Source organism: Topomyia yanbarensis, chromosome 2, assembly GCF_030247195.1.
Source record: "Topomyia yanbarensis strain Yona2022 chromosome 2, ASM3024719v1, whole genome shotgun sequence".
NCBI classification, from domain to species: Eukaryota; Metazoa; Arthropoda; class Insecta; order Diptera; family Culicidae; genus Topomyia; species Topomyia yanbarensis.
Window position 1 is genome coordinate 77,657,134 of NC_080671.1, and position 576,716 is coordinate 78,233,849.

Consider the following 576,716-nt stretch of genomic DNA (forward strand, 5'->3'; position numbering starts at 1 on the left):
AATAATTGAAACAAAAACAAACCATATTCTAAACATGTTCAGTATCTATCGACAACGATTATTTCGTCATTTGATGTACCTTTTATGAACACAAATTCAAATTGAAAATGATACAACTCTTATGAATCGCTTCAATCTGTTCAAACAATCCCTTGCATAATAATGAGATCAATTAAGGTTGCACAGAGAATGCGCAAAATTCGCAAACGAAAAAAGCAGTTTTTTCCACACCGTATGTCAGTTCTTCATACAAATCAATCAGCAGTGCTGTAACAACATTCTACATACGCTGATTGATTTTTATGAAGATCTGACATACGGTGTGGAAAAAACTGCTTTTTTCGTTTGCGAATTTTGCGCATTCTCTGTGCAACCTTAACTTCAATTAAATTATATTTTTATTCAATAATTCATTTTGAAAATCCGATATTTTTATTGTTGACTATTTATTTTCGACTATTTTGCTGAAAAAGTTCGTTAAAGTAATTTACACAACATTTCGAGCGTTATCTTTAATTTCGATACACTTATTTTGCTGATCAGTTTCCCTGAAAACAAAGAATGAAAATTTGCAACAAAGTTTCTTTACTTTCATAGTAAAATGATTTAAAATGTGCTACAAGTCGAACACTTTCAATCTATGGAAACCAGTACTAGTTTTAAAAATGCTAACAGTTACATCTACCGTAAACCGGGGTGACTTTGATCGTCGGGGTGACTTTGATCACTCGAAACTTTTTTCGTAGATTACATATTTAGCTAGAATAGTCTACCTAATCATTCAAATTTGTAATGAGTTTTACTCTAAACTTATAAAGTAGTGATTTGTTATACTTTTGTTATACTTTGAGTACATTATTCGATTTTTGAGCACAAAATATGCAAAAATCTGAACTTTTACTTTATCTTATTTTGACGAAGCTTCGTAAAGTGTCTATTTTTTATACAACAAATAAATCTTAGATTTTAGCAAGAATAGTAAATTACAAGCGAGTGTTTATTTTTCTTTGGTATCGGATGTGCCAAATCGATTTCTGCGAGCTTGATTAATTTGAAAAAATTGTTTTGTGAAACTAGTTAGCAATTATTTCAAATTATTTCAAGCTTAAATTCGCAATATTTTTTATATGCAATACTCAAATATGTTAAAATGGATGAAAATCTTTGTTAATTGATAAACCGCTGAAATAAAACAAATTTAGCAATTAAACAAGTTTTTAGATACTTTTATTCTAGTTAGACCCAATTTATACGAATTTTGGTCAGTTGAGTTTTACAGTATATTGAAATGCTGTGTACAATGCCAATTAACAGCTATTTAACAATGGGTATCGTTTTAAAATTAGATTAAACATACATTTGAATGAAAAACATTAACATCAAGAACTTAATGTAGGTGAACATACATGTTATCAAAATGACCCCGGAATATGCAAACGGACGGCAAATTGTAATGATTTTTGAAAAATAGTAGTAAGCAGGGAATTTCAGGTAATACGAAAAAAATATGTTACTTCAAAAAATATGTAATGATTACGTCGAAAAGTAATCAATGTCACCCCGGTTTACGGTACTTGAATTGAATATAGTTATTCGAAAAACTGTTGCAAAAATGATCAATGTTCCCCCATTTAACGGTATACATGAAAAGGTTCAATACACATGCTTTTCTACTACAACACTTTCTAGTTGAATAGAGACGTGGCATGTGCCTCTCATTGGTTCCGCCAGTGTTTGGACAATACAGTCGGGTCTCCTACTACACGGATTCCTACTGCGCGGTACCAGCGTAATAGGAATCCCACAGCTTATGGGATTTTGACTAATTGGGGCTGTGGCCGAAGCTTTCGTCTGCGTTAACATTCAGCGCCATACTTTCTTTGGCAATGTTGTTGTGCTTACTTAGACCTACAATTTAGAGTAATTGGATATCCAATTAGTTGAGAACTGTGCCGCCAGGGGTACTTTAAAAGAGAGTAAATAAATCGAACCTCTCGTCGTGAATGTGACTATCATTGAATGGGTTTAACATGAAATATATCGAAACACTTAGGGATCATCCATAAATGACGCAGCATTATATGGGTGAGTTGTGCATTTTGTGATGATGTGTGACGACAGGGGGTAGGGGGTCATGTCATGCTACGTAGCTTTTTTAAAGGGAAATAACTAACATCGTTTTTCATTTTTTTTTAATTTTACAGGTCAAGGGGGGGGGGTTAAATTACCGTCAAGCTGGTAATTACCAGAGGGTATTTAGAGGTTTGTGACGAATTGCTACGATGGGGGAGGGGGGGGGGTGTTAAGAATCACTCAAAAATGCTACGTCATTTATGTATCGTCCCTTATTATTTTGAAGGGTGGTGTCTCGGGAAGATTTATCCAGAAAGTCAAGAGCTTCTGGATGGTGGAAAACATAACTCGGAATTGTCCCTCCAGGCGGCACTAGTGTGACTGCAAATGAACAAAGAAAAAATCGAAAGACTACCAGATGGTGACAGGTTAGTTTGGGATACTCTTACTATGTGGCGCTAGTGAGCATACCACCTTTCAGCACATTATAGAATATGATGCATCTCAAGATGTATTCTAAGATAATTTAGAAAGATGATGTTTTCATCAAAGTACTAGAGGAGGTCAAGGGCTACGCGATTATGGACAAATCAAATTGAAATAGATCCGCTAGGCGGGACTAGTGTGCATGTGCTATTTTTCAAAATCTATATCTCGAGATCATGATGATTTGGAAGTGTGGTGTCTTCGACAATATTCATCAGCGGGTCGAGTGCTGCCCGAAGGCGAATGGATAATTTCAGAATTCAGTCACTAGGCGGCGCCAGGGAAGTACATGAACGGTGATGTTTTGTCACGAAAGTTCAAAAATTTAGAAAAATGATGTTGTCTGTTATGTTTCTCAGGACTACAAGGGCTGTTTGATAATGTAATGATTAAATTGGATACCACCCGCTAGGCGGCGCTAGTGAGCATACATCTTTTTATTTCAGTATTTCCAAAGAGATGGCAATTTAGAAGGGTGATGTCTTAAGCAAAGTTGCTCGAGATATCAAGAACTGCCCGGTGGTGATAGATTAGTTCGGGATACTCTCACTATGCGGCGCTAGTGAGCATGCAAGCTTTCAACACTTGGTAGATTGTAATGTATCCAAAAAAATTGATGATTTCGGTCTTCCGGGCCTCGAATAAACAGTCGATTTTAAAAAAAACATTGCATAGACTTTCTTTACATGAGAAAGGTAAAATCCAAAAAAACACCTGAATTGATGAGGAGGTCCCATTAAGCGGATCCAGGCATGGTAGAAGAGCACGACTCATCGATATGAGGTATTGGGATATTGATAAAACAATACTATTTTAGCAACGCACTGAAGAGTTGCAAATGTTCGAGTGTACATTTTGCCGTTATATATTTACATCCATCCTCAGTGCGGCCCTAAAAATCTAAGGGCTCTGGCCCAGGTCCAGTGTGCCCATTCCGAATGGTTTAACTAGCTAGAAGTGTTAGTGAAACATCTTTCTTGCGGACGACTTTAGGGCCGATTTCTTCATTAACGCTTACCTTTTAAATTATGTGACAAATGAAGAGTGGGAACATTTTTCTATTGGACGACCCAAGTAACCATACGTATTAAGCCATTGCACAATAATGCCTATACATTTGCAATAATATTGCATTGAAACGCCATTATAATATTTACAATGCAATTAAGCCTCATATTAGCATCATCAAAGCATACAGGCTCAGGCGGAATATAGCATTATCGCTTGGTCTGTATACATATATAACGCGGATATAACACGTACATGCTTCAAGGATCTTTAAAGCATATATGCTTAACATGTGCATTTAGTGTCATTCTAGAGCAAATATAAAGCTAATATAACAATACCGTGATGCTGTGGGTTTATTCGATATGCATCCCCTCTTGAAAATTATATTCGGCATATTTCATTTCATTCAGGCATAAAAAGCAGCGCACTTTCCGTGAAGGATGAGGCAAGCTACTTCTGTTCGACACTTCCTAAAGGAAATTTTCATAAATAATTACTCATGTCGTGTGGGAACGAAATTCCGTTAAGGATATTTATTACAACCCATTAGAATGGAGTAAATTACGGGTCTGAACGATATTTAAAGATTTTTCCTTTTTGTTTATCATACCGATAAGGGGCCGTACACAAATGACGTAGCTTTTTTTCGGCGATTTCTGACCCCTCCTTCCCCCCTCGTAGCATTTGGTCACAAAATTCTAACCTCCCCCTCGTAAATAACGTAGCATTTACCTACCCCCTCCCCCTCGTACCATGCAAAGCGGAAAAAAATTACATATGTTTTTCAATTATTTTAAATACATGTCCTTTCAAAATGATTGACGACTTTTATAAACATTTTCATTATAACAGAAAATTGCGTGCAAAATAAGCCCATTTCATGACAAATATAGTGTTGATAGTTTTGTTTTGAATGTTATATGTCAAAGGGAGCATGAAGAGAAGTTCTCTCAGTTCACAATCCTGCAGCTTCCAATGATTCTAACAAACATACGTTCATCTAAATTACTGAATTTTGTTTGGATGAATCCGAAGTGAAAAATTAACTCAGCTTCCAACCTAAGTCTACTAGTTAGCAACATTAGTTAACTAAATGTAGCAAGTTAACTCCACATAAAACATCTTTTCGTATTTATGCGAACTTGTAATTCCGCGAATCATAAAATTTACCTCATGAAAAACCGCATCAAAAGTAACTTGTTTGAATTTAAATTTATTTCTCTTGGGAATGGAGAATTATTAAACTGTTTTCTCTGAACAACGGGTTTCAAACTTAATGCTACGTCGCACAACTTCTGACCCTACCCTCCCCCTCGTCACATTTTGTCACAAATTTGGTATACCCTCCCTACCCCCCAAAATGCTACGTCATTTATGCATGGCCTCTAAGGAAACATAAGAAATCGTTGCGGAAAATGACAGCCAATTAATAGCATGAACAATGCCGATATCATGCATGCAAATTTGAAATGTGTACACTGCACAGTGGTCCATAATGCAAATTTAGCAGGAATTTTGAGATTTTACTAAAACTAAGCAACTTAGCCTTATTAAGTGTTTGGAGAAGTTTTCGTAATTTATGAGCCCCCTCTTTTTGTTGAAACAACAGTTAGGGTGGCTCTAATTTTACCAAGATCCAAAAATTAACTTTTTAATCATCTAGCTAGAGCCAAACGACCTTCAGCGAAGTTGTAAAACGACAAATTTTAAACAAGTTTGCTGAAGACAGGTAAGCTCTATCTGTTATACTTTTTATTTTACAACAAATTTAAAGTCTTATGGGAGCTGTCCATCAATGTCAGCTTCTTTCTCCGAACAGCCTAGATAAGCCGTGTAGGGTCGGTAGTGGTTGTTTCAACCGGCTAAGAATTACACTACGGACTACCTGTTCCGGTGGTAGCACCAAACAGGGAACCCCAATTCCATAGTGTCATGCGACCCGTGCTATGGGTAAAATTGTTGAGGGGGTTTAAAATATTCTCAATGGCGAACGGAGCCTGGGAAGAGCCGGGCGAACTCCCCAGTAACTGGCTGTGGTCCACTAGGAGGTTGATAACTCTATTATCTTTCTCCGGACAAAACCAGCCTAGAGGCCGCGTGGCATCCGGCGGGTTGAAGTCTTTCAGTGATGGAAATAACTGTCAAATTCATTCCCAAAGGTGGCCGCGTCACTTATGAGGAGGCAAAGAGCTTTAGACCGATCAGTCTGAGCTCCTTCCTTCTCAAATCAGTGGAACGTTTAATCGACCACTACATTCGGGATGGTAGCTTGGGCGAGCACCCGCTGCATGCAATGCAACATGCATATCAGCGGGGGAAGTCTACTACCACCCTGTTACACAATGTTGTCTACAACATTGAAAAAGCTTTTTCACAAAAGCAATCAAGTTTAGGAGTTTTTCTCGATATTGAAGGTGCTTTTGACAACGTGTCTTTCGAATCCATTTTGGAAGCAGCACGAGATCATGGAGTACCTTCATATATCACGAACTGGATACACGCAATGCTTAGCAACCGACATCTGTGCTCATCGTTAAGACAAGTAGAGATGAGGAAACTGAGTGTTTGCGGATGTCCTCAAGGTGGTGTGCTGTCACCACTTCTATGGAACCTTGTCGCCGATAGCTTGTTGAGAAAACTAAATGAGCTTGGGTTTCCGACGTATGGTTTCGCCGATAATTATCATATAATGATCACCGGTATTTGCATTAACACACTTTTTGATTTGATGCAACAAGCCTTATGTGTTGTTGAGCGGTGGTGTCTTCATGTTGGACTATCAATTAATCCAAATAAAACCTCAATGGTGCTTTTCACGCAACGAAAGATTACAACCGGAGCTCGTCCATTGTAGTTTTTTGACTCTGAAATTATTGTCGAAGATCAAGTTAAGTACGTTGGGGTAATTCTCGACTCAAAACTTAATTGGACAGCTCACATCGATTTCAGGATCAAGAAAGCTTGCATGGCCTTTGGCCAATGTAGACGGGCTTTCGGCAAATCTTGGGGACTCAAACCCAAGTACATTCAGTGGATCTACACAACAATTGTTAGACCAATACTGGCATACGAGTGCCTTGTTTGGTGGCAGAAGGGAGAAGTCATGACAATCCAATCAAAGTTAAACCATCTTCAGAGGATGGTCTTGATGGCGATGACTGGTGCGTTCTCGACAACACCTACTGCTGCTCTCGAGGCACTCTTGAACATAAAACCACTACATGTGTTTCTGAAACAAGAAGCACTTTCTTGTGCATACCGTCTTAAGGTTACTGGGCTCTGGAACAGTAACCCAATAGATCGTGTAACTAGCCACACAAGCTGCATTTGAACATGCCAACCATTGGCGTAGCTTGCAAACTTGCGTTCAAACAAAGGCTTTTCTGCCGGATGTGAGTCCGAAAATGTCAAGAAATTTGTTGCATTTTTCCAAGCACAACTGCAGTATTCTGGTCAGGGCACTGACTGGACATTGCAAACTCAATTATCACATGGCTACTATTTAGCGCGCTGAGTATTATTCATGTGATCTTTGTGAATCCGATTACGGAACATCATATCATTTGATATGTAATTGCCCTGTATTAATGCAATTGCGCATCCGGATTTTTGGTTCTCCATACATAGATGAACCTATGTACAGAGAGCTGAAATTTAAGGATATGCTTTTGTTCCTAACCCAGTGTGGTAAAGAGCTATAGTTTTTTAGCCGTATTTGAATGACAATATCTCTTCGGGGGTAAGCTCTATCTGTTATACTTTTTATTTTACAACAAATTTAAAGTCTTAGGGTGTTTCTTTGATTGATTTAAAAAAATCTATTTTTTAAATATTAAGTGCTTATATCTTCTGAACGATAAAAGCTAGAGTTTTGATGTATTAGAAGAAAATGTTCATCTTCAAAAACTCTGAAAAACATCTGAAGGATAGGGTGGAAAAAAATGAAAACTGAAAAAGTTATATTAAAAATTTGGTTTTTCATTAATTGACTCTTTGTAATATGTTTAAATTACTTTCACGGTGAATAAAGTAAAAAATGTAGTTTCGTTTTCATGATGAAATATTGCACTTTACAATACTTTTCTATTATTTTAAATAGTGGGTGTGGTTCTAAATTTTTTAAAATCAGAAATTTAACTTTTTAATGGTTTGAGATAGAGTTTCGCTGTCTTCCAGAAAATTGAAGAGAATGAAATTTTAAAAAACTTTGTCGAAGACACTGAAACTCTATGTCGTGCACTTTTCATTTTACAAGAAATTTATAAAAAAAATTTAGGGTGTTTCTTAAAAAATGGTTTTCTTTGTATAACTTTTGCAGTTTTGATTTTTCATTAAGATCACTTTAGAAATACTTTCAGATACTTTGAAGGAGAACAATTTGTCTTAATATATTGAACCTCTGGCTTCGCTCGTTAGAAAGTAATATATACTTTTTACTAAAAATAAACTATTCTTTGAGTAAATATTGCAAGATATAAAAAAATATCGTATTTGCTATTTTTTGGTGATCTATACTACAAAGCATGCTATTTCATATGAAAGCAACATTATTTAATGTTCAGTGCTCGAATGGAAGATAATTCTAAGTGAAAAAGTTATATTTTTTATATAAAAATTCTTATAACTTTAAAACGAAAAAAGTTAAATAGTTGGTGTTTTAAAGCAAGTTGTCCAAAGGGTACTTTAGCGTAAAACTAAAAACTTCAAAAGTTATAGAAATAAACCGTTTTTTTAAGGAACACCCTAAAGTTTGCATATGAATTTCTCGTGCAATGGAAAATATAAAAGTTAGAGCTCGCATGTCTTCAGCAAATTTGTCTAAAATGCTCTACAACTTCATCGAAGACAGTAAACCGTTAAAAAGTTCTATTTTAAATATTGCTAAATTTAGAACCACCCTAGCATCGGTTTAAACAAAAAGAAGGGCCTTGCAAAGTATAACAACTTTGCCAAATATGTTGTAAGGCTAAGTCATTTAATTTTAGCAAAAAGTTAAAATTCCTGCTAAATTCGCATTCTGGACCACTGTGCACTAGTGCTATATAATAGCATTAGTAACGTAAAAACAGGCTGTCAATATCTGCATAGTAATAGCACAATATTTCGCCCTTTCTGGCAGAATTATACCAGCATCGTATATGCTAACCTAACAGCTCAACTAATTCGTTCAATGCACGAAAAATAAAGTTACCCTTTTCGAAAATATTCCTTATACATACATTTAGTGAAATAACGAAACATTTCGTTTCAATCATTAAGTATAGTCTTCGATGATAAATTTCGTCCAACTTACACTAAATATGTAAAATTGTGAAAATTTTCGTTCTTCAAGTCACGATTTTTTTTCATTTCGTGAAATGAACGAAACCAACTGTTTACAATGCATGAAAAATTTACATATATTCCTAGTTTTTGACATCAGTCATGTTTTTTCCTGTTTTCAAATTTTTTTAGGAACGCGTCTAATGGAAAATAGACAGAGAGCGAATTATCGAAACGGTGACAATTCGCCTTTTTATTGGACACACTGAGAAAAGATATGTCCTCAAGCAAGAATCGAGCCTGCAATCTCCCAGTCTCTAGTTTGGTGCGTTCACTCGGCAAGGAACTGTGATGATGTCATCACAGATTCACAACAAAAGCCCATCGGCCGATGCAGCTAACGAGTGCATTCTGCCTGAGAAGGGGCGGTGACGATTGGTTTATATGAGACATGGGGAGGGTAGAATTCATCCATTGGTAGAAATTGGGGCTGTAGCGGTGATCACGATACAGTTGGGATCTGTGATGACATCATCACAGTTCCTCGATGGCGGAGTGGTTAATGCACCCAACTAGAGACTGGTAGATCGCAGGTTCGATTCCTGCGTGAGGACATAACTATTCTCAGTGTGTCCAACAAAAAGGTGAATTCTTGAGCGTTTTTTCAAAAAGACATCTCTGCAATGAGTTGCTCTCTTTGTTTACTTTCTCTTTCGATTTTTACGGCGTCACTATAACACTTTTCACTTATTTTACAGTACAGATCGAAAGACGGTGGTATTAACTAGCATATTATGCAAAGAGTTCAGGGATAAATGTTAAAGTGACCGAATTATTAACAGAAGAGAAAGTAAACAAATAGAGTAACTCATTGCAGATATGTCTTTTTGAAAAAACGCTAAAGACTTGTCACCGTTTCGGCACTTCGCTCTCTGTCTATTTTCCATTATACACGTTCCTAAAAATGCATGAAAATGCCTCGTTGTAGAAAACGCATTGTATAATTATTTTCATTCTATTTACGAATTCAATTTACGCGTGTTGTTTTGATATGCTTTTCGAGTTACTGACTACGGTCGTGAAGGCTTCTTCCTTGTTGTGTGTATTGGCAGTACTGGTTCTTGTTACAGAAGCACTGATGATTTAACCGGTGTTGGTGATTGAACAGTTATCTGTGATTTATCTTTGGGTGGACAGCGTGGTCTATGCATAGCTGGATTCCAGGATCGCGAAAGAAAGAATACTATTCTTGTAGATACATTCATCTAGTATGAAACAATTTTTAATTTGTATCAGTATCACATTTCGCATATGTTGAAGCTGAATAAGATTAACTTTATAATTGGCAATACACATTTCCCCTTTCAATAAACACTGTATCTATCGCATGAGTGCGCGCATTCTAGTAAATTTGAAGTCAATGACAGCTGTGGAACAAAGTAATAGACTTTCTACGGCTCATGTATGTACACGTCACATGACATACGAAATGCTTTTAAATGGATTTTCATGTAAAATTCAAAGGGAATTCATTTCTTTTACTTTTTAACATGAGAACGCACATGGAAGTAATGTTTAATTGCATATGGTTTTATCGTGTCGATTATTTTCAGTGTATAGGGATGTCGTCCCGCTAATCCATCCAGAACACTAACTTCACCTCTTATACACTGTCCGAAATAATCATTTGCAAGTGGGTTACGACTCCTATTAGCGAATATTTTTCACTAGTGGCCTGTCCCCCATGTACTTTCGCATATGGCAGTGGTACATATGTGACGACTGTCTCATCTAAAAATATTGTTAAACTTTTTAACGACATTCAATTAGCTGGAGATTACTGGGTAGGGAAAATTATGAAAATTTAGATCCATAGTACTTAAGTGAGAGCAAGCATGTGAAGTATACAGATCGGAAAACTAGAAGTGGCAGGGTAATTAGAAACAGGCTTAAAATTCTACAGGCTAGTCTTTTGTCTTCTGTTGGCAGCGGTCGAGCTTAGGCAGCATAACTACGAATGACTCAAGTCTACCAACATGCCTCCTGGTAAAGACAGACTTGTCCCTCTTTATCGTACTAGTACTATGGCACTAAGTTTTCATAACTTTCTCTTCCCAGTAATCTCTAGCTAATTGAATATCGTTAAAAAGGAAAAATGAAAATGTGACTACATATTAGTCGAATAAAAAAGGAAAACATTGTTAAAGATAGCGAGGAATTGTTTTCGAGTGCTATGTTCCTTAGTCTGTGGTTTAGTCCTTAATACCTGTTTTACTTAAGCAATAGTAATGGGAAACAGATCGAAAAAATGGACTAGTGGAATCTCTCTCGAAAAAAAAGATGGGTGGGTAATGTCAGAGACATAACCGGAGTGAAGTAGAATACATTTTAGACCGGTAAATTCTGCTCTGGAATAAGCAATTTCTATGCGATTTTGTCGACTTTAGCACATTCATAGTTTATTTGGAGTATTTTTGGAATTATCAAGTTGACAATTTGCAACATTCTTTGAAAATATTGTTGAACTTTTATGAATGAAGGCACGCAAACGAGCGTTTGACCGTCGTCCTACTACCAGCATCAGAGAAGTAGCAGATCAGCATTTTTCGCCACATGACCTGTACCAAACAAACCGTAAGTCCACCGGAGGAAAGGCTCCCCGCAAGCAGTTGGCAACAACTCCCTCGCAACCCTATACCATCATATGGAGTTTGACAGCGACCGACATATATGGGGCGTTATAGCTATAAAGCCCCAAAGAATTATGTTCGGCACTATGCTCGATATTCAAGCATTTCACACGACGTTTTGCATCTTGTGGGATGATTTAATAATTTAATTTAATCGACATTTTGTAACTAAATACAGCTTCTAATCATTCGGCTCAAAATCAATGTTTTGCCTTTCATGGCAGTGATGCTGGCTGTACAGAGACGTCGTCCTTGACAGGGGCTGGTTGGCAACGAAGACCGTGTAAAAGTGCCCCAGTCACGGTTAGCGTTAAGAAGCCCCATCGCTACCGAACAGAAACAGTCGCCCTGCGAAAAATTCACAGCTATCAGAAATCGAGCGGGCCTAAATTGTGACCCAAAATAAACCACAAACCAACAAGTTGTTTTCAGGACCAGCCAATTATAAAGTATTATTATTATAAATGAAATTTTCCATTGCCTTACAACCTCCCACCCCCTTTCCTCCCGGCTTGAATAACTATCAATCTTGATGATGCTGTGCGGCGGGGGCACTAGTTTTTATTATAGTGGAAAATTTAGGTTTACGCGTTTTTCCCTAAAGTTTTTTAGCTGTGCTGTTTTCAAGGAAGTTGTAGTTGAATTCAAAATAAAATAGTTTATTTCTGTTGTCAGAGATGGACCTTCCAACGAAAACTAGTCTGGCTCGCTTGGAATCGAATTGTATGGACCAACCACTGCTTTCACAAAATCTGTTATTTTCAGTAATTGTACATTCTACAGAATTAGTCACAACTATTTTCAATCAGCGCAAAAATCGAAGATTTTCATTCAGTACAATAGCAGATTTTCACTTTTAGAAAAACAGGCAACATTCAGGCCGAAAATTTTGAAACGGAGCACCTATATCGAAATGTTAGAAAACGTTCGATTTTTGTAAATTGAATCATTACACTAACCTGTCTACAAATCACACAAATAACTTTTTTATTTTGTGCCATTCTACTTGAAAGCGACGATATTGTTCACAAGTGGCTCACTTACCATCCAACGCTCTTGGCAAGCCACTTTCTGATGCTTGTAATAAAATTTCAATTCGATTCTTTGTCGATAAATTGATGGCCCTGAAAAGGGCCTTTTCTTTGGGCAGTTTTCGAAATTTACTTGGTGCTGGTGTATATGGTAACAGTTTTGGTGCCATCGAAGACGGCGTGCTTGGCCAACTCTTCTGTGACAGCAGCAAATGGACGGTGGTTTGAATTTTGCGGGAGACGCTGCAAACGAACTGCTGCATGCTGATGCTGCAAGCGAACTGATCGTGAACAACAGCATGCTGAGTTTTTATACCTGACTACAGCACAATGTAAGCTCGTCCTTTTTTGTGTTGTCCTCAATATGTGTTCGTCGTAGCTCCACCCCTTGGTTGGTCGACCACATATTTTTGATAAAGAACAAAATTGAAATTGTGTTTCCAATACGGAGGTTATCGAACACTCAGGGTAAAAAGAGTAATGAAATACGGTACCTTGGTAAAATGTTTGAGAATTGAAACCTTTTTTGAATGCGCCTAGTAAACACGAAACTGTAAACAAACACACAAATGATAACTTTTTATTTTATGTCATTCTACGTGAAATCTACGATATTGTTCACAAGTAGCTCACTTGCCATCGAACGCTCTTGGCAAGCTACTTTCGGATGCTTGTAATAACAAAATTTCAATTCGATTCTTTGTTGATAAATGGCCCGTACCAAACATACCGCTCGTAAGTCCACCGGAGGAAAGCCTCCCCGCAAGCAGTAAGCAACGAAGGCCGTGTAAAAGTGCCCCAGTCACGGTTGGCGTTAGGAAGCCTCATCACTACTGAACAGAAACTGTCGCCCTGCGAGAAATTCACAGCTATCAGCAATCGAGCAGGCCTAAATTGTGACCCAAAATAAACCACAAACCAACAAGTTCTTTTCAGGACCAGCCAATTATATTCCAGTAAGATATAAATGAAATTTTCGTTTTCCATTGCCTTACAACCTCTTTCCTCCCGGCTTGAATTACTATCAATCTTGATGATGCTGTGCGGCTGGGCACAGGCAGTTTCCATTATAGTGAAAAATTTAGGTTTGCGCGTTTTTCCCAAAAGTTTTTTAGCTGTGCTGTTTTCAAGGAAGTTGTAGTTGAATTCATAGTAAAATAGTTTACTTCTATTGTCAGAGGTGGACCTTCCAACGAAAACTAGTCTGGCTTGGAATCGAATTGTATGGACCAACCACTGCTTTCACAAAATCCGTTATTTTCAGTAATTGTACATTCTACAGAATTAGTCACAACTATTTCCAATCAGCGCAAAAATCGAAGGTTTTCATTCAATACAACAGCAGATTTTCACGTTTGAAAAAACAGGCAGCATTCTGGCCGAAAATTTTGAAACGGAGCCCCTATATCGAAACGTTCGATTTTTGTAAATTGAATCATTACACTAAACTGTCTATAAATCACAAATAACTTTTCATTTTGTGCCATTCTAGTGAAAGCGACGGTATTGTTCACAAGTGGCTCACTTACCGTCCAACGCTCTTGACAAGCTGATGCTTGTAATAACAAAACTTCAATTTCATTCTTTGTCGATAAATTGATGGCCCTGAAAAGGGCCTTTTCTTTGGACAGTTTTCGAAATTTACTTGGTGCTGGTGTATATGGTAACAGTTTTGGTGCCATCGAAGACGGCGTGCTTGGCCAACTCTTCTGTGACAGCAGCAAATGGACGGCGGTTTGAATTTCGCGGAACATGCTGCAAACGAACCGCTGCATGCTGATGCTGGAAACGAACTGAGCGTAAGCAACAGCATGCTGAGTTTTTATACCTGACTACAGCACAACGTAAGCTCGTCCTTTTTTGTGTTGTCCTCAATGCAGAGATGCCAGGTACTTTTTTCAAATGTCTGCAACAATAATTTTAAATGTCTGGGAAGAACAAAAATGTCAGGAAAGCTAGTGTAACCAAAAGCCTTTATATTCAAAAATCTGCAAATATCTGCAACAAAGCTAAAAAATCTGCAAATATCTGCAACCAAACTAGAAAATCTGCAAATATCTGCGTCATCGAAAAAATCTGCAGCTTAAATTAAAAGTCTGCGAATTTGCAGACTTGTCTGCAAATCTGGCATCTCTGCCTCAATGTGTTCGTCGTAGCTCCACCCCTTGGTTGGTCGACCACATATTTTTGATAAAGAACAAAATTGAAATTGTGTTTCCACTACGGAGATTATCGAACACTAAGGGTAAAGAGAGTAATGTAATACGGCACCTTTGTAAAATGTTTGAGAATTGAAACCTTTTTTGAATGCGCCTAGTAAAAATTCACTTCACTCCAGTTTGTTTCTGACCATATTTGCAATTTGCGTACTGAAATAAATCATAATTTAGGGTTTAACCCAAATAGCTCTCCAGGGAGAAACAGTCCATGAAACAGAAAATGCAAACTCATTCTTTGAAATGATTTTGGTGGCTCTGAAAAGGGCCTTTTTTATAATGATACAAGTGAGTTCTACCTTTTCAACTTCCAAATCCATACAAAGTGCGTCCCTGCCGCTTCAGAGTATAGACGACATTCATTGCGGTTTTGCGCTTGGCGTGTTCAGTGTAGGTCAAGGCATCTCGGATGACATTTTTCTGCACACCATCAGCATTCGTAGATTAAATTGGAGATGCATTTTACATCACCACGACGAGCCAGACGCCGACTGGCAGATTTGGTGATTCCCTAGATTTTATCACGAAGAACCTGGCGATGACGCTTGGTACGGGAACGCAAACATGATACCGCTCATTGTACCGTCCGGACGAGCATGTTGCTCGTGTGGTAAGCGAGCACCCACTGATACAAAACAAGCTCGCGTGACCTGTATATATAACATTCCCGTATGTAATGAAACGCTTACATGCTCCTTTTTGACGGCTCTGCGTGGGATATGCTGACAAATTGCGCATTTTCCTCGCTGTTTCCGAAGGATTTTCTGAAAATCCTTGTTTTGGTTTATTTATAGTAGTCGCAGTAATTCCGAAATTTAATACGATATACGTGCACAAATTTCCGATCAGATAGTGCAAAAATATTGCGATTTCGTCCAGTAGAACGGAAGATACTCGCATTTCAAACCTGGGAAAATTTCTCAACTGAAATTTTTGAAACGGGACCCCATATTGAAACGTTAGAAGTATTCTACTTCAAAAATGTCAAGCACAATGGCACTTCTCCGATCTGCGCTGTACTGCAGGCGTTGCTAACGATGCTATGTTCGAATCTAGCCAGTAGATAAGAAGATTTTTTTCACGGGTTCCATAACCACTATTTAACTTGTTCATTCTTCGATCTGTTTCCCGTTACTACTACTTCTTTAATAGCAACTGTACTTTCGAGTTCTAACAACTATTTTGTTTCAATTTCATACATCAGAAAAAAAAATATTATATCGATGCTGATAGTGGTCGATTGTGCTGTTTGTGTTTTCTTAGCTTTGATATTTTAAATTGCTTTTTTAGAATCAATTCCTTCGATTACCTCGCTCACATCTTTCAATCGAGCCCAAAATCCCGATCCTCGAAATCATCCTCACCAAACCACAATGGAATCCTTTTCCGGCCAGACAAAACACACGAAACAATATTCCAACAACACTTTCTTTCTGGACGAGCCAAGTCAGACCACAAATCACCTCACAATAATAAATCCTTCTACAAAGATACTAAGACAAAACTTTCGCCTATAAGAGACACAAAACCCGAATCAAATAAACGCCGGCATGTGAAAAGTGTAACACGTCAGAAGAAAGCCATATGTCAGTTCCGTGACTGACAGGCAAAACATGCAATCCAACACACATCAGAGTAGGGGAAAATGCTTCCACTAGACGTATTTCCCTCCAATTGACTTGATGAAGCCCATGGCACGTAGCTTTGTAAGTAAAATAATGATTTTCTTCTGTTTGGAATATTCTTAATGGCCGCATCGTCCCTGCAGTGTGGTAAGCATCAGAACAATTCAAAACTTGAAAAACAATGCTACATAGAAGGAAAGATTACATAAGAAGGAAAAACCATAATCTTTTTTAGGAACGGTAAAAAAACAAATCAATCCAATAAGATTGCAAAAGTTAGTCTTTCCCTAACAACAGTATGTACAGAGAGCGAGAGCGTATAATCAAATTGAAGGAATGAATAAAATTAAAAAGGATATGTTGACGTTGCCTCTCACTGTCTTTCGTGGCGCTGTCGGTTTTAAGGTTACTATGATAATTGTGGAGATGGATGAACGATTGCGATGCAGAAAAGAAGGTTTTTGTGTTAAAAATTGGGACGCAAGGGTGGAATCCCCAATTTAAAATCAAGGTGAGCAATATAAGAAGTGGGTTGTAAATTGCAACCAAAGTAATATTTAACACTTACATAAGAGAAAAGAAGATGCAAAAGTAGATCCGACTTAATTTTTTGGACAAAAAGCAAAATGTTACTTTGAATTGAAAGAGATACAGCTAGACTATTAATGGAGTCGTACGGTTGTTCATGAAATGATCGAAGTCCGATGGTGACTATTGAGGGTTATTTCCATCCTAGTTCAAGTTGAAACAGGAACCTGAACCTTCGATAGAGGGTATGAAAAACATCCAAATCATGTTTGGTGTTATGTTATATTCGCGGAACTCTATTCCAGAGACCTGTTTCTTTGATTTCTATGCGTTTTATTCGAAAGATTTTTTAATAACTTATAGCAATATTTGAATATCCATAACCTTTTCAATTTATTTTGAAAAAGTTGTGGAACCACCGCTTCTAGTTAGTAAGATCTAATTCAAATAGTTAGTTTAAAATATTCTGGCCAATATTATCAATAACTCAATTTGCGCGAACTAATTTCGAATCATATCAATATTTATTATAAATTTATTAAATGTGCAAAAGCTCGAGAAAGTGCAACTAGCGTAGACAATAACTAACAGGATGAAATAATAATCCGGAAGAGATGACAACAACCAATTGTGTGGTAAAACAAACTTCGCAACAGAGACAAGAACTATTTTCCACTAAACTCCAGTTCTAAAGATAAAATAAACCTTCTGAAAGATGAGAAAGGATTCTGCCAAAAATAAATTAAATTCAAAACGGTCGTCAAAAGCTTTATATTTGAAAAGGGAAAAGATAGCAAACGGTTGAAACAAAAGAGAAAGTAAATCAGTACAGTACAGGAAAAGTTTTTCTCGCTTTGAACGAACCGTTCCATTCATACCTACATAAGACATACAAATGTACATGTTCTGTTTCGCTCCAAATGGTAAAAACTCTACCGCACAACTATAATAAAGATAAGAGCTTTCTCCTATCAAGCTACAAGGTGTCACCACACCACCAGAAACACGAGACAAGTAAGAAAACTTTTCCACACCCACCTTCAGTAAGCTGTAACACTTCCAATCTACGCAGAATTTTCACTAGACATTCAACAAAAAAAATAACAGTTGCGGTCCTTCTGTATACAAGCTTTTTTATGTGTCATATAAAAAATTTTCTACTAGTAAATTAGACCTATTTTCAAATTGTTACTATATGAAATCTTATTAATCGAAGCTTATTTTGTCGCTATCAACAAATCAAACTTGTTTTCCGCTGGTGCTGCGAATATTCTTTTTCCGATGAAATTAAGCGCTTATTTCCTATCTCACTGCTGTTCCAATATCGTATATTAGTGTAAGACCGCTTTACTTATACATCATTCCTAGTAGTCATTCAACAAACAAAATATAGTAAATAACAAGTCTAAAAGCTAAATAAAACCGAGATTCAAACCAGAACACAAAGTGAAAAACAGCAAAATGACATTCTTTAAGCATGCAAATATTTAACAAAATTACTTTAAATGTAATTTAGGGTATTCCAATTTTATTACTATAAAAAAACAATGATATATTTAGAAACATTGTATTTTATTATTATTTAAATAAGGTAACAAAGAATATAATACTTGTTGAATAATTATCCAGATGTTGGGGTGTAACTTGTAGATATATCACAATCCTTCACTCAAATAAAAAATGCTGATGTAGTGTTGCGTTGAGACGATGATTTTGGCGGATTGCACACTGACTATGTTTCACTGCTGATTATCTGATTAGGATGATGAGTAGTATCCAATCTCAACCACCATTTCCAGCCGTCCCTATCTCCATCGTCCACGGGGAGAAAGATATAGGATAGGGTAGACAAAAGTTTTTATGCTTCATCTACGTAACGGATTCGACGATTTTTCCACGGATGATGCGGAGTTGGAGGTTTAGAAGCGAATGAAATCGAATGATTCGATTCAGTTATCTAGTTGTTTAGTTGGTATTCGATTACACAGACAGGAAACAGGAATATTGGCTCAAATAGCATGTCTCCCGTTTTTGGCCGGACATTTGTGCCTTGTCGTGTCTTCTCGCGAATTCCCTGATCAGAAGGCAAGAATAGAGAGAGGGGAGGATGTAGAATTGGAAGGGTGGGAAAAATGACAGCACAAAAACAAACAGCAGGTAAGTTAAACTCACAAGTAGTTCAAATCGCCTGCGAGAAATCCTAAAGCTCTTTACCGTACTGGATTAAAAACTTTAGTATGTTACTAAGCTTCAGTCGCCCAAACACAGTTTCGTCTATGTAAGGACAGCAAAAGACTCCGGCTGTGGTCCACTAGAAGGTAGATAACAGTCTATTATCTTTCTCCGGACAAGACCAGCCTAGAGGCCGTGTGGCATCCGGCAGGTTGAAGTACAGTAATGTTTCGATTATATCACTATGCGTTTATATCAATACTCGTTTATATCACCCTCGATTATATCACGCTTTTTGAAAAACAGAAAAAGCACACTACATTTTGATCCAGGTAAGCCACATGTTGTGTCCTGGCACTTTTAATATTTTTTTACAATTAATTTGCTTATTTACATGTAGGGTAATGAGCCTATTAGTCGGTTTTGGACTATTTCGTTAAGGGTTTATAATATATGATGAGATCGGTAAAAAAATCGAACTTTTTATACTTTTATCTTAAAGTATAAAATCTTAAGAAAGTATATTTAATTTTTATAGAGGTCTAAGCAGTAAAAGCAAAGTTATAGCACTGGTCATCTTATTCCTTTACGTAGGCGGAGGGCGTGACGTAAAACTTTAAACGTGAAACAGGTGAGAATCTAATTTCGGTATTTAGCCATTTTCTCGGATCTTCCGGAATCTTCAATAGTGCTCCATGTGGTCAAATAGGCTTAGAGTTGTAATGAGTGATCTGAACCAACAATTTCAACCAATGTAGGACACATTTCAACTAGTGTTGCATCATTTAGATAGAATGATTTTACCGGAACCAGAACTCTGATTCCGATGGAATTTAATAACAGTCAATAGGGAGCTGTAGCTTTCATTTGTGGCTAAATATGTAAAAATCGAATCAGACATTTCTGCCTTCTAAGCCTCCGGTTTTGCCGAACGTGTTCAAAGTGGTCAATGTGGATTTGATGGGGCATTTAGAACACATTTTATGATAATTCGATTTGTATAGGAATTTCATGCGTGACCGCACTCTTCATTTAATAACTCTGGAGCCGAAAGTCGGTATTAAGTGAAATTAAATAGCAGCCTATGGGTACGTTGTACCTAAGTTGAGACTAAATTTGATTAAATCGGTTCTACGAGAAATCGATGTATATTTGTTAATCACATGTATACATACTTACATACATACATACATACATATATACACATTAGCACACACAGACATTTGCCGAACCAAAGGTGGGCTAGCGAGGTCGCCGACCCAGCATAACGCACAAGTGCAACAGCAAGTACAACCGCAGCAGCAGCAGCGTGAGCGGCTTAAAGAGGCCATACTAAGCACGAGCGATGGCAAACCAACTGGACGCCAAGGAAAGCTAGGATTTTAGGTGCGTAAGACGAAACCAAACATTACCCAAGAAGACCAGCTGTCTTTTTTTTAACAATGGAGAATACAGTTTACGTACTTGCCCAGTACACGTGCTATTGGTAGGTGCCACGCTACCACACGGGGTGTACTGGGGGTGTGTCGGGCTCAACCAGGGGGCCATACCGACTAAACTCCATTGGGCTCCGCCATCTTTCCCCAAGAACTACCTTTCGGCATTACTTCTGGGGGAATGGCAGTACTTAACGCACTCGCTCACTCGTGCCTGATATTCGCACTCACGCACGCCCCACATTCCTCTGCCACGCCTCGAGATGTCAGTAGCGATAGGTATCAGCAATATACGCTACGTTACGACCCTCCCATCTCGGCATGAGCAGACCATATATCCGTCTATCATCCGCCCATTCACTCGCTCTATCGTCATGCATCGGCGTGGCTATCGCGGTTGCTACCGCTGTGCCGCTCTTGCCTCAACATGAGCAGACCGTTCATTCATTTCTCCGCGCATAACCCATTCCGCTCTAGCTAACCAAACCCGAAATAGTCATACTCTTCTCCTGCTGCTCGGCGCGCCATGTTCTCTGCAACCTGCAGGCAATCTGAGTTGTAGCAGTCGAAACTGCGTTCCACTTCTCCACCGCTTGGCACATCCCCTGTATAAGGGTATCAGGGGTTGTGTCCCAGCCGCAGACGTCTAGAATAGCTCCTCTTTCGACGTCGAAGCGGGGACATACGAATAGTATGTGCTCCGCAGTTTCGACAACACCTGGACAGTCTAGGCAGACTGTGGCCTCAGCTTGCCTAAACCTGTGGAGGTACTGTCGGAAACAGCCATGGCCTGACAGGAATTGTGTCAGAGGGAAGTGAACTTCCCCATGGGGTCTTCCCACCCAGCTCGGTATGTTTGGTATCAGCCGATGGGTCCACCTACCTCTCGAGGAGTTATCCTATTCGCGCTGCCATCTGGCGACCGAGGTCACCCTGGCACACTCGCGGACTCCCCTATTGCCACGCAATTCAAAACAATTTTCGTCCTCCCGGATGACCAGCCCGACTGGCATCATACCCGCTACCACGCAGGATGCATCGTGTGATACCGTGCGGTAGGCAGATATCACTCTGAGACACATCAAGCGGTAGGTGCTCTCCAATTTGCGACGGTAACTGGTTACTTCCAGTGCCCTCGCACAAGACGGTCTACCGTACCTAAGGATAGATACGGCGACACCTGCCAGTAACCTACGTCTACTGGCGCACACCTTAGAGATGTTGGACATCATCCTCGATAATGCCGCAACAGCCGTCGAAGCCTTCTTGCACGCATAGTCGACATGGCTGCCGAAGGTCAGCTTGTCGTCTATGATGGCCCCAAGAATCTTCAGACTCCGCTTTGAAGTTATCTCGACTTCTCCCGCTTGGATAACCGCTTGTTGTTCCGACTTACGGTTATTAACAATAACCACCTCCGTCTTGTGGTGGGCGAGTTCTAGGCCTCTCGCGCTCATCCATTCCGCCACCATGCTAATCGCGTGTGCCGCCGTTAGTTCTACCTCGGGGATTGACTCCCCGTAGATCGCCAGGGTGACATCATCGGCGAAGCCAACGATTTTCACACCAGGAGGGAACTTTTGTCTCAGAACCCTGTCATACATAAGGTTCCATAATACCGGGCCAAGGATTGAACCTTTTGGGCCTCCTGCGGTAATAGGAACACTTCTCTGACCGGCATCGGTCTCGTATAGTAGTACACGGTTCTGGAAGTAGCTTTCCAAGATCCAGTACAGGCCCACCGGCAGACCAATCCGGTGTAACCAGAGCGCGATGGCATCCCAGCTTGCGCTGTTGAACGCGTTCTTCACATTAAGTGTCACTAACGCACAATATCGAATACCTCGCCCCCTTTGGTCTTTGCCATCACGATCCTGTACGCATCGCCCCACGGATTCACGTTGGCGTCCTCGCACAAATTGTCAAAACACGCTCTCTTGTTGCTCTTGATGACCTTATTAAGGGCCGATTTCTCAGCACGAAACACTTCACGGCGGTCCACTCTAACCTCCTCGGTGCGGGCTCGCTGCATCCTACGTCTAGCTCGTAGGCAAGCTGATCGTAGGGCTGCAATCTCTGCACTCCACCAGTATACCGAACGTCTGCCATTTCTTGGCAGGGTTTTCTTCGGCATAGTGGCGTCGCACGCGCGTGATAGGACAGCTACCAGCGCATCCCCGCTTAGACTATCGGTGTTGGCCTCCAGTCCCAGGGCTGCGGCGAAAACTTCGCTGTCGAAGTGATTTGTCTTCCACCCGCGTACCTGACAAGGATTACAAGCCCTCGGATGCTGCACACCATGGTTGATCCTAAAGCGTATTGCTAGGTGATCACTATGGGTGTAGCCCTCGTCTACCCTCTAGTCCATGTCTGGAACCAAACTCGGACTGGCAAACGTTACGTCAATCCACGACTCGACCCCATTCCTACGGAATGTGCTAGCGGAACCATCATTGACTAGCACTGCATCAAGTTTCGCAAGCGCCTCCAGTAGCGCTTGGCCCTTAGTATTTGTACAGCGGCTGCCCCATTCCTCTGCCCAAGCGTTGAAGTCACCCGCTATGACAAACGGCTTCCGACCCACCATGTCAGACGAAAGCTTATCGATCATCTGGTTGAACTGTTCTATTGGCCACATAGGTGGGGCATAGCAGCTACAATAGAACACACCATTGATCTTGGCAATCGCGACACCCTCCGCAGAGGACTGTATTACCTCCTGAACCGAGAACCGTCCCGTTGTACAGATTGCCGCCATTCTAGACCCGTCCGCCACCCAGTTGCAGGTATCGGCAGGAATGTTGTACGGTTCGAATAGGAGGGCGACATCTGTCCTCGACTCCGATACCGACTGCCACAGCAGCTGCTGAGCGGGTGCGCAGTGGTTAAGATTCAGCTGTGTGACGTATGCCATAGCTTCCTCTTTCCGGCCTCCCCGAAGAGACACGCAGGTCCGCCCATAACATGGTTGCGGCCCTGCTTCTTACTAGCGCAGATAAGGCACTTGGGTGCCCTCTCGCATTTCAGCGCCGTGTGTCCCTCCTCGCCGCAGCGGAGACACAACTTGCTCCTGTCTGGGCCCTTACAGTCGTATGACTTGTGGCCTGGCTCCAGACATTTAAAAGACCGGTCCACTGAAGGCGGCTGGGGTATGCTTATTGGGCATACTGCCCGAGCAAATACTCATGGTTTCAAACACCACACAACCCCTTGAAATACCATGAACATGGTCCGTGCCCACTTTCACAACCATTAAAACCCCATAAAATGGTCTCAATAACCCATAAATATACCAACGTATGGTTTTTCTATGGGATATACCGGACCATGACGATGGTGTTTTCGTGGCCTGAATCCATTTCAAACACCCATGCCCAACCCTATGAGTATGGGGGTATTATGGACTTTACGTTTGCTCGGATGACCAGCCGATCTTTAACTTCCCTATATCGGTCACTTTTTTGGCTTCCGCGACCGGTAGCTTGAAGTAAGCTACCTGCGTGCCAAGCATCCGCTCCCTGAGACGTACAGAGGTCCGATCAATCACAACGCCGCACTGCTCCTTTACGACCGAGACGACGTCCTCTGCGTTTGTGACCTCGTCCAGTTGCTTACACTGGAGAGTCACTTCCGCTCCCAACGACTTCACCTGAGCGCCGTTTCCCAAGACCTCTTGGGCCAACCTCCTATATGTCACTCCGCTGGATTGTGCACCACGCTTCAGCACCAAGATCATTTCGCCATCTTTGGTGCGTCTGACGCTTCGCACATCCTGTCCTAAATTCGAGAGACTTTCGGCCACCCGCTTCGATTTTAGGATCTCAGCGTAGCTACCCTCGTTGGTTTTCACCAACAGGGCCTCTCCTCTGTCTCTCGCCTTCTTTTTCTTCGCCGGTCGACTTCCGCTTTCTACTGACCCTGGCGCCGGCTGGCTGGTGCCAGGTTGCTCCACGTTTTGCGCCCGATTAGCGACTTTCGCCTTTTTAGGCTGAGAAGTCGCCTTCTTGGGTCGCCGCCCGGCGGGATCCTTCGCACCCAGATTCACGCCTTCCAAACGACGTTTGGCCTTATTGGTTGCACGTCGTTTGGCGTTGCCCCGCGCGCCTTCTCTAGATGACTGCCTAGGCCGCTTCGCGGACTTGCCCTCCATCAAGCGCTTTGTGGCCGATAAATCGAAATCTATCGCCTCCTGGGTCATTGTCGCTCCCTCGTGGAAAGAGAAGGCCTCGGTTTGGGTACCTCTATCGGCCTTCTCTTTTCCCGGCAGCCTCTCCATGTAGGCTTCTTGTTCTTGTCTTGCGACTCGAACAGGCTGGCTGAGCACCATCAGGTTCTGGTTTAGCTCCTTGCTGATGTTGTTTTTACCGCTTGTGAACTCGATAATACTATCCAGCTGCTTGACCACCGCCTGCATCGCGGGTAGTAGTCCGCCAAGCGTGCTGATAGTACTATCTCCTACCACACCCATTGCTCCCTCGGTGCTGTTGTTTACAGCCACCGTCGCTCCACTGTCAACCCCTGTCGGGGGAGACCTCGGCAGACCCCCTTTGGCAAAGGGGTTCAGCGCCGTAGTCATTTCCTCCTCATCATTGCACCCTTTTTTATTACTCATTTGCGCGAGAAAATAGGTCCGCCACGCCAGCGCTCCGCATTAACGTGGTAAGAGACGCTTACTGTGGGGGTGTCCAGGCATCCCACAGGCTCCGTTAACGATCGGGCATCTTTTTCACCCCCCTCCCCCGATCAGTCATCCCTCGGCACGGGTCGCTTCACGCCTTGGAATTGGGGTTATCCCGTTTGGTGGGCCCATATTACCGGGAGATCAGTAGCGCTATTGTATGCCGGCCACTACACAGCCAAGCATTACCAAGAAGACCAGCTGTCTGAATTACCTAAAGTGACAAAGTTGAGGTAAAAAATCGAAGAACTCTAGAAAAATCGTGAAAAGCAAGGGCAACGTGCACGGACAGATCAAGGATCTAGTGATTGGCATCAAATCCGCCGTAGCAGCAGCCGAATGCAAACAGATGGCGTTACTAGAGCGAGCTGAAAACGCCGAAAGGACGCTGAAGATCACAGAGATAGCGGAGGCAGAAACCTATGAGACGAAGAATGGTAACCGGTATTCTCGTTCTGTGAAAAGAATAAGGGAAACGCCAGGAGAGGAGGGGAAACCGAAGAAACCCAAGAAGGTCGATGAAGGACAGCGAAACAGCCGACAATCGCAGAGTGAATGGCGAACCGTAGAAACCGCAGAAGAGAGGAGGAAAAACAGAAAGAAAATGAGGAAAAGAAGAAATAACACCTTCGGTCACGCCAGCGGAAGCATAGGGGAGACGTTCTAGTCATCAAAGCAAACGACGGCGTGACGTACTCTGCGATCCTCAAAAAGGTGAGAGAGGATCCCAAGTTGAAGTAGCTGGGGAAGAATGTTTTATAAACCAGGCGTACTCGTGGCAGAAGCGGTGGGAGGAGAAGCGAATGTGAGAGCTTTAGTTCAGGAAGCAGTGGTCGAGTGCAGGAATCTGGACGAGATCACAACGGAAGACGATGTGAGAAGCGCACTAATAGAGCAAGGAAACCAGGAGAGAGAGAGCAGATATCAATCATATTGAGGAAGGCGTATCGCCAACCGCTGCCTACAAGCTTATGTCGACCGGTAAGATCAAAATCGGGTGCTCGGTGTACTTGTTGTGATTGATCCCTAGAGCCACTAAACAAATGGAAAGGTGTTTTAGGTAAGGGTGGGCGAAACTTTATTTTTTCGCAAATTGTCGGAACGAAACGAAATTTTTCGCAAACTTTGCGAAACGAAACGTTCGGGAAAATTTTGTTTAAATGCGTAAATATCGCCAAAATTTTGCGAATTTTTTTGCCTGTTTCGCAAAGTTTGCGAAACTTTTCGAAATTTATCAATATTCAATTAATTTTAGCGTTGTATAACTGTTTCTTGGTTAAATCTATTTTACACAAAAATAATAACTTGCGATGACTGGAAGATTCCGATAGCTGATCGGAGCAATGATTTACCTGGTATGGCATGCACATGGTGCACTAATGAAAAATTTATTCAAAGTACAGCTTATTCATTTTATACAATTATATCACAGAGAAAAGCCGTCTATCTCGAGCGTCGACGGCCTATTCAAAGGTCTGCATCAGATTGACTAGTTTTTGGGATAAGCTAAGATAAGAAAAAAGTTTTCATAATCGAGTTTGCGTCGCTTAACACGGAAACAACACCCGTTTTCCTAAAAAAGATGGTCTTTGCATTTATTCGTCAATATTTTGTAAAAAAAAATCCGATGAAAAAGACCCACAGTTCGAAAGGTAATGATTTACCATTTTGACTATTCTTAATTTTTTATTTAGACTGTGGTCGCTTGTAACTCTACATGTGATTTTATATTATTGGAAAGAGAACGTGCTTTGAATAGTTTATTGATTGTATTGATAGGGCAATTTTCACACGAAATAAGGACCAAAAACCAAAGATAGAATGAAATTGGATATTACGAAATAATTCTGTTTTTGTGCTCAGTGACCTAAAATGATACATATTTGCTGTCTTATAATTTCTGGGGATCCTCTATTTCGAGGTCTTGTAACTGTAATAGAAGTTCCAGTAGAAATTTTCCACAAAATGCCCTTCAAACCCAATCTTTTTATGCCAATAAATTTCATTGTACGCATTTGGAGTTATGATGTACGGAAAAGGTTGATTTTTCGAGTTTATCGTTTATAATCTAACAATTATTACCCGAAAACGAATACTTGTTCCGTAAATTTAGGTTGACCACAAACAAGGCTTAGATCGGGGCGGGCATAGCGTAGTTGGCCTTGTACGCAACTCACCTGTTTTCGTGTCCCAACTCCGCACATAGGGTTAGAACTTACTTTAACCTGGAAAAGAGGCAAATGACTAAGGTTAAAACTTCTATAATCGAAACAAAAAAGCTTAGATGTAGCAGTTCAGAATTCGCTAGAATGCAAACTAAATGAGTTATAATTTTGTTTTGCTAGATTGCTTCTGTGGTCCAGTAAGCCTTAGGCTAACTCGAAAAGAGATTATTACTCTAATAATCTATATGGCTTTTCCTGACTATTTTTACAAATATGCAATCACACATTTTTGAAAAATGTGTTTAATCTCCGATCGCTTACCATGAGTTAAACACAATTTTCATAATTGGACACATTCAGAACAACATCAACTATTACAATTTCGTTTCGTTTCGTATCATTAAGAGAATACGGAAGAGTTATTCGTTTCGTTTCGTACCGCATAGACCAGAATCACGTTTCGCCCCACCCTTAGTTTTAGGTGCATGGGTTTCGGCCATCAGGCAAGAAACTGTAGAGGCCCAGACAGATCTGATCAGTGCAGAAAATGTGGGGAGAAGGGACACATTGCTAGAGACTGCACAAAGCAACCGAAGTGCTTGCTCTGCACAAATGAGAGCGAAAAAGACCACATGACGGGAGGCTTCTTATGCCCAGAGTACAAAAAGGCGAAGGCAGGCTGATGATGAAGATAACCATGTTTAATCGCAATCATTGTGACATTACACAGCAACTGTTGTGGTAACGAAACGAAATGCGACGTTGCAATTTTTGCAGAGCCGTGTCGTGTCCCTACCGATAACGGTAACTGGGTGGTGGATAGTGCAGGGATGCCGGCAATTCAAGTGATGGGCGGTATCTCTATTCAAGAAGTGGTGGATAGCACACACGAAGGTTTCGTGATCGCCGGGATCAACGGCGTATTCGTGTGCAGCTGTTATGCTCCTCCACGGTAGACACCAGAGCAGTACAACCGGATGTTGGACGCATTAACCGACTCGTTAGTCGGGCGAACGCCGGTTGTTATAGGAGAAGATTTTGGGTCGTGGAGTAACAGGCTGAGCAACGCAAGAGGTTATAACCTATTGGAAGAAGACGCGTCCAGAAAGCAAGATTTGAGGCAGTTAGAGAAGAGTGTCAGGTAACATTACGGTCGGCCAGGGCCGCTTTAAACGCCACATAGTGCTAAGTAAGTCCACCTGCTACAAGGAGCTGTGCAGAGAAGTAAACGCTAACCACTGGCACAATGCTCACAGTGTCGTTAAGGCCAGGATCAAAGGTCCAATGACGACAGTCAAAATGTGCGCCGACAAACTGAAAATTATCGTGGATGGTCCTTTCCCAAAGTACGACCCAACCGCATGGCCGCCTACACCGTGATGCAGACGGTGGAAATGCTGGTAACCATCGAGTTTCCAACGACGAGCTCCTTATTGTGGCGAAAAGGCTGAAAGGGAAGAAAACTCCCGGACCGAATGGTATCCCCAACGTAGCACTGAAGACTGCGATCCTGGTGTTTCCGGACATGTTCAGGATAGTCCTACAGAAATACCTGAACAATGGCAACTTCCCGGATAGATCGAAGATCCAAAAGCTGGTGTTACTGCCAAAACCAGGGAAACCACCAGGAGATTCAGCATCGTAGCGGCCTATATGCCTGCTGGATACTCTTGGTAAGCTCCTGGAAGGGTCATCCTCAACAGACTGACGACCTACGCTGAAAGTGAAAACGGGCTAGTGCAGAGGCATTTCGGGTTCCGGAAAGGGATATCGACGGTGGACGCCATCCGCACAGTCATCGCGAACGCGGAGAAAGCATTGAAGCAAAAGAGAAGGGGTAATCGCTACTGCGGTGTTGGTAACGATAGACGTGAAGAACGCGTTCAACAGTGCTAGCTGGGGAGCCATCGCCGTAGCACTGCACAGAATGCGGGTTCCGGACTATCTGTGCAAGGTGCTTCCAGAACCGAGTACTGGTCTACGAAACGAACATGGGACAGAGGTCGATTAAGGTCACGGCGGGAGTTCCTCAGGGCTCCATACTCGGCTCAACGCTCTTGAATATAATGTACAATGGAGTGTTAACACTGGAACTGCCCAGGGGAGTGAAGTGGAGCCCAGTGGAGATCGCCGGCATTCTAGATGATGTTGTCCTAACGATAACGGGCGAGACCCTGACGGCAGATACAATAGGCATCGTGGAAACCTGGATGCCTAACGTTAAGTTGCAGCTGGCTCACCACAAGACCGAGGTAGTGCTGGTTAGCAACCGTAAAAAATCCAGCGGGTCGAGATCAGCGTCGGGGGACAATCTACTCAATCGATGCGTGAGCTGAAGCACCTGGGTGTTATGGTCGGCAATCGGTTAAATTACAACAGCCATGTCGACTATGTATGTGAGAAGGTAGCGAGGGCAACTAACGCATTCATGCCGAATCACGTAGGAGCAATAGGCAACACGAGACGTCTCCTGGCGGATGTCTCATCCTCAATACTGAGGTATGGCGTACCGGCCTGGGCTGCTGCGCTGAACTCAAACGGGAACCGGACCAAGCTGACAAACACGTTTCGCTCAATGGCTGTTCGTGTTGCGAGTGCGTACAGAACGATATCGTCGGAGGCGGTATGCGTAATTGCCGGGATGATTCTGCATCACTCTGGCTGAGGACGTGGAATGCTACCAGCAGAGTAATGCAAGTCCGAGAGGACTCGTTGGTAAAGTGACAGCAAGATTAGGACAACGCTGAGAAAGGAAGGTGGACTCACCGACTCATCCCAAATCTATCTGCTTGGGTAGATAGGAAACACGGAGAGGTGAACTTCTATTTGACGCAGTTTTTGTCCGGGCATGGCTGTTTCCGGAAGTACCTACATCGGTTTGAACATGCTTCGTCACCCCTTTGCCCTGAGTGTGTGAACGTGCAAGAGTTACCGGACCACGTGGTCTTCGAATGCCCCAAGTTCAAAGAAGTCCGAAGGGGTGTGTCGCTTAGAACAATGTGCCGTACACACTGTATTACTTACTATAACACGATATAAGATTACGATTCACAGTAATACACGATCATTTCACTTGTTACCACAATGTGTGGCAAATTGAGGCACACTTCTAACAACTTAAAAACTGTCAATAAAGTGTAGTTAAATCATCATAGCAACCATTGCTTTTGTTTTACTGAACACCATGACACATTGCGGCACAAGCTACCACGCTGTTGGTTTGTGAGAACAATTCGGTTTGTGTTAAGCGACTAGCCCCTTGGGTATGCCTAAGCTGACCAACTGTGGGCTAAGAAAAATCCGTACACATTTCATTTCAAAATTTAGAACACAGAGGTTGATTTCTAAGACTGTTTAGTGTTTCTCTTGTTTACTATATTTTACTACAGGCAATGGAATTTTTAACAATGATTTTAAGGGTTGGCATAGCGTAGTTGGTAAATCGATTGGTTCGATTCCCAATCCCGCACATAAGGTTACAGTTTTTTCAAAAGAGATATCTACCACGAAAAAAGAGGCAAATGACCCTAATGTTAAAACCTCTATAATCGAAATATTTTCTGGATTCAATGTAAGTGATGAAGCACAAAAATTATATGCCAGAGTTTCCTGTTGTAGTGTCCTGATCAGTTTCCTTCATGTACATTCGTTCTTTAATTTGCAGTTATAATTTATGGAACCAAACTATATTTAGTTTACCATCTAAGTCTAGTTCGACCATTCCGAGACATCGTTTCGTTCTTCGCATTATGTTTTTAAAAAATCCAGAAAAAATAGAAATTTCTTGCCATTCAGGAAGGTTCTTTGAAATTATATAGGTTTCTGTAGAAAATTAGATGTTCCGATCGAAATAAACTTACGAAATTATAACAGACTGTTGCTCAGCACATTGGATAAAATAATTAGGTTTCGAATTTAAATATCCACGACCATCCAATCCCGGGATTATGAATTTTGATTAGAATCTTAGTACAGAGACCAAAGACCCGAAACGTGCACAGATTTTTTTTTCAAATTCAAATTTTGGAATTAAAAGGATGTATTCTATACTTCAAATTCACAAAAACAGCTGTTCGTAAGAACAGAGTTCTATACAAATAGACAAATTAAAAATAAAATGCTCATGCGTTTCGAATTCATCTCATCAGTACATACACGGTTGGATCTTCTTTCTTTCTTCGTTCAAACTGAGAACTCTGGCTTTTGATTTGAAGTTGCACACAGTTTTCACGGTTTTGCAGTTGCCGTTATTGCCTGAACAAGTGTCACAAAGTTGGCAACCATTTGGGGATCAGGCAACGGAAATGAAGACTGTGTATTGGTATTAATTGTCAGAGATGAGTTTCCTTAACGACTGCTGTTACGTTTTATGATAGTGAGCCGTTTCATCATAGAATATGGAGGTAGGAATCTGTCATTGATAACTGCAAAGCATTATTTGTAAAATAATACTGTCGTGTTTTGTATTGTCGGATCAGGTAGGAAGGACGCTATCTTACCGTGTAATCACCATTGAAATAATCTAGGCATAATTAGTTTTTTCATGTATCCTTTGTAACGATTCCACTTTTCTGTACAGCGATACTTTTAAAGACCGTATCACAAGTTCGAGGTGCCATATCGGGCAGTTGAATCTTGATTTTATCCATAAACACGAGGATATTGAATTTTATTATAGTGCTTCACGATCAACGACATGTTGTAGATTTTTCTGCAAAATGATTTTGCTTGCCTGGCGCAATCTATCGAAAATTATCATTATTGAATGCCTGATATGATGGCATCTGATAGAGGTGACTTTCGCAAAGCTAGGCTATGAAACCTGTGACTAAATATTCCAAAAACTCGGGCTAATACGGAAAGACTCGAAGTCCGTTCTTTGACCAGAGTTCCACTTTTGTTTTTAATATTCACATATCTCGACACTAAACGATCACTTCGGCAAGAATTAAAATATTACAGCGATTGTTGTTCAAATTGGCACTTCCCGACAGATTTTACAATACAGTAATTCCTCCAAGATTCACCCAAAAATCTTTAAAATCGCGAACGATCATCCTCGATACAGTTGAAACATTAGACGTTTTAGCAGCATGGGTTCTGAGCATTTTGCACGCAAAGCAAAGTATTTTGATTCAAGCGCAACACTTTCAAAGGCCCTAAAAATTTTTGCAGGCATTGTTTAAAAAAAATGTGTTTCGAAATCTGTACTTTGCACAGCAAAACACTCCGAGAAAATATTGCTGAGTAAAGCCATGTCAAGTGATCCTCGATTTTTTCGCAAAATCACTGATCTTCACGAGGTATAATTTATTGTATAGGGATTATGGTGATTAGCTTGTGGTATAAATATTTCGTTAAAATTCCTTTTTTTCTTTAAGATATTAACCCTTAAACTTTATTGCATGATAAAATTGAAAATTTTATATCTCAAAAACTACTTAAGATAATTCAATGAATTTTTGCACACTTATGGAATGATATTTGCACTATCTTATAAAAATATCTTTACTTTATAATTGCGTGAATAACGGTACTTTGCATCTATTTAAAATTTTCAATTGTATTTTTTCTTATGTTCTTCACGCTAAAAATTTTCAAAACTTATATCAAATTATGCGAAAATCTTTCACCTTCAATAATCTGTATTGATAATTTTTCATTTTTGTTCCTATCGAGAGTTATAGAGGATTTTGTAACAGTGCGCTGTTTCAACGCACGGCCCATTTCGATGCAACCCGCGAGAACGTACATATTGGCAACGCCGCACGTCGCAACGTCCTAATGCGCATCGCTTTGAAGGAGCGTATCTCATGTTCAAAATTGGCATCTCTGCGATTAAAGTAAAAAGACAAGCTGTGATGTTTTCGGAGTAACTTTGCATGCTCTTTAGCGTTATTATATTGTTCAAGAGTTATTTAATTTACTGTCACTCAATACCTCGGACAAGTGCGCTCGGTTGTTGCCAGTCGATGAGCACAGTTGAGCAGTGGGCATGCTTTAATCTGCGTTGGCATATTTTTCGCATATTGACATACTTCACCACGTTTTATTTTCAGTTGGTTCTGTCTAAGAGGTAGCACGGTATATTGTGAATCTTTTCTTAAATCCACATAGCGACTTTTCAGCCACGCGTCATCTGGTCGTGCGTTAAATTACGCGCTCATTTAATTTGCATCAGTGCGAGTGAGAAAACGTTTTGACGTTTGTTTTTGTTTCGATCGCACAACACCCAAGTCCCCCATATAGAGAGAACTCGACGAAATGCTATATTATCTCAAGATATACAATATTTGCTCAAAAAAACATTCGATTGATTTATGTTTTAAATATGGGTCGATCACACGAATGATGTATTCCGTTAAAAAAAATCATAAATATGTTCGTCGTATCTTGTTTTTATTGCATCCATGTGGAGTGATAAACACATGTGTAGCATATGTCGTAATGGGCGCAAAAAATACAACGAAAATAAATATGGACATGAACAAAACATAATTTTCCTTAAATTTTCAAATTTACATCCCGTGTTTATAGTAATGGGTTCCTCTATAACGCGTTTAAAATATAGGAAAATGTACACGTTTTATTTTTCTTCTTATATTGTTTGCCAAAGTAATGGAACTGGAATATTCGATGACTCAACAGGTACATGCGGAAAACTGTAACGATGATTTTGAAATAAAGATCGTTGATGATTAATTGAAATTCGACAAAAATAAATAATATCGTACCAGAACTTGGAGAACCACCAATCAACAGAATTAACAGAAGCAATATTGATAAACAACCTCAACAACGATGCGATCGAACAACAGATTTTATGTAAATTTTTTCAAAAGACACATCGTTGTTTAAAGGTAATATCACTCGGTGAAAATAAAAACGTGAAATAAAATGCTGTTGGCATAAGATTTTCCACTTTCATATAGTATGTTGTAGACTAAAAAAGAATTTGGATATAACGTAGATGTATTTTGACTAACAAAAGTGTTTTTAAAGATGTTAATTGTTAGTAGCGTCAAATTATAATAATAAAAAATATATGAAACAACTATAATTTTTGTTGTGCTCTTCAGTCAAAAAAATTTAACGCATCTTAAAATATCCGGAAAAAAATCACCTTCGATAATTCGTATTGAAAAGTTTGCCCTTTTGCGCTAATCGAGAGATATGGTTTCTTTTAGTCATGCGATGCGCACTTCCCACACGATGCGCTTTCTGATGTAGCTACGTGCGACGTTGCCAATATGAACGTTCTCGCGGGCTGCATCAAAGTGGGCCGTGCGTTGAAACAGCGCACTGTTACAAAATCCTCCATAACTCTCGATAGGAACAAAAATGAAAAATTATCAATACAGATTATTGAAGGTGAAAGATTGCCGCATAACTTAACATACGTTTTGAAAAAAATTAGCGTGAAGAACATAAGAAAAAATACAATTGAAAATTTTAAATAGATGCAAAGTACCGTTATTCACGCAATTATAAAATAAAAATATTTTTATAAGATAGTGCAAATATCATACTACAAGTGTGCAAAAATTCATTGAATTATCTTCAGTAGTTTTTGAGATATAAAATTTTCAATTTTATCATGCAATAAAGTTTAAGGGTTAATATCTTAAAGAAAAAAAGGAATTTTAACGAAATATTTATACCAAAAGCTATTCACCATAATCCCTATACAATAAAATATACCTCATGAAGATCGGTGATTTTGCGAAAAATTCGAGGATCACTTGACATGGCTTTACTCTGCTGGGAATATTCTCTTCTTCGCAAAAAACAAATGCTGTATAAAAAGTTGTGAATTTATCAAAAAATTAAAAAAAATTATTATAAACTAAAACTACAGAAAAACTCATTTTTTAAAAAGTTTTATTTTTTGGTAACGAAAGTCTGAAGAGAATAAAAACATATTTAATGTGATTGCATCGCGGAGAAATAATTGGTAAAAATGTTTTTCTTGCAACTGCTCTAAATATGTTCCTAAATTTCATACTAACTGGCAGACAAAAACATAATTTAACATTTTATTACAGAATACGATTCTCATAGATATTTTAAATTTTATTATCTTTCTTTCTATTTCGAGAGTTTTCCTACTGGAGCTGTAGAGCTGAGTTCACAGAAGGGTTCCCTATTAAAATCACTCATCACTGCTTCAGTCCAATTGCAGCAGGCCGTGATTCTAATTGTGATATCGACTGTACGGTTCAGTTGTACAGTGGAATGAACTTGACGATCGCGTTGAAATGAGCGTTTATTTGTGTGCGCTTGAGACCGCGTTAATCGGATTAGAAGTGCTGTAGGGGTTACTAAATCATTGGGGTCGTTTATGTGTTTATGAAATCTTGGGCGTAGTTGTACATGGATGATCGCGATTGTATGTTCGTCTTTGTGTACCCTCGCGAAGGGCTCGAGCGTTTGGATGTTATTGTGTTCGATTGCGTGGGCGTTTGTTTGTCGCGTAGATGTTTGTGTGCCGCGTGTGCTAGCGTGTCATTTCGCATGCTTAAATTCGATTTTAAAAACGGGTGTCCATTTACATATTTGCGTGTGTTCTTGGATGATCGCACGGACCGTTAATGTAATACTTAATTTTCAGTTTATGGTTCAGATGCTAGAAGAGAGTGAGCTCTCTATCACTATCAACTCTATCACTAGAGTTCCCGGCCATGTCGCCATGGAACGTATTGTCTAGTAGATATTAGCGTCATTTTTCTGATTAGTCCAGCTGAGGGCATGGACCTAGGCGGCTAGGGCCGAGAGGAAGAATTTCCGGACATAACCAATTCATGATCGCCCGAACACAAGCGTATGTAGGCTCATTCTTCAGACCGCGTTTGTAAATTTATAAGTGCTAGAACGTTCACTTAGTCACCGGAGTGTTATCCTGTTTGTAAGATCGTAAGCGTAGGTATGCGTGGATGATCGCGAAGGGCTCAAGCGTTTGTATGTGAACGTGTTTGTCCCGTGTGCTAGCGTGTATGTAACTTCTCGTGTATAAGTTCCGTTTTATAACCGTGTGGCTACACGCATATTTGCGTGTATTTTTGAACGATCGCGCGCGGATTATGAATCTGATACTTAATTTGCAATGTATGGTTCATATCCTAGAAGAGAGTGAGTTCTCCCATATTACTAGGGTTTCCGGTTATGGCCAAAGAGGCATCCACGTAATATAAAATCACCCCAATAACTGAAATAGAAGTAACAAATCTCATCACAACAACATACAGCAGTAAATATGGACGGTTTTTGATACAAACGAGCCTAATATATAACACAATTCCTATTATGCCGCTATTCTATTATGTATCGCTGAGGTTTCTATTTTTGGGTTGTAACCGGGTTTTTTCCCAAATCATTTTAACCCGGCCGAAACCTGTTTTTTCGATTGATCGACTATAGAATGTTTGCTTAGCGCTTTTTTAAGAATCTTGTATTTAGATTTGAGCGACCGAAAATTAAAGTCGCAAGGATAGAACATGCTTTGTAAAACCCACTTCAACTATCTTAAAATGTTAAAATCGAATATAAACATCAAGCATAAAAATCGGACAGAGATCCTTCAGCATGAGAATCACTTAGAAAATTCTAACTCGAAAAAATTTGTAACCTCCAGCATAATTGGCTTGTGGCTAAATCCGTATAACGTTACATTCAAGATTGAAAGTCGGATGAAGAAGATTCCTTTGTAAGAACCCAACATATTTATTACGGATTTTATACCGGTTTTTTAATCGACTGTTACATGAAAGAGCTTCTTTTAGCTTCCGATTTTTAACATTCTAATATATTTAAAGCAGTTACCCTAATAAAAATCAGAATAATAGATCAGACAATGATTATATCGAGAAAGACTTATCAAAATTTTCAGATTCAAACCAATCTTAATGACAATAATGCTCATAAATCAAAAAATACATTAATTTTCAATTATTAAAACATCAAAAACTCAAAAAACCTAAACATCCCACGAAAAAAACCGTTTTAACCGGGAAAGAAACCTTGGGTTTTTTTCCCCGAAAATTATAAAAACCCGATTTGGTACATCACTGTACGCCATAATTTTATAAACGCACAACATTATACTACGTTCACACTACGAGTTAAATCGTGTTTTAACGCTATCTATGACATCTATGACATGTTTCTTGTTGCTAATTATAATAACGTATTTTAACTCTGTAGTGTGAACATAGTATTAAAGTCAAAAAAGCGCTTCTTTGCACAAGAAGAAATTCATAACGGAATATAAAAGTGAGTGTACACGCATTTTGCACTTGTACTCATCATGTTCCTTGTGTGTATCAAGCTACCCAATCAGTTTATCTGGCTGAAAATCTAACGTAAATATAAAGACTCTATTGTACTTAACAGTCTCGTTTCTGTATCTAATGTTCTTCGAGTATGATTAAATTTTTGGTTCAACCTTTCAAATGAAATTAAAGGAAAACGTGTTAATCTATGTAAATGGAAAATTTTAGAGAGTTCTAGAATCCACTGCATATTTTAATTGTATTATATCTCAGAACTACAGAATACATTCGAACTGCAGTGGTAATAATTTGGTTCCGAAAAAGATCAAAAATAGAAATTGTATAATTCGGATCATATTGAGATACCTTCATAGGAGGCAAATTGAGTTGAACCAAATGTGTACATCGAGCACTATATTTTTCATAACGGAAATTAATCGGGTAAATTGCGTTTCGACTTAGATAGAACGACTTGGCGGCTGCTAGACACTGATTTTCAAAATACCACCCAACTTGGGAGAACGACTTAAACAACTAGTCGAGGCGAATAGTGAGACACATAAAAGTTAAATTTTTTCTTTTATGTTAGAAAAAATCGCAAAGTTTGCTTAGTTCCACAGCTTATGAGAAAATTTACAAAAATCAAGTTTTTAGCACTCTCCTTGTTCACCGGTTTCCATTTGCTAACAAAAATTGCATTTCTGGAACCTGGGAAACTAGTTTGCAACATTATTTAGTCTGTTTCCATTTGTGGAAGATTTTTGTTTGTCCCGGGAGTACTTCCACTTCCACTGAAGTTGGAAATTCCGTACAAATTCCGGACAAATCCGTACAAGTATTTTTTTCCGGACACACGACCAAAAATCCGTACCGTCCTCCCAAATTCCGTACGGTTGGTCAGCTTAGGTATGCCTGATATAACAGTGGTCAATATCGTCGAATAGATGTGCCCCGACAAGCACATCTGGGACGCTGTCAACAGAGTGGTTACGAGTATACTTTACGAACTGCAGAAGAAGTTGGCGTAGGGACCAACAAAGTAGCGTTATTGGCTAGAACGCCGCCGTGGAACCACAAATCGGGTTTCGGGAGAAATTCCGCCGACGGAAAACTCTCCGACGGTGTAGACTAGGTCCACCTAGAGGAACAGTTGAGTAGCACGCGATGTAGCACCGGGTTCGGGTCGTCGGGACGCCAGCGAACCGGACGTGAGGCTTCACTGGAATCACCGGACAGACCTCGACACCTACCGGGTAGCTCGTGAGTAGGCTAGCTCCACCGCCGGGGATTAGACCAAGTAGACCGCGTCGAATAGCTAGAAGTGGGTCGTTGAAGCGCCAGTGATCCGGAAGCTACGCTCCACCTGGAATTGCTGGACGGACCTCAGCATCTACTGGCTGACCCGTTGAGTAGGCTAGGTCCACCACCGGGGACTAGACCGAGGGAGCAATTTACCGCCGGGGAATTCACGGCAAGGTAGATTCGCCGCCGTGGACTACTCAACAGAATCGGGACAAAAAGGGGAGCTAATTTACTATTGAAACAAACACCGGTAACGGAAGATATTCCGTTGTCGGAGAGCTCTCAGTCGGAGTAAGATAATGTCTGAGTTGATCTCGAAAAAGCTGGCAGCTAAATGGCTCAAGGAAGCGGGTATCGGTATCGGGGGAAATTCCTCCATCGGGGAACTATCGTTCGGAGTAGGGTGAGTTCCCAAGCAACACTTGCAACATGTAATGGACGCGGTTTGTTGCATAACCATAAACTTTTGCTGATGTGCTTTTTAGTTGCTAAATCAGTTGAATAATGGTTTATGTGCGCTACTTTTCAACGAATTTAGTTGTAGAAACTGTTAGTCAACAAACGATGCTGCTTGGGTTCACCGTTGGGCACTATCCAAGTAGATCGTAATAAGGCCGGGAGCTGAATGGCTCACGGAAAATGAGCTAAATGGCTCAAGGAATCAGCATATAACCGACTCACGGGAACGAGGGCTAATGGCGACGTAATAGATGTAGACAAGAAGCGAGAGAAGACTCGAGAGTTAAATCAAAGCTCATAGGTCGAGCCACGCAATGAACCAAGTGAGGTTCCGAGATAGAGCAGATTGTCTAAAGGAACGACGAAAGCACAACGATTCCCCCACGAAGTAATACCTTGTCGTAGTTCCGTGGGGAAGAAGGGCGTAGAAAAAATATTAAAAAAATAGAATAATCTGCGATATTAACATATTAAAATGAGAAAATGCAAATATCCTTTTACTAAAACAGCTTCTGGTCGAATAGGGAGGGGGCATGTGGCACGCCGTGTTCCTCCCTGGACCCGCCAACGATTGTGATTGTGATAGATTGTTTCGGAATCGGTTTTTGCATTTTAGCTGATATCCATTCAGAAATCATTTAAAATTAAGAACTGGCTAAGAGGGAAGCTGAGTGACAACAGAAACATGACAAGAATTCAAATTATTCGATCGTCAACAAATCGTATACAGACCTGCATAGATTTAATTAGATTCTCAGATTCTTATTACAAAGTCAAACAATCAAGGGTATCCATCACTTACTTCCGAATAATGCCTAGTTCACATTGCAAAGTATCTGGTTTTCAAATTAGATCGTAAATTATCCCCAGATGGTAACAGATATCTGCATTTAGAATTTCTCACACAGTAGGTACGACTGAAAACGAATCACCCAAGCTTTCGGTTTACCCCCTTTCGCATTCCGTTGTACATCGTGAGACTATTAATCATAGAAAATTGACTTACCTCCCACTCCCCAGCTCCAGTCGGACTTTGTGGTTCCTGTGGGACGTCAGCATCCTTTGAGACTGTGAAGAGTGAAGCGATGATGTTTGCACTTTGAAGCATATTTGTGCAGGCACAATGGAAAAATGTTGCTTGTAAAATATTGGAAGGACCTATTTCAAAGCATGTGAGTAGAATCGTGACATTAACCTGGCGGAGAAATCTGTTGCAATCGAAAGGAAAAATTCGCAAAGATATTGTGTGTACCAAGGTAGAACTTTGTTATTGCAAAACAATGCTGATCTGGATTTAATAAAAAGCTAAATACTCCAAATTTAAACACTAAAGCACAATCCAATGTAATCCATACTTACGCTCTTACCTTGTCCATAAACCAATACTATTTTGGTCACCGTTCTTCATACGATCATCCACTGTGAAGCCTGTCTCGTTTCTGCTTGCGCTACTAGATGAAGTTCGATAGTGAACTGGTAATCATTTCAGTCAATTCACCTTTGACCAGAAGCCACTCCACAAAACGGGAACTAATCGGGCTGATTGAAATACTGTTTCCAACCGGGCACTAGTACGGTTGCAATTACAGAAACCAAAAATTCGAATAGTACGCCTGAATAGGTAATAGAATTTCAATGCCAGCAACGTTTCACTAAATCGGTCGCACAGAAGCGGACATTTCGACAAAAAGCGGAACTCTAGTAGCAATGCGATATCAAACCACATAAACAGGAAGCTCCATTACACTGATGGTTCTTCAATCAGTTCCGATACTGCGGCTAAGTGTAGTTCAAAGTAATTTTCCCTTTTTCAATTTAACTGATTGGCCGGCGTAAAGAATAACGTGCTAAAAAATTTTATCGATCGTTGTAACTGCCGTTTGAAGTTTTTGTTCAGCTGTGAAAAAAAGTGTATTACATTGCTACATGGAATTTTCTCTACCAACTAATAGATTGCGGCTACTCGATAGTGTGACAGTGTGAGAATCTGTATACAGCACAGAAAGTTTGTTTTTCTTTATTTTTAATAAGCATTCAAAACTTGTTATACACAGGATGGTTGTTTTGCTGCCTCTGCCGGTTGCTATTTAGTTGCAAAAGAACGTTTGCCGGCTCTCTTGCCTCTTACCTAAGCTAATAATTAATTCAAGTTCATAATATTTTCCTCGCTTGAATGAGGACCGCGGACTGATATCTTCAATTTCTCTTCCGAATTGAATATATGTACAGGGTTGCACTGCTGGCTGCTGATGCGAATACAATTTTACAGACTAAAGTGATTTTTTTATTATTTACTGCTGCAATTCTGTGCTTGACTTAAACCGAATGATTTTGTTTCAATTCACTCTGATCAGGATTGTTAAACTTTTCACTCTATCTCTCTCTTTCACATTGAAACACACTTTGGATAGAAAGATCACTTGATCTGCGTTCTAAAAAGCAGTCATTTTCGTTTATTACTCTATAGATTTTCATCATTTTGTATGAATATATTCTGAATTTCGTGCATAGTACAAAAGCTACTGCTGGCTTATTCATTTACAAATCTAACGATTGTATGTTCAGTGCATTCATTGTTAGTATATTATTATGCGATTTTCATCTTTTTTTTCTTCTTGTTTGTAGGTAACCTGACTCAGTCAGAATCTCTGATATATTTAATTATTCGATAGAAAAAATTGATTGTTTCTCCTTTGATTAATTACATGGATTACCACATTAGGTATACAGGAAAATAAATAACTTTAAAACATCACGCTTTTATGTACAATTCAAGCAGACATTTAGGACTCGACACTAATGTAAATTAGTTGCAATTTTTGGGCGGAAGCTACTGCCTCTTAACGTTTCAACTTCAAACGACATTTCAGCGACCGTACCATCGATCGCTGGGAACCAAAAAAAATGGATTTGGTTTGTGATTGGGTTGTTTCCCAATACGTAATAAATAATAACCATTAAATGCTTCCCCGCACGTGGGGCTTTGGCTCAGGTCACGCATAGCTCTGTGCTAGATTGTGCTGCGACTGCTGCAGTTGCAGCTGGCAAGGATCCAAATGAGCCAAGGTCCCGTCTAGATTCATGTTCATATTGCAGTTTCCCCGTTCGACCCAATGCCGCAGACGGCCTCTCAGCTCTTCCAGACTTTTCGATTTGGCCTTGTTGATTCGTTTGTATTTGACATCTTTCGGTTTGGTCACCGACCGGTGGTTGGACATGACACGGTTGTAGTTCGTCACAGCTCCTGCCTTGCAACCGTTCCCCGGTGGAGTTTCGCAACCACCGGAATCACCGTCGCAGCTAGTCTTGGTTATGATTACGGTGGTCATGGTTGTACTGGTTATTTTCGTAGTTGTACTTTGGTTTTCCTTCGAATCGTCCGACTGATCCGATGAAATACATTTCTCAGTTCGATTTTTGAATTTGTCCCGTTTTTCGGTTACAGCATCGGAATGGTTTGCGCCAGATCCTCCACCGCCAGCACCCTGTGGTTCGGGATCCTCTTCTACGCTGTACACAGTCTCTAGGACCTCCGGGCGTCTAAGGAAACAGTTCGATCGCCTCGTGTTATTATATTTCAAATTCGTCGTTTCAATTGCATCCGAGATTGATCTCACGATTGTCACGTCGTTGTTCAATTTGTTTCCCCCACAGCGCGACTTCAAACTGCCGCCACCACCGCCAAAATAGATCGAACTGTTGCAGTCCGAGTCCACGTCCTCCAGTACCACGGCCGAATCGGAATCGTTCAGTGAGTCAAAATCGTTGCTGTTGTTGTTGCTGGTACTCAGACTAATGGTCGGATCCATGACCACATCGATGATCCCGTGATCGATCAATCGACTGGAGAGCGTCTCGATGATCTTCTGCTGCCGGTAGATGGTCAGTTCACGCTGGTACAGCACACCGGAGACCTGCTTCTGCTTACGCATGATCCGCGATTCTAGCAGCAGCAGTTGGCTGGTCAGATAGTTGAGCTGTTCGGCTTTCTCCTTCTGCAGTCGGTGGTTTTGCTCTTGCTGGAAGTAGAAGTAAAGAAAGGAGTAAATTAGTCCGTGTTGTAAGCTGAAGTGTATGAATAAATGTAAAACATTTTTGCACGTTTGCTGTAAACATTGCAGTTACAACAATGAGAATTGACAAACAAAGCTTTCAATTTGTGTAAGAAATAAAACTGTCGCTTTGAAATGACAACATCAAGTAGCAACCTGCCACTGGCCGGCACTTCGATCGGCCAGCAATCACTACACGGGCCTTGCGAGCAAACTTCGTCACAATGGTCGTCACAATGGTCCTTAGCCTCTTGCCCAGTAACCTATCCCCACCTCCCTGCGGGGCCACCTGGTTTACGAGTAATCATAGGAAATATCGGGTAACCAACCCCGGTGGGACCATGGTCGTATACTGAGAGGGAAGGAGGTCTCCTCTTTTCGAAGGGTGAGTCCATCCGAGCGTCTGTTCCCCATGTTAGGGGCGGCTCAAAACAGCATCTGTTCTCCATGTTAGCGGCGGCTGATGTATCGTTCTCGTGTCCGTGTGGAACTCTAAACTGAGCTGACACGATGGTCCTCCGGCGATACAGGGGTTTGGGGAAGGCCCAACAAGCCGTCCAAGAAAACTAACCGTTACGAACAATGCAGAAGAAAATACGAATCGGAACTATCGGCAAAGACCTTCACGACAAAATAAGGACTACGATTGCATAACTCGGAACATGGAACTGCAGGTCACTCTACTCTCTAGCGTTCGACAGGATAATCTACGACGAACTCCACCCACGCAACTTTGAAGTCATAGCACTGCAGGAACTTTGCATGACCGGACAAAAGGTATGGAAAAGCGGGCATCGGGCGGCTACTTTCTACCAGAGCTGTGGCACCATCAACGAACTGGGAACCGGCTTTGTAGTGCTGGGTAGGATGCGTCCACGCGTGTTTGGATGGCTTCCGGATCAAAGGCCGTTTCTTCAACTACAGCATCAACAACGTACACGATGGGAGACCCGACGATGAGAAGGAAGCGTTCTATGCGAAGCTGGAGGAGGTATACGACGGATGTTCGCAACGGGACGTCAAAATCATCTCAGGTAGGACGGGAAGTAATGTTTAGACCGGTAATCGGACCAAACAGCTTGCACACCGTATCGAATGACGGCAAACGATTCGTGAATTTCGCAGTCTCCCGTGACATGGTAGTCCGAAGTACCTTCTTCCCCCTTCGGAACAACAAAGCCACCTGGAGATCACTTGACCAACGCACCGTATATTAAATCGATCACGTTCTAATCGACGGGCGATTCTTCTCTGATATCACCAACGTTCGTACCTACCGCAGTGCGAATATAGATTCGGACCATTACCTAGTTACAGTATGCATGCACTCAAAACTCTAGACGGTGTACAACACTCGTCGTAGTCGGACGCCAAGGCCCAACATCGCGCAACTTCGGGTCGCCGTGGTTGCCCGAGACTACGAACAGCGGCTGGAAGCAGCACTACCCACGGAAGAACAGCTGGGCGCAGCTACTCTTGATGATGGCTGGAGGGAGATCCGATCCGCCATAGGAAGTACTGCTATAGCGGCACTAGGTACAGCGATTTCAAATCGAGGAAACGACTGGTTCGATGACATAATGAATGTAAGCAGTTAATGGAAGAGAAGAATGCAGCACGGGCGAGGGTGCTGCAGCACGGAACGAAACAGAATGACACGAGACACGGAGCAGGCAGACCTCGGTCCTCCGGAGAAAGAAGCGCCAACAGGAGGAACGAGATCGCGAAGCGATGGAACAACTGTACCGCGTAAAGGACACACGGAAGTTCTACGAGAAGCTGAACAGTTCGCGCAAAGGCTACGTTCAGCAAGCCGATATGTGCAAGGACGGCAACCTTCTTACGAACGAGTGTAAGGGGATTGAGAGGTGGAAGCAGTACTATGACGAGCACCTCAACGGTGAAGCAGCAGAGGACGAAGGCGGTATGGTAACGGATCTTGGAGCACGCCGGCCCCTGATCTCCAAGAAGTCAAGGAAGAGATCGGTAGGCTGAAAAACAATAAAGCTGCCGGTGTAGATCAACTACCCAGCGAGCTATTAAATACGGTGGTGAAACACTGGCTAGAGTACTGCACTTAGTGATCGCCAAAATTTGGAAGGAGTAAATTCTTCCGGAGGAGTGGATGGAGGGTGTCGTTTGCTCAATCTACAAAAACGGTGACAAGTTGGATTGCTGCAACTACCGCGCGATCACACTACTTAGCGTCGCCTACAAGGTTCTCTCCCAAATTCTTTGCCGCCGATTGTCACCATTTGCAAGGGAGTTCGTGGGGTATTACCAAGCGGGATTCATGGGTTCCCGCACCACCACGAATCAAATATTCGCGATTCGGCAGGTTCGTGCCCACACATCATTTGTTCGTCGATTTCAAATCGGCGTGTGACACAATAGATCGAGCTCAGCTATGGCAGATAATGCACGAGTACGGTTTTCCGGATAAGCTAACACGATTAATCAAAGCGACGATGGATCGGGTGATGTGCGTTGTTCGAGTATCAGGGACACCCTCAAGTCCCTTTGAATTTCGAAGAGGGTTACGGCAAGCTAATGGTCTATCGTACCTGCTGTTCAACGTTGCGTTAGAAGGTGTAATAAGGAGAGCGGGGATAGACACGAGTGGCACGATCTTCAGGAAGTCCGCCCAGCTTCTTGACTTCGCCGACGACATTGACATAATGGCACGGAACTTTGAGGCGATGTCGGAAACGTACATCAGACTGAAAACTGAAGTCAGCAGGATTGGACTTGCCATCAACGTTTCGAAGACAAAATACATGAGAGGAAGAGGTTCAGAGACGACAATGTAAACCTCCCATCCCGAGCTCGAATTGACGGTGACGAAATCGAGATGGTCGACGAATTCGTGAATTTGGGCTCACTGGTAACTGCCGACAATGATACCAGCAGAGAAATTCAGAGACTGATCTTGGCTGGAAATCGTGCCTACTTTGGACTCCGGTGGACGCTCCGGTCGAACAAAATTCCCGCCGCACGAAGTTGATTATCTACAAGACGCTGATTAGACCGGAGGGCCTCTACGGCCACGAAACCTGCACTATGCTCGTGGAGGACCAACGCGCCCTTGGGGTTTTCGAACGAAAGTTGTTGTGTACCATCTATGGTGGCGTGCAGATGGAAGACGGAACGTGGGGCAGGCGAATGAACCATGAGTTGCATCAGCTGCTGGAAGAGCTATCCATCGCGCATACCGCAAAAATAGGACGTTTGCGGTGGGCTGGACACGTCGTAAGAATGTCGGACAACGACCCGGTGAAGATGGTTCTTGAGGGTGACCCTGACGGGGCGCACAGCGAGCACGGTGGATCGACCAGATAGAGGAAGACCTGCGGACCCTTCGAAGACTACGAGGCTGGCGACAAGCAGCAATGGTCCGAGTGGAGTGGAGACGGCTTCTGCGTACAGCACGAGACAACAAGGCTCTAGCCTGAACGGTAAGGTAAGTGTATTTGCTACAACACATGCAGATTTCAATTTATCGGCACCAATTTTCGAAAAACTGACAGCGATAAAAATACAATGTAAACAATACACTCTAAACTACTTCTACTTAAATTTTCAAGAGAAAATACCCAATGGGTAATTTTTTACAGCGTTTTTTTCCGTGATGCAATTTGATGTGGACACCCTTTAATAGCGTTTTTCTCCAAACAGCTTTTTCAATTATTTTTTTTTCAAATTGACGAACACGATAACTCAAAAACTAATCAACGAATTGACTTGATCTTTTATGTGAGGATGCCCAATATGTGTAGCCTGTCGATGAACCACAGAAAACTGAACACATTTTTTTCTCCCTGTTATTTTGAATGAAAATGAGCGAATTTTACAGTAAAATATTAGATTTTAATGTTTTTATGAAGCCATTTTCCGAAACTCGAACTTTTTTCTATATTTTATGGTTCATCGACTACAAGTCTAAGCTTTACAAAACTTATTGAATTGTCCATATCAGACAATTCTATCGAGAGTTATCGTGTTCGCCGCGGCGCTCCTCCACTTGGAAATGGTTGGACGTTTACTTTTGGAACGCTCGCATGTGAGGCTCTGTGTGACTAAAATTTTTTTTTGTGTACAATGAATGTATAAAGCAATCCCAACATTACACAAAAGATCTATTGTTGCCTTGCCTTCAAAATCGTAAAACAAAATAACTTTCTTTTTGAGCACTTTACACTAGGCGCTCCTCTTAAAAGCGGCCCTGGCCGCCCGAAATGTTATCTTACACTCTTTCCTGACTGCCTCAGATCTTACTCTCTGAACGCGTCTTCTGGCTTTTCGGTAAGCAGCCCAGAAGTTGCTTAGCCTTACGTTCAACCAGTACGCCGGACGCCGGAAGATCCATTTTCCTCGGCATTGTTACATCACATGCCCTCGCTACTGTTTCCGACAGCTCATTGGCACTCGGAATTGGAGGGACACTGTCAGCACGAAGTGCTTCCACTTTCCTTGGCGAAGTCCTTTATCTTCTTGGTCAGCCTGCTAGTGCGTCCAGCATCCGATTGTACTATCTTGGGGAGCATAGTAGCTACAGACGAATACGTCGCTGATCTTGGCGATCACGAAGCCTTCGTGTGTGTTATCCACAACCTCTTGGACACGGAAACCGCCCATTACTTGGATTGCAGCCATCCCTGCACTACCCAGCATCCAGTTGCCGTTAGCAGGAGGAATGGCTCTGAAATAATTGTAACGTCGCACTTCGATTGTGTTGTCGTGTGGTCGTTTCCGTTCTCCGGTTTGCAGATCATGTACCTTGGTTGCTTTGTTCAGTCTCTAGCAACTTGCCCCTTTACTCCACATTTTCTACACAGTGAAGACCTCGCCGGGTGTCCGAGGTCTCAGCATCTGAAGCATCGCTTCAACTGCCTGGAAACTCGCGGAATGACTTTCAGCGAGCACACCGACCATCCGACTTTTATCTTTCCGGTCATCGCCAGCTTGTTGGCAGCGGCCACCGGTAGTCGAATCGTCACCGTTTGAGTTCCTCTATAAGATTTCCAAATTTCGGGTAATCGCCGGTTCATCCAATTTGCACTGCTCGATCAGTGCACTCTTCAGTTCTTCAACGGTCGTTATCTCAGACGCTTGCATTCGACTACGGCTTCCTGCGACAGGGCTCTCACGTTCCCTTCGCACCCCAATGATTTAGCAACGAGCTCACGGTAGGTCGAGCTCTTGACGGAAGGATCATTTCGCCCTTCTGAGTGCGTCTCGTTCTCTCCCAACTCCTTTAGCTCTAGGTCCTCTCTCACTTTCTTGAGAAGAGCGGTGTAGGATGTCGTATTGCTCGCTTGGACGATCAGTGCATCTCCTTTTGGCGTCTTCGGACGAGCCTTCCTTGTTCTGCTCCCTTTTTTACTCTTCCTTCTTCTTTTGCTGTTTCCCGTGTTTCTCTTTCCAATCTACAACGGTACTCCAGCTTTCTCCCTGTTGGGTGTTGTCTTTTTCTTCGGCAACAGCCACAGCGTCCTCGACCGTCTGTCTCTTGGGCCTGGCTGGTCTTCCGTCTCATGGCGAGGATCTTGTCCTCGTTAAAGTTACGGAAACTGGTATGTTCTCCACACCAATCTGCTTCTTCTTACCCTGCTTCGGAGGGGCTAGGAAGATAGTAGCCTTAGCCGACGCCAATGCTCGCTCAGCTATATCAGCCCTCCGCGTTGCCGTGTCGTACTCATTCACGGCGGACAGTAGCGCCTTTCGGATTCTGATGACCATCTCTTTAATGCTCTTATGGACATTGTTCCTCGCATCCACAAATTTGTAGAGCTCCTCCACCAAGTGCTTCGCTGCCACTACTTTTGGCTTCTGTGGGGTGTAATTCGTCCCGCTCTACTCTGTCACTATCCTTCATGAGGAGTAGTGTTCAGAGCCGGATCGGCGAAAAACCGGGAATGCTTCAGCCGAACCTAGTACCACCAACTAAATGGTGTCATGTTTTGAACGTACCCGGAGACCTGACAGGGTTTTATCGAGACGGAGGCAGCCGTGCTTTTAGCTCACTCGCCATTTCAAGTCGATGTCATCCTTACTTACTCGGGGAGTAGAATAGCACACCTGTCAGCCCAAAGTCGTGGTCCAATTCGTGATCCGTGTCCAGTCCGTTGTCATTCGCCATGGCCAGTATGCCGTAATCAGGATGTTACTGGCGTCGATCCTGAAGTGCCGGTAGGGCTAGAGTGCGTTTATTGCTAAGATCTTGGATTATTGGAATCTTAGGATCTTAGCAGAAGCGGCACAGACTCGCTTCGTCGAAGCTGCTTTAGGACTTATGGCTTTTTTAGAGGTTTAGCAGAGCCCAATTCAAACCCCACCATATCCTAGCAAAACTCCCCAACTCGCAGTAGAGTGGGGGGGGGTTCATACATACATCATACATACTCCCTGAGTATGTGTGTTTGTATGTATGTTTGTGTCAAATAAACTCAATTATTTTGCTCAGAGGTAGCTGATCAGATTTCAACATTATTCTATTCAAATGAAACGTGTAACATCGCCATAGGTCGCTATTGAATTTCATTTGGATTGGAGTTCTGGTTCTGGAGTTACCGGTTGACAAGTGTGGCCACACAGCAAATTCCCATCTAAACTGGTACAACCATGATGGTAAAATGATGCAATACACATTAAAATGTAGGCAAAATCACTTGGATTTGCGAGTATAGCTTACTAATGACCAATCGAAGCAGCTTTGACAACATTGACCGCCTATAACGGTGCTTGATGCCCCCGGAGAACTTGCCAATCTTCTAGGTTAATGTCCATCTATTTCCCAACGAATTATTTACCGATTTTTTCCAATTTATTTCAAATGAAAGATATTATACTCCCATTAACTGGTATTGAATTTTTCAGATTTGAATTTTGGTACCGGAGTTATAGGTTGGTTTGTACGGTCGCATAGGAATTTCCCTTGCAAACCGTTACAATCGTTATACCTCAGAGGTTGAAACTCTACTGAAATGGACATCAAATTACTTCGATTCGCAGATCTAGATCACTAATACTGTCCAAAATCCCTATATTGCGCATTGGTTAGACCAATCCTCGAGTTCGTCTCACCGGTTTGGAATCCGCATCATCTAACTTGGTGTTTAAAATTGGAAAGAGTTCAGAATAGGTTTATACGCTTAGCTCTTAGGAACTTGCCTTGGCGGGACCCGCAAAATTTACCACCGTATCGTGACCGTTGCCAGCTGCTCAATTTGGAGACTTTAGAATGTCGTCGTAGTATCCAGCAAGCTACTACCTTGGTGAAAATCTTAAATGGAGAATGTGATGCGCCAGAACTTCTGTCCCGCTTAGATTTCCGAGTAGCAAGGAGAACACGAGATACATCATTATTATTGCCGAGGTTCCATCGGACATCTTTTGGATTCCATGAGCCACTGTCTTCAATGATTCGAACCTTTTCTCGTGCTGACGCTGCTTTTGAGTTTGGTGACTCCTCGAAAATATTTGCAAGCAATTTAAGAAGATTGCGTTTACTGTGATTATTATGTGTATTAGTAATAAGAAACCTGACATGTAATTTTACTTGACTTTATACTTTAACCTTACGAAAAGATAGTGGTTTTTACGTCAATTTGAGAGTGGCGCCTGGTAGAAGGAGGCCAACTCAAACGGACTTTTTCCCACTCGAATCATTTAGACTATAATGTCCGATGATACATAAACAAATAAATAATAACCAATTAATGTTTCTTTTAAGTTATAGTCCACTACCGACAATTCCGGAAGTTCCTGGGCTCTGGCATATTCCAGAATTCGGTTATTCCATGTTTACTGAACCGATTTTCACAAACCAAGTATCGAATGGAAGGTGTAACATGCGATTGGTTATACCCCTTAATAAACTCTCCTTCCCTTCCGAAGTATCACTGGTCACCTTGATCATCATAAAAGGTTCCGGTAGTCCGGGAAAAATGACCATCTTTCAAAATTAACAAACTCATATCAGTTTCTCGAAGATGGTTAAATCGATTTTCACGAAATTTACAAGAAATGAAATTTCCGAAAAAGAATTTGTATTTTTGATGCCAAATGTCTTTAAAATGCATGAAACTTGATGCCAAATCGACTTTTTGGAACTTAGGTGATTTTGCTCCTTTTTGCTTTTCTCCTATAGAAAGGCTATGAAATCACTCTGATAATAGACTTCTAACCGGGGCACGAATAGCTGAGTCTCTTTTGCCATTTGACTCAGTTCGGAAAATGTCTGTGTGTGCGTATGTGTGTGTACGTATGTGACTAACAATTGCACAACGGTTACTCAGAGGTGGCCAAACCGATTTTATCAAATTACCAAACCTTAGTCTAAAATGAAAGGTACAACGTTTCCATAGGCTGCTGTTGAATTTCATTTAATTCTGACTTCCGGTTCCGGAGTTACGGGTGGAAGAGTACGGCTACGCGTGAAATTTCCATATAAATCGGTATCAGCAAGTTTTATAAAGGAAACAAAATTTCAAAAAGTGTGTTCAAACTGCTTGAATTTATAGTTTTAGCTCACTGATGCCCAATTAAACCTACATTGACCACGGTGGAACCAGAAGCTTTGATAAAGTAACCACGGTCCTGAATTGTATTTACATCTGTTTGTTAGAAATGTCTGACTGGATTTTCTCAAATTTAGTCACAAATAAGCTTACAAACTTGTTGGTCCATTTGGTTCAAATCGAATTGGTCCAAAATGCAAATGTAGCAGGAATTTTAAGATTTTACTAAAACTAAACAACTTAACCTTATTATACCTTTGGAGAAGTTTTCGTAGTTTGTCAGCCTCTTCTATTTGTTAAAACAACAGTTAGGGTGGTTCTGATTTCCCCAAGATCAAAAAATTAACTTTTCATTCATTCTAGCTAGAGCCAAACCACCTTCATCGAAGTTGTAGAACGACAAATTTTGGAAAAGTTTGCTGAAGACATGTAAGCTCTATCTGTTATATTTTTCATTTTACAACAAATTTAAAATCGAAGGATATTTCTTAAAAACTGTTTTGTTCAAATAACTTTCGCGGCATTCATTTAAAACTGCATTAGTCTTCAGACAACCTTAAGATTTTTTAAGGCGAATCATTTGTTTCATGGCACCACATATCGAACTATCTTTGTTGAAAAGTTATGAGTCCAAAAAAAATTAGGTTCTGTGGGATAACAATATCAATCATTGGGGCAAACAGTAGATAATTCTTTTTCAACTATAACTAGAGTCGTGATTAGAGTTATAATTGAGCAAAAAGGGCGAACACGATATTTTTATTAAAGTTCATAAAATTGATTTCAAAAAATCGATTTTTGATAATATAAGTACTTTTGTCTTTTGAAAATGTTCCTCTTTAAAAACTCTGAAAAACATCTGAAGGATACGTTGGAAAAAATGGAAACTGAAAAAGTTATATTAAAAATTTGGGTTTTCTAGAATTGACCCTTTGTAATATGTTTAAACTAGTTGTAACCCGGTGCGCTTCGCTACACCCATCAGAACTAAACGAAATAGTTTAAATATACCAAAAAATAACAAATATTTTAGTTACAAAAAAGAAACTTATTGTAATTCTCGCGGATAGACAATGTTCTTGGTTTGACCACCTGGAGCACAAGTAAATAAATTGGTTTGTTTTCCTACACACAATCGTTTGGAATCCCCTGGTATCATTCGAATTCGAGGTTGCAGTACATCTACTCCTTTATATTTTCTAGTTACAATGGTCCCTTAAATGGAACTTTTCAACCAAGGCACAGTTGTGGTGGGTCGATGTTGTGCAGTAACTAATATAATAGGTACACAAAGTTTCAATTGCAACATATGCGGTGCACAGTGTTGCAAAACAACGTTTTCACGATCAAAACTCAATAACTCCTGAACCATTGGCTTTGGAGAATGGATTTTTTCGAAGAAGTTTCTAGATATAAATAGACGCAACTTTGATATAATGAAATTAGGGATTAATCCCCCTAAAAGTGAGATAGAAAATTTATTTCCCAAATAATTTAGCTAGAAGCTCGTGGTCTTCAGTAAAGCTCTAGAAAATATTATTGTGAAAAACTTTACTGAAGATACTAAAGCTCAACATAGAAACAGTAGCGAGATATGTAGGGTTGTTTGGGATAGACGCCTTAAATTGGTTTTTGTAATATAACTTTTTACGATTACTTTTTATTCTATTCTACAATGTTGTTAAAGGCGATAAAATACACATTTTTTATAACAACGATGAGTCTGTAGCTCTTGAAACAACAAAGTTATTATCAATTTTCGAATATTTTTAGGTTACACCTTAAGCAACTTCCTTAATCGCAAAAATTCGTAGATGGCTTTGATTACAGTTGAAAGTACTAACTTTTAAAATATAAAAACCGTCGTCTGACGGAGACTTCTGGGTACGTAACCTATAACCAATACTCAATATTACCATCTCGCACTGAAAACCTAGTGAATCGACTGAATTAAATAATTCAACAGAATAATCCAAAGATTTATATGCGTAGCCGAATTTCCATCGATATATCAATGGATTTTATTTTGGATGGAGTAGTGTATGAAATTGAAGTCAATATACGCAATGGATTAATTCTTCAACGGATTGTATTATTTTACAAAATCGTATGGAAATGTGGTGCAAATTGTTGCTGCATCGATACGAAAACACAAAGGAGTGTTGGTGGAATTTTTTAAAAAAATATTTTGGCGATACAGAGAGTGTTAGTATATTCATTCACTTTCCGTATAATCATTGCACAATTGAACAATATTTCTTCAAATATCATAGAAGAATACAGAAAATTGAGCAAGTGACAGAGTCTCCGGAGGTATCTCGTTGAAAACTTGTTTTGTGGTGTACATCATAACTCAAAATATATTGGAGCAATCGTTTTCAAGTTTTGCACAGTTCTTCTACATATCCCCAGGTATTGATCGAAGCTTTTATTAAAATAAATTATTTCGGTGTTTCTAATGGAAATAACGAAATGACGGTACAAGTATATCCGATTCTCTGCTATTGCCAAATGAATTGTTTCACTCTCATTAAATGCCCTTTTCTGGGTTACCATATGAGGATAAACATGTTCGAATATTTTAGGTTTCGATGTACGTGTACCGATATTTCGGTATTTCCATTAGAAATAACGAAATGGCTGGTTTTAATACAACCTATCAGAAGATAGTCAACATTGTAGCATTCGTATTAACAGCCTAAAGTGTATTCTACTTCACTCCGGTTATGTTTCTGACATTACCCACCTATCTTTTTTGACTCGACTCTCAGCGAAGTGATTTCCCGATTGTTCTTGATGTTGTTTTTGTCACCTTTCTTGTGTACCGGGACTATGAATGAACACTTCCAACCATCGGGAGATTTTTGCAACTGAAGTGACACATTGAAAAGGTGCGTCAGTGTAATCGCTAAAATATCGGAATATCTTTTCAGAACAGCTGAAGGCATAGCACTTAGTCCTGGAGCATAAGACGATTTCGTTTTTTTATTGCAGAGAGAACCGATGGTTCTGAAATTATGAATACATCCATATCCAACGCACCAACGGAAACATCACGGGATGCGTTGTCGAGCTCGATGGCAGTTGGCGCATCAGTCGTGAAGACACTCGAGAAGTAGCTGGCAAATAGGGAGCACTTTGTCGCAGTCGTAGTCGCTACTTTGCCTTTGTAAACTATCCTAGACGGAAGACACGTTTCCTTTCACTTCATATTAACAAAATCCAGAAGCCCTTCGGATTTCGTCGTAAGTTTTGTTGGATGCGGATCACATATCCTTTGTACAGCAATTTATTGTAACAGTGGCACTCATTACTGGCTATTGCGAAAAAGCGCTTGAGAATAGGGCATCGTCGATTGGTGTACGCACGTAGAGCTTTGGCACGGATGCGTTTCAGATTCCGAAGCATTGCGTTCAACCAGCGAAACTTCCTGGGAGGTTGATAATTTGGACCGGATTTTTCAACACAGTCAAGGAGTAATCGATTATAGAGATCAACCGCAGCATCTACATCCACTTGATCAAGTAGTACACTCCAGACAATCAGCTGTAGTGAGCGGCGTAGTGCTACTAGAACAGTTTTGCGAAAATTACGACGATTCGCAGCTAAAGCTTCTTCATATGGTGGTGAGCTAATGGTGTAAATGGATATTTCTAAATCAGGATGATAATTATCCAAAGGAACGATCAAACTGGAAGCTTCACTCACAGAACACTCAGGCAAAGCATTATCATTGACGAAGACAAGGTCAAGAAAACGAGATCGATGGTTGGTTGACATAGTCCGTGAAAAGCTATCTCGTTCAGAAGTGAACGGTTAGCAAGATTTGTTGTCGAGGATAACGGGTTAGGGTAAGCGTACCCATGTCCAGAAGAAACCCACAAGAGTCCTGGTTGGTTGAAATCGCCAAGGACTATCATCACATCGTTTGCATCTGCCTGAGAAGAAGTGCGCTCTATGGAGTCTAGATGGAACTGCGTAATAGAGCAATCAAGTTGTTTTTTCTGGAGTAATGTAAACAGCTCCAGTAAAGTAGTTCTTCGTTTGCGTAGCAATCTTCTCCAAACTGCTTCAATGCTTAATGAACTATCCACACCAAATTCACGGAAGAAACAGCGATCCCTCGCCGCGACCATGAATACTGTTACGAGCACCTGGCTCCGCACGATAAACCGCGTAAGAATCCCCGAAGAGCTGCATCGATGTAATACGATCATCAAGCCAAGTTTCCGTCAGAACGTAAACGAGCAGCCAAGTACAAGTCCTCGATTTTCGACCTTAGCCCTCTGACGTTTTGGTAGTACAACCGCAAACCATCGGCGCCACGTGCCAAGCGTCCCGACATATTGCAAGGACGTGATGTATCCGATGGCAAGCTGGAAACCAGAAGGTTTTCAGGGAGCGGATCGTCATTTAAAGCAAAATACTCGCCTAAGAAGGGAGTTCGGAACATCCCCTCACGACCTCCGAAAGCAGGACCGGGGCAATAGAGTTGGTCGCTGGCTGGTAGCACGACTGCGTCGGAGCGCTCGAGGGCTTGCGTAGTGCGGCTTAACAGGCGTTCCGGTGATAGTAGCGCAGCGTGAATTTGTGCAGTCTCAGCGATGACGGCGGAACAATGCTTCTTCGTAACGGCGGCAGGTTATGCAAGAAAGGAATTCGAAAGTCGGCGATGTAACGTGCAGTATTGTTAGTATTTTGAAAAAAAAAAAAAAATAATGCTATAATACTCTTTAAGGAGAAAATAGGATAAAACTAGTTTGAGTACGAAGGGCGCAACGGTTTAATTCACGAGCGGTCTTGTTAGGCGAGATTGAGGTCAAATCGGTTGGAATTAACGGGATGTGGTGTTAGATCTGATGGAAACATCTCACGCACACACTCTTAATTTGTATGACTATAAATTCATGTATAATGCATTTATGTTTGTCTCATGTTAATATTAATTATGGATTTCGTTGTAGTTCTTTATATTCATAAAGTTGATATATCGTCGCTGTTGTGCTATATTATGACAAACGCCATTTTGGGGTAAACTGAATTAGATATGCCATATTACTTGTCTGAAAAATCTCTACAAAGTGGCGTTTTCAGAATTTGGAAATTCTACTTGGTCACTTAGATATAGCGAGAAACATGATGAGAAATTGTGAGTTTTTTGTTTCAAATCGCTGTATCTCGGGATTTGCTAAAGTTATATTGAATTTTTAGATATTTTTATGTGTAAAAATGTCTGAGAAACACAATGGCATCAAAATTTTCAAAAGAAAAATACACGAATTGTGATAAAAACACAATTTAAGTTATGAACTGGAAATATAGCACATTTGGCAACACTGTAACTAAAAATAACTATTTTTTCTAGATTCCCTGACTCATTACCTTTAAAATGCATCTCATCGATTGTTTATAGACCAAATGAACCCAAAGATATGAATAAAAGTTGAAAATTGATGATTTTTTTCTATGGAAAATTTTCCATGCACGATTATGACACGTCATACAAATATTGTCATCAATACACGCCTGTGATACGTGTGAGTGCGACTTTTGTTTACATTCATAATAAAAACTCGCAACATAGTCAACCGATCTTTGTAATATTTGAGAGATTAATACAGAATAGATAGATGCATCAATTGTCTTCTTTGGATTGTTTATACCATTAATAAGTTTCAAGATATTCAATATCAAACTTTAAAAATCGTTTTTCTCGAAATTTGCTAAATGGCGCTTGTCATAAGATAGCACAACAGTGACGATATCCGCTAGAACAAAATCCATAGTGAATTTATGAGGACACACAATGCGACACGTGTCCTCTTATCTCGTCTACACCCTGTTTTAATCATTCATCATCCACTAGCGAAGAGATAATAATGCCTCGAAGTATCCACTCACAACTTTCCCCCTATCAGAAATATCCGGTCTGTAAACAACAGGTCCGTCCCCATGATCCTGAAGAAAACTTCAAAGCCAACCACAGCAAAACCCCCATGAGGCTCAACGAACTGCGTGGACAAACACAGGAGCTCTATCTCTCTCTGTGTGTTTCTTCTGACCTACTGGCGGTAATGTTTCCCAAAACTTTCGTGTTGTTATGCGGTCCTCCTGACTGAGTGTGTGATCCATGCCAGTCAACAAGGGAAGATTCTTCTACTTCTATCAGGTTAACGCTACATATATATCGTACGGTAATCCCGACAGAGGGTAGGCTGAGCGGAGGAAGTTGGTACACATCGAAATTAATTTTCTCGCCTGGTACGTGCTTTCAGCAGCAGCCAGTAGCGATAGAAAATGTTCATGTTGAGCATTAGTCCGATAGTCATGGACCCGAGAGCAGCAGCTTTTACTGAGTGGGATTTTCGGAGTTCATTTACTTGTAGTTAGTGGCGACGATTGGAAAGACTCACTGCCAGCTGGCTTTTAGAATAAACATGACCTTTAGGTTTTTTGAAAATAAATTTTTCAGTCAATCTTTTTCTGAAAGAGAAAGTTTGATGGCTTTTTTTACAATACTTTTGATGTGGCAAAAGTTGATTTTTAACCCTTCACTAATTTTTACAATTGTTTCCTTAAATCAAAAAATTCCCTCGAGTTTTATATTAAACAAACTGAATTTTTTCGACGAAAAAAGTTAATGCGTTCAAATCGAATAATGTCACAAAATCAACCAACCCCCCCTCATTTTGCATCTTTCCATTCAATCCAATTTCCACGTCTCACCACGTTGAAATTCTGTCAGCGTCAATTCTCAATCAGTTTCATCGCATGTCAGTTAACGTGGCATGACTGCGGAAAATGCTGTCTCAGCTCGCAGGAAAGCAAATTTATTTCCAAAGTAAATCCCAACATTTTTGTTTCTGATGTTCGCCCAACTCCATCGAATTGTCGAACACGCCCTGTTAAAGCTTTACTACGAACCGGAAACCATCATCGGTATCCTCCTGCTCCAGCCAGCAGTGCGAAACTGACAGCTACTTTTGATTTATTTCCACCAGTCCGGTGTCAGTTTTTACTCGTGGTAGTATAAAATGTATTACTAACGTGGGTAGTAGCAAAAGCTTAGCACCATCCACGTTGGACGTTGGGTGCTGTTTGTTGAAACATATTTTACGTTGAGCCCCCGACTAATTTTAAATTTGTCATCAATCAGAAAAAAGTCGAACAATGTACAACAATGGAGATCTTTAGATTTTAAGGACCCTGGTTCGATTAATTAATGCGCTCAAATTAAATATTAAATGATTGACTATACAGAGGAGTCTCCATATGATTATATAATAATTATTATATAAGCATAAGCATAAAGCATAAGCATAAGAGATCGCCCGTAGTTGCTACTCCGTTATTGACCAGAACCAAATTAGGTTGCAAAATGTTGATTGGAACAACATGCTTGGGAATAACATGATGAGCCACATTGTACAATCTATTCCGATCCCTGCATGCTGATCAATACCGACGCCGGCTACGTCCGAATGCAGATCTTCTGGGAAAGGAAGGAATGTTAGTCCGATACATGTTGCTACTAGAGACCGAGGAATCCTCTGCATCTCCACATGTATCACGGGAAGGGGAGAGTTGTTAGTAAGTGTGCCAATAGCGTTATCATGTAATAATTGCTCTGGGCAGCCGGCTGCCGAGAATTTGGGAAATTTATCATTTGTTGTATTAATACGAATAGCAAAATAAGCAACTTGAACTCCGGATAGCCGGCTATAAGGAGCACTGCTTATATTTTTTAATAATATTCAATCACGCGACGAATTTATTCGTGGTTTCTATCGTGTCGGTGCTGATTTTACCCGGCGATCGTTTGAATAAAATGAGGAATCTTATACCGAAGGTTCATCAGACTCTTCCATAGGTGTCGCGGAGTTGGTAGTTTGGAAGGAAATAGGGTCTAGGATTCGCTCCAAGCAAGCGATGCGACCTGTAAAGCATAGTTTATTAGGGATCATCCATAAATGACGTAGCATTTTTTGAGCAATTTTTACCAGCCCCCTCCCCCATCGTAGCATTTCGTCACAAACCTCTAAATACCCCCTGGTAATTACGTAGCTTGACGGTAACTCCCCCCCCCCCCTGTCCCCGTGATTTTTTTAAATAAAAACCGATGTTAGTTATTCCCCTTTGAAAAAGCTACATAGCCTGACATGACCCCCTACCCTCCAGTCGTCACACATCATCACAAAATGCAAAACTCTCCTCTCCCCCATATAATGCTACGTCATTTATGGATGATCCCTTAGTTTGTAGTTCAGTTAGTTTTCGAAAACACGATCGCTCGAAAAAGATCTTGTTAAGTTTTTTGTTCTTCTAAAATCTGGGTAGCCGGCTACCGAGAGTATCCTATGTTTTCTAAACAAAAGCAATTTCAACTCCACACAGCCGATCGTGGGAGTATTGCCCAGAAAAACTAATCTTATCTGCTTAATGGGCCGGATCACTATTTATTGCGACATTATTTAGACTAACTTCGCTATTCCTTCTCTACGATATATTTTTTGGGTTGCAAACTATCGAGTGATAACACGTTATACAAAGAGTTATGATAGCTCTAGATGTTATAAATCAGCGAAAGTGTTTCCTATTTCTAATATCGGATTGTTTGTGAAATACATGTATACGAACGATTATATCGAACATTGAAGGGAAATACAAAGGATCGTTAACCTGATGGACGGGCTTGTTACCAGAAACGGAACTTGAAATTAGATTCATTAAAACAGACGCGGCGAATTTTCAGTACGTATTGATCCGCGTTCATCGATACTACTCAAATTAAAGTCTTATTGGAGCTGATTATTCACTTACCAATAGCTTTTTCAATATAATAAACTTTCCCCAAAAGTTGAACAAAATCTATTTTCACACATCGTCGAACCTCCTGTGTATTGAAAATGTCCAAAACTATTGATTGTCAACTACCAATAACTTTCCCTTCAATATAAAACACTCCCGAAAAGTTGACAAAAAATTCGATTTTGACACATCGTCGGACCCCCCCCCCCCCTTTGCTTAGAAAATGTCCAAAACTATTGATTTTCAACTGCCAACAACATGTCCTTCAATAGTTATTTATTTCCAAACAATTGAAATTTAACCGCATCAACTTCAACTCCAATAAACGGGAAAGTAACGCAAAATGTATCGCGATAACCACCGATGAATTATCGACGATGACGATGAATCCGACGATACATTATCGTTAACGGAGTTTCCGATGACGTTGACGGGTGGTTAACGTTATCGACGATGACGATTAATTATCGATTAACAACTCTGAACCTTAAGGTTCGCCCAGGTTAAGTCTTCGGTACGGAGCAATACCTCGACCTAGGAACTTCTAGCATGTTGTTAGTCGCCTCTTACGACATGGGAGCAGTTCCCAGAGGTTCTATTCTTGGCTGAAATAGTGCAAAAAGATTTCAGCCCGCCGGACACCACACGGCTTTTATATAATAATTATTATATAATTATAAAAGTCAGAATTTATTTATTTATTCTTATTTTTCATCTGACCTATGTTGGTCTACATGAAATGTAGTTGAATGGGAAAAGCCCTTTCACGATATACTTCAGAAACAATCCTCAAATGGGCGTAAAAACCCATTATCTTTTCATATATTCACACCTGATTACAATGGATTCACACTACAATAAAATATAATCACATAGTACACAGCATTCAAAAATACAAATATTACAAGAAAAATGAATCTTAAAATCTAAGTCTATTTTTGAAAACATCACAAGATACAGAAAAGTCAAAATGGCCATAAACACTATTAAAAACATTACACATCGCCCTACTGGGTTCGTTTTGATCGTACTCGGTGCGTTGAAACTCGAGTCTTAAAAAGTTATGCGATCTGAGACTTCTCGGGCGCACATTGACATTTATTTGTGAGAGAATATCTGGAGCATCTATTTGGCCAGTTAATATCTTCCCAACAAATACTGCTCTAAATGTGTTCCGCCTTTTGGCTAGGATTTCCATATCGAGCAGACGACAGCGATTGATGTACGGTGGTAGCTCTGTTGGGTTACGCCACGGCAGAGTTCTAAGAACAAAACGGAGGAATCTTGCCTGCACTGCTTCTATTCGCATATCCAAATGCTTGTGTAAGGACACCAAATGGGTGCTGAATCTTCCAAGACAGATCGCACAAGTGAAAAATAGAGTGCCCGCAAACAATATGGATCAGTGAACTCTTTGGCGATTCTTATAATGAAACTAATTATTTGCCGTGTGCTGTAACATGAGAGTAATGATTTCTGAATGTCAGTTGTGAGTCCAGAAGTACACCGAGGTCTCTGACAACTGTCATTCTCTCTAGCGATTCCCCGGAGATGGTGTAGTTCCAGAGTATTGGATTTTTTCTACATGTAAAAGATATTATGGAGCACTTGGACACGCTGAGAGCCAGCAAGTTGCGATTACACCAACTACAGAAAGCATCTAAGTGTTGCTGTAGTTCCTTGCAATCTTCTATTGACCGCACAATAAGAAATAGTTTGAGATCATCGGCATATATAAGTCTATACCCAGGAGGTATAACAAAACAAACGTCATTGAAGAACAACGAGAAAAACAACGGTCCTAGATTTCTCCCTTGAGGTACTCCGGACAAGTTGATGAAACTGTATGACTCGTTATTTCCTAATTTTACAGACAGAGAACGATTTACGAGATATGATTTAAGCCACCGTATAAAATTTTCCGAAGCGCCCAGCCGCTTCATCTTTGCCAGTAGAAGAGAGTGATCTACACGACCGAATGCAGCCTTGAGATCCGTGTATACAGTATCGACCTGAGATCCAAGTTCAATATTATTAATACAGAGCGAAGTGAATTGGGCTAGATTAGTAGTTGTCAATCTACCAGGAAAAAAGCCATGTTGGTCCTTCGATATATATGCTCTGGTCTCACGAAATAGCACATTTCCTACTAATATTTCAAATAACTTTGAGCCTGCGCAGAGTGAAGTTATGCCACGATAGTTCGCAACATTTTGCCTATCACCTTTTTTAAAAACCGGAAACATAACTGATTTTTTCCAACAGACGGGGAACGTTGATTGCGACAGCGATTGGTTAAAAATTAGTCTTAAAGGCGTACACAATGCGCTTGCGCATCTTTTCAGTATAATGGAAGGAATACCATCTGGTCCTGCCGATGTTGAAGACTTTACCTTTCTCATACCAGTTAGAATATCTTCGTCAGTAAATTGAATAATGCCTAAATTAATTACATCATGAGGGACATCCTGATGACTATGTTCCATCTGAGTAGAGTCGGCCGAGACTTTTTTTAACACTCTTGAGAAATGCTGCGCAAATAGGTCACAGATGCTGCTTGGGGTACTTGATGTTTCATTTGCAAGGAACATATTGGAAGGAAGCCCATTTTCTTTACGTTTCCCGTTAACGAAAGACCAAAACTGCTTTGGATTTTGTTTCAGGTTCGATTGGGTTTGTGCGACGTGTCTTGAATAGAAAAAGCGATTATATGTCTTGTAACTGTTGCTGGCTTCAATAAACTCTCGTTTTGTGAGGGGGTTTCGTCGGCTGGTGTAATGCCGAAGTGCAGCTGCTCGCTGTCTTTTCAGTTTACGTAATTGACGATTGGACCACGCTGGTTTTGGTCGGGGACGTGGTGCGGGAACATGTAGTTTAAAAAGTTGTTTTAGGACTAGTGAAAGTTTTTCTACGGCAACATCTACATCGATCGCGGAATTCAGCAAAGTCTCCCAATTAATTGCCTGCAGTGAGTTCTGGAGCCTATCGAAATCAGTTTTTGAAAAATTGAACTCCCTGACATCTAGCATTTCGTCATAAACAACTAACTGGAGACAGATCTGCGTTACTAGAAGAGGAGGATGGTGTGCGTCACAAGCAACTAACGGCTCAAGGGCTTCTGAAACGGTGCAGTTAATAGAAGCTTCTTCATTTACGAAAAGGAGGTCCAGGGTTCGATTTCGTCTGTTATTTACTGTACACATTTGCAGCATGTTCAATACAGACATTCCGTCCAGTAAGGCAATACTCGCTCTAGAGAAGGTTGATTCAGAAGGGTCTGGGAAGGCATAGCCGAAGGAGGTACTTTTCCATGAAAGTCCAGATTGATTATAATCACCAAACAGTAGATGAGCAGTGTTGGGTTGAATGGAAGTTGCGATGTCAAGTGCTGAGTCTATGTGCTTCTGAAAAATATCTATATCACATGCGGAGTCGGGGGGAATATACACTACACCAACACAGATATTAGTATCACGACCGCGAATATCTACCCATAGTTGTTCGAGATCGGTTCTAGCAGTTTTATGTTTAGACGAGAGCCGGTTGGACACTGCGATAAGCACACCACCACCGCGTTTTTTCCCTGTACTGTCTGGATCGCGATCGTTACGGTAAGCCGTGTACTTTGAGCCGAATAACTGGAGTGAATTGATTTGATCATTCAGCCACGTTTCGGTTAGAACAATAACATCATATTCGGCGTCTGAAACAGCGATGAACAGCTCGTCAATTTTGATGCGTAGTCCTCTCACGTTCTGATAGTAGATACTAAGATGTTCCTACAAGTAATGTCCTGACGGTTGAGCGGTAGAAAGGTGAGCGGCGACAGCGTCCACCTTTAATGGGGGTGGGTTTTCAGCGGGAGCAGCATCTGTATGTCCTACTTCGGAAGAACATATACATTCATTGCATTTACCTGACAGGGAAAGGTTGCTATCATAACGTAAAAGGTCCGTGGAGAGCAGAACGTCGTTGATGGAATCTGGCTGATTGCACCCGTCGGAATGCTGCAATTGTGGATCTAGTTTAAGGTGCGCAATACCTTAAACTAGATCCACCTTATTTGAATCAAGAAATCTAGAATTGTTTAAACGTGAGGTAAATATAAAAGGAGTGACAATCAAAAATATGTGTAAATTGGTTAAACTTTTTATTAATTCTATTTTATACTATTCTAACCCTTACACAGCCAGTATTGAAAAGCATCCTGTAAAACACTGCCGTTGTACTTTAGTGTTTTTCTTGTCAACATTAATATTTGAAGCATATTATAATATGTCGAAAATATTAAAACGGCCAGTCTTACTGTGCAGAGTTGCGTTTGAAGATGTTTCAATATTATTCAGCAATTGAATTATTCATTTAATGAACAATTTAACCAACGAATCTTTTTGAAACTTGAATGAGGATGAAACGAGGACAACCGTACCGACCGTTTCATATTAGAGGGAGTTGAGTTAAATCATTGGGAGTGACTTGGCTAAGAAGGTTAACCAAAGGAGTGAGTCCTTTTGGATGGGACAGAGGTATTTACACCTTGCCCTGACTAATGAGCCTAAGTTAAAGCGCCTTTTCTCGCTCTCTGAAATAAGAAATTAATGAATTTAATCCTTAAAGGCGTCCATTGTTCTTCAAACCTTGTGAAAATCATCTCAGTGTCAATACGTTACTGTGTCAATTTTGAGATAGTTTTCGCAATGTTGTTTTAAAACAACAATCCGCAGTTAAGGGTTAAAGAAAATAATTTTTCGTATATGGGTTTATATGGGCTTCAATACTATTTCAATAAAAGAAAGATGAAATAATTTTGGTAACTGAAAACTTAGTTCGAATACCATTTGTTAATTATGTTAATTACTTTATCTGACAATTTACTGTCCGAAAAGCGGAAAAGTCAGACGGTGCAAGAAATGAATGATCCCATCTTCTCCCAGGACATGGAAGCAGGAATACATTGGATCAATGGATTGAAGCGAATCAGATCTCGCCTACTAATCTTGAACCCGCAGTCTTTGGCCAAACTTTTTATTAAAAAATCTAATCATGTTTCTTTTGTTTAATTCATGCAGAATAAAGAAAAAATATTTACTCAAGCTTCCGTTTTAGCGAATGTGAATTACTGGGTCTTTCGTCTCCTTGGTCATTTTCCTCGCTGCAGTTTGCCTTGTACTGCACCTCGCTGACAACTGTCTTTTGCGTCTTCTTGAGGCTCCGTATGAAGATGGCTCAAACTTTTTTATATTGGGCGATGTTCTGGCGTATTGGGATGGTTCATGTCCTTGGGCACTATCTGGACATTGTTCGCGCCATACCACTCCATGGCATTTTTTCCGTATCGAAAAGATGCCAAATACACCCAAAACAGAACGGGACAGTTTTGCTGTATATATTTTTGTAGGTACTTCTACACATAAATTTTCTGGTTGATAGTCCCGGTTACGATGTAAATGTTGCTTTTCAAGCCACGGGAACAGTTGGCCTGCTATACGAAATATATCTTTGCGAACTTCGCCAGCTTAATGTGTTTCAAAATCTTTTCCATCTTTCCTCTTCCAGTTGAAATATAATATTACTGCCAAGAAATCTGTTTAAAGTCTGCATTGATGTAGGTTTCCTCATCCTGGGCCACGCAATCAAACTTCATCAGCATCTTCATGTACAGCGATCGTTCTCTGGCCGGCTTGTTTTACTTATCGTCACGATTTGGAATCTCCACCTTCTTGTTAGCTCTACGCACGGTTGTGGGCTATACTCCCAGCTTGCTGGCGACAACTCGGACAGATAGGTTAGGGTTCCACTGGAAGACATTAAACCGTCAGAGTGCGAAGCTCTGTTCGCCGTTTCAGTAGTTTTCTGTCCCACCGTGCGCCACCTCACGTGATAACGAGCAAAACATTTTACCCTTACACGGAAACGACCCAGTCACTAAACTTCATCCCTCAATTCTTCATCCGTGTAAATGTTTGAGCACTTTCAAAGTTTTTTCCTCGGTCGCAAATATTTGCCGGTTGCTGGTGGCTTTCCTGCCGGGATACGGATATAGGTATACTGAGGCAAGTGGCTGTTGTCGTTCGCTAACGCAAGCAGTGACAAGAAAAATAACTGCTCTCTTAAACTTTCGCTGATGGAAAACCCGGATAACTTCTGACACAATCCGTGTGCAAAGAGCTAACTTGGTCTGTCCCACCTTGTCAAGCAAGATGGAGCCGAAGCCGAGTCGCGGCAGGGCTGCTGTTGGCAGAGAGCTCGACGGAGGTAAAAAATTGCGAATAGTTCTTGACGGGGAAAAGTTGTTTGATGAGAGTCGCAGTTGTACTTGATAGATTCGTTTTAAACTGGTTTAGCTAACCTTGAACTCGAAGTCAAATTTGAGTTGAATAACCAGTGAAATTAATTTTAACTGAATTTATGCCTAAGATTTTCGATGATGAATGAAAATCTTAGGCATATGAAAATGAAAATCATGAAAATCCACGGGAAAATTTACGAGAAATCCAGCATAAAATTTTTCGCTTGAAACCCTACCTAGAAATTCCGCGTGAAATTTCTCAGAGTTTCACGTAAGATTTCACGTTGGATTTCCCGTGGGATTTCACGCGGAATGCTGTGCGGATTTTTACATGAAATTTTCCGTGAAAATTCATGTAAAATTCCGCGCGGAAGATCATGTGAAATTTTACTTGAAGATTCATGTGGAATTTCACGTTGAACGTCGCGCGGAATTTCACACGAAATCTTACGCGAAATTTCGCGTGAAATTCCACGCGAAATTACAGGCAGGCTTTCATGTGGAATTTCCCGCGCAATTTCACGTAAAATTTCGCTGAAAATTCCATGTGAAGCTCAGCGTGAAAATAGCGCACAAATTCGCGTGAAATGCCACGCGAAATTTGCGTACATTTCCACGTGAAATTTCACATGAATTTCAGCGAAAAATTTTACGTGAAGCGTCCCGGGAAACTTCAAGCGGAATTCTACGTGAAATACAACGTAAAATTTCTCGTGATATTTGACGTTGAATTTCGCTTGAAGTTCACGCGGAATTTTACGTAGAATTGCTTAAAATTTTATGTGGAATAATACGCGATATTTCACATGAAATTCCACGCGGAACACGCGAAATTTCAGGCGCATTTTCACGTGAATTTCCACGCAAAGTTTCACGTGAAATTTCACCAAAACAATCGCGTGAGATTCCCCGTGAAATTTACGCTTAATTTAACGTAAATTTCCGCGTGAAATACCGCTTGGAAATCACCGTGAAATCCCACGTGAAATTTCGCATAAAATTCCAGGCGAAATTTCACTTGAAATTCCACTTGGAGTTCCGCCAGAAACCCCACGTGAAATTTCACGTGAATTTCCGAATAAAATTTCATGTGAAATTCCGTTTAAAAGTTCATGTGAAGTTTTGCGTGAAATTGCACGTGAAATTCGTTCCGCGCAAAATTCCGCGTGGAATTTCACCTGAAATTTAGCGTGAAATTCTAGTGAAATTAAATTCACGTGAAATTCCGCGGGAAATATCACATGGAATTCCGCGAAAAAAAATTTGCGATATTTTGCGTTTAGCTCCACGTAAAATTACACGTGATATGCCATATGAAATATTACGTATAATTCCACAGAAAATTTCACCTGAAATTTCGCGTGAAATTCCCCGTGAAATTTCACGTGAAAATTAACGCGGAATACACGTGGAGTTCCACGTAAAATTTCATTTAAAAATCCGCGTCAAATTTCACGTAAAATTGAACTTAAAATTCTACGTGAAAGTCCACGTGAAGTTACTGGTGAATTTTATCGTAAAATTTCGCGTGGAATCCCGCGTGAAAATCTACGTGAAATCCCACGTAAAAAATTTCCACTCAAAATTCCACGTGAAACTTCGTGTGAATTTCACGTAAATTTTTTTGCTCAATTTCGTTCGAAATTTCACGCGGAATTTCATCTCAAATTTTACGCGTCGTTTCATGCAGAATTTCATGTGATGTTCTATGTAAAATTTCATGTGGAACTCCGCGTGGGATTTCACGTTCAATTTCGTGCGAAATTTTACGTGAAATTTTATGCAGAATTTCTCGTAAAATTTCGCTCGGTTTTCTACTTGAATTTTCAAGTGAAATTTCACGTTGAATTCCTTGTTAGATTTCACGCGGAATTCCACGTGAAATTATAGGTGGAATTTTATGCGGAATTTTACGTGAAATTTAACGCGGAATTTGACAGGAAATCTAATCCTATGTGAAATTCAGCGTTACGTTTTTAAAGGCCATTTTGTTTCTTTTTACCATTGTTTTTATTAGACTTTCGAAATTTCCCGCACTGATGTTGCTCCATACTGATTTAATCATTTTCCTGCGCCCTGCAACTATCCCACGTAGTATGTGTTAACGAAAATATCGCGAAACACCATATTCCAAATATTCTCAATCGATATGATATCCGAAGAAATAGTTATAAGAATTGTAAGCATTTGAAAAAAATAATTTTGAAAGGAATAAACATGATGACAAATATATAAAAAACTCCAGCAACTATTCTACTGTGCAATTAATTAGAATTGAGCGCCATGTTCACCAATCATTTTGAGATATCTGGCGAAAGAAATCTTTCATCCTCACTTAGTAAACGATTAAATTTCGCACTATTCATAGAAGAACAGGCATAAATCTCCCCATCCCTATGAATCTTAGGTACGTTCCCTCTACCAAGATCTACATTCATTAACCCTGATAAGCCAATTTAATCCAATCTTAGTGGCATAATCAAGTGCCCCCGTCGACAGGTTGCCATCGTCATTATCCTAGGTGCTAATATAATTAATATGTGTAACAATATCATCCATTATAGAGCAAATCCCTAGCTCTCTTCTCACTGCTATTTGATAAGCAGGATACAATCTGTTCCGTTTTTTCCCCTACCTGTAAAGCGTAAGCCTTCTTCCATGCCATGATCTGCTCCGACTGATTCCGGCACCGGGATCTCAGCTCGTTGATAATAAGATGCGCGTTTTTCATGTCCTTGGGTTCTTCCTGTCGAGGATAAGCGGAAGAAAATCGACATCAGAATTAACAGCTATTAAAACAGCATTATTTTTGAATAGTAATTTATGCGCCTGGCATCAACGGATAGGGTTACCCGGGTTCTTGAAGTGTAAATTGAGATCGTTTGAACCTACCTCATCATTATCCCCGTCACTGTGCTGTTCAGTTGTTTCCTTTTTCACCGTGGTCGTTGGCATTTCTGATGAATTATTCGCTACACTCCTCAGCAGCCTTCTAGCTGCCTTTCCCCAGTGATCCTACTAAAGAGCACTTCAAAATATTCCCTTCCTCTCGGTTGCTCCTTTTGCGGATCCAGGCACCAACGAATTAAACAAGCTCGCTGTTTGAAGTAGGCGGTATCTTTCCACCGCTGATGCTTTTGTGTTCCATTCGTTTGAGTGACGCGCCTGTAAATAGAGGGAAAAAAGAGATGGTGAAAATCTTCTATTAGCAAAGCTCTGAGAAAAGTAAATATCCCAAATCACACACTGGAAAAAGATCCGGGCCGTCGATTTGAGTCACAAGGCAGGACGACTAGAGTGCCTCCGTCGGTCGGCTTCCGAAAAAATGGCGGTTTTTGAGGTAGGGGTAAGGGAGTATGCAAACTCCTGACTCACCTCTTTGAAAAGTACTTGTTGAATATTTAATTTGATTTAGGGTCAGCTTTTTTCGCTAACTGTGAAACGAAATTTTCATCTCAGTTTTGGGGCACGCTGATGCGGGTTTCCACTTCAAAGGATTTTTTTTCTGCCAAAGGTGTTTGTTGAGTTGTTTACACTAATCCATTTCTGTACAAATATTTTCCCGGGAAACAAGTATCATGAAACCCAGTGTCTGCCCGGACTGCTTCGGTTTTGTGTCTTTTTTCATTTTCTAAGGTTTTTTGTTGTTTTCATTGTCATTTTTATTTTTCCTCTTCGCTGTGATTATTTGAAACCCTAATGGAAACCATGTTCAATTTCGTTAATCTCTTTCTTCATTGTTCAAGATAAGTAAAATGTTTGCTGGCTTCTAATAGACGGCATTACCGAATCCGACCCAAAAATGCCAGTGCCTCGAAGCAATCAAAATTCAAAATATTTCCTTCGATGCCTTGTGACAGTCTCCAGCTGTGCACTGCCCAAGCAGCTGGATGAAGGTAAACGTTATGTCGTGCACACACACATGCACCCTCAAGCATCAAAGAAGGTATGTACCACATAATTGTTAGCATGATGTTTCTCCGTTTAACCTCCACGTGCCACTCACCAATATTCCTCCGGTTTTGGTCGATACGAGGTTGGCAGCGGACCACCACCCTTCCAAGTGAGGCATAGCATTTCTTCCGGAAACGCGCGAGAGAGGGACGATTTTCTCCTGGGCTTTTGTTTGGGAATTTTATTACAAGATGCTTTTTGTGGGAAACCCCCTGAAGCTTTTCTACCGAATTTCTTTTCTTTTCTAAACGAACGAAAGATTCGGCATAGGGAGAGCGCTAACATAGCCAGTGCCTATGCTTTTATCGTTCGACATGTTCTCGTTAAGGGTGAGGGTTGGGTTTTTACCGTGTTTTTGGAACTTTTTTTACTAGTTAAAGAGCACTTTTTGCTCCTACTGTTAAGCTCAAAAATCACTTTGCCGATAAAGTTTTTTCTTTTTTTGCGGGATAGCTCATCGATGTTAAAAGTTCAGTCGTTTCCCATGTTGTCAAACCGAAGAAGGGACCGGTAAAATATCTTTCGAGAATTCGTTGGGTTGCTAAATTTGCAAATTGATGGGTACAAAAGGTTACCAATTATATCCGAATCCTCGCATCGGTGGATGTACCTTACAAAACACCACGCGTTTCCATATAATTGAATGAACAAAAGGAAGCACGTGGTGCCCCAAACATATGCTTTCTGCGAACTGCTACAGTATTATTATTTTGTGTCGTTTTGTTTGTTGAAAGACAAATATTTTCCAGAATAATACTGAATGCTCGCAAGCTAAAAATAACAACACTGGCAGAATATTTCAGAACCTGGATCGGCTCCAACAACGGGCTAAATGACACAAGACAACAAGAGTACGTAGAGTTCACAACACACACCCACTTTTTTCTAGCGGAAGTAATGCTTGCGTAGCAACTGCGTCAAAATTTTCACCAACGTGATTGTGAAGCATATTGCACAGATGACACATTCAGAAGACAACAGCTATTCAAATGTGGCCCCAAACTATTCACAAAACACATTCATTATCTTGCAGCCTGCAGCTCGGAGCAGAACAATAAAATGTGCTGAGAGAAATGGCGAAAAAAGCCCAAAAATTACCGACCGATTTAGACCCGAGATAAACTGTTCGGTGTTGTGCTGTTTCGAGATTTATTGTGTAGGTATAGTCGGTTGAGAGATGGCTTTATAATTGCAAACCCCACCCAACCCATTCGAAGGAGCATTATTCCTTTGTTTTCGATGCCTCGTGAGTTTATGATATAGCTGGCAGGAAGGTGGTTTCACAAATGGTTCGGTTGGTCTTAAAATTTCATATGAATCGAATAATACCTACAAATCGTAAATTTAAATTTAAAGTTTCCAGCGACTGTAAAAAAACGATGCAAAATAAACAACCGAATGATGTTGATTTGGCACTTTGGATATATATTTGTAAGGATCGCACCAAATGTAAACGAATGAAACGACATAGTTCACGTCTGCAATAAATAGCCTGTAACCGAAGGTAGCAAGTAATGGATAGTGTTTGCCTATTCGGAAACGACAAAGTGGTAATTTGCAGTAAACTTGCCCTGCCAGGATAGTAAATTTAGTTGTGATTTCCTTCCGAGAATGATTCTACAAAATTTACGTCTCTCGATGTCCGATACTGTTTCCCGTAACGGAACTATACACTATAAGCCATGTAGACCATACTGGAATGTTCATTGAACTGAAAGGGTAATGTTTGGTTTAATGTTTGATTGTTTTTCGTGAGCCATGCGTCCTTTAAAGGTAGCCGAAAAGATCTATTGAAGGGATCCCTGATTGTCGAGGCATCGGTAATAAGGAACACCATAGCTTATGGAGTAGAGGTTGTCGAGTTCTGGATCGTTAACCCGAAAAGTTTTGAATCGGGTTCGGGTTCTACAAATTTAAAATTCTCGTATTCGGGTCGGGTTCCGGTTTTACGAATTTCAAATACTCGCGCCTGGTTTTGGGGTTTTGAAATTTTAAACTTCCGGGTTCGGGTTGGGCATGGGTTTTTCAAATTTGGAATTTTCGAGTTCGGGTTTCGAACAAATTAAATCTAATCGTTGCTTACTAGTGTTCACAACTATTAACCTAGTTGCTTTTTAGGGAAGTCAATTTCATTTAATATAAATTGATGATACGTAAAACCGTACAATTCTTTTCTACCCCTGAATCGCTGGGGTCGTCATATTTTTCTATGTTTAAAGTAGTACATTAGGATTTAACTATGTATATTCTTGGTTTAGCAGCGATCTCCGACATTTGTATATTTGCATTTAAGGGACATATTTGCAGACAGTTCGTTGGTAGTACTGTCGAAGTTTAAAAAAAAACAAGTCGAATAAAACAATATTCAAGGTTGTCGGAGTTATGGTCTACCCACCGAAGCACAGTGTTTCCAAATAGGCAAAAACGTGATCGAAATTGTTTTGACCACGATAAACCGATTTTCGAGCTATAGCGTCTTCATCAAAGTTTGTCTATAAAATATTTCCCATCTTATTAAAGTATTAGTTTGGTGATTAATCCCCCTAAAGCTGAGAAGCAAATTTTTGTTTGGTCATTCATCAAAATAAAAAAAACTGTATTCAGCAAAGTTGTACGAAATATAACAAGAAACAACTTTGCTGAAGAGACTGTGTATCTATCTTTTGATTTTAATACACATTTGTGGAGTCTTCTATGATACACCCCTGATGTTGCTTTTTTGGCACTAAAACTTCCGATAACTCCACAGATATACGAGAAAGAAATAAACTAGCATAACAAAAATTCAAAAATTGTGTATTTTATTATGCCAAACAAAATCTTAGAACATTTTGAAATTCAAAAAAAAATAACCCTGAAAAGTTATTTCGAAAAAAGTGATTTTCAGGGGTGTATCATAGAAAATTCCACAAAAGTGTATTAAAATCAAAAGATAGATACATAGTTTCTTCAGCAAAGTTGTTTCTTATTATATTCCCTACAACTTTTCTGAACAGTTTTTTTTTATTATTTTCATAAATGACCAAATAAAAATTTGCTTCTCAGTTTTAGGGGGATTAATCACCAAACTAATAATTTAATAAGATGGGGAATATTTTATTAACAAACTTTGCTAAAGACACTATAGCCCGAAAATCGGTTTATCTTGGTCAAAACAATTTCGATCACGTTTTTGCCTATTTGGAAACACTGTGCGAAGTGTGTTTTTTGGCAGAGGTTTGCGGTGAACACTCTCCAAACCGAACCGCTCAACTGAAATAAAACAAGTAAACAGATTATTGAAGAAAAATGTAATGTGATGTACTTGAACGGATTGGTTTTCCAATATTTTCCTACAAAAAAGACATGTTGACCAAAAAATTGAGTTTTGTTGTGTTCAAAATTATAAACAAAAATTCATTACAAAGAATCGAAAATTTTTGGGTAAAAACGAGTACACGTTCAAGTACACGAGAATGTAAATACAGACAATTCAAAAAAAAAAATATGAAAATCGGATGACTAGTTTTTGAAATATCACGTTCACCGCAACGGTACTTTCCAAAGGACTTAGTTCCGAGATAATTGCGTTTAAAGTTTTATGTTAACTTCATTAGTGGAAGTAACAGCGCGCTGCGAACGGCTGTAGGTTGAAATCGGGTGCTTCGATCTGAATGAAATTTGGAACGGATATTTTCAAAAGTGTGTACTTTCAGCATATTCAATAAAAAAATCGATTTTTTTCGTTCCAACTTTGTATATAAAATCTTAAGCCTTTGTCTATAAAATCCATGGCGCGACCCGGGTTCCTTTATGAAAATACAATAATTTCTACAATTTCAAAGAATTAATCAACAATTGTATGTATCCTGTCCACCCACTAGTGGATTTGTGGGCATTAAGAGCCGTTCTGGAAACAACATTGGAGATGTAGAATTAGCTCTACTGGCATGTGTACCATACCATCAGAGGCAAAAAAGAGATTATGTGCCTTATCACACGAACATTCTAATGCTGATGGTGTGACATCACGAACACAGAACCTTAACAGTGCCAAACCGAATCGCGGGTGGCATCGTGAATCCTGTCAAATAAGATTTGGCTACAGATTAAAGCTTGAAATGTATATATTATATTTTATAAATGTACATCCTTGCAAGCAGAAGTTAGAGAATTCGTGTAATAAAGTATACAAAATTGTTATTGTAGGGATATAAATTTAAAAGTAAAGAAATTTGGGTTGGGTTCAACGGTTAAGATTCATTGAAACTGTCATCATGAAGCTTCCTTTGCTTACGAGTTTGCTCGAGGATTAGCAGCCGATTTTCTTACCTTTCCGGTTAAGACGTCAACGATTTAAAAATTTCTCAGAACATTACAAATTCGACGATTATTACAGGGCAAATATCAATGCGAGTTCCACTCATTAGTAATTCGTTTTATCATCAGAATATATTGGCTTAAATGGCACGTTCCCCGTATGTATTTTTTTAGAACTTTGCGTGAAGCAAATTGATAAAAACTTTCGTACATTATAGTGTATCATTCCAATAATATTCTGTAATTTTTCTATGCAAAAATATCAATAAACGACTCAGTGACGAAGCTTTTTGTAGAATGTCCCTTGAAAAAAACATAATCATTCAACATTAATGTAATCAATGACGTTGCAAGGTCACCAATGTCTTTGTTCTGGTCTTTATAATTGAAATTTAAAATTCAAAACATATAGCTCCAAATAAAAAATAAAAATTCCATATCTCACTAGATACTTTGCAATTTATTCCCTCAAAAACTGCTCAATTTCGGGCTTCGAGAATAGTGGGCCCCTTCAATGACAGGGGCGCTTTTATGTTTGCGAGATCGCGAACGTAGGTTTTCGTGGATGATCTAAATTGCATATTCGCCTTTGTGATCAAAATTTTATTGTCGCACAATGCGCAAGCGATTGTATGTTAACAAATTTGATCGCAGGGATGTGTGTGTGCGTCGCGTGTATGTAACTGCGCGTGTATAAATTCGTTTCAACACATGTATATCCGCTTGTATGTTCGCGTGGGATTTTGAATGTTCGTGCGAACCACGACTTTGAGTATGTGATTCAGATGTAGAAGAGACTGGGTTTATGAATTCGTAAGTGTTAACATAATGAATTGATCACCGGAACGCTTTATGTATGTGAGATGGCGGGCGTTGTATTATCGCGAAGGACACTACCGTTTTATATGTTAACGTATTTGATCCGGCGAGCATTTTTATGTCGCGTATGCTAACTTATGTGTGTTTGGACTCTTGTATATACGGTGTAGCCGTGTGCATATTCACAAGGTCTTTTGAATGCTCGCGCGAGCCGTCGTTCTGATGTTAAGGAGGTTACGTAACTTAATTTTTCATTCGAAAAAAATATTATTACTTTATCTGAAAGTAAAACTTCTTTTGAATATTTTCCTAAATTTTAAAACAAGATCTGAGCAATAGATTCCAGCGCTTCGTCTACCAAGAGCAGTGGAAACTTGAAATTTATCTCGGTATGCCGATTTTCCAATAGGGCATAGCAAAAAAATTTTTTTTTGATTTCTCAAAGGCCCCCCTATCATATTGTGACAAATATCAAAGTAAGCTTAGATGCCAAATTTCACATCATTTGGATAATTTTAGACCCCCGCCCACTTCGCTTGAAATTTTTTGAAATTGATGGTATGGGAAAATATGGAGGAAAAATACATTAAATGCTATAACTTTTGAAGTTGCGATCAGAAAATTACAATTTATACCTCTTTTGAAAGGAAATAATCTTAGTATTTGAATGGAGATATTTTTGTTTCTATGAAAATACGGGAAAGTGCGGTACTGGGTCATTTTGGCCCCAAAATCTTATATTTTTAATGATTTTTCTGCTCCGTGACGCAAATCATACATATTTTGTAGTTTTTCTAATGTGAAAAAATCTCAGAAATCAAACGGAACCCTTTTGACCTTAGTCTGAATACGAGAAGTTGGGGTTAAATGGCTTTTTGTCATTCATATTAAATTTTATCATTTTCTCATACATATATCTCTATTATTCTTCATTCAATTTTCATAAAATGTACCTTGTTGAACGTGTAAAATTCTGAGGAATAAAACAAAAATAAAAACGTTAGAGTTAAAATTCAGAAACATCAAACTTTTTGATATTTACTCTACAAATCTCATTTTTTTCCATGATTTGTCCTAATACCTCAACTTCCCTTATTTTTCCAGGAATGAAACTTTTCTCATGTGATCCCTAAGCATATTTTATACTAAAAGTAGTAAATCAAATAAGAATTTTGTTGTTAAATGGAGTTAATATGTGCGATTTTATGATAAAAATGTGAAATCGACACTATATGTCAGATAATTTGATGTTACTGAATTTTACCGGTAACGAATCTATTTTTGTTATAATCCTAAGGATTTTCTACGTTCAACCAGGTATAGTTTATGAAAATTGAGTGAAGAATAATAGAGATATATGCACGAGAAAATGATGAAGTTTAATATGAATGACAAAAGGCCATTTAGCCCCAACTTCTCGTATTTAGACAAAGGTCGCAAAGGCTTCGATCGATTTTTGAGATTTTTTCACATTAGGAAAACTACAAAATATGTATGATTTGCATCACGGAGCAGAAAAATCATTAAAAATATGGGATTTTTGGGGCCAAAATGACCCAGTACCCCACTTTCCCGTATTTTCCTAAAAACAAGAATGTCTCCATTCAAATACTAAGATTATTTTCTTTCAAAAGAGGTATAAATTGTAATTTTCTGATTGCTACTTCACAAGTTATAGCATTTAATGTATTTTTCTTCCATATTTTCCCATACCATCAATTTCAAAAAATTTCAAGCGAAGTGGGCGGGGGTCTAAAATTGTCCAAATGATGTGAAATTTGGCATCTGAGTTTACTTTGATATTTGTCACAATATGATAGGGGGGCCTTTGAGAAATCAAAAAAAAAATTTTTTGCAATGCCCTATTTTCCAGCATGGTTTTCCGTGATCACGATTGCAGAAAAACTACTCAACCGCTTTTCTTCATTTTTTCCAATTGTACGTAAATAACTTTTCTCGTATCTTAACGTTTCCATTTTTATGCATAAATTTTTGGTTTTATAGATAAGAATTTTTAATATAATTTTTAGAGCTTAAAGCATCGATTTTTTAGGAAAAACGTTGTCGTATGCAGGAAAAAAAATTATTTGTGCAATTAATCGTTAAGGTACGAGTAATGCTCCTATACTAATGGATTTTTTGGAGTACAAATCTGTTGGACTTCCATCGTGATCACCACAAGCTTCTTAAATAAAAAAATGTTTTGAGAAAAAAGCTGGAACTACGCCAAATATCAACATATTTTTCTTAAATAATGGTAGTTTTTGACACTGAATAATGTCCTATCAAAATACTATAACTTTCATGTAATAAAAATATTGCTTTATACCTTTACATAAATGCAAACTTGCTTGAAATTTTTCTCGCAAAATGGTATGTAACCCCTTAAGTGCACAGTTCAGATTCCAGAAGAGAATGAAACGCCAATTTATTATAGCATAGGAATACGCGTTTGTAGGGAAACCCGGGGCTAGTTGGCGGTTGGGGGGTGATTTTCAATCTATTTCCCGAATGATTATATTTTTCGATAGCGCGTGAAAAGAACTTTCAGTATCCGTATATATCTATATAATATACAGTTTTCTCGAAAAGACATTCACCACGCTCCAAAAGGACCCTTGAAGTAATAGCATTTCCAGTTGATTGCTTAGTTTTTGGCGTATCCTCAAATACCGCCAACTTACCCCGGGGCCGGAGTAAGCTGGCGGTTTTTCCGCGTCACATATTTTTGTCTCTAAAAATAAAGACAATGCATCAAACACTTAATAAAAAATCAGAGATGTTGCCAACAGTCTGCTCTTTCATGCCGCGTGTTCTATTTTGCAAGATCTACCTATATCAAAGCGGTAAAAATTGAAAACTGAAAACACCGCTAACTAGCCCCGGTCTCCCCTATAATCGATCTTGAGACCACGCTTATAAATTTACACGTTCACTTGATCACTAGAGCGTTTTTTAAAGAGTGTCCCACATCAAATTGCATCACAGAAAAAAACACTGTACAAAACTTATCTAGTGGACCGATCCTTTTCAAACTTTCAGGCAATGAAGTATAACCCACTGGTAAGCTTTTGGCATATTTATTTCATTCAACTTTCATATCATAACCGGCGCGTTGGGGGAGAGGATCAAGGTCCTTGGATACAAAAGTGATCCCGCTGTATCACTCCAGGACAACATTTGAATAGTGGCACGAAGCTTGATCCGGCCAGAAGATCGTAGGGTCCTTGTGTTTCTTCAATAGGGGAATGAGACGCTTCTGCAGACACTCATTGAGGTAGATTTCCCCGTTTACAGTCCCGGTAGTCTCGAACGGAGCACTCCGTTTGCCAAATCGTCGCTGTTGTGCTATCTTATGACAAGCGCCATTTTGCACATTCGAGAAAAACGATTTTTAAAGTTTGAGATTGAATATCATGAAACTTATAAATGGTAGAAACAAATCAGAGATGACAATTGATGCTTCTACTTATTCTGTATTAATCTCTCAAATATTACGAAGATCGGTTGACTATGTTGCGAGTTTTCACTAAAAATGTAAACAAAAGTCGCACTCACACGTGTCATAGGTGTGTATTGATGAAAAAATTTGTATGACGTGTCATAATCGTGCATGGAAAATTTTCCATAGAAAAAAATCACCAATTATGAACTTTTATTCATATCTTTGGTTTAATTTGGCCTGTAAACAATCGGTTGGATGCATTTTGAAGGAAATGAGTCAGGGAATCTAGAAAAAAATAGTTATTTTTGGTTACAGTGTTGCCAAATATGTTATATTACCAGTTTAAAGCTAAAACTGCGTTTTTCTCCCAATACATGTATTATTCTTCTGAAAATTATTATGCCATTGTGTTCCTACGACATTTTTACACATGAAAGCAACTAAAACTTCATTATAACTTGAGCCAATCCCAAGACATAATGATTTGAAGTAAAAAACTCACAATTTCTAATCACTTTTCTCGCTATATTTCAGTAACCAAGCAAAATTTCAAAATTCTGGAAACGCCATCTTATAGAGATTCGTTAGACGAGTAATGTGGCATATCTAACTCAGTTTACCCCAAAATGGCGTTTGTCATAAGATAGCACAACAGCGACGAAATGAGCAGATCGTTTGTCAAATCATGTAATTTTTGGCAAACTTTGAAAGTTTCTGCTTCTATACTTTTTCCGAAACATCAAACCTGTGCTGGGCGGTGAAGAACAGTAACTCCGGAAGCTGGCGGAAGTCCGCCTTGACGTAAGTCTCATCAGCCATGATGAGATAATGAGGCTTCGTCAGCATCTGGATGTACAGTTTCCGGGCCCGTGACTTTCCCACCATTTTTTGCCGTTCGTCACGATTTTCTGCACTTTGTACGTTTGCAGTCCTTCCAGGACCTTGGCTATCAGAACGAAAGACTTGGACAGATTCAACTAAATGCTCGCATCTCTGACCGAAGCATTGAGATTCCGCTAAAACGCGTTTTTCTATGATGCATTTTGATGTGGGACACCCTTTATGTATATTTTACTCGCCTTCTTTCGATCACTTTTGAGCAAATATTTCAACGCAGCTCTATTCAGCACAGAAAATGTGAACAAATGTTTTCGTTTCAGAGTGTACTCAAAACCCACCACCAATGGGATGGCACAGCGGTGTACCACTTTGTTCCAAGCGATTGTAGCTACGTCGATTGGATGCCATAAATGTAACGGTTCTAACAGCAAAGCTTAATCGATTTTCCCAGCATGGCCGTTTGTCGGTATTACACCGACTTTATCAACGAAGCTGTCTTGCAAAAAATATCCTTCAGCGGCATAAGCAGAATCCTTCGACTGTTTGTACAACGTACTTTCATTTACAGTAGAGAGTCTGTTTTCAGCGGTAGCTATTTACTTTATTTTGGGCGGCACCATCTCCTTCCAGACTCGTTAGTCACTAAAATAAAACGATTGGTGGTTTGGAGCTCACCGATTACAACAATTGCCGAAAATAGTCTTACCGTTCTTCAGCTCCAGTCGCGTATGTTCTCAAGAGTCCAGTCTATGTTTAGATTAGTATCCGCTGGAAAGGCAAAATAAATTCCCTCGCGGAATTGAATCCGTTATTTTCCGCATAAAACCTTGAAAGCTCAAATCTAATCTAACCCATGTTTCGAAGGTCGTAAAAAGATGAGGGACATTTCCCTCAGGAGCCAATGAATAACAATGTGTGCTCTACCGAAAAGGTTAGAATTTCGATTCAATTGTTGTTGTGAGAGCATCCGATTCCCAGTTCACTGTTACGGTTCTCTTTGTTTATGTAATTTAATATTTTAATAAATCAGCCTGCGGTTCAAGATCCACAGATTTTCGATAAATGCGTGATTTGAAGGGCAGTGTTGTGTTGTACTAATAAAAGCAAAGTAAATCCTTGGTACTACATTTTGCTGCGGAACTTGACCTTCTGTTTCGACAAGCTTCGCTGTGAATTCTTAGTGTTTAGGACAACTGCAAAAAGTCTCCGAACGTAATAGTAATGAGCTTCGTAAACTAGCATGTAGTAAGTTTTAGTTGAATTATATGTTTCTAAATATGCTACAAACCGTAAAAGAAATTTCAGCACGTGTCCTCACTATTTTCATTGCAATTATTCCTATTACAATTACCGCAGTTCAGCATCGACCCATACGAGAGTAGTCCCTTTTGAGGATGTAACGTCCACAAGCTAGGTTATTTTTATTTCATTTACACTGATTTGTAGCCGTTGATAGTACAGAATGAGTCAGTCGGGCTTTCAGCGAAAGATATAGTCTTACGGATGGGGTTTCGCCGGCGAACATCCCTCGGAGTGTTTTTTGCATCGGACCCTCTGCAGGGAAACTGCTTCGTTTTTCGTTCATTATTCTTCATTTTCACCGTTATTATCGAGTCGGTTGGTTCGTTCGGTACAAACTAAATAGCAATGAAAGTATATGTTTTCACCCCGGAGTGGAGGTTACAAGCTGAAAAGTTATTGTAATAAAAATGTCCGACCCCGACAAGTGAATATTTATCCAGTTATTTTCCATTCATAATGCTTTTAAAGTTGAATACGTTTCTGCTTTAATATTGGATCTCATAACGTATGCTGGTATCCCCGCAACTGATGGATACCAGGGAATGGAAAATCCCTTCCATAAAATACAAATCTGATATTTTGAATTCATCGACAGTGACCTCACGATCCACATCGAGCGAGAATGCAGAGGCGGACGTTCGTTACCGCTAGGGATATCACCGGTATCTGGGAAAATATCTTCGACATCAGCGCAACCGCTATCCTCTCGTCAGGATGTTCTCTATAAAGCTCTAAACAGATCAGACTACGTGTGTGTAGTGGATGATGACAGAGTCTCCGTCTAAGAGCCCTGCCCCGTGCATACATGTTTTATGTTAGCCTAATCAAATATTCTTAATACAGCCAGCCCCACCCTCAACAGGCAGCAGCACTTATGCCTTCGGAATTGAGTTCTCTTCTGACTGTTCTGCTTTGATGTATGAGTACACAACCTCTTGAATTCGACAGCTAGAGGTAAGAGCAGTGCCACCGTGCTGCGCTAGGTGATACATTATTCATTGCCTCAAGCTGTGAAAACCGCGTTTTCCGGTTCCTAACACAGTTGGGGCGTAAATACGTTCAGCTCGGTGATAACACTTCACGTAATCGTGTGGATAATTGGTGGGAGGGTTGATGGGTGGTTGTAAAATTTCCCACTTGAAGCAAATACAGCTCGTAGTTATGGACTAAAATACTGGTAGATTTCAGACACACTCGTCGTATATTTCTCATTAGTTAAACCAATTTTCTCGCTAGCAAATCCATCGGTAGTATTTGATTCAAAATATATTTGTGTAAAGAAAGCAGTGTACAGTGCACAGTTGTTTTTTTACCAAAACGTGGAATAAATGATTCACACGAAAATAGTAAGATGTGCATCGATGATGTCTTCGGAGATGTTCAAGGACGTTTCAAAATCTTTATTCTGATGGTATGCGTCCTGTAAAAAATCTCTCTTACAATGAGGTATTTTCAATATTTGCTTTAAGGTTAGAGTAGTAAAACTCTATTTACAATACTCTCGAAGTTTGTGCAGTTTGTGAATGGTCTCTGAAATAAATGTCCTGAACACCGTATTTCAATTCTCGTAGAAAAAAAACTAAAAATATGTGAGACCTTATAATGATGCGGCCATTAAAATTTCATTTCGGGAGGGTCTTAAAAATTCAATGCATAAATCTAACTAATACTGATAACATGAGATAGTCACTGAAAAATGAAAGAAATTTTAAAAGGGTTATAGTGAAACAATTTAGAGACATTAAAAAAATAAATATTTAAGAGTTCAAAGATCAACCGAGCAGGTTAATCTCTGACGTCACTAGAAAATGCAAGATATTTTGGACTACATGTTTACAAGATGAACCTCTTTCGAAATAGACGATTCAGATTTTCCGGATACTGTTTGTACGTGAAGCATGGTAATAGGTCATGTTTACTTTCCCCACAATAGGCACGCTTTTTATCATTCCTAATCCAGGCAACCACGAAGCATTAGTACACGCTGTAAAGTAGCACATTATTTGCATGTCAGATTTTCATTGCAGTATCTTGCCATTTTGAATGCTTAACTGTTGCTAATCAGCATTTCAAAATCTAGTTTGAAACCTCTTGTTAGTAAACAGAACCTTAAATACACAACAGCGCACAGAGGATGCAAATCAAATTCTGGCCAAAATTATTTGTTGTTGTTATTGCTTTTATTATGCCTTAATATGAACAAAAAATAGACAATAACAAGTTTTTGGTACAATTTGGCATCTATCCACCTACCAGTGTAGAGGTCAATTTTCTAAATCCTTTCGAATACTAGTAATTTCGAGTTGATCTTTGTGAATACATTTGTTTTTCCAGTTGCACAAACAGTTGATCAGTGGAAAAGGGGGAAGAAAAGGGACGCTTGAGCATATTTTCATAGAGATACATTTTGAAAAACATAGTATTTGGCCCTAAGGCATTTCGGTGTACCTCAAATTACTAAAAAATTTCAATATTTTCAAATCGCTTGGAATTTATGGATCGGACAAGATCGGAAGACATCTTATGTATTTCGGATAGCTGGAATCTGGTTTTGTAATACTGCTTCAGCAACTTTGCCGGATCTTGCCGTATAATGTAACTTTTTTATCATACAAGTTTGAAATAAAATGTTTAAAAAACATATTTTTTAAAGTTGGTGCAATGCACAGCAACACTAATACTTTCAGTTAGTTTTAGGCTGAAGTTATACAAATGGTTGTGTTCAACTACGCTTGCAATAACATTGTCTTACTTAATACAGTCATCATCACTAGAAAGCGATATTGCTGAATATATAATTAAAATGATTTAAAAACCCCTTAAAATATCGTCATTTTGCATCCATGCAAAAAATCTTTAACAATTTTTGACATACTCCTAATTTTCCCACGTTATTCAGCAGGCTTTTAGTTCTGTAAAAAAATATAACAAAATGGAAAATCAAAAAAAAATATTTTGGTTATTGGCCAGGAATTTGTTCTAGTTACTCCTCTGTGCAGCGGTAAAAAATAATTTTAATGGCAGTGCACTAATGCAGCCTTATACTTTGCCAAAAGTGGCTTTTAAACAGCATAGTAAAACTAGTCGTTGATCACGCCGTCGATCTGTACTTTGGGGGCTGGAATGAAAACACGGTAGTCCTTTATAAAATATTTGTTGTCAGTAATGTCACTTGCCTGCTTTAGATAGGATATCACAACGCTAAGCTTATCTGGGTGCACTTACTAGATATCGCGGTTGAATATTGAGGAGACAGCAATAACGGGAGATAGGGGAACATGGGGAGACTTAACCAAGCGCAGACTATGACGTGATCTAGTAGGTTCTTAAAAAAAATTCAAAAATATTTTTATACTTGTTTCGGTACTTTACGGTAATTTTAAAAGTTTGGAATGAAAAATTCTTTCCTTAAAGAAAATATTCCTTAATTAATAAATTTGCGTTAAATGATGTAATTTTTTATTAAGCTTTGTATGGACATTTCTATTCGACTTATAATTACTTTTAAAGTACTCATACATTATTGTATTCTTTATGAACTAGTGAAATGATTTTACATAAATCGAAACATTGCAATAGTTATTACTAAAATTTGCACGACATTGAACGCAACAACTAATGTTGGGGAGACGTGACCTAGATTTTATGGGGAGACTTGATCAAGTGGCAATAAGCTGAAGAAAGATAATTTTCTGATATTTACTATGCTGTGACCTACTGTTAATCCTTTAAAAGAAATGCATTAAAACCAGTCGAAATATATGAAATGCAACCATTTTATATTATTAACTGCTACCTAAGGATCTCGACAATATGGAAAAAAAAACCTGTTTTAATCCTCCTAGTGGTACTATTGTGGCTTTGTCATTTATCGAAACTACGATTCCATGGCTGGTCATGTTTAATATAATAGTGGAAATGGGGGGGGGGGGTGGCAACCCCTCACCGCTTACCCCCAACTACACCCCTGTTTAAATACAGAAAACCTATATTAGTTTTAAAAAAATTGGCCCTCCGGGATTAAAATGACGATGTTCAGGGTGATTGCACAACCTTTCTATATGAGAAAGGCAAAAATGTGAATTTGCTGTGTGGCCGCACTCTTCAACCCGTTACTCCGGAACCGGAAGTCGGAATTAAATGAAATTTAATAGCAGCCTATGGGAACGTTGTACCTTTCATTTGAGACTAGGTTTGCTAAAATCGATTCAGCTATCTTCGAGTGACTGATGTGCATTTGCACATGCATACACACGCACACAAACACAGACATTTTCGAAGAGTGATCGCCCGCCTAGCGGTGGAGAGTGAACTAGAGTGAATGGAGATGCGTGATATAAGTTTATGTGAGTTAATTGTAAATTGTGTTTAATTTGTGAATGCTAGCTTTGTAATTTCTTGTGAACAAATTGATGTTAACGTTAATGCTAAATAAATATTGTAGGCGTCCGACGATGGCTAAAGAGCAGTAAGCCGAAACGTTACGTGTGGTAATGGGAAAATTTGGAGTTTTCATTTTCACCGAGAAAAGTCAACAAGTCCATGAAATATTTTCCGATCTCGACGAATTGAGTCGAATGGTATATGACACACGGCCCTCCGGGCTATGATAGTGTCAACCATAGTGCTAAGATTTTGGTAGCATAGATAATCATGAGATCACAAGAGGCAACTATGTGCAACAAGTGGAGATAACGGCCCGGAGTTGGGGCCCAATAAAATGGAGCTAAACAAAGCAACCAAACGAAGCATGCGCGGCGAATCCGTTCGCTAGAGGTGATTTGGTGAGGTCGCCACCAACAATAGTAGCTGAAGTCATTTAGCAAGAGCAGGAGGAAGGGAAGCACCAGCAACAACAACAACTGCCACAGCAGAGCGGGGTGAGTTACACCCCCGCAGACGTCAAAAGCAGTGGCAGCGAAGTGCTTGGTGGAGGAGCTCCACGGGGTTTGGGGACACGAGAAACAATGTCCATAAGGACATTAAGGAGATGGTCATTGAAATCCGGAAGGCGCTACGGTCTGCCGTGAAGGAGTATGACAAGGTACCGCGAAGGGCAGACGTAGCTGAGCGAGCATTGGCTAGGGCTGCTATACTCCTAGCCCCTCCGAAACCAGGTAAGGAGAAGCAGATTGGAGTGGAGAACTCGCCAGTTCTCATAACTCCAAAGAAGACAAGATCCTCGCCAGGAGACGAAAGACCAGGCGGTTCAAATAGGCAGACACTTGAGGACGATGTTGTCGCCGAAGGAAAGCCAAAGCCAATGACGCGAGGATGTTTGCAGCGCTGTTCAAGAAGGTCAGAGAGAACCCGGAGCTGAAGGATTTGGGAGAAAACGTGGTCAGAGTCAGGCGTACCCAAAAAGGTGAAATGCCCCTCGAGCTGAAGAAGAATTCCACGACTAGCAGCTCGACCTTGCAGGAGACTATTACCAAATCGATGGGTGAAGAAGCCGACGTTAAAGCCTTAAACCCGGATATGGTGATTGTGGGCAAGGACCTTGATGAAATCATGGCTGAAGAGGAGAGGAGCACTGAAGCAGCCGTGTAACCTGGGCGATGTGTAGATGACGATCCGGTTAAGGAAGAGATACGAAGGAACTCAGACAGTGATAATTCGTTTACCGGTAACCGCTGCAGACAAGGCACTGGAGGTAGGCAAATTTACGGTGTGATGGTACAGATACCCACTGAGAGCCGCCCCATGAGTAAATAAACAGGCGGAAAAATGTTTCAAGTGTTAAGGCTTTAGACATTTAGCAGGGGCTTGTAAAGGCCCGGACAAGCCATCTTGCGAGAGACTGCACGCAGAGGCCGAAGTGCTTGCTTTGCACCCCAGCGTACGAAAACGACCACCAGACGGGTGGCTTAAATGCCCTGCCTACAAGAAGGCGACTGCAGGTCAACGGTAATGGAGATAACCCAAATAAACCTGAATCACTGTGACACTGCACAGCAATTGCCGTCTACGACAGAAACTAAATGCGATGTCGCATTGATCGCAGAGCCTTATCAAGTCCCCCCTGACAACGGTAACTGGGTGGCGGATAGATCAGAGACGGTTGTGATACAAGTTATGGGCAGATTCCCCATTCAAGAAGTGGTAGAACGCTCAAATGAGGGCTTTGTGATCGCCAAAATCAACGGCGTCTTCGTTTGTAGTTGTTACGCTTCTCCAAGGTGGACAGTTAAGCAGTTCAGCCTAATGCTGGAGCAGTTAACCGAACAGTTGATCGGTCGGAAACTGGTACTCATTGGTGGTGACTTCAACGCCTGATCTGTGGAATGTAGAGTAACCAATACAGGAGGGTGTATCTTGCGTGAAGCTCTAGCGAAGTTAGACGTACGATTGTGCAATGAAGGTTCTGTTAGCACATTGCGGAGAGTCGGGAGGGAGTCTTTCATCGACGTCACATTCTGTAGTCCTTCATTGATGGCGGACATCGATTGGAGAGTATGCGACACGTATACGCATAGTGACCACCAGGTGATTCGCTACCGCCTCAGTCAACGGAACCCTGCTGCAGCATAGAGAAGGAAGTCCGGTGAACGAAAGTGGAAGACAAAAGCCTTCAACAAAGACCTCTTCGTTGAGGCACTTCGGCCGAACGGCGGAACCGAGAACGTGGGTGCAATTGACCTAACAAGAAGGATTATGGCGGCTTGTGACGCCTCAATGCCGCGAAAGCTGGAACCAAGCAACAAACGGCGTCCAGATAACTGGTGGAACGAGACGCTTAGCACGCTACGCGCTGCTTGTCGCAGAGCCAGAAGGCGGGCTCAGAGAGCGATATCGGAATTAGATAGAGAAGAGCGCAAGGCAGCGTTTTGGGAAGCTAGGCCGCTTTAAAACGGGAGATCAGATTTAGCAAGTCAGGTTGCCACAAGGAGCTGTGCCGAGAAGTAGATGCCAATCCCTGGGGCGACGCGTACCGAGTGGTGATGGCGAAAATGAAGGGCTCGACGACGCCTACCGAAATGTGCCCGAATAAGCTGAAGCTAATCGTCGAGGGTCTTTTCCCGAAGCACGATCCAACTATCCGACCACCAACACCGTACGGCGAAGAAGAAGGAGCAAACGCGGACTATCGGCTAGTGACTAATGACGAACTCGCAGAAGCATCGAAGCACCTTAAATCAAACAAAGCCCCCGGTCCGGACGGAATACCAAACGTGGTGCTGAAAGCTGCGATCCTGGCATATCCGGACATGTTCAGGATGGTGCTGCAAAAGTGACTAAATCAAGACAACTTCCCCGGAATGTGGAAGGTTCAGAAGTTGGTGTTGCTGCCGAAGCCAGGGAAGCCACCGGGCGATCCGATCTCGTACAGGCCTATATGCCAGCTGGATACACTCGGAAAACTCCTGAAAAGGATCGTTCTGGATGACCGGAGTCAAGCTGCAAATAGCCCACCACAAGACGGAGGTGTTGTTGGTCAGCAACTACAAAGCGGTTCAGCGGATACAGATCGACGTCGGAGGGCCGAACAATCGACTACGTCTGCGAAAAGACGAAGGCAACGCACGCAATAGCGAGAATTATGCCAAGCATTGGCGGCCCGAGAAGCAGCACGAAACGTCTGCTATCTACTGTTTCGTCATTGATACTCCGATATGGGGTTCCTGCCTGGGGTGCTGCGCTGAAAACCAAGCAGAACCGTGAAAAGCTGAACAGGACATTCCAGCTTATGGCTGTACAAGTCGCGAGTGCCTACAGAACAATATCGTCGAAGGCAATATGCGTTATTGCCGGGATGATCTGCATCACCCAGGCGGAGGATGTGGAATGCTACCAGCGGAGAAATGCACGTAATGCAAGGAGACTAGTCCGAGCAGACTCGTTGGCTAAATGGCAGCAGGAGTGGGACAACGCTGAGAAAGGAAGGTGGACCCATCGACTCATCCCAAATGTGTCAGCTTGGGTGAATAGGAAGCATGGAGAGGTGAACTTCCATTTGACGCAGCTTTTGTCCGGGTACGGATGCTTCCGGAAGTACTTGTATCGGTTTGGACATGCTTCGTTACCCCTTTGCCCGGAGTGTGCGACCGTGCAGGAGACACCGGAACACGTGGTCTTCGAATGCCCTAGGCTCGAAGAAGCTCGTAGGGGTATGACAGTTGACAATATCGTCGAAGAGATGTGCAACATACCTGGGACGTTGTCAACAGAGTGGTTACGAGCATACTCTCCGAGCTGCAGAGGAAGTGGCGAAGGGACCAACAAGAAGCCACAAATCGGGTTTTGAGAGAAATTCCGCCGCCGGGGAACTCTCCGACTGTATAGACTAGGTCCACCGCCAGGAACCAGTTGAGTAGTACGCGACGTGGCACTAAGTTTGAGTTGTCGGGGCGCCAGTGAACCGGGTGTCAAGCTTTACCGGAATCACCGGACCGACCTAGACACCCTACCGGATAGCTCGTGGGTAGGTTAGATCCACCGCCGGGGACTTGACCGAGTAGACCGCGTCGCACAGCTAGCAGTGGGTCGTTGGGGCGCTAGTGAACCGGAAGCTACAGTCCACCCGGAATTGCTGGATAGACCTAAGCACCTACTGGCTGGCCTATTGAGTAGACTAGATCCACCGCCGGGGACTAGATCGAGTAGATCGGGACAACGCGGAGAGCTAAATTGCTCATGGAAACGAACTTCGGTATCAGGAGAAATCAACCGCTCGGTTTCGGGAGAACCTCCCTCGTCGGGGAATTCTCCGTCGGAGTAGGCTAGATCCTTTGTCGAGGCCTAGACCGAGTAGTTCGCGAACAAGTAAGGGCGGGAGCTGAATGCCTTATCGGGGAAGTAGAGCGTAATGGTAATGGGAGCCAAAGGGCTCAAGAAATTGTCGTGCTAAAACCAAAGAAGAATCGTTATCGGGAGAACTTCCTTCGCCGGGGAACTCTCCATCTGCGTAAGCTAGATTCACCGCCGGGGACTATACTGAGTAGACCGCAACTAGACACCACCAGTCGCGGGTCGTCGGGGCACCAGCGAATCGGACGCCCTGCTCCATCGGAATCACTGAATTGACCTCGACAATAGGTACATTGCTTTCGGGAGAACTTCTCTCGCCAGGGAATTCTCCGTCGGAGTAGGCTAGGTCCACCGTCGGGGACTAGACCAAGTAGTTCGCGAACAAGTCGGGAGCTCAATGAGTGAATGGTGCTGATCGTACGCGTACAGAGAGTTGCGTTGCTAACTGGCACAAGGGAGCCGAGTCGTAATGCTGAATGGCATAAGGTAGCCCAAGGGCTCGGTGAATTTGGCAACCTGAAGTTTGCCGCCCAAATTGTCTTCGTAGGGGACGAGCGCTAAGTCTCGACTCACAGCCAGGTTTCCGACTGCCATGCAGAAATTGCAAGTCTGTGTGGATGGTGGAGAACTGGTGGAGTGTCGATGAGTGGGGCTATAACCCTATTTAAGGAACTAACTACTAAGTAGTTGAATTAGATTGGGTGCTATGCACATAAAAACCCCTCCTTGAAGTAATGCCGTAAGGTAGTGCCGGGGAGGAATTAGGTTCTGGGCAAGAGCAGTGGTTTTTAAGGGGTCGGGTGATGGAAGCCCAAAACCGTTCCCTGAGAAATTTGGGTTTTTGTACATTTTTCCCGTCTCAGGGGTTTCTTGAAAGTTTTTAAATGCTCTCTAAAAAACACGGCCTACCGGGCCGGGATTAGGTTGACTATGTTCAGAGTGATTGCTTAGCCTATCTATATGAGAAAGGCAAAAAGGATTAAGATATGTTTTATGGCATTAGTTTTTATTCTCTTGGTCAAGTCTCCCCAGGCCTTGGCCCCGCAGTGGGGAGACTTGACAAGAAAAACGTTCACAGAAAAACTTTTATAACTTTTAAAAAGTAAATTAAAATTTCTGCGAAAAATCATGAACACGCACAATACCTTTGCACATTATAACCTGTTCGAAAATTCTATGATTCAAGCTTTCGTCTTGCACAACAACACAAGCCGATTACCGTACCAACTTCACCAGTTCCGTCACGTACGCTAACAACCAATGATTCCCACAATCGCGTCATCGTACAGAATCATACACGTGTAGACATCTTCATAATCTACATAATCCATCTCCCATCTCATTACGTACCAATTATCCTATTAGAAAGTTATAACACCTCGACTCCTTGCTCTCCAGCATGACAGCTCACTTGTTAACGCTGCGGAGCCCTTTGCCAGCGGTAGGTACCTACTTAAGACTGACACACTGCTCGGTCAAAGCACGGAGCAGACAAAGTGACAAGAAAATTGAGCGCCGACCAACCTGTGCCAGGCATCAGCTATCAGAGCCCCGATGCAATGCTGTCCCGTTTCCAGCTAGAGCTGGATTTATGCTGGAAAACGATACCGATCCGATCGTCCGTAACAACCACCAACCGGAGGCGGAATGTGAAAGGTTTGTCATAATCACATCAACACATCCACCTGTGGAATTTCTCGGGAAGGGAGGCAGGCACTCGGTAAAGTTACGGTGAAAAAATGACTGTTTGAATCACCTGCTGGGCGGGTGCATTGATTGGAAAGGAGGACATAAATCGGGTCAGAATGATCCACAGACAGTTGTCATGTGATGGACTTCAATGGTATCGACAGTGCTTATTGGCACATTTATGAGGAAATTATTTTTGGATGCTGTAGTATTTTTAGACAGTTCGAAAACGTTTGCCATAACAGTTCCATCTGTATTGACCGATTCGAGTATCTGCGCACCAAACTGCACTCAAATTTAGCAGCGTGCAATTCGGAATCAATTTTCAAATAACTACCTCCTGGGAACGTACGGCTGCTGCAGACAGTGCTACTCTTTCATTACCCAACTTCACGAGACTTTTCATGTGAACAGGTGCTTGATGGGGCTACTGACAATAACATTAACTGCACAGCAACCAGCCAGGTGCCGGAATTATGGTTCAAAACAGTGAGCCCCAACTGTAATCACTGTTATCGTGTTTTGCTAGGGTAAAAAGCCGATGATGGCCATTCGGGGAAAGGTTGCGGCTTACGTGCTACAGTCAGACAACCATCTGAGTTTACAACACTAATGGTTACAGAAAATCACATTGTCAGCTCCAAGTGGCCCACTGAACCTCATGTCACATATAAATATGAGTGGAATGCAGTGAGCAGTGCAGATACGATGGGAAAACCACAGCGCGGAAATTGAAACCAATGCCAAAGAGTGCAACTGAAGTACATACACCAGGGACGGGGTGGTAACCTACCTACCTGGCTAGTAAAAGCCACAGACTGTGCAAGACTGCTGAACGGTGCGCAACGAAAACACTTTCTTGGCCAGTGACATTGCCTGTCGCTACAGGGAAAGAATGCGGCAAATGTGTAACTGCATGGTTACTCGACTCATAACATAATTATTGTAATTGCCTTCGAGTATTATCGGCATCCCTGCTCCGCTTGATAGCGGTCTTTACGAGGTGCAAGTGCAACAGGTGTCATATTTCATAAGTGCCTGTTGGGTGCACCATCGAGACTTGTTGACTCTTGTGGGTATTGCATAATTACATTGATAGCGTTTGGGATGGTATTATCGCTGTACAGACAGATTGGATTGGATTTACGATTTTTCGAATCTTTTATAATAAATGTGTATCTTCGTGTGTCAAAATCCAAATGAACTATTCTTCGAAGAATTTGAGTGGTATATTTGATACTAAGAAGATAAGGGGGCCTAAAATTATTTTAATTTCGGACACCGAAGACGTCAGCACAACTGTACACAACATATAACAAAATCGAGTAGGGTAAAGTGCCTATTTTCACCATACTAAGGAGGGTGCCTCACTAATTCATTAATTTCTCGGCCTACAATCAATGAAATGCGCACAAATTGGCATCAACAGCTTTGCTTCGTTGTTAAGAACCAAGATAATAACACAAATTCACTGAAAACAGTGGAATGTTCCTCTTTAAGCGCAATGAAAACTCGAATCGCGTGCCCCTATTGTTGCGCTACTATTTGAATTAATGCGTTGAACAAGGATGGCAGACGCTGCTCTAACCAACCAACGGCTTCAAATGGGTAGGGTGATAATAGAAACATGGCGTAAATAGGCTCCTCATCCTATTTTTTTTTTAGAAAGTGAGCTTATATCTCTAGGTTCCATGCATAAATGACAAGCCAAGGTATACCAAATTTGTGACGAAGTGTGACAAAGGGGAGGGTAGAGTTAGAAGTTGTGCGATGTAACATTAAGTTTAAAATCCATTGTTTAGAGAAAACAATTTAATGATCCTCCATTCCCAAGAGAAATAAATTTAAATTCAAACAAGTTACTTTTGATGCGGTTTTTCATGAGGTAAATTTTACGATTCGCGGAATTACAAGTTCGCAAAAATGCAAAAAGATTTTGTATGCGGATTTAACTTGCTACATTAGTTTGCTAATGTTGCTAACTAGTAGACTTAATTTGGAAGCTGAATTAAATTTTCACCTCGGATTCAACCAAACCAAATTTACAATAATTGACAGCTGCAGGATTGTGAACTGAGAGAACTTCTTTTCATGCTCCCCTTGACATATAAAATTCAAAACGAAACTATCAACACTATATTTGTCATGAAAGGGGCTTATTTGCACACAATTTGTTGTTATAATGAAAATGTTGATAAAAGTCGTCAAACATTTTGAAAGGACATGTATTTGAAATAATTGAAAAACGTATGTAATTTTTTTTCATCCCCCGGCCGCTTTGTATGGGACGAGGGGAGAAGGTACAGTACTGGCAAGAATAAAGGGCACACCAATATTTTTCAGTTTCTTTAGCCAATGCATACAATATTATCACAGCTACAGTAGGGGAGCCCGGGGCTAGTTGGCGGTTGGGGTAAGTTGGCGGAACCCCCTTTTCTCCGTTTCTATTAGACATAAAGCGCTGTCACTCGTGTATCTCAAGTAATGTGAAACGCATTATTTAATGTGTTTTTGTTGCGAAACATTATGTTTTGTAGAAGCTGTGGGCGATATTGTGTTTTTGAGCATACTTTGTAAATTTTCTTAATTTTAAACATTTTGTGTTATTTAAGGTGGTTTTCTATCTATTCCCCGAACGATTATATTTTTCGATAGTACGTGAAAAGAGCTTTCAGCGTCCGTATAGATTTTATACCCAAAAGTAATTTTTTAAATCCTTTTTTATAAAATATGCAGTTGGGGTAAGTTGGCGGTAACGCACACGGGGCAAGTTGGCGGTACTATTTGTAGTGCGAAAATAGTCAACATATATTTTTATTTCTGAAATTCACTCCACAGTAAGAGAAACTTTTTCTTGTGTCTCTCGTCAATGCAGGGGACAATTATTTCAGCTAATCGTCTGAAGAATTTCGAAAATTTGCTTTTGAATATGGAGTACGCGTCGAAGTCAAAATGACGGGGTATTGAGACTGAAATATAATGAAAAGTTTCGAATACTATACAGTTTTATTGAAATGACAATCGGCACATTTCATATGGACCACTTATGTAATTGTATTTTCATTGGATTGCGTATTTTCTGGCAGTCCGCCAACTTACCCCATAAATACCGCCAACTTACCCCGATGCTGGGGTAAGTTGGCGGCTTTTCCGCGTCACATATTTTTGTCTCTAGAAATGAAGACAACGTATCAAACATTTAAATAAAATTCAGAGATGTTGCCAACAGTCTACCCTTTCATGCAACGTGTTCTATTTTACAAGATCTACCAAAATCAAAGCGGTAAAAAATGAAAACTGAAAACACCGCCAACTAGCCCCGGTCTCCCCTACCAGTTGTTTTAGGCGAAAGGTAGACATTTACGGGAAGGATGGAATAGAAAAAAATATTTGGTATTAAAAGACATAGCATTTCGGAAATGTTGAGAATGTGTTATTTTGGCTTAGCAAGAAAAAACTGCACAAAATAAAATATTGACGGTTATTCATTTCTGATTTCCATTCAGTACTTCGTATGACCTCCCTTTGCACCAATTACCGCTTCCAGACGACGCGGCATGCTTTCTACGCGATTTTGCAGATAACTCTGGCCAATTGGAAGAGAAGATTTTTGTTGGTAACATTGGTTTTATCTAGTTTTGAATCCAGTATAGACCATAAGGCCATTCCAATAGTTTGATGCGTGATCCACGAAAAAAAGTTTGGGTTTTGCGGGCCGTATGTTTCGGATCATTGTCTTGCTGGAATAAAAAATCACTTTCGAGTCCAACCGTCAGTAAGGACGCTTCCAAATTTTTGGATAGGATATCAATGTATTTGTCTGCAGTCATTATCCCATTGATTTGAACCAATTCTCCAACTCCTAACCAGGAAAAACATCCCCACACCATTATGTTGCCACCTCCGTGCTTCACTGTTTTTTGAATATTTTTATCATATAATTCCTCACCTGGTTTTACCCATACTCTCGATCGCTGCTTGTTTCCAAAGATCTCGAACTTGCTTTCATCAGTCCAAAGAACCTTTTTCCAGAAAGCAATGAGTTTATCCGAGTGTTTTTTCGCGAATTCCAGTCGTTTGATTCTATTTCTTTTATTGATAAATGGCCGTCGCACTGCAAATTTGTTCCCAAGTCGTTCTTCCTGCAATCGTAGACGAATGGTTTTTGCAGATATGTTTAGAGACAAGTTTTCTTTGATGGCACGGCTTCTTATTTTTGAATTTTACTTCCACGACCGGCTTTATCGGCCACACTGCCGCGTTGTTGAAACTTTTTCCATACATAACGAATAGCAGAAAAACTAACGCTGAACTTTTCTGTTATTTTTCTATACGAGAGACCGTTCTCGCAATCCTTCACAATAAGATTTCGTACTTGCAAAGAAATTTTCATGTTTTCGTGCTTGTTTGAAAAATTTTAGTCAACACTTTCAATGCTCAATGCAATGACGACTTAAAAAGTATGACGTTTGTATTGGTTACATCCAGCGAATTCGGAAAAGCGATGGGTTGATCAATTCGGTGTTGTCTTTGTTAAATTGGAGTTTGTTTTCCAGTGCGTGCAATTTATTTTTGCCAGCCTCCGATATATACTGTTTTAAAAAACAACGGTTATAACTAATCAGTGAATGCTAAGTCAAAATATACTCAGGAATTCAAATATGTATAAAATAAGCATTTTTTCCTCCGAATACGCATATATTATAAAAAACAGCGTATTGAAAATATAACAATTTTCGTACTAATAGACCTGTGCACTTTAATTTTGCCAGTACTGTAGGTAAATGCTACGTTATTTACGAGGCGGAGGTTAGAATTTTGTGACCAAATGCTACGAGGGGGGAGGGAGGGGTCAAAAACCGCCGAAAAAAGCTACGTCATTTGTGTACGGTCCCCTAGCAATAATAGCTTTTTACTATGCTAATTCTTTTGCCTATAAAATTCTCGAACTTTATGTACTGCCGGCTCCAGGGAGGGGCACGGGTGAGGGCATGCCCCCCCCCCCCCCCCTATTCAACCAGAAGCTGTTTTGGTAAAAACAAATTTGCATTGCCCTGCTTCAATATGCTATTATTTTGGAAGTAATCAAGAAGGTGATCAGTTTATTTTTTCCTTGTAAACACTGCATTTAACCAGGATAATAATTGAATTTGTAACAAAAGCAATTTTGAATTACGCCTCGAGGAGAACAAGAGGACTTATGGGCCTTTTTATGCTTTGTGTTTTTTCATACCCTGCAACAGCCCAAACTAACGGTCAAGCCTGTGCACACTGGAGTGGCTGATTGGTGGATCACCGTGGTTTAACTTTTTCTTTGGGCTGTGTTTGCAAATATTGTTCAACAGTTCAATGGCAGTGTTTGAGTGTGTCGATTTATCGGTCGGCTTCGTCAACGTACACAGGCGCATTTAAAATATAATAGTTAAACCCTATTAGTTGTTGTGTGATAATAATTGTAGTTTTTAGTATTAGTTATGTGTTGTTATGTGCTAGTCGTATGTCTATTAGGGTGGGGCAAAATGATCATTTTTTCAGCACAGCACTTTTTAGGTTCCATTTGGGGTCCCAAGTAACTGTGCAAAATTTGGAGTCGATTGGTTTTGACCTGACGTAGCGCATTGCGTTTGAAATTTGTATGGAAATTAGTATGGGAAAACCTACTTTTTTGCATTTTCGATTCTACAGACTACAAATTTTCCCGCAGTATGCAACTAATTAGATAGAAGTATAGTCCAGGATATGCTGAACAACTTTGCTGAAGAATGTATGGCGTTAGAATGTCTCTAAAACAAGTTATAGTTGTTCAAAGTTCGATAGCTCGAATTAATTGCCAAAAAATCATTTTCTTTGCCAACACTGCCAGTGTACCAATGATATTTCATATAGCATACCGAAATAACATCATATAGTTAAGAAGACCACATTGGTATATTTGAATGAATTATTCGAAAGCCTTAGCTCAATTCCATGGGCATAGATAGTTGAGTATTAGGGTAGTGAGGGGAGGGGAGAGTGGCTTTAATATATAGAAATTCGAACTTAAATATTGTCGAGTTAGGAAAATTCAGATGAAATATTTCAAAACATTTGCATAACAGTAACGATGAAACGAAACTGTATCGCTTTGTATTGGCTTATATCAGTAGAAGTAAAATAACAGATTGAATCAACTGATGTTGAGTTGATATGCAAGAGGATTGCATTGACATTATATTTCAATTTTAGACGCATTATGATTTGATAGGATGTTCTTTACGATCACCTGAAGCAAAAATTGCTGTTGAGCTGGGGCTCTTGTGGATTTTTTTTTTTTTGTTGAAATCAGAAATTAGCTTCACGCCTCGTTCAGCTACATCGTTGACAACCATTAGGGAACCCACTCGTTTTGCATTGAGCTAACCCTTATTTTTACTCCACTCGTTCGCTAGTTTTTGCATGAAATATGTTGAAATTTCCATGATGTCAAAGAATTTCTTCGTGTCTGTAACTTTACTTGCATTGATATAAGTCGATGCAGAGGAATACAGTATGTTTCATTTCATCGTTACCATTATGCATAGGACATTGTGCAAATGTTTTAAAATAATTCATCTGAACATTTCAATATTTCAGCTATTTCAGTTCGAATTTCTATATAGTAGTAACCCCCCCTTCCCCTCACTACGCCCTAATACTCAACTATCTACGCCCATGGAATTGAGCTAAGGCTTTTGATTAATTCCTCCATACATACCAATGTAGTAAATCTAAAGCATATGATGTTATTTTGAAATGCTGTATGAAAGATCATTGGTAAACCCGCAGTGTTGGCAAAGAAAATGATTTTTGGCAATTAATTCGAACTATCGAACTTTGAACAACTATAACTTGTTTTAGAGATATATATTCTAACACCATACATCCTTCGGCAAAGTTATTTAGCATATCCTGGACTATACTTCTATCTAATTAGTTGCATACTGCTGGAAGAATTGTAGTCTGTAGAATTGAAAATGCAAAAAAGTAGGTTTTCCCATACTTATTTCCATACAAATTTCAAACGCAATGCGCTACGCCGGGTCAAAACCAATCGACTCCAAATTTTGCACAGTTACTTGGGACCCAAAATGGAACCGAAAAAGTGCTGTGCTCGGTTGATGTGGTTGCGATTACGTTTTTCCATATAACAATGCCCCACCCTAATATCTATCTGTGTATGAGTATTTGTGGCAGCTGGGTCAGGGAATGGATACAGAACTGGCGTATATGATAGAATAGTGGGTAATCTTGGGATTCGTTGGTCACTTTTTTCAGTTTTTTCAATTCGTGCATTCGATTCCATTCATTCGAAAAGATCGGATTGGATAAATTAAGGTATGATTAATATACCGAATACGTGAATCATCCATTCCCGGTCAGCGTAGTACGAAAAACTTCTAACGGAATGCAATTGTCGTTAATGGTAAACAAGTATCATTTGCTGGCATTTTGACGATTTCAAGTAGTTTGATTGCATGTTTCATGTGTTCTCTTTTTCTACTTCATTAGTCTGTTTTTTTGTACTTTTTTGTACTATTATGCACTAAACATAATATCGATGAATTTCGCTTCTACTTAATTTCTTTCCTTTTTTATATATTCGGTATGTTATTTTTCTTTTATTGCTATATCTTAAAGTAGATATATTTTAACAATCATCGCTCGCGCTATCATCAATCGATAATGCCCGGAAGTCGCTACCCTCAATCCTGGCAGCCCAAACTCATGACTAATAGAAAAAAAACTAAATAGCACATTCCATGGCGATATGACTAAGAACTCTAGTGAAATGGGAGAACTCACTCTCTTCAAGCATCCAAATCATTTTTTTTTTGTTTTTTTTTCGAGAGTTGTCCTACTGGAGCTGTAGAGCTAGGTTCTCGGAAGGGCTCCCCGTCAGAATCATATACTACAATTTGCAGACGAGACAGGCAATGTCGCCCAATAAAACACTGCAATAGGCCAATTGTAGCGGGCCGTGATTCTGAATGTGATATTCTTTGTACGGTTCAGGCATGTGCGGGCGTAGGGACTCGGAATAGCGTGTATCATCGCGAAGGGCTCGAATATTTGTACGTTAATGTGCTCGATCGCGTGTGCTAACGTGTAACTTCGCGTGCATAAATTCTATTTCATAACCGTGTGCCTTTCGCATATTCGCGTGTGTTCTAGAATGATCGCGCGCGGACCGTGAATCTGATACTTAATTTTTTGTGTACGGTTCAGATTCCAGAAGGAAGTGGGCTCTTCCATATCATTACAGATCCCAATCATGTCGTCGTAGAACGCGTGGTCTAGTGGATATGAGCTTTATTTTTTTTTTTTTTTGATTGGTCCAACTGAATGTATGGACCTAAATTGCTAGAATAAAGGTTAAAGATTTCCGGACGTGACCGATTCATGATCGCGCATTTGCGGGTTGGCGTTTGAGATCGCGTTTGTAACTTCGTAAGTACTAAAACGTTCACACAATTGCCGCAGTGTTATCAAGTTTACGCGATCGCGGGCATAGGTGTGCGTAGATGATCGCGAAGGGCTAAAGCGTTCGTATGTTGACGTGTTTGTCCCGTGTGCTCGCGTGTATGTGACTTCGCGTGTATAAATTCGATTTTGAAACCCTGCGGCGATTTATATATTCGCGGACCGTCATTCTGATCTTTAGTTTTCGGTGTACGGATCACATTCTGACAGGGAGAGAGTTACCCCATATCACTAGAGTTTCCGGTCATGTCGCCATGGAACGTTTTGTCTAGTGGATATGGTAGTTATTTTTCAATTTTATTATTTTTTTAATAATTAACAAGGGCCTAGATTGTTTGTACCGAGGATAGATACTTCCGGACGATCCCGATTTATGATGGCGCGAGCGCGGGAGTTTGTAGGTTGACACTTGAGATCGTGTTGGTAAGTTTATGAGTGCTGAGATTTTCACCTTATCACCGGGGTGTAATCATGTTTGCGAGTTCGTAGGCTGCTTGGAAAATCGCGAGGGGCTCTAACGTTTGTGCGCTGACGTGATTTTGTAACGTGTGTTCTTGAATGGTTGCTCGAACCGTGAGTCTGATATTAAATTTTCAGTGCGCGGTTTGAATTCTGGCAGAGAGTGGGATCGTTTATATCGATAGGGTTCCCGGTCATGTCGCCATGAGACGTGTTGTCTAATAGGTATGGGCGTAATTTATTAATTGGTCCAGCTGAAGGCATGGACCTAGGCTTCTAGGATCAAGGATAGACTTTCGGACGTGACCGATTCGTAATCGCGTGCACGATGGCATTTTTGTAGGTTCCCGCTGAGACCGCATTTGAGAATGTGTGAGTGTTAAGACGTTCACTATCACCATCGTTGTTGATTCAGCTGAAGGCGGGTGTAGAATGGCAGTATAGGACTCGAAAAGAAGAAATAAAAGACAATATATGAGAGACGTAATAGATTAGATAGGTACAAGATACAGCTGAAGTTATGATCATCACATGAGACATACATTAGTACTTCAAACACTACTAATACTTGAATAGCCAATCACCACACATAGCACATCCTTTCTCAATTATCTATTTATTACTGGTTGATTGTTGGTTATGAGCTGGTGAATAGAGGAAAGGTATAGAACAGACAAAAGGCTCATATCAGCCCTCCCGGCCTCCTCGACACACCACTATCGAGGCGTATTGTAATCAACATCTTGAAGCGGGCTTCTTATATAAATCAAATCCTCAGTAGTCATAATGTTTGGTGGATTATTAACATGAGAACTAATTAACCTCTAGTAGTAGAACTTGGTGGATATAAAAACTAAAAAGAGCGAAGGTCCTTATATTTAGATAACTCTATTGAATATATTGTGGCTTGATGATGTTTACAATACCGTCAATCCCATCAACCTGCGAGAGGGCTCTTCAAGCATCCAAATCATACACTAAAAATTAAGGGGGTCTTCTACTTGCGAGGCCTAAAATTGAGCACTTTTTTGGGAATAAATTGTAAAGCATCTACTCAAAGGGTTTTGATTTTTTTTATTTTGAAGATACATATGTTGACTCTACTTTTGAAGATGAATTGAAAAATATCTCGCGACCTTGAAACTGCATTGATGACATTGATGTTGAAACTGCGTGGGTCCCGCTTAAGTAAAGTTGTGGCAAATTGGGTAATCTTTTATCAGAAAACTGATATTTTTTATAATCATAGTCACGTTGGCTGTTTTCCCGAGAGGGTATTTTTTATTTTATAATTTGTAAAAGTTATATAACAATTTGTGAAAATTTCCAATATTTGCATTATTTTTTGGCCTATTAGGGGCTATAAATATGGAATAAATCCTCATTTTACAAATCCGTCTCGGGAAAACATAGCGGCATGTTTTCTGAACAATTGGAGAAAAAAATATTGAAATCAGTCCAATACTTCTATGAAAAGTCTTACTTGACCGCTTAAAAAAAACAGGACGCGGTCTCAGGAGTGAACCTCGAAATGCCCACGTTCGCGCGATCATGGATCGGTTACGTCCGAAAGTCCCTATCCTCGACCCTAGCAGCATAGGCCCAATGCCTTCAAAACTACACCCAAGTCAATTTCCCAATGCAAAAAAAGCATTACATCCTTTCGAACATATTTTGAATTCGAATCATGCCTTGTTCGCATTATAGACCAAATTTATCTACCGCATTATACAAACACAACTCAATCTGCTATGAAATAAGTTGGTTGCAAATAGACGCTACAATATAGTCTGTTTGCATGTAGAAGTATTAGTTGGTTTTGCTTGCTGAATCTTTGCCCCACGAAGTGGTGTATTCTATACATGGACACTTCTTTGGTGTTTGAACGAACTTCTGTCTTCTAACACAGTGATGATCTTTCGTCTTCAAATGGCTCATTTCAACCAAACTAAACGCGTCTGTAGTTTACCTATTCACGATGGTGTGTGAAATACACAGTAATTTTTTCGCGCAGCGAATGGTCTATGCAGTAAAATTATCGCTCTCTCATTCCATGCTTCAGAGAAAGGTGGAAGCAAATGATTTGTGCTCAGGTTGATTTTTGATGATGGTTGACCAGGGCGATGCTGTGAACTGGATTCGCATGCGGCATGCTCGAAATGACATACAAACAATTGAAATGAACTACTGTCACTTCTGATTAAAAATGCTAAACCAATTCATCACTGCCCTAATAGTTTATGTTGCCTTACACTTAAATGCTTTTGACGCAAAATATTGATACGATATTACCTGACTTAAAAATACTGTCGCAATGGGGAATACCAAAAATAATTAGTGAACGGCTTTCATCGAACAAAAGTTCAATTAACTTGTTGGCCCAATGATTCCATATGGGTAACTTTTTCCTGCGAATAGTGCGCTTAATTATTCATCAATCATTAAAATCATTAAAAAAAATGCATGAGACTGTTTAGCAGCTAGAACTCCCATACTGCTGGCATATTGAGGGTTGAGAGAACGCCGAGGTTTATCATAAGATCATCTTATAGAGTTTTCGATTGAAGGAACTGGTGGAGTTTTCTGCACTGAAATTGCACTTTTCTTGCAGAAGTGTTGTCAAAACACCGACACCATGTTCCATTGATTGGAACTGCAATAAAAAAGTGCAATTTCAGTGCAATTTCGGAGCAGATATTTGGCACCGAAAATTTTGTCGGTGGAGCCAGTGCACTCACTAACACCAACAACGCAAACGTCAAAACAACCCAGCCATGGCCGCTAACAGCTGTTCTTGTTGACATTCGATTTGGATAATTGAAAAATTATACGTGCAGAGCGCTTTTTTTCAAAAATGTTAGTTTTTGTGATTTGTAATTTTATTTGTGCCAACTGTTTTTCAGGTCAAGGAAAAATAACATTACATTTATAACAAATGGAAGGATTAATATGCACGTCGATAAGTTCTGGTTTTTGATAGCCTTTTCAGATCTCGTTTAGTGATTCCTTAAGGCTGGTGATTGTCGGTTTTAATTGGAAGCGCATTCCAGCTAAGGGCTCCGTAAATCAGCACACTTTCTACTGCTGGTAGTGTTCGTTGGGATGTGGAATGAGCTTGTGCGCTCCGAGAAACTTTTCTGATGATGTTCCAGGATATATCCGGGGTGCGATTCGTAAAACCCACTATGCATGAAGCAGTTGATGCGGAACTGGTAGTGCTGCATCAGGTCCCGCCCTAGAATTGTTTTGCGGACAGCTGCTAAAAACTCCCTTTTCCGGATGTTATAAACAAACGAACTCCGGCTTTAAAGCATCTTAGTAGTTGTTCTTATAGCTGAGTTGATAAACCTGGAACATATACCGTGTCACCGTATGTGAGATAAGGTACGATGACTGCTCCGCATCAGCTTCCTGCGTGTGGGTGTCGAAAGGACAGATGCGAAGCGGCGGAAAGTCCATAATGTGCCGAATACTTTCTTTGTTTATTCACCTGTGCCGCCCATTTTAAGATGCAGTCCATTTTTAACTCTAGATTGGCGACTTCTTTGGACAGCGAGGTAATCTCCGCAAAATGAGATCCTTAGGGGTGTTATGCTGCAGAAGATTATAGCCTGAGTTTTTGTGGGTTAGGAAAAAGTTTGTTGCTGTTCACTGTTCGATTGCGTTGAGATCAGCATTTAATATATTGATCATATTTTCTACATTTTGCACCGGGCCGGAAATGTAGATTTGCCTGTCGTCGGCGTACAGGTGGTATTCGCAGAGAGAATTTCAGGTATGCTATTAATATATAGGGAAAATAACAGTGCACTGAGACAGGATCCTTGGGGAGTTCTGAGAGATCACTCAGATCGATCTGATTGGTTCCACAATCGGACGGGGCCTGAACAGCTGTTTTGTCTTCCATCCGGCAACGTTTAGTGCCCCTAGGCCATGTAGGTGTATTCGGTGCTGTCCACACAGACTGAGCTGCTGATCCAGGCATATTGTCGATCTTTTTACTTAGCGCCACAACCGCACTAGAAAGTTGTTCGACTTTTGTTGGCAAATCGTTTGCGGTGCGAGTTGGGTCTCAGCGATGAAAGTACGAATGCTTCGACCGTTCAACTCTTCCCTGCATGTAGAGCAGAGAAGCATATTTCTGCCGTTGGCAAATGCGTCCTTCAAACCTCTTGTGTTGAAGCCGGAACAGGTTTGACTTATATGCAAAAAAGCATCGCTGAAAAAAGCAGATTGCACAAACATCGCGAGTTGTGAGCTCCGATGAGACACGCGTCAATAGCAAGAATGCAAGCACGAGGTATTTCACGTGAGTTTGTCATGCCTGTCTCGTTGTAAGCAACGAAGGCAGTGTGATGTAACTTTCAAATATAGAAGTTTCCTTTATGGAAGTATGGTTCTTGAGCCAATGCTATAGAAGTTGTACGTTCCTGCATAAGTCGAGATAGATTCATAATTGATGTACGTTTATGCTGGAGAACGATTTGTGCTATTCGAACCATTGTTGGTTACAAAACTGCACATTTCATTTCCATAATATATTGCACAACAACTAGAGAACACCAAGCAAATTGGGATGTTAACACAATGCGCCATATCAGGATTAAATGGGACATGATCATTTGATTCCCACGATTTGCGAGGAAAATAATGGTCCACTGTGTCAGAGATTCGCATAACACAGTAAGGGCAAAACCCAAAATGCTCCGTGCGCGACTGACTTATTTTAGACCATCCAGCCATCGGCACGGAACTACACCTTGACTTTGGGACTCCTGCTTTCAGTCGCCTCCTAGGACGTAGGAGCAGAAACCCAGCGGCTCAATTCTTGGCAGGATGCCACACAGCCTCTGGGCAGGTTCGTCTGTACCCATCGAAATTTGATAATCTAAACCCAGCAAAACTTCACCGAACTACAATCAGCCGAAAGTTTCAGCAAACCCCTAAAAAAAATCCGGCAAAATAATGCTGAACGTCGACGCAAAAAAAATTTGGTGCGTTGAACGAGCATTCCGCTGCGTAATGCAGCATACTGGGGTGCTCGCCCGGCTCTTCCCAGGTTCCGTTCGCCATTGAGAATATTTTAAACCCCCTCAAAAATTTTAACCATAGGACGAGTCGGATGACACTGGATTTGGGATTCCCGATTTGGCTGGTTTTTACCACCGGAACAGGAAGTCCGTAGTGTAATTCTTAGCCGGTTGAAGCAACCACTACCGACACTACACGGCTTATCTAGACTGTTCGGAGAAGAAAGCTGACATTGAAGGACAGCTTCCATAGATGGCCGAACAGATATCAAAAAAACTTTCTGGAGCGCGGTGTGAGATGGTCTCGCTAACTTTGAACTGGATGAATATCCGCACATTATGAATACTTGAAGAAATGTTGGTGAAAGTCCCGATCAGAGCATTCAAACATATTTTATTTATTACTGCATAGTTTTTAATCAACAGTGACAGCGTCAAGTAACGTGTTTCCCATGAAATTGTTTTACACTTCAGTTTAACTGTAGCCAAAAACAGATAAGATTTGTCCCAGTACTGGATTCTTGCTTTCAGTTTCTCTAGAGAAAACATGAGTAAAAAAACTGCTGTTTGTTACCAGAAGAAAAGGGAATTGCTTCAGAGCACTTCCAGTTTTTTTGTAGAAAACAAACTTCAACTAGTTAATTTCAAACTTCGACACTATTATCTTTCAAGCTGCTCGATTGCAAAAGCTTGTGGTAACCATTCTATTTGCAGGTAGAACCGCTCTAGAACAACAATACTTGATAGTAACTTACAAACTGTTCGTTTCCTACCCATTTTTTTGTAAACAAACAAGCATCAGCTGTTAAATGACAGCTCAAGTAACTACACGCACACATTCAAGCCAGCACTCGATTTGCACTGGAGTGTTCCATTGACACTGGGCCAGTGCAAAACACCGGCACGGTGTCAGTGCCATCAATCGAAAAACCTATTAGAAACATCACCCGCACCCCATCAATTTGATGATTACCGTGTGCTACTCTCTGTACGATGCAGCAAGCAATCGATGGATGGGCAAAATGAAAACAAGTTCTTAAGCGTGTATTAGTATTTTTAGAGCGCCCATGTATACAAGTGAAGATGTTTTTTACATGTGTATCAGTGCAGGTCATTTTAAAACTAATGCTCCGATATGGCTGAATTCACCAATACATTCCCAATTGTATGTTTGTGTATGTTTCTATAGCGAAATCACCATTAAATGGTCCTGGAATTTTCATGCATTTTTGTCCCGGGCCAAAATCGCCTTATATATGCATTATAACAGTCACAATGAAAAAATTCTCATAAAAATCATGCATATTCGCACGTAAATCATACGGTTCGTGTTATGGGTGTAGAAAAATGACTATCATATCCACTAAACAGCACTTTTCATGGCGCCATAAAAATCGAATTTATACAGGCGAAGTCACATCATCCACGTAACCTATACCCGCGTTCTCGCAGACAGGAAAAAACCACAGTAACTAAGTGAGCGTTTTAGCACTTATAAATCTGAAAACGCGGTGACCCAATGCGACAGTATGGTATGCCCGGTCCTCTCCTTTGAATGCTCCTCCCTCTTATATACACCTGCTCTTATTACCAGTTACTAAATATTCCGCCAGTCAGCAAATCATAAATCACGCCATTCGAAAAGATTCATGCGCCTTGACTAAGGGGAACTAAACTGATTGTTTATGAAAAGTTTAAAAAAATACATTATCCGTTGCTTTCTGCTCGTTGTAAATGCTTTGTAATTGAATACATTATGTGCCACATGCATAATTTAAGGTACAGTTCTCTCAGTTTCTGCAAGGTGACACAATCATTACATTTGCCGTATGTAAGTTTTCCATCGTTTCAAATTGGTGCTCCTGTCACAATTTATCCTATTCCAACTACTTGTCGCTCCTGACCCAAGCAACATATTTTGTAGTAAAAAATATTAACAACTAATAATGACACCAAATCACGTGTAATAATCCAGCCGCGGTGGACATGATCTCAACTGTTTCATCACCAAAAAAGCCCCAAAGAGGATTTGTGACATAATCTAGAACGTACGCGGTATTTTGCCAATGAATTTTGCCACCTAGTTTCAAATTGTGTTCAATTGTGTTTGGAAAATTTTTGGTGTTGAAACAATACGATATTATTTTGGCAACTTGGCAAGATATAATATTGAACTTTTAGAAGCAAATGTTTTGCTCTTCTATACTTAAATTTCACCGGCGAGTCTAGATTTACTGTGAATTTTTCAATTTAACGGTTATATTATCAACGCGCCTTCAAATAAAAACAGAAGCTGGTGAAAATATAACAAATAAAGCGTTCCAGGCAAAGGACGCAGTTTTCGATTGCGCCTAACAATATGCAATTCGAATATGGCACAACAATTTTTGACAGCATCATGGCCGACTTCTCGCTGTGGCTGATTCGTAGACAGAAGAAAAACAAAGAATAAAAATGCATCGTTGACGCCTTCTCAATGTTGCAAGTTTGTTAAAGCGTCGGTAAGTTTTTCACAAGTTTACAAGTATTTTGTTCTTTATAAGATACTCATTGCTAACAAATACTGACAGCTGCTATCTACTAAAGTAACGAGTTACTTCCAGTTAACAGTTATCAGGCCCCACCTATTAACACTCGGAATACCAAGGGGGTAAAAAAAATGGGAACGCTTACTTTGACCGGTCATATCTCAGCCGTTACATAATCGATTTTAAATCTGTCTTCACCAATAGAAAGATATGTCTTTTGTGAATACGTCAAATTAAAAAATAGAAGAATAGAGTTGTCTACCGTAAGTTACAGTAAAAATAGTATAACACAGTCAGTGAGAAAAAAATGGGAACGCTTCTTTGACTTGCCATATCTTAGCTGTTTGCTCACCAATTTTAATTCTTTCTTCACCATTGGATAGGTAAATCTTTTATAAAAACAGTGAACAAAGAATGATGGAAAACAAATTTGTGTATCTGAGGTAATTGTAAAAACAGTAATTGAGAGTCAGTACAGACGAAATGAGTTTTTCTGTTCAAACAATTGTATCACGACCGTTTGTCAACCAATTTCAATTTTCCTTACACCAATGCAATCCTTAGAGCTTCTAGACTTGTAATATATGCAATAAATAGTAAATTTTCAAAAATTACTATACGTTTTCGAGTTTTTAGGAGATAGGATTTTTACAATGTACGTGGCATACGGTTGATTGAAATTCTTTGCGACTTGTTAGTTTTACGGCTTGAAAATGACCTGTTTACTCAATAGTTCTACATATTATACATGGATATTATTATATCAAAATGTTTGCACGAACGTGGAGAAACACATTATTGTATGTAAGTTACTAAATAATAGAGTGTGTTAGGACGATTCAGTAAATACGAAGAAGTTCAGAATTTTAAAATATTCGTCATATAACTTTAAATTTGAAGCGATGACCTATACATTTTAATACACCAGTCGATTGTAATTGATGGCGGCTACAGAAATTTCATCTAGTTGGCAAATAACGTCGAATTCAAAGTGATGGCCTATACCTTTTTATATACCAATCGATTATAATTGATTTTGGTTACAATTTCTGGAAGAACGATTTTTATATTTTCTCAAAAATAGACAAAAATACGTAGAACTACAGTAATTTCATTTAGTTGACAATTAACTTCAAGTATTCAAAGCTATCACCTATGCAATTTATACACCAATCGATTGTAATTGATTTTGGCTACAATTTATGAAAGAACATATTTTTATATTTTCTAAAAAATTTTGGAGAAACTTACTTAATCTGGTTAGTCACAGCTGTCGATTGGCGCATCATGTATTTTCTTTGCTGTGGCATGTGCAATCGTGTGCGTAGCCGAAAGACGCTTAACGGTGGTTGATGGAATAGAGGTTCGACTTGCCTCGTACGCTCACTTCGCACAAAAGTAATGAGCGTCTTAAAAATATCTGTGTTTTCACCCTAACAAAACCATTCCATAGAATAGGAGCCTTAAGCTTTCCAAAACATTTCCTGCTATTTTTTCACTTTTATTTGTTACTTTAATCACGGTTTTACCATTATATTGATTTTTGTTTTGAGGATGACGAAAAATGAAATGTATCTACTTTTTAAAAAATGTCAGAATGAGATTGATCTGTCATAATTAATGTTTCAGAATGGCGCATCCACGAATGGGTGCGACAGTCAGAAAGTCTTATGATTTTCTAAGAAATCAAGGGGGTCTGAATTACCTCCGCGGTCTTTATAGCCCTGGTTCCCCTATGAATTATAAAAATATGTCAAAAGTTTTTCTTAGGATAATTTTTTTTATTGAAAGTTTCTCCATGATCCGAACATACTAAAAAAGTTCCTCCTACGTCTTTAAAATGATAAACATTAGATTGTTGACATTTTATGAATGGGGCAACACGAATAAGTTTTAAAAAGGGCCTAATTATACTAATTGATTGTTTTTGTTGTAGTAAAATTCCAAATATCTCCACAACAATCTCATTTTGAAAGATTTTTGTTCAATGCATTTTGATTTAGAATGATGTTTAAACCTCAAAAAGGCAAGGGGTCTCAGAGGCCCGGCTAGTTACAGTTCCCTAGTTTCAATGAATTTGTAATTTAAAATACAAATGTTTGCGCGTTTTTGGGGTTTCGATTCTCCAATTGGTAAAACGAAAAAAAGGAGGCTTTTGATTTCATTGGGTCTTCGGAGCGATGCTTCCTCAAGTCACAATTTTGGCTTGCCTTTTTGAGGGTTAAAATCATATTCTGCAACTAAATTGCAGTATTGCATGACAATTCATATACAATTTAAAAACATGTATAAGGTTATCGTTAGAAAACCTTTTTTACCGATAAGTTCTACATCATATAAAAACATTCGAAATGTTGCTTTTCTCTTTATGTTTTCGTTGTCAAAATATAAAAAATGGGTTTTTTTGCAAATTAAATTTTTAACATGAATTTTTGTTTTTGTGGAACATGACACTTTTTTCAGTGCATTTATTTTTCATGCAGAAGATTTTATTCCCGGTAACTCGTTCTCAGATGGATTTATTGTTTAAAATACAGGTTTCGAATGATTTTTTTTTGAAAGTAATGTACATTACTATGTTTTAATTGCCGCAAGGTTCTACTGTATCGATTTTGTTGGCTATTTTCGGCAAATTTGAGACTAAGAGAAACGAAAGCAATGAAATTGAAAGACGGATAGGTATTCTAGAGCGAATCAGTTATAAACTTAGAACGGAAAACTAGAACTAGGCAGGCTCATATGGGCATGATCGAAAGGAAATGTGAAGAATTTTTTGCCTTCTGCAGAGTAGGAGTTGGGCGTTCCACCCAAGTCTACCGCATGGTCTATGGTAGAACATAACTTATCATCATGTTTTACCGGCGTCGGCGGTAAAACATGATGATGAGTTATGTTCTACCATAGACCATGCGGTAGACTTGGGTGGAACGCCCAACTCCTACTCTGCAGAAGGCAAAAAATTCTTCACATTTCCTTTCGATCATGCCCATATGAGCCTGCCTAGTTCTAGTTTTCCGTTCTAAGTTTATAACTGATTCGCTCTAGAATACCTATCCGTCTTTCAATTTCATTGCTTTCGTTTCTCTTAGTCTCAAATTTGCCGAAAATAGCCAACAAAATCGATACAGTGGAAAGTAATGTACGCAGAAACGTCTAGACCCTTTTGAAAAATTGCTCTGGTATTAAAATATTGCAATTACCAGAGAAAATCATTGAGCTTCATAAACCGATCACAACTGCAAAATTTCGTTTGAATCGGCGTTGGTCATATTTTGCGGTCGGCCGGTTTCTCATGGAATCTCTCACATGGCTCACGGATCGAATTGTGTCAAATAAACGGATTATAAAAATAAGAGATTCCAATTTAATAACGAAAAGCATTGGTGGGGAGAATGGAAGAGGGTCTGGGGTTCACGGAAAAAACATATTTGCGCAATTCACAAGAATATTATCCTCATCATGCCGTCCAAACACAGTCACGTAAACTGCTAATCCTTTTGATGAAAGCTTATAACGGCGAGGATAGAAGTACCGATGCAGCTGCCTGCATGCAAAATGAGTAGCAGGGAAACGAACCATAAAATGGTAATCCCTAATTTCAACTAGAGTACAGTGATAGCCGCTTTGGATTAGACGCGCGAAAGGATGCGGGGTATTTCACTCGATGCCCGGCGGAATATGATCACGGATTCAGTGGAATTTCAATTCGCTTCGGCAGGATAAAATTTAGATAGGATAGAGCCGCCTTACGGTTGCAAGGGGGTTTTAATTATTACCGGTGAAACTGAACCTGCACCGCTGCATGTCGAACAATCCATCCAGGACTAATCCGAACCCGTTTCTTTCTGCAGTTTGTTCGGTCGGCTCTACATCGCAGGAAATAGCAACTCAACCCACATACGCTGATTACAAAGATAACGAGTCAATATATTGCAGCAACAGTTGTAATCAATGCAAGCATTCACTAGTCAGTACACACTCATTATAAGTAAATAAAGCCGTTTGTCGCCTTTCGACATTGGCAATCAGACGCTATCTACACATATAGCAGATATGCAACGTACTGATTTGCTAGGAAGCCATATTGTGATTGGGCTGTTCTGGATCGTATGTGTTCCGATAGGGGCTACAGTGGTCCAGAGATTGCATAATGCAGGCTTCCCAATGAATACAATTCGAATTTGCAAATACCATACATGTACCCGCATGCCAACCATGACCTTGCCTAAGCTTTACGGAACCAACTCGTATCGGATACACAGAACAAAGTGGAAACTTTTACCATGCTTCAATCCTCGTCCATTCATGTCCGATGACGTAATATTAATCAACAATTACAATCGAAACGATACTGCAACTAGGGAAGGTACATTCCGGCTCTTTGTTTGCCATTTGTTATCAATGATTGGTCGGTCAATGATTGAGAACCAAGAATGGGTATGAAATATGTTTACTGATTGAATAATGGAAATGAAGCCTTGGTTCTTGAATGCAAACGTCTTTCGAAATGATTACCTATTTTCAATACGATGAACGGACATTATCGTTTTATCTAATGAATGGGTCTGAGTACCATGCCGATAGCACTCTATTTAGTTGACATGTGTCCATTGCAACGATCGGGAATCAATTTTTTTTTTCATTTTTTTCGAAAGCGGCAATTGTTTCTGAATTTAATGAGAAGCTTATCCCATGAGAAATCAAACATAAAACGATTCATATTAATAACTGATGATTTTTTTGTTTTTTCCCCATTTCAGGAAATCTGTTCAGTTATATGCAAACACAGAGAATTTCCGGATCGTTTTTTGTCTGTTTGTAGATAGCAGTAAATCGCGATTAAAATTCCCCAAATTTTCAACTTTCGTTTGCTGGTCAATTATCCTGCGGCTTATGCAACCATGTTCCAACGGATCCGAATCGATTCGGTTGGGGGTTGTTAAACTATCCAAACATGAGAAACAATTATTACTTTTATTGCCGTTTCCCTCCGTTGCTGCTTGTTGGATCACAAACATATGCACTGAGCAAAATGGTACCGTCTCAACCGCCCAGCTGGCCAGTAAATTCTTTCCCGAAGCTGCATCTGCTGTTCCAATGCAATGCTTTCTCCATCCCAATGGCAAATATTTACATTACAACAACAAACGATGTATGTAAGGTACATGCGGCCAGCCAGCCATGAACCAGCGAACCCACAAAGTGCCCGGGCCAAGGGTACCGTTTTCACAGTGCTGAGAGAACTTGCAAACAGTGCCCACGAAAACGAACGCCTAGCTCACAGCTTGTTTGAATATCTCACAAACATGCCGAAAATGATTTCCTTCTTTTAATATTATTCCATGTTCAAATGCCAAACTTCTTCGCGCCACCCACAACCCCCCGCTTTGAGTGCATGTTCACAAATGATCACCTCCAGAAAACCCAGAACAGCCGAGGCAGCTGCTCATTACTGAGTTTAGACCATCGATCTTTAACTGTACCCGGGATCGGGCGGTGATTTTCTGAAATCGACTATGGCAAGGCAATGGGGAGCAGCCAAAACAAACAGTCCTCCCCCGTCGCCCCTTGCCCACTGCTATTTAGTTTCTCCACTTGACTACACTGCAATTGTACATCCGATCTTACGTGGGGAGGCTGCAAGCGACGACTGTACCGTCAATATATGCACAACATTATTGGCGCACAGAGTTCGGAGGAATTTTTCCAGCTGTGTGCATAGCCACAGAAAAGCTAACAAAACCAATTACAACAATGAAATAGAGAAAGAGTGGAAGAACCAGAACGACCATCGATCGAACGATCCGTTGTGGCGGGGGAGGGGGATTTCCGAACTCGGATAGCAATACATATCGTATTAGAAAGCTTCTCTGGACCATGCGGAAATGAAAAGAGGCACGCTTTGCAGTGGATTTGTTCGACAAAAAGCTGATCCGATTGACACAGAGACGAGTGTTTAATCTGATTCTGGGGAACTAGTGAGAAGAGTGGAGATTGTTGGCAAAACGAGGAATGAAACGAGCATTGCTTGTTTTATTTCTTTTTTTTTCTAACTCTATGAGAGTCCATGAAAAATTCACCGGGCTGTTTTTACTTTGTTGTGTTGTGATTAAATGTTTCAAGTTCAATAAAAGTAGAATTTTTTTTAAGAGGAATTTATTATTTTTTTCGAAAATCCTGCTAGAGCTGTAGAGCTAGGGTCTTGGAAGGGGTCCCCATCAGAATCACACACTACAATTGCAGACGAGACGGGAAATGTCACCCACTGAAACACTGCTTAAGGCTAATTGCAGCGGGCCGTGATTCTAGATGTTGTATTGATTGTTCAGCTGTCTGCGACGGTAGAGATTTCACGATCGCTTGTATCGTCGCGAAGGCTTTGAGCGTTTGCACATTAGCGTATTCGATCGCGTGGGCGTTTGTATGACGCATGTGGTAGCGTGTATGTAACTTCGTGAGTATAAATTCGATTTAATAACCGTGTGTCCATTCGCAAATTCGCGTGTGTTCTTGAATGATCGCACGCGGACCGTGAATCGTGACACTTAATTTTTAGTGAATGGTTCAGATGCTAGAAAAGAGTAAGTTTCACCATATCACTAAAGTTCCCGGTCACGTCACCATGGAATGTTTTTGTCTAGTGAATATTAGTGTCATTTTTTTGGTCTAACTGAATGCATGGACCTAGGCTGCTAAGACCGAAGGAGGAGATTTCCGGACGTGACCGATGCATTATCGCGCAAACATGGGCGATTGCAGGTTACCGCTTGAGGCCGCGTTTATAGGTTGATTAGTTCTAAAACATTCACTTAATCATCCAGGTGTTTTCATATTTGCGAGACCGCTGGCTTTGGTGTCCGTGGATGATCGCGAAGGTCTTAAGCGTTTGTACGTTAACGTGCTGAAGGGTAGAAGAGAGCGAGATTCCCCATATCAGTAGAGTTCCCGATCATGCCGCCATGGGACGCGTTGTTTAGTGGATATGAGCGTCATTTTTTATTGGTTCAACTGAAGGATCTATGCTACTAATGCCGAGCGTAGGGACTTTCGGACGTGACGGATTCATGATCGCGCGAACACATGTGTTAATAGATCCGTGCTTGAGACCGCGTTTATTAGTTTGGAAGTGCTAAGACACCGGTGTGTTTTCATGTTGGTGAGATCGCTGACGTAATTGTGCGTGGACGAAGCTCAAGCGCTTTTATGTTAACGTGTTTTTCGCGTCTGCTAAATTGTACGTTACCTCGCCTTGATAAATTCGATTTTAATTTATCGAGTGGCCATTCGCATATTCGGATGTGTTTTTGGATGATCGCGTGAACCGTGACTCTAATGCTTAATTTTCAGTGTATGGTTCAGGTACTAGAAGAGAGTCCTCCATATCACTAGAGTTCCCGCCGTCATGGAAGGTGTTGTCTAGTGAATACGAGCGTCATTTTTTGGTTGGTCCCACTGAAGCCAGGAGGCTAGTCTGCTATGACCGAGGGTGACGACTTCCGGATGGGACCGATTCATGATTGCGCAAGCGGTGGGTTGAGACCGTGTTTGTTAATTTATAGGTGCTAAAACGTTCACTTAGTTACCGAAGTGTTTTAATGGTGGCAAGATCGCGTGCGTAAATACAGGGTGTTTGGTTCATGGTTAAGAACCTCTCGAAAGATGATTGACTGTCATAGTTGGAGAAAAAAATCGTTCTACACATACCTTCAAATCTCAACCGTTACTAAGTTATTGAATTTTTTGTGTTAAAAACGTAGTTGCCTTAAAATAGCTCTAACTCAAAAAACATACTTTGTATTTCAAATCTTTTGGATCCATTGGATAGGTGAGAAAAATTTCCATTGAAAAATGTCCTCAAATGTTTCAGCTAATGAAGTTAAGTAACCTTTTCACAGTAATTTATTTAAAATTTAACAATTTTGATCGATTTTTCGTTCATTTCGCGAAAATCCTAATAGTTAACATCACCATTTTAATAATTCAAATTTTTGGTCTTGAAGAGTTGTATAATTTGTTCTTTGACATGATACACTTGTCTTGTTTTCATGTGTTTGGGTTATTGAACTTGGATATTTTTATCTCATATTCACTAATACTAGCTCTTATTGAAAAAGTATGGCACTTATTGTACCTTTTCTTATTTTTATTCGAAAGCCAGGAAAATTTTGCAGAGAAAAATGTATTAATACCTTTCAGTTAAGTGAATTTAGTATTCTTTTAGAAGTTAATTAGTTTAAAGTTAATGTTATTATTAGCATTTTCGTTATTTTCTTAAGATAGTAAATAATAAACTTCACCATTATTATCATGCAATTAATGCATCTCAGCAAGTTATACAATTCTCCCTTTGACTCCATTCAATTATCTCTTTTAGTTTCGAAGCAAAATCATTTTGATCTTTTCGTTTCATATGTAAAAACAACGATTACGTACCCACTACATTTGTGATGAGGTCATGCTGTGTTGACTATTAAATTGCAGCGAAATGAAAAGCGATAGGGATAAAGTGTCAAATAACAAGTTTTAGAGAATATTAAGGGGCACAAAATGAACAATAGTGACGATAAATCTAGTTGATTAACAGTTATGTGCCCAACAAAAAAACACCTTTAACAGGCCAACGTGGGTACCCGGGTACCCACAATTTGAAATGCTCATAACTATGGCCTCCTTTAACCGATTTGGATACTTTTAGATGTTTTGGATTCAGAAACGTCGTCGTTTTTGATTCTGTAAAGTTGAACCGGATGAATGGATCTGGTTCTTGGTAATCCGGATTTTTCGGAGTAATGTTCCAGTACTAGGGTATGATTTGTAAATTTTAATAACGTCCTAGCAATATGAGTATCAAAACTCTTCAAATTGTCTCGGAAGTCTGTTATTTGTTGTTACGGGACCCTATGGCAGTTTAAAAAATGGAATTGGAATGGAATGGCCACTCACGGCCCCACGGGAACCTGCTCCAGAATGTCCGTTCCGGGGTCAAACCACCAAATGGTTAAAAAACCACGAGATATAGCCTACTGATGCAATTCCAAGAATTTTGATACCTATATTGCTAGTATTCCATTAAAAGTCACAAATAGTATCCTAGCACTGGAACATGTTTCCGGAAATCCGGACTTCCGGGAACCGAATGAAGTAACCCGATTCATTTTTACCAAGTCTAAAAGTGGATGAGTTCCCGAATCCAAAACACCAAAAAGTTTCAAAATCGGTTGGAAATTACCGTAGTTATTAGTATTTCACTTTTGTGGGTACCCGGGTACCCACGTCGCACAGTGGCGGGTCTTCAAACAAAAGACGGACAAAACCTCGAATATTACCTAATTTGGCTGAAAATCTCAATTTAAGCTAATTTTGAGGTGCTGAGCTTATTTTTGATATCAATAGTCGTATAATATTAAATGCATTTTTCCATACAGTGTCATTGAACCTTTCTTATAACTATGATCCCGTTTTCATGATAGATTTTCCGTTACTGTTCACCAATGTCAGCAATACCATAAAAAATGAAGATCATTACTTTTAATCCATTGTATAACGCGTTGGTTTACTGTAGATTGTCTAAATATTTTAGACAAAACACCATGCGCCTCCATATCAGCAACAAAGCTTCAAAATCTCCTTAAACCTTTTTGCGCACCTAGGCGCAGAACGAGACCATGATATTCGAAAAGTAGAGGTTATTTCCCATAGAATGTATATTATGTGACCGTTCCGAAATGATTCCGAAATTTGTACAGTATATATTAGTGAAGAAAGTATTTTTGATCTGGCCACCTCAAAAATATTTAAACGAAAAAGTCATAGTTCCAAGCAAATTTACCAAATGTATTTTATTCACTATCCAAGTTCTTTCGTTCCTCTACACAATGAAATAAGTTTTGCTAAAATCGGACCAAAATCAAAAGAGCAACATGCATTTGAAGTGAACAGATCAATGGTGGTTTCGGAAATGAAAATCATTAAAAAGTCCGGACTTTGCTACCTTTAAACTCATGTTAAAAATCGTGTTCTTATCCAATGATCATAAAATTTTGAATATACGTCATTCAATACATGAGAAATTAAGGAAAAATATAAAATATCAATATTTCAAATATAAATTTTTGAGGTTTTGGCCAGCCTCCAGCCACTGTGCGTCGGCCTGTTACGTAGTAAAAAAATTCAGGAGCCCCTCCTCATCCCCCCCCCCCTTACTATATCAATAATATTATTAACCCAAAAGCTTGACTTAGTGAAGTTCTAAGATGTCGCAAAGTTTCGATTTTCAGCTATGGATAAAACATGGGAATTTCATTAATTGAAACCTAAAAAGGTACCCGGGTACCGCGTCGGATACACAACGGTTAATAATTAGAATAATTACAAAACTCTCCAAAAAATGCAAATTTTGAGTTATTTTACTAGTAAAAAGTCATTTAGTACACTTAACTAAAAGATATCTGTACATACATCGAAAGGAAATTTTCTCAGCTTTCCAACGAAGCTCTGGTAATGGCGATGTAAAGCATATTTTTTAGATTAGAGTCTTTTAAGAACTTGCAAGTCAATTACAGGAAAAGTTTAGAAGTGAAATTACAAGAAAACGAGAAGAGATAGGAATATCATGTTCAAGAACTAATTATAAATCGTCCTCAAACCCATCTTTTGGATAATAGATATTGCTATAATCATAATTCATTATTTTGAGAAAATTAACAAAAACCTCATCAAAAACACCAACTTTGAGCTACTTTACAACTAAAAGGTAATTAAAACTAATTAACTGAAAGATATGAGAACAGAATTCAATAGAAAATTTTCTCATCTTTCCAATGGAACTAAAATATTTAAAATACGAGGTATACTTTTTGAGTTAGAGGTATTTTAAAAAAATAAGTTTTTACACAAAAAGTTCAACAACTCTGTAACGGTTGAGATTTGATGGTATGTGTAGAACGATTTTTTTCTCCAAATATGACAGTCAATCACCCCTCGAGAGATTCTTAATCATGAACCAAACACTATGTATGTGTTGCAAGTACATGTTCGCGTTTGTGGCCAGAATTGTGTTATCGCGAAAGCCCCGAGCGTTTGAATGTTTTGAATGAGATATATTTCGAGTGTATATGAAAGAATTTGTTTTAGTGAGTCTAAGTATGAATTTAATTTAAGAAATAGTAATAAAAGGAACAATAACATTCAGTATAAAGAAAAAAAGATGCAAAGAGGTAAAGTAGAAGCGTAGGGGGACCCGTGGCTATTAAGATCGTGGAGGTAATTCAGACACCCTCGATTTCGCAGAAAATCGTAAGACTTTCTGACTGTCGTACACATTAATGGATGTGCCATTCTGAAACATTAATTGGGACAGATGAATCTCGTTCTCCGGTTTTTTTTAGAAAGATACGTGTTTCATTTTTTTGTCATCCACATAACAAAAACCATTTTAATGGCAAAACTGTGATTGGAGTAACAAATGAAAGTGAAACAAATAACAGGTAAGAATTTTGGAAATTTTATGAAATGATTTTTGTTTGTCGAAACACGGATATTTTCGGGACGATCACCACTTTTGTACGAACATACGGAGCTATTCGGACCCCCTATTCCATCATCCACTGTTCAGCGACTTGTGGCTGCGCACATGATTGTACACGCCACAGCAAAGAAAATACATTGTGCGCCAATCGACTACTATGACTACCCAGATTATTTTTTTTATCACGATTCATTATATATTCGTTTCTTAAGGAGTTTCATAGGTAAACATAACTCCTTTGCAAAAAAATTACAAATTGACTGTCTGAATTCCCCCATAGAGAGCTCCGAATTACCTCTAAACTGTAAAAGGATGGAAAACCATAGAGTCTTGCAAATCGTTGCCTAGCGTTGCCATGAAGTGATGCGAATAAATTTAAAGGCTCCAAAATGTAGCTGATGTTTCAAACTAACCTTTGACCGATAATTTTTTTCACATTTATCGGTGAACTAATCGTACCTTATTCTATTCAATAAGATCTTCTCGATTGAGTCAAGTCAACTACGTGAATTGAACATTGGAAAAAGTGACCAACGAATCCTAGGAAGGATTACCAACTATTCTATCATATACGTCAGTTCTGCAACTATTCCCTAACCCAGCTGTTACAAATACTAAGACGAACACATACACATAGACATACGATGAGCACATAATAATTGTACACAAGTACTAAAAACTACAATTAAAGGGCGAACACGAAAATATTGCGACACATTCAACAGGGCATAACTTTTATACCATTGGGTAAAAATCAACCAAATTTTGCACACTTTCTCATTGATGTGTATTGTTTACATGTTGTCAAACTCGAAGTCGTGTTTTTCGATTCAACGAAAATGGAGGTGAACCAACGCGAGTCGAGAGAACAAATTCTTTCCAAACACCTGGAATTTCCTGACCTGTCGCACCGGCAGTTGGGAAAAATGTTGAACATTCAACCGTCTCCAGAGTGTTGAAGCGGTTCCAGGAGCGGTTGACGTTGGACCACGGAAAAGGAGCTGGAAGAAAACCGGGATCGGAGAACAAAAAGACGGAGGGAAAGGTGAAGCGGATGATTAAAGCAAATCCCAACGTCTCAAGCCGGGATTTGGCGAAAAAGATCGGCATGTCGCAGAGCTACGTCCAGAATGCAAAGAAGAGAGCTGGACTACATACATACAAGGTACAGAACTTCCCAAACCGCGATGCGCCCGGTGGAGCAGTACTGGGCAATGATGAAGCGGGAACTTCGGAAGAGCGAGAAGACAGTCAAAGACGAGAAGGACATGTTAAGAAAATGGAAAAAACTGAGAAACTGGTACCGGATGGCACTGTAAAGACTTTGATGGACATTGTTCGCCCTTTATTACCCAGCAAACAATGTTGTAGTTATATGGAAATTTCAACCAAGTTATACATGTAAATATACAGTACAACAAGGTCGTATAAAATGCGCAAATATTCTATATACGGTCAAAATTTGAAGCAATATATCTACATTGACATAAAATTGGGTTTCAATATACGATATAAACTGTACATAAATGTGACTGTGGTCGGCACATAGTCTGATTCCTTATGACAAGAAACAGACACCTTTTTATACACCCTTGCGACTCAAAACAGCACTATATACGATTATATTAGGTTTTCGAAAAATAATAATATAAAAGAAAAGTTTAGAATGAGACACATTTTTCGACCACCTCGTTTGTTTTAAGAACGAGAATTATTTTAAAATTTTTGCATCCTAAAACGTTTCTAGAATTTTTTGTTTTCTACAAATGATTTCACTCGGTCTCGAACCCTGAAGCATAAACTTACGTGCACCATTTGATAGATGTGATTAGTTCGGGCCAAACTAGTTTACTTTTGAGAAAACGCTTATTATTATACCACTCTGATATACGACTTTATCTATGCGACCGTAAGATAACTAACTCGCCTATCATAACATACTTTGAATGGTATCCGAAATGTGTTTTAATCATTTGATATACTAAAATATCTTCCTTGTACTGATGAAAATGTACGTATATGTCAATATGTACGTATAATAATCACACAAAAGTCAAATTTGTATAAATTCTTCAAGGTCTTCCGATCATTTGCCATATTATAGTGAAGAAGCTAAAACATCGCCAGAAACATCGGGGATGATACGTTATATTTTAAATATATTGGAATTAGATAAATAAATTATAAACTTTTACTTCGCTCCTACGCAACGTATATACAAGTTGGCGTAAAAAACCCAGGGCATCAAATCATCAAAAAACCAAAAGAAGATCTGAAGCAATCATATTAACTTTTTCAAAATTTACTTTACTTTTATATTTTTTTTGTTTTGTTAACATAAGCACTTGCTACACTCTTGAAATTAATTTTAGCTGTGTATAAACAACATATATAAAGTCTCATAATTTTAACTATAAACTAAAATTAATTAATATTTCCCTACTTCTATGTTCCTATTTATGGCATGATGCAACCATGTTGGTATGGGAACGAATTGCTGGTAATATCAACATATAACTGAGACCCACTTTTTTACAAAGCATCGATCTATTTATTTTTTTGAAAACTGAAAACGGAATTGATATTTTATTTTGGGAATTGAATTGAAGTCGGTACCAAACCAACATTTCATTCGAAACTAGACCCACCACCCCTTTCCCGATCAGAACGAAATAACAAGATTATAACAAAACACAATTTTTGTAACATATTGTGTTCCAAATTAGGTCTCGTTAGTAGTTAAAATAACAGAATTTTATAACAAGTAACAATGAGAGATATAGTTTTGAAATATTTCTGTTATGTGTTTCTGATTGGGTTGCTTTACGATTCTTGGCGTACAATACTTGGATTAATTTGGCTATTAACTACATACATTTTTGTGGTCGTAATTGTGTCATATTACTGCACTAATAACGATCATTTATATAAATTAAAAAAACTTAGTTTGCACTCGTATACGAAAATCGTGAAGGAGTCATCACAACGCACTAATTAAGGTAAATTTTGAATAATGCGTATACATACGATGAAAATTACACAATTCCGATAAAAATTGTATGCTTATACGATTATTGTTGGACATCCTTATATGACACCCAGTTAGCTGGGTACTACACTAACACTAATCGTCTTCTACTTTTTACATTTTATTAATTAATTAGCCTGTGTACGATGACGAAGTCGATCGATAAATCGACACTGCGAGTCGTGTCCACCAAGACAACCATTAAGCTGTGGAACAAAATTTTGCATAACATGGCCCACAGTAAAAGTCAATCCGCATCAACCTCTAGCCAGTCGGTCACACCAGCACCAGCACGGCTAGAGGTTGATCGTTAGTTGGGGCTGTTGCAGCGTATGAAAAAAAACACAAAATATAAAAAGGCCCATAAGCCCTCTCGGACTTTTCGATGCACAAATTGTTTCAATCTTCCGTAGTGTTCAGTTTTACAAAAATGTTGTGCTTGCCCTTCATACATTTTTAATAAATTCCTTTGGATTCTGCGTATGCTGCTTGTTAGTACACACGTCGATTTGCAGCGATGCCCTTCTTCAGAGATGCATTATTGTTTATGCTCGGTTGCTCTATTCAGGTTCTTTTCTTCTTCTGTGATTTCCATTTTTTGTTTTATACTACTGCCTATGATTTCCGTAAGAAGGCAAAATACATCAACAGAAACGTCGGATAAATAGACATCTTCTGTTTTATTATACCAGATAACCGCCGAACAAAATAACTACATTTGAAAGAACAAAACTTCGAAGGACAAAAAGTCGAATAAACGCAAGAACGGAGCCAAAATTATAATTGTTTTATATTATTGAAAAAGTGCATTTTAAAGAACGATACACCAAATATTAACAGAAATAGCGTAACTATTTTTTTATATATGGAACTCGAACCACCCGCACGCCATTGACAAGGCCAGGAATTTTATCAATACCACATTTAGCACATGTTGAAGCTAATTTAGTTTAATAATACATATGAGCTACACATTTTCTCTTTCAACAAGCGCTTCACCTCTCGCAAACGTGGACGAATTACCCAAATAAAATAAGACCATTTTTAAACGAACCACACACGCGAAAAAAGGGTTTTAAATTTATATTTTTGTAAGATATGAAATAAGCAATCTAAGTAACTTGAAACATATCTGCGAAAAAAAAATTCATAAAAAAATTATTTCATCCTGTTGATTAGTGCATGTAATTACACATTAAGTCGCTCAAAATTTAGATTTTTAAACTTAAGGCAAATGTAGTTTGCATATCAAGTAACTCACTAAGGAATTTAATGTTCCAAAATTAGTCAAACACATCTTATTTGATCCGTAAGAAGTGAATAATCATTTCTGAAGCACCACAACGAGATAAGATATAACCAAAAGAGGAATTCAGCGTGCAAAAATTTATTCAAAAATGTTTTTGACCCCTCACAACAAAACAGTTATTTTTGAGCCACCCTAATGTATAAGGAAGGTTTTTTTAATAAGTGTTAATATCAAAAACGATTTAGCGCATAAACATTCATATACAAAAATTCATATACAAAAATTTAAAGAACGATTTCGATAAAATTAACATTTTTGAGACACCCTAATGAATAGTAATTTTTTAAGCATGTTTTAATATTAAAAACGAGTTCAGCGTACCAAAATTACATAAAACCGTCCTGTTTGGACCGATACGGCAATGTTTTGACTTTAGTTCACCTTTTGTTCTAAGTGGTGTCACTGTGAGTCGGGCCTAAACTAGTTCATAGAGCTCCCAATTTTTTTTGAGTACACCGAGCAAACGAGTTGATCACAGGTTCACTTGCAAGAGACCGCCGCACAGTGATTCAGATGTGTGAATAGCTGGTCAAAAGTAATTATCTCGCGAGTTTTGCAGTTTGAGAAAGTTTCAAAACAAGATAGTTCCCTGCTCTTCGTTTCACATATTAATGATAGATCCACCTATTAGTGAGATACGAAATTTATTTTATTTCTACAGTTGTATATTCAAGATCGGTATCCTCGGCAAACTTTTAGAAAATTATCATTACAAAAAACTTTTTTGATGATACTAGGCATCAGGGTGGCCACCGTCGTTCAAAAATTGAATCAAGGAATAACAAAAAACATCGGCAAAATTTGAGTGATATTGAACCATATTATCACGTGACTCAAGCGAATGAAGTTTTATATACGAAATACATGTATTTTTTCATATGTTTCAAATGAAAATTCATCATAACTCTCCGAGCTCTCGATCGAAGCAGTTCGTTTTCTGGTGCTGTGCATAAAGTGAACAAGAATAAATTGTCAGTGAAGGTCAACCATTGTTCGAGGCAGTCTTTGTTCGCCGGTGCCCAGGCTGGTGAAGTGAATACCAGAATAGCCGGAATCGCCGCTATATAAGCTAAGTATTTTTTTTTTCTTTCATTTCCCTTTCCCCGATCGGTCTCTACTTCTGCCCTTTCCCCTGAATATAAGTTTCATCTCTCGTTTACACCACGTGTTATCCTCGTGCCTAAATGGCCGAGGGCGAAGTAACATTGGATGGGAATGATATTCCCATGGATATACCGGATAAACCCGAAATTACTCCCTCCCCTGATTCCCCCAGTCCTCCCCGTATTAAAACATACCCAGCCAGTTCGACTGGACCCTGGGTGGTGTATTTCCGGCCCAACACGAAATCGCCCAATATTCTAGAAGTCTCACGGGAGCTGACTGCCAACTACCCGTCCGTGGCTCAGATAACACGTGTTCGAGCTAATAAGATACGCGTTATAGTAAATGACCTCGACCAGGCAAACCAGATTGCTCGCAGCGAGCGTTTTACGAGGCAATTCAAGGTGTATGTGCCTTGTAGAGTTGTGGAGATCGATGGGGTCGTCGCCGAACCGGGTCTAAAGTGCGAAGACCTGTTGAAGTACGGGGTTGGCTGCTTTAAGGACCCTTCACTTCAAAAGGTGAAAATTCTGGAATGCAAGCAATTGTATTCCGCAAAAACTGAAGATGATAAGACAACTTATTCTCCGTCAGACTCGATTCGGGTGACTTTCTCCGGATCTGCTCTTCCCAACTATGTCCTCCTGGATAAGGTTCGCCTACCTGTTCGCCTATTTGTACCGCGGGTAATGAACTGCAGCAATTGCAAGCAACTGGGCCACACAGCCACTTATTGTGGCAATAAAAAACGGTGCGGCAAATGCGAGGGAGAGCATGAGGATGACGCTTGCGGTGGAGAAACTGAGAAGTGTATTTACTGCGGGGGTCCTCCGCATGCTCTTAAGTCATGCCCGGCGTACAAGCAGCGTGGGGATAAAATTAAGCGCTCCCTAAAGGATCGCTCGAGGCACTCTTATGCAGAAATGCTAAAGAATGCTTCGCCATCTGTCCCTTCCGAAAATTCCTTTGCTCTTTTGGCTGGCGTTGAGCAAGAATCTGACGACCCACAAGAGGGAACATCATTGGTTAACCCAGGGGAATCCAGGAAGAGGAGAAATCTAGCCTCCCCTACATTGCCTCGTAAGGGTGCCAAGGTGTCGTCCACTCAGAGTGCGCCAACCGCAATCAATAAATCCAACGGAAGTGATGCACAAAAGCCGAAGCAATTTGCTCCAGGACTTGGAAATATTAATTCTAACAAGGAGTACCCACCACTTCCAGGGACACCAAAAACCCCAAGTGTCCCCTTTTTTCAAACAGATACTCAGTCCAGTAGCGGACTAATGAAATTTTCTGACATAGTGGACTTAATTTTCACAGCTTTCAATGTTACTGATCCTCTTAAAAGCCTTCTGATACGTTTTCTCCCTATAGTGCAAACATTTTTGAAGCAGTTGACTACTAAATGGCCCCTCCTTGCAGCGATCGTATCCTTCGATGGCTAAGTCATCGAACGAGGTCACCGATTCGATCACTGTTCTACAGTGGAACAGCAGAAGTATCCTCCCGAAAATCGATTCCTTTAAATTTTTACTAAATAGTTTAAAATGTGATGCTTTCGCATTATGTGAAACTTGGTTAACTTCCGATATAAATCTCAACTTCCACGACTTTAATATAATTCGTCTGGATCGAGAAAACCCCTATGGAGGAGTACTTTTGGGGATCAAAAAGTGCTATTCTTTCAACCGAATTAACCTCCCTTCGACACCAGGCATTGAAATTGTCGCTTGTCAAGTTTTAATCAAAGGTAAAGACCTTTGCATTGCTTCCATCTACATTCCTCCTAGAGCCTCGGTAGGGCACCGAACGCTTTGTAATATCACGGAATCCTTACCAGCACCGCGGCTAGTTCTGGGAGACTTTAACTCGCACGGTACGGTATGGGGCTGTCTTCATGATGATAATAGATCAACATTAATCCAAGATCTTTGCGATAATTTCAACATGACCATCTTAAACACGGGAGAAATGACGCGGATTCCTACACCACCAGCACGCGCAAGCGCGTTGGATTTATCTCTATGCTCGACTTCGCTACAGTTAGATTGCATGTGGAAGGTGATCCCTGATCCCCACGGTAGCGACCATTTGCCTATCGTGATTTCAATTGCTAACGGTTCAAGACCATCGGAAACAATCAATGTATCGTATGACCTCACACGGAACATTGATTGGAAGAGTTACGCGACCGCGATATCCGTTAAAATCGAATCCACTCAAGAACTTCCTCCGGAGGAAGAGTACAGGTTTTTGGCTGGCTTGATTCTCGACAGTGCGAATCAAGCTCAGACTAAACCAGTACCCAGCGCGAATACCCATGGACGGTCTCCCACCTTGTGGTGGGATAAAGAGTGCTCAGAGCTGTACGCGGAAAAGTCCACTGCATATAAAGCCTTCCGGGAAGACGGGTTACCCGCTAGCTATCTACAGTACGCGTCGTTAGAAAGGCGAATGAAGAGTCTAATGAAAGCCAAAAAACGTAGTTATTGGCGCCGGTTCGTCGACGGGTTAACGAGAGAAACAGCGATGAGCACTCTTTGGGGTACGGCTCGACGTATGCGTAACCGTAATAGTACCAACGAGAATGTGGAATATTCAAACCGTTGGATATTCGCTTTCGCCAAGAAGATCTGTCCGGACTCTGTCCCGGTACAGAAAACGTACCGCGCCGCGTCTCCTCACGATACCGCGAACGAAACACCGTTTTCGATGGTGGAGTTCTCACTTGCTCTCTTATCATGCAACAATAACGCCCCAGGGTTAGACAGAATCAAATTCAACTTGCTGAAGAATCTACCTGACACTGCAAAAAGGCGCTTGTTGAATTTATTTAACAAGTTTCTTGAGGGTAACATTGTCCCTCATGACTGGAGGCAAGTGAAGGTCATCGCCATCCAAAAACCAGGAAAACCAGCCTCCGACCACAACTCATATCGGCCGATTGCAATGCTGTCCTGTATTCGGAAGTTGTTCGAGAAAATGATCTTGTTTCGCCTCGACAATTGGGTTGAAGCAAATGGCTTACTGTCAGATACACAATTTGGCTTCCGCAAAGGCAAAGGGACGAACGATTGCCTTGCGTTGCTTTCTACAGAAATCCAAATGGCCTATGCTAACAAAGAGCAGATGGCATCAGTCTTCTTGGATATTAAGGGGGCTTTTGACTCAGTTTCTGTCAACATTCTGTCAGAGAAGCTGCACCAGCATGGTCTTTCGCCAATTTTAAATAACTTTTTGCTAAACCTGTTGTCTGAAAAGCACATGCACTTTTCGCATGGCGATTTAACAACATCGCGATTTAGCTACATGGGTCTTCCCCAGGGCTCATGTCTAAGTCCCCTGCTCTACAATTTCTACGTGAATGACATTGACGATTGTCTTGCCAATTCATGCACGCTAAGGCAACTTGCAGACGACGGGGTGGTCTCTGTTACAGGGCCCAAAGCTGCCGACTTGCAAGGACCATTACAAAATACCTTGGACAATTTGTCTGCTTGGGCTCTTCAGCTGGGTATTGAGTTCTCCACGGAGAAAACTGAGTTGGTTGTTTTTTCTAGGAAGCGTGAGCCGGCGCAACTCCAGCTTCTATTAATGGGTGCAACGATCAACCAGGTTTTCACATTTAAATATCTCGGGGTCTGGTTCGACTCTAAAGGTACCTGGGGATGTCACATTAGGTATCTGAAACAGAAATGCCAACAAAGGATCAATTTTCTCCGAACAATAACTGGAACATGGTGGGGTGCTCACCCAGGAGACCTGATCAGGTTATACCAAACAACGATATTGTCGGTGATGGAGTACGGGTGTTTCTGTTTCCGCTCCGCTGCGACCATACACTTCATCAAACTGGAGAGAATCCAGTATCGTTGCTTGCGCATTGCCTTGGGTTGCATGCACTCGACCCATACGATGAGTCTCGAAGTGCTGGCGGGCGTTCTTCCGCTAAAAAATCGATTTTGGGAACTCTCATATCGATTGCTCATCCGATGCGACATTCTGAACCCGTTGGTGATTGAAAACTTCGAGAGGCTCGTCGAGCTTAATTCTCAAACCCGATTTATGGCCTTGTACTTCGACTACATGGCACAGAGCATTAATCCTTCTTCATATACTCCCAGCCGTGTTCGTTTCCTAGATACTTCTGATTCTACTGTATTCTTCGACACATCCATGAAGGAAGAGATTCGTGGAATCCCGGACCATATACGCCCGCAAGTGATCCCCAATATATTTTATAATAAATTCCGAGAAGTCGACTGTGACAAAATGTTCTACACTGACGGATCAAATCTCGATGGGTCCACTGGCTTCGGTATCTTCAACAATACTATCACCGCTTCATTCAAGCTCAATGATCCCGCTTCAGTTTACGTCGCAGAGTTAGCTGCAATTCAGTACACCCTTGGGATCATCGACACTCTGCCCACAGATCACTACTTCATCATTTCGGACAGCCTCAGCTCCATCGAGGCTCTTCGTGCGATGAAGCCCAAAAAGCAATTCCCATATTTCCTGGGGAAGATACGGGAGTCCTTGTGTACGTTATCTGAAAAATCTTATCAAATTACCTTTGTTTGGGTCCCCTCTCATTGCTCTATCCCAGGCAATGAAAAGGCCGACTCATTAGCAAAGGTGGGCGCATTAAATGGTGACATATACGAAAGACCAATCTGCTTCAACGAATTTTTTAGTATTTGTCGTCAGAGGACACTCAACAGTTGGCAAACCTCGTGGAGCAATGGTGAACTTGGACGATGGCTACATTCCATTATCCCAAAGGTATCAACGAAGCCTTGGTTCAGGGGGATGGATGTGGGTCGGGATTTTATTCGTGTAATGTCCCGACTTATGTCCAACCACTACACCTTAGATGCGCATTTGCGGCGTATTGGGCTTGCGGAGAGTAGTCTGTGCGCTTGTGACGAGGGCTATCGCGACATCGAACACGTTGTCTGGGTATGCGCCGGGTATTTGGACGCCAGGTCTCAGTTAAAGAATTCCCTTCGGGCCCGAGGTAGACCACCCAATGTCCCAGTCCGAGATATACTGGCAAATCGTGATTTCCCCTATATGTCCCTTATTTATACTTTCATAAAAACGACAAATATCCCAATTTAGCCCCTCTTTTTTTATTTCTCGTTTTAGAAGCTTTCTCTTGCCTTGTGGTACCGATCAGCTCCAGACTGCAACTATGTAACCGCCGTCGCACTTACCACTACGGAAACTGAAGCGAGAGCGACTCAAGGTCCGATGACTTTTGAAGGATTCCCCGCGGGTCCGAAGAATACCATCCGCCAATCCGACCTACTAGACTGAGGCGGTAATCTTTCGCTGATCTCCCGTTTGAGCGAAAGTTGCAAGTTTTGCTCATCTCTCCCGGTCACCATCTACGCTTTCTCTCCCCTGTCCTTGATGCAACTGCTTCTACAGCCCCCCTCTGAATATCTTGACCAAGCATAAGTCTCCGCAAAAAAAGTTCAAATTTGTATTCTGTATTCCTAGTTTTAAGATAGTTGTAATTTTACCTCTTTGTTAAAACTATTGTCCCCCATCTTGTAAATAGAATTGTATCCCTAGTCTTAAAACACCTGCGAATTTTCTCATAAATATTTGTTCCCCCTTTTGTGTACCAAACTATATTGTTAGTTTTAAGATAACTGTAAATATTTCCTAAAAATTATTACTATTGAATTCCTTGTTTTAAAAATTTTTCATAAAAAAAATCTTTCGCCCCCTCTCTTGTATATAGAATCTTATTTCTAGTCTTAAGATAGCTGTAAAATTTTTCTTTTTTAAAAAAATATTTCAACATTGTAACCTCCTAGTTTTAAAATATACAAAATGTAAAAACAAAAGAATTTGGCACCGCCAAGCTAACGCATTTGTGCCTATCAAATAAACGAAATGAATAAAAAAAAAAAAAAATGAAAATTCATAACTGTTTTTCAAAGTGATCGAAAATTTTTGAAATTTGTTGGAACACGCACACATGATGCAATGTTTTAAAACATCAAATTGCATCACTGAAAAAACGCTGTAGAAAATAACTCATTGTGTATTTTCTCTTAAAAATTTGAGCAGAAATAGATTACAGTGTATTCTTTAAATAGTATTTTTATGGCTGTCAGTTTTTTCAAAAATTTAGAAAAAATGACGTCACCCGTAAGGCAATGTCGCGAATTGGTTTTGCGCAAGCACCTGGAAAATCCTCAACTCTCTCATCGGGACATAGGAAAAGCTCTCGGAATCGTGCTGTCAACGGTGAATTGTGCGATAAATGCTACTGAATATGTGCAAGTCTTCCGTTCGGAGAGCCAAGGACAGGGAGCGACTGAATACGAGCAAAGTGCAGAAGGCTCCAAATCGTGACGAGCGGCAAAATACGGTGAAAAAGTTTCGGGCCCGGAAGCTATACACTCAGATGCTGACGAAGCCTCATTGTATCATCGTGGATGATGCGACTTGCGTCAAGGCTCACTTCCGGGGCTACTGTTCTTTACCGCCTAGCACAAGATCGATGTTCCGAGTTGAAGTAAGGAAGCAGAAACTTTCATAGTTTGCCAATAAATACATGATTTGGCAAGCGATCTGCATTGCCTTAGGGAATGCACAAATAAGATTACCAGATTTGTTTAGAAAATATTTAAAAAAATACCAAAACATGGTTATCCCTGATGGTGCCGGTGGTTGAGTGGTAAGCGTGACCGCCACTGTAGTCACGTCTTCCTTCGGAAGGGAAGTAAAGAGTTGATGGATCGATATCTAGTCCAAATAGTGGAGTCACCTCTCCGGCGTCGGTAAAGAAGATGTAAAATCCAACTATACTTACTAACAAATATCTCCTCCTCCCGTGATACTTGAGGAGTGCGCAGTAGTATATACGACCTCTAGCAAAAGCAAGTATCGGACTAACATTCCTTCCCTTTCTCTGGCCGGCGCCGGTATTGATCAATAAAACACTTTAGGATTACCAGGAGTTACAGATTGAAAGATGTTTTGCTATTCCTAAGCACAATTATCAACTGATTCCCTGTGTGTGTAACTTCAGCTACTCTAGATCGATAAGGAAGTAGCAGCCAGGGGTGGTCGCACAAGCTCAAAAAAATACCAAAACATGGTTGTCCCATCCATTTGGTTCAATGAAAATGTAAATTTTGAGCAGCGTTTTTCTCGATTTGCTGTTTTTCAACATGGGACTCTTATGCTTTTCTGGGTAATATAGAAGAAGCTGCAGCAAGATATTGTACAGAATCTAATGAGTGGAATTAAGCGTAAGTTGCCAGCGTACGGTTATAGTATTGAAGCTAAATGAAAAAAAAATATGTCAAAAGTTTACTAATGGATTATATTTTATTGTCTGAAAGTTTGAAAAGGATCGATCCACTGATGATTTTCTACAGCGTTCTTATCGTGATGCAATTTTATGTGGGACACCCTTTAGGATAGACATTAGAAGGGAGCTAAACAAAAATTATATATCTCTACAACCGGATCGAACGTTTCAAATAGTCTATTAACTTTTCAATCGAGAGGATTGATATCTTATTTCAGAATTTTTTTCACAATCCATCATCGAATTAAGAATGTCAAAGGTAACCAATCTTCTCACGTTGCACCGTTTCTACGCCGGCTCTCGGATTGAATATTTACCGATGACAAATCACGAAAGCAGTCGGTAGTGCACTCCATTCCTGGCCCCTTCTCAGTCAACCTATGGTTCCACAGTTCCGCAGCTAAATTGAAGACATTTCTCAGATTCTTATCCGGCTCGTTATCCTATTTTTCTACGCTGCATCCCGACCGACAATTGCAGCTGTGCAGTATCCGGGAGTGTAATCGAAAATGGATTGCAGAACCAGAAGCCGTTCATTTCAGTGGCCGTGAGCGAGTGGCGGGTTGGTTGGTTGGGTATCGAGTGGAGCTTTCTGCTTTTCCTCTGGTAGCCTCCTCAGTGGTGGTGGCGTTGTTCCGTAGGTACGTTACCCCTTGTGCAAATTCGAAATTTCCGCACTGTAAGTAAGTTAGCGAGTGCGAGAGCGCAGAACGAGACCATTTCCATCTTCGTAGGGTAATTGGATCCCTTTTAATCCGTTGCTTATTCGGTCGGCAAATAAATGTATTGGGCTTGTATCGAAACCAATATCTATGCCTCGAAGGGGTGTTTAAGCAAAACAAAAATAGCCGACGTCGCTTTAACTGATGTGTTAAAATAGATAGGATTACTATAGGAGCTTAGATGGATTAAGGAACAATTACCCTGCCTAGTGATTGCTGTACAAAGCTTTACATTTCACTTTTGAACTGGTGGGCGGAAGAACACAATGAAAATATATACAGACCCAGCCCGACTAACCTTTATAATTCATGCCAGCAACATTACAGTATAATCGGTAAGTGGGTTTTTTTTCTATTTGTTCGACGCCATACAGAGGCAAGCTTTGCTCGTACAACATTTGGCTTTTAGATCAGTTACAGCTCCATATCGAAATTCGATCAATTTAAATTGTTCGTTAACAGCTATGATATTATGCCATCAACAAATCGATTATTTCGATCTGTCTCAGCACTTTAAATTTATTTCACACGACACCGGGTGCCTGAAAATCACAAAGTACTTTAGAAAGAGTTTAGTTTGAATCACTTTAGACCTAGGGACCATCCATAAATGACGTAGCATTTTTTGAGTGATTTTAACACCCCCCCTCCCCCATCGTAGCATTTCGTCACAAACTTCTAAATACCCCCCTGGTAATAACGTAGCTTGACGGTAACTCTACCCCCCCCCCCCTTGACCCCGCAAATTTTTTTAAAAAATGAAAAGCTATGTTAGTTATTCCCCTTTAAAAAAGCTACGTAGCATGACATGACCCCCTACCCCCCTGTCGTCACACATCATCACAAAATACAAAACTCCCCCCTCCCCTATATAATGCTACGTCATTTATGGATGGTCCCCTACCTATTTTCAATCCAGCGCGGTAAAAATGGCTCCATCGCCTCCAGCCTCAATGTATGCATGATTAAGTATGTGTACATATAACCCACAACCTGTCAATTCTAATGTTTTCTTAGTAGCCATATTTCAGGCTAACTTCAGCGAAACTGGCTGGTTTTGCGCTAAGCGGATTATGATTCGGTCCAATAAAACTGTCAAAACTCGTGACTGGCAAACTTTTACTCCCATGCACCCAGAGCTACCATTTATTTATGTATATAGTTGACTCCAGTGATACACCCATAACTCGTCGTGACATTTAAAGTTTGATCCCACTCACTTTGGCGTATCTCGGCTTCCCTCAAGTAATGCTTAATACTGCAGGATAATTTATTTTGTGCTTCACCGGCTGAGCCGATAGTATGTCTACTTCTGCGACCGACCAGACACGGCTGTCTAGCTACTGTGGAATAATATGATAAATGTCTCGGTGGAAAACTTGTCCACCGCGGAAAGAGACAGCCATTTATCTCGGAGATGGTGGTGTCTTCTTGTGGACCAGCGAGATTCTACTGGGTGGACAGTTACTTGCACTATTACTATTTCTTGCTGAAAGGCAGATTATATCTACAGTGAAGTGTCGGTCGGTTTAGCTCGCTCAACGATGATTTGTGTTGAAAGGATAATAATTAGTTGTAAGATGTCGCGCATATCCTGGTTTGGTGATTTGGAGATAATGGGTGTATTTGCAAAATTATAGCACACACGCATAATTGTTCACACTAACTTTTTTCCCTTTTTTATTTCGACTATGTTAGTCACATTTTCTTTTTTTACGTTTTAACGACATTCAATTAGCTAGAGATTACTGGGTAGGGAAAGTTATGAAACTTAGAGCCATAGTACTCAAGTGAGAGCAAGGATGTGAAGTAAACAGATCGGAAAACTAGAAGTGGCAGGGTCATTAGAACAGGCTTAATATCGTGCGGGCTTAATTTTTGCCTTCTGATAATGAGGGTCGAGCTTAGGCAGAATAACTACGAATCACTCGAGTTCACTATCATGTGTCCTTGATAATTTATCAAGGACACATGATAGTGAACTCGAGTGATTCGTAGTTATTCTGCCTAAGCTCGACCCTCATTATCAGAAGGCAAAAATTAAGCCCGCACGATATTAAGCCTGTTCTAATGACCCTGCCACTTCTAGTTTTCCGATCTGTTTACTTCACATCCTTGCTCTCACTTGAGTACTATGGCTCTAAGTTTCATAACTTTCCCTACCCAGTAATCTCTAGCTAATTGAATGTCGTTAAAACGTAAAAAAAGTTCACACTAACTTTACCTACCTAGACTGCCTTTGAACTGTCGAAGAAATGAAGGACTGCTATATAGTTCCAAGAAGAAGCCTCAATGTGAAAAAAAAACACTTATTTGCGAATTTTTTTAGAACTTTGCGTGAAGCGAAATTGATCAAAACTTTGGAGCATTATAGTGTGTCATTTCAATAACTTTTTGTAATTTTTTTATGTAAAAATATCCACGACGAAGCTTTTTGTAGAACGGCTCTGGAAAAAAACATGTTTTGCGGTTTTACCTGCCATTCAAAAACTACTTAACCTATTGGTTTCAAACTTTGCATACACATTTTATGTAAAAAATACCTAACCCCTACTTGAGTTTTTGAAATATTGCTAAAGTTTTGCTTTTTTGTGTTTCGAATTCATCTCGTCAGTAACTAGCACTATCTGGGTGTCTAGTTAGACGATGTATCTAAACTAGTACCCTAATTTGCTCACGGGACATCACTCGGGACATGTGGCTTTAGGCGTTCACATATGTCGTGTGAACTGTTTGGATTTTTTTGTGTCTAACTAGTGCTAATTTGGGTACTAGTTTAGATACATCGTCTAACTAGACACCCAGATGGTGCTAGTTACTGACGAGATGAATTCGAAACACAAAAAAGCAAAACTTAATTTATATTAGGTCTTGTGCCCTTAACGCGCAAAACAGTTTAGTCCAAGTTTATTGCACAAAAAGAAATGCTCCAAACTACCAGATCAAGTTCATCGAAAAGCAAGTGGCCATTGAAAGTGTCCCTGGACTGCTTTTGAGACACGAAAATTCTTTCTCAATTTTGTCCGATAAAAATGGATTTTTATATGAGAAAATGCGAGTTATTCTCTTTAAAACGGTGTATCTCAGGATGCGCTTAGGGTTATGATACCGGTAATACCGGTACCGAAAATCGCGGGAATACCGACCCATTTTTGGTACCGTAATACCGGTACTGAACAAAAGCCAGTACCGGTATTTTTGGTACTATACATTTTTTTATGACAAATATGTAATTCTGTAGGGGGATCTGAAGTTAAAGTTTTATTATCGACATTCTGATTGGTTTCCATTATTCACTGGGTGGCGCGTAATAAGACTATGGTCTAAGTCATGTCTGTATTTGGTTTGCTCTTAAACCTTTATCTATAAAATAACGAACAGCGATTTAGTAGCTAACAATTTTAGACCTGGTAAACTGCTTCAAATGGGGCGATTTGTAATTATTGATGATCGGAAAATTCAGCAAAACTCCATAGTTTACAGGAAAGCAAGGAGCCTTGATATGCATTAGAGAATAGTAGGCATACGACATAAACCAATTTTCAGAAAAGCAAGAAAGGAAATGCGATTAACCTGCACGGATTTACTGACATTCTCGCTTTGATTTACTGCTGTTAATAGGGATTCATACATTTACCATCTGTTGAAGTCGACGAAAGTCGCACCACTTAGCAGTTATTGATTTCAAAGTGGCCTAGATTTCGAAATAAAAAAGGTGCCCTATACGAAAAATATCTTCTGTAATTTAAGTCTTGCCATTCCGAAGCAATTAAAAACAATAAACATGGTTTTGATCAGCACAAATCAATCATCTGAGAATACGATCATCAGTTTGAGTATTTAATTTCAGTTTGAAGCTTTTTTCGAATTTTTAAAAAAAATATTCGAGTACCGGTACTTTACCGGTACTGAGGGCTTCAGTACCGTAGTACCGGTTCTCGACAAAAAGGGTCGGTACTGCGATCCCTAGATGCGCTTAAATTATATTGAGATTTAGTGTTTTTTTATGTAAAAATGCCTGAGGAATACGATGGCATTAAAATTTTCAAAATTAAAATATATGTATTGAGAGGAAAATTAACTTTTAATATTTAACTGAAGAAATCGCATAATTGACAGCACTGCCGCTAAATTATTTTTTCTAGACTCCTTGAACAATTTTCTTCAAATGCCATCTTGCGGTTTTATTCTAGAGTAAATAGAACCGGGGGGAGAGGGGGGGGTAAAATCGTAGAACATTTTGAAATTGTAAAAAATCACCCAGAAAAGTTATTTTGAAAAAAGTGTGTGTATCATAGAAAACTCCACAAATGTGTATTAAAATCAAAAGATAGATACATAGTCTCTTCAGCAAAGTTGCTTCTTATTATATTCCCTTCAACTTTGCTGAATACAGTTTTTTATTATTTTCATAAATGACCAAACAAAAATTTGCCTCTCAGCTTTAGGGCGATTAATCACCAAACTGATACAATAATAAGATGGGGAATATTTTATAGATAAACTTTGCTGAAGAAATTATAGCTCGAAAATCGTTTTTTCGTGGTGAAAACAATTTCGATCATGTTTTTGTCTATTTGGAAACACTGTGGGGTGTTTCAATTGACACAAAAACTTAGGTTTTTTTTTAATATATAGGCCTTAGATGAACAATTCCTTCAAATTTCGCTGAAATCTGTGAATGTAGATTTCAAGTTTTAATTTTCAAATGACATATTTGATCATATGTTTCATTCAAAATTCAGTAGAGATACGAAAAGTTTAAAAAATACAGGTGGGATGTCTCTTCAAAATTTTCGTCATCGCACAACCATATTACGCAGTCCGAAATACCCAAGAATTTCCTTGATTATAGTATATACAAACGTTCAGCATAGAATTTAATTAAATTGGAGTTGATGTAGTTTTCGGATTTTGGTCACATGACTCTCCTTAGTGCAACGTTTCAAAGCAATAGCCCACCATCTTCAGAAGTGTTAGCACAAATACACTGAAACCTCCATTTACGAACTCTTTTTTTACGTAATATTCGATTTACGTAACTTTTTTTACGAACTAAATTCGAAACAACGAACTCTTTTTTTAAGAACTAAATTCGAAATAACGAACTCTTTTTGGAAAGTTACTAATATATGATGGGTATTTTCGGAATGGGCATGACGGATATCGATGTCTTGAGCCATTTTGGAATCCAAGATGGCGACTTCCGGTTTAGATAAGTTCTCTATAACCTCAACAATATGAGTGTTTTCGGAATGGGGTTGACGAGTGCATGACGGAAATCGATGTCTTGAGCCAATTTGGAATCCAAGATGGCGACTTCCGCGTTAGATAAATTCTACCTTCTTGTCCATTTTCAGCATCTACCTGTCAAGCCCGTTCCAAAAATACCCATATTGTTAGGGTTATCGAGAATATTGCTCAGTCGCCATCTTGGATTTCGAAAAGGTTCCAATTGTCCATTTTCAGCATCTACTTGTCAAGCCCGTTTCAAAAATACCCATATTGTTAGGGTTATCGAGAATATTGCTCAACCAACGAATATTAATAAAAATGTGAAGCAAACTTTTTTACGAACTAAATCCCAAATAACGAACACTTTTTTTACGAACTAATTCAATTTACGAACCTCCCGGTTTGGTTCGTAAATGGAGGTTTCAGCGTATTTTGAAATTTTTGTCAGGACTACAAATATTTTCTTTTATAAGTAAAATGTAATGTTAAGTTTGTTTCCGCAAGTGGCTCTGTTCTTCACTAAAATAGAAAACAATTTATAGGAAAACAGAACCTCAAAAATAGGTTTGTCTTCTCAAACCTGCACAAAAACATCGCTCTTTAAATTAGCTTGGACACTAACGAATATTTCAGATTAGTTGAAGATCTTATGACACATCCTAGAAATGGATATGGAAATAGCAGAATAGATGTGAGTTGTGACAGTTGCCATGAACACGATGGTGGTAAGATAGGGGGAGTGGTTTCCTATGTAAGGAATGTAAAACCAACACAAAAAGTAATATATACCGTTCTCACGAAACTATTTTGCTATTAGGGATCAGACTTGCCACAAAAACATTAGAAAAACATTTTCACCTATATATTACATCTCAGTCAAATTTTAATTTCGAACATTTAATCGTTAAATGCGTGCTTGCAAAAGAATGACAATTCTGGCCACGCAACCTTTTATCGTCACCTGTCAACAAATAAAAACGGCCTTCTTTGGCAGCAGAATGGTATTGATGTTAGGTAACACACCATCCGGGGAAATGATCACGTAGGAGAGCAATTTGTTCCGCTCTTCGTCTTTTCGAATGACCAGCTGCAACTGACGGGGGATAATCTAAGTCTTTTGGTTTCCACGGGCTGCGTTTCTTGCCAGTTCCAATATTTCGGCAGCTAAATATTCCATTACGGCCACCAACTAGACCGATGCTCTGGGACCAACACACCTCAGTAAACGGTGGATTTCGAAGACAGGAAACTGGAGATCTGTATGAAACGAGCGAGCGTATGTGTGGTGTAGCTAGCGCGAATGTAACACACGCATGATTCTGCAATCACATACGACCCCCAGTTCTGTACTCGGTTCAGTTTACGTTCGAAGCCAGATGGGCTGTCCATCGAATGAAATCAGTTTACTTCCATCATCAATGAGGTGGAGCTTAGAATGGAAACTGTTCAAGATTTGCGGCTCGGTGCATGAAATTAGCGGTAATCAATCACGAACTGGCTACGAACGGTTGTTTTAAAGTCCTGTTTTTTGTTGTGTTGAGAAACATGAGGAAACTTGATCAGGTTTTCAGTTAAGTCTACGAAAACCTCTAAAAAAATCAATCCTTCAAAAATCATTGAAATGTAGTGTGTGGAGGTATTATGCGTCTTCATGATTTTTTGCAGAATTGTTAATTCACTTTTTCAAAAGTTATAAAAGTTTCTCACAAGTTTCCTATCTCATGCCTCCACGCGCCTTCTGCCGATAATAGCAGAATGAGAGGGTGCGAACAGATCTAACCGAGAAAACATTGCCGTAAAAATGAATAGTTGATCGAAAATTAGCCCCAATACGACTAATCTGACTAGTATCTATGATCACGGGTCAATACGTATAGAAAATTCGCCGCGTCTGTTTTTATGAACCTAATTTCAAGCTCCGTTATTGCTAACAAGCCCGTGCATCAGGTTAACAGTCCTTTATATATCCCTTCAGTGTTCGTTATTATCGCTCGTATACTTGTATTCCACAAACAATCCGATATGGAAAATAAGAAATACTTTCCTTGATTTATAACATCTCGTGCTATTTTTGCCTGTATCATGTGTTATCACACGGTTGTTTTCAAGCCAATAAATATATCGTTGAGAAGAAGTAGCGAATTCTGTCCAAATACTGTTGCAATGAATAGTGATCCGGCCCATTACACAGATAAGATTAGCTTTTCTAGGCAATACTCCCACGGTCGGCTGTGTGGAGTTCAAATTGCTTTTGTTTAGAGAACATAGTATACTCTCGGTAGCCGGCTGCCCAGAATTAAAAAAAAAAAACCAAAAACTAAACAAGATCTTCTCTTTTTCGAGTGATCGTGCACTCGAAGACTAACTAAACAACTACCTAATAAAATATGCTTTACAGGTCGCATCGCTTGCTTAGAGCGAATCCTAGACCTGATTCTCTTCCAAACCACCAACTCCGCGACACCTATGGAAGAGTCTGATGAATCGTCGTCCTTCCGTTAAGTAGGTGGAGCATCAACATTTCCTGTCTACCTTATCCTTTATCCTTCCCCGTGAACGATGGAGATGGGGGCGGCCGGCAATGATGGCTATCATGCTGTTGAGGTTTTAATATGGGTCGGATTGGTATGAATTGGAATTGGTATACTTACCATTTCCTAAGCAACTCTCATTAGATAATCAGCAGTCAAACATGATGAAGTCAGTGTGCAATCCGCCAAAATCATCGTCACAACGCAACGCAACGCAAAGTTATAAAAGTTTAAAGTATCAGAAGAAAAAATAATGGCATAATATAAAAAAATAAAATTAAAAATAATGGCATAATATCATCATATTATAATCATTTTTTTCATACTTTCGAGGTCCTAGGTACCAGTGAAAAATATTAAAGGATTGTATTTAATGAATTTGGAATTTTTAGTGCATTTCTTTTTTGGGATTAACTGTATTACATGTTCACTAGAGTGACAGAAAAAAAATGACCCCCATCGGCCCACCCCTGAGCCGATTCCTAGTCCCACCAGGAGTGTCTGCTCCAAATTTGAGCCAAATCGAACAAGTCTAGCTACCGGACCAACGTGCTTGAAGTTTGTGTGGGATTTTTCGACAATTTACATGGAGAAAACCCTCTTGCACACATTTTCGCCGCTAGGTGGCACTGTATACATCAGATTATCATCAAAAGTGAAACTTAAGAAGATAATTTTATTATCTACAACTTTGTTGAAGACTGCAAAGCGATCCGACTCCAATAGGAAAAGTTATTAAACTTTTAACGAAGTGATGTCTGAGTCAGTTTTGCATGGGGCCTAGCAGTGCATGGTAGTGTATCAGTACTAGGTTCTAACAAACTAAACATTTTTATGGAATAATGGTTAGATTTAGCTGAACAGTATGTTCGGAAGAATTGTAGTACATAATACGAGTAATGTTTTGGTTAGAAAATTGTAGTTCAATCTGTGACCGCATAGATGGCGCCAACACTAACTTTTCAACGAAGAGAGATAGAAATTAAGTGTCTTCTACAAAGTTGTAGAACAAGAATATTGCAGTAATTCTTCCAAACATCTCGATATTCTATCTCTCTCCGTTGAAAAGTTAGTGTTGGCGCCATCTATGCGGTCACAGATTGAACTAAAATTTTCTAACCAAAACATTACTCGTATTATGTACTACAATTCTTCCGAACATACTGTTCAGCTAAATCTAACCATTAATCCACAAAAATTTTAAGTTTGTTAGAACCTAGTACTAATACACTATCATGCACTGCTAGGCCCCATGCAAAACTGACTCAGACATCACTTCGTTAAAAGTTTAATAACTTTTCATATTGGAGTCGGATCGCTTTGCAGTCTTCAACAAAGTTGTTGATAATAAAATTATCTTCTTAAGTTTCACTTTTGATGATAATCTGATGTATACAGTACCACCTAGCGGCGAAAATGTGTGCAAGAGGGTTTTCTCCATGTAAATTGTCGAAAAATCCCATACAAACTTCAAGCACGTTGGTCCGGTAGCTAGACTTGTCCGATTTGCTTCAAATTTGGAGCAAGCACTCCTGGTGGGACTAGGAATCGACTCAGGGGTGGGCCGATTAAGTTTTCAAAAATTCATTATTTTTCTGGGCAGTCTAATGTTCACGCCTCACGAAATCAGTCATAAAACAGTCAACTTTATGGACTAGTACTATAAAGATGGTGCTTAAGGTGGGATTTTTCTTTATTTCGATTGTAAAGGTTTTAACCTTAAGGTCATTTGCCTCGTCGGGTTAGAAAAAACCTTTTATGAAAAATTTCCAACCCTCTGTGCGGGTTCCGGACTCAAACCCAGGTGCGCTGCGGACAAGGCAATTGATTTACCGCTGCTAGTAGCCCACCCCATAAGGTGGGATTGTTTGTGACGCGATTAACATTAACAATAGGTACCAAAGAATAGTAAATATCAGGAATTTTGAATCTTTCTTCAGCTTATTGCCACTTGGTCAAGTCTCCCCAACATTAGTTCTTACGTTCAATGTCGTGCTAATTTTTTAAACAACTATTCCAATATTTCGTTTAATGTAGAACCATTTCATTACTTTATAAGGATTAACATAGCATGTGAAAAAAATTTTTTACTCTAGTAGATATGTCCATACAGAATTTAATAAAAAAGAATTACATCATTTTACGCAAATTCATGAATTACAGGATGTTCCACTCCTAACTCTTAAAATTACCTGATGGGATCGAGACAAGTATAAAAATATTTTTTAAAAGAATTTAAGAACCAAATTGAACACGTTATTGATAATTGTTGAATCTCGCGCTTGGTCAAGTCTCCCCATGTTCCCCTATGCTACTTTTTAACCCATTCATGCCCATGTTGTTTGTGGACAACAACAATTTAAAGCAGCTATAACTTTTGGTTTAGGCAAGAATTGCTCATAAAAACAAGTAACGCTAATAAATGTGAGTATTAATTTTCATTTGAGCACTAAAATTCACAAGTATTAGCTGTAAAACTGAAGTTATTACAATTAGCGTAATTTGATTCCGATCGAGCAGTGCTGCCAGGGAAAGTTTACGTTGACGATGAAAAATGAAATTTTGTTATATCTTCGTTATTTTGCAATATTATTGAAAACTGATAAAACCATATCAATATCAATCAATATCCATTAGGCCGTTTTCGACTGCATTTTCAAACTAATTGGACTATTGTAAAAATTCTAGGAAAACTGTAAGAGGCATTGGAAAGTACAACTTCCGCAGCTTCTAGCACTGCGATTAAATCACCTATCTTTATGGAAAATTTTTTTTCGTGTTTCTTGACCCTACCATTTCCAAGGAAAAATAGTTTTGGATCCCTGTATGTACAAGAAAAAGGTTGGGCATGAAAGAGTTAACCACCTGAAAACAATTGCTTCTGCTAGTAGCAGGTAACGACACAAATCCACAGCTCACTAATATTTCTTTCTCGGTATTGTACAGCCCTTTGAGGAGATGCTCCGTTCACTCTAAACAGCTCAACACGAATGATAATAAAACTATACTGATAATAATAAATTTCAGCCCATTTCGCTCAGAGCCGTCAATGTGGTGCACCAACCAAACACTGAAATAATAGAAAGTTTTAAATATAGGTCCATTACACATTTATGAACCTACATTTAAAACTTTTTATTATTTCAGTGTTTGGTTGGTGCACCACATTGACGGCTCTGGGCGAAATGGGCTGAAATTTTTATTATTTTCGAGAAGTTTTCGATCGATTTTTCAAAACAGTTTTTCGTTATTAATGCGTGCATTCCATAGTCAACAAACGATATAAACGTTCCAAACCTTGCACGACTACTTTTCATCCGAAATTTTGAAAAGGGCCCTGTATTGAAAGGTAAGTCGTTAGTCACGACAGACACTGTCAGATACACTATCAGAGTGAAGTGGAATATACTTTAAGCTATAAATTCAAATGTACTATTTTTGCGGGCTACAATCATTTTTTCAGTATTCAGCCAAAGAAATAAAATTTATTGTCAGAGAAGCAACTAGTTCAGCAACTGAATTTAGAAGTCCAAATGCCGTCTACTGTCGGTACAGAGCGGAGCAAAATTAATTTGTTGTCTCCGTAACAATGAACAATCCTGCCTAGTCAGAGCTCCTAATGTAGTGATGTAGAGTCCTACTCGTTCATAACGTGTATGATGTGAGGACGCATCCAAATAAAAACTTGGAAATGTCGTGTAAGCCACACCCATATGCGATTCGTTGCTAAACGGCGTATTGGATTTATATTAGCACCTCTGGTAGAATCAAACTATGAGTACAGTAAGGATTTTGTCTGTACCCGATTTTATCAGCCTAATGAGTTCGACTACATTTAAATGGAGTATTACGAAATCAAAATTTATTGGAATTTGTATGATCATAAGCTGTTACTTGGATTTCGAAGGGTTCTTTTTGGTTTTATATGGTTCATCCACAAACTACTACAGGTTTAAATGAAGCAGGATTAATTGAGAGTTTTGTAAAAGTGTACGGTAAACATAAAAGAGAATCAAGTTATTATATGATAAAACTGACGGAAGTCTAGATAACCCACATGAAAATACGTACTATATGCGATTGAAGTTGAATAACTGATAGAAACTTTAAACAATTTATATCGAACTTTGGTTGACGTGCTAAGCCAAATTCGAGTAAATCCTTTGCTGAGCATATTTTTGAGATTTTTTTTACTAAATAATAGGAAATGGTTACGAGGTTATACCTCGGAACTACACATTAATATTTGGTAAACTTCGGTTTATTAAAAAGAAAGAAAAATAAATGTCAATATACTTTCTTCTGTAAATTGTAGCCTGCACTAATTTCAATCGATTAACATATAAACATACGTATATCATCGCTTTGAATTCAAAGTTATAGGCTGAAGGCGCTTCCATAATTTTCGCTTGATAATGCGATAAAAACTACAACAAACGTGTGGGCTCATGCGGGGTCGCGGAAAGTCAAACCGTGTACACTTTCAATCGGTTGTTCAACATCCGTGCGTGTCGATGTTAGGCGTGGAATAATTCAGTTACAAAAAGCAGGCCATTTTGTTCTCGGCGGCATTGTGTTAGCGACTGAAAGTAGAATATGTAGATTTCGACCAAGAAGAAGGTCCAAAACATCTCTTTATTTCATTTTGTTAAAAACCGTTGTTCAAAAAATATAATGAAAATAGTAACTTTTCATTTCGGAACAAATCACGAACAACCTGTGTTCTATGACAATTTCATTGCTGGTTGGTTAGTTAAAATCGGTCAGTTAGGTCACCCGTAGTAATTTCATTAACTAACCGGGGTAAAAACTTCATATATTAATGTTATAATCAAAATTTCCTTGAAAAAAAATTTACAAAGCTATTTTAGATTTCATAATAATATCTGGTGCTTATGAGACATCTAAACTTCCAGACCAAGGTATTAGTACAACGGTATGCCAACAATGAATATTAGATGACCCTAACAAAAGCTATGACAAAAAACACAACCGGGGACATTCCACTACCTCGTACTTTAATACGAGTAAAATTCCTCGACTTTGTGACTTTGTCTTTCCGACCACTGCAGCTACACGGGGGCAGAAATTCATAATTTCCATGGAATCCCCTGTTGAACATTCCTCGTTCCGAAAGATCCGATACTTACCGTTTTTTGTATCCGTCCGGTGTTTCGCGGAGTATCCCTTGCCAGTTGTCAGAAGTAAGCAGCCGCCGGGCAAGAATAATCTTTTCAGTCAACCGACTTGCCCTCGAAGCAATCCGACATGATGCTGCTTTTTACATAGCTTCCCTCCACCAGCCACTTCAAAGCTCCTCACCGGTTCTGATGTTCAACCGCTCACTCTCGCTCTCTGTCTCCACCTATAAGCCAAAAACAAAGCATAGAAAGAAAAGGAAACCATCAAAACTGTGCTTCGCTAAAAAGGTGGATCGTCTTATGAAAAACCAAGTACCAAGTACAATGTAAAGTAGAGTGATTTATTGTACGATAGTTCTGGGAAGGGGAGGAATGGGGGTATCTTTCCACCAGCAACGGCGCGTGTGGCTTTCTCGTTTCAGCAGAACACGAGCAGCGAGCAGAAAGCTAACGGAATCTTCCACGTGTGTGGAACATCAGTCGGCTAACAATATGTTTACTATCGCATTACCGCAGCATAACGAAAGAAAAACGACGATGTAAAAAGCTTAACTCTCAACTGAAACCATCGAGAAATGCTGTACCTTTTTTTTATTTCGGTGGAAAATATACCCTCCAGCTCTGTAGCAGATACATAAACGCTGGCAAATAAAGAACTGGATAAAGTGCTATTCATTTTCGTTTATGAAGAAATTGTTCCGATGTGAAAAAAACATCTTTTAAATTGTTCAAACGGACAAACGTAGACAATATCTGTGTTAAAGTATGAAATCATCGCAAGTCACTGGCACTGAGTATGAACCCTTCAATTTCAGATTGGTTTTTAGATGGGAAAAATTTCGCGAGAAGCAAAATTAAATGCGTGTTGGAACTAAGAACATTTTCGTTTTTGGGAGTGACAGTGGGAACTGTTATATTTAGAGGATATTTGAACTATTAAATCGTTTTAGTGGTAGTAAAATCTGTGATTTTTAAGGAACAGTACAGTACTGTTTGAGACCGTGCAAATTTACTCGGGTTCCCAATCAATGTTCACAAGAATCTGCAAACATAATCCAAATTGAAGCGAATAATGCTATGGTTAAGGTTCAACTGAGAAAGTCTCCAGTCTTTGAAAAGAAAAATGTAGTTTTTTACCACTCTTTACAAAATCTTCATGAAAATCAACCAACGTATTCGGAACATTATTAAAATACTACTGGTAGATTTTTATGAAGATTATCTCAACGGTAAGCAAAAAAAGTGCTTTTTTTCTTTTCAAAGATGATCGCTTTTCGAGGCTTGCTCAGTTGAACCTTAAAGTGACTTTACCGGGATTGCATGTTCACAGTAGCGTATTCAGAGGAAACGATGCCGATTTATCACAATTCATCACTATACCAACAAGATCCGATAAATATAAACTAATGAAATCAAAAGCTAACCTTGGCTAACGTTTGGGATGTAATTTAACTGTCAAGATCAATCTCAACTATAAGCATATCGCATTTAAATCCTTCGCCATCAATAGTCCCCCTTAAACGAGCTCCGCACCGCCGGACTGAAGCAGCTAAATGAAGCGTTAAAATTTCGGTTTTCTACCTTTTCATCAACACTGGAAGCACTTTCGATTTCAATCCTATTGTTACCTATTAGCATTGATTTCTCACTCTCAATAATGACCATCGCTTAGTCAATAATGCATATTTTGATATCGTACCCCGTCATCGGCACATGGCTCTATCGGTGGTTAGCTCAGTGGGTTTTAAACCGGACCGAACACCGGAGATGGCGCTTATTACTGCTGCCGGTCCACAAGTTGAACAACCGCCTGGCCGAGGCGTCATGTGTTCTCGTCTTTTTTTTGTTTTTTTTCGTTTCAATTCCAAGTAAGCCACCCACCAGCAGCAGCGGTGATGTTTTCTTCCTAGCGTGAATCTAGCTTCCAAATGGATGCCATTTGTACGAGCCATTCAAATGTGAAGATTACATTCATGGCTCTCTTCAAACGGAATCGCTTGTTAGCGAATGAATCACTGCGCACCATCAGCGGATCAGTTTGACCGGTTAATTTGGCCATTTCGATACGTATGCACACTTACACAAGAGTTCCCCTTCTACAGAGTAGTGTTTTTAATTATTGAATAAATGCGCCTACGACTTTCGGATTTGCTGGTTACAATTTTACTCTCATTTAGTTATAGCGTTGGTGGTAGAGGTTATTGAAACCCCGGCAATTTCATGTAACATCCATTAGATGTAAACAGAAATTGGAGATTTAACGTTTCCTCAAATTTTAATAATACTCGACTAAACATCTCCATCGTCTTAGAGTGATAGGCCTTTAGAAAGCAAAAAATCTGAATTTTAGTATGATTTCTTTTGGACTAATAAAAACACACTAGTTTATTCGATAAGCATATAATCCGATTACGTTCGAAATCGTGACCGACACTCTTCGATCCTGGCCGTGATGGGCCGGTTCAAACGTTGTGACGATGGTCTCCTAAACTAGTGACATGTGCGAGCCACGGCCAGGAAAGATTATCATTGTCAGTACGTCTGCAGCAAAATTTAGATTTATAGTATACTTGAAGATATCTTCGAGACTAGTTCTATAAAACCAATTACTCCACTAAACTGCTTCAAGACAGCCACATACCTCTCTTTAGACAAAATAGGACCAAACGATTCTCAAGAGTATTTTCCGAAGCTCTCTCAAAACTTTCAGATTAAGTCGATGTATTCTTAATATGGTATTCTAGATCTTTTTAAAACTATGAAAGGTTACTTAATAGTTTTATGATTTATTTCTTCAAGAACACTTCTACTGTACCAAAAAAATGTTTGGTTAGATAGAGGGCTTGATTGTTGTCGAAAAAAATTCTAGCCATCATATGGTATTTATTTACCAAAATGGTCTCGACTGAAAAGCGATAATATAAGTATAATGTAAGGCCAGCTTTTTTTCGAGAGGTTTCCTACTGCAGCTGTAGAGCTAGGGTCTTCCTGTCAAAATCATTCTCTACAATTGCAGACGGGACAGGAAATGTCACCCACTAAAACACTGCTTGAGACCAATTTCAGCGAAGCGTGGCTCTGAATGTGATATTCATTGTACGGTTATCGCCCGCACACATGGGCGTAGGGACTTTACGATCGCGTGTATCATCGCAAAGGTCTCGAGCATTTGTACGTTTACGTGTTCGATCGCGTGTGCGTTTGTATATAGTGTGTACTAACGTGTATGTCTAGCATCTATTATAAGACCGTGCGTACTTTCGCATATGTGCCAGTGTTTTTGAACGATCGCGCGCGGGCCGTGAATCTGATACTTAATTTTCGGTGCACGGCTCAGATGCTAGAAGAAAGTGAGCTTTTTCATATCACTAGAGTTTCCGATCATGTCGTCAAGGAACGTGTTACTTAGTGAATATGAGCTAGTTGTTAGGAAGGCGGTTAGATTTCCGGACGTACCCGATTCACCGTGTTTGGGAATTTATAAGTACTAAAACGTTCACCTAGTCACCTTGGTATTATCCTGTTTGCGGGATTGTGAGCGTAGGTATGCCTGGATGATTGCGAAGGACTCGAGTGTTTGTATGTTAACGCGTTTGTCGCGTGTGCAAGAGTGTTCGTGTGTATAAAATATTTTCAATATCCGTGAGGCAATTCGCAACTTCCTGAATGATCGCGTGCGGGTATTGAATCTGATATTTAGTTTTCAGTTTTCGGTTCAGATGCTATAAGAGAGTGAGTTCTCCCATATCACTACAATTCCTGGTCACGTAGTTAAGGAACGTGTTTCCTGGTGACTATGAGCGACATGTTTTTGATTAGTCAAGCTTAATGCATGAGTCAAGGAGTTATAAGAAATGTATGGGGTGATGCTCTGCTAGTGGTTTAAAGGAAGGATGTGAGTGAGGGGAAGGTGTTATCAGTGGGGGTAGATAACCGCTCTTCGTACACCCCTAGCTACGCCATGGTAAATTCCAGAAACTCTATCTCAGTCTCCAAAAAATAGCCATGTCATTTTCGTCCAAAATTTTTTTCGACTTTGCATCAAATATCGACGTTTCATGCATTTAACCCTCAAAAAGACAAGCGGGTCTCAGAGGCCCGGCACGTTACAATTTTTTAGTTACAAAAAATGTGTATGCAGTATAAGCTTGGGCATGGAAATTTTGATAAGTAGCTTTGAAATCTATAACAAAAATAAAGAATTGTGAAATTTTCATCTATGGAGTGATGCGCAGCTATGTTTGAATTTTTTACATGCACAAAAAGGCAAGCCGGGCCTGGCAGGCCCGGTGTGCATGCAATATTTACTAGGAATACCACGAGTTTTATACATTAATATTTATCTGAAAAAAACATTTTGATGAGTTCATCTTCATATTAGCAGGAATTTTTTCATGTTTTGATTGATTTTATCTTTTTACCTTTTCTTATAAGAAAAAAATCTTGAAAGTTTGAGCGAATTCTATACATTCTTTTATAAGAAATGTAAAAATAGCATACGATAATTACGTATGTCATATTTTTTTGGGTAAATACTTTTATTTCACCCACTGTGGTCTACTTGACAATTATTTGGATAAAACATAACCTAACTCTGTCGTTATTGTCTATTTTTGTTGTCTATTCTTTGTGTTATAGTTGTCGTAATTATTCAAATTGTAGGATCTAAAAGCAACAAAAAATTGAAATGGCTATAAAGCGATATGCCCATGTTTTCAATCGTCTCAAAGAATCCGAAATAATGGAAGAAATTCGAGCAAATTCAACAGCAGACGATGCCGAAGCTGATATGTTAAGCGAGGAAGAAGATGCGAATGATATTGCTTCCGACAATGAATCTGATGCAGACTGGGAAGAAGAATCTAAATATGTACTCCGGTTATGCATCAGAAGAAATTAATAGCAACCCAGAAACATTTATTGGTCGTGTTCAAACGAAATGGAGCTCAGAACCAATCGACAGTCGACGTGATCTTCCGAGTACTCACCTTTAGGAAAAAAAATTTGACCTTTTTACATCCATCGCCTTATACGCTGAAATCGGGATTTGCTGCGTGCACGTACTCATCATCCTGTAATTCCGGAACCGGAAGTCGGATCAATTAGAAATTCAACAGCAACCAATGGGAATGCTGTACGTTTCATTTGAAACCAAGTTTGTAAAAATCGGTAAAGAATTCGCTGAGAAATAGGTATGACATTATCTTAGGAACTTGGTAAGTTCCCCCGGGTCATCAAGAACCGCCATAGCTGGTCAATGTGGTCGAAGTGCCTTTGGTGGGTTATTAATGATCTAGACATGCAAAGCCAAGTAATGTTGCACATATTTTAATATATATTGCATCATTTGGACATCATGGTGGTATCAGTTTCTATGGAAATTTGCAGTGTGATTGTACTCTTCAACACATAACTCCAGAACCGAAAGTCGGATCAATAAAAAAAATCAATAGCGACCGATGGGAAGGCCTTTCATTTGAGACTAAATTCGTACAAATCGGTCCAGCCACCTCTGAGAAAAATCGGAGAGACTGCTTGCCACACACATACATCCATACATACACACATACAGACATTTTACGATCTCGACGAACTGAGTCGAATGGTATAAGAGATTTGGTCTCGGTTGAAAAGTCGAAATTTCGACCTATTGCATAACCTTTCTATATGAGAACGGCGAAAAGGAGCTTGAATTTAGACGGGCCTGAGGCCCGGCTTGCCCTTTAATGTTAGGATTTTAGCTTGCCTTCACAAGGGTTAAAAAAAATTGACATGAAATTCGATTTTCAAATTTTCCTCCTCTCTTTGAGCATTATTCAGTTTCTGCTTCTATGGACTCAGCAACCGCGGTAGGTGGTCAAAGCGACTTACTTTGGTTTGTCATTAGTGATCTAGACTGGCAAATTTAAGTAATTTTGCAAATCATTTTAATATTTTTTGCATCATTTTGATATCATAGTGGTATAAGTTTATATGGAAGATGACTGTGTGGACGCATTCTTCAATCTGTAACTCCGGAACCGGCATTCCGATCGAGACAAAAATCAAGAGCGGCCAATGGGAAGATAGAACCTTCCATTTGAGACTAAGTTTGTTCAAATCGGTCTGGCCATCTCTGAGAAAAACGAGTGATATTTTTGACATATACACCCAATACGCACATACAGACTTTTTCCGAACTTGACGAACTGAGTCGTGTAGCGACGCGATTTTCAGAGTGATTCTATTACCTTTTTTATGAGGAAGGCGAGAAGGAAAATTAACAGTAGGGAAGAAAAAAACACATGTAACAAACAATCGAACAACTTGAGCTCGAGTAAATGCCAACAAATGTAATTTTTAATCATTAACGACCATTGCATTTTATTAGAATATAGTCATACTATGGTGAACGGGAACGGACGATTCACGTGCGTTGGTAAATTGAACACCGAAAGTGAAGTGACGAACGAATCTCAGGAAGGAAAAAAATGCACGCGGGACAATATATTACCCACTATTCTATCATATACGCCAGTTCTGCATCTATTCCCTGACCCAACTGTCAAAAATAGACGTTAACCCAGCTGTTTGAGACGTAAACATACACAGAGACATGCGGCTAGCACATAGCTAAAACTAAAAACTACAATAACGACAATAAATACTACACTAACACTAATAGTCTTCTACTTTCATATTTTTTTAATCGTTGATCATTAGTTTGGGCAAGTGCAAAGTATAAAAACACAAAACATATGCAAACCCACAAGCCCTCTCGGTCACCTTGATACACCACTATCAAGGCGTAATGCAATAACCTTTTTAAAGCAATTCTCTGTCAGAGGTTCTTCATTAATTAATTAAACATGCATTGATGATATTTAGTTATATTATTTATTTTTCATTTTAAGTATTTGGTTCGTTTCATTTATTGAATAACTCATTTTATTTTTATTTTTAAGCATATGAAGAAATTGCTTCATTAATTTTATTCATTTTATTATTTTTTTCAGTTTCTGTTTTTGAATATTTTTTTATTATACATCTCCTTTATGTATACATTGAATTCATTTTATTCGCTTCAGTCGTTTTGTGCATGATAATACGTTTACTTGTTTCAATTCTTTCGATTATTTTAGTCATAGCATTTAATTTAATTGATTCCTATTGATCTCAAATTTAATTTATTTTATTCATTTTATCTATTAATCTAGCTTTATTATTTTAATTCAATTGATTAGTGTATCATTTTGGTATTATAAATTTATTTAATTTATTCATTTCATTCTCTTCATTTTGAGCTTTTAAATCATCTGGGTGCTTTGACATTTTGTGATTTCATTCTTTGTATTCATTTAATTTGTTTTTTTCATTATATAATTCAGTTTAATATTTTTTTTCATTTTATTCAAACAGGGTGCGCCATCTGGATGTACACTATTTCAACATTGAACAACTTCCGCCATTTTCCAGCCGATTTTGACAGATAAACACAATTCTGAAACGTCATTTGGTGCCATTTTAGCTATGAGTCGCTTTACATCAAGAGAACGCGCGGTAATCGTAGCGCTTTACATTGAAAACAATTGTTCCAATAGTGAAAACTGTGCGTACTTATCGTAAAAAATGTGGCAGGCATTCGGCGCCTCCAAATAAGACAATTCGTAATTTTGTGAAGAATTTTTTTGAGTACGGGACTGTAGCAATTCCCCAGATTCCTATTGTTCTGTGTTATTGCAAAAAGGAAGATTAGACGCTTTCTTCATTTAAGTTAACAGTTTTTGTTCGAATATATATCATTTTCATTTTGCAGCGTTTGGTGGGGCAATGATAGCGCAAGTCAGTCCAAGGCCGATGAGAGGAGGGGTAATGGCAGAATAGTCTATGCGGACCACCAAAACGCCATGGGAGAGGAACAGGGTGTGGGTTGGGGTAGGGTTAATGGATTGATGTATACTTGACGAATAATTGCGCTGCAGAATGTGATGAAAAGGTGCATTGAGCAGTACTACTGTTGGCTGTTCAGAAATAAATACAATATGTTTTTCCATAAGGTTTGATAGCTAATGTAAGTATTTTGTGATTATGTGATGTCAATTTATAAGTGTTAAAAAGTTCATTTTATCCCGTGGTTTTATCAAGTTTGTAAGACCGCAACCGTAGATGTGCGTGGAAGATCGCGAAAAGCTCAAGCGCTTGTATGTTCACGTGTTTGTCGCGTATGCCAGTACGTATATGATTGCGTGTATAAATTCGTTTTTGTAACTGTGTGGTCATATGCATATTCGCGTGTGTTCTTGAATGATCGCACGGACCGTGAGTTTGTTGCTTAGTTTTTAGTGTACGGTTCAGGTACCAGAAGATAATTCCCCCATAACACTAGAGTTCCCTGTCACGTTTCCATGGAATATGTTGTCTAATGAATATGAGCCTCATTTTTTATTGGTCCAACTGAAGACATGAATCTAGGCTGTTAAGAACGAGGGCAGGAACATCCTAACGTGACCGACTCATGAACGCGCGAGCGGTGGGTTGTCGGCGAGATCGCGAGTATGTGTGGATGATTACAATTGCATGTTCGCGTTTGTGACCTGGTTTGTGTTATCGCGAAGACTAGCGGCGTTTGTACGTTTTGAATGAGATATTATGAGTGTATATGAGAGAATTCGCAATTGATTGTGTTAGGGAGTGTTATAATGAATCTAAATTAATATATAGTGATAAAAGCAAAAAAGAAAATGCCGAATTAAAAGAAAAAAACCTATTTTAATCCACCTAGCGGTGCAATTGTGCCCTTCTCAATCATGAATCACGAGAATGTGTGCGTTGTTTATATTCATTAAAACTTTTAAATGCCTATATTACATTTTATTATTGTACATCACATGACAACTATATACAGGAAAATAAATCATTATTCGAGTTCTAAAATTTTGAAAAAGAAAAAACATCCACGGTAATATTGAACTGAAAAAAGGTGCGAAATCGGCAAAGTCCCAAAAAGTCGATTTTTATAAAAAAAAAATTTTTCGGGATAACATGAAATCTCGACGTTTCATGCATTTTAAAGATGTTTGGCTTTAAAAATACGAATTCAATCTCTGAAATTTCATGGGGTCCCCCCTTTGAAAAAAATTGAGTTCCGGCTTATATGGGAATTTCATGTGACCGGACGATTTAGTCTATATTTCCGGCCCTATATAAGCGATCCGTACGAAATTTTATAAACATCTGTGGGGATATTATAGCTATCATTTGGGACTAAGTTTGTGAAAATCGGCCCAACCATTTCCGGGAAACTGATGTGAGTTCGTAAATTTTGAAAGATGGCCGCTTTTCCCGGGCACTTCTGGAACCGTCTATGGTGGTCAATGTAGTGAACGAAAGTTTGGTTGGCCGTCGGTGACCTAGAACAGCAAATTTAAGTTGTTTGAGAGATATTTTAGCGAAATTTTTACCTTTTTTGCTTTCATCGGAGTATCCGTTTGAATCACAATTTGCTATGTGATCGCACGCCACAACCTGTAACTCCGGAACCGGAAGTCGGATCGGGATGAAATTAAATACTTTTCATTTGAGGCCAAGTTTAGTCGAATCGGTCTAGCCATCTCCGAGAAACCGATGTGACTGTTATTCTTTTTCTGTTAAAAAGTCGGTTTTCAGAGCAATTGCAATACCTTTCTATTGAGAAAGTCAAAAAGGTGCAAAATCGGCGAAGTCCCAAAAAGTCGATTTAAAAAAAAAAAAATTTCGTGATAACATAAAATCTCGACGTTTCATGCATTTTAAAGATGTTTAGCATCAAAAATACGAATTCGATTTCTGAAATTTCATGGGGTCCCCCCTTTGAAAAAATTTTTGAGTTCCGGCTTATATGGGAATTTAATGTGTGACCGGACCGTTCAGTCTATATTTCCGGAACCATACAAGCGAAATTTTACAGACATCTGTGGGGATAATATAGCTATCATTTGGGACTAAGTTTGTGAAAATCGGCCCAACCATTTCCGAGAAACTGATATGAGTTTGCTAGTTATGAAAGTTGGCCGCTTTTCCCGGGCACTTCCGGAACCGTCTATGGTGGTCAATGTAGTCAACGAAAGTTTTTTTGGCCGTTGGTGACCTAGAACTGCAAAGTTAAGTTATTTGAGAGACATTTTAGCGAAATTTTTACCTTTTTTGCTTCCATCGGGGTATCGGTTTGAATCACAATTTGCTATGTGATCGCACGCCACAACCCGTAACTCCGGAACCGGAAGTCGGTTAGGGATAAAATTTAAAAGCCATTTACGGGGACCCAACATCTTTCATTTGAGACTAAGTTTGGTTGATTCGGTCTAGCCATCTCCGAGAAACCGATGTGACTGTTAGTCTGAATTTGGATACTTCCGCCGGGGCTTCCGAAACCGATGATGGTGGCCAATATGACCAAAGAGACTTTGAATGGCTGTTAATGACCTAGTACTACAAATCGAAGCAGTTGTGGTCACATTTTGGAAAAATTTTCACCATTATACATTCATTGCAGAGTTTCTTAAAATCGACATTTTCTGCGTGATCGTACTCATCATCCTGTAATTCCGGAACCGGAAGTCGGATCCATTAGAAATTCAATAGCAGCCTATGGGAACGTTGCACCTTTCATCTGGGACTAAGTTTGTAAAAATCGGTTCATCCATCTCTGAGAAAAGTGAGTGAGATTGTGTTCGCGTACACACACACAGACGCACATACACACATACATACATACATACACACACATACATACATACACACACAGACATTTGCCGAACTCGACGAACTGAATCGAATGGTATATATCACTCGGCCCTCCGGGCCTCCGTTAAAAAGTCGGTTTTCAGAGCAATTGCAATACCTTTCTATTGAGAAAGGCAAAAAATGAAGACATTAAGTAGAAGCGTATAAATTGACTAATTTTTTTGGTTAACACACAAATAGAACAAAAACAGACAAATGAAGTAGAAGAAAAGAATGGGAGGGACGTATTCTAAGTTGCTTATATTTGGGAACATAGCCACTTTATTTGACGGTTTGGTTCGCGTGGATGATGGTTCTTCAAAATTACTGGGCACATTTTGAACATTTGATTTGATATGATCCCAATACTTTGGATAGTTCACTTAAATTTTAAATTCAATACATTGTGCAATTGAATGATGTTTACTTTAGATTTTGGTTTAAATTGGTATGATCCGAGTACTTTGGCAAATTGCCTTAAGTTTTAATGCATTGTGCAATTGAATGATATTTAATTTAGATTATATGTAATGAACCATCAACTATAGGATACTGCATCGGTCTGGATCTAGTTGAATAGATAGCAAAAATAATACAATTTTCCAGTCGTCAGGGTATCCCTTCGCTTCAATCCACCAACTGAAGCACGCGCCGCTATTAGATTCTAGGGGCCAACAGAATCCAAGGTCTCCAAGCTACAAATTCCTTAGCATAAAAATTTGCAGTCTGGAGTCCACCGCGAAGCCCACGGAGAAGAGTTAGTATTGTTATTGAGTATTAATTGAACAACACACATGTAACATGCAATAAAACTACTTAGAATCGTCTAAATGCCAGAAAATGATATATATTTACCATTAACGACAATTACATTCCGTTAGAAGTTTCTCATGCTATGCTGACCGGGAATGGATGATTGACGTGCGTCGGTAAATTAATCGTACCTTCATTTATCCAATCCGAATGAATCGAATCGAATGCACGAATTGAACACCGGTAAAAGGTGATCCCAAGAAGGATTACCCACTATTCTATCATATAAGCCAGTTCTGCATCCGTTCCCTAACCCATATGTCACAAATACCCTGACGAACACATACACAGATAGACATACGACTAGCACATAACAATTGTACACTAGTACTAAAAACTACGATTATTACAACACAACACAACTAATAGGGTTCAACTGTTATTTTTTTTAATGCACCTGTGCACGTTGACGAGGTCGACCGATAAATCGACACACAATGACTCCCACTGCGAGCCGTACTCAAAAAGACAGCCGTTAAGCTGTTGAACAATGTCTGCAAACACAGCCCACAGAAAAAGTCAATCCACGGCGACTCGCCAATCAGCCACGCTAGTGTGCACAGGCTCTTAGCTGACTGTTAGTTTGGGCTGGTGCAGAGTATGAAATAACACAAAACATAAAAAAGGCCCATAAGCCCTCTCGGTCTCCTCGATGCACCACTATCGAGGCGTAATGCAATAACCATCTAAAACCACTTGTCTGCTCAAATATGGTTGAAGATGTTTGCAATACCGTCAAACCCGTCAACCTAGGAGAGGGAAACAGTTTTTGTTAGAATATATATCACACCATTATTAACATTATTGTATTACGCGGAGAATTGAATTACCAATACATTAGCAGCCTAATTCTAGGAAATAATGCACAATTATGAACGAGCACTATTTTTGTAGCCTTTGAGAACTTGCAATGTTTTGGACTGGCAAGGTATTGGGCAGTGACGTTCGCGACCGTATCTTGTTTGTTTCGTTAAATCGTTACAGCATATGGAAAAACATCGCGTAGTTTTAATTTTGATGATATCGACAATGTAACCATTGCACTGAATAATATGGACAGAAATCAATCTAGCAATAACTACATTGACATATTCGTTGAATTAAATATTAGAAAATTTTCCATTCTTTATTTCATGAGCTGTTCCTCAAGACAATTTTTTTTCTTGGACAATTGCAACATAATATGGACAATTTATACTAGTTAAAATGTATTTTTCTTTTCTTTCTTTTGTATACGTAAAGTTAAGACAAAAACTCAGTGTGATTGACAACGACAATAATATTATGGAAAGAAGAAGGAATATGATGAAAAGTGACATTTCCCGTTTGTCTTTAGCAGACCGCGATCGGTTTTTATGGGCATTTATTTTTTTGGTTTATCATTTATATAAATAGCCTCTAAGCAGAAGAAAAGTAAAAATTTACAATCGAAAACATTTTTTACGATCACAATTACATTATTTCGCAACTGTCAACTTTGGATGTGTAGTATCTTGTGGCAGACAATCCTCCTAGAAGCAACTATAAACAATTTACTATTAATACCAATTTAGTTCGAGATTTAATGTCTTCAGAAAAGTTTTTAAAAATGCAATTTCAAACAACTTTATTGAATGAAGCGAGCATAGCGTACTTGGTCGGTCGATTGTCTTGTACGAAGCTCACCTGGGTTCGATTCCCAACCCACGTACGTCAGGTTAGAAATTTTTCTATCCTGAAAAAAGAGCAGAAAGGCCATAAGGTTACTGCCTCTATAATTAAAATGAACAAAAACTTTGCTGAGAACATTCCATAACTAATTTTGTTCTCACTCCGTGTATTTAGAATATCAAAATATATTAGGTTATATGTGAAGGAACACCTTTAAAATAAGTTATTCTGATATTACAGTTATTGATCAATCTCATCTGCTGTATATAAACAATTTAATTCAAATTCTATTCAAGGTAGTCTCTGAAGCCTAGGGGAGAGAGGGTAACGGTGGATCAGCAGGAACTATGAAACAATCGCAAAAAAATCATAATGCATGAACATAATCGTCTCATTCCCTCATATTTCATGGTTTCTAATTCTTTACACGTGTTACTATATTTTGGAAAATTTCTGATAACTCTATCTCTTTTAATGGATATTTGTTTGTTTTATAACAGTCAGAGTAAATTTGCCATAAAAATCATTATTTCATTTTTATGAGTTACCGTTCGCCAGAAAAATGTTTTTTTTCTACTGTTATTTGTAGCAAATTTTATGCTCAACATTTGCCGCGAACAAAGTTTTTTGGTAACTTGTCATGGTTCTGTGCAATTTGACAATCTTCATAAATAGACCCATTGGGTAGCTGTGAAACGATGATATATGGGGAACAGTGAAAATTTCTTGTCTTTGTGATCTATATTAAAATGTGAATGGGTTCCGATTTTCCACGATAAATACATTTCATTAAAAGGAAAGTTTCTCAATTTGGGCAAGTTTTGTAGAAATTATCGCCTCTTTCAGGATTGCATCTTATATGCATATATGGTGGTCCGATATTACGCGATGATATAGTGATATCTTGCGGAAACAAACAATTTGCGTCTCAAAATAACTTTAATAGGAAGCTTTAGGATCTTTATTCGTCAAAACAAAAGAATGAAATTCGCAAGTAGAATATTTCACTCTAAACGACGTCGTGTTTCATAGTTCCTACCCATGGGGCTCACTGGTACATTTTACCACCGACTGTTGATTACCCAAAAAAAGTTATTTCCCGTGAATTTTACCAGCTGGAAAATATATATGCATTAGTTAACAACAGAGTGAAACTATGTATCACTTTTAGCTACACAAATAACATGTATTATCATCAAAATGAAATCGTATAAAAATGTGTTTCATTGTTACCCCCTCTCCCCTACAATAAAAAAAGAAAAGAACTGGCTTTAAGAGAATTTCTTAAATATCGTTCTATATCTCAATATACTGCATTCATGTAGCATTCATATGGCATTCATATTGTTAAGAGAGTTGTTTAGAACATTATCAATAACTATGTTGAAGACACCGTTTTTTCATTCTTCATAATTTCTTCTAGAAGATATAATCACCAAAATATTACACCAAAAGATGCGTTTTTTATGGTGGAAAGCTATTTCGAGGTTGTTAAAACTCCAAAGTTGCTTTTGAAACTAACTGATCTGAATCGTTAGAAAAGTTTTCGGACATTTATTCCACTTTAAATGTGAACTTTGTATTTTTATACTTTGATTTAAAAGAATACTATAAAAGGCAACTGTTAGACTAAATTTGTTTCTGAACTTTCAAGAATTTATCAAACTTACATAAATTTTGAGCCTTTTCGAAAAATCGACAATTTTCGTCAAAACTCTCCCCAAACCAAATTTCTGGCTACGCCACTGTCCCACGAATACCTGAAAATCTTCTATAATAAACATCATCCTTTTCTCTACAATCCTCATAACATATCTCTATTTATTTTGCAAATGGTACGATTCCTGTCTGAGTCTATTAATTTACTGGCCCGACATGATATATAAGTTCACATCAATTTTGTCATGTCAGGATGAGTAGGCGTACCCGGGCTTGTTGGTAGCACAACGGTCAAACAGCTAGCCCAATTGCAGACGCAGCTTCGTCGTTGGCATACGTCGAAAAAGTCGCTTCATTATTGGTACGACATCGTTCCATCACTGCTTGATGAAAGCAACCCACAGATACCTACAGATTTTCCAAGCCGATCTTTGACACTCCATCAGAGACGACCTATTCTGTTTTCAGGCCTCTCATCAAGGAGCTGCCTAGCTTGCTAGATAGATACCAGTAGGATTAGGCTTCAATAAACAACAGAAACCAGAAGCCGAGATGATTGTTGAACATGCTCCCATCCATTCACCAGCCAGCCAGCGATGGTCAGACCAAACGAATGAAATGCAGTGACGAATCGGTCGGTACTGTATGTTCGGTGGTGGGTGTTACAATCATTAGTGTACGACGAAAGGATTGAAACTTGTCTTACACTGCCACCGCCTCGCTCGCCGCCTCTCACCCAAGCAATCCAGCGAAGCCAACCAACATGTATCCGGTGTAAGGAAATATGTTACCTTCTGCATGTTACGTAGGCTATAGATATCACCACCCTCGATGAACTTTTTGATTGAATCGAATGTATACGTAGGTAGTACCGCTGCTGGACAGCATTGCTTACAACTTCGTTATTTCATGTTGGCATGTAAAGTTGAAGGAACAATTGGCTCACTCGGCCGAGCCGAGGGTCCTGATGATGACGGTACCGGATGTCGGTGTGAGTGTGGTTTGGTTTGGTTTAACATTGCCGCAGTTGTTCTGTGTGCTAAATAAGCGTGAACTCAACATGGTTCGGAAGTTTCCAAATGAAATGCAGCTGGCTAGGGGTGAAACGTAATAGATCGCTGTTTTAAGGTTTCACTCTAAATTGTTGGCCCAGAGGAGGGGGCTTTGAGACTGATGGGTACAAATGACCTCGGTGTCTATAGCCACATGAAGCAGCAATTCACGATGATTATGGTTTTATTTCGTCTAATTGTATTATACGAGAATTATACTAAATTTTACACGAAATTTGGTAAACAAAGCAACAAACTATGCAGAATATCATCAGTTAAAACTTACACCTTTATTCGCTACCAAACTAGTTACGTAATAGAACAAACTGCTGATAGCATGGAATAGTTTCGACGATCCACAATAGGAGAAAAAGAAAACTGAACCCAAAAAGTTATTGTAATTAGAAAAAAAAAACTATTTGCATTTGAATAGTGAAAGTTGAGGTTTTGTGGTTTTGTCTCAAAAAAACCGGTGCTTAGAAGGACAACGATGTCTACTTTGAATTACTCCGAGGAATTTTTAGCACGAAATGTAGGTTTATATGAACAAAGAAAAAGAGCAAAAATGGAATTCAATGTCTAAATTTGGTGATTTGTTCTTTTAACAAATGTTCCACTTCACGGACACAGGGACGAGTTTTACGGTACCCAAAATCAACCACTACTGAATTTTTGCAGTGGGTGAACTATATGTCGACTTTCAGACTCGCACTTCACAAGCATAGTGCTTTTAACTATTCATAGCCCTATCTGTCCATTTAGGCTCCAAAGTCTGATTATATTTCTGTTAAATAAATAAATAAATAGTCATACTAATGATGAGTGCTATGGTCTAAAATGTGTGCAAGTGTAATTTTTCCTTTTTTCCTTTTTTATTTCTAACGACATTCAATTAGCTAGACATTGCTGAATAGGGAAAGTTATGAAAATTTAGAGACATAGAACTCAAGGAAGAGCAAGAAAAACTAGAAGTGGCAGGGTCATTAGAAACAGGCATAAAATCTTACAGACTAATCTTTCAATTTTCCACTGGTAGGAGTCGAGCTTAGACAACAGTACTACGAATTGCTTAAGTCTACCAGCATGTCTCATAGCAAAGGCAGGCTTTTCGCTCTTTACCATGAGAACCAACCTCCTGCCAGTGGAAGACAAAAGATTAGTCTGTAAGATTTTATGCCTGTTTCTAATGACCTTACCACTTATAGTTTTTCGATCTGTATATTTCGCATCATTGCTCTCCTTTTAGTAATTTTTACTATATGTAGAATTTTGCGCAAAATTGCTTAGATTATCAGAATACATATGTTTGAAAAGGCTGATTTGTTTAAGCTCCTAATTACGAATAATCCATAAAAATAATTCTAAATGGATGATAATAAAGGATTTTGGGATACTAATTGACTAAAAAAAATGAAAAAAATGAGGAATATATTTAGACTGCATTTAAACGATAAATGACTCAATCTAAAAGTGCTAGATGACATTATTTTCCCCCATGATAATATCTAGTAGATAGCCAAGTCTTTAGCGTTACGCTGCTGCCAAGTATGGAAAAATTCGATTTTCGGCATAATACGAGGATCATAAGACGTTGAATTATCATACAAACCGATGTACTTATTACCAGCGCCCTACTCCACGAAACATATAAACAAGCTGAAGACATGTGAACAAAGTAATATACACCTAATAAACCACGATCGGAAGTCCACCTGATTCAACAATCTCAGAGTACAACTCCAAAATAACAGCGCTTCTGAATCCCTAGCATAAATATTTATCACGCTGCCCGTCAAATCAGAGAGACTTCATTAGGCAAACAATCTGTTTTATATTCACATATTCATATCGTTTTTCGAGAATATTTTCCCCATCCCAAATCGAATCAACATCGGTGGAAACATCGAAGAGAAAAATCACCTCCACCAGCCAGTCTGTCGTTGAATTGATCTGCAGAATTTCGAACATTTTCCGAAAGGTATGCACGATATGAATATTTTATTGTTCGGTTTATATATTCTAATCTAACTTCTCCTGAGCGACTAAGCTACTGCTTTTACAGACTGGCATCATTCACGTTTATATTTTTCTGTAGGGTAACGAGACTATTTCGTTAACTACTCATTCGTCAATTGATCAAATGCCTATAAATTATTATCAATATATTTGCTTCGTTTGTAAGAATAATTTTAATAAGAAAAATTGCTCGAAAATGATGAAATACTTGTGTTTAATCTTCCGGCAGTCGCGCTAGTGCACTGAGTGCACGCTGCTCTGAAAATCTAGCGAAATCGTTTTAGCGCACCAGCGGTTGCTCATTCAGTGGGCCATTCGCGCGACTTCCGGAAGGTTAAATGCAACGGAAACTCGAATCAACTTCCCCAATTATCACCGTCTCATTTGAGTATACAGAGTTTTAACAGAGCTGACAAACGCTGCTCTACCAACGGCTTCGAATCGGACGTCTCATAATATTAATGAGAAAAATAGGCTCACTACCCTACCTACAAATATATTCATGATATGCTTTTTGCTGCACTGATATGATAAGAGTTTATTTTTGTTGAAATCTGGTCAATCCGGGTTAATGTGACCATTTGTGTCCTATTTTTAGGAACAGCCCATGACGGATACATAAAATAGTTGAGACTCAAGCAATTTAAAATGATTGTTTGGATCTCTTAGTTTATTTATATTTCTGTTTGTATTGAAGCAAATTATTCTAGAGTCGGATGAACACAGTTGTCGTGATCTCATTGAAGTTATTTGAAAATTGTCAATTTTCAATAGCTCTAATAAAAAATAGAGGACAATAGGATAAGACTGACCAGAGCCTGTTTGGAAAGCTTCCATCATTTCGACGAATACTGTAAAGCGATTTTTAAGAATCTTCACAATATTAATAAATATAAACTTTTGTTCATCTCAATTTTTCAGGATCTAATTTCAAAAAAATTAAGTTTTCAGATTTCGGGCAAAACTCAGTAATATTTTGAGGTTGTTTCTGTCACATCTATTGTAATTTATTTTGACTGCTAGTATTCAAAATAAATATCAAAATGACTGACTTATGTGAAAATATACGATAAAGTGAAAAAATATATACCTGGGAAAAAACGGGAACGAGAGTGCTATTTTATTGATAATGCTTCGCAAGTATTCAGATCATATTTGGGGTATCGTTATTTCTTTTATACTACATACAAATCGAATCAGTAATCAACATCGCGTACCCACCAAAAAAAACCTATTTTAATCCACCTAGCGGTGCAATTGTGCCTTTCTCAATCATGAATCACGAGAATGTGTGCGTTGTTTATATTCATTAAAAACTTTTAAATGCATATATTACATTTTATTATTATACATCACATGACAACTATATACAGGAAAATAAATCATTATTCGAGTTCTAAAATTTTGAAAAAGAAAAAACAGCCACGGTAATATTGAACTGAAAAACCTGTTTTAATCCACCTATAGGTGCAATTGTGCCTTTCTCATTTCTCCAAACTATGATTTAATAACTGGTTCGTACAATATAACGTTATGGAAATGTCTTTCATTCTTATTATACTTGGTAAGTATATATAAGAGCACCTTTTTGCATTCATCGAGGTATTGGTTTGAATCGGAGTTTTCTATGTGATCGCACTCCACAACCCGTAACTCCGGAAGTCGGATGGAGATGGAATTTAATATCAGTTTCCGGGGACGCAACACCTTTCATTTGAGACTAAGTTGATCAAATCGTTCTAGCCATTTTCGAAAAACCAATATAACCGTTATTCTGAATTTGGATGCTTCCGGATCCGTCGATGGTGGCCAGTGTGGCCAAAGAGACTTTGAATGACTGTTGGTGACCTAGATCTACAAATTCAACAGTTGTGTTTATATTTTGGAAAAAAATCACCTCACCAATTCATCGCAGAATTCGTTAGAATCGGGATTTGCTGCGTGATCGTACGTATCACCCTGTAATTCAGGAACCAGAACTCGGACCCACACAAAATTCAACAGCAGCTGATGGACCTTTCATTTAAAATCAAGTTTGTCAAAATCGGTTCAGAAAATTCCGAGAAACCGATGTGGACAAATCAACAAATTTTGTTTTGTAACCATACTCTTCAACTCGTAATCCGGAACAAGATGTCGGTTGAAAATGAAATTCAATAGCAACCTATGGGAATATTATACATTTCATTTGAATCTTAGTCTGTAAAAATCGGTTCAGCCATCTCCAAGAAACCGATGTGGACATTTTGTTAACAAATCCGCACATACACACATACATACATACATACATACATACATACATACATACATACATACATACATACATACATACATACATACATACATACATACATACATACATACATACATACATACATACATACATACATACATACATACATACATACATACATACCACAAGACGGAGGTGTTGTTGGTCAGTAACTACAGATCGGTCCAACGGATGCAGATCAACGTCGGAGGGCACGTGATTGCATCGAAATGTGCATTGAAGCAATTGGGAGTTATAATCGACGACCGGTTGAGCTTCAACAACCACGTTGATTACGCCTGTGAAAAGTCAGCGAAGGCAACGAACGCAATAGCGAGAATCATGCCAAACGTCGGCGGTCCGAGAAGCAGCACGAGACGTCTGCTATCTACTGTTTCGTCATCGATACTCCGATATGGGGTTTCTGCCTGGAGTGCTGCGCTGAAAACCAAGCGGAACCGTGAAAAGCTAAACAGGACATTCCGACTGATGGCCGTACGAGTCGCGAGTGCCTACAGAACAATATCGTCGGAGGCAGTATGCGTTATCGCCGGGATGATCCCCATCTGCATTACCCTGGCGGAGGACGTGGAATGCTATCAGCGGAGAAATGCACGTAACGCTAGGAGACAGGTTCGAGCGGACTCGTTGGCTAAATGGCAACAGGAGTGGGACAACGCGGAGAAAGGAAGGTGGACCCACCGACTCATCCCAAATGTATCGACCTGGGTACATAGGAAGCATGGAGAGGTGAACTTCCATTTGACGCAGTTTTTGTCCGGGCACGGATGCTTCCGGAAGTACTTGCATCGATTTGGACATGCTTCGTCACCCCTTTGCCCGGGTTGTGCGACCGTGCAGGAGACACCGGAACACGTGGTCTTCGAATGCCCTAGATTCGAAGAAGTTCGTAGGGGTATACCTGGTATGACAGCGGACAATATCGTCGAAGAGATGTGCCGTGACGAACATACCTGGGACGCTGTCAACAGAGTGGTCTCGAGCATACTCTCCGAGTTGCAGAGGAAGTGGCGTAGAGACCAACAAGAAACCGCAAATCGGGTTTCGAGAGAAATTCCGCCGCCGGGGAACTCTCCAACTGTGTTGAGTAGTGCGTGATGTAGCACCGAGTTGGGTCGTCGGGGCGCCTGGGAACCGGACGTCAAGCTTCACCGGAATCGCTGAACCGACCTCGACATCCTTCCGGGTAGCTCGTGAGTAGGCTATATCCACCGCCGGGGATTGGACCGAGTAGACCGCGTCGCAGAGCTAGCAGTGGGTCGTTGGGGCGCCGGTGAACCGGAAGTTACGCTCCAACCGGAATCGCCGGATAGACCTCAGCACCTACTGTATGGCCCGTTGAGTAGGCTAGATCCACCGCCGGGGACTAGATCGAGTAGATCGGGCGAAACGGAACGAGAGGAAGCCAAAGAGCTCATGAAATTGTGGTGCTAAAACAAAAGAAGAATCGGTACCGGGGGAGCCTCCTTCGCCGGGGAACTCTCCGTCGGCGTAAGCTAGATCCACCGCCGGGGACTAGACTGAGTAGACCGCGACGAAATACTACCAGTCGCAGGTCGTCGGGGCATCAGCGAACCGGACGCTCTGCTCCACCGGAATCGCCGAACTGACCTCGACATCTGGTTGGTTGGCTCGGTTTCGGGAGAACTTCTCTCGCCGGGGAATTCTCCGTCGGAGTAGGCTAGGTCCATCGTCGGGGACTAGACCGAGTAGTTCGCGAACAAGTCTGGTGCTCAAATAGTAAACGGCGTTGAATGGTGCGAGAAGGGAGTTGCGGTGCTAACCGGCACAAGCGAGCCGCAGGGCTCGGTGAATTAGACAGTCAGAAGTTTGCCGCTCAGACTGCACTCGTAGGGGAGGAGTACTAAGCCTCGACTCACAGCCAGCTTTCCGACTGCCATGCAGAGCTTGCCAGTCTGTGTGCATGGTAGAGAAATGGTGGTGTGTAGAGGAGTGGGGCTGTCACCCTACGGAAGAAACGAACTAGTAAGTAGTTGAATTAGAGTGTGTGCTATGCACATAAAAACCCCTCCCCGAAGTAATGCCGTAAGGTAGTGCCAGGGAGGAATCAGGTTCTGGGCAAGAGCAGTGGTTTTTAGCGGGTCGGGTGATGGCAGCCCAAACCCGTTCCCTGACAATGGGGTTTTTGTACATTTTTCCTCACTCAGGGTTTTTCTGAAATTTTTTTTACTGCTCTCAAAAAAAAAAAAAAAAAAAGCATAGATACATACATGCATACATACACACAGATATTTTGCGATCTCGGCGAACTGAGTCGAATGTTATATGAGACTCGGCCCTCCGGGCCTCGGTTAGAAAATCGGTTTTTGAAGCAATTGCATAACCTTTCTATATGAGAAAGGCAAAAGAATAATATTTAATTAGCTTAATAAGCATGAGTTCAATGTTATCTTCATGTGATTATAATTTGGAAAGGTTGGTGGAATGGGTTTGAACGTGTAGGGAATGGGGGGTTAGTAGAGTGGGAGTGGAGGATGCGTCAGAAATCCTTCATCTTATTTCGGTATACGGGATGGATGAAGGAAATGCGGGCGTGAGGGTGGTCCAAGGGGAGGGGAGTGATGAAGGAGGGAGGTGTAAGGGCAAGACGGGGGGGGGCGTCGACGCAATACTCAACTGCATATTTTACCTTCCATTTGAGACTTGGTTTGAGAAAATCGGTTCAGTCATCACCGAAGAACCGATTTAACTTTAATTGTGGAATATGCCCGGAATTCCGGACTTCCGGAATCGTCGATAGTGGACAGTATATTCAAAGAATGTTTGATTGGCAATCAGTGATCTAGATCTGCGATTAGAAGTTATTTGGTGACCATTTCAATAGTTTTTAGCCTCTGAGGTATTACGATTGTACCGATTTATATGGGAAATTCCAGTGTATCCTTACTAACACCCCTGTAACTCCGGAAGCAAGAGTCAGAACCGAATGAAATTCAGCAGCAGTCAATGGCATTACTGTATCTTTCATTTGAAATCAAGTTTGTAAAAATCGGTAGAGAATTCGTTGGGGAATGGGTGTGATATTAGCTTAGGAACTTGGCGGGTTCCCCGGGGGCGTCATGAACCGTCATAGGTGGCTAATGTGGTCAAAGCTACTTTGATTGATCATTAGTGATCCAGACCCGCAAACTAGAGTAATGTTACATCAATTTTAATATGTTTTACATCATTTGAACATCATGGTGGTACCAGTTTATATGGGAATTTGCTGTGTGACCGCACTCTTCAACCCGTAACTCCGGAACCGGAAGTCGGATCAACTAAAAATTTAATAGCAGCTTATGGGAGCGTTATACCTTTCAGATAAGTTTGCGAAAATCGGTTCAGCCATCTCTGAGAAAATTGTGTGAGTTTAAATGACACACACACATACACACACACACACACATACATACACACACACAGACATTTGCCGATCTCGACGAACTGAATCGAATGGTGTATGACACTCGGCCCTCCGGGCCTCCGTTAAAAAGTCGATTTTTACAGTGATTGCATAGCCTTTCTTTATATGAGAAAGGCAAAAAGGTGCGAAATCGGCAGTCTCAAAAAGTCGATCTTTATAAAAAAAAAATTTTCGAGATAACATAAAATCTCGACGTTTCATGCATTTTAAAGATGTTTGGCATCAAAAATACGAATTCGATTTCTGAAATTTCATGGGGTCCCCCCTTTGGAAAAAAAACTTGAGTTCCGGCTTATATGGGAATTTCATATGTGACCGGACGATTTAGTCTATATTTCCGGACCCATATAAGCGATCCGTACGAAATTTTATAGACTATAGCTATCATTTGGGACTAAGTTTGTGAAAATCGGCCCAACCATTTCAGGGAAACTGATGTGAGTTCGTAAATTTTGAAAGATGGCCGCTTTTCCCGGGCACTTCCGGAACCGTCTATGGTGGTCAATGTAGTCAACGAAAGTTTGTTTGGCCGTCGGTGACCTAGAACTGCAATGTTAAGTTATTTGAGAGACATTTTAGCGAAATTTTTACCTTTTTTGCTTCCATCGGAGTATCGGTTTGAATCACAATTTGCTATGTGATCGCACGCCACGACCAGTAACTCCGGAACCGGAAGTCGGTTGGGGATAAAATTTAATAGCCATTTACGGGGACGCAACATCTTTCATTTGAGACTAAGTTTGGTTGATTCGGTCTAGCCATCTCCGAGAAACCGATGTGACTGTTAGTCTGAATTTGGATACTTCCGCCGGGGCTTCCGGAACCGATGATGGTGGCCAATGTGACCAAAGAGACTTTGAATGGCTGTTAATGACCTAGTACTACAAATCGAAGCAGTTGTGGTCACATTTTGGAAAAATTTTCACCATTATACATTCATTGCAGAATTTCTTAAAATCGACATTTTCTGCGTGATCGTACTCATCACCCTGTAATTCCGGAACCGGAAGTCGGATCCATTAGAAATTCAATAGCAGCCTATGGGAACGTTGCACCTTTCATTTGGGACTAAGTTTGTAAAAATCGGTTCATCCATCTCTGAGAAAAGTGAGTGAGATTGTGTTCGCGTACACACACACAGACTCACATACACACACACACATACATACACACACACATACATACACACACAGACATTTGCCGAACTCGACGAACTGAATCGAATGGTATATGTCACTCGGCCCTCCGGGCCTCCGTTAAAAAGTCGGTTTTCAGAGCAATTGCAATACCTTTCTATTGAGAAAGGCAAAAAACATCCATTGGTGGATATGCCGATCCATAAAAATTAGACTAATGTAGTGTGCTAGGTATTGGGGCAAAGCAATCTTCAATGCTGCCTATAAGGTAAGGGAGAGGGCTGAGTTGTGAACCATCAGTATTTTATTTTTCTCTAATTGAGCAGTATCGCCATCAGTCTGTGTAAGTTTGTATTTTATCATGAGCTAGTTTTTGAACCAAGACAGAAGCGTACAACTGTACTGCAGACGTCGTATTCACAATTGATCGCGAAAAGTTTTTTGATTGTTTGTGAAGTGATATCCAATTGGCTGAATTTGTCTAGAAAATGTGAGTGTTACGCATATTTGTTGTGCTCTGATTCTATTTTTCGATCCACTATTGATTTATGTCTTATTGAGATTCTACGTGTTGTTGTTTTTGACCTTTGAAAATTATTTGAATCATTAAACATGCAGTTTTTCTCCCTACGGCGACGAACTGGATTAAACCCGAGCCCTTATTTTCCTTATAAGTAGAGATGTCACACTATTACGTTGATCAATTGGCCAGGATTATGCTTAAATTTTACATTGGCTGGTCAGTGAAAAAAGTTTCGAAGTCTTTACGGCATACGTACAACTATGAGTATTTGACTTCGTTTCGAATTTTATCAGGATTTGCCAGATGATTCACAACTCAGCCTCTTTTTAAAAACAGCTAAAAATAACGTCCTCCAAAAATTGACCGTAGAGACTTACGCTTCGATCAAAACACAAGTCTGTCTAGATAAAAAAAGTTGCGTCTTCTGTTCACTTTTCCAAAGATATGTTGGATTCTTCGATAACTGATCAACAGCCTGCGCCCATTGGCTGAAAACTTCGTCGGCAGATTTCGAGAAAGGCGATCAATAACAGATCAGATGTCTAGCGAACACATCATCTCTTTGTGGATTTCAAGGCAGCCTACGATTCAGTGAAACAAAACGAAATGTGAGAGATAATGTTCAAACATGGCTTTCCTACAAACCTGATCAAGCTGATTCGTATGACGCTGGGTGGTTCGAAATAACCGGAGGACATTCAACTCGTTGTAACGTTGAGCTTGAGCTTGTACGACCACCCCTGGCTGCTACTCCGTTATCGATCGGGACTAGCTGAAGTTGCACAGGGAATCAGCAGATAATTATGCTTGGGATTAGCGAAACATCTTTCAATGTGTAACTCCTCGTAATCCTAAAGTGTTTCTGATCAATACCGGCGCCGGCCAGGCCCGAACGTAGATCGGCGGAAGGAAAGGGAAGGAATGGTTAGTCCGATACTTGCTTTTGCTAGAGGTCGTATATACTACTGCGCACTCCACAAGTATCACGGGAGGAGGATATGTTTGTTAGTAGAGTATAGAAGTTGGATATACTTCTTCTTTACCGACGCCAGAGAGGTGATTCCACTACCTGGACTAGATATCGATCCACCAATTTCATGGACCGGGGATCAACGGGCTTTACTTCCCTTCCGAAGGAAGACGTGACCACAGATTTTTTCACCTCAGAAAAATCTCAACGACCTCGGCTGGAATTCAACCCAGGCCAACTGGAATGAGTGGCGGTCACCACTTAACCACCGGCGCCGTCGACATTCAACTCGTTGTGGCGTTAGATGGATTAAAGCATGGTGACGCAGCTAGTAGACAGCGAGACGCAGCGTGAGCGGTGTTGGTTCTGAAGCGGGAATCGAGGAGATACGGAATTACATTACACTAGTTTACAAATTTTGGGGTGATAGCATGAAGTTAAGAAAAAAAGATGTTTCCTAAGTCAATTTTGGGTCGCTGAGTGCGAAAATCATATTAATTTTCTTTTTCAAAGAATCGTTTTCGAGATTTTTTTAAAAACGTGTTTTGGGTACTTTTTACAGTTACTGATCAATATCTCAGGAACAAATCATCCGGTTAATACAATCGACTCACCATTCGAAAGGTTTTGATGTGCCCACCCAAAACTTTATAACATGTTTGGATTAAATATCAACAATTTAGGGTTAAGAGCAAAGTAATTTTTTGTGAGATTATTACTCATTTTTAGTTGATTTTTCATATAAAATAATAATTCAGCAAAAAAAATCTTTTAATACCTTATGTGACTCACAAACTTCTCACGAGAATTTTAAGCCTAAGACCACGAAAATCCGATAAAAACTGTTGATGTTATTAAGCACTGAGTAAAATTGTTCTGTTTTACACATATATCTATTTTGGTCTTAAATTAGATTACACTAGTTTACAAGAAAAATGAAGTTCCGAGAAAAAATGTTTTCAAGATCAATTTTGAGTCGCTGAACACGGAAATCATACTCAATTTCTCTTTCAAAGAAATTCGAGTTTTTTTCCGAACACATTTTTTGCTTAACTTTCTTTGTTTTAGCTCGAATTTTTTATTACAGAAAGATTATTTTTTCATATTTTCAGAATCTAATAGCGATAAACTAAGAAGAAAAATGTTTTCTAACTCAATTTTGGGTCATTTTTTTCTCAAAGAATCATTTACGAGATTTTGGAATTTTTGGATTATACTGTTTCCCGATTCTGTAAAAAACGTTTACGATGCCAAAAACTTAATAAACAGCCTTGATGGAACCCACAAGATCGACTTGGATGAAATCGATTATAAAAAGCGAACCTTTTGTAGAAAATTATCTGAAAATAAATAACAATTGAAGGATGCTGAGTATGAGTACCGTTACCACCAGGAACAAAGCATTCATGAGTGTATGAATCTGATTCAAAATAACCTAAAGCGAGTCCCTTCTTTGTTTTGGTCCTGTCAATGACAAGTGAAAATCAACCCAAATTCCCCAGGACAATTCATATCATGGCACAGAATCCACGAAATCCGAATCGTCGGCAGATAGTTTTGCAAACTTTTTCCAGAGCGTCTCACAGCGTTGTCATAAGTCATTAGTGTTCCAAGAATAAAGTGAATATGAATTCACTGATAACACTAGTTTACAAGAAAAATGAAGCTTCGAGAAAATGTATTTTCTAGCCTAATTTTGGGTCGTTGAACACGATTCATTTTTTTTTGTTTCATTCATTCATTCATATTCATTTTTTTTTTGTTCAAAGAGATTTTGAGAAATTCTCAAAAAACTTGAGTACTTTTTTTAGTTTTTAGTCAATATTTCGTGTGAAAATCATCCAAATAATATAATCAATAGTAGGTTGAAAGGTGCCGAGATGCCCTTTTCAAAAACATGTACGTGTCGATCATATGTAAAATTTTTAATTTTGCAAGGGACCCAAGTTAAAAACCTGTTTTAATCCACCTAGCGGTGCAATTGTGCCTTTCTCAATCATGAACCCGAGAATTTTTTTTTATTAAAAGCTTTCAAATGTGTACATTACAATTTTATTATACATGACTTGACAACTATATACAAGAAAAGAAATCATTATTCGAGTTCTAAAATTTTGCAAAAGAAAAAAACAGCCACGGTAATATTGAATTGAAAAGAGGAGCGAAATCGGCAAAGTCCCAAAAAGTCGATATTCATAAAAAATTCGGGGTAACATAAAATCTCGACGTTTCATGCATTTTAAAGATGTTTGGCATCAAAAATACGAATTCGATTTCTGAAATTTCATGGGGTCCCCCTTTGAAAAAAATGAGCTCCGGTTTATATGGGTTTAGTCTATATTTCCGGAACCATATAAGCGATCCCTACGAAATATTATAGACATATATGAGGATATTATAGCTATCATCTGGGACTAAGTTTGTGAAAATTCGCCCAACCATTTCCGGGAAACTGATGTGAGTTCGTTAATTTTGAAAGATGGCCGCTTTTCCCAGGCACTTCCGGAATCGTCTATGGTGGTCAATGTAGTCAGCGAAAGTTTGGTTGGCCGTCGGTGACCTAGAACTGCAAATTTAAGTTGATTCAGAGACATTTTTGCGAAATTTTTACCTTTTTTTGCTTTCATCGGAGTATCGGTTTGAATCGCAATTTGCTATGTAATCGCACGCCACAACCCGTAACTCCGGAACCGGAAGTCGGATCGGGATGAAATTTAATAGCCATTTACGGGGGCGCAACACCTTTCATTTGAGAAGCTCGATTAGCATCAACCGGCGGATACGTATTCCCTTACAATGGCATCAAATCAAAGAATACTTCAAATTACATGCGACAAAATATGTGCAATTCAGAATAAAAAGAAATGAAAACTACTTAATTATTTGCAATAAAATAGGATCGGAAAAATTAGTTGCTTAACCAAGGATCATTCTCAGAGATTGCACTTTTGATGAATCACCTTATAAAATAGGTGATAAGGGGCGCGGACTAAAATAGCTGACCACCGCCTATTCGGAAATTCTCAGTTTGGCAAAGGAAATGTAACTTAAACCCCAGACAGCCGACTGTTGGGAGTGTGCTAAACATGGCAATTAACAACATAGTGCATGTGGTACTCAAAGTGATGTTACCAAGAATATGGGAATGAGAACAATCACCACAACGAGCATGATTTAATGGATTAAAATCATATCAATAATAAGTCAATCAAACATTTACTCTTCGTGACATGACAGCCGCAAACTGGCAGCTCTCGAGTACTCCTCTCAGACAAGGCCATGCGCACTCCCCACACATACCAACTACCATACGCGTTAGTCCTCTTATAGGCCAAATAAAGAAACTATTTTGCTCAATTCAAAAATGTATCAGCCTGGTCGGCGCCACCCAGCGGATAACTAGAAACTTATAAACTTTTGCGCGTTTCCTTACAAAACTACCAGATGAACATACCTTTCAAATTTTACTCGACAAAAATGAATAAAATTAAACGCAGACGCTCATTCGCAACAAAATAAGAGCGGAAAAAACTAAACTTGCTCATTTTCAAATACAGCGCTATAGACAAATCACCATACTAAAATTTGATGATAGAGGACGCGGGTGAACCGAGCTAACCACCACACAAGCCATGATTATATGTGGAAGTATTAGAAAATTATCTAGGAATTTTCGAGCAGCATCCTGGATTGACAATTTTTGAAGAACAAATTGTTTTATTTTGAATTCTACAAACTACACTGGGTATAACACAATATAATAGAAAAGGCCTCATCGAGTTATCACAGAGAGAGAAAGATTAATATCGTTGTATTAATACGTTTACCCAACAACGTATTCTTCGGTTAACCAACATTGTCGGACATTTTATTAATGTTCGTTCGATATATTATTGGTATTGAATCGGGTAATAAAATGATCTTGGTAGGGATTTTTGCTTTTTTTAATTCGTTTATTTGGCACGGCTCAAGGCGTTAGCTTCACGGAGCCGTGGGTCTTTTATATATTTACATGATGTAAACAATAAAAATAATAATTAATGCTAAGATCGATCCCGTACGCGCGATTTGCCATTGCGCGCGGAGACCCGTTTTCGTATCGGGGAAATATTTGCATCCGCGTCAAATATACCATGGGGGTCATTTGTATTTCTGTTGTCTTTGCACATGTCCGGGTCATCATCGGGGTTACTGCCTTGATGTTCGCGATCAGGTGTTGTTCCTAACTTCATTCCCTTTCGGGTCACGAGCGTGAACCCTCCGTCATTGCTAGTTGCTCCCTCATTGCTGGAATTAGCTGTTGAGTTTGTGGTACTTGACGCGGCTTTCGCAGTTGTCATTATTGCTTGAACAGCAGCCACAAATTTGGCAACCGTTTGTGGCTCAGGGAATGATATTGGAGACTGAGTGTTGGTATTTCTTTCTGTAGATGAGCTTTTCTTAGCGGTTTCTGGGCAGGGTTGTCCGTAATGTACCGTTTGTTCACAGAACTGGCACGTGTTAGTTTGTCCTTGATATGTACATAGAGTTCGCTGTATAATGGTATCACCCCCTTCTGTTGTGTACTGCAGGTAAGGTAGGAGGGAATGGGTTGGTCTACCCGCATTCTCACTACAAAAACCCCATTTAAAATGCCTGGAAAGTAGTTCCTCCACGTATCCTCCGTAATGGATTCCACTTCTCCGAAATACGACATGAATCTTTTAATGGCCACTTTGCAAGTACGTGGTGCCAAATCATGTAATTTAACTTCCACGTTTCCGTTATCCATATACACAGGGATCTTGATTTTTGCGGTGTCACAATCCAGAACGTGTTTCAAGTTGTTTTGCGAAATGAATCTTTTTGCTTGGGCGAATTTGTTGAACGTTATCAGCACCGCGTGTCTGACGTGCTCCAACTGGATGAAACTTACGTCTGAAAACCGAAGCTGCATTTTCTCCTTCAGCAAATGTTCCACATCACCAATTCTCGGTCTTATGCGAAAAGACCGGAAGTCAATGGCCACCGTGTTAGCTCGAAGAATCACATTTTGTTGTCGAGACTCAGTCATCTTGATAGAATAATAGTATCGGTTCCCTTTGTTCTTCAGACAAAGCACACAAGAAAAAGCAACTGCTTGCGCTGGCTTGGGTAGCAGCAGAGAGGACACTGGTATTGTGACTGATGCCTTTGGTGGTTGAAAATAGACTGAGGGATTTTTACTTTATCGCAGTTTCAATGCAGAAATAATGAAATATGACTTTTCAATCCTTGTTCAAAAATTCTCAAAAAATGTTATATGAAATTGAAAACCTACTAACATTGAAAAGCGACAACACAGTTAGTTAATCGCAACGGATTAATATAGAGAAAACACGTATCCTTCTCTCCCGATCAATGCCCAAAAAAGCGATGCGGATGAAATAATTCCGGCGTTCCAGCGAAACCCCATTGTAAATTGCGATAACTCTCCAAAGAAAATTTCCTCACTTCCACCACAAAAATACTTCCTTCACGGATATCCAACACTATCAAATCCCTAAGACTATTCGCAAACGTTGATGATTTTCGCATGGACTTTGCCATTTCACACCTCCGACCACAACAAATAAATCGCAATGATAATACTTCTCACTAATGACGACTTCCAGAAAAAATCCGTCAAAACAAGCAAACGTACACGAAGAACTTTATTTAGTAATAGCATATTTTTCTATCACCCATGTAAACCACAAACACTGCCAAGTCTCTGTGCAATAACCGAGAATTGGTAAGAGATACTAAATTCATCATAAAACATCTGTATTGCTCGAAGCATTCCCAAAACTGCTATTAAGTTTCAAACTCATACCGGCTTGAACCTTCGTTCGAACCGGTCACAAATTTTGATAGCTCCTGGTTTACCTAGAGTTTTTCAACAGCAACAGTCTTTCTCAAGGCTACCTATATTTTCGCTCGATCAGTCTTTCTCAAGACTAGCTATATTTTTTCGACAATTAGTCTTTCTCAAGACTACCTACTTTTTCTACTCAATCAGTCTTTTTCAAGACTAAAACATTTTTCAAGAACAATTCGGCCTAAAGAAATATTAATTTCTTCCAACATGCCTGGGTCCTCCCAGAAAGGCCGTGTGCCAAAAATTAAAGCTAAACGGAAAAGGGTATCTTCTCCACCCGAAAATTCAATTGACTGCAGCAACTCATTCGATGTTTTATCCGAATGTGAAGCTGATGAAATTTCTAAATTTCCTCGCATTGCGCATAATGCCAATGAGAAGAAAACGCAATCACCTCCGCCTATAACAGTGATGATCTCCGACTTCAAAGCCTTTCGAACTGAGCTTTCGACGTTCCTTCCGGACGTAAAAGTCTCTTTTCAGATTGGCTGAAGAGGAAGAATGTCGAGTTACAGCGAAGGAATTGATTGGCCACAAACGACCACTCCAGTATCTTACGGAGAAGTTATATAAATTTTATTCATATGGTTTTAAGACAGATAGATCATTCAAGGCTGTCTTGAAAGGGCTACCTCAGGGTCAAAGTTTGGATGAAATCATTGGCGGATCCAGGGGTAGGGTCTTGGGGGTCCGGACCCCCCCGAAAAATTTTAACTTCTTGAGAAATTTTAAAATATTTATTTTATTTTAATTTCAAAATTATTCCAAACCAGATTCGATTATAAAAACTGATATTAATTAAATGATGATATTACATATTACGTATTGTACAATGAACATTTCAAAGTCGAAATTTTGGACCCCTTCCGAAATTTTTTTCTGGATCCGCTCCTGGATGAAATATCCAGTGAATTGAAAAATATACTTGGCTTTTCTCCTTCACAAATTATTCTTATGAAGAGAAAGGCTAGCGGCGAGAACACGCAAGTACGCTCTGGAATTATCCAGGAGCTTTATGTAATTCATTTTAACCGTAATGAGGTTAATAATTTGAAAGTATTTGAAAAAGCACGTTTTATGTTCCACGTGCGAGTAAAGTGGAAACATTATAGACATACTATGTTGCGTTTCGGCTTCGCCTCATCAGAAACCGACACTAACGTATTGTCGGAATAGATTAGCGCCGGCTTGACGCAAATCCCTTAAAATTAAAACACACTATGTGTTTCCATCAAACGACTGATCAAACGTGATGTCCCGTTAGAGCAGAAGTTCTGTTTATGCCGATGAGACACAAGTGAAGCCGAAACTTGTCTTGGCTTAGCAGGCCTATGCGAAAGCACTATGCTATATTTCACCCTAAGGAGGAAAATTTGGTAAAAACCAAAATTTCTCACTAGGGTGAAAATTTGTTGGTATAAACCAGTCTTTGTACAGGAGGGCACAAATCCTTATTTCATACTATGTTGCGTTTCGGCTTCGCCTCACCAGAAACCGACACTAACGTATTGTCGGAATAGATTAGCGCCGGCTTGACGCAAATCCCTTAAAACTAAAACACACTATGTGTTTCCATCAAACGACTGATCAAACGTGATGTCCCGTTAGAGCAGAAGTTCTGTTTATGCCGATGAGACACAAGTGAAGCCGAAACTTGTCTTGGCTTAGCAGGCCTATGCGAAAGCACTATGCTATATTTCACCCTAAGGAGGAAAATTTGGTAAAAACCAAAATTTCTCACTAGGGTGAAAATTTGTTGGTATAAACCAGTCTTTGTACAGGAGGGCACAAATCCTTATTTCATACTATGTTGCGTTTCGGCTTCGCCTCACCAGAAACCGACACTAACGTATTGTCGGAATAGATTAGCGCCGGCTTGACGCAAATCCCTTAAAACTAAAACACACTATGTGTTTCCATCAAACGACTGATCAAACGTGATGTCCCGTTAGAGCAGAAGTTCTGTTTATGCTTTCCTCCTTAGGGTGAAATATAGCATAGTGCTTTCGCATAGGCCTGCTAAGCCAAGACAAGTTTCGGCTTCACTTGTGTCTCATCGGCATAAACAGAACTTCTGCTCTAACGGGACATCACGTTTGATCAGTCGTTTGATGGAAACACATAGTGTGTTTTAGTTTTAAGGGATTTGCGTCAAGCCGGCGCTAATCTATTCCGACAATACGTTAGTGTCGGTTTCTGATGAGGCGAAGCCGAAACGCAACATAGTATGAAATAAGGATTTGTGCCCTCCTGTACAAAGACTGGTTTATACCAACAAATTTTCACCCTAGTGAGAAATTTTGGTTTTTACCAAATTTTCCTCCTTAGGGTGAAATATAGCATAGAACATTATAGACGACATGGGGGCAGAATTCAAAATCTGACCCAGTGTCGTAGATGCCAAGGCTTTAGGCACGGCACAAAAAATTGTCATTTGGATTCCAAATGTATGAGCTGTGGTGATAAATCGCACACGAAAGATACTTGTCCGGTGAAAAAAACCACAAAAAGTTTCAAATGCGCTAATTGTAGCGAAAATCATAAATCGAATTTCTGGGGTTGTCCTGTTCGAGAAAAAATTATAAATTCTCGTTCTAGACAACAAAAACAACAAATAAAAAATGTACCTACTTCTTCAGGTACACTTCAAGAAAACACGCCCAAATCCGATTCAAAATAGATTAACAACTTCTTCTACCTCCGACACACCATCCTATAATGGTGTGTCATCTTATGCTTCAGTGGCAGGTAGCAATGCCAAAATAACAGCTTCAACTACCACGCCCTCAATCTCGTTTGCATCCAACGCTTCCTTTAGTCCAATGGATGTAGGTAGCGTAACGGAAGAAAAATTAAAATACTTACAGGAGTCTATGTTGCCTATGATGATTACTATGTTAAATTCTACCTCCATGTTTGAAGCTTTTCAAGCGAGGTGGGAATTTGCTAACAAAATTGTAATGAAATTAAAGTTTAACAATGACTTTAAATAATCATTTAAATTTATTAAATTGGAATGTTCGTTCATTAAAAACGTGCGAAGACGAATTTTTCAACTTCTTGAGGATACATAATGTGCATATAGCCGTTGTGACCGAAACTTTTTTAAAACCAAATATTAAATTGAAGAGTAACTCTAATTTTGTTATTCATCGGTTTGATCGAATTGTTGGATTCGGCGGAGGAATCGCAATAGCGGTTAATCGCAGGATCAAACATTTCGTTACGCCGTCTCTTGACACCAAGGTGATCGAGAGTTTGGGTATCGAAGTTGAAACTGATCTTGGTATCATTTTTATTGCTGCAGCCTATTTGCCTTTTCAGTGCACTGGCGAGCAAATGAATTTCTTGAAAGGAGACTTACAAAAACTTACAAGAAATCGGTCGAAATTCTTCATAATCGGTGATTTTAACGCCAAACACCGAGCCTGGAATAATGCTCAAAGCAATTCCAACGGTGAACTACTTTTTAATGATTGCTCTGTTGGTTATTATTCAATTTTGTTCCCGAATGGTCCTACATGCTATTCGTCTGTAAGGAATCCATCAACAATTGATTTGGTTTTGACAGATCAAAGTCACCTTTGTAGCGAATTGACCTACTGACTTTGATTCTGATCATCTTCCAGTAACTTTTTCACTTTCTCAAGAAGCTCAGTGTTCAATTATCACAAAGCGAATTGGGAAAGGTACAAAACTTATATTGAGAATAATTTTAATCATGACCTTAATTTACAAAATAAAGCTGACATTGATACGGCATTACAAAATTTAAGTATATCTATAGTTGATGCTAGAAAATTATTAACACAGACAAAATTTAATACTCCTATTATTGACGACGATCTTCAACTTCTGATTCGCTTGAAGAATGTTCGAAGACGTCAATATCAACGTTCTCGTGATCCTGCTATGAAATGTATCTATCAGGATCTACAAAAAGAAATTAAGCATAGATTCTCACTCTTAAGAAATGAAAATTTCGCGAAAGAAGTTGAACAAATCAAGCCAAATTCTAAATTTTTCTGGAAACTTTCTAAGGTTCTTAAGAAACCTCAGAAACCAATTCTAGCTTTGAAGGAAGGTGACCACATACTTCTTACAAACGAAGAAAAAGCTCAAAAACTTGCTCAGCAGTTTGAAAGCGTCCATAATTTTAATCTCAACGTTGTGAGTCCTATTGAAACCGAAGTCTTACAAAAATATGAAAACGTTTCAAATCAAGTATTGTCTCTAGACGATATTGTTGAAACAAACTATGATAAGATCAAATCCATCATGAAAAAGTTAAAAAATATGAAAGCTCCAGGTTATGATGGAATTTTCAACATTCTTCTTAAAACCTTCCCGAAATCACCATGAGATACTTGTTCAAAATATTCATCAAATGTTTTGAATTAGCATACTTCCCTGAAAGATGGAAAAATGCCAAGATTATTCCCATTTTGAAGCCAGATAAAACCCAGCAGAAGCATCTGGCTATCGACCAATTAGCTTACTCTCTTCTATTAGTAAATTATTTGAAAAAATCATCCTAACTAGAATGATGTCACATATCAATGAGAATTCTATTTTTCTTCCTGAGCAGTTAGGAATTCGTATTGGACATTCAACTACTCATCAACTTGTGAGAGTAACTAACATGATAAAGGCAAATATCTCAGAGGGCTATTCCACTGGAGTTGCTCTTCTAGACATCGAAAAAGCTTTCGACAGTGTTTGGCACAAAGGATTAATTGCCAAAATGTGGGATTTCAATTTTCCAATTTACATAATAAAGATAATTAAAAATTATCTTACTAACCGTACCCCACAGGTTTCTTATCAGAATTGTAAATCTAATAAGCTACCCGTTAAAGCAGGCGTCCCTCAAGGATCAAGCGTCGCACCAATACTATACAATATTTTTACCTCTGATCTTCCAAATCTACCTACAGGCTGTAAAAAGTCACTCTTCTGTGATGATACAAGCATCTCAGCCACTGGGAGGAGTCTTCGTATTATCTGCAGTCGACTGCAACGCAGCTTGAATACTTTCAATGATTACCTGAAAAAATGGAAAATTTCCACTAATGCGGCAAAAACACAATTGATTGTGTTTCCGCATAAGCCAAGAGCTTCTTCTCTTAAACCAAATAATAACCATACTATTAAATTTAATGGTTTGGATTTAACGTGGACAGATCAAGTTAAATACTTGGGTTTGATTTACGATAAAAAACACACTTTTAAGAATCACATTGAAGGAATCCAAACAAAATGCAACAAATATATAAAATATTTATACCCTCTTATAAATAGGAATTCAAGGCTCTGCCTAAAGAACAAACTATTCATTTATAAACAAATATTTAGACCGGCAATGCTATATGCAGTTCCAATCTGGGCAAGTTGTTGTGCTACTAGGAAGAAAACGCTTCAAAGAATTCAGAATAAAATCCTGAAAATGATTTTGAAGCGTCCTCCCTGGTTTAGCACAAATGAGTTGCACAAACTTGCCAACATAGAAACATTAGAAATTATGACGAACAGTATTATAAGAAACTTCCGACAAAAATCGTTGCAATCTTCAATTGCAACGATTAGCTCTCTTTATAGTTTATTAGTTTATAAGATTTGTTTAGCTCCTTATTCAGAAGACAAGTAGGTTTAAAAAATCCTACTGAAAAAAATACTTAACTGCGAAAGCATATTATAACTTAATAATAATTAACTGAATCTTGTAAACAATAGGGATGAAAAGTCACCACTTGTGGCTGAACACTCAATATACTAAATTAGAAATGTAATGCAAACAAAACAATATAATCAAAATAATATATAAAAAAAGTTTCAAACTGTTGGAAGAAAACATCGCACATTTTTGGTAGCTCTCGGTAGGCATCGCAAAAAAACGAATATTATACAGTGAATATTCTGACGAAGTCATGTTTGTGAGACTGCATTTGTATAAAAAAAACGTGATGAGAATCTGTTTTTGGTCGGTGAGAATACAAAATATAATACTTTCTTTGGTCGCTGAGGTACGACGCATCAATATATGTCACTCGTTCACTCACTGATAATCACTTCTCAGATTTCTCGAAATACACACTTAACTGTTTTTAAGCGTATATCTTCCATATTACACAAAGATATCTGTATGTTATTATTACTTTAACAACAAGCAGGTACTTGTGGGTAGGTTTTTACCGAGGGATTGCCCTTCCTATGATGATTCTCAAGGATAGACCGTTCTAACATCAAATTATGGTCTTGTCAAATTTTGGTCTTGTCAAACTGCAAATGACGTGAAAACCCAAGATGATACCAGATAAGGTATAGGCATACATAAAGCGAGAGTTTTGGTTTTACAATTGGCTACATCTATATTGCGTAAATACTGCTTTACTTCCAGAAAAAAGAAGTTATTTAAATCAAAATTAATTAAAACAATGTTTTCAACATAGAAACTAGCGCTAGCCTTTTTGAGGTTCTCAAGACGTTTGCCACCAATAATATTATTGTACACACATGCATGCACCTTATGCAGATTATCTTGAATCTGTTTTGCGCTTGTCAAATCTGCTACTCTTCTTATTCTTATCCTGACACGCTCTTCTTCCCTTTGGGGCAGACCCTCGGTTTTTACACTTGATAAATTTAATTGAAACAACACGCAAAAAAACAATTGAGCAATCTGGCAGTGTTGCCTGTTACTTCCAGCAAGACAGTAGTGATCTTTGAAGACTTTTAATATTCAGTCGTTGTTTCCGTAGGTTAATCGTGAGAGTAAACAATTGATGCAAAAGTTCAAACTCTATCTAGTATCTACAAATCGTCTGTTAAATCGAAAGTATAGCAAGCACACAAACAGCCGATAAGGAAATCTAACTACCGCTTCTATTTCTATTGTGTACAAACATAATCGACAGTGCATCTGCGTTCGCACCAAACACAATTGCTCTGTTAACCGTAAGGTTAAAGCACTTTGTTAAACTTCCACGCCTCGTGCACGCATCTGTTCATATGGAAAACCAGCATATGAACACACACATTTTGTTTCGTCGCTAGACATGCACCGAACATCCTGATACAATAACCGGCAGAGTGAAACGGGTCAAAATGCACGCGTTCAACATAAAACTTGCTGCAAAAATCATTAGTTTGAATGGACATTTTGACCTTTTCGAATAGAAAACCGATTTGAAAATTGCATAAAAAGTTATACCCAATGTACGTAGAGTCGTCTGCTGCAGTTAACTAGTGGCATTATACCAATAGGTACAGGGTTGGGATTCATGAAATGGTTTTTCAACATTATGAACCTTTTCCTCACGGGTATCGTTTTACATCGTTTTACTCGAGCGGTGCACAATAAAAAACAAGTGCACTGCAATATATCAACCACGTTACGAGGCACGAGGAAATTAATTCACCTTAACCGAAGGGAAAAAACCTCTACCTGAAGAAACACTGATAGTAAACAAACGCAATAAAATAATCAAACTTCACTTATTAGAAATTAAACTGAAAGTTAAATACTCCCATATCGGACGGGGAGATCTTTCACACGTGATAGCAATTTCACAGGATGGGAAGATCGTGCAGAGGCAGAGCCGCTTTTTTCCAACTTCTTTTTTAGACATTTTAAAGACATGGAAAACTTTCCCGCCACGAGCCACCCATTGAATCACCTGATGCTGCCTCTCTGCCATTCAAATGCCCATCCCGAAATGCGATTTCAAACGGCCGGGGTAGCGAAAATGTAACGTTCGCGCGTAGGTTATGTGGATGCTGCTGACTGGCTACGGGCTTATCGTCGTTGGCAAGAAGCAAGGGGGAAAGGGGGCTTTTCACCACAAACAGACAGGGCGCGGAATTGTTTCTGCATAAATGAAGAGGCAGAAAAGGGCTGAGAAAAAAATTCATCTCATGTTTTCTACAGTGAATCCAGAGTTTTTGTGTCTGTTTGTGATTTTTATTTGTTCACCTGCTGTGTTTAATATATAATACGAACTCATTTTGTCGGTTGAGAAAATGGTAAACGAACCGAAATGTTGCGATTGAGCGAATAATAGGAATGATGAATTTGCTGCGGAGGACGAAGAAAGTATGCGATTATTATGTAATTGTCGTCAACAGTAAATTACTTATGAAGATGTCGCTGAACTGACAGACTGATTAGAATAAGATGAATTTTTGGTTCGTTTCAGTGATTAACTTCTTCGAATAGACTCACGTTTTACCTTCCCCATACATTTTTTTCAATGTCACCTGAGTGAGCGGCACGTCCTATCGTTCAAGCTACTTGAACTTGAATGGGTATCGCGCCGTCGAGAAGAAGCCGAGCGCCAAGTTGCATAGCCACCCTCCAGCCCCAACCGAATTTATGCCGCTCATATGTCCGGTTATTAAATTATTATATTGCTACCGTGCATACCAACATAAACACTGCACAATCCACCTGTTGTGCCTATCCGCTCTCCTTCGCCGTTGCACTAGACTTGCCGCCAGTGCAGACACACTCCAGGTATGGTTATGGTGCAGCTGTTTTGGCAGCCTCACCGAGGCGAGGACGACTTTGTGTGACCGTTGCAAGTCGTTATAGCTGTACATACCTTACGTTCAGCAGTAAAATTTGCAATGCAGAGTTGCACGTGTTGTGACGAAGTAAAAAGTAGTGAAATGGGTCGATTCGTTTTATATAAGTCAATGTCATCCAGCTGGCAATAGTGGACCTGGGCGGCTGTGTAAACCAGTCTCTTCGAAAGTAGGCAAATGGATGATGGAGGAAATGTAATTAACGTTAGGCATTTTTACCCCCTTTAGATGCGAAGGCTGACTTATGACTCTTTATTTTCAATTTATTCCAAGATAAAACGGATAAGATTTAAATATTTATCAGGTTAAAATGGCATCAATTACGAAGACAGTGGAGGAAAGTTGCCCCTTCCATTCCGCTCCGCAGCGCTGCTGGTGGTGTTGCACATGGAAACGGAGTGTAAGCCAATTTTCCGCATGAAGAATTTTGTTGCCGCTCGCTGCTAATGGTGAGTGACTTTTTGTATTAGGTATTTTGCAGGTCTCGCCTGAACGGGAGAACAAACGATCGTGACTTTTAAAAGTAGCTTCGATGAAAACAGTCGACGAAGGCAGCGCAAAGTAGCTATTAGAAGTTCAAATAGCATGAACTGCTTCCGAGATGCCAACTTTCGCATGGGTAATCTTGCGGAAGTTTTTTTTTCGGCCGACAACGAAATAAGAAGCTCGAACGTCGCGACACGTTCTTGTCTCTCGGTCTATGCAGATGTTGAACAAACAGCTATGTCGTAAGAACAAACGGTATCTTTGATGCACTACTGTCTGTTGGTGCACCAGAGAAACCCTGAACCGAACTTGCTGAAGTGGAAAAGGTGCATCCGATATAATCAAGGTTGCGTTTTTCTTCTGCGCTGCAGAGAAATTTTCTACCGGAAATAAGACAAGAGCCAACTAGAGGCCCGACCTACGGCGATGGGGGATGCTAACGAACCGACCGACGACTAAACGTGCAAATAATCTCAAGTGTCTATTCACGAGTGCACTCGAATGTTTCTTCCCCTTGTAGTTCTATTTCTAGACCGGAGCTCATGGAGACAAATTAGAGTTTACGGTTTTTTATGTCATCAAGAAGTTTTGCATGTGTTGTAAGCGGAAGCAACTCGAGGTCGGGCTCAAGAAGCATTTGCATTGTAACGACAATCCTTGAAACTTGTTGAGTGGTACAATTGTTTTTCTGCATCGTTGCCCGTTGTTTAGTACTATGTCAATCGTTGAATCTAGGCGTAGAAGGTCGCTCCGAACAGAAGAGGAGCGAAAATCTAGCTTTAAGGGATCACTTCAATGGAAAAGTCAGGCTGACCGTGAAAGTATGCTAGGGACACTATTGGTTACATTGATGGATTAGAGCAAGACACTTCAGCAGCGAATCGGCCGTAATATTTGAAGTGTAATTTTTAATGAAACATATTAAAAAAATGCTCAGGTTCTAGTACCTACATATACTTTGACACTCTGTAGGTTGAAATTGGAGAGAAATGAAGAAATCCACTTTCACATTTTTGTCTGATATCAGGATATTACTTGCTCTGACATCAGTCTGTTTCATCATCTCGCATAGAACAGAAGTCAGAAAGTATGTGAATAGCAAACAAACAAAATACTACCCGCGCCACTCCGCTTTAGTGTGTACATTTATACTAAACTGCAAAGTCCCGTCGCCCCCAATTGCAAGTGAAATGAATGAATCATAACAGAAATTGTGCCCATTACAGGAAAACACATTTTTGGCAGATCCGTCTTAGACCCGCAGTGCGCAAGGTGGAACAGTTGATAACAGTTGAGAAAATGGAACTTGTGCTTACAGAAATGTCACACATACAGCTATATCATACGAGGTATATAGTACTAGTAACCATCAAATCGCTAGCCGAAGCAGAAAGCTTCGTTGCATACAATCAGTTTGCAACACGACGTCGAATACGAAAACATCAAAACCAAGATCCTCGTGGAAATGGACAATGATCTGACGGAAATTCGCGTACACGATTTTGCAACGTTAACTAGTACGGATTATATTAACCATCCGGCACTCGAGCCGTTGTATTTTGTGCAACAGCTTTCGAAACTCTAGCGAAATCTTCTTCCAGCACCAGCGGCTGCTCATTCGGGGAGCCATTCGCGCGAGTGCCGGAGCGTTAAAAGAAGTGTGGAGAAGTGGAATCCGTTCACAAATGACACTTCGAGAAACTTTTTCTTTGGCATATTCTGAACGGTGTTCAGGTGCGAACGTGGCTGAACGAACCTATACCTTCCAACGTAACATTCAATAGCGTTTGAGATATTGATACAGGATCAAATTCACAGTTTCATCACTAGGATTTTTTAAGTTCCTTACAATTTGGATTTCGCAGGTTAAAGATGGTTATTGCATTACGCCTCGATAGTGGTGCATTGAGGAGACCCAGAGGGCTTATGCGTCTTTTTTATGTTTTGAGTTTTTTCATACTCTGCACCTGCACATACAAACGCTCAGCCACTGGTCTGTGCGCGGTGATGTGGCCGACTGACGGGTCGACATGCATTGACTTTTTCTGTGTGCCATGTTTGCAAACATTTTTCCACAATTTGATAATGGTATTCGTGGCCGGGGCTCACAGTGGCTTAAGCCCTCCGCGATGAATAACTTCACACCTACGTTCGCGATCGCGCAAATCTAATAACACCCCGGTAATAAGGATCACGTTTTAGCACTTACGAAGTTTCAAACGCGAACCTACAAACGTCCGTTTTCGCGTGCTCATGAATCGGTCACGTCCGGAAACCATTACTCTCTGTCCTAATAACTTAGGTCCATAATTCGATAGGACCAATCAAAAAATAAGTCTCGTATCCACTAGACCACACGTTCCATGGCGACATCACCGGGAACTCTAGTGATATGGAAGATCTCACTCATCTTAGCATCTTAGCCGCACAAAAAATAAAGTATTAGATTCACGGTCCGCGCGCGATTATCCAAGAACAAACGCGAATATGCGAAAGGCACACGGTTATAAAATAGAATTTATGCACGCCAAGTTACACACACGTTGGCACACGCGACATACAAACGCACACGCGATCGAACACGTTAACATACAAATGCTCGAGCTCTTCGCGATGATACACGCAATCGCGAGTCCCTACGCCCGCACATACCTGAACCGTACAATGAATATCACATTCAGAATCACGGCCCGCTACAATTGGCCTAAAGCAGTGTTTTAGTGGGCACCATTGCCTGTCTCGTCTGCAAATTGTAGTATGTGATTCTGACGAGGAGCCCTTCCGAGAACCTAGGTCTACAGCTCTAGTAGGGCAACTCTCGAAAAAAAATTCATTTTAAAGGGTGTTTACTCGGAATTTTTCGTGAAAAATAGTAATTTTTATTTAAAATGAGTAAAACACCCTTAATTGAAAAATTTGTCATAAAAACTCAACGTAGGTGTTAGGTATTTTTTACATAGAATGTGTATGCAAAGTTTGAAAGAAATCGGTTAAGTAGTTTTGGAATGACAGCTAACACCGCAAGTCATGTTTTTTCAGAGAGGTACTACAAAAACCTTCGTCGCCGAGTCGTTTGTCGATATTTTTGCATAGAAAAATTACAGCATGTTATAGAAATGATATACTATAATGTTCAAAAGTTTTGGTCAATTCGCTTCACGCAAAGTTCTAAAAATATTCGTAAAAAAGTGTTTTTCCTTCACGCTGAAACCCTTCCCCCCACACTGAAAAAAATCCGACCTACAAAATATAATTCTAAGTATCATTTTAAATTAAAATGCATCTAACAAAAATCTTCCAAAATGCGATAGCATCGATAACCAATTTATTCGTGTAATTATGCCCTTTTCAAAATTTATTCACGTTAAATAATCATAAAATGTCAACAATTTAAAGTTTATCGTTTTGAAGACGTAAAAGAAACTTTTTCAGGGGGTGGGCGTAGCGTAGTTGGTAAATCGATTGCCTTGTACGCAGCGCACCAGGGTTCGAATCCCGACCCCGCACATAGGGTTAGAAATTATTCATAAGAGATTTTTCTAACCCGAAAAGGCGATTGACCTTAAGGTTAAAACCTCTATAATCGAAATAAAAAAAAGCTTTTTCAGGGTATTTGGATCATGGAGAAGCTTTCAATAAAAAAGTTTTCCTAACAACTTTCATCATATTTTTATAATTCACGCTATTTAAAGTCAATTTCTTTTTGAATATTATTCTAAACGCTATTTCAAATCAAAATGCTCTTAACAAAAGTTTTCTGAAATGCGGTAGTTCTCGTGATATTTTAAATCGAAGTCTTTTAAAACTAGTAGCATTGCAGGTAGGGATTCTATGATGCCGTGCAGCAGTCGATGCCCAACCGCGATCTTGGGGGACATATATATGCAAGCTATGCAAAGCCTCTGAATTATACTTGACAAGCGACAACTTTAATGCAAAGTCAAAAGAGTATAGCGGTTCGTTAAGGGTGGTAGTGCAACTTTGTTTAACATTTCGGCAAAAGAACACTTGGAACGTTTTAGTTTATCCCCGCGTAGTTTGTACGCGGGACATGCCGAGAGATCATGCAGACTCTCTGCACAGTAAGGACACTTTTCAGCATTCTTTGTGTATGAAGCATTCCCGTGATTTCCACCGCTCTATCCACAGCGGGCCTTTTTGCTGAAATGGGTGGCTGAGTGACCCAATTGTTTACAATTAGAGCAATTCATGGCAAGCGGTACAAACAGACAGATCCCGCGATTAATACTGAATTCAAACGATTGCAATTCAGGATTTTCACCAGCTGAAGTAAGCGATCTTAAAAACGGCCTATACCGTACTGCTACAGAAACTCTCATATTAAACTCCCATCGTTGATGACACCTTCAATTTCTACCCTTACATCTGGAGTATACGTCATAGTCTCGCGTAAAGTCCTCGCTTGAAATTGGCTAATAAAATCTTGACTTAGACTGAGCGGACAGTTGAAATTTCGGTCACAGCCGAGACCCGTTTGTTAGGTCGCGGGAACCTTGGAAGTCGAAATTCGACCTCCGTTTTTCCATCCGGAGAGGAAACCATCGAAAACGTCAACGCTCGGGGTCAGCGCCCGCGCGGACGGGAGAGTGCAATAAATGTGTTAAATAGATAAAAAACACTTATTTTTAAACAGGTTTTCAACGACGAATCGATCCAGCTGGTGCAGCTCACGGGTAATCCTCAAGCGTGAACAAAAGACTTAGGAGTATGGCTTTGAGAAAAAGACACAAAGCAACACCGAGAGAAAGCGTCTAATTGCACACCGCACAGAAATAAATATACACCCGAACTGTCTGAGAATTACTGTACAAATGATGATACCAAACTTTTTAATTATTCTAAGTCAATAAGCCATATGTTTGTTGAAATCTACTACTTTCCTTTATAAACTTTCAGTTGTTGGGGTTGTGTTGTGAGAGCGTGTTTGTTAATTATCTTAGATTTTTTTTGATGGATTACACGGTGCTACAAAAAAAAATTCGGAACTTTTGGCACGCGGTCATTTTTCAACTGATTTTAAATTTGAGTGTTTTTGAAAGAAGAAGAAATAACCTTTCCAACGATAGGTTATGATAGGTTCTTTTGTTAAAAGTACTATGCGGTTTTGGGACAACAATATGAAGTTATCATTTTTTTCCTATTTTTTCATAAATAATATAAAAAATGCTCATCATTTTTATTGGGAAGCGTCTTTGTTTTAATAGAAATTTAAGGAGAACATTTAATTCCGTATCCAACGACCTATTTATGATCAAAATCGGTTTAAAAATGGCAGTTATTAATTTTTTTTTCAAATTAAAAACTGGCTTACATGAACTTTTGAGGGGACGGTCTCATATAAAATTTTCAAAAAAAACGTGTTTTTAGCTTGATTACGTATACATTCAAAAGTATGTGTGTGAACTTTGAACATAAAATTTGATAAAACAACGGAAGACAATTATAGCATCTTATAGTGCGAGACAATACCTCACTAACCCCTTTCGAGTTCATGCGAGCAGGATTCCAATTTGGAAAAAAATTAATAACTCAGCCATTTTCGAACCGATTCTTATCAAAAATAGGTCATTGGATGCGGAATTAAATGTTCTTCTTAAATTTTTATTAAAAAAAAGACTTCTCCTAATAAAATTTTGAGCTATTTTTATCTTTTTATTGAAAAACAGCAAAATAATGGTATCTTTCATATTGTTGTCCCAAAATCGCATATAAAAATATAATTTCTTCTTCTTTCCACTTGAAAAATTTAAAATCGGTTGAAAAATGACAGCGTAATTTTTTTTTTGGTGCGGAAAATTTCAAAAAATCGTTTTTTTTGTTATAAATGAAGATTTTGAGGGTATACGACATTTTTCATACATTGTATTGTGTTGCATTTGATGAGATCTACAACCTATACTAGATGTCTTGAAAAGTACACAATCACTGTAACACTGATTAATTTGCTCTGGATACCCGTTGAGCCAGCCTATTTGGAAAATGAATTCTGTTTCCCTATTTTTGCTTTTTCTCCTAATGGTAAATTGAGCATTTTATAGATGTGATATGACAAAAACAGCCATTTTATGCTGATAAAAATGGTTTGAAGTATTTGGCATAGTTTTTTCGGTACTTGTATGTGACCCTGTTACAAGAAGAAAAAAAAAACGCATTTTGTTTTATTTCTCTTCCTCATGTGTTAACTAGATTATTTAATGGATGTTGTTAATGGCTTCCAACATCTCAATAAATTTGTACGTTTGATAGTGCAAAATATATACTAGATAGTAGAAAGTACCAGATAAAATCAATACAAGGCTCCACTAAAGATCCAATAGGCACGCTAAGCTAATATGAAATATACGAAATAACATGTTCTCTCTGCGATAAAATGTATATTTGACAAACCAAAAAAAAATAGAATTAGAGTTTCGGTTTAACAAGCACATCGCAGAAATTAATAATGCTTCTGATAAATATTTATCATGTCACTTCAAATCTAAGGTAGCTTACACGACTTTTATAAAAAACACGACCTAAATGCTAATGATATAAAAATTCATGATTAATTTTAAATTATTCTATTAATTTTGTAACTTTTTTAATGTCGCCTGACTTTTTATTTTAATGATTTAATTTATTTTATTCTGTTTATTTTTGTGCTTATTTTTATTCGTTTTATCAATTCCATTCATTTTGTTTATTTCATTCATTCTATTCATTTTGATTTTATTATTTTGATCCATATTATTCATTATGTGTGTTTTATTTATTTTTTCATTTTCTTCATTTCATTCCTTTTTTCTAATATTATTCGTTTTATTAGTTTTTACCAGTTCATACATTTTATTCAGCTTCATTTTATTAATTTTGCTCAGTCATTCGTTTCATCGAATTGGTTGGTTTGAACTAGTTAAATTAGTCTATAATTTTATAATTTTTTTCTATATCGTCAAATTGTACATTTAGTGAGCTGAACTAATTTGATTTATTTATTTTAGTTATAATCATTCTACTAACTTTATTAATTTGATGATTTTTTTTCATTTTATGGGTTAATAATTTTTAATTTCATTTGTTTTAAAGCATTTGCCATAATTTATTCAGTATATTCGATGTTTTATTCGTGCAGTACTCGAAACTGTGTTCATCCCCCCTCTAGTTGGGTGCCTACTTCGCAAGAGTTTTGCAAACTAATGAATGTTCTTACAGTGGTATATGTAAGAAATGTTTCATCTCACTGTTAGGTGGATTAAATCGGTTTTTTAATCGATAACATTTTTAAGTGTTCAATAAAACCGATCCCGACGTACTATACGAAACGTTGAATGACTTTTTCCATCATTTTCTTTCTGCTTTTCGAAAAGTTATATGCGGTCTCAGGACACTCTAGTTTTTTCGTCGAACAGTTTATTTTATCAAAGATAAATTAAAATTGAGCATTTAATTAAAAAAATCCTCTAGTTGAACCACTAGCTGGTAGACATATCTAGAGGTTACGTACATTCTGTACAGTATATTCTATTTAGATACCGAGAAGGGTTCTACCCGCGCAAGCTCTCCATCACACCACTTTACGAGATAAAGTTTTAATTCCGAATGCAGCAAAGTTTACGGTATTATCTTCAATCTACTACCAGAAGCATAGCATCCAGAGTCAAGTAGTTTTTCGCTAATGTTTGAACATTGTTGGTAGAAACGAGTCAATTACTGTTTTAACGATTGGCAAAGTTCTCGGTCAGTCGCATCATTACCAAGTGGTGGTGTGCTGCCACTACATGCCATCTTCTAAATGGAACAAGTTGATCCCCATCAAACGTGCAACCAGGTCAGCGTAAAATAAAACATTTGATTTTATTGCTATTAAAATTTACGACGACCTAATGGGAGCGGAATAGAAGCGCCCCGGTGGGATTTAAACCTGAAGATGCGGAGCTCGTGACTTGAATATTTTCGTTTGGAAGCGTGGAAATTGCATCAGTGTCCCCGTTCGGAGGAGTTGGCAATTTTATATTCATCGAATGTTTGCTCAATTGAACCCCCCAGTGGAGCGAGAGAAATGCAATCGAGGAAAATGCTTACTATTCGTACGTACTTACTTTGAATGTGTGCACTTTCGGTTGGATGTTGAATGAGGATAGCTGAAAAGGAATAAATTGGAAAAAAAGAGATTATTTTAAAATTGTTAATCTATGAAGAAAATGCGCAGCATAAAACTATTTCCTAGATTTCGCGAGCAAGATTTGTAAACAATAATCCACATTCAATTGTTTTCCGCTTCACCCGGGGTAAAGGTTTCTAACCCGACGAGGGTGGTGGTGATGGTATAACAAGGCGGATCTTTGCTACAGTTTCTTCCGGCGCTATCTGCGGGCGTAAATCTTTTCATTTGTTCAAGAAAGTGCCAATTCACTTGTTTCCCCGCCCGCAGCAGTAGTTTGCCATTATATTCAAAGCGGAAAAAGTTTTTCAACCATTCGCCGCCGCCATCAGAAATGGGGCGGGGGTGGCTTTTCGTTTGACTAAACCGACTGACAGACTGACTGACGATTGTCGGTTGATATTTTTTGCCACATATTTTAAACTGTGCTGATGTGGCGGAATAAAGATTCCAGCCACCGGGCAGAGCCCGCATGAATAAATGTCAATTTCATTTGCTTTGAAAGGTGGAATGCAATGTGCAACCCAGTGGAGGTCAGTGACACACGAGATTATACTGAAACAGTGTCGATGACTATAAAAGAGTAAAATGCCAGAACGGCTCGAAAGTGAGGTTTATATGATTTGACGTGTTGAATAACACTGGTTTTAAAACTGTTCTATTCAAGGTTTACTTTCGTGTTAGAAAAAAAATATAAAGATTGAAAGCAGACTATTCAACATTAATGGATTCTGGGCTAAAGGCATACCGTAATACAATAATAATAGCACGCAAATTAAGGATAGATGTAAAATTATTCATTTTCTGTTAAATCTTGAAACCCACGTAGCCTGTTATCTCTTACATTTTTTAAGTGGTTCGTAAAAATAATGCCCAGATGCTTATGAATGCTACAATGATAATCCCCAGGGCTGACAGCTATTCTTTTTATATATTCACATCTTAAACTTCAAAGCCTTCCAATTTTAAATTTTTTCCCGAAGAAGCAGTTCTTTAAAAACAATACAATTTGAAGCAGATGGCCCTTTTGGACAAAGGAGACGATATATTGGCAGGTTGGCCTTACATTACCTTCTTGTCGTTTATAAACAACGATCCGACCTTTTTTGAATGCTTATGAATGCTACAATGATAATCCCCAGGGCTGACAGCTATTCTTTTTATATATTCACATCTTAAACATCAAAGCCTTCCAATTTTAAATTTTTTCCCGAAGAAGCAGTTCTTTAAAAACAATACAATTTGAAGCAGATGGCCCTTTTGGACAAAGGAGACGATATATTGGCAGGTTGGCCTTACATTACCTTCTTGTCGTTTATAAACAACGATCCGACCTTTTTTTTAAATTTTTGTGTTTTTTGATATATTCGAGGCTGGCTGTCGATTTCGCGGTGCTGGTCACAGTTTCTGCAGATGTTGTCATAGCTGGAAAATTTGGCCACAAAATTTGGCAATCATGTGCGGTTGAAGTAGTCGGGATGATGACTGTGTTATAGATTTGTTTTCCGTAGCTGATTTTTCATTAACGATTTCTTTACATTGTTGTCCGTAGTGTACCGTATCATCACCGAGCCGACACGTAAGAATTTATGCTTGATATGTGCCCAGCGTTGTTTGACTGATGCTAGTGCCTTGCAATTTACATTGTAGGGTCAGGTATTCATCGGTCCAACTGCGTTCTGACCAAAACACACCCAATGATACCCGATGATAATTTGTTCTCCATGTATCATCCATAATAGATTTCACTTGCCCGTATTGTGAAATGAACTGTTTAATAGCCATATCGCAGACATCTGGTGCCAGGTCGTCTATTAGAGCCTTGGATTTCGCCATCGTCCAAACACAATTAATACTTTTGCGTGAGCGATTATATTGTAGGTTATTAATACTGCGAAGTTGATATGATGGAACCGATGGAATAAGGAACTTCCGCAAGCCTAAGCTAGATCTTCCGAGAGGCAAGCATTAAATCTCCAATTGAGACAGTGCCAAAAGTGGTATATATAATCAATGCAAAAAAAAATTTCAAGTGAGTTTTGACTTACGTAAAAAATTAATGCTGAACACGATTGTTGTGTTGGTTTTTCGATAATTTTGATTTTGAAAAAAACGGATATCAACATGAAACATACGCTTGGAGGCATAACAGGTCAGCCGTTTAGGGGTACTATAGGTCACTACTATAATGTAAATTTGAATTATTTTGAAAGGAAAATTGTGGGTAATTTTGTGCGAAAAACGTTAAAAATAACGCAATTGCATTTGTCCAAGATGGCGCTAGTATTCGATCAGCCTCTAAACAATTGAAGGTTCTGTTCGAAACATTACGTGCTCGTGTCATAGGAAAGTACTCGTTATTAATGAGACCGCGTCAGATATTACATGTGAGTTAATAATACAATATTTTAAGGAGTTGTTGAAATAGCTAATCGAAAAAACATGATTGAAAAATAGATGAAAAAGGAAAATCGAAAAAAAAATGTTCCGAAGCGTAAACGAGATCGTCGCACAACTAAGCAACAACGTGAGCCGGAATGCACAACTTCAATTCCACACTCTGGTGACGACGAGGACAACGAAGAAGTAATATTCAAGTTCAAAACTAGACGCAGCTGCTGAAAAAAACATGTTTTTCAGTATTTCCTTCTGCGGTTCCATGATTTTTCACATCATTTGCCACTTGCTCATTTTCTTACCTGAATGACGTCAATTGACTGCATTTATTATTAGTGTTACTAAATAGTCTGCAGCATTGATACTTTTCAAATAATGTAACTTTGAATTGATAATATACTTTAAAGCAAAAAAGTGCTGATCTGATTTTTTTACGAAAATTTTCTCAAGGATATACTTTATTAATGCCAACAATTTAGGTTGTGTTTAAAGCAACCACTTGTCACAAAATACAACTTAACGAGCATGCGTGCGTTTGATCGAGAAATTTTAAATTATATAGAAATATCTATAAAAACTGAAATGTATTAATCACTTTACGTTGTAGAAAAATTATTTGTATCATAGAAAGCACAACTGATGTTGAAATGCACATAGGGACTGATAGGCCCGCCTTGCGTTTTAGTGTATGTCAAAAAACGAAACTTTTACGAAACTGTGAAGCACTCCATATGTGATATTTTCATAACATCCCATTATTTCGGTGAATTGTCAGATAAAATATTAATATAAGCAACGCTACTAACTGGATCTAATACCATTCATTTGAGCAAGTTATAACTATTAATCCGTAGAACTGAAATTATTGCAATTAGTCCATTTCGATTCCATTGGAGCAGTGCTGCCATGGAAAATGAAAAATGAAATTTTGATCCATGTTGTCTTGCAAGGTGATTGAAAATAAATAAAACTTATCTATTTGGACTATCTTCTACAACCGTTAGATCGCAAACGAAGACTGCATATCAAGAAGACGGGCAACTCTGTCCAGAATCTGGAGACAGTAACAGCAACGCCACTTGCGGGTAAAGGTGGTACTTCCCATTGTGATGCACACACACATATACACTTTTACATTAAGCTTCCTACCTCCAGACAATAGAGGTGCTGTAACCTCTGTCGCTTCTCGTTTATATGGGGGAAGGAAAGAGATATCAGTCTTCTTAACCCTTTCATGCCCAACTTTTTTTTAGTGCATGTAGGGTTTCAAAACAATTTTTCCTTGAAAACGGTGGGGTCAAGAAACACGAAAAGCCTATTTTCATAGAGATAGGTGCTTCCATGGCAGTGCTAAAAGCTGCTCAATTTTTACCTTCTAATGTTCAATACAATTCTCTTAGAATAATTACAATAGTCCAATAACGTGGAAAACGTAGCCAACGACAGTCTAAATTGATAAATTTTATCAGTTTTCAATAATATTGCATCATAACGAAGATATATGAAAAAATCATTTTCCGTCGTCAACGTAAACTGTCCTTGGCAGCACTGCTTCTTCGGAATCCAATCAGACTAATTGCATTAACTTCAGTTCTAGAGCTGATCCTTGTAACTTTTATTACTCAAATTAAAGGCAATAATCACATTAATGTGCCTTACTTGTTTTTGTGAGAAAATCTCGCCTCAATCAAAAGTTATAGCTGTTTAAAAACGTTGTTGTCCACAAACAACATGGGCAGGAATGGGTTAATATGTAGTCTTTGCCGCAAATGAACTACCATAAATGGTGTTCGGCGATTTGGCCGAATGCTGTTTAGCTTCATGCTATTTGATCGACTGTCACTTGGTTGAAAAATCATTTGGCCAAAAAATCATTGGGTCGAATGGATCATTTGGCTGAATGGGTCATTTGGTCGAATGGGTCATTTGACCGAATAAGTCATTTTGCCAAATGGGTCATTTGACGGAATGAGTCATTTGGCGGAATGGCTCATTTGGCTGAATGTGTCCTTTAGCCGAATGGGTCATTCGGCCGAATGAGTCATTTGACCGAACGGCTCATTTGGTCGAAGGGCCATTGCCGTTTGGCCGTAACTCATTTCGCCAAATGTTGTTTGACCGAATGCCGTTTGGGTGAATTCCATTTGGCCGAATGCCGTTCGGCCAACTGGTTTTGGTCCAAAAGTTATTTGACCGAAAGTAGTACTTAGCGAAATGCCCACCTTAGTTCACGGAATAACCGAAATAGAGAAATACATAGATGCGACCTAATTAGTAAAGAATGTGATTTCTTGTCTTAAAGTCAATAATAATTGTTTATTAGTGTGTTTATAATATTTTTTTTTATTCATTTCGTTTATTTGATAGGCACAAATGCGTTGGCTTGGCGGTGGCGAATTCTTTTGTTTTTACATTTTGAATATCTTAAAACTAGGAGGTTACAATGTTGAAATATTTTTTTTTATAAAAGAGAAAAAAATTACAGCTATCTTAAGACTAGAAAAAAAAATTCTATATATAAGAGAGGGGGCAAAAGATTTTTTTTATGAAAAACTTTAAAACAAGGAATTCAATAGTAATAGTTTTTTAGGAAATATTTACAGTTATCTTAAAACTAGCAATATAGTTTGGTACACAAAAGGGGAAACAAATATTTATGAAAAATTTCATAGATGTTTTAAAACTAGGGATACAATTCTATTTACAAGATGGGGAACAATAGTTTTAATAAAGAGTAGAAATTACAACTATCTAAACTAGGAATACGGAATACAAATTTGATTTTTTATCGGATACTTATGCTTGGTCATTTCCAAAATCGGCGTAGAAGTAGTTGTATCAAGGACAGGGGAGAGAAGGCGTAGATGGTGACCGGTAGAGAAGAGCAAAACTTGCAACTTTCGGGCAAACGGGAGATCAGCAAAACAAATTTGCGCCTCAGTCTAGTAGATCGGATTGGCGGATGGTATTCTTCGGACCCGCGGGGAATCCTTCAAAGGGAATCCTTCGGACCTCGAGTCGCTCTCACTTCAAATTCCGTAGTGATAAGGGCGACGGCGGTTACATAGTGGCAGTCTGGAGCTTATCGGTTCCACACGGCAAGAGGAAACTTCTAAAAACGAGAAATAAAAAGAGAGGGGCTAAATTGGGATATTTATCGTTTTTATGAAAGTATAAATAAGAGACATATAGGGGAAATCACGATTTGCCAGCATATCTCGGACTGGGACATTGGGTGGTCTACCTCGGGCCCGAAGGGAATCCTTTAACTGAGACCTGGCGTCCAAATACCAGGCGCATACCCAGACAACGTGCTCGATGTCGTTATAGCTCTCGTCACAAGCGCACAGACTACTCTCCGTAAGCCCAATACGCCGCAAATGTGCATCTAAGGTGTAGTGGTTGCACATAAGTCGGGACATTACACGAATAAAATCGCGACCCACATCCATCCCCCTGAACCAAGGCTTCGTTGATACCTTTGGGATAATCGAATGTAGCCATCGTCCAAGTTCCCCGTTGCTCCACGAGGTTTGCCAACTGTTGAGTGTCCTCTGACGACAAATACTAAAAAATTCGTTGAAGCAGATTGGTCTTTCGTATATGTCACCATTTAATGCGCCCACCTTTGCTAATGAGTCGGCCTTTTCATTGCCCGGGATAGAACAATGAGAGGGGTAATCTGATAAGATTTTGCAGATAACGTACACAAGGACTCCTGTATATTCCCCAGAAAATACGGGAATTGCTTTTTAGGCTTCACCGCACGAAGAGCCTCGATAGAGCTGAGGCTGTCCGAAATGATGAAGTAGTGATCTGTGGGCAGAGTGTCGATGATCCCAAGGGTGTACTGAATTGCAGCTAACTCTGCGACGTAAACTGAAGCAGGATCATTGAGCTTGAATTGTTGAAGATACCGAAGCCAGTGGACCCATCGAGATTTGATCCGTCAGTGTAGAACATTTTGTCACAGTCGATTTCTCGGAATTTATTATAAAATATATTGGGGATCACTTGCGGGCGTATATGGTCCGGGATTCCACGAATCTCTTCCTTCATGGATGTGTCGAAGAATACAGTAGAATCAGAAGTATCGAGGAAACGAACACGGTTGGGAGTATATGAAGAAGGATTAATGCTCTGTGCCATGTAGTCGAAGTACAAGCCCATAAATCGGGTTTGAGAATTAAGCTCGACGAGCCTCTCGAAGTTTTCAATCACCAACGGGTTCAGAATGTCGCATCGGATGAGCAATCGATATGAGAGTTCCCAAAATCGATTTTTTAGCGGAAGAACGCCCGCCAGCACTTCGAGACTCATCGTATGGGTCGAGTGCATGCAACCCAAGGCAATGCGCAAGCAACGATACTGGATTCTCTCCAGTTTGATGAAGTGTATGTTCGCAGCGGAGCGGAAACAGAAACACCTGTACTCCATCACCGACAATATCGTTGTTTGGTACAACCTGATCAGCACCCCACCATGTTCCAGTTATTGTTCGGAGAAAATTGATCCTTTGTTGGCATTTCTTTTTCAGATACCTAATGTGACATCCCCAGGTACCTTTAGAGTCGAACCAGACCCCGAGATATTTAAATGTGAAAACCTGGTTGATCGTTGCACCCATTAATAGAAGCTGGAGTTGCGCCGGCTCACGCTTCCTAGAAAAAACAACCAACTCAGTTTTCTCCGTGGAGAACTCAATACCCAGCTGAAGAGCCCAAGCAGACAAATTGTCCAAGGTATTTTGTAATGGTCCTTGCAAGTCGGCAGCTTTGGGCCCTGTAACAGAGACCACGCCGTCGTCTGCAAGTTGCCTTAGCGTGCATGAATTGGCAAGACAATCGTCAATGTCATTCACGTAAAAATTGTAGAGCAGGGGACTTAGACATGAGCCCTGGGGAAGACCCATGTAGCTAAATCGCGATGTTGTTAAATCGCCATGCGAAAAGTGCATGTGCTTTTCAGACAACAGGTTTAGCAAAAAGTTATTTAAAATTGGTGAAAGACCATGCTGGTGCAGCTTCTCTGACAGAATGTTGATAGAAACTGAGTCAAAAGCCCCCTTAATATCCAAGAAGACTGATGCCATCTGCTCTCTGTTAGCATATGCCATTTGGATTTCTGTAGAAAGCAACGCAAGGCAATCGTTCGTCCCTTTGCCTTTGCGGAAGCCAAATTGTGTATCTGACAGTAAGCCATTTGCTTCAACCCAATTGTCGAGGCGAAACAAGATCATTTTCTCGAACAACTTCCGAATTCAGGACAGAATTGCAATCGGCCGATACGAGTTGTGGTCGGAGGCTGGTTTTCCTGGTTTTTGGATGGCGATGACCTTCACTTGCCTCCAGTCATGAGGGACAATGTTACCCTCAAGAAACTTGTTAAATAAGTTCAGCAAGCGCCTTTTTGCAGTGTCAGGCAGATTCTTCAGCAAGTTGAATTTGATTCTGTCTAACCCTGGGGCGTTATTGTTGCATTAAAAGAGAACAAGTGAAAACTCCACCATCGAGAACGGTGTTTCGTTCGCGGTATCGGGAGGAGACGCGGCGCGACACGTTTTCTGTACCGGGACAGAGTCCGGACAGATCTTCTTGGCGAAAGCGAATATCCAACGGTTTGAATATTCCACGTTCTCGTTGGTACTGTTTCGGTTACGCATACGTCGAGCCGTACCCCAAAGAGTGCTCATCGCTGTTTCTCTCGTTAACCCGTCGACGAACCGGCGCCAATAACTGCGTTTTTTGGCTTTCATTAGACTCTTCATTCGCTATTCTAACGACGCGTACTGTTGATAGCTAGCGGGTAACCCGTCTTCCCGGAAGGCCTTATATGCAGTGGACTTCTCCGCGTACAGCTCTGAGCACTATTTATCCCACCACAGTGTGGGAGACCGTCCATGGGTATTCGTGCTGGGTACTGGTTTAGTCTGAGCTTGATTCGCACTGTCGAGAATCAAGCCAGCCAAAAACCTGTACTCTTTCTCCGGAGGAAATTCTTGAGTGGATTCGATTTTAACGGATATCGCGGTCGCGTAACTCTACCAATCAATGTTCCGTGTGAGGTCATACGAGGCATTGATTGTTTTCGATGGTCTTGAACCGTTAGCAATTGAAATCACGATAGGTAAATGATCGCTACCGTGGGGATCAGGGATCACCTTCCACATGCAATCTAACTGTAGCGATGTCGAGCAAAGCGATAAATCCAACGCGCTTGCGCGTGCTGGTGGTGTAGGAATCCGCGTCATTTCTCCCGTGTTTAAGATGGTCATGTTGAAATTATCGCAAAGATCTTGGATTATTGTTGATCTATTATCATCATGAAGACAGCCCCATACCGTACCGTGCGAGTTAAAGTCTCCCAGAACTAGCCGCGGTGCCGGTAAGGATTCCGTGATATTACAAAGCGTTCGGTGCCCTACCGAGGCTCTAGGAGGAATGTAGATGGAAGCAATGCAAAGGTCTTTACCTTTGATTAAAACTTGACAAGCGACAATTTCAATGCCTGGTGCCGAAGGGAGGTTAATTCGGTTGAAAGAATAGCACTTTTTGATCCCCAAAAGTACTCCTCCATAGGGGTTTTCTCGATCCAGACGAATTATATTAAAGTCGTGGAAGTTGAGATTTATATCGGAAGTTAACCAAGTTTCACATAATGCGAAAGCATCACATTTTAAACTATTTAGTAAAAATTTAAATGAATCGATTTTCGGGAGGATACTTCTGCTGTTCCACTGTAGAACAGTGATCGAATCGGTGACCTCGTTCGATGACTTAGCCATCGAAGGATACGATCGCTGCAAGGAGGGGCCATTTAGTAGTCAACTGCTTCAAAAATGTTTGCACTATAGGGAGAAAACGTATCAGAAGACTTTTAAGAGGATCAGTAACATTGAAAGCTGTGAAAATTAAGTCCACTATGTCAGAAAATTTCATTAGTCCGCTACTGGACTGAGTATCTGTTTGAAAAAAGGGGACACTTGGGGTTTTTGGTGTCCCTGGAAGTGGTGGGTACTCCTTGTTAGAATTAATATTTCCAAGTCCTGGAGCAAATTGCTTCGGCTTTTGTGCATCACTTCCGTTGGATTTATTGATTGTAGTTGGCGCACTCTGAGTGGACGACACCTTGGCACCCTTACGAGGCAATGTAGGGGAGGCTGGATTTCTCCTCTTCCTGGATTCCCCTGGGTTAACCAAAGATGTTCCCTCTCGTGGGTCGTCAGATTCTTGCTCAACGTTAGCCAAACCAGCATAGGGATTTTCGGACAGGACAGATGGCGAAGCATTCTTTAGCATTTCTGCATAAGAACGCCTTGAGCGTTCCTTAAGGGAGCGCTTAATTTTATCCCCGCGCTGCTTGTACGCAGGACATGATTTAAGAGCATGTGAAGGGCCCCCGCAGCAAATACACTTTTCAGTTTCTTTGTCACAAGAGTCATCCTCATGCTCTCCTTCGCATTTGCCGCATCGTTTCTTATTTCCACAATATGTGGCTGTGTGGCCCAACTGCTTGCAATTGCTGCAGTTCATGACCCGCGGTACGAACAGGCGAACTGGTAGGCGAACCTTGTCAAGGAGGATGTAGTTGGGAAGAGAGGACCCGGCGAATGTCACCCGAATCGAGCCTGATAGAGAGTAGGTAGTCTTACCTCCCTCGGTGTTTGCGGTATACAATTGTTTGAATTCCAAGATCTTAATCTGTTCAAGTGAGGGGTCCTTAAAGCAGCCAACCCCGTGCTCCAACAGTTCTTCGCATTTCAGGCCCGGTTCGGACACTACCCCATCGATTTCACAGGCCACACAAGGCACGTACGCTTTAAATTCCCGCGTAAAGCGCTCACAGCAAGCAATCGCGTTTGCCTGTCCGAGATCATTCACTAGAACACGTATCTTGTTTGCCCGAACACATGTTTTCTGAGTTACGGCCGGGTAATTAGCAGTCAGATCTCGAGAAAGTTTTAATATATTAACCGGTTTCTCTCCGGTCCGAAAATATACCAGCCATGGCCCAGAGGAACCTTCTGGGTACTGCTTTATACGGGGAGCAATGCGAGTATTAGGGGGATCAGGGACTTCCATGATTACATCAGATGGTATTTCGCCCTCGGCCATTTAAGCACGAGGGCAGAGCGTTATATAAACGGGAATGTGTCTTATTATTTGATTACAAGGTAGAGTAAAAGTAGGGAAAAGGAAAGAAAGCAAACGAGGAAAAAATAAAGCAAAACTTATCTGCAAACAACGTCGATTGTTCCGCACCAGCGAAAACAATGTACTGGATTTACTGCCGGCAACAGCAGAACGGCAGCTAACGAACGAACAAAGGATGACCTTCACTCACTGAAATTTACACACCGAACACCACTGTGAAATATAACGATCCGTTCCGTTCAAAGGTTGGGAGACGTATGAGGCTTAAGCATTTGTATATTAACGTGTTTGTCACGTGTGCTTGCGTGCATGTGATTTCGCGTGTATAAATTCGATTTTGTAACCGTGTGGCTATTCACGTATTCGCGTGCGTTCTTGAATGGTCTCGCCGAGCGCCATTCTAATATTTAGTTTTCGGTGTACAGTTCACATTCTGACAGGGAGCGAGTTACCCCATATCACTGGAGTTCCCGGTCATGTCGTCATGGAACATGTTGTCCAGTGAATATGAGAGCTTTTTTTTTAAATTGGTTCAATTAAATGCATGAACCTAGACTTCTAGTATCAAGGATACAGACTTCCGGACGTGACCGATTCATGATCGCGTGTGTGCGGGAGATTGTATATTCACGCTTGAGACCGCATTATAATGTTTAAAAGTGCTGAGACGTTCATATTCCGGGATGTTATCATGTCTGCGAGAACGCGGGTGTAGGTAGCGTGTATGATCGCGAAGGGCTCAAGCATTTGTATATTCGACTGTCGTGTGTATAATTTCCATGTTTATGTCGCCATGGATCGTGTTGTTTAGTGCATATGAGTGTCATCTTTTCGATTGGTCCACCTGAAGGCATTGGACTTATGCTACTAGGGCCGAGAACAGGGACTTCCGGATGAAACCGCTTCATGATCGCGCGTACACGGGCATTTGGAGGTGTACCCTTGAGAAATCGTTTCTTATTTTATAACTGTTAAACCATTCACTTTGTCACCGGGGTGTTATTCCGTTTGCGAGATCGTGGGCGTGCGTGGATGATCGCGAAGGACTCGAACGTTTGCATGTTGACGTTTTTGTCGCGTGTGCTAGTGTGTGTGTGTAACTTCGCGTGGACACATTATTTTTTATAAGCGAGTGACCATGATTATACGTATTTTCTAGTTTATGGTTCAGATGCTAGAAGAAATCGGGTATTTCATTAGAATTCCCGGTCGCCATGGAACGTGTTGTCTAGTTTTTTTTGTCTTGATCCAACTGAAGGCATGAGTTTGGGCTGCTAGGATCAAGGGTAGAGACTTTTGGACGTGACCGATTAATGATTGCGCAGTGGCTTGATGCTTGAGATCGCGTTAGTAATTTTTTCGATGCTAAAATGTTCACTTAATTACCAAGGTGTTTGAATGTTGGCGAGATCGCGTGCGTTCGCGTTTGCGATCAGGTTTGTACAATCGCGAAGGCCACGTTTGTACGTTTTGAATAAAAAATATTGTGAGTGTATATGAGAGAATAGGCAATTTATTATGTTAGTGAGTGTTAGCATGAATCTAATTTTAACCGTTATGTGTCCAATAAAAAAAACACCTTTAAAGGGCCAACGAGGGTACCCGGGTACCCACAAACCGATTTGGACACTTTTAAATGTTTTGGATTCACTTTTGGATTTTGTAATGTCGGAGTAATGTCCCAGTATTAAGATATGATTTGTAAATTTTTATAATGTCCTAGCAGTGTGAGTATCAAAACATTTCAAATTGTCTCGGAAGTCTGTTATTTGTTGTTACGAAACCCTATGCCAGTTTGAAAAATGAAATTGGAATAGAATGGCCACTCACGGCCCCACGGGAACCTCTCCGGGGTACAATCACCAAATGGTTCCAAAGTCACGAGATATAGCCTACTGATGCAACTCCAAGAATTTTGATACCCATATTGCTAATATTCCATTGAAATTCACAAATAGTATCCTAGCACTGGAAAATCCGGATTTCCGGGAACCGAATGAAGTAACCCAATTCATTTTTACCAGGTCTAAAAGTGGATGAGTTCCCGAATCCAAAACACCGAAAAGTATCAAAATCAATTGGAAATTACCTTAGTTATTGGCATTTTAGTTTTGTGGGGACCCGGGTACCCACGTCGGCCTGTTACGTAGTAAAAAAATCAGAAGCCCCTCTTCACTCCCCCCATTACTATAACAACAATATTATTAACCCAAAAACTTGATTTAGTAAAGTTCTAAGATGTCACAAAGTTTCAATTTCCAGCTATGGATAAAACATGGGAATTTCATTAATTGAAACCTACAAAGGTACACGGGTACCGCGTCGGACACATAACGGTTAAATATAGCAATAAAAGAAGGGTGCCTTCCAGGAGAACTTGGCCCTAAGCCCACATTGCACATTATTTGACCATGGCATAAGTGGGTAATAAAGGTCGCCAAGTTAAGAACTAAGTTTGGTCACTATGTAGCTTAACTAAAAAGAACAAAATCGTATCCCAACTTTCTATGTGATATAATAGATGTGGTCCGAGGGCTTTGGTGGAAAAGCCCCCGGACCACATCAAGGTACAGTATTATGCCGAAGTATTAGATTTTTTGTGCATATTGCAATCAAAACATGTCTAGTTTGTGATGAATATCTTGTGTTTTGTAATACAGTCACGGTAGTCTGATAATAATCTAAAACAGCGTATATGTTAGAATTCATTAGCTTTGCGTTAGCTAGTTATGATAATACGCTGAAGCCAGCCTAGAAGCATCAGTATAATCATTGTAATGGTCCTTAATATCTCATACATGCTAAGAATTGGTTGCGAAACCTATTCAAATAGAAGATCAAGTTTAAAGCCTAATTATAATTTGAACATCACATTTTGTAATTTATTTTTAATTGTATCTTCCTTTCTTCTTTCCTTCATGAACTGTTTATTAAATATATCGATCTAGAAAAATTTGTTGTTTGCTATAAACTGTGTGGATCACTGTACTTTTATTGTCAAAATTATACTGTCGATCGTACTAATATCAGTTATTCGAATCGAAATTGTTGTATTTTCTTCCATCCGATATCGATATAGTTTTGAACCCACCATTACAACACATTCAGTGAAACGATAAAATGTATGTGTTTAAAAACGCGAAAAATCAATAAAATTGTGCCGTTCAATTAATTACCTTTAGCCAACTAGCATTCGGTCGAACGACATTCGGTTGAACCGGCATTGGGGCAAATGGCATTCGGTCAAATGACCCTTTCGGCCTATAACAGCTTTCGATTCAAATGGCATTCAACCTAACGGCGTTCGGTTAAATGACTTATTCGGCCAAACGATTTTCGCTCAATTCACATGAAACAATTGTAAATATGCTTGTATTGTATTGAGCATCGAAAGGAAAAAATGACCAGCTTTTAGTATTGCAAGAGATCACCCATTCTCCATCAAAAGAGGTTTTTTTGTGTTTTTTAACCCCTACAATTTTGACGAATAATAGTTTTGGATAGGCTACGCTAGAAAAAAGTTTGGTATAAAAAAGTTAACTAGAAGTTACTACTCAGATGCCCATGATACAAATGTTACACAATTAGGGTGACATCTAGCATTTAATTCAGACATAAACTTCACGCATTTTAATTGAACTCAATACAGAATTTACAACATACCAATATACCTTTGACCGTATGCCAATTTACATCACAACATGAAAACTAAATTAATCTTTAAACTGGTTCCATAACATCGCAGCGACTCACTGATCTTTGAACCCTTCATAAACTCCAACCAACTCTCATCCCCTACGAAGCCTAACACCAAACGACGCAATAGTTTCGTTTTATCGCACCTTTTCAATCGTCCGACATAAAATGGACCATTTGCAGTCATGTCCCATCAAGAAAACCCCAAACTGCAGCATCTGGGCTCCACTGTACGGCTCAGGTAGATGGCGATTGTTGGCGATCAGAGTCCAATGGCGTCTGGCGCCGCCACCGCCGCAGCTGTCGGTCGCCACCTCCACGCCACTACGGACCACACGCTAGTTAGCCGGGGCCCGGTCGGTTGCTTGGTCTGTCATGGGAAAATATTTGCGCCCCCAGGTTGACTGGAATTGCGATTATCAGCAGTGAGAAATGGGACAGATTATAAAAAATAGCATCACCCTTCGCAGGAGTTGGCAACTCTCGGCAGTTGGCGGTGGTGATCACACACCGACTGACGATGCGGCAAAGGCTCTAGCAGGGTCTGTCGCGCTGCGAAGGGGTTTTTATTTTCAATTATTGTTGTCTTTCGTGGCTTCAGTTTGTACGTTAAATGAAAAATGTTGCTTCTAGTGAAAAGTTGGTTGCTTCAAGTTCATCAGACTGGAATACTTTGGAGTTAGATTCCTCTGTCTTGGGACCATATTGCAATTTAATGAAAAAACGGTCTTCAGCTGAAATAACATATTTTGGCGATAGAACACGAAATTCACCATTCATTTTCATCTTCTCTAAAACTGTTTATCAAAATACATATATACCATATCCTAAAATATCTTCTTGTACCTTAGCGCGAAGAGCCGTCACAAGCTTTGCCATGCGCAAGGATACGCGTAGGTTTCCTCATGTCTGTTGTCACATTTACGTCTGGGCCTGCAGGGCATGAGAGATTGCGTTTCAGTTATTTCGGTTTAGTCCTCTACCTACATATCTGTGTTACGGCAATTGTAGCACCGAGAAGCGTCATGTTGCGTAGCGCCACGCTGTTTGGATCTGTCCGTAGGTGTCATGCTGAAGGATCTCCTGGCTCGGATTGCGATTTCACTCAGCAAACCGTTTCCAGCCCGTGTCGAACCGATATACCGACCATCTCCTAAGTGGTAAATATTGGATGGGACACTACGGGCCAGGACAATTCACACTGTAGGAACAGGATTGAAGGGGGAGAAATGAAACAAAAAAGAAGTTGATCCGACAACGACGACGCCGACGCGCCGGGCAAGACAAATCGTTTGATAAGACGTGGTGTAAAATTCCCATCGAGAAGGTAATAGAAATAAACGAGGAATTTGCTCCGCGTCCTGCGAAAAAGGTGACATTGTTGCCTCCTCCTACGTCTCGGGCGAGGAATGTAGTATGTATCATTTTTGTCGTTGTTTCCTTCTGTGAGATGTTCAGGCCAGGCTCTGCGGGGGAGTATTGAGGTATGAACAATTTATTGCCGCTAGGATAACGAAATTAAAGGCTTTTAGCTGTTGGATATCGTACATGGGCTGCTGCCAATTGGAGTCCATTCCGGCTGGAATGGGCCATAAGTGTGAAATTAGGTGGCGCCGACGAAGTTGAATACTAGATATATGTCGCCGAAGACGAATCATTACAATCATACCAGTCCGAGGCGTAAATAACAATAATATCTTTTACGAGCTGTTAGCGGAAAAGTATGTGCTATTACATTGACTATTCAGAAGAACTCGTTACAGTTTACCAATAACTTAAGGGGTTATATACAAAGTTGTGGCGAAAAAGTGAGAGAAGATCGTGATTTTTTTTAAAGTGTTTTATGCAAATTTTATTTGAAAAAAGGAAAGACAGTTCGTTAGTAGTACTATCAAAGTTCGAAAAAACTAGTTGAATAAAAAAAAATGTTCAAGGTTACTGGAGTTATGACCTATCCCCCGAAGCGTGTTTTTGGCAGATGTTTGCGGTGAACGCTCTCTAAGCCGAACCGCTCAACAGAAATCAAAAAAATAAAAAGTATATTGAAGAAAAATGCATTCTTGTGTACTTGAACGGATCGGTTTCCCAATAAAAAAAATTTTCCTGCTAAAAAAACATGTTGACCAAAAAATTGAGTTTTTTGGTATGCAAAATTTTAAACAAAAATTCATTATAAAGAATCGAAAATTTTAGGATGAAAGAAGAACCGTTCAAGTACACGAGAATATAAATACAAACAATTCAAAAAAAGTTTGATGAAGATCGGATGAATAGTTTTAGAGATATCACGTTCACCGCAACGGTACTTTTCAAAAAACTTAGTTCCGAGAAAATTGCGTTTAAAGTTTTGTGTTAACTTCATTCGCGGAAGAACCAGCGCGCTGCGAATGGCTGTAGTTTGAAATCTGGTGCTCCAATCTGGATGAAATTTTGCACAGATATTTGCAAAAGTATGTACTTTCAGAATATTCAACTTTTTTTCGATTTTTTGGACTTTTTAGAAAAACGAAGCTTAGTTACATTCATAAACTAATACAATAATTCATGTGTTCATATTCATACAGCTCACTTTAAATTTGCATCTGGTTTCGGCCATTTCGCGAGGTTTGCCATAATTTAGTGCAATATTATAAACTGCACTCACTGAAAAGTTAGGTATTGCGCCCTCATGCATAAAACTTGGTCCAATCCAAAAACAAAATTTACTTGTGAGAATTTTTGACATATCATTTCATCGAATGAATGAACATTTATCTACAAAAAAAACTTAACTTTCGAGCCACTGTACCCTGCATAATGACATTTTCAAAGAGGGTAGGATGTTGGATGCTAACAAATAATTAATATTTTGTTTAGGTTTTTGACGTAAGTGAAAATACCTTATTGAAGACTTTTTGGTGGTATCCAACGAAAACAGATCGAAATGATGAGTTAAGCGAAAGCAATTATGTGAAAAAATAAATCCCCCCAGAGGCAGAAAAAACAAAAGAAATGTATAGGATTCGCTCAAACTTTGACAACTTTTTCCGAGGCCCGGAGGGCCGAGTCTCATATACCAATCGACTCAGCTCGACAAATTGAGACAATGTCTGTATGTGTGTGTGTATGTGTGTATGTATGTATGTACAAAATGTCATGTAATTATCTCAGCAATGGCTGAGCCGATCTTAATGAAATTAGTTTCAAATGAAAGGCCTAACGTTGCCATTTGACACTATTATTTTTGATTTTCGATATGTTGTTTACTTTCTGAGATATGGGCGATTTTGTCAAAACACAGCAGGTTTTTTGCAAATAACTTTCAAACAATACAATATTGTCCTACAAAATAGAACATAAATAGAAAGCTTGTTAAAATACCTTTCTAACAAGCTATAGATTGTCTAAATCCGTGCACGAGCGGCGGAGATATTAAACATTTTGTATTTTTAGTCCTCGCTTACCTATTTCCACTAATTAAAAATGAGATTGTTTCATACAGAGTATTGCTTTACTGGTGTTTTAGGGGCAAAACTAAACCGATTTTGAATACCGGGGTATGAAAACACATCTAAGTGATTCAAGGAATTCGATGTTGAGAACATTTTGTGAATTACCTTTATAATAAATGAACTATTTCTCAAAAATCAATATATAAGTTCACTTCAAAGACAAAATAATGTGTTTATAAAGAAACAGTGAGTTCTAGTATTTATTCCTTGGATTAGGCATTGCGTTCAATCATGAGGTAAATGTTGGATGGTATATCAATACACAGATCAACAAGTAATTCACCTAGTAGTGAGATAAAAGATTTCTAATATAATTATACTTGTGGCGTCACCGAAAGCAACTGTATGTTTGAAGCCCAAAAATCTAGCGAAAATTTAGCTCTTTTGCAAGATTTAGGTTATACTGGTTATGGCGCAAAAAATACTACTTACATTATTTATGATAAGAATGTAAGAATCAATATATCATAATAATATACCTATAAAAATAATGTCACTGCATTAACCATCATTTGCCATTCCTCACACGCCCCCCCCCCTTCATCTCTCTCTCTCTCTCTCTCTCTCTCTCTCTCTATCTTTCTCTCTCTCTCTTCTATCGCATCTATCTAGCTATTTCTGTATGCATTTCTAAGTTGTGTGATAAGATCTTCTGCCAATCTGAAATATTTATTAATTGTAATTGCGAAGGTTTGAGAAAACAAAACTATTTTTTGTCTGCTGCTACATCAACTCAACTTTAATTCAATTGTATTCAAAGCCTGTATATATACTATAATTAAGGAAATTCATGGCTATATCAGAAAAATATTTGGCTTAACTGGGTAATATGAAAGTTTGACGATGGAAATTTTCAAAACAGACATTCCACGTGCGATATTTAAACTATTCGTATCTCTATTGAAGTTTGAATGAAATATATACTCAAAGACTGAAAGCTGAAGCCAGGATTTCGAAGACAAAATACATGAGAGGAAGAGGTTCTAGAGACGACAATGTGAACCTCCCACCCGAGTTCGGATTGACGGTGACGAAATCGAGATGGTCGACGAATTCATGTATTTGGGCTCACTGGTAACCGACGACAATGATAACAGCTGAGAAATTCAGAGACGGATCTTAGCGGGAAATCGTGCCTACTTTGGACTCCAGAGGACGCTCCGGTCGAACAAAATTCGCCGCCGCACGAAGTTGATTATCTTCAAGACGCTGATTAGATCGGTGGTCCTCTACGGCCACGAGACCTGGACTATGCTCGTGGAGGACCAACGCGCCCTTGTAGTTTTCGAACGAAAAGTGTTGCGTACCATCTATGGTGGCGTGCAGATGGAAGACGGAACGTTGCGCAGGCGAATGAACCATGAGTTGTATCAGCTGCACATTCGTTGTATTGGTACGAACTTTCATGAAAAATAACGGATCAAAAACCAAAAATATCCACAAATTAGATCCAGGAAAAGAAGTCCCCAAAGTACCCACGCTCGATGGGGGATGCAACTACAATGTGTCTTCTAACTTATCGTCGTCCATATTTGGATATACTGAGTAGTTTGAACCATTTCTTTTTCACAATATTGGTCTGTATAGGACTTATTTATCCATATTTCCTGCACGAGAATTCCGAACGAAACAATACAAACACGGCTTTTATGCAATCGACATAGCCTAGACATTTCACACTATTTACTTCAATGCAAATAAAAACTTTGAAATATCTACCTGTCTCACTCACGAATCGCATTCTCCCTCTGTCGTTCTCTGTTCAAAGGGCTTGAAAGCACATGTGACCTTGTCTCACTTTACTATATTCAATTGCGCGTTAAAATACTGGACCAGTAAATTCTGTTCTGCACATAAATTTTTTTTCGGGAATATGTGACCAAAAAGTAAACTTTGAATTCGTCAAGTAAAGAAGCATGAAAACAAAAAAGAATAAAACCAAAAGAAGATGGAAGCCCTAGAAAGTCCATTGCATATTTATTAGCCTTTTCTCAGAAGATGGGATTTTCAAAAACATTTCAAAACTTTCTGATGCAATGGTTTTCAAATTCGTACAATCCGGTTTATTCATTTTCTTTATTCAAAAATGTGTTTGGCTTCAAATATATGACCATTTCATTTTAATTAATTAGTTCATTCCGCATCTTTTTATTCGTTTTGTTCATCTGCGTTCATTTTACTTATTTTATTCGTTTCATTCTTTGGATTCACTCTGATCAGTTTATTCTTTTGTGCATTTTACTCATATCATTCATAGTTTTCATTGTATGCATTTTATTAATTTTTTCCAGTTTATTCATTTTGTTCAGTTACTTCATTTTAATAATCTGACTACTTTTTCAGTTTTAATCATTTCATCCAAATAATTTATTTGATTCAATTTATTTCTTTATATTAATTTATTTTTCATTTTAATCAATGCATTTAATTCTGCTCATTTTCTTCTTTTTATTCATTTTATCACTTCAGCTCATTTTGTTTATTTGATTCGTTTGTTTTATTTATGCATTTCATTTATTTTTTACTTTAGTCAATTTGTTCATCCATTCTTTTTATTCATTTGATCCATTTCATTAATTTGATTCATTGTATTCACCGGATGAATTAAATCAATTTGATTCATTTAATTCATTTGATTCATGTGATTCATTTGATTCATACGATTCATTTGATTCATTTGATTCATTTGATTCATTTGATTCATTTGATTCATTTGATTCATTTGATTCATTTGATTCATTTGATTCATTTGATTCATTTGATTCATTTGATTCATTTGATTCATTTGATTTATTTGATTCTTTTGATTCATTTGATTCATTTGATTCATTTGATTCATTTGATTCATTTGATTCATTTGATTCATTTGATTCATTTGATTCATTTGATTCATTTGATTCATTTGATTCATTTGATTCATTTGATTCATTTGATTCATATGATTCATTTGATTCATTTGATTCATTTGATTCATTTGATTCATTTGATTCATTTGATTCATTTGATTCATTTGATTCATTTGATTCATTTGATTCATTTGATTCATTTGATTCATTTGATTCATTTGATTCATTTGATTCATTTGATTCATTTGATTCATTTGATTCATTTGATTCATTTGATTCATTTGATTCATTTGATTCATTTGATTCATTTGATTCATTTGATTCATTTGATTCATTTGATTCATTTGATTCGTTTGATTCATTTGATTCATTTGATTCATTTGTTTCATTTGATTCATTTGATTCATTTGATTCATATGATTCATTTGATTCATTTGATTCATTTGATTCATTTGATTCATTTGATTCATTTGATTCATTTGATTCATTTGATTCATTTGATTCATTTGATTCATTTGATTCATTTGATTCGTTTGATTCATTTGATTCATTTGATTCATTTGATTCATTTGATTCATTTGATTCATTTGATTCATTTGATTCATTTGATTCATTTGATTCATTTGATTCATTTGATTCATTTGATTCATTTGATTCATTTGATTCATTTGATTCATTTGATTCATTTGATTCATTTGATTCATTTGATTCATTTGATTCATTTGATTCATTTGATTCATTTGATTCATTTGATTTATTTGATTCATTTGATTCATATGATTCATATGATTCATATGATTCATTTGATTCATTTGATTCATTTGATTCATTTGATTCATTTGATTCATTTGATTCATTTGATTCATTTGATTCATTTGATTCATTTGATTTATTTGATTCTTTTGATTCATTTGATTCATTTGATTCATTTGATTCATTTGATTCATTTGATTCATTTGATTCATTTGATTCATTTGATTCATTTGATTCATTTGATTCATATGATTCATTTGATTCATTTGATTCATTTGATTCATTTGATTCATTTGATTCATTTGATTCATTTGATTCATTTGATTCATTTGATTCATTTGATTCATTTGATTCATTTGATTCATTTGATTCATTTGATTCATTTGATTCATTTGATTCATTTGATTCATTTGATTCATTTGATTCATTTGATTCATTTGATTCATTTGATTCATTTGATTCATTTGATTCATTTGATTCATTTGATTCGTTTGATTCATTTGATTCGTTTGATTCATTTGATTCATTTGATTCATTTGATTCATTTGATTCATTTGATTCATTTGATTCATTTGATTCATTTGATTCATTTGATTCATTTGATTCATTTGATTCGTTTGATTCATTTGATTCGTTTGATTCATTTGATTCATTTGATTCATTTGATTCATTTGATTCATTTGATTGATTTAATTCATTTGATTCATTTGATTCATTTGGTTCATTTGGTTCATTTGGTTCATTTGGTTCATTTGGTTCATTTGGTTCATTTGGTTCATTTGGTTCATTTGATTCATTTGATTCATTTGTTTCATTTGATTCATTTAATTCATTTGATTTATCTGATTCATTTTATTGATATCTTTAATTTTATGCATTTCATGTTCAGTCATTCGTTTTATTTCATTCAATTTGTTAGTATGAGTCAATTTATTCTATTAATCTTATAACTACACACCTAGAAAAAATAGTGTAAATTTACGTCTCCTGACCCTGACATATACGAGCATCAAAAATGACTTAGTTTTACGTTTGATTTTAATTTTACATGACGTTTAATTTCGTAAATCATGTAATTTTACTCCACATACAGCGTTTGTTCTGAATGGTAGGAAGTGTAATTTTATGTCATTGGGCATGTAAAGTATATGTTTCATGTAAAATTATACGGACCACGGTAATGTTCCGTCATTTCGTAAATTACGGTTTGTTGAATTGTGTCATGTTTGCAATTACGTCAACGATAAAATTCAGATTTTTTTGGTGTGTATTTCTAAATATAATCTTAATTTTTATGTAATAACCTAATCTAATTTGATTCGTGTATTTGGATCAAAATTATAATGATTTCCATTAATTTTTCTACTCATTTTATGAATTTAAAAACCTATTGTTCCATTTTTTGCTTTACTTTTTTATTTCGGTCGTTTTGTTGATTTTTATAATTTATTCAGTTTATTCGAGATTTTATTCGTGCAAGACTAGAAACTGTTTTCATCCCACCTCTAATTGGGTGCCTACTTCTCGTGAGTTCTGCAAACTAATCCAATAGTGAAATGTGTAAGAAATGTCTCATCTCACTGCTAGGTGGATTAAATCGGTTTTTTTTTAAAAAAATCGATTTTTTTACTCTAAAAATTATATTAAATACTATTACTTCCTATCTACAAAATAAAATCTTATGCTTGAAAAAGCAATCGTTAAGGTTCGAGCAAAAATAATAACGAGCAGTAAAATATGAAGAATATTGGTAGCATAGTTTTTCGACAAACGTGATCACGGAAAAGTCATTTTTGAAAAAAACTACATTTAGAGTAAATCAAGTTTAATGTTCCAAGTTACCACTGTTCATGGTAGACAAGGCGCGCCGAGAAGGGTTCGAACAATTGCTCGTATCTCTATAAAAATTTGAGAAAAAAAGTTGTATTTGCAGAGAAACCACCCGATTTTATTATTGAAAATTGAAGATATGCCATTCCTTGAGACAGAACATGCGAAGTGTTAAAGACAAGGAAACGAGGAATACTAACTCCATATTTGAACATGTTTCATGTAGGTAAATTTATAAATGTTATATTTCTCCATAAAGAGAGAAATTTGGGTGAACATTTCACTAAGGAGAAAATTGGATAAAATTACATTTGCGCGTAAATGGTACAAAACCTACAAATAAATTAGTTATAGAATTTACGTTTTGACTTTGTCTCATCAAAATCCGACACTAACTTAGTGACAGGACTAAGCTAGCGTCGGATTGCAGCTGGTTCCAAAAAAACGGAGACACAACTTGTGTTAAAGAGTAAATCCCTAGTCAAGCGCGATGTCCCGCAAAGGAACAGTTTTTAAGCAATTGCGGTAATCCGGCGCTCTGACACTAAGTTAGTGTCGGATTCTGATGAGACGAAGTCGAAACGCAAATTCCATAACTAATTTAATATTATTTACGTTAAATCGATAAAATAAATTAAGCTAATAAATTAAATAAAAGAAATACAATAAATAATATAAATGAAAAACTACAATGAATTTAAGGTTCAATGGAGAATGGTACGCGATTGAAAATAGAAAAAGCAGCTTTTTCGATAATCTACGATGCTAAATCTGCATGGCATACAATCAATTGTATTGTAATTGTAATACTCTAAAAATTAATCAGCATTTTCTTGAAGATGCAGCAAAGGCAAGGAAAATAGTTTCTTTTTGGTTTTGAATTTTCGTAGCATTCTCCTTATTTTTTTTTTATTATAGAGGTTTTAACCTAAGGGTCATTGGCCTCTTTTCGGGTTAGCAAAATCTCTTTTGGGAAAATCTCCAACCCTATGTGCGGGGTTGGGAATTGAACACACATGTGCTGCGTACAAGGCAATCGATTTACCAAATACGCTACGCCCGTCTCTCAATTATCCTTCATAATAATATTTCATTACGCCAATGAATGAAAGAAAAAAACCCATAACCTAAAATAAGTGAATTAAAGAAATAAATAAAATTGACATTATGGAAAAAAATGAATTAAAATAACACATCTAATATAAATAATAAAATAAGTACGATAAATAATTATACACGTATAAGGCAAATGAATCAAAGCATATAATAAAATTCAATAAAATGAATTCAAAGAAATAAATGATGAAGGAAATTAATAAAATAAGTGAAATTCATCCAATTTATGAAATTTATGAAACCTTGTGAAATTTATTAAATTTATGAAATTTTGTGAAATTTATGATGTTTTGTGCAATTTATGAAATTTTGTGAAATTTAAGAAATTTTGGCAAATTTATAAAATTTTGTGAAACTTATGAAATTTTGCAAAACTCATGAAATTTTGCGAAATTTATGAAATTTTGTAATATTAGTAAAATCTTGTGAAATTAATGAAACCTTGCGAAATTCATGAAATTTAATGAAATTTATGAAGCATTGGAAATTTTGCAAAATAGAATGAAATTTTTGAAATTTTGCAAAATTTGCGAAATTTATAAAATTTTTGTGAATTTTTAGAAATTTTAAAAAATTCATAGATTTTGTGAAATTTATAAAATTTTATGAAATTTTAAAATTATGAAATTTAAAATTCATGTAAGTTTAGTGAAATTTATAAAATTTTGTAAAAATTATGAAATTTTGTAACATTTATTAATTTTTTGCAAAATTTATTAATTTTTTGTAAAATAATGAAAATTGTGAAATTAAGCGAAATTTATAAAATTTTGTAATATATGGAAAATTCTAAAATTTCAATTTTAGAATTCATGATATATAAAATAAAATTTTATATTTCGCAAAATTTATGAAATTTGCAAAGTTTGTGAAGTTTTGCCATATTTATGATTTTTTATAAAATTAGTAAAATTCTGTTAAATTAATCAAATATTGTGAAATTCACGAAATTTAACTAATTATATTTTTGTAAAATTTATGAAATATTGTAAAATTCATGAAATTTTGAAATTATGTGCACTTTATCAAATTATGTAATTTTGTATAATTTATAAATTTGGATGAAATTTATCAAAATTTTTAAAGTTTTGCAATATTCATGAAATTTTGTGAAATTTGTAATTTTTTTTTAACTTTTGTAAACTTAAGAAATACTACGAAATTGATGGAATTTTGCGAAATTTATGAAATTTTTGTAAAATAAACAAAAATTTTGTGAATTTTATGAAATTTTGTGCACTTTATGAAATTTTGTAAAATTCATGTAATTTTGCGAAATTTATGAATTTTTGTGAAATTTATCAAAATTTGTGAAATTTATTAAATTTTGTGAAATTCATGAAATTTTGTAAAATTTTTGTAAAATTTTAAGATATATTGTAAAATTTACGAAATTTTTGCAAACTTAGTGAAATTTTGCAAAATTTCTGAAAGTTTTAGTGAAACTTCGCGAAATTTTTAAATTTTGTGAAATTTGTGAAATTATGCGAAATTTATGCAATTTGTAATATTTATGAAATTTTGTATTATTTTTTAAATAACGTAAAATTTATAGAATTTTTGAAAATAGCGAAATTCATAAAATTTTGTAAAATTCATGATATTTAGTAAAATTTATGAAATTTAGTAAAGTTTGTGAAATTTTGTAAAATTTTGTGAAATTTATGAAATTTTAGATATTTTGAAAAAAATATGGAATTTTATGAAATTGTGCAAAATCTATGACATTTTTCTTATACAGTGAAGACCCGATTTTATCAGCGTCCGATTTCATCAGCCCCCGATTTTTACCCCCCCCCCCCCTCCCCACGCCATTTTATTAGCTTTTAGACCCGATTTTGTCAGCCTTATATGAAAATTGATAGTTGGTAGTTTGATGGGCTCTAGCAAACGAACCAAGATGAATTCGAGTTAATCCTTTATTTTTCTTAACTTAGAGATCCGAAATATGCAAAAATAAAAATTTTAATTTGTCTTCCCCTTAAGAAAATTTAAACTAAATAATCAGAAAAGGTTATTAGGATAATCTAGGGACTTAAGAAAAATATTTTAAGATCTTCGTTTATTAAAAAGAAAGAAAATTATTTGAACCGATTTTGTCAATGTCCGTTTTATCAGCCTAAAATTCACCAAGGGACTGATAAAACGAGTCTATTAGGTTAAAACCCGGTCAATAAAATCAATCAATCAATCAATCAAATTTATGAAATTTATGAAATTTTGTGTAATTTATTAAATTTATGAAATTTTGTTCAATTTATGAAATTATGTGAAATTTAAGAAATTTTGCTAAATTTGAAATTTTGTGAAACTTTGAAAAACTGCAAACTTTTGTGAAATTTTGCAAAACTGCAAATTTTGTAATATTAGTAAAATCTTATGAAATTAATGAAACCTTGTGAAATTCATGAAATTTATGAAACATTGGAAAATTTACGAAATTTTCCAAAATATATGAAATTTTGTAAGATTAGCGAAATTTATAAAATTTTTGTGAACTTTATGAAATTTTGTAAAATTTAGGCAATTTTGTGAAATTTATGAAATTTTATGTAATTTAAAAAAAATGAAATTTAAAATTCATGAAATTTTAGTAAAATTTATAAAACTTTGATATTTTGTAAAATTAATTATTTTTTGGAAAATTAATGAAAATTGTGAAATTAAGCGAAATTTATGAAATTTTGTTAAATTCATGGAATTTTGTAAAATTTATAAAATTTTGTGAAATTTAGAAAATTCTAAAATTTTGATTTTAGAATTCATGATATTTTGTAAAAATTTTTATATTTCGCGAAATTTATGAAATTTGCGAAATTTTGCCATATGTATGATTTTTTATAAAATTAGTAAAATCCTGTGAAATTAATGAAATATTGTGAAATTTATGAAATTTAACTAATTCTATTTTTGTATAATTTATGAAATATTGTAAAATTCATGAAATTTTGAAACAATGTGCACTTTATCAAATTATGTAATTTTGTATAATTTTAAATTTGTGTGAAATTTATCAAAATTTTTGAAATATTCATGAAATTTTGTGATATATGTGCGAAATTTTGTAAACTTAAGAAATTTTTGTAAAAGAAACGAAATTTTGTGAATTTTATGAAATTTTGTGCACATTATGAAATCAAAATTTGTGAAATTTAATAAATGAAATTTTTGTAAAATTTTAACAAATATTGTAAAATTTACGAAATTTTTGCAAAATTAGTGAAATTTGACGAAATTTCTGAATTTTTTTGGCAATTTATTTAATTTAGTGAAACTTTATGAAATTTTTTTGTGAAGTTCTGTGAAAGTTTTGAAATTGTGCGAAATTTATGAAATATTGCAAGATTTTCTAAATTTTGGGATATTTATGAAATTTTGTGATATTTATGAAATTTTGTAATATTTTTGAAATAACGTAAAATTTATAGAATTTTTGAAATTGGCAAAATTCATAAAATTTTGTAAAATTCATGATATTTAGTGAAATTTATGGAATTCAGTAGTTTGTGAAATTTTGTGAAATTTTAGATATTTTGAAAAATGTATGAAATTTATAAAATTTTAAGAAATATGAAATTTTGTGAAATTGTGAAAAATCTATGACGTTTCGTTATACAGTGAAGACCCGATTTTATCAGCATACGATTTCATTAGCCCCCGATTTCGCCCCCCCCATTTTATCAGCTTTTTGACCCGATTTTGTCAGCCTTATATGAAAATTGATAGTTGGTAGTTTGATAGGCTCTTGCAAACGAACCAAGATGAACTCGAACAAATCCTTTATTGAGCATCTTATCTTTGAGATCCGAAATATGCAAAAAAAATATTTTTTTTTTAAATTTTGCACTAAATTTAAACAAAATAATCAGAAAAGGTTATGAGGATAATCTAGGGACTAAAGAAGAATATTTTAAGATCTTCGTGTATTAAAAAGAAAGAGAAAATTATTTGTCCCGATTTTGTCAATGTCCGTTTTATCAGCCTAAAATTCACCAAGGGACTGATAAAAACGGGTCTTCACTGTATTTATGAAGATTTGCAAAGTGTATGAAATTTTGTGAAATTTTGAAAAATTTATGCAATTTTGAAATTTTGTAAAATTTATTAAATTTAGTAAAATTTATGAATTTATGCGAAATTCATGAAATTTTTGTAAAATTTATGAAATTTTGTAAAATTTATGAAATTTTGTAAAATTTATGAGATTATGTAAAATCTATAAAATTTTTGTAATTTAATGAAGTTTTGCGAGATTTATGAAATTTTGCGAAATTATTTGGAAAATTTATTTAAATTTGTGAAATTTTGTGAATTTATGAATTTTTGTGAAATTGTTGAAATTATGCAAAATTTATGAAATTTTGCAAGATTTGCTAAATTTTGTGATATTCATGAAATTTTGTAATATTTTAGAAATAGCGTAAATTTTGGAAAATTTTGAAATTCTTCGAAATTTAAGAAATTTTGCAAAATTTATTAAATATTTGTCATTTTAATGAAATTTTGGAAAGCATATGAAATTTTTCAAAAAATTATGCAGTTTTGTGAAATTTATTCAATTTTGTGAAATTTATGAAATGTTGTAAAATGTGAAATTATTGAAGTGAGTGAAGTTAAGTGAATGAACTGAACGAAATGAAGGAAATGAACGAACTGAAAGAAGTGAATGAACTGAATGAACTGAATGAACTGAATGAACTGAATGAACTGAATGAACTGAATGAACTGAATGAACTGAATGAACTGAATGAATTGAATGAACTGAATGAACTGAATGAACTGAATGAACTGAATGAACTGAATGAACTGAATGAACTGAATGAACTGAATGAACTGAATGAACTGAATGAACTGAATGAACTGAATGAACTGAATGAACTGAATGAACTGAATGAACTGAATGAACTGAATGAACTGAATGAACTGAATGAACTGAATGAACTGAATGAACTGAATGAACTGAATGAACTGAATGAACTGAATGAACTGAATGAACTGAATGAACTGAATGAACTGAATGAACTGAATGAACTGAATGAACTGAATGAACTGAATGAACTGAATGAACTGAATGAACTGAATGAACTGAATGAACTGAATGAACTGAATGAACTGAATGAACTGAATGAACTGAATGAACTGAATGAACTGAATGAACTGAATGAACTGAATGAACTGAATGAACTGAATGAACTGAATGAACTGAATGAACTGAATGAACTGAATGAACTGAATGAACTGAATGAACTGAATGAGCTGAATGAACTGAATGAACTGAATGAACTGAATGAACTGAATGAACTGAATGAACTGAATGAACTGAATGAACGGAATGAACTGATTGAACAGAATGGACTGAATGAACTGAATGAACGGAATGAACGGAATGAGCTGAATGAACTGAATGAACTGAATGAACTGAATGAACTGAATGAACTGAATGAACTGAATGAACGGAATGAACGGAATGGACGGAATGAATGGAATGAACGGAATGAACGGAATGAACTGAATGAACGGAATGAACAGAATGTACAGAATGAACGAAATGAACGGAATGAACGGAATGAATGGAATGAACGGAATGAACAGAATGAACGGAATGAATGGAATGAACTGATTGAACGGAATGAATGGAATGAACTGATTGAACTGAATGAACTGAATGAACTGAATGAACGGAATGAACGGAATGAACTGAATGAACAGAATGTACAGAATGAACGGAATGAATGGAATGAACTGATTGAACTGAATGAACTGTATGAACAGAATGAACGGAATGAACGGAATGAATGAAATGAACTGATTGAACTGAATGAACTGAATGAACAGAATGAACGGAATGAATGGAATGAACGGAATGAACGGAAAGAACGGAATGAACGGAATGAACGGAATGAACAGAATGAACAGAATGAATAGAATGAACAGAATGAACCGAATGAACTGAATGAACAGAATGAACAGAATTAACAGAAATAGCAGAATGAACGGAATGAACAGAATGAATAGAATGAACAGAGTGAACAGAATGGACTGAATGAACACAATAAATGAAAGTGAACGTAAAAAGTGATATACGCTTAGATCAAGCCTTTTTTTATTTCGACTATGTTAGTCACATTTTCTTTTTTTTAACATTTTAACGACATTCAATTAGCTAGAGATTACTGGGTAGGGAAAGTTATGAAAATTAGAGCCATAGTACTCAAATGAGAGCAAGGATGTGAAGTAAACAGATAGAGATAGACCGAGTCGGTTGTCACGGTAAAGATAGACACGTCTACCTTTATCAGGACACATGTTAGTGAACTCGGGTGATTCGTAGTTATACTGCCTAAGCTCGACCCTCATTAACAGAAGCCAAAGATTAAGCCCGTACGATATTAAGCCTGTTCTAATGACCCTGTCACTTCTAGTTTTCCGATCTGTTTACTTCACATCGTTGCTTTCACTTGAGTACTATGGCTCTAATTTTCATAACTTTCCCTACCCAGTAATCACTAGCTAATTGAATGTCGTTAAAATCTTAGATCAAGCGTTCTTAGAAAACTTCGTTACCGGAAACGGTTAACTATTTCACGAAGTGGCAATAGTTTCTGACCATAATTATTGTGCCGAAGTTATCCTTTCATTCCCCATCTAGCCATGCGTGATACAGCGCAAGAAAAGGAGGTCAATTTTAAACTGTTGAAAAATAAGGAAGTCAAAACGTTTGGTTTGATTTAGCAATTCCTTATTAGTAAATAAAAATTAGGACCTTGTGGAACATCACGTAGGACTTGGGGTTTGCTCAGAAACACAAATCGTGTATTGATTGTTTGGAGCTAACCTAAATTTTCCTAAATTTTTCTACACTTAAGAGAAATATAGCATAGTGAACAGAAATTGGTTCAACCGGAAACCCTTTTCTAACCCAGAAACACATACCGTCGACGATATACTACTGACACAAGGCCTCAATACAACTACGATGAATCAATCTGATCTAAAGGGCATATCGATTGTATCTTTGTACAGAATATAGTGAAATCCTATTATTCTGATGAAAACGGATTGGATGCAGGCGCAAACAGAAGTACACTACAAACATGATTTTACAACATTTACTTGCATACTATTTATTGTTTCTACGGTATTTCTTTCGGAACGTAGTGAGGTTAATTTTTAATAATTTTGATTATAATAGCGCACCATTCTATAGACCGCACTATCCTCTGCATAATTAGTTTTATAAGGAGTTTCTAAACTAGTTTAATTGACGAGTTCTTGAATGACAACTAGCAAATTCATTTGCAAAAGTATTGACGCATATTATAAGCGTGAGGAATAATGTCGTCAATAAAATAAATCATTTTAAATTCGCGACGTTCTTTATTCGCTTGTATGTTAACCAGCATGCAGCGTGCCTCATATGATGGAAGAGGAAATGCGGTTCAATTGAGCTTAGAAAAGTGCATGTAAGAGCAATTGTTTTCGGACTGATTCAATGCGTTATTCGTGCGGGATAGTGTGTGTACTATGCTGCAATCCAGAATTGGACTTGTGATGTATTGTAGAATGAGTTAATCATGTAAGGGTCTTCAATATTGTAGTTGAAGAGATTTTCTTCTTTCTTGGAATATTCCACTATTACACTAGCATTTTCTAAAGTAAAGAGGACATTCCATCAGGTCCAGGTCCAGTTATTTAGCGCAGTAATGGGCTGTGTGTTTATGTATATTTTTCAAACATCGGAACATTTGAATAACACACAGTTTGAAGAAACACTTCATTCAAAGGGCAAATAACGCATAACATTGTAATAAACATCTCATTTATTATAGAGTTAATTCCTAAAATGCCCCAAATTACAGATTCTTAAATAAGGCACATTGGTAGGTACATCAAACTTATAAACATTTGCATTTCATTCAATCGCATTTATTTTGTGAATAATAAAAGCGGCACTAAGTCTTTGAAGGCTATCTTTGAAAGCATTGTTTCAAAACAAACCACGATAGGAATCTGATCGGGGATCTGACCAAACCAAAATAGCAGTCACACTTTCATTCCATCCTGAAATCGCCATCAATCTTCAACCTGAACAATGAAATCATAGCAGAACGGACCCGTGTAAATTATTCATCACATCGTTCCTCGGTGGAAGACGGCTGCCTATCGCTTCCCTAGGACCGACCGATCGATCGATTTCTTCCGACCGACGGTACGCCGAAACAAACGACGGCGGCATCCGAGAATAGTGGCAATAATGGAGCCAAAACAAAATCAACATTCTAATCCATCTATCACACTGGACAGCGGTCGAGCTCCAATTAATTATTCATTCGAGAAAATTAATTTAACCACCTTCTGCTCTACTTAACTAGTACGTACTTCTACTTTACCACCGCCGGCCGGAAACGCGTTGTTCGCCCGAGGAAATGCTTCCAGCCGTGTATCGAAACGGAAAGAACTTATGCCTCTAATGATCCGTCCGGTATTTATTCAATTGTTAACATGTTTAATGGTTCTGTTTGCTTCCTCGTTGTGCGACGGCGGCCGGCGGTGGCAGAGAAGGAGGAACAGCATTAGCGAGTCGTTCCCAGGCTTTATGAGTCAAGGTCGGTTTTCGGGAGAGCGTTTTTTTTCTTTCTTTTTTCTTCGGGCGAGAGTTGCTTCCAAGCAAACGCGCGTTGGGGAGGCTTCAAAACGGCTCGGAATCGTTATGTAATCCCAGTTGAATGGGGAACAGAATGGTAAAGCTTTCAAGCTCAACTTTTTTCTAGTGCTATAGGGTACCAAACCTATTTTTCGTACTGGTGGGGTCAAGAAACATACTGGTTTTGATTAAAATCATCAATTCCATCGCTGTGTTAGAAAATGTTCATTTTTTACCATTCTATACTCATCATAATTCTCCTAGTCTATTTAATATAGTTCAATAATGCGAAAAAGCTAGCCAAAGACTGTCTAAATGGACGTTTCATCAGCTTTCATCAATATCCCGAAAGCACAAAATTTAACAAATAATATTTTTTCTTCGTTAACTAGAACTGTATTTCGCCACACTGGTTTAGCGGAACCAATCAGACTAAATGCATTTACTTTGGTTCTAGGAAAAATAGCTACTCTTAGTACTTAAATGAAAGGTAATAGTTCAGTTATTAGCTATATTAGTTTTTTTTTAACAAAACAAACATAGTTCATAAACAACATTGGCATTGATAGACTAACAAAAATATAGCGCAGCTTGTGTTGAAAATTATATGGGTTGATATCAATTGGACGTATGCTGATGTTTCCTTTTTCAATCTTCTTTTATTAATAATTTAAGTTGTAATGCAGCTAACCAATCGTGAATCTACACGAAATTCCATAGCCGGAGAGATGGACTCAAATCAATTTAAATGACACTCAAAAGTGCCTAACATAAACAACCTAAGTGCCCAATTAAAATTGATAGCGTAAAGTCCTTCCCGGCATCACAATTATCATTTGCGTCTGCGGGTGACACTACCCGTCCTTTGAATCAATCCAATTCCATCGTAGGACACCCGAAACTTCCCGGTGAATTCCATCACATAGGTGCCACGCACCGGGTGCCACTGGAGCGGTACATTTTATGAAAACATTCCCCCCTCTATAATTGGACACATTCATTTGCCAACCATTGCCAGTGCTAACTCCCATTAAGCTTTGGAAAATGTTTCCAATGGAAGTTGCTTTCAGACGATGGTTCTTTCTTTGTCTCTCTTTCTGTGTCTATCTCTGTCGCTCTGTCCACCCTGGATGATGATTTATTTCGCTGCCCTTTTTGCTCCCCAGGATACACCCCGCAGCAATAAGTAAGCGGAGATCTGAAGAGGGTCGGATGATTCTAAAAGAATTTAATTAACTTTCATCTGCAATTTTCACCGTATATCATAATTATGGCAGCATGAAAAAAGAAATGTGCAATACACTTAGCAGTGCGATGAACCGTACCTATCGAAGTAAATACCACTTTTTAAGCGAAGCTTAAACGCATATTGATATACATTTTGATCCTTGACCTGATTCAAAGTCTATACTAACAGGTTATCGTGCTCAATAAAATTACAAATTACAATTACAAATTACAATCCTCGAATGTCGAATGAGTGTATATTAGTCCAAAATGAGCTTCAGTCTTTTGTTCAGTTTCTCTAGTATAGAGTAAAGCCATGTCAAGTGATCCTCGAATTTTTCGCAAAATCACCGATCTTCATGAGGTATATTTTATTGTATAGGGATTATGGTGAATAGCTTTTGGTATAAATATTTCGTTAAAATTCCTTTTTTTCTTTAAGATATTAACCCTTAAACTTTATTGCATGATAAAATTGAAAATTTTATATCTCAAAAACTACTGAAGATAATTCAATGAATTTTTGCACACTTGTAGTATGATATTTGCACTATCTTATAAAAATATTTTTATTTTATAATTGCGTGAATAACGGTACTTTGCATCTATTTAAAATTTTCAATTGTATTTTTTCTTATGTTCTTCACGCTAATTTTTTTCAAAACGTATGTTAAGTTATGCGGCAATCTTTCACCTTCAATAATCTGTATTGATAATTTTTCATTTTTGTTCCTATCGAGAGTTATGGAGGATTTTGTAACAGTGCGCTGTTTCAACACACGGCCCACTTTGATGCAGCCCGCGAGAACGTTCATATTGGCAACGTCGCACGTAGCTACATCAGAAAGCGCATCGTGTGGGAAGTGCGCATCGCATGACTAAAAGAAACCATATCTCTCGATTAGCGCAAAAGGGCAAACTTTTCAATACGAATTATCGAAGGTGATTTTTTTCCGGATATTTTAAGATGCGTTAAATTTTTTTGACTGAAGAGCACAACAAAAATTATAGTTGTTTCATATATTTTTTATTATTATAATTTGACGCTACTAACAATTAACATCTTTAAAAACACTTTTGTTAGTCAAAATACATCTACGTTATATCCAAATTCTTTTTTAGTCTACAACATACTATATGAAAGTGGAAAATCTTATGCCAACAGCATTTTATTTCACGTTTTTATTTTCACCGAGTGATATTACCTTTAAACAACGATGTGTCTTTTGAAAAAATTTACATAAAATCTGTTGTTCGATCGCATCGTTGTTGAGGTTGTTTATCAATATTGCTTCTGTTAATTCTGTTGATTGGTGGTTCTCCAAGTTCTGGTACGATATTATTTATTTTTGTCGAATTTCAATTAATCATCAACGATCTTTATTTCAAAATCATCGTTACAGTTTTCCGCATGTACCTGTTGAGTCATCGAATATTCCAGTTCCATTACTTTGGCAAACAATATAAGAAGAAAAATAAAACGTGTACATTTTCCTATATTTTAAACGCGTTATAGAGGAACCCATTACTATAAACACGGGATGTAAATTTGAAAATTTAAGGAAAATTATGTTTTGTTCATGTCCATATTTATTTTCGTTGTATTTTTTGCGCCCATTACGACATATGCTACACATGTGTTTATCACTCCACATGGATGCAATAAAAACAAGATACGACGAACATATTTATGATTTTTTTTAACGGAATACATCATTCGTGTGATCGACCCATATTTAAAACATAAATCAATCGAATGTTTTTTTGAGCAAATATTGTATATCTTGAGATAATATAGCATTTCGTCGAGTTCTCTCTATATGGGGGACTTGGGTGTTGTGCGATCGAAACAAAAACAAACGTCAAAACGTTTTCTCACTCGCACTGATGCAAATTAAATGAGCGCGTAATTTAACGCACGACCAGATGACGCGTGGCTGAAAAGTCGCTATGTGGATTTAAGAAAAGATTCACAATATACCGTGCTACCTCTTAGACAGAACCAACTGAAAATAAAACGTGGTGAAGTATGTCAATATGCGAAAAATATGCCAACGCAGATTAAAGCATGCCCACTGCTCAACTGTGCTCATCGACTGGCAACAACCGAGCGCACTTGTCCGAGGTATTGAGTGACAGTAAATTAAATAACTCTTGAACAATATAATAACGCTAAAGAGCATGCAAAGTTACTCCGAAAACATCACAGCTTGTCTTTTTACTTTAATCGCAGAGATGCCAATTTTGAACATGAGATACGCTCCTTCAAAGCGATGCGCATTAGGACGTTGCGACGTGCGGCGTTGCCAATATGTACGTTCTCGCGGGTTGCATCGAAATGGGCCGTGCGTTGAAACAGCGCACTGTTACAAAATCCTCTATAACTCTCGATAGGAACAAAAATGAAAAATTATCAATACAGATTATTGAAGGTGAAAGATTTTCGCATAATTTGATATAAGTTTTGAAAATTTTTAGCGTGAAGAACATAAGAAAAAATACAATTGAAAATTTTAAATAGATGCAAAGTACCGTTATTCACGCAATTATAAAGTAAAGATATTTTTATAAGATAGTGCAAATATCATTCCATAAGTGTGCAAAAATTCATTGAATTATCTTAAGTAGTTTTTGAGATATAAAATTTTCAATTTTATCATGCAATAAAGTTTAAGGGTTAATATCTTAAAGAAAAAAAGGAATTTTAACGAAATATTTATACCACAAGCTAATCACCATAATCCCTATACAATAAATTATACCTCGTGAAGATCAGTGATTTTGCGAAAAAATCGAGGATCACTTGACATGGCTTTACTCTATAGAAATTGTTGCATTTAAAAGTTCAATAAACGAACTGATACGACATTCAAACTGAAATTATCTAGATTGAATAAATATATCTATTCTACTGGAGAATGCCATGTTAAGTTTGTTCGTTTAATTTGAAATTTCTCGCGTTTATTTTTTGAAAAGGGCCAATAAGCATACTGTCAAAATTCACTTTGGGAGGGAAATTCTGGGCAAACCGTTAATCGCCGATTATAAATCACAACAGCAGACGAAAGAGAAAACTTTTCTTTTTCATAAATTGTTAACATCCATTCTCGGCGAGCTACGGTTTGTCCGGAATTTTCTCTCAAAGTGAATTTTGACAGCATGCTTATTGGCCGTTTACAAAAAACACGCGAGATTTATACGATGAAAAAAACTTTCTAAATATTTCACCATGGTTCTCATTCTTCCGTTATAATTATGTAAAGGTGTTAAAGTAATTAATTTGCAATAACTTTGTAGCATACTCAGGATATAAATACTCCCCGCATTTTCCAGTGCCAATCTGGTAACGAATAAAAACTAACCAACGTTTTCCCCCGCCCTATCTGCAATCAGCGGAACAGGTACACTCCTCGAAAAGTTCGCAGACGTGACTGAGACGTGAAAAGATCCATTAGGTGAAATGCTTCAGCGTGGGCGTTATGCTGATTTAATGACAGTTATGATTGGAAATAAAGATGGAAAAAAGTTCAGTAATTGGTTTCACTTGTCCACAATGATATCCACTGGTTTATCTTCTTTGTCGTATCTGTCTTACCGTGAACATTATTTTCGCTTCGTCAAATTCTTACGAGATATGTAATTCAAATATAACAGGTCTATCACTGGTCGTTTTATGTAAAATTGCCTTGTTTCAATGTTATAATTGTGATATCTCGCACAGTGGCGTAGCAAAGGGGGCGGCGGAAGGATTAGGGATTAAAACCACCCGCAATCCAAAATAATTTGGTATTAAGAAAAAAAATAAGAATAAAATAAAATACCGCAATCATTTTTAAGAGTAGGGGAAACCGAGGAGGGTTGAAACAATTTTTTGTTTTTGTTAGATAAATCGACAAAAACTGTCATTCGATGACTGCTTATTTTTATATTTCTTGCTTCTTTTTATGTTTTATCAAATTACATCAAAATAACTGCTACAAATCAATAACAAAGCATCAATTTTTGTAACAGTGTTCTCTTTGTTTCAACTCTCCTCATACCGAGGTAAGTTGAAACAGCGATGAATGTGAGTTGAAACAAGTAACTAAATGTTTTGAATATTATTAAAACGTTTTGTGAATCATCAAATGCTACCATTGTGTCATTTTTATTCGTTCACACTAAGATAATTCCTTAAAATGGCATGCATTCTTATCAATATTTTCCACAGTGTATATCTGCGTATAAACTGACATTTGTTTTGAAAATTATTCTAATATTTTGGTTACAAATGCAGGAATTTCTGCAATTATCCCTACAGTAATAACAGCAAGATACTTTACCAAACCACTTATTAACTATAACTGTAAAATCAAGAAATTTGATACCCATTTTTCATATATTTAGTTATGTATTATTTTCCAACCAGTTTCCCTAGAACAATCTGCATTCATTAAAATGGTTGATATGACCAGTGATACTATTTATGACTACAAGTGATACGGGTTTATGAAAATAGGTAAATTGGTATCCATGTCGGTAGTATTTGGTTCATTTTGAGTTATGGTTACTTCGCTCCAAGCTTTAGAAGCTGATAGGAGTAAACAATTAGAACAAATGCATATTCCGTGGTTATAAATGACCTAGATCTAATAAATTGAAAACTTTGATCACGGTGTTCAATTTAGGAAAGAAGAATCTTGATTATTATTATTTGTCCAGGAACGTTAACGTGATTATAACATTACCATAAAACTAGAAGTTCATCATCGAGGAGAGTTGAAACAAGGTGTTCGAGAAGTAAGGCTTGATCCACAATTTACAATTTATACTTCGCAAAGATAGAAAGAAACGCATACAATTCATAAATGTTAACTCTTGGATTACATAATAGTGATATTTCCATGATCGAGCATCACTTAATATCTTATTTACCCTAATTTGAAGAAAATAACAAAAAACTTTTGCTCATTTTTTAAAGTGTGTTTACCGTAAATACTCAACCACTCACTTAAGGTAGTTGGCGTGTATTGGATGGTTTGTGGGCATGATACAAATAATACAAATGCATTATTGTTTTATCCCTAACTGTACTGTTTCGCTAACAAAGGGGCACTGTTTCATCTCTCCTCTGCTTCAAATCTCCTCGGTTTCCCCTACTCTCTGATAAACATTTTGGAAACTCTTTCTTTTGAACGTCGTAAGGGCCTTCGGAAAATTTTATCCATCAGCGCAAAACCATTTTTGTTTTTTTTTTACAGCTGATAGTTTTATATCTACGCATCCGATCAGAAATTTTTGAGATAGATATAAAGGGTATCCTCCATCAAATCACATCAGGGAAAAACGCTGTCGAAAACAACTCAATGGATATTTTCCCATGAAAATTTGGATAAAAATAGTTTAGAATGTATTGTTTACACTGTATTTTGATCGCTGTCAGTTTTTCGAAAACTGGAAAAATGGCGTCACCTGAAAAGTAACGTCACCTGGGAAAGCAAGCACCTGGGAAATCCTCAACACTCTCATCGGGTCATCGGAAAACAACTCGGAATCGTGCAGTCAACAGTGAGTCGTGCGATTAAACGCTACTATCAAACTCTGAGCATCGAACGGAAGCAGAAATGCGGTTAGAATGGATGTTCTATTAGAGATCAGGATCATAAGCGTGTAGCGAAAGCGATTAATCGGAATACCAATGTTTCGGTTAGGGATGTGGCCAAAAAGTCGAATCTGTCCAATACTTTCGTTCAGAGAGCTAAGGACTGGGAGGAACTGCACACGTACAAAGTGTAGAAGGCTCCGTGACGAACGGCAAAAAAACGGTGGAAAAGTCACAAGCCCGTAAACTGTACAGTGTACAGTTTGCGGGCCTGTGACTTTCCCACCCAGATGCTAACGAAGCCCCATTGTCTCATCATGCATGATGAGACTTACGTCAAGGTGGTTTCCGGGGTTACTGTTCTTCACCTCCCAGCAAAAGTTTGATGTTCTGGAGGAAGTGTAGAAGCAGAAACTTTCAAAGTTTGCCGATTAATACATGATTTGGCAAGCGATCTGGTCATGTGACAAACAGAGTGCGCCGTTCGTGGGAGATCTACCCCAAGGAGTGTCTACAGAAGCGCCTGCTTCATCGGTTGAGACAACACGATCTTCTGGCCGGAACTAGCTTTGTGCCATTATTGTTGTGGAGCGATACGAAGCCAACGGTGTCGCTTTCGTACCCAAGGACATTAACGCATCGGAACTAAAACCCAGCGAAAAATACCTTGGCAATTATGAAGCAGGCACTACGAAAGCATCCCAAGGATGTCAAATCTGAGGAAGATACAAAGAAAAAACTAGTTTCCGTACAGAAGAAGCTACAGCCAGATGTTCTACTGAGTGGAACAGCGTACGGTTATGGTATTGAAGTAGGTAATGAAATGAATATACCAAAAGCTTACTAATGGGCTACATTATTTACATTATTTTGTCTGAAAGATTTAAAAGAATCGGTTCTTAACCCTCTTAGCAAAGTCACTCCCAACGATTTATAAAACCCCCATCAAACGGTTGTGTACGGTTGTCCACGTTTCTTCCTTATTCAAGGTTTAAAATAATCCGTTGATTAAATTATTGATTGAATGAATAATTTGATTGCCGTATAATTTTGAATCATCTTTATTTTGTGCGCTGCACAGTTGGCCTGGCCGCTTTAATGCCTGTGTCATATTCAATATGTGCCACAAACATTAATAATGACAAGAAAAATTGTGGACGAACGTCTGCAATTTTCCAGGATCCCTACATGTACTGGCTGTGTATGTGTAGACTAGACTAGAATAGAAAGATTTAAAAGAATCGGTCCCCTAGGCATTTTTCTACGGCGTTTTTTTCCGTGATGCAATTTGATGTTGCTAATAAGTCTTGAATATTACTGGCTTTGTTACCAAATTAGTAAGCTGAAAATGCAGTTATCGCATGCTATTCCATCTTTTGTGAAAATAGTTCCCAATTCTACTTAAACACAGACTACGCTTTGTACCTAAGAAAATCAAACAGCTATGTGCCAGTAATGTAAACAAAAAAAATGAACTGCGCGAAATCCTATACAACAAAGGATAATGATCAAAATGGCTGAGCAATCCGTGTGTTTCCAATCATAACAGAATGTATTGGATACTTCCAGGATGCTTCATCTTGAACCGTCACTCTCTCGTTTCCTAATACGCACGTGCATTTGCTACTACACACAGCCAGTGAATGCGGGGTCTGCCCTGAGATCGAGGACCATTTCCAGGATCTCCATTGAACATTACATTAGCTGGTTTTTCTTTAAGGCATTCGTGCTGTATGGCCAACTCCCTCTAAAGGGTTATGCGATCAAAATTTGCTCAGACGAAAATGTTCGTAAATTGATTGAACGTTTTATTAAATAAATTATTTTTACTTTTGAAAATCGATTAGTATAAAATAACATAAACAATTTCCTTTAACTTATTCCATTCGATTTAGTACTGCCACTACATCCACGTTATTTGCATTAAACTGCTTCTCGGTTCTAGCAGTTTTATGGGTCTTCTTCATATTTCGCTTAACGATGACTTCAGCTCTGACAAGCAGCATACAATGTTCAACTAATGTTGGCAGTTCCCATTAATCATGAACCAACGTGCCACTAAGATACAAACAACAAGAATAGGACATTTGCAACCGTACAAAAGAACATCTGAATAGACCCAGCAAACCAGCAATCGTATATAAAAGTTTACAATAAATTACAAATAATGACAGACTGAATCAAAATTACAAATAGTGCAAGCAAAAATTATGTTTTGTTGTAAAAAGTTCACATAAAATGCAAATCTGTGATCGAAATACAATGTTGACTTGAAGTTATTTATTAGTCCACTACAACTAAAAACTATATTGTACAGGCGGAATAATAAAGACAATTTTGAAACATTGTATATAAATTAATTTGCAATTGGATTAAACTGCTAAATCGTTCTAAAAAATAGTCACCTCCTTATAGCACTTCGCAAATTTTCTGCCAGCCTAGTTCAATATTTGAGCAATAAAAATGGCTTGAGTACGTAATATAGGTTGTGATTTGGCAGGTATAGAAGGTAGTGACATATTTAGGTTGGATTATGGTATTCTTAGATCGTAATCACAAAGCGATAAAAATGATCAAATATAATCGTTGCTTGACAGTGTACAAATAGATGAGTACATAGCGGCTATGCTGGGAATACGAAGATCTCAGGTTCGAAACTGGAAGTAAATCGTAGCAGGTAATTTTAATAATTGATGTTCCAGTAACTCCAACCTCACCCATGAAAAATATAAAATATAGTTACCACCGCAATTGTGTCTTATAACAGAATTATGGAAATTTAATCCTGATTTTTTATTTTCATAATACTATTTAAAAAAAATACTTCTTGTTACCACATTGGGGACCTTAAGCTGCATAAACCTTCATGTGTGATTGTAAAGTTGATCATATATAAACTCATAATTATAAGCTACATGATTGTATAATGCTTCTGATGAGATCAAAATTCGTCGTAAATCACATAGTTCTATGTATACCGATTTGTTGTACGTATATGGCCTCCACTTTTGTTCACATAGAAGAGATCTGTGCATTTTATACAATCAATTCATATCGTTGAAGAGTACAGTTAATCAAATTGCAACTTATTAAAGTGAATCAAAATGTTGGCTGGGGAGCATACACCAAAAAACCAACGCATTGACGTTAAATACGAAGAAAGTAAACTGAAAACCCCCAAGTACTACTGGACAACACACGAAAAGCTTCAGCATCTAGAAAAAGAATCTCTGCAAACTGTTTACGTTAAATCCATACTACTTCACTGTAAATGTAAAAGATCAACGGCTCCGTTAAGCGGATGTCTGTTGAAAGGACGAATTAAGAAAAAAACAAATGTCTTGAGATAGCATTCCAAAGTCTTTTAAAAGAACCATTGGGCATTAGAGATTTTCTCCCAGTTCAGTTATTTGGCACGATTCGATGAGCGAGCTAAACGGCGTCGCGTGTCCTTTATTTATTGACAACAGATAAAAAATGAAAACATCCGGACAAGTCATCCGGTTCATTTCCTAAGTAGTCGCCTTCAGATTAATGTAGGGCAACCATATGCTTTGTTTCCTGTCTTCCCGCGGTATTACTGATAAATTTTTTTCTTTCTGCGCATCTACAAATCGCCTGCTAAATCAGCAGCTTTAGTGCAAGTTTCGTCATTCTTTTCGTTCGAACATTCGAACAATATTTTTCTACTCATTTCGATTTAGCCTATTCTACACCTTGCAAACGTGTAGTTTAGAATTCCTTGCATTTTTTAGTTCCGTCAAGGATTTTCGTATTCGATTAGCATATAAATACTTTTTATTTCGTTTTTTGACACGGCTCATAGCGGTAGCTTAACGGAGCCGTGGATCTTTTATGTGTTTACAATATGTAAAACAAAAATAAAAACAAATATTATTGTTTGTCTGTTGGATCTCGTGCGCGCAACTTTTTATTGCGAGCGGAGACCTTCTTTCGCGGCTCGCCTACTGCGTCATGAGGACCGTTTAATTCTCTCCTGTCCTCTGTATCAAGGTCATCATCGTTAAAAGTGCCTTTGTCCTCGCGACCAGATGTTCTTTCCTGCTTCTTGCACTTACGGGTGACCAATGTAAATCCGTCGTCATTCTTATTATCTTCATCGCCGATGTTACTTACAGTTGTTTCAGGGGTGCTGGATGCTGCTTTGGCAGTTGTCAATATGGACTGAACAGCTGCCACAAATTTGGCAACCGTTTGTGGTTCAGGTATTGGTATTGAAAATTCGTTTTTGGGTTGGTTTTCATGGATTCGTTGGCAATCGGTAGCGATACATTCTCCTCTATATCTTCCGCGCAAGGTTGTCCGTGGTGTGCTGTCTGAATACAATACTTGCACGTAGGAGTTTGCCCCTCATGGGTGCATAACGTAGTTTGATTAATAGTAGCTTCGTGGGTTTTAAGTTTTATAGTCAAGTGGGAGGGGATAGGTCTTTCGATCCGCATCCTCACCACAAGAACACCGTTAGGTGTACCCGGGAAGAAATTTCTCCACGTATCACGTATAACGGATTCTACTTCTCCGTATTGCGACATGTATTTTGCGATAAGATCAGGATATAAATACTTTGATCTCTTGAATATCCGTTGTTGTAACGAGAGTAAATTGTAACTTGTAAATAAATAATAAAAACAGATTCAACATCAATAACCCGTCGATGTATTATAGCCTTTGTTGTGAAAAAGAACATGATAAAGATTTTAGTTTCAATTGTCTTACATTTGGAGTCGTTTTCATAAGAAACTTCTCAAAATTTTATCAGATCAGATTTAAAGATTTATGTAATAATTTTAAAGCCCCTCCCGAAACAAAATTCTTGCTACGGGCCTGCATCGGGTCATTTTCATGTTTGCGCGATCGCAGACGTTAGTGTGCGCGAATGATCGAGAAGGGCTCGAGTGTTTTAAAGTTACCGTGCTTTGATGTCGCGATGTGTTAGCGATTGCATTATCATGTGATTATGTACATATTCGTGAGGGCTATTGAATGTTCGTACGGACCGTGAGTCTGATGTTTAATTTTGAGTGTATGATTCAGACGCTAGAAGAGAGTGAGTTGCTCCATATCACTACAGTTCCCAGCAATGTCGCCCTCAAACTTGTTGTCGAGTGTATAGGAGCGTCATTTATTGTTGTTTTTGAGAATGGTTCAACTGAAGACGTATATGGACCTAGGCTGCTAGAACCGATGGTAGGGGCTTTCGGACGAGACCAATACATCCCAAGTAACAATTGATATTTTATAACACGCCACAAGTGAAATCTAAGTTTTATGATGGGCTATAAAACAATCATAAAATTTTAATTGTTACTAGGGATGATCGCGCGGGATCGCGCGTTTGCATTATAGCACTTGAGATTGCGTTTATAAATTCGTATGTGTTAAAAAGTTCACCTTATCACAGGGGCGTTTTATGTTTGGGAGATAGCGGGCGTAGGTTTGCGTGAATGATCGCAATGGCATGTACGCGTTCGTGACCAAAATTGTAAAATGATGCAAGACTAGAACGTTTGTATGTAAACGGGTCTGATCAAGTGGCCGTGTGTGTTTAACTTCGCGTATATAAATCCGTTTGTATATAATCCCATTAGACACATTCCACGCACTTGTATCGCTTACCTCAATACAATAAATCTGCTAATATAAGTAAAAGTTGTTCTGAAATATGTTGGTATAGGTTTAAGGCTCCCAAATCATAGATATATAGAAATTTTTAAAAAGAATTTTATGACGCTCGTCAATAAAATCCAGTAATACATTTAAGATTCGTTTTTAATAATTGAATAGATTTTCCCGTACCACACCGCTATGTTCGCAATAAAATTAATTTGGAGTGATCTTAAATGCCATTTCATTGTATAAATATTGTACAAAGATTTCATCTTTGGACTCAGATTTTTTGAGTGAATGGATTGCCAGATAAAAGGGGGGCAAAAATTGACCATTGTTCCGTTGTCCCCTAACGCAAAAATCATGTTTTTTTTTCAATTTTCCACGAAAACAATGCACGATATCTATAAAATATTTGCAGATACTATTAGTACTCATCAATACCTTTCTAAAAATGTGCTATTTGTATATAACAAACTTTGAAATCGTTATTTCACAGGGGTGCACTGAAGTGTTGTTCCCTAACGCTTTCCGTTACAGTACGGTAAATCCTTCTGCAGAGATACTTTGGGAGCCTACAGAACAGGATATAGACATAAAAGATATAAGCAACATATTTCAGAAATAGCGCAGCCAGGTAGTGGTATGAGTTTTTATTACATCTATCAATGGATAAACTATCTAAGGATAAATCAACAATTTCAGAACAGGGTTCAAAGATATGGAATGGAACGCAATATGCCAAACAAGTATGAGAGCGCACGGAAGAATTTGGTCATAGGGAATAACACTCACTTGTCCCGAGAGTTTTGGGTCCTAGGAAACCCCTGGTGAAGAAATTTTTGAAAAAATTGGAATCGGGCTTCACAGTTTAAAACCAAAGATTGTATGGAGAACTAGGGGTGTTCAAGAGGCAAGATATCAATGAAAATGGTCATCTTAAATTTTCGCATAAAGTCTTACATAAAATGCTTATTACATCGAAAAAGTAATCTATGCAAGTTTTTAGCTCAATCGGACATCATTAAGGGGGTGCGGCGTTTGAATATTGTTTTCATAATATAAAAAAAATCCAAAGGGGAGTAAATGAAATGTTGAAAATCGAAAAAAAATTGTCGAAATATCTCTAAAAATAGCATTAAGCATCAGCATCTAGTCTCAAAACAAACGAAAACCGCTGAAAACAAATTATGATTTTTTTTAGATCCAAGGACTTGATTTTTTTTGAAAAAATAATTCGAAAATCGAAACTTTTACTGTAATGACCCACGATTGAAAAAAATTCCCATCGAACTGGGCTTGGTAGCAGCACAAATAAAAAGATGGCAGGGATTTGGGGTTCCAACTAAAACACCGTGAAGGAATTTTTGAAAAAAAAAATGGAACGGGACTTCACAGTTTAAAACCAAAGTTTTGTGAAATTTTTGAAAATTTGCATCTTTTATGTGAAAATGGACATTTTTGATCGAATTTTTCCAACGTACTGGGCTTGGGTGCAGAACAAATAAAAAGATGGCGGAGATTTACGGTTCCAACTAAATCACCGCGGAGAAATTTTTGAAAAAAAATTGGAACGGGACTTCACAGTTTATAATTATTGACCACTTGGAACAAACCACGGTTTGTCTTTTCTGAATTGATTTTCTTCTACATGAACCAAATATCGTAGTTTAACACAGCTTTTTAATGTTTTTATAGCACGTTAAAGTCAAAATTTTATCGAGGATACGCATTTCTCAGAATTCGCAAATAAAAGATACAATTTCACGAAATTCTCCAGTTTTCTATTATTTAGATAATTCAGTGACAAGCCGGCCAGCTAACCCATAAGACCGCAATTGTGTGCAGATTTTTAACAAATTTTTTATACTTAAACATATCTAAATATTCAAAAAGCTGCGTCTTTTCCTTCTTTTTCCAAAAATCGCGTAAAACGGCTGCATTTTGATTAATTTCCGCAATCATAACTATTAAGTGTCTTCTTGCAGATCTATGAGTAGAAACGGTTGAACAAACGCCAGAGGTTGAACTGGAAGGGCGATATTCTATTTCGAAATCTTTACTTCAACCGTATTACTGGTTTTTCGCGACATTATATACAATATGTAAATATCATAACTGCTTGACTGAGTATAATCGTTTGACAGTCTTACCTTTGCTGAGTTGCTTCAGTGTCACATTTGTTTATTTTTAACGCAACAAGAAAATAAATATTGAACCACCCTAATGACGTTTTTTGATCTGCCCTAATCAACAGTCAATTTTATTTTCAAGATTTTTTAATGTCAAAAAACAAAGTCAGCGCATTAAAATTGCTTGAAAAAACTTATTTGGTCAACAAAATAAAAATTTGTTGAGTCACCCTAATAAACCGTTAATTTTATTTAATGTATTTTCCGATGTCAATACTGTATTCAACTTACCAAAACTACTTGAAACCACCTTTTTCGAACCATTAGAAAGAGGTGATTGTGGTCTACAATCTCTTCTATACCGGGCCACACTGTCGTATGCAGTGTGGCCTGTTCTCAATCCATATTAATTTGATTTCTAAATATCATTTGTCAAATACACATGAAGGTGAAACTAGAAATACATCTATCAGGAATCAGAATATATTGGCTTATATTTTGATTCCTGATATGTCTAGAGGTAATATACTTCGCTTTGTTTGAGCTTCAACAAACACTTCGGTCGCGTTAGGGGACAACACTTCATATGCGACCGTTTGTGTTCATTTTGATGTTGTCCCCTAACGCAGCGTTTGCAACGGTCGTGAAAAAAATTTCATGAAGGCACGAACATCTAAGTATACAGTATTGTTCTGTGACTATCAAATAGATGCTCTAAAGTTTGAGTTTGAGATAGAGCAGGTTTTTTGATAAATACAAGTGTAGGTTGGAAAATCAATATTTTGCTCTGTTGTCCCCTAACGCGACATTTTCACCCCTCAGAATGAAATGACAACCTGAAAAACATCGAACCCACAACATTAACGTTGTGTTAGGACTTTTAAATTATTCAATTAAGTGTTTTGAGCGTACATCGTAGGATGTTTCAAACGACAAGCTGTTAACTGTTGCATAATGCGTGAAAACGTTGTCCCCTAACGCTGGAATGTGTCATTATAATGTACATTCACGCAGGTTTTTTTATGTTTGCGCGAACCGCCATTTTGAGTATACGATTCAGATCAAAAATTAAATCACTAGAGTAGCCGGACATGGCGTACTGTGACTTCTAGTGTATATGCGTTTGTATTTGTTTTTTGAGCCAAAGACTAAAAGCATGGACTTAGGCTGCTAAGCCCAAAAGTAGGTGCTTCCGCACGTGACTGATTCATAATCGCATGGGAACGGGCTTTGATAAAATCTTACTGCAGACATTTATAAATTCTTAAGTGCTGACATATTGTTTTGATCACCGGAGAGTTTTTAAGTATGCGAGATCACGGGTGTGGGTGTGCGCGGATGAACGCGAATGCATTTCGCATGCTTAACTAGAATGGTCTTATCGTGAAGAGCACAAGCGTTTTTAAAGTGTTCGGTCGCGTTGCATTTTTCTGTCGCGTATGCTAGTATGTGTATAACTTCGGGTGTTTGATTTCGTTTATATAATCGGGTAGTTGTTTGCATATTCGCGTGGGCTTCGGAGTGTTCGTGCTTTATTAAAAAAAATGATCGTACCATATTAGTACAAAATTAAATCGCGAAAGCGGCGATGTTATCAACTTTTAATCAACTAGATAGAAAGATGATGGCTACGATGAAGTTAAAGATTGGGTAATTATAGTATATCTTTAATGATACAAAATATATAGTTCCTACAAAGATTGAATTATAGATCATTCATGAAAACAATCAATTAGACATTTTCCAAAAAAAAAACATGCTTATTTTTAACCTAAGCGTGTAATTTTAAGCTACTGTGACAAACTTAAATAAGTACACGATAACTAGTTTGGCCTCTAAAAACGTCACAGTATAAAAACGCTTCGCATTTAAGTACCGTAAAAGAATTGCAGTAAGTTTCTGCAACATTCGATAGTGGCCAAGAAACATCAATACGTTTATTTAGAAGAAATCTGCGCTGAATACTACGAAAACGTGCAAATTTAACCAATATTGTGATTCTAGTGGCGTTCTGTCGACTTCTAGTATGAGTCAGCTCTTTATTTTCAAATCCGCCTTATGACTGATTCATTCAATTTCTACTTCCAACAAACGATAGTTAAAGATAGTCGGGTTCTAATGAGTAATAGCCATGGAGTTGTCAGCATAATGTGCACATAATTAAAATTCGGTAAAAGGAGCAATGGACCTAAGTGATTTTCTTGAAGTATCGAGTCAAAAAATGTAAATGGTGTCCAATGGAAAAACTTCCTCATTTCCAAATTAACATTGGTTTAAAAGTAAACATATATTATTTTATTAGTAGTTCATTGATTCATGTTGTCTACAAAAAATAAAATCATTACACGTACTACTTTTCAATTCACGAGCATTTTCGTAATTTGAGGGGGTAACTACAGGGGTACCTAGCGTCCAAAAGGGGATAACCCACAATTCACACGACCTTTACTTATCTTTCGTTTTAGAGTTGCGGTGTCTTTGGCAAAATTGTTGTATGGCTTCTAGCACTCTATTTGATCATTCCATATTTGAGGTCGTCGGGTGGCGCTGTTATCAACTTTTTAATAGAACGAAATAGAAAGATGGCGTCCACGACAAAATTGTATGTCCGGTAATTATAAGTATCTCTTTTGAAGATACTAAATTTGTAGGTGATACATGTTTTAAAAAAATGGCGCAAGTGACAATTATATCGTTTTAACATATTATTGTCAATTTTCAGCAAATTTGCGTTCAGACTTCGTGTCATCAGTATCACGGCACTTCACTTCACCTCAATCCAACAGTTCCTCAGAAGATACATGTTGCATGCACAGAAGTTCTGTTCGCTTAAAAAAGCAACCAAATCGAGCCTAGATTTTAATTACCAAGTCAATACGTAGCACTGGGTTATATTCTCAAAGTATTACTCGAATTCATTTTAATCCTTCGAAGTACAGTACAGTTCACCTTTTAGTCTAATCGAATATCGTGCGTTGCATATAATTACACTGCAACAAAAAACCTACCTATCCATCCAAACCAGCCAGCCACCAGGTGCCGATTGAATGACAGCATACCACCCCATGGGGGCATGGGGATTTGATCAACGTCAACTCCGTCCGAAAATGCGATTATATTTCAATCGTACCTCACAGCGTGAATATTGCACGGCAGCAAGAACTCCTCACTGTCAAAGCTGAACCCAATCGATCGCGCTGAAAATACGATAGCATCGTCGTCCTTGGTGGGGCACCACCCCGTAGCTAGCTTGGGGGTACGCTGCCAGCTCCGGTCTTGCTACAGCAATTAATGCTCTAAAGTGGGCTCAATAAGCTGCTGATAGTTTGTTGCACGATGGTGGATGATGGAGTAACTGGATATGTTTGCGCTGCGTAAATCCCCCCAGTTTGCATTGGGAATGAGCGAGCAGCTGCGATATGGCTCCCGTACCCGTAGGCTTGGATCAATCCGGCTGGTATCGAACGTCAAGGATTAAAACCGTTTATCCCACTCTGTACAGGTTCAGACAAGCAACAGGTACAGCCAGCGGGAAAGGAACAACTTTGTAAAATCGATTCCCGCGAAACGAGCAGGATTTGTTTATTCCCTCTGATGGAAATTGATCGCAAGAGCAATAGGCTTCAGGGGGTTTACGGAAAAATAGAATTTGTTTTTTTTAGAAACCGTTCTCCGTCAGTCTTACCACCACAAATCGTAATCAGACCGTTTTGCCACACCTAAAATGATTAGAAGTCAAAATAACTGTACTGTATCAAATTCGAGAACCGACTCGTTTACCTTCATTAGCCTTTTGCACCGTCGAGAGAGGAGGTTCAATCTGGAAAAAGTATCATATTTACGACGTTTAGACGAGCACCACCTTTCATCAAAGGCTTAAGCGAGATAAACAGTTCCGAGAAAAAATCCAAAATTTGTTTAGTCCCCTGCGACACCGACGGTGGTCCTGGAAATACGGCTGGTGTATTTGTTGAATTTTTCCCCCAATCCGCTCTTCGCAACCACTGCGAATAGGATTTCGAGCGAATTTGGTAAGACATATATCCAGGCCCGACGAGAGGGGGGGTCAGGGGGGGCAACTACCCTGGGGCCCGGGTCTGTTTTGGGGGCCCGCATTTTTTACTGAATTAAATTTATTTTAATTTAATTGATGAAGTTTATTGTTTCTGTCGACACTGCAAATATATTACAATCAACTACTTCTACTTTAGCGGCATTAATTGGGTTCGCAATAATACATCATTTCTGTACCCAGACGCATCACACTCATCAACTAACACGTGTATCACTCAGCTACTCGACGGTTACAGCACCGCGGGGCTAGTTCAACTATGTGACGTCACTAATGACAACAACTGTATTTTGGATCTTTGCTTTGGAAGCCAGGAGCCCTCCGATCACTTTGCCGTTTGTCGTGCTCCAGCTCCTCTCGTTAAACTATGCCAATACCACCCTGCTCTTCATTGTTTTCTCCGAAAATGTGTACCTTGTACATTCGAAGATACCACTGAGAAACTGACATATGCCTATCGCAAGACAGATTTTCGAGGAATGCACCTTTTCTTGTCTCGTATCAATTGGAATGAAATCTTGCCACAATCTGATGCAAACGCAGCGGCTGAAATTGTTTCGAACGTACTGATTTATGCTATCGACCAGTTTACTCCTTAAAAACTCAATCATGGCTGTGAATATCCTCCATGGTCGAATCGTACACTAAAAAAGTTTAAATCGGCCAAAAGGTCAGCTCTAAAAAAGTTTTCGAAATACCGAACCGATATGCTAAAGAATCAGAATCTTCTTAAATCATTGTTACAAGAGACTTAATAAGTCTCTCTTCAATTCCTACCTTCATCGTATTCAGAGCCACCTTCGTAACAATCCAAAAAAGTTTTGGAATTACGTTAATGAACAGAGGCGTGAGTCAGGTTTACCCACTTCTATGTCGCTGGGTGATTTAGAAGCGACTTCATTGCCGGACATCTGTGAGTTATTTCGCCAACAATTCAGCAGTGTTTTTACCAATGATACTCTTAATAATCAACAAGTCTCCGCAGCAGCCGACAACATTCCCCGTAGGACTAGTATTGGACCTCATTTCACGATATCTTCCGATATTGTACAAAAAGCTTGCACAAAACTCAAGTGTTCTAACACTCCTGGACCTTACGGAATCCCATCATCTATCATTAAAAAATGCTCGTCGTCGCTTTGCCTACCTCTGTCCGTCGTTTTCAATATATCGTTAAGTTCCGGAGTGTTTCCTACCATCTGGAAATCATCTTACGTTTTTCCGGTTTATAAAAAAGGATCCACAAGCGAAGTTCCCAATTACCGAGGAATCGCATCTTTATGTGCACTATCGAAATTATTGGAGCTCATCGTTCTCGAGTTTTTGACACATTGTTGTTCTAGATACATCTCAGAAACTCAACACGGTTTCATTCCCAGGCGATCTACTTGCACTAATTTAGTAGCCTACACCTCATTTATCGCTCGCTCGCTACAGGATCGATTGCAGGCTGATGCAATATACACCGATCTGTCGGCCGCCTTCAATAAAATCAACCAATGGCTTCGATCTTACTTGTCAGGCCGTAAAATGTCTGTTAAAATCGGGAATCATTTATCCTCATCCTTCGACGTAACGTCCGGCGTACCTCAAGGCAGCCATATCGGTCCTTATATTTTCCTTCTATACATAAACGATCTGGATTCATTGATTAAGTGCTTCAAGGTGTCTTATGCCGATGATTATAAGTTATTCCATATAGTTAAAAGTTACTCTGATGCTTTGTTTTTGCAATCTCAGTTAGACATTTTCGCTAATTGGTGCATGACTAACAGGATGGTTTTGAATGCCTCGAAGTGTTCTGTGATTACGTTTGCACGAAAACGCTCCATCGTAGCATTCGATTACACTATCTTGCAAAACAAATTAAAAAGAGAAACTACAGTGAAAGATTTAGTGGTTCTTGTGGATTCAAAGCTTACATTTAAGGATCACATTGCTTTTATCTCGTCTAAGGCTTCGCGTAATCTAGGAGTTATTTTTAGGGTTACTAAGCATTTCACTAACGTACAGTGCTTAAAAACGTTGTACTGCTCGCTCGTTCGTTCCACACTGGAATACGCCGCCGTTGTTTGGGCTCCTTTCTACAAGAACAGCATTCAACGCATCGAGAGTATTGAGCGTAAATTTGTGCGTTATGCGCTGCGCCACCTGCCTTGGAGCGATCCCTACAATCTGCCCAGATACGAAGATCGTTGCGACCTCATTGGTCTTGAAACACTGTCTTTGCGCCGCAATGTGACCAAAGCGTCTTTTGTCTCTGATCTGTTATTGTCTCGCATTGACTGCCCTGACTTACTCCGTCTTCTCAACATTGATATTCGCCTCCGAAACCTTCGTTCCTACTCTTTTGTCCGATAGAGATAAAAAAAAAAAAAAAAAAAGATAGAGGTTTTGTGCCTACGGGAGAAGGCTTTTGAAAATCCATTCCCGCGGGTTTTTCCCTCTCAATAATAATAACTACGTTCCAATCGTTCCAATGGTTTTCTGAAGTACGTGAACGTAACCCAGTTAGATTCATTTAACAGTGCAATAGAACCATTCTGGTTTCATTTATCGCAAGTGTTTGTCAAAGTGTACAGTATGAAGTTGTTTACAATTTATCATATTCTTAGCTAGTGTTACTAATAAAAGTTGGATATTTTCGGAATGGGGTTGACGAGTAGATGACGAAAATCAATGAATGAAGCCACTTTGAAAACCAAGATGGCGAATTCCAGTTAAGACATCTCTATAACCTAAAATATTGACATTTTACGAAAAAAGATAATCATAGAATAGATATAGGTATATTGATTTGTGATGCGGATGATATGATTATAGAGAACTTCTCTGAACCAGAAGACGCTATATTGGCCTTCAAAAGGGCATCGCTCATCTACTCGGCAAACCCGCTTAAAAATACCCTCATAGTTTATACAGATATTGTTTGAAATAGCTCCAAGGTACCATTTCTATCATCTACTCATTAAGCCCGTTTCAAAAATTCCCGAATTGTTAGGGTTATCGAGATTATTGTTCAATCGGAAGTCTCCATCCTGGATTTCAAAAAGGTGCCAAATATCCATTTTCATCGTGTACTTGTCAAGCCCGTTCCGGAAATACCCATATTGTTAGGGTTATCGATAATGTTGCTCAACTAACGAATTTTGATAAGAATGTGAAGCGAATTTTTTACGATCTAAATCCCAAAAAACGAACTAATTCAACTTACGAACCCTTGGCTTGGTCCGTAAATAGAGGTTCCAGTGTACACATTTGATGCAGAAAAATGTGGGAATTGAACTAGATACTTATTCTACCTATTAGTATTCACCAAAAGTTGAAACTCTTTCTCTCACAACTCTCTGTCTCAGTCTTTCTAACAGCAGACTTCGCTGTTGGATCCCATTCATCGCATTCGGAATATTTTCTCTCTGAATGTTAGCGCAAATGTAACAACTGATTCCAAAACCGATTTTACCATGTTCAGAAACCAATAAAGAAAATTCGTTCAGGTCATAGTGACAACTGTAATAGCTGCATCCAGTGCCTCAAAATCATCAACATGTACCAACAATAAGAAAAAAGGCAGCATCAGTGGTGCGAAATTTTACATTCAGTTGCCTATTTCTGATTAATTTGCTGAATTCAATATTCAGTTTCAATGCTTCCCTCATTCATTCACTTCCAAACTGACTGAAATTTTATGCAGAATCGAATGGTTGAGTGCAGAGTGCATTCACAAACCAAAGCATTCATTTGTTATTATGTGGACAGTTTGAAGGCAGAAGTTCTTTTACATTTTCGAGCATAACTGAACTGCATAATCTATATCTGGGGCACTTTTGCTTGATGATCTCAGAGCGGACGGACGAGGAAAACAAACAAACCTTCGATTCATCGCGGCGGGCATAAATAGAATTTTATTTCTCTTTCAAGCTCACGAAGGGATGTCAATTTTTCTAAGCTCGGATTCTAAGCAGCATTAACGGTGGTAGCATTAACGTGCGTCAAGGGAGCATGAACGATGGCGATATGAACTGTATGGCAATGTCGCAAAAAAGGTTTCCAATTGCAATGGCAAATCGGACGCAAGTCATTCTAATGGCCAGCCACAAACAAATATTCCTTTATCATTTTTATTTTTTTCATCTATTACTTATTTAAAATACTGACGACTCTGGTAAGCTAACGCATTGAATCGTATCAAATAAACAATTTTCATAAAAAATAGTTTAATTGAAACGGTTGCATTTGTATAGTTCCTCTAATCGATGTTGAAATAAGAAGTCATATATGGTACGGCCCGTCAGTACTTCGAACCCCGGGGCCCGGCGCGGCTCTCGACGGCCCTGCATATATCAAATTATGGAGCGGTGTACAGAATGATGTGGATTCCCGAGGCGTTATTGACTCAAGAGCTTTGAAATCGCTTTGCAGAAAGTTTTGTATGAGTTTTTCTATGTTTAATGCGTGAATGTAGACAGTGTTTTTATGTTTTATTGCTGACTTGTAAGAACACTAATGCCATTATAGTATGATAGTATTTATCTTGTACTTTAGAAGTCGGTCACTAAGTTTGTCGAATTTGTGGGTGTAATTGCACAACTGGATGACAGATCTTGGCACACTCGTTTTTTGCCTTTCTCATATAGAAAGGTTTTTTAATCGAGGACGAATCTTCAAAAGAGGCCACTACCGACTTGACCGTGGTCCCGCTGGATTCTTACTGCAGCTCTTTCTCGAGCAAGTCTACCGACTAACCCTTAACCTCTTGTATCTCCGTATCCTCTTTCTCCCGGGACCACTGTTGATTATTACTACACTCGGCTCAATTTTATCAAACGTGGCCGAGTCACATGTAGTCGACCTTAACGAATTTGAATTATTATATTTTTGCACTAGAATCGCCCCAAACTGGCATTTCCGCATAGATCAAATATTTACCAGGATTGATTACATTCAGCCCAGGAAAAGATTCGTTTTGTACAATAACCTAAAATACGTGGTTGGATTAGAATCATTAATGTGGCCGATGGCATCGAGGTAAGATTACGTGATCTTACGCCGGGTACATGTGATGTGGCCATCGAAAATATTTTCTCGCAGTACGTATAAAACATGGAAAATCACATCGCAGGAATTCTACATTGTTTTTTTTGTGTGCTGAGAATGCGATTAGACTAACGAATTTTTTCGTATATAAAGTTACAGTGTAGAAAGGCATGTTGCGGGAAATTATGCACAGAACTAGGGTAAATTACGGCGGTGCAGCCACAGTTACAAAATGCGTCGATTACTTCGACTCGTCGCAAGGTTACGAAGAACTACACTTCCTTGAAGCGATTATAAATCATGTAGTTTCTATTCGTCTTTAAGGGGTTATATATGTTGAGGTCGGCCAAAAAATCGATTTTTTTATTCTTCTATCGTAAAGCTCAGGTTCTTAAGAATGTTACCTTAAATTTTTATAGAGATCGGAGCAGTGGACGCAAAGTTATAGCGTTTTTCATCTTGTTCCCTTATGGAGGTGTTGCTTATACTTGAAACTTTAAACGCGATTATCTCGAAATCAAAAAAATAAAATAAAAAATAAAAAAGAACTATGCATCATCACAGGACTACTTACAGGACACTGTCCGAGTAAATATCATCTTATGAAGATTGGTAAACTTACAAACGATATATGCCGCATCTGCGGATCAGAAAGTGAAACATCACAGCATTTGCTCTGTGAATGCAGTGCACTGATGCAACGCAGACTTAGAGTCCTCGGTAAAGGAACACTGGAGCCTTTTGATATTTGGACTGCAAATCCCAAACAGGTAATAAACTTCATCCGAAGTGTAGTGCCTAGTTGGGAAGAGTGTGTATTTCAATAAAGACAATCATTCACCAATAGTGATATGTCATAGTTGATAGCACACTTAGATTAAGGAAGGGGCATACCACGATAGATCTAAATATTGGTCGCAGTGGTCCGTCTCCAACAAAAAAAAATCTCGAAATCATGTTTCCCAAAAGCGTCATTGTGGTGACTACGATTGCCGGAAAAGTTTTCAACCGATCTCAAAACTTTTTTTTTGACTTGTTCGTAATTTAACTGCCGTGTCCTTGAACGATTCCATTTTTTCGTCAAAATTTTCATATTATTTTTATGAATTTTTTAATATTTTTTTTTTCAAGTGAAAATAGTGATTGTTTTGGAAAAATAGTCCCCGTTTCCAAAAAGATTTTTTTTAATCTATCGTTCAAGGACACCACAGATACATATACTAATGATTTTTTTTAGTTTGGTGGTTTCTGTTGAGCTGTTGGACTGGAATCGTAGTCACGGCAAACCTCTTTGAAAAAAAACGCGTTTTTTTTATTTTCTCAAGTGGATTTTGCAAATTGGACATTGTACTACGCTAAACGTATAACAAGTATTTCATAAAAATATGGCTACATACCTTTATAAAAATTCAAACATTTCCCTTTTTTCCCGCATCTCAACATATATAACCCCTTAATAAAAGCTTATGGACTTTTGCTAAGAAATTCGACTTACGAGGGACATACTCCAGAATCTAAACTGTGTCTTTTATCTAATACGCCCCAACTATTGAAAAATCCTCCCCAGAGCCTATCCATAAATTCTATAGCGACAAGGACTTATTGCAAGAAGAGTGGGATATCCTCATCCTCCGTCAAGGCTAAGTTGGTCAGCACCATGCCGCGAATACTGAACGAATACTTTGAAGTGTTGCTAAGGAAGCTTCTTGACCGCTCGCATAGTAGCAGAGCTTTCACCATTCATTCAAGAACCACAATACAGTTCAGTATAACACTTGCATTCGCCCCAACCGAATGAATTGCCGCTATTCATACCGAAGCAACAACACGAGGAAACAGAAACAGGAACGAATGTATACACACATACTTGCATAAGCACGTATAATTATAATGATGAACAGTTGTGAGTACCATTGAGAGAGAGAGAGTATATCAGTATTCTCTTCTCTTTTGAATAGTGGTCTCTTGTAGCTTGGTTGGTTATTTGGTGGATGTGGTTCATGAACATACAAGCTGTTGAATCATTCAGATTCATTGTGTAATGCTGAATCTGAATATAAAATTCATCTGGCCATATTAGCGGTTTTCAGCGTATTTCGCTACGTCAGTTAAGAACATATGGCTTGTGGAGCGGACATTAGGGAACAGGTACCGCTAATTTGATTCTGTTGAGGGAAAAATTTCAACTTGCGTTCACGATACTTAATAAATTTAGGGAAATCGTGCGATGAGCCAGGAATATTCAAACATCGTTATGCAATTTATCGATGTTTTGAATGTTGGTCCCTCAGATGACTAGGTAAACGCTCAGCCCAAAACATATAGGTTAAGTTTCTTTCTAATATTGTATCTCTAGCTTACGAATATTTGAAATTTTATAAGAGTGAAAGAAAACGAAGTGGTTATAAGTTATTCGAATTTAGCAAAAACAATATATGTTTCAAACCATGATATACTACATTCTTTTCCTAAATGCTGTGCAGACAGGTTAAATGTTATCAGATATAATATTAGTCACAAATATGATGAGCAAGATTTTTGATTTCTGATTAAATTTTATAATACCTACTAATGGAGTGTTTAAAATGTAAATGTAAATTGTGGAATATTTAATAATCAGAATTTTACTTCGAACTTCGTCTAAAGTTGAGCAGGAATAGTAAAATTAGACAGGCCTATCAGCTTTTGGTAAGAAATTAGTATCCCGCTTTACTGCTCATAAAAGCATAAGAGTCCCATATGGATTTTTGTCGAAAATGAGTTATCTGTTAGATTGTATCACCACTTAATCACAATGCTCAAGTAAAATTACGAGGTTTGTTTATAAAGTATCGAAAAAATACCAAAACATGTTTGTCCCATCCATTAGGCTCAATGAAAATGTAAATCTAGGACAGCGTTTTTCTCAGCTTGCTATTTTTCAATATGGGATTTTTATGCTTTTAGGCAGTTTAGTGCTTTAATGATCTGGATTAGTTCGCTGCAATTATTCCAAGCTTGGTGAATATAGTTTTATTCGGAATATCCTCCAAATGATCCTTCACAGTTGACTTAAATACCTTTATTCTAAGTTAGCCGAGATTTTTTTCGCAACCAGACAAAAACTAGCTGCTTAAAATTTTTTTAAATGGAAAAAAAAATCACAATATTTTTTTTCCTATTCCATCAACATTACTATTACATCATTAAAAATTTGTCGACTAGTTAATAAAAACTTGACACAATTTAACGAATTGCTCTCGACATTTAAATCAAACATGATCTACGAAATTCAACGTCATGTGATATTAAAATTAAATTTAAAACATTTGTGATGATCGTATATGTCAGGAGCAGAGAACATAAATTTATACGATTTTTTCTAGTTCTGTGCAATAGCCCCCCTGAGTTGAGCTTGCGCAACGACTGGCTTATGAATGTTTCAAAATATATTGTATTCCACAAGACAAATTGTATTTGGTTTAATAATTGAATAAACACGAAGCATGAACCTCTAATGTCATAAACCATCACCAAATATTAATCTCCTGCAAATGTTAAGAAGGATATCAAACATATACGATTAAAACTATTCACTATTGTACACTGAAACCTCCATTTACGAACTCTTTTTTTACGTAATATTCGATTTACGTAACTTTTTTACGAACTAAACTCTTTTTTTACGAACTGAATTCGAAATAACGAACTCTTTTCGGAAAGTTTGAGTTCGTACATTATAGCATGAAGTTATGTATTCTTAATTAATTGTTACTAATATAAGTTGGGTATTTTCGGAATGGGGTTGACGAGTACATGACGGAAATCGATGTTTTGAGCCATTTTGGAATCCAAGATGGCGACTTCCGGTTTAGATGAATTCTCTATAAACTCAACAATATGGGTTTTTTTGGAATGGGGTTGACGAGTGCATGGCGGAAATCGATGTTTTGAGCCATTTTGCAATCCAAGATGGCGACTTCCGGTTTAGATGAATTCTCTATAACCTCAACAATATGGGTTTTTTCGGAATGGAGTTGACGAGTGCATGACGGAAATCGATGTCTTGAGCCGTTTTGGAATCCAAGATGGCCACTTCCGGTTTAGATAAATTCTCTATAACCTCAACAATATGGGTTTTTTCGGAATGGAGTTGACGAGTGCATGACGGAAATCGATGTCTTGAGCCGTTTTGGAATCCAAGATGGCCACTTCCGGTTTAGATAAATTCTCTATAACCTCAACAATATGGGTTTTTTCGGAATGGAGTTGACGAGTGCATGACGGAAATCGATGTCTTGAGCCGTTTTGGAATCCAAGATGGCCACTTCCGGTTTAGATAAATTCTCTATAACCTCAACAATATTGGTTTTTTCGGAATGGGTTTGACGAGTGCATGACGGAAATCGATATCTTGAGCCGTTTTGGAATCCAAGATGGCGACTTCCGGTTTAGATGAATTCTCTATAACCTCAACAATATGGGTTTTTTCGGAATGGGGTTGACGAGTGCATGACGGAAATCGATGTCTTGAGCCGTTTTGGAATCCAAGATGGCCACTTCCGGTTTAGATAAATTCTCTATAACCTCAACAATATGGGTTTTTTCGGAATGGGGTTGACGAGTGCATGACGGAAATCGATATTTTGAGCCATTTTGGAATCCAAGTTGGCGACTTCCGGTTTAGATGAATTCTCTATAACCTCAACAATATGGGTTTTTTCGGAATGGGGTTGACGAGTGCATGACGGAAATCGATGTCTTGAGCCGTTTTGGAAACCAAGATGGCCACTTCCGGTTTAGATAAATTCTCTATAAACTCAACAATATGGGTTTTTTTGGAATGGGGATGACGAGTGCATGACAGAAATTGAAGTCTTGAGCCATTTTAGAGTCCAAGATGGCGACTTTCGGTTTAGATAAAATTTCTATAACCTCAACAATATGGGTATTTTCGGGATACGGTTGACGAGTACATGACGGAAATAGAACCCATATTGTTCGTTATCAAGAATATTGCTCAACCGGCAATCGTCATATTGAACTTGGAAAAGGTTCCAATTGTCCATTTTCAGCATCTACTTGTCAAGCCCGTTCCAGAAATATCCATATTGTTAGGGTTATGAAGAATATTGCTCAACCGGAAGTCGCCATCTTGGATTTCAAAACGGTTCCAATTGTCCATTTTCAGCATCTACTTGTCAAGCCCGTACCAAAAATACCCATATTGTTAGGGTTATCGAGAATATTGCTGAATTGGAAGTCGCCATCTTGGATTTCAAAACAGTTCCAATTGTCCATTTTCAGTATCTACTTGTCAAGCCCGTTCCAAAATTACCCATATCATCAGGGTTATCGAGAATATTGCTCAACCGGAAGCCCCCATCTTGGATTTCGGAAAGGTTCCAGTTGCCCATTTTCAGCATCTACTTGTCAAGCCCGTTCCAAAAATACCTATATTGTTAGGGTTATGAAGAATATTGCTCAACCGCAAGTCGCCATCTTGGATTTCGAAAAGGTTCCAATTGTCCATTTTCAGCATCTACTTGTCAAACCCGTACCAAAAATACCCATATTGTTAGGGTTATCGAGAATATTGCTCAACCAACGAATATTAATAAGAATGTGAAGCAAACTTTTTTTACGAACTAAATCAATTTACGAACCCCCGGTTTGGTTTGTAAATGGAGGTTTCAGTGTATACTCCTGTTTGTATTTTCACTATTCGACAGATTCAATAGGTTGCAAACAAAACTAAAAAATAGAGCATATGAAATCCGCACAGGAGAACATGTACCTACACTGAAAAAATTTAACACGTTAACATCATGTGGAAATATATTAAATTATTTCAATCCGCAAACACATGAAATGCACACGATTGCCATCTGAACATCCATTCGAGTGTGGGAAATTTATAGTTTTCAAATGAAATTCATGCGAACATGGTGTGAAAAGCACATCAACGTCATAAGAAACACCATTGACTAAAATTTTCAAATCAATTACACGTGAATATCACTTCGTTTTGCTTATAGCTTTCATTGGCAGAAGAATCGGTCAAGTCAATTGTTTTACATGTAGAAATGCACTACATATTTTTCATGCGAAAGTCATGTGGAAAGTTCACACTTTACGACTCAATAGCATGGCAATGAACATTCAATGGCTAAATATGTCGTATTCACTTGGAATTTGTTTGGATTTAATTAGAAACATCATTTGAAATGCGTTTTAATGGATTTTCATGTGAAAGTTAAAGGGAAATAATTTCTTTTACTTTTTAACATGAGGGTGCACATGAAAGTGATGTTTAATTGCATATGGTTTTATCATGTAGATTTTTTTCAGTGTACCTCGAATAAAAATAATAAAAGACAACAAATAGTTTCTCTTTATGAGCGCTGTTCTCCTTCTTGTCGACTGGTCTCGCAAACACTAATAAAGTTTCCTGGTTGAAAACAATCCCATTAAGATTTCTGACAGCTCATTTACAACCACAGATGCAAAGTCAAACCAAAGGAGTTTGGTTTGTTTGCCTCACGAAATACCTAACCTCAACCGGTTTTTGCAGAGCATTTTTTTTGTTTTCCTCACGAAATAATTCGGCACCGTTTCTTTTTTAACGGGAGTAGAAAGGTCAATTTGCCGTCTTTGTTTATTATTTTCCACTATCTAGTGATGTAGTATTTGTGTCATCTGACGTGTACGTACATGAGCCGTAGAAAAGTCTATAGCTCGCTCCTCGATTCGCACCCAGCAAGCAAAGAGAATCTGGGTGCCTATTAGGCGCGTTCTTAAATCCACCAACAACTCATCGGTATTTTGATGACTTTTTGTTGCGGGAGAGTAAAGCGACGCGCTGTGACACCAGTGCGCAACATAAACAAATCATGCTTATGTTGCGCGAGAGACATCAGAGAGCTCAACAGTAATCGTACGGTTAGGGCCGATGAGTTGCTCAACGAACGAGAATAGAGCGGAGTGAGATTTTTAATGTACACACACAAACATAACAGTTGTTTTTGCATGAGCGCTAGTGTTGGACTAGTAAAAAAATCACTCCCGTGCATTGCAGTGCAATACAAATCGCGAAGGCTTCTGTTTAACAACCATCAATCAGATTATTGTTCTCGTAGTGCACAGATTCCACCTTCAAAAATGTTACCGCTAGCACCGAGTCCCCACCATTCATCTAGATAAACTGTGCAAGGAATAATTTCGCAGGTAAGTGTTATTTTTCCAAATGTTTTCCAAGTGATTCTCACAAAATTTGTTTAATGTTTCCATTCAGTTTCAGACGGAGTCCTACCAATCATACCATTTGTTGACAGTTCTGCCCCGGCCTTTTTCGAATGAAATTTCCAATTGCCTAAATGAAATGACGTGCGCACAACAGCTGCTAAGAGGTGAAGCAATTATAAATATTAGTACAAGGAAGTGAAATTTATTTTATGAGCCCTTAAAATGCGCCATTTAAGGACCGGGAGAGTTTACTGAAGGATTGGTACTCGTAGTGAGATCGCTTTCCGTTACTATGGGGTCCACGTAAGTTAAAATGCAGTATAAAAAGTTAACATTTTTTACAGTTCTGCGTTTCATTCCACAGAACTATCGGTGTCTTGTTCAAAGGACTGGTCGGGCTCACGATAGACGGCAACCACAAAAATCGACGTTATACGCTTATCGCACGCAACGGCTAGGGCTTATGTTGGTTCCGACGGAGTCGCCGGAGTTCTCGACAATTAGATTGGTGGTACTATAGCAGAGAGTGTAGATTTTTTCAAAGCGCCAGGGAAAAGTAGAAGTGATAGGCCGTCGACTAATGTGATAGATTTTATACAGTGCAGTTTGGCTTTAGCTTTCAAGCAGAGAACATCTAATTTTTGAAGCTCCGCAGTTAAAGTCGATTTTCAAACAAACCTTCTATTTGTTAAGTTTCTATTGTGTAGGGGTTCGAAGTGGGAGAGAGGCATGCAAGGGGATTCCGGCGGCGGAAAACCGCCTTGGGCCTTTGGTTCTCGATTTGATGAACTGACCGATTTTGACACCGGAGACGACTGGAAGTTGAAAACGCAGATTAAACGGAAAAAACGTGGAGCTACTCGAGACACGCTGCAAGAAAAATTATTTTCTAAGGAAAGCAGATTGGAAGGAAACAATGGACCACGCTATTTAGTGCTGTCTAGAACAGATGGTGAACACACAATGGAAAAGGTATCGCCATTTTTTATCAAAAAGGCTATTGATAGTATTACACCACGTGTCACAATCAGTCGGATGAAAGATGGGAAGCTACTTCTGAAATCAGTGGACACTCAGCAAGCCGAAAAACTAATGAAACAAACAAACCTTGGAGGACAGATCGGGATTCGAATTGAAGAACACTCTTCTCTGAACACTACAAAGGGTGTTGTCAGTTGTTACGATTTGAAGTTTCTATCGGATAATGAAATTCTTGAGGGACTGAAGGCTGAACACGTGACGGAGATCAGGCGGATCAATCGCCGTAACCAGAATAAGGAACTGGAGCCCACCTCTACCGTAGTCTTAACATTTAATCTGGGATATCTACCAACATCGATAAATGTAGGATTCCATCCATGCCGTGTTCGCCAGTATATACCGTCTCCTTTGAGGTGTATGAATTGCCTCAAATTCGGACATACTAAAGACCAGTGTAGAGGAAATCGCGTGTGTGCGGGATGCGCAAATCTATACCATGATAATACTCGATGCGTACAAACCATCTGTGTGAATTGTAGAGGTAGCCACGATGCGTTTTCGAAAACCTGTCCAGTATACGAAGATGAATACGAAATCCAGAAAATTCGAGTCACCGACAAAATTTCCTTGCGTGAAGCTAAACGAAAACGACGATCACAAGCTCCGAATCCAAATACGCCACAGCTTACCCGAAGCTTTGCTACTGTCACGGCGACGGGAAAGGTTCAGGAAAATTCTATTGAAACTAACCGAGAAATAAGAAGCACGATGAGCAGCTGTAACCGAGATCTCATTACGCAGAATGACCAACCCAAATCTGACCAACAATCCCTACACGAAATCGCTGCCAGCCCAAGCTTGCCGAGAGAGCCTGGAATTGAAATACGACCACCACAGTCTACACAAACACCAACGATATCTAGCATTAACCATGATGATCATCCCAACCATTGCTTCGCCGTCGAGAGAGTATCGACGGACAGAGCCCGATCGAGATCACGATCTCCATTGTTTACAACCTCACAGTCTACCAATATCGATGGAAAGGTTCAAGGTAACTCACTAACACCTATACAAAAAAATAATGATTTGAGTGAACAAAACAACAGAGAAAACCCAAAGCAAGATCAACTTCTAACACAATCGCCAAATGAGCATAGTTTTACGGTATTATCCCAAGCTTTAAAGACATCGATATTTCTCAAGGAAACTGATCTAGAAACCTGATAAACGTGTCAGTATCAAAGCTTCTTGGTAAAACATTCTTTTTTTTAAAAAAAAAAATGCTTAATACAATAATTCAATGGAATGCGAATGGTTTTTATAATAACTTTAATGAATTAAAACTTTTGATATGTAATTACAAACCTTACGTCATAGCTATCCAAGAAACTCACTTTGATCATTCGAGACAACCTACACTAAAAGATTACAAATTATATTATAAACTCGATCAGTTTCACCTAAGAGCCTCAGGGGGTGTTGCAATCGCCGTACTTGATTCCTATTATTCCAGAGAAATTGAATTGAATACAGAACTACAAGCTGTTGCTGTGGAAGTATGTGTTCCGATTGAAATGACCGTGTGTAGCCTTTATTTACCACCAAGTAAGACTGTAACCGATACAGAGATTAAAGATCTATTGGATCAGCTACCTACTCCGTATATAGTAACAACTGATTGCAATGCACATAACACTCTGTGGGGTTGCCTAAGTGACAGTAGTAGAGGTAAACTCATAGAAAAAGTAATCGAAGAACAAAATCTCAATATTTTCAATGATGGAACGCCAACCCACTACTCGGTTGCCAACAATTCCTATTCTGCGATTGACCTAACTTTTGGTTCCCCAAGTCTTTCTAACCATTTTTCTTGGCATGTCCATGAGGATCTCTGTTCGAGCGACCATTTTCCGATAGTTATTACTGCACTGCAACGATCTCTCAATACAACCAGACGTCCCCGATGGATTACCAATTCGGCAGATTGGCCCAACTTTCGACACTCGGTTTCACTACAAATCGACGAAAGGGAAAACTCCAAATATGATACCTTAGAGAGAGTAGAGCAGTTTTCTGCTTGCCTTACGAATGCTGCAGCGAATACTATCCCAAAATCATCACCGATTGTAAAAAAGATCAAACCGCCATGGTGGTCTCAAGATGTTGCTAACTGTATTAGCGAGAGAAAACGTGCTCTGCGTAACTACAACAAACACATGACTCCCGAAAATGAAACTGCATTTAAAATCGCCAAAGCAAAAGCACGCAGAACTATTCGCAAAGTACAAAAAGACTCGTGGACAAAATTTGTTCCTACTATCACTTTTTCCACACCCAATCGGGAAGTGTGGAATAAAATACATAGGATCAACGGAAAAATAAAACCCCAAACAATAACAGCGTTAAAGGTTGACAACGAATTGATACAATCAAACGAGGGTATCGCAGAAGCTTTTGGGAAAGCCTTTTCATTTGTTTGTAGCTCGGAAAACTACTCCCCGGAATTTTTAGAGCATAAAACGAGAGAGGAAAGTGAAATCTCTGTTTTGTACGAGATAGGAGGCGCAGACGAACTAAACGTGATGTTCACAATGAGTGAACTTCAAATCGCTATTGCCAGTTGCAATGGTGGATCTACAGGACCAGACGATATTCATTATGACATGATCAAAAATCTACCTTTGGATGGTATGTATTATCTGTTAAGACTGTATAATGAGCTTTGGGAGAAACGATTGTTCCCGGAAAAATGGAAAGAATCAATAATTGTTGCAATTCAGAAACCCAACAAAAGCCCCTTAAACCCGCTCAACTATCGCCCAATCTCCCTTACATGCTGTCTTTGCAAAGTAATGGAGAAAATGGTAAACCGTCGACTTGTTTGGTATCTTGAATCAAATGAATTGTTCGATCCAGATCAGTCAGGTTTTCGACGATTTCGAAACACCATGGACAATCTTACCACCTTGGAATCAGCCGTACAAGAAGCATTCGCTAATAAAGAACATCTGGTCTGCATTTTTTTCGACATTGAAAAAGCATATGACATGACCTGGAAACATCATATCATTAAGACTTTATCTGACTATGGAGTGCGTGGAAATATGCTTCGATTCATTGAAAATTTTCTCAGCGACCGTATATCTCGGGTGAGCATCGGCAATACCTTCTCATCAATATATCGTCAAGAGAATGGTATACCTCAAGGTGCAGTTTTGAGCGTGACGCTTTTCCTTATTGCCGTTAACTCAATAAAACAGTATTTTCCACCAGCTATACGCAAATTGATTTTTGCAGACGATTTAGTAGCTTTTCTTAGAGGCAAATCTTTAAGAGAAATCCAAAAAAGTTTACAAACATTATTAGACAACCTCTCTCACTGGAGTAATTTTACGGGTTTTCGATTATCCCCACTTAAAACTAAAGTAATACATTTTTGTCGCCTAACTTCCTGTTCAACTGATCCTGAATTATTTCTAAATGGTCAAAAAATACATGTTGTGGAGACATGTAAGTTTTTGGGATTAATTTTCGATAGACGCCTTACGTGGAATACTCATATAAAACAATTAAAAGCAAGAACTAATGGAAGCATGAAAATCATACGAACTCTATCAAACACTAGTTGGGGTTCAGACCGTCGAACTTTACTAACACTACACAAATCATTGATACTATCCAGATTGGAATACGGGGCAACAGTATATTCTTCTGCACGCAAAAATCTTTTGAAACAGCTTGACTCCGTCCATCATCTTGGCATCCGCTTAGCCACAGGTGCGTTTAGGACCAGCCCAGTAATCAGCCTACTTTCAGACTCAGGAATGATTCCTTTATCGCTTAGGAGAGATCAACTGATCATGACATACGGAATTAGAATACAGTCACTGCCAACTCACCCTCTCTACGGAATGCTTAACCACCCCGAACTTGCCCAGCGCTTCATGAACAGACCACGACTAGCACGACCATTCTACATACGAGTTTTCGAAACATTTGCAAAATACCAACTCAACTATGGAAATGTCATGACTAGGGGTTTTCATGAAATGCCTCCTTGGAAAGGAAATGCGTTTTCAATAGATTTTTCTATGACAAAATGGACTAAAGCTAATACTCCCGTTAGCCATTTCAAGAACGAATTTCGTAGGCTATGCCTTAAATACCACGATTATTACTTTCTTTATACTGATGGATCAAAAACTGATAATATGTCCGGCTGTGCCGTTTATAGCTCAGAATACCAGTACCAGGGAAAACTAGAAAATGGGTCATCTGCATTTACAGCAGAACTGAAAGCGATTCACCATGCAGTGAAATATATTATGGAACATGATGTTTTAATATACAAATTTTTAATAGCTTCTGATTCCCTCAGTTCTTTAAAGTCAATAGCCAATTTGTACAGCGATAACCCTCTTGTTCAAAATATCCAGGATACTTTAAGGAAAGTTGAGAGCAATAATAAAATAGTTCAGTTTCTCTGGATTCCTGGCCATATGCAAATTCCAGGGAATGAGATGGCGGATGAATTGGCGAAAAATGCAGTTAATGAAGAAATACCTAGACTTGGACTGAATACTTTTGACTGTACATCATTAGCAAAGTTAGCAGTGTTTCGATCATGGAAAAATAACTGGCAGGATACGACAGGAAACAAGCTACGAACCATCAAACCAGATACGGCTGAATGGGCTACATCACATAGGCAATCTAGAAAGGAATCAGTTGTACTTACGCGTTTAAGAATTGGGCATTCGAGTCTTACACACGGTTACATATTCAATCGGTCCCTTCCTCCTCAATGTGATGAATGCAATACAACTCTTACTGTATTACACATTCTAAATGAGTGTAGCAAGTATTCTAACCAAAGAAAACAATTCGATATTGACCAATCTAATTTAGGTAACAATGCTCAGAAAAACCAAAATTTGATACAATTCTTAAAGGATACCAATTTATATGTACAAATTTAGTTTATAGATACTTATTAGTCATATAATTGTAATATACTTATATTCATTATTTGATAGATACTAACGTTAGGTAGGAACTGTAGTCTTAAATTAGTAGATTAGGTACTAATAGTCATATTGTGCTGTGTACCTTAAATTCCTAAATAAATAAATTTTATACAGTGACGACCCGATTTTTTCAGCCTCTTTGTGTATTCTAGACTAATAAAATGGAGACACCGAAAAATGGGCACCTTTTTCTTTTTTAATAAACCGAAGCTGTTAATCTATGCTTCTTTAGTCCCTAGCTATAGCCTCATAACCAAAAAACTTTTGAATATGATTATGTTGTATTTTTAGCTTTCGTCGTCCTGAGTTCTAGTTTTAGTGTCATATTATTGGACAATTATCTAATCGTCTGTACACAGCACAAAATTCGTTACTTGGGTGTTCGCTGATTGAGTCATTCTCCAACCAAAAAAACAGTTTCCCAGAGGAAAGGCGAGACTTATGTACCGATCTATGAATTGAGACGTCTGAATGTATGTTCACTGATGGCATCTCGAATAGAAATGTACAATAACTAAATCATAATTTTCGCTGTAACAGTACAATCAACTAGAACAGGGGGTAATTATGTATCTTGACAATCGTTTTTTACATATATTTTTCTTGAAAACTGATATTCAATATAAATTTACTCTCATTTTCCGTTGAACAGTAAAACTAATTGCTACCTGAAATTATATTATTCTACTAATAGAACTCTGCGTCGAACAATGTAGAAACGGTAATAACCATGCTATCTAATGTTTAATAGTTTGTAGAATAAATGCTATTGTTAAATTCTATTCGAGTAGCAATTATCTCAGCAGTATCTGAATCGACCTGAACGAAACTAGTTTCAAATGAAAGGCTAATCGTTACCATTTAAGGCGTGCAATTTGTTCTGGGTTATGATTCAAGTTCCTGGGAAAACACGACGTATTTTAGGCACATAACATTTAAACAAAACTATACGTTGGTGTTATTAGTAGCTTATTAGAAAACTTATAAAATATTTTTAATGACTTATGGATTATTAAAATCGGCGTACGAAAAGCATATTAAACATGTATTTTTCTTTTTATATTTCCATTTTTTAATGCCTAAAAATTCGAATGTTCCATAAGGGTCTATATATAAATGATGTAGCATTTTGGGTGACGGGAGAGGATAGGATTAGCAGTTGTGTGATGTTGCATTTATTATATTATTTATTTTAACTATTGAAATTTTAGGGGATGTGTGCAACAATTTGTCCCAAATATGGTTTTCTATCACCTATCGAAACAATGAACTAAACACCCTATTTATATGCAAAGTGTTTGGTTCGTGTATAAGAATCTTTTAAGGGGCGTTCCTTTTCTTTTTTGCACATAGTATATCAACGATGAATGTGTTCTATGTAATTCACCATGAGGAGATGAAGCTGCTTGTCATAGTGCACTTGAACGGAATTTTGTTTGAACATAACACTTGGGGTGAGTCGAGTCGACACTATATGAAAGTAAAAAGCTAGTACTTTCATCATCTTATGATGTTGTTTGGTTCTTTTTTCTCCTTAACGGATTATTTAAGGTGGAAGTTACACTAGCAATATTGAAATATAATTTAAAATATTTTTTTTTTAAATTCAGCGACTACAAAATTACTTTGTTCAAAAAAAATATGTGATTCGATATCGCAAACCACTTTGTGTCGGAAACAAGTGATGCTGAAATTATTAAGCTCGCTCATATTTATTGTTTCTTGTAATTTTGGTGGTGTCATCAAAGCTACATTTAACAAATTGTTAACATTTAAGCAACAGCTCTCAGTGGATTAACCCTCTAGTGCCCATTTTTTTTTGATTGAAAAAACTTTTGTAGGTAGTCTTCGTGTTGAGAAAGAAGAAAATAATGTTGGTAATTCTTGTAAGTATAGGATTTTTCATTCAATCCTTAAAATAAGTAAGCCGGCTAGAGGTGGTGATGGGTACATAAGTGAAAAAAAAACAAAAACTTTTTACATTTCTTACAAAAGAAATATATAGGATTCGCTAAAACTTTGTAAACTTTTTCTGAGGCCCGGAGGGCCGAGTTTCATATACTAATCGACAAATTGAGACAATGTCTGTATGTGTGTTTGTATGTATGTACAAAATGTCATGTAATTATCTCAGCAATGGCTGAACCGATCTTAATGAAACTAGTTCTACGATTCAAGAAATTCTATTTTGAAAACATTTTGTGAATTACCTCTATAAAAAATGAACTATTTCTCAAAAATCAATATGTAAGTTCACTTCAAAGACAAAATAATATGAGAGTTCACTTCATAGTGATTTTTTTCTAGAGTTCATGAATTTATCCCTTGATAATTAAGTTAATAGTTTTTTTGCATTTTAGTGTAGAAGAGAGCCACTCGCGGAAACAAGTTTAATAACGCATCCTACATGGCAAATACAATATTTGTAGTCCTGAGAAAATTTCCAAAATATTTGCATTATGGGAAAACTATAACTATTTTCAAATGTTCATACCCTCAAGATGAAAGAGATATCCCTACGAAACGTTGCACTATGGCTAGAAAGGTGATCACAAATCGAAAACTACGTCAACTCAAATTTAATTCAGTTCTATTCAAAGCTTGTATATATACTATAATTAAGAATATTCATGGCTAACTCAGAAAAATATTTGGCTTAACTGGGAAATATGGATGTTTGACGATGAACATTTTGAGAAGAGACATTCCACGTGCGCTATTAAAACTCATCGTATCTCTATTGAATTTTGAATGAAACATATGCTCAAATATATCATGTAAAAACTAAGAACACTTTTTGTGATGATATTATTGAAAATGCACAATCGTTGTTTTGGTATGAACTTTCATGAAAAATAACGGATCAAAACCCAAAAATATCCACGAATTAGATCCGGGAAAAGAAGTCGCCCAAAATCCCCACTTTCGATGGGGGATGCAAGTACAATGTTCTTATCGTCGTACATATCCGCTCTATACTGAGTACACTTCAATTGATGTTTAAATAGCAGTCACAATTAGTATAGAGGCATTAGATAATTCAACACACGTTTCGTTCGAGTTTCCCTTTTTATACAAGCAAATTAGCGAAGATTGCAGTCGGAGTTTATGCATTGGGCAGATAGTTGATTTGACTACATTTTGGCCATCCTGATAGTTTGAACCATTTCTTTTCACAGTATTGGTTTGTTGTATAGGACTCATTTATCCATATTTCCTGAACGAGAATTCCGAATGAAGCAATATGCAAGCTATAAGGATGACTGGAAAGAGACTGCATGATAATCAACTAAATGCACGCCTTTTATGCTATCGCAATAGCCTAGCCACTACATATTATTCAATTGGGTTTTCCGTTCCATTCGATAAATTTTAGGTCCAATATACATAATATAACATTATTTCAAAAAAAAATTCGAAAAAACGATTTTTTTGTTTTTTGAAATAAATGCTATGTAAACTTGGCAACCAAAAAAACGAAAAAAACAAACTATATGCAATGGATGGTGTTTATGTCAAATAAAAATAACCCTCCGGGAAAACCGAGAAAACATGCCCTATTTTTTCTGACAGGGCATCATTTGTCGTGAAATTCGATATGTCAAATCCTTCCTATAGTGTCAAATCCAGACTGTCAACATATTTCTTTATTTTAAATTTTAATATTATTTTCACGTTTCCTGAGTTGGAAAAAAACATTGTTGCAATCACGAAAATCAGCTTTATCAATGTAAGTAATAAAAAACGACTTTTTTTCTCATTCAATGACCCAATTTAATGCAAATGAAAACTTTGAAATATCTACCTGTCTCATTCACGAATCGCATCCTCTGTCGCTCTCTGTGCAAGGGGCTTGAAAGCACATGTGACCTTTTCTCGCTTTACTATATTAAATTGCGCGTTAAAATACCGGACCAGCAAATTCTATTCTGCACATTTTTTTCGGGAATATGTGACCAAAAAGTAAATTTTGAATACTAAAGCAAATTGAACGTTCCAAATTCCTAATAACTAATTAAGGTCCATCAATAAAGTAGAAATACCAGATAGTCTTAAAACGACGCCGTCAAATAAAGAAGCATGAAAACGAAAAGACTAAAAAAGGATGGAAGCCCTAGAAAGTCCATTGTATATTATTTAGCCTTTTCAGAAGATGGAATTTTCAAATACATTTCATAACTTTCTGATGCAATGGCTCTCAATTCGTACAATTCGGTTCATTCATTTTCTTTATTCAAGAATGTTTTTTAACTTTAAATATATAATCATTGCATTTTATTTAAATATTTCATTTAGCAACTTTTTATTCATTTTGTTCATCTGCCTTCATTTTATCTATTTTATGCGTTTCATTCTTTGGATTCACTCTGATAAGTTTATTTTTGTCGTGCATTTTACTCACATCATTCATTTAACATATTTTATAAACTGTTTTCATTCTATGGATTCTATGAATTTTTTCCAGTTCATACATTTTGTTCAGTTTCTTCATTTTAATAATCGAACTAATAATATTTTTTCAGTTTAATTCATTTCATCCAAATAATTTATTTGACTCAATTTATTTTTTTTACTAATTCATAACCTTTAACCATCGTTTAGTTTTTTATTTTAAATCAATGCATTTTATTCTGCTGATTTTCTTTTTTTATTCATTTTGTCAATTCAGTTCGTTTTGTTTATTTGATTCGTTTGTTTTCTTTATTTATTTCATTTATTTTTTATTTTATTCATTTTATTCATTTTATTAATTTTATTTATTTTATTCATTTTCTTCATTCCATTCATATTATTCATTTGATCCCTTTTAGTCATTTGATTCATTGTATTCACTGGATTCATTAAATTAATTTGATTCATTTAATTTGTTTGATTCATTTGGTTCATTTGATTCATTTGAATAATTTGATTCATTTGAGTTCATTTGTTTCATTTGATTCAGTTTAATCGTTTGGTTCATTTGATTCATATATTTAATTTGATTCATTTCGTGTTCAGTCATTCTTTTTATTTATTTCATTCAATTTGTTAGTTTGAGTCAATTTATTCTATTAGTCTTATAACTATTTCTAAACATAGTCTAAATTTTCATTTAATGAGCTAATCTAATTTGATTCGGGAATTTTATAATTTTGAATTCTTTAATCATTCTACTTATTTCTACTATTTTTAATTTCGTTCGTTTTATTGATTTTCTATTATGTATTCAGTTTATTTGAGATATTATTCGTGCAGGACTAGAAACTGTGTTCATTCCACCTCTAATTGGGTGCCTACTACGCATGAATTCTGCTAACTCATGAATGATCTAACAGTCATATGTGTAAGAAATGTCTCGTCTCCCTGCTAGGTGGATTAAATCTTTTTTTTCTTCTAGTTACTACAACATTAGCAAATATAGATAGTTGCTTATATTTTAGACTCCATCAGAGCGCAAATTTCCTAAACTGTAAGGAGTGTTTCTCTAGTGCTTTGGTTGTTTAATTCTAGACTTGAATGCACTGAGCATCATTATCTTTTTCACAGTGGTTGAACACTCCAAGTGCTTTGAATCATAACCGATAGTTCAATCACTTTAATTTAAATTGTCAGCTGCCATTAGATACTCAGGTAGTAATTACTACGTGGGTATCTAATGAGAGATAAACAATTTAAATTAAACCGTGTTAAGTATTGGGATCAATAATTTCTTTTATGATAGCCCACCACAAAAGCCACGGATATCGAATGGCATTATAGTGATACGTCCATTTACAATACACAAACACCTTCGATTTCGCTAATTTATATCACTACACTTATTAATTAGTATATCTAGCCTACTTCTTTCGTTTTATTAGTTGCTTCAAAATTTATAATAGTGATTGTCAACCTTTTTCGTACCATGTACCCCTTTCTAAATATTGTTTTGTATCGTGTACCCCTTACTGGAAATTACTTACAACATTTATCCTGTCGGCAAAGTCAAAATGATTTTCAGATGGATGAACATCATACTTTTACAAATACAAACTTATATAGTATAACAACATATATTTTACCTCTATGTTGGTCTAATTCACCCCCGGCTTAAAATCACTGATCTATAATATAGAAAATTTCTACCTCGCCTGAAGTCATATGAATCCCATATTGATATAGTATTCTAGTATTGGGCATTCCATAAAACGTTTTTGGTGAACTGATCATTTTTTTAATTATCTCTTCTACTGTTAATTAGATAGGTTCAGCTGAATTGTTTCGACATCAAAGTAATAGAAATTTTTCAACAATGTTTCTTAAACACCCTCCTTTTCCCCCAAACTAAAAATAGCATTCTCGACCAAGTTATTTGTCATAAAATAATGTGTAATACTCAGTAACTGAATTGAGTAATGTTTCGTTGATTCTTTACCGTAATACCGGGCACTCAAATCCGCATAACACCGACAACAGATGCGTGCAGTGGACCAAACTAGTTGAGTTTGATTTCTTATTGTTATCGCAACTTTTGTTATAATTGAAATCCAGGTGCGACTGATTGATTTCCTGTAAAGGCGGCTTTTTAACTGTGGAGCAGTTTAATTTATTCTACGGTGTGGATTCAGGAGGTATGCATCGCGAGGCCATTGTGGGACAGTGTCTCCCATAATTCAGTGTATAACAAGGACGTCGAATATAATCAAGGTACAAAAACAAATTAATGTAAATATATTTTATTTGAATGAAATACCTCTTCACAATTTCCTATAATTGTGCCCATACTCCTCGCTGTTCGTTAATTTTCTCCCAACACACTAAACCGACACGGTTACGGTCATTGTTTTCGTTATCCCCGTGTAGTGGATAAAGGCAGCCTGGGATATATGATACAACAGAATACTTATATAATCTATGTAGGCCCGCGACATTTGCCTTGGACTCTTATTCCACGGGAACCAATCCAGAAAATCCTTCAATCCTTCGTTGGTAGCAGATGCCATGGCCAACACAGCGATATGCCGATCTAATTGTTGCAGCCGCATCACTGTTCCACCAGCTTGTGATAGCTTCAAATATTTTCGCACTAGAGAAAAAAGTTGAAAACTGCATCAAGAAAAAGAACTTCGATCACGAATTTTCTAAAATTTCACTTACCTTCTGCGGTTTTGATGTTTTTTTCTTGTTTGCTGTGTCTTTGTTCTACTGCTGTTCCAGATTCTGTAAGCACTCCGGAACAAATAGTAAGCACTCGATCCGGACGAAATTGGCTATCAGTTGCTAGCGCTCACGTCCAGCTACCAATTTTTCTTCAGTCACTGGTCAAATAAATAAAAAAGGAATGTTCTCGCCTAATAATTTAAATTCTCTTTAGCGCTCAATGGTGAGAGGATATGGATATCGCAGCTCGCCTACTTGAAATGTTGCATCCGATATTTTGTATCACAACAGAGCGAAAGTATTCTCTTCCGCTCAAAAAAAATTCTCGGCGGCCATGTTTAACTCAACAATTCGGTCATCGATGACCAATTGTTGAGCAATGTTGAATTTCGAAACACGCCTATTGACTTATCCAGCTGCGTTGGTATTTTGCCGTTCAAATTGAGAGGAAAACAAATCGTTTACACGGAGAATTGGGAGGAAAACAAACCGCTTCTGAGCTTAAGGGGAGTGTGATAGTATAAAAATGCGAGATCTCGGTGTGCGTATTTTAAACGTCAGATTCAGATATCTCAATGTGCAGCTTGCTATGGAGAACGAACAATGAGGTTGATACTAAGGTGTGGCAATGCTACTGCTCTCTCGCTCGATCTCTGTAAAGCGGGCGGTTTGTTCGTTTGACGTTTTCAGCTGCGTCACTGAATATTGCAAATGAATGCGGCTGAATATGATCAATTTTCATTCAATGAATTTGAATATTTTTAACTCTGGTGCACATCTTTTCGAATGGGAGAGAGAAAGAGCAACGGGTATTATTACGCTATGCTCATATACCTACAGTATAGAACAGTGGTGAATGGTTCAATTGACCATTGCACGAAAATGTATAACCTCACTTTTCTGACAGTTCAGAGAACTTATTTACATGGACTTAGGAACTCAAACCAAGTTTTTTGTACTGGGTGGAATCAAAAAATTTCTAACACATGTAAACAAGCACGCTGAACTGTAATTTTTTCGAGCATTTTTACTCATATGACGTCATCTTGCAATTTCCCATGAGTGGTATATTCGTGAAGCGAAGAACGAATGAAGAGTGTTCGGGTTTTTTCAGCTCATTCGTTTTCCAAGCTCTGCATAGTATGCATCGCAACCACACATTGCTATCACATTCGATCTGGCGATGAGTGTAAATTTTAATCAAAATTTGCTTCATGACAATTTGACAATACGAAAGATATGGTTACAATTTCTCATATTCTTGGGACTTACATAGATATTTACGTAGCCTGGTCATTTACCTGAAAAGATAAAAAAAATGAAAATATTAGTAGGTTTTAGCTAGCAGCTAATTTCGCTAGTATCAAACCTAAGCAAAGATTTGGTACTCTGTTTTCCGTTAGTCATTTCCCAAAACGGTAAATAGGCTCATGGCACTTTTTTTAAATTCGTGTATTTGATACAGTTTGATACGCGAACATAACGGAATCTTGTGTCTTTGATCTATTTACCATAAATAAATAATGAAATATACAGGGGCGGAAAAGGCGTCGATTGCCTTGTACACAGCTCACCTGGTTTCGATTCCAAACCCGCACATAGGGTTAGAGAATTTTGCCAACCAGAAAAAGAAGCGAATGACTCTCAGGTTAAAAGACATATAATAATTTTTTTTTTAAAAACTACTATCTCTGGAATTTCAAATCAAGAAAAGCAAAATCACACAACCGCACTCCGCCATTCAACATATTTCATCAAATTTCAATTTCACGCCTGGCTCGAATTTTATTTATCGTCATGTGTCTCATTGATTTAGTTTATTATCCCAAAGATGTCGGTAGGAGACAGAGAGAATTGAGACTGTCGATTTCTGTCCCTCGCCCAGTTAACAGAGTGTGAGCAAAGCAAACCCGCCGTTCAAAAGGACGGAATCCCGGCCGAACTTCTAAAAGTCTGGAGTGGCCGGCTGTATGAATCAATCCACTGCGTGACCGGGAGGTTCTGGGTGGAGGAAAAATCGTCTTCGGATTGATTGAATGCCCTCATTTGCCTTTTCTTCATGGAATGCGACAAACGCGAGTGTAATAACTATCAAGCCATAACGGTAACGTCTAAAAGATACTTTTCCGATGTCTGTTTAGCAGACTGCTTCGTTGTCTGAATATTTTGTCGGCGATTACTAAAACTGATTTCGAGAAAAAAAATCAAAGAAGGGGCCCGATCTTTATTCTGCGATAAATTCTGGGGGCGATTCCGGCAATACAATTTCAAGATTTATCATCTGATTGTGGATTCCAAGGTGGCGTACGATGCAGTGAAACGAACGGACTGTAGCTGATAAACAGACTTCCCATGAACATCGACAATTTTGTATCTGTGTTCAAAATTTCGTGCACGCGTTCAAGCTCAAACATGCTTCGTATCGACGTACAGGTTCGCCTCGAACATAGAACCCAAGCGAACGGTGTACAAACTCTAGTTCAAACATCCGTGTACGTACACCGGATGCGTACACGAGAACGATTTGCACAAGGCAAAAAGAGTCAACGTTAGTAATGATGATAGTGAGAAAGAGAAAACTAGAACCCTAGAACCTACGTGTACGCACACCGTGTACGTACATGGGGTTCGGTTGTGCAGGCGAACATGTGCACGTGTTTAGGTACGAAATAGCGTGTTTGAGTTCGTACACGGAGTGCGGATTCAATATGAGCACGGGACCAGAGCGAACATTGTGTTCGATGTGCATATGGGAAGGCGGCTGATAAAGCTTGAATATGACTTTACGACAAAACTGATTAGGCTGATTCGTATGATACTTAATAGCTCAAAATGGAATGAGTATATTCGTAAATCGCTACGATTTAGTTTTGTGCAGAAAATTTTCATAAAATACACGAATTTTTCGTACATATGATGAATCATTCGTAGTTCTATTGAAACACTTATTTTTTTATCACGAGTTTTTCGTGAAAACCACGAACGACTTTCGATGGCTTATTACGAAACGGCTTCATTAGGCAAACGAATTGCTTGCTGCTATATACTGTTTTATAATATTTACGAGCACCATTAGTCAAACCGTCAAAGTCAAAAGAGTTTCAATAGAGACTCTACCTGTAGAATATGGAGTCCTTGTTGCAATAAGTCAGATAATTGTTGATCATCACGACGGTCTCGGCCTGACTATTAAATAACCGCATTCGTGTCCGCCGGTTTCAGGAAGATTTCCAGAACCTCTTTCGCTTCCACTTGATCCAGAATCCAGAGCAGTTGAGTCATGCTCGTTGGTTTTGTATGAATAAGTTTGAATTTTTCTCTTCCGGAGCAATGTCAAAATAATATGCTAATAAATGCGAAAACTTCTCTTAGATGAACGAAATGAATTCGTGCGTCTAACGATGTTGTTCGTAATATACAAAAACATTTATTAAAATAAACGAATTTACGAAAGCTTTTGTTCACTAATCGGCCATTCTTGTTCATGAAATGGACGAAACCTACTATTTACAATGCACGAAAATATTTCGTTGCAGAAAATGACGAATAAACTCGTGCATTGCAATATCAAATTCATTATATTTACGAATTTATATTCACAATATATACGCGAACGGAGGTCTTAGTGGAATGTACGTAATGTTTCAAAGATTTTCTTCCATTTAATTCCACTATGTTTTTATAGTTAGATGCATAGACTGATACAAACACTGAAGAAGATTACAAGTAGTAATCGAAATACCGGTATCTGTTAAATAGTGAAGTGCAAGTGCATCTAACTATAAAAACATAGTGGAATTAAATGGAAGAAAATCTTTGAAACATTATGAATTTATATTATTAGTGAATATAGCCGGAGAGACATCCAACTTGTTTGTGACGTTAGCTGGATTGAAGCAGGGCGATGTACTTTTCAATCTATTGTTCAACATAGCGCTCGAAGGTGTGCCTATCAAATAAACGAACTGAAGAAAAAATAGCACTCCAAGGTGCGATACGAATATTGACTGTGTAAAGCAACAGAACCATTATTACAAGATCTCACGCTTCTTCTCAGACAGCGTCGACATCAGTGACGTTGATCGCAGAGCAGTGGAAGAGACATGCATGCCATTTAAGACGAGGCTATCAAACTTTCGTAACTTTGTCGTACTTGACCGAAATGAATTTTGCTCAGTATACTTTTAGAGGGCATTGTTTAAAAAGTTTTGCAGTTGCCAGTCAGATTCCGGGTTAAGTGGAATAAAATCAACAAAGCGTTTGCGGAAGGATTTTGTTCTCTCACGTGCAAAATCCTGGATTGTTGCATCGCACCTTAGGAAAATTAATGAATATACATCATTTGACCGTCTCCAAGGTCCTCCAAAGGTTCCGAGAAAGGATGATGGTACAAGCCATGAGCTGGACGAAAATTGTGCACATCGCACGTAGAAATCCCGATAGAATATGGAAAAGTCAAAAATACTATTTTTAAGGATTCTACTTTAGTTTAACCAAAAAAGTTAGATTAACAAAATTATAAAAGTGGAACAATTTGAGGCCTTAGTTCGCGTTATAGAACCTAGATATTCTTGGAGAATTCACAATATAATTCTACACTATCTATTTTTGTCGATAGTTGAGGTCTTCAGCAAAGTTGCAGAATATAAATATGTAGAATATAACAATTATTGTAGATTTATTTTTAACTGTTGTTTTTTGGATGTTTAAATTCAAAATTTGCATTTCTTCAAATTTGTCCATATTGTAACCCTAATTGATCAACTCAGTATAATAGTACATACTTATAAATGCGAGTAAACATAGCAATGATCAATATCTAATAATGTACATAAATTACAAATAATATAAACACAATTTATATTACATAGTAAATAAAAAAATTAACATTGAAAAGTCGAAAAACTGATTTTGGTCACATTTACGAAAACAAGAATTTCTCCTTGAAAATTAGATCTGATATCTGTGATATCTTCGAAGAAGTTATTTAATTAAAACATAAAATTCTACAACTTTGCCGAAGACATCTACCCTCTAAGATTTCCTTTGAACATTTTTTTTGCTCTGGTACTCTAGTCTGATAAAGTTTTTTTTACAAATAATATTGTGAATATTTGGATTGGTCCCATTGTGCCCTACATTCGTTGGCTGTATGCAATAGAGGAAAAGGCGCGTGCAGCGAGCATTCAAGTAGACTGAAGAATGATGGCCGTAGCGTGCGGTTGGCCAGGTTGGGCCCCGCCAAGGGTGCCAACCTTAGGGGACGCTATAATCTTGATAATAACCGAGGTTAAGTCATAAAATAAATCAGGATAGGAGTATCATTCTCAGGTACACATAAAATTATTGTTTGAAACTGATAAAGAAAGCCAAAGCAGGCAGCAAAAAGGCGCACAACTGAGACTCTACCAAAGGCGCCAGAAGACTAGGGTACGGTCCTGTTAGTCCAGAATAAACAACGAACAAGACAAAGACTTCAGATTTCAACAAAAATAGCGAAAGTTATTGCTAAATTTTTCCACTCGGTACAAGCAACCAACCATGCAGACGATCCTTGTCAAAGAAGACGCGAAGCAGTCTCAAACGCAGGTCGGGTGACCTAGTTAGAAAGGGCACCCCATTTTGTCCCGTCCAATGCGATTGTCACTCAAAATCTTTGCTCATTGGAGCAAGAGGTCATTGAAACAGACAATCCCGTTCTTCAGTAGATCCACGCATGTCAAGTTCGAATCGATAACAACACCATCGACCTCAACTTTGTGAACGGACATGTAAACGCGTTAGTTCTTCATGAAAGTCTTGTCGCCATTAACGTAATTTGTTTGCTTTACAGAAAATATCACAATTCTGAACTTATCTAGGCGAACTTTCGAGTCATCACGGGCACAGCTGAATATTTCTGCGTCTTGCGTAATATTAGACTACTTCGCGGACTATATTTGATCCGAAAGAAGATCGGATACGGATGCTCGGAGTCTTTGGTGACGAATCTTGTTCGACATCCATTTTAGGATCATTTGGGTCAATTCAGAAGAGTTTATTTATGCATTAACCTGGAGCCAGACGCAAAGTGAAAACTGAAGAATAGGAAGGGACAGAAATCATGGGGGATATAATTTGAAAGTTAAATCTGAATTTAATAGTAAAGGAATAAAGTGGGGTCATCTATCTTCACATCAAGTTCCTAAAATTGTCTCCTCAGTATACTTGACATACGGTAGAGTGCCAATATTTATGGTCTTCCTAAAATGTCAAATCGGACACGCCCCAAAAGTATTGGTGTCTACAAAAAAAGTCTCCATGCAAAAATTGAGCACAATCCAAAAACAATGTCATAAAGCGTCGAGATCTGGTGTAATATTGAAAAAATGTCTTTGCGGTGCAGGGATAATTCTTGAATTGAGATAGGACTTGAGTTTAGAAAGGCAGTTTTTTATTTTTTTTTGTATGCCAAATGTTTTAAAAATCAATGAAATGTCGAAATTTGGTGTACATTAAAAAAAACAATATTTTTGATTTTTATTTAAAAATCTCAAATCAAAATTGAAAATACAAGAGAGGCAACTTTATCAAAACAATGTTTTATGAGAACCCGAAGAGGCGAATGACAATGATGACAATGTGATTGAAAAGGAAAAACATATTTGAAGTTTGAACTGAAAAAGAAAGCCAAAGTAAACAACAAAGGGGCGCACAACCGAAACTTCGCCAAGGGCGCCAGAAGACCACGCTACGGCTCTGATGGGGGCCATAATCGATTGACCTGGAATTCTTAAATCGTGATTCGGAGCACCCGGATTGTTCGGCCACGATGATGATTAGTTATGGAATTTGCGTTTCGACTCCGTCTCATTAGAATCCGATACTAACTTAGTGATAGGACAAAGCTAGCGCCGGATTGACGCTAGCTCCGGAGACACAATTTGTGTTCCAGAGCATAATGATGTTGATAATATAGAGGAATTCCATGAGGAACAGGCCGACCACAAAATATGACCGTCGTCGATTCAAACGAAACTTTGAAGTTGTGTTCGGTTTTTGAATCTCCATGATTTTCTTTGACAATTCCATATCAACACTTGAATAGGGCTAATAAGATTTGTAAACAAACTTTTGTTTTGCTGATTTTCTTAATTTGTTCTAATTTCAACACAGAAGACATTTTAAATTGAGTCTACCAAGGGTAAAGATGTTGATTCATGTGTATCTTTCAAGAAATTCAACACGACGGCGGAATAATGAGCGAAATAAGTTTGTTTACAAAAATCTTTTTAGCCCTTTTGAAGAATTGATATTGAATTGCAATAATTTGACACTCGAGCAAGTTTTTAAAAGGGCGTAAACATTTCTACGTGCATTAGTTTCAATTTTTTTTGTTCGATTACTGTATTCTATACAGCAAAACCTTCTGAGAACGAGTTTTAGGAAATTAATATTTATGTACAAAAAATACGCACTGAAAAAAATTTTGTGTCATTTTTCACAAACAAAAATTTGTGTTAAAAATTTAAATTGCAAAAAACCCATTTTTTCCAATTTTTTATATTTTGTCAACAAAAACCTAAAGAGAATAAAAACATTTTAAGTGTAATTATATGATGGAGAACTTATCGGTAAAGAAGTTTTTCTAACAATAACTTTATACATGTTTTAAAATTTCATACTAATTGACATACAAAACCGTAATTTTATTACTGAATATATTTCTAGGTATAATTTTAAATCAAAATGCATTTAACAAAAATCTTCCAAAATGTAATAGTTTTCGAGATATTTGGAATTTTGTGATTTCGTGTGATTATGCCCTTTTTAAAAGATATTCTCGTAACCCCATCATAAAATGTCAAAAATTTACTTTTTTATCGTTTTAAAGACGTAAAAGAACCTTTTTCAGTGTATTTGGATCATGGAGAAGCTTTCAATAAAAAAGTTTTCTTAACAACAACTTTTGACATATTTTTGTAATTCATACTATTTGCAGGCAAAACGCAATTTTCTTTTTGAATATGATTCTAAACGCCATTTTGAATTCAAATGCTTATAACAAAAATTTTCTGAAATGTAGTGGTTCTCGAGACATTTTAAATTTTGTTTCAACAACACAATTCTTTTGTTTTATTACGACCTTTTCAGTTATTCGCGTTTCTCCATCAACAGCAAAAAAGGCCATAACATTTCCTGTAACTTCTCTTTTGATATCAAGGCAATATTATAACCCATTTGAAAGCTACATGAAAACAACCAAAATATGATCGAACTATTTAGTTTATTCATTAGCTTTCAAATAATATCAATATCAATATCACCTTGATGTCAAGGAGAAAGGTACAGGAAATGCTATGGGCCTTTTTAAAAACCTATTGTTGTTGATGGAGAAACGCGTATAACTTCTGAAAAGGTCGTAATAAAACAAAAGAAGTGTGTTGTTAAAACAAAATTTGAAATATCTCGAGAACTACCACATTTCAGAAAAATTTTGTTATGAGCATTTTAATTCAAAATGGCGTTTAGAATCGTATTCAAAACGAAAATTGCGTTTTTGACTGTAAATAGCATGAATTATAAAAATATGTCAAAAGTTGTTGTTAGGAAAACTTTTTTATTCAAAGCTTCTCCATGTTCCAAATACACTGAAAAAGTTTCTTTTACGTCTTTAAAACTATAAACATTAGATTTTTGACAATTTATGATGGGGTGACGCGAATAACTTTTAAAAATGGCATTATTACTCAAATTAACTGTTTTTGTTGGAACAAAATTCCAAATATCTCGAAAACTATCGCATTTTGGAAAATTTTTGTTAAATACAATTTGATTGAAAATGATACTTAGAGTTATATTCTGTAATGAAATTACAGTTTTGTATGTCAATTAGTATGAAATTTTAAAACATGTATAAAATTATTGTTAGAAAAACTTCTTTACCGATAAGTTCTCCATCATATAATTAGACACAAAATATTTCTATTCTCTTAAGGTTTTCGTTAACAAAATATAAAAAAATGAAAAGAATGGGTTTTTTGCAATTTAAATTTTTAACACATTTTTTGTTTTTGTGAAAAATGACAACATTTTTTTCAGTGCGTATTTTTTGTACATAAATATTAATTCCCTAAAACTCGTCCTCAGAAGGTTTTGCTGTATAAAATACAAAAATCGAGCAAAAAATAATTGAAATTTATGCACGTAGAAATGTTCACGCCATTTTAAAAAATTGCTCATGAGTCAAAATAATCTTACTGTTTGTTGAAAATGTTTTGTCTTCCATACCGGTGAAACGTGTAAAGTTTCATAGGAATCGGTCCCGATTTTAAATATTTTCGGACGGATGTTCGTGGAATTCCTCTATAGCAGCCGTTAATCAATTCGGTACTTGTTTTAAAGTACCTAACCTCAAAACCTCAAAAATGCTGCTCTTTTTCGGCTATGACTTCATAATTTGAGTAAAAGCTCTGGTCAACAAGCCATGTCTTCAGATTTGAGGACATATAATAGTCACGTGGAGCCATATCCGGAGAGAAAGGGGTATGCGAATAGATTTGGTAACCTAATTCGGTCGGAGCATAATGTTTGTTTTTGAGCATCAACCGATACTCGCAGAAGTCAATGCACGCATAGTTTACGCATGTTCAAATGGTGAAGTATTCAAAACACGTTCTCATAAAATGTTTGCCGTGTCAACTACATTCAGGGGTAAAATTTGTCCTCATCACTCAGTCATACCGTTCGATAGAGATCGTTTTCAATGCATAACTTGGGAGCAAGAAATAACACGCTACCATCATATATAAAACGTTTCCTAAGTACCCAGTGTGGATTGGAGAATGAGAGACAAATAATCCCTACTTTACTGTCGTGACTTGTACTTATTTATACTGCATCGTTCACCTACTGAGTCTTTCATTTGACTTCCGATATTACCGAAACTAATGTCTTATCAGCTACGAAATGCTTTCCCCTCACATGCGAACTTGATCGTATGAACAGTCACACTAACAACCGGGACTGCTACTTACTCCAGAGCGTCAGCGTTCTATCCCAGCCCAGATTAATGGGATTTTCTGAGATAAAAAGTCCCTATCCATTTTTTTTTTGAAGAGGAAGTAAAACCGTTTGTCCCGGTCTATGAGTTGATGAATCCAGACGGTGAAGTCGGCTCTCTTTCATCGGCTATAAATACTTTGGTATGCTTCAAAACAAGCGGAAAATAATTAAAATTAAATAAAACATTAAACGACTTCCAACTGTAAACACATTTATGACCTTACTCCGCTGCACTGGCACCCTATCGCGCCGCCATCAACTACTTCCGTCAGATCGTTCAAGGTCAACCGACGAAGATCTCCGCGCCGGAAAGTGGGTCACGGTGCTGATGAAACGGTTCCACACCGGGAGGGAGCGCACTTTTATGACGATAATTATGAGCATTTTACCGTACCAACGAACTGAATTTCGTGGCTTTTGTCTTCGTTGATTGGGACGCGTTTCGCGTTTGCTCAGAGACATGTATGAATGTGCCCACAGGGTTGGCTGGTACCTGCGACCGACCGCCGCGCAGTCAGTTCCAGTTTAGAACTCTTCGTTACTACTTCGAACAAGACCGGCCGACAGACTGAATGAGCTGTACTGAATGTGTAATGAATTCCGACTTAATTATGCTAATGGTGGTGCTAAACTGAATTAGTTATCGTCGTATCCCCCGACTGGGCATCCCTATAGTAAAAATAGGCCGCAGGTTTTCGCGGAGTGAGTTGTAGGTAGGCACCGACGAATCCACCGGTTTTCCTGGCTATATGAAATATGAAAACACAGCTATGAAAAGCGGCAAACTTTTAACTTTGTTATATTGCTCTCGAGCTACGTTTTTAAAACATTTGCAGCGAAGTTGGCGAAAAAGCGAGAGTCGCACCAAGCCAGCGTTTATTACCATTTCGATATGAAGAAGGCGCCCTTTTCGGGAATACCTACCGTGGTGCAGCGGGTTGTTGGTGGTGGCCTTTAGCATATATGTTGACTTCTGATGTCGGTTAGGCGAACGGTACTACACAGCTCGTTACAACGATATTTTATTTAATTACGCCAATGTCCCATTTTAGTTGCATTAATCAGGCTCGGTCGTTTGAGCTGCACTCACATTAGCGATATATGTAGTGCGCTGTGGCATTAAAGCTGCTTTGCAACGGTACGCGGAGTGGATAAGTGCGAAAATGTGCGAACCGGTTTGACATTTAAATATATATAGGTCTCTTCCTTCTTACGTTTACTCGCAGGCCACGGGCTCTCTAGAGTGAGTGAACTCGGTACGCTTGGGCACTTTCACAGAACAAGCTACGAGTTGCAATTCGCAAATGTGAACCTAATAAGCGAAACGGGTATTGGAGCCAGCAAACTCTCACCTACTTACAGCAGTGTAAGACCCAGATTACGCAACGAAAGTACTACGGCCCGGTCTGGCGACAGAACGAAAGCAGGCTCCGCTTCGTACGCCCATATTGATATCGCTTCTCAGGGTAAGCCAACCAGAAGCCCATTTCCAGTAAGTCAGGCTTGTCACACACATATGGCGCTATCCGTCGTTGCGTGGAAGGTATGGGACGAAGTAAGTACGAATTGATGGCAAAACTGTCGCCTACTTCAACACTCTGCCGCCGCCGCCGCCACCCAGCAGCAGCAGCAGCTGCGGCGGCGAGACTGGAGATGTAACCGAAGAGTTAGTACTCGAAACGAATCAATCCTATGTTGGGCAGCAGATTGGATGCAAAAAAAACATATCGATCAATGGTTCAAACTGCAAGGAAAACTGGATTTGTTTTCCATTGACACATATTCATTTTTATCTCGCTGAGGCCATTTTATGCTTCACAGGACGGGTGTGGTTTGACCAACATACGGGTTGGACACTTTGCTTTGGGTTTGGAGGGGGGATATGCTGATTTCTTTAAGCGTCAGATTTGTTTTTATCTCAGGCTATCGACTATCTACCCAATTCAACAATTTGCCCTAGCTTGTCATGAAATTGAAGGAAAAAAGTAGTAAATCTTATTTACCATTGCTGCAATTTGTTTTCAATTATAAGAATAACTAGCAACAATTTATTTTTGTGGAGTGGATGCAACGATGTTTTCTAGACCTCTCCACATTTTGAAAAAGTTTTGAAATATACATGGGTCAGCTCAAATTTTTGTTCTAGGTGTGAATTTAAGAACTTTCACCAAAAATGGCCTCCTTTGGACAGGATTTAGAGGTGTCTCCAATCAAAAATCGTGTTTTTGCTATGTTTCCATAGTAACATCACTTACACTCTGATTTAATAGGCCCTACATGCCCACATATCATCAAAGGTTGTTCCTTACACATATCTTAACATGTTTTAACAGGTGAACATAGCTCTAATCGCAGTAGAAAATTTGTTAACTGGATTTTCATATAGAAAAGTATATCAAAACCAAGGAAAATTAGTAGTATTTTTTCTTGGTTTTGGAATTCTTCTTTGTTTTCAGTTCTCAAGTCCCAGTGCACGATTAAAAAATTGTTCCCAAAAACGTGAATAAAGTTCCATGAATTTAGGAAGAATCACGTTACGAAACCAGTGCAATGAACAAAAATCATGTGTTTTATAATTATGTTCCATTTTCTGTCGGTAACGCCTAAATAACGCTTATATTTGTGAGAAAACCTGTTTTTGTTTTGTGAACTTCAGTCACGGTTTCCGTCATACCATTACTATATCAACTTTCTGTACGTGACTCCTGATTTCTAGCGAATTAGTCACAACTCACCATTCATGATCATGAATTAGTTCCCAAAATCATAAAATAATTTTTAGATATTCGTGAACTAGTTCATAATTCCTAGTATAGTAGTCGCGACTTACCATTCAAGCTCGTGCTCCACAAATTCGAAAAATATTATTAATGTCTGCGTGAACTGATTTATGATTCCTAGCACTGACCAGTCGTGCTCTTGAAACGTGAACTGATTCATGACTTGTATTATAATAGTCACACCTGACCATGTGTGGCCGTGAACTAATTCACAAAACCAAAAATATCGTTCATGTGTTCATGAACTAGTTCATGATTTATAGTATAATTTTCACGACTGACCATTCGTGTTCGTGAAATAGTTCACAAAACCAAATAAATTTTATTCATGGATTTGTGAACTGATTCATGACTCGTCATACATGATTCGCGATCTATCGCGAGTGCTTGTGATATTTAGAAGACATCCGTAATTTATTTATTTATTTCGTCAAGCATATGTAGACTACATAGAATGGTTTTACAATATTTACTTATATACTATACATTATTTCTACGGTTTAGTTCAGATTTGATTTGTTTTCTAGACATGGAAAGGTCAATTATTACACAATTTTCATTATAATGACGCATCATTCTATTGATGGGGCTATTTTTAGCATAGTTTGTCCTAAAAGATTGTTCTTGGAATAAATTACGAGTTCTTAGTTGTCGGCTAGGTACATAAAATTTTATTTGCGAAAGTAATGATGCGGATTGTACAGGTTGAGAAATAATGTCGTTGATAAAGTAAAGCATGGCAAATTCGCGGCGTTCTTTGAGTTCTTTGTATATTAATGAGCATGCAACGTGCTTTATACGATGGAAGAGGAAATGTCGTCCAGTTTAGTTTACGAAGCGCGTACAAAATAAATTGTTTTTGGACTGATTCGATGCGTTCTTCGTACAGGACAGTGTATGGGTTCCATACTATGCTGCAATATTCCAAAATTGGCCTGACATATGTATTGTATAATGATTTTATTGTGAAAGGGTCTTCAAAATTGTAGGTGAAACGTTTAATAAAGCCCAGCATACTATTTGCTTTATTTATTATTGTATTATAATGTTCAACAAATGTGAGCTTGGAGTCTAAGATTACGCCTAAATCTCGTACAATTTTGCATTTTTCTACAAGTTGGTTGCCTAAGTGTATGTCTATGGGAACATTTGAAATTTTTCTGCTGAAGGTTATTGAGTTGCATTTCTTTACATTAAGTTGGAGTAGACTTTTGCTACACCACGTGTGGAATATATTTATTTCGTTTTGGAATATTTCAGTGTCTTTGACATTTCTTATTTCCATGAAAAGTTTCATGTCATCTGCATATATAAGCACTTTAAGATGTTTGAGTATAAAGGTAATGTCATTAACGTACAAAATAAAAAGAAGAGGGCCTAAGTGGGAACCCTGGGGTACGCCAGAGGTGACAGAAATTGGTTCCGAGAGTATATTCTGAAAGCGAACTGTTTGTTGACGTTTCGTTAAATATGATTCGAGCCATTTCAATAGTTTATTTTCTATGCCATATTTTTGCAGTTTGAAGCGTAATAAAGGTACGTCAATACGGTCGAATGCTTTTCTATTTCATACAACTCTGTACATGGTCTAGAAATTTTCACGTACTATTTCACAAAATTTGAGTTTTGTCGTGAAATGTCATATATTTATATACAGCCTAAAGCGACTAGTAATAGGTGCGAGCAGCAGGTACAAGAAAACTATTAGGGCCTCGAACATCATCTTTCATTCGATAAGGTTCAATGTGATGTCTGGCCAGGGTGTTAATCGATAATTAATCGTCATCGTCGATAACGTTAACCACCCGTCAACGTCATCGGAAACTCCGTTAACGATAATTTATCGTCGGATTCATCGTCATCGTCGATAATTCATCGGTGGTTATCGCGATACATTTTGCGTTACTTTCCCGTTTATTGGAGTTGAAGTTGATGCGACTAACTTTCTATTGTTTAGAAATAAATAACTATTGAAGGACATGTTGTTGGCACTTGAAAATCAATAGTTTTGGACATTTTCAATACATAGGAGGTTCGAAGATGTGTCAAAATGGATTTTTTCAACTTTTGCGGAAAGTTTATTATATTGAAGAAGTTATTGGTAACTGAAAATCAATAGTTTTGGGCATTTTTAATGTACCGTCGGCGCGTCAAAATAGATTTTTTTTCAACTTTTCGCGAACTTTTTATATTGAAGGGCAGGTTGTTGGCAGTTGAAAATCGATAGTTTTGAACATTTTCAATTCACAGGAGGGAGTGCACAGTGCTTCCAAAGTGGCAAAAAGGTGAAAGAAATTCTTTGAACCACGAAAAACATTTTTAGCTATAGTGCCTTTAGCGAAGTTTATTTATATTTTTTTTTTTGCATTTAAAAAGTATTAGTTGGGTGATTAATCCCTCTAAAGCTGAGAAGCAAGTTTTTGTTTGGTCATTTATGAAAATAAAAAAAAACTTTACTTGGAAAAGTTGTTGAGAATATCTTAAGTACTAACTTAGCTGAAGAGACTATGTGTCTATCTATCGATTTTGATTTACATTTGTGGAGATTTCTTTGATATACTCCTGAAAATTGCTTTTTTCAAAACACTTTTCCTGGTAATTTTGTAGAATTTCAAAATGTTCCAAGATTTTGTTCAGCATAAGAAAATACAGAATTTTTGTAATTTAAGTTGATTTGTATCTCTTACAACTTAGAAGTTATCGAATGACCTCTTTAAGGGAAATTTTTACTAAATGATCAGAACGGGTTATAAGGCTTTGTCGAGGGACTAAAGAAGAATATTTCAACCGCTGCGGTTTATTGAAAAGAAACAAAAATATGTTAGTCCAGGTGTTTGCGTTTCGACTTCGTCTCTTCAGAACCAGAAAAAATATGTGCCAATTTTGTCAATGTCATCGTTCTATCAGCCTAAAATTGGTCAAGGAGCTGATAAAAACGGGTCTGCACTGTATTCAAAAAACGATTAAAACTCTATTATGAGGCCGTTCATAAATTACACTACATATTTAAGGGTAAAAGAAGAAAACATGAAGCATCTTGTTACATAATGGTGAGAAGAAACGGAGGAGGGGGCTAAAAGCTTCCCAACTAGAAAAGGAAATCAAACATTGGAAATATGTATGCCCTTTTTAAAATCCAAAATCTTCTAGTTTAAATTAAAATTATAATAAAATCTGTTAATCACCACACCACTTAAATGTGTAGTGTAATTTGTGAATGGCCTAATAATAGTGATTTAGTAGTTTTTTCAATATATGTTTTTGCGTGCTAAAAATTACTAATTACACAATGGCTCAAAATTTGTTTTCTTCATGGTCAAAACAATTTTGATCACATTTTAGCCGCTTGGAAACATTGTGTACCTGGAACTCTTCTGTGCACCAACTTACTCGACAAGTTAAAAAAATCCATTTTGACACATCGTCGGACTCTTCTGCGTATTGTCCAAAATTATTGATTTTCAACTTTCCCTTCAATACAATACACTTTCCCGAAAAGTTGAAAAAATTTCATTTTGACGCATCGTCGGAACTCGCTGTGCATAGAAAATGTCCAAAACTATTGATTTTCAACTGCCAACAACATGTCCTTTAATAGGTATTTATTTCTAAACAATTGAAAGTTAACTGCATCAACTTCAACTCCAATAAACGGGAAAGTAACGCAAAATGTATCGCGATAACCGATGAACTGACGATGACGATGAATACGACGATACAATTATCGACGATGACGATGAAGGCGACGATACATTATCGTTAACGGAGTTTGCGATGACGATACATTATCGTTAACGAGTAACGCCGATAAATTATCGTGAAAAATGTATCGTATTAACAACCCTGCTGGACATAAAACGAAAACTGCGCTAAGTACCAAAAATGCATTATAAACCTACAAATCTTGTTCATGATCTAGTTCACAAAATAAGATACCGCGAACCATTTACGGTTTTATGAACCAAATCATATTGTCACGTTACTCCGAGTAAAAAATCCGACATTGATTAAACATGCTCAATAGTCACATTACTGCACGTGTCAAAATCAAACGTGAGCTCAAGAATAAAATATTATGATAACGTACATATAAATTACAGAAAAAGTGACTAGGATCCAGAAATCATGAACATAAATCACTCTACTTGTGACTAAAATATCAAGATAACGTGCATAGAAGTTGCGGAAAACGTCATCAACATAAGTCACACTACTCTGCCAGAAAAATTCAATACGAAACTCGTGAATAAAATATCACGAAAACGTGAATATAATTTACGAATATTGTGACTAAAACGCTGAAATCATGAACATAAATCGTGCTACTCTGTCAAAAACATCCGATATTAAGCTCATGAATAAAATATCACAGTAACGTGATGAGAAATTACGAAAATCACGACTAAGCTCTTGAAAACATGACCGTCGGTTTAGCTGATATACTACAAATCAGTGTATCCCCAAAGTGTGAACAAGAATCAAACTAAACATGTCCTGGGAAAAACCACAGTAACCCAACCAAAAATTGCATTGTAACGCCATGTACATTTTTGTGCGAACTAGGTTTTAAAAACACACATAGTTTCATGAAAACAAGAATGTATAATCCATAATTTCAGAAAGTTGATTACGATTTTAAAAAACCGCTCAGTTCACGAAATCGTTATTTTTTGTTCATGAATTTATGAACGGATTTTTTCCGTGTTCCGTGTTGGCAAAATTAAGAATTCAAACTGCTATACTACTGCACGAACATACACAAAAGTGTCAAGCAATGCACTTGTCACACTTAGCTGTACTCCTACTGCACTGTTAACCTCAAATTTCGCAGTCGTCTACAGACAGAATGTCAACCAAACCGGCTTTACCGTTATTTTTCGCCGGTCCGAAAACAATATTGGACAAACAATGCGAAAATTTTGCATATTAAATCTTACTTTATTTGCAACGTCAGCGAGCACCAAAATGTATAGCATAAAAGCTCAAAAATACCAATTTGCTACCGTACATTTCACAGTAAACACTTTGCGATTAGAAAATTTAACATGATGAATCGTTTTCTACATTTTTGTACCATTGATCGAACTGAAACGAGACTATTATTTAGATTTTGGTTGGATCTTGTAAGATCTTGTCAATCAAGTTAATTGTACAAAAAGTACTATTTATTCCGAAAAAGGCCAATCCTCTAAAGTGCCACTGAAAACTTTGGGCGATTCTCATTCGTATGGAGTACGATAATGACCCGTAGGGCACTCGAAACAAGAAGCAGCTGCCTTTTCTGAGCAATCGAACTATTGAAAACTTTGCAAGAGATGTGTATTAAGGATTGGTATGTAAATATTCAGCAGCTTCTAATACTGCTAGAGAAGCATCTATCTTGATCAAAACAAGTTTTTCTTGTTTCTTTACTACAACGCTTTTGAGAAAAACGTGCTAGAAAAATATTAGGCATGAAAGGGTTAATTTTATCAATATTATTCATACTATTTATCTTATTAATTTAATTAACTTTTTTTTGGTTTTATTCATATTATTTATATGAAACCGTTATTTTTTCCCAGTTCATATATTTTATTCAGTTTCTTCGTTTTATCAATACGGTTTGGTCAGTTCTTTTTGTTATTGAATGACTGTTTGTTATCTTGAAACAATTTAATTTACTCTCTTAATTTCATAACATGTTTAATATTGTCTAATTTTCATTTGAGCTAGTTTGATTTATTTATTTTATTAATTTGATTTATGTTAATCATTCTAACCATCCTATGAAATTTTTTTTTGCTTCATAGTTATTTTGAATTTTCATTTGTTTTATTATTTCGTCGTGACTAACGGCTTTCCTTTCAATATAGGGGCCCCTTTTCAAAATTTCGGAAGAAAAATGATGTAAGGTTTGAACGCTTATATCTTTTGTTGTACTGAATGGATTTAATCAATTTCCTTGGCATTTTGTCGAAAATATTTGTACCAATGTTGTATTAAATTTTGGAATATGTAGGACATTCATTATCAACGGAAAAATAGTGTTTTGAAAAATCTTTCGAAATCGACTCGGACAAGTGAAAATTTTCAGCCCATCCCGCACAGAGCCGTCAATATGGTGCACCAACCGAACAATAAAATAATGGAAAGTTTTAAATATAGGTCCACTACATGTTTGTTCCTATGATTTTTCGTATTGGGTTGCTTGACGAGAGCAGTTGGTGGGGGAAAGCCGGCATATTAGTTTGGTTATGCCATTAGAAGCTGGACGGAAAGGAAAGGCTCATGAACGCCACGAGAACGAGCGAGAAAGCGATAGTAGTGCATGTAAGCGAAAGCGTTACGTACATTTTGAACCTTAATAACTTTCCTTCTACTAAACGGATAGCTAATCTTGTTTCATAAATCGGAAGGAAAACGTTCAACGCTTGCTACCGATACGTTGTTTGCTATATAAAATTTGTTTACATAGTTCAAAAACTACTTTAAATGAGAATCAACATTAATGATAAAACCTATAAATAGGGGTGTTGCAGCTTTTCTCAAAGCCAAACGCGTGTAAGACGCAGTGCATAACGGACGTACGTGCTAGGTGTTAGGTGGCGAGAAGCTGCATTAGACGACCATTCAGATCGGCTACCACCGGAGAGAAGAAGAAAAGCGTTGGTGGACGTGGTGGCGATGAGAAGGCCAAAAAGCCAAAGGCTAAGAAACGCAGTCACTGAAAAGGCGGTAGCAACTGCCACTAAAAATGCCACCAAAACATCGAAGGCTGCAGCGAACAAGCCGAAGACCCCAAAACCAGAGAAGGCCCTCAAACCTGCCAAGAAAGCTGCCCGGAGAAGATAAGTAAATTCACGCGTCTCTAATGTTGCCAACAGTCCTTTTCAGGACTAACAAAATACTTGTAAAGAATTAGTGGTGCTTATTTTCCGTTAGCGCTGTTAATTGTAAATGGATTTGTGTCATAGTTATATGCAAACCGTCCTTATTAGGTCGAATGCAAAATGGAAAAAAGAATTTAATTAGAAAGTTTCTTTTATTAACTAATATTAAGTTTGCGCTTGTTAATTCTGTACTTTTACCAGTGAATCATGAGAAAATATTTTTCTAAGTAATCTACAAACCCGAAGGTTTTTGCAAATCCTTCCAAGATAATCAGTGAATATGGCAACACCAAAACGAATGATGAAAATATTTTCATTTATCGCACAAAAGGATGGCCTTCCATCAGCACCAAAAAGTTAATAAAAGAAATTCGCTTGATGCATAGCGTGTTCATTCGGTATGAGCTGCGAAAGGGGAATGTTCATATGTATGTACGTAGTGGTAACAAATCGTCGGCAAGGCTTGAGATTCTCGTCTTGTATCACCATAGTTATCTACAAACCGTCCTTATTAGGAAGAATGCATAATGGAAAAAGATGGGTTGGTAATGTATATGACATAACATGGGTATCGTGACCACACTTCGAAGTTATTTCAAATCTTGCAAAGCATAAATTGACATAATTTCAATGATTGTTCCTATATGAATGAAATGACAAATTTTCAGGTTAACACGACAATAACTTTGCAATTTATTTTTATATTTTTAGTTATCATATAATAACTGTCATCTCTTCCAAACAACTTAACCCTCTGCTGCCAACCCCGTGGTTTTGCGGGGTTAAGGAGAATCATTGTAAAATGTCCAATGCACGATTTTATGTTGTTACCTCCACTAAAACCGCTTTAAAACACTTCCACCTGTCATACATTGTCTGCTTGTTGAAATCATTATATGAAATGATATTTGTGTTTAAAATTGAAACTTTGAAAGAAATTAGAAAAAATTAGGGGTATGTAATGTCCGGAACATGGCCGGGATATTGACGTAGGACAATTATTATGTGTGAAAGTTTTCTGTACAACCTTAAAAGATCTTGACTAAAACGTGCATTCCTAAACTTTTATCGACATAAATTTACCGCAAACTACCAACTCCTATTGAGTATTGACAGATGCTTATTGGCCTGTATTCAATGCGGAGAACTCGGTAGTAACATTGTTTTACTGAATAGATTAACGAACGGGATCCCCAGGAAAATTTCGCTGAGCCCGGTGAATCAAACTTAATGCGTAAAATCTAGCCATTTGAAAGAGATACAAGCAGAATTTTCAGAATATGATCATCGCTTTTATGTCCCGGACATTACCCGCCCCTAGTTTTTCGCTAAGCGTGATTCATTTCTGTACATTAGGAAAAAGATTCCGATGGTTGTTTCGAGAGATTTTAACATTGATATTTCAAAGCAAGAAAATATGAAATTTATTCATTTCATGAATGAATGTCTCAACGAGCTTAGAATCCAGCGCATTCCCTATCAACGCAGACGCCAACAACAAAGGTTCTTTTCAGAACCACCATAATTATTATAAAGAATAATTTGAAACATTCCCACATATTTCATTGAGTATCATTCGATTTGAATTACAAGTCAAACGAGTAGTCACGACACTCCGGTTATGCCCTAGACATTACCCACCGTTTCTTGAGTAAACACCCCCTTAAATGAAAAATTATTCCAAAAACTCAACGTAGGGGTATTTTTAACATAGAATGTGTATGCAAAGTTTGAAAGAAATTGGTTAAGTAGTTTTTGAATGTATGGCAGGTAACACCGCCAATTAGGTTTTTTCCAGAGACGTTCTACAAAAAGCTTCGTCACCAAGTCGTTTGTCGATATTTTTGCATAGAAAAATTACAGTGTGTCATTGAAATGATACACTATAATGTACAAAAATTTTAATAAATTTGCTTTACGCAAAGTTCTTGAAAAATTCGCAAAAAAAGTGTTTTTTTTTGCACGCTGAAACCTTTTACACCCCCCCCCCCCCATTAATTATTTTCCAAATTGGAAACTTGATTATATGAACTTTCAAGGGACGGTCCCATATAAAATTTTCCAAAAAAAATAAAGCACGGTTTTTTTTTGTTTTTTTTTTGTTTTAGTGTTTCGGATTCTCCTCGTCAGTAACTAGCACCAACTGGGTGTCTAGTTAGACGATGTATCTAAACTAGTACCCAAATTAGCACTAGTTAGACACTAAAATCCAAAAAGTCACACGTCTTGTGTGAACACTAAACAACTGGCTTATACCGAGTGATGTCTCGATAGTAAGCACAGAAGTTCTGTTTGCCGACGAAGAATATGAACCGAAACTGTCTTGTGGTTTGAAGACCCAAACGCCTGAAATTATGCAAATTCCCAAATGGGAAAATTTTGGACGATGCCAAATTTTTTTGTGCATAAGGGCACATACCTTACATAAAGTAAGTTTTTTGTTTTAGTGTTTCGGATTCTCCTCGTCGTCGGCAAACAGAACTTCTGTGCTTACTATCGAGACATCACTCGGTATAAGCCAGTTGTTTAGTGTTCACACCAGACGTGTGACTTTTTGGATTTTAGTGTCTAACTAGTGCTAATTTGGGTACTAGCTTAGATACATCGTCTAACTAGACACCCAGTTGGTGCTAGTTACTGACGAGGAGAATCCGAAACACTAAAACAAAAAACCGTACTTTATGTAAGGTATGTGCCCTTATGCACAAAAAATTTGGCATCGTCCAAAATTTTCCCATTTGGGAATTTGCACAAAAAAAATAGTTTTTTGCTCGATTATGAATATGTACATTCAAATTTATGTGCGTGAACTTTTAACTTGAAATTAGAAAAAAATAACTGAAAATATAATTAAAGAATCATATAGTGCGAGACAATACCTCACAAACCCTTTAAAACTCATGCGAGCAAGCTTCTAATTTGGAAAAAATTAATAACTCCGCCATTTTTCAACCGATTCGTATCATAAATAGGTCGTTGGATTTCGGTCTACGTGGATTATGAATGGTCCCTAAAAGTAATTATGAAGAACTTACCCTTCAACAACATTATTTAATTCGAAGTCTTCAGTAAAGTTATTGAAAATTATATTGGAAACTTTGTTGAAGCCACGAGAGATATATGCAGCATATTGAAATATAGAACAATATTCTCATAGCTTTATTATAGCACCATTTCATTTGAGACGATACCACACCGGGCAATAACAAACGACGAACTTAGAAATATCTCCCGTGCCTATCAGAGCTATTCGCAGCGAACGACGAGTATTGGACGGAAGCGTCACTCTTTTGCAACCGGAATCCGACTTTCGGTGTCATTTCTTCTAGATCGTCGGTTGGCATCAGCAGAACCATCCGCAGCCGCAGCAGTCACCGGGCGGAATTCGAAACTCGTTGAATGGCTTTGCATCTGCCGCGTGCTAGCTGAGAAGATGGCAACGGTATGTGGTGGTGGTGGTGGCGGTGTTGTCAGTGACAGAATGCGGTCAGATTCAAATGATGGGAAACTGGAAGCCGACAATGATGAAGAGAAAATAAAACAGAATGTGCTTTGGCTTGCTTATTTTTCCCACTGTAGCTAGAGGTACGGCATCAACTCAGCTGCAACCGATGGTTATAAAGCAAGAGTTACTAAACACGGTTGGATTTTAATATCGCATTTTATGGCTTTGTGGACTGATTTTTTTTCCTTTGCCCTGTGACGGACGAGATTGAAGTTTACTCTTGCAGTTAGTTTTGTGACATTTTATGCCACTGGTCGTTAGTCTTTCCGTACCGAGACGGAGTCAGTAAACCGGAAAAATATGAAATGCGGGATTTCCTTGGATGATGAACCCGATTCTTAAAAAGGCTGGTTTCACACGGACCCACACTACGTGACGGGTTGGAAGGTACGCTTTAAAAAGAATGATTCGTTATATACATAAGCCCCAGTCTCGAACTAATTGAAAGAATGACAAAAAGCGTTGCCCTATTGCTTATGCGCAACATCGTTTAATTTCGATAGTAGGACAAGATACATTACTTGAACACAATCCGGTCTAAGAATTGATACTTCGATTAACGATGCAAAGCCACCATCACGTGATACCGTTTACAAGTTTCCTATTCACACCATATTTAATTCGACTCTGACACGCCATCACTGTCACTATCATCGCACATAAACGTTCAGTCTTCCTGGCAGCCTCCATCAGTGTGCTGGCTGGACCAGTTACCTTCCACGCACACCTTTTTCGCGAATATGTAACTACTTATGCTATCAGCTAGCCCCAGATCGTGGGTGCAGTAGCAGGAAATATGAGCTCTATTACGAAATCATAAATTATTGTTGCAGTTGCAGTCTGACGGACGAACGGTTACTTGGCTAGTCGGTCGATCGGTCATACGTTTGCTAGATGATGTGATGATGACCGTAATCTTACCGAGCCATCGAAAAACTGGGTCATGTCTATGGGCAGGAAGTAGTCTATCTAGCTGGGTCTAGTCTTGTGTCCCGGAGATGACGGTGCAATCGAACGGCACCGAAGACAAGGAAATATGTGTAAATTGTCGAAACCGCGATCATGCATTAGGACCCACGGCGGATTCAGGTAATAAGCTGCTTTCTACAGCATAAAAGAATAAACAACAGTGTTGGCCATGACTCGGGTTGATTGGTGGGAGAGGGGGGGGGGACCAGCCAGCGATAACGAAGTCAACTGCGAACCAATCAACCAATTTATTTTTAGTGCCCATTCGCGCTCGGTGATCTTGGCCGACTTGTGTACCGTGTGGCCCATAGCCGGGAGGCAGCTGGTAGGTAGAGACGATGGCAGCAGTGGGATGCAGCGGGCGGGATTCGCTTCAGTTAGGTTTTCTTTCACCTCCTATCTCGGGTCCATTAATAAAAGCGCTGGTTTTCGCTAATCTCCTAGACGCGATCAGCCGGAGTTTGAATCTCTGCACAGCACGGCCACGGATTGGTTGGTACGGCTATTGTTTAGCGGCACCAGATTGTTTAGGTATTGAACTTTGTGTAACCTCGATTTTTTTCCTGGTATCTCGCGGCAGGCAGGCAGCGAATGAAGAACGATGATATTTGAAATCAGATATCAATTGTGGAAATTATTTCCATTTTTTTTTTTGTTGTGCGATTACCGTACCCCACCCGAAAGACTCCACGAGCGACACGTGCCTTTTGGCCCCCGCTTGCACACGACTTGCGCATATACTGTTATGCTGCTAGGATCAAACAATAACGGCTAATGATAAATTATGGGTCGTTTTTTGCTGTGTCTTCGATTTTGTGCTTTTTGCGCAATCCCGTTACGGAGAGGTACTGAATCTGGTGGAATGTGGATTGACCCAATAAAATTGATGCTGTGGGTTGGATTAATTACATACTTGTAATGGTTTACCATCTGGTGGCAGCAGAGGATGCGTCACAAAATATGACTTTAATAAAAACGATAAATTGGTTTTCTTGGATTACACTAATTGGTTAATGCTCATAGCGATGTGTAATAGGGTGAAGTTTGATTTCTTTTATATAATTGACATTGGCACCGAACTCGCTAGCACGTCTCTTAGTTAGAATAGCGTCTGATATCTCAAACGTTAGAGCGAATTGGGGCATTCGATTCAGTTTACTAAATCTCGAGTATTGCTTGAGAAGGTTTTTGGTTAAAGGTTAAAACAATTCCCAAACTAAGACAAAAAACAAAACAAAGACAAAAAAAACAAAATAATATAAAAATAATATTTCAGAGATATGAAATAGAGATGGGCTGGTACAGATATTTTTACCTGATTCCTTATTCCTGAACCCGTATCCGTAGTAATCGGAGAGTGTTCGTGTTTTGTTACCCAGGTACAGGTTGGATCGGGTATCTAAAAAAATATTGATTCCAGATACGAGTCGGGTCGAGTTTTTTCGTGATTTTTCGTAATTCAACTTTACGACGTCCATAAAGAAAAACAAGTGCATGGAAAAGATATATATGATTTTTATCGATCACTTTGAGGAGAATGGTCGAAATTAACCGCCAAACAACAAAAAATGTAATTTTTTTGTGGCTTAATTGACAAAAATGTTTTCTGTCACTACAAAAATTATTGGTCAGTTGAATTAAATAGGAATGTTTTAATTTTTGAATGTACATGGGATTATTTCAATTTGTACCCCCACCACATGGATTTTTATACCTACCTGCCCGGCAGACCCTAAATGACAGGGCGGCCTAGGTGCGTCTAACAAAAAATTCGAATTTCCGTATATAAACTAACAAAAGAAAACTAAGTTTACTATTTTTTCTTCTTTGCACAAAACCTCACTGTCGCTGCTGCTGAGTGGTTGGGTGAAAAGGTGGTCTCTTCCGACCGGCCAGGACTGCAACGTACGAAAAAACATGATTTACTTTTCTTGTGGTCTCAAACTCACTAACCAAACCTCGAGGGCCGCATTCTGCAAGGTATAAACAAACCGTCTCGCATTGCACCACCATTTCCGTCGTCGCTTGCTGAGTGGTGAATTATGCGCTTGTTTTTACTACAGGATAGTTATGGTCAAACTAAGCCGCAACATTAATTCAAAAATAACTAATAAAAATACACTTATCTAACTCTACAAAATTGATCACAAACAAAAATTTGCGAAAATTGTGAACAATCAAAGAACAGCGGTGAGTGTTTATGTTGTCATAGTATATATAACACTCTAAAGCGAGTGTAATCAAAAATATGCCGAAAAATGTTATCATATCCAATTGCAAGATAGCAAAATGATTTTAGACGAAGTGATTTCATCGAACATTTAGTAAAATATGTCTCTTATAAGATTATACAGAAATTTCATGAAAAAAAGTTATACGATCTCTCAGAATTCTGTAATATTTGGTAGAATCGTTCCTTATCGAAAAACATTAGATGCGTATTTTTTTTTATTTCGTCATTAGGGCGTCTCTTTCCACGTTAGACTGGTTCAAAAGTTAAATTTTTTAAAAAATCATTACTTTTGAACTGCTCCACCGATTTTTATCGGTCGTAGGTCAAATGAAAGGTGTTTAAGTACAGTTTCATTGAACTTTGAAAAATATTGGGTTCAATATGAAAAAGGGTGCGAGGGTCCTTAACTACTCCATACTTTTATATTTTTATTTGAAAGATCATTCAATTCTACACAACATCTCCAAACATATTTTTAAGTCATATCTAGAAGTTTTGGAGATATAATTTTTTGAAAATAGAAAATCTATGGATACACCCCATATGTATGGAAACGATGAAACCGCATGGTAGTTTACTATACACCTCCAGCGAGTCACAGCAATTGTGAATAAAGAAATTTACGATTTACACCCAGGTTTTTTACGGGTTTTTTTTTGCGCCATTTTTTTTCTACGAGGTTTTTTTTTACGCGGATTTTCCAATTAACGCGGTTTTTTTACGCGGATTTTCCAATTAACGTGGTTTTTGCAAAAATATTCGAAGTCCTTTTGAATGCAAAAGACTTAAACTTTTTTCTGAAAAAATTTCTAAGTTCTTTTAAATGCAAAGAACTTAGAAGAATTTTGGCAGTTTTTATTTTGCGCGGATTTCGCCATTAACACGGTTTTTGCAAAAAATATTCTAAGTCCTTTTGAATGCAAAAGACTTAGAAGATTTTCGGAAAGATGGAAGAGATGGGTCTGGAAGATTCTTTATGGCCCGCACCCCAAAAATATGGGTATTTTCGGAATGGTCTTGAAGAGTAGGTTCCAGAAATTGATTTTTGACGCCATTTTGAAATCAAAGATGGCGACTTCCGGTTTTAGCGAAATTCGCTATAACTCAATCAATGTGGGTATTTTCGGAATGAACTTGAAGAGTAGGTGCCAGAAATTGATTTTTGGCGTCATTTTGAAATCCGAGATAGCGACTTCCGGTTCAGTGAAATTCGCTATAACTCAATCAATATGGGTATTTTCGGAATGGTCTTGAAGAGTAGGTGCCAGAAATTGATTTTTTACGCCATTTTCAAATCAAAGATGGCGACTTCCGGTTTAGCGAAATTCGCTATAACCCAATCAATATGGGTATTTTCGGAATGGTCTTGAAGAGTGGGCGCCAGAAATTGATTTTTGACGCCATTTTGAAATCAAAGATGGCGACTTCCGGTTTAGCGAAATTCCCTACAACCCATGCAATATGGGTATTTTCGGAATGGACTTGAAGAGTGGGCGCCAGAAATTGATTTTTGACGCCATTTTGAAATCAAAGATGGCGACTTCCGGTTTAGCGAAATTCCCTACAACCCATGCAATATGGGTATTGTCGGAATGATCTTGAAAAGTAGGTACCAGAAATTTGTTTGGCGCCATTTGGAAATCCAAGGTGGCGACCCCCAACTCACACCACATACGTCTCTTTCTTCTCTCTCTTCCATTCTCACCGCACTTTCCTGAATGAACACATAAAAATATTTTGCATTTTGCTGGTTTATGATTAGATTTTATATTTGAGGGAAATTTAGATGATTGCCCAAATTTTTCATGCGAGAATTTCGGTAAACCGGAAGTCGCCATCTAGAATTTTAAAATGATGGCAAACATCGACGTTTGTCTGCTACTCGTCAAAACCATTCCGAAAATACTCATGTTGATTGAGTTGAAGAGAATCTCGCGAAACCGGAAGCCGCCATTTGGGATTTGAAAATGGCGCCAAAAATCAATTTTCATGGAAAACCTTGCGGGGAAGGTGCAGATTTATTTATTTCTGGCACCTACTCGTCAAGACCATTCCGAAAATACCCAAATTGATTGGGTTACAGCGAATTTCACTAAACCGGAAGTCGCCATCTTTGATTTCAAAATGACGTCAAAAATCTATTTCTGGCACCTACTCTTCAAGACCATTCAGAAAATACCCATATTGATTGGGTTATAGTAAATTTCGCTAAAACCGGAAGTCGCCATCTTTGATTTCAAAATGGCGTCAAAAATCAATTTCTGGAACCTACTCTTCAAGACCATTCCGAAAATACCCATATTGTTGGGATGCGAGTCTTCCAGACCCGTCTCTTCCATCTTTCCGAAAATCTTCTAAGTCTTTTGCATTCAAAAGGACTTAAAATATTTTTTGCAAAAACCGTCTTAATTGCGAAATCCGCGCAAAAAAACTTCTTTTCTGAGTCTTTTGCTGAGTTTTTTTGCGCGGATTTTCGAATTATTGCGGGTTTTTTTACGCGAATTTTCCAATTAACGCGGTTTTTTACGCGGATTTTCCAATTAACGCGGTTTTTTACGCGGATTTTCCAATCAACGCGTTTTTTTACGCGGTTTTTTTACGCGGTACGTATCCCCCGCGTAAAAAAACCTGGGTGTACTTACAAGCTGGGTGCAACATTCGTTTCAACCTGGGGGCTGTCCATCAACCACGTAGAAAAAATTCAAACATTGCAGACACTCGCGTTCAAAATAGTTTTACCGAGCATCATCTTTGGTTAGAAATAATTTAAAATTCCAGGTGATTTTAAAAGGGTCATATTTCGGCATTATAACTTTGTTGGTTTTATTATTCACATGGCATTTCATTTTTTTTAGCTACAGTTTAACACATATTTCTTCCGTTGAAAATGAATACCGTTTGACAATAATATATTTTTCATTTTGAGGCTTAAAACTATGGAATGACTGTGTTCCCGAAATTTGCTTTACACGTGTATAATAGATTGGTTCAATTTTTGACTTTTAGCTCCACCAGGCCCTACTGATTCCTTTTATGGCCCTTAGTAATTGTGCAAATTTTGGTATCCTCCAAAAATTTCAAAGTTTATATGGAAATTAGTATGGAAAATCGGTTAATATTGAAAATAATTTCTTAAAAAATCACCTCATCAATCAATTCATGAGAACACTATATATTTCTAAAGGTATTCTTCTACTTAACACATTCGGGGAACATAGCAAGTTTATGAAAATTCGTTGAGAAAAGTTATTAACTAAAGAAGCAGCATGACTTCAAAACAAGTGGATTTTATTAATAATCATAGCAACCATGTTTATTCAAACAGGGTTGCTATGATTAATAATAAAATCCACTTGTTTTGAAGTCATGCTGCTTCTTTAGTTAATAACTTTTCTCAACGAATTTTCATAAACTTACTATGTTCCCCGAATGTGTTCAGTAGAAGAATACCTTTAGAAATAAATAGTCTTCTGAATAATTGATTGATGAGGTTATTTTTTAAGAATATATTTTCAATGTTAACAGATTTTCCATACAAACTTCCATATAAACTTTGAATTTTATGGAGGGTCCGTAGACACAACCGATCGGTACCAAAATTTGCACAATTACTAAGGACCATAAAAGGAACCAGTAGTGCCTGGTGGAGCTAAAAGTCAAAAATTGAACCAGTCTAGTGTAAAACTATTTTTTAACTTTTTCAATTTTATTGTATTCGGATTCTGAAAAAAGTTGATAGTGTATTTGTAAATCTGGCTTAGAAATAACTCATGAATAAAGTTCTTCGGCTATTGTTATATGATGGTCTTGCAAACTCGCTTTCGCAGCGTTTTGTTTCAATACTCCTCTCAAAGCATCACAAAGACCCTTTCCATGACAAATTGCGAAAAAATTCCATTCGGCATCAATGCCGAAATCTTTTTGCATGTTGCACAAATTAAATGCCGTTATTTTATTTTTGTATTGGCTTCCTGATCAATCTGAGAAAAAGTAAATCTGTTGCAAGCCTGGCAATTTACCTTTTATGAACACTAAATAATGAGTCAAAAATAAACGAACTGCGACATGATTGTGTTTAGTGAAGTCAGCAATTGCAATAAAACTAGTAAACTTCAAATCGTCCGATTCTTCGTCTTAAAAATAAATAGCACAACGGTGAATAGTACATTGAGCGTTTACCCAATGAAAGCCTTAAACTGCATCCTGCACAACGAAATAACAAGTCTCCGAAAAATCCCAGATATTCAAATTGCTTTTGATGTGAATCAAGTAGTTTGCTTGTTGCTCAGATATAAAGTTATGCGACAATATATTGAATAAGTCCATAATGCATCTTTCTACTTGACGTCATTGCTTGAATGATAATGATTAAATATGTTGCACCCAGTAGATCATAGATTTAGATTTTTTATTCACAACTGCTGTGACTCGTTGGAGGTGGTGAACCACCATGCGGTTTCATCGTTTCCATACATGTGGGTGCATACATAGATTTTTTATTTTCAAAAAATTATATTTCCGAAACCTCTAGAACTGACTCAAAAATATGTTTGGAGATGTTGTGTAGAATTGAATGATCTGTCAAATAAAAATATAAAAGTATGGAGTAGTTAAGGACCCTCGCAGTGAAAATCAAGAAAAACCAATAAATACGTAATTTGTTCATACAAAAGCCAACATTTTTCAAAGTTTATCATTTTTTTCTTGAAACTATACTTAAACACCTTTCATTTGACCTATGACCGATAAAAATCGGTGCAGTTATTCAAGTGATGAATTTTTAAAACGTTCAACTTTTAAAAAATAACGATTTTTTGGACCAGTCTAACGCGGAAAGGGACGCCCTAATGACGAAATGAAAAAAATACGTATCTAATATTTTTTGGTAAGGAACGATTCTACCAAATATTTCAGAATTCTGAGAGATCTTATAACTTTTTTCCATGGAATTGCTGTATAGACACCCAAATTTAACGGTAAAATAGTTTTGGAAAAATCCTCGCATTTCACTACTGATTATAGGCAGCTTCAGCGTTTTCTGCTTCAAGTAATCTGAAATAATACAATGTGTTGTCCAATGTTCTGCAGCAGGCATAAAACCTCCTCATCTTTTGTATCAACAGATTACCAACATCCAAATGATACAGCGCTTATTTCTACAATTAATAGTAACATTATGCAATTGCTAAATTATAACTAACACTAATATTAAAGCTAACTGGACAAAGAATTAATGAACAATCGCTTGGTAGCGCTAAGGGACAAGTTAAAGTTAAAAACATCAGAACAACGATTGAATAGATGACACATACAGGCGAATGGCTCATTATAGCCGTAATTGGTTCTGGCGAAAGGAATGCGGAAGAAAGTATTATATCGAAGGGTACGACGACGAGTATCGAAATTTAACATCCGCAGAAGATCAGAACAATCGATACGAGACTACAGTAGATCTGCGATGAACGTTGCTTTTGAAACATCTCTACGAACACACAGGAGATCCAGGACAATAAGCTTACAGCGATCCTGGTAGCTCGGGAGGTTTAACGGGTCCCTCCACAAGAAACGACGAAGGGCGAATCTAACAAATTTACGTTGGATAGATTCGATGCGTTGAATATCGTTTTGATAATAAGGTGACCGAACAACAGCTGCATATTCGAGCGTGGAGCGAACCAATGCACAATACAGTGCTTTTAAGCAGTGTTTATTCGACAAAGTGCTTAGCGACTCGAAAAAAAACCTTGGGACTCAGATGCTTTGGAAATAGTGTAATCTATGTGTTCCTTAAAATTCAGTTTGGAGTCCAGCAGAACTCCCAGACGGACAATTCCCGATTAAGGATAGTCTGTGAAATATTATAGTCGAACTTGATGGTAGAATGTTTCCAGGTAAAGGAGATAACTGAGCATTCAGCGGGATTCAACTCCATCCTGTTGACCTTACACTAATTTGTTGAAATATCCAACTGAGACTGCAAGAATTCGGTATTGGTCGGTGTTTCGATGATATGAAATAGTTTGAAGTCATTAGCAAACGATAGTTTCATGCACTTAATCGATAGTTTTAAGTCATTCAGGTACAGTACAAATATGAATGGGCCTAGATAACTGCCCTGTGGAACTCCAGAGCTTGCAGCAAATGGAGAGGTCATTTCACGTCCAGACAGGTACGAGTGAAGCCAATTAAGAAAAGAGCCGCCCAATCCGTCTGTCTAGCTTGGAAATTGTTATCTGGTGATAGATTTTGTCGAAAGCTATGGAGAAGTCAGTGTATTTTGCATCTACTTGAAGTCTTGCTTGCAATGAATTATTTTATTATGTTGCATTTCATTTAGTTGTAGACTAAACTATGGTTTCGAATGTAATAATTCAATTTTCTTATTGTTAAAAATTTTGTGTTATTTTATTCATTTCGTTTATTTGATAGGCACAAATGCGTCAGCTTGGCGGTGCCAAATTCTTTTGTTTTTACAATTTGGATATTTTAAAACTAGGAGGTTACAATGTTATCCTGATTCCTGCGTGTAACAGACAAATGGTTAAATCTCCGGGAAACTCTAAGCTTGCTCATATGACCATATTCCACACATTTCTAAACTTTCTTGCTCTTCCTTGAGTACTATGGCTCTTAATATTGAAAAATATCTAACACCTTCCAGTCCCTTGCTAATTAAAATGTCGTTACAGCATATTTTTTTTAGAAAGTTGTAGAGCTAGTGTCTCGGCAGATATCCCCGTCAGAATTACTTACTGCAATTGCAGACGATACGCGAAATGTCACCCATTAAAACATTGCTTATGGCCAATTGCAGCGGGCCGGGATTCTGAATGTGATTCTGTTTCTGTCATTGTAGGGTTCAAATATTTGCGGGCGTAGGGACTTCGCGATCGCATGGATCATCGCGAAGGGCTCGAGCGTTTCTTAAAGTGTTCGATCGCGTAGGTGTTTGTATATCGCGTGTGATACCGTGTATGTAACTTTGTGTGTATGAATTCGATTTTATAACCGTGTGTCTATTCGCATGTTTGTCTACGTTCTTGGATGATCGCGCGTGGACCATGAATCTGATACTTAATTTTCGGTGTCGCCACGGAACGTGTTGTCTAGTGGATACGCTGCTAGGGCCGAGTAGGGACTTCCGGACGTACACACTCGATTCGGCTCGGTAATTTCCCAACAGCCATGCAGTCAGCAAATTTAGAAACTGATATCTCAGTAAAATAAGATTTTACTGAGATCTCAGCTGTTGAGATTTCGGCAAAAGATGCAAAAAAACTGAGATTCGGCAGAAAAAATGAAGTGTGTAACCGATTCATGATCGCGCGAACGCGTTTGTGGGCTCACTCTTAAGACCGCGTTTGTAAATCTATAAGTGCTAAATCGTTCACTCAGTACCCGGAGTGTTATTTTGTTTGCGATATCGTGGGCGTAGGTGTGCGTGGATGGTTGTAAAGGGCACGAGCGTTTGTATGTTAACGCGTTTGTCACTTATGCAAGAGTCTATGTTACTTCGTGTTCATAAATTAGATTTTGTAACCGTGCTACCATTCGTATCTTCACGTGTATTCTTGAATGATCACGCGCAGACCATTAATCTGATGCTTAATTTTGAATGTATAGTACATATGCTGAAAGAGAGTAAGTTTCCCCATATCACAAGAGTTCGCGGTGATGTCGCCATGTAACGTGTTGTTTAGTGGGTATGAGTGTTATATTTTCGATTGGTCCAACTGAAGGCAAAGACCTATACTACTAGGGCCGAGAGTAAGGAACTTTCGGACGGGACCGATCTATGGTCGCGCGAGCACACGTATTTGTAGGTCCGCCCTTGACACCGCGTTTACAAGTTTATAAGTGCTTAAACGTTCACTTTATCACCAGGGTGTTCTCATGTTTATGAGATTGCGGGCGTAGTTGTGCGTGAACGAAGTTTAAGTGTTTGTATTTTAACATGTTTGTCGCGTCTGCTAGCGTGTATGTAACTTCGCGTCGATAAATTCGATTTTATACTTTATACTTCAGCTATAGAAGAAAATTCTCCAACATTACTAGAACTCCCGGTCATGTTCACCAACGTGTTGTCTAGTGAATATGAGCGTAATTTTTAATGGTCCATCTGAAGGCATGAGTCTAGGCTGCTAGAACCGTGAGCCAAGACTTGCGGAAGTGACCGATTCATGATCGCGCGAGTGTTGGGTTAACGTTTGAGACCGCGCTTGTAGATATATAGGCGCTAAAACGTTCATTTAATTAACGAGGTGTTTTAATGTTAGCGAAATCGGGTGCGTAAGCATGTGTGCATCGCAATTGCGCGTTTGTGACCAGAATTGTATTATCGCGAAGGCCACAAGCGTTTGTATATTTGGAATGAAATGAATTGTGAATGTATATGAGAGAACGTGCAATTGATTGTACTATTGAGTGACAGTATGAATCTAAATTAACCTTCCGGCAGTCGCGCTGGTACACTGAGTGCACGCTGCTCTGAAAATCTAGCGAAATCGTCTTAGGGCATCAGCGGCTGCTCGTTCAGTGGGCCATAAGTGCGACTTCCGGAGGGTTAAGATATAAAAATAAAACGAAAAATAATATGCCGAATAAAGAAAAAAATATGCAAACAGATTAAGGGGTTATACCACTGTAGAACACGAAAAAATAAGCGCGCTTCAGGATTTTTCTCGTCGCTATAAAGAGATGAATCGAGATCCTGTTAAATGGGATTTTTAACATAAGTAATGAATGAAAAAAAAATTGTGTCATCTTAACACAAGATGGCGGCTGTGCCGCATTTTCCCCAACGCGCGTTTTTTTAGGAAAGGGTCCGGCAGGGAATCTATCTCCCGTGATTTTTGACCTAGAGCCGGGAAACTGGAGTTTTTCTTATTCCTTATAACAGCAAGTGACGCATGTAGGATTTTTTTTCGATATTTTGATTTGATCATCAGTAGTGGAAAAACAAACAAATAGAAGCACAACAAAAACAGACCAATGAAATAGAAGAATATAACACATGTAACATGCAATTAAACTACCTGAACTATTGATATTAATTTACCTTTAACGACAATTGGAATGGATGTTTCACGTGCGCCAGTAAATTAATCGTACCTGAATTTATTCAATACGATCTTCCCAAATTAGTCAAATCGAATGCACGAATTGAGCCCCTAAAAATGTGACCAACGAAATCTAATCTATTTTATCATGTACGCCAGTTCTTCATCCATTCCCTGACACATGTTTCACGAATACTCAGACGAACACATACACAGATAGACAGACGACTAGCACATATTGTAAAAATTATTACTTTAACTATGTCGTCAAACGGTGAGATAACATAGATTTCATTAAAGACATTAGAATGGCAAGGGGACGCCATGTTTCGTTTGGAGTTTCAATTTAGCTATAGAAGCTTATAGCTGAGTTCGAATTCCGGGCGGAGCATGTCGTTTCTTTATTTTTCTAAACTCATTAGTTCTCACGTGTCTCCTATCTCATGCCTCCACGCGAGTCTATTGATGACATTTGGTCCTTAGACCGGCGACGACTGGGTGCTATCAGCCTTCTGCCGATAGTAGCAGAATGAGAGGGTGCGAACAGATCTAATCGAGAAAACACTACCGTAAAAATGAATAGCTGATCGGAAATCAGTCGCAACAAGACTTTAATCTGACTAGTATCGATGAACGCGAGTCAATACGTACTGAAAATTCACCGAGTCTGTTTTTCTGAATCTAATTTCAAGATCCGTTATTGCGAACAAGTCCGTGTATCCAGTTAATAATCCTTTGTATTTCTCTTCAATGGTCGTTTTTTTATTTCAATTATAGAGGTTTTAACCTTAAGGTCATTCGCCTCTTCGGGTTAGAAAAATCTCTTATGAAAAATTTCTAACCCTAGGTACGGGGTTGGGACTCGAACCCAGGTGCGCTGCGTACAAGGCAATCGATTTACCATCTACGCTACGCTCACCCCCTTCAATTGTCGTTATTATTGCTCGTAACGTGTATTTCACAAATCATCCGATACGTAAAATAGGAAATACTTTCTTTGATTTATCATATCTCGCGCTATCATAACTCTTTGTTTGTATAACGTGTCATCTTTCGATAGTTTTCAACCTAATAAATATTACGTAGAGAAGGAATAGCAAAATTTGTATAAATACTGTTGCAATAAATAGTGGATCCCATTACGCAGATTAGATTAGTTTTTCTAGGCAATACTCCCACGGTCGACTGTGTGGAGTTCAAATTGCTTTCGTTTAGAAAACATAGGATCGGTAGCCGGCTACCCAGAGTTTAAAAAGAACCAAAAACTAAACAAGATATTTTCTTTTTCGAATGATACTCAAAGACTAACTAAACAACTGCCTAATAAAATATGCTTTACAGATCGCATGCTCGCTTGGAGCGAATCCTAGACCTTTTACCCTTCCAAACTACCAAATCCTCGACACCTATGGAAGACCCTGATGAGTCGTCCACCTTCCGTTAAGTAGGTAGAGCATCAACACTTCCCGTCTACCTTATCCTTTATCCTTCCCCGTGAACGTGAACGTTGGAGATAGGGGCGGCCGACAATGATGGCTGTGCACGATGATCAAATCAACCGATGAATTGACACACAATGACCGCCACTGCGGGCTGTGTCCACCAACACAGTCACTAAACAATGGAACAATGTTTGCAAATACGGCCCAAAGCAAATGTCAATATCGAACCGCCAGTCGGCCACCTTAGCGTTCCAAAGCTAATGGTTGATCGTTAGTTGCAGCTGGTGCAGTGTACGAAAATAACACAAAACATAAAAAAGACCCATAAGCACTGTCAGTCTCGTCGATGCACCACTATCGAGGCGTAATGTAACAATTATCTTAAACCAGTTATCTGTTAGAGATCAGAGGTTACTGATGCACGAAATATACTTGATGATACTTGCAATACCGTCAAACCAATCAACCTAGGGGAGGGGAGACGGGATTTCAATAGAGTATTGTAACCAAATTTATGGTGGACTAATTAATGAACAAAGGGACTTCCAAACATCCATAATCAAAAAATTGCAAGATGGCTCATAAATGAATTTCAAAATATTTCTAAAAAATTCCCCAACCGACCGGTCAGGAGCACACAATAATTCTCTCTTCAACTTCAGAATTGAAGTAAAATCGAAGAGGACGAAATGATGGTCTCTTTTATAGTAACCGCCATATTCCTAAGTAACCCTGTAAAAGATTCAATTATTCTGGCTCTTTAAAATCTGTGAAAAAGCAAAGTAAGAGCTTATATTAAACTTACACTTCTTTGCATGGAAGAATAAACGAATAAATAAATAAATAAACAAACTAAGGGTACCCCCACGGGTAACCAGCTCTATCCATTTTTTGTGAACTATTCATGACAACCCTAGAGAAAAAAGGCGTGGTGCCAGAACGCTGGTGGAGATACGTTGATGAAATCTTCTGCATTATCAAAAGTTAAAATTTACCCCAGATGTTGGAAGCCGTAAGCAACATCCCTAAAAATATCAATTTTATACATGGCAAAGAGAAAGATCATCAATTGTCTTTTTGGATGTCCTGTACAGCTACGTAATTTAACAGAATGGTTCGGCTGTCCATAAAAAATGGTGCTAAATGGTGTTAAATCAGTGTTCGTTCTTTCATAGATAAAGATTTTGCAGCAAACGAAATACAGATGTGACTTGAACCATAAACTAATGATGTCAGCACACAGTGAATAATGGGAACTAATCAGAACGTCGCTAGTCAGGGATTCTTAAAACAATAATATTTTCCGTTATTTTCTACCAGTTATAAATACTTCGATATTTAATACAAGCTTTCGCAAAAAAATTTGGCCGAATAGTTTATATATTCCATTCAGTTAATGCCATATTGCTGGATATTTTCAAACGGACATCTATATTTGATCAGAAGTGAAATATATCCCCATCAAAGAGTAAAACGTTGACGTAAACGTGCGTTCCTAACTTGAGAACTTGCAATCACACGCTACCAAAATAGATATAGAGAGCCTGACCGCACACATTACTCATCAAACAGATCTCTATCTACTGAAATTCTCACCGTTTCTCTACGGCGAAGCAATCATTACATTTGCCTATGTGAGTTAGGTATCATTTCAAATTTGCGCTCTTTTGACAATATAAGTGCACTGTCTACAAATCCTTTCGAGTGGCTATTGTGGATTTGAGAATCAAAGACAAATAAGAACAATTTTACTGACGCGAATTATGTTTACTTAAATTGCGGTATTTTTATAGTGGTACTTTGAATCCAATTTTTACCGGACAGATTTCAGGAGATTATAATTATAATCTGTTGATTCGCGTTCAATTTCTGTTCAATACTACTACAGCATACTACAATCACTTTTCAGATTTTGGAATTTCGTTGCTGGCTTAAAGCGCTCAGCACAACTACAGGAATTATGCTTCAATATAACGCCAAGAATTCCTACTGATCGTTCCTGGCAAGTACTCTACAACGAACTCGGCCGTACTACGATCGGTTTATGAGAACAGTGCCTAACCTTCTGAGCCACTATGCAAAGTTTCTTCAGATTGACCCAATTTGTATTCTCATTTGTTTATACTACGTCTTTTTTATGACGAAGACCAAATCATCTACAATTCCATCCAATGTACCAATGGTACCATACAACAAAAAAACAGACCCAGCCAGAGATGCTCAGCAAGTCGCAACAAATTAAAATATCAAAACCCAGTCAGCCGTGCGGAACGGTTTCGTGATTAGCCTCTCGATGACAATTTGATTTTTTATGGTTCCCCGGTCTCGTCAACGGTTGGCCTCTTCAAACGAACCAGCTCCATTTAACGATCCTAAATGGCACGGCACGTAAATACGAACAAAACGGCACCGGTTGTAGCCACCAGTTGTGCCTGTGCCTGTGTGCGTGTGCATGTAGTTCCAGACAAGTATGCAACTAAGTATGTACACTTCAACTTTTGTGGAGCAGAACGGCTATATGTACCATCGCACCTACCGGCAGCCAGCAAAGCAAACAGAATAAAAAAAGCAAACTCCATCGATGATTGGGGTCTCGGATCAGAATTTGAACAAGGGGCTGGGTACCTATTCGGGATCCCAGTTAGCAAACCTAACAGGCAGCAACATCAAACTAGCAAATCTGGGCAACAAACAAAAACAACTCCCCGGTGAAGATTAAAATCATTCACTGTGAAATTGTTGATGCGATGTTTCTCTGTTGGGCTCGGTGTGCTGGGTGATTTCTATCAGCAAAGTGTTTTCAGAAATTAAAGCTTAGAAAAACAACAATCTGGAATCAGCGAGCCTGCTGGGCTCACCTCAAATCTCTCACTACACTCACCTATATTTAGCATAGCTACAGCTTTCCCTGTCTCGGAGGTTCACACCCCACCAGACCGACTGACCGACCGACCGCTCGGTGGCCGTTCAGGACGGGATCACGGTCGGCGAGAGAGTAAAAGAAAGCTTCTTACGGCATGTGGCGGCGGCGCATGAATGGTGATCGAGATGAAAAGAAGTGAGAGTTGAGCCGTAAATAGGTAACGGCAACAGGTAACAAAAAAAGTATATCACAAAGATAGGTTATTATTCAAATTAGTTTTACGTTTTTTATGAAAAACATCTGTGCGCTTAGTGACTCTAAGCCGGGTGAAAAATGGGATGGTAGTAGGGAAAAATAGATTTTGCTATTCATTGGATAGAAAGTGATATTTTCACCCCATTCAAACAAGTGCAGTTTACTGTAAGAGAAAATCCCTGTGAAGATTTGTTAGGGTTGGGTTACGGTAAGATTGCTAACAATACGGGCAGGCAGTCAGATTGAAGTTCCTAAATCGATTAATTTATTGTTGAATCGGACCAATTAATTTACGTATTAGGATTCCCTAGCTACGGTAAGAGTCCAGCATTTTAACGTTGTATGATGCTATAGAGTACTGAAAAACTTTGGTGTGTCGTTTGAAAAATTTGTAATTGGTAGAGTACAAATCTTCGAATAACGCAGGGAATGTTCCAATTGAACCAGATTATTCTGATTTGTAATTCTACTTAGTATAGTTACGAAGCAAGTCTAGTTCTAGATAATACATCTATCTGTACAACGATTTTATTAAAATAAAATCTGGGCATTTTTCCTCAAGTTAGCATAAATGAGCAACCCTAGCTCAAGGCAAAGCAACATGGAACAACATGGAGTAGCGGACAATGAAGTTGTAGAGGACAGAAAAAAAACTATAGTGCCTCGTTGGAAAAAAATGAAATTAGGCCCCATGGTGGCGGTAATAGGCAAACTTAGTTGAAGGTTACTCAGCTAGCTGCACATATCAGTAAACTTAGGGTATTTTAACGATCTACTGTGGTGTTTATATTTTATGAAAATATGATTGAGCAAAATGAAAGAATAGCCAAGCAATGGACATTGTCGGGCATTTTTGACGATCATTTGATTAATTATAACTTTTGGAGGTGCCTAAAAGGTTAAAATTCAAAGTATACACTGAAACAAAAAAAAAATACTTTTTGTCACATTTTATTGAAATAAACCTTTTTTTTCTTATTGATATTGTAATAATCGATGTGTTCAGAAATGTCTGCTTTATTTTATCACACACCACGATTTCTATGATTTATTTATAAATGCAAATCGAATAACTTGGAGTGATCACACACACTAAAAAATTTGAATTTTGTCGTTGACGTAATTGCAAGCAGGACACAATTTAATAAACCGTAATTCCCAAAATGACAAAATATAACCGTGTTCTTTTTAATTTTACATGAAAAATTACACTTACTGCCATTCAGAACAAACGTCATATGTGGGGTAAAATTACGAGATTTACGAAATTCAACGCCATGTAAAATTAAAATCAAACGTAAAACTTTGAGTCATTTTTTATGCTCGTATATGTCAGGGTCTGGAGATGTAAATTTACACGATTTTTTCTAGGTGTGCATATAAGACTATCTGTTTCGATTATTTGTGAATAAATGCGATTTAGGACGTAATAACGGCTTCATAGATGACGAATTTCGCGCTAAATCGTATTCTGAGTTGGCAGCGCCCTCTCAGATTTTAATGAAACTTTCTGTACATGAAGACTTTGTCACAAAAAGCCACTTTGCATGCTTTTTTTTTTTTTTCCAAAAATGATCTAGACTGTCTTTTGAAAAGGGTCAAACTTTTTTCACCAATAGTGAATGCTATAGTCTAAAAATAACAAATTCTACAAAAAATGTCGTAGAAGTGATTTTCACAAAATTAGTCAAATTTTTGAATAAAAATATTGAAAAAAATCTTAATCGACTCCTACACTGAAAAAAATCGATTTTAAAAATTTAAAGGCGGTTTACAAAAACATCCCATTTTTGATTTGGATGAAATTTTGTTCTAAGGTAGGTCAAAATTTCAAGTTGGGCACTTTCAAGGAAAAAAATTTATTTGAAAAAAACTTTTCTTTGTCCAAACTGAATTTTTTTCTGTGTATTTTTGTTGAAAGCTAAACCAGTGAAAGTCATAATTATCTCAGAATCCAATTTCACAACTGTTTTTGTTGTTGTTGTTTATTAATGACACTTTACATCGGAAGGGTGCATTCATGTCCGAATTTCTCAACTGCTAGTTGCCTGATACATGCAAAAAGTATCAATAACGAATTTGGTATATCGTCGCTATTGTGCTATCTTATGACAAGCGCCATTTAGCACATTTCGAGAAAAACGATTTTTAAAGCTTGAGATTGAATATCTTGAAACGTATAAATGGTATAAACAATTCAAAGAAGACAATTGATGCTTCCATCTATTCTGTATTAATCTCTCAAATATTTCGAAGATCGGTTAACTATTATGCGAGTTTTTATTATAAATGTAAACAAAAGTCGGACTCACACGTGTCGTAGGTGTGTATAGATGACAAAATATGTGTGTCGTGTCATAATCGTGCATGGAAAATTTTCCATAGAAAAAAATCATCAATTATTAACTTTTATTCTTATCTTTGGCTTCATTTGGTCTATAAACAATCGGTGAGATGCATTTTGAAGGAAAAGAGCCGGGGAATCTAGAAAAAATAGTTATTTTTAGTTACAGTGTTGCCAAATATGCTATATTTCCAGTTTAAAACTTAAACTGCATTTTTCTCACAATTCGTGCATTTTCGTTTTGAAAATGATTATGCTCCTTAGATGACTTTACACATAAAAACATCTTATATATGAAGATAACTTAAGCCAATCCTACGACACAGTCATTTGAAGCAAAAAATTAAAAATTTCTCAGCACGTTTGTCCCTATATCTCAGTAACCAAGCAGAATGTCAAAATTCTGAAAACGCCACCTTGTAGAGATTTTTTTGGCATATCTAACTCAGTTTACCTCAAAATGGCGTTTGTCATAAGATAGCACAACAGCGACGATATATTCATAACAAACTTGAATGAGGGCAAAGATAAGCCATTTAACATTATCGATATATTCAAGATTTAAGTAAGTACCGCTTGGCCATGTACGAACAAGTATTTTGCCTATGTACCCGCCCGGGAAGTTGAGATTGATGGTGTAGTCTCCAACAGGTGCCTTAATTGCGAAGTATGGGGTTTGCTCCTTCAAGAACCCTTTACTTCGGCTAGTGAAAATTCTGGTTCGCACGCAATTGCGTTCAGGAAAAATCAAGGAGTATATGAAAACAACTTATTTTCCATTAGCCTCATTTCGCCGAATCTGCTCTTCTAAACAATGATCTTTTGGACGGGGATAGTCTACCTGTTCGCCCTTTTGTGCCGCGAGGTATGAACTGCCGTCGTTGCAAACAATTGGGCCTACAGCGACTTATTGTAGAAACAAGGCACGCTGTGGAAAATGGGGAGATAATCATGAAAAGTTTTCCTACTGTGAAGAGACTCCGCATGATCTCTCGACATATCCCGCATCAAAATTATGTGGGGACAAAATGAAACATTCTTTTAATGAACGCTCCGATAATAAATGCAAAAGAGCGCTACGCCACCGACAACGAAAAATTTCTACGTTTCCTTGTACACTAAAGAGCGAGAGTCTGACCATCAACATCTTCTGATTCTGCAAGATATAAAAAATATCGGCAATGTCATTTTTGATGATATATACTAAAAATATGATATTGATGTTTGAGAATGTTATATCTTTAATGTAAAATTTATCTAAAATTTGAAACGAAAGTAATTTAATATTTGGTGTATTGGAACAAGTTATGTGCCCTAAAATGATCTTCAAGCTATTAAAATGTTACTTCAGTGTGAAGTAATTACTACAACAGTCTTATAAATGTAACAGATTTTTAAGGTTCGCTTTATAGCTTACGTTTTGGATTTCTCGTGGAACGGAATAACGATATACAGTTTTGTTTCTTTTTTGTTTTTTCGCAACCTTTACTCCACATGCAGATGTATGATGTATATTCAGCCGAAATCGAAATAGAGGTTAGACCAAATATGGTTTGCGTTGTTCTGTATGACCTGAAGCAAGCATACGCGATTACTTCCGATCGGATCTTCTCATTGGACTACCGCATATATGTACCTTAACGGGACGTTGAGATTGACGGTGTGTTCATCGAGTCTAGTCTGAATTGCAGTGCATTGATACAACGCAGATTATGAGTCCCCGGTAAAGAAACACGGTAGAATGTCATAGTAGATAATACACATACAAGAAAGCTTACCATAATACCAGCTGCAAGTATAATCTGTCACCACAAAACGAGTTTGAATGTAACTAAATACGAACCTTCGTCTGAAAATAGAAGAAAAAAGTTTTATTAAAATGTTGTCATAAAATTATATTGTGTTTAATCTAACTATAGCAAAGTGATTCTAAGTTTTATGTTGCTTTTTATCAATATTTAAATTATTCTAAAAGAAACCATTATGTTGTTTAATTATCAACTATTATAAAACCAATTTCAGTTATTTGAACAACTCCAACAGGTGCTCTCACAAGAGCGCTGGACGGCACTGACGTCCATCTTCCGGATACAATTTCGGATCGTGGTGGTCAACTGCTTCGTATTCTTGGCCCGCCAGTTATTTTTGTACAGTAGGGCACTGAGGGAGCCGAAAAAATCGTCAATGGGACGGCACTAGCGCAAGTTGGTCGGGTTCCTTTCTTTCGGCACGTACGGTATCTTTTTCTGCTCATTATACTCCATTGTCTACTTGGCGTAATGGGAAGACACCTTGTTCGACCAGAAGACTAACTTCCCATCCACATGATGCTCCTTTAAGAACGGTAAAAGACATTTCTCAAGACACTCCTCCTGGTACACTTGATGATTGATGGCCAGACCTCGGCTCGGCTTGAGCCACGGATTTGAAATCTCTCTGTTCGATATGGCGATGTACTTGTCGCTGGAATAGTAGCTGTAATTTCCTGGAATGTGGGTCTTTGAGAGCGGAAAAAATCTTTCGTCATCCAGTACGAACGACCTCCCGCGGTAGTTCTCCGTCACCCGCCAGTACTGCGATTTCACGATCGCTATCTGCTCGTCCGTGTACTAGGGGAACCGAGTCTTCTTCCAACAGATAATGTCCTCCATCTTGAGGGTTCGGTTAATTAAGGTATGGGAGCAGTGATATTTTCGGCCAGCGTCACGCAAACTCGTTCCGTCTTTGTTGTCGAACAGCTTTTTCAATGCCTTCTTCTTCTTTTTCGTCATTATCTTCGTCGATCGGCCGCTACTGGCCTTCCGCTCCACGCTCAGGGATGCCAGGATCCGGTAAACTGTATTCACGGGCACGTTTACGTCCCTGAAAGTGGTCTACAGTCAACCTTTTTCCAAGATGACCATGCGTTTCGTAAAACCGTACAGTACGCTCGCTGAGTGCTTGCTGTTTCGATGCCATTACGCTCTTTGCATTAATTACAGAAAGATATTGAAATCATTCTCATTTTTGTTGAACACCCGTTATCGTTAACATTGTCTGTAGTGCAGTAAAGAGCTTGTGAGATTATCTGATTCAAAGATTCAAGTTCCCAATGGTTTAAAGGTTCAAAGATTTATAAATTCAAAGACTCAAAGCTTGCGAGATTGAAAGATTCATAGATCCAAAGATTCAAAGATCCAAAGATTCAAAAATACAACGACCCGAAGAATCAAAAATTCAAAGACTCAAATATTCAAGGATCAGAAGCTACGAGAGAGTTCCGAAGAACCAATAATCGAAACTTGAGCATGGAATTATGCGACCTCCCTAAGTTGCTAATCCGTTATTGATCGGGACTGCCTGAAACGGCACCGAGAATCAATAGATGATACTGCCTCGCTGTAACATATAATCGTTCAATGTACAACTCCCGGTAATCCTAAGTTGTTTATTGATCAATAGCAACGCCGATTAGGCTCGAACGTATATCGCAACAGGAAAGGGAAGGAATGTTAGTCCGACATTTGCTTTTGCTAAAGGCTGTATATATTTGCGTACTCTAAAAATAACACGGAAGGAGGGAGACAGTAAGTATAGGGATTTCAAATTGCGCTGGAGTTAGCGCGCGATTTAAGATTTTAGGAATCTCTGAGCGCCTGACCACTAAGAAACTTATTAGGTGTTTCATATACGTTTTAGGAACCGACAGCATAAGTCACTAAGTAACTTTGAGTTTGTCCGGACATGCCGCAGACTCCGGTGATTCACATTTAATGCCAAAATATCCTGACTCCAGCGTGTAGAAGAGAAAAGGTTAAATCGCCGGGAAAAAACCGGCGGACCGCAAAATATGCTTTGCAGTTGTGTTTCGGTCTCCATGATTTTTCCTGACAATTGCAATTTTTATATATACAAGACAACTTTTTCAAAAGGGCATAGACGTTTCTACGTGCAATAATTACTTTATCGATTACTTTATTTTATACAGCAAAACTATCTCAAAACGAATTATAGGGAATGAATACTTCTTCACGAAAAAAAGGTTGTCATTTTTCACAAAAAAAAATTAAATAAATAAGTAACTTTATACACGTTTTTAAATTTCATACTAATTGACATACCAAACTGTAATTTTATTACAGAATTTTATTCTAAATATCATTTTAAATCAAAATGCATTAAAAAATGTTTAAAAATTCGATAGTTATCGAGATATTTGGAATTTTGTTCCAACAAGAAGAATTCGGGTAATTATGGCCTTTTTAAAAGTTATTGGTGTTACTTCATCAAAAAATGTCAATACTCTAATGTTTATTGTTTTAAAGACGCAAAAGAAATTTTTTCAGTGTATTTGGATCATGGAGCAGCTTTCAATAAATAAGATCTCCTAACAACAACTTTTGACATATTTTTATAATTCATACTATTTACAGTCAAACATAAAATTTTATTTTCGATTATGATTTTATACGCCATTTTAATAAAAACATAACAAAATTTTTCGAAAATGTAGTAGTTCTCGAGATATTTTAAACTTTGTATTAACAACACAGTTATTTTATTTTATTACGACCTTTCCATAAGTTATTCGCGTTTGTCCATCAACAACAACAACAATTCTCCTTTGACATCCAGGCGATATTGTAAACTATTTGAAAGCTACACGAACAATCATAATACTATTCAACTATATGATCTGATGATTAACACTCCGAATACCAAGGGGGTAAAAAGTTACGCGGACTACCACGGGGGTCTAAAAAAATGGGAACGCTTACTTTGACTTGCCATATCTTAGCTGTTTGCTCACCAATTTTAATTCTTTCTTCACCATTGGATAGGTAAATCTTTTATAAAAACAGTGAACAAAGAATGATGGAAATCAAATTTGTATATCTAAAGTAATTGTAAAAACAGTAATTGAGAGTCAGTACAGACGAAATGACTTTTTCTGTTCAAACAATCGTATCACGACCGTTTGTCAACCAATTTCAATTTTCCTTACACCAATGCAATCCTTAGAGCTTCTAGACTTGTAATATATGCAATAAATAGTAGATTTTCAAAAATTACTATACTTTTTCGAGTTTTTAGGAGACAGGATTTTTACAATGTACGTGGCATACGGTTGATTGAAATTCTTTGCGGCTTGTTAGTTTTACGGTTTGAAAATTACCTGTTTACTCAATAGTTCTACATATTATACATGGATATTATTATATCAAAATGTTTGCACGGACGTGGAGAAACACATTATTGTATGTAAGTTACTAAATAATAGAGTGTGTTAGGACGATTCAGTAAATACGAAGAAGTTCAGAATTTTAAAATATTCGTCATATAACTTTAAATTTGAAGCGATGACCTATACATTTTAATACACCAGTCGATTGTAATTGATGGCGGCTACAATTTCTGAAAAAACACATTTTTATATTTTCTCAAAAAATAGCCAAAAGTACGTAGAAGTACAGAAATTTTATTTAGTTGGCAAAAAACGTCGAATACCTTTTTATATACCAATCGATTATAATTGATTTTAATTACAATTTCTGGAAGAACAATTTATATATTTTCTCAAAAAATAGACAAAAGTACGTAGAACTACAGTAATTTCATTTAGTTGACAAATAGCTTCAAGTATTCAAAGCTATCACCTATTCCATTTATACACCAATCGATTGTAATTGATTTTGGCTACAATTTCTCAAAGAACAAATTTTTATATATTCTCAAAAAATAGCCAAAAATACGTACAAGTACAGAAATTTCATTTAGTGGGCAAATTACGACGAATTCTAAGGGATTATTTATACTTTTTTATACACCAATCGATTGTAATTGATGGCGGCTACAATTTTTGAAAGAACACATTGTTATATTTTCTCAAAAAATAGACAAAATACGTAGAAGTACGGAAATTTGATGTAGTTGGCAAATAAGGTTAAATAATTAAATAATATTTAATTTAATCTAATTTTTAATTTTAATTCACAAAAGACATACCTTTATATTGGTGAAGACAGATTTAAAATCGATTATTTAACAGCTGAGATATGACCGGTCAAAGTAAGCGTTCCCATTTTTTTTACCCCCTTGGTATTCCGAGTGTTAAACTAAATAATTTGATCATAGCTTGGTTGTTTTCATGTAGCTTTCAGGTTAACAATATCGCCTTGATGCCAAAGGAAAAGTTACAGGAAATGTTATGGGTCTTTTGAAAAACCTATTGTTGATGATAGAAAAACACGAATAACTTCTGACAAGGTCGTGATAAAATAAAATAATTGTGCTGTTAAAACAAAATTTAAAATATCTCGGTAACTATTTCATTTCAGAAAATTTTTGTGAAAAGCATTTCGATTTAAAATGGCGTTTAGAATCATATTCATAAAGAAAACTGAATTTTTGACTGCAAATAGTATGAATTACAAAAACATGTCAAAAGTTGTTGTTAGGAAAACTTTTTTTTTTGGCGTCTCCATGATCCAAATATACTGAAAAAGTTTATTTTTCGCCTTTAAAACTATAAACATTAAATGTTTGACATTTTATGTGGAGTAACGCAAATAACTTTTAAAAAGGGCATAATCACACGAACGAACTGTTTTTGTTGGAACAAAATTCCAAATATCTCGAAAATTATATCGTTTTGGAAGATACCACAGTTTTGTATGTAAAATAGAATAAAATTTAAAAACAGGTATAAAGTTATTGTTGGAAAAACTTTTTTACCGATAAGTTCTCCATCATACAATCACATTCATAATGTTTCCTTTATTTTTAGATTTTTGTTAACAAAATATAAAAAATATGAAAATTAGAAAAAATGTTTTTTTTGCAATTTAAATTTTTAACAGAAATTTTTGTTTTTGTGAAAAAATGACATTTTTTTCAGTGTATATTTTCTTCGAACAGAAATGTTCATTCCCTGAAACTCGTTCTCAGAAAGTTTTGCTGAATAAAATACAGTAATCGAACAAAAAAATGAAATTATGGCACGTAGAAATGTCTACGTCCATTTAAAAATTGCTTTTAAGTCAAAATAATCTTACTGTTTGTGAAAAATGTTTAGTCTTCCATGCCGGTGAAACGTGTAAAGTTTCATAGGAATCTAAGTTGGTCGGTCACGATTTAATTTGCGGACGGATCTTCGTGCAATTTCTCATATGGAATGGACTTCTGCTTTTGTCGCAATTAATAATATACTGCAGTTCAAAAGTATATGAAAATACTCAACACAACGAGAAAAAATATTATAATGAACATGATTCAACATGCCGCAATTTGGTAACTGGTTTTCAATCCTTTTCTTCGAATCGTCAATTCTCAACCCTCAGACATGATACAACAGCTATGATTCCACTCAGACAAGACCATGCGTATTCCCCACGCACATTTAATGCCCTGTGATTAGTTCCATAGTTGGGCAATTGAACACTAAACAAACACATTAATTAGTTTTCTCAGCCTAAAAAAATGTCAGCCCCCATGGCATCAGCAGGCGAAAGTAAAGATCCAAAGGTTTAATGATCTAAAAATCAATTAAATGATCCAAAAATCCACTATACTTAAAATCCAAAAACTCGGAAAGGTATAATTCAAGAATTCAAAGTTACGATCAAATTATTGTAAAATTATAAAATTTTAAAAACATCGTGCTTTCAATATCTTTCGCTTAAAAATACACCAACTCCAATCGAAATATTACCTTATATTGACCGATATTCCGAAGGTTTCCGCCTATCTCCTATTTGACACACGTCACACCCTCGGAAGCGTTAAACATCTATTTCCAAGAACAGTTAATTCCGCACAGAAATACAATGAACAACTCCAGAAATAGTTTCCCTTCAAAAATATGATCATCATTCGCCCAACCCGGTGCTCGGTTTCCCACCGTTTTATATGTCATTCCGGTCACGGAGTAAGTATTTCCCGTGCTCTTGTGCGCGGGGTCTCGCATCACGCTTTTCGCAACCAACGGTTGTCGCGCGCGCTGATTCTTTGTTTCAAAGCAAAACCACGCCAGCATAAATTGTGGCAAATCAAAACGCAGAAAACAACAACAAAGCAAATCGTTTCGTGATTCCGATATGGCAGCAACAGCAGCAGCAGAAAAAAAACAAGAACGGCATAGCGGAAAATTATGCTCTTCCAGTCAGTGCCTCTGCACCACCCACCAGTGTTACTAATGTCTACCACCGCACAATAACTAACGAACTAACAAACTACCTCCGGAGCCGAGATTGTAGGCGGACTCGGAGATGTAACGAGCAACAGCTTGCCCGGTTAGGCTGGTCGTCGCGACGACAAGCCAGGAAGTGTGCAGAGAACATCACTCCGGGGGCGCTCCGGTCAACCCCGGGACCGGTAGGACAGCGCGGTAGGTACTATCTGCACACAGGTCACATCTCACGGAACAGCCCGAGCGAGGTGGGGGTGAAGTATGCTAACCTCACAAACCTCACCTAACCACGTACCGGAGCAAGAGATGCTCACCAGGTTGTTCACAGTCGCTTTGGTGGGCACTAGGAAGAAGTTCAATCAACAAGGTGAGCAATGAATGGCGCACATCTATGGGGAAGAGAAAGGTTTTGGTTTCCTAATTAACATGATCCATGGTGGGTTTCTGTTGGGTTTATTTCGCCTAAGGTCAGTTCGAGTCGAGGTAGCGATTTAGAGGATTGGTAAAGATAGAGGAAGTAACTGACAGATAACCGAAAATCTGACAAGTTGTTTACCGTTTATTGGTTCAATCAGTTCCGAAGCAACCATCGTACTTTAGTAGCAGAATTTATGAGGTTTGAACACTTGACATTTTTTGGAAAAACCACTCCATCATATGATCACAACGTTGACTGCATTAATGTTTGACTGTTTGATTATTGTAATTTAAAACTGGAATTCGCCTTTTGTTTCATCCATCAATCTTTATTATGGGACAATAAAACATCTTAATATCTTGCGGTATTGTGGGAAATACATGTAAAAGCGAACATTGAATTTTCAAAAAAAAATAATCAAAATACACTGACACACCGTTCACTTTGTTACATGTTGCACTGTGCTCTAATGGAAAATATGTACATTCCATTAGATTGTTTACGTCACAAATTAGGACCAGAAGCCATCAACGTCGTATTGGCTGTAAACTCCATCACTGATGGAAATCACACCCATCTGTGCCCCCGTACTGCACACTCCCCAAAAACTGCTCAATGGTTTCGTCGAAAGTATTCAGGTAAACAAAATCATTACATTCAACCTACTAACTGCCTGACTGACCAGGTGACCGTTCGGCCAACCAAAACAACCCGGCATAGCCGTCCATCAAACGGTGCGGTGCTAATTGATGGAACATGTTTCATGTCATTTCTGAACACACGCAGCACTTTTCGGGGTTCAATTTAATGGTTATTCACCGCCTTTCTTGCCCCTCTCCCTATCTCTTAAAAACCATCTATAGAAGCTATAACGTACAAAGTAACTGTGAGTGGCAAATAAATAAATAAATATGGTGATCATCTCAATTCCAGTTTACTATTTACTGACCGTAACAAGATAATCTACAATTGGATGCCGCGAAAATGTACATTTAATCAACAAAGTTAGTTCCGTTAGACTTTTACACGGAGTCTTTATTTATTATTTTGGAATTCGCCTGCACATTTCGTAAACGACATCTAAGCTAGACAACAAGGTCGGTTGCCCTTAATAGGCCTAAATTACAGTCAGCCAGCCCGACACGGTTTTAAATTCAACCCGATTACAAAAGCCATCATTAAATCCAAAATGCAGCGTCAGATCCAACAAATAATCGAAGAAATAAACGACCAAATAATTGTCATAATTGCATTATTGTTTCTTTTTGGCGTGTGATACAATTGCTATTTGCCCCTTTCAGTTAATGCGGTTTTTCTCGTTTCGAGGGAATCGTTTTTCATGAAGAATTAGTGTTTACTGATGGGCCAGATTAGCGACCAATTTCCACATTTTTCCTTCAGACCATGAATTGGTCTCATTCCGACTGTCGACAATTGATCTTCAGGCTAGTTGTCGTTGGAAAACCGACTCTATTATTTAATTATGCAAGTTACCTAGTGCCATGCATCTACCGAATAATGCAGCGGGTTCGTCGCTTGAAAGGGAGGAAACATAAATAAATAGGGTACGCGTTAGTCAGACACAGAAAAGACGCAATCTGTTACGCGGTTTGTGGTTGACGCTAAACAAATGGCCATTTGTGAGTGATGGTGGCCGTACTTTTAGTGCCACGGAATTGGGTAATAATGCTGCAACCGATCGAAATTTCGGCTGCCCTAGAGCTGCTGTGTTGGAGTGTGACCGATTCAAATTCACGATTGCATTGAGTGTTATGAAAAAACTGAACGGATTAAGCATCATTAACGCATTTGTATGGTTCGGATCTGTCAACGTTGTTTTCGTCATTGGTGCTTATGACAATCAAAGCAATCTGGTTCGAAGATGTGATCAAATTAATAATTTTCAATGAACAATATTTTCACAAAAAATAGGATCGTTGAAGTACTCACTAATCGAAAGCTTAGAAAGCTTTACTTTCAACTTATAATAACAATAATAATAACTTCTTTTTGATTCAGTGTACTCTTACGATGCGGTTGTTGTTTTGATCGCTCCAATTTTTTTAATTATTTTTGTAGTTCTAGTCGTTGTTTTCTGTCAATCGGCGTAGAGTTTTGTTTCTTCTATCGATTTAGTGAAGTTTTAAAGTGTTTCCTGTTTGTTTTTTTTTTTAATTTTTTATTTCAATTATAGAGGTTTTAACCTTAAGGTCATTCGCCTCTTCGGGTTAGAAAAATCTCTTAGGAAAAATTTCTAACCCTATGTGCGGGGTCGGGACTCGAACCCAGGTGCGCTGCGTACAAGGCAATCGATTTACCAATACGCTACGCCCACTCCCCCGGTTTCCTGTTTGTTTTTGTGTTGTAAAAATTGATCAAACTTGTGCTACAGATGGCAACTGCATGCGATCACTGTGCAAAGACTGTTAAATCGGACGAAGACTTCATCGAATGCATGGGTTTTTACGAAAATGTGGTGCATATGCAGTGCGGGAAACAACTAAAAAAGCCGCTTTGGATAATTCTCTCGGGAAACCCAAGTTTATTTTTTATTCAATTCGTTTATTTGAATGCGTTAGCTTGGCGGTGCCAAATTCTTTTGTTTTTTTTACATTTCAAATACTTGAGGATACAATGTTCAGATATTTTTTTTTTATATTGAGAGGAAGCATCAGACCCAAGTTTATGTTGGATGTGTTACATTTGAAAAGGTCCTTCAATAGTTAATAACATGCGAATGTATTATGTCGGTTTTGCATGAAGCTGACCTCAGTTGTAGGCCTAGCAAATTTGTTCTCCATTTAAGCAAAAACCAGACTGGGGTCTAATCTGAATTACAGCATTCGTTTTCATCACCGCTGGTAACGACTGTTTATAAGCGTTTGCGTATAGCTCGTTTTTTCAGTGTTTTTTTATTGTAGGAGTTTTAACTATTATCCCTTTTTTAATTAGAAAAACCTGTGCAAAGATGTCGGATCGAAGCTAGGATAACTAGGTCGATGGCCTTTCGTCGCCCAAGGAAACGAAGACTCAGAAAATCACCTGCAATCTGGTCGATTTATTTTTGTCTGATGCTCTCCTCTTGTTCTTGAGTCTACGGTATTGGATCAGCAGCGGGAAACTTTTCAAAAGGTGGTTATACGTCATTTCGAAGACATGCCGTGTTCACTAAAGCCGATCAATTTATCGTTATACAAACGATGGGGATGTTCATCAAGCAGTTGTCGGAATTCGTGATGCATACGATGGCTTCATGTTTTCTGTTCTATCTGCTTCCCACAGTAAATAGTTCGCAACAATTTCCACTCGAAACACTGGGAGCGCTTTGGTCCTTCGGAGGCACTAGCATATCACTAGCCAATGTCTTTTTGCGTGTTTCGATAGTTCACATGATAGTTGGTCGATTCTTACCCCACAGGCATTTCCTTGACTAGTACAATGACTAAAATGTCCGTGCAATATCTATATACCAGCATGCTATTTGGATATAGGAATATGAAAGTTATTAGCCAGGCTGTTACATGGATTTGATCTTGACTTAGTAAGGTTACTAGCTACAAAAACAATTACTCAACTATTTAGAACATAGCTAGCAAAACCTGTCATTGTTTACTCATCCACTAATTCTTGATCAAACGCTGCAGTATTCCGTTGCCAAAATTGAGAACGTGCGTGGGCTGCGGGCACAAAAATATAGAGCTGGTATTTCAAAATAGTAATCATACGTCTGAATTCCAACCAGAAAGAATTCATAAAGCTTTTATACTTATCATGAAGGGATCAAGGTATGTTGAGTGTGTTGCTATTATTTAGTAACGGAGATAACTGACCCAGAATACTGCAATGTCAGAGAGCCCCACGCTGCGGTGAGCTGCACTGATATTCAGATTTTTGGGACAGGAAATCTTCGTAACGGATGAATATTTTGATTCGATGAATGTTTCTGAAAGTTTCTTGCACTTTATTTTAAGTGCCAATGTAAAATGGACGCAATTTAAATTTCAGAAACCGAGGAAAATGTCAAAGAAAACAGGGGCAGATATATGGTCGTGGGCAGTAAAGCAGCCTCTTCTTTAACGATGTAGCAAAGATCGTAAAGTAAGCCCATGTCGTACCATCAGAATTGTAGTGTCCTCGGTGCCGGAAGGAGTTATCACAAACCTACCGGTGCCTATACTAGGCTTAACCAGTCCTATACTAAGTTGAATATCTGGTTGAAATGTTAGATGATATTTTGAGTGTTCCTAGAGCTTCGTTTCTTGCGGGACATCGCGCTTGACTAGAGGTTTGCTCAGGAACACAAATTGTGTCTCTGTTTTTAGCGTGCGTCAATCCGTCGCTAGTTTAGTCCTGTCACTAAGTTAGTGTCGGATTCTGATAAGAGACGAACGCGAAACGCAAATTCCATAACTGATTTGATATCAGATGCCTTAAAGCCCCTCCGCAGTCGAGAAAGTGAACATCAGTCGTTCCGATTTCGTTCGTGGTAGTGATTTAATCTTCTCACCTGCTCCAAAAGAAATCACTGCTCTCTCCTACTAGTACTGTCGACGCCACTCTAGCAGAACCTGATTCGACCTTCAACAGTTTCGAGATTTACCACCAGAACGAGAGAATGAAGGATTTTCCAAGTGCTTGCGCAAAATCAATTCACGACGTTGCTTTTCGAGTGACGGCATTTTTTCCAATTTTCGAAAAACTGACAGCAATAAAAATACCGCGTGAACAATACACTCTACCCAGATTTTCAAGAGAAAATACACAATGGATTATTTTCTACAGCGTTTTTCCGTGAAGCAATTTGATGTCCACAAACAATTTTTCAAGCGGTCAAAATCGGAATATCGAAGCAGTTTTGTAACATAATAAAAAAAAAGTCTAATACAAAACATAATTTTGGTGATAACGCAATGGAGAATAAACCTTTCAAAAACATTATTATAGACTTGGTGTAGTCAGCAAAGTATTTGAGAATTATGTTAGAAACAACTTTGTTGAAGACATAAGAGCTGCATGTAGACATCATATCGAGATATAGAACAAAATTTACGAAATTTCATTAAATTCAGTTTTGACCAATATAACAATATTGAGTTTTAGAGCCTCAAAAATAAAAATAAAAATGTTAGTTTTGTTGTTCTAAACAACTTTGCAGAAGATCAAACAAATGTAAGATTTACCGTAAACATTAATATTAGAACTACTTGTTTTGAAGGATGTTTTTCGCGAATAACCTCTATTCTCTATTCATGTCTTCAACAAAGTTATTTCAAAAATAATTCTCAACAACCCACCTAGAGACACCAAGTCTCCAAATAATGTTCTTGAAGAGTTCATTCTCAACAGTTACTTCTAAGGAAATCAACCATCAAGCTTACTTTTTCAAGAGATTTTTTTATTGTTTTTGCCTTTCTCATATAAAGAAAGGCTATGCAATCACTGTAAAAATCGACTTTTCAACCGAGGCCCGGAGGGCCGAGTGTCATACACCATTCGATTCAGTTCGTCGAGATCGGCAAATGTCTGTGTGTGTGTATGTATGTGTGTGTGTCATTTAAACTCACAATTTTCTCAGAGATGGCTGAACCGATTTTCGCAAACTTAGTTTCATCTGAAAGGTATAACGCTCCCATAAGCTGCTATTGAATTTTTAGTTGATCCGACTTCCGGTTCCGGAGTTACGGGTTGAAGAGTGCGATCACACAGCAAACCATGATGTTCAAATGATGTAAAACATATTAAAATTGATGTAACATTACTCTAGTTTGCGGGTCTGGATCACTAATGATCAATCAAAGCAGCTTTGACCACATTGGCCACCTATGACGGTTCATGACGCCCCCGGGGAACCCGCCAAGTTCCTAAGCTAATATCACACCCATTCCCCAACGAATTCTCTACCGATTTTTACAAACTTGATTTCAAATAAAAGATACAGTAATACCATTGACTGCTGCTGAATTTCATTCGGTTCTGACTCTTGCTTCCGGAGTTACAGGGGTATTAGTAAGGATACACTGGAATTTCCCATATAAATCGGTACAATCGTAATACCTCAGAGGCTAAAAACTAGTGAAATGGTCTCCAAATTACTTCTAATTGCAGATCTAGATAACTGATTGCCAATCAAACATTCTTTGACTATATTGTCCACTATCGACGATTCCGGAAGTCTGGAATTCCGGGCATATTCTACAATTATAGTCACATCGGTTCTTCGGTGATGACTGAACCGATTTTCTCAAACCAAGTCTCAAATGGAAGGCAAAATATGCAGTTGAGTATTGCGTCGCCGCCCCTCCCCCCCGCCTTGCCCGGGCACCTCATTCCTTCATCACTCCCCTCCCCTTGGACCACCCTCACGCCAGCATTTCCTTCATCCACCCTGTATACCGAAATAAAATGAAGGATTTCTGACGCATCCTCCACTCCCACTCTACCCATTCCCTTCACTTTCAAACCCATTCCACCAACATTTCAAAATATAATCACATGAAGATAACATTGAGCTTATGCTGATTAAGCTAATTAAATATTATTCTTTTGTCTTTCTCATATAGAAAGTTTATGCAATTGCTCCAAAAACCGACTTTCTAACCGAGGCCCGGAGGGCCGAGTCTCATATAACATTCGACTCAGTTCGCCGAGATCGCAAAATATCTGTGTGTATGTATGTGTGTATGTATGTGTGTATGTATGCATGTATGTGTGTATGTGCAGATTTGTTAACAAAATGTCCACATCGGTTTCTCGGAAATGGCTGAACGGATTTTTACAAACTAAGATTCAGATGAAAGGTATAATATTCCCATAGGTTGCTATTGAATTTCATTTTCAACCGACATCTTGTTGCGGATTACGAGTTGAAGAGTATGGTTACAAAACAAAATTTGTTGATTTGTCCACATCGGTTTCTCGGAATTTTCTGAACCGATTTGGCAAACTTGATTTTAAATGAAGCTCGCTCGGTCCATCAGCTGCTGTTGAATTTTGTGTGGATCCGAGTTCTGGTTCCTGAATTACAGGGTGATACGTACGATCACGCAGCAAATCCCGATTCTATATATATATACTTACCAAGTGTAATAAGAATGAAAGACATTTCCATAATGTTATATTGTACGAACCAGCTATTAAATCATAGTTTGGAGAAATGAGAAAGGCACAATTGCACCTCTAGGTGGATTAAAACAGGTTTTTTATTTTCAATCTCACTAGGCTATTTTTATAATCCAATGTTACTTATTTAAAAGGGCTAAAGAGTAAACAATCTTGCTTCGCTCATTATTCCGCTGCCGAGTGGAATTTCATGCAAAATGCACATTACTCTACATCATACCCGTCGTAGAAGCAATTTCAAATGTGTTCTATGTTGAAATTATAACAAATTAAGAGGAATCAGCAAAACAAAAGCTTGTTTACAAATCTTACTAACCCTTTTCAAAAGTGCATATGGTCAAGGCTTCTGTCTGCCATGTTACATTTTCACGCATATTTTGTACGATAAGTCATCAAAAACGATAAAATCATATTTTATTTCAACTGCACATTATTAAGGTCACTAAACCGCACATTTTTTCTACAGAAAGTTATTTTCTGTTATGAACGGTTTTCGTGTTATTGTCATTTTAATACGTCTGTCACGTTACACAATTTTCGCAGTGAGTTTGGAGGTTGCCCGACTAAATTGAAAAAATCTGTTCCGTTGTCCCCCAAATTTGCATGAACACAGTTTTAAGTTGAAGCTTGGAAAACAAGGAAGAGTTTGAAATATAGTTTTCCTGAAGAAAAACTATGTTACAGTTCTATATTTTTATTACAGCAAGCATATCGAGACAGTCGTGCACAAATCATCCTTGAACTGGGAACTGAGTATTAACGGGAAATTTCATGTTTTCTTAGAAAAACATATTGGTTTTGATGAACAAACGTGAATAACTTATGAAAAGGTCGTAATTTTATGAAGTAATATATTATGTCGAAAAAAATCTAAAATATCTTAAACAACAATTTTTCATGAGAATTTTGAATTGAAAAACTATTCTTTAACTCAATTATTTAAAAATCAAAATATTTCGGAAAATTTTTCTTAAGAGCATTTTGCTTCGAAATTATATTCAGTATTAGTATTGTATAAGAAAATTATATTTACGACTGGAAAATACTAAGAAATTTAGAAGCATACTTGAAGTTAAAAATGCTTCCTTACTAATAACTTCCGAATAATGTAATTACAGTTCCTTCAGTTTTTAGGTTTTCGTTAACAAAAAAATTGTTTTTTGGTAATTGTATGTTTTAACATTTTTGCCTTTCTCAATAGAAAGGTATTGCAATTGCTCTCGACTTATTAACGGAGGCCCGGAGGGCCGAGTGACATATACCATTCGATTCAGTTCGTCGAGTTCGGCAAATGTCTGTGCGTGTGTATGTATGTGTGTATGTATGTATGTATGTGTGTGTATGTGCGTCTGTGTGTGTATGTGACCAAAAATGTCACTTATTTTTCTCAGAGATGGCTGAACCGATTTTGACAAACGTAGCCTCAAATGAAAGGTACAACGTTCCCATAGGCTGCTATTGAATTTCTAATGGATCCGACTTCCGGTTCCGGAATTACAGGGTGATAAGTACGAACACGCAGAAAATGTCGATTTTAATAAATTCTGCAATGAATGTATAAAGGTGAAAATTTTTCCAAAATATGACCACAACTGCTTCGATTTGTAGTATTAGGTCACTAACATCCATTCAAAGTCTATTTGGCCACATTGGCCACCATCATCGGTTCCGGAAGACCCGGCGGAAGTATCTAAATTCAGAATAACAGTCACATCGGTTTCTCGGAGATGGCTAGACCGATTAAACTAAACTTGGTCTCAACTGAAAGGTATTGCGTCCCCGTCAATGGTTATTCAATTTCATCCCGATCCGACTTCCGGTTCCGGAGTTACGATATTATATGAAAGCAAAAAAGGTAAAAATTTCGCTAAAATTTTCTCTCAAACAACTTAAGGGGTTATATACGGAGTTGTGGCGAAAAAGTGAGCTAAGTTCGTAATTTTTTTAAAGTGTTTTATGCAAAGCTTATTTGAACAAGCGAAAGACAGTTCGTTAGTAGTACTATCGAAGGTAGAAAAACGAATTTAATTAAAAAAATATTCAAGGTTGTCGGAGTTATGGCCCATTCCCCAAAGCGTGTTTTAGGCGGAGGTTTGCGGTAAACGCTCTCCAAACCGAACCGCTCAACTGATGTCCAAAAACTAAAAAGATTATTGAAGAAAAATGTATTATGGTGTACTTGAACGGATCGGTTTTCTAATAGAACATTTTTTTCTTGCAAAAGAAACATGTTGACCAAAAAATTGAGTTTTTTGGTGTTCCAAATTTTAAATAAAAATTCATTACAAAGAATCAAAAAATTTTTGAAAAAAAGGGACCATTCAAGTACACGAGTATAGAAATACAAACAATTCAAAAAAAATTTTTGAAGGTCGGATGAATAATTTTTGAGATATCACGTTCACCGCAACGGTACTTTTCAAAAAATTTCATTCCGAAATAATTGCGTTTAAAATTTTGTGTTAGCCTCATTCGTGGAAGAACCAGTTCGCTACAAATGGCTATAATTTGAATTCTCCGACGGCCAACCAAACTTTCGTTGACTACATTGACCACCATAGACGGTTCCAGGAGTGCCCGGGAAAAGTGGCCATCTTCAAAACTTAACGAACTCACATCAGTTTCCCGGAAATGGTTGGGCCGATTTTCACAAACTTAAATGAACTCCAAATGATAGCTATAATATCCCCACAGATGGCTATAAAATTTCGTACGGATCGCCTATATGGTTCCGGAAATATAGACTAAACCGTCCGGCCACATATGAAATTCCCCTATAATCCGGAACTCAATTTTTTCAATAGGGGGACCCCATGAAATATCAGATATCGAATTCGTGTTTTTGATGCCAAACATCTTTAAAATGCTTGAAACGTCCAGATTTTATGTCATCTCGAAAATTTTTTTATAAAGATCGACTGTTTGGGACTTTTTTCAATTCAATATTACCGTGGCTGTTTTTTCTTTTACAAAATTTTAGAACTCGAATAATGATTTCTTTTCTTGTATATAGTTGTCAAGTCATGTATAATAAAATAGTAATGTATACATTTGAAAGCTTTTAATAAATATAAGCAACTAAAAAATTCTCGTGTTCATGATTGAGAAAGGCACAATTGCACCGCTAGGTGGATTAAAACAGGTTTTTATAGTTTGAGATTGAATATCTTGAAATTTATAAATGGTACAAACAATTCAAAGAAGTCAATTGATGCTTCTATCTATTCTGTATTAATCTCTCAAATATTACGAAGAACGGTTGACTATGATGCGAGTTTTTACTATGAATGTAAACAAAAGTCGTACACGTGTCATAGGTGTGTATAGATGACAAATTTGTATGACGTGTCATAATCGTGCATGGAAAATTTTCCATAGAAAAAATATCAATTATTAACTTTTAATCATATCTTTGGATGCATTTGGTCTATAAACAATCGGTGAGATGCATTTTGAAGGAAATGAATCAGGGAATCTAGAAAAAAATAGTTATTTTTGGTTACAGTTTTGCTAAATATGTTATGTTTTCAGTTTAAAAGTTAAAGTGCATTTTTCTCACAATTCGTGTATTTTTGTTTTGAAAATGTCATGCCATTGTGTTCCTCAGAAGGTTTTACATATGAAAAGATCTTATACATGAAGATAACTTGAGCCAATCTTACGACACAGTCATTTGAAGCAATTTCTCGGCACGATTAAGCAAAATATCAAAATTCTGAAAAAAAAAATTCAAAGGGGGACCCAATTAAATTTCAGAAATCAAATTCGTATTTTTGATGCCAAACATCTTTAAAATGCATGAAACGTCGAGATTTTATGTTAATAAACAAAGCAAAAATTCTCGTGTTCATGATTGAGAAAGGCACAATTGCACCGCTAGGTGGATTAAAACAGGTTTTTAACATGAATTTGGATTTTATTTAATTTCTCATGTTTGGAAGTATTGTTTCTGCTCATTTTTTAGCATTTAAAATGACGAGTTTTTCTTCGTATTAAAATTTTGAATAACCGAAAAAAAGTTTACTGCAAAAGTTATTAACAATTGTTATAAACAAATTGAAATAAAGCGTAATATTGTTGTATATTTCATAATAAATCATATGCAAAAATAAAAACATGAAAACTTCCAACACGACAAAAGTTATTTGCGATTTTCTATTGATGCGCAACGAGCACCACGCCTATCGCCCTTGTCGTGCAGCCCGTACCTCTTCGAGCGTAAACTTTTTTTCGGTCACACAAAATTTTAATAGGAAGAAAAACTCATTTTTAACTGGTAAAAAAATAAACATGATCGATGCTACCAATCGTGAGAGATTTCAAAGAATCCAAACTCATGTTAAAAAGCCATAGCTTTGAAAATAATTCGAATATCGAAAAACTGTTCAAATTGTACTTTTTATTTTGTCGTTGTGAGCCAAATAAAAGTTTTAACAGAAAAAACTCGACCGACGAAAAATCGTTTGCACACTTGGGAGATTTTGACTCAGCAGTCAATTTGGATGCTGTAGCTTTCATTTAAGACTAATGCAATAGCAGCCTATGGGAACGTTGTACCTTTCATTTGAGACTAAGCTTGATAAAATCAGTTCAGCCATCTCCGAGCAACCGATGTGCGTTTTTTGGTCACATACATACATACGCACACACACACATACATTTGTCGAACTCGACGAACTTAGTCGAATGGTATAAGAAACTCTGCCATCCGGGCCTCGGTTAAAGAGTCGGTTTTCAGAGTGATTGTATAACCTTTCTATAGGAGAAAGGCAAAAAAACAGGAAGATTTTGCGAATTTGTCTGTTTGACTGGATTGTGTGAAAAACTGTAAGAATCCAGTTTAAGCAGGAACGCTGGCATCGCTGTAACACTGATATGAAACATACCAGTTTTCTTTCCTTTTTTTTCCTAGCTACGAGTGCGCCTTTTTTGATGTAGAACACTTCAAACGATTCAACATTGGGTCCCGCTTTAAAATTTTTAGCCTGAATTTTACTCGATTTTTTTAACGTGAATATCTACCGCTGCACTAATTCCGTAGAAATAATGGATTTTGTGAAAGCAGTAACTCTCTGCGGCAAGATTGGTCCGTACTATTCGATCGAGCAAAAAGCGTTGCTAGGACTGCCACCTTTGTCATCCAATGAACTGCGACACACATATAAAATGGAACATGAGAAGCAGCTGCTACGTTTGATGTCAGCTCAAGCTCTTCGGTGGCAATGTGTTTCATGACAACCTCCAGGGATCATACCAATGATGCACTGGCGTGCCAGTTCCATGCATACAATGATTACACACCACAGAAAAATCAGAACACTTTTTCTTTCGGAGCTGAATAAACGGATTTCAAGTGTGCGCTGACGATGGGGGTGGTTGGATGCGAAAGACTCCGTTCTCTAAGACTTTAAATTATGTGTGGTGTGTTCAGATAAATTTACCACAGCGCGCGCTCCAGAGTGCACTGCGGTGTATACACTGAAGTGTGCATTGGAGTGTGCTCTGCTCTTGGGCTAGTTTTCTTCTGGTAAGCAGTAGTGTGGCTGCGGGTGACATTGTCGATTTAATTAGCACTGGTTGTTGCGTTGTGTGAAGGATTCTGATACTATACATTGCTGCTGATGATTTGATACAAATTGGGTCGTAAGGCGTACCTACTAGTTTGTAGAGTTTTGTGTCACTACTCCTTGAAGAAAACTTAAAGTACTCGGACCTCAGGGCAAACTGGGAAAACGTTTTACATATCATCGTATATGCTGCTATAGCAATCTGTGTGATTTATAACGATCCGTAGAACCAGATTATCCTTCAAAAAGGCAAGCTAAAATTGTGACTACAAGAAGCACTGCTCCAAAGATCCACTGAAATCAAAAGCATCTTTTTGTCGTTTTATCAGTTACAGAATCGCAAGCCTGAAAACGCTCGATCATTTGTGTTTTATATCACAAGTTCATTAAAACTAGAGACCGGCCAGACTAACCAGCCGGGCCCCTGAGACCCCTTGCTTTTTGAGGGTTAATTTATTACAGAGGCATATATTACGGGATTTGTATTTTACTTAAGTGAAATGCTCCATTAAAGTAGTGTCCTGGTACTACTTTCGTTGTCGGTTATTATCATACGTGACAATTGCAGGGTTATTGCTAATATTTCTCATTAAGCAACCTACTTGGTTAAGGTTTGAACATATTATTTTGGGGGCTTTCGCCTTAACTATCTAATGCTGACGTTCCACGCGCAAAAAACCCTTCTACTGGCTTTTAACTGTGGAGTAAGTTCAACTAATAGTGAGTACAAAAAGTGTTTGTTATCCGATTTGACCCTCAGTTTACTTCATTTGTGGATGCCATGCTTTAAACAGATCTATTTCTAAAAATAAGCAGCTAGCCGGATACATTTTTAACTCACTATATGTGGGTAATTCAAAAATAACCGAGTACCCGAGTAGCAATTTTAGTTTCGACAACCACTTCATAACCAGCTTGCAACAAGAAATGTATGGAAAACTGGTTGTGAAATAGTGGCGGCAACATAAATTGCTACTCGGGTACCCACTTGAAACATAAGAACAAACCTAACATTTGAAATTTGCCACGTATGTGTCTCGGGTACACAAAGCATACACACAAATGAAATTTTCTAGGTAGGACCACGATTCCATTTCCTCAAATGCATCGCAAGTGATTTATGTAAAAGTAAGGCAAGCCTATGTATCGCAAAAATGTGATATTTTTCCACCAATAAACATATGAATTGCTATGCTTAGATTCATTCTATAATCTTGAAGGCAAGGATGTTTGAATATTTTCCATTCCAATGTATTTGTACCATAATATCGGGATTTCACCAGAAATGCCGAAATAGCTGATTTTAATGCAACCGTGCAGAAGATAGTAAAAATTGCATCATTCGAATTAACAGCCTATGTATACTTCACTTCGGTTATGTCCCTGACATTACTTACCTACACATCTTTTTTTCTCTTTTCATGCAAGTTCTAACGACATTCTAAAAGATACATGTAAGTTCTGAATATTTGCAGAATTTTTGGATTAAAATTGATCAAAAATTGATCTATTCAATGAGAATTTAAAATCAAAAAATAAATCGTGGAGCTTTACAATTCAACCAACTATGTAATCGAACTCAGATATTTTTTATCAGCACTTAAATTGAAGATATGTACCTATACTTTGATGGCGAGCTTTAAGCTATTAGTTGAACTCATTTATCAAAAAAATCTTATGACCAATCATCACCCAAGATTAGGCATAGCATTGATTCGAATAAGTAATTCTTTCGATGTTTCATTCTTCGACGTTACAGTTTTTCAACATTTCTCTGTCAACCCATTCTACTAGGCTAATGACAATACGCTATTATTTGCAAGTCTTTGATGCTGTTGGACATTCAACCGCATCACTGTAGTCTCCCTCCCCCAGTTTGATGTTTTCTGCCCACCCTCCATAATCCACCTCTAATCATGTACAGAATTACGTATTCATGTTTTGCTGTACCATCTCGAAAAAAAAGGAAAAGTGGCTTCAGCACCTGTTTCTCCGTGCACATACAAATCGTGATCCGGTAACTGTTCGGCGAGCTTTACAAATTAACATTGAATCGCTTGATTCGGTCGGTGCTCACGAAGCCAAACCAAATCATCAAGCCGTGTCAAAAATCCAACAACAAGTCATTCGCCCCATTGAGTAAGAAGTATCGTCGTCCTCGTCGTCGTCGTCTTCCATCTGACACCTTCCGAGAGCACTGATACGCCGCGGCCGCTCTCGCCAAATTATTTCCAGATTATGCCCACACTTTCCACTACTGCCGCGAATCATCTTCGTCTCCTCCGGTGCCGCGGTGGAGTACGGATGCTGATGGGCTGGCGTGGCTCGGAAAGCCGCCAATCAATGGAAAGCTGAAAGCAAATTTCGTGCGTCATTTTCGGGTAGGGTGGTTCAACAGGTTCTGCGCAGAGAGCTGGTACCAAAAATGAACATGTACAGATGTGTGAAGGATAACGACAAATATAGAAAATTCATGAACACTATATTCAAAAAAATAAGAGTCACTGAAATATAAAATTTCAATCATAACATTTTACTAAAAAAACAGCTAAATTGCAAACCCGTTGACACGTTAACTTTACTCATCTCATTTGGCTCAAATTTAGACCAAATATTCTTCGTGAGCCGATAAACCCAATCATGAACTTTTCGCAACACTCTAATATATGTATGTATCTGTACGTTCAACCATACAGCGAGTGTGATTGAACGACGCGTGGGGCCTCGCCATCGGCGAAGCTATCCTTCAAAGGTTGCTACTGCTTCCGTGCGCTGCTGGTCTCAGAATGAGTTAAGTGGTTCCCAAAGCCGATTAATATCGGTTTTGCCGATTAAGAATTCCATCCTTCTACGTCCGCTCGCTTCCAGATAGGTATCTTCTTGATTGAACCACTCTGCTTTAGTATGTCTAATGAAGATTGAATACGGAAACTAAAATAGCACGAGCATGTCGGTAGATGGCTGTCAGCTTGGTGTTATTCGTCGGATATTGATGTTCTGCGAGCTTAAACTCAAAGACATTTGAAACAGGCGATACACAATGATTTGCCAGTTTCACGATTTCGAAAAGTTCATGCTCCGTATTCACACGGGAAATAATTGCTCTTCTTCAATCTGCTACGGAAAGCAGCGAACATATCTGTTCTTCCGAAGTTCTCACTCCAATTGGAAAAGGCGGCCGTCCAAAAGAGACAAACTGGAATCCACCTCCCATTCGTCACCGGCTTACACCATCACAAATTATCACCTTAACAGTTGCAAATTATTTCGTAGCCCCAATTGATTACCTTTCCAAAATCGGTCAATGGAATCGGGAGACGGTGACAGGGCGGCAAAACCACCACCACCACCAACAATTTGTTTCGGGAAGCCAGAGAAAATTAAATTGCACGGCGACGTGCTCCGGAGGAATTTCGCGTCAACTTTTCCACGTCCAAGGCCGTCCACCGATGGCGTAAAACCTCAATTCCACCGGTTTTATGTTTCCTTCTGTATGGGGGATCCGCTTGGGACCCGGGAGGTGCTACTTTCGAAGCCTGGTTTTATTATTGCGCGAAGGCCTGCTTGTCCGAGGGGAACGGGTCTTGCTGTGTCACACGATGCCCAGCCGATTGAGTTCACAAGAAACGAAATTCGATTTCAAGTCGTAAAACGAAACAACAAAAAAAATTCTCCGTAACAACAACCACAACATGGGTTGCATAGATGAGTATTCAGGCTGTTCGAGACGTGACTGGATTTTTCCCCCCTTTTGCAAGGTCTGAGCTGAGGGGAGCTGTTTTCTATAAAAGTGGTTCAAGTTCGTACGTGCCGAACGAAAAGTTTAGTGCTAAAACAGGCGTAATCTTCAAGAGTGCGCTGGAAGCAGAAGATCTTGGAAGGCGTCGTTGTGTGGGTTGAATACGATTCGGCTTTCAGTGTGAATTCGGCGTGGGTTGAATGTCGGAAAACGAATTAATTAGACAATAAAAACAATTAGATAAATTAATGACTTTGGCACGAAGCAAATGATGAACTAGGCAATATTTCATTAGATAAATCAATTTTAAATACTTGACCGTCGCTGTTTACGAACGATGCGTATATAACGCTTGTTTTTGTAATGGTTAGAGGCTCACAAGAACCAGCTAAAGCTTACCCTATGGCATGTGTTTGTAAAAAAGTGTGAAAGTTGTCAAGCGAGTTCAGTATTTTTTATAAAAAAATTAATATTTATTCTTCAAAAAACGGCAAAGAATATTGGAGAAGGAGCCCTGGTCAGCCGTACGACGCAACTTAGTCGCGATGCTCTCACAAAAACGCTGGATGGCACTGATGTCAATCTTCAGGATAGAATTCCGGATCCTGGTGGACAACTGCTTCGTATCCTTGGCCCGCCAATTATTTTTGCACACTAGGAGTGAGCCAAAAAAATCCTCAATGGGATGGCATTGGGGCAAGTTGGTCGGGTACCATTCTTTCGCCACGGCACGTTTTCTGCTCAAGATACTCCAGCGTCTTCTTTGAGTTTTGGGAAGACGCCTTGTCCGGCTTGAAGACGAGCTTCCCATCCACATGATGTTCCTTTGAGAACGGCAGAAGAATTTTCTCGAGACACTCCTCCTGGTATACTTCACTTGAAGGCCAGACCGCTCGGTTTGAACCACGACTGTGAAATCCGTCTGTCCGATATGGCGATGTACAGCATAACTTATTTTTCAAATTTATATGCTTAAACTTATAGTTTACTTCGGAGAGAGGGGGCGGGTTGTCCGACTTGTCGCTGGAATAGTAGCTGGGTCATTCCACGCGAAGTGATCAAAAAAAGATGCGAACTTGAAATCGACCTTCACGGATTTGAACAAAATTTGGAGGAATTGTTCATCTAGGGCCAATATATAAAAACCCAAATTTTTGTGTCAACTGAACCACCCCTCGGGTCATGGGAGCACCCCCCGTTTTGGCAAATTGCCAAAACCCTTGATTTTCTTTTGATCATATCTCCGGTTCTATTTACTCTACAATCAAACCACAAGATGGCTTTTGAAGAAAATTGTTCAAAGAGTCTATAAAAAATATTATTTTTTGCCGACAGTGTTGCCGACTATGCAATTTTTTCAGTTAAATATTAAAAGTTAATTTTTCTCTCAATACGTATATTTTAATTTTGAAAATTTTAATGCCATCGCGTTCCTCAGACATTTTTACATAAAAAACACTTATCGTCCCAATATAATATGAGCGCATCCTGAGATATACCGTTTTGAAGGGAAAAACTCCGATTTTCTCATATAAAAATCCATTTTTATTGGCCAAAATTGAGAAAATCTTCAAACTGTCATAAAAATCGACCCTGATCTGCTAGAAGCAAACCAAATATATGCATAGTTGGCAACACTGTCGGCAAAAAATAATATTTTTATAGACTCCTTGAACAATTTTCTTCAAAAGCCATCTTGTGGTTTGATTCTTGAGTAAATAGAACCGGAGATATGATCAAAAGAAAATTAAGGGTTTTGGCAATTTGCCAAAACGGGGGGTGCTCTCATGACCCGAGGGGTGGTTCAATTGTCACAAAAATTTGGGTTTTTATATATTGGCCCTAGATGAACAATTCCTCTAAATTTTGTTCAAATCCGTGGAGGTCGATTACACGTGCCTTGATCACTTCGCATGGAATGGCCCAGCTGTCATTTTCTGGGATGTGGATCTTCGAGAGCAGAAAAAAACTTCCGTCGTCCAGCACACGAATGACGTCCCGCGGTAGTTCTTCGTCCTCCGCCAGCACTGCGATCTCATGATCGCTATATGCTCGTCCGTGTACTCGGGGGATCGAGTCTGCTTCCAACAGATGATGTCCTCCATCTGGAGAGTTCGGTGAATCAAGGTATGGGAGCAGTGATATTTTCAGCCGGCGTCACGCAAACTCGTTCCGACCTTGTTGTTGTACAGCTTCTTCAACGATTCCTTCTGCTTCTTCTTCGTCATTATCTTCGCCGGACAGCCGCTACCGGCCTTCCGCTCCACGCTCAGGGATGCCAGGATCCGGTAAACTCTACTCACGGGCACGTTTTCGTCTCAAAAAAGGTCTACAGTAAACTTTTTTCCACGATCACCATGCGTTTCGTACAACACGCTCGCGGAGTTTTTGCTGTTTCGACGCCATCTTCGATTGAACTGACAGCATCCGAGCGAAAAGAAACATGCCACTCATTTCTAGGAAGTCCAGAGTGCGATTCTCTTGGAGAGAAAAAAGATATTGAAATCATTCTCATTTTTTATTGAGCAGCCGTTAGATGTGGTAGATAGTTTCATGATAAATTCGTGTATGATATTCCAAGATTAAGGGAAAAGCAACTGCATACATAACATTGTAGACTAGGTTTTTAGAGGATTTTGGTAAGGCAGTTTAGTAGACATTTCCCGTCAGTTCAATTGGAACTGATAATGGTGTCCGGAAAAAAAATCCGTTCATAAATTCATGAAAACAAGATCATGATTTCGTGAACTGCAGAATTTACGAAAACCGTGACTAAGTTCCTGAAATTATGAATAATAAAACATGTATTCATAAAACTATTTGTGTTTCCAAAAAACTAGTTTGCGTTGAATATATACATGGCGTTACATTCGAATGTTTGGTAGGGTTACTGTGGCTGTTCTCTGGACATGTTGAGTTTTTGTTGTGATTCTTGTTCACAATTTGGGAATACACAGACGACAGTTAAACGAAGTTTATGATTGCGGGAGCTTGTTCGCGATTTTTGTGATTTCTCATCAAGTTACATTAATATTTTATTCATGAGTTTGCTATCGGATTTTTCTGTCAGTTTAGGGTGATTTATGTTCATGATTGCAGGGTCTTAGTCACGATTTTCGTAATTTCTATTTTGTCATGAGTAAAGTGATTCATGTTCATGATTTCAGGATACTAGTCACGATTTTTGTGTAAGTAATGTGATTGTTATTCATGATTTCAGGATCTTTGTCACGATTTTCATAATTTCTTTTCACGTTATCGTGATATTTTAGTCACGAGTAGTCATTTATGTTCATGAATTCAGGATCTTAGTCACAATTCTTGATATTTTAATCATGAGTAATGCGCTTTATATTCATAATTTCAGGGTCTTAGTCACAACTTTCGTAATTTTTAATCACGTTATCTTGATATTTTAGTCTCGAGTAGAGTGATTTATGTTCATGATTTCAGGATCTTAGTCACTATTGTCGCAATTTATTTGCACGTTATTTTATTCTAGGACTTACTTTCCAATTTAACACGTGGAGCGATGTGACTGATGTTCATGACATCAACAGTTTTATTATGATATTCTTCGCCTTATCGCGACCTGTTATTTTTTGGTTATAATCTGTTTTTTGTACTTGGAATATCGTAACAATATTAACAGGAACATAAATGTGTGACTGATAAGCGGGATATTGTTACGTTATTTTTGGTGCTTAGCGCAGTTTTCTTTTACTGTCGAGACATCACACTGAACCTTATCAAATGAATAACGATGTTCTAATAGTTTTCTTATAGCTACTGCTTGTGCCTCTAGCTGTTTGCTAGCAGCTGGACATATATGACATTTCATGGAATAGTGCATAAAAAACAAAAATGATTCTACCAATAATACTCTAGATTTTGTGATCCCGTGAAAATTTCATGACCATGTTGCATGAAATTGAATCATGAACTAGTTCACGAACCCATGAATAATATTTCATGATTTAGTGAAATATTTTAAGTGCACGAATGGTCAGTCGTGACTATTGTACTAGGAATCATGAACCACTTCACGAATACATGAATATTTGATGTTGTCGTGAACTATTTCACGAGCACGAATGGTATGTCGTGACTATTATACTAGGAATCATGAACCAGTTTACGAATATATGAACAATATTGCATGATTGCGTGAAATATTTCACGATTATGAATGGTAAATCGTGACAAGTATACTAGCGATCATGAACCAGTTCACGAATACATGAATAATATTTGATGAGTTTGTGAACAATTTCTCGAGCACGGATATTAAATCGTGACTACTATATTAACAATCATGAATTAGCTCGCGAGGATTATGTGGATTAATGACTAAAATTCCGAGTTTCGTAAAATAGTTCACGAGAAAGTATCCAGACTGTTTTAATTTTGTGAACTAATGTTCCAAAATCTATGAATAACTTCATGAGTCAACCTTTGGTTTTATGAATAATGTTCTTAAAGTTGTGTACTAGTTCACGTACAGAAAATCGATTTTGTAATAACATGGCGAAAAATATGACATAAGTTTCCACTATAAAAAGCGTTACGCAGGCGTTAATGAAGGAAAATTGAACATAATTATAAACCTGTTTTAATCCACCTAGCGGTGCAATTGTGCCTTTCTCATTTCTCTAAACTATGGCACGGAGGCTTTTTATGTTCAACATAATTGTGGAAATGTCCATTACATTCTTAGTACACTTTGCACTTATATACATGTATGTGTGTGTATGTGTGTGTGTATGTGTGTGTATGTATGTGCGTATGTGTCAAATAATGTCACTCATTTTTCTCAGAGATGGCTGGACCAATTTGCCCAAACTTAGTATCAAATGAAAGGTGCAACCTTCCCATCGGCTGCTATTGAATTTTGGATCGATCGGAGTTCTGGTTCCGGAATTACGGGTTTCAGAGTGCGGCCACACAGAAATTTCTCATATAAACTATAGGAAAAATTAAAAATAGAATTTTTATTTTTGATGCTAAATGTGTTCAAGGTGCATGAAACGTTGAGATTTGATGCAAACTCGAAAAAAAATTTGACGACCATTCACTTTTTTGGATTTTGGCACATTTTTGCCTTTCTCATATAGAAAGGTTATGCAATCACTCTGAAAAACGTCAACCTAATAATTTTTTTTTCGACTCGCATAAGGTTTCTGGATTTCAACAGGGGCGTAGTTGATGGTTTACGGAGAGGGGTTACACCCCCCCCCCTCTACTGTTCAATCCCCTCCTATAAAAATCTCCTTAAATCACCCCTCAGACCACCACCCCATCCAGCCCTCATACCCCTCCCTTTCAACCCCATCATCTTTAAACCACCACTATATCACAAAGCATACCAATTTGAGCTGGGGAGTCGTTCGTTCATGGGACTTTCGCCCTCCTCATATACCCACTTCCGCATGACAAAATGAGTTAGCAAGCAGATAACATTGATCTAATGCTGATTAGGCTAATGGAGTATGATATTTTTTTGTTTCAAGTGTTTCACCGTCGATACGTAGCTCATCAAGTTCGTGGCTGGCATGCCATTTTGTATAAGTGCAAAGTGTACTAAGAATGTAATGGACATTTCCAAAATTATGTTGTACATAAAAAGACTCCCTGCCATAGTTTAGAGAAATGAGAAAGGCACAATTGCACCGCTAGGTGGATTAAAACAGGTTTTTTTGTGTGAATACTCGTCTGACGAAGATGTAGTACTCAACTGTCTTTTTGGCACACACTTTCCAGGCTGTACGGAGCCTTTACCGACAACTGTCCCTGATTTCTTTTCAGGTAGTTGGACATTTGCTCGTAGAATTGTGACAACTGAATCGATCAAATGGGCGATTGAAATTTTTTGCTCCGCATAAATCATTCCAGTTCCACTTCGATGAGTCTATGAATATAATAATTGAAAAATATATTCCTAAAGGTAACCGCGTTACTTATGGGGATCAGTCTGACCTCCTTCCTTCTCGCCTCAGTAGAATGTTCAATCGATCACTACATTCGAGATGTTCGCTTGGGTGAGCACCCACTGCATGCAATGTAACATGCACATTAGCGAGGGAAGTCTACTACTACAGTATTGAAAAAGCTTTTCGCAAAAACGCAATGCTTAACAACCGACATCTGTGCTCTCGTTAAGACAAATAGAGAACTGAGTATCTACGGATGTCCTCAAGGTGGTATGCTGTCACCACTTCTATGGAACCTTGTCGCCGATGGCTTGTTGAAGAAACCAAAGGAGCGTGGGTTTCCGACATAAGGTTTCGCGATGATTATCATTCGTTTTTGAGTGCACAGTCGAGACAGGAGTCTTTTATTGCCAGTCCGTGCAAAGGATGCTTGTTGAATTTATTTAGTAAGTTTCTTGAGGATAACATTGTCCCTAATGACTGGAGGCAAGTGAAGGTCATCGCCATCCAAAAACAAGCAAAACCAGCCTCCGACCATAACTCGTATCGACCGATTGCAATGCTGTCTTGTATCCGAAAATTGTTCGAAAAAATGATCTTGTTTCGCCTCGACAATTGGGTTGAAGCAAAGGGCGTACTGTCAGATACACAGTTTGATTTCCGCAAAGGCAACCTGGGGATGTCACATTAGGTATCTGAAACAGAAGTGCCAACAAAGGACCAACTTTCTCCGTATAATAACCGGAACATACTGGGGTGCCCACCCAGGAGACCTGATCAGGCTGTACCAAAAAATGATATTGTAGGTGAAGGAGTATGGTAGTTTCTGTTTCCGCTCCGCTGCGAACATACATTTCATCAAACTAGAGCAGATCCAATATTGTTGTTTATGTATTGATTTGGATTGCATGCACTCGACACATACGATGAGTCTAGAAATGCTGGCGGGCGTCTTTCCATTGAAAAATCGATTTTGGGACCTCTCATATCGATTGCTCATCCGATGCGATATCTTGAACCCGTTAGTATAATTGCAAATTTCGAGAGGTTTGTAGAACTCAATTATCAAACTAGATTTATGTCCTTGTACCTACTTCGATTACATTGCGCAAAATATTAATCCTTCTTAATATTATCCCAACCGTGTCAATCTCGCTCATGCTTCTGATTCAATTGTATTCTTCGACGTATCTATAAAGGACGAGATTCATGGAATCACATAGTCCGCTAGTGATCCCAAGCATAGAAAATTTCTAGAAAGTTCATAGTAAATTTCGAGAAGTCGACTGCAACAAGATGTTTTACACCAACGGATCAAACCTCAATCAAAACCTCACCGTCTCATTTAAACTCAATGATTCTTCTTCAGTTTACGTCGCAGAACTTGCTGCTATTCAGTACACTCTTGGGATCATTGATACTTTGCCCAATTAAATTTCAATGAAACGTAGAAAACACATTCCATATTTTCTGGGGAAAATCTGGGAGCACCTGCGTACAAGATTACTTTAGTTTGGGTTCCCACGCATTGCTCCATTCCAGGTAATGAAGAAGCGGACTCTTAAGCTAAGGCGGACGCTTGAGAAGGTGACAAATATGAAATACCAACAATCGACGGAGCCTAGGTTCAAGGGAATGGATGTGGGTCGGGATTTCATTCATGTGATTTCTCGGCTCATGTCCAATCACTACACGCTGGACATTCATCTCCGAGGTATTGGGCTCGCAGATAACGGTATCTGCACCTGTGGCAACGGTTATCACGATATTGAGGATATTGTCTGGGCATGCACCGAGTACTGTTCTGCCAGATCTCAACTATTGGATTCCCTTCGGGCCCGATCAATATTCTGAATTGACTGTTCCTATTATTTTTCTTATCATTCTCAGGAAGGGCCCTCTTCCGCCTACCGTACCCCAACGATGGTTTGGTGCAACTCCAAGACAATACAAAACATCCCAAGTAGCAATTGCAACTTGTTGAAAGTTTTAAATGTTGCACATCTGCTACACAATATTTTTTATTGTTGGATATAATTGAAAAGAATTTCTACGGGTTTTTAAACTGATTGTACAACTATGTAACTATAGAGCAGGCCAATAGTGTTAAGTATGCAAACATCAATAACAGTTGTGAAACTAATCAGAAACATTGCTAACTTGCACAAACAGTCTAACAAGCTGCAAATGCCTCTTTGTTTGCCATTCCACCCTAAAACAGAACTGTCCAACTACCCAATGCTCGACAAATGGCACAGCTATTGTTTTCATTATTTTGCTGCATTTAGGAACATGTTGCACAACATACAAACAAAGTGCGCTTTTTCCATAACATAGTTGTTACCAAGAGAGTTACAAATACTATACAGTAACAAAGCGTGCTACTTGGGATCTCTGTCGAATGACCCAACAAATACGAGACCTACAGCACAACATCACACGCGCAACGCGGTGTGTTGCCGATCAACATCTGAGCCGTACTACGAAATCGTCTGGAGGAACCCCTGCCGGCTCGAGGAAGTCCGCCCGGTGTCCCAATACATGATGCATCAGTTCGAATCTGCAATCCTTACCGTTGATTCCGGATGCCGGAAAGTGAAAGTTAGTAGCTCCCCCATCTGTCAGCCTTGTCCACCTTATCTCCACTATTTCTGATACACAGATGTAAGACTTTACCCCTCCCTCGTCTTCTAATTTTAATTAATCAATATATAATCTCGATAAGAAATGACCAACAGTACCACTACTTAAAAATAGTCCTAATTAGCGTGAATCAAAGGCAATGCAGCTTCAATTAATGCGCTCAAGTCCAAATAGATATCGAATGTCCGACTCTATATGCACCTAAGGACTAAGGAGCTGTCTGAAACAGAAACGCTAGCAAATGACCAGTTTTTTCCCGACAATAACCGGAATATGGTATGGAACCAAAGAACCAGCTCAAATATCAAACAACGATATCAACAGTGATGGAGCACGAGTGATTCTTGTTTCGTTCCTTCGATCATTAATTTCATCAAACTTGATAGAATGCAGTATCGTTGTTTTCGTATTGCAACCCAATCAACCCAAGCGATGAGACATTTCATATCGACCACTCATCCAATTTGAAACATTGAACCCCCCTCTCGAGTCTAATTCTCAACTCCCTCAAGTGTTTGTACTTTGACCAGAGGGTGCGATTAAAATTTTGTCAAATAAGTCCCGCATTTTGTAGATGTGTACATGCACCATGATACTAATATTATAATAGGGACGTTAGTTCTTCAGTTGTCCTAATGAAGCGGAATATGGCGTATCTGGAGACAACGGTTGTGGGTATGTTTTACGGTTACAATAGCCCACACCAGAAGAAGAAAAAGAGCTGGTAGGAACTATACGAACATAGGGTATAGATATTGAAAAACACCTACTCCTCTTAACGAAAGATATCGAAATTCTCGAAACTTTTGCAAGCCTCGAGTAACGAAGGATAAAGTGTGGATATCGACATTAAACTAAACCACTTAAACGAACATCTCGCTTCATAAATAAGAGAAGAACAAATCCGCCTGCTCGTTCTTATCTTTAATTACATCACAGCAAGTTCAAAGAAAAACAACATAAATCGCACCGCAATCTCGCTCCGATGAATCTTAGAAAGCAGAACATTACCACCACAATCTGTTGCCTAAACGGGGGAGCATAATGCCAAAAGTCACTGTCGGCCGGGTCGGCCCTCATCACGTCGTCGGTAGGTCGGTCGCGTCCGGTCACGTCAACCCGGGTCACAAGAACATCATGTTACAATAAGTGCAAAAAGTAGCGAAAAGAAAATTCTCACTTTGTGGTATATATTCGTCCACCAGCAGCCGACCAGCAGAACTTACGGCGGGAACAAAGTAGGTATACCTACGATGAATGATAGCATAAAAAACATTGTTGAAAGTTAATTTCTCCGGCCCATCCATTGCCTGGTTCGGAAACCGTTGCTCTGTAGGCGAACGAAAGAATGCTCTCAAAGTGGTGTAAATCTCCGAAAATTTATCTAATTACGTTTCGGAGTGATGTGTTTATTGCCTGCGGCTTAAGATTGCCGGGAGGGCCGTACGATTACCGGGAAGGATAGGCAGTAAAAGGGTCACCCTCTTGGTAATTAAAATATAGTTGCTGGAATTTGCATGTCATTTGATTAGAATCTTGCGAACGTTTGCTGGAATTTTTGAGTGCGAAAATAATCAAGTTGCGATCAGGTTAGTTCGTACTAACTGTCTTTTCATGTTGATGGTATGACGCAGTTAAGTTCTTCGACAACTTTGTGGTACGAAATCGTCCAGTTCTCAACGAAAGGTTTCAGTGCTTTCGCTGCAATATGTACACATCTATACACAATGGAAAAATAGTGATACAATCAATTTTACAACTACCAGGAAACTTAGATGTTCAATCTAAGTTTGCCACAAAAATAGTCTCGTCAAATTTCCTAGGTTACATGAAGCACAATCTCGGCCGGTCATCGCATGTTACATCGATAGCGTCTCAACATCGAACTAAACCCGGACATATCATCGTTCATCACGTCAAAATAACCCCTCAAACATGCTCTACTACGCCCAAACGGGTAGTTCACCGGCCAGTCAGTATTGATCAATGAATTAGCTCACTGCCAAAGATTGCTGCACTTAAGCCTCTACTTCTTCTGGTGCTGGTCAATGAAAGCATAAACCTGCACCAAAAAAAACATACAACTTGCCATAGTAATAATGGTAATCCCAGAGTATAATAACCCCTGATAGAATAATGGCTTGATGGTTGTTCGCTTCTCCACTCCGGTGAATGGTGAATATAATTTCGCGGAAAATAAAAAATGCCTCATCATTCGGCGGCACTCACTAAGGCAATCGAAGTGGTAACGAACAAAAAAACTCATCGCATCAAAAGTATGAATGAATGATCCAGCACACAGTGTACAAATGCGTACGTGAGAAGATCTCCGACTAATTACACTCCGATAATAATGTACATATAGAAGGAAAAACCTACTCTCCCCAAAACCCTTTTACTGCATCGTGAATGCCGTGGCCAGACAGGAGCTGTGTCAGGTGCAAGTTCACCGATCCGTGCTTTCTATTGACCAATGACGACAGGTTTGTGTATTGTCCCATTCCTGCTGCCACCTCGCCATCGAACCGATTCTCACCATTTTCCTCACGTTTCTGGCGTCTCTCCAATTCTAGCTCTCGATATTCCCTGCCAGGGTGATACAGATGGGAATCATCCCCACGATAGCGCATACTGCCTCCGACGATATTGTTCTGCACGCGCTCGCGACTCACGCGCTGGGAACGCCCGCTTTGAATCGCATTGAATTCTGCCCTTCATTTGTCTCGTATATCAGCACTCTGCTCTGGAAGTAGCTCTTTAGAATCTTGCATAGATAGTCGGGAGCCCTCATTCTGTGCAGTGCTGCGGTGATGGCTCCCCAGCTGGCGCTGTTAAATGCATTATTCAAATCCATTGTGTCCACAGCGCAGTATCGATCTCCTCTTCGCTTCCATTTAGATGCCTTCTCGGCACTCTCGAGCACTAGCCGAATTGCCTCTACTGCGAATACTCCTTTGTGAAATCCGAACTGCATCTTGGACAATCTGCGCTCACCTTGCACGCAATTCGCCAGCCTCTTAAGGATGATTCTTTCCAGGAGTCTTTCGAGTGTATCTAGCAAACATGTAGGCCTATACGAGGCCGAATCGCCCGGTGGCTTCCCTGGTTTTGGCAGCACCACCAGTGTCACTACCTTCCCCATTTCGGGGAAGTTGCCTTCATCTAGACACCTCTTTAGCACCATCCTGAGCATGTCACATTTGGTATTCCATACGGACCGAGGACTTTCTTCGATTCCAGTCGCATCGACGCATCTGCGAACTCGTCGTTAGTCACTTGCCGATCGGCCTCGGTTGCTTCTTCTTCTTCGACGAACGGTCTTTGTGAGCAGGTTGGATGGTGCTTCGGAAAAAAAACCCTCAACGATTATCTTCAGCCTATCCGGGAACATTTCAGCAGGCGTCGACGGGCACTTCATATTTGCCATCACGACTCGGTACGCGTCGCCCCAGGCGGTCTACTTCTCGGCACAGCTTCTTGTGTCAATCTGAATTGCTAAGCTTGATCTCCCATTTTAAAGCGGCCATAGCTTCCCGAAACGCTATCTTGCGCTCCTATCTGTCTGGTTCTCCGCATTCTGGCTCTGAGACAAGTAGCGCGTAGCGTACTAAGCGTGTCATTCCACCGGTACGTTGAGCGCTGTCTACTGCGTCGCTTCCGTTTTCGTGGCATGGTGGCGTGATAAGCCGTTATCACTTGATCGTACTGCATCGTTAGATCAGCCGCATCAACATTCTCGATCCCACTGTCCAGCCGAAGTGCCTCAACGAAGAGGTTCCATTGCCCGATACGGTAGCGGAGCGCCTGGTGGTCGCTATGGGTACACTTCTCGCATACTCTCCAGTCCAAGTTCGTCGTCAGTGAAGGACTGCAGAAAGTAACGTCGATGATAGACTCCCTCCCGTCCTGCCGAAATATGCTTACGGAACCTTCATTGCACAGTCGGGCGTCTAACTTCGTTAGGGCTTCATGTTGGTTACTCTGATGGACCACTTCACAGTCTAGGCATTAAAGTCACCACCAATGACTACCGGCTTTCGACAGATCACCTGCTCGGTTGACTGCCTCAGCATTGGAGCTGAACTGCTTCACTGTCCACCTAGGAGGAGCGTAACAGCTGCATACAAAGACACCATTGATTTTGGCGATCACGAAGCCTTCGAATGAGCGTTCTATCACTTCCTGTATGGGGAATTTTCTTGGTATTTGTATCGCAGCCATTCTCGTTCTATCTGCCACCCAGTTACTGTTACTAAGGGGGACTTGATACGGCTCTACAATCAAAGTGATGTCACGTATAGTGTATGTCATAGACTGCCACAACAGTGGCTGTGCGGTGTCACAATCATTCAAACTGATCTGGGTTATGCCCATTACCGTTGACCTGCGATCGGACTCCTGGAGGCAGGGCATTTGAAACCACCCATCTGATGTTCGTTTCCGACCGCTGCACAGTGGTCAAAAGGTGTAAATTCATGCCTTTAATTATTTAGCGGGAAAACTATAAGGTTTTGTGTTTTGGTGACTTCGGAAAAGTTGTTGGAGCTACCAGGGTGGATTTTCGGAAGTAGACAGCCATGTTCCAAAATACAGTGTAAAGATATTTCTGAAATCTAACTTTTTACTGGTAGCAGACCCAATCAACCCAAGCGATGAGACATTTCATATCGACCACTCATCCAATTTGAAACATTGAACCCCCCTCTCGAGTCTAATTCTCAACTCCCTCAAGTGTTTGTACTTTGACCAGAGGGTGCGATTAAAATTTTGTCAAATAAGTCCCGCATTTTGTAGATGTGTACATGCACCATGATACTAATATTATAATAGGGACGTTAGTTCTTCAGTTGTCCTAATGAAGCGGAATATGGCGTATCTGGAGACAACGGTTGTGGGTATGTTTTACGGTTACAATAGCCCACACCAGAAGAAGAAAAAGAGCTGGTAGGAACTATACGAACATAGGGTATAGATATTGAAATTCATGCCTTTAATTATTTAGCGGGAAAACTATAAGGTTTTGTGTTTTGGTGACTTCGGAAAAGTTGTTGGAGCTACCAGGGTGGATTTTCGGAAGTAGACAGCCATGTTCCAAAATACAGTGTAAAGATATTTCTGAAATCTAACTTTTTACTGGTAGCAGATAGACAGTTTCAGTCTTCGGCAAAGTTGTAGAGAATATTATTTTTAGCAAATCTTTCATAAAAACTGACTCTCTAACTATAGCCGTTCCAATGTTATGCGGTGTTTTCATTAGGACCCCCTTCAAAATTGTTTTTTTCATGATAACTCTTGTCGTATTTATTTCTCCACAAATATGTGTTCCGAAATGTTTTAGATATTACAAAAATGCACAAGTTTGTTGGATATTTCAAGACGATATTATGTTTTTGGAGAGAGCTACAGCTTTTTTTATGATTAATATTATCAAACTTTATAGCCAGTTTTCTCAAAAAGTTGCAAAAATATGCAGATGAAATATTGTTATTTTTAAACTATCATAAATCCCCTACAAAATCCTGAGGGAATGGTTTGTATCCGATAGTATCCTAAGATGTTATGATCGAATGAAAGTGCTAGTAATCGGGGCGATCATATGTGTTATATTGAATATTTAAAAATAAGATAAACATAAACAAAATTCATTAAGATAACGATAGTTTAAATTTCTCCTGCTGACTCGTCTGAACTGGCATTGTCAGATGAATTGCTACCTTATATATATTATATATTAACATTTCGTACTTTTGCACCTTTCTGAATTTTTATATAACTCGCTTTCGTAAGATTGCATTCGACGATCAAGGACAATGCTTCAGCTCCAGTGTATCGGATTTCTTGTGCTTTCTTCCATGAACGTTGCATTTTAGAAGCCCGAGTGGGAGTGGTTTGCGTTGCCTCTTTAACCACCAAAGCTGCTGATAAATCCCCTAAGTCTCGAAGTTTCATCTGTGTCGCAAAAGCTAACTCATCAGAGGGATGTTTGGATCGCAAGATTGATGTTTTGATGCGCTTCACTTTGTCAGTGCTTTCCAAAAAGGACAGGGTTTTTCTTCCTCGACAAGTTTCAATTGGCTTTGTATTTATTTTACTTAAAATGTATCCGGGTAGTCTGAGAGAAACTGTTGAAGTAATCAGTATTGTATTTTAGAACAATAGATTCACTTCGATGATATCTAAGCCATAACTTATTGAAATATTTGCAGACAGTCGAAGCAATTCTTTCAGTTTCGCTTGCAACATATGGCATATCATCAGGAACTATGCGATAAGCTTTGAAAATTGCCTGGCTGATTTCATGTGATTTTTTATTATGATCACCTTTGGTTTTTTTTAAAGTTGAAACAGCTGACGTTTACTGATTTCGACTACACAAAAAAAGAAAATTTAAGTTGAATAACAAACAGGTACATCAGGGTATTTAAAACATTAAGATGCTATATTCAAATGTCTAATTCACAGAACATTAAATAGCAACGACAAATGTACGAGCATAGAATAGAAAGAAAACGTCTAATCAATGACAGATAACGAAATTGCCTAAATCAAATGTTGCGTTGCTTTCACAGTTTACAATACACTAAACAAATATACATGGTAATTATCAGTTTGCACTTACCCGCAATATTAAAATTTGTCTTTAGTTACGTAACAGATAAACGCTTCTTCGGAATGAGTTTGTATATTCGTGTAACGCCTCCCATGAGCACCAAACATCGGAGTGTCGCCGAAAAAACTCATATACTCATAGTTTCATTTGTGCATAGCAACTTAGGATACTATCGGATACAAACCATTCCTTCAGGATTTTGTAGGGGATTAATGATAGTTTAAAAATAACAATATTTCATCTGCATATTTTTGCAACTTTTTGAGAAAACTGCCTATAAAGTTTGATCATATTAATCATAAAAAAAGCTGTAACTCTCTCCAAAAACATAATATCGTCTTGAAATATTCAACAATGTTGTGCATTTTCGTAATATCTAAAACATTTCGGAACACATATTTGTGGAGAAATAAATACGACAAGAGTTATCATGAAAAAAACAATTTTGAAGGGGGTCCTAATGAAAACACCGCATAACATTGGAACGGCTATAGTTAGAGAGTCAGTTTTTATGAAAGATTTGCTAAAAATAATATTCTCTACAACTTTGCGGAAGACTGAAACTGTCTATCTGCTACCAGTAAAAAGTTAGATTTCAGAAATGTCTTTACACTGTATTTTGGAACATGGCTGTCTACTTCCGAAAATCCGCCCTGGTAGCTCCAACAACTTTTCCGAAGTCACCTAAACACAAAACCTTATAGTTTTCCCGCTAAATAATTAAAGGCATGAATTTACACATTTTGACCACTGTGCGCTGTAGTGCAAAGCATGTACTTCGGTTTCTGTGTGCAGTCTCTGGCAAGATAGATCGTCTCCCCGCATTTCCAAGACATCCTGGATCTATCCGGGCCTTTGCAAGTCCCTGCCAATGTCTAAAACCCAAACACCCCAAGCATTTCTCCGCTTGTTTATTAACACGTGGGCGGCTCTCAATAGACATCTCGACCATCCAACCGCGACTTTGTCTACCTCCAGCGCCTTGTCAGTGGCGGTTACCTCTTCTTTAACCGGTTCGTCATGTGCACCCCGCCCAGGTTGCACTGTGCCGTCAGTGTACAAGTGCCCCAGCTCAACTACCGTCGTAAACTCGTCCAGGTCTTTGCACACAAGCACCGTCTCGGGGTTTCTGCTTCTTCGCCCAGTGATTTGGTCATAATCTACAGCATAGTTGAACCGTGGGATCAACCTTCAACTCGAAGAGCATCTCGCCTTTTTGGGTACACCTGGTTCTTATCACATTTTCATCCTCTCTGACCTTCTTGAGGAATGCTTCATACGCTACACACTGCATACAAATACGGCTTCTCCTTTTAGCGCTTTTTGACAAGCTGGAGATTTTTCTTTCCTCTTTTGCCCCACCCTTCTCTCCTCCTTTCGCTCTTGCAGTTTCTTGTTTCCCTCCTTCCGACCTACAACGGTATTCCACCTTTCTCCCTGTTGGGCGGAGTCCGTCCCTTCGGCAGTTAGAGCGTCCGCGCGTGTTTGTTTCTTAGTCCCACCCGGTCTTCAGTCTCCTGGCGAGGTTCTTGTCCTCTTTGGAGTCACGGAAACTTGCGTGTTCTCCACTCCAACCTTCTTCTTCGTTTGCTATGGAGGGCTAGGCCGACGTCATTGACCTACTACTCAACGGGCCAGCCAGTAGGTACCGGGGTTTGTCCAGCGATTCCGGGTGGAGCGTAGCTAACGGTTCACTGGTGCCCGAACGACCCGCTGCCCTCTATACCACGCGATCTACTCGAACTAGTTCCCGGTGGTGGATATACCCTACTCACGAGCTAACCGGTAGGGTTTCGAGGTCGGTCCGGCGATTCCGGTGGAGTCTGACGTCCGGCTCGCCGGCACCCCGACGACCCGAACCAATTGCTACATCTAGTTCCCGATGGTGAACTTAGTCTACACCGACTTGGAGTTTTACGACGACTTTCTAGCTGGCGGCGCTACTTTGTTGGTCCCTTCTTCGTTGTACATTATGTTCCAGACCGTTGGACCGAGTATGGATCCCTGAGGTACTCCCACTATGACCCTAATCGACCTCTTCTTCCCCATGTTCGTTTCGTAGCCCAATATTCGGTTCCGAAAGTAACTTTTCGGTACCTTGCACAGATAGTCCGGAACCCGCATACTGTGCAGCGCTACGGCAATAGCCATCCAGTTGACGCAGGCTGAACGCGTTCTTCATGTCGATCATTACCTTGACGCAGTAACAATCACCCTTTCTCCTTTGCTTTGATGCTTTCTCCGCGCTTGTAAAGACTGTGCGAATGGCGTCCACCATTGGAATCCCTTTCCGGAATCCGAACTGTCTCTGCGGCCGCCCGTTCTCACTTTCAGCATAGTTCGTCAGCCTTTGGAGAAAGACCCTTTCCAGAAGTTTACCAAGAGTATCCAGCAGTCATATAGACCGATACGATGCTGGAGTTCCTGGTGGCTTCCCTGGTTTTGGCAGTAACACCAGCCTATAGTTCTTCCGTCTATCCGGGGAGTAGCCTTCGTCCAGGCATTTTTGTACAACTATCCTGAACATGTCTGGATACTCCAGGATCGATCCTCGGTGCCACGGTGGGGATGACAACCGTCAAGGAACTTTGTCAACCCATTTGCCGTTGTAAGCAGCTCGTCGTTAGTGATCCAATCGTCACCAACATTTTCACCGTCTGCCTCGACGTACGATGTAGGCGGTCATGCGGTTAGATCGTGCATCGTGAAGAGTCCTTTAACGATAATCTTCAGCTTGTCAACGCGTTAGACGCTTGATCATGGCCAAAACGACACGGTAAGCGTTGACCCAGCGCAACGGTTAGCCTCTGCTTCTCCGCACAGCTTTGTATTAGGTGAACTCACTCAGCAATGTCTCAGGCTCGACCTTTGAGCCATTTAGTTCCCGACATTCCCGTTGCTTTCCGTCATTCTCTTCATCTATTAAGTAACACCTTTGTCGAAGACGGCAACTAGCTACGAGTTTTCATAAATTCCGTTGCTACTGGTACCTCACGAAACCACCACTGACGCAAGGATTCGCTGCGCCTACTCCGTATGTGTTTATTCTCCATTGTGTTAGGTCCCAACTTTGGGCCGCTATGTCCACTGTACTTAGTCGCCTCTTGTGATCTCTTGGTGATCTATGCAAGCAGAGAGGCCATGCTACTCTCCAACTTGCAGTTGGTCAAGAGGGGAAGGGGAGGGGGGGGGGGGTAATCGTTAAGTCCCTAAACTCCTCTCCCTGCTGCCACCTGTATTTTTATAGTAAGGTTTAAAAATCTTCAAAAATCTGACCTGTAATGTATTGGTACTGTGTGGGACTCACCACTCACTTTCATGCCCAAGCATTAAAAACACTTTTTATTATTTTTTCGCCCTTCTTCCCCACAGGTTGCTGCTTTCTTCACACTTCTTTCTTTTTCTCACGAGTTTTCCACACCTTTATTTGAGCCACACTTGATCCATGAAATGACCCCTTTGAGCCTTCGAATCTTCTCTTGCGTTTCGTCTCCATATATTAGCACGCCATTTCATTCTCGTCTCAATGAACCGTCTACCTGCAGATTTCTTGAGCGATTCAGTTTCTATTTTCGTGGGCCATTCAGTTCCCAGCCTTATCACTATCTACTCGAATAGTCCCCGGTGGTGAAGTCACCCTACTCCGACTGAGAGTTTGTCGACGGAGGAATTTCTCCCGACACCGAAACTAGCTTCCTCACGAGCTACTCGATAGGATTTTCAGGCCTGTCCGGCGATTCCGGTCGAGCCTGACGTCCAGTTCACTGGCGCCCCGACAACCTCAATTCGGTGCTACGTCGCGTACAACTCAACTGACTATGTACTATGTATGTGACCAAAAATGACATTAGACAAGTAGATGATAAAACCGATGTTTGAAATCCAAGAGCAATTTTCTCATAACCCTAAAAAATTGGTATTTTTGGGACGGGCTTGACAAGTAGATGCAAATGGATATTTGGTGTCAATTTGAAATCCAAGATGGAGACTTCCGGTTGAGCAATATTTTTGCTAACACTAATAGTATGGATATTTTTGGAACGGACTTCACGATTAGAAGAGATGGATGTTTAGCGCCATTTTGAAATACAAAATGGCGACATCTGGCTGTGCGATATCCTCTATAACGGTAACAATAGGAGTATTTTTGAACTGGTTTGATGAGTAGATGGTGAAATGGATGTTTGAAACCTTTTCGAAATCTAAGATGGCGAATTTAGATTGAACAATCCCGAGCAACACCGTTTGTTGACTAGCAGTTTCTGCAACATAATTCGTTAAAAAGAAAGGTACATCAACTGATTCAGCAACCCAAAAAGCGCACCAGCAAAAGTGAATGGTTATGCAACAAACTGCGGCCATTACATGTTGCAAGTGTTGCTTGGGATATTCTCCATAACCCTAACAATGTGGGTATTTTGGGAACGAGTCTGACACGTAGATAATGAAAATGAAGAACGTGGATGTTCTGAACCATTTTGAAATCCAATATGGTGACATCCGGTTGAGTAAATTTCTGGTAAGTCTACCAATATAGGTATTTTTGGAAACGGCTTGGGGAGTAGATGATTGAAATGGATGCATGACGCCACTTTGAAATATAAGATGATGACTTCCGTTTGAGAGAAATTTTGTACTTATAATCCTAACGTAAAGGGTATTTTTGAAATGAACTTGATGAATCGATGACGGAAATCGATGAATGATGTCATTTTGAGGACCAAACAGTGACCTCCGGTTGTGCAATATTTTATATGACCATATCATCACCATTATCTGCTACAGTGAAGACCCTTTTTATCAGCCCCTTAGTGAATTTTATGCTGATAAAAACGGAGACATTGACAAAATCGGAACATATATGTTTCTTTCTTTTGAATAAACTGAAGCTCTTAAAATATTCTTATTTAGTCCTTAGATATAGTCTGATAACCCTGATTTCCGTCATCTACTCGTTAATCCCATTCTAAAAATACCCACATTGTTGAGGTAACATAGAATTTATCTAAACCGAAAGTTGCAATCTTCGATTTCAAAATGGCGTCAGACATCGGTTTCTGCCATGCACTCGTTAACCACATTCCGAAAATACCCATTTTTTATAATTTATGGTTAGACAAATTAATTAAATCGAATACAACTTCATACTATACTGTACCTACTCAAAGTTTTTAACGAACTTGGCTCATAAAAGAGTTCGATGTTTCAAAATCAGTTCGCAAAAAAGTACCTAAATCGAATATTACGTAAAAATACGAGTTCATAAATGAAGGTTTCACTGTATGCGGTTTCAGATGAATCATTGCTATCGTATAGCAACTAAAGCTACACTATTTGGCAAAAAAACAACTTGAGTGTGCTGTGACCGCATATTGTTTTTTTGGAAAGTAGAAGGAAATTGATGCAAAATTGCATTTTCCGTTTGTGTCGAGAACATCAGGATGGGTTTTCATGAGTATTTAAAAAATGGGAATTGGTATTATAAAAAGCCGCCCAGTGAGCTTGAAAGTTAAGCCAAATAAAAGACTGTGACCTAGGTGACTATTTTGGTGATCATTTGAGTGCTGAATTGAATGGCGTTAGTAGATTTTATATAGAAGGTCGCGTTCTCATGTTATGAACTCTTAAAATCAAGTGAACTAGATAAAGGTTCAAAAATTGCCTTTTTGGAGTACATTAATCCGAAGCCGTCAACTTCAGAGCGCCTCTATGCAATCATAATTTTTGTAATTATCCACCTAAAAGTATTGATGGACAACTCTTCAAAAAATACCATTTAGTGATTTGGTGTCTTCAGCTAAGTTATCGAGAATAATTAGAAAAAACTTTGTTGAGGACAGGAGTACCCTATGTAGTCAGGGTATGGAGATATATTAGGTTGTATGCGAAAAAACTAAAAGTTGTTATAATAATTATTGAATTAGCACATCATAAATGGGGCAGGGGTTGGCGTAGCGTAGTTGTTAAATCGATTGCCTTGTACGCAGCGCACCTGGGTTTAAGTCCCGACCCCGCACATAGGGTTAGAAATTTTTCATAAGAGATTTTTCTAACCCGAACAGGCGAATGACCTTAAGGTTAAAGCCAGTATAATCGAAAAAAAATAGTGTGGCCGATTGCGACCTGTTAATGATTTACGATTATAAATAAATAAATAATAATCTTCAGGATAACACTTATGTTTTCTTTTTTTATAGGAGACTAACCACTGCGGCCAGTATTTAGACCTATAGTGGTACACAACTCTTATGTTTGTTTGACCTTCTGTAAAGTTATTTAGAAAAAAACGCGCATTTTTCTCCATGGTACGGGTCTCTAGAACTTACTTTAAAAAGTTATACTGACGAAAATTTGATTCATTGAAATGCCGTTAATATTGTTCTATATCGCTGCATGCATAGAACTCCCAAATCTTCAACAAAGTTGTTTCGAAAATCGTGTTTAACAACTTCACTCAAGACACCAAGCCACCGAATATCGTTTTTTGGAAAGGTGATTCACTATTATTACGTCAAAAGTATTTATAAACATTTATTTCAGTATTCATGATTTTAAAACTACATATCTTGAGAATGCAACCTTGTATACGCCATTGAATTCAGCTCTCAAATGCACACCAAAATATTTAATATAGTCAGTCACGTAAATTTTGTTACTTTGATTTATTTTCAATCTCACTTGGTTACTATTTTTATGATTAATAATACATTGAATTGAATTGAATAGGCATGCGAGCAAGTTTCTAATTTGGACAAAATTTCATAAATCTGTCATTTTTAAACCGATTTTGATCATGATCGTTCGATACGAAATGAAGTGTTCTCCTTAAACTTTCATTAAAACAAAGACGCTTCCTAATAAAAATGTTGAGCAATTTTCATATTTTAATGAATAAATCGCCAAATAATGGTAACTTTCATATTGTTGTCCCAAAACCGCATAGTACTTTTAACAAAAGAACATAACGTAGTGTATCATTGGAAAGGTAATTTCTTATTCTCACTCAAAAAATTTAAAATCGATTGAAAAATGACCGCGTAAAAAAAAATTAGTGCCGAAAGTTTCGAAAAATCGTTTTTTATGCTATAAATCAAGATTTTGAGGGTATACTAAATTGATCAAAGGTGATTTTGTGTAGTATTTGACCAGACCTACAACCTTTATTACATCACTTTAAAAGTACATTTAATTATTTTTATTTTGTAGCATCGTGTGATTAAAGGCATGAAATTGCACATTTTGACCACTGTGTGGCCGCCCAAAAACGACAAAGAAGAAATCTCATCATTATCACTAAAGGTCAACTCAATCAATACAAATTACACTGGCACTGTCTGTCTAGTAAAGGTACCTTTTGTGGGACACATATCGGTTGCCAACGTAATTATAGGTGCTCGGTGCCAACTCATGTATTCGTACCTCGACCGTGTCATCGCCGATATACACGGGGATATTGGTTTTTGGTAGTCATATTCGACGAAGAGAAGCATTTTGTTTCGGGAAACAAACGATTCTGGTTCAACAATGGTCAGATACATCATCAAAATGCTACGACTAATATTGTTCAATTTTAGAGTATAAACTTGTTCCATCCCAAACTGCATTAACACCCGAATAGCTTAAGGTCCATCGCAACAAGCGCACACAACAAAAAAAATCATCAAAGCCACAGATTTCTACCACGTTTTATCTGGTGGTGATTGTTAAATTCGATGAAAATGTACTTAGTGACAATTAAACAAAATAAAAGATTTTGTTCCATTTTTTATATTATTAGTACTTACATAGATATTCAAGTAGCCTGGTCATTTACCTGAAAAGATAAAAGAAATGAATACATTAGTAAACTTCAACAAGCAGCGAATTTCACTATTATTAAAGCAAAGCAAAGCTTTGGTACCACATGTCATCACGAAATTCTATTTTCCATTGTGCATTACCCAAAATCTAGGTTACGGAGTTTTTTTCAAATTCATTTATTTGTGAGCATAACGCAATCACGTGTCTTTCACCTATTTACAACAAATAAATAATAAAATACACGTATTTAATATGGGTCACAACACTTCAGCATCAACTGAGAACGCCTAAGGTTCGATCATTTGGTCCAATTGGTTGGTTGTTGATTTCGTCCGCCCTAACCTCAAACTTGGTGTCTTGGTTATTTCTGATTGTTTGGACTTGTTTCTTCAGTTTGCTGATTACGGTTGCGAAACCATCTTCTTTGCTTCCGACCATCTCGTTGATAGTCCTGTTAGTTTCTTCTATTCGATTGTTCTTCATGACCCCAACAGTTAAATCTCAACTTCCAGTTTTATAAGATAATGTTGAAAACTAACTTAATTGAAATTGAAAATTCGACCTCAAATATTTCCTACAAAATAGTTTGTTATCAAAACATATATCGATACACCCTGCCAGTTGTTTAGAAACAATTCATCGCCGCTTCCTTATTGTGACAAACTCTACCAAATGAAAATACATGTCTGCAAAACCAACACAAAGTTTTTGTTATGCTTAGGTTTGTTTTAGATGGTCACTTATTTTCATTCGCGATATACAAAACAACTTTTTCGTTTCGACACTAACTACTTTTTATTTCTGACCAGACTGGTACGCGGTATCTAGTATGTGCTATTCGGTTGCTTGGCCTCCAGTTACAGTTATACGAGCCTCTCTTTACCAGAACTCACCCATCCGAAATTGGCAATCATAAACGAAGTACACCATAAATTCAAAACATTATACATACTACTATAATTAACAGAGTCGTAATGCATAGTACTTACTTTTCACCGTCGTAAAGTCCCGCCGTGCCGTTTCACCAGCTCATCATCATCATTTAAACCACCTCTAGAACAACGTAAAGCATCGAAATTGTATCACGCTGGCAGTACTAAAGCAAAGCATTGACACGAAAAAGTTTTACTAGCTCATAAAAAAGCCTGCTTCCGCCCGGTCCGTCGGACCGACAGAACTCATGACGCAGCAGCAACAGCATCAACGGTTTGGATCAATCTCTTGGCCGCTTCGGCGCAGGGGTAGAGATTACTGCTACGACATGAGCACACGTATTAAATTGCTGTCGTTGCCGCTGCCGCCGCCGTCGCTTGAGAATGGGAACACCTCAAATTTACCCTTTGTATCAAAACATTTGCAAAAACATATAAACCGTATAGGTATGTAGTCTGCGAACCTGCCCCGAACAGTGTCCCCGACAGTAACCTTTTTCAGCGAAATCCACTCAACTGTAACGGCTTACACAAACACACGTGTAAAATACAGCATGTCGCGGCACATGTTGAATGTTTGCATTGCGATCTCTATACATTAGTGAATTGGTGTGGATTTAGTAGAGCTCGTCTCACTCTTTCGCTCGTGAAAATCAAAACAAACTGTTCAGAGTTGTTCTCTCCGAGTTTTCCGGACATTGCTGGATATGGCAGTTGATCGGCGTTGTGATCTAGCTAAACCATGCTAGGCTAGTGCTGACCTGCATAGGTGCACACTTCTATACGAGAGAGTCTTTGGTGCTAAAGCGGCGGCTGCGGACGGCTGCATCATGACATGCGATGACACGCCGAGTTTGCGCTTGCGTAACACTCACCGTTTAGTACGAGGTCAGGCTGCGGGTCTGAATGACTGGACGGGGCATACAATCGTGCGAAACTGAATTGATGTGGTCCAAAATACGGCAATTGTTTGACCGGTTCACTGAGGCGGGATGCTAGGGCACTAAAAGTTTGGGAAAAAGTTTCATTTCATTGCCATTGTGATGAGTATTGCAGATATGCAAGAATGCGTTGGAAATGGGTTTTGGCACGATTTTCGATTGTAACCGGCCGGGTGCTGGTTAACTCGTTCCATGCGAAGAGCGTAAATATTATCATTAGAAATCGCATTTTACGATTACGTGTGAATGATGAAAGAACAATAAGACTTTTTTGTGTTTGTTTGTCGCCGAAAGAGTGCAAGACGTGATAAAGACTAAAGCAACGAGCTGACAGTCGTTACGGTTCTCGGGTATGCGCATACAGTTCTAGGAGTTCGCTAAGTTCCAGTTATCTCGTAAGCAAAATCAGCTTTCTTGGTGCTTTGATTTCAGTTTTTTCTAGGGCTTGTTATGTAGAAAAGAACGCCCCAAACTAACCGGTGCTGGAGTTATTTATTATTTTACAGTTTTGGTGTAGTTTTAATAATTTTCAGTACATGTAGTCCATCGAAATTAAAGATTTGGAATGGCATGTGATGAATTGTATGAACCGATCCATGTACAACATGGGAGTTTAGAATTCGCTTGGAGTTTCTCGTCTCGATACGCAATATCTTTTCTTCACCTCATAACTGAATTAGTTTCTCAGAAATCTTTGAAAAAAATTCAAGTCAGACTAATGGAATGAATATTGAAGAATGCAACACATGTGAACTGAAACCTTTCTGATCAGCGGCAACGTAAGGGTAAACTTGAAAGGTCTAACATGGCAACTATTGAATTTTATTTCAATCGTAGTTCTGGTTCCGGAGTTACGCGTTGAAAAGTGCGATAACGCAGTAAAATCCCATATAAAAAAACAAGAATGTGTGTAAATCGGTCGAACCTTGCATTAAAAAATCAACTATTTCTTTTGCAAGTTCAATTCATACTGAATTAAGAAATAAATATTCACGCGGGCTTTCTTTTTAGCGATTGCGAACTGTCCGGTCTTTTATTTGACTCCTTCCATCAAATTTTTCACAGCCTCGTCAGTCACTTTTCACACCGCGGAAGGCTAGTTTGCCTTGAACTGCATCTCGAATGACAACTGGCTTTCTCTTTATCTTGAGATTTCACATGAAGATTGCTCAATAGTTTTCTATTGGCTGCTTGGGAGGGTTCATGTCTTTGGGCACCACCTGAACGCTGTTCACGGCATACCACTCCATGACCTTTTTCCGTAATGATAAGATTCCAAATCCGTACAAAAAAGGTACGGAACAATTGCGCTGCTTAAGAAAAGCAACAGACGATTTTCCAGGCACTGCAATGTTTTATGTTGATCAAATCATGCTACATACTACTAAACTATGTTGGTAGGTAGTTAACTAGTTTACGTTTTTTGCCAAGGACTGTCAAGAAGCAGTAGACTTGAATCAATTGGGAACAAACGACTACCGAGCTGTTATCACTCCATTCCTGTAACCAGTAATAGTAATATTGAAGGAGGGGCTTTCGAGATAATTGTTTGTAGTAATTATTTATAAATTTGCAGTGATTTTTTCTCAATGTATTTTTAGTAAAAATCAGTTTGATTTAGTTCGTTGACGGCGCCGGTGGTTGAGTGGTAAGCGTGACCGCCACTCATTCCAGTTGGCCTGGGTTCAATTCCAGCCGAGGTCATTGAGATTTTTCTGAGGTGAAAAAATCTGTGGTCACGTCTTCCTTCGGAAGGGAAGTAAAGCCGTTGGTCCCCGGTTCATGGTTTGATGGATCGATATCTCGTCCATATAGTGGAGTCACCTCTCTGGCGTCGGTAAAGAAGAAGTAGAATCCAACTTCTATACTTACTAACAAATATCCTCCTCCCGTGATACTTGTGGAGTGCGCAGTAGTATATACGGCCTCTAGCAAAACCAAGTATCGGACTAACAATTCCTTCTCTTTCCTTCCGCGATTTACGTTCGGGCCTGGCCGGCGCCGGTATTGATCAATAAACACTTTAGGAGTTGCACATTGAAAGATGTTTTCGCTACTCCCAAGCATAATTATCTACTGATTCCCTGTGTAGGGGTGATCGCACAAGCTCAAGCTCAAATCAGTTTGATTTATTTCGTCGTTTAATTGACACGGCTCGATACGTGAGCTTAACAGAGCCGTAGCTTCTTTATATATTTACAAAAAGTAGATAACGATAGCTTGTTTTTGTTTGCTTTTTGGTTTGCAGGCGACGATCGTGAAATCACCCTTCTTGTTGTCAGCTTCTTAGATTGGTTGTTGCTACGAAATCACTGTCTGTAAGGGTTTAACATTCATTACTGGAAGAATGACAGTTTGCAAACTAACTGGAGAAATTGGCCTCTACTGGTATAGTATATTCGACGAAGTTTCCATGTTTAAAGCTAACTTCGTTGGATGCATAAAGTTCAATCCCAGATAATAAAGTTACTTATTTAAAAATCTGTCTAAGCTGCCAACATCATCATCCTGCTACTTGCATAGAACAAGCTTTGTGCGCGTCTGTAAGCTACGGAACTTTAGTTGAAAAGGTTAATCATAGAAAAATCTATTCGCAGCCGTAACATGCCTTTTCACCTCGCGGCTTACATCGCTATCACATATCACTAGTATTGCTAGATATATGAATTCGTTGATCACCTTCGGTCATACCCCCATTTAATTCCCCCTAGCAACCAACAGCCTTCGGACTACCTCGCTCTCTACCAACTACCATGTACTTTGTCTTGTCAGAGATTATAATTAGTCCGATTCTCGGAGCCTCCCTTTTGAAAGGCACAAAGGCCTCGTCCACTGCTCTGCGATCAACGCCAATGGTATCGATGTCGTCCACGAAGCCAAGAAGCATGATGGTTGCATTTTTTTGCACATCTAATTTTCATACCATACCCTCGCGCAAACAATAAATTAGAGAATGTATCTCCTTGCTTCAATTCATCTAACGTCATAAACGAGTCGAATGTCTGTCAGGCTATTTTGATCCATCCAACGTCATATGAATCAGATTAACCAGTCGGAAGCCCACGTTCAAACATTATCTGCTACAGTTCGTTTAGTTTCATGATACGCCGTATTTAAATCCACAAACTGATGGTGAGTCCAGCCTTAAAATAGATAGGGGAACCCGGGGCTATTAAGACAGTGGGGGTAATTCGGACTCCCTCGATTTCTCAGAAAATAGCAAGACTTTCTAACTATCGTACATATTCGTGGAACCGCTATCCTGAAACATTAATTTTAAAAACTGAAGTTGATTATTTGTTCTTTGTAGAAAGGAGATACAACGTGTTTCGTTGTTTTGCCATTCTCAAAACAAAAATCATTATAATGGAAAAACCGTGATTAAAACAACAAATAAAAGTGAACTAATAATTCGATTTTTGGTCTTTTGACTTAAGTGCCAATACCTCATTTAGGACTGGTGGTATCCAACGGGGGAAAACGATCGGAAATGGTGAGTGAAGCTAAGCAATCAAGTGAAAAAAATTCCTCCCAGAGGAGAGATTCGAACTCGCAACCTTTGGGACTCCGGCCCAATGCACTAACCCTTATGCTATCCCTGTGTATGGTTACATCCAAAAAAGAACATATGATTATCCCACTGGCGACGGTGATCGTACCCTGCCTGCAAAGCGAGAATCACACACAACGGCAGCTGATCACCCCAACACATTTGATCTATTTAATTTGGGATAATCATATTTTCTTTCTGGGATGTCACCATACCCAGGGATAGCATAAGGGTTAGTGCATTGGGCCGGAGTCTCAAAGGTTGCGAGTTCGAATCTCGCCTCTGGGGGGATTTTTTTTCACATGATTGCTTAGCTTCACACATCATTTCCGATCGTTTTTCTCCGTTGGATACCACCAGTCCTAAATAAAAGTGAAAAAATAAAAGATAAGTGTTTTGGAAAGCTTGAGGCTCCTATTTTATGGTATGATTTTTGTTTGGGCGAAACCAGAGATATTTTTGAGACGCTCACCACTTTTGTGCGATATGAGCGTACGGGGCTATTCGGACCCCCTATTCCGTTAACCGCCATTCAGCGGCTTCCGGCTGCGCACACAAGTGCACACGCCACAGCAAAGAAAATACATGGGCTGCCAATCTACAGCTGTAGCATACTAGATTAAGTTTTTGTAAAGCAGCTTATTTTTTTTTGCTTCTTAAGGAGTGTCTCTTGTAACTAATTCATAGGTAAACATAATTCCAATGCAAAAAAATTAAGAAAAATGACGGTCTGAATTGCCCCGTAGGGAGGTCCGAATTATCCATACATTGTAAAAGGCTGGAAAAACGCAGAGGTTTGCAAATTGTCGCCTTGGGCTGCCATTGAGTGGCGCATATGAACCTTTTATGGCACCAAAATGTAGCTGAGTTTGTAACTAACAATTAGGACTTTTGACCGGTAACTTTTTTGACATCTATCCACCTAAAAGGGCGTTTTGCTTAAGTAGGTCCGAATAGCCCCGGGTTCCCCTATACGAAGAAAATGGATGACATACTACTGCTGCACGTAGTTTGACAATTGTACTTAAGCTGCATATCTGCAATAACTACGCTACATACAAGCGTTTGTCATACGTGTTTAAGTTGCCACCTTTATTCTAAACAGCAGATGTAAGCGCGTTTTGCCTTTCTCGTATAGAAAGGCTATGCAGTCACTCTGAAAATCGAGTATTTAACCCTTAAATGCGCAATGTTGTTTTAAAACAACATTGCAAAAACCATCTCAAAATTATCGTAGCAACGTATTAAAACCGTGAAACAATTTTCAGAAAATTTGAAAAAAATTGGCTTGCGCCTTTAAGGGTTAACCGAAGCCCGGAGGGCTGAATGTCTTAGACCGTTCGACTCAGTACGTGTGTGTATGTATGTTACTAACAAATGCACATATGTTACTCGGAGATGACCGAGCCGATTTTCTCAAACTTAGTGTCAAATGAAAAGTACAACGTTCTCATAGGCATAATTGAATTTCATTTAATTCCGAATTCCGGTTCCGGAGTTACGGTTGAAGAATGTGGTTACGCATGAAATTCCCGTTTAAATTAAAATCAGCATGTTATCTAAAATATGCAAAACTTCATAAAATGTGTTCTAAATAGCTTGGACTTATAAACCCACATTGACCACTTTGAACACCTTCGGCGGAACCAGAAGCTTCGGGCTGGCTAAGTTCCTGAATTGATTGCGCATCTGCTTCTTAGAAATTTCTTACTCGATTTTCTCAAATTTAGTATCAAATGAAAGCTCCAACACCCCTATTGACTTTTATTAAATTCCATTGGAATCGAAGTTCTGATTCCTGTGTTACGGGTTGAAATACGCAATCCGATGCGAAATTCCCATATAAACCGAAAACCCATATCCAAACGATACAAAACTGATTGAGATCAGCCCTAATTTGCTTGAAATTGTTCGTTCAGATCACTAATTGCAAATCAAAAACTCTTTTACCACATTGAGAACCGTTGAGGATTCCGGAATATCCGAGGAAATAGCCATGTTCCAATATAAGATTCATACCTGTTTCTCTTATATTGCGGACTCGTTTCTCACAATCTGTCTTAAATGCAAAATATAATAGTTTTTTTTGTTTTATGGGGGAGAAGTAATGAAGAATAATAAGTGATACCTATGAAATCAAAATATCATTTTCTCTTTTCCGAATGACCAAAAATTAGACCTGTTGCAAGCAACTCGCATATGGGATAACTAGCAACACATGATATGCGTTGAAGTCTACTGCAGTATATTTTCGTTTACCTCTAGTACATTGACTAAATGTACTATAATTCAGACTTTAAGGTTGCACAGAGAATGCGCAAAATTCGCAAACGAAAAAAGCAGTTCTTTTCCACACCGTATGTCAGATCTTCATAACAATCAATCAGCAGTACTGTAACAACATTCTACATACGCTGATTGATTTTTATGAAGATCTGACATACGGTGTGGAAAAAAACTGCTTTTTTCGTTTGCGAATTTTGCGCATTCTCTGTGCAACCTTAAATAACTCAGTTGAATTCATTTTAATTTGTTAATTTCAAATTCATGCCTATACTGTTTACAAACAACAACGTTTTTTACCGTTTGTAAATTTCGATTTATTCAAGACTTGCTCACAAAAGTAAGCAAAGTTTTTTTCGAGACTTGTCCTACTGGAGCTGTAGAGCTAGATTCTCGGAAGGGCTCCCCGTTAGAATCACTCACTACAATTGCAGACGAGATGGGTAACGTCACCCACTAAAACACTGCTTATGGCCAATTGCAGCGGGCCGGTTCAGATATGGGCGGGCGTAGGGATTTTGCGAGCGCGAGTATCATCACGAAGGGCTCGAGCGTTTGTACGTTAACATGTACAATCGCGTGTATGTTTGTGTGTCTCGTGTACTAGCGTATATGTAACTTCGCGTGTATAAATTCGATCTTATAACCGTGTGTCCATTCGCGTATTTCTGTGTGCTCTTGGACAATCGCGCGCGCGGGCTGTGAATTTGATACTTAATATTCGGTGTGCGGTTCAGACGCTAGAAGAGGATGAGTTCTAGTGAATATGAGCGTCAGCAAAGTTTTTTGTTCGAGACTTCATTGGTCCAAATGAATACATGGACCTAGGCTGCTAAGATCGACCGTAAAGATTCCCGGACGTGTGTAGATTCCCGCGTGAGACCGCGTTTATAAGTTTAGTGTTTTAGCACTGAAACATTCACATAATCACCGGGGTGTTTTCATGTTTGCGAGACCGCGGGCTTTGGTATGCGCAGATGTTTGCAAAGATCTTAAGCGTTTGTTAACATGCTGAATTATAGAAGAGAGTGATTTACCATATTACTAAAGTTCCCGGTCATGTCGCCAATGTTGTTTAGTGGATATGAGCGATTGGTCCAACTGAAGACATGGACCTATGCTGCTAGGAATGCTAGGGAGGGGGGTGAAAAACTTTTAGACGTAACCGATTCATGATCGCTTGAACAAATGGGTTTGTAGGCTAGAGACCGGGTTTATATGTTTTGAAGGTTATAGGTGTTAAAACGTTCACTCAATCACCGAGGTGTTTTCATGTTTATGATATCGTGAAAGTAGCTATGCGTAGACGAATGTTGTATGTTTGTATGTTAACGTGTTAACATAGTAAGTGATCATAAAGAATCTGTACCATCTGAATACCACGATTGCTATTTTTACCAAGCATGTACAAACTTTAAGGATTAGTGAAGTTAGTAAGCGTTATTAAAGTTTCTCGTTTAATTTTAAAATTTAAGCGACAGAATATTAAAGTTGCAAGAACAGAACATGATTCGTAAAACCCGTTTCAAGTATATTAGAATGTAAAAATCGGATACAAACTTCAAGTGTAAAAATCGGACTGGAGCTTTTCGATGTAAGAAATGTTCGAAAAACCTTTAGTATAAAAAAAATCGGAAAAAATATATTCGGTTCTTACAAAGTAGTTTTCTTTAACCGACTTTTATTCTTGAATGTGTCAATATGCTAATTTTCTTGCGGATGATTAAATGATTTTCAATCGGTTTTTTTACCGGAGGTCATTGAAGCTTATAACCGATTTATACATTCTATAATCGTTAAAGCTGGTTTTTACAAAATATTTTCTGTCCTTACGACGTTAATTTTCTGCTGCTCATTTAAAATATCATAAAAGTGTGTAAGTGCCAAATTGATGGCGCAGAACTGTTAATAGCGGCAAGACACCAGATCAGGCTAAAAAAAGAGTTGCAATGTTGCACCAAATCCACAAATTGCCTACCATATCAGAAACTTCTGGGCAAATTTTGATATTCTTGTGAACCTACTCTGGAACGGTATACTTGGACTTCACACTGAAATATTCCTGTCCAGGAAGTTGTCGGCTTTGTCGTAAGTTTCGTTATCCACAACAATGCAACACGATTTGATGAGCAACTGTGAATAGAGTTTTATGAGAGAGAGTATTTGATTATGGCACTTTTCTGTCCATTCAGCTTTGGTATCTCCTACACCATGTAAACATCTAGTCTAGCACATTTTGCATTTTCTAGCGACATCAGGAATTGAGTGGCCTTTAAATTTTAAATATTAATTATTTCTAATCTCTTTGTTGTGAAATTGATTCACTAATAACCTTTTCAAATTCCGTTCAGTTTCCAGTGACTATCTCGAGTCAACATGTAGTAGGTTCGAATCCTGCATCTGCGGGGATTTTTTCACATAAATGCATTTGCTTAACTTACCATTTCGATCTGTTTTCTCCTTTGAATACCACGAAAAAATTTAAAAAAAGTTTTGACAAATCAAAAACCAAAATGAAATAATCTGATAATCAGTCAAATATTTTACCATTTATTTCGATCGGATATAAAAAGTTTCACATATTTCACTCCATCTATTCAGCATGTCCCCTTTGTAAGGCCCAGAGTTTGGGGCTATTAATGAATGTTATATTAATAGAAACACGGTTCTCTCACTTAGTTTAGAATATATTTACATTTATTTCGTAATAAAATATACTACTACCACCCGTTATAAAACGTCAGCCTTTGTAACGTTTTCCAACAAGATTGGTGCAAATATAAAGGACATATCGAGCTGGATCAGAAATTAAGGTGGGTTACTGGTCTTTACCTGATTAACAGTAAATAACACCTAATTCTGAGGATAAGTTGAAAAATGAGACCACAGAATACAGACGTTCATTTAATTATTTTATTTTTTCTTTGCAATTTTTACCACTCATAAACCAAATTTGCATCACCAACTTATAGGGTCCAGAGTATTTTTTCCAAAATCGAGCTAATTCTATTGTCCAAAAGGAAATGCCGTATTTTTTCAAAAAACTCTTCCCCAATCTGACACTTTTCACTGCATCTCAATAAAAAATAATAAAAAGAGTTGCCAGACTCCTAACAAGTAGATTTCATAACATTGGAACACTTTTCAATTCATATTCCTGCATTCGTTATCGAGCACTCAGTCGAGATAGAAGTCTTTTGTCATCGGTCCGTACACTCTATAGCGACAAATAGTGTTAATCCGCGTTCAAGGTTATTTGCACACTCTACCTAGTTGAGGTTTCAGTATTTTTTCCCTTCTTTTGTGTTTCTGTACCGTTAGCCGGTCAGTGACAAGTGAAGCAGTGTTATTCTAGTAAGCCGTCTGGATACCGTTACCTACACAAGCTAAGTATTAGTTTTCGTTTCCCCCTTCTTGGTTGTCTTAATAACGTGCACTGGGCAATAGGCCCGTGCAAAAATGACTTCCCCTGACGGCGGTTCGTCTCAAGGTGAGATGGACGTCGAAACAAAATCGGCTCCCCGGCTCAAAGTATATCCGAGCTCGGCCACCGGGCCATTTGTGATCTTCTTTCGGACCAAAGAAAAAAAGTGTTTGAATCTATTGCAGATTTCTCGCGTTCTGACAGACCGGTATTCGGCCGTGACAGAAATATCGAAAATTCGCCCTGATAAGCTTCGGGTGGTTGTTAACAGTTCAACTCAGGCAAATGATATTGCTGGCTACGAGCCCTTTACGAGGGAGTACAGGGTGTATATTCCAGCTAGCAGGGTTGAAGTCAGTGGGGTCGTTTCCGATTCGAGTCTAAATTGCGAGGACCTGCTAAAATATGGGACTGGCTGTTTCAAAGACCCCATGCTTAAGCCAGTGAAGATACTGGAATGCAAACGTTTGCATTCAGCATCAGTCGCAGCTGACGGGAAGAAAACATACGTCAACTCAGACTCTTATCGGGTGACCTTCGCCGGCTCTGCCCTGCCCAATTACCTCCTCTTCGACAAGGTTCGTCTACCTGTTCGCCTCTTTGTGCCGCGGGTCATGAACTGTACTAATTGCAAACAATTGGGACACACAGCCTCCCATTGTAGCAATAAAGCCCGCTGTGGGAAATGCGGTGGGAATCATGCGGATGATTCCTGTGGTAGAGATGTCGAAAAGTGTCTCTACTGTGGGGGAATCCCACATAATCTCCCTTCATGTCCCGCGTACAAACAGCGCGAGGAAAATCTTAAGCGTGCCCTTCAGGGACGCTCTAAGCGATCTTTTGCAGAAATGCTTAAGATAGCTACGCCACCTGTCTCTACGAACATCTTTACCAACTTATCTACTGACGAAGGCGACTGTGATGAACCCCAGGAGGGAACATCTTCTGCTGTGCCTAGAAGTAGTAGAAAAAGGAAGAACATTTCCTCTTCCAACCTTCGTCGTAAAGGCCAGAAGGTGTCTCTTCATGGTTCCCCTAAAATAACTACTCAAGGAAGTACTGGTGCAAAACCGAAGCAAGTCGCTCCCGGTCTCAGTAACCTGAGCTCAGAAAAGGAGTTCCCAGCACTTCCAGGAACATCAAAAACCCCAAGTGTTCCCATATCTCAGCCAGAGAAAGAAAACAGTGCTGGCTTAATAAATTTCTCTGACATTGTGGACCGTATTCTTACAGCGTTAAACATTTCTGACCCCCTTAAAAGTATCTTGATAAGCAGTAAAAACATTCTTGATGCAGTTCACTGCGAAATGGCCCCTCCTTTCAGCGATTGTATCCTTCGATGGCTAATTCATCGAACGAGGTCAAGGATTTAATCACTGTTCTACAGTGGAATTGCAGAAGTATTATCCCGAAAATCGATTCGTTTAAAATCTTACTAAATAATTTGAAATGCGATGCATTTGCCCTATGCGAGACATGGCTCACTTCAGAAATAACCCTACACTTTCACGATTTTAATATTATTCGCTTGGATCGAGAAGACTCTTACGGAGGAGTACTTTTGGGGATCAAAAAGTGCTATTCTTTCAATCGGATCGACCTCCCCTCGACACCAGGCATTGAAGTTGTCGCTTGCCAAACCAGAATTAAAGGCAAAGACCTTTGCATTGCTTCCACCTACATCCCCCCTAGAGCCTCAGTTAGCCACCGACGGCTTTGCGATATTGCGGAACTCCTCCCCGCACCGAGGCTAGTTTTAGGTGACTTCAACTCCCACGGCACGGCATGGGGTTGCCTTCATGACGATAATCGATCTACCCTACTCCATGAGCTTTGCGACAACTTTAATATGACTATTTTGAATACGGGTGAAATGACACGGATTTCTGCCCCTCCAGCGCGACCGAGCGCCTTAGATCTGTCCCTCTGCTCGACATCGCTGCGGTTAGATTGCATGTGGAAGGTAGTCTCTGATCCCCACGGCAGCGACCATCTGCCAATCGTAATTAATATTGCTAACGGTTCAGGGCCACCGAATACAATCAATGTTTCGTATGACCTCACACGAAATATTGATTGGAAGAGCTACGCGTCCGCGATATCCGAAAAAGTAGAATCGACACAAAAGCTTCCTCCGGAGGAAGAGTACGGGTTACTGGCTGGCTTGATTCTCGATACCGCGATTCAAGCTCAGACTAAACGCGTACCAGACGCGAATTCCCGCGGGCGTCCTCCCAATCCATGGTGGGACAAAGAGTGCTCAGACGTGTACGCGGAGAAGGCCGCTGCGTATAAGACCTTCCGGGACGACGGGCTGCCAGCTAGCTACCGACAGTACGCGATGGCGGAAACGCGCATGAAGAGTTTGATAAAAGCCAAAAAACGTAGCTACTGGCGCCGGTTCATCGACGGACTAACGAGAGAAACATCGATGAGCACTCTTTGGAGTACGGCCCGGCGCTTACGAAACCGAAACAGTACCAATGAGAGCGTGGAATATTCAAACCGTTGGATATTCGATTTTGCCAAGAAGGTTTGTCCGGATTCCGCCCCGGCACAGAAGATCTACCGCGCCGCGTCTCCTCACAATAACGCGAACGAAACACCGTTTTCGATGGTGGAGTTCTCACTTGCTCTCTTATCATGTAACAATAAAGCCCCAGGGCCAGACAGAATCAAATTTAACTTGTTAAAGAATCTGCCAGACTCTGCCAAGAGACGCTTGTTGAATTTATTTAATAAGTTTCTTGAGGGTAATATTGTCCCTCATGACTGGAGGCAAGTGAAGGTCATCGCCATTCAAAAACCAGGAAAACCAGCCTCCGACCACAACTCGTATCGACCGATTGCGATGCTGTCCTGTATCCGAAAGTTGTTCGAGAAAATGATCTTGTTTCGCCTCGACAATTGGGTTGAAGCAAATGGCTTACTGTCAGATACACAATTTGGTTTCCGCAAAGGCAAAGGGACGAACGATTGTCTTGCGTTGCTCTCAACAGAAATTCAAATGGCTTATGCTAGCAAAGAGCAGATAGCATCAGTTTTCCTAGATATAAAGGGGGCTTTTGATTCAGTTTCTATCAAAATTCTTTCTGAGAAGCTGCACCAGCATGGTCTTTCACCGACTCTAAACAACTTTTTGCTAAACTTGCTGTCTGAAAAACATATGCATTTTTCGCATGGTGATTTATCGACATCACGAATTAGCTACATGGGTCTTCCCCAGGGCTCATGTCTAAGCCCCCTTCTCTATAACTTTTACGTGAATGACATTGACGAATGTCTTGTCAATTCCTGCACGCTAAGGCAGCTTGCAGATGACGGTGTGGTCTCTATTACAGGTCCCAAAGCCGTCGATCTGCAAGGACCATTGCAAGATACCTTGGACAATTTGTCTGCTTGGGCCCTCCAGCTAGGTATCGAGTTCTCCACGGAGAAAACTGAGCTAGTCGTATTTTCAAGGAAGCGTGAACCAGCGAAACTACAGCTTCAATTAATGGGTCAAACTATTGCTCAGGTTTCAACTTTCAAATATCTCGGGGTCTGGTTCGACTCTAAAGGAACCTGGGGATGTCACATTAGGTATCTGAAACAGAAGTGCCAGTAAAGGATCAACTTTCTCCGTACAATAACCGGAACATGGTGGGGTGCCCACCCAGGAGACCTGATCAGGCTGTACCAAACAACAATATTGTCGGTGATGGAGTACGGGAGTTTCTGTTTCCGCTCCGCTGCGAACATACATTTCATCAAACTAGAGCAAATCCAATATTGTTGTTTGCGTATTGCTTTGGGTTGCATGCACTCGACACATACGATGAGTTTAGAAGTGCTGGCGGGCGTCCTTCCGCTGAAAAATCGATTTTGGAAACTCTCATATCGATTGCTCATCCGATGCGATATCTTGAACCCTTTAGTAATTGCAAATTTCGAAAGGCTTATCGAGCTCAATTCTCAAACCCGATTTATGTCCTTGTACTTCGATTACATGGCACAAAATATCAATCCTTCTTCATACTATCCCAACCGTGTCAATCTCTTTCATGCTTCTGATTCAACTGTTTTCTTTGACACATCCATGAAAGACGAGATTCGTGGAATCCCGGATCACATACGCCCGCAAGTGATCCCAAGCATCTTTCATAGTAAATTTCGAGAAGTCGACTGCAACAAGATGTTTTACACCGACGGGTCAAGCCTCGACGGCTCCACTGGCTTCGGTATATTCAATCAAAACCTCACCGCCTCATTCAAACTCAATGATCCTGCTTCAGTTTACGTCGCAGAACTTGCTGCTATTCAGTACACCCTTGGGATCATTGATACTTTGCCCACCGATCATTACTTTATTGTCTAGGATAGCCTCAGCTCAATCGAGGCTCTCCGTTCAATGAAACCTAGAAAGCACATTCCATATTTTCTGGGGAAAATCTGGGAGCGCCTGCGTGCTTTGTCTGTAAGATCGTACAAGATTACCTTAGTTTGGGTTCCCTCGCATTGCTCCATTCCAGGTAATGAAGAAGCGGACTCTTTAGCTAAGGCGGGCGCTTTACAAGGTGACATATATGAAAGACCAATTAGCTTCAGCGAATTTTTCAGTATCACTCATCAGAGAACCCTCGAAAGTTGGCAAACTTCATGGAGCAATGGTGAACTGGGAAGGTGGCTACATTCGATAATCCCTAAGGTATCGACGAAACCTTGGTTCAGAGGGATGGATGTGGGTCGGGATTTCATTCGCGTGATGTCTCGGCTCATGTCCAATCACTACACGCTGGACGCACATCTCCGGCGTATTGGGCTCGTGGATAGCGGTATCTGCGCTTGTGGCAACGGTTATCACGAAATCGAACATGTTGTCTGGGCATGCGCCGAGTACTGTTCTGCCAGATCTCAACTATTCGATTCCCTTCGGGCCCGAGGAAGATCACCCAATGTCCCGGTTCGAGATGTACTAGCAAGCCGCGATATTCTCTACATGTCCCTTATATACACGTTCCTCAAAACCATCAATATCCAAATTTAAATGCCCCTATCTTTTCTCTTATTATTCCCAGAAGTGCCCTCTTCCGCCTACCGTACCCCAACGATGGTTTGATACGACTCCAAGACGAGACAAAACATCTGTCGAATGAACCAACAACACGAGATCTACAGTACAACATCACACGCGCAGCGCGGTGTGTTTCCGATCCGTATCTGAGCCGTACTACGAAATCGTCTGGAGGAACCCCTGCCGGCTCGAGGAAAACCGCCCGGCGTCCCAATACTTGATACATCCGTTCGAATCTGTAATCCTGGTCGTTGATTCCTGATGCCGGAAACTGAAAGTTTATATACCCCCCCCCCCGTTCAACCTTGTCCACCCTCTCTCCCATGTCTCTGATACACAGATGTATGAGTTCACCCCTTCTCCCCTTGAATATCTTCCCAAAACTTATGTGCCCCCTATCTTCTAGTGTTAGTTGATCAATCCGTTCGAATCTGTAATCCTGGCCGTTAATTCCTGATGCCGGAAACTGAAAGTTTATATCTCACCCCCCCCCCCCCCGTTCAGCCTTGTCCGCTCTCCCTCCCATGTCTCTGATACACAGATGTATGACTTCACCCCCTTCTCCCCTTGAATATATTCCCAAAACATAAGTGCTTAGTTTTAGTTGATCAATATTTAATCTCGTTAAGAAATGCCCAACAGTACCACTACTTTAAAATAGCCCTAATCAATTCCCCTTAATCTTGAACCACTCTTTCTAGTTATTTCTAGTTAATAAGCTTGTAAAATGTTCCGCTTAGTTAATAATTAATTTCTCCTACAATCTCCCTTCTAAAAATCATAAAGTGAATTACTATACAAAGAAAACACAAAATGACCCGTCCCCCAAATCTTACGAATATTATATTATACCCTCTTGTATATGTATAAATTAGCTGTAAAGTTTTTTTTAGTTTCATTATATAAAAACAAAATAATATTGAAATGTGTAACCCCCTAGTTTTAAGAAATTCAAAACGTAAAACAATGAAAAAATGGCACCTTTAAGCTAACGCATACGTGCCTTATCAAATAAACAAATTGAAAAAAAAAATTCATATTCCTGCGTTTCGAACGAAACGTAAAGGTGGTAATATAGTTGCCACTGCCTTATAAAGGGTTAATAGTTACGTTGTTGGTACTGGTAACGGACATTTCCAGTTGAAGAAGTAATTGCCAGATCTAATGCCCAGCGGTTGGATCACGCAGCCAAACCAATAAAGCCTTCAGAGAAATTTTCTATGGGGGCGGAACTGGGCAAAACAAATGTATCAAATGGGATAAACTTTCCAACTTGGATGCAATTTCATTTCTACTGCTGACCGAAATATCGATTACCAATTTTCCTACTCCTTATTTCTATATGCTGCACTTATGCAAGTCCTCATTCTCTTTCATCTTTTACGATCGATTCCCATCACGACGCGTACGGATTCGAAGCCAGCCTCCCACAAAACACCTGCCATGGTATTGCAGCAACCAGAGAGATGACGACGTCCATCATTCCTTCCTTCCATCCTGCCTTCCTTCCCCGGTTGTGGCTTTTTATTTCATGCAAACACACCGATGAAGAGTAAAAGTAACCCACATTAGAGAGTGTGCCCCTTTCCCTGGTGGAGTGCAGCAACATTCCCTGGGCAAACCGATACGTCAAACGTGTGCGTTTGCATCTATTTATGTTTCGCCTCTCCGGTTTCTTCCGCGCTTGTCGGAATAATCAGAAAAAAGGGGGCTCGCAATTCACTAATGTAATGAAAACAACAAAGACACAAAAAGTGAGCCTTTTGCTGTTGTGGGGCTGGCTGCCTTTATTGCTGGCTGAAAACCCGAAAGTAAATATGGGCGAATAAAAATAAGAAGCTTTAAACGCGGAACTTGAAAACCGTAAACATAGCACCACGCCACACCGCCTCCTCCGATGCTGCCCCATCGAAAAGCGGCGCGAAAGAGCCAACCCCGAAATTCGAGCATATAGCGGAAAAGGTAGCACCACCGGGTACATCCCATCATCGTGAAAAATTTGATACGGCGCTCCGGTGCGTGCGGTTTTCAAGGCAGCTACATACCTTGAACCCGCCGCACCGAGACGTATGCCGCACGTAAGAGTTAACTGTAAGTACACCACAAAAAGTGCCGAAAATTGGACTTGCTACTTAGTGGGCTGTGTTCGGTTCGGTGGCATCTTTTCTCGGGAGCTATGGGGCACGGAGCGGTGGCGTGAAAATATTTTCCGTACTTTGTTGGAATGGATCGAAACCATCCCGGAACAAAGTTGGTGTGACTTTTTGCACTCTGGCGCCATGTTTTGTGTAATACGAGTGGTCTTTTTGAAATGGTCTGGATGTTTGGTTTTAGAGTGCTGCCAACATTATCGAGACGTTTGAATAGAGAATGCATTGGATGTATAACTTTTCTCGTTTATACACAGGGTTTGGTTGTATGGAACTGATTGAAAGTCTTGTTGCGTCGTTAATGACAGTGGTGATCTGCTGGATTTCCATAAGACTCATTAAAAAGAGTGCTTCAGGGAAAATGCCATAAATCCACCAGTTATTATATTTTTTCTTTAAATAAATGCGTGTTTTTTAACTGGGAAATGTACTATCAAAAAATTATGACCTTGCTGAAATAGAATTATTACTGCACTGTTCGAATGCCTACCGGGTCATTTGACCAAATGCCATTCAGCCGAAACGGTAATTTGGCGAAACAGTTATTTTGCTGAATGCAACTTGGCCGAAAGGCTAATTTGGCCGAAAGGCTAATTTGGCCGAAAGGCTAATTTGGCCGAAAAACTAATTTGGCCGAAAGGCTAATTTGGCCGAAAGGCTAATTTGGCCGAAAGGCTAATTTGGCCGAAAGGCTAATTTGGCCGAAAGGCTAATTTGGCCGAAAGGCTAATTTGGCCAAAAGGCTAATTTGACCGAAAGGCTAATTTGGCCGAAAGGCTAATTTGGCCGAAAGGCTAATTTGGCCGAAAGGCTAATTTGGCCGAAAGGCTAATTTGACCGAAAGGCTAATTTGACCGAAAGGCTAATTTGACCGAAAGGCTAATTTGACCGAAAGGCTAATTTGACCGAAAGGCTAATTTGACCGAAAGGCTAATTTGACCGAAAGGCTAATTTGGCCGAAAGGCTAATTTGGCCGAAAGGCTAATTTGGCCGAAAGGCTAATTTGGCCGAAAGGCTAATTTGGCCGAAAGGCTAATTTGGCCGAAAGGCTAATTTGGCCGAAAGGCTAATTTGGCCGAAAGGCTAATTTGGCCGAAAGGCTAATTTGGCCGAAAGGCTAATTTGGCCGAAAGGCTAATTTGGCCGAAAGGCTAATTTGGCCGAAAGGCTAATTTGGCCGAAAGGCTAATTTGGCCGAAAGGCTAATTTGGCCGAAAGGCTAATTTGGCCGAAAGGCTAATTTGGCCGAAAGGCTAATTTGGCCGAAAGGCTAATTTGGCCGAAAGGCTAATTTGGCCGAAAGGCTAATTTGGCCGAAAGGCTAATTTGGCCGAAAGGCTAATTTGGCCGAAAGGCTAATTTGGCCGAAAGGCTAATTTGGCCGAAAGGCTAATTTGGCCGAAAGGCTAATTTGGCCGAAAGGCTAATTTGGCCGAAAGGCTAATTTGGCCGAAAGGCTAATTTGGCCGAAAGGCTAATTTGGCCGAAAGGCTAATTTGGCCGAAAGGCTAATTTGGCCGAAAGGCTAATTTGGCCGAAAGGCTAATTTGGCCGAAAGGCTAATTTGGCCGAAAGGCTAATTTGGCCGAAAGGCTAATTTGGCCGAAAGGCTAATTTGGCCGAAAGGCTAATTTGGCCGAAAGGCTAATTTGGCCGAAAGGCTAATTTGACCGAAAGGCTAATTTGACCGAAAGGCTAATTTGACCGAAAGGCTAATTTGACCGAAAGGCTAATTTGACCGAAAGGCTAATTTGACCGAAAGGCTAATTTGGCCGAAAGGCTAATTTGGCCGAAAGGCTAATTTGGCCGAAAGGCTAATTTGGCCGAAAGGCTAATTTGGCCGAAAGGCTAATTTGGCCGAAAGGCTAATTTGGCCGAAAGGCTAATTTGGCCGAAAGGCTAATTTGGCCGAAAGGCTAATTTGGCCGAAAGGCTAATTTGGCCGAAAGGCTAATTTGGCCGAAAGGCTAATTTGGCCGAAAGGCTAATTTGGCCGAAAGGCTAATTTGGCCGAAAGGCTAATTTGGCCGAAAGGCTAATTTGGCCGAAAGGCTAATTTGGCCGAAAGGCTAATTTGGCCGAAAGGCTAATTTGGCCGAAAGGCTAATTTGGCCGAAAGGCTAATTTGGCCGAAAGGCTAATTTGGCCGAAAGGCTAATTTGGCCGAAAGGCTAATTTGGCCGAAAGGCTAATTTGGCCGAAAGGCTAATTTGGCCGAAAGGCTAATTTGGCCGAAAGGCTAATTTGGCCGAAAGGTTAATTTGACCAAAAGGTTAATTCGGCCGAAAGGCTAATTTGGCAGAAAGGCTAATTTCACCAAAAGGTTAAATTCGATGAAAGGCTAATTTCGCCGAAAGTCCAATTCCGCCGAAAGGCTAATTTCGCCGAAAGACTAATTTGGCGACCGGCTAATTTGGCCGAAAGGCTAATTTGACCGACGGGCTAATTTGGCCGACGGGCTAATTTGGCCGACGGGCTAATTTGGCCGACGGGCTAATTTGGCCGACGGGCTAATTTGGCCGACGGACTAATTTGGCCGACGGGCTAACTTGGCCGACGGGCTAATTTGGCCGACGGGCTAATTTGGCCGACGGGCTAATTTGGCCGACGGGCTAATTTGGCCGACGGGCTAATTTGGCCGACGGGCTAATTTGGCCGACGGGCTAATTTGGCCGACGGGCTAATTTGGCCGACGGGCTAATTTGGCCGACGGGCTAATTTGGCCGACGGGCTAATTTGGCCGACGGGCTAATTTGGCCGACGGGCTAATTTGGCCGACGGGCTAATTTGGCCGACAGGCTAATTTGGCCGACAGGCTAATTTGGCCGACGGGCTAATTTGGCCGACGGGCTAATTTGGCCGACGGGCTAATTTGGCCGACGGGCTTATTTGGCCGACGGGCTTATTTGGCCGACGGGCTAATTTGGCCGACAGGCTAATTTGGCCGACGGGCTAATTTGGCCGACAGGCTAATTTGCCCGATAGGCTAATTTGGCCGACAGGAATATAATTGAGCAGTACGACTGTTTGAATGAACGCTGCAACTAAAAACTGCGAATTGAACATAGTAGGGCATGATTTGATATTTGTTCCTCCTTCAAGTTCAAACAAACCTGTTGAAAATTAGCAGTTCTGGTTTAGACCAATAACAATGAATATTGTTAATCTAAGAATAAAAAAACAGTATTCAATTCAATTCAAGCCAAACAAATCCCATTCGTTACCTATTAGGTCGTATCTATCTATTTTTCTGTTTCAGTTATTCAGTCAAATAGAAAGGGCATTTTTGTAAGCGACATTCGGCCAAACGGCATTCTGCAAAACGCTATTGTGCCAAACAGCATTCGGTCAAATCGCGTTCGGCCAAATGCCCCAAATGACCCATGCGGCCAACTGACCCTTTCGGCTAAGTGGAAGGAATCCACATAGCGTTCGGCCAAATGACCGGACATCCTTTAAAACATTCAAGTTTTACTTAACTTTCCCCACAGAAAGGGGATATAACCCCTTAAGAAGGGTTTATGGCACTTTCGCACAATAGTTAGATTTACGATCAGTTCAAGTAGGGTAAGGTGGGGTAAATCCGAACTAGTAAATGGTTTTGACTGTAAAATGCTCATTTTACATCGGATGAAGTCGTTTTATATCCCAAATTAAAGGTTAAACTCCCGCGCAAAAAAAAAAAATATATGTATATATATATATATATATATATATATATATATATATATATATATATATATATATATATATATATATATATATATATATATATATATATATATATATATATATATATATATATATATATATATATATATATATATATATATATATATATATATATATATATATATATATATATATATATATATATATATATATATATATATATATATATATATATATATATATATATATATATATATATATATATATATATATATATATATATATCATTTTATTCGGATCTTGAGAATATTTTGAGATCCAAGCTTTTAACGAAAATGTTCATTTTTGCTGTTTTCAAAAATGGTGGGGTAAACCCGACCCCCTATGTTTTTGGTTGATTTTGTGCAGATATTACCCAAATTTTATGGTATTTCAATGATAAATCAATGAATGTTGTGTTATTGAATTGTAACATGAAGAAAATGGAGTTTAATGTCAATCTTGGAATGCTAAAATCACGAGCAGTGGCACCTAATGATATTCCCATTTGCATCGGAGCAATTGCTGGACGAATACTATAATCATCAAGTTTTTGTGTCTTTCGTTTGTAATTATGAACCATTTTTCATAAAAATAATATAAAATGACAATAAAAATATATTTCAATTTGATCAATAAACATTTTCTTAGCAAAAAAGCGGTCGGATTTACCCACTATTTAGAGGCCGGATTTGCGCCACCGCGTCTTTTTTCATTACGATGCAATTAAAAAAAGTTATGAAAAAGGTTGAACCAAATTAATCTACGCACTTTGTAGGACTTTATTAAAAAAACTTAAATCCACTGACATTTTTTATGCAATCACTTTAACAATCAGAAATATCCTGTAGGCAATAATGGACAAAAGTCAAATTAAAAGTTGTAAAAACACACTTTTTGTCGTTTGAGCATCTCAATGTAGATTAATAAAATGCTGTCATGCCACCATAATGATTATTTTCGATGGTCTACACGACACCATTGATATTAGTTCGCGTAGTGCTTCTGATTTTCGGTAACAGAGGGGGGTCGGGTTTACCCAACGGTCGGATTTACCCCACCTTACCCTATGTTCAAGTCTCGACAAACATATGATTGCGGCTTAAAAGCTAGCTGTCAAAATTCTCTTTGAAAGGAAATTCCGGACAAACCGTTACTTGTCAATCACAGATATTGATAGTACACGAAATAGAAAAGTTTTCTCTTTCATTAACTGCTATGAACTGTGTTTAGTCAGTAACGGTTTGTCCAGAATTTCCTTTCAAAGATGATTGACTTTTAAGCCGTAGTCATATGTTTGTCGAGAAGTGTATTGTTACTTGGGGATACTTTCAACCCCATCAAACTTGCGAGATTTTTAAATCAATTTTCTGCGAAAAGTATTATTTCGATACAAAGCAACACCTGCTCAGCGAAAAAACCACAGTTTCTAATACCTTCAAGTGCAACGGTGAAACATGTTTCATGCATTTTCAACCATCACGTCCGCCCAGAGTGTACATATTAAATCACAAACGCACACGCCCAACTTGATTAGGTCCTAATTCGATGCACAAAACAATTCACCTTTTGTCCGTACATATCGAATTATAACGCTGCCGGAGTTCATACGACTCGCCTGAGCGCCAGCAAAATAAGGCGTCATACCGGTGGGTTTGGTGTGCTAAAAGTACCGCTGCCTATAATCGGTGGTGTTACGTTACCGGTGGTATTTTAGCAAGCGTAATTTTTTGTGTGGTTTAAGTGATCAGAGCGCTGGACGAGGGCACTGTGGAATATCCTATCGTAGTTTTTTCAAAAATAAAATTTCCACTACCCGTCGGATTTTATCGACCTGAATGGAGAATGTTAAAAAGGATAATTCTTTCACATTAAAATCGTTCTTTTTATTAATTTCATTCCACATAATAATTTCAAATGTTCTTAATTTAACTAGTATAGTTCCGACCATGTTTTAACGTTGAAGTCATCCCACCGTGCAGTAGTGCTAGGTGTACAGTGAAATAGTGTACCAGAAACATACCTACAACAAACGGCAGTCAAAACATTTTGTTCGAATAGTTTACCGCTTTCCAATCAGTAGCGCGTTTTTGCGTTCGCTCATTAGACTATGTAACATGTGCATGATTGCAGCTGGCAAAAACAGTATGTACCTACCTACGTAAATCGCATGACATTCTATTGTGCGAGTCGGTGGTATGACAATCAATTTACAAACAGGAGGAAAAACTTGTACCTCTCCAATCAGTGCCGGTTGCTTGGATAGTATAGGTAGCGTTGATGGTGGCGTAGTACGATTTCAATGGGCGATTGTTCCCTTTCCCTCTTCCCTGCTCAACTGCATGCAAGGTTCTCACTCATTCACTCACGATTTGTCCTTTCAGCGATGGTGTTATAACACGTGATAACCTAGGCAACACCCTCGATTGAAGTTCTTCATATTTTTATAGAAGGGTTTCCCGTTTCTACGTAACATACTACTATCTCTTCTTTGGATGGTATCCGTGTTTTTTTTATTTTCAGAAAACAAGTCAATAAACTTGCTTAATTGACACAAACGTCCTATGCACTCTTCAAGAGGTGCCAATTAGGGACGTTTAAAAGCTCTGTAAAATGCGAGTTGTCGCGCGGGAGGATGGCCGTCGGCCCACATAGAACGGTGAATACCTGACCGGAAAATGCTCGTCCGAGCCGTGCCCTGTCTGTAATTGGGGCTATCAGTACGAGCCGAGAGAAAAAAGAAAATAGAAAATAAAAACGAGCAACATAATCAAGCACGGAAAGCAAAGCTCAAATTGAAGAAAGTGTAAATAATTTCCGCTTTGGGTAGAGCTTTGTCGGATCGGTTGCCCGGTCGAATCGTTTGTAACGGAGGTTTTCTCACATAAGGGGAGGTCGAGTGCATTTTCCTGTTGCTAGGAAAGCGATAACAATATTTTGTGCCAAAAATTGTCGCCGCCGAAGAAATATGTTTCTAGTCGCCTGTAATTTCAGATATCTCCGATAGATATTAAATCGGTATCAACTTTCATAACACGTCAAAGACTCTAGACAGTAAAGACAATCACATTACATTCTTTTTTAATGTTATAGGATTGACGAGTTTCTTACGAATAAAAATATAAGGAAAATAAAATTATTGACAGAAAAATCTTTATTTCAATTAATTGTTAGCATGATCTTCGATTGTTGCGGGCTGGGTCAGTCCAAGTTATATGTCTTACAAACCGAGAATTTTTGAATTTACAACAAACAATAAATCTATGACTTTTTTTTGGTGATATCCAACGGGGAAAACAGATCGAAATGGTGAGTTAAACAAAAGCAATTATGTGAAAAAATCTTCCCAGAGGCAGAATTGCAGACGAGACAGGAAATGTCACCCAAAACACTGCTTAAGGCAATTTGCAGCGGGCCGTGATTGTGATATTGAGCGAATACTTCAGATATGAGCAATCGAAAATGAAAGTCGCAAGGACAGAACATGCTAATAATCGTTTCGAATGTATTAGAATATAAAAACCGGATATAAACTGCAAGCATAAAAATCCTACTGGGACTCTCGATATAATATGCAAGCATAAAAATCATACTGGGAATCGGATAAAAAAAAACCTTCAGTATAAAACGGAAAAAAAATATTTCCGTTTCTTGCAAAGTAATTTTTTTAGCCGACTTTTAATCGAGAACATCACGACATACGGATGTTCCTGCGAACGAATTATTTATTTATAACCGATTTTTATACTGGAGGTTCATTCTTGCCGATTTTTACGTAAATTTTTTAACTAAAACATGCTCTATCTCGAAACATACAGGACCTAACAAGTTTGCATCTTCAGAGTATATATTTAAAATGATAAGACCTACAACTTTTTCGAAGACACCACATTTCTATCTAGCTTTATTAAAAATTTGATAACTCCGCCGCCCTAGAGACTGAATTCCGAACTAGTATGCCTCAACTAAATAAACTTTTCCTTTGCTAAAGACTTCAAGAAAGGCAGACATCAAAGTTAAAAGTTTAAGAAGATAGACAGTTGGAAATATTTAAACGTAAAGTTATAGTGGAGCAAATAGAGGAGTGATAGAAAGTGAAATAAATAAATACCAAGAAGGAATCAGGTATGAAACGAAAATTAAAGCAGTCCCAGTAGCAAGCCAATAAGATTTCCCTCCCTCGTCACTATTATCCGCTTGCAGGACCCATTATATTAACTCCTAAATCCATCGGAGTGGCTTATAGTCCAAACGTGGTGTCCCTTGAACAGCCCGTCGTCGATAGTGGCACAATCATCGCTAAAAGCACGTCAAAAGTGTCCACGAGCACACTGAACCAGCCACGAGGTTCCATCGAGACTTCCAAGCCATCAGCAGGTAGCTGAAACCATCTACGAGGTGCCAGAATGCCCTTGAATCGTCGGCCTGTCGCCGAAGATCAACCGTTAGAAACAGCAGTGATCGCCTATCGACGCGCACGCCAGAAAGTGGCATCGCTGGTCGCATCGGATCCAGCCACCCAACAGTCCACGTGTAGCATCGCCACACCTTTGAACTGGAGTCGACTGTTTCCAATTTTTAGGCTTTGCAGTCTAATTTTTAAGCATAAACAAACTATTTTGTCTTCATCCGACGCTTTGGTCCGTTTGGGACAAAAATCTGTTGTACAACAACAGATCTGACAACAAAACAACAATTATCGAATCCTTGAAAAAGGTCCCAAACGGACCGAAACGTCGGATGAAGACAAAATAGTTTGTTTTTGCTTAAAAATTACACTGCAAAGCCACACCAACAGCAGACCTTCGCAGCAGCATCCCGTTGTAGTAGCCATCGCAACAGCAGCCGACCGTTTCCCGCGTCGTCCCAGCGTTCGCCGGCCGGCCTTGTATACACCTACACTCACACACAAAAATGTAAGTTATAATAAATAATTGAAAAAAAGTGAAAAAGACCGTTTTGTTCTTCTGATTGGGACAGAGTGACATTGAGCCGACCCTGAAGCCTCCGTGCCTCAAGCTCGAGATAGCCAAGAAAAGAGGCCTTCGGAGCCCAGCCTAAACGGTCCCCGTGGCTTGACCAGGGACTAGGGGCTGTATAAGCCGTGACCCCTAAGGCCCGGCAAGTAACAAAATTTACACGTAATTTCACGTCAAATTTACGCGGAATTTCAGGCAGAATCGCACGAGGAATTTCACGTGGAATATTAGGTGGAACTTCACGCGTAATTTCGTGCGGAAATATACACGGAATTCCTTACGGAATTTCATATAGAATTCCTCGTGAGATTCTGTGAGAAATTTTACGAGGACTTTCACGTGGTATTTTGCGCAGAATTTCACACGAAATATCAATTGAAATTTCACACGGAATTTCACCTCAAATTTTACGTGAAATTTCAAGCGGAACACAACGTGAATTTCGCGCATAATTTCACAAGGAATTTCTAACAAAATTTCAGGTGAAATTTCGCACGAAATTCACGTAGAACTTCAGGCTGAATATCACGCGGAATTTCAAGCGGTATTGCACGTGGAATTTCACTCGGAACAACGGGCGTTATTTCGCGCGACATTTCTCGCAGAATTTCACGCGAAATCTCGCACAGAATTTCATGTGAAATTTCGCACAGAAGTTCACGTCAAATTCACGCGGAATTTCAAGCAGAACTTCACGCGGAACGTCATGGAGTTTTATACGGAATTTCACGCGGAATTTCGTACGGACTTTCACGTGGTATTTCGTGCATAATTTCACACAGAATTCCACACGAAATTTCCGTGAACTTTCACACGGAATTTCACGTCAAATTTCCTCGTGAAATTCTACGCAAATTTCAAGTCAAATTTATGCGGAATTTCATCGAACGGAAAATTTATCGCGGAATTGCACTCGGAATATCATGGAAATTCGCACAGAATTGCACACGGAATTTTACGTGAAATTTCACATGGAATTTCACGTCAAATTTTGCGCGGAGTTTCAGGCGGAGTTTTGCGCGGAATTTCATACGAAACGAAATCCGATACGGTATTTTACGTGAAATTCACACGGAATTCAATTTCACGCGGAATTTCACGTGGTATGTCATGTGGAATTCCACGTGGAATTTCACGCGGAATTTCATACAAAATTTCATATGGAATTTCACTCGGCATTTCTCGCAGAATTTCAGACGAAATTTCGCATGGAATTCCGGTATTTCGCGTGGAATGTCACACGGAATTCCGTGGGATTTCACGGAAACATTACGCGAAATTTTTAACGGAACTTTATGTGGAGTTTCACGTAGAATTTCATGCGGAATTTAACGAGGAAATTCGCGCAAAATTTCACGCAACATTTTGTGCAGAATTTCCCACGGAATTTCACATGAAATTTTACACAGAATTTCACGTCATATTCACGCGGAATTTAGAGCGGAGTAGCACGCGAATTTTCACGCAGAATATCAGGCGGAATTTGGCGTGGAATTTTGTGAGGAATTTCGCTGAACTTTAACGTTTTATTTTGCGCATAATTTTACCTGAAGTGTAGAATTTCACGTCAAATTTCACGCGGAATTTCACGTCACATTTAACACGGAATTTCATGTCAAATTAACGCGGAATTCTAGGCAGAATCGCACGTGAAATTTCAGCCGAATATCAGGCGATATTTGACGCGGAATTTCACACGGAATTCCATATGGAATTTCATACAGAATTTCACGCGGGGTTTTGCGAGGAATTTCGCGCGGACTTTACGTGGAATTTCAGCGGAACTGCACGCAGACTGTCGCGAAATTCGCGCGGTTTGTAGGAAGCTTCGGGCGAAATTTTGTAAAGAGTTTCGCTCGGAATTTAACGCGGAATATCGCACGGACTTTAACGTGGTATTTCACGGAGAATTTCACACGGAATTTCACGTTAAATTATTTCATTATAAGCACTGAATTTCACATTGAACTTCCCATAATTCTTCAAAGAAAGATAATGATTGATTGCAGGATTTTTTAATTTTCCGACCATAATGTACCGTTTTTCTCCTAATCTCTTATTGCTTATATTTCAACGAAAAAACTGTCACTTCCACTAGAAGTTTCGAAAAAATTACGCTCAACAATATATACATTCGGTAGGCCCATAGCCAGGATTTTGTTTCCGGAGGAGCTTTAAAATTATTGCATAAATCTTCAATTCTGATGAGATGAAATTTTGAAACCAGAATCCTAAAAACACGTTCTTTTTCATAAGAAAGGCTATAGTACATCGACGGATTATTGAAGTTAATTTGATTTTTATAATTTATTTACAAGTTACAAACCACTCTCGTTACTACAACGGATATTCAGGAGTTCAAAGTCTTTATATGCTAACCGAATATGACAAGTCTTGAAGGAGCTAGAAAATGCAATAAAATATAAGAAAATATTCTAAACTACACGTTTGCAAGGTGTAGAAGACGCTAAATCGAAATCAGTAGAAACATATTGTTAGAATGTTAGAAATTTGCACTAAAGTATCTTATTTAGCAGGCGATTTGTAGATACGAAAAAAAGGCTCAACTTCTTTTTTCTTGATCTGGCGTCTTGCTACTATTACCAGTTCAATGGCATTATGCTAACACTTTTTTTTATATATTTTCAAAACTGGCCCTGGCCTAGCAAATCAGATCCCCTACCAAGAAAGATTCTTGGTGATCAATCGGATTAAAATATATATTCCAATGATTTAATCAACTAAAGGAAACTACCGAAAATTTACTCTATTAAAGAAAATTATCCACAAATCGAAAGAAAATCACTTAACACTGTCGATTACTATCTTCTAATTTACGTAAAATTTGTTAAATGTATCATTGATGACATCATCAAAATAACTAGCAACTACAAATATAAATAAGCTCAATAATTTCAGCATCTCTTGCATCCAACACATCGAAGGGCATAAATCGCACTTACTTCCCCTTTCCGGAAAAGTAAGTAAGATGTAAGGCCAACTTTGTATGACGATTTCGGTTACACTTTCTAAGTCAATTCGTCACTTCGTTATATTGACACTAATCTGCTCAGTAATTGGATTGTTTACTGAATGAAAGTAATTTGCTCTAATTTTCATTCCTAAAGATGTTCGACTACTTGAACAAAGCTGTAGTGTCTGTTTGGTTAGAGGTTCATTTTACCACAATTTGAGAAACAGTTTCAATTAAAGCTGGGGCACCTAACGCATCAAAGTCCTACGGATAACGAAGATGTAAGCGTCCGTGCAGCAAAAGTTTGATGTTCCGGAGGAAGAGGAGTAGCAGAAACTTTCAAAGTTTTCCAATAAATACACGATTTGGCAAGCGATCTACGCATATAGCAAACAGAGTGCGCCGTTCGCGTAAACGGGGACTGTAAACCGGGAGATCTACTTCACGAAGTGTCGACAGAAGCATCTGCTTCTTCTGTTCAAGCGAGGGCCCTACGAACTTCTGGCCGGATCTAGCTTCATGCCACTATTCAAATGTTGTCCTGGAGTGGTAAGAATCCAACGGGGTTACTTTCGTACCCAAGGACACGAACCCCCACCACGCACCAGAAATTAGGCCCATAGAAACATACTGGGGAATTATGAAGCAGGCACTAAGGAAGCATCCCAAGGAGGTCAAATCTGAGGAAGACACGAGAAAAAAGTGGGTTTCCATACATAAGAAGCAGTAGCCAGATCTTGTACAGATCGTAATGAGTGGAGTTAAGCGTAAGGTGCGCGCGTACGGTTATAATACTGAAGTTGAATGAAATAAATATACCAAAAGCTTACCAATGGGAATTATTTTATTGTCTAAAAATTCGAAAACGATCGGTCCACCAGGTAATTTTCTACAGCACTTTTTTCTGTGATGCAGTTTGATGTCGGACACCCTTTATGGTAGTTTACGTAACCGTAGTGCTTTACTAATTGAAAAAAAAGAATCTTGAATATCTTTAGCTAGTACGGTTTCTAGTATAGAGCTTCCATCCCGAGATTTTTTTTCCTCGCGAATCTCGGGATTTTTGCATTACTCAGGAGTTTTGAATCCTAGTAGTTTATGTTTTCTTCCCGGATTCGAAAATCCGGGGAAAATATTTTTATGCGTACCAACGAGAAAATCGGATTAAATCATTTTCTGCATGAGGGGCTCAAAATCTAGCTTTAGCAAGTCGAGTAATCATTGCTCTTAATGTGCAAAATTTCTTACTATTATTTTCTTCTTTGGGAGAAATGTGCATACAACGCATTAATTCGCTAGCCGAAAGTGTGTTTCGCTTTTACTGTTTCTCATCAGTAAATAGAATTTCTGGTGTCTGGGACTGGGTTAAGTAGTGTTTTTTTTTAATTTATCGTCTATGTGAAGCTAAGGCAGTGTCAGATACTGGTGAGTCAAAATCGAAATGCAAATTCCTCGAGAAACTGATTTCTTTCCTAGAGATTTATGTGCTTGGAAAGTAATTCATCAGAACTGGGCAAGTAATACATACCAAATTCCTTTTATTTAATATGAATTTGCATACTTTAGAAAATAGGATTCAAAATAATAGACATGGTTCTAATAATCAAAATGTAGAATTTCCCCAACCTACCTGCAACACCGTAAAAGAATCTAGTTAATTGACCAACAAATGCTCAACTTCCAAGTTTGGTGTCTTTTGTTCTAGAGCCGAGAACTTTGTCTTCTTTACACCTCACAAACAATTTTCATTCTTTTTTTTCCTAAAATTCGCCAACCAAAAGATTCATCACTTTGTTTACACTGTGTATTCTCCCGTTGAAAACCAAGCGTAACTTTTCGCTTTACCTTCGCTATAACTTTTTCGTATCACTTTATTCTCTTCTTGCTGATCTTGACTCATGCATTAATTCACAAAACCGAGGCACTGTTGTTTTGTTGTTATTACTGCTGTTGCTGCTCCCTCCAAAAAAGGCAACACTCGACCACAAACTAGTATTTTCAATCCTATAGATCACTCTGCACCGTACACCGATACCCGGCGATGCTCCTTCTAGTCAGCGCGTCCCAGCAGCGTAACACACTCGTTCCAACACTAAACACAAGCGATGCTGCACGAGCGAGCCAGTTTCCAATGCCTCTACCTACCTACATACAAAATCCACCGCAAAAAGTGCACTAATCCAAAGCCGCAAACACACACACCCGGTTGCTGCTGCTGTATGAACCTCTCTATGAGGACAGCTCAACTACTGCACAATGAAGCAACGATCACGAGGTTATTCGCTATTCAGGGCTTACTCGCTACTCCAAATAAGCCCTCGAACTTCAAGGCAAAATGCTTTGTTGCAATTTCGCGCACTACAAAGCCCAACGATCGGCACGCTACTAACCACACGGATAACGGAGGTGGTGGGGACGCGAGGGCACTGCAACAGCACAACTCACACTTAAGTACAAAACGGTCCCGTTCTAGATTTCACCCGCACCTACTGGTTGGTTGGTACCTAACTACAGAACTTCAGAAGAGAAATAAAAATCAACTCTTTCCTCTCCTCTATGTAACTCTTTGTACAGAAAAAGAAACTTCACTCTAGAAGGGGTGCTACACAACCACGACGGCGACGAGTACGAGGACGACTATCCACCACTTCGAACTGACCGGTTGAACGTACCAATATGGACTAAACCGTAGGCCGCCGAGACCTGTTCGCAGTTGGTCTACTCTGCAGCAGCAGCAGCAGGCGAAGAGGCACCACACCACCGCACACAGAAGAACGAAAACATGCAACTGCACTCACCTGGCTGGGTTGGAGGAAGCTCACGAGAGCTTGTTCCACGCGATCATGATGCGAAACGGCTCTCAAACAACCAGCTGTTTTTTGCTCGCGCACTGCAACGGTGCTGCTTATAAACCTGCCTTCGGGTCGGTGGCTAGAGCATAGCGTGTACTCATATAGCATAGATGGAAAGCAACATAAAGGAAAATCGGAGAAGGCAACATTGGGTGGTTGGTGCTTTCGGTTTGTGAGTGACCGATTAATTTTTATGGCACGTTGGGAGCTCGCACTCACTTGTGGGATTATAGCTAACTGTTGCATTTGGTGAGTTGCAGGTGAAATTAAGCGAGCGTACACCCAGATGTTGGTTAATAACGTTTGTATGAGTTTAGTTTTTAAAAAACTATAAAAATGTGACCAGATGTTTTCACGACGAATGCGGAACAATGGAATCACGTCAAAATTAGTGTGCATTTTTCGTAAACTGATGCGCTTTAATGCGCACTACTTCCGACGTCGTGGACTAGTACTGAACAAGAGAAAAAAAACGATTGTCGCTGGTAGGATTTTCCAGTTTTCAACTCATATCCGCAACACATAGAACGGATAACTAGATCAACTAGATCATTAACTAAATATTTCAAAACATGTGGTGTACGTGAAAATAAATCATATGGTATTGGACGCAAGTTGTAGTTACAGTAAGTTTCTTTTTTTGGCATGCTTCATTTTCGGCTATAAATAAGGTCCGTTTTTAGCAACAAATGGGTTGCGCTTTTGGCAACATTGTTGTTGTACATAGTAAAGCTTTAAAAAAATGCTCAATACGCATTTTGTTGTAATAATTGATATCACTTTTGACTTCATTTCCAAACATGAGAGTCATAGTTACTATTTTTATGGGAGAGAGTCTTGCAAATAAAATTTAATTTGCTCATTAATTTTTTTCTATCATGTCATTCCATTCCACATATTGTTACATAATTAAAATTTCTTGTAACATTTTTGAAGTCACAAATTGGAAAAAAAAAAGCTATCAAAATAAAGTTCCAGTTTTGGCGGCTGGAAAAATATTGTTGCGAATAACGGAATCCTATAGTATATGAATGAAATTATTATGAAACAAGTACGTAGCCAGAAAAAGGTTTCGGGAGGGGCCCATGAGTTCAGAAAAAATACTGGCTTTCAAAACATATGCCCGAAATTAAGAATACACAAATATTATTTATGCGATTTTTTATACTGTTTTTTCGTGTAATGCGTTTTTTATGCGGAACCATGTTTCAATATGTGGTATTACCATCATTTGTAATCATTAGCTGTTTGGATGCCAGTGGCGGCGCAAGGTGTTTTGCCGCTCGGGGCTAAAAATTCAATTTGCCGCCCCTTTTATAATGATTTTTCAAGAGTTCGATTTTTCCCCACCTACATGAAACAAATATGATAAAAGTATTAGCAAATGTCTTCATGAAAATGATTTTATTGTCAATATTTTTTCATGGCGGTAGTGCTGCGCATAAATTTGCTCGCGAAAGGTGGCGCTATGACTCCGCTCACATGTTAGCGCCGCGCTGTTGGTAGATCCTTTATAAAATATAAAATCAAAGTATGAAATTTAAGCGCAATATTAATTAATTTTAATATTATATAAAGACAAAAAATCGCGAAGTTGCTAAAAAGTTCCTATTGAATACATCACCATTATTTAAAAAAATATAACGTGTTTTAAAAACTTAAAAGACTGATCAAAGCATGGGGCAAATCATTTTAAAATATAATTCTTGTGAATTACTGGCGTTCAACCATGTCTTTTTTTAAATTCTCTAGCTAAACGATCAGAGAAACTTTATATACCTTTAACCGCTTTAAACCCATTTCTATCTATAACTATAAGTTTTAGCTAAGGCAAGACTAGCTTATAAAATTAATTGTTGAGATTATTAAATTTCATTTGAGCATATATACGTATTATTCGTAGAAATGAAATAATTGCAATTTATCTGGCTAGATCCCGCTGGAGCAGTGCTGCCAAGGACAGTTTCTGTTCAGGGCGTAACATAAATTTTTGATATATTTATGATTACTCGAATTATTATTGAAAACTGATAAACCCTATCAATTTAGGCTGTCTTCGACTACCTTCTCCATACAAATATTTTAGGGGAATTGTATTGAGCAGTGGGTGGTAAATTTTGAGTAGCTTGCAGCACTGCGAAAGAAGAATCTAAACCAGAGTTTTCATACTCCTTGATCCGCACAGTTTTGATGAAAAATTGTTTTGGAGCCGTATGTGCGCCAGGGAAAAGTCGGACAAGAATGGATCAATGTATATTATATAAATAATAACTTTTCATACTAAATCATCACAATGTTCATTTTCTTCTTGCGTTTGGAGTATTACAAATAATACGGTGCTATAGTGCACTTTTCAAGTGACCTAGAATAGGTTGTAGATCTCATCAAATACAATTCAAAATAATGTATAAAAAAGCTGTATTCCCTCAAAATCTTGATATATTGCAAAAAATTTCGTATTTTCCGGACCTTTGCCGCCAAAAAAATCTATACTGTCATTTTTAACCGATTTTCAATTTCTGTGTTCTGAATAAAAAACTTTTCCAACGGTATGCTAAATTATGTTCTTTTGTTTAAAATACTCTGCGGGTTTGGGACAACAATTTGTAAAGAATCAATATTTTGCGATTTTTTTCATGAAAATTAGGAAAATTACTCAACCTTCTTATTTTATTAAAAATTTGGCGAGATTTAGTTCTGCATTTAACGATCTGTTTATCTCAAAATTTGGTTGAAAATGGTAAAGTTAATTTTTGTTTCTCCAAATTAGATACTTGCTTGCACGAACTCTTAAGGGATTAGTTAGGCATTGCGCGCACTATGGCATTCTAACTCATAACTTCCGTTGTTTTTACTAATTTTAACTTCGAAGTTCGCACACATACTTTTAAATGTATACGCAATCGAACAAAAAAATCGATTTTTTGAAAATTTTATATGAAACCGTCTCCTTAAAAGTTCATGCGAGCTAGTTTCTAATTCGGAGAAAAAATGAATAACACTGCCATTTTTCAACTGATGGTTATGAAAAATATAAATATTTCTGGATCACTTGAAAAGTAACATTCTTTTTTTTATTTTGCGGCACCGTGTAGCTCGTGCCTCAGCTTTGTAAGTAATTGCTTGTCACAAATTGAGTCCTATATGCTCTCAAACGTCCCTAGTAGAAGAGGCGGCCAAGATGAGTCTGTCATATTGTCGAATTTACATAAACAAACTAACAATCGTCATCATTATCTTAGTGACCTATTGACCGTACAATCCGAATCATAATTGAATGTATTTTAGATTTCCAGGTTTTTCGATCTTGGACCGCCAGTTCCATGGACGCCCACCGCACGCGCAGCTTCCTCAATTGTGCATAGCCAGCGAGAGCGGGATTTGCCCCGAAGTCGACAATCTCTTCCAGGTCATAACTTTAACTGGTTTCTCTTTCGTCATTCCGCACTACAAGCCCAGTTCACTGTAGTCTGCCAAGTATACAACCATGCTGATAGCCTTCCAATGTCAGCATGGTTGTATACTTGGCACCATTGGGGGTTCATGCGTCTGCGCCATTCTCCATTTTCTACTGTGCTACAGGGTATTGAACGTAACATTCTTCTCCCAAACAAGCCGAGCACTCGATATCCTGCTTCCATGTCTCCATGTTTCATGGCCGTACAGAGCAACAAGGAGTATCAGCGATTTAAATAGAGCAAATGTTGCGCGCATTCTTAGGCTGTGGGACTTCAGCTGACTACGTAAACCATATTCGCAGCAGCAACATGAATTTTTCTTTCGCGGCTAACATCGTTATCATATGTCACTAGGATTCTAAGATATATGAAATTGTTGTAGCGTACCCCATCGACACGTTTATAACCTACATGACATTAAAAAATACTCGAGAAAATGAATTTTTAAATTTTTTTTATCAAAAAATCTCTGGATTAAAATATTTTATTCCTAAATCGTCGAAAATATACAATAATAAAAAAGAGTTTCTAAGAGTGATAGATGCTATCATGACATTTAAAGGGTGTTTTCATCATAAATATTAAAAAAAATATGTTCCACAAGATTTGTAATAACCCACGAAGCGGCAGATGGCGGCAGCTAGAATGTTGTTTGTGACGAGTAGAACCCTTTGACTTTATAACCACGAAGAGAAATAAGTGGGACAAGGTGGGGCTTTTTTCTACAGACACATAAAATAAGAAATAAATAAATAATTAATGTGAAATAATTCTAGTTCGTTTGAAAATTTTTGAGTAATCAAACCAAATATGATATTTCGGACTGAGAATAAATTTATAAACTAATTTCTAAAAAAATATATTCAAACGCTGGGTGCGTCTTGTCTTCCCAACGGCCTTATCGTTTTTAACCCTCCGGAAGTCGCACAAAAGGCTCACTGAACGAATACCCGCTGGTGCCCAAAGACAATTTCGCTAGATTTTCAGAGCAGCGTGCACTCAGTGCACTAGCGCGACTGTCAGAAGGTTAAGCTCTCAGATAATCTTCCGTCTAGAAATCAGTGAACAAAAAATGCTGGTTTGTTTACACCTTGGTAATCGCCGGTTCCAAAAAAAAACATTCGGTCGAAAAACGTACGCTACCGCACGAAACTAACCTTCTATAGAACACTTATTAGACCGGTTGTCTTATCGACTGGACCACGTTACACGTAACAGGAGAGTAAACACCTTTCCAATGGAATTAAAAGATTAGAAACACAAAGTATACTTTTTGAGTTAGAGATATTAAAAGACAAACAAGCTGTTTACGGAAAAAGTTGAATAACTTTGTACCAGTTGAGATTTGATAGTTTGTGTAGAATGATTTTTGACGCCAAAAATGATTTTCTATCACCCCTCGAGAGATTCTTAACGATGAACCAAACACCCTGTATATGATATAGCTTCCTGGTTTAATTCCAGCAAATTAGTCTGCATACTCCCACAACTTCAAGTGCACTCGGAAACTCATCTCATTTGAATCTTTTGAGACTGAGGAATATGTGTATAGTCGTGTTCGATCGCATACGTCAGTCCCGATTCCCTATCTTTTTAATCGTCAACAGACACGAAAATAATGTACATTCGAGCATTTCACCCGCACTTGATTTTTATCGAGATTAATAAAACTTACAATTGTTAAAATATTAAAATTTGTTGAGCAGGAAATGCCGCCTCCTGATTTTGCCGCTCGGAAGGAATGTTAGTCCGACACTTAATTATTATTACTAGAGGCTGTACATACTATTGCACACTTCATAAGTGTCACAGGAGGAAGTAGATTGAAAGAAAGGATAGGTATTCGATCAAAAATTATGCTGAAATTCGCGCGCAATTCAAGATTCTTGCAATCTCTGGGCGTCCGGCCATCAAGAGAATTATTAGAAGCTTAACAATACGTACGGAAAATCATAACCACGAATTGCGAGAAAATCGCCCTTCAATCCGGGGCCCAACGATTTCTCTTCAGTACTTCTGAAAAGGCAAAACGACGTTGTAGTGACTTTGCTTCTTCATATCTTTAGCGTATCTATTACCAGTGGCATTTTTCCATCGTGCTGAAAGCTCGCGAACATGTTCCCAGTCCACAAAAAGGGAAATAAACGAGACGTTAACAATTACCGAGAAATTACTTCACTGAATGCTGTCTCGAAGTTGTTCGAGCTGGTTATTATGGAACGTCTTTATGCTCACTGGAAGTGGTCCCTAAGAGACGTTCAACATGGCTTCACGTCTGGGCGTTCGACTGCGACTAACCCGCTATACCTGACATACGTCCAATACTGTCATATGGATGGCTTGGTTGCATGGGGTGAAGATATTCTTGCTCCCAGCGATAATACAATAGCGTTTTCTGTACTGGACATTCCATGTGAAGATTCCTTCTCGAGAGGAGTGAGTGTATGGTACACTGACGGTTTCTGATGGAAAGACGTGCTGGTTCCACACCATCTATTGTCGTGAAATAAGATTGGAACAATTTGAGTCCAGGACAATATTTTCTACTCTTATCCAAGTTGTCTTGGAGAAATCTACAAACCTGTCGCCGAACAAAGGTGTTTCTAGAACAATCGTGCCCAGTGAAAATCAACAATTTTCGAAACTCTACTGCGGCATGCTGACCAGAGCTTTAACTAGCCACTGCAAACTCAATTATCACATGGCAACTATTCGGCACGCTGAGTCATTGGCATGTGGTCTTTGTGAATCTTACTACGGAACCTCATATCATCTAATATGCAGATCTTAGCTCAGCAGTAGCGCAATTCCGATTTCGAGTTCGGCCTTACTTATATAGAGGACACCGTGTTTGGACGACTGATACTCAGAGATATACTAAAGTTTTTTATCAAATGTGGTAAAGAGCTTAAGCTTACTCGCTAGCGATTTGAACTACTTGTGGATTTAACTCACTTGCTGTTTGTTTTCTCCTTTCGTTTCGCTCTGCAAATTATGAGAAGACACGGCAAGGAATAAACCTCGACCACAATGTGCTATTTGTGCCCATATATTCTGGATCTTGATTCCGGTGAGAAGAAAAAATCAGATTAGTTTCACCGGAAGAAGATATTCTCACGCTATTTGAGAAGACGGAGAATTTTGCGACTCTGCTTATCCAAGAAAAGTTGAATACCTTCTCGCGTGAGTGAGTAAGAATTACAATGCCTGTTAATTGGTGAAGAAAGCTTTCTTGTAAATGGCGAACTGGATTATTCTTAGAGGACTGAAAGTCGAGTAATTACAAGGTAGAATACAACTCTACCAAGGTTATGCTCTCGTCTTCTAGAAGACTGCCAACATGTTTTCAATGTCCGTCGTGATTCGTAGCCACGTCTAGCGTCTAGACGTCCAGGAAAACTGACTCATCAAACAACTTTCCACTATAGATACATTCAAAACATTATCGAAGAGAGAATAAACTTGTTGGTGGTAGCCCCAGAAAAGTTTTACTACACCACCAAACACCTGGAGACTCGACTGTATTTCACCAAATAATAATTGGACTATGCTATATTTCTCCATAGAGGAGAAAAATTTTGGTTAAAACTAGTTTTGCCCCATTGTTTAGAAAATTGTTTAAAACTAACATTGCGCGAGAAGAGCATAAAACCTATATCGAAATTAGTTCTGAAACTTCCGTTTCGACTTCGTCTCGTCAGAATCTGACACTAACTCAGGGACAGGATTAAACTAGCGCCAGATTGACGCTAGCTCCCAAAAACGCAGACACAATTTGTGTTCCCAAGCAAACACCTAGCAAATTCCAATTTGCTCAATTTCACCATTGCTCGTATGAAAACTGAGTTTCGCTATTGTGTAGGGGAACATGGGGAGACTTGACCAGGTTTTCAGCTAAAACTGCATAAATCTCTAAAAAATCCTTCAATCCCCCAAAAATCATTCAGATATAATGCGCAAAGTTATTGCGTGTCTTCATGATTTTTTGCAGAATTTTTAATTAAATTTTTGAAAAGTTACAAAAGTTTTTCTGTGATCGTTTTTTCTGGTCAAGTCTCCCCATTGCGGGGAGACTTGATCAAGGCGTGGGGAGACTTGACCAAGAGAATTTTGAAAAATCATAACAAAAAATAATGACATAAAACAAAATGGTATTTTTTTTCCCTATTGCCAAGATCCTTAGGTAGCATTAAAAAATATAAAAGAGTTGCATCTGACAAATTTTGATTTTTTTAAATGCATTTCTTTTTAAGGATTAACTGTACTGCTTGCATTGCATGTTCACACGTCACGAAATCAATCCTACTATTGCTAACTTTGCATACAAATTTTAAAATATAAAGACTGTTTGGGGTGGGATTTTTTTATGGCGTGATTAACATTAACAGTAGATACCAAAGCATAATAAATATTAGGAATTTTGTATCTTTCTTCAGCTGATCGCCACTTGGTCAAGTCTCACCATAAAATCTTGGTCAAGCCTCCCCAACATTAGTTATTGCGTTCAATTTCATGCGAATTCTAGTAATAACTATTCCAATGTTCCAGTTTATGTAAAATCATTTCACTGCTTCACGAGGATTAAGATGGTATATTAGTCCTTTAATAGTAATTAGTAGTCGAGTGGACATATCTATACAAAGTTTGATAAAAAATTACATCATTTAATGCAAATTTATTAATCACGTAATATTTTCTGCAAGGAAAAATTTTTTTACTCCAAGCTTTCAAAATTACCTTAAGGGATCGAAACAAGTATAAAAATATTTTTGAAAAAACATTAAGAATCGAATAGAAGACGCCATAGCCGAAAATAGAATTTTGCGCTTGATCAAGTCTCCCCATGTTCCCCTACTTCAGATTTGTGGAATATATTATTTAAGCTCCAGATAACCGACTGCGAATAGTGCTTTTGCATTATTGAATCGAAAATTACTGAAATGACAAGTAAGCAACTTCTCGAGAACTAGACTAGACGTATCCAACAATAACATTCCACGACTTTCCAATTATTTTCTAGTAGAGATCAATTTAGGGTAGACGAGCTCTTATTCATCTCATTAGTCATGATGTCACACTATTTCGTTGATGACACGTCCAACTGTCACTGGATTGTGCTTAAATAAGATTCGACATCTTTGCTTCGTGTCTAAGTAGTAACACAATGGAAAATCTGACCAGGAAAATGTAAAATACTTGCATTTGAGCGAAGTGGAAAGTCGAGTGCAACGCACCCTTATTCATCCTACCATTTGAACTAATGCGTTAAACAGAGAAAGCAGACACTGGTCTAACTAATGTGATGAATTGGGGAACTATTACCCTATGATTGTTTCAGACAGAGCTGTCAGTATGAAGTGCTAGGGATAGGCAAACTGATTCAGTTTCGAGTGCGAGTCGTGGCCGATTCACTCACTATATAGAAGCAACTCTTTTGATCGATTCAGTGACTCATTTCGGAAAATGAAATTTCTGTCAGACGCTGATTCGGAGTAAATTTTTTTTCTGCGTTTAAAAATAAGTACTTATGTGTTCATCGCACCTTATTATTTTTATTAGATTCATGACCACAGTAAGCGGCCCAAATAACATAAATCATCTGTTTGCATTTTACTGGGATCATAACGATCAACCACTCCTTCAGTGTATCAGGTCGCTAAACCATAATCCTTAAAGATGCGTAGTCGAACTATTTTTTCATGATGTTCATTATACAAAAATAATATTTTATAAAAATTTCCTAATCTTCCATTCATGTGGTACTCATATTTTTGCTGGATTAACTGTCAAAGATCCTAACCCATAAATCCATCGTTAAGTAAGCTAACATTTTCGTAGAAAATCAATTAAACATCGTTATGAAGTGTTAAGGGTTGGACGTGAGCGATTACTACGGCTTTAAATTTGAATTTATTTATGAGGTCGGGCAGTTATTAAAAAGTGTACTCAATGCTACACTAGGAGTGGAACTACTACATATTGGTATGAAAGACTTTAAAAGTGATACTAATCTTCACACTTTTAAAAATTTTCATTAATTCACGTCTACTAAAAAAAATAAATCATCAGTGGTAAAATAAATGCTTACTTTAGAACTTGTCGTGGCGCTGGCATATTGATTATCCATATAAAAGGTAACAAAATCTTCTACTGTACACCCAGAAACTCATCTAACAAACCCTAATCACCCCGTCAGATGAGTGCCAACCAATCGGTTACTTTCCGAAGGTCACTCACTTCCTCGTACTGGCTGAAATAATTTACGTTCTTCTCAGACCCGTTTTCGCATAGGTGACGAACGACGATCTGCAATCCTTGAATGTCGTGTAACTACGGTCGGTGCTATAAACCTTGACCGCCAATGTACAGCACAGATGAACAATTTCCTTTAGCTAGGATACGCTAAACGCTCCGGAAAATCTGTTCGCCCGCAATTACGGTAACACATTTCTGAGCCTGTTGCGGTAAAGCGATTCTGGGTGTTCTTGGCACGGGTGTTGCTATGCAGTGAGTGGCATAAACAAAACATGGTCACATTCGATGAAAGAGCTGTTTACCTTTCATTCAAGACCTGGTTGAAAATGCACGATGACAGATGCTGCTAAACTAATGGTTTCAAATGGTACGATTCTTAAAACAATATCTTTTATGCAGTTTTGGTTTTCGACATTAAACACTACTAAGGTAGTTTAGGAAATTACATTCACTCATGATTATATTATACACCCAGGTTTTTTACGCGGGGTATACGTATCGCGTAGAAAAAAAACCGCGTTAATTGGAAAATCCGCGTAAAAAAACCTCGTAAAAAACCGCGCAAAAACCGCGTAAAAACCTGGGTGTATATTGGTTTTTTACTGTCTATCCTGGTGTCCTGGGTTGTCGAGGAAAACGCTTGATTTGTTCTGGTTTTTCTCCTCCGAGCTTAAATGTTTTTCATTGCTTTCAAAATTGGTCAAAAATGCTATGTCTAACAAGCGATCTGCGAATGTGGCAAAATGATTCAGCTCTTCATTCCATCTGAGTTAAATCCAATCCAAGCTTCTGCTGCTTTTTTGAGCCTGATACTATTATGGTCGACTTAGCGTCTTTCACTATGCCTGGACCATTTTAGACAGGTACAAAACCAACCAATCCCATATAATTTTTAAATCACTATTCCAATTCATATTGAAATGACCGAAACAATCATAACAAAAAATTTATCTTAAGATGAAAAGAATGATTTCTGTATCACTTTAAAATGACATGTAAATTAAAAATAACAAAAGTCAAAAAAAATCGTTTGAAGAAGAAAACCTGCTTTAATCCACCTAGCGGTGCAATTGTGCCTTTCTCAATCATGAACACGAGAATTTTTTAGTTGCTTATATTTATTAAAAGCTTTCAAATGTATACATTACAATTTTATTATACATGACTTGACAACTATATATAAGAAAAGATTATTCGAGTTCTAAAATTTTGCAAAAGAAAAACCAGCCACGGTAATATTGAATTGAAAAACGGAGCGAAATCGGATAAGTCCCAAAAAGTCGATTGTTATATAAAAAAAATAAAATCTCGACGTTTCATGCATTTTAAAGATGTTTGGCATCAAAAATACGAATTCGATTTCTGGAATTTCATGGGGTCCCCCCTTTGAAAAAAAAATTTGATTTGCGGATTATATGGGAATTTCATATGTGACCGGACGGTTCAGTGTATATTTCCGGAACCATATAAGCGATCCGTGCGAAATTTTATAGGCATCTGTGGGGATAATATAGCTATCATTTGGGACTAAGTTTGTGAAAATCGGCCTAACCATTTCCGGGAAATTGATGTGAGTTCGTTAATTTTGAAAGATGGCCACTTTTCCCGGGCACTTCCGGAACAGTCTATGGTGGTCAATGTAGCCAACGAAAGTTTGGTTGGCCGTCGGTGATCTAGAACTGAAAATTCAAGTAGTTTGAGAGACATTTTAGCGAAATTTTTACCTATTTTGCTTTCATCGGAGTATCGATTTGAATCACAATTTGCTATGTGATCGTACGCCACAACCCGTAACTCTAGAACCGAAAGTCGGATCGGGATAAAACTTAATAGCCATTTACGCAACACCTTTCATTTGAGACTAAGTTTGGTTGAATCGGTCTAGCCATCTCCGAGAAACCGATGTGACTGTTATTCTGAATTTGGATACTTCCGCCGGGGCTTCCAGAACCGCTGATGGGTGCCAATGTGGCCAAAGAGACTTTGAATGGATGTTAGTGACCTAATACTACAAATCGAAGCAGTTGTGGTCATATTTTGGAAAAATTTTCACCTTTACACATTCATTGCAGAATTTATTAAAATCGACATTTTCTGCGTGATCGTGCTCACCACCCTGTAATTCCGGAACCGGAAGTCGAATCCATCAGAAATTCAATAGTAGTCTATGGGAACGTTGTATCTTTCATTTGAAACTAAGTTTGTCAAAATCGGTTCAGCCATCTCTGAGAAAAAAGAGTGACATTTTTGGTCACATACATACACACGCACAGACATTTGCCGAACTCGACCAAATGAATCGAATGGTATATGTCACTCGGCCCTCCGGGTCTCCGATAAAAAGTCGGTTTTCAGAGCAATTGCAATACCGTTCTATTGATTAAGGCAAAAAGACAGGTACAGAACCAATAATGTTATTTTTGTTCTAAAAGAGGTCAACCTTCTAACCATTCCAGAACTTCACCTTATCGATACATTTTAAGTCATCTTGAAGACAAACACTCGTAAAATCACCTTCCCTGTGTTAAATTAAAAAAAATCCCACTTTACGAACAACGGCAAAGCCAAATTATGAGCCACGACGATGTTCAATTGCCGTTGAAAAAAACTATAGCAATATTTTTCCGAATAATTAAAATCATCTACAAATGATATGGTACATCATTACATTTCACTGAATGTTTCCAGTTTATGAGAAAAGCAAAGTGTTCATCTTACTCACAGTGTCCGTCTTAGGCTACCTTCCCCTACATTGCACACCACAACTTGGGGATCAATCAGTCTGTCTTTTTTTCGTGTCGTCGTACACGCCCATGTAGCCATCGCTACTGCTTTCTTGATGTTCATGGTCGTATGTTCTTATATCTTGACGTTTGCTTCTTTATTTGTGTTGCTGGTTGTTGGTTTGGAGGTACTGAGCGCAATCGATTTGTCTGAGGATATTTTTAAAATATTCAACTTTTAGAAAATGTAACCGAATCGATTTTTTTTAGCATTTTATCATGATCCTTAACGCATGAATTATACCGTCTTGCCATTGATTTTAGGGGTAGTAAGATTCGGCCGTCTGTTACTTATTGCTCACATTCAGTTAGTTAGGAACGACATAAAACGGAACTAGATAATTGCATACGATTATAAGTGCCGTTATCTGTAAACTAGTGAACAAATTGTGTGCAATACAATAGTTCATAAATGTATACTCAGAAATGATAGAACCGTAACCGAGTCATAGTTACAAGTTATGATCTTTGGCATATTGCAGATTTCTTTCGTTAAATGGTACAGTGTAATGTCAGATCAAATGTAACGCACGACCAAGTTGAGAAAAAAATCCGCATGTAGCTCTGACTTCAATTCAAAGCTAGGCACACCAAACTGGGTAGTAGTGTCATAGTTTATAATTTAGAATAAGTAACCATGATTAATTAAACTTTAGAGCTAAAAGGAGAAAACCGCAAAAATTGAAAAAGGTAAAAATCATACAGGGTGTTTGGTTCATGATTAAGAACCTCTCGAAGGGTGATTGACTGTTATATTTGGAGAAAAAAATCGTTCTACACATACCATCAAATCTCAACCGTTACAGAGTTATTGAACTTTTTGTGTAAAAAACTTATTTATCTTAAAATACCTCTAACTCAAAAAGTATACTTTGTATTTTAAATCTTTTAGTGCCATTGCACAGTGGGAAAAAAAGTATCGAAAACGCGACTTTACTCAATAGCTTGATAGAAGGCTAAGTGATGTAATCAAAGATGAATACTTCTTATGTAAAAATGTCTGGGGAGTCGATTGAAGGTATTTAAAATGACCGTAAAGTACGCTATCATGTCCGTTTTGCCCCAATTCTCCTTTTCGTTTGAGTTTATTTTCAAAACTGAATATATGACTCGAAAGAAAGTTGGAAACGGCTGACAAAAAATGATATTTCTTATGTGAAAAAGTCCACAAAATTGATTGAAGACATTTGGAATCATCTCACGAAACGTATACACCCATTTTACCCCAATTCTCCGCAAAACTGAAGTTTGAAGTTAATGCTGGCTTTATATTTCGGTAAAAGGCTATATGCGGCTGATCAAAAGTGATGATTCTTATGTATATAAATCCAGGTTATCGTTTGAATATAGTTAGACTGGTCGCCCGAAACGTATGTACCCGTTTTACCCCAATTCTTCCCATAACTCAAGTATAAAGTCAAACCAGGCTCTACATTTCAGAAAGAGGTTGAATGCGGTCGATCAAAAGTTGTATTTCTTATGAAAAAAATTCTGGGAAATCGATTGAAGATAGTTAGAATGGCCGCACGAAACATGTGTACTCGTTTTACCCCAAATCTTCCTATATCTCAAGTGAAAAGTTCAGCCTGACTGTGCTTCTCGAAAAGAGGCTGAAGGTGACTGATGAAAAGAAGTAAGTCTTATATAAAAAAAATCCGGGGAATCTGTTGAAGATAGTTGGAATGGCCGCACGAAACATTTGTATCCGTTTTACCCCAATTATTTACATAATACAAGCGTGGTGATACACCTTACTCAATATTTCAGAAAGAAGCAGAAAGCGGTTGATCAAAACTAATTTTTTTATACCAAATAATCCAGTAAATCGATTGAAGGTAGTTCGAATGACCGGTCAAAACACGTGTATCCGTTTTACCCCAACTTCTTCCCATAGCTCAAGTGTGAGGTTAAACCTGGCTGTACTTCTCGGAAAGAGGCTGAATGCGGCTAATGAAAAGTAGTAATTCTTATGTAGAAAAATCCGGAGAATCAGTTGAAGATAGTTGGAATGACCGCACGAAACATTTGTATCTGTTTTACCCCAATTATTCACATAATGTATGTGTGAAGTAATGTCTTACTCGTTATTTCCGAAACAGGCTGAAATCGGCTGATTAAAAGTAACTTTTTTATGTTAAATAGTCCAGGAAATTGATTGAAGATAGTTCGAATGACTGGACAAAATATGTGTATCCGTTTTACCCCAAATTTCTCCCATAGCTCACATGTCAAGTTAAACCTGGCTGTACCTCTCGGGAAGAGGCTGAATGCGGCTAATGAAAAGTAGTTATTCTTAGGTACAAAATTTCGGGGAATCGATTGGAGATAGCTCGTATGACCGCACGAAACGTGTATACCCGTTTTGCCCAAATTCTTCACGTAATGTATGTGTGCAGTTATACCTTACTCATCCTTTCAAAAACAGGCTCAACGCGAATTTTTAGTACATAGAATTAGTATTTTTCATCAGTTGCAGTCAGCCTATTTCGGAGAAGTACAGCCAGGTTTAATTTCATATTTGAGTTATCAGAGGAACTTAGGGTAAAGCGGGTACACATGTTTCGTGCGGATATTCTAGCTACCTTCATAAATTCCCTGAAGTATTTAACATAAAAAAATTACTTTTTATCAGCCGCTTTCAGCCTCTTTCTGAAATGTTGGGTAAGTATAATTTCACACAAGTGTAAGGGACAGAATTGGGGTAAAACGGGTAAACACGTTTCGTATGGTCATTCTAACTATTTTCATTCGATTTCCCGAAAGTTTTTACATAGGAATTGCTACGTTTCATCAGCCGCATTCAGCTTCATTCGGAGAAGCAGAGCTAGGTTTAACCTCACACTTGAGCTATGGGAAGAATTGGGGTAAAACGGATATACACGTTTCGTGCGGTTATTCTAACTATCTCGAATCTATTGCCAGGAATTTTGTACATAAGAATTACTATTTTTCATCAGCCGAATTCAGCCTCTTTCCGAGAAGTACAGCCAGGTTTAAGCTCACACTTGAGCTATGGGAAGAAGTTGGGGTAAAACGGATACACGTGTTTTGTCCGGTCATTCGAACTACCTTCAATCGATTTCCTAGATTATTTGACATAAAAAAATTAGTTTTGATCAACCGCTTTCTGCTTCTTTCTGAAATATTGAGTAAGGTGTATCACCACGCTTGTATTATGTAAATAATTGGGGTAAAGCGGATACAAACGTTTCGTGCGGCTATTCCAACTATCTTCAACCGATTCCCCGGATTTTTCTATATAAGGATTACTACTTTTCATCAGCCACCTTCAGCCTCTTTTCGAGAAGCACAGTCAGGTTTAATTTTCCACTTGAGATATGGGAAGATTTGGGGTAAAACGGGTACACATGTTTCGTGCGGCCATTCTAACTATCTTCAATCGATTTCCCAGAATTTTTTGCATAAGAAATACTACTTTTGATCAACCGCATTCAGCCTCTTTCTGAAATGTAGAGCCTGGTTTGACTTTATACTTGATTTATGGGAAGAATTGGGGTAAAACGTGTACATACGTTTCGGGCGACCAGTCTAACCATATTCAAACGATAACCTGGATTTTTATACATAAGAATCATCACTTTTGATCAGCCGCATATAGCCTTTTACCGAAATATAAAGCCAGCATTAACTTCAAACTTTAGTTTTGCGGAGAATTGGGGTAAAATGGATGTATACGTTTCGTGAGATGATTCTAAATGTCTTCAACCGATTTTCTGGACTTTTTTACATAAGAAATATCAATTTTTGTCAGTCGTTTCCAACTTTCTTCCGAGTTATATATTCAGTTTAGAAAATAAACTCAAACGAAAAGGAGAATTGGGGCAAAACGGGCATGATAGCGTACCGTGCGGTCATTGTAAATACTAGTAATCAATTTTTCAGCCCTTTTTACATAAGAAAAACCTTACCTGGTAAACGATATCCAGCCTTTTCAAAAAATGTCGCGTTTTGGGTCCATTTTTTCCCACTGTGCATTGGAAAGGTGAGAAAATTTCCTATTGAATAGTGTTCTCATATCTTTCAGTTAATTAGTTTTAATTACCTTTTAACTGTAAAGTAGGCAAAAGTTGGTGTTTTTGATGAGGTTTTTGTTAATTTTCTCAAAATAATGAATTATGATTATAGCAATATCTATTCTCCAAAAGTTGAATTTTAGAACGATTCACAATTTGTTCTTCAACTTCTCATTTCTTTGTAATTTCATTACTAAACTTTTTCTGTAATCGACTTGCGAGTGCTTAAAAGACTCTAATCTCAAAAATATGATTTATATCGTTATTTCCAAGGTTCCATTGGAAAGCTGAGAAAATTTCCTTTCAATGTATGTACAAATATTTTTCAGTAAAGTGCGCTAAATGACTTTTTACTAGTAAAATAACTCAAAATTTGTGTTTTTTGAGAGTTTTGTAATTATTATAATTATTAATCAAATAAATTTGTCATTACAGTAATGTTTCGATTATATCACTATGCGTTTATATCAATACTCGTTTATATCACCCTCGATTATATCACGGTTTTATCTCGATTATATCACGCTTTTTGGAAAACAGACAAGGCACACTACGTTTTGATCCAATTGAGCCACATGTTGTGTCCTGGCACTTTTAGGATTTTTTTACAATTGATTTGCTTATTTTCATATAGGGTAATGAGCCTATTATTAGGTTTCGGACTATTTCGTTAAGGGTTTATATATGATGAGGTCGGTCAAAAAGTCGAACTTTTTTATTCTTTTATCTTGAAGTATAGATTCTTAAGAAAGTATCTGAAATGTTTATAGAGGTCTAAATAGTAGAAGCAAAGTTATAGCGCTGTTCATCTTGTTCCTTTAAGTGAATGGAGGGCGTGGCGTGAATAATCTCGAAATCATGTTTTACCAAGACGTTGTTGCAATGACTAGGATTGCCGAAATATCTTTCGGCCGATTTCAATTTTAGTTTTAAATTCTTCGTAAATTATTTGCCGAGTCCTTAAGGGACCGTCTGGTGTAGCAGGTAAACAAGTCGACTTCTTTTTAAATTGTTAGTTATCCGCAGGATAATCTAACAAAATAATGAGAAGAACAAAATACGCAAGATATGATAGGTATGCCGAGATATGCATTGTCCCTCGTGAATCGATGTGAATACTTTTCTTTTGAAAGGACAACATCAACAATTAGAGATGGGACTATTTCTATGGATGTTGAAACAACGAGAAGTGAATCGTAGTCTGTTCGAATACACTGATTTTAACAGTCAAGATATTTGTCCAAAACCTTTACGTGCCAGATTCCTTTAAGTTTAGTATTGGGTGGTTCAACGATTTTAAGAAACGGTTCGGGATACGTAAAGTAAAGCTGTGTGGGGAAAAATTATCCACTGATGCCATACCGTTTTACCCAATGCGTTGAACAAAGATGGCAGACGCTGCTCTACCCAACGGCTTCAAATGGGTAGTGTGATTATAGAAGCATGGCAAAATAGGCTCCCTACTATGATTTATTATTTTGACTAACTTTAACTTTTCATTACTTTTTGTTTATAGAAATACATGGGTTAATGCTTGAATGTAATTTTTTGTTTTGTTTTGAATATATCACGCTTCAAATATATCACGCTAAAATACAGACCGACCGAAATATAATCGAAACATTACTGTACTATCGTTTATTTGGTGCCCCTTAACATTCTCTACAACTTGTTATTTGACACTTTATCCCTATCGCTTTTCATTTCGCTGCAATTTAATAGTTAACAAAACATGACCTGACCACAAATTTAGTGGGGTCGAAATCATTGTTCTTCAAACCAAACAATCTATTAACTATTAACATTTTCGCGAAATGAACGAAAAATCGATCAAAATTGATAAATTTTAAATAAATTACTGTTAAAAGGTTACTTAACCTCATTAGCTGAAACATGTGAGGACATCATTCAATGGGAAATTTTCTCACCAATCTAATGGATTTAGAAGATTTCAAATACAAAGTATACTTTTTGAGCTAGAGCTATTTTAAGACAACTAAGTTTTTAACACAAAAAGTTCAATAACTTAGAAACGGTTGAGATTTGATGGTATCTGTGGAACGATTTTTTTCTCCAAATATGACAGTCATTCATCCCTCGGGAGGTTCTTAACCATGAACCAAACACCCTGTATACTACTTGAAGATTTTAAGGCATCATAAATATAGTAACGATTGGGAAAACAACTATAAAATATCGTATCTGACGAAGAACTATCTACTGGACAGTACAACGAAGTTCGCATGGAGCGTATGCATTCCATCAATCCTTTTTCGTAGCTGATGCATTCTTCACCCGTAAAAAACGTAGCTATGAACGTCAACGTGCAACGTGTTAATTCTAACAGCATTATTCTAGAAATAATGACTTGCGATAAAACTAGAAACTGAAATGTGATGTTTTATCTTTTTTTTGTCGAATGTAACTGTAGATCTGTAGGGGGCCCTCAATTCAACAGTGCGCCCCGACTGATCTTAAGACCTGTATTTAGGACTTGGAATGATGATAAATATCTTACTTCCTAGGCATACATACAGAACTAATTATTATGTTAACGAGCATAAAGATGTTGCTCTCATATTTTTCATATTTTTTTAACATCCCCAAAATTAAATTCTAATTAGGGAATCCATCATCTGCGAAAAAATAAAGTTTAATTAAGCTCGAATCATTACCGCTTTGTTGGTACAACCCTCAGTCAATTTCAAAAGGAAATCCCACTCCCCATTCGGAAGACCCAATGGAGAGGGATAATCGAACTTCCCACAGGCCACAAAAGAATTCGCACCGAAAAACAGAAATTGAGCACCGGCATTCATCACAATCTGGTGATTGATAACCACCCACACACACACCCACAAACACATTTGTTCACCTGCCCATACAGATTGCTCAATTATGATTGCGAACTGGTGAACCACAACACCGACTCCGTTTGACTTGGTCTGAGGCAGACAAGCACAGTAATGTTACCGATCCGATGAACTGGCGAAGAAGTCAGTTATAGGTGTATACCAAACAGGATGAAAAGTTCGTCCATCTCTTTGAGGTGCTCCTCATTATTCTTGCAAACTACGGCAATCAATTTCAGCGCCAATCACTTGAGCAAAATCATAACAGCACGGGTTGGCTGTTCGTGCAAAGGCAGACAGACCCAAGATATAAGAAAATTATATGGGAAGTATTCTGCGATTTATTCATAACCATTGAACTCATTTTTCTATATTTGCTATCAACGCATTCGATTGCAACAATGTAGCAAATCAGTAAATAAAAAGATTGAGCTTACCTGTCATAATCTCTCAACGTACAAAAATAACCCATAAAGCTACCAGGCAGCAGGTACAGGGGAACAGCATAAGATTGAAAACAAAACAACGCTAAGCCTTATTACTCAAAGGTGAAGGTTAAAGCTTGCCAAATTACAGTATAATTATCAGGCTCTTCTACAAAACGGCTTCCTCCCTTGTTTTTACCTTTCCCGTACGCCCTGGCGCTCTTGCAATCGATTTCAAATGCTGCACTGCCAGCCAGGGCCAGCTGTGTGCGAAATCCAGAAACCAGTTGCGCTTCATGCGATGCGAAAGCCTATTTCCGTCGCTACTGGCAGCCAGAGCGGTATCATTTTCCGCAACCGATCCGAACGGAATACTCTGCCTCGCGACCTCCCATCAGGGTCTGCGGTTAAAAGCTAAAGAATACAGGTGGACGACTGCTTATAGGTACCAGGCACGAACCGACGATGGATCAGCTCGTCGTTCTAAATCAGTTGGCATCGGTAGTAGCCGCATAAACAGCATTATCTCACGGTAGGGAGTCTCATGCAGCCTCGACCTCGGCAACCTTCACCGGAGGGAATGCGCATGTGCCACCCGAACGAGGAACTCACGCTCAATGCGAAAAAAAAACGGAAAAGTTGCTCACACGCTCAACAGATCAGAGGAAGCTTTTCGTTATCAGCGACCACAACAGAGCGAATCGATGGCTGAATACATGTTGCATTTGAGTGGTTTTTGCCGGTTACTACAATGCAGCACGAGATTTGTTATTTTCCACGCGTTATGGGTTCAACATTATGATTTTAAGCGTTCTTCCTCTAATAAGAGGAAAAAAACCATAAAAACCATTTGTGACATAGTCCGAACAATAAACCTATGCTATGGGATATAGTAACCATTAGAGTTGATACTTTTGTATTGTTCCTACAATTTGAACTTTGATTTTACTCAATGAATATAACAATAGTTCTACAATATACCCTATGGTAACGACGAATTGAATGGTTAAATTACAGAAGAACAATATCCAGTACTGTAACCATATGTGATATTGTACATGTTGATGGTCATGTTAATGGTTCGAATGTTAAACAAACAATATCTGAAACGCTTTCGCTTATTACCAGAAACAGTAAATAGACCTTGTGTGAAATTGTTGCAATATATTGTAATGTGTTAGGAACCCATCTCTTGTAAATATTTAGAACATAAATATATTTTTTCTATTGTAACCATTTGCATAAGTACTCTATATATTTACATTATTACATAATAGTTCAATCCCAGGTAATACGTAGTTCTCTCAATTTGCAAAAATATTTCGGCCAACCTTATGTAAACGATAGCAAGAGAAATAATAAGCTTTATGTTCTAAATATTTACACGAGAGGATGTCCTAGTACATTATAATATATCTCAACAATCCCACGTAATGTCTATTTACTGTTTTGTTCAATAGCGAAACCATATCAGATATTGTTTGTTTAACATTCGAACCATTAGCATGGCCATTAACATGGACATCATCACATATGGTACAGGATAATGTTTTACTATAGTTTAACCATTCAATTCGTCGTTACTATTGGGATATTGTAGAGCTATTGTTGAACTCATTGAATTAAATCTATGTTTGTATTGTAGGAACATTACAAAAGGAGCACCTCTAATGGTTACTATATCCCACAACACAAGTTAACTGTTCAGACTATGTCAAATGGTTTTTAGCTATGCGGGGTTGCTAAAATAAATGGTCAGAATGTTAAGCACATAAATTATATTATGGTAAAAGCACAAGAAATGATGGATAACTTAGGCAAAATAATGGTACAATCTGGGGTACAACTGTACTACCTGATGTTTACTTGTCTCTGTTGGTCATAAAATTAACAACTCGAATCAATAAGTATTTGAACAAGTTCACATACCATACAGGATGTGTTTCAACCGTATGCGATATGGTATGTTTTTATGCTTCTATGGTCATGGTAACTCATTATGCCACTCATAATTATTGGTACTAGCTAATTCCGATTCACTCAGCTCAAGATGGTGGGATGAGCCCACAATTATATGAAGCAAATTGTGTTCATTGCTCAATAGCGGAAATAGCTCAATTGGATAAAGCGGCAGCACCACTGATGTCAACATTCAATTCGACACTTTCCAGATGGCAGGTAACCAAATCCCAAATATTTAATATCGATAGAGTTTGAAACCACACGAGAGCATTACAAATGTGATAAACTATTCGCAAAATACCAACAATTGTAAGGTGGTCCTTAACTTTTTCCTACCCTTTTGACAGCGTCGATAAAGTAGTTTCTGTACGCTTCTACTAAATTAATCATTCATGTTTTCACAATAAGTGTTATTGTTACACTATAGTAACCTATGGTTAACATGGTCAGTATAATAATAAAAACGTTTTTAATCCACCTAACAGTGTGATGAGCAGGCCCGACGAGAGGGGGGGTCAGGGGGGGCAACTACCCTGGGGCCCGGGTCTGTTTTGGGGGCCCGCATTTTTAACTGAATTAAATTTATTTTAATTTAATTGATGAAGTTTATTGTTTCTGTCGACACTGCAAATATATTACAATCAACTACTTCAACTTAAGCGGCATTAATTGAGTTCGCAATAATACATCATTTCTGTACCCAGACTCATCACACTCATCAACTTACACGTGTATCACTCAGCTAGTCGACGGTTACAGCACCGCGGGGCTAGTTCAACTATGTGACGTCACTAATGACAACAACTGTATTTTGGATCTTTGCTTTGGAAGCCAGGAGCTCTCCGATCACTTTGCCGTTTGTCGTACTCCAGCTCCTCTCGTTAAACTATGCCAACACCACCCTGCTCTTCATTGTTTTCTCCGAAAATGTGTACCTTGTACATTCTAAGATACCACTGAGAAACTGACATATGCCTATCGCAAGACAGATATTCGAGGAATGCACCTTTTCTTGTCTCGTATCAATTGGAATGAAATCTTGCCACAATCTGATGCAAACGCAGCGGCTGAAATTGTTTCGAACGTACTGATTTATGCTATCGACCAGTTTACTCCTAAAAAACTCTATCATGGCTGTGAATATCCTCTATGGTCGAATCGTACACTAAAAAAGTTTAAATCGGCCAAAAGGTCAGCTCTAAAAAAGTTTTCGAAATGCCGAACCGATATGCTAAAGAATCAGAATCTTCTTAAATCATTGTTACAAGAGACTTAATAAGTCTCTCTTCAATTCCTACCTTCATCGTATTCAGAGCCACCTTCGTAACAATCCAAAAAAACTTTGGAATTACGTTAATGAACAGAGGCGTGAGTCAGGTTTACCCACTTCTATGTCGCTGGGTGATTTAGAAGCGACTTCATTGCCGGACATCTGTGAGTTATTTCGTCAACAATTCAGCAGTGTTTTTACCAATGATACTCTTAATAATCAACAAGTCTCCGCAGCAGCCGACAACATTCCCCGTAGGACTAGTATTGGACCTCATTTCACGATATCTTCCGATATTGTACAAAAAGCTTGCACAAAACTCAAGTGTTCTAACACTCCTGGACCTTACGGAATCCCATCATCTATCATTAAAAAATGCTCGTCGTCGCTTTGCCTACCTCTGTCCGTCGTTTTCAATATATCGTTAAGTTCCGGAGTGTTTCCTACCATCTGGAAATCATCTTACGTTTTTCCGGTTTATAAAAAAGGATCCACAAGCGAAGTTCCCAATTACCGAGGAATCGCATCTTTATGTGCACTATCGAAATTATTGGAGCTCATCGTTCTCGAGTTTTTGACACATTGTTGTTCTAGATACATCTCAGAAACTCAACACGGTTTCATTCCCAGGCGATCTACTTGCACTAATTTAGTAGCCTACACCTCATTTATCGCTCGCTCGCTACAGGATCGATTGCAGGCTGATGCAATATACACCGATCTGTCGGCCGCCTTCAATAAAATCAACCAATGGCTTCGATCTTACTTGTCAGGCCGTAAAATGTCTGTTAAAATCGGGAATCATTTATCCTCATCCTTCGACGTAACGTCCGGCGTACCTCAAGGCAGCCATATCGGTCCTTATATTTTCCTTCTATACATAAACGATCTGGATTCATTGATTAAGTGCTTCAAGGTGTCTTATGCCGATGACTATAAGTTATTCCATGTAGTTAAAAGTTACTCTGATGCTTTGTTTTTGCAATCTCAGTTAGACATTTTCGCTAATTGGTGCATGACTAACAGGATGGTTTTGAATGCCTCGAAGTGTTCTGTGATTACGTTTGCACGAAAACGCTCCATCGTAACATTCGACTACACTATCATGCAAAACAAATTAAAAAGAGAAACTACAGTGAAAGATGTAGTGGTTCTTGTGGATTCAAAGCTTACATTTAAGGATCACATTGCTTTTATCTCGTCTAAGGCTTCGCGTAATCTAGGAGTTATTTTTAGGGTTACTAAGCATTTCACTAACGTACAGTGCTTAAAAACGTTGTACTGCTCGCTCGTTCGTTCCACACTGGAATACGCTGCCGTTGTTTGGGCTCCTTTCTACAAGTACAGCATTAAACGCATCGAGAGTATTGAGCGTAAATTTGTGCGTTTTGCGCTGCGCCACCTGCCTTGGAGCGATCCCTACAATCTGCCCAGATACGAAGATCGTTGCAACCTTATTGGTCTTGAAACACTGTCTTTGCGCCGCAATGTGACCAAAGCGTCTTTTGTCTCTGATCTGTTATTGTCTCGCATTGACTGCCCTGATTTACTCCGTCTTCTCAACATTGATATTCGCCTCCGAAACCTTCGTTTTTACTCTTTTGTCCGTCTTCCAGTGTCTCGTACTAATTATGGCAAAAATGAACCCGTCAGTAGCATGTGTAGAGTGTTCAATCAATGTTACAATGTCTTTGACTTCAATTTGTCTCGCACTTCTTTAAAAAAATTGTTTTCGCGCACCCTTTCCCAAACCTGATAGTGTTAGCCAATTTTTTATGTTAATGTTAATACTTTACCTATGTAAGATAGAGTTTAAGAAGTGTTTATTTTAAGCAGTGTTTAGTGTTAGTCATTGTATCATTTGGTTTGTTTGTTAAATGTTGATACCTAAAAGATAGAGGTTTTGTGCCTACGGGAGAAGGAGCTTTTGAAAATCCACTCCCGCGGGTTTTTCCCTCTCAATAATAATAACTACGTTCCAATCGTTCCAATGGTTTTCTGAAGTACGTGAACGTAACCCAATTAGATTCATTTAACAGTGCAATAGAACCGTTCTGGTTTCATTCAGTGTTTGTCAAAGTGTACAGTATGAAGTTGTTTACAATTTATCATATTCTTAGCTAATGTTACTAATAAAAGTTGGATATTTTCGGAATGGAGTTGACGAGTAGATGACGAAAATCAATGAATGAAGCCACTTTGAAAACCAAGATGGCGAATTCCAGTTAAGACATCTCTATAACCTAAAATATTGACATTTTCGAAAAAAGATAATCATAGAATAGATATAGGTATATTGATTTGTGATGCGGATGATATGATTACAGAAAACTTCTCTGAACCAGAAGACGCTATATTGGCCTTCAAAAGGGCATCGCTCATCTACTCGGCAAACCCGCTTAAAAATACCCTCATAGTTTATACAGATATTGTTTGAAATAGCTCCAAGGTACCATTTCTATCATCAACTCATTAGGCTCGTTTCAAAAATTCCCAAATTGTTTGGGTTATCGAGATTATTGTTCAATCGGAAGTCTCCATCCTGGATTTCAAAAAGGTGCCAAATATCCATTTTCATCATGTACTTGTCAAGCCCGTTCCGGAAATACCCATATTGTTAGGGTTATCGATAATGTTGCTCAACCAACGAATTTTGATAAGAATGTGAAGCGAATTTTTTACGATCTAAATCCCAAAAAACGAACTAATTCAATTTACGAACCCTTGGCTTGGTCCGTAAATAGAGGTTCCAGTGTACACATTTGATGCAGAAAAATGTGGGAATTGAACTAGATACTTATTCTACCTATTAGTATTCACCAAAAGTTGAAACTCTTTCTCTCACAACTCTCTGTCTCAGTCTTTTTAACAGCAGACTTCGCTGTTGGATCCCATTCATCGCATTCGGAATGTTTTCTCTCTGAATGTTAGCGCAAACGTAACAACTGATTCCAAAACCGATTTTACCATGTTCAGAAACCAATAAAGAAAATTCGTTCAGGTCATAGTGACAACTGCAATAGCTGCATCCAGTGCCTCAAAATCATCAACATGTACCAACAACAAGAAACAAGACAGCATCAGTGGTGCGAAATTTTACATTCAGTTGCCTATTTCTGATTAATTTGCTGAATTCAATATTCAGTTTCAATGCTTCCCTCATTCATTCACTTCCAAACTGACTGAAATTTTATGCAGAATCGAATGGTTGAGTGCAGAGGAAATATAAATTCATTCACAAACCAAAGCATTCATTTGTTATTATGTGGACAGTTTGAAGGCAGAAGTTCTTTCACATTTTCGAGCATAACTGAACTGCATAATCTATATCTGGTGCACTTTTGCTTGATGATCTCAGAGCGGACGGACGAGGAAAACAAACAAACCTTCGATTCATCGCGGCGGGCATAAATAGAATTTTATTTCTCTTTCAAGCTCACGAAGGGATGTCAATTTTTCTAAGCTCGGATTCTGAGCAGCATTAACGATGGTAGCATTAACGTGCGTCAAGGGAGCATGAACGATAGCGATATGGACTGTATGGCAATGTCGCAAAAAAGGTTTCCAATTGCAATGGCAAATCGGACGCAAGTCATTCTAATGGCCAGCCACAAACAAATATTCCTTTATTATTTTTATTGTTTTCATCTATTACTTATTTAAAATACTGACGACTCTGGTAAGCTAACGCATTGAATCGTATCAAATAAACAATTTTCATAAAAAATAGTTTAATTGAAACGGTTGCATTTGTATAGTTCCTCTAATCGATGTTGAAATAAGAAGTCATATATGGTACGGCCCGTCAGTACTTCGAACCCCGGGGCCCGGCGCGGTTCTCGACGGCCCTGGTGATGAGACATTTCTTATAACTCTTATCACTCTCTTCGGATATTATATCGTTTGAGAACATTTAGAACTTGATGCTTCGCGATGTTTTTGATAACACATACTACATGGGATAGTTGCAGGACTCAGAGAATCACTCAAATCAGCATAGGACAACATCAGTGCTAGAAATCTCAAACAAAATCAATGGGAAGGCGAAAAAATGGCCCATAAAATAGACATACAAACGAATTATTGCTAATGCTCTGTTAATAAAATATCTAAATTCCTCAATCGATGCATTGTGGTGGGAAAACTGATTTTTCTAAAGGGGTTATGTATATTGTACTGAGCCAAAAAAATCGATTTTTTTTTAATCGATTTGAAGTTTATACTTTACTCAAATTTCCAACGCGACTGAGAATTAAGAAATCAACGCTTTTTCTTCCACTATGGGTCACAAGGGCGGTTTTTCGGTACAAAAATCAATAACTTCCAAACCGTTCATTTTAGAGAAATTATGTCTGAGAGAATATTTTTGGAAATTAAATTTTCTTACTTTTAAAGCAAAATATAGCTAGGGTGGTCCTCTCAAACATTATTTTCGAAAAATTATGTTTAGAACTAAATGGTGTAGCAAGGTACTTACTTCAGCAAAGTTGTAGAAAAATGTTTTTCAAGTAACATTTTCAAATGCATCAAAGTTATAGCATTATAGCATTATCGGTTTTCATGTTATAATTATTTTTCTTCTTTATCTTAGGGTGTCATTTTAGTGTTTCTGAAAAAGTCAGTTTTTTAACTATAACTTTTTAAATAGTTAGTCTATCTTCATACTCTCTATGAAGCAATTTTAGTACTTTTCATTGCGCATATTTCTGCTGAAGAATGTGAATCGATATCATTTTTCGTTATCGAATTACGATCATTTTTTTAAATAAAAATGATAGTTTTCAATGACCTCTAACTCAGAAAGTTGCAAAAACTAGCAGCTAAATTTGTACTCTTTCGAAAGTGTATCAAAAATACTGTAAAATATCTCAAAATCAACTTTTGCTTTTTGTCATTCAGCGAAAAATGTTGACATCAACATTATGATTAAATGACATCAGCATACGGCTGTTTTTAAGGGTCTGGTCATTGCCATTTAGAACCTGCTTTACTAGATCAAAAAGTCGAGTTGTTAAATGATTTTTGAGCTTGTCAAATATATGTACACAAATATTGAAAACGTTAGGCTCAGACAGATATTTATTTTACTATTCTACGTAACTACTTTATTATCATCGTCATCCTCATAATTATTATAATCACAATCATCAACATCATCAGCATCGTCGTCGTTATAGTTATCTGAATCGTGTCTCTTTTCTCAAAATGCTAACTCATTTAATATTGAACTTATTTCAGTGCGTTTACTGTATCGGGATCTTCTAACTGCAAGAACCGGATTAGATGAGTCCATTGCTCTAAAGAAAACATCTTCCATGTGCGTGACTCTTGAACAATTTCTACCGTGACTCAGTCGATCGTTCCGAGCCTCAGCTCCTTGTTCGCTCATGAAACTTGTTGGTAATGGAAGTGTTGACATAATATAAAATGTAGCGCATTTTGCCTTAAAAAGCAAATGAATTAAGGATTACCCTTCATTCTGTTCTAATTAAGCGACGAATTTCTGTGAATGCTGGTTTGGGAGGAAGTGCAGTTTGAATCTTTTGTAGGAACTGTTAACGGCTTCTCAAAATATTTCGAATTTTTATCGAGCACTTTCGTCTCAATTCGATTACTGTCTTTCCAAAATTGATCAAACCTTTTACATGTTTTAATTGTTACAGTTTTTGCATTCTGAGTGAACTTATTTTTTTCATTTTGTCCCACATCAAATTATCTCATTATTTCCTCAAACACAACTTTTATTTTATTTTTATTTTCACCTTTGGCCACTTTCCAGAGATCGAACAACTTTATTTTATGCATTTTAACAGCACTAATAATACAAAGCACTACACGCGTTGATCAAAGCAGTCGTCGGCTACTGCGATTCGATTCATGAATAAGATTGATACCAATTAAACTGTCACGACTCGTGGTGTTGTTGTTTATATTTGACATCGAAGGGCAAAAATGCTGACTTTGATTTTGAAATATTTTATAGCATTTTTGATGCACTTTCAAAAGAGTACAAATTTAGCTGCTAGTTTTTGCAACCTTCTGAGTTAGAGGACATTGAAAACTATCATTTTTATTTAAAAAAATGAACGTAACTCGATAACGAAAAATGATATCGATTCACATTCTTCAGCAGAAATATGCGCAATGAAAAGTACTAAAATTGCTTCATAGAGAGTATGAAGATAGACTAACTATTTAAAAAGTTATAGTTAAAAAACTGACTTTTTCAGAAACACCCTAAGTTAAAGAATAAAAATAATTATAACATAAAAACCGATAGTGCTATAACTTTAATTCATTTGAAAATGTTAACTGAAAAACATTTTTCTACAACTTTGCTGAAGTAAGTACCTTGCTATACCATTTTGTTCGAAAAATAATTTTTCGAAAAGAATGTTTGAGAGGACCACCCTAGCTACATTTTACTTTAAAAGAAAGCGAATTTAATCCCCAAAAATATTCTCTCAGACATAATTTCTCTAAAATGAACGGTTTGGGAGTTATTGATTTTTGTACCGACAAATCGCCCTTGTTTTTTTTTTTTTTATTCATTTCGTTTATTTGATAGGCACAAATGCGTTAGCTTGGCGGTGCCAAATGCTTTTGTTTTTACATTTTGGATATCTTAAAACTAGGAGGTTACAATGTTGAAATATTTTTTCACAAAGGAAAAGAAAGTTTACAGCTATCTTAAGACTAGAAGTAAGATTCAATATACAAAAGAGGGCCAAAAGATTTTTTTTATGAAAAAATTTAAAACAAGGGATTCACTTTGATATACAAAAATCGCCCTTGTGACTCATAGTGCATTCAAAGAAAATCAACAGTGCATATTTCCAGACTTGGTTTTATTTCCAATTTAGAACTATTGTGTTTTTTACATCCTAGATTGCATGATTCAGTGATCGAAACCCAAAACTTCATGAAGTATTTGAAATTATTAAATTAAAATTTGTGTTTGCTATTGAAATTGACAAAATGATTGTATATATAGTATATAGTCCCTTTGGCGATTGTTTACTTTTTCGGTCCCACCTATCAGCATTGAAATATCGCCCTTACGTTTTTTTTTACAATACCAATTTTACAATTGGTGGGGGTTTGGTGAAAATCGATCTTAATGTCTAAACGGCATAATTCCGAAACCGTAATTTTTGAAGTTTTAAAATTATGCAGAATTAATTTTTCAGAAAATAGTAACAGAGCAAATAAGTACCAAAGTCCAAAAAAAATCAATTTTTGTCAAACGTTATTTTTTCGAGTTTACATCAAATCTCAATGTTTCATGCATTATAATGTCATTTGGCATCAAAAATACAAATTTGATTTTGAAAATTTTTCATTTCAGTTTATATGGGAATTTGTTGTGTGATTACACTCTTCAACTCGTAACTCCGGAACCGGAAGTCCAATCAATAAAAAATTCAACAGCAGCCGATGGGAAGATTGTACCTTTCATTTGAGACTAACTTTGTGCAAATCGATCCAGCCATCTCTGATTAGCAGAGGTCACATTTTTTCCACATACACACATACACACACATACACACACATACACACACATACATACAGACATACATACACACACAGACATTTTCCGATCTCGACGAACTGAGTCGATTAGCATATGACACTCGGTCCTCCCGGTCGGGATTAGATCGACGAATTTTAGAGTGAATGAGAAAGGCAAAAACATTTTAAGCAATTGTTGAAATTTATGCATTTTTCGTTGAGCAGTTCTATGTTTCATAGAATTAAATCAATTTTAACTTCGCTTCCTATTAAATAAAGACCCTTATTACAGTACATCTCTACAAAAACGAGATCAATTTGAAAATAAATCTGAGGATTATGATTGATTACAGAACTCTGGAATTTTCTATTGGAATGTTTTCAGACAGGAATTTGATATTGATGCTATTAGACAACTGTGAAATCAAGACCAAGAGATCAGTTACATATCAGGACCCCATTCTGACAATTTATCAAAAGTCCTCATGATGTTTACAACAACAGGTTATCAATCTACGGATCAGATAATTGTTATTGTAATATTGAATTAAATCAGTCTGCATCAATAAATTTTCAACTTCAATCCAATTTTTTTTGGGTGTTGTGGGGGGGGGGGGGGGGGTTGTATGGTGTTAAACCCCAAAACCTTCTCTTGGCTACGCCGTTGCTTGGAGTTATTTATTTCGCTTTTCATTTTCCGATATGTTTCAGATCGATCTGATGGTTATAAGTTAGCAAAATTGCAGTCAGAAAGTTCGCACAAATGAACATTTTTGTACTGATAAGTTATCAAGTTCCTTCCAGACAACTTGGAAGTGTTCGGTGATTATTTCTAGCGGTTGTAGATAGTAAAATGAAATACAAAATTCATTTTATCGAAATAATGTTTGGCTTATTTCAATGGATTATGACTATTTTGAACAATAAATAGGCGAGAAAGAGTAATCAACAAACAACAAGCCATAACTTTTAAAGTATTCAAAATAGATATTTGAAGTCTTCAGTAACGTTATTCGCAAAAGTAAGAGCTACAAATTTGCTGAAGGCATCATTTCGATATAACCACTTCCAAAAAAATTTGTGAAAATATCTCACTCATAGGGGGATTAATCAGCAAAAGCACAATACCAAAAGAAAGGGCATATTGCCTCCATTAAATTCTCCGAAGATACTATTGACCTAAAATAAGCCGTTTTGGCGTTAATAATAGATTACATGTTTTTGGTCATATTTCTGGCAATGGGAAATGATAAAAATCTTTCGCCCGCATTTAATGTTAAATATCTCTTTTGATAATTGATTGATAATAGATTGATAATTTTGATAATTTCAACAATCTATAGCTTGTTCGAAAGGTATTCGTTAAAGCTGTCTAAAAATATATAAATTGTTAATCTACATTGTCAATTTCGGCAGATAATTTAAAAAACCGCAAAAAACGCCATTTTTGCGCATTCAAACATTCATATCTTGGAAAATAAACATCAGAATCAAAAACAAATTAATAGCGTTCATACTGTTTTTTAGTTCTTTCATTTAAAATTGGTTTGGATAAGATCGGTTCAGCCATTACTGAGAAACACGAATGAGAATTTGTCCGTTACATACACACACACACACACAGACACACACACACAGATATTGTCCCAAATCGTCGAGCTGAGTCGATTGGTATATAAGACTCGGCCCACCGGGCCTCGGAAAAAATCTTGAAAGTTTGAGCGAATTCTATACATTTCTTTTATAAGAAATGTAAAACGCACTATATCTATTTCCAATTTTTTTTTCCTTTTTTATTTCGACTATGTTAGTCACATTTTCTTTTTTACGTTTTAACGACATTCAATTAGCTAGAGATTACTGGGTAGGGAAAGTTATGAAACTTAGAGCCATAGTACTCAAGTGAGAGCAAGGATGTGAAGTAAACAGATCGGAAAACTAGAAGTGGCAGGGTCATTAGAACAGGCTTAATATCGTGCGGGCTTAATTTTTGCCTTCTGATAATGAGGGTCGAGCTTAGGCAGAATAACTACGAATCACCCGAGTTCACTATCATGTGTCCTTGATAAAGGTAGACGTATCTATCTTTACCGTGACAACCGGCAAAAATTAAGTCACGCAAGATCACCACTGAAAACCTGTCGACGATTAGCATCAATCTGAATGATGATTGCTGCTGTTCATCTCTGTATGCCTTTTGCATGCCGGGATAGATTTTTATTATTTTATTTTATTTTATTTTATTTTTATTGACAATAGTCTAATAAAAATCTATCCCGGCATGCAAAAGGCATACAGAGATGAACAGCAGCAATCATCATTCAGATTGATGCTAATCGTCGACAGGTTTTCAGTGGTGATCTTGCGTGGCTTAATTTTTGCCGGTTGTCACGGTAAAGATAGATACGTCTACCTTTATCAAGGACACATGATAGTGAACTCGGGTGATTCGTAGTTATTCTGCCTAAGCTCGACCCTCATTATCAGAAGGCAAAAATTAAGCCCGCACGATATTAAGCCTCTTCTAATGACCCTGCCACTTCTAGTTTTCCGATCTGTTTACTTCACATCCTTGCTCTCACTTGAGTACTATGGCTCTAAGTTTCATAACTTTCCCTACCCAGTAATCTCTAGCTAATTGAATGTCGTTAAAATCTATTTCCAATATTATTCGTCAAAATCCCACCGTAGATTTATACGTTTTTATTTGCATAGTTTTACATTTCTTACAAAAGAAATGTATAGAATTCGCTCAAACTTTGAAAACTTTTTCCGAGGCCCGGAAGGCCGAGTCGCATACACCAATCGATTCAGCTCGACAAATTAAGACAATGTCTGTATGTGTGTGTGTGTGTATGTATGTATGTATGTATGTACAAAATGTCATGTAATTATCTCAACAATGGCTGAACCGATGTTAACGAAACTAGTTTCAAATGAAAGGCCTAAGTTTACCATTTGACACTATTATTTTTATTTTTCGATATGTTAGTTACTTTCTGAGATATGGGTGATCTTGTCAAAACATGACGGGTTTTAAGCGAATAACTTTTGAACAAAGCTATCACATCGCACAAACTAGATAGAAATAAAAAGCTTATAAAAATACCTTTCTAACAAGCTATAGATTGTTAAAATCCGTTTGCGAGCGGCGGAGATATTAAACATTTTGTATTTTTATTCCTCACTTACTAATTTTCACTAATTAAAAAGGAGACCTTTTCAAATAGTATTGCTTTACTGGTGTTTTAGGGGCAAAACTAAATCGATTTTGAATATCGGAGTATAAAAACACATCTCATTGATTCAAGGAATTCGATATTGAAAAAAAAATTGTGAATTACCTCTATAATAAATGAACTACTTCTCAAAAATTAATATGTAAGTTCATTTCAAAGACAAAAAAAGCGTTCATAGTGAAATTTTTCTAGAGTTCATGTTCCCTTGGATTAGGCGTTGCATTCAATCGTGAGGTAAATGTTGATGGTATAATAATACATAGATCATCAAGTAATTCACCTAGTATTGAGATAAAAGATTTATGATATAATTATACCCGCGGCATCACCGAAAGCAATTGTATTTTTGAATCCCAAAACTCTAGCGAAAATTAGCTCTTTTGCAAGATTTAGGTTGTTTATACTGGTCATGGCGTAAAAATTACTACTTACATTATTTATAATAAGGATGTAAGGAATCAATATATCGCATAATATACCTTTAAATATAAGGTCACGGCACTAAACATCATTTTCCATTTCTCACATGCCCCCTCTCCCTTTCTCACTCTCACTCACTCTCTTTCCCTTCATTCGTGTTCCTGGTAACTGTCACGACCCACATATTTCTTGCTGTTTCTCAATCCATTTCTAAGTTGTGTGATAAGATCTTCTGATAACCTGAAACATTTATTAATGTCCAATCATGTGTGCGATGTAATTGTGGAGGTTGGAGAAGACAATACCATTTTTTTTTCAACCGTTACTTTGTAAATAGATTTTTGCATTTTAGTGTATGACAAAGGCTTATTATTACATCCTACTTGATAAGTAAATTATTTTATAGTCCTGAGAAAATTTGCAAAATGTTTGTATTATGGGAAAATTATAACCATTTTCAAATGTTCACACCCTCAAGATGAAAGGTATATCCCTCCGAAACGTTGAACTATGGGTCGGTATGCGACCAAAATTCGAAAACTACATCAACTCCAATTTAATTCAGTTCTATTCAGAGCTTTTATATACACTATAATTCATGGCTCTCTAGAAAAATATTTAATTTAATTGAGTAATATGGATGTTTGAAGATAAAAATTTTAAGAAGAGACATTTCAAATGCGTTATTTAAACTTTTCGTATCTGAATTGAATTTTAAATGAATCATAAGTAAGAATATCTTTTTTGTGATGATATTATTGAAAATATATATTCATTGCATTGGTATGAACTATTATGAAGAATAACGGATCAAAGCCCAAAAATATTCACGAATTAGATCCGGAAGAATAAGTCTCCTAAAGACCCCATTCTCGATGGGGGATACATGTACAATGTTTCTTCTAACTTATCGTTGTCCACTTTTGCTCTATACTAAATAGATCAATTGATGCTTCAGTCACAATTATTAGCGAGGCGTTGGATACACTGTGTACTGAAACGTTTGATCTACATTTTTGTCATACACATTACTGTGTAACAACAAATGAACACTAAGAAACGTATTTCTTGAGCGTTTTTTCAAAACGTCATATCTGCAATGAGTTACTCTCTTTGTTTACTTTCTCTTTCGATTTGTACGGCGTCACTATAACACTTTTCACTTATTTTACAGTACAGATCGAAAGACGGTGGTTTTAACAAGCATATTATGCAAAGAGTTGAGGGATAAATGTTAAAGTGACCGAATTATTAACAGAAGAGAAAGTAAACAAAGAGAGTAACTCATTGTAGATATGACGTTTTGAAAAAACGCTCAAGATTTATTCGCAGAAAATGAAGACTTTTAATGTCAAGCATGCCTATTCATCTAGAGCAGTTTTATATCAAGTGACACTTTCAATGGCGCTTGCGTTTCCAACAAATTAAATACTTATCCTGAAAATTAGAACCATTTCTTTTTCGTAGTATTGGTTTGTATAGGACTAATTTATCCATATTTCCTGAACGAGAATTCCAAACGAAACAATATACAAGCTATAAGGATGACTTGAAGGAGAGTACATTATTATCTACTGAATGCACGGCTTTTGTGCTATCGACATAGCCTAGAAACTTTACATTATTCACATCAATGTAAATGAAAATTTTGAAAATTCTACCTGTCTCGTTCACGAATCGCATTCTTTCTCTGTCGCTCTCAGTTTAAGGGGTTTGAAAGTATATGTGACCTTGTCTTACTTTACTATTTCCAATTGCGCATATTTATGCATTCTGCAGAAAAATCTTTTTTTTTTTGGGAATATGTAACCAAAATGACAACTTTGAATTCCAAAACAAATTGAACGTTCCAGGTTCCTGATAACTAATCAAGGTTCATCAATAAAGTAGAAATATCAGATAATCGTAAACGACGCCACCAAGAAAAGAACAACGAAAACAAAAAGGTTAAAACAAAAGAGAATGAAAACTTTAGAAAGTTGATTGCATATTAATTAGCCATTTTTCAGATGATGGGATTATCAAAAACAATTTATAACTTTCTGATGCAATAGTTCTCAAATTCGTACAATCCGGTTTGTTCATTTACTTTATTCAAAAATGGTTTTTAATTTCATTCTAAATAGTCAATTTTTCAGTTTCTTCATTTCATGGATTTTATTCCTCTTGTTTATTTTATTCATTTTTAATATTTGACTAGTTTTAAGTATATGATTTTTGCATTTTAATTATTTATTTCATTCAGCATTCTTTTTATTAATTTTGTTCATTTGGGTTCATTTAATCTATTTTATTAATTTCATAGAAAATTTGATTTTACGTAATGGCATAAAGCAATGATTTCATTACATCACACTTATAGTATTTTGGTAGTACATTTTTCAGCGTAATAAAGAAGCATAAGTTTATAAAAATATATTGATATTTGGCGGAGTTATGGCTTTTTCCCCGAAACCCTTTTTTATTTAAGAGGTTTGCGGTGATCACGATTGAAGACCAACAGATTATCTAAAATCCCAAAACTCAAAAAAATTCATTAGTATATGAGAATTCCTCATACCATAACGATTAGTTGATTAGTTTTTTCCTGCATTCGAAAACGTTTTTAGTAAAAAATCGCTGTTTTAAGCTCTAAAAAATGTACTAAAAGTTCCTATTCATGAAACAAAAATTTATGCATAAAAAGGAATCGTTAAAGTACGAGAAAAATTAATTGCGATCAATTGAAAAAAAAAATTAAGAAAATCGATTGAGTAGATTTTCGGTAATCGTGATCACGGAAAAACCATTTTATTAAAACGACATTTCGAGATAATCGAGTTTAAAATTTCGAATTACCACTGCTCTTGGTAGACGAAGCGCGCTTGGAAGCGCTGGAACTTTCGATCTATTTCTCGGATCTCTATAAAAATTTGAGAAAACATTCTTGAAGAGTTGTACTTTGAGAACAATTTAATAAAGTTACAATTTAATACAACAATTTAATAAAGTTATACAATTTTTACCAAAAGTTTGGCCCTTTTCAAAAGACAGTCTAGATCATTTTTGGAAAAACGAAGTATGAACGTGGCTTTTTGTGACAAAGTCTTCATGTGCAGAAAGTTTCATTAAAATCTGAGAGGGTGCTGCCAACTTCGAATACGATTTGGCACGAAATTCATCGTGTGCTAAATCGTTTTTGATTAACATGTGTAAAAAAAAATCATTATAAGTTAGTGTGGCTCAAAAAATTATTTTGTTGCGAAGGCTCAAATTTTTTTTTAAAGAAGTTTATGTGCGCTGAATTTTCATTTTAATTTTAAAAATAGAAATTAACTTTACTACTTATTAGAGTGGCTCAAAAGTAAGTATTTTGTCTTTCATATTGATTTTTTTTCAATGGTGCTTTTGGAATTTACTTTTCATATTGAAACTAATTAATTGACATCTCATGACGGGGCTTCAGAAATGACTATTTTGTTTTTACGGATCAAATAAGATGCGTTCGACTAATTTTTGAACATTTAATTCATTAGTGGGGTACTTGATATGAAAGCTTCATTTTCAAAACAAACATTTTAAGCGTCTTAGTGGAGTGTTTAATTACATTCACTAACCAACAAGATGGTTAAAGATTTTTTTTCGTAGGTGTGTTTTAAGTTACTTAGATTGCCAATTTTATACCTTAAATGATAATAAATCCAAAACCCTTTTTTCGTGTACATGGTTCATTTAAAAATGGTCTTATTTTATTTGGATAATATCGCATACCCTTCAGCTATATCAGTGCTATGCAAATTTGGATCAAAATAGTCTCACCAAATGACTAGAACTAAACTGTGCTCACTCTATTTGACAGTTATTGCGCAAGTTAGCAAGAAATAGTTCCAGAAACATTTTATAACCTATTTCAGATGGTTGAAAATATTTACTGATTTTCAATCATTCTTAATACCTCTACCATCTAAAAAAACATACTTCCCACTCGGCTCCTTACTCTTGATCACTAGTACAAACCCTTGTAGATCATGCTCTCAATGCTATTTGAAAGTTGTGCATGTATTCGTGCAATTATTCTAGCTATAAAGTGATTATTCTAATTCAATATCAGTAATAACCATGCGTCTCCATTCACAGTTTTTTTTTTAATTTTGACTGCTTATCGCAAGTTTTCGCAAAACTAGCATATACTCATTTTAAAGAGAAAATTAAAAGCTTTCGAATGAGTATATCGTGATCGCGGGCATTCACGGGCGTCGTTGTTGTTATCGCATTAGAAATTCGAATTCAATAAAAATTCATGACAAACAGTTATCTAAACACTAACTAAACCAACTATTTTTGGCGATTTTACCATGTAATTTTATCACACGTATAATTTTGGTGAAGTAATGCAATGCATAAACTCAACCATTTCGTTGAAAAACGAAAATAACCGCACAGGGCCAGCGAAACACTTTTTCCCGAGTGGGTAGTAAGATTCGGAATGATTTCTACTCGTAGTGACGAAAGTTCAGGCATGGTGTATGTTAGTAAAAGTGAAAATTTCCGGATTCCAGGTGGGTGGCTATTTAGAAATACGCTTTGTTAACGGGTTGTGTGACCGACACTGAGCGAAAATGTGTTTGTTAATTACTGATACTACAAATCTTCCACAGCTAAGTACCAATTACTCTATTCTTTTAAATTTCGTTGCATTAATTTTCTGTTTCCCCCAATAAAACCTTTGCGCGGGTACTGAAGCCCGCATGATAGTGTTGACTAATGGGAAGGTATCTCCGACAAGAGACAGCTTCTCTGGCTCAATGGAGGTTGTTTTGAATATTTATCCGATGGCAAAATAATGCGAATAAATCTCCTTTTCGATATAAATTATATTCATCTAATACAACAGGCCCCTGGAAGTTCTACTTCCGGACCGAATATAATCCATTTAAAATCATCGATATATCGCGAAAACTAGCTAAGCAACACGGAGAAATATATTGTCTACGTACCCGCCTGGGAAGTAGAGATTGATGGTTTGTCTCCGACAGGGGTCTTAATTGCGAAATATGGCGTTGGTACTTTCCAGAACCCTTTGCTTCAATCAGTGAAAATGCTGGTTTGCAAGTAAATGCGTTCAGCATAAATCGAGAAGTATAAGCACTTATTTTCAATCAGTCTCATGCCAAGACTTTCGCTGAATCTACTCTTTTAAACTTTGTTCTTTTGAACCGGGCTCGTCGACCTGTTCACCTTTTTGTGCCTCAGGTTATGCCGTCATTACAAACAATTGGTCCATACAGTTACCCAATGTAGAAACGTAAAACCACAACTAATTTCTACGCTCCCTTCTCCACTAAAGAGCGAGAGTCTGTCAATCCCATTGAGGGAACATGTTCTAATGTGCCAATAAATTAAAAAAAAAGAAAAATCTTTTGCTCTCCTAAGCTGCCTCGCACATGCATGAGAGTGTTCTTTGATGGGTGATAGTACCGAAGTAAGTGGTTCCACGTCTCGGAAATCTTAGAAACTAACAGGAATTTCTTCGTGAGGCATCAAAAACCCCAATTGTCCCTATATTTCATTCCCATGGTTTTCCTAGGTTTAACACGAAACATTTGGTTAACTTCCGTCTTCCGACGTAGATCATCCACAATTTTACCATTATGGCCGCGTTAATCCTCGGTACCAGATATTGAAGTTGTCGGTTGTCAAGTCCGAATCACAGGTAGACATTGTTCTCCTATACATAGCACCTGATTTGGTTCAAAACGACTTCAACTCCCACGGTATGCCATAGGGTTATCTTCACGTTGATGACCAATCTATCTTACTGCATGATATTCGCGACAGTTTGAATATGATCATGACTACTTGAATTTATCATTGTATTCGACCTCAATAAGTGATTGGAACAGCTACGCGTCCACTATATCTATATATCTATATCACTATATCTATATCCAGTTCCAAATACACCTAAGCGCAAGCGTGAAGATGACCAGCTAAAAACCAAAATCGCTAATATTCGTGGAGCTAAGGCTGCGTTTGAAACGATAAAAACAGTCTCACCACCTGAGGAGCTGTTATGGGTCTACTTGTCAGCATTTGACCACAGTACGACGGATGATGAAGTTTCGACCCTAGTGAAAGAATGCCTGGGCGAGGATATACAACCAAGGATAGTTCGTCTAGTTCCTAAGGACAAGGATGTCACATCTCTGAGCTATATAACATTTAAGATCGGCGTTCGTAAATCTTATCCCTAAGGCCCTCTCCAAACAAACATGGCCAGAAAACATTTACTTTAGGGAATTTGTGAATAACTCAACAAGTCAACGACCAATTATCAGGATTGCAGCAGAGAGGAATTCATCTGGTGGTGCTCTGTAGCTCAACGCTATACCGGAAAATCTCTTTCTAACTTCATTTTCCTCGGCAATCAACATACCTGATGAATCGGAGACTCCTTCTGTGTCAGGTAATGCCAAGGAGGGTATATGTCCTTCCGAAGCAATTATAGATTCTGCACACCCTCAAAACAAATCTCAATTGCAGTCTGTCTACAAACACAATTCGTTTGATTCTACCATCATTGCAAACCTGCCTGACAAACAACTTCAATGTCTCAGTGGAAAGTTAGACCGCATCGCTTCTGCTCGCTCAGAACGCCTCCCACTACAGACTGCTGCTGAACACAACAGCTTAGACGCCGTCACCGAAGATTATCTGCACAGCAGTCGACTGGAATTTCACCCCTCTGACCCGGTCGTGCTCTCTAACGATTTGAACCAACTAAATGAAGGGGCACTTTGTTTGTCGCTGCCATCGCCGGGACGTCCGTTATACAGCACTACGGAAGCTCCCAAGCGCTCCGACGCAGTCGCGCCAGCGACCCGCTTAGTCGTCCCGGCCCTGCGTTTGGAGGTCGTGAGGGGGTCTTCCGAACTCCCTTCTCAGGCGAGTATTTTGCTTTATATGACAGTTCGCTTTCTGAAAACCACTCGGTTTCTAGCGTTCCATCGGGTACAACACGTTCGTGCAATTTGCCGTTACTTGAACGAAGCATAATTTCCTTGCCATCACCAAGACCACATCTACAAACTCACGCTGCGCTGCCATCACCGGGACGCCCGCTATACAGTACTACGGAAGCCCCCGAGCGCTCCGACGCAGTCGCGCTACCAGCCAGCAACCCGCTTAGTCGTCCCAGTCCTGCGGTCGGAGGTCGTGAGGGGGTCTTCCGAACTCCCTTCTCAGGCGAGTATTTTGCTTTACATGACAGTTCGCTTTCTGAAAAACTCTTGGTTCATAGCATGCCGTTACGTACAACTCCAGATTTCCTGTCCGTCTACTACCAGAACGTTCGTGGAATGAGAACAAAAACGCAGGCTTTCTTGCTTGCGCTCACTTCCTGCGACTATGACATTATCGTTCTCACCGAAACCTGGTTACGTGATGATATATTAAACACCGAGCTAACGACGAACTACACAATCTACCGATGCGATCGCAACTCTTCTACCAGTCATCTACGTCGCGGAGGTGGTGTTCTCATAGCGATAAAGAAATACCTAACTGGGACTATACTAAAAATGCCTGGATGTGAATGTTTGGAGCAAGTTGTCGTACGCGTTTCACTGCCACGTCGATCGTTATATATTTGTTGCATTTATCTAAGGCCGAACAGTGATCCTGACTTGTACAATGTTCACTCTTCTGCAGTCCAAAGCATCCTGGACAAATGTAATAGGCGCGACAATGTACTTGTTGTAGGTGATTATAATCTTCCTAATCTTCGGTGGATTTTTGATGACGATTATAAGTGCTACCTTCCTGAAAATGCAACCACGGAACAAGAGACGGCCACCACAGAAACTTTGGTCGCTGGTGGATTGTATCAAATCTGCTCTGTTAGCAACGTGAATGGACGAACCCTCGATTTAGCTTTCGTCAATGACACGGACGTGTTCGAACTGATTGAGCCTCCCACATCTATACTGAAGGTTGACCCTCACCATAAACCCTTCGTTTTAAGACTTGATATGCGTTCTGATGACGGTGAAGCTTTTGATACAATTAACGACGACTTCAACTTTGACTTTACTCGATGCAACTTCGATGAAGTCTCAACGGCCATTGGTGCACTCAATTGGCGTGAGATGCTGGTTGGAAATTACTTAGATCAGGCAGTTGTGGCGTTCTATGATGCCATATATGAGATTCTTCGCCGTAATGTTCCTAAAAAACGTCTCAGCAGAAAAGCAGAATATAAATTCCCGTGGTGGAACGCTGAGCTTGGTCGCCTACGCAACGTACTCCGAAAACACCGAAAGCGATATTTACATCATAGGACCGACGACAATAAAACTATTCTTCGTCAAACTGAACTGCAATATGAAACAGCCCGGAACAGTGCATTCGGAGAATATCTGAACCAAGTTCAGCGCAGCCTTCGAACTAATCCTTCGACATTCTGGACATTTATAAACAGCAGAAAACGTTCCGTGGTTGTACCAGAAAATGTCTATCTTCGAGACAAAAATTCACAGTCCGCTGCCGAGTCGGCGAACCTTTTTGCGGATCACTTCCGAGATGTATTTTCCAGCCCTCCTGTCTATCCATCGCAACAGTACCTTGAAACATTGCCAACGCATAATATCAATCTTCCTCTTCCTAACGTAAATGATTCTGATGTAGCGAGCGCTCTGTCCAGCGTTGATCCTTTGAAAGGGCCTGGTCCGGATTGCCTGCCTCCTGTGTTTATAAAGAATTGTGCCCGAGCACTTTCTGCACCAATAAGTATTATTTTTCAGCGTTCAATCTCGGAAAATATTTTTCCAATGGCATGGAAAGAAGCTGCTATAGTTCCTATTCATAAGGCTGGAGATAGGCACAATGTTGAAAACTACAGAGGAATCTCGCTGCTGAACTGTCTAGCTGAAGTTCTGGAAAAGTTTGTGTACAATGCGATGTACGCTGCTTCTTCCAACATAATCGACGAACGACAACACGGATTTATCAAAAAACGCTCCGCCACTTCGAACTTGATGACGTACACGAGCCTTCTAGTTCCAGCTGTAGAGAAGCGTCAACAAGTGGACGCTATATATTTTGATTTCGCAAAAGCATTCGACAAGGTGCCCCACAACATTGCTGTTTTGAAGCTGGAGCGACTAGGCTTTCCTGAGTGGGTTACCAGATGGCTGCATTCTTACCTCTCACAACGATCTGCCTTCGTTAGAATTGGCACTACATGCTCAAGCGCATTCGAAACGCCAACCGGTGTGCCTCAAGGAAGTCACCTAGGGCCACTGATCTTTCTCTTATTCATGAACGACCTCTGCACCCGCATCAACTCCGAAAAACTGCTCTATGCTGATGATCTGAAAATCTTTCGTTCAATTGCTTCAGCACTCGATTCTGCTGTGCTCCAATACGATATAGCCAATATAGAAGAATGGTGTTTGCTGAACGGTATGCAGATCAACATTGATAAATGTAAGATGATAAGTTTCGGACGCTCGGCAAATATAAGGCGTTGCGAATATACTCTTCAAGCCTGTGTCTTCGAGCGGGTGGATTCTATCCGTGACCTGGGAGTGTTATTCGACAGAAAACTTCGTTTCGCCGACAACATCACTGCAACAACGGCGAAGGCTTTTGCAACATTGGGTTTTCTAAAACGTAACGCTGTCGATTTTGTGGATTTCTACGCACTGAAATCTTTATACTGCGCACTGGTCCGGAGCACTTTGGAGTATGCTGTACAAGTATGGGCGCCATACAACGCCGTTCAAAGTAGCCGACTGGAGCGCGTTCAGAGAAGTTTTGTACGATTTGCTCTCAGAAAGTTGCCTTGGAACGACCCTATCCGTCTTCCGCCGTATAATAATAGATGCATGTTGCTAGATTTGCCAACGCTGGAGTCTCGCCGCACGTTCTTGCAAAGAATGTTCATTTTCGATATGTTGTCGAACAATATTGACTGTCCCGACATTCTCTCAAGGATTCATTTATTTGTTCCCCCTCGTGATATAAGGAATCGTCCGCTTTTGTGGATTCCCAGGCACCGCACAGCATATGGCCAGAACAATCCGCTAGACAGATGTTGTAGCAGATTCAACGAAACTGTTTTAGTTTATGACTTCCATACTACTAAATCTAATTATAAGTTAGCAATTAGAAATTTTTAACATTGACACTAGCAATAGAATTAAGTGTAATCTGTACGATATATATATCGAAGATGTAATAAATAATATCCGAAACAATCAAATCAAAACAAGAAATTCCTCCGGTGGAAGCATACAAGGTTTTAACTGGATTGATTATCGACACTGCGATTAAAGGTCAAACGAAACGAGATCCGGCGCAAACAGCAGTGAACGGTCAGAACGAACTTTTTGAATGTCGGATTGCCCGATTTTTTCCGAATATACGCAACGTTAGAAACGCAAATGAAAAACTTAATGAATGCTGGAAACACGGTTATTGACACCGGTTTGTCGAAGGATTAACAAGAGAAATAGTGTTTCATCTGGTGGCTAGGTCCTACGTTGTGTATTATATTTAACCGTTGATCGGAATGCACGGAACCAAGAATCCTTTTTCGGCGACAACAGCATTCCATATAGATCTACACTTAAACAATTGATGTTTCGCGATGAAATGATAATACTTTATTTAAACGTAATGATTGCTCTGGTACACACATATTTATATGGCAGCAAAGATGCTCGCGCTAAGCATTGTAGTGCGCATATCACTGTAGCATTCGTTAGATGATGACAGCTATGCATCGCTTCTATGCTAATTATTATGGCAGTAGTGGTGAAGGTGATCATAAAAGAGACTGTGCTGCATACATTCTCCCCACAAATCTGATGGCTTTATATTTACCCATCAACACTCATGACCACATTGTTAGAGTTCCAAGGATGCTCTCCATTCGATGAAGTATGGAATGCACTCTTTGAATTTTATGGGGAAAACATTTCTTAGTTATTTATGTGATAAATCATATCAGATTACCTTAGTTTGAATTATTTTGCATTGCTCCATTTCTGATAATAAGAAGGCGGACACTTAGATTAGAATGGTAATGAGAAAAGGCGTACAGTTAGGCATTAGAAGGAGATATTCATGAAAGATCACATAGTTTCAACGAGTTTTCCAGTATTTCTTATCAGAGGACGCTCGAAATTTCGTGGAACAATGGAAGGTTAGGAATCCCAAAGGCACAAACAAGCCTTGGTTCAAGGAGATGGATAAGGCTCGTGACTTTATTCGGATGATTTCTCGGGTCATGTCCAGTCATTATACGTTGGATGAGCATCTCCGATGTAGTGGAGTCGTGGAGAGCGCTCTCAGCGCTTATGATTGTAGAGTTAGGATGGAAGAATAATAAAACAGCCAATATTGTGATTCCCAAATATAAAATAATTCGTATTAACTTAGCAAGCTGAATTCCATGTTGTATCGATTCGTTAGTAATAATAAAAAAAGGGTGGAGTCTTCCGATACACGATCCTATCTATAAAAGCACATGTGTTTCGATTGGAAACGCATTCTAAACTCTGACGTCGAGACGAGCAGTCTACCAGCAGAGCAGCAGTCCACCAGCAGAACAGAAGTCCACCCGCAGAGCCGAGCAGCGTTCTACCAGCAGATCAGCAGTCCACTAGCAGAGCAGTAGCCTACCAGCAGAGTAGCGGTCTATCAGCAAAGCAGAAATAACAACCGTTGCCTAGCAGCAGCAACGGGAGGTTCGAACGCGCTTATAAACTCAAGGGTCCTTTTGGTTTTGGACTCATTCGATACTCGGACATCAAGGAAAGCAGTCCACCAGCAGAACAGCAGTCCACTAGTAGAGCAGCAGTCCACCGGCAGAGCAGGAGCTTACCAGCAGAGCAACGGTGCAGCGGTCTACCAGCAATAACAACCGTTGCCTAGCAGCAACGCGCTAACAAAAGCAGGTGGCTTTTTCGGACATCATAACGAGCAGCCAACCATGGAGCCCAACAATTATGTTCAAGCACCAAGCGAAAATCACGACAATGATGACAATTATCGCAACATTAAACAAGTTGTCTGGTCGTGCGCCTAGTGCCCTAGCGCCAAATCTTCGCTAAACGAATCCCTTCGGCCTCGTTCCAGTCAGAGATGTGCTAGCTATCCTCGATCTCCCTATATGTCTCTCATATAAAATTTTTTAACGCGATAGATGGCCAATTTTAGTTATCTCTTCTCATTAAATTGATATGCTGTCAGCTACAGAGTTCCCAGCGGATCCAAAAAGGGCAGTCGGCGATCCGGTTCATGATGTCCTTTAGTATTCTTCCGTATGCTTAAAAGCTGCAAGTTAAATTTCTTCTTTTCCCCAAAATTGATGTCTCTTCACTTTCCCTGATACGGTATCTTCTGCTCTGATATTGAAATCAATTCCTCCTGTGTATATCTTTTGTCTTTCTTATAATAAGCCTAATAGAGTTTCTCCTTGTTTCAATTGTTAATCAAATAATAGTGTGTGCTAAAAAATAACAAATTTTGTGTTAAAATATATTCTCCCTAGTATTACTAAAAAGTTTAAATTTTAAACAAATCCTAATTATTATACCCTATTTTCAAGAAATTTAAATTATAAGCCAAAAGACATTTGTATCTTAATAAAAAAATAAAATTATTGTGCATCGAGAATTTCAGACGCATGCATTTTATGCGCAAGACAAATATGCGGTTAATTTCAGATTTTAGTTTGTTCCAAACTTTCGAGTGGGTATTTCCCGTCTCCGTTATTTTCGAGTGGGTAGTACTACCCATACTACCCACTCTATCCGCCGCTTCTGTAACCGGGTGTAGTTCCTATGGACAAATTATGCAAAAAAAATAATTATGCCCTTAAAAAGCTGCCAAAATTCATTTTACATTTAAATCACTTAAAATCTCGCAAAAATATCACTTAAAATCTCGCAAAAATACTAGTAAGAATATCACATAACATTCATATGTGGACTTAAGTCCGGGCTCGTCCCACTGTGACATGATGGGGCACATTGGTGCTACTATTTACAGTGCAAATAGTCATCAAAAAAATTTATTTCTGGATTTCGCCCAGACTGCAATTTACTTTTAGTTATTATTTTTGCATATTGTAAAATCATAAAAGACCCACGGTTCAGTCAACCTAACGCAATCAGCCGTGGCAAAGAAGCTAACGATAATAAAAAATACATATTTGAAATTTGGATTGGTTTTGTAGCATCTCCAATGATTAATTGTTGTAGGGCTTGAAGGCAACGAATTGTTTATATCTTGTGGCATCCTAAGAATTCTAAACACATCATCGGTTTGAATTCAATCAATCCTTCAGAAGTTGACAGCTTTCAAGCGATTGCCGGAGAATTAAAAAAACTAGCATTTTGATTGAGATCTTCATTCGCATTGTACAATAATGACATTCCCGATGACAACAGGAGAGGCAGTTGAAGCCATAGGGAAAGATCCAGAATTTCTAGCGTAGAATCTGCTGCGAAACAAAGATAATAATGATGATGATGATGATGATAATGGTGAGGCTCTGATGAAGTCGATCGTTACCGCGATTGAGTCCGTAAGTGTATGAAATTACGTAAGAGTTGAAGTTGATCATAAAACACCTCAGTCAGCAGAAAAAAACGGAAGAACAAGTTCGCTGAGTGCTAATGGCAATATCATTTTAACCGACACCGCAGAAGAATCCAGCTGGAAATAGAAAGAAATGGAGAAAGAAGGGGTACATCGCAGCAATGGTTTTGTTCAATTCGCTCTCCAGAACTGTGCAATTACAACCAACCAACCAATCAACCGGATGAAATGTGGCACACACTGAAGAAGGAAGCGCATTTCATCCTATCTGCCCAGGAAAACCACACACTACCCGCTGCCATTTGCGACAATGCGGCGATGGTTTAGCAGCCGAGTAGTTATTCAGTGAGATTTTCATGGAGATTCATAGAGATGTAGTTTCACGACTTGCGAAGGCTTGCGGGCGCATTGTGGGTGTGTTGAACAGTCACAACTTGACGTTGATGCCACCCCACCCTGGCCGGTGGTGGTGGCCGACCGAATGAGGTTCGGTTCTACTGGTTTTTAGTGCATATATGTATTTATCTCCTAGTTCGTGCCGCTCCTATTGTAGGCATCATGATTCATGAATTGTGAAAAGCGGTTCGAATCTGTTTCCATACAGCTGTATGGTTTTCTCGCAGGGCATGGATGACAGGGTCTGGAAATTGTTATAGGTCAGATAGGTTTAGAAATTTTCCATGTTAATAGGCTGAGGAGGGCTTTTTCGTATTCGATTATGTTTTCCTGCTTGGAAACAAAAATGCTTATGGGAATTGGAGTTGAACACTTCGATTTCTTGTGTGGGTTTTATCTCTAACAACTGGTATAATAAAGTGAGGCGGAGGCCAAGTTAGGATGAAGACATTTTTATTAGGTTTTGCAACATTTATTTATTAGTTTCATTTATTAGTAAATTTCCAAATCGGCAGCTTCTCCTCCTGAAAATTTAGTCACCCTTTAGATTTACACCGTGCATTCTTTAGCAGATGATTACTTTCGTTTACTTTCCATCTATAGCATTCACAAAAAAAGAAAACTGGCATTCTGCACTGGATCAACTCAATATCAAACCTCATCCGAAATGTTGTTGGTAAAATACTGGCCGGTAACGCATAATTACAACCTGCGAGCTAGTAATTAAGGCGAATGAGCTTATGATTTCCAGCGAATTCCTCGCATCCCTTCACCCCGGGGAGGAATCACTTTGCTCTCTCCGATCGCCTACCGGTGGCGGTGTATCGCGCATCTCCATCCCGGGCAGCTTCTGGTGCACCGAGAATGCCCTCACGTCGATGATGAATTGTGAAATTTTAATTGGTTCTGTACCATTATGGTAGCACAATTTTCCCATAGCTCTGGAGATATCATTTCGCTCTGTAGCTTATGAACGTCCATTTCCTGTTTTTTCCTTACCTACCCACACCCATCATTGTCTGAAGATAGACTGGCCGGTGGCAAGTTCCTGTAAAGATCAAGATTCTGTGCGATTTTTCCCCTTTCGAGTCCATTCACTTTTTATTGTGGCTGATGGAGATAATGCTCTACGATTTTAAATCGTAGCTTCCGCTTTCTAGGGCGTTAGCCTGTGGAAAAAATACCACATAGAGCAAAAGTGACTAGAAATACCTCAAGCGTATCCTTAATCCGTGTGACTGGATAGTTTTTTGTAATCAAGTTTTCACACGTCACGTTTCTATCCGATGGGAAAATGTACCCCTTGAACAGCTTTTAATTACTGATCCGTTCACTTTGCTCTGAGAAGGTTCAGATTCGTCCTCAACACACGTACATATGCGCCGCAACCCGTCAGTGCCAGTCAGTGGTGATGTCCTTGCGTTGCTGACACACTGCGAAAGCCGAAACTAGACCCTTGCAGGCAGGTACACGTATAAGGAATAGGCAAATGAGTAAAGCAACCAAGCGTGAATAGTTCCAACCTGGTTCCAACTAGATCTACCTGCCATCGCAACACGATCTGCTGGAGTACGAACGACATTTGCATGTTGTCAGCTTATCTTTGATTGAAACATCCTTCAGGGGCTTATCGTGTTGCATGGCGAAATAGAGCGACACGGTGGACAAATGGGAAGAAGCCTTTTGACAAAATGGGTCAAGTGCTGACCTTCACCGTCGGGTACGAAGGAACGGATCAATCACAAAACTTGTCAATTGGTTGAACCTTACACCAGCTCAATCTCGTCTGCGCTTTGAAATGGAATTTAATACGTATTACGGGAATGGGAAAAAACCATTACAGCGGAAGTGCATGTGAGTTATTTCTGATTTCGATGAAATTTTGCTGCCGAGTAATAACCAGAATGTCGCATAAAATCACTTAAATCGACAGTTTGACGATTGAAACTGTCAACGAAATATGTTTCCCTACGTTTCGTAGCACCGAAAAACTCCTTCAAAATATGAATACATACTCGTGATGGAAATGTATTTCATACAACCGAAAAGTTCGCTCTTGGCATGTCAATCAAACCGTCATAATAAAGGCGCCAACTTTTCCCATTTCATAACTCGTTTGGTTCACCAAAAATGCATCACATCCGACCGTAGAGTGTTACAGATCGGGAAAGTTTGCCTGATTTTATTCAAACCAGAGCTGCTTAATGCTCGTTCGATGTGCAATGCACCAGTCGGTAAGTAGAGTACGGTGGCAGTCAGTATAGTATGCCAAAAGTATCCATTACCTTACAGCATCATGGCTGCAAATTCTTACGCAATTGGAATAACAGTACCAAACCGAGCAAAGACAGAGTCGTAGAGTGGCAGCATCAGTATAAGTCAGTCAGTCCGTCGTACCATCACGGATCACAGCAACAATGCCATACCTATGCGTACATACATGTATATATGAAACAGCACCACCCGAGTGGGTAGGGGTCGTGGATCTCAGTTGGATTTAATAAAATTCCAAGACATAGCAGAAATGAAGCGAAGCCGATCCGATTCCAAATACCATATATGTGCACATGCTAGTTGGGTCTGAGTTGAGAGTAATCCAATAAGAGCAGGAAACATGGATCGCCATTGACATCATACACTAACATTACCATCCGCACTTCTGCTCACGAGGGTGTAATGTTATTGGTGCGGGTTTTTGAAGCAGGTAGCGTAACCAATGCAATAATATAGATGAATACTTTATTCATTTGTTTCAGACCGTAACTTTTTTGAAGCATAGTCTATAGTAAGAGAGCACATAGAACATCTGATTTTAAATGCGTAAATTGTGTTAAAAAGAATAGTGAACGTAAAATGAGTTTGGACGTAAATCATGTGGCATTTAGTAAGCAGTGTTCAGTATATTGGAGACTCCTAGAAATGAAAAAGCAACGTTTTGTCAAGAGAATAGCAACTAACAAACGGGAGGCAGTCTGAAATATTATATCTATCTATATATATATACAGCAATTCCATGAAAAAAAGTTAGACGATCTCTCAGAATTCGGCAATATTTGGTAGAATCGTTCCTCACCGAAAAATATTAGACACATATTTTTTTTTATTTCGTCATTAGGGTGTCCCTTTCCACGTTAGACGGGTTAAAAAATCATTATTTTTCAAAAGTTGATTTTTTTTAAAATTCATAACTTTTAAACCACTGAACCGATTTTCGTGGGTTATAGGTCAAATGAAAGGTATTTAAGTGTAGTTTCAAGAAAAACTTATTAACATTAGAAAATACTGAGTTTTGTACAAATAAAATTCGCATTAAATGGCTTTTCTTGATTTTCACTGCGAGGGTCCTTGAATACTCCATACTTTTATATTTTTATTTGAAAAATCATTCAATTCTACACAACATCTCCAAACATATTTTTGAACCAGATCTAGAGGTTTCGGAGATATATTTTTTGAAAATAAATAATCTATGTATACACCCCACATGCATGGAAACGATGTAACCGGATGGTAGTTCACCATACACTTCCAGCGAGTCACAGCAGCTGTGAATAAAGAAATCTATGATTTACTTACAAGCAGGGTGCAACATTCGTTTCAACCTGGGGGCCGTCCATTAACCATGTAGAAAAACATTCAAAATTTTCAAGAAAACGCGATCAAAACCGAGTTCGCCCTAGCTCAACTAACCCGAGAGGATACGCGCAGAAATCTGACAGGGCTGCCAAACCAAGACTTAGAGAAATCTAGCAGAGCGGCTTCTGCCAGAAAATTTGCTCACTGGAAATTTGACAGATAGTGCTTGTTTCATATATGCACCACTGATTTGTTAGTGGCGCTAGTATGCCTTCTCTGTACGAGTACAGTCGTGATTCGCTGGTTGGACATTTTTTAACTGGACCTCTTTTTAGTTGGGCCTCCGCTAGTTGGACCATTGTCCAACTAAAAAGCATCTGAATGCCAAAATCTTATGTCAAATTTACTTTGACAACCAATCTGACAATTATTAGAGATGTGAGTAGATGCAATTATACTACTAACGTCTTCTTTGGAGAGTTTTTGACATTTGTCAGCCGGTCCATCTAACGAATCAAATTCGTTAGTTGGGCAGAAGTGTGGCCCAACCAACGAATCACGACTATACCACGAACAACGAAACGAAAAAGTTTCAAGAGAAAAGCGTGTTTCGTTACGTGTGTTATGAACACCGTCAATCCGACTAGAACAACATTTAGAAAAAGCGTATTCCAAAATGTGGATAAGGAAAACTATTATTAGAGAATAAATTTATCCCTAACTGGAAACCGTCAGCAATGTTACATAAATCTTATTATAAATTTAGCTAGAAGTCGTTGTTTTTAGCAACCGGCTCACCTCATTCCTAAAAATGTTTTAGTTTTCTTGTTGTGTGAAGTTTGTAGTCGGTAAATCATTGGTGCTTTTTTTCTCGAGAAATATAAATGAAAAACATTGTGGCCAATGAAAGTAAATTACCACGCTTAACAATTTGTGAACCTACGACAACTTGTTTTAAGTTCAAATAGTATTTGTGTGCTTTTATCAGAATTCTGGCAGCAAACCGGTAGTGCTCGATTTCAGCAAGAATTGTAACAGGAATGTACAATTGTGTTTGACTCCTGCCAGAGTTTTGTTCGACTTTTGCAATTATTCTGTCCGACAGATATTGCGATGGTTTTGGTACGGATCCATTCAGAATTATTCTGGAAATTTACTCCAGTCTGATAGAAACCTATCGGAACGGCATCTACCGGAGGATTTCATGCCTGGGGAAATATTGATTCGATCCGCAAGATTTTCGGGAATTCCAATATAAGTGGAAGTGGCTTGATTTTGAAAGTCATCTTCTTGTATTTCCGAAAATCGAACTTCTTTTATTTTGTATTTTTTAAATTCAAAATGGAATCTATATTTCTGTTTGGGTATTGCGGAACGAGAACAGTTTCTAATTTGAACAGCGAAATAAATTTGATGATGGAAATACTTAAATTGTTTATTTTTAACAGATATGGAAAATAATAAATGGGATGCGCCTTTTTCAAATTTTGCTCGATTCAAGGATCACTTCAACGAAAAATACCTTGAAAGATAATAGCCTACGAACACTGCTGGTTGCTTTGATGTTCGATTTCTCATAGTAAACAAAATTCTGGCCTATATTTGAAAAGGTCCTCTTATGCGTTAAACTACATCTAATGTCTATTACATGCACAATTATTAGAGGTTTAGTTAATATTTCGGTAAACTGTTAGCATCTTCCATATAAATATATTAAAATATTATTATTATGTTTCTGGTGTAGTCAAGATATATTCGATCAGAATACAATAGGGTTTCAGTTCGTTTTTGTAATATGCGATCAGAAGTTATATTTTTTCGCGAAAGAAAAGCTCTACTTCCTCCATACATTAGATTGTTATGTATGTACCAGAAGCAATGGATAGCAGTCGAATGGATGAATCCCAAACGAATTTTTTACAAGAACGATTTTATGTTCTGACCAGTGCTTTGCTTTATTTTCTAAACCCCGTTCGCTCAAAATTGTTCACTGTTATTGATTATCAATTCTTTTTACAACACGCTTAGGTAAAGTGACTAGTCGTTTTCAAGATGAATGCAGGTCGTGTTCAAAAAGCATATTCACGATGTGCGTTTCTTAAATATTGCACAACTTGTGTAAGACCGAGAAACTATTCATAAGGATTCATGACCTGGCTCACATTAGAAGGCCAAAAGGGCACCATGATAATCAGAATAAATTGGCTCCATTAGCACATTCCTTATGAATCTCGGAGACAGCATAACTCTAAACTTTTATGAGTGGTTTGAAGAATATGACTGCAATACGGGTATTTTGGAATAAAAATCTACATTTTGCTTTCCGGGACGTTTTACCATGCGGGATAAGATATTGAAATCCGGGACTATCGCGCCTGATTCGGGACGTCTCGTCACTTTACTATAAGGATATTCTAGCGATATTTTCGTTTTTGACATTGAATTACTCCGGTGTAATCGGTGATAAACTCACTCAAACTTGGGTTGGGTGTTATCAGTCTGTCTCTTTTTCAAGACTACACTGGTGTAACACTGTGCGATAACAAAAATGCTATAAGAAACTGCTACAATTGAAGAGGCGATAATGATCACTTTCCATCAACTGAATAAACTCGACCAAAGTAAAAATCAAACATTCCAGAATTTTATACTCAGGCGTTGTCGGTTTATTGGCAATCCATGGAGCCGACGATAGTTTCTTAGCAAGTGATCCACCCATGATACATGAGAAGATGGGATAGCTAAGGAACAATAAGGTCGCTGACAACGATCAACTGCCATGTACTTTATTCAAAGGCGTGGGAGAGGTATTGGCTCCATAGAAAATTACCCCAGAATAAAGATTATTTTCTATCAAAGAAAGGTATTGGCTAAACCGGGAGGAGACTTTACCGAGGGATATGATGGAAGCAGTATTGCTCAATGCCTCAACCGTCACAATGCTGAATGTATTATAACAAATTTGCTAGTGCATAACCAACACTAATTATGCTAATCCCTTTACAATTAGTTTGCTGGATATATAGTTTGACAAGCCATATTCATCAACAAACAGGGGAAATTACTACAAGTCGGCCTTGAGAAAAACTTTTCCGACACCATATTGTTGCCAAAGTCAATGTAAACAAATGGTAATTGTCCTTTTTTGTTTCGGGGAGGAAATTCTGGTCCACAGGTCGTCTATGCGTATACTCCAGGTTGGAATACGTCCACTTTTTTATCGTGAAGGGATCAAAGTAAGTTGGATATCATCAATATTAGAGTATCGAAGATAGGCGGTCCAAAAGAGAAAAGAGTTTGAGAATCCCATACTGTCCGATCGGTACTGAGCTCTGAATCTTTTGGACAGGATATCTTTGAATCAGACAAGTGCATTAAACCTCTCTCTATTTCTTATTGTTTCTTGCTATTTATTACAGGGATCAAGGCGCTATGAATACGCTCCTCGCTCTAATAACCTAGGAATGAGCGTTTTTGTGAACTTCCCAATAAGCCACAGTTGACTTTGAAGTGGTCCGTTAATATAATTTCGGTCGATTTTAGTATTGATTGGCTCAGCAATCAAAATTCGAATCAATTGAAGCAGGCTGAGTTTTTCCATTTCACAGCAAACGTTTAGTGAATTTACACGAATTTCCAGACACAGTAGAACATTGATAGATCACTTGTATTCCAATTTTGATGGGGTCTTCGTATGCAGAGGCCGATTGTAAAATTTCAGACCATGAGACGATTTGTTGAAGAATGAACCTAACCGTGAGGAGGATAAAGTTAAAATTAAGTGCTGGAAAAGACATTCGAAACAAGCCATGTCTAAAATGGTTTTGAGAAGCCTGGATTTTACGGAATTGAGTGGATATTTGGACAGCAAGGCAGCTGTTCTAACTAACGTGTGAAAAGAGTGTACAAACAGTTTAGTTTCTCAAAAGTATGTTAATTTAAGTAACTCAAACAGCTGGTATTCTTTAGATCTTTTGCGCCTGAAATGTAAAAGGAATAAAAAGTACAAGAAATTTTTCAGAACTAATCGTGAACGTCTTTGGAACGGGTACACACACGTGCGAAATATGTATTCACGAGCTTTGAAAAAGATCAAATGTGAGAATATTCAAAGGAACATCGATCAACATCAAAACAACAGCGAAAAGTGGAAAATCCTAAAGAATTTAATTAAACCTAAACCTAGTTCCTCGCAGTCCACAACAATCAACAGGGGTAGAAGAGCAATCTGAACAAATAATAGCTGAAAAATTGAACAGTTCTTTCGTTAACAGTGTACAACTGATCAATCAAAGTATTGAGCTGGTCAGTGAACCTGTGGAAATAACACAGCCGATTAATATTAGCTATAGATTTGATGGATTTCACCCAATCACTTTTGAACAATTGAAAGATATTTGTTTTTCTGTGGGAAAATCGGCTGGTATCGATAATGTCAACGCAAAAGTGATACAGGATTGCTTTCATGTCATCGGACACGATCTGCTGGACCTTGTAAATGAATCGTTACAAACTGGGCACTAGAGTGACAGGAAAAAAATGACCCCTATCGGCCACCTCTGAGTCGATTCCTAGTCCCACGAGGAGTACTTGCACCAAATTTGAAGCAAATCGTGCCAGAAGTTTGCATGGGATTTTTCAACAATTTACATGAAGAAAACCCACCAGCTCCCATTTTCGCCGCTAGGTGGCACTGTATGCATCGTATTATCACTGTAAGTGAAAATAAGAAAGATAATTTAATTGTCTACAACTTTGTCGAAGACTGCTAGTAAATCCGGTGTTGCTAAAAGAAGTTCTTAAACTTTTAACGAAGTGATGTCTGAGTCAGTTTTGCATGGGGCCTAGCAGTGCATGGTTGTGTATCAGTACTCGATTCACACGAACTAAACATTTTTGTGAAATAAAGGTTTAGCTCAATGATATGTTCAGAAGAATTATAGTAAATAATTCGAGTCATGCTTTGATAAGAAAATTTTAGTTCCACATGTTACCTTATAGAGGGCGCCAACACTAACTTTTCAACGAAGAGAGATAGAAACTTGGTGTCTTCTACAAAGTTGTAGAACAGGTATTTTTGAGTATTTCTTCCAAACATCTTGATACTCTACCTCTCTTCTATGAAAAGTTAGTGGTGGCGCCCTCTATGCGGTCACAGGTGGAACTAAAATATTCTAACCAAAACATAACTCGTATTATTTACTACAATTCTTGTAAGCAGACTATTCAGCTAAATCTAACCCTTATTTCACAAAAATGTATAGTTCGCGGGACTCGAGTACTGATACACAACCATGCACTGCTAGGCCCCATGCAAAACTGACTCAGACATCACTTCATTAAAAGTTTAATAACTTCTTTCAACAAAGCCGGATTTACTAGCAGTCTTCGACAAAGTTGTAGACAATTAAATTATCTTTCTTATTTTCACTTACAGTGATAATACGATGCATATAGTACCACCTAGTGACGAAAATACAAACTAGTGAGTTTTCCCCATGTAAATTGTTGAAAAATCCCATACAAACTTCAGGCACGTTGGTCCGGTAGTTAGACTTGTCCGATTTGCTTCAAATTTGGTGCAAGTACTCCTGGTGGGACTACGAATCGACTCAGGGGTGGGCCGATTGAGTTTTCGAAAATTCATCATTTTTCTGGGCAGTCTACTGGGCACGTGCCGAAAGTTTGGAAAGAATCACTTGTGATTCCTATTCCCAAAGTTACTGGGACGGATAAAGCCGAAGAGTACCGCCCCATTAACATGTTGCACACATTAGAGAAAATTTTAGAACTTGTTGTTAAGGTCCAGCTGATGGGTTATTTGAATAGTAATGATTTGCTAATTCCGAAGCAATCGGGATACCGAGAGGGACACTCTTGCGAAACCGCTTTGAATCTAGTGTTAGCAAAATGGAAAGAAAAAATCGAGGTTAAAGCTTGGAAAAGCCTCGTTGCCCCCACGGTGAGCAAGATGAGTGAATCAAAAAACAAAGTACGTCTACTAAGGGAAAATACTATCGTGGTCGATTTTACGCAAACTCGAAGAAAACCTACAGTCAGCGTGGTGGAACGATTGTTAAAGGTGAACATGGACCATGATCTAACGTTAGTGACGCACCTCCAGCTACATCATACAAAAATGTGGTACTGATAACTAGAGCTTCCATCCCGGGAATTTATTTCCCGGGAATTCCGGGATTTTTGGATTTCCTGGGATTCCCGATTCCCGGGAAATTGTGTTTACTGTTTACGTTTAATTTATTCCAAAAGACTTAGGTTCTGTGAATGAAATTCTGTAGGAAATATCTTTACCGGCAAACATTTGGAGTGAATAGTGAATGCAGATTGTGTTTTCCAACTGATTTGCAGATTTATGGACTATATATCTTTAGGCTCATTGATATGTTGTCGTGATTTTTTAGGTATATAGTCCAAGCCATACTCAAAACACCGCTAAAGAATGTTGATTTTTTTCATTCAAAAATGGATGAATTGGCCGGCCGTTGTACCGAAGCTTTTCCTTACAGTAGCGTTAGTGATGCGCACGATATCTCTGCAACCGATGAGCCGATTGATCAGAACTTTTAACAGTTCTTTTAATAGTTGATTTTAATAGTTAGATAGGCTTGAAATCAAATTAGTAATGTAAATTGTGTTACTTTCTTAAAAAATCGTTGCGTGTTTCTTTCAAAACTTGGGATGGTTTGTAGTGATATCATGCTTAAAGCAAACGCTATTTAAAATAAGGAATGTTTCTAGAACGTACTGCAGATATTTGGTCGGTTCATCGAATGCATATTTCGTCTTATTTGTTATACCGTAACTGTAAATTTTTGGATGTATTAAATTAAATACACAACCATGAATCTGTCCTATATCATGCGCGTCCAAACTTATTGAATGTCGCTTTCAAGGATGCAGGCAAATTTTTTGAATCAAGAACAAAAACCTGATCACAAGAAAAAGTGTCCAACATTTCATTTCCGGCAGCATCTCCAGGCAACAACATGTACCATCAACGCCCTTCACAATGCAAAGTTTCGCGTAAGTGTTTTCTGAAAAGCAGAAAATGATTTCCCTTGAGCACGCGACGGGTAACGTTTTTTTCTTTCATACCTACAACTCATCAGAAAGCATGCAGAATAATGACTTGGCTGATGATGGTACCAGCCGATTGGAAAGCGTTCTGGGCATTAACCAAACAATGAGGTTGCGTAAGCTGAGCATAGTCAATAGGAAAGGCAGCACCAGCACAACAAGTAATAATGGAGCTCGGATAAAGCACTCCACTTGTGGGAGAAACTGAACGAGGCTCGTGCCCCCATCGATCAAGTGCTATAGTATAGAGTCTTGAGCTTCCCTGCATCATCGTTGTACGGTGGTTACCTTTCCTCACTACCCGTTCGACCGTCGCCGCGTCCGTCTGCTTCAGCTCTAACGCATATCTCTGGAATCATTCACACGTGCAAGGCTTTCAGCAGCTTGTCCACAACGATTCTACTAAGGCGGTTGGTTTTCACGGAGTATTATCTACAACCATTTAGGAAGATCATACACCGTCGTTCGATTTGATGCATGCTTTTAAGCGCAATTAAAGAATCATCTAACCGTTAGAATTACAATCATTAAACAACCGTACGTACTAAATGGTCGTAGCTTTGTTGTCCCTATCGGGCGTTTCTGCCGGTTGATTCGATGCTCGTCGAAACGAGCGTCGATCTGAACTATAAATATAGTGGTCCCAACGGTTCCTGTCTCCGCAGCAGAAATTGGTAGGTACTCTGCGGCAAAACTTCAATCGATAAAGTCGTGTGTTTTCCACTTTTGGTACCTATCCCATGTATGTCTGCTTAGGACTAGACAATATAAACAGAGTGCAAAGTACAACCTAGAGAGCAGGCATAAATCTTGTGGAGAACATGGTTCTGACCGCAGGCTAATGACGACTTTTGGATGTAGAGCGGTGCCCAATTTATCAACACAAACTCACAAAGGGTCTGATAAATTACCGTTTTTCCGTCGAGAGCAATTTGGGGACTGACTATTTCGTAATATCAAAAAATCGAAACATTGTATTTGCACTAAAAATGCAAAATGACAAACACCATGGGAAAAATGGAAGTTATGATGCTCACTGGAGAACGATAGTAATAGTAATAATAAAAGCATTGCATGCCAATGTTGCACGTTTATAGTGTACAACTCCGTAGTACAACTAACACCATTACTCTGCTCGCCGAATCATGTCACTGCACCATTGCAGCTCGGCGAATTATCGTGGGCTTGAAAAGGGGACAAGAAAAACACGTTTTTCCCGCCAAGTTAGAGCAGCATCAGTTGACTAGTACTGGCGCAGCTATAAATAGCTTCAGAATGGTGGTAATAAAAACAAAAAAAAATCGACGCGCTCGAAAGTTCTGGATGCTTTCCGCGAGTACTTGAAACCCAACTTAGAATATTGATATGAGTATTTCAATGAAAAGAGATACCGTAAACCGGGGTGAGATTGATCACTTTTCGAAGTAATCATTACATATTTTTAGACGCAGTACATTTTTTTCAAGTTTAATATTTTTAAACCATGTACTGATGTATGGAGAACAAGATTGGATGGTTTTACCTAAAATTATCCTCTTACAGCTATTTTAAAAAAAAAATGATTTCAAGTTGAAGTCCGTTTTCGTGTTCCGGGGTGACTTTGATAACCTGCATGTTCACCCACATTAAGTTATTGATGTCAATGTTTTTCATTCAAATGTTTGTTTAAACTAATTCTGGAGAGATACTCATTGTTAAATAGATGTTAATTGGTATTACACAAAGTATTTAAATGTACTTAAAATTCGAGTAACCAATATTCGTATAATTTGTGTCCAACTAGAATAAAAGATGCTGAAAACCTTTAAAACTGCTAAAATTGTTTTATTGCAGTGCTTTTTCAAAGTACAAAAAGTTTCATTCATTTTAACACATTAGAATATTGAACAATAAAAAAAAATGTTATGAATTTTAGCTTAAAATAATTTGAAATAATTGCCAACTAGTTTTACAAAAAAAATGTATTTAAAATAAGCAAACTCTTATAACTAAATTTGGCATATCCCCATCTAAAGGAAAATAAAAACTCGCTTGTAATTTATTACTTTTGCTCAAATCTGAGATTTATTTGTTTTATAAAAAATGGACACTTCACGAAGCTTCGTAAAAATAAGGTAAAGTCAATTTTCGGTTTTTTGTAGTTTTTGTACCCAAACACCGAACAATACACTTAAAAAGTATAACAAAACAGTATTTTATAAATTTAGAGTAAAAATCATTTTAAATTAAAATGATTCAGTCGACTATTCTGGTTTAATAAGCGATCTACGAAAAAAGTTTCGAGTGATCAAAGTCACCCCGCTGATCAAAGTCACCCCGGTTTACGGTACGTTTATTCGCGATGGTCATACAGGAATAAAATTTTGTTTCAAAGCCTTTCTACCGCGGGGGATTTAAGCCCTTCGGCGAAGGGACAACTATTTGAAGCATGCTGATGCGTGAGTACATGTCTTGAACATGGTTTAGGAAATATTTTTGAATTGTGGGAGTGAGAAGCTGTGTTAAAACTTAAATGCGCACTGCGCAATATTATTATCAAATAGCATTGCGAAAACAATCTCAAATTACGTTTGGCTGTTGGCTTTCTCAGTATATATGTATCAAACGACTTAATTTTTGATTATTCGACGTTTCGGCTGTTTTTGATGGTCTTCTTCAAGAAAAATTATGTCTGTCTGTGTTTTCCTTGAAACAGGCCACCAAAAACGACCGGAAAGTCGGATAATCGGATATATTTGAACATTTATTGCTTTTATGGTTCATGTATGTAAGAACTCGTAAAGCGAGGATATCGCGAACAGGAACATAGGGTAGTTTTCTATGGGCTCGTAAGGAATCTATTAATTGTTATCTGGCTTCACGATATTCAGTGCAACACCAAACAACATGTTCAATGTCTTGGTATCCTTCTCTGCAAGCACATTATTATTCTTATGAGAGCCCAATACGGCGGAGATTGGACATGAGCCTAGACATCACACGAATGAAGTTTCGACGTACATTCAACCCTTTGAACCATGCCTTCGTTGACACTTTAGGGATAATTGAGTGCAACCACCGTCCCAGATCTCCATTGTCTCATGGTATTTGCCAGCTAGTAAGCGTTCTCTGACGAGAAGCGCTATAAAATTCATTGAAAGCAATAGGTCTTTCATATATCGTCGCTGTTGTGCTATCTTATGACAAACGCCATTTTGGGGTAAACTGAGTTAGATATGCCACATTACTCGTCTAACGAATCTCTACAAAATGGCGTTTCCAGAATTTTGAAATTTTGCTTGGTTACTAAAACATAGCGATAAAAGTGATTTGAAATTGTGAGTTTTTTGCTTCAAATCACTATATCTTGGGATTGGCTCAAGTTAAAATGAAGTTTTAGTTGCTTTTGTGTGTAAAAATGTTGTTGGAACACAATGGCGTAATAATTTTCAAAAGAAAAATATATGTATTGGGAGAAAAACGCAATTTTAACTTTAAACTGGAAATATTGCGTATTTGGCAACACTGTATCCAAAAATAACTATTTTTTCTACATTCCCTGACTCATTTCCTTCAAAATGCATCTAACCGATTCTATATAGACCAAATTAAACCAAAGATATGAATAAAAGTTCATAATTGGTGATGTTTTTCTATGGCAAATTTTTCATGCACGATTATGACACGTCATACAAATTTTTTCATCAATACACACCTATGACACGTGTGAGTACGACTTTTGTTTACATTTTTAGTGACAACTTGCAACATAGTCAACCGATCTTCGTAATATTTGAAAGATTAATACAGAATAGGTTGAAACATCAATTGTCTTCTCTGAATTGTTTCTACCATTTATAAGTTTCATGATATTCAATCTCAAACTTTAAAAATCGTTTTTCTCAAAATGTGCAAAATGGCGCTTGTCATAAGATAGCACAACAGCGACGATATGTCACCGTCCCTATTTTGGCTAAATTATCCACTCTCTCATTACCCGGTATGGAGCAATGAGCGAGAATCCATGCTAAGGTAAATTGATAAGATTTGTTTGTTAACTTAGTTAAGTATTCTCGTATCTTCTTCAAAAAAACGGAGTGTGATTATCAAGCTTTAATGAGCGTACTGCCTCAAATGTGCTGAGGCTATCTATGAGGATGAAAGAATGGCTTGGGAGAAAAGTATCAATGAATTCGAGACTATAGTGAACTGCTGCTAGTTCAGCTTTGCAAACAGAGGCAGGTTCTGCAAGCTTTTGAGAGATTGAGGCGTTATTGTTGAAAATACCGAAGCCTGTGGCCTCATTGATTGGTGATCATGACCCATCAGTGTGGAACATTGTATGACAGTCAATGTGTTGGTATTTACACTGAGAACTGACATACAAGTAAAGGTTTCAACTTGTGTAAGAAATAAAACAGTCGCTTTGAAATGACAACAGTATATCTCAGAGAACCAACATGGATTCATGCCTAGCCGATCGACTACGGCGAATTTATTGTCATTCACTTCTTTCATCTCCGAGGGGTTTGAGGATGGCTTACAAACCGATGCTATCTACACCGACCTATCCGCCGCTTTTGATAGTATCAATCACGATATCGCCATCGCTAAATTAGCTAAACTTGAATTCAATGGATCACTTCTCCGTTGGTTTCAGTCATATCTAGTAGGCCGCTAACTCAGCGTGAATATAGGCAACGGCCACTCTGAAATGTTTGCAGCTACGTCTGGCGGGAAGACATCTTGGACCACTCATCTTTCTACTTTACTTAAACGACGTGAATTACAAACTCAGTGGACCACGCTTGTCGACATCCTTTCAGGCTTAGTGGAGGTCGATTTGAATATTTCTCCGATGGCAAAAATAATAACCGTAAATCTCATTTTCGATACAAATTATATCTAATACAACCGACCCCTGGATGGTCTACTTCCGGACCAAAGACAAGCCATTTAAAGTCATCGATATATCGCGTGATCTAACTAAACAATACTCGACCGTGTACGAAAAAGTATTTTGTTTACGTATCCGACCAGGAAGTAGAGATTGATGATGTAGTCTCCGAGAAAGGCCTTAATTATGAAGTAGGGTTTTTTCTAGATCCCTGTGCTTCAGACAATTCAATTTGTACCGCGGGGCATGAACTGCCGTCGTTGCAAACAATTAGCCCATTGTATAAATAAGGCGCGGTGTGGAATATGCGGAGAGGATCAAGAAAACTTTTCCGTCTGTGACTTTGAATGAACTATTGACATATTCCGGATATAAATTATCCGGAGAAAAATTGAAGCATTTTTTGAGAAACGGTGGTAAAAAATGTTAAAGAAAGCACCGGCCACGACTAATTTCTACGCTTCCTTGTTCACTAAAAAGCGACTTCTGACAATCCCATTGAGGAAACATTTTTTAATGTGCCTAATAGTTTTCGAAAGAGGAGAATCATTTCCTCCGCAAGATTTAATTGTAAAGACCTGAAAGTGTACCTTGATGGGTGCTGTTACAAAACCGAAGAAAGTCTCGGGAAGTCCACATGGGACATCCAAAACTTCAAGTGTCTCTATATTTCAGTCATATTTTTTTTTTTATTACTGAAAAACGCGGTTGTTGGCACCGGTTCGTCAACGGATTATCGAGAGAGAAAATATCGTCTAGTAGCGTTGTGTACTCGATTCGACCTTTGATCGGAATACACGGAACAAAGAATCTTTTTCCGGTGACAACAACATTCCACGTAGATTCACATTCAAATGATAGACGTTTCGCGATGAAATTATAATAATGTATACAGGGTGTTTGGTTCATGGTTAAGAACCTCGCGAGGGATGATTGACTGTCATATTTGGAGAAAAAAATGAAATCTCTACCGTTACTAAGTTATTGAACTTTTTGTGTTAAAAACATAGTTGTCTTAAAATAGCTCTAACTAAAAACATATACTATGTATTTCAAATGTTTTAGATCCATTGGATAGGTGAGAAAATTTGCCACTGAAAAATGTCCTCAAATGTTTCAGCCAATGAGGTTAAGTAATCTTTACACAGTAATTTATTTAAAATTTAACAATTTTGATCGATTTTTCGTTCACTTCGCGAAAATCTTAATAGTTAACATCACTATTTTAATAATTCAAATTGTTAGTCTTGAAAAGTTGTATAATTTGTTCTTTGACATGATACACTTATCTTGTCTTATTTTCATGTGTTTGGGTTATTGAACTTAGATATTTTTATCTCATATTCACTAATACTAGCTCTTATTGAAAAAGTATGGCACTTATTGTAACTTTTTCTTATTTTTATTCGAAATCCAGGAAAACTTTGCAGAGAAAAATGTTTTAATACCTTTCAGTTAAGCGAATTTAGTATTCTTTTAGAAATTAATTAGTTTAAAGTTAGTGTTATTATTAGCATTTTCGTTATTTTCTTAAAATAGTAAAAAAATAAATTTCACCATTATTATCATGGAATTAATGCATCTCAGTAAGTTCTACAATTCTTCCTTTGACTCCATTCAACTATCTGTTTTAGTTTCGAAGCAAAATCATTTTTATCTTCTCGTTTCATGTGCAAAAACAACGATTTCGAACCCACTGCATTTGTGATGAGGCCATCCTGTGATAACTATTAAATTGCAGCGAAATGAAAAGCGATAGGGATGTCAAATAACAAGTTGTAGAGAATATTAAGGGGCACCAAATGAACAATAGTGACGATAAACTTAGTTGATTAATAATTAGAATAATTACAAAAATCACCAAAAAACGCAAATTTTGAGTTATTTTACTAGTAAAAAGTCATGTAGTACACTTAACTAAAAGATATCTGTACATACCTCGAAAGGAAATTTTCTCAGCTTTCCAATGAAGCCCTGATAATAGTGATATAAAGCATAATTTTTAGATTAGAGTCTTTTAAGAACTTGCAAGTCAATTACAGGAAAAGTTTAGAAGTCAAATTACAAAGAAACGAGAAGAGATAGGAATATTATGTTGAAGAACAAATTATGAATCGTTTTCAAACCCAACGTTTGGATAATAGATATTGCTATAATCATAATTCATTATTTTGAGAAAATTAACAAAAACCTCATCAAAAACACTATCTTTCAACTACTTTACAACTAAAAGGAAATCAAAACTAATTACCTGAAAAATATGAAAACACTATTCAATAGAAAATTTTCTCACCTTTCCAATGGCACTAAAAGATTTAAAATACGAGGTATACTTTTTGAGTTAGAGGTGTTTTAAGTGTTTTAAGTTTTTTACGCAAAAAGTTCAATAACTCTGTAACGGTTGAGATTTGATGGTATGTGTAGAACGATTTTTTTGCTCCAAATATGACAGTAAATCACCCCTTGAGAGATTCTTACTCATGAACCAAACACCCTGTATAAACGTAATAATTGTTCTTCAAACACACAAATTTATCTGACAGCAAAGATACTCGCGCTAAGCATTTTCCCCACAAAACTTATGGTTTTATATTTACCTATGACCATGTCCACATCGTTACTGTTCCAAGTAGGCAATTCGAACGATGGAGCATGGAAAGCACTCCTAATTTTCCTGGAGAAAATATGAGAGTTCCTAGATTCTTTATATTAAAATCGTTAATGATTGCCTGATATAAATATTAGTTTGAGTTCTTTCGCATTGTTCTATTCCGGGTAATAAGAAAAGTGACACTTCGATTAGAATGGTAATAAGAAGGCGGACACTAATAATAAAGGTAATATTTGTGAAAGATCGCGCAGCTTTAACGAATTTTTCAGTATTTCTTGTTAGAGGACACTCGAAAATTGGCAAATTTTGTGGGATAATGGAAGTTTAGGAATCCCAAAGGCATCAACCAACCTTGGGTAAAAAGGAAGGATGAACGTCGTGACTTCCTTCGGGTGGCATCTCGGGTCATGTCCAATGATTGTGTCCAATACGTTGAATGCGTATCTCCAGCGTATTCGGGTCGTGGAGAGCGTTCCCTGCGCTTGCGGTGACGGTTATCGTGACATTAAACATGTTGTCTGGTCGTACGCCTAGTGTTCTACACACCAAACAAAACTGAATTTTACCGTTGAAGTATTTCGGAACTTGCCACAATCTAACAAACCGTAATTGACGAAATATAACCGTGTTCTGTTTAATTTTACATGAAAGATGTACTTTCCAAACGCCATAAAATTCCACAAAATTCCATAAAACGCCATATGTCGAGTAAAATAACGTGACTCGCAAAAATTCAACAACATGTAAAATTAAAATTAAACGTAATACTATATCATTTTTATGCTCGTATATGTCATGGTCAGGAGACGTAAGTTTACACGATTTTTTCTAGTTGAGTAGCGCCAGATCTGCGTTAAACGAATCCCTTGAGCCTGGTTTTAGTCCGAGATATGCTGGCTATCCTCCAAATTTATTTATATCTACTCTTTTGGTTGACTTACTAACTGCAAATGAGATCCAAAGAGTTCCCAGCAGATCCAAGGAGGCCAGTTAGAGATCCGGTTCATGATGTCCTGATAGTGATCTTCCGTTTGCCACAAAGCTACAAGTTTAATTTCATTTTTTCACTGTCATTTTTCTCTGATTGTTCTCTGTTACGGTCTCTGCTACTGATGTTGGGATCAACAATATTTTGGCTTCCTTATAAAAAGGCTACTGATTGTCTAGTTATTGTTTCTCCTTGCTTAAATTTTTAATCAAATGATTATTCATGTCAAAAAATTACAAATTATATTGTCCTTAAAAATATTCTCATAGTCTGAATAAAATTGTTTGTATTAATATTTTTTGTCTATCGATCTGAATCCTTTGTTTTAAGATGTAGATGTGTCAAAATATATTCCCATGAGTATAAATATAATAAATAATTCCAAATTTCAAACATATTCCAAATTTTTTTTAGAAATTTAAATTTTAAGGCAAAGAAATTAGTATCTAAATAAAAATATGCAATTGGTTTACATCGAGGATTTCCAACGCAAGAATTTTATGCACAAGACACATAAATGGTTAATCTCAGGTTTTGATTTGTTCCAAACTTTCGAGTGGGTAATTCCCCCTCGATAATTTTCGAGTGGGTAGTAGTACCCATACTACCCACGCTTTCCGCCGGCCCTGCTCGCCAGGAAACACTTTGAGTGTTGGGGATTTTCGTTCGATGACGAACAGTGTTCGAGGGAAGCCCAGATTGCATTTCGCATATGTTCAACAGAATTTGAGTTTCTACAAATCGCCAACCCATAAAATTTTGTAATCTCGCTCCCTTACGCTTCTCAACATGTCCGACGCATTATTTCTTCCGTACAATAATCTCGTCAAAGAAAAAAGAAACCACTCACAGACGCTCACATATACATAACCTGCCAAGAATGGAGCGGTGAATTCTTTAAACAATGATTTTTCCATAGACAAGCGCCATCGCGCTTTGTATCTCAGAAACGGCCGAAGGTGGGTACCTTTCGGTTCCTGGAAGCATACCAAGGAATATGATTTTCACCAAATTCTTTCTGTGGCGTATTCCCAGATTGAAATTAAACAAAGAAAAAAAATCGATTTTTGAAACCGTGAGAGTAGAAGACCCTCTTAATAATGTGACCGATAAGTTTATAGATAAAGTTATGAGAAAGGTTTCATTATCCTCTTCAGTGAGTTCAATCGGTCCTCTTCGTTAAACACCACAGCCCATTGAAGGAGGTCATTAAAACCGGAGTGGTCTCCGATGTACGCTATCGAAAGCAAAACTGTGCCTGAATATGAAGTTCACAACATGCAAAACCTTTTACCATGCCCGATTTCGGTTCAAATGTGTCAATAGTCTCGTTGGTCACGTCCCGTACGTGATCGTATTCACGATTAGGTCGTGCACGGTTTTTGCTCCATGTTGATACAACCGCTACTGAATTTATAGACGCATTTTATTGCTTCATTATCCAACCCACTAACCGCGTCCCGTCGCCTATTTGGGGCATCTGATCGACCTAAAGTGGAAGGCATTCCGTCAGTTGGAATCCGTGCGAATTGGTTCAGTGACACCATAATTGCTTTTGACCGTATTTTCAATACTTTTTTTTGCGAAATCAGCTGCTCATGGTTTCACGTCTGGAATGGAACAGTGTCCATGAATACCCTATTTTTCATATCCAACGGAGTGCTCAGCTCCGGGTGTGTATCCTATTATTATGCACGACCAAGTCCTAGTATTTCCAAAAAAGATCTAGAAATGTATCTGCATGCAAAACACTGTTCCAAATGTTTTGAGCTTGAAAACTCAATCATCTTTCTAAAAACAAACTTTGCTTTGCTGTTTGTCAATTACCGCAAGCGACCTTACCATTAGTCTAAAGATCAGCTCCAAAAAAGCTGCTGGTCACCCATTCAACCAGTCAGCGGCTGATTGCCGATTGTAAATCCTTAATTAGCTAACTTTTAAGAGGTTGCTAGGCGTCCTCCTCCCTGCTAACGACGTCCGTAAACACGGAGGAACAAAGGCCGCATCTCGAGCATCGAATGAACCAGAAAATGCTAAATGCTCAATCATGCCACCACACCGGGTACTGACTGAGGATGGCTGAAGAGGTTGAACGTACACTCCACTGACTGGAAACGCGGCACCACTAAGCTCTTGAGAGCAATTGAAATGAAGTTAATTTGATCCACTTCGGAAGTGTTCATATTCCAGTCGGTCGATGTTGAGCTGTTGGATGGCGCTAGGCAAGGCAAGGCATGGCAAGGTGACTATTCGACAACAATACCGAAAAAAAACGAGAAAATGCTTCGCCTCGCTGAATTGATGTTGATGTTTGCCCTTTTTGCTTGCCAGGAAGGATTTCGCGAACCAGTTTACCTAGCCAACCAATAAGTGGAGGGTGCTTTGTCGAACAGCTGAGCAGGTAGGATCGGGTGTAACATGGTATCGAAACATAAACTCGGTGCAATTCCTCATAAAATCGCGGCAGTAGTCACGAGTCGGCACGAAACATCGGCAGTAATGAGGCAAACATTTGTTTGGCTGATATTTGAAACTTCTTCATACTTTGCTGAACGGGTAGTTTGAGCCAACAAGTAGAGTACAGCTATCGGGTTTGTTTCATTGAATTCCTTTCCCGGCAATTTGAGTTCTTGGCGAATGATTTCTTGTGAAATGCACAATTTTTATTGAATCGAGGTTTACTCAACCTACGCTTGTGTTGTGTTAATTACGCATTTGTTTTGCTGCTATATGTCCAGCATTTCACTTGAAATTTTGATATTTAGGCTAACCTATTGTTTCATTTTCCAAGTAAATGCACTGTTCATAAATAATTGTCAAATTATTGGAACAAGTGATTCAAATTTGAATTTAACCAATCGTTTTCGCTTCCCCAGATATTTCATAGCGAGTCATATGAATCAGTCTTCACGGAAAGACATATTTAAGAAATGACTGCTACATTTCAATTCGTTTCACTGAATCGTACGATACCTTGAAATCCACAAACCAATGATGTGTCTGCAGGTTATATTCCCGAAATATTTTTGAATCGCAGGAAAACATGAGGTCCGTCGTTGATGGTCCTTCTCGAAACCCATTTTGTTGGTGTAGATTATTTTTGATTTATCACATGTAATTTCCAATTTTCAACAATTGACATTTCATTCGGCACTCGTGTTTTTGTGGTAGGAGTCACGTTTCAGAGTACGGTTAATAATATAAATTGTTTCGTAATTTGCAGCCATTAAATTAAAAAAGTGTGAGTAAAGTATCCAATTTATAATTACATGCTGTTTTTGGTATGCATCAGTACATCGAAATTATAAAAATCAATGTTCGCCGACAGTAGTCGATTTCAGCCAAACAAAAATCACATAACCACCCCCTATTTGACTAGTAATTAAAGAGTGTGATCAATTATTCACATAACAGCGTCAGTGTCCTGCAATTAAAAATGTATCAAAAATAATTACGCCAACCGTGTGCTGCTTAATTCCACGTCGCTCTGCTTCCATGTTAGTAAATTCCCAAAACCACTCTCACTATTGCTTCTGGTTCAGCATATATCTGTGTCCAACAAAACCATGACTATAGAATAATGCAATGCATTACGTAAAAAAACTGCTTCGCACAGCACAGCACACCACCGACGTTTGACGCAGGTGGCATGCAAATGAGAGTGCCAACACAAACTAGGAAAAAGATGACAGGGGAGGAGGAATGACCAGAAAGCTGACCGATCGCAAAAACAACGACGGACAAGCGACAGTCCGCAGCATTATGCTTTGCTCAAAATCGGCCACTGACTTGCAACCTTGATATCGATTACCGATGCAAAATGAACTCAATCGAAGCGGACTGCAGTCGCTGTCGTCAGCCAGCTGTTGAGCTTTATACATACTGCAGGTAAGTGTATTTGCTCTGAATTTCGTCAGCCATGTGGTATGGTTGAATTAATTTTCGATACCCGTAGCTGCGATGCATGGTGGACAAAATAGGCGCAATTGAAAGTGCTTCGATGTTTGCAACAAACAAAAATCAAGTGCAAAAATGCCTACAAAATAAACAAATCTGCGGCAACTTCTGTTTTTTCTTCGATGTGTGTGAACTGGCCCACTGGGCAGTGTTTTGAAGGGATGTTATTGTTTAGGTATTCATTTTGTAATAGACACCTTAATAAGATGCTCAGCATTATGCTTAATCGGTAATAAAACTAACCATTAGAGCTCGATAAAGGTTGCACAGGAGTAGTTATCGAAGGTGTGTAGAAATCTACCCATTGCACTAGGGCGAAAAGTACTTCGCGGTAAATTTGGCGATAAATGAAGAGTGAGCACTTTTCAATGTATAATGCCTCAATTGGCACGTGCCTCGTGTGATTCGGAAAACAAAGTTTGGATTGACTAATTCCAAGATAATTTGAAGGTAGATTAGATTCAGGATTCTAAATAAGGGGTGATAGCTTTGAATATATTTTTTAATGTAAATATGTTTATTTAGGCTCAAATGCGGTAGCTTTTTTTAAAGTCCATTCCTTGTGTTAGTGGGTGAAGGGAAAGTCGTATTATGTTAGTCAAGGGATGGTCACGGCTTACCAAGACGTCCCGGACTGACACGTAGGGAATCTATTAGTTGGGACCTGGCAACACAACACTCTGCACACAGCCAAACAACATGCTCGATGTCGTGATAGCCATTCTCACAAACGTAATGATTACTCTCAGCAGGTCTTATACGACAAAGAGTGCATCCAACGTGTAATACTTGGACATAAGTCTTGACATCGTTTGAATAAAGGCCCGGTTCCCATCCAAGCCCTTAAGCAGAACGGAATAATGGAATGTAGCCACCGAGCCAGATTCTCATTGCTCCATGTAGTTTTCGAATTTCCGAATATCCTCTGACGAGAGATACTGAAAAATTCGTTGCAACAAATTGGTCTTTCGTGAATATCGTCTTCTAATGCGCCCATCATAGCTCCCTCTCGCTGCCCGGGATAGATCAATGTGACGGGACTCAAACAAAGGTAATCTGGTAAGATTTTACGGATAAAGCCCTCAGATATTCCCGACTTTTCCGCAGGAAATAAGGCGATTGCTTTCGCCGCACGAAGAGCCTCAATGGAGCCTTAGAGTGACTATTAGCATAATACAAGACAGTGAGTAGGTGTTCAATGTAATGCTTCCCAACCAGTGTCCGAATTGAGAGTTTTTTTTCAAACATGAAATGGGGAAGGACTCTTTTGGAAGTGTTTCCAAAAAGGGGAAGGGGAAGGAGTGAGAGAGATGGTTGACTGTTACGTACAAGCTCCGCAGGATGCAAGGCGAGAAGTGCTGTATGATTGCATTTAGAATGAACGGTTGATTCTAGTTGGGGAACGAAATGATGGGAGCGAATTAGAAGAAGTTGTGAAAAATCAAATGCACAGGATAGACAAAAAGACAGATAACTCTACCCGTAAACATTGAAATGAACCAATATATAGCGAAGAGGCTAAGTATTACTGGGTGAATGAGTTTAATTCGAGGAATAAACTAAGGGTACAGAAAATCGAGAAGGATGGGAATTGTTTAATAAGGGCGTTATTAGACCAACTAGCAGGATCGAAGTATGAAAACCATATTGAGGAGCAGTCTTCCTATATGCACATCGCAGAAAACGCTCGCTCTGGTTCTGTGCTCATATTAAACCCACACTTCGTGTACGAACTCAAACACGCTATTTCGTACCTAAATACTCGAACAGATTCGCCTGCATAACCGAACCCCGTGTACGTACACGGTGTGCGTACACGTAGGTTCTAGGCACTAGTTTTCTCTTTCTCACTCTCATAATCACTAGCGTTAACTCTTTTTGTCTTGTGCAAATCATTCTCGTGTACGCACCCAGTGTACATACGCGAATGTTTGAGGTAGAGTTTGTACACTGTTCGCTTGGATTCGATGTTCGAAGCGAACCTGTACATCGAGACGAAGCATGTTTGAGGTTGGACGCGTGTACGAAATTTTGTACACAGGTACAATATTGTCGATGTTCATGGGAAGTCTGTTGAGGAGGATCTCCATTTAGAGAAATAATAGTAGACTATATCAAAGAGCATCGAGAACGTTTTGAGGTCTATCTCATTGAAAGCTTGAACCATCAAAGCTGTACAGTTTTTAGAATATGTAAGAAGAATGGGAACATGGCTAGGTTTTGAAACTTTAGTGGCAGCAGCGGAAAAATTTGACAGAAATGAAAGCTTACAGAATCAGCGTAGAGAAATGTCAAAAGTTGTGAATTAACAGCTACCGGATGACAGAACTAAGAGCATAGAAAAGAAAGAAGAAAGACGTAGGAAGGCAAACACAAAGGAATGGCGCAATAAAGATGCAGATAAAAAAGAAGCGTATGACATGCAAATAGTCCAAATCTATGTAAAACCTAATAAGATCTTCAACGAAACCGTGTGGAAGGCACTAAGAAGCGCAATGATAGTACCAAGACAATTAAATCTAGGGATGAAACAACAGGTTTGTTAAATGTAGGATCCTTGAATCTAAGAGGAAGCAAAAGACAGAAAAAATAGAGGAGATCGATAATGTTTTAAGATTCTATGATGTAGATATCGCCGCATTGCGGGAGGTCAACACCGATGGTAAAATTAGAAAATCGCGTAACTACAAATGGCATACAGCAAGAGAAGGACAGAACAAATCAAGAGGATTAGCAGTTTTAATTAAAAAGGAAGCAAACATAGTAGTACAATACATAGGAAAGGTAGGAAATTCAGCAGTTCCCGTAAGATTGCAATATCTATCTTCAATTCAAACAGATGCAACGGTTTGCATTTTAAAACAAGTACTGGTACCCATTGAAAATATTCAAATTGTTGGAAAATTTATTTCGTTTTGCTGTGAAAATAAAATGAGGGTTTGTATGCCTACAATGGACCCTTTGCGTATAATGGACCCCCTGACGCTTTTTTGTCAATTATTCCTCATTAATAACTGTTTTAAAGTATACTATTGGTTACAGGACAGCTTTAAGACTTAGACAGAAATTAGAATGTGTTTTTTCACCATAATTCATTTCAAAATTGATATTTGCACTCAATTTCAATCCAGTGCAGCATGACACAGGGTTTGTAAGTAATTGTTTTACTATTATAAAAAGAATACTTCGCTCTGATGTAAATAAACTACGCATGAAAAAGAAGTGAAACTAGGTATCTGCGTATTATGAACCCCTGACACATTAATATAACTAGAAACTTGTAATAGCAACTAATAGAATTAAAAAGAGATGTCAACATTCTGTGGATTCAGTATAATTTTGCAGCTTCTCAGTATTGGATAAACAAAATTTGTGGTTCCTACACCAATCAATAGACAAAAACTAATAACAGTAGGTACAAATACATGAAGGCTGCCATGCAAAAGTTCATTCGAATGACTAGAACCATGTTCTGTCAAAAAAGCGTGTAGGCAATTTGATGTATCACGCTCTTTTTTATAACTTTCTTGAAATCAACGAGCTGTAATTAATTTCATTTTTAAAGTAAGATAATATAGTTCGAAATCTTGTATATATTGCATATATCCAGGCAATATCATGTCAATTATTGTTACGTCCCAAAATAAAACAAAACTAAAGATACAAAGTACATTTATCGAACTTTTTTAGGAAAATAGTAGAAATTCAATAGTTGGGGATTAAATCATGTAAATCATGGGCCCTGTCAGCTAAAAATACTTACGGTTTCTTCAAAACGCTTCAGATATAGCTATCATGAATGTACAAGCAATTGAACTTGTTAATATTGCAAATGCTTTACTCCACTGTATTGTTGATGGATTGTCATGATTCGACCACTAATCAATTCAGACAATTGCCAATTACAATTTTTGCAAACTTGTGTAAGACTTTCTATAATGCAGACCTCATCACCTTACTCATAAACGTCATACAAATCACATCGCTTGATATAAAAGTCATGTTCGCCTTTGAAATCAGCATCAGATCAATTAAAAATTTAATTCATTAGTCAAAGGCTTCGAGTGCCATTGAAATATTTAATGAAAGGAAAAAATAACAAAAAAGAATTATTTTTCATATTTTATATTTTTCTTATACTGCTGTGCTAAAATGACTCTTGATATTACCAGAAAACTGAAAAAAATACAACTTTACGTATTAATTGTTGGATATGCGTATAGTGGATCCGGGTCCATAATGCGCATATTCGACCCTGGGTCCATAATAGGAAAACGGGTCCATTATAGGGATATGGATACCAGTTCGAAATATCGAATTTTACTAAAGGAATCAAGTTGAAATGATTTAATTTTGCATTATATTGTTTGCGGGCTTTTCCCTACTCCAAAGGAAAAAAATTATAAAAAGAAATAATAAAATCATAGGTAATATTTGGAAGGCCATTGTTTATTATACCACAATAAATTGCCCAAGCCGTATGCACCAAATATATACGTCATATATTAAATACACTACGTAACAGCTGCGGGAAATGAATAGGGAGCAACAGAGTATCATTCGAATGGGGGACTAGACAAAGGAACATGGATAGCCAGCCTAAATCACTTGCAAGAAACTTCAAAATGTCTGATTTGAGTTTGACGCACCCTTCTCAAAACAAACCATTAGGTGGGTTCAAGCACGTATATCGAGGTGTTATTATTGTTATTGTTGGAAGGGAATCTTTTCCCCGTGGAGTGCGCGTGAGTGTTTCTGCTCACGGTTCCGCCCAACCCATTTTGGCCCCCTTCATCAACAGCAATAACTTGAAGGTTACTTGTTAAAATATGTCGGAGCTACGGCAAGTCAACCCGCATTCATTGGAACAACCTTGAGCTGATGGTGGCTTTTTATCACATCACATCACAATGACATCTTCATTCCTGCTAAGTTCTTGTAATGTTCCCCATCCGCTCGAGTTTCAGCGATTTAAAAACAATGTTCAGCTCCACTATACGTATAATCCTTCGGTGACGATTATTTTGACGTTCGGAATTGAAAAGAAAAACAAATGCAATCTCGAATAAATATCGATTTCTCGTGTAGTGAATTATATTTGTTTCATTTGCCAAAAGCTTTTATTTTTATTTCTGTCTACATTTGTTATCTATCATTGCTACAATGTGGCATCTATACAGGATCATCTATATAACTCAATTAGTCTACGTTTCGTTGTGTAATTACAGTAACTACCATTACTACTACTACTAATAATAATAATAATACAATAATACATGTAACGATTCGATCTAATCCATATCGGAAAGGGGACCCTACATCCGGTCAGTATAAAATTTGCTTCATTGTTTATATTTTTTATAGAATCATAAAAGAATATTTAAGGATTAGAAAACGGAGTTTCAATAAATACAAAAAGTCGGCTGGTACTATGGATTGAAGCTTTCAATACTACCACACTACTCTAACTGCATATAGTGGTCTGGAGTGTATTCTTTTGGGTCTACGCTTTCGTGGAATAGAGTGTCGCGATACGCTAAAAAGAAAAATAAAGTTCGAAAATAAAAATTTTCTTGGCTGGAATTGTTTCGTTATGCTTTGAGTATCATTTTTAGTACACATAAACCCGCCTAGTCGCTTTTCCGTTCACTGGAACATCAAAAACAGTTTCGACTCTTCTACAAAGCCCAACCAAATTTAAATTGAGCGTTCAAGTCAATTCTTGTGAAATTGATTTAAAATAGAATAAATATTGACAACTGTGTTGTGTTACTTCCAATAGGGATCAACAAAATAAGAAGATGTGTATTTATTTGAAAAAAATTAAATTTGAATGAGGCTGAAGGTTGAAAGCTGAAGCTAACCAAAATTGACACCATAATCAACACTGGGCGAACGATTCGTCAAAGTGGAGTGATATCGCATCTACTTACTGAATAGATGTGTGCAGCGACGACCCTAGCTCGAATTAGAAAACAACTTATTCAATTTTTGTAAGTCTGATTGAAAATCAGATCATTGGTGCGTCAAGATTGGCAGTACTGAGCGGTCTACTTCTATTACTTCAAAAACAGACAGTACCGTAGTATCAGAGACTGTTGAAATGACGGACTCACGAAGTCTTGCCATCTCTGAGATTCGAGTCCGGAGATTTTTTACTGAACCGTAGAGCGATGACTTCAATAGAAACATAAGTATGTGCTGAAACTGGGCAGAATTTTGGATCAAAGCGATTGTTCGATTCAATTTTGGATCACTCGCCGATACAATGCAAGGTTTTGGGGAAGCTTTGCGTTAATCACTGTTCTGAACTATTCACACTTAGATTTGTTTGTTTTTCACATTTTTTGACGGTGTCGGTTTATTTTGATGTATTGCGCTCCCAAAAGCACTAGCAACTCTCGCTGTGGAAGATAAACCGAATGAGCATCATCCATCCTCCACAGTTAAAAGACAAACAAAGCGAAGCAGACAGAACAGTATTGCATGGGAAGCACTCTACCGTGTCTTCCGATATTTTAGGGAAACTCTAGCAAAGGAGCAAGGCTTCCAGCGTTTCTGACAAGCAGTAGCCACAGATGAGCGCTAGCAACAATGAGATACCTTATTAATTTGGTTTTCATTTACATTGTTTTGCAGACGTACGTAACAGTAATCTTCACACTTTTGAAATGTATTGAATCAAACATGATAATAAAATCAGAAAGTTGCTGATTCCATTTTTCAATCAGAGCCGCTTTAAGTTCGCTCATACGTATGGTTTCCAACCCTTCTAATTTGTTCCGGGTTTCCAACCCTTCTAAAAGCCTCCGGTTTTTGTAGGCGATTTCCGGGTTTTACGTCAACTTTTCTGGACCTGGTGAATCAAGGTATAATTTTATCTCTTTTAGTAGTGAATTTAATTCTCTTTTTGCAATATTTTTAAATATGTGAGGGACTTTCACGACTATTTCAATGCAGGTGTATTTTATCTGCTCCGTCTTTTTATGGTGGCCGACATGAGTCTACCAAGTATTTCGAATTTCATGCGCAAAACAAGGAGAATGAAAAACAAAAATGAAAATTTTATCTCAACTTTTCAAAAAAAAAAAAAAACTCCGCGCTAAAGTTATTAAAAACAGTTGAAGAACATTAACTTCCATCAATCAAACTTCAAATCATGTAAATTTTGCTGCTGCTTGGTGAACAGACGAGTGGACCGGTCAGATTAAAAACAAACATGTTTCGCAGTCTACCTTCTGACCTCGCACAAAGCAGAAGCAAAACATCGCTACGCTACCGGCACCAGTAAAGCAAGCCAGCACTTTGTTCTATATCCAGTGCACAAACAGTATTGTATGGTTGGCCCGACTGCGCAGTGATATGAGTCTGCCAAAGGAACAAAAGTGCCCGTGCTATGGGATAACACAATTTCGATCGACTTTAATAAAACTCGTGTTAGACCTACAGTTCAGGAACTGGAAAAATTAGTTAAAGTTAAAATGGAGTTTAATCACGCGAAAATTATGTACATTCAGCTATACCACGTCAAAAACGGTGTTTTGATTACGTTTAGAGGTCTAGCACAGGCAGAAAACTCCATAGCAAAGAACAACATGCAACACAAGGTCGAATTTGATAACACCAGTATCAAAATCCCTGCGTATATGGAAAACGAAATGGCGGACATTCGTATCCATGATTTGGTACCGCGCACTAAGGAATTTGGCATCAAACAAATTATGTCGCAATACGGAGAAATGGAATCTATTACGAATGACATCAGAAATTTCTTCACCGGTATTCCCAACGGCGTTTCTATTGTGACGATGCGAGTGACTAAACCAATACCTTCTTATGTGACTATGGAATGCAAATCATGGCAGATTGCGTAATCTATAAGCAAACAACGCTGACCACATATCATGGACTGACCCCTAAATACCAATTCTGTAATCAGACAGCCCATTACTGAAAAACATGCTCCGAAGCAACTAGTCAAAACTCATCTACTACAGGTAACTCTAACAAGCAGCCACGGACATTTACAGATAAACCAAAACCAACAACCCAATTAACCAATAATAAAGGGACAACGACCACGAGAACCACTCCCAAACCAACAACTAGCATCACTACCTAGAAACAAATACCGATGAAGACAAATTTATAACAGCGTCCCGTGGGAACAAGAAACAAATAAGAACCTCTGACCATGAACAGCAAGAAAGCAATACCCATGATGACATGGACGTGAACAATGTCGCGAGAAAAGACAGACTGAATGACCCACAATCTGCGACGGATAAGAAAACTAATGTTCCACCGCCTAGAATAATGATCTCAACACGCAGCAGCAAACTGCGTAAACAAGATCTGGTAAACGGACATTCTTAGTATTTTTTATTTTCATTTATTGTATAAACTTAAAAGATACCCGGCTCAGTTGTGCGAACGCATTGAACCATGTCAAATAAACATGAAGAAATAAAAAACAATTTTCAAGCTGATAGTCCTATGTTAGAACTTCTCTAGCGATTGTCGTGTCGAATCACAGGATTCTTTGCTTCCCAAAACGATTCCTGGAAAATACCACAGTGTACTTCCCTGGCGAAGCCTTATCAGCTATACTCTCCTTCTGTTAGTTGTGGATTGAATTAAGTTCGATTTGTGTGTTTCGAACTCATCTTGTCAGTAACTAGCACCAACTTGGGACCAGTTAGATGATGTATCAAAAGTAGTACGCAGATTTGCACAAGTTAGACAAAATAACTCAAACCGTTACACGACACATGTGAAAGCCTAGAGCAAATGGCTTGTCCCGAGTGATGTCCCGGGAGGCAAAGACAGAAGCTCTGGAGGTATCACTCGGGACAATCCAGTTACATTAGGCGGTCAGATGTGTCGTGTGACTGTTTGAGTTATTGTGTCTAACTACACGGAAAAAAATCCGTTCACAAATTCATGAACAAAATATCACGATTGCGTTAACTGAACGATTGACGAAAATCGTGATCAAGTTCCTGAAATTATAGATAATAAACCTCGTATTCATGAAACTCTGCGTGTTTTCGAAAAACTAGTTCACACAAAAATGTACATGGCGTTACATTGCAGTGTTTGGTTGAGTTACTGTGGTTGTTCCCTGGACATGTTTTGTTGTGCTTCTTGTTCATAGTTTGCAGATACACTGGTTTGTAGTATATCAATTGAAACGATGTTCATGATTTCAAGAGTTTGGTCACGATTTTGTAATTTCTCATCATTACTGTGATATTCTATTCATGAGGTTTTTTTCTGGCAGAGTAACACAATTTCATGATTTTAGGGCTTTTGTCACGAAATTCGTCAGTTATATTCACTTTTTGTGATATTTTATTCACTAGTTTCATGTTGAATTTTCCTTTCTGTGTGGTGTGACTTATGTTCATGATTCCAGCATCACGATTCTCGTATTTTTTTCTCACGTTATCCTGATATTTTAATCACTAGTAGAGTGTTTTGTGTTCATGATTTCAGGAACATAATCACAATTTTTGATATTTTTGTCTCGAGTAGTGTACTCTATATTCATGATTTCAAGATCTTAATCACTATTTTCGTAATTCATATGCACGTTGTTATGATATTGTATTTTTGAGCTCATTTTCGAATTCGACACGTGGAATAATGAGACTCATGTTCATGTTTAATTACTATCGGATTTTTTACTCGTAGAAACGTGACAATATGATTTGATTCATAAAAGCGTAACTGATTCGCGGTATCTTGTTTTGTAAATTGCATCACGAACACGATTTGTGGCTCTATAATATATTCTTTGCGCTCAGCGCAGTTTTCCTTTTCTGTTCAAACATCACATTGAACTTAATGAAATGAATAACGATGTTCGAGATCCTAATAGTTTTCTTATATCTGCTTCTCGCACCTATTACTAGTCGCTACGAGCTGGAAATAACTATATGATATTTCGTGAAAAAATACTAATTTTGTGAAATAGTTCAAGTGAAAATTTTAAGGTCATGTGCAGAATTGCATGAAAATGATTATGTATGTTTTTAAATTATCACTCAAGATAGATCGTGAACCATGTACTACGAATCATGAAATAGGTCAAAACTCCATGAATAAAATTTTATGATTTTGAGAACCATTTTACGGGACGAATGGTCAGTCGTGACTATTAGACTAGAAATCATGAATCAGTGCACGTATACATGTATAACATTTTATTATTTTGTGAACTATTTCACGAGCACGGATAATTGAAACATGAATTGATATTTCATGAGTAATATTCCAGGTTTCGTGAAATAGTTCACGAGAAAATATGTTTTGATGTTGTGAACTACTTCACAATCACGAAAATCAGACAATGCTTAAGATGTAACAAATCATGAATCAATTTACGTCGCATAGTCGAACTCGGAATAATGTTCCAAAAGCTATGAATGAAATCACGATTCAAGCTTCGGTTTCATGAATAATGTTCATAAAGTTGTGAATTAGTTCACTTTGGTAATGATATGGCGGAAACCGTGACTGAAGTCCACTAATAAAAGCATTATATAGGCGTTACTGGATGGAAATGGAACATAATTATAAAACGTGATTTTTGTTCTTGGCCCTGTTTCCGTAACGCAGAAACGTGATTGTAGCCCTTTATTCACGATTTTGGGAACAACATTTTCCGTATAGTGCTAATTTGGATACTAGTTTAGATATATCGTCTAACTTGGCCCCAAGTTGCGACTGCGTCGGTGGTTAAGTGGTAAGCGTGACCGCGACTCATTCCAGTTGGTCTGGGTTTCAATTCCAGGCGAGGTCTTTGAGATTTTTCGGAGGTGAATAAATCTGTGGTCCCGTCTTCCTTCGGAAGGGAAATAAAGCCGTTGGTCCCCGGTCCATGAGTTGATGGATCGATATCTAGTCCAGAAAGTGGAGTCACCTGTTTCTGGCGTCGGTAAAGAAGAAGTAGAATCCAACTTCTAAACTTACTAACAAATATCCTCCTCCCGTGATACTTGTGAAGTGCGCAGTAGTATATACGGCCTCTAGCAAAAGCAAGTATCGGACTAACCATTCCTTCCCTTTCCTTCCGCGATCTACGTTCGGATCTGGCTGGCGCCGGTATTGATCGATAAACACTTTAGGATCCTGGATTACCAGGAGTTGCACATTGAGAGATGTTTCGCTACTATCAAGCATAATTATCTACTTATTCCCTGTAGAACTTCAGCTAGTCCAGATCGATAACGGAATAGCAGCCAGGGGTGGTCACACAAGCTCAAACAAGCTCAACCTTGTTGGCCCCAAGTTGGTGCTAGTTACTGACAAGATTAATTAGAAAATAATATTGCATAGGTTAATTTTGATTTCTTTGCGATTAACTGGGGACGTGACACCCAACTAAACCAATGAAACCGTTTACTATCACAACAATATATAGCTAAATACGTTTCAAGTGGTCTATCCCCTGCTCAGTAACAATCGGCAGGTCAAACCAATTGAAGCATTTCAAGATGTACGCCAAACTCAGGGCGCAATTGATCTCGATGAAGCGATGATTACCAGAGCTTCTTCTCGGCTTAAATCTTCTTTCAACCCGGGACCCAAGGGATTTCTTTTAGAGCTTCGACACATTATCATTTTGGAGACCCCTGTTGTTAGAAATCCGCAAACATGTCTTCAGTCCATGAGAAGGGAATCAAGCGAGACATCAATAACTATCTTGGAATAACTTCACGAAGTGCTGTCGCCAGTTGGTGATTGTAGAACCGCGTCAGGCTCAATGCAAGCAGTAGGAAATTGAACAGCGACTAATCTAACACGTCTAACATCCTACATAACTGAGAGTATGGAACGTCGCGCTCAAACTGATGTCATTTACACAAATCTATTTGGTGTTTTTGATGTAGTAAACCACAATATAACAATCGTCAAATTGAAGAAATTTGTAATCAAAGGTAGTTTTTGCAGTTGTTTCAATCCTAGTTCACATATCGAGAGAAAATATTTGTCATTGCAGATTGTCGGGAACCATCAGCTAGTTCTACGTTATGCTTAGACCAGGGAAGCTACTTGAAACCGTTGATGTTTCTGCTTTACTTCAATAACATGTAATTAGAGCCGAGGGCTTCTCGCCGGTCCTTCGCAGACGATCTCATTCGCTCTATTGAGGATTTGCAGATTTGCCCAACAGCAGCTTGAAATCTTTGCTGATTGTGGTGTAGCAAAACCTGCGTGTGTTAATCTGAAGAAGCGTTTAGCTGTCGAATTCTCATGTAAAACAGTCTGGCAGAGCTCTAACTGAAAGGCTCACAGATATGATTAATTGCTGACGAAAATTTGGGAAAGTTTTACCAGGTACGTTTGAAAGAGGATGAACAGGAGATGTCACCCTTCGGCCATCCGTCCTGAGTTTTTAATCAACTGATATGGTCCCTATACAGCCTGAAAGTTCCGTAAGCTATCAAAGGGACTTATTTCCACATAGGTATGAAACTTTTGGCGGCTTAGGCAGATCGGATTCAAATTCGAAACACTTTTTTTCATATGATCTGACACGAGTTTTTGGAGTATAATTAACCAAAACCCATAAGCAGTTTCTGTTATTGAAGTTCAGCTTTTTCTGACATTTGATTGGAACAATAGCTGCATTCGAAAATGTATCACTTTTTCACATTTTTCCAAATAGGGTTGCCACACTTCCGAGTTTGACAGAGCCTTCGGTTTTCGGAAGCGATCTCCTGACCTCCGAGTTTTAGATCAATTTCTCTCGTTCGTTCGACTTATCGTCCACAGCGAGAGTGGCTGGTGCTTTTGTATTCTTTGTACTTAGCCAGGGAAGTAAAATTCTACACCTAATTAAACCGACAAAAACGTTCACAAATGTGGAAAAATTGCAGCCTAATTTTGACGGCATAGACGAGTGGTGCGCATTAGGCTTTGCAAAAACGTAACACTCTACGATGAGTGTGAGATAATTTTCCAATCAATTAGCGCTAAACTTCATGACGAGTTACAGAAGGAATAAAAGAGTACATATTGTCCCTTTTGCACTCATTAGGTAGTAAAAAGTGCTCTGAAATGTCGAGCAATCGCTCTGATCAAATTTCTGTATGGTTTCTCTTACGGCCAATTTCTTCACTGAATGAAAACAGGCTTTTGCTTAAAACCAGTTTTCGGTTTGCTGGTGACCAGTTAACTGAAAACCGGTTTACAACTAGCAATCCTATTTCCAATCTAGCAGGGTTTTTAAATAGTCGTAGTTTGCGCACGAATACACCAGAAGCAAATCACCAAACAAATTATAGAAAGGGTGTTGAATTCAGGATTTATGTACAGTCGTGAGTACTGTTTGATTCCGCATTTATGTAAATATCTACCCTAGCATACACACTGAAATAAATTTATCATTGCGTTCGCACATATTAACACACCCCAAACCACAGACAGTCGAACACCTAAATTGCTGATACCCATTCGAAAATGCAGTAACTGATCCTAACCAGCACTCTAGCCCCATTTGGAATCCAGCCTTTTGTTATACGTCAATAGTCCAACGCAAATAGGAATAATTTGCGTGCACATTTAAATATTTGCGCTCGATTTCCATCTGAATATGCAGATTAGGAAATTCAATTTTCACTTTCGCGGGGCAAACAATACGCGGGTTTGCTCACGAATGTGTAATTTCATTTAACTATTAAGTTAATTTCACGCCCATTAATGGACGGTATAATCGAGAAGCGATGCCCAACCGTGCACTGGGCCACGAGTGACTCCCGAATTCCAATCCACGCCTAACAAAGTAGCGCCCCTAAACAAACGGACCGGAATAGTACACCCTTTTCTTCCTTGGCAGAATGATCGGTTTCGAGCAGAGTCCGGAATCATCCAGGAAGTGTTCGTAGTTTGCATTCGCCGGCTCCGTAGAGGATGGTTTGTTCTTCTCGATCTTAGGCGTCTCGTTTAACGTCATCAGCTCTTTGAACGATATACTGTTGTAGGGAATCTTCCCGTTCTTGGTCGTCATTGGATTCTTCTGAATAATATCCGGAGGGGGCACAATTGGTGCCATCGTTTTGTAGGCTTCATCCAAATTGTACTCTACATTTTCCAGGTCGCTTCCACTTGCTTCTGAACTGTGACCATTTGTGGAATTGTTTTCTTCAGCCGGTTTCTCCTCCAAGACAGTGCTGCTCAGCTGTTCCGCTGGTGTTCCCGAATCCGTCTCTATAATTATGTCCGGCTGGTTTGGTTTGCCGTACTCAGCATCCAAATTGTACCAATCAAATTCGGCTTGAATGGGCAATTTGCTGTCTTCGGCAATGATGACCGGAGCGAGTGGTTTCTTGGCCGGAGATGTTTTCGGTGAATTCCCGTTCTGGGCGTTTTGCGCGCTTGGAGATTTCAAATTTGGTATATACGAACCGGATTTACTCGGACTGGTGGGAGTAAGTGAGTTCACATTTGTACTTAAAGGCTTAACCGGCGCGTTTGATTTGAACACCAATGGTCGGGCTGGTCTCGGCAGTGATCCGTTCAACTTCACATTCATACTAAGATTCGTCGTCGATCCGGAATTAATCTTGCTTAGAAAGCTTGTCTTATCTATCGATTTTAGTTTCGACTGAATTCCCAATGTTGGGATATTGCTGACGTTTCGGAATCCCATTTCTTTAACGGGAACATGTCTCTTCGATGCATTCCTGATCGCTGGCGATTGCTTGTTAATCTCTGCTATAATCTCTGAAAGCTGCTCACGAAATTCGCCATCTTTCTTTGTTGGTGTACTTTTCGCAGGCGTCCCATTGTGCGATTTAGTTATGTAATTATCCTGACTGATGAACTTTGTCAACGTTTCCTTCTTCGGAGGCACAATTTCCGCTACATTTGGAAGCTTTGGAACATCTGCAAACGATTCCTCCGGATCGGTACTTTTCTTGCTTTCAGTTTCCTCCAATTCTTCGTCGACCACAGAATAATCATCCTCGCAAGATTCCTTGTGAATCTCCGCTACAATCTGAACACATTTTACAGAGTCTTGAATCTCACTTATGGAACAATAATCCGGCTCAGATTCGGCAATATCGCTGTTGCCGGAGGAACTTTTCGGCTTGATTTGTACCATCCGTTGTTTGGATATTTGCTGCAGCTTAAGCAAATTTGCCGGCTTCGGTGGTAATGCTGGCGGTATCTTTCGCTTTTCAGCAGCAGCCAGCTCACGTTCACGGTCTTCCGATCCCAGCTTGGATTCCATATCTACATAGTAGTTGGAATAGGAATTCTGTTCCGAGCCGATAGGTTCGTACTCGTTGCTATAGATGCTATGAATTTCGTATGTTGGCGATGATTTTTCATCTTTTCGATGCACCGGAGAAGGTTCCAGATTAATTCGTGGAACTTGAACCATACTGTTTTGGGTAGAAAAATGAACTCGTTTAGATCGCACTTGGGTAGGTTCTTTCGGCGGTTCCTGAGCTTTTATGTACAGCTCTTCCTCGTTCACGTCGGTCGATTCTTTGTTCTCTCCAAATCCATCCATCGATTGTTGAAGAAGTATCTAAAACGATTTATTTGATTAGTTATCCTACTAGTATTATAAAGAAACAGATTTACCTGATTAACACACTCCAGAACAGGATTTACAGCCGCATTGCTGTAAGGTTTCCCCAATGCTGTATCCGAATCCTCCATATCACTGGCACTCGCATACCAATCGTCACTTGTTTCAATCGTCTGCTTCATTTCCATTCCTTCCGTGTACTTCTGCTGATTGCTGGCACTTCTTCCATCTTGATATCCCTCATAGAGGAGACTTTCCTCATCAGTTTCCTTCAGAGTGCCCGTCGTTCTAACATCATCTACACTCCCACCCTCGTCGATTCGAGTGATTGGCTTGAGGCCGTGCATCGAATTGATTCTGTTCGAATACGACGGCTCCACGACATCATAGTTATTAGCTTCCCTTCCCTTGTATTCTTTACTATTCTCCTTATCGCTTTCATAATTTTCATAAATCACAATTTTAGGCACATTCTTATTTGGTTCGATATTTTCGTATGTTTCGTTGTTCTCTCCCGTCGAACCACAGCTAGTACTAAGCCCGGGCAGCTTGCCTCCGTTGACGCTGCTGCTGGTGGTGCTTTTGAAACTGCTCTGTCGCGATGGCCGCTGGTAGCTCTGGTAGGATCGTTTGCTAGTATATTTGCGGCTCCGTCGGGCATCCTTAAACGAATTGGCACGTACATATAGCGACGAGTCCTGCTCCTCACTCGACGAGGCGTACTCTACGCTGTTCACCGAAAGATTCTCTGGAAAAATATGAAAACGTTTGTATTAAAAATTTTAGTACAACATTTGTATATAAGTTTTTTCAAGCGTATCAAACTACTATTCACCATTATTTTATTAAAAATCTTGACAAATTGAAGCTACAGTAGCAAGATAGCTTAATTAAGCCTCGCACTAGTTTTATTTACGAAAACTTCCATAACAAAGCCCATCAAGCTTCAACCAGTAAAGATTCTGACAATAGAAATATAGCACTAGTCCTGCATTTGTTCTTTTCCGAAGATAATAGTCTATGAAAATTTAATTCAACCCTTATTTTTCCCAAAGGAAAAAAAATCATGTATCAATTTGCACTTAAGGGCACAAAACCTAACTTAAATAAGTTGGATTTGAATGTTTCGTGTACCACTCGTCAGTAACTGCCACCAACTTGCTATCAGTTAGACGATATATCCAAACTAACGCCAAATTGGCGGCAGTTAGGCGCTAAGGCCAAACAGTTCACACATCATGTGTGAACGCCTAAAACAACTGGCTGGTATTGAGTGATGTCTCGGTTAGCCAAGCATACAGGGTTGCTGACGAGTATAGAGAACCGGAACATTCAAATCCAACTTATTTAAGTTAGGTTTAGCGTAAATTGGCACATCCAATTTTTTTCACAGGTGTTTGGCTCTAATACCAGAAGACAAGAGTTCGGTTCCCTATACTCGTCAGCGACCCAGAGCTTCAGTATTCGGCTAACCTACACACCAAAAAATATGAATTTTATCATTAACGTAATTGCAAACATGAAATAATTTAACAACCAGATATTCACGAAATGATGAAACATTATCCTGTTCCGTTTAACCCTTTATAAGGCAGTGGCAACTATATTGCCACCTTTACGTTTCGTTCATAACGCAGAAATATGAAGTGAGAAGTGTTTCTATCTTATGAAATCTACTTATTAGGAGTCTGGAAACTCTTCTTATTACTTTTTATTGAGGTACAGTGAAAAGTGTCAGATTTGTGAAGAGTTTTTTGAAAAAATACGGCGATTTCCTTTTTTTATAATAAAATTAGCTGGATTTTGAAAAAAATACTCTAGACCCGATAAGTTGGTGATGTAAATTTGTAAAAACAACTATTTTTAATCCGAAAATTTGGTTTATGAGTGTTAAAAATTACAAAGAAAAAATTAAATAAATAAATGAACGTCTGTAATCTGTGATCTCATTTTTCAACTTATCCTCAGAATCCAGGGGTTATTTACTGTTAATCAGGTAATAACCAGTAAATCACCTTAATTTCTTTCTGAATTTCCGATCCAGTTCGATTTGTCTTTATATTTCCGCCAATCTACCAATACATCAAACATTAAGAAGACTGACGTTTTCTAACGGCGGTACCAAGTATATTTACAAAACATTATTTTATTGCGAAGTAAATGTAAATATATTCTAAACTAAGTGAAAAAACCGTGTTTCTATTAATACAGGTCGGACTCGATGATCCGGGGATTTGAAAAAAATCTCACCCCGGATAATCGAATCAAACTTTTTTTGCGTTATTTCATGAATTTAAGCTTCATTCGTGGAGAAATTGGAAATAAAATGACCAGGACAAATTTTCCTATTATGGTAAATATAAATGTACCTATTTTGGCCCTAATCGATTTTTCAGACTTTCAGGGTGTGATTTGTATTTTCAGTTGGTTTTAATTTATTATTCATATTGGTAACGAGTTAACGATATGTATCAGTTGTTTATAGCTATTTGCACAAGAATTTTAAGATTAACTTTTCAATAAGGTGTGTCTTTTGCAATACAAGTCAAACTCGATTACCCAGGGCTTAGATTTTCCGAGGTAACTGATTCGATTATTTGAATACCAGAAAAAATAAATTTAGTAAGTAAACTGGGGCTTGTCTGTTTCTTGGCTCCAGTTTAATTTACGTGGAGTGTCACATATCACAACTAACATGTCTAGTCATTCTAATTAGAAGATTGCGCGCTGTGCACCCACAAAGAGATCCTTCTCTTTGTCCTTGTAGCATCATTTAGTTGACCAATACTGGATTGTTAGGTAATAACTACGCGTGTAGTCTTCGCAAACTGTTCCACTAATACTTGTCACTAGCGAAGGACTACCAGGTTCCCGGACGCCTCAGCGAGAAATACTGCTGGCGCCCTCTTTAAATAGCCAATCATCCATCTTTGCTTGAGCTACCAAAGAATTGAAATCACCTCCAGTGACGGCCGGGTCTCTTTTCAGAATCTCGTTAACCATTTCTTGACCAACTACCGCGTATAGGGTCCCAAAACTATTTTTTCTTAAAACTGTTGGCGTCAAGAAACACGAAAAACCTAGTTTAAGAAAGATAAGTGCTTCTTTTGCAGCTGCTCAATATTTACCTTCCGATCTAGTCCAATTGCATGAAAAAGGTAATTGAGGGCAATCTAAATTAGAAAGTTTTAGCAATTTTCAATAATATTCCCAGGCTAAGAAAATATTCCAAAATTTCATTTTCGCCATTAACAGAAACTATCCCTGGCAGCACTGCTTCAGCAGAACCCAATCAGATTAATTGTAATAACTTCTGTTCTAATACTAATATTTATAACTTTTAGTGCTCAAATGAAAGATCTTAGTCGCAGTTATTAGTCTTACTTGACGATGTGTAAACCAAAAGTTATAGTCATATAGAAACATGGTTTTTCATCAACCAGAAGGGCATGAACGGGTTAAAAATGCTATTGGAATTCTGAGCAGGAATCACTTATTGAAGGGGACAATGGGAGAAGAGCAATATTGTTTGTGTCAAAGTCCACTGGAACTCAAAGCAGGATATTTATCAGAAGATTACACCGGATTCAAATGATAATAGGACCATGATTCTGTCAGTATCTGGAATAAAGCATAATCTTCAGCAGAATTCCATCTTGAGAAATATTCCACTAGACTAGAAGTTTTTCTCTAGAATCCTGCATCAAAATTCAAAGAAAAAACCGTAGAAATACGGATAAATATTGAATCGAAGTTCTGAAATAGATTCCATTGGGATGCTAAGAAAAGTTCGATCAAAATCTTGAAAAGTATCCAAGCAGAATCCTGAGAAGCATGTCATCATTATCCCAAGAGATAGCCAGAAACCGACCGAGCAATGTAGGTATAATGACGTTTTATGTGGCCTACAGTAACCGATGTACTACGAGAAAAATGTACTTTTAGTGTAAAATTGAAAAGTTGCATATTTTGCAATATTGGCATTAAAAACTATTCATTTTTTTTGGAATTGCTAAACAAATCTTAAAAAAATATCTCGCTGATTGATTCTAGTGCAAACAGTACCAGAGATATAATCCGAAGAAAAACATTTTTTTAAACAATTTGTTAAAATTAACCGTTATGTGTCAAACAAAAAACACCTATAACAGGCCAACGAGGGTACCCGGGTACCCACAAATTAAAATGCTCATAACTATGGCTTCCTTTAACCGATTTTGACATTTTTAGATGTTTTAGATTCAGGTACTCGTCCACTTTTGGATTCTGTAACATTGAACTGGATGAATGGATCTGGTTCTTGGTAATCCGGATTTTCCGGAGTAATGTTCTAGTACTAGTGTATGACTTGTAAATTTAAATAATGCCCTAGCTAAATGAGTATCAAAACTCTTCAAATTGTCTCGGAAGTCTATTATTTATTGTTACGGGACCCTATGGTAGTTTGAAAAATGGAATTGGAATGGAATGTCCATTCACGGCCATACGGGAACCTGCTCCGGAATGTCCGTTCCGTGGTGAAATCACCAAATGGTTCCTATACCACGAGATACAGCCCATTGAAGCTATGCCAAGAATTTTGATATCCATATTGCTAGTATTCCATTGAAATTCACAAATAGTATCAAAGCACTGGAACATGCTTCCGGAAATCCGGATTCCCGGGAACCGGTTGAAATAACCCGATTCATTTTTACCAAGTCCAAAAGTGGATGAGTTCTTGAATCCAAAACACCCAAAAGCATCAAAATCGATTAGAAATTACCTTAGTTATTGGCATTTCAGTTTTGGGGGTACCCGGGTATCCACGTCGGCCTGTGACGTAGTAAAAAATTCAGGAGCCCCTCCTCACTCTCTTCTTACTACATCAAAAACATTATTACCCCAAAAGCTTGACTTAGTGAAGTTCTAAGATGTCACAAAGTTTCAATTTCCAGCTACGGATAAAACATCGGAATTTCATTATTTGTAACCTAAAAAGGTATCCGGGTACCGCGTCGGACACATAACGGTTAAGAGTGTTCCCATGGACTGAGGGGATGTTTGAACGACAAAACAATTTAGGTTATTATATATTGGCTCTAAATGAACAATTTCTTCAAAACTGGTTCCAATCCATGAAGGTCGATTCCAAGTTTTGTTTTTTAGGTCACTTTGCGCGGAATAACCCATATATAAGCTATTTTTGAGGTAGGTTAAAATTTGAGAGGAGGTTAACTCTAGACCCCCAAATTGCCCGAAAAAATGTTCTATTGACTGCAATGATCGAATTAGCACTATAATAAGACATTATAGTTGAAATTTGATTTTTTTTTTCAAAACACCCGGATAATCGAATCATTTTCCCCGGATAATCGAATCACGTATAATCGAATCCCCGGATAATCGAGTCCGGCCTGTATAACATCCATTAATAGCCCCAAATTCTGGGCCTTATAAATAATATTACATGAAACATACCACAGACCTACCAGACAAGACACTAAGAACAATTCCTTGAAAAAATGTGATCATCACATCGAAATTAAACTCGCTTTGCACACTATCACTGCCTGGTGGCGATCTTTTAAACTAACGATCTCGTTATTTGTGCTGCCGACCGAATTCCGGGTAATGTATAGATTTGTTACAGGCACCTACACTATGTGAGCAAGCAGGATTACCTATCATTAACGCAGAATATGATGTGGGCAATTTGATTGTTCCGTGCGCTGTAATGTGCGTTATTCCCCACAAGCCAGTCTCTGAAGTTAGTGGAAAGTGCGCAAACCATAGTATTGATGCTATTGAATTGAAGAATAATTATTTCCGTACAATGCCACTGATTCGCCTTATTTGATTTGCAAATGTAATTACAGTTGTGATTCGCTGGTTGGACATTTTTTAACAGGGCCGCTTTTTAGTTGGACCTCCGCTAGTTGGACCATTGGAATCAAATTCGTTAGTTGGACAGAGGTGTGGCCCAAGCAGCGAATCACGACTGTACTCTTAACAATTATGAATATCATATTCTATTCTACTCTTATTTGACTGCAGCAGAAAAACATGATTAAATCGTTGTTCGGTGCACTTAGATGGCAACTGCTTTCTCCTGACATTGCTCCCAAGCTATCTTCTCAAAAATGTACACCCCCGTTTTCGTCATACTTACTTAGAGTCGTGGTTTTAAGACGAACGATTATGAAAAGCAATTGTAGAAGTTTCATTCTTGTTTCAATTTAAAACCGTTTATTTGGCACAATAACAATAACGACAATAGCAGCCGCAAGCTGTTACAAGCGTTACTTTTAGAGCCCCTTGGCCCCTTGTTTACTTGGCTGATCAGCTGTTCTTTGGAAAACCTGTGAACAGCTGATCAGCCAAGTAAGCAAAGAGCGCACCAAATGTCATTCCGCTCGAGCAGGAGCTCGGAAAGTACCTCTATGTAACGCAGCGTGTACTGGCTCATAGTGTGTGTTTGGCCATTCTTGTCATATGGTTACGCGCCTCTTGCGGTGAACACTGAAAGTAATGAGCATAATAAATTAACGTTTGAAAAGCCGTTAAATTTTTGCAATACTATGGTTTGCGTACTTTCCACTAACTTCAGAGACTAGCTTGTGGGGAATAACGCACATTACAGCGCACGGAACAATCAAATTGCCCACATCATATTCTGCGTTATTGATAGGTAATCCTGCTTGCTCACATAGTGTAGGTGCCTGTAACAAACCTATACATTTCCAGGAATTCGTTCGGCAGCACAAATAACGATCTAGGCGTCTTTTTCGTTTAATTAATGTTTGGTGTTAGTTTCTGTGGTCTATAATAACCACTTACGCATACCAATGCATCGCCATATCAAATACATGAAAGTGTCAAACAGATGGTAGAGTTTAAAATATCGCCACAAGGCGGTGATAGTGTGCAAAGTGAGTTTAATTTCGAAGTGATGATCACATTTTTTCAATGAATTGTTCTTAGTGTCATGTCTGGTAGGTCTGTGATAGTTTTATAAAAATTTGAATTACAGGTGATAAGAGAAAAAACCAAAACATGCAATTTTTGTATTTTTGAGGTTAGATTGGTTGTTTTAGATTCAAAAATGTTCACCTAGAATTTGGATTTATCAATGGATAACCTGGACTATGAACACATGCACTCTTTAATCCAATAGTTTTCGCCCACTATCGTGTTTTTATCCAGATTCCGAAGTTCATTTTAGTATGAACTGAAACCGAAAGAACAATTTCTTAGTGATGTAACAACAAATTTAACTGCTATATATTTTTCAGATAAAGAGAACATATTTTCTTCATCAAAATTACATTTTGTTGGAAGAAATAACATTTAATTGGAATATTCAAAGAGTTTATGAAATTCAAAATTTACTTTTCGATACACTTTGACAAATGAAAATAAAAACATCATCTTTGCACTCTCGTACCGTCTGGCGGTCGACATCCAGCGTTAGATTACAAATATCATTCGCTTGGTAGATACTATACAGTATTCTAAGTAGAAATCATCGTAATTCTATGTGGCTTACAATAGGCACTTCAACAGGTAATTCGCAGTAAAAGAATTTATTTTTGCTATGGCAGTCAGGCTGACCTAAAGCACATAGTTTGGCAGATTCGAGATCGAAATTAGCAGTCGCATATGGGTCTTCCATGCGATGTGATCAAGGCACGTGTAATCGACCTTCACGGATTTGAACCGAATTTGGAGAAATTGTTTATATAGGGCCAATATAAAAAAACCCAAATTTTTTGTGTCAATTCAATCACCCCTCGGGCCATGGGAGCTCCCCCCGTTTTGACAAATTGTCAAAACTCTTGATTTTCTTTTAATCATATCTCCGGTTCTATTTCTCTAGAATCAAACCGGAAGATGGTTTATGAAGAAAATTGTTCAAGGAGTCAATTTTTGGCGGCAGTGCTGCCAACTGTGTGATTTTTTCAGTTAAATAATAAAAGTTAATTTTTCTCTCAATACATATATTTTGATTTTAAAAATTTCAATGACATCGTGTTCTTCAGACATTTTTACATAAAAACACTTATAATCTTAATATAATTTGAGCGCATCTTACTTTGAAACAATCACATTGAAGGAATTACAAACAGCATTTCTAAATTCCTTCTAAAGAACTTTAAATTTATAAACAAATATGTAGACCAATCTGTCTGGTAAAGTTGCTGTGCTACCAGGAAGAAATCAATTCAAAGGATTTTGAAATACATGCCAAATGTAAAAAACCTTGTACATATCTAAAAATTTATATTGAATATATGACCACCGACCAGCAATGGTAATCGTTGTATGAGAATATGATACACATTTATATCATTAGGGGGATTAATATGAATTATTTGTCATATCCGCCAATTAAGTTACATAACGCAATTACCTGTATTTACACTCTCCCCGCCATCGCCTCGATATTCGCCGGTCTGCGTCCCACTGCAGCGAACCTCCTGCTGCCCGTAGTAACTTCTCCGGCATTTAGGACAATACTGCGCCACCTCAGGCAGATCGATATCTGACTCCGCATCGACGCCCAGCTTCCGCTTCATTCGACTAATCGTACAGTTCTGCCGGTTGATCACGTCATCCTTCTCGTGCAACTGCTGCCGAATCAGCCTGTGCTCACTCTGGAGCCGCGCCTCGAAATAGATCAACGCTTTCAGTAATCTCGAAAGCTGATCATCGCGAAACTTACGCTCCCATTCCAGCTCGTTGCTGACTAGTTTCAAGTGGTGCTTGGTGCTGATGACTCCCTCCAGAGTGGAAGCCGAACGACGCTTTTTGCTGCCCGTTCCCGCCACCAGACGGTTCCCACTGGGAGCCTTCCGGGCTCCGGGTAGCGTTGCTCCTGTGATAACGCTGCGATCATCACCGTCGGAGCTTGCATCCGGGTTGCGTAGCTCCGTCGTCGTCGAACAGCTATCATCGTTCATGGTGTCGTACGTGCCATTCGTCACCTGTGAACAAATGGAAGGAAAATGGTTCGGTGTTTAGATTCGAGGTGAACTACATGCATACGGGCATTAAAAGTTATAGGAAGTAAACGTTGCGAATGCTGAAATGAGCACTGAGCTGCTTTTTTATCGGGTGGCTGGTCGTTTCTGTGAATGCTAGCATTCCTACCAGCATTTCTTATCAGGGCCGATTGTGAGGCAAACAATACTGCCGCCGTAGAACTAGCCTCACGCCCGTTCGTTATTACCTGTCACAAAAGGAATTGAATGAATGCTAAGACTTCGTGTTTGATGTTTTTCCAATTATTTACTGCTGATAAACATATTAAATTTAGTCATACATTCGAAGATCAGTGAAGAAAAATACAAAAACATTCTCATGGTCACCATAGTGACAATGACGTACTTTAATCCTATAAGAATATTTGTTCTGGTGCTACACTTTGTATGCACGTCACTCTGATAGCTGTAATTGCACCATAATGGACCGCAATAGATTTGCAATTAGGCCACTTAACCAATCCTGCCGGCTTAATTTTCCCGAACACCCATTAATTTCCCACTGGCTTTTCAATCACGCAGGCAGTCGACAAAAATCGGAACAGTTAACAGGCCCGCAAACATCAATACACTTCCGGCCAAAGTGCATTAGCAGCAGCCACATTGCCTACCATTGTTGTCGCTCTGTATCACGCAATTTACGAGCCTACTACGTATAATATATGTATGTATAGCGTTCCTACCTATATGAGATGAGCCTTTATCACGCAGAAAACACACGCGAATGTTGCACTCGAATATAAACACAGTGCATTCAAAACCAACAGTAAGCTAGGAAAGCTCCCCCATTTTCCAGCACGAGGCTGTTGGCTGAGTGATGGTACGTCACAAACGCAAAGTATTGACGTGTGTGGCTTGGCCCCCATTCACGTGAAACCCATTTTCCAATGCAATGCAATCGGGTGTGTGGGGAGGGTGCATGCTCTATATGCCGCTCTCGAGTGTTGCTGCAACCGAGTAACTGGTCGATATGCGCTTGTTATCCGCACTTCCGTTTCCGGGGAAACTGAGAATAATTTGGGAATTAGAGCCTGTTTTAGATAAATTGCGGTAATGCATTATCATTTGATGGTGCTTGTTATTAGATATTCTATTATGAGATTAGCAAAATAGGATGTGCGAATCGTGTTCCATTTGAAATTTTTTATTGACCAACACGAACATACCATCCCAGCAAATTATATTGCCCCGCGTATATTTTATTTTATTCCATAAATGGTACATTAAAGGAAATTGTAATGTACATATGTATGAATGCATAAATATAGCTTTATTATGACTGTAAAAACTAGTAAAACGTTAATTCCCTCACAAAAACATAAGTAGGTAATATAACTACTTACTCGCAACTGGGCTGGCTTTTTGCTGCAGCGATTGTCGTGTTGTTTCAAGATAACGATGCGCTGTTTGTATTCAAATAAACTTTCCCGTATTACTCACAAAGTAGCCGGTCGACTTGAAAAAAAACTGCGGGCGCAAACTGCCAATCTTTAAGACAAAAGGTGCTAATATACATGCAAATTAATTCATCAATGGACGTTATTTGATGAACCAAGATTTTTAATACCTGCATGGTGTGATTTATAGCCATTTAAAATCTCTCTGTTAGTCAGCACAAAGACGCACAAAAAGGTAGAAATATAACGTAGGCAGCGAAGAACCATAACCCTTTGTTTTTATTTTCATTTTATTGGACCAACTGAAACATATTAAACTATTATATTTGCAATAAAAACTGATTAAATCACCGTGTCTATATTAACAATGGCCTCAAAGTGGTATGCTGGCTTTGTCATAGACTATTAATAATCTAAAAAGAAAAGTTTTGATTTACGTTCAGAAAAAAATATAAACATGAATTAATTAAGTTGCTGTTTCTCCTCAGGGATCCAGATGAATTAATTTGTGCATGAATGGTATAATTTCTAACTCCAACAATTCGAAGTTTGTGATTCAAATTCATCCCACTAGTAGCAAGTAGTTTACTAAGTCGCTAGATAAACACTAAATCTGAAAATGACACAACTTGTGCGTCGGTAATTTTAGTATTGTCCAATCTATCGTTGGATTATTTTTTTTCCGAAGCTGATACGGATCTAGCAATACGCAAATTATGATGACAACATGACATAAAAACCAAGAATATTTCTCCGAAGCTTACATATACTGTCCCGCTCCGTTGAAAGCCTTCCCATTTCCAGTGCAGAATGAAGTCTGCTTCACGTAGAATCCGGCACTTTGACAACGTGTCCAGCGGTCGGATTTGACAGTGATTTGCTTGGAAAAACACGTTATAGGTGTGAAAGTGTCATCTCGATTTGGTTAGTATGGGAAAAGTTGTTCTACATGAAAGACGTTAAAAGAACATTGACTTGTCGAAAACCAGAGGATGCATTGTGATGAACGACGAAACGATCGGATTGTCAAGAGAGCTTTCAGGCAGGTTCTCGAACAAAATTTTTATCTGCCCACGGCACGGAGTTTATTTTCATCGATGAATTCACCCGAAACCTAATGATCTGGCAAGCAGTTTGTAGCTGCAGACTCAAAACCAAGCTTTTCATCATTTTAAGCAAGATTGCTTATAGAAATGTATACTATGTTTCATTAACGCTAACAAATGTCCAGTTAGGGTCTGGAATGTTTTCGCAAACTGTCACTATAGCAGGGAGGTGTTACAGTTGTAAATATGTTAGATATGTACCGCCATACAGAGATGGATTTCACCTACAAGGATATCGGTCAAACCAATTATCAGCAATTTCGTCCTAGCGAAAAATATTTGACAATTTTCAAGCGCATGTTAAGAAAACTAAGAAGACGCCACAGGACGCTACATAAATGGCTTTATGTTGTAAAAAATAGTCTCTGAGGTTGACCAGTCCTGTTTAAACTCGTCTTCTACCCGCACAACAAATTTTGAAACTACATGTATAGAGACGAAACGTCCACCACTAAAAGACGAGTATTTTCAAAACAACGCTCTTAAAACATTTTAAATCCTACCACTAGAGGAGCTGCTGTAGAATAAAGCAAGTCTCCGGATTCTAACTGAAGTATGTTTTAGATTTGCCAGAGCGTGAGAGGACTATAAAGATGAGCTGCTCTTTGGTTTATTGAGAGCACGATGTCGGTTGAATAGTGAATTCAACTCATGGCACTTGTTCGGACCTAGATTTACGGTCTATCGTAACGTTCGTGCCTCAAAGAATGCTGGTAGAAAGGGCGGTGGAATACTCATCGCTGTTTCTAATCGGATAGCAGTACCGCCTTTCCGTATGGGTACACTGCGCCCCCCCCCCAGAAGTAATACCGAGAGGTAGTTCCTGGGAGGAATGATGGCGGAGCTCAATGGAGTTTAGTCGGTATTAACGGCAGCGTCACCATTCGAGCCCGACACGCCCCCAGTGCACCCCGTGTGGTGGATTGGACCCTACCAATAGCACGTGTACTGGGCTAGGACGTAAAGGTCTTCTCCATTGTAAAAAAAAACACTGCGCTTGGGTCAAAGCTCCCAGGATCTTGGGAGGATTGATGTAAATCCATACTAACGCCGGTATTCGAAAAAAAGAAACACTCGATTATTGGTAGCTCTTTGAAGCGATGTTAACAATGTCAGTATTTTGAATTGAAAGTCGTTTGAAGTTCAAATTTTATATAGGGATTGCTTTATCAATATCCCAATGCCTCTTTTCGATGAATCGGAATCAGAGCAGTTCGGGATCGCACATTGATTCGTATCTCAGGTGATCAAACCGTTTAAAGATCATCTGGCACAGCAGAGCCAGGATGGCATTGAACCAATTCAAACGTCGATCAAATATTTCAATTTAAGTTTCAATTTTGATTTGAACAAAAACAATGATAGGTTTTGGACTACGAGTATACAACATTTGTAAAGGACCGAACCGTAGCGATAAACATAGCACGATGGCCAACACATCTGTGTCTGACAGGCGCTCAGCGAATGTGGCCATTGAGGCCGTCGACTTGCAAATCTGCAAAAACAAACTCCTTTCAAGTTGGCTTTTTTGAGGTCTCGCGATCAGAATTATATCAATTTATCTTCTTGGTAAGAGCTCGACTGTTTTGTAATATATTCTTATTGGATTTATTTCGGCTAAGCAGTCATTCACTATTTTAGAACTTCTTATTCATTTATCCGACGTTTCGGCACTGTATAGCGCCATCTTCAGGGGAAAAATAATATAGTTGTATATTGTATACGAACTATATTATTTTTCCCCTGAAGATGGCGCTATACAGTGCCGAAACGTCGGATAAATGAATAAGAAGTTCTAAAATAGTGAATGACTGCTTAGCCGAAATAAATCCAACAAGAATATATATCAATTTATTTCATGGGTGGTAAGATTCGGAGAAGTGAGGTGTTCATTGGAAGAGAATATGTGGCTTTTTCTAAGTAAGAAGCAGGGGCGTAGTGGGGTTGGGGCCAAAACTGGGGAGCGTGTACTGAATCGTCATGACGACGATGAGGGCCCATCGACAAAAGCTGCAATATGCCCGGGTAAGCTAAACATAATCATTGAGGGTCTCTTCTAGAAGCACAATCCAACTACCTGGTCACCGACACCGTACTGCGAATAAGTTAGAGCAATGACACCCGAGTGGCGACTAACGACGAGCTCAAAGAAGCGTCGATGTGACTAAAATCAAAGAAAGCCCCCGGTCCGAATGGAATACCAAACGTTGCGCTGAAAGCTGCGATCCCGGCATATCTGGACATGTTCAGGATGCTACTGCAGAACTGTTTAGATGATGGAAATTTCTCCGAAATGTGGAAGGTATAGAAGCTGGTGTTGCTGCCAAAGTCAGGGAAGTCACCGGGCCATCCAGCCTCGTATAGGCCAATGCCGCTGCGCTGTACAGAAGAACGCCGGCTCCCGAAGAGCTACTTCCAGAGTAGAGTACTGCTGTACGAGGTGAACGAAGGACAGAAGTCAATGCGAGTCGCAACGGGCATTCCTCACGGCTCAGTCCAACTCTTGGGAACGGGATTTACGATGGAGTATTAATACTGCGGCTGCCCGGGAAAGTTCCGGCTGGTGGTCGTACGATGGCGTACAGAATAATATCTTCGGAGGCAGTATGCTACAATCAATGAAACGCAAGAAACGTGAGGAAGATGACGAGAATCGATTCGATGGTGACGTGGCAGCAGAAATATACAATATTCATACGGAATATACAATATACAATACGGAGAAAGAAGTGTATCTACCTGTTCATCCCAAACCTGTCGACGTGGGTCAATAGAAAGCACGGAGAGATGACTTTCTACATGGAACAGCTCCTGTAGGGCCACGGCAGCATCAGGAAGTATGTTCATCGATTTGGGTACGCAACATCACCATTGTGCTCGGAGTGTGAGAACGTCTAGGAGACACCGAAGTATATGGTCTTCGAATGTCCGAGGTTTGAAGCGACGTGCAAGGAGCTTCTTAAAACGGGAGGACCAGACATCAACCCGGATAATGTAGCCTACAGAATAGCAAGCGGTGTAGAGACGTGGAACACAGTCAATAGAGTTATGTTGTAGATCATGATCGTCTTTCAGCGGAAACGGCGCACAGTGGGACGGAATCAAAAAAAGCCAGGCATTGATATTTGCGACGAAACTATTGGTTATGGCACTTTGACGTCTTTGGAAAGGTTTCTTCATTTTTAAGTAGTTTAATATAATGTTGGAAAATTTATATTTAAGGGGGTATATACGCAGATAAAAAAATAACTTTGCAAGTTGTTGCCAAAATTGATAGTCATGTATGGAAAGTTTGTAGACGAAATGATTTTATGAAACTTTGTTGAAGTAACGAAATGGCTATCTGTTAGGCGAAAAAAGTTATTAGGTGAAAATGAAGTACATGTCGGAATAACCCCTTAAAAAGTGTTTTTTCATTGTAATTTTTTATTTGTTTTTTTTTTTACAGTTTCTCGATGTTCTAGAAAGTTGTAGATGCTTTCAAAACACATCTTTTTGTGGAATAGATCAACTCGCTATATCTTCAATATATCATAGACCCTGATTATTTTGAAAGGTGGTGTCTTCGGGGAATTTATAAAAGAAGTCCAGAGCTTCTGGATGGTAGAAAGTATAACTCGCAATTACCCCACCAGGCGGCGCTAGTGCTAATGCAAATATTCAACACATGTTAAAATAATTCTATATCTCAACAACGTGATTAGATAGACTAGTACTGCCTTCAGCAAAGTTGCTCGAGAGGTCGAGGACTACCCAACGGTGATAGATTAGTTTGGAATATTCTCACTATGCGGCGCTAGTGAGCGTAGAAGCTTTCAACATATGGTAGATTATGCTGTATCTCAAAAGTCTAATAACTTGGAAAAATGGTGTTTTCGGCGAAGTTCTCGAGGAGGTCAAAGGCTACTGGATTATGGATAGATTAAACTGGAATGGACCCACCAGGCGGCGCTAGTTAGCATTTTCTTTCAAAGTATGTATCTCGAGATCATGATCATTTTGAAGGATGGTGTCTTTGGCAATATTTATAAGCAGGTCGAGCTCTGTCCTACGGCGAACAAATTAGTTCAGAACTCGCCCACTACACTACTACAAATTTTCTCAACATTATAGATATATTTCTAAAGTCTGATAATTTTGGAAAACGCTGTTTTGGTAAAGTTCTCCAGGGAGACAAGTGCAGTTTGACAATATATAGGAAAATTTCGATTTTACCCACTAGGTGACGCTAGTGAGCACGATTTTTTCCTTTAAATTTCTACATCTCAATATTAAGGCAGTTTAGAAGAGTGGTGTTTTCAACAAAGTTTTTCGAGAGGTCCAGGACTACCCAACGGTAACAGATTAGTTTAGAATACTCTCACTATGAGGCGCTAGTGAGCGTAGATGCTTTGAGCATGGAGTAGATAATGATATATCTCAAAAGTCTAATAACTTAGAAAGATGGGGTTTTCGGCAAAGTTCTTGAGGTGGGCGTGGAAGCTTTCAGTATGTGGTAGATTATGAATTATCTCAGAAGTAAGCAAGCAAGCTGCCCTGGTCAAACAGCACTCTTCGAAAGCTAAAACGTACTCGAGCAAAAACCCTACGTGCATATACAAATCGACGGTGTCCTCTTTCTAAGCGCATGTTCACTTTAGCCAGTAATGAGTATCGTTGTTACAACAAGCTTCTGTATAAACGCTATGTAACCCGCATGCAGAATAATCTACACCGAAACCCGAAAGGCTTTTGGTCATTTGTCTACACGAAGCGAAAAGAAACTGGACTTCAATCAAGGATGCTTTACGACGGCGAAAAAGTTACAACTGTGGCGAAATGTACGCTGTTTGCCAGATTCTTCTCGAGTGTTTTTTCAGCTGACTCGCCAACCGCAATCGAACTCGAAAATGCTTCTCGTGACGTCCTGCTTGTGCTGTTGATATGGATGTGTTTACTGTCTCCGAACAAATGGTTATATCTGCAATCCTGAAAACCAAGCCATCTTATGCACCCGGCCTCAGTGCTATACCATCAACTGTATTGAAAAAAGTTCGGACTTACTTGTAACACCACTTGCATATATTTTTAACCTATCGCTTCAGCAGCAAACGTTTCCTGAGGATTGGAAACGCTCAGTAATGTTCCCGGTATTCAAGAAGGGTGACAGATGCAACATGGAGAGCTACCGCGGAGTCACTTCGCTTGGAGTCGAATCTAAAGTATTTGAATCAATCATCAACGAAGCGTGTTTTTCTGCTTGTCGACACTACATCAGTACATCCCAGCACGGATTTTTCCCCGGACGTTCGGTCGAGACGAATCTCGTCTGCTTCACGTCATTTTTCACGGAACAATTGTCTAAGAAATTGCAGGTGGATACTATTTACACTGATCTAAAGGCAGCTTTTGATAGAGTTAGTCATGAGATACTGATAACAAAGCTTGCTAAGCTAGGGTGTTCTACTAGATTCTGCCATCGGCTTCGATCCTACCTTGTACACCGTGAAGTCGTTGTTCAAATTGGAGATATTGTTTCAGAATCCTTTATCAACACTTCCGGAGTTCCTTAAGGTAGTACGCTGGGTCCACTGCTTTTTTCACTGTTCGTGAACGATGTAGTTTTCGTTCTAAGGCGTGGAGGAAAGCTGTTTTTTTGCCGACGACTTAAATTTTTTTCTTGTTATACGAAATGAAGCCGATTGCCGTGAGCTACAGCATCTTTTCGACACCTTTTATAGCTGGTGTGTAAGAAATAAGATGGTCCTTAGTGTTGCAAAATGTTTTGTCATCAGCTATTTTCGAACGAGAAATATGCTTACCTTCAACTATAACATCGCAGCAACGAAGGATCTAGGAGTCATTCTTAATGAAACTCTAACGTATACTCATCACGTCTCTGCGCCCATCGACAAAGCCAATCGATTACTGGGATTTATTTTCAAAATTTCCAGTGAATTTCGGGATCCTCTGTGTTGCAAGGCAGATTAATTGCTCATTGGTGCGCCCGCAGTTGAAATTTGCAAATGTCGTTTGGTGCCCCTATCAAGCAACGTGGAACCTTAGGATCGAAGTAGTCCAGCGTAAATTCATACGATATGCGTTACGTGGATTACCGTGGAACGATCCTTTGAACCTGTCACCGTACGAGGACCGTTGTCGTCTTTTAGGACTTAATACTTTAACACATCGGAGATATGCAGCGGGCTACCTTCGTGTCAAAGATTCTGCTAGCCTCTACGCGCCTACCCGTTCTCTTCGCCCACGAGTCCTGCTGCATTCTGAAATGCGCAGCACTAACTACGCTGCAATTGTCCAATTTTGGCAATGAGTCGTCGCTTCAACGAGTTTGCTGAAATTTTCGACTTCGTCATGAATTCTTTGCAGTTTCGTCGTCGTGTATTGTCACTAGTTTAATTATGTTTAGTTCAACTTAGTTTAGTTTAGTTCATTTAGACAAATTGTCAGTTGGACATTTTATACAAATACAAATACAAGTCAACTAAATTAGAAAGATAATGTTTTCGGAAAAGTTTTTGAGGAAGAATAATGGCTACTCGATTATGAATAGATTATTTACTGCTCTGATTCTTGTTAATATTATTTAAATTTCTGAAGTAGCCTCAAAACGAATAAGAGGATAAATTCATCAACCCATTCTCTGGCGCATTGTGAGAGTATTCAAAACCAATCTGCCATCATCAAACAGCTCTAAAACTACCGATGAATTTCACTGAAGAAAGCCTTCTTCTAAACTGTCATGATTTTGAGGTGCTAAAATACGTAAATTATTTTTTTCTTTTTCTTTTTCTTCACCTAGTAACTACAATCCACGTTAATATGATAACACCATTTTCATGAATTATCAAACTTTTGACTTAAGCTACTACGTAGTAGAAGTTGTATTCTCCCTAGCAATGAGTGAGTTCTGAACTAATCTGATCACAGTAAGATAAAACTCAACCTGTCGATGTATTTTGCCAAAGATACCACTCATCCCAATTATCCTGATCCCGAGAAATAAAATTTGAAAAAAACTTGCTCACTAGCGCCACCTGGCGGGTCCATTCCAATTCAGTCTGTCTATAATCGAGCAGCCCTTGACTTCCTCAAGAACTTTGCCGAAAACACCATCTTTCTAAGTTACACTCTTGAGATGTGTCATAATTTTAATAAGGTCTTAAAAGTGTCTGCGCACACTAGCGCTGCATAGTAAGAGTAATCTAAACTAATCGTTGGGTTGTTCTGGACCTCTCAAGCAACTTTGTCGAAGATACCACCCTTCCAAACTGCCTTTATATTGAGATGCAGAAATTGAAAGAAGAAACGCGTATTTATTAGTGTCACCTAGCGGGTTAATTCAAAATATTATTTACATTGTCAAACAGCACTTGTCCCCCTGGAGAACTTTACCAAAAACAGCGTTTTCCTAAATTATCAGACATTATAAATATATAATGTTGAGAAAGTTTCATTTTCATTAGCGACGCCTAGTTGGCAAGTTCAGAACTAATTTGTTTGTCTTAGGACAGACCTCGACCTGTCTATGAATATTACCACCCTTCCAAATGATCATGATCTCGAGATACAGGATATGAAAAATAATGCTCACTAGCGCCAACTGGCAGATCCATTCAACTTTAATCTATTCATAATCGAGTAGCTTTTGACCTCCTCAAGAACTTTGCCGAAAACACCATCATTCTAAGTTATTAGACTTTTGAGATATATCATTATCTACTCCATGCTGAAAGCATCTACGCTCACTAGCGCCTCATAGTGAGAGCATTCTAAACTAATCTGCTACCGTTGGGTAGTCCTCGACCTCTCGAGAAACTTTGTTGAAAACACCACCCTTCTAAACTGCCTTTATATTGAGATGCAGAAATTTAAAGGAAAAATTCGTGCTCACTAGCGTCACCTAGTGGGTAAAATCGAAATTTTCCTATACATTGTCAAACTGCACTTGTCTGCCTAGAGAACTTTACCAAAAACAGCGTTTTCCAAAATTGATCAGACTTTAGAAATATATCTATAATGTTCAGAAAGTTTCACTCTCTTTAGCGCCATCTAGTGGGCGAGTTCTGAACTAATTTGTTCGCCGTAGGACAGAGCTCGACCTGCCTATAAATATTGCCGAAGACACCACCCTTCCAAATGATCATGATCTCGAGATACATGCTTTGAAAGAAAATGCTTACTAGCGCCGCCTGGTGGGTCCATTCCAGTTTAATCTATCCATAATCCAGTAGCCTTTGACCTCCTCGAGAACTTCGCCGAAAACACCATTTTTCCAAGTTATTAGACTTTTGAGATACATCATAATCTACCATATGTTGAAAGCTTCTACGCTCACTAGCACCGCATAGTTAGAATATTCCAAACTAATCTGTCACGTAGGGTAGTCCTCGACCTCTCGAGCAACTTTGTTGAGGACAGTACTAGTCTATCTAATCACGTTGTTGAGATATAGAATTATTTTAACATGTGTTGAATATTTGCATTGGCACTAGCGCCGCCTGGTGGGGTAATTGCGAGTTATACTTTCTACCATCCAAAAGCTCTGGACTTCTTTTATAAATTCCCCGAAGACACCACCTTTCAAAATAATCAGGGTCTTGATATATTTGACATTGAATCCATTTGATGATAGTCGAAATTACGACGAGAATTTCGATTTATTTACTCTCTCTTCATAACACCCCTGGCGGCATAGTTCTCAACTAATTAGATACCCAATTAGACTAAGTTGTAGGCCCAAGTGAGTACAACAACTTTGCCAAAGAAAGTATGGCGCTACATGTTGACACGGACGAAATAATCGGCCACAGCCCCAATTAGTCGAAATCCCATAAGCTATGGGTATCCTACAACGCGGGTACCGCGCAGTAGGAATCCGCGCAGTAGGAAGCCGCGTTGTAGGAATCCGCGTTGTAGGAGACCCGACTGTATCATTTCCTAAAGGGCGAACACGAAATTATTGCGACACCGAAAATGTCATGCCAATTTTCTTATAATGTTTAAAATCAAACCAAAATTTTAGGGTAGTTTTATACATATATTTACTTCAAAAATCAAAAGAAAAGTTAATCGATGGAGCCTTGAGTGTAAAATTGAACACATTTTCGCTTGATGCCCTCCATCAAAGTCTTTACAGTGTCATCTGGTACCAGTTTCTCAGTTTTTTTTTCCATTTTCTTAACATGTCCTTCTCGTCTTTGACTGTCTTCTTGCTCTTCCGAAGTTCCCGCTTCATCATTGCCCAGTACTGCTCCACCGGGCGCAGCTCTGGACAGTTTGGCGGATTCATGTCCTTTGGAACAAAATGGACAGAATTGGCCTCATACCACTCCAGGACACTTTTAGAATAGTGACATGATGCCAAATCTGGCCAAAATAGCGGAGCTTCGTCGTGCTGCTGCAAGAACGGCAAAAGGCGCTTCTCGAGGCACTCAGATTTGTAGATCTCGCCATTTACTGTGCCCTTTGTCGCGAAAGGCTCACTCCTCAGTCCGCAAGAGCAGATGACCTGCCAAATGAGATATTTGAAGGCGAACTTCGACATTTTCTTCTTCTTAAATTTGTCGTCCACATAGAACTTGTTCTTGCCGGTGAAAAACTCCAACCCCGGAATTTGCTTAAAATCGGCTTTTATATACGTTTCGTCGTCCATCACACAGCAGCCATATTTTGTTAGCATCTTCTCGTAGAGCTTCCGTGTCCGAGTTTTAGCCGTCGATTGTTGCCGCTCATCGCGGTTTGGGAAGTTCTGTACCTTGTATGTATGTAGTCCAGCTCTCTTCTTTGCATTCTGGACGTAGCTCTGCGACATGCCGATCTTTTTAGCCAAATCACGGCTTGAGACGTTAGGATTTGCTTTAATCATCCGCTTTACCTTTCCCTCCGTCTTTTTATTCTCCGGTCCCGGTTTTCTTCCAGCTCCTTTGCTGTGGTCCAACGTCAACCGCTCCTGGAACCGCTTCAACACTCTGGAGACGGTTGAATGGTGAATGTTCAACATTTTTCCCAACTGCCGGTGCGACAGGTCAGGAAATTCCAGGTGTTTGGAAAGAATTTGTTCTCTCGACTCGCGTTGGTTCACCTCCATTTTCGTTGAATCGAAAACCACGACTTCGAGTTTGACAGCATGTAAACAATACACATCAATGAGAAAGTTAGCAAAATTTGGTTAGTTTTTACCCAATGGTAAAAAAGTTATGCCCTGTTGAATGTGTCGCAATAATTTCTTGTTCGCTCTTTAGAATATTGGTCTTCGAGAGCGGAAAGTAACTTTCATCGTCCAGCACGATCGACGTCCCGCGGTAGTTCTTCGTCATGCACCGGCACTACGATTTCACGATCGCTATCTGCTCGTCCGTGTACTCGGGGGAGCGAGTATTCTTCCGACAAATGATGTCCTCCATATTAAGGGTTCGGTGAAACAAGATATAAGAGCAGTGATATTTTCGTCCGGTGTCACGCAAACTCGTTCCGTCCTTGTTGTCGAACAGCTTTTTCAACGCTTCCTTCTTCTTATTTGTCATTATCTTCATGATTTTCTCATGAAATTTTTCACCTTTCAAATTCAGTTTACAGTACTATTAATTTTTATTTTTTTATTTATTGTTCATTTGTAAAACTTTTTATTGAAATATTCATTAGTTTTGAATTTTAAATGCCAGGCCTGAAAGCTGTATGGTCAGCATCTGACCAAATTCAATGGATGCATCTAAAAGCACGATGAAACGTATGTCAATTAAACAGCTGACGGGACAGAAATTTTATATTGATAAGGGTCGCGGAGATGGTTTCGAGAAAAATAAAGTTGTATTTGCAGATAAGTTTGCCGGTAAGCTGATGATCTGGCAGAAAATCTGTAGTTATGACCGTAAGATTCCGCTTTTCATCACAATCAACAATATGAACCGTGACATACATTAACGAATGTTTAAAGAACGTGGATTGATTCATTAGGTCACACCGGGCTCTACCAAATTTTGGCCTGACACAATCGTCTGAACTCTCGATCGAAGCAGATCTTTTTCTTGTGCTGTGCATAGAGTGGATCAATATAAATATATACATTGTGAAGGCCAGTCATTGTTTGCGGCAGGCTTTGTTCGCCGGTGCCTAGGTTGGTGAAGTGAATAGTTCAATAACCGGACAAGCCGCTATATAAGCTAAGTATCTTTTTTTTCTCATTTCCCTTTCCCCCGATCTGTCGCTACTTCTTAGATCCCTTTCCCCTGAATATAAGTTTCATCTCTCGTTTACACCACGTGCTATCCTCGTGCCTAAATGGCCGAGGGCGAAGTAACATTGGATGGGAATGATATTCCCATGGATATACCGGATAAACCCGAAATTACTCCCTCCCCTGATTCCCCCAGTCCTCCTCGTATTAAAACATACCCACCCAGTTCAACTGGGCCCTGGGTGGTCTATTTCCGGCCCATTACGAAATCGCTTAATATTTTAGAGATCTCACGGGAGCTGACTGCTAACTACCCGGCCGTAGCTCAGATAACACGTGTTAGAGCTAATAAGATACGCATATTAGTGAATGACCTCGACCAGGCAAACCAGATTGCTCGCAGCGAGCGCTTTACAAAGCAATTTAAGGTGTATATACCTTGTTTGGCAGTGGAGATCGACGGGGTCGTTGCCGAACCGGGTTTGAAGTGCGAAGACGTGTTGAAGTATGGAGTTGGTTGCTTTAAGGACCCCTCACTTGAACATGTGAAGATTCTGGAATGCAAGCAATTGTATTCAGCAAAAACTGAGAATAATAAGACCACTTATTCATTGTCAGACTCGATTCGGGTGACTTTCTCCGGGTCTTCCCTCCCCAACTATGTCCTCCTGGATAAGGTTCGTCTACCGGTTCGCCTGTTTGTACCGCGGGTAATGAACTGCAGCAATTGCAAGCAGCTGGGCCACACAGCCACCTATTGTGGCAATAAGAAAAGGTGCGGCAAATGCGAGGGAGAACATGAGGATGACGCTTGCAGTGGAGAAACTGAGAAGTGTATTTACTGCGGGGGCCTTCCGCATGATCTTAAATCATGCCCCGCGTACAAACAGCGCGGGGATAAAATTAAGCGCTCCCTTAAGGAACGCTCGAAGCGCTCTTATGCAGAAATTCTTAAGAATGCTTCGCCATCTGTCCCTTCCGAAAATTCCTTTGCTCTTTTGGCTGGCGTTGAGCAAGAATCTGACGACCCACAAGAGGGAACATCTTTGGTTAACCCAGGGGAGTCCAGGAAGAGGAAAAATCAAGCTTCCCCTAGATTGCCTCGTAAGGGTGCCAAGGTGTCGTCCACTCAGAGTGCGCCAACTACAATCAATAAATCCAACGGAAGTGATGCACTAAAGCCGAAGCAATTTGCTCCAGGACTTGGAAATTTTAATTCTAACAAGGAGTATCCACCACTTCCAGGGACACCAAAAACCCCAAGTGTTCCCTTTTTTCAAACAAATACTCAGTCCAGTAGCGGACTAATGAAATTTTCTGACATAGTGGACTTAATTTTCACAGCTTTCAATGTTACTGATCCTCTTAAAAGCATTCTGATACATTTTCTCCCTATGGTGCAAACATTTTTGAAACAGTTGACTGCTAAATGGCCCCTCCTTGCAGCGATCGTATCCTTCGATGGCTAAGTCATCAAACGAGGTCACTGATTCGATCACTGTCCTACAGTGGAATTGCAGAAGTATCCTCCCGAAAATCGATTCTTTCAAATTCTTACTAAACAGTTTAAAATGTGATATTTTCGCATTATGTGAAACTTGGTTAACTTCCGATATAAATCTCAACTTCCACGACTTTAATATAATTCGTCTGGATCGAGAAAACCCCTATGGAGGAGTACTTTTGGGGATCAAAAAGTGCTATTCTTTCAACCGAATTAACCTCCCTTCGACACCAGGCATTGAAATTGTCGCTTGTCAAGTTCTAATCAAAGGTAAAGACCTTTGCATTGCTTCCATCTACATTCCTCCTAGAGCCTCGGTAGGGCACCGAACGCTTTGTAATATCACGGAATCCTTACCGGCACCGCGGCTAGTTCTGGGAGACTTTAACTCGCACGGTACGGTATGGGGCTGTCTTCATGATGATAATAGATCAACATTAATCCAAGATCTTTGCGACAATTTCAACATGACCATCTTAAACACGGGAGAAATGACGCGGATTCCTACACCACCAGCACGCGCAAGCGCGTTGGATTTATCGCTATGCTCGACATCGCTACAGTTAGATTGCAGGTGGAAGGTGATCCCTGATCCCCACGGTAGCGATCGTTTGCCTATCGTGATTTCAATTGCTAACGATTCAAGACCATCGGAAACAATCAATGTCTCGTATGACCTCACACGGAACATTGATTGGAAGAGTTACGCGACCGCGATATCCGTTAAAATCGAATCCACTCAAGAACTTCCTCCGGAGGAAGAGTACAGGTTTTTGGCTGGCTTGATTCTCGACAGTGCGAATCAAGCTCAGACTAAACCAGTACCCAGCGCGAATACCCATGGACGGTCTCCCACCCTGTGGTGGGATAAAGAGTGCTCAGAGCTGTACGCGGAAAAGTCCACTGCATATAAGGCCTTCCGGGAAGACGGATTACCCGCTAGCTATCTACAGTACGCGTCGTTAGAAAGGCGAATGAAGAGTCTAATGAAAGCCAAAAAACGCAGTTATTGGCGCCGGTTCGTCGACGGGTTAACGAGAGAAACAGCGATGAGCACTCTTTGGGGTACGGCTCGACGTATGCGTAACCGTAATAGTACCAACGAGAATGTGGAATATTCAAACCGTTGGATATTCGCTTTCGCTAAGAAGATCTGTCCGGACTCTGTCCCGGTACAGAAAACGTGCCGCGCCGCGTCTCCTCACGATACCGCGAACGAAACACCGTTTTCGATGGTGGAGTTCTCACTTGCTCTCTTATCATGCAACAATAACGCCCCAGGGTTAGACAGAATCAAATTCAACTTGCTGAAGAATCTGCCTGACACTGCAAAAAGGCGCTTGTTGAATTTATTTAACAAGTTTCTTGAGGGTAACATTGTCCCTCATGACTGGAGGCAAGTGAAGGTCATCGCCATCCAAAAACCAGGAAAACCAGCCTCCGACCACAACTCGTATCGGCCGATTGCAATGCTGTCCTGTATTCGGAAGTTGTTCGAGAAAATGATCTTGTTTCGCCTCGACAATTGGGTTGAAGCAAATGGCTTACTGTCAGATACACAATTTGGCTTCCGCAAAGGCAAAGGGACGAACGATTGCCTTGCGTTGCTTTCTACAGAAATCCAAATGGCCTATGCTAACAAAGAGCAGATGGCATCAGTCTTCTTGGATATTAAGGGGGCTTTTGACTCAGTTTCTATCAACATTCTGTCAGAGAAGCTGCACCAGCATGGTCTTTCGCCAATTTTAAATAACTTTTTGCTAAACCTGTTGTCTGAAAAGCACATGCACTTTTCGCATGGCGATTTAACAACATTGCGATTTAGCTACATGGGTCTTCCCCAGGGCTCATGTCTAAGTCCCCTGCTCTACAATTTCTACGTGAATGACATTGACGATTGTCTTGCCAATTCATGCACGCTAAGGCAACTTGCAGACGACGGCGTGGTCTCTGTCACAGGGCCCAAAGCTGCCGACTTGCAAGGACCATTACAAAATACCTTGGACAATTTGTCTGCTTGGGCTCTTCAGCTGGGTATTGAGTTCTCCACGGAGAAAACTGAGTTGGTTGTTTTTTCTAGGAAGCGTGAGCCGGCGCAACTCCAGCTTCTATTAATGGGTGTAACGATCAATCAGGTTTTCACATTTAAATATCTCGGGGTATGGTTCGACTCTAAAGGTACCTGGGGATGTCACATTAGGTATCTGAAACAGAAATGCCAACAAAGGATCAATTTTCTCCGAACAATAACTGGAACATGGTGGGGTGCCCACCCAGGAGATCTGATCAGGTTATACCAAACAACGATATTGTCGGTGATGGAGTACGGGTGTTTCAGTTTCCGCTCCGCTGCGAACATACACTTCATCAAACTGGAGAGAATCCAGTATCGTTGCTTGCGCATTGCCTTGGGTTGCATGCACTCGACCCATACGATGAGTCTCGAAGTGCTGGCGGGCGTTCTTCCGCTAAAAAATCGATTTTGGGAACTCTCATATCGATTGCTCATCCGATGCGACATTCTGAACCCGTTGGTGATTGAAAACTTCGAGAGGCTCGTCGAGCTTAATTCTCAAACCCGATTTATGGCCTTGTACTTCGACTACATGGCACAGAGCATTAACCCTTCTTCATATACTCCCAACCGTGTTCGTTTCCTAGATACTTCTGATTCTACTGTGTTCTTCGACACATCCATGAAGGAAGAGATTCGTGGAATCCCGGACCATATACGCCCGCAAGTGATCCCCAATATATTTTATAATAAATTCCGAGAAGTCGACTGTGACAAAATGTTCTACACTGACGGATCAAATCTCGATGGGTCCACTGGCTTCGGTATCTTCAACAATACTATCACCGCTTCATTCAAGCTCAATGATCCCGCTTCAGTTTACGTCGCAGAGTTAGCTGCAATTCAGTACACCCTTGGGATCATCGACACTCTGCCCATAGATCACTACTTCATCATTTCGGACAGCCTCAGCTCCATCGAGGCTCTTCGTGCGATGAAGCCCAAAAAGCAATTCCCATATTTCCTGGGGAAGATACGGGAGTCCTTGTGTACGTTATCTGAAAAGTCTTATCAAATTACCTTTGTTTGGGTCCCCTCTCATTGCTCTATTCCGGGCAATGAAAAGGCCGACTCATTAGCAAAGGTGGGCGCATTAAATGGTGACATATATGAAAGACCAATCTGCTTCAACGAATTTTTTAGTATTTGTCGTCAGAGGACACTCAGCAGTTGGCAAATCTCGTGGAGCAATGGTGAACTTGGACGATGGCTACATTCCATTATCCCAAAGGTGTCAACGAAGCCTTGGTTCAGGGGGATGGATGTGGGTCGGGATTTTATTCGTGTAATGTCCCGACTTATGTCCAACCACTACACCTTGGATGCGCATTTGCGGCGTATTGGGCTTGCGGAGAGTAGTCTGTGCGCTTGTGACGAGGGCTATCACGACATCGAGCACGTTGTCTGGGTATGCGCCGGGTATTTGGACGCCAGGTCTCAGTTAAAGGATTCCCTTCGGGCCCGAGGTAGACCACCCAATGTCCCAGTCCGAGATATGCTGGCAAATCGTGATTTCCCCTATATGTCCCTTATTTATACTTTCATAAAAACGATAAATATCCCAATTTAGCCCCTCTCTTTTTATTTCTCGTTTTAGAAGTTTTCTCCTGCCTTTTGGGACCGATCAGCTCCAGACTGCAACTATGTAACCGCCGTCGCACTTACCACTACGGAAACTGAAGCGAGAGCGACTCGAGGTCCGATGACTTTTGAAGGATTCCCCGCGGGTCCGAAGAATACCATCCGCCAATCCGACCTACTAGACTGAGGCGCTAATTTGTCTCGCTGATCTCCCGTTTGCCCGAAAGTTGCAAGTTTTGCTCTTCTCTCCCGGTAACCATCTACGCTTTCTCTCCCCTGTCCTTGATACAACTGCTTCTACAGCCCCCTCTGAATATCTTGACCAAGCAAAAGTCTCCGCTAAAAAAGTTCAAATTTGTATTCTGTATTCCTAGTTTTAAGATAGTTGTAATTTTACCTCTTTGTTAAAACTATTGTCCCCCATCTTGTAAATAGAATTGTATCCCTAGTTTTAAAACACCGGTGAATTTTCTCATAAACATTTGTTCCCCCTTTTGTGTATCAAACTATATTGTTAGTTTTAAGATAACTGTAAATATTTCCTAAAAAACTATTACTATTGAATTCCTTGTTTTAAAATTTTTCATAAAAAAAAAATCTTTTGCTCCCTCTCTTGTATATAGAATCTTATTTCTAGTCTTAAGATAGCTGTAAAATTTTTCTTTTAAAAAAAAAATATTTCACCATTGTAACCTCCTAGTTTTAAAATATCCAAAATGTAAAAAAATATATTTCACCATTGTAACCTCCTAGTTTTAAAATATCCAAAATGTAAAAACAAAAGAATTTGGCACCGCCAAGCTAACGCATTTGTGCCTATCAAATAAACGAAATGAATAAAAAAAAAAAAAATTTGGCCAGATTTATGCTGCTAACAAAATACTGATGCTGCGTCATTGATTGTGAGATCTCCATCAAAATATATTTTATCAATTGCTGAGACAGTATAAAATCATGGGTAAAACCGAGACTTCTGTGGTTGACCGTTTTAAAGGGAAAAACTGTCGCAGTTCGCTTAAAAATATTTGATTTGGCAGGCCGTATGCACCTGTGGTAAACGTAGTGAACCATTCGTAACCAAAGGCACTATAAACGGCGAGATTTACAAAACCGCTTTCAAACAAAACGGTCAGAAACTGTTATTTGGTCCGATTTGATTTAATGCCAATATTCCAAAACCGTGCAGGAGTGGAATGCGGCTAATTCAGTGGATTTTGTGCCGAATGAATCCACCAAACTGTCCTGAGCTCCGTCCAATCGAAACCTATTGATGAAAGCCGAACTTCGGAAAACCGAAATAGAGGAAAAGGAAATGATGAAGAAGTGGAGAAACCGAAAAAATCGTACTGGAAACGACTGTACAGGCTCTGGTGGAGGGCGCAAATATCGATCACTTTTTCAACTCATCCCAAAATTCAACCGACGTATGTAAGCTGAAATAAACATATACACTCAGGTTTTTTTTACGCGGGGGATACAAGCCGCGTAAATGAAAACCGCGTAAATGAAAACCGCGTAAATGAAAACCGCGTAAATTTCAAAATCCGCGTAAATGAAAACCGCGTAAATTTCAAAATCCGCGTAAATGAAAACCGCGTAAATTTCAAAATCCGCGTAAATGAAGACCACTTAAATTTAAGAATCCGCGATAAAGGGAACCTCATTGATGAATACCGCGTAAATTCCAAAATCCGCGTAAATGAAAACCGCGTAAATTTCAAAAACCGCGTAAATGAAAACCGCGTAAATTTCAAAATCCGCGTAAATGAAAACCGCGTAAATTTCAAAATCCGCGTAAATGAAAACCGCGTAAATTTCAAAATCCGCGTAAATGAAAACCGCGTAAATTTCAAAATCCGCGTAAAAAAAAACCGCGTAAAAAAATACCGCGCAAAAAACCGCGCAAAAAAAACTTGAGTGTATACTGAACAACTGCAAAACTTTGGTTTCATTTTGCTAACTATAACCGATTTACCAATCAATCTAGTATCCCAATAATAATCGACTCACCCTTTACACCGGCTGGCTAGAATATTTCCAAACAATATACTTATTTCGTGTATCAGTAAAAATAGACAATTTCTGCGATTCAATCAAGTCGGGACACTTCAAGCGCAAACCAATTGAGATGTTCAAAAGCTGTTACTTCATCGTTATCACACTGACAACTACGTGATATCGATCAGATAACGCAAGAAGCAAGTACAGGCGCTAAACGATGAAAGGAATGCTTAAATAACAGCACAATTGAAGTTATCATTGAGCAATCGATCATTATTGTAACTCGGGGCAGATGGGTGCCTGATAAGGCCGGGAATATTACTGGTTTGTCGTGATTTTCTGTCGCCTGGGTCAGTAACTCAGCCTAAGTACCTCTCACATAAATATAGGCTGGAGAAACCTTGACATCGATCGGTACCGAGCAGTTCGACACTGCCAATAAGCTGGCCGGCTCGGAGTTATATTGACAAGTTAATTGTGGTATCGATCCGAGCCTTATAATTTAATGGGATGTAACGTTTATTTGTTTCATTTGATTGCGGAAACAGCTTTTGGTTGCGGTGAGATATGAAATCAATTTTGTTAGTGAGACATATTTCTGTTTGTTTCGAGTGCAATGTTGGAAGAGATATTTATGCGTAATTTTTTTAGAATATGGTTTTTTTGAATTTCGTGTCGTTTTTAATTAACTGGATCAATGGTTTACACATCAAAAATCATTTGAAACCATATCATCCAACAAAAAGCGCTTAGCATGATGTTTACATCAAATTCAATTTTTTTTTCTCCCAAATAATTGACGGGGCAGTAAAATACCATTTCACCATATGCTTTTCTCACATCACTATTTCGCTAGTAATATTTGACAACTTGAAGCATATGAACCAAAACGTATTAAAATAGGTGCGGAAATAATTCATCGCCTAAACGACACGTAAATTTGAACAAATTAGTTCAATTCTGAGTTTGAGCTCAGCAGTTCTTAAAAGCATCCAATTAAACACTGGCTAGATTTTTTTAAATCTGTCATTCAACCAATGAAAGCTCACGTTTTGAAAAACTCACGCCGGAGCTCGCTAGCTTAGATTGTCACACTTCAGCTTTCAGTAAAAACGTGCCTTCCGAAGATGCTCATTCCACAAACCATCTGCATTCGAATGCCGCAACCATGGCCGCCATTTTTCCTCCGCCAACCAAACCTATTTAGGCAGAACGGAATACCCCCCAATGCATCTAACAGTTTCAGTCACGACATCTGCTGCGACATGCGACTCTGAGTACAATGAAGAAAGCTAAAATTAACGGTGCCCTATTTCGGATCAGCAGCAATCGAGAAGAATCGTGCCTTAGCCCTCATTCCCACCAGCTAGCACACCGGTTCGACTGTGTATAGGTACGTGGTGGTAGCTATCCGCAGAGAACAACCATGAAAATGCTGGAAACATTAAAAAGTCACGGTCAGATTAGGTTCGAATTGCGATTAAATCTTCGGTCCTATGTAGGTATGTTTTCGGTGGATACTTTCAATGGTAAGCATTTTTACCATGTCAAACAAGCCCACACAGGTATCTACTAGCGGTGATGATCGAGAACGAGGCGTACTAAATTAGCATGGGAGGGAATCGTTCAAATGTGCTTTGGCGGTAGAACAGTTGTTGAAATATATTTCTACAACTGATCTTTCGCCAAAGCACATTTGAAGCCTCCCCGCCCATGCAAAATTCATACGTCTCGTTAATGCTTTAAAATAAGACTTTTTAATCATCATATAGCATTCAGTTCGTCGAGATCGGAAAACATCTGCCTGTCTAAGTAGCCTCCAAACCCTTAAATGTGCAATGTTGTTTTACATCAACATCAATCGATTCGTGAAGTAGAGCAATTGTTGAAGGTGAACATGAAGCTCAACGCAACAGAAGTTAATGCTCTATGTCAGGACGTACTGATTATGTTCACAAAACATTAGAAGAGCAGATTTATTGGCTTCGCAGCACAACTTGAAACACGTCGTGGAATGTAATGACATTTGATACAGCATCCCAACATAGGTAGATAATAACAGTATTGAAATAAAGCTACATGATCTTACACCAGGGCGTCGTAAAAAAAATCGAGATGTCAAAGTACCCCCTTTCCTATTGTGATAAATATCAAAGTAGGGAGTGGGCGTAGCGTATTGGTAAATCGATTGCCTTGTACGCAGCGCACCTGGGTTCGAGACCCGACCCCGCACATAGGGTTAGAAATTTTTCCTAAGAGATTTTTCTAACCCGAAGAGGCGAATGACCTTAAGGTTAAAACCTCTATAATTGAAATAAAAAAAAATATCAAAGTAAGTCCTGATGCCAAATTTCACATCATTTGTACAATTTTAAATCTTCGCCCACTTCGCTTGAAATTTATGACATTGGTACCATGGGAAAATGTGAGTTTAAAATATATAAAATGCCATAGTAGTAGTAGTCGCAAGAACCCCCTATTTCTATTAACCATTCTGCTCTATGCTTCAAATAATACATATTTTGCAGTTTTTCTAATGTGAAAAAATCTTAGGAGTCGAACGGCGACTTTTGTCAGAATACGAGACGTTGGGGTACTGGGGCATTTCGTTATTCATATTAAATTTAATCATTTTCTCACGAATATTTTTTTTTAAATTTTGATTAGAGAGGTTTTAATTCATTCGCTCCTTTTCGGGTTAGAGAATTTTGTTTTTGGAAAAATCTCTAACCCTATGTGCGGGGTTGGGAATCGAACCCAGGTGAGCTGCGTACAAGGCAATCCATTTACCAACTACGCTACGTCCGTCCCCATAATTTCTCGTGTACATATTTCTACTACCCTTCAAACAGATTTTGTTAAATGCACGTTGTTGAACGAAATTCATTCTATGGAACTATATTTGCTATTGGTTAAATTCAGATAAATTTGATTTTTGAATGACTCAGGATCTTAGTCATGATATTTTGATATTTTAATTCTGAGTGGTGTAATTTGTATTCATGAGTTTTTAGTCATCTTAGTCACGATTGTTGACCTCACTTTCGATTTGGACACGTGAAGGAGTGCGACTCATGTTCATGATATCAGCATTTTAATCATGATATTCGTAATTTCCCTTCGCCTTATCGTGTTATTTTTAATGGCAATCAGACTTTTACTCGGAGTAACGTGACAATATAAACTGGATCTTAAAAGTGTGATTGATTTACGGTATCTTATATCTGCAGCTCACACCTATCACTAGTCACTAGCAGCTCGACATAGCTTTATAAAAAAATAAATTTTATTAAATGGTTCACGTGAAAATTTCATGTCCATCTACAGAGTGGCATGAAACTGCTAATGATTAGGAATATCTTCTAAATATCATAAGCTCGTAAGAATGTTGCTAAATCAATGAATCAAATCACGAGTCAACTTCTGGTTTCATGAATAATGGTTTTAGAGTTGTGAACTAGTTGACGTACAGAAAATCGATTTTGAAATAGCAACTTTGCTGAAGACGAATATTACGTAAAAAAGAGTTCCTATATGAATGTTTCAGTGAAAGCTCGTCATACAAAGTAGGGTTTTCTGTACGGTACCCTTCTAAATTGCCGTGATTTTGAGATACTAAAATAAAATATGTATGCTGGAAAACATCATTTTCCTAAATTATTAAGGTTTTGTGACAAAACATCACCTTACATGTACTGCATTCTCCCTTCAGAAATTATCTATTCGCCTCCGGGCAGCACTCGACCCGTTGATGAATATTATTGAAGACACCACACTTCTAAATTATCACGATCTCGAGATATACAATTTGAAAAATAGTACATGCTCACTAGCGCCGCCTGGCGGATCTATTCCAATTTGATTTGTGCAAAATCGCGTAGCTATTGACTTCCTCCAGAACTTTGCCGAAAACACCATCTTTCTAAGGTATTAGACTTTTGAGTTGTATTTATAGTTGTAGCAACTTTAATGAAGACAGTACCCCACCAAATATTCTGGTTATTGAGATAAAGAATGATCTTGATATTAGAAGAACATTTGCGTGCGCACTAGCGCCACCTGGTGGGATAATTCCGAGTTATTATTTCCACCATCCAGAAGCACTTGACTTTCTGGACAAATCTTCCTAAGACACTACCTTTCAAAATAATCAGTACTTCGAAATATTTAATGTTAAACCCATTCAACGATAGTCACCTTCACGATGGGCGGTTCGATTTATTTGCTCTCTTTTAAAGCACCCCTGGTGGCACAGTTCTCAACTAATTGGATATCCAATTACTTTAAATTGAAGGTCTAAGTGAGCACAGCAACTTTACCAAAGAAAGTATGGCGCTAAATGTTAACGCTGACGAAATATTCGGCCACAGCCCCAGTCAGTCAAAATCCCATAAACTATGGGAATCCCATTAAGCGGATTTCTTTTTCACGCCCCCAGTTATTCGCGTAGTAGGAGACCCGACTGTAATAACAAAACACATCCGTTTTTTTCCGTGGTTCTGTTTTCGTACCGTAAAAACTTGATTGTTCCAAAATTCATGGAATTTTATTTACGATTTTGGTAACTTTTTGTTCGTGTAGAAACATCCTAAATTCGAACATTATTTTTACAGAAAACAAATAGGAAAAATAAAAACACCACCAAATTTCGAAAATAATAATCAAGAGTTGACTCAACTAAAAACCTATCGATTTTTTTTATTTTGATTATAGAGGTTTTAACCTTAAGGTCATTCGCCTCTTCGGGTTAGAAAAAATCTTATGAAAAATTTCTAACCCTATGTGCGGTGTCGAACCCAGGTGCGCTGCGTACAAGGCAATCGATTTACCTACTACGCTACGTCCACCCCCTACCTATCGATTGTTTTCGCGACAAAAATATGGTATAGTGTTGAGAGGCCCAAAACAAACATTACCGTACTGAAAACCTCACTTTGTATGACGAACATACGATGAAACATTCATTTAGGAACTCTTTTTTACGTAATATTCGATTTACGTAACGTGCGAAATCAAGCTCGTGAAAAAAGTTTGAGTTCACACAGTATTGCACGAAGTTATACAATTTGACATATTCGTACCTAATTATTACTAATAAAAGTTGGGTTTTCCGGAATAGGGTTAACGAGTATATGATGGAAATTGATATTTGAAGCCATTATGATATCCCAGATGGTGACTTCCGGTTTAGCTAAATTCACTGTAACCTCGACAATGAATGAGGTTGACTAGTATATGACGGAAATCGGAGCTTGAAGCCATTTTGAAATCCAAGATGGCGACTTCTAGTTCAGATAAATTTCCTATTACCTCAACAATACGGGTACTTTCGGCATGAAATAATTGTGTAGTAGATACAGTAAAGAGCTGATTTTATTTGTCTACCTTCGATTTTGTCTACCTTCGATTTTGTCTACCCCCGATTTTGTCAGCATTTTTACATGATTTTTTCAGCCTTATGTCAAATTCCGTTTCTTGAGCTTTTTTTTAAATCTCAAAGAAGCAAAATGTGCAAAAATACAAATATTTATTTTTTTTTAAATTGTGTGCACCAAAATGTCAATATTCCAATCTGCTTCCAGCCATCGATGACACTTGTCATGAAAATCGTTCAAAGCAAACGGAGAAAAAGTTAAATTAGTTATGGAATTTGCGGACTAAGCTAGTGCCGGATTGACGCTAGCTCCAGAAAACGGTCACCAATTTGTGTTCCTGAGCAAAACCCTAGTCAGGCGGGATGCCCCGCAAGAAAAGGAGTTCATTTTTAGGCCGATGAGAACTAATGAAATCGAAACACTAAAGAGAAAAATAAAATAGTATAGCGGAGAAAAAGTTATAAAATAAACAGTTGCCCGACGCGTTTATTTCGTGTGCTATATTGTTATTGTTATTGTGATAGTGCAAAATGTGCGTCTTGTGTGGATGTCTCAGCCTGAGTACAATGAGTACAGCGGTAATAAATTTAGAAGCACTTGTTGAAACAGTATATACATATAGCCGATTTCAATATTCTAATTATTCAGTTCCAACATTTACGAAATATGTACTTTGTACAATTCCAAACCCAACTCAACCTAGTCTTTATCTACAATTGCAACATGAGACATTTTTGGACATGATAACGTTAAGACTACAGGAAAATTTTAACTTCAACCCAAACTAAAATTCAGACTTCAACCCCCAAAGTTAAATGACAAACAATTATCCAACCAGCCACGACGGTTAAACCGATCTTCGAGGCAATAGCTGCGACAATAGTATGACCGAAAGTGACAACCAAGAAAGCTGACCGAAAGATTTTCTGGTATTATATTTAACCAGTAGAACAGAGTATAAGTAAGAATTTCAAATAAAATTCACCCTTTTATCAAAAACAAACCGGAATATTTCTTTTTTTTCTTTTTGTAAATTTTGTAACCAAACTCCCCAAGACGCATTTGCGACCTCTTTCCCCTTAAACCGCACAGATAGAATAGCATCAACCGCTGCGAAGGTAGCTCCCATTTCCCGGAAAATATCCATTTGCACGTTCTTCTAATTTAATTAGGCGGAGACAATGTGCATTTGTAAACTCTGTAATCTGATTAGTTCAAGAAAACAGACCGGAAAACATGGTAAGTAACTGCGGTTTTAGTAGCGCTTGGTTGAAATACGAGCAGACGGATCAAATAGGAAAAACACAACACGTAAAGCGAACCAAACACAATTAGGTAGGTATATAGACAACACTTTAATTTATTGATCAATATATGGATAATTGCATGGAAAACAATAGAGATTGATGACATGTGTTTGGCTACGTTACGCGTTTCGACCTTATGTTGAAAAATGCTTTGATTACCATTATAACTATCTCGAACCACTTAAAAAAATCATTCCTAACTTTCGGTCAACCTGCGGAGCTAATGCATCCGACTTTACGCCTTTGTTGCGTTCGTTGTATTGTAAGTTTCGAAAGTTACAAATCTATGTCCGGTTATCTCTGTGTCTAGCTAATTTGTAAACAATATCGAAATTGAGAAATATCTGTTTAGACTCGATAATTTATCGTTTACATGGGCAATAGGCACCTTTGGCTTTCCTATACCAACCTACACCTGTTAGTTAGATGGAGAACTACCAGATTTCACTTCGCATAACGCGTTGTTGGTCCGCATAATCGTACCGTTGAAACATCAGCTCACATTTACACGTCGGATCAGAAAATTGCCCACCACAACGCATCATCTACAAACCACACGTGATGGGTCCCCGAAAAGGTACTAGCTAAGCGGTCTCTAAACTCGACTGCAGAACAAGACACTACACGCCCAGTTGTTGGCTCTCTAAAACATGCGGTTTCGTCGCGTGTTAAATAATTAGCCATTTCTCTCTCTATATTTATCCGTCCGTACCCACAACGGGTACCGGACTGGTTGGAACAGATAAAACGGCCCCCCTTCCGCCTGGTACGCGCCTGGGATGCAGCGATTTTCTCCATTCCGGTGGTGTTGTCCGGCACACCAGACTCGGACCCTCGAGACCAGAAAGTGTGTAAGCACAAATCAAACACGATGTGGTTATATTGTTTGACTTTGAACTTGAACGTACGCCAATGTACCTACCCTACCTAGCGGAGCTTGCCCACCCTGGAGGGGCACTTGGTAAGGCGAACCAGTACAGGATGGTGGAAATATAGGGGCACTATACACCACCTACCGTAACTGGGCAGCTAATGTTACTATGTACTGAACGTACCTACACCAAACGGGCTTCCAGTCATACGACGGACGGAACTTCGCGCGCGGTCCACGCAAAACGGTGAATTGGCGATGCAAATGCGCAACTGGAGAATGCGGATCAACTGGTTTACGCGCCAGGCACTGTTATCGTGCGATGGTCCGAAAGGAATATTATGTTGAAGGATTAAATCATATCCACAGTTGAAACTTTGATCTAGATGTGGACATGCGATACTGGGAGTAATCTGGATGAGTTATATAAAACCGTTGCAATAGGGAGTTATTTCATGAAAACCCTTACCATCTATAGCGGCTGTAATTCACTACAAGTGCGTGGGGAGGTACCTTAACTGTTGTTAGGAAACATTGCAGGCTAAAACGTACCATCAATATGCAAATAGTGCATAGCTTAAACAGAACAAATAAGTCGTTATTCGAATTTGTTGCATTCAAACTAAACCATCACCATCACGCTGGTTTTCTTGTCAGATGAACAGATCCCTTGCTAAACCATAATTCTTTTTCGTGAATAAGACTTGATTCTATCTGGAAACTTGCTGCGCGCAGCAGCCTTGTAGAATTTGAGCTAGAGTATTTGATTAAAATTGGCTATCGCATTCATTGTCGATCAAAACACATCTATTGAGCTTCATCATCATCTAGTAGTACACCGTACGATTTTGACCGCTGTTTGGTGATTAAGGCTTCATTTGGGGTGTTTAATTTTCTCATTAAAATTTGTAGACTTTTCAGAGACGGATTCGCCGACAGTACAACGGTTAGTGTTCAGTTTTTTTTGACAAATTTTTATCAGAGATATTGGGATCAATCTTCAGGTGCTTCGGAAAGTGCAGTTGCGGGCAATTATAAGCGTTTCATTCTACTTTTTAATCACTCGACTCACCGTTCTCTTAGAATAACCCAGTAGTTTCTTCTCGTGCACACTCGAGAATAGACGGAAGCAACGACATTATTCGCATAGATAACAAAAAATCACATCTCGAACCGTTTGTTCGTTAATTACAAAAAAGCTTTCTTCACCTATAAAGCATTCTGCTGGCATATAAAATGAAGTAAAACAATCTGGTGCAACGAACGAACCCGAGCAAAATCTTCCACATCAAATAAAGAAGTAAATGAATTGAGTTTTCAATCTTTACGCACCATGGCTCTTTCGCTCTTCTAGAATGGCTTGTTGTTTGCAACGGTTTTGCATGAAACAATTCTATTTTTCCCAGAATACAAAAAATACGGATAATCTTTTATCGTTTATTGGATATCCGATAATAGTAGCACTCTTCTTAATTTCCTGCCCCGATTAGACTTTTTTAATTTTGTGTATTAAAATTAGTTATTTTCCACCTTTCTTCTCATCATCTATGCGTAAAAAAGCTGTGTGCTTTTTCTCAACTATAATAATAAACGACGCGCGTGTCAAATTGCTAGTACGTCCATAATGCAAAGTAAGGTTTTTACTTACAGTCAATGCTTATTTAAGGCCGCTCAAATTTGTTTCATAGTCTCGTCGCGTATACAATCGATACCTTTTTAGTTGCAGCCTCAATCTGTTTATCTATGTTTATCATTATTATTAATATTTTTTTAAATTATGTGGTGCTTTTTTGCTTGTTTTTCTTCTTTAAGAATAATATTTTAATTAAATGTATTGACATTTTTTCGCTATTCGTCGTCATGATATACCTGAAGCGTATTGTTACTGAGTTTCCTGGCGGACGGATAGGAAGAGACTTTCAAAATCTTGAATCGCACTCGAGTTTCAGCATAATGTTTAATCGAATACCTATCCGCATTTTCAATCTTCCTCCTCCTGTAACACTTGTGGAGTGCGCAGTAATATATACGACCTCTAGTAATATGAAGTTCCGGACTAACATCCTTTTGCTTTCTTGTTTCGATTTACGTACATGCCTAGCCGGCGCTGGTATTGGTCAACAAATAACTTTCGATTACTAGGAGTTGTACATTGACTGATTATTTGTTTCTTTCCGGCATTGACATCTATTGATTTTCTGTGCAATTTCAGCTAGTTCTGATCAATAACGGAGTTCGTTTATGGAAGACATTGGGGATAGAACGGTCCACTGTAGGTATTGAAACTGTGGCGGGGATAACGATACTGTTGGGAATCTGTGATGCATCATCACAGTTTCTCGATGGCAGAGTGTTAAACGCACCCAACTAGAGACTGGGAGATCGCAGGTTCAATTCTCGTTTGAGGACATATACTTTCCCAGTGTGTCCAATAAGAGATGAATTGTCTGTCTATTTCCCATTGGACACATTCTGAAAAATCCAGTAGATTCTTCTCTTGATGCTCTCTCGAGAAGGGATGGAATAAATTCGTTGCTCGCAAGCATGGCAAAAATCGCCATTTTCCTATGAAGCATTCTGCTTACATAGAAAATGAAGCAAAGCAACTTGGCGTAGCGAAGGCACCCGAGCAAAAGCTGCAACAGCTAATGAAGAAGCAATTCTATCCTTTCCCATCATGTACAGCTCTTCTCGAATGACTTGTGCTGTGCATCGGTTATTCATCAAAAAATCGATTTTAAAATCATTTTCCCACAATACAGCAAATTCTTCGATAGCTATTTATCGTTTATTGGATATCCGATAATCGTAGGGAGGGGGCTAGTGTCCACTAGGAGGTTAATATCACTATTATCTTGCCATACGGCGGCAGAAACGAAGAACTGATCCGCTGTGTTCCTGTTCATATGTCACAGGATACGACAAAACAGGATCCTGGTCTTCACACCCTACATTTTTTATTGTGAGCTTGAGCTTGTGCGACTACCCCTAGCTGCTACTCCGTTATCGATCTGGACTAGCTGAAGTTGCACAGGGAATAAGTAGATAATTATGCTTGGGAGTAGCGAAATATCTTTCAATGTGCAACTCCTGGTAATCCAAAAGTGTTTATTGATCAATACCGGCGCCGGCCAGGCCCGAAACGTAAATCGCGGAAGAAAAGGGAAGGAATTGGAGGCCATATACACTACTGCGCACTCCACAAGTATCACGAGAGAAGGATATTTGTTAGTAAGTATATAAGTTAGATTCTACTTCTTCTTTACCGACGCCAGAGAGGTGACTCCTTTATCTGGACGAGATATCGATCCATCAACTCATGTACCGGGGACCAACGGCTTTACTTCCCTTCCGAAGGAAGACGTGACCACAGATTTTTTCACCTTAGAAAAAACGACCTTGAAAAACGTATTATATTTGTTTGTTAGGAGTTGAAAGTGTGCCTAGTGGAATAAAAAATCAGATTTATCGTGCTGCGGCCATCCGGAATGTGTCCGTAATGTTTGATTTCCGATTTGGGCTGCCAAGAATTCGTGTTTCTTAGCGAAAAATATGCGCGTTTTGCAAGGAAAATAAGTAAAAATGTGTCGCGCATAGGATAGGCTCCCTATCAACTTCAAGTTTTCTAATGAACAGTGGTATTTTTGAAGATTTTACGATCATCCTGCTTCCAAAGTTAGCTTCAGCCATCTCTAGCATGTCTCTAGGCACCGGTGGTCCTTCGGAAGTAGGTACGGCTCTAGTTGCCTAACTCAACAAGGAATAGTGAGACACACATCAAAACCGTGTTGATGAGATAAAAAGGAGAAGAATACCACATTGAAGTCGGATAGTATTGAAGACATTAGATACCGATGAGCTCGTTCTAATTACGTTTTATTTCAATTCTTTAATTTTTTTTGCAAGGAATCTTCCTTCTTCCTTATATTAAAAACGATTGAATTTGCCCGAAATATATTTCGAAAATGTCCGAACTTACGGTGTTACGTGCTGTCCTGATAAATACTGTTTTCTTTGAACAATTTATGGCAAGTGTTTCCGGTGAAGTTTTCCTGCCTCAACTGGAGTTACTGGAAGAGATTTTTCTCCCTGAAGCATCAAACTGTATTACGTGGGAGTGGTCGAGAAACTATTGCAGACAGCTCCAAGGAGCCGAAAACGGACCTGAATGATAAGGGAGTATTTCCATTTTTTTATCTTGTTGGCCATTGTTATTAGTCGTAGGGTAATTTCGGAAGAGATGCCGAGTAGGGGTAAGATACCGCACACTCTGTATCTCGTATATGGAGTTACTTTTGTGCGGTGATGGGTTATTGTGAGTTTGTCTTTCGAGGCGTTATAACACTGGATATGTAAAAAAGTTTTTATGAATGGCTCACGAAGGATTTATTCATGAAAATATGCGACCAGTTGTTCTAGAGAGAATCAATCATGACAATGGAACTAGACTTAGATATAAACCTGCTGTCAGGAGTCTAAGGTTACATCTGAGGGTTTAATTTTAAGCTCATAACTTCTATAACGTATCATCATCTTTTTGTTTTACTTGTTTCCTTTCTGACAGTCATCAACTGAACGAAAATAACCATTCTGCCACGCTCCAATCTATTTATACTTAAATACTAAAACTAGGAAATAATCATATATATTTTTTCTCTCGAAATAATCTTCTAAGGACAATGAAAGTTTAAAGCACAGGTGCATACTAATGCTGATTTTATTTTTGGATCGCGGTCGCTCTAGGTTCGCTCTGAACTGTCATTTTAATATGGCTTTTGTAAATATTAGAGCGAACCTAGAGCGACTCGGATCTAAAACCGATGTCAGCATTCGTTTGGAAGAGAGCGAGTAAAGGCGCTTTAACCTAGGCTTAATAAGCCAGGGCAAGGTGTAAATACCTCTGTCCCATCCCGAAGGACCAAAGGAGTGACATTAACCTTCTTAGCAAAGTCACTCCCAACGTTTTATCCTAACCCCCTATACACTGAAACGGTCGGTACGGTTGTCCTCGTTTCTTCCTCATTCAAGTTTCAAAACGATTCGTTGGTTGAATTGTTCATTAAATGAATAATTCAATTGCCGTATAATATTGAAACATCTTCAAACCCAACTCTGCACAGTAGGCCTGGCCGTTTTAATATTTGCGACATATTGTAATATGCTTCAAATATTAATGTTGACAAGAAAAACGCTAAAGAATATCTGCAGTGTTTTCCAGGATGCTTTTCAATACTGGCTGTGTAAGGGTTAGAATAGAATAGAATAGAATAGTATAGAATTAGAAAAATCTCAACGACATCGGCTGGAATTGAACCCAGGCCAACTGGAATGAGTGGTGATCACCACTCAACCACCGGCGCCGTCTCCTGCATTTTGTTTTATTATATGTATTAAATAAGTGCATTATTTTTTCTTATTATTATTTCCAAATTGTAATAAATGTACCTGCCTATTTTTCTAGTAGTTTGAATAATACTAAACGACTACCGCGTGAAGTTGCTAATATGCCCATCCAAAGTCGGATTTTCACTTACCGATGTTGTACCGCTGGGAAAAAAAGTACAAGGGGTAGCCTTATGGGGTTGCACGAAATGTAGACGTAGGACTATACTACTAAATGTAAAATATTTATTTTCTTAGTACGTTTAGACTAATAATAAATCAAATATATTTCTTACTAATAGTTTAAGCACAAACAATCAACATCGAATGTTACATATTGAACCAAACCTTCTTGATTATCAGGTCATTTCATTTGTAGTATGTGATCGAATCAGATTAAACTTATTTGAGAACTGAAGAAAGAAGACAGAAAACCGTACATCTTAATAGCACAAGATTAGCTTTTAAAAATTATAAAAACTTTTCGATTGTGTGTGTTAAAAAACCCGAACCGGTGAAGAAAAATCAATTTTTAGACAATAAAATCACATTTCATGTATAAACCAAGCTTTCTAGTTATACTATGCCATTATTGTAACTTTCCTAAAGTACGCATACAAATATAGCGAATTAAAACCACTGCTTAATCATATATCGAAACTATAAATATACAAGAATCGAAACCAATTTTATATATGGGCTTAGGTGAGTTTTTGCAACGGTTTTTCGAGTGGCAGGTATTCATTCATAAATAGGCTTTGTAGTATATACCTGTTAGCAGAATCAAAATACGATAGGCTGATCACGTGAAGCGGAAATGAATCAATGAATTGATTGAACGTAAATAATAAACTTTTGTTGTGCTTTCCATCGATCCGCGTAAATTTTTTGATAAGAAAGTTTTCGGCTTTGCGCAACGAAAGCACAGATTGCAGGTTACGCGTTCAACCGCTAACAAACAGGGATGCTACCTTGAAATCTTTGTTTCGGGTAAAAATATCTTTTTACCATCTATGATAACTGAAACAGGAAAAAAAAATCTGTGATAAATTTCCGAAAAATCTGTGAAAAATCACAATATATCCAAAAATCATTGAAAATCTGTGAAATTTTCATCAAAATGCCAATAATCTGCCATCTGTGAAAAAGAATCTGTGATCAAAAATGGTGAAAAACTGTGACATTACAGAAAAATCTGTGAATATGGTAACCCAGCTAACAAATTAGGTATACCTACTTACACATTCGCCTCAAACATTGAACCCAAGCGCACAAAGCAAACTGAGTGAACACTGATGGGTAGAGCGAAAGAGACAACTAGTTCCACGACACTATGTTAACCCTGTTTGCCAATGGAGCTCGAATGTACAAGCGAATTTGTGTACGAATAATTGTGCTCGAGATTGTACAGTGTGCTGGAAACGAGCACAACATTTTGTGCATAGTGTTTGAACGGACAAGTTCAGTCGCGTGTTGGACGACACTGGGTAGCGTGCCTCCACAGCCGCTGTCTAACTCAGCTACACTGACTGAGAAAACACACAGCGCAGTGATCTGTTCCGCCTGTCGTTCAACAGGCAACTGAGCTTGTCCGGCCAAATCCGTTCTTTAAATAGTCGATGATGACGTCATTCATAGAAGCGCATCGCGCTAGGTACACAAACCTGTCGTGCCGGACTTGGGAAGCGCTATCTTCTGTGTGTAAATGCGCGATATTTTACTAGGTTGTACATTATTGAAATTTCTAATGCCATGGTATCACAAATCTTTGGGTTTATCTATTGGAATCCATTCTTAGAAGTATTTTGCGCAAAAAATTTAAAAATTTATCGCGAGATGGCTGAATTATATGCGTTTAAAATTGGACCACTTTTCGTTACATTCCATTTTTGTAGAATTTGCAAAGTGCCCCCCCCCCCCTCCATATCGAAAACAAAGACGTAGTCCCACGTAAAAATCCATCTTCACAGGTTTTCATTTTTGGGTTTTCGCCGAGTTTTTTTCCAAATCAGTTTTACTCGGCCGAAACATGGTTTTTATCGACTTTCAACGTTTATTTAAGGATCATTTCCGTTCATAGTTAGTACGCAGCAAATAATACAAACTCGTTTAATTTAATTCAATGAACAAGACTCATAGTTGCTCACAGAGTAGCGACAATCAGAAGACCACCGTGTGAATTTTTTGGGACATTTAATAAATATCACTGCGATTTTTATTCTGTCCATAACCATTTCTATGAGTTGTTACACTTTTGACGCAATTTAGTAGGTATAAACTCAAAATGAAGTAAATATGCACTGTATTTGATCAAAAGTGGAACAACTTGTAAAAAGACTAACATAAAGAATTTGACATTGACATTCGTATGCACTGCAGATAAACTCATTCCCGAACCGGTTCGGAAATCTGAATGGATTCAGCTTGGGTTCCAGTTCCAATGCAACAACTGATTCCGGTTCAATCGTTTGTTGCATTTCAGTTGGAATCCATACTGACTCCAGTCAGGATGACGAACCGATTTCCGAATAGTTTGACCGGGAGAACTGACACAAATTGTAATCCGGATAAGACACACGATCAAACAATGATTTAAAGGGGGAAGGGTAAGGGTTTGACTTGTTCTTCTCGCAAAAATGACGGCATCAGCTTAGAGTTTCAAAAAATCAATAGAACGAATTTTTAAAAACTGGCGGTTGAACGACTTTGAACATCCACCCTTCAATTATTCTCATTGCTACCTTTGAACGCTGCCCAGCAAATTAATAGCATATATTCCAACTTCTTCGAACGTTCACCCTGCACAGTAAATTACTCTTACCGACGGACCCACAACAAAAAGCTTATCGGAAACATTCCTTTCCTCCCACCAGCCATTCCGTGGCATGTCTGCTCAGCCCAGATGGGTGTCGACAGCTATCAACTAGTCAAACAGCCAGCTGAACATCCGAAACGCACCATACATAAAGTCTGGTATTAGGTTTATGCGGCAGGCGGCGTTTGGCATCCGCCTAATCGACTCATACACAACCTTTCACGCTCTTCCTCCGTTACTTGGCTGGCCGGTAAATAAGAGGAAAAGCTCCTCCGAGCTTTAAGGCCAGCGCAATAAAGGCGAGCGCCCAGTAGCAGTCATCAGAGTTTCTAATTTGTTGATAAATGTTTTATTTATTTATATTTTTACTCAACCCACCATCTACTTGGAGCGAGAAAAAAATCGTGATGTAGATGTCGATGATCCCGCTACAGTTTCGTTCAGATTTGCAGAGGCACAGGGCCTCAAAGTTTTTGCCGCGTACAACGAAAGAGAGAGTTGATCCAACGGCAAACGTCCGCAAAACGGTCCAACTTGAATCGTTATTCAAATTAGTGTGACTAGGCTGCGAGCGAAGCGTCATGGCCACATGTGATCGCCCTAGTCTAGTGAAATCCAAAGAAATGCGGACCTTTAGTGTGAGCGTGTATATCTTAGCATGTCTCAGTTGTAACGATGACGACGACGACGACGACGAGTAGTGGCTGTGATCTCTGACACAGTCCACGAAGACTAAAATAGGAAAATAAAAATATCCCGCATGATTAGTGATTCCGAATGATTGAAGAAGCACCCTCATAGCATCGCCAGGCGCGAAGACAGTGTGGACAACAGACGCGGATTGATGAAGCCTACAGACGTTTCAGTTTACGCAATTGCATGGAATGCTGTGTAGCTGTACGTGGAAAGGTCATCGGTCTAACGGATACAGACGGGTGGATTACATACGTATAGGAAAGGAATTCAAAATTACATAGCATCGTTTGTGGACTGGTGGACTGTTTGTGTCGGAAGCAGTTTGTTTAATAGTTTTTTTTAAGATTTTAAGCGATTTAACAATTGTAGAAATTCAATTTTGGGAATCAATCCTAAAAATAATCAAAAATGACGTATTTCTTGATCCGATATTTGAGGTAAAATAAAATCACCGAAACTATCAGATAAAGACACAACACACACTTTTTGATTATTTTTTAGAACTGATTCAAGCGATAATATCCTAAAATTATAAAAATATTTAAGAAATTAAAAACATCTCGAACATAAAAAGCGACTTTGGTTTGATTTTGGGTATCTAAACCAAAAGTTTGAGCTACGACTATGACATAAAAATCCGAAACAATAAACAAAATCATTAATCAAAATATTGTTGAAACAAACAATAAACAATTCGAAGCAAGTTTCACATCCATCACGTCACTTGAACAACTTCGTAACAATCGGGCGTCTCGCCGCGCCACTCTTCACAAAGTAGAACGTCGTTCTCAATCGGTAATTAGGCCCTCAGGGCTTTCATTTTTCTCACGACTAGATCAATACAACATACAACACCCGTCACTTACCCAGGTCTGTTGTCATGAAATAATTGCCTCTCGAAATTCGTTGTTCCATCGCATTCAGCGGCACACGCAACATATTCCCGCTCGACACGCCCTCCCCCTCACCTATCACAATCGCGGCTGCGACCAGTAACCGCGGGAAAATTTCATCTACATCAAATTAATATATGAACATTTGCAATCAAGATCAAAGGCACATTGTTCTATTCGCGGAAATTTTATCTCTCGCTTATCGCCTGTTGGCTAAAGCATCCCTTTAGCACTCGGGTTCCAGTTCCAGTTGGCTGATTTGTAATTATCGCCTTTGATATTACTTTGAACGGTTGTCTGCCATATTATTACAATTTGCTAGCGGACAAGAGCGACAAGGCGAAAGTTTCAAAGTATATACTCGGGAGATAATCTTTCTTGAAACCCGATCGTCTCCCTGTTGAATCTAGTGAGGAGAATGAAGCGACCTGGTGCTATTCCCGAATTTGAAACATATTTTCTATTGACTACGGAATTTAATTCAATTTTCTATTGATTAACTCCTAGGCGTAGGATGTCTGAGATAAAAAGGTAGTAGTTGCCTTTCAAAAAATTTCTAAATGTCAGATTTACCATCCATTTTTGCCTTTCTCATACGGAAAGGTTATGCAATCACTCTGAAAATCGACAACCTAAGCCCGGACGGGAGAGCCGAGATCAGAAAATGTCTGTATGTGTGTATGTGTTGAATAATGTCACTCATTTTTCTCAGTCGATGGCTGATCAATTTCGACGAAATTAGGCTCAAATTAAAACTCTAACATCGCTTTAGGTTGCTATTGAATTCCATATCAAATTCGGGTTTCTGGTTCCGGAGTTACGGGTTGAAGAGTACGGTAACCCAACAATTTTCCATATAAAATGGTATCACCAAGATATCAACATGATACAAAACCCATCAAAAATCGCTTACATGGATTTGCAAATCTAGATCGCCAAACTCGCATTGATTAAATCAACCACCTAGGTCGGTTCTGGTTCCCATATGAGCAGAAACTGAAAACGATAAACATTTGATTGTTGATAGCTTATGATGGAAAAACACGAATATCTTTTAAAAAGAGCGTAATTTCTCGAATTAATTGTTCTTATTGCAAATCCCAAGTATCTCGACCACTATCGCATTATGAAAGATTTTAATTAAATAAATTTTGATTTGAAATGACACTTAGAATCACATTCTGTAAAAAAAATTCAGATTTGTCTGTGAATTAGTAGGAAATTTAAGAACATGTGTAATGTTATCGTTAGAAAAACTTTTTTACTGATAAGTTCTCCATAATTCAATCTCATTTAAAATGCTTCTTTTCTCTTTAGGTTTTCGATAATAAAACATAAAAAATTTAAAACATCGATTTATCTTCAATATAAATTTTAAAGATATTTTCTTGTTTTATAACTAAAGATACGACTTTTTTCAGTGTATATTTTTTCGTGCAGAAATTTTCATTTCCTGTAACTCGTTCTGTGACAGTTTTGCTGTATAAAGTACGGTTGTCAAACTTTCTTTCCGAATATGCTACATGCTCAAACTTTTACGCCCTTTTAAAAAATGCTCAAAATGGTCTCATTGGCTAAGAAAACTGTTTAATCTAAGCATGCAGGGAAAAGTGTAAAGTTTCATAGAAATCTAAGAGGGTTTGGATACGATTTTAAAGATTTTTGGATGGATCTTCGTGTAATTCCTCTTATTTATTTATTTATTTATTTATTTATCTATTTATCTATTTATCTATTTATCTATTTATCTATTTATCTATTTATCTATTTATCTATTTATCTATTTATCTATTTATCTATTTATCTATTTATCTATTTATCTATTTATCTATTTATCTATTTATCTATTTATCTATTTATCTATTTATCTATTTATCTATTTATCTATTTATCTATTTATCTATTTATCTATTTATCTATTTATCTATTTCTCTATTTATCCATTTATCTATTTATTTATGTAGTTATTCATTTATTTACTTATTTATTCATTTACCCATTTATCTATTCATTTATTTTTTTTATTTTTTTATTTATTCATTCATTTTTCTAATCTTTATCTATTACTTGACAGCAACCTCAAAGCCGTAGAAATTCGATAGAACGTGCATCAATCGTGATTTTTGTTGAATTTAGGAAAAATATAACACAATGTACACTCTCGTTTTAGTGACATTACAATTTGTGTGTAACAACTTCTATATTTTACCACCCCCTAGGTTGAAGGGTTTGACGGTATTGCAAACATCATCAAGCATATTTCATGCATCAGCTTTAAAGAACTTCTGACAGACAAATGCTTTAAGGGGTTATATACAAAGTTGGAACTCACAAAACCGAAATTTTTTATTGAATATTCTGAAAGTACATGCTTTTGAAAATATCTGTGCGAAATTTCATCCAGATCGGAGCATCAGATTTCAAACCACAACCGTTCGCAGCGCGCAGGTTCTTCCACGAGTGAAGTTAACACAAAACTTTAAACGAAATTATCTTGGAACTATGTTTTTTGAAAAGTACCGTTACGGTGAACGTGATATCTCAAAAACTATTCATCCGATCTTCATAAATTTTTTTGTTGAATTGTTTGTATTAATATTCTTGTGTACTTGAACGGTTCCTTTTTCATCCAATCATTTTCGATTCTTCGTAATGATTTTTTGTTTAAAATTTTAAACACCAAAAAACTCAGTTTTTGATCAACATGTTTTTTTTATCGGAAATTTTTTTTATTGGGAAACCGATCCGTTCAAGTACACCACGATCCATTTTTCTTCAATAATCTTTTTACTTTTTTGATTTCTGTTGAGCGGTTCGGCTGGGAGAGCGTTCACCGCAAACCTCTGCCAAAAACACGTTTCGGGGGATAGGCCATAACTACACCAGCCTTGATTTTTTTTTTTAATTCAATCTGTTTTTGTTCGAACTTCGATAATACTACTAACGAACTGTCTTTCCCTTTTTCAAATAAAATTTGCATGAAACACTTTTAAAAAATCACGAACTTAACTCACTTTTTCGCCACAACTTTGTATATAACCCCTTAAGATGATTATTGCATTATGCCTCGATAGTGGTGCATCGAGTAGACCGAAAGGACTTATGGGCCTTTTTATGTTTTGTGTTTTTGATGCATTGCACCAGGCCAAACTAACGATCAACCGCAAAATAAATGTAAAAGTAGATGCCTATTAGTGTTAATGTAGTAAGGGACCGTTCATAAATTACGTAACGCGTTTAGGGGGGAGGGGGTACGAGAAGTTGTGACATGTTGTGACATACGGGGGAGGGGGAGTAAGCTAGATCATTACGTAACATGTTTTTGCTGAACAAAAATTTTTTTTTCGAAGAATTTGTTACGTAATAGGGAAGGGGGGATAGAAAAAATTGTGACAATTTGTTACACGGGGGGAGGAGGAGTCAATTTTGAGAAATTTTTGCGTTACGTAATTTATCAATGGTCCCTAATAGTTTTTAGCATTAGGGTACGTTTGTTATGTGCTAGTCGTATACCACCGTGTATGTGTTCGTCTGAGTATTTCTGACAGCTTGGTCAAGAATGGATGCAGAACTGGCGCATATGATAGAATTTTAAGGAATTTATAGTCATCCGTGCATTTTTTTCCTTCCCTGGATTCGTTGGTCACTTTTTCCGGTTTTCAATAAATCAAGGTACGATTAATTTACCGACGCACGTGAATCATCCATTCTCGGTCAGCACTATGAGAAAATCCAAACAGAATGTAATTGTCGGTATTGGTAAATAAATATCATACCCATGCATTTAAACGATTTTAAGTAGTTTGATTGCAGGTTACATGTGTTCTTTTCTTCTAATTTATTAGTATCCTTCTATTGTACTTTTATCATTTTCCTTTTCATCTACTCATGTATACCAAAAATAATATCGGTCAATTTATATGCTTCTGCTTAATTTCTATGCATCTTATTAATCTTTATTCGGTATGTTACTTTTACTCTTTTTACTATATATTCCTCTTTTTACTATATATTATTTACTATAAATTGGATTCAAATTATTACTCACTAACACGATCAATCGCATATTCTCTCATATACACTCACAATCTCTCTCATTCCAAACATACAAACGCTTGGGGCCTTCGCGATAACACAATTCTGCTCACAAACGCGAACATGCAATTACCAAACCATAAATAGTTATGTCCGAGTTCATGAATATTAACACCCCGGTAATTAGATGAACGCTTTAGCACTTAAAAATTCACAAACGCGGTCTCAAGCATTAACCGCCCGTTCGCGTAATCATGGATCACGTTCGGACGAACGTAGTCCCTACCCTCAGTCCTAGCAGCCTAGATCCGTGCTTTCAGTTGGACCAATAAAACAATGTCCCTCATATGAACTGGACAACATGTTCCATTGCGGCATGACCGGGAACTCCATTGGTATGGGGTAACTTTATTCTAAGATCTGAACCGTACACTGAAAATTAAAGATCAAATTCGCGGTTCGCACGATCATTGAAGAACACACATGAATATGCGAATGAGCACACGGTTATAAAATCGAATTTATGCACCCGAAGTTACATATACCAGCGCAGACGCGACAAGCACCTTAACATATAAACGCTCGAGCCCTTCACGATCATCCACGCACACATATGCCACCGATCTCGTAAAAAATATAACACCCCAGTTACTAAGTAAATATTGTAGCACTTAAAAGTGTACAAACGCGGTTTCAAGAGCGAACCTACAAACGGCCGTGTTCGCGTGATCATGAATCGGTTACGTCCGGAAGTCCCTGCTCTCGGCTCTAGCAGTCTAGATCCATGCTTTCAGCTAGACCAATAGAAAAATGACGCTCATATTCACTAGACAACTGGTTACATGGTGATGTGACTGGGTACTCTAGTAATATGGGAGAACTCACTCTGTTTTAGCATCTGAACCGTACGTTGAAAATTAAATATCAGATTAACGGTACGAGCGATCATTCAAAGACACACGAGAAAATGCGAATGGCTATAAAATCAAATTTTTAACATACATGTTAGCGCAAGCGTCATGTCCACGCGACATAAAAAACCCCATGCGTCATACAAACGCCCACGCGATCGAACACGTTAACTTACAAACGCCCGAGTCCTTCGCAATAATACACAGACACGAACACGCCTAAGCATCATATTATGTTGCGAAAAAATGTTAACAACTAATAATAAAACCAAATCACGTGTAATAATCCACCTGCGGTGAACATATTCTCAACTGTTTCATCTCCAAAAAAGCCCCGAGGTGGAGTCTATTTGTAACATGTCATGATAACGAACGCTGTACTGCAAATCAATTCTACCACCTAGTTTCAATTCGAGTTCAATGATATTTGGAAAATTTTCGGTGTTGGAAAATACGCTGTTATTTTGGCAAGATAAAATGGAACATATGGAAGCGAATATTTTGCCCTTCTATACTTAAATTTCACCGGCGCGTCTAGATTTACCGTGAATTCTTCAATTTTACGATTATATTTTCAACGTGCTTACAAATAAAATCAGAAATATAACAATTAGATAGAGTACTCCAGCCAAATAACGCAGTTTTCGAATTCCGCCTAACAATATGCAATTCAAATATAGCGCAAAAATTTATGAAAGTATCCTGGCCGCCTTCATTATGGCCGATTCGCTGACAGAAGAAATACAATGAATAAAGATGCATCGTTGACGCCTTCTCGTTGTTGCAAATTTGTTTTGTTTAAGTGCCGGTAAGTTTTTTCCAAGTTTGCAAGTATATTGTTCTTTATATGATGCAAACAAACTCTGACAGCTGCTTTCCACTATAGTATTGAGTGACTTTCAATTAACAGTTATCAAACAGAATAGGCTTCACCTACTAAGTATTGCTTAAAGTTGGTGTTGTTAAATGAAAAACAATTCTTTTAGTCACCAAAACCACCTTTTACGGTTCGATTAGCAGTAACAAACTTGTTTGTGGTCTAGTAACAACAAACTATGGTCTGAAAAAATGCTTTGATAGTTTTCTACAACTGATATTCAACTATTTAGGTTAAAATTTGCTTGTTACATATGTTGCTTGGGATGCAATCGCGATCATTTTTCGCACCTATCGAGTTGCTAAAAAGCTTAAACGAAGGAGTTTTTGGGCCAACATAGTGTTAAAAACCTGCTCTAATCACTTTTTAGAATTTTTTCAAATCCGCGAAACAAAACCCTTTTGTTTATATTTTATGTTATTAGAGTTTTTTTGCTCGGAAGTCTTTTTCGACCCTTTTCTTATTCAAAATTATATTATTTTCAGATTTCTCAGAACATTTTCCTTTATTTTATATATTTAGATCCTTTGTTTCGTCGATTAATCAAATCGAAATACTCGATAAAGCTCACTTTCAAATTTCAACGTCCCCATATTTCCTATAACAGAATTGCTACTTTGAACAAATACACAATCCCTAAAAACAGATAACACCCTACTGCTTTCAGGCATTTTCTCGCCGACTACAAAACAGATTATGAAATGATTTTGCGGAAAATATAATTTTCTGCTAAAATGTGGACCACTGCTCTTATGTGTTTCTTAAGGGAGATTCTTTAGATCATGTTTAAACTCGTACTATTCAACGAAACTAAAACTAATTAAATTGAGAAAAATCGTACAAACAATCCAGAGAACAATAATAGAGTTTTGAATGTACCTAACATTAGTTAATAGGAACCCCGAGCAAAAATATATTTCGAAGAAAAATAAATTTAAGGAATCGTTTTGTTTTGCGAATTTCAACATACCTAATTACCAACGCGGAACTGGCTAAATGGTGTTTTGGAAGGTTCTATTTTGAGCTACTCATTGAAAAATAACCTAAAAATTGATCATCAAAATGTTAAAAAAAATTGTTCTAGACCCTCAGATGAAGGAGGAGTATCTAAGCTTTCCAGAAGTGTGTACTTTAGCGATACTTTTTTCTTTGTCTTAATATTTTCTACCAGAGACACCGTGATGGGAACAGAAGACGAGGTCGCGCACAGTCTGTACTAGGGCTCTGATTAGCGCATTAGTTTGAGCTAGAGATGATACTTATATAGAGATGCGCAGACTGAAGCCAAAAGTTCCAATCGAACCCAAAACAACGGTTCTAAACGAGCAATGTAAACAAATATAGCGGATTTATATATAGCGGATTTAACGCATGGGGAGTACTGAGATTGAAATAAAAAGAAAAAGCATGCAATTATATTTACATACGAAGAGTGTAACCTTTATATACAAATATACTAAATAACTTATGATACTAATAAAATACGAGTAGATTTAAACACTTTCAAAATTAGAAAAACCCCTGTATGGTCCCTCAATCTAAATAGCTAGTAGATGCAAAATCTGTACATTGCAAACTTATGGACTAGTTTTCTCCTATGGCATTTTCGTTTTTGACAGCGCACTACACCGATGTAATCGGTGCTAGAAACTTGGTGTAATCAGTCTATCTCTTTTTTTGCACTACACCGGTGTAGCATCAGCAAAAAACGAAAACGCTATTAATCTCGCGACACTCGTCATAAATATTAATTTTGAATGTCATCAGCAAAGTAGCCAACTGTGTGGCAATATTGCTATTACTTGTCCACTGCATTCTCGATATATCCTCTCTAGTGCAACGAAAAACATGTAGACAGGTTCAGTAACGTAAATCAATGTGTTTTAGAGTTGCATGATTGAGTGTTTTGCGAAATATTTCAGAACAGAAATACATCAAGCATTCATTAAAAATATAAGTCACTCACTGTTTGCACAAAAATCCTGGTTGCCAAAACGAACAAACAAAATAACTTGGTAAACCGTGCAGCCAAATTTACTGTTTTTCTCTTCGCGTGCCTTTATATTCAAAACATCGTCTTTGGTTTGAGCCAATCCATCCTTCACATCTTTCATGCATCTGTCAAGTGCATCTAATATAGTGCTGCCAATGTTTTCCGCTGGTGCTGCTTCCTGCACTTTCAATTGCTCAACTTGTTTGCTGCAGTCGAGGCAAAACCACAACTGATTTACGTTACCATTAACGAAAACTAAATTAGAGCGAACTCTACCAAAACACTGCTATCGTTTCTCTGTGCTATGTAAAACAACTGTTGGGTGGATTAAATAAGAGGCTTTTCAGCAACACCCTAAGGAATGTATTCCAAACGGTATCAGCTAAAAGCTGATGTAATTTATTAATATTATGCTTAGAGTAATATTCAAGCTTACTTACATCGGTCAATTATTGTATCTCGTTAATTCCCAACAATTACGGCTAGATTACAGGGCAATACGCAAGTCACGTATCACCTAACCTCAATCGTGCACAATTCGAACGGTTGAGTGCGTTTCTTGGCCTTCCGGCACCTGTTTAGGTTTTAATTCAGAAATTGTACTCATGTAAATTCGTGCTGCCATAGGATCTACTTACGGAAATAAATGTTTGCTTATATCTTCACGAATTCAACGTTCTATTTACTTAAACTTCCAACAATTTCTATCTATTATTTTTTCTTATACCTTTCTCTCATCTCTACGTGACGTCTATGTTTTTCTATCCTACCATTTCAAACGATCCTTTTTTTTCCTTTTTCTATCCTTCCATTTCAAACGGTCCTTCTTCCCTTTTCCTATCCTTCCATTTCAAATGGTCCTCACTACATCAAAATTGTCCACCGACAGGTGGTCCACCGTGGAGTTGGAAGGGGTCAGCGGGACATACCGTAACACTCCCCGACCCGTAAGGCTGGTTAGATATCTCCGGTTCAGCTTTACCTTCTGCTGTTCCCGGCTGAAGCCCCACCTTTTCTATGTCGATCCGCGCCAGCTTTGCTACAGGTCGATGCACCATTCCGTCGGGAGTCTGCACCACGGCATCGCGAACTCGCCCATCTCGGCCTACCACGACCTTGGCTACACGTCCTCGAATCCATCCGTTGCGTATCTTCTCCTCCACGATGATCACCAAATCTCCTACATCGATCGGTTTCGTCTCCTCAAACCACTTGGTACGACGTGCGATGGTAGGAAGATATTCCCGCACCCACCGGCGCCAAAACTGATCTACCATTGTACGGCATAGATTCCAGTCGTTCCTGCAGGCTTGTCTTGGATCCGTAAGCGTCTTCGAAGTCTGCGTTACGCCGCTCGAGCTCATTAGAAGAAAGTGGTTCGGTGTTAGAGCCTCCTGTTGCGCCGTCTCCAGAGGAATATATGTTAGCGGTCTCGAATTGACCACACTCTCAGTTTCCACTAGCAACGTTGCCAGCGTTTCTTCGTTCGGCGTTCGAGAAGACTCCATTGCAGCAAGAGCGGTTTTCACCGACCGCACTAGACGCTCCCAGGTGCCACCCATGTGAGGTGATCCAGGTGGGTTAAACACCCATTTCGTGTTCGCGTTGGTGAACGTTTCGGCAAGCTGGCGCTCGATTTTGCCCATCTCCTGCTTAAGTTCGTTGCTCGATCCCACGAAATGTGTGCCCCTGTCGCTGCGGATCTCCACAGGTGCTCCTCTGCGTCCGATGAAACGCCTGATCGCCATCTTGCAAGATTCCGTTGAAAGTGTGTGAGCGACTTCGAGATGGATTGCTCGTGTGGTCATACACGTGAACAGAGCTACCCATCGTTTTGCAATACTTCGGTTCACCCGCACGCCGATCGGCCCGAAATAGTCGACGCCTACGTAGGAAAATGGACGTACGTACGCCTGCAACCTGGCCGCCGGGAGTGGAGCCATTCGGGGTGTCGCCAGACTTGGCTTCTTGACTTTACACAAGGCGCACTCTTTAGCCACCTTACGCACGAACGGGCGCAGCTGCGATATGTGGAAACGCTGTCTCACTTCGTTCACGACAGTCTCGCCATTGGCGTGAAGAAATCGTTGGTGGTACCATTCAACCAGCAGTCTAGTCACTGGATGGGCTTTCGGCAATATTACTGGAAACTTAGTGTCAAACGCGGCGACGGTCGCAGCAGATATCCTTCCATCAGAACGAATAACACCTGCTTCGTCCAAGTACGGAGACAGTTTGTATATTTTGCTGGTTTTCTCCAGCCGCGCCTGTTGTTTTGGCTGCTTGTCCCGCATTACTGACAAAGTCGCCACCTCGTCCGGATACTGCTCACACTGCACCCAACGAAAGATTGTGGTTTCGGCTGTTGCTAATTCCTCTTGAGTGAGTGGTCCGTCCAGTCGAGTCTCTCGTTTTACCGTTCGCCGTAGATTTTGTACGTAGCGATGAACATGTGCTACCGATCGATACAAATGCGTCAGTTTCGAGAATCGCTCCCACCTCACAAGTTGTGGCGGTACGATAACCTCCTTGTGCACCAAACACGACCTCAGCTCTTCATCGGTCGTCGCGCCGACTGAATCTGCATCTATGGTCCATTGATCTTCTGGCAAATATAAATCGTTGTCACCACGGAACCAACGGCCGCCTGAGGACAAACACGGCCCTTTTCCCCACTTTGTCGCATCGTCGGCGACGTTCTTTCTCGATGATATCCAACGCCATTGCTTCGCCTCCGACTTGGACAAAATCTCACCTACTCGGCAAGCTACGAACTGGCGATATCTTCGATGATCTGAATTTATCCAAGCCAGCACCGTCTTAGAGTCACACCATAACACTGTCTTCTCGACTACGAGCGAGTGCCCAGTGAGGATGGTCTTCATCAAGCGTACTCCGATTACCGCTGCCATCAACTCCAACCGTGGGATGGAGTGTGCCTTCAGTGGAGCCACCTTGGATTTCCCACCGACTAACGCAACAGAAATCCCATCCGGAAATACCGCCCGAAAGTAAGCGACACACGCATAAGCTTCTTCGCTAGCATCCACGTAGATATGCAGTTGCAGCGACAAGATATCTTTCACCGAACGTTGCGGAAAGTAGCAACGCGGAATGCTAATCTGGTCCAGATGTTTGAACAAACTCGTCCACCGCATCCACTTCCCAAGTAACTCCTCCGGAATTAGTTGATCCCATGTCGTCTTCGCCCTCCACAGCTCCTGGATTAGTACCTTGCCGTGTATGAGGAAAAAACACAACAATCCTGCCGGATCGAATGGGCTCATCACTACTCGCAGTGCCTGGCGCTTAGTTGGATGCTCCGCACCCACCGCTAGCGTCGTTGTAAACGTGAAGACATCGTCGACCGGCTTCCAGTACATCCCGAGCACGCGTTCGGTTGAACTGTTCTTGTCCAGCTGGAGACACTTTTCTGTGACTGGGTCTCTCTCCCCGACCCGTGCGAGAACCTCGGTGGAATTTGAAAGCCAGTTCCGCAGATGGAATCCGCCGAGAGAGTGGACCAGTTTGACTTCATGTGCCAGCTTCACCGCTTCGTCAACGTCGTCAGCGCTGTCCAAGTAGTCATCCACGTAGTGCTTCCGGATAATTGCGTCGGCTGCAACTGGATACTGTCTTGAATGCTCCTTAGCGTTCAAATTCTTCACGAATTGTGCCGAACACGGTGAACACGTTGCACCAAACGTTGCGACGTCCATCAAATACACATCGGGGGCTTGTATAGGATCATCTCGCCAAAGCAGTCGTTGCGCATGTCGATCTTCTCGTCGAATCCGAATCTGGTGAAACATCTCCTTCAGATCCGCGCACAGAGCGACCCGTTTCTCCCGGAATCCGTATAGAACATTGAGCAACGTATTTAGCAGATCCGGCCCTTTCAACAGCATCGTGTTGAGTGCGACTCCATCCACTTTGGCCGCTGCATCGCAGAAGATACGAACCTTGGACGGCTTCTTGGGATTGATGACCACTCCTAAAGGTAAGTACCACGTACGCCGTGGATCTGAATCATCGAGCTCCTTCCGGGTCGCTTTGTGTATGTACCCTTTCGCTTGATACTCAGAAAGCTGTCTCCTCACACTTTCGCCGATGAGTAAATCCCTCTGCATACGCCTTTCCAAACACTGCAGTCGTCGAACCGCCATCTGGTAGCTGTCCGGGAACTCGAAGCTCTCGTACTTCCAGAGAAGCCCAGTTTCGAATCGCTGTCCGACCCGCTTAGTAGTTTCCATCAGGATCCGATTTGCTCGTTGAGTTTCCGCGGACTCAGGATGGGCGACTTCCATTATACCCAGACTCTCGACTGAGAAAAACTTCTCCACGAGCTCATGTAGGGTCTGCTCGGCCTCCTGGCACTCGCATATGTGGAAACTATGAACGATATCCCCTGACTTGTCCTGGTTGGATCCATAAACCGTCCATCCCAAACGTGATTTTGCTGCTATCGGCTCTCCCGGTCGGCCATCTCGTAGCTTGAGTGTCGATGTAACGTGAGCGTTGTCGTTTCCGATGAGGATGCGCGGTACCGCTTGATCGTAATCATCGATCGGTAGGCCCTTTAGGTACGGAAAGGTTTCTGCGAGTTCCGCGTACCGCAAGGATTGTCGTGGTAAGTCCAGCTTTCTTACGGTGCGCACGTCCGACAAAGAATGTTTGGATGCCCCTGACCGTCCTGCTATTTCCAATGCGACCCGTTGAGAATTAGCTTCTGACCTCTTCACGTTCGCCGTCCACTGCAAGCACAATGGTTGCGGATCTCCTACAACCCCAAGGTCCTTTACCAACTCTTCGTCAATCAGCGTTCTCTCCGAGCCGTCGTCCAAGAAAGCATACACGGACACAGATCGATTGTTCCCATACAAAGTCACTGGAATAATACGAAAAAGCGTAGTCTTCCCAGCGGAATGATGGTTGGTGACCGCTTTGGAACTACTTGTCTTAGCTTCACTCGATTCTTGCCTGGACCCATTCTTCGCCGAATTTCCGTCGTTCCCAAACTTCTTACAGCCATTTCCTGGCGTCTTTCCGTTTTCCCTGGCCTGCTGGGCTTCATTTGTGTCCCGTTTGGAGTGCAGCAAAGGGTGGTGACGCCGTTGACATCCGTCGATATCGCATTGCTTGCGATTCTTGCAGGGGCGCCTTCCGTGTGCTCCAAGACAGAGCCGACACAAGCCGAGTTTCTGTATTGTCTCCCAGCGTTCATCGACCGTTTTCTTGTCGAACTCTGAGCAGTCTTTTACCCGATGCCCCGAGTTTTTGCAAATGAAACACGCTGGGCTTGATGGGCGCATCGTAACGCCAGATGCTTCTTTGTTCGTCGCCATCAAAGAAGAATCCTCCATTGAGTGAGTTCCGCAGAAGTTTTTGTCCTTTCCGTTCTTCTCCTTCACTATTCGCTGCTGCTGTACAGGTTGCGGCCTAGGATCGTAGTTCACGGTCACGTCGGATGCCGCTCGCACGAGCGTCTGCATATACTGCGAGAAAGAACGCAGGTTCACTTCCCCGCAGCGCTGCTTGTATAGCGACCAGTCCAGTTTCATATGTGCTGGAAGCTTCTCTACCAACTCGAACAGTAGCATCGGATTGTTGAGATGCGCTTCATGCCTCCCGGCTTCCAGATGATCACAAAAATTCTGCACCGCCATACCGAAACCGATTAGCGTGTCTAGTCTTTCCTGTTTTGGCGCAGGCACCCCTCGGATCCTCTGCAACAACGCATGGATCAACAATTCCGGTCTACCATAAAGTATCTCCAGCGTAGCTAAAACATTTGGGACGCTCGCCGGTAGCAACAGTCGACTCCGCACCGATTCAAGTGCGTGCCCCTTCAAACACCGTTGCAACCTCGCCAAATTTTCCTCGTTCGAAAACCCGCACGTCTGAGTAGAGTTAACGTACGAGCTAATGAATAGCGGCCAGTCCTCCGGATTACCAGAAAAGATTGGCAACTCCTTGTTCATCACGTGTCTTGCCGCCAATTGTCGCGGTGTCGGTCCCCAATACGCCTGCTCGTCTTGCAACGGAGGTTGCTGCGCACCAGCCTGGAACTCCGCAAACCGTGGTTGCTCCTGCGGTCCCAATTGGATTCCTGGTGGCACCGTCTGCCTTCTCGAAAACCTTTGCTCAGTGGGGATCACAGACGGTAACGGTTGGCCGGCGTACGACTGGGAATACTCTCCTCCCAGTAATTCTTCCACTGTCACTGGACCTCTAATCGGGCCTGCACTATCTCTATTCACTGCGGTCGATTGCGCGGCGATTGCAAAATTCGGATTACCAACTCGCGGAATGATAAACGAATTGCCTGCTGGAGGAGGCTGGGTGAGAGGAAAGGGATAGTTTTGGAAAGCATGCTGCTTGGGGATTATATTTGCGATGCCTTTGCTAGGCCTGGCGAGCGCGGAGGTAACCGAGAAAATGTTAGCCTGACCTCTACCAACTATTGGCGCTGTTGTGCTTTCGGCTCGACCGATAATACCCCCTAACGTTGGCTCAAACCCTGACTGCCCTAACGAAATACCTGCCAACGCTGCTTCTAGAATACCCTCGTTAATGCTAGTTGGTTGCTGCATGCCGTCCTGCCTAGCTTGTATTCCAGTTGCGGTCGTCGCGTTACTCGTACCAATAGCTGGAGCCTTCTCCGTCGGGACAACCAACGTCGAATGGGCGGCCTTCCACTGCTGTACCTTGCTGAAGGAACTCTGCACTGAGGCGACACTCCGGTTGTCTTCATCGCCTTCCCCACCTAGGTCAATCACCTCTCTCAAACGGAATGACTCGTTCATTACCGCCTGCTCTAGCTGCAATTGCCTCCGCTCAAACTCTGCTTCCTTTTTCTGCTTCTCTTGCTCCATCTTCCGCTCGTGCTCCCGGCGCTCCAACTCTATACGCTTCATCGCCAAAGCCTTCTGGGCCTCAAGTCTCTCGAGCTGTAGGCGAGCCCTTATTGCTCCAGCACTACAGGTTGAAGTGCTCGTTCCTGCTTTGCTGTTAGCCTTGCTTCCGGGTGCATCAATCACCGGAATCTGTGCCGACGGTCTCTGACAGTTTGGGCATGTAAACGGTCGGTCTGTCGCATCAATGCTGTCGTTCACACCCACACAGGAAAAATGCCACCACGAATCACAGTGACAACAGCTTACCATCCGATCCGTGTCAGGTTCATTACACTGGTTACAGTGTGTTTCCACGGTGGGGGCACTTCCTGTACAATTCGGCATTGCTTCGTGGTTATCTTGGACGATCTTTTAGATTGTTGGGTGGATTAAATAAGAGGCTTTTCAGCAACACCCTAAGGAATGTATTCCAAACGGTATCAGCTAAAAGCTGATGTAATTTATTAATATTATGCTTAGAGTAATATTCAAGCTTACTTACATCGGTCAATTATTGTATCTCGTTAATTCCCAACAATTACGGCTAGATTACAGGGCAATACGCAAGTCACGTATCACCTAACCTCAATCGTGCACAATTCGAACGGTTGAGTGCGTTTCTTGGCCTTCCGGCACCTGTTTAGGTTTTAATTCAGAAATTGTACTCATGTAAATTCGTGCTGCCATAGGATCTACTTACGGAAATAAATGTTTGCTTATATCTTCACGAATTCAACGTTCTATTTACTTAAACTTCCAACAATTTCTATCTATTCTTTTTTCTTATACCTTTCTCTCATCTCTACGTGACGTCTATGTTTTTCTATCCTACCATTTCAAACGATCCTTTTTTTTCCTTTTTCTATCCTTCCATTTCAAACGGTCCTTCTTCCCTTTTCCTATCCTTCCATTTCAAATGGTCCTCACTACATCAAAATTGTCCACCGACAGGTGGTCCACCGTGGAGTTGGAAGGGGTCAGCGGGACATACCGTAACAACAACATTAACCATAAATGTTGAGCAGAATAATAAAATTGTACTTGCCGTTGTTGCATTTTTCATATTTGTTTCTGTGCATGTACATGCATCTAAGCAACATGTAAAATATATTTTCTAAAAACACCTTGTATATAGCCAGAATATTACGATACTACCCAGACACTGTTTATTACAAGAAAATTAATATCATCAATTAAGGCCCGGCTCGCAGTGATAGGCCACTGCCGGTTCGCGGTGACGGTTTCTTTATTTCACTTTGCACGTCCCGTCCCAGGGAATAAATTGATTTCTGGGGAAAATTCTCACAATGATCCTCGGGAATGTAAGCAATGTCTTAACTAATGATAACAAGTTCACCAAATTGCACACTCGTAGAAACAACCGAGAATGTAAACAAACGTAAATATATCACGATCTGTTAGGATAAATGGATTAGAACAGGGTTCTTTCGAATTTTTTCTCTCCTTTTTAGTAAATTTTTTTTTTTTTATAATCAGCACGAATTTCTTAAAACAGTTGGATTTGAATGTTTCGTGTTCCACTCGTCAGTAACTGACACCAACTTGGTATCAATTAGACTTTATATCCAAACTAACACCAAATTGTTAGACACTAAATCCAAACAGTTCAAACAACATATGAGCGACCGAAAATAAAAGTCGCAAGGAAAGAACATGCTTCGTAAAACCCGTTTCAAATATATTATAATGTAAAAACCGGATATGAACTTCAGGCATAAAAATCGGACTGGGACTTTCCTTTGTAAGAGTCGGATAAAAGAAGCTTCAGTGAAAAAAACCGGAAAAAAATATATCCGATTGTTACAAAGTAGTTTTTGTTAGTCGACTTTCAATCTTGAACATCAAGGTATACGGATACTCCAACGAGAGATTTATTTAATTTTTAAACAATTTTTATACTGCCTTAAGTTTATTTCCGATTTTTATATTCTAATATGTTTGAAACGGGTTTTGCGAAGCATGTTCTATCCTTGCAACTTTTATTTTAGTTCTGGATCACTGACGAGTAAAGGGAAACGAACTCTGTCTATTGGCATGAGATCCATACACCTGCTGGTATGGTGTCTAACTGAAGCCTATATGGTGTTAGTTGTGTTACAAGTGTTGTCTAACTTGTAGCAAGTTGGTGTCAGTTACTGACGAGTGGAACTCGAAACATTCAAATCCAACTTTTCTAAGCTAGGTTTTGTGCCCTCTTGTGCAAATTGGTACATCCATTTTTTATTAATTTGGGAAAAAAATTGCATACGAATTTCTTTTCTAATTAATTTTATTTCCAAGTTATGACCTTGTGAACTTTTGAATTCCAAGCCCAGGTCAAAATAATTCAATTTGTTTATAACAATTCCAAAATACATTTAAGTGAACCCATTACTGCAAACCTATTTTTTACAAGCAGCAAAAATTGAGTTTTCCTTTCGGAAAAAAATTAAATGGTCATTCAAATCAAAATACGTCCCGTTATTTGGTACGATTACGCACACCACACGTTAAGACCAAAGACCGAACACCACCTATACGACAATCAGATTCCACCACGACCATAAACTGTATACTATCATGTTCGATACTCAATAAACCATCTAAATGGCTAACGGCGACGACAGCATGGAATGTTTTGGTGAAAAAGGACACCACTGACTGCCGCGACGAGATATATCAAAACACACATAAATTAAAAATAAATACCACTTCGAAAGACACTGGCACTGTTTCAGTGCACTACAACTGGCCAGTCCTGGTCCGGCGAAAAGCTTATTTTTAGACTGTTCAAGTGTCAATTTTAGGTGCTAGCTCGTTACCCGCAAATTTGTTGCTGAACGACACGAGATACACAATTTCTCCGAGTGTACTCTCAGGTTGCCGGTGTCGGCTGGTTATACATTGTTAGGTGCTAATGTTGAGGGTGGTTTGGAGAAAACAAAAAAACAACGGTCCGCGATAGAGTTGTGGTGCTGGCTGGCAACCGAATGGGAATTATGTAAACAACTTTAACGCTGGTTTCAGGTTGATGGTGTGTAATGTGATGATAGAAACGATGTAGAATAGCGACGTTGCTTGTTTTGTACCGTTTGTTTGTGCAAATAATGCCAGCATGCCGAGCGAAGTCAGTTGAAGGGATGGCATGCCTACCTTCTGAATAATGGGGAGATGTTTATGGTACTTGTTCAACTACAAATGAGTTGATACTTGTTTGGTGGTAACATTGTTACATCTTGTATACGATGATTGCATATTTGTAGGAAACTCTGATTTGAATACCAAACCTTGTTCCATGTATCATCCATCCTATTTAAATTTCGACCAAGGATGTTGCCAAATCGCACATATTTTTAGCTGAACGTGCAAATGCCACGCGTGTGCTACTTCACAATGACAATCAACATAAATTTTATATCCGAGCAATTTTCGAACAGTTGTTGAATTGTTAATCCGCCGCACATGGCTACAGCCAACAACCGACTGACGATGCTGATGATGCAGTTGGTTACCTACTCCTGGTGAAGTCTGCGGTGCGGTGAGTTTGCAATATTTATGACGATGCTTGCAGCAAACACGTTTAAAATTGCACAGGAAAACACAGAACTCACCGTTTTATGGACGGTTTTTATTGTGCGGACAAAACTGCGCAAAATTGCGATGCAGCTCCCTTCAGCAAACCAAGTACGCGGGCGATGATTTAAGTCTCGTAAAACATATTCATTGACACTTTGGTTAAACTCGGCAACGATTTTGGTGAAACGGATCAGTATGGTAGTTGCGTGATGGTTACTGCATTTTATGTAGTTTGTTCATGCTACAAGCGACGGAGGGTATCTATTGTGCGGTACCCGCCCGTATATCAATGGTTGAATAATTTATCTGTTTGTTGAAATGGCTTGATAGATTCTCGAAAGCATTATGTCACACAATCACTACGTATGATCGCATATCTGTCTTATATGCATTTTGTCGATTTTGCTTGTATTGGCCCAATTATACATATTATAGGTCTTTGTGTTACATTTACGATACTGACGATTTGGTTCTAAAAATCATGAAAATCATGCCGTGGAAGCTATCTTTGTATCTCTTCTAAATAAAAAGTTTTCTAGTGATACAGGCCATATTCGATTATCCGCAGTCTCGATTATCCGTAGACTCGATTATCCGTAACTCGATTATCCGTAGAAAATGATGATTCGATTATCCGTAGTACGACAATCCGAAGAAATTGTTTCGATTATCGGCACATTATTTTTTCTCAACCATAACAGATTTATAATTTATTATTTGCTACTAACTACAGTTTCTGAAAGAATAACTATTTTCTAAAAAAATAATGAAGACTTCATAGAAATACAGACAGTTTAATTATGTAACAGATAATTTTGAATTCGATGCGATGACTTACATATTAAAGAAGTTGCATATAATCAACATAATAAAGAAGTTTCTAATAAAGATAAAGAAGTTTAATATAATCAACAAATCTTTCAATTCAGTGCAGTGTCCTATTAAATTTTATACACCTAATAGATTGGCTACAAACTATAATTTCCTGTAGATACCAGCTATAATTACTAGAAGAACAAAATTTTAAAATCTGTGATTTTTTCAGTAATTTTTAGAATGAATATAGTGACAGATTTTGTATTGAAGATTGACAAGATCTGAACATATATGTTTCATATTGGTTGGGACTATCTAAAGTATGATATAAAACCCCACTCAACTCTTCGGAATCAGTCTATTATCGCATCAGTTAAAAAATCGAAACATTTTAATCACTTTAAGAACATCGACATTTTGAATTCTTAGCTCACTTAAGTTAAAGACTTTTGCTTTAATCCCAACATGTAACATAGGAGAATCAAACCACAAGACTTTGTCTTAAATGTGGCTGACAAAATCGGGTCAAAAAGCTGACAAATTCGGAGGTGGACAAACACGAGGACTAATAAAATAGGATCTTCGCTGTAGTCAGCAATTTGAACCGCTTTAAAAAGCACAGCGCTAATAATTCGATACGAAGTAGATGCACTGAACATTCTTTAAGTGACTCGGCTACGTAGAATGCCGAGCAATGGCCAAATGAAGATGTTTCCACCAAGCAAATAAGAGAAAAAAGTTTATTGTGCGACGATGTATCACAAACTGAATCACTCAATGCGTTTGAACATATTCATAGCTAAAAATTTCCAAGAACCAAGAATCAGCTAGTTTCTGAATGACTCTCCAAACCCTAGAGCGCATGACGACGATGATGATGCTGCTGACGCACGATCTTTGGTTTTTTTACTTGTAACGTGTGCAAAACTCATCTTCTTAGAAATCCATGTTTTAAAATCGTCCAATGCTGGTCTTTCGTTGGACCAACGTTGAGTCGCTTAACGCCCAGCAGATCGTTCAGCAGAAATCGGCCCTTAATGGATTCCCAAAGTTTTGTTGTTATATACAAACCAGTAGAGCGTAATCATAACTTCAGTTTTTATTTCTGTCTGACTTTACCGAAACCAGCATTAAGTTAACTGAAGTTTCACGCAGAGAATTTAGTTTTATGCGTCATGATTATTAAACCAAACATAAGTATCCCAATCAATCGAACACAATACTTTAAAATAAAATAACTTGGCAATATAACTTGTTTTTCTTACATGTCTTACTATCACTTTATACAATATAAAGCGATCGATATTCGTCATTAAAACGGTTTGATCAAAAAAATATTCCATGAGTCAAACATAGATGCATGTACCTTAGATACTGTTTTTGAACATATAACAAATATATTTCATGAAGAAAAAAACCTTTATTTTGATTCGATTATCCCAAGCAAAATTTTTCTGCACCCTACGGATAATCGAATCTGGCCTGTATTTGGAATATCGTCAACAACTTCAAAAGCTGACTTATTTAATACTTAAAAAGCCACACAGCTCAGATCAACAGTTTAAACACAATAAGAGAATGTAAAATTATTTGCATATTATATGCCAGCAGCACTCATTAGAACACCAATCGGTTAATGCTTATTAACTTCTTCATAAGCCTTGGATCGCTTAGCGATCTTCGACACTTTATTTTCTTATCAAATTTCCAAAAAAAAATCAATTTATTTTAGGAGGCAATCAACAAATTCTGGAAAAAATACTTGGTAAGTCATTTTTCTTTAAGCTATCCCACGTAAGCTTTAATTCGTAAAGACAGTTTCACTGACCGAGCATTGATTTTTACCGGGGCTCTAAGGATTTTTTACCGGTTTTCTAATACACATAAATATACTCATGTGATATTTGAGTAAAGAGTAAAGGAAGCGGGCAAGGCGTAGTTGGTAAATCGATTGCCTTGCAAGCAGCTCACCTAGGTTCGATTCCCAAGCCCGCACATGGGGTTAGATTTTTTCCAAAATGATCGATCTATCCCAAAGAACGAGGTAAATGACCCTAAGGTTCAAACCTCTATAGTCGAAATGAAAAAAAATAAAGAGTAAAGAGCAAAAAGGCAAAGAGCAAAAAGCACAGAGCAAAGAGCAAAGAGCAAAGAGCAAATAGCCAAGAGCAAAGAGAAAAGAGCAAAGAGTAAAGAATGTTAGAAACTACCGGAGCATAACTAGACTATCTGCAACCTCCAAGATATTTGAAATTGTGGTAAGCACTTTTGTACTCTCACGGTCGAAAAGTTTCAGGTCCGACGATCAACATGTATTTATGCCTGGACGATCCGTAAACACAAATCTTCTAGATTTCACATTGACTTACATCACGCAGATGAAGGAAAAGGCACAAATTGATGCAGAGTACATGGACTTAAAAGCTACATTTGACCGAATTTACCACCGATTATTATCAACCAAAATATCACGGCTGGGCGCATCACGGAATTACATTCAATGGCTGGGTTCTTACATGAGTAACAGAGCGCTACGTGTGCAGCATGACTCTTGTGCTATATTTCACCCTAAGGAGGAAAATTGGGTAAACACCAAATGTCTCACTAGGACGAAATTGACTCTTGTGTTACCTCTCAATTTGCGAACAAATCTCGAGTCCCTCAAAGCAGCAGAATGGGACCACTACTGTTTGAAACGACGCTACTGTACTGCTTGGTGAGGGATGCAAACAGATTCACGCTCATGATTTGAAATTGTACCCCGTAGTACGATCTATCGACGACTGCATCCGTCTTCAAAAGCTTCTGGATACATTCGTTAGCTGATGTCGTTGAAACTGGCATTGCTAAATGCCAAGTTATAACTTTTCACCGCATGTTCAGTCCGATACGTTCTGACTACTAAATCGATGGGCGAAGGCTTACTAGAGTTGATTGACCTCGGCGTTTTATTGAGAACGAAGCTAAAATGCAATCGGCATCGCTCAGCTTTAATTTCGAAAGCAACCCGACAACCCGCTTTGATTTCTAAAATCTACCTGAATGTCAAGGATGAAAATTATATGAAGTTTATTGTTCGCTAATTCGCCCCTTACTTTGTTTCTCTGATTTGGAGTGGAAATTACGAATTGAACAAGTGCAGAAAAGATTTTTCCGACTCGCCCTACAAAATCTCCCATGACGGAATTCTCTCGACCTTCCACCGTATCCTGCTCAAAGTCGCCTGATCGGTCTCGACACATCGGAACAACGCAGAAAGATTCAGCAAGTAATATTGTTAGCAAAGCTACTCAACGCTGAAATCGACTCCCGGACAAACCTCCCAAGTAAGAATTGAAGTTTTATAGCACGCTACAAGTGCAATCTAAGTTTTATCAGTGGCTATAAAACTACCATAAAACCTCTATTGTTACTAGGGCTGTTCCTTCGTGATTTTCATGCCTCGTAACGATCTCTTCGCTCATCAGGCTTACTACAACCCAAATTCCACCGTACGACGTTTGGATTCAACGAACCGATAACAGTATGTATGGAACTTTCTCCACGCTCGAGCATTTGATCGAGTTTGGTGAACAGCCGCACAAGTTCGCACAGAAAGTTTCGCGGTCTACAATTTAATGAATTAACTGTTGCTTTTTGTCAGATAAATTATTTTAATAAATATACAAATAAATTTAAAAAAAATGTATAACGAACCAGATACATGTAAAGCTTAGCATCGTTGAGATAAGTAGTGATGAGAGCATTGAGTGTCTGCGGATGTCTTCTAGGTGGTGTGCTGTCACCAGTTCTATGGAAGCTGGCCGCCGATAGTTTGTTGAAGAAACTTGATGAGCTTGAGTTTTCGACATATGGATTCGCCGATGATTATCATATAATGACCACCGGTATTTACATTAACACGCTGTTTGATTTTATGGAGCAAGCCTTATGTGTTGTTGAGGAATAATGTCTTCAGGTGGGACTATCAGTTGATCCAAATAAAATATCAATGGTGCTTTTCACGCAACAAAGGATTACAATCGGAGCTCGCCCACTGTAGTTATTTGGCTCTGAAATTATTGTCGCAGGTCAAGTTCAGTACGTTAGGGTATTTTTTGACTCAAAAGTAAATTGGTCAGCTCACATAGATGAGATCTGACATAGCCTTCGACCAATGTAGACAGACATTCGATAAATCTTGGGTACTCCGCCTCAAACCCACATTCAGTGGATCTACACAACAATTGGCATACGGATGCATTGTGTGCTGGCCGAAGGGAGAAGTTACGACAATCGAAGTTAAACCTTTTCAAACGATGGTCTTGTTGGCGATAACTGGTGAGTTCACGCCAACAACCTACTACTGCTCTAGAGGCACTCTTGAACAAAATAAACTATATGTGTTTCTGAAATAAGAAGCACTTTCTTTGCACACTGAATAATAGATCGTGCAACTAGCCACATTAAACTGTAGTCCCCAAATCGTTACTTGGGATGAGTATATACTTGCTCCCAGTGACCTTACACTGAGTGTCAATTGTCGTGAAATGAGATTAAACCAATCTCATTCGCTTGGTAGATACTGTACCGTATTCCAAGCAGAAATCTTCGCGATTCTGTGTGGTGTACAATCGGCATTTCAACAGTTAGGCTGCTCTGAAAGCACTTAGTTTGGCAGATTCGGAAGCGAAATTAGTAATCACATATCGAACTCAAATCAAAGAACTTAGCATTTCAAGTTATATCTACCTTCAATGAGTATCCGGTCATTCCCGTATTACAGGGAATGAAAGAGCGGACGAATTGGCTAGGGCTGGTGCTGCCAGTGACTTCGTTGGTCCAGAACCTGTTCTAACGCAAGCCAACACAAGATTTGCTCTTGGGCTGCATCCGAACATGCCAACAATTGGCGTAGCTTTCAAACTTGCGTCCAAATAAAAACTTTTCTTCCTGATGTGAGTCCGAAAATGTCAAAGAATTTACTGCATTTTTTCAAGCACACTTGCAGTATATTGATCAGGGCTCTGAGTGGACATTGCAAACTCAATCATCACATGGCTACTATTCAGCGTGCTGGATAATATTCGTGTAGTCTTTGTGAATCCGATTACGGAACTTGATATAATTTGATATGTAACTGCCCTTCAGTTGCAATGGTGTATACGGTTTTTGGTTCTCCATACATAGATATGGACAGAGAGCTAAAACTCAAGGATACGCTATTGTTCCCAACCCAGTATGGTAAAGAGCTATAGTTTAAGACGTATTTGAATGGCAATATCTCCTTGGGGTTGTTGTCGTTCTGTAATCTCAATATCCCCTTGGTGTGTTGATATATCCGCTCAGCGAGAAGTTTCTTTTATTCCATTGGAAGTGAAGAATACTTCCGTATTTTTTATGTTCTCTGTGTTGTTATAATCCTTATCGCTAACCTTACCACTTCCCCAATCCTTCCCATTAGGAAAAGGAAAAGACAAATCACGGCAAGGCACAAATCTCCGACCAACGTGAAGAACATGCTATTTGAGCCAGTTGGTACTAATTCCTGATTCCTGTATTGACGGCGTTTCTTGTAATTTTATTCGATGAAAAACAAAACGGTCTTGCTTAATTCAAAGACCAATAAAGTGATAAAATACTTTTGAGGAAAATTCCGGACAAACCATCACATTTATTGCACAAATTTTTCAAACGAGAAATCATTTCTACTAATTTGACTACTACTGATGTGATCAGTAATATTTCTTCAAGAATATATTGTCCAAGTAGATTGACAGTTCGCCAAATGATCATTTTAAACCAAAAGAAGAGATTGTAATTTTAAATTTTATTTCCATTTCTATCGTAATTGATGAAAAACAAAGTGATTGCGATCCATATGTAAAGTGAATTCGAGAATGCCAAATCGACGAACTGGTTTATTATTGACGTTTAATCTAGATCAAGAGAATTACGAGATTTCTCCATTCAGTGGAAGTAAAGTTTGTAATAGGACCTTTCGAAAATTATCCCGATGAATTTTAAATGTGTTAGTGGGAATATGACAGGCTGATTTCTGCCAGAAATCCACCTCAACTGAAACAACTGATCCCGATTCGCAATCGGTTGTTTCATTTGAGTCAGAATGTCGGCGAAAGTCACTCGGAATTCCGATTCAAATTTCAGCTGGGTTTGACAGGGAGATTTTTATTCTTTTGCTACCTTTATTAATCGAGCAGCATTTGGGAACTGTAAGGCGGTTTCTTAGGAGCGTTGAGATACAATCAATCGTCGCGACAGTCACAACTTTAAAACATTTTTTAGTGAAATTGGTGTTGGAGTTTTATTTTTTAAGCTTTGTAGGTTGAGTGTGTATAATTATAATATACTGTATATGTAGCAAGCAAAGTTTTCCTAAAACTTTCATTAGTTTTTAAAGATATAGCAGAATAATCAAACTTTGCCGCAAACGTGCTACTAACGAGATGAATAAGGGAGCGCCTACTCCTTAATATGTAGAAAAATTTACAGAATGCATACCTTACTTTAAAATTACATATGATGTACGTTATTACCTGTAAATAAAGAAAAATCTTAGTTAGATAGGTTATTGAATGTAGAATAATGAATATTTAATAAAAGGTATCAGCTGGTTTCATATTTCATCATGTAGAAAAGAGTGGGAAGTGTTGAGACAAGTTTTGTTGTTGGACGACACAGTGTACAAACAAATTTTAACGTTTCTAGTGTATCAAAATAAATATTCTTCTTCGAAAAAAGGTGGGTATCAATTTCTTTAACGTTCATTTGAAAAGCGGTATTTCATGCATTTAAAATAGATGGAGGTTTGAGAGACACTTTTTCAACAATATATTGTATATTCATATTGAGGGGAAATAAAACACCAAGGATTTAAATGTATGTATGAACGTGGTCAATCAACTAGATTTAGACTAGACTAGACAATGGAAAACCAATGGGAAATTAATTGAAATAGCTTTTCCCATTGAGTTCCCATAGATAAAAATCAATTGATTTCCGTTGTGCAATAGAATTTTTTTCCAGCGGTTGTATTTGTTATAACTTGTCACACGCATAATGTTATGAAACATAGGAATGTGATGATAGTATAGTCTCGAGAAACGTAGCGTGAACATTTTACATCTGTATTCAGTGCTGTGATCGTTCCTCACAAACCCGGTATCCTTTTTCCAACTTTATTACAACTGCCCACTTGTCCCTACCTTATCATAATATATAGGCTCGGTTGGCTCACATGGTAACTCATGTCATTAAATGATACAAATGTTGGTTCAATGATATCAGTTTCCAGTTCAACAAGCACAGTGAAACGTAAAATCCATCAAAAAACAATTAGTGTAGTAGAATGCAATTTAAAAATGTCAAGAGCACCTAACAAAATGATTTACAAAATCCGCGCTTGAGTGCTTCAAAAGTGTTGATATTTCACTAATTATAACCAGCCACAAGTTCACCTACCAACCGTTCAATTTTCACGGTACTGTTCATGGACACTACAAAACGCCCTCAATGATAACCGTTCGCTATCTAGCAGCAACGCACGTTATGAAATATGCCCCTGGAAAATTTATATGAATTTGAAAACAAAAAAAAATAATAACCAGCTTTTTTTCTCGCCTTCTGTGTTAATTTTGGTTACTTTTTCCCATCTGCGATACTCGCTCGCACTCTTTCCCAGCCACAAGCAAGATAAGGAGAGGAAAAAACAACCACTTCATGTTCCACTCACTTACCTATTGAGCTGCTTTTCCCCAATTTTCACGCATGGCGGTTTTGCGCTGTACCGCTGCCTTGCAGCACTATACCAATAATTTGAAACAACACCGTAGCTCCAAACCTCCCATCCCAAACAGATTAAGCGGTGATGCCGCCGGCAAAGGCTACCGGCATAAACAGAAACCGGCAAGTTTTCCTCATTCATTGCATTACTAACCCCTATTCGGGGCCGATACGTCTACGTATGAAAAGCGATAGAAAAAAAAGCCGAGTATAAAAATGCCAACGGGGACTCGCAAAACAAAACAAAATCAAAAATATCAGAAACAAAGCGAAAATAAATCTTTATTCACCGGCGCACTTACTCTGAACTGTGCATCTTTCCGCGCGTGTTTTCCATTGTTTTTTTGTTCATTTTTCTTTTTTTGGAATTGTCTCTTACCATGTGCTGGGGCACTGATATATATGCATGTTCATACGGTGAACCAATTTGCTTACAATTAGGTAACCAATTGTACCATAATCAGTGCAATTTATGTTTACGGCTAGCATTACAAGTGGTGTTGTTGTTACAGGAAATTGTTCGTTAATGTGGTCGAACTGATTCGCAACATTATTTCATGAGTAAATTAGCTTCAATTGCAGTGATACATTCCACTCTTTTGGTACTACATCGCCGACTCTCTGATTGGACCGAGTGCTGCGTAACCGATTCGTAGTCAAATTGTAGGGTCAGTACCAGAGTTAAAAATATTCAAATTCATTGAATGAAAATTGATCATATTCAGCCGCATTCATTTTCAATATTCAGTGACGCAGCTGAAAACGTCAAACGAACAAACCGCCCATTCATCCATGCAGACTTTCATTCATCTCCGATTATTACACGAAGCGACTGTACAACAACGAATCAAACGCATCAAAGTAGGCCGTGGCACAATGTAAGCGATGATGATTGTTGTTTTATATGCTTTACCGGCATTTGAAAACATTTTCCTAGATAATTAGTGAAATGAATATATTGTACGATATTCAACTGAATGAATAGCATAGATATTTGAATGAATATTTTTTCTATTCACCGCGAGTCGCATCAGGTTCATTATCAGTCGTCAAAAAAGAGCTTCGATTATTTTTAACTCTGGTCAGTACAATGAGATACTAAAATTCGAGACGCATTCCCTCTAACAAGCTACGAACCCGGTTTGCATGGTACACTAATAATTCATAAACATGAAACGCGGTCTTAGTTAGTCATAGTTTAGAGCGATTGTATAATATATTTGTGAAAAGCTAAAAGTAATGTTTGTTTGTTTGTTTATTTAATTGAAGGCTTTAACCTCATAGGTCATTCGCCTTGCAAAAAGTAATAATAAAATTCACAAAATCAAAATGAAACTGTTAATCTGTGTAAGAATTGATTTCTAGCAATAAATAAACGCTCTTTTCTCCGCGTCTGGAGCTGGATGTCATTTTAAAATCATAAACATATCAAAGTAATATGTATATATTACTATTTAGAAGTGTCATTGGCACGGCATCGGGTATTTGAAGAATGATCTCATAATGGGGCTCTGATGCGGGTAGGTAACACATCGAGTTGGACTAAAGGCGCTACATTGTACTTCTGAGAATGAGTGAAAACAGATTGAGTAAAGTTTGCTCATTGCTAGTTTTTAGAAAATGTAGACAGATAAATAGTGCAAGATATTTAGCAATAAACCTTTCGAATCGACAGCTCTGGACCCTGTAAGATAGATTACATCATCTCCTGAAAGTTATCTTTATGTGAATCAATTGATAAGAAATTCGACGATGCTATTCACGTAAAATGGTTTAGAAGGGACTTTAACATGATCCCTGGGAAAATCCCCATGCGAAAAATGTAGGTATGAGTTGTGGTCGGAAGGTTAGATTTTCTGCTGTCGATAAATGAATTTGATTCTACCTAACGCCGGATCGTTATTTTCACATGGCAAGAGAGCAAGTAAGAACTCCACCATCGAAAATGGTGATCCATTCGTGGTATCGCGAGGAAATGCAACGCAGTAGATTTTCTAAACCGGGACAGAATCCAGACAGATTGAAAATTTCATTGGTACGATACGGAACTGTTTCGGTTTCTCATACGTCTGGTTGTGCTCCAAATAGTGCTCGTCAATGTTTCTATCGTTAACCAGTCAACGAACCGGTGCCAAAACCTGTGTTTTTGGTATTCATTAGGCTCGTCATTATCTTTTCGAACTACGCGTATTTCTTGAAGCTGTAGCGTGTTCAATCGTTCAGGAAGGTATATGTAGCGAAGGATTTTTTTGCGTACATGTCTGAGGACAGTTTGTCTCACAACGGGGTGGGAGACCGTCATTCTTATTTAATCTGAGTTTGGTTCGGGACGGGAAGAAGTAAGCTATAAACGCTTTACTCTTTCGCTAGAGGAAGAGTGGATTCGATCTTTTTGGGAATCTCATGCAAAAATCTTCCAATCAATGTTCCGCAGGAGGTCATATGAGGTATTGACTAGTTCCGATGCTCTTAAGCTGTCAGCAATTAAAATCGCGATAGCGATGGGGACCAGAGCTTACTTTCCACAAGCAATTCAACCGTAGCAAGGTGAGACATATTAATAAATCTAAAGCGCTTGCGCATGCAGTTGGTATAAGTTCGTGTCACTTTTAGCCATGAAAGTAGATTGTCATAGGCCATTTTTCAAAACAACACATTTTAAGTTTCTTCTGCGGTCCCAAATACCTGTGCAAATTTTTGAGAAAATATGTTGCTCCTCGGATTTGCGTGTTGCGTTAAAAGTTTGTATGGGAATTATAATGGGAAACATTTTACATATCCGCACACTCAGATAGCTTTTTCATTCAAATTGAAAAATCAACCCTATAAATAGTTTGTCCAAAATATTGTTAAGAACTTTGCCAAAACAGTGACTTGCTAGAATTTTTTATAAACATGTTGTAACGATATTAGGATAGGTGGGTCAAATTTATAGCAGAAATTTATTATATTTGTCAACATTGCAAACACCGCTAAGATATACGTTTTATTACAAAATATATCAGAACACGTCCATCGCAGAGGCTTGAAACCCTTGAAATAATTTTTCAGAATAATAAATTCCGTATTAAGGGGTTACATACCCTTAAAAGTTATAGTTTTTAGTAGAATTTTTTTTGAGTACTCTTTCTTGAAACTCAAATTTTAGCAATTTGCTTCGATGTTAAGGTGGAACTTCCATTAGTTCTATTACGTACATTTGCCAACAACGGAGGAGGGGAAAAATGTCTTCTCTTCCTGAACATCCCTGCATCAACAAAAGATGTACTTTGTAGTAGTTCATCAGATTCATACACAACACGTGTCAAGAAGGCATAAGGGTTTTTGGAAATAAAATGGTGTCGAGGCACTCTTCAACATTTCTGCAAATGAGCGCTGCAAGCATTTCATGAGAGAGGCCTTATGTCTATCCCCGCACTTGTTGTACGCAGGGCATGACGGATTTCCCCCGCGCAGTAAATATACTTTTAGTCTCTATGCCGCAAAAAACATTGTCATGTTTCCTCCAAACTTTTGCCGCACTATATCGAGAAAACCCGAGAAAGGTTACCCGAAGCGAATCTGATAGAGAATAAGTTGTAGTCTTATTCTCCGCAATGTTTGTTGTAAGCAATTGCTTACAATTCAAATTCTTCATTTGTTGAAATGAGGGATCCTCAAATCACCCCGTACTTCAACAGGTCTTCACTCTTCAGCCCCAGTTCGGAGACAACGACAACGATCTCCACTGCCTTGGCAGGTATGTATACGCGAAATTGCTTCGTAAAACGCCCGGAACAAGCAATATTTTGTTAGCTCGTACACGTAATATCAGGGTGACAGCCGGGTAGTGAACAATCAGTTCCCGCGCGACCTCTACAGCCCACCGGAAGTGACTGCAATTTTTTTATGCTGAAAGTATTGAGACAATCAGGGCAGGAAGTAATGTTAGGAACATCCAATATAACCATGGGATTATCAGGGGGTTTATCATCCTGGTTTGATCTCTCTTCGCACTAAACCATTTAGGCACGATGTAACACTGAGCGAAGATATTTGTAAAACTGTCACGAATAGCTTTCGTACACAACACTTTAATACAATATACGAGTTCTTCGTATATATGATAAATCATTCGTAATTCTTTGGAAACGCTCTTATTTTTATTACAAATTTTTCGTAAAAATCACGAAACAACTTTCGTATGCCTAATACGAATTGGTTTCATTAGTCGTACAAATTGCTTGATGAAATATTCGAAAATCATCGTAACTTTTACGAGCACCTTTCGTAATATGAACGATCCTTTTTTCCGAAGTGCAATGATATGATATTATTTCGAATATATTTCATAAGTCGCACAAATTGTTTGATGAAATATACGATAAATTTGTGAAAAGCGAATACATACATACATGCGAATAATGCCAGTAAATATAACATTCTTTGTGTTTATTTTATCAAATAAATTGTACAATTATGAAATCCCCTACCCCAGGTTGATGGGTTTGATGGTATTGCAAAAATCATCAAGCACATTCCGTACATCAGTTTTAAATAACCTCTGACAGATAATAGCTTAAAGATGGTTATTGCATTACGCCTCGATAGTGGTGTATCGAGGAGACCGAGAAGGCTTATGGGCCATTTTGATTTTTTGCCTTTTTTATTTCGACTATGTTAGTCACATTTTCTTTTTTACATTTTAACGTCAGTCAATTAGCTAGAAATTACCGGGTAGGGAAAGTTATGAAAATTAGAGCATAGTACTCAAGTGAGTGCAAGGATGTGAAGTATACAGATCGGAAAACAAACTAGAAGTGGCAGGGTCATTAGAACAGACCTAATATCTTACGGGCTTAACTTTTGTATTCTGCTGATGAGGGTCGAGCTTAGGCAGCATAACTACGAACCACTCGAGTTCACCAGCATGTCTCTTGGCAAAGTCCCTCTTTACCGTGAGAACCGACAGAAGAAAATCCATGCAAGATCACCACTGAAAACCTGTCGACGATTAGCATCAATCAATGATGATTGCTGTTGTTCATCTCTGTTTGCCTTTCGAATGCCGTAAAAATGCAAAAAAGAAAATGTGACTAACAGTCGAAATAAAAAAGGAAAAACGAAAAAGGAACTGATGGGAATCCATCAGCAGCGATGGGTAGCCGCTGTAGACACAGCCACCACTTTACACAATGTAGCAAACCCGCTACGAATGTAAGCGCAGTGACAATAGTCTAATAAAAATCTTTCCCGGCATTCGAAAGGCAAACTGAGATGAACAGCAGCAATCATCATTTATTGATGCTAATCGTCGACAGGTTTTCAGTGGTGATCTTGCGTGGCTTTTCTTTTGTCGGTTCTCGCGATAAAGAGGGACTTTGCCAAGGGACATGCTGCTGAACTCGAGTGATTCGTAGTTATGCTGCCTAAGCTCGACCCTCATCAGCAGAAGACAAAAATTAAGCCCGTCAGATATAATCCTGTTCTAATGACCCTACCACTTCTAGTTTTCCGATATGTTTTATCCACATCCTGCTCTCACTTGCGTACTATGGCTCTAATTTTCATAACTTTCCCTATCCAGTAATCTCTAGCTAATTGAATGTCGTTAAAAAGGCCATTTTTATGTTTTGTGTTTTTTCATACTCTGCACCTACCCAAGCCAACCATCAACCACCAGCTTATGCGCGCTGGCGGGTCGATGGGGATTGACTTTTGTTGTGCGCCGTGTTTGCAAACATTGTTCCATAGCTTAATGGTGATATTGGTGGACACGGCTCGAGGCTGGAGCTTCTTCTGTGCGGAAACCCACTTTTTCTTCATGTCTTCCTACTTCTTTGGGACGCTTCCGTAGTGCTTGCTTCATAATTGTCTAGTATTTTTTCGATAGGCCTCAGTTCCGGTGCGTTGGGAGGGGTTTCATATCTTTGGGTCCTAAAGTGTTCGTACCACCCCAGGACAACAGTTGAATAGTGGCACGAAGACAGATCCGGCCAGAACATCGTAAGGACCTCGTGTGGTTTCAACAGAGGAAGCAGACGCTTTTGTACACTCCTTGAGGTAGATCTTCTCGTTTACAGTCCGGTAGTCACAAACAGCGTGCTCCGTTTGCAGATCGATTGGCAAATTATGTACTTATTGGCAAGCTTTGAAAGTTTCTGCATACTTACTTCCTCCGCCAAATCAAACTTGTGCTAGGCGGTGAAAGCAATAGCCCAGGAAGCTGCCGGAATTCCGCATTGACGTAAGTCTCATCATCCATGATGAGACAATGAGTAAGGTTACCACCTCCGATGAGGCTTTCACCAGGAGATTTTTACTGCACTAGGATAGTCTTTTATAGAAACACAAGTATACGTTGAAACCAGACCTAACTGCTGAGTTTAAATGAGATAAGTATGACCCCTTACAATTTGTAGTTCATCGAGGTATCGATTACCAAAATTTACTCACATTCACCGTTTAGTGCTTTCATTTGGCAAAGCATAAAGCACACCACTGTTCTGAGCTTTTCTCATGAAGCTGTAAATTTTTCGCGTTTGTAAACCGTTTTGTCGATTTAGATAGGTTCGGAAATTTCACTTCTCCGGCTAACCACAAAAAATCCGAAAGCACCAGCAACTCTCGCTGTGAAGGGTAAGCGGAACAAGGATTGCCTTCAGCCACAACTAACACGAAAATCAGAATGAAGCAGACAAGAAAGCCGAATCGCCTGTGACGCACACTGTGGTGTCTTCCGCAATTTTTTGCTGGTCGCGAAAAAATCGGTTATTTGTCGTCAGTTAAGGACCGCTGCAGAAGCAGCCAAAATTAACATCGGAAGAACTCATTTAAAACAAATTCAGTTAAAATTATTCATCGCCTCACCAGACCGGAAGAAACTTAAGGAATACACGGAGGACCGAGATCGTGTCCAAAAACCGGAGTCTCCGGGTCAAACCTGAAGAAGTGGCAACCCTAAAAATGAGGCTTCGTCAGCATCTGGATGAACAGTTTCCGGGCCAGAAATTTTCCCAGCCGTTCGTCACGATTCGCAGCCTTCTGCACTTTGTACGTTTGCTGCCCTCTTCCGGTCCATGGCTCTCTGAACGAAAGACTTGGACGTTTTGGTCACATCCCTGACCGAAGCATTGGGATTCCGCCATTTCACTACACGCTTGTTATCCCGTACACTAATAGAACATCCATTCTGACCGCATTTCTCCTTCCGTGTGATGCTCAGAGTTTGGTAGAAACGTTTCATCGCACTACTCACCGTTTCCTGCACGATTTTGAGTTGTTTTCCGGTGTCCCAATGAGAGAGCTGAGGATTTTCCAGGTGATTGCGCAAAATCAATTCGCGACGATGCTTTTCGGGTGACGCCATTTTTTTTTCAATTTTCGAAAAACTGGCAGCGATACACGGTAAAAAATTGTTACGTCTAATTCAAATGATGTTGCACTTAAATCAGTTTATCATGTATCACTAACAATTGAAGTGATTTAGCATTGATTTTCTAAGGATTTATAACTTGTATCAGAATGACCTGGTCTTAGAAAGCTATTTAATAGAAATTATCTTTAAATTGAAATGAATATCCGTTGAATTCGCACCACTGTAATAATCTATTGAATTCGAGTGGTTTCATTATTAATTACAAGTGTCAAAACACTAAAGTCTTTAATCGACTACAAACGTATGCTCGGAAATAGGAGCAAAAATGGAAAACTTGCATTTCCAAAGTAATGTAGAACGTGAGTATTGTATATTTTACTTGTGGTTAATTTATTATGTAATTATTTGTTCTCAGGTAATCCATAATGGGATATACCGCAAGGAATACGTATATAGTTAAATGCAAGATCTATTAGAAGCAATGTGCAACACATTTCAAATGGAAGTGATTTGCTGTTGATTTTGTAGTGCTTTGAAATGATCCATTCCAACAGATTGACACATCGCATTTAAATTTTGGGCAAGTAGTGCGAAATCAACTGCAAATCACTTTCCATCAACGTGAGGATTTTTTACCGTGTAGAAATATAGTGTAAACAATACACTCCAAATTACTTCTACCCAAATTTTCGAGAGAAAATACCCAATAGGTTGTTTTTTACAGCGTTTTCTCTGTGATGCATTTTAATGTGAGACACCTTTTACGTTTTGATATTACGAAAGAAGAACCTCTCGTTAACACCGATCTGTTCGTGGTGTGTCGAATCTAGAAATAACTATTTCCGAAAAAACAAACTACATATGTCAAAGTCAATAGGTTACACTTTCGAATTAAAATAGGTAACTTGAAATAAATTAAGCATGCTAAGTTATTCAGTTATCCTAAAAAATCTCGCCAACTCAATGTTCGAATTACTATTTTAGTCAGTGCAGGGCAAAAGAGCTGCCAAAATTATTCAGGTCGAGCAGAATCAGGTCGACGCCTTTCGTAACAACAGTATTGACAGTTTTCGTGCAAGATTGAAATGACACTGGCATATTAAAATTACACAAAATACTGTGTTGAAGATTTTAAATTCAACTGCAATTGAAAATTGAAATATATGACTAGCAATTGACAATTAACTTTGTGCTGTACTATGTTTATGCATCAGTTCGAAAGTTGTGCGCTTTTTAGCGCATTATAAAGCGAATAATGTGATTTTCAATTCAAACAAATCTGAGTCTAAAACAAAACAAAAGAAAAAACTAGAAGGTATAAATTTAATATATTCGCGAGCACGCCAAATGCCTGATTGGAATATAGACCGCATTCCGAGAATTCAAAAAAACAACAGCTTAAAATAAAGCATAAAAGCGACTACAGTTGTGATACTCTCACACAAAATCCATAAACGCCAACCCTTTGTAAACACCAATTCTAGGTCAAACCGTAACAAATTTATATAATGCCACAAGGCGAACGGAGTTAACGTGTGCCTCTATACATTCCGTGATAAAGGTCATCCAATAAGTTCAACTTCGTTACATCTATTTAATAATTCAGCGACGGTCCGTGGTAAATTTCGCGGCTCGGTTGGTTTAAAGGCGAACATATTAGAGGCCATACGGAGTTTCTGTGTCAGCTGAATTTTTAGTTACTTCTTGTCTCGGCACATTGTTCGCATCGACAGAAGAACAGGAAAAAAAATCAACCGTAAAATGTTTACGTGTCTGAAACAATGCAAGGATCAATTAGATTCTGTTCCACGTCAACCAGTTCCAGTTTGGATCAGACAATTCCCACACTCACTTTTAACAAACAATTCAACAATCCAACAACACAAACGAAATAAAACCGGCATTCGCTGTAGACGAAATCGAAAATAAACACAGCACAACTCGGAACAAGCTGCACTCGTGTCACCTTGCTTGGTTCGCTCTGCTGGTATGATTGTTTTGATGGCAGTGCACTTATTTGATTCTTGTAGATTCAATTTCAACAAAAAAATCCAGTAAAAAACACATTCGCGAAAATGTAACGCCACCCGCGTTTTCGTCTGCCCGACAAGTACCCCCATCATGTTATTTGTTTCGACGGTTTCGACAAATTAAAATAATTAACATAATAAAGCAATTAGCGCACAGTAACCGACCTGAGGCGGACGAGTGAACAGCAAAAGTGGACTTCCAGTGCATTGTTGGTCCCGGCCGGCCTGGCATACAAAACCACTATCCACTCTTTGTTGGTACCTACGGGCTGCCATGGTTTCGGATCCGTGCACTTTCGAGCAGTCAGCTGTGGATGAATCCACATTTTGTGATGTTGTATCTACACTTAGGTACTACCGAACGCAGAATTTTCACTCGAAACAACAACGGTCCGCCTACATACACAGCGAGTGCACACATATGTGGGACCATCTGCTGCTACAGCTGCTGAGGGTGCGATACAGTCAAAAGCAGCTTACAGAAGTAGGCAGGGTGTTTTATCAACGGTGAGTCGGTTACACTTTTGTTGAGTTTGCTAGTAGAACTATACAAACACGGTGGAAGTGTACCAGCAGCTAACATTGCTCGAAATAGATAAATTTCTTTGAAAGTGCGAACTATTATATAGAACAGACGTCAGAATGAATCATAAAGAGCTTTCGAATTTATAATAGAGATAATTATTTTACAAAGTAAATTTATAAAGTGGCCGCTGTTGTGGTGTTGTCAGTTGATTACAATTTCAGTAGCCACAAAATTAGAGAAATATATACATTGCCACTCTATAAAAAATAAAAGCTTATTGTGCAGCACTTAAAGGGAAGGAGTATCTTTGGTGAAAAGAATATCGTTCACGAAAAAACATTTTGTTTTGCGGTACATAATGTGTTAGTCTCTTCAGTCAATTTCCATACAATAAAGCACTATTTGAATAAAATTTTCCTAAATTTCCATTGCAAAATCTTGAAAATTGAATGAGTGATCTTCGAAGGAGCACCTCGAAAAATTACGGTGTGCATCTCCTGGACCAATCGCTCTGAAGTTGATAAGTACGAAGTAGACACCATACTATAGGTGTGATGAACACAGTTTTTAGTGCTGCACGAATAAAACCTCGAATAACCTGAATAAAATATAAAAAAGATGGGTGGGTAGCGTCTAGGACATAACCGAAGTGTCGTGACTACTCGTTTGACTTGTAATTCAAATCGAATGATACTCAATGAAATATGTGGGAATGTTTCAAGTTATTCTTTATAATAATTATGGTGGTTCTGAAAAGAACCTTTGTTGTTGGCGTCTGCGTTGATAGGGGATGCGCTGGATTCCAAGCTCGTTGAGACATTCATTCATGAAATGAACAAATTTCATTTTTTCTTGCTTTGAAATATCAATGTTAAAATCTCTCGAAACAACCATCGGAATCTTTTTCCTAGCGTACAGAAATGAATCACGCTTAGCGAAAAACTAGGGGGTGTATCTCTTTCAAATGGCTAAATTTTACGCATTAAGTACGATTCACCGGGCTCAGCGAAATTTTCCTGGGGATCCCATTCGTTAATCTATTCAGTAAAACAATTTTATTACCGAGTTCTCCGAATTGAATACAGGTCAATAATTTCATATGATTTCAACAAGCAGACAATGTACTTGTATGACAGGTAGGAGTATTTTGAAGTGGTTTTGGTGGAGGTAACAACATAAAATCGTGTATTGGACATTTTACAATGATTCTCCTTAACCCCGCAAAACTAAGGGGTTGGCAGCAGAGGGTTAAGTTGTTTGGGAGAGATGATATTACACGATAACTAAAAATATATAATAATGTTCTATAAATTGCAAAGTTATTGCCGTGTTAACCTGAAAATTTGTCATTTCATTCATATAGGAACAATCATTGAAATTATGTTAATTTATACTTTGCAAGATTTGAAATAACTTCAAAGTGTGGTCACGACACCCCTGTTATGTCATATACATTACCAACCCATAATTTTCCATTTTGCATTCGTCCTAATAAGGACGGTTTGTAGATAACTATGGTGATACAAGACGAGAATCTTTTGAAACGATTCAAACCTTGTCGACGATTTGTTTCTACTCTGCCCTTTTACGCAATTGTGACGTTAGCGCCAAAAGGAATATTTGTCAGGAAACCAATTTTTGTATTTCGTGATGTTCTCAAAAGCACAATTAATATTTCAACTACCTGTTATGTACAAAATGTGTATAATACATCCTAGATAATAGCCAATTGCTTTAATTCTCACTTTATTTTTTGTAAAAACCATATAAATTTTAACTAACGTCACTCTTGCAGAAAAACAGCGATTTAATTCCACTGATTTTATGCAATTCTGACGTACGTATACAAACAAATACTACCGAGTAAAGCGTGTCATGTATTTTAAACCATTTTAACTGAATTACCTGCAAATGATCATGAATTCATTCAAGTTTCCTAGGCTGTATGTGGTGATCTGGCCAGATGGTCGGTTTGGGATTTATATGAATGTTCCGTGGGTTATGTACGAGGGTCATTTAGTGCATTTTCATTAATTTGCCAAAGTTTAACTGCAATTCTGGCACTATTATAAAATGTATTGAATATTATAAAATGTATTGAATCGTTCATTTGAACACTATGCATTCTTTTTGGCATCGTGTAGGCCTTTTCAGGCAACGTGGAAGCGTTTCTGGGTTGAAGGATCTAGTGAATATGAAATGCGCTACCCGCGTCTGTGAAACATTTATACTTGAAGATACCTGCCATGCAGCACTTCAACGATGATCTATGAACTAGAGATGGTCGGGTTCGGGTTTTTAGACCCGAAACCCGGACCCGACCCGAACCCGACGGGTTTCGGGTCGGGTTTGGGTTCAATAAGTTTAAGCTTCTCGGGTTCGGGTCGGGTTCCGGGTTTTGAAATTTGAAATTCTCGGGCTCGGGTCGGGTCCGGGCTTTTAAAATTTTGAGCTTTCGGGCTCGGGTCGGGTTCGGGTTTTTCAAATTATAAATTGTCGGGGTCGGGTCGGGTTCGGGTTTGGAACAAAACAACCCAACCATTTCTTGACGCTGTCTATACACAAAACCCAGCCTTTTTTATACTTCGTGATACGAATGGAAGACACATATAACCGTACCAAATGGTAGCACCTTTAAATCGCTAGAATTCGTCGTATTTTCTGGTGCTCAAATATAGTATTTTTTCATTCTTGTATTAAATTCTGTCTCTTCAGATTCGCAAACTGACTGAATTATTTTATGTTTTAAAAGAACATTCATGAGAGAGCATTCAACAATACGTGTCTCACATCTAAAATCTCTTTGCGATTTATTTTTAATGATAATTATCAAATAGTAATAAATCAAGTGAAATATTGGTTCAACTTTCTGTTTTAAAATATCAATTTCGACAGGTATTTTAAAACCGATACGTAGGCCGCGATCAGAGTAAACGCGTAAAACTCAGCTAAAGCGTACAGCAAATAGTGTCCAAAGCAAAGCGAGTAGAAATCTACGGAAAGTAGAAACAATAAAAACCAATCTATTGATCCGAAATCAAACAGTGGGTGTTTCGAGTGCAGTTAATGGTAGTACTTTTTGCTACATATTGAATAATAATTGTCCATTAACCCTACAACGGTTTCGTAACTTTTTCTCTAAGTAAACGGTTTTTGGGATACATTCGTAGCCAAAAACTAAAATCGCTCTAATATGCCTAATTTTTATTAAATTTATAATTAAATTGGATAGTTTTATTCTAAAACATACAATTTTTCACAAGTTTTTCGTTTACTGTGTATCGATGTTTTGCTTTTAAAAAAAGATAAAATAATGTCTTCGGAATTATGCAAACATGACAAAACATTAACGTAAATGGTTTTGTGGGGTACATTTGTACCCCAAACAAACTTTAAGCGGGCACTGTTAAGTTGGTCAAATGCAACAAATAGGTTTTACCTCCTTTAATAGAAGTTTAATAATAATCAAATTGATTTATGATAAAGAATGCTTGCAGTTAAAATAAACTGTAACCATTGACTAAAAAGGACGTTTTAGCCCGGGCCCCGGGGACGATTTCACAATTCCCATATATTGAAATCACAAATTTGGTGGTACTGCTCTGGTAAATTACCATAGCTAACATGTGATATATTATACCAAACTGCCTTGCAGGAATGGTTTTACATTTCCTAGAAAAGAAATGTATAGGATTCGCTTTTGATACAAAATTAGAAATTTTGGTTAAGTACGACGGGCAAGGTTGTTTGAAACTGTCACCATTAAGTTTTTTGTTTCTCCATGAGTTAGCGACCGATTTATTCTACATTTCGTTTAATATATCGACAATTTGTAAGTTTCTCATAACATTACTTATTCGACGTTCAATTATAGAAAATAAAAATGCGGATTTTACTCGCCAGTAATTCGTTTCGCCATAGGCAGATATAACTCAACGCGTATGGTGCTACTTCAGATTCGAATGATTCTATTATTCTAGGATGAGCCTAGGGTGCCTAAAATTAGAAATCTTCGAGATCTCTGGTGGATTTTCCATATTAGTAAGTTGAGTTCGGATCGGGTTTCTCAAATTAAAAATTTTCGGGTTCGGGTTTTCAAATTTTAAAATTCTCGGGGTCGGGTCGGGTTCGGGTTTTACAAAATTTTCATTCTCGGGTACGGGTCGGGTCCGGGTTTTCTTATTTTAAAATTTTCGGGCTCGGGTCGGGTGCGGGTTTCTCAAATTTTATAATTTCGGGCTCGGGTTTTTCAATTTTCAAGCTCTCGGGTTCGGGTCGGGTTCGGGTTCGAAAAAAATGAAACCCGACTATCTCTACTATGAACAATGCAAACAGATAAAGTCATAAGGACACACGGGGAAACTTTACGACCCATTCCGGTGATTCCGCATTACTTTTAATTAGACGATATTTTAAGCGAATATTCCTATCACGCGGCACATCACCAGCTTGATTTTATACGACCAATACTATCACACATAAAATCATCCGGGCACACAGGAACGCTTTATAATAAATTCCGGTTAAATCGAAATCCGGGTTTTCGGGTGAAATTTTTTTGTTAACCTTCCGGTAGCCGCGACTTCCGGAGGGTTAAACATTTCTGCTGTGCGGCATATCAAATAACATCAACTTTGAAAATTATGGACAATGCAAATTCAATGTTAAATAGGAACACTTTATTAAAGATTCCGTATTACGGAAGCTCAGACCAAACAATTCTAAGAATTATTTCTGCCATGCGGCAGTTTCCACCAAGATATGTTCGTACATTATTGTGGTATCCATGTTGAAAAAGGCTAAGCTCCCTGCTTTGCATTCTAACTTGCACAGGAGACTTCTTTATAAAATATAAAGTGGTTGAAAAATATGTTTCTATCGACAAATTACTGGAATTTGATCGTACTAAAAAGATAAATTGTATACCACCCTACGCTCATTATAATACTACTCTAGCCATTTACATCACATAATGGTGCTTATCTAGCTCCACAACATCACTTACAGCAACTTAAGAATAAACTATTTTGCCTTGTTAAATACGCGTTCCGTACTACATATTTTGCACCGGTACGTCACTTTGGTAAAAAATGGCGTTTACGTCACTTTGTTTTTCGCGTTTTAAAAGACCATTTTGCATAATTTTTGAAAGACAATTACACTGATAGACGTGGATTTTTGTAGAGAACTCAAAAATACGAAAAAATGACATTTGACCAAAGTGGCGCTAACGTCACTTTTGCATAAAAGGGCAGTACTGCGTACATACATATGAGCATTCCCCTTTCGCAGCTCACACCGAATGAGTACGCTTTGCATCAAGGCGTTCCTATTTATTAACTTTTCGTTGTAGATGGAAGGCATCCTTTTGTGCGATAAATGAAAATATTTTCATCATTCGTTTTGGTGTAGCTCTCGCTTAGTGGCAGAGTTGCCACATTAACTGATTTTCTTGGAAGTAATTGCAAAAATCTTCGGGTTTGTAGATTAATTTGAAAAATATTTTCTTATATAATTATTTTTAATTATACAAATTAATAAAAGGAACTTCCTAATAAAATTCTTTTTCCATTATATATTCATCCTAAGGACGGTTTGCATATAACTATGACACAAATCCATCTACAATTAACAGCGCTAACGGAAAATAAGCACCACTAATTCTTTACAAGTATTTTGTTAGTCCTAAAAAGGACTGTTAGCAACATTAGAGACGCGTGAATTTACTTATCTTCTTTGGGCAGCTTTCTTGGTAGGTTTGGCGGCCGTCTTTGGCTTTGTGGTCTTCGGCTTGTTCACTGCAGCCTTAGATGTTTTGGTGGTATTTTTAGTGGCAGTTGCTACCGCCTTTTCAGTGACTGCATTTCTTAGCCTTTGACTTTTTGGCCTTCTCACCGCCACCACCTCCACCTCCTTTTTCTTCTTCTCTCCGGTGGTAGCCGATTTGATTGGTCGTCCGATGCAGCTTCTCACGACCACGGGCGTCTGTTATGCACTGTGTCTTACACACGTCTGGCTTTGAGAAAAGCTGCGACACCCCTATTTATAGGTTTTATCATTAATGTTGATTCTCATTTAAAGTAGTTTTTGAACTATTTAAATAAACATGATATAGCAAACAACGTATCGGCAGCAAGCGTTGAACGTTTTCCTTCCGATTCACGAAACAAGATTAGCAATCCGTTTAGTAGAAGGAAAGTTATTAAGGTTCAAAATGTACGTAGCGCATTCGCTAATTTGCACTACTATCGCTTTCTCACTCGTTCTCGTGCGATCATGAGCTTTTCCTTTCCGTCCGGCTTCTAATGGCATAACCAAAACTAATATGCCGGCTTTCCCCCACCAACTGCTCTCGTCAAGCAACCCAATACGAATAATCATAGGAACAAACATGTAGTGGACCTATATATATATAAACTTTTCATTTTTTTATTGTTCGGTTGGTGCACAATATTGACGGCTCTGTGCGGGATGGGCTGAAAATTATCACTTTTCCAAGTCGTTTTCGAAAGATTTTTCAAAACACTATTTTTCCGTTGATAATGAATCTCCTACATATTCCAAAATTAAATACAACATCGGTACAAATATTTTCGACAAAATGCCGAAGAAATTGATTAAATCCATTCAGTACAACAAAAGATATAAGCGTTCAAAATCTTACATCATTTTTCTTCCGACATTTTGAAAAGGGGCCCCTATATTGAAAGGTAAGTCGTTAGTCACGACAAAAAAATCATAAAACAAAGGATATTTAAGAAAATAATCAAGCAAAAAGATTAGAAAAAAGATATCATATTTATAAAATGAGTAGAAAGATTAAAATTATTTCCGATAATTTAAATCAAATTAATAAAATGAATAAATCAAATTAGTTCAGGCCATTCAACCTTAAATAGGATGAAATGGATAAGAGAAATGACAGAGCACATAACAATTGTATAATTATCATAAACTAAAGAAACAGAATTAAACGTATGAACTGAAGAAAATAATTGAATACATAAAATGCATTAAATTCATTAAACAATTTACATTAACGAGCTAAATGTATTTAATTAACTAAACGAATAAAATTAATAAAAGTTGTATTAATACAATAAATAAAATTACTAAAATGAATAATATTAATATTATTCACTAATAAAAATAGTGAAACGAAATTAATGGACGAAATGAACAGAAATGAACGAAATGAACAGAATAAACGACAACAAAAAATAAACGAGATAATTTAAATGAATAAAAAAATGGATGAAATGAATAAAACCAACAAGATGAACGAAATGGAAACTAAATAGAATTTAAAAATTTGACGCAATTGACAAAAAAAAACCAAATAAATAAATAATATGGACAAAATTATTGCAATGAATCAAGTGAAAAGACATAACATAAAAAATAATAGAATTGATAAATAAACGGAATAGAATGAATTAAATGAAAAAATTCAACAATATTAATAGTGTTATAAATTTAATAGAATAAAATATTGTGTGTTAAATTAAAAATTAGAATGAAATTATTAAAATGAATGATTGAGAAAAATTAGTAAGAATGAAGAAGCTGAATAAAATGTATGCACTGAAAAAATGGATAAAATGCATAAAATGAAAACAGCGCATAAAATAAGTTGAAGGCATGAAATTAATAAACTAATCAGAATGTATCCAAAGAATTTAACGAAAAAAATGAAATGGATAACATTAACTCAAATGAGCAAAATGAATAAAAAGAATACTGAATGAAAACAATGATTCAAATGAAATGATCACATATTTGCTTGTTTTTTTATTAACAATTACCCACCACACTCCCCCACACTAAAGAACTCATACAAGAGCCCCCTGGTAGTGGACGCAACTTGTCTCAGCCCATGAACAATGACAAAAAAAAAACAAATAAAACAAACTTAGCTAAGACAGACATTTATATCTACCTGATGTGCAATTATGATAAGATAATTAACTAAGGTGGAATCCCAGTGGAAATAGATTTCCTGTTAAGGGATTCACATTAAAAATTAAATTAAAGTTAAGTTAAAAAAGTTATTTAAAATTAGTCCAATATGCAAAACACATACAATAAACAAAACAAAAAAAATTAAATATTAAATAAAAATAAACTGAAAAAAAATAAGTACATGGAATGGAATTGAAGACAAAAATGATTCCAATATAGTATATGAACAAAAAAAATTAGACGAGTTTGAGAACCACTATTTCAGAATGTACTGAAATGTTTGTGAAAATCATTATTTGATAAATAGCTAATTCACTTTTTAATGCTTTCGCATTGGCCTACTAAGCCAAAACACGTTTCGGCTTCGATGTGTCTCACCGGCATAACATAACTTCTACCCAAATCTAGACATCACGTTAGACTAGTCGTTTGATTGTTCCAAATTGTTCCGACACTAACTTATACCGGCAATAGGTTACTGTCGGTTTCTGATGAGACGAAGTCAAAACGCACCCTTAAATTTCTAGTGTTTCCATTCTTCTTTATTTTCGCCAATTCGTTTTCGTTCTTCTTTTCTTGACGGCGTCGTTTAACATTATCTGGTGTTTCTACTTTATTGATAGACCTTAATTAGAATTCAAAATACGTTCAACTTCTTTTGGAATTCTAAAATGTCTATATGGTCACAGATTTCTGAAAAAATATTTATTTTTTGTCTAATGGCCAATGCAGTATGGGAAGACTTATTACAAACAGGTGGTTAAAAATATTTTGTCTCATATTTTTGCACAAAAAGTTTGTTTGAATTGATAATATTGTACAACACTGATAAAGGAGTTTTTAAACATTCCAGGATTAATAAATACTTTTGTTTAGGACTTTTGTACAGACTAGAAGCTTCAGGTGCAATATTTCAACGCGTAATGGAAATAGTTAACCGAGATAGCGAGCATTCAAACAGTCAATAACATTTATACGGGCAGGTGCGAAATGTTTAGAGAAAACCCGGCTCGACCCGCATCCGGAAATTTTTTTTTTGTTTTAAAATACCCGATCCGTACCCAATAATAACAAAACCGTACCCGCCAATCTCCAACCACCAGTGAATACAACAATCTGTTGAATGCGCTTTGTGGAAAAGAACTGACTTGCTTAAATGTCAGATAAATCCGAAATTTGCCAGCTCCCACGTTACTCAGATGGGCAATTTTGTTCTCACCATTTATGGGACCCATGTTTTTTGCTATATACATTCGAAGACATATGAAACACTATTGCACCTTAAATTTGAAAGTCCGAAAAATGGACAGACAGTACACGCACCCGAGCGGCGGTCTTGAACTAGATTACTTTGACCATCGTGCGACGAAGACGAACACGCTCGTGCTCGAGCGTCTCGTCTTTCTTCTTGTTTCTTTGCACTTTTTTTTTCGGACCACATAAAAAAGAAGCACGTTTTCTTGAAGTGTGTTTCCGGTTCGTTTTTTGTGACCTACAGTGAGCACAGGTCGCCAGTCTATCAGTCGTGCTACGCGTCCGCACGATCAGTGGTCATTGTTTTGGTGTAGGTTTGGGGTTTTTTGTTGATTCGAGTTTGGTTTTCAACTTCTTTGGTTTACAGACGAACAGAGCAGATCATTGAGCAGCACTTTGAACTTTGACTAGCACATATGGTTGCAACCAGTTACGGGCTCAGTAGGCATACAACGGTTAGATGAGAGGTAAAATTGAAAGT

At 38.6% G+C, this 576,716-nt stretch overlaps 3 protein-coding genes and 1 long non-coding RNA gene across 11 annotated transcripts in view; 1 reads left to right on the forward strand and 3 right to left on the reverse strand.

The window, feature by feature from the left end:
* Positions 1–41,362: 41,362 nt before the first annotated feature.
* On the reverse strand, positions 41,363–396,023 carry LOC131678499 (uncharacterized). 4 transcript variants are annotated; one of them, XM_058958691.1, is made up of 6 exons: positions 394,949–396,023; positions 195,944–195,985; positions 146,628–146,842; positions 69,963–70,235; positions 69,706–69,816; positions 41,363–43,421 (listed from the first exon to the last, which is right to left on the reverse strand). In XM_058958691.1, exons 4-6 carry the CDS (start codon positions 70,023–70,025, stop codon positions 42,396–42,398), a joined length of 1,200 nt encoding a protein of 399 aa, XP_058814674.1. In that variant the 5' UTR covers positions 70,026–70,235; positions 146,628–146,842; positions 195,944–195,985; positions 394,949–396,023; the 3' UTR covers positions 41,363–42,395. The 4 variants fall into 4 exon arrangements, with proteins under 4 accessions (XP_058814674.1, XP_058814673.1, XP_058814676.1 ...); XM_058958690.1 differs by lacking the exon at positions 394,949–396,023 and adding an exon at positions 274,235–274,263; XM_058958693.1 differs by lacking the exon at positions 146,628–146,842.
* Positions 259,644–260,414, forward strand: LOC131678500 (uncharacterized). The gene is made up of 3 exons (XR_009303661.1): positions 259,644–259,814; positions 259,882–260,135; positions 260,197–260,414. It is a non-coding gene; the product is annotated as an uncharacterized LOC131678500 (long non-coding RNA).
* Positions 396,024–472,533: 76,510 nt separating the features above from the next.
* LOC131678505 (uncharacterized) overlaps positions 472,534–576,716 on the reverse strand; it is a 172,673-nt gene continuing 68,490 nt past the window's right edge. The window contains exons 1-4 of one of the 2 annotated variants that reach the window (XM_058958701.1): positions 492,050–492,126; positions 491,415–491,988; positions 483,076–483,770; positions 472,534–483,019 (exon numbers count right to left, since the gene is read on the reverse strand). In XM_058958701.1, coding sequence (XP_058814684.1) covers positions 481,274–483,019; positions 483,076–483,770; positions 491,415–491,988; positions 492,050–492,055 — 3,021 coding nt within the window. In that variant the 5' untranslated portion in view covers positions 492,056–492,126 and the 3' untranslated portion in view covers positions 472,534–481,273. Of the gene's footprint in view, positions 483,020–483,075; positions 483,771–491,414; positions 491,989–492,049; positions 492,127–576,716 lie in introns of those variants that run through there. The other variant, XM_058958700.1, reaches the window with a different exon arrangement.
* On the reverse strand, positions 538,356–545,925 carry LOC131678504 (uncharacterized). 4 transcript variants are annotated; one of them, XR_009303663.1, is made up of 3 exons: positions 545,435–545,925; positions 538,675–545,383; positions 538,356–538,610 (listed from the first exon to the last, which is right to left on the reverse strand). XR_009303663.1 is itself a non-coding variant. In XM_058958699.1 (3 exons), exon 3 carries the CDS (start codon positions 545,275–545,277, stop codon positions 538,906–538,908), a length of 6,372 nt encoding a protein of 2,123 aa, XP_058814682.1. In that variant the 5' UTR covers positions 545,278–545,383; positions 545,435–545,568; positions 545,633–545,925; the 3' UTR covers positions 538,356–538,905. The 4 variants fall into 4 exon arrangements, 2 of the variants coding, with proteins under 2 accessions (XP_058814682.1, XP_058814680.1); XR_009303662.1 differs by having other exon boundaries at positions 538,356–538,425; positions 538,477–545,383; XM_058958699.1 differs by having other exon boundaries at positions 538,356–545,383; positions 545,435–545,568; positions 545,633–545,925.

What these genes read in the sequence shown, in the direction of transcription:
- LOC131678499 (XM_058958693.1), bottom strand. Translation starts at nt 70,025, where the DNA reads ATGCCAACGACCACGGTGAAAAAGGAAACAACTGAACAGCACAGTGAC. An exon ending in GTGACGGGGATAATGATGAG is followed by an intron (nt 69,817 to 69,962) that starts GTAGGTTCAAAC and finishes TATCCTCGACAG; the next exon opens with GAAGAACCCAAGGACATGAA. An exon ending in AGAAGGCTTACGCTTTACAG is followed by an intron (nt 43,422 to 69,705) that starts GTAGGGGAAAAA and finishes TTCTACTTCCAG; the next exon opens with CAAGAGCAAAACCACCGACT.
- LOC131678504 (XM_058958699.1), bottom strand. Translation starts at nt 545,277, where the DNA reads ATGCCGAATTGTACAGGAAGTGCCCCCACCGTGGAAACACACTGTAAC.